Below are 574,135 nucleotides of genomic sequence, written 5' to 3' on the forward strand. Positions count from 1 at the left end.
TACAATGCAAGTACAACTTCTTACACTTGTATTTTACCTATAGGCATTCAGCTGAGTCTCTGTCACAAAGGTTTCAGCTTCCACAGGGAACTTTTTAAAGACCTTGCCCTAATTACAAAGCAATTCCAGTGACATTTTAAATTATGGGTGAGTTTTACATAATTCTTTTGATACGTGTTGTTATGACATATAAAATTTTATCTTTGCCAGATGCAGTGACTTATGCAAGATCTTTGTTTTGCGTTTGTCAGGATAATTTGAACCATTGCACATTTAACAAATGCACTTTCAAAGGACCGGGTCCCGCACACAGCTGTGATAGTACAGATAAGCTTCATAAACTTTATTAAATTTCTATTAAATTATATAAGCTAACAGACAAGTTTATATGACAGTGTTCAAACTGCAAAGTCAAGCGTGTGAGGAGCAGGAAAAATCTTATCCCTTTCCTGGGCTTCCAGCGATGGCTCATTATATGATCAAATGCTGTTTTTTCCATGGGGGCCCTGCCTCAGTCTGAGCAGACTGCCTGATGCAAATCAGTGGGCAGCAATTCAAAAATCTCTTTTCTTCCCATCATTCAGTGTGTGGCCCCAGCCCTTGTTTACTGCATCCTGCTCAGCCTTGCTGTAAAGATGAAATACTGTTTCCGCTTGGGTTTTTTCCGTGACACTCATTACTCCAGTCATGTTTGTTTATTTCACATGCAAACTATTAATTAATTTGTCTCTGTGAAGCCCAGTAAGGCAGGGGAGAAACATTATCACTTTATAGATAAGGAACAGAGACACAGAAAGATTCAGTCAAGAATGTCAATTAATTTGGGATATTCAGCTTGAGATGCTCAAGAGCCGATAGCTCTGAGCACGTAGGGTTTATTTGCTTGCTTTAGTGCCGCTGTGTCTTTAGGCACCGGCCGGGCAGGACTGCAGCGGGCAGCTGCTGCCTGCCTAGAGAGGCTGCCCAAAGCCCTTCCCAGGGCACGAGACAAGAAACAGCAGCCAGAGGGAGGGGAAGGGAGGAGGATGGCAGGATACATGCAACGACTTCTTGGCCAGGATTTGCACAGGCCTGACGACAAGGGGAATTTTAAAGCAAGGAGCTGAAGGAAAAGAGTGATGTGATTTGTGGGTGGTTTCTTGCCATCCGTTTGCTCTGTATCTGTTCAGACACCGGTTCACAGATCGCAGCCCATTACTGGTCCTCACCCATCACTAAAGGAGTCCAGCGTGCTGTGCAGATATCCTGCAGCCTGGTCAAAAGAGGAGAAAAAAAAATCACCCTTCTCCTTCTCTCACTTGTACTGCAGCATGCACCAGTAGCACCAGTGAGGACTTGGATCACACAGGAAAGCATGGGCAGCCACAGGAACCCAACTGCAGGGTCCACATCGGGCTCACCAGCCTCCTTGGCTTTCTTCAGATCATCATTTGCCAGCTCTGAGTCCATAAATGAGAGACCTGACAATGACTGCAGAAACTTTTACTTGTCCGAATTCCAGGAGTATTTATATAATTTAATAGAGAAATTGTATTGACGTATTTGCACTAAATAACTCTTTGGGATCTGGATAATAGGTAGGAGTGTGCATGGTGCTGCACAAACATATCATAAATAAATGTAGCTTGCAAATCAATTGCCAGATATTAGTGATTAATCTTCTCATAGTAAAATAATGTGATGTCTGACCGTTATGGATTTTTTAAAAAAATCTGACCTAAGAGGTTTCAGAGTAATTTATTTCAGGAAGGCTGCCCTTTAAGCCAGATCTTACACTTTTTAAAAGGTCGTGGGGTTTAAATATCATGGTTACTTACGAAGCGTGGCTCCCTGAGTGGTTTGACAGCTGCCTTCGTCAGAACAAGTCAAGGTCCTGTTCAAATAAGTGCTCAGCCGTTGAGGCTGAAGGCTGGGTTCTTGCAGGGAATTTCACACTACCGTCCTCTTTGGCTGCTGGTGCTGAATACATAAAGTACTGTAAAGGTTACCCCAAAAGCCTGCGTACATTAGCACCTGTGAGGAACAGCACAGATGATATTTTCCTTCACCAAGTCACTGGCTGGTTCATTTTCTGACATTAGTGAGAGAGCTGGGAACAATATAATGTGGTGTTTTACTACACTACATTTGATGCTAGTTTTATGCAGGCAAAAGACAAATCTCTCTGACCAGAGTTAGGTGTAATTCCAGGTATGCTCAGCCCAATAAACGCCTTTCTCAGGCAGCTGAGCCAGGCTAGACTATGGCCATCAGCTCCATTACCCAACCTTGGTGCTCCCAAGCTGTGCAATCTCGTTCATCCCCATGATACATTATTATATAGAAAGGAGAAAATGCTTATTCTGTAGCTGTTCATCAAGTTTTCCAAAAAGGACAAAGTTCCTTGTCTCTTTATCTTCCTCATCCTCTCTTAGCACATGCAGTACAGCAAGGTAGGGCCACGTGGTCCAGACGGCTCTCTGTCATCTGCAGTTCGAGTTTTCCATGTGGCAGTTCAATATTTTTTTTTTTTAGTAGGAAAAAGGGCTTTTAAAGTAATTTATGTGCAATTGTTTTTCATGCCTACAATGTCTTTCTTTTGCCCTTTTCCTGTGCTCTCTTTTTCATGCACTTTCAGGCATGCATCACTTCATTTTATAGCACGGCATTCACTTTTAAGAAGGGCAGGTGATATTTGAGCTTTTTGGGTTAAGATGTTTTTATTCTAAGAGTATTTATGGGACAGGGGAATGTACATGTTTGCTGCCAAACTTTTAGTTGATTCTACTGATAAGTTCACAGTGATAGCCTGAAGTCCACTTGGCCACAGATGAAGTATTTGGCAGAGCACTGTTATCCATTGCATATGTGAACTAACGCAAACCGTCTGATTACAAATTCAGCTTAAAAATCAATGATTTCCTTCTGGTTATAGAGCAATAACATGGTTTTAGCCCAAGCTTTGGATGATAAATAAAACTGGTTAAAGCCACTGCTGCTCAGCCACTCGCCCTGGGCCTGTTTGTTCCAGGACGCAATACGCTCAGGCTTGACGAGCTCATTCATTTGGGTTGACCTTTCTGTAACCACAGTGATTTTTTTTCCTCTCGGAGCCATTTTGCAGGAGGGTGAGGAGGTGACTTCTTACCCTGTGCTCTGGGCAATCAGAGCAGAGACCAGCTTCAGTGGTTCAGAACCAAATGTCTGGAAGTCTTATTGGCATTTAATGAAGACTTTTGGTACTAAGACAAACGCCTAGATCTGTAGGCAGCCCAACTTTCAATAACTTCTTCGCCATGTTTGAGTCATCATTAATACCATCCCACTCAGCGGTTATTCCTAGGCCCACTCTCTCTTCCCAGCACTTTTTTGCACATATACTTTTAATTTCCTTTAACCCTGCTGGCAATTAACCTTTTCCCCCTTTCTTGTTTCATCTTGCCTGGCAAGCTCCGTACAACTCTGTAATCTTTGTCAGCTGCTTAAACCCTTCTGCATTTCCATGGCACTTTTCAAAGACTTGAGATCTTTTAGCAGCTTTCTGTTAAGTTTTAGCAGCTTCTTCCCCTCCCTGTTGCTGTGTTGGTGGAGGGACCAGAGTCTGCTTTCTTCTTTCATGCCATTGCTGAGCAATTCTTCACTGTCGTGCTTCACCCTGACTGATCAAAGCCTTTCCCACTGCAAACTTTGATCAAGAAGTAAAAGCCTTGTAGCAAAGCGTTGGTCCCTTCCTGCTCACTGTACAAGGTGGGTCAGCCAGTACCGGGAGGGAATATGGAACTTGTGAAAGTGCTTGCATGAACAAGGCTAGCAGGGTTTTAATCTCCTAAACATTATCCAGTTTACTGCCTTGGCAAGGTGGATTGCTGTCTGCTCTAAGCCTGCTTCACACCACGAGGCGTTCCTTGAGCTTGCTGGTGCTGACCCCGTTCTCACCAGTTCAGACTGTTTGCCAAGGAGCTCTTGTATGACAAACATGAGCTGCTATATATACATATTTCTATCTATGTCTGTCTGTCTATCTATCTATAATATATATATAAAATGTATATATGTATGTATTTATGTGTGTGTGTGTGTATATGTATCTATCTTTCATATTTGTTTGTGTGTGTGTATATGTAATACATTTCAATGTGCTTGTGTGAAGACCTGTTCCTCCTTGGCAGAATTTAAACTCCGAGTGGGCTGCTGTCTGTCTGATGTGAAGCATGATGGAAGAATTCTGCCTTTGTCTCCATCAAAAATGAAAATGATTTAGAGTTGGCTCAGTAACATGCCACAGAGGGATGTGCCGGGGGCCGGCTCTGCTGTGGGTGGGCAGCTGCCAGAGCTCTCCTGGAGCCAGATGTGTAACTGGGTAAGTACGGTCCCCTGTTCTGCAGTGCGCATGTTGTGAGGGGCTGCACTGAGGAGGAGAAGGACCCTCAGCACGTGACCTCCAGTGGGGAAACACCGATGAGATGCTGGCTTTGCATGACAGCAGGGATGCCTTGGACCTGCCGTGGGAGGCAGACACGTGCCTGGGCTCCACATCGAGCATCTTGAATATTGATTAAATTTGCAGAACAGGATACAACAGGACCAAGCATTCGTGACCAAGAAGATGAGAATGGTGATGTGTTCATAGGTTGAGCCTTAGGGGTCATCCAAGCAGAAGAGGGCACTACCTGGTAAGAGCAGCATCCATATTCCTGACTGGTTTATGATTTCCTTCGCTTTCTCTGTTTTGCTCAGTCTACCCTGATTAAGAGATCATAAGATCTGCTGATTGAAACTCCCTAGAAAACCTCATTATATTATCTAATGCAAAAGCTTTGTATTATTTAATGCAAAGTAATATTTTCACCAACATCTCTGTAGCAGGTGGGTTCCCAAATGTTGCCACTACTTCCAAAGGCAGTAATTGTTCTTTTAAACGAAGAAAGCTAAAAACCCACCCCTTTAAACAACAAAAGTTCTGCTTTTGCTTAACAAGGAAAGAAGTTTAATTTTTGAAGATTACTCTATATTATTAACTTGCTTAATTATCAGAAGGGATGGTTGGATGAGCAGAGAATTAAAATAAGGAGAGGCTCAGAAGGAACAGTTCATCAGTGCATTAGACAGACAATGGGGGAAAGTAAAACTATTTCAAGTACCATTTGAAGGAAACCATTTGGGAAGGAAACAGGATTAATTAAGTTTTGAACCGGTTAATTTTTTTATCTAAAAATATTTCATAGATTAACACTGTAACATGCTTATGCATGAGGTAATGTCTGCAGTCCTTCAGCAACAGGGTGAATTGCTGGTCTAGATAAAGGTACTTCAAATCAGCATGGGACTCCAGACTTACTGGAGTCCATGGTGTATTCTGCAGCCGAGATTAGGATCAGGCCCTGAGACATCCACAACAGAGGAGTTTGAACTCTGCCATGTTATTTTGCTGTACTGGTCATGGGTCAGGGTGTGAGCTAAGTCCTGCTAAATTCAATGAGTGGCAGTGGTTTTGTTGCCTCTCACGGAGAATCCGTCCTATTCTCTGATCCTTAGGCTCCATCCCCTCCTTCACCTCCCTTTATTGGCCTTGTCCTTTTCATTGTAAGCAAAGTGAAACTTCTACTTCATTGCTCTAAAATGTCTTTGGTAGAGAGCTAAACAGTGACCTGCAGAAATGTGCAATGAAGCCACTGTCACCAGAAATACCCCTGAACAGGAGTAATTTTCCTTCCAATACTTTATTCCCATTACCCCTTCCCCGAAGCATGTGTGCGTGCAGCACCAGAGATGCTCCAAGTGTCCTTTGGAGGGTTTCTGAGTACAACACTAATTCATGTAAACTCTTTTCTTTTTCCCGTTCCCCTTGAGAAGGTGTCTGAAAACCTTTCCTTCCACAGATTTGTCTCCCTGAAGTTTTGTTTGTAGGGCTGATACTGAGTTCACAGTAGGAAAAAGAGAAGACAGTTTTAACTGACTTTGGCTCAGACCTCACTACGGTTTTCTTCAAAATATATAGTGTTGTTTGAAAACACTAAGAGAGCTCTCAATTCTTGTTTATATGAAACTTCCGTGCTGCACAGGTTTGGACAATGGAGTCTGTGCCCCCACTCCAAGTGCAGGGCCCTGCTTTGTAGAAGTGGATCCAATAATGGAATTAAATCTATATGCAAAGGAAGGGCAAAAGAATGATCTGCTCACCCCAGTTGGATAGAGCTTTTGTTTGTGCCTTAGTTTTCTATAAGATATGGGTGACGAATCATGACAAATTACTTTTCAGAGCTTTGCAGTCGATTCACTAATGAATTAATTTTAACAGATGCCAGCCATGGTCCTCCCAGCGATGCTGCTGCCACAGCAAGCAGCGTTTTGCCGTCAGTGCCTGAGCAGTTTTCATTGCAAAGCCCCCGAATTCCCCCCAGGCTCTCCAGGGAGCATGCTCTGAGCTGAGACATCTCCACGCAGAAGCAAAGACAGAGTGTAAGAGAACTGCCAGTCTGCTGTGTGTCCCCCCAAATATGCCATCGACAGCTCAGATCAGCCCTGATCAACATCTCATCAGATCAACCAGCTCTGTGTGCTACAAACGCCAGGACCGGGACAACTCTTCCTCCATATCCAAATGTGATGGCCCTTGGTGGAGGGTGGACCTGTGACCCTGTCCTTGGCAAGGGGACAAGCTCAGAAAAGGAGTGTGACAGACAATGTGTGATGCTGAGAAACCCATGGGAGATGAAAGCATTCATCCTACCCCTCCAGTTGTTGAATTTAGGTGAGAAATGCCAAACATATGTGGGGAAAAAAATTAGGCCTACGGGTGCTTGCAAGTAATTTTCCATATGTCGTATTTAAGAATCTTAACTTCCAAATCATTAATAATGATCTTTGAAGGCAACCCTATAAACTGTCTTCCAGTTCCTGATGAGATGGAATAATTTATTACTTGAATTTCTCTGATTAATGTAAAACGTGTTTCAAATTTGGGTTTTCCTTTAATATTTAAACTTCCCCATGAGAGGAGCTGGAGCAGGGCAGGGTGATTGAGTGCCCCCCAAACTGACGTGGCATGTTCCCAAAGCAGGGTAAGCTCTGCTACTGGAGCCGATAAGCAATAAAAGCCATCATGCATCAGCAAACCCAGCTTGTTTCAGGACCCTGTTCTCCAAAAGGCATGAACCTTGGTGCCAACCTGCCAGGAAAAAGCAGGGCCCCACAACTTTGCTCACTCATGCCAGGCAAGAGAATTTCTTAAAAATTTACCCCATGATCTGAGTTGGGAATTTTAAGTTGTCAAGAACATCTCCCCCCCAAAAAAGAGCTGAAAAAAAGCCCAAAGCTAGTGTTATTCAGGGTAAATTCCATGGTAGAGCTTTTTTCCTAAGAAATCAATTTATTTTAAATAGGCTTTCTACCAGTCTTTTATGTCATTTTTGCAGAGCCAAAAAGTCAGACAAAACCATGGTGGTCTTTGTCTTGGTCTCACACCATGTACGAAACTGAGCTCCAACATTTAGAGTAGCCATTTGCTGAGCTGGCAAAATGCATCACACTTTCTGTGTCTTCCATGGACCACGGTGAGGCTACAGCAACTGAAGGATCCATCTGTGATGGTCTTGTCTTGACCACTCAAGTTGCCCTTCTCTGGTTCAAGACGACATCGGAAAAGGACAATGTTAGCACAGAAGGGTCTATGTGCCAAGGAAAGCTAATGGTCTAATGCACCAGTGCTGGAGCGGAGAACCGTTAAATACCTGCAGTGATAAAATTCAGAGCCCAGACAAGAGGGAGTCTGTTTTAGAGAGAATTATTTATTAGAAGATAGGAGGCTGTTACGTACAGATTCTGTCCTGCAAAAGTGTCCTGGTCATGGATTTGTCAGGGAGACATTTAAACCCGTTAGAGCTGGCTCTGGTCTCCATGCAGAGATACTCAAGACACAGCAGAGCTCTGCCAGACCTGGCTCTCACGCTGGTGCTCAGCCAGGGAGAGGTCTGGAGTACCACAACATCCCTGAGCTCATTACACCGTCTTTATCCCACTGGAAAACCTGGCCCGTGGGCTGGAAACCAGTGGTGGGGACACCAGACGGTGCTGCAGAAGGGGCACTGTTCTTCCCTGGGGTAACTTGGAGATATTTTCCCCAAGCAGGGAATTGTCTTCCATCGTGCCAGCGATGAACATGGCTGAGCAAGTGGCTACAGAGATACAACCATGCTATGAGGTAGCATGAGGTAAATTAAAAGAAAAAAGAAAAAAGAAAAAAGTAAGATCTCTTCCCACCCTCCCTCACCCCAAAACCAGGCCAAACAGGCAATGCCTGAGTCCCCTGCAGAGACTTCTGAGAAAGCAGCTCTGACAGGTGGATCACAAAAAAGGCAGCAATTTTGCCTCATAATAGTTGTGCTCCTAGCAGTATTCCTCCCAATTTCATGGGTGACCTGTTTTCTTTTGGGTTGGCAGGTAGTATTTGTCAGCCTTTAGTAAGGTCTCTGCACAGCCCCTGTGGTGGCTCAGGGCTTTGCCAAATGAAGCCCAGGTGAATCAGAAAGCTGCTGTGCCGGTTTTGCACCTCCTGAGCCAACTCTAGGCCTGTGGTATGCTTCACGGAGCATGGGCAGCATTGGTGGAGAGGCAGGGACAAGAGAAATGGCAGATGAAAGGCATCAGCCACCATGCTGGCCATAACAGAAGGGCATGAGACCAAGCCTTCTGCAGATGGTTAGTGGCTCACAGCCAGTGCAGGGCTTGGTTTCATACCAGCCCCTGGGCTTTGTCCTTAGTCCAGGTGTGCATCTTACTGCGCTCTGCCACTGTACATGTGGCAAAGTGGATTCACCAGTGGCTATAAGTTTTCTTTTGACAGACAACCATCAACATGGACATTTTTCAAACATCTAGCAGATTTCTTAAAGGAAGGTATTACTCAGAAGTCATCTGTTTAACTTTATAATTTGTGAGTGCTGAAGGATAAGTAAATACTCCAGAGTCTGGCTCCTAAATCTGGTCCTCTGCTGAAGCCACATTCTTGTCTACCCAAGGGACTTCGCTGGCTGGGTCAGAGCATCACCTTCACTTCACTGCGAAGGCACATTTAACTCTGTTTCTCCTTATTAAATCTTAGTCTCTGGCTCCAGAGACTACATGTAAAACCCTGGGTGTAATCCCCCACTTTGCCCATAGCGTACCTGAGCTTTTGTCTCCTATCAGGACTCTATCAAGAGTAGTCCCCTTTCAGTCCACACTACTCTGAAGGAGAACTATTGGTGGAACAGGTTTGTCAGAAATTTAACATAATTGTCAGAAACAGCTGTTTATGGCTCGTCTGTCATCCTCTCTCTCTTCTCATCTCAATCCAAGAGTAGCCTTTGTTAGTTTGGTATATTAGAAACCTTTGAAACTGGGGACTTGGCAGTGAACGCTCACAGCTGATGCCAATGTCAATACAAAAGATGGGTCAGACTACAAACCTCAGAAGGGACAATTTGTGAGATGAGCATTTTTCTTTCACTGCAGCTGACCTTCACGGTTGGAGGTACTGGGGATGGGGAACAACAGTAAGATTGCAGCTACAAAGCAAAGCAGCAGACTTCCAGTTATCTTTAGGATAGTGAACGCTCAGCATTGAACAATGTATCTAACTAGCTTTGCCACAAATACGCCTATTTGTTGTCAGTTTTTATGTTCCTAGGGCACTTGGACTCTCCTTTTTCGGAACACGCACCTCAGTAAGTCTGATGTTTGGGGTTAGGAGGGTTAAGAGAGATGTTCCACGAGGGCATAGCACACTTAGTTGAAGGGAACAGATTCTCCAGACTCACTGAGTTATCAAAACCTCTGGAGCAATCATGGCCACATCTTCAGTTTTTAAGGATTTCTATGGCATTGGTTGTGCTCCCACCTTCTTCACTCTTTCGAAAGGCGAGAGCTGAGGACCCTCTGAAGGCCAGCAAGATGGTGGTATTTGGGAGGGCAGCATCCTGCTCCAATATGGGAGCTCAGCAAGACGGAGCTCTTTGTCTACTATTTGCCACAAAACAACAAATCTAGGGGTTTGATCTGAAACATAATCTCCTTCCCTCCTCTCTCAGCCCCAACCTTTAAAAAAATCCCATTGTTCCAGCCTAGGCTGAGGTCTAATTCCAGCTTGGTCAAGTGGGAGAGACACAGAGCCGACAGCAGAATACCTGATGTCAATCTCAGGCTAACATTTATAGGTAGCTTTTTGCCTCCATTTCCATTATTCGCTTCCAGAACTGGTTCTTCCGCCACCCGTGGTGAGAATTTGTTCCTCCTAGGATTTCTTGAAACACCTTGATGAGTGAAGCTCACCTGTCAGAGCTGCCTGGATGAGAAAAGTTCTCACTGATGTTTTTGGAGAGAAAAGGCAGGAGAGAGGACATTTTCTCTCCAGAGCACATGCACAAAGGCAGGAGGCATAGGAACCTTTTTCCTCAAGACCAGATAAAGCTGGCTCTTGAACTGCAGTGATGCACAACAAACTCTGAGCATCCTCAGGGTGCCACTCAGGCAGGAGCAGTGCTTGACTTACCAGATCTCTTTGGGACCCCCTGTACCGAGGGCCGCGGGGAGGCGTGCTGCGAGGTAGCGCTGCGTGGCTGCACTAAGGAAGTCTAACAGGGAGGGCAGACACGGAGAAGCTGGAGAAGCTCAAAGCAGAGGAGTGCAATTCACTGGGGCTCCAGCAGCGCACAGCAGAGGGGCTGTTACCAAGACTTTGTGGCACTTAATCGTCACTATGTTTTGAGTATCTCGGCTGGGCATGTAAGACCAGTTCTAACAATATCCGAAAGAAACAACATGTTCTCATTTGTATAGTGTACGGCATTACAGGGGAATAACCCATTACATAGAAAGATTTTGAACATTAATTACGGTATCTTTTATAACTTTATAATTTAACTGCCAACCCTTTCCCTTGAAATTAATCATGGATGTACATCATATAATCAAACAAGCTTTTTTAAAAAGTACATCTTAATATAAATAGTTTATTCAGTGCATGGTTGTGTATACAACAAATAATAAACAACTCTTTTGTACGAGGCAGAAAGCTGCCTGTACAGAACTATGTCAGTTTTGGAGCACAGAATCCAACGATGATTAATGCACAAAATCTTACACATCATGCAACTCTATGCCAATATTCCAACTTTCTCCCATGCAACAGACATGATGACCTAAATGGAAACCTAACTACATTTTTTAAACAATTGTTTCCAATAGCATGTATAAGTATATGTTGTTTAGGGGTAACCTGTCCTAACGCTTCCTCCTACACAATATTGACGTGCCCGTTACAGTGAAAGAAGGACTTTTACAAATAAGACGTTTCTTATAAAAAAATTAAGTCACCTTAATTCCACAGTTTCTGTCTTTAGAAAAGAAGCCACAACAATAGTTTAACATGACACACAAAATGGAATTAAGAGAAATCTACACTGGAGGATAATTTTCTCCCTTTCTGTTAACTTCCACTTGGGATAACAAAACAACTTAATTCCTACAGACTGGGGTTAGCACAAGAACTTTACCAGAAACTACAAATCTATAAAAATTTATATTTCATTGTGTTTAAAACCACAAGAACACTGTTTGCTTGAGCCTGAGACACCAACTCTCAGTTCCAACCCTGAATTTTTAATTATTTTTTTAAAGACATAGCTTTAAAGACCCATTGGAGTTCAGAAATCAAAAAGTTGCACTATTCCAAATTAAAGGATACATTTTTTTATCAAGCCTTAGATATAAAACGGTAAGCCAAGGAAACAACAGAGTTTACATATTTGTTTTTTGTTTGCCCCTATAAAACATACAAGCATTAAAATTTCCTTTGAAGAGCAAAAGTGGTCTTTTTCTGAGTTGGAAAGCAAATTCTTATCAGCAGTGAATGCTGTGAAATGTTTTTGTTTCGTATTCCACAAAGCACAGGAGAGAGAGAGAAAGAGAGAGAGAAAAAGAGAGAGAGAGAGAGCTGGACATTTCTTCTCCGAGATTTATTCCGCAGTTACGTTTGCTGGCTATCCAAGTGCCTTTTGATATGCACAAGCATATTCTACATTATTGGGGTATATCCTTTGACAACCGGTAGATCTAATGGCTGATAAACGAGTGACCTATGCAAGTTCGGTGGCTTGTCCTGGGCAATTGAACGTTTGGATGAAAGACTGCTAGTAAGAATTCAACTGCATCCAGAGGTAAGGTTCTGTTTAGAGAGCACTTGGCTTGCCTGAACCTGGCTACGTTGACTCGTTTTGGCTCATGGATTTACCCCCATTTAGCACTCCTGAAACACTTCTGCTCTTTGTTGGGGTCCCACTTCCAGATCTTGAGAACTCTGTGAGATCGTGGAGAGAAGGCTCTTTGTACATGGCCACTGTAAAGCAAAAGAGAGGCAGCACATCAGCATGCATTACGGGCTGCTCAGTCTGTTGGTGCAAAGGCCGGTTGTGAAACATTGTGATTTTTCATTCAGCAATATGCAATGTAAGGAGCGAATGGAAGAAACGTGGCAAGGGGCCCTCTTCCATTTCAAACACTCCCTAAGAACCTCTGAGGTCCTCTTCAAGGGAATGACATTTTAAAGAAGGGAAAAACCACAGCTTCCTCCCTCTCCCACTTAAATCACCCAGTTACCCGCTGCACTTACAAAACTCTGCAAGATAGACCTAAGCAGATATAAGTCAACATTTCCTTATTAATGGGGAAGCAGTGCTGTTGACAGCTGTGATTTGACCTGTTACTTGTATACGTAGCCTAAGCAGGTGGGTGTGAAAATGGATTTTCAGTCTTCTGTTTCCTTTAGAAGTGAGGATCAACCTTGACATCAGTTGCCTAACACCTAGTCCTAAATGTAGACTGTCAAACAAGTCCAGCATCTGCCCAGACCTATGCACCTTTGAAATATCCTCTCTGATCTCAAAATGACACTGCCTTAAAAGGCTACCTAAGAGCATAACCCAGAAGTAGAAGGCTTCATTCCTCTTAAGGAAGGAGCATATGGAAGCTAGTTCTGGAGCACAGGCGCACCTCCATACATCGACTAAGATCGCCCTCTTTGCATTGACCAAAGAGGGAGCCAAGTCTGACCACAGTCCTGATTCAGATCCTTCCGTTAACTGGGATCCCTGTACAGCCTGGCTTTTAATACATAGCAGTATACGTATGCCACATGCATTATTACCTTTAATGTCATATGCTGATACCACATTAATTGCGGTTTAATAACAACTGCACATTAGAGCTTTATCTCAGGCAAAAATAGACAAACAAACATCCTGTAACATAAAGCACAGATTGACAAGCTATACAGCAAATCGCTGATGGCCTGTGAGCAGATGTTTGAGCCATTCCAGGTAGAGCCTTCATTATCTATAACGGCGACACTGTGGACTTCGGGCACAGAGAAACTAATATTTGTATTTGGTTAGAGAAATGCAGAGGTAACGTAGAGAAACCTAAGAAAATGTAGCTCTGGTTACATTAACTGTGTTACAGGACATTATACTCCTGTTATATAAGTAGCTGAACCCTTCAAGTACGTATGCACAGTGATTAAACATCTCTGACATAAGATAAGGTCAGTTCAGATAGATGGACCAAACCCAAGCAATTACCTTTTAATGGTTTTGGAAGAAAGTGTGCTGCAGGTTTGTTTTTCTTCACGTGGTTTCCTTTCATTATTTCTCCTTCTTTGTTAAGACCCAAATACCAGCCCCGGCCAGACTGTTGCTGTCTGTAGATCATTGAAGAATACGTCACATAGTAGTTTTCAAATACTGATTCTTTGAACTTGCATTCAGGTGTAAAATGTTCCTGTAGGAAAGTAACAGATCAATAAGTGCAGCACTGAATCTCACATCAGTTAATGAAAAAGCATCCAATATTCATTGCTTTCCCAACAGTTAAAAGACGTACCTCTCACCCTCCACTATCCAATTATGAAACACGGGCCCTAAAAGTATTAACAAAAGAGTAACACAATTTTAAACCCGTGAAATGACGCTGTGAGCAGCTCAAAGTAGCATAATAAAATCTTTTTGAACAATGAGTAAAATGTCTAAGTGAAGAATTATTGATTGACGCAACTAATGGACATTAGGCAGGTGCAGCCCTGATGTCAACCCCAAGGGACCAGCTGTGGTCCAGCCCCACAGGCGAGAAGTGAGGCCATGTAATGCCTTTGTGCATTAACTGCTGGCCTTAACTGCTTGTGAGGAAAGTGCAATAAAAATTCAAAGCCAGGATGCCATGAGTAAATGGTCATCTCTTACTAACCCAGCAGTATTAAGTTAGCTTGTAGAAGCTGCCTCTTTGGTCTAATCTGTGCTCTTTTTCTGCCCAGTGTCTCATCCACTGAAAGCCCAGCTGTCAGAGACCCATGCAGACATTAGCCTCTGCTCTGGGACTGGCAAGAGTTAAATGGTACCATAACTGAAAGTATGTGGGATCAAGCTTCAGTCTTCATGTTGAATTGCACTGCTTCTTTTGAGGAGATGGTATTGGGCAAACAGTTAAAATAAAGAGCAATAGTCCAGAAGAGAGACTTTTTCTTCCTGCCAGTGGTGTGACTGGCTTTCCCTGTGCAATGGTCTTGACTCAATCAATACCTTTTGGCGCTATTGCCCAGATTCAAAAAATACAGATATGAAACATGGATCTTGGAGGGACCTAAGGCCAAAATGCCAGCACCACTCAGCTGCTTCCTAACGCTTCTGCGTGATTCAGGTTTTTTCACATTAACAATTCTGACAATGTCTCACCTCTGGACCCCTAAAAGTCCATAAAATATGAGAGAGGAAGGGCTTGGTCTGGTGATGCAAATGTTAATATCACAGTCCTGTCTGTCGGCACACTGCACAGCAGCCAGCTGTTTGCTGGTCTTTCCTTGTGAAGGCAGCCAGCTTTGGTGGAGCTGCCCTTGTGCTTAAAGTATCCTACAGCGGCGTGAAAGAAAGGAGGAAAAAATGTGCTTGCATAATAATTGTAATTTTGGTTTTAAAAAAATGAAACGAAATTAAATGTCTCAGGAGCTTAAGATGTTCTTATCTAGTTTCTCAAAGATTCTTCTGTGAGAAAAAGATAGTATTTAAAAAAAAGATCACTATGCGTTTTCTGTACATCTTTTGCCATTTTGTCTTCTCCTAGGAGAAAGGAAAAAACCTCCCATCCTCTGACTGGTGTTTGCTTCGACAAAGAATGCCAAGTAAGCAATTTTCTTCTTTTTTTCTTCAAGCTAATTGGCTCTTATTTAGTTAATTGATGATTGGTTTCAATTGCTGTCAAACGGGGACAGTCACTGCATTTTTGCAAGATTTCTAAATAAAAGCCTTCCATCACTGTACCCTGCCCAGCGCTAGCCATGTTAACAAAGACTATTGCAAGCATATCATCCAATTAGCAGCAAAATGGAAAACTACAGTGCTCCCACCGGAAGATTATGGTTTATGTACAGTAATTTGGAGCTCTTTTGGGTACAAAAGGCCTGCTTGTACACAGTGGCAGAGGGTCAGATTGCAAACAGAACCACGACATTTACTCTGGCTCTCTTAGGAAGCAAGTTAACCTCAGTATGAGCAGCAGGAGCCAACAGCCTGCAGAGTCCCCTGAAACAGAGTAGGGAGACAGAAAGAGACTAAAAAACTCCTTCACCCCTGATTTTTCTCTTGACTGTGGGGCTTGCGATGACAAGCCGTGGTGGAAGCCCTGTGCAGGTTTTGCAGTGAGTTTGCAGTTGAGCCCGCGTACAGCCAGCCACCCCCACGAGCATCTCAGACAGCAGTCCTCTCCCTGGAGCATCCCGCAATTCAGCAGTTACTACCGTGGTGGTGATTTCTCGTGACAAACAGCGGGGCACAGAAACAAAGACACCTCTATGTAACGTGCTCGGTTACCATGCCAAATTCCCTCCCAATTTTTCCAGCACTAAAGCAGACCACCTCATTCACCTAACTGGCTTGGCACAGAATCGTGCTCCTTTGTCTTGACTGACATCTGCTTAATTCCTCAGCTGCAGCTTCAGAAAGGTGCTGCACAGTGGGAAAGGCATCCTCCTTGCCAAATAAAAGTTGATCCCACATGAGCTGTTTGCAGAAGCTGAAGTGCTCTGCTTGCTCCTGAATACTAAGCAGCTGCTTACCTTTTCCAAGTGTTTGTTCCCACCCATCACTTGCCTGTAGTTTAATCCAATGTGTGTCTTTCCTACTCATTAAAAAGAAAACCCAGGGAGGAGAACTGCTGAGGGAAGCTCTGAGTGAGGAATGCTAGCAGATGTGCTCCTGATTTGGGGGCATTACAATTAAAATGCACTTTTCCAAGCTTGGCAAGTCCACGTGTCAACCTAACTGGGGCTTCTATCAGCACATCAGTTCAAAACACAGTGCAGAGCAGCAAGTGCAAAATGGCCATTATGTTATCTTTGCTGGCAAATTCTTTAATAACGTACTGAGTAAGTGCAAGTTAAAGCTGGGAGAGGGCGAAGTGCCCCAATTAAAACTGATCTTTTCTAGCTCATATAGTCAATACTATTGAAAATTTATAAATATAAATAAGTGTCGAATTCTAAGACCAGTTTTTTCCTGTCTCTCAGCTGTCCTCTTTGTCTGTCTTTGCAATGAAAATAATTCAAATGAGTTCTGAGAAGTCCAACATTATGAATATATCGTTACGCAAAACATGAAAAATAGATATTTGTGTGAAATAATATTTCAATCACAGCTTACCTCAGAAGTCAGGCACCTACATGACAGTAAATTGCACTCACCCGAGCCCCTGACACATGCACCCTAACAATGAACAAGGGAATGAATGAATAAATAGAAGTTAAAAAGAAAGTGCTAGATTCACTGTAGTCATGACTCAGCCATGCTTAAGTAAGCAAGAAGATGAACTGTCAGGAACTTCTTCTTGGTTTTGAGCTGATCAGCTGAACTACTGAAATGTTTCTTCATAAATAGATCTGCAGCTGCATTAAATGTGTGAAAAATAATTAAAAGAATAATTTGGTGTATGATAATATGGTAAAAAGGCCTTGTAGCATACACTTAGAGTGGCTGCATTTCCAGGCAGCTGACTAGATTACATCTAAAATAATCCAGTCTCTTCCATACAAATACTGCATTATGGGTATACCAAGGCTGAAAGCTAAACTACTGTAAAAGCCAAGCTGGAATTCTTCCTGCTCTAATTGTACAAAAGCCATGTTTGAAGCCAAAGATCATCCAAATCATCAGCCATCACACTCACCTACACTGCAGGACTGAATATTAATTCTTTTGGCTCCCAAATGATTGTGATGCAGGAATTCAGACCTCCCATAGACAGAAAATGGGAAATCTGCTTTAAAGAAAGGTATTTAGTGTGTTCAAGTTTCTGTCATATTATAGAAGCCGCTCGTCAGGATGGCTGTAGGCACAGTGCACATAAGAGGGCAAAAATGTTTGCTCTCTGCTATTTATTTCATACTGTATTTGCATTGTGGATACCATCAGCAGGGGACATCACCAAATACTTTATGGAATAGTAAGTTTAAGTCATTAGGTCAATACTGACTTTGTTAAATGCCTGTAACTGTAGGCTGAATGTCCTGCAGCTACCCTACAGCAGCTGACCTGAACAATATCAGATAGATTCAGATAGATTTAGCGCTAGGAGTATGAATAAACAACGAGGAAAAAAGAAAAAAAAAAAACAACCAAAACTTTGAAAAGTGTTTGGGAAAAGTATTGGGTACTTGGGAAACTTGGAAAATACTATTGAGCATATATTTATGTTCCATGTGATCAATGACTATGTCTGTGTATGGGATTTATTCTTTATTTTCTCCACTTAATGAAAATTGGATTTTTTTCCCTTCATATCCTGATTTCTTTCAGGACTATAATGTAGCCCAGGGTCCATTCTATAATCATGAATTTTTGAAGGAGCCTCTTTAAGGCTCCAAAGTAGTGATTTTCTGCGCCACTGAGCCTGCCTTTTTTTATTAACAGAGATTGATTTTCTCCATCTTGGCATGTGAAGTTCCAGGGTGTATCCTCTGGATCATCACCCTGTAATGCGCAGCGATATCAACAGCACAAGATGTGAATACTTCAACTTTAATGTTATCAGAAATAACAGCTTTTAGATCACCAGTTTGAGAAGATTCTCTGAAGAAACCAGTATTCCGTGAAGCCACCAAAAGCAGTTTGCTATAGGAATGGAAACTTAGAATTATCTTGAAGCAATTTATTCTGGATCAGATATGTTACAGTTCCCTTAGATAGGTTCCAATCCCACAATATTGTCCATTTTGCTTAAATTTACCTATTTTGAGGAATCCTAGTGATTTCAGTGGGAGCAACTCACAATATGTGAATATGTACAGGTCTTGTAGGACTATAATTAGGAAGACTGTTTGACCATGTAATCATGACTGTATACAACAGTCACCAGTCACAGCAAAAGACATGCTCATCAAAAAGCTGTGTGGGCTTTTGAAGACAGATGCTGTATCAGTGCAGTGAGGAGCTTCATTTTGGCTATGTCTATTCCAGGTGAGTTCTCACAAAGACAACATAGGTAGCCCAGAGCCCTCAGGAGCTGCTGTAAAGCTAAACTAACTGCTGCTTGAACAAAAAGCTACTGCTGAACAGGAATTTGTGGAAGGCTGTAATTCCCCTTCAGTCAATTCACTACAACCTGAAAGCATGTGTACCGGCCGTGCGACCACGTAAAGAAGAAATTATTCAAAATTATATAGAAAAGATACACTAAATTCTTTCATCAGGAAACCTACTTACTGGCAGGTGTGATAGGAAGGCACAATTTTCCTGGAAGGTGATCCCAAACAACTCCATAGGATGAAATTGCCTGGGATAGTGCAATCAGCAGGAATTTATCAAGTGAAACACAAACTGTCAGGGGTGTGTAAATTTATTTAGGACAAAGCTTCTAGAAAGGGTAAAATGGAGCCTAAGGAAGCAGCTGGATATCCAGCATCTCCAGAGTAAGATTTCAGGTTGTCACTAGGTATTCTCTGAATCTATGAGAAAAGCATTGAAAAGATCCTGTAATTATTCCCTTGACATTGTTCCTTTGCACAGCAAATCAAATGCACAAACTCAGGGAAAAAATGCACACAGGGAACTGAAGCAGAAAACGTATTAATTACAAATACAGAGATTTAGAGGTTTAAGTTTTGTTCATTACTCTTTTTCTAGCCTTATCAGCGACTCAGTTGTGAAAACTTGTCCAAGTCATCTTTGCCCAGATTTTTAAGTGGCATTTAGGCACATCAATAAATACCTATTTAAAGCTTGGTGCGTCACCTCTCAGCATGCTCTGCCCATGGAATGGATGTACTGCCTGATGACCCCAGGGAAAAAGACTCAGTGACTGTAAACAATGCTGAAATTTAATTGAGAGAGGAACTATGCATGATCATATTATTTTTCCCCTGTCTTTTGGTGATGCTTCGCTTCTACGACTGCATTGATTAACCAAAGCACTCCTTAATTGGGGGAAGAGAACTAATGCATGATACATACAGAAAGAAGACACTCTTCTGATTACTGCAGAGGAAATTAATCCTGTTAGAGAAAGCCTGTAATGTGGTTTAAAAGTTCTGCAAGATGCCCAGGAGAACACCTCACAGATGTCAAACACAGGCCCCTTTCCTAGTCCAGCCCACCAAGTTATGAGATATAATTCATTTGGTATGAATAAAAAAGAGAGAAAATTCGCTTTGCCCCAAAATGCTTCTCTTCTGCATCAATGCCGAGCTGCACTGAACATGTGATCCTGGAAGCATGGTACAGGAAAACCTCTGCAATTTCCTGATCAAGTCCTCTATAAATATTTTAATACCTTCTACTGCTTGTACCTACCCTTTTTTAATTTCTGTGGCTTTAGGGCACCAAACTTGCCAGTCCTAGTTCAAAATTAGTGACATTCTAATATGATAAAAGGAAGAAACTAGTCTTTAAACATTGCCTGTTCTGTGAAACTTGGGAAGGTTCATTAAGCAGTAAGTGCCCATCAGGTTGTCTGAGGGCTCTAAACCAGACTAACAGAGAATGATACAATCCTACTATTACCTAGAAGCTGCTTTTTAAGTCTTATTTAATTTTTATAGTTTCACACATACGGAAGTCCTGTTACTGCTTCTAAATCTGTAAAGGGAAGCCTATGTATTAATCTGCAATTAAGCCTCATTGGAGAGAGATCTTCTCTACTAGTGTAAGCATGGGTTTGGGGGTTAAAAAAAAAAAAAAGAATAACTTTCTCAATGTCTAGCCAAAGGTTTTATTGCATGATGAAGCCTCATGATTCATGGACTGCACTCCCAGGTTCGGTCAAGGACTGGTTAATACCACTATAGCCTCTGACTAAGGTAATCTCCAGTTGAAAAATGGGAGATCCTGCATGTTTTCCCTATACTTCCACACTTCGATCTCATATTCTTCTCTAGGTATGTGCCACAGGTCATCTTTGGACAGTGAACTCGCTGGACCTTGGATCTGATCTGCTACAACTTCTCATGATCCTCCCTCCCGTGTGACTGAGTCAAGCAGAGGAACTAAACCTTCCTGGCTGAGCAAAGCACCAGGAGCTACCCTCCGAGGAGATCAACCGAAAAGCAGGAGCTGCCTCAATACATGACCTGCATGGACACTACAGAAAACAGGGATGCTGGAAAAGATGTGCTCCCTGAACACAAGCTGGGAAAGATCCCGCCTGCTCAACCTGGACAAAAAAATCAAGTCATCTTACATCACCAAAGGCAGCTGAAGCTAGTAACTACCTATACCTACTGCATAGGTAGCTGTGTGTAGTGTATGAATACCCAGAGCCCATGGAGGCTGGTGGTTCATTTCAGCAGCCTTGGGATCATGCCAGCTGGTGAATCCTGCTCCCATTCAAAGCTACAGGAGAACTCCCTTTTCCTCTCAATAGGCTCACGATTTTCCCCAGAGAAGCCAATCCTTTTCATAATTTTCCTAAGCTCATTATCTCTGTTTCCTGCAACAGTGGCTTCCACAGGTGAAGCCAGCACTGCAGAAAACGTATTTAAAATGTGTCCGTTGTTGTTTTTTGTCATAAGCAAATTTCTTGCCTTATTTTTTTACAGCTTTCTTCTCTCAGCTTTTAATTTTGGAAAACAGCACATGAAAGTACCCAGTGTGCCTCTTCCGTGCCATTCATTACCTCACATCTCTCTATCATGTCTCTGCTTATTCATCTCTTGTCTTAACTAAGCGGGCCTAATCTTTTTAAATCTCTCCTCCTATGAAAGGTTCTCTGTGCCTCTAATCATTTTCATTACCCTTCACTGAATCCTTTCAATTTTTTTTTCTCTACCATTTCCAGAACTGAAACACAACATTTAAAAAGAGGCTGTACCATTGAGTTGCATAACGGAGGTAAGATATTTTCAGTCATTTGTCTTATGACAAAGTAAAATGGTCTCTGCTGTTCAGCGTCACTATTGTGCATTCGTACAAAAGTTCTCTATCTTTTAAGTTGTGTCTCTGATAAATACGGTCCAATTTTATGGTATTTCTGACCCTCTGATCAGTCAGTATACCCAAGCTTAAAAATTAAAGGAAGAGAGAAGGAAGCAAAAGGCAGATAGGGCAGCTTTCTTCCCCAGAACTAGAGCAGAGAGCCCCAAAGATGCTAAGCAGCCTATTTTATAACATACCCATTATTACACAGATAACCTGCCAGCCATTGCAATCAGATTTCTAGCAGTTATAATTGACATCAAATCCTGGTATTGTCAAATCTCTCTGACACAGCTGTTTTGCAGAATGTCCTCAGCTTACGTGTGTCATGCATTACTTTTTTCTAAGTTGAAAAACTCCTTTTGAAGTATGGGGACCACATTCTGCTTTCAGTTACAGACAGCTACATCCCACTCGTTTTAATGCCAAGCCCTGAGCCCATTACCATTTGCTGAACACGGCCAGTGGCAAGAGATGCTGAAGGACTAAGAGGAGTCTGAGCCTGTCTTAGGAGACACTGCAACTGCCTTGTTTTGAGTGAACTACTTGTGGTTTGTTCCTCTGAGTTGCTAATTGCCTGCCAGCTCTCCCTTTGGCTTTGTATGTCACCACCTCAGTGGGACACAGGGACAGAGAAACCGTGCAAAGCCTGGTATCTCCCACCGAGCAGCAACAAGCTCCAGCAAGAATGCACCGAGGAAAAGTCACTCTGTCAGGCAGATGAGTGTGGCATGAAGAGACATCACTTTGTCACAGCCCGGCCGCTGCGAGGGGGAGATGTCTGCGAGCTGGCAAGACCGGCTGAGAAAGAAAACACGTTCCCGTCCCAGTAGCCCTTTTACACAATTACTCTTGTATTTGTCTGCACGATCGCTGCCACTGGGGGAAACCCACACTACTGCTGCTAGGGCTGCGGAGCGCAGCGCGGCAGCCGTGGGTTAATTTGCTCCTGGAACAAGGTGACTTGGCCGGCATTTGTTAAAACACCACCTGGGAGCGAGGGACAAGAAGGGCAGCACAACCTTTCTGCTGCCACATCGAGTGCCTTGGCCATACCATCCTGAAATGCTGCTCACAGTTATGTGGGTTGTAAGAGGCTGCAGGAGACAGGTAACCTGGGATGGGGTTCAGCGGGCAGCAACAGCCACAGCGGGGCACCCCTGCCCTCAGCAGAGAGGATGGGCAGTGATGCTGGAGCACTGCATCACCGAACGCTCCCCTGACGCTTTTGTGGTCGCAGCTCTCCTAGCACCAGGGAGCTCCCCAGACAGGCTCTGCAGAACTAGCAGGGCTCATTAGCAGAGTGTGGGATTTACTGCTGTATCCTAGATACAGGACATCAGCCCTGGGGTAAGGAGATGGAAGAGATCTCCTTCAGACTGTCACCCGTGAATTCATGCAGATTTATCTTAAAGTGCCCAAAAACCAACAATCTAATCAGTGTTTGCAGCAAGCTCTAAATCTGTTTAATTACAAGCAGGGACATGACCCTTTTACCAGTAGCTGCTCCTAAAATTCTATGGAAAAAAGGAAAGCATGCAAAGGTTTCTCTTCTTTTGGGGGAAGGGCAGCTGAACGAACAACAGTCAGAACAAGTGCTACAGTCCTTCCCGTGGGAATAGGTGACAACAGGGAATGCTGTTTCTGTGGTAACCTGCAACCTGGCTGAAAGACTGTCTGTACAACCGCTGTGAGTTATAATGGGTAAATCGATGTGGAAGTGATCTCCTGGTCCTTTGCTGCTTTGGTGAGGTGCCACCCTATGTTTCTGATGGCAAACTCGTGGAGGCGGCACACTTCCACCCGAAGGCTGGGCAGGTAGCTCTCCCAAGCCCAGCCTCAGCTCAGCTCGGACCTCCCCAAACTACCACGAGCCGCCTCACTGACGTTAAAGAAGAAAGATGGGGTCTGCCCCGGAGGAAGCGCTTAGAGATGGATGCTGCTGAATGAGCTCTTTTTCTGCACACTAGAAATTGCCTCTGCTCACTGACTGCGAGAAGCTGCAACTGGAAGATAAATAACAGCATGAGCTGCAGGAGAAGAAATAATGCCACATTACATCAAACAGGACCTTGCTTCACTGTCAGCTTAGAGTCTATTCCGCACCAAAGGACAGCCCTGCCATTTGGCCTGTATATTTTATTAATGTGGATGCATATTTATGGCGCTATGGATTAGCTGATACTTTGGCGTTCAATACCGTCCTTTTACGCTGGAGTTCTCAGCAAAGGCATTTGTCCTGTCTGCTGTTATTCCTCGTGTGCAGTTAGCAGAGCTCTCAGATGGCTGCTGTTCTCTCCCCAGACCGGCCCCCTGCACTGCCTGGGCTGGAATCGCTGCCGTAGAGGTGCCTCACCTATACCATATACAACCGCATCTGGTTTGGGAACCCACGGTAAACCTCTGTGAAGTACGAAATGCAGTATAATCTTTGGACTGGAATTATGTACTAAAAATAATATTAATGCCAAACTAATAGGCCTATTAATTAGGTTTTTATTCTGCAAAGCACTACATTGCATGCTTAATTTTTAACACAGATAATGTCAGTGTCGGGAAAGTTAAGCAGGTCATTACACTGAACAAAAGCAGTGACTCTTTCAGGACCTGATCCAAAAGGCATTATGACCAAGGGAAAGACTACCCATGACTTCACTGCATTTTGATTAGTTTTCGAATGTTCGCGTAGCGTGCAAAGAAACATATATGTGTTGCTTTAAGAAATCAAGGCTATTTGATATTTGCCACTATTAATTCAGCTTACTTGCTTAGTATGAGGTGTAAGTAAAAAAGATTAAGCTTAATAATAACAGGAATATCACAGGTTCACGGAGCTGGTTAGCTCCACCCTGACCAAACCAGCGTCTCTGTATGACCAAATGGTAATGCGACCTTTTCAAATGAGCTTGATTTACTGCAATCCATTTATTCATGAATGCCATGGATGGATGTTTTTCAAACCTCGGTAGTTTGACAGTGCCAGGACATTACTGGCAGCCAAACCCTGCTTCTTGATATAGAGCGGCGATGCTCTTCGGAATTCCTCCGCCCTCATGGCTCCCTAAATTATGCTATTGAAGATATGCTGCTAAGAGGATCTCAGAGGGATGTTTGTATTAGATGGCAGGCTAATTGAGGGATTTGAGAGATTTCAGATGGCAAAAACTTTTAAAAACAAGTTAATCAAGGATTATACAAGGGAGATGAGATGTAAGAGTGACCCTTTATTTGAGAGTTGATGCTGACTGGCAGAAAACATTTGTTTGAGCAGGTAAAGACCCTACCTAAGAAGGGACACTTATGCAGAGAACAGGCTGAATTTCTCCTTGTAAATGACATATATGCATTTCTCATGAGCCACACTTTGAGGGTCAGATTAATGGAAATTCAAGTTTGGTGAAGTTTTCCAGCACGTTGCACAGGAAAAACCGTGCAGCAGAGCAGAGCCCAACCTCCTCTGCAACAGGCACAGGTAACGGGAGCCTGTGTGTCATTCGGGGAAGCCGTGCATTAGTGTTTAAAACACTGCATTGCTCTAACAAGCAAGTTGGCACCACATAGCTTGAGAAGCGGGAGGCACGTTACAGCCAGCGCTCGACCTGCAGCGAGCTCTCTGGCAAAGTCTGAATCCATCCCTAGGAACAGCTCAAACAGACAAGGAGGGCAGCAAACAGCCACTGCCACATCTCATCAGCCCCTCGGAAACCAGCCCAGGCAGAGCCACGGGGAAACCTCACGGAAACATCAGACAGGCCCACAAAACTGCCTCCGAAATACAGTTTCTCTGGGTTTTACAGTTGTTACTTCTACCAGCAAGCCACATAATGCAGACAGAAACAGACATTTCTAATACCTCATTTCATGATATGGCTATGCCATTAACATCTAGAGACTGGGCCGAATATAAGTCCTCTTAACAGTCCTCCAACAACTGTCCTAATGAAGTTAAGAATACATGCTTTCGTTTTCAGTCATTTATGGGAAGTTTTCTCTAAAACAAATACACAGTCTAATAGGAACCCCTGTCCTTCCAAGAGACAGCCTGAGCACAGAGATAAGCTTATAAAGCTCTGTTTTCTTTCCCACACAGTGATACGGACTTTGCGAGGGTCTGCCATTTGGCTATTTCACGACTCCCTGCTGCCCCTGGGCTGTGTAACAGATTACTCTGGAGCCAGACTTTTGGGAGACACCGTGCTGCTATTGTCTAAGCAGCAGAGGAGAAACGGGTCCCTGGTAAAACACTTGCAAAGCTAATTTAAACTTGGAAGACACCCAAATGTCTCTGGGAGGTGCAATTTAAAACCCTAACCTAAGATAGCCTGGACTGCAATCGCGGATTTCTGGGAACGGTGTGGAACAGTCGCTCCATGAGCCAAACACTGCAGATCTCTCTGTTAGAATATTTTGACAGGAGAGCAGTTGCCATTCTGAGTTATCTCAGAGAAAAAAAGTAACAAAACACTAAATTGAAACATAGGTACGACCACCACCTGGCTTACACATCTGCACCAGCACGTGCCTCAGATTTCTGAGAATTTGAGTCAAGGAATATTTAACATCTCAATCTCAATTTCTCAGATAGCGTTACCTGTTGAACAAACAGGGAGCTCTCTGAAAGGATTTAGCAGGGTTCTAGTACAGAGAAATCTTCGTCCCTGAATCGTACAAAAAGTTGAATGGTGTGAGCACCTTGTTTTTAACCCCAAATCTTGTATCTCTGCTACAGAAAGTCCTTTTAAGCACAGTTAAAACAAAGAACTTCTGGCACTAGATTAACAGATGCTGTATGTTGTATTGCGAGGAAGAACCTGAAAGGTAAGTCCAAGGCTTAGTTTGAAAACTAATGTATTTTTTCTTAAGAATCTAAACTGCCTTGGATCAGTTCTGCTGCTAAAATCTGGTTATCTATTTCCAAGTCAGCAAATAATAGCTGGCTGCAGCCAGCCAGGCAGAGAGCAGAGAGCTAAACCATATATATATATATATATACTTGAAACTATAAAGGTGAGCTTGTCCATCAGAAAAGGTTATCGTCTTTCAATTTACCCACTGGTTGATCTTCCATTTCACTGTCCAGGGCTACCTGTTGTTAGTATAATCTAACAAGCAGCAAAAAAGGCTGAGGGGAGAAGGCACAGCAGACCAAAGATTCAGGGGAATTCCTGATGAATCCTACCATCTGCCTTCTGAAGTCTGCATAAGGAATATGGGCTGGCAAGTTCAGAAATGCAGTTTTCCTGCAGGCAAGCAAGACTCCCTGGACATCTTTGGGCTTTGAGGGTTTTGAGGCTAAGCCTGTGGAGACCAAATGGGGTAACTAAATGCCATTTAAATTCTACACTGAACTAAAGTAAGACTACTGATGAAATAAATGGGATTCATCTATCTAAATATCCCTGAGGATCTGAGTCCAAATCTGCACCTGCATGTGCAAGTCCAAGCTCTGATTCATCTCATCTACCCTCAGGCATTTAAAAGAAACACGAAAGTTACGAGCTGGGTCAGTCTGGGATTTTCCTGTCCTCAACGAGCATAGCTGGGATAAATTACCCCCGGAGAGGATAAGGGAGGGTGGATCTGCCGTGTTTGACTCCTAGACCACAGACCCAGCTCTGCTAAAGCCTCTGGTCCTTTCTGAGTGCAGCGAGAAGAGGTGCAGCATCTCAGGGCAGCACCGCCATGCCCTATGCCACCGCGGTGCCCAAAGCCCGGAGACAGCGGCTGGCAGAGCAAGGCTTGCACGCCAGTGCTCGGCCGGGGCTGGCGTCCTGCAGTGGGGAGAGGCGAGAAGGGAAACCCCGGGGAGGTGAGGGCAGGGGTGGGAGGGATGGGAACAGGCAGAGATAAGACCTAGGTGGGAATGGAGGGAGAGAAGAGGGGTGGGAGACATGGTGGGCAAAGCAAACCAGGGGCCAGGCTTTTCCTACCAAATCACAAACTGAGCTGCAGAGGTGCTGGCCCCGTTCCTCCTCCAGTGTCACTGTGGGGGGTGAGGCCAGTCCGTGAGCTCTGCTGGAAGGCTTGGCAGGGCTGGTCCATGCCAGCATGCTGCGGCTCAGCAGAGCAGCACAAACTGTCCCCAGGTGGCCTCAGGTTGCCGTCCCCCATCACAACGTGAGATGGGTTAAGTGAGCTTTAGCACCAAGTAGTATATAGAAGAGGATTTCAGTTCTGCTCTCGCCCGATCCAGGGAAAGTCTGCCCCAGATCAGCCTTGGCATCAGCAGTCTGACTGCTGAAATGGAAAGAAATTACCTTGGATACATCCAAGATACAGTTTTTGCTTTGCAATATTTACAGGAATTTCTTTCCCCTTCACTGGAACAGCCCCCAAACCTTACAGTCTTATTTTGGCTAAGCTCCCATTGAAATGAATCACAAGTTTGCCTGAGTTAGTGCTCCAGGACTGAGCTCTAAATTATTAAAAGCAAATGATATGTAAGAATTTATGTCAATTTTCAAAACAGCTCAGCAAAGGTAGACAAAAATCCTTCTTTGAAACTAGTAGAAGGTATGTGGCTGAACTCCCAGTCTGCTTTGAAATCCAAGCCCTAGCTTTTTAGTGAAACACAGTGTCTTTTAAACCTCATATTTTAATCATCATACTTCTGTACAATGCAGAACTCTTACCTTGTTTCTTTGCTTCAAATACAACCTCCACCATTACTAGCTTTACAGTGTAAGCGAGCCCCTTGAATCACAAGCTGACGCTCTCCTCGTGGGAAAGCTGTAGGCTCGTTCCTTTTCTTCCTCGTGCAAAATAATCTACTGTCTGAACAGGCAAATGTACGTTCCCAGTGCGACCTGTCGATAGCCCTTCTTGTTCCTACACGGCACCTTCAGAGGACTCAGACTGAACATCAAATATTGCTTTAGGCATTACGTTTGCATTTGTAAAATCAGCCATAGGTACAGCCGCATCTGTAGCTCAATGGGTAATTAACTCTTCCCTGGATTTGGGGGTTTAGTGCATGCCACCTGCACAGCCCGGTGAGCTGGTGGCTTCTTGCTAAACTGGAAGCAATGTATATCAGACCGGGGCTGGCAGAGCTGCAGGTGCCCAGACTGGTAGAGACCGATCTCTGGGGTACATGACTTGCGGGAAACCTCCACGAGTGACACCCCAGGCCCTTGAGCCCAGCCTCAGCCCTTCGCCACGTCCACAGGTGCTCAGAGGGACCAGCTACTCGTGTTTACTTAATTCAGCAACACCACAGAAAAATTATCACCTTATCAGGGATTCCTAGACTTTCATTACAGTAGAATGTTTTTATAATTATTCCTAACTGGCTTCGCCTAGGATGTCTGAGCGCAGATTAATTGAGTATACAGAGTAATTATTTTCTTTCTGTAGGATAGAACAGTTTGGCTGCTGGTCTCTTGTCTTTTTAAGCTCAGGTTGGTGAAATTCAGCTCTTTGCTTCAGTGTACCCCATCACTGGATGTTTGTTATTGAAAGGCGGCTCCTGTCAGAGCAGAAAACACAGCCACACAAGCACAGAATACAAACTGTAAAATGATGTAGAAGAAAAAGATTAATTTCTTCCCCTAGATTTTGCAAAGCCATTACCTGTTTTTGAATGACATTTCCAATTCTACACTGGGAACTGCTAAAGCATTTACATAAGAATGCAAAAATGCACACATTATCACTGCAGGAAGCACTTAAAATTTAAGATAATTATATAGTATGGAAACGATTTCAAAGGACTCAAACAAAATAACAACTAATTCTAGAGAGTCACCCTTTAAGATGATTATTACTCTGCACTACCGCTGATCTCTCACTAAAAAATCCTTCTCTTTACAATTATATGCACATTATAAATTCCTACTTTGTTCTTCCGCCATCAAGCTCCTACAGCTGCCGCTGACAAATTTGCATTCTCGGAGAGCTTAACTAGACAGCCAAAATATTCACGCTGTGAAGGGAGGTAAAACACACCGTTGCCATACTCTGATACAATCCTCCCTTCGCCTTTGCCTTACGCCGGGTCCTCTTCTGTGGGTTTCAACACCTCTGGTTTTAAAGCTGTTCAGGTTGAACCTAGGGAAGGAGCCGCAGGCGGAGGCATATGGCAGGGGCATACGGCAGGGGCATACGGCAGGGGGATAACGGCAAGTCCTGTGTTGGAGGAGAGCGACGATGCCTGTCCTGCAAACCTGCAGAAAGAATTTGCAACAGGGACACGGGGAGGATTCCTCTGAGGGACTTGGTATTTCTCTGCTGTATAATGAAAGGCGGAATAAAGCATCCTACGCTGGAGTCGGCAGTACAGGTTATACACAAAACCTCTAGCACCGTGTTTCAGGGGAGAAACCCTCTCCGTCATTCATCGGCACTGCTGGGTGTGTAGTGAGACGAGCAACCAGTAAACAGGGATGCCTCTACTCGTCTGTGCAAACTAATACAAAGCAGTAAAGATTTATTTGGTCAGTGGGTTTCCAGACAAAAAATGACATTTGAACTGAGGAAACCTGGCATGGGACGGGAGAAGCACACTTGTGCAGATGAAAACCTTCTGCCCCACCAGCCTCTCTTCACCTTCTGTTTCCACTCCTCGCTGTCCCTCTCGTTCCTGCCTCCTGCCCCACTGCTGCTGTTCCTCTCTCTTATCTTTTCCCCAAGTGTCCCAGGAAAGGGAAAAAAAAAAAAAAAATCACACCTAGTTCTTTTGCTCAAGGCAAACTCCATTGGGGAAAAACTTATCTGCCAAACCCTAATATGTTTTTATTGGATATCTGCAAAGAGAGATTTACAGAAGCTCATGCCAAAGTCAAACACCAGCTTTTTTCTTTTTTCCCCCCATAGCGAGGGCAAAAGTACACACTGAACTCACAGCAAATGAAAATTTCTTGTCTCAGATATTATGGAGACATAAGAAAGTCCCATCCCAAGGCTCTGACTGAATATAAATGGACAAAAAAATGTGTTTTCTGAGTCTAATTTTTGGAAATACCTGCAGTGATAGAGCTGAAACTTCCCCACAAACTTCAGCTTGAAATAGAAAACTGATAGATTTTAAATCTTAAATTCTGACAAAGTACAGAGCAGCTGAAAATAGCATCTGGTAATGGGAAGCGCAGCCAACTTACTAATAGGTGTTGCTACCTGGGCTGCTGCTGGTGTTTCACATGACTGTCTCAAACGAACCAAGCATCGGGGGTCTGCACAAACCAGAGGTGTTTGATTGGCAATGGAGTTCCTGTGGAAATTTAATTAGGCTTAGACTAGAAAACATTTCAGACAGCGCTGGCATGAATTCCCATCTATTAAATAAGACTTTGCATGAGCAGAATGCCACCAGCTTTTGCAACGTGCCTTACAGATCTATGTGAAGCTTTATCGGATAACTGTGAGCAGGTCAGCGTTGGGCAACGTGCATTCACAACAGTTATTTAAATCGTCCAGGGCTACAGCATTTCTTTTTTATGGTCAGCTTGGCTAGCCTAATTATTGCACTCCAGAGACTATTTCTGCTAGTGGGAAATGCGATAATGAAGCCTCTTATTTTTCAAACATAGATGGGGTGTATTAAGTCCTCTTTCTCTTAACACAGGGTGGCTCAAACACAGGAGGAGCTTTGCTGGGCCGCAAAGGCAGAAATCCCTAAGGGAGAAATCCCCTTCCCTCCAGGCTGTCCGCATGGCTCCAGTCCTGGTGGTTTTGTTCCAAGAGGGCTGAGACTGCCCTGCCACTTCTCTCCATGTACCTGACTCTTCTGCCCCTCTTTTTTGGGCATAGAAACCATCACAAACAGCAGCCAGAGACACTCCCCTGCCTGCCTGTACCCTGGGTGGGTCACTGTGGTGGGCAGCAGCACAGGCTGGTACTGAGGTGGCCTCTGCTCTTGACATACCTCATTCCAGGATGGCTCACGATCATCTCTCACAATTTTCTCAGATGAGAGAAGACAGGAGTTGCCAGCCTATGACATCATTTTTAAAAGCAAGCTTGCCAAACTCACTCTAAAATGAATTATAAAAGTCTAGCTTAAACCAACCAGCTGCCTACCCAACATCCAGATTGCAAGGACCTGTCTAGACGGAGAGGTAATTATACAGAAAACAAGACGCTATGTCTTTACAGCAGAGCCCATCTTTCATGTATTGTTGTCACCGAAACCTTATCATTATTGAAAAAGACAAAAGAGGTGTGCCAAGTGATGGTCTAGATATCGTCTTCTGGTGTGGACGCAACCTCATCTGACCTTTCAAATCAGCCAGAACAACTTGGGGTCAGGGCACCACAACTGCCTAATTCAAGTTTGACACTTCCCAGTGCGTCCTGGGACAGGACTGTTCGTTAGAGCCTCAATTCTCAGGGACACGCTTCAGGAAGTGCGCATACTAAAATAGGCAAAGCACTATATCCAATTTCCTATTTTGTAAAACAGCAGTGATTACAACTGTGAGAAGTAATTAATGTTTGCACTCCATTGTGAAAATGAAGACTACTAAATAATATCTGAGTGTAATCACATTTACATAGTTGAAGTGCGCTTAGAAAAAAATGATCTTTTGAGAGATTCACCTTTCCTGCTCCCAGTAGCTGCAGTCAGTAGTGATACCAGACAAGAATGCAAAGGGCTGAATTATTTCTGCAGACAGAAAAATGATTTATATATTTGTAAGTAAGTCACATGAATTATATCAAAAAAGCTTATAACCTAACCATCAAATGATGTGTAGGGTGGCTTGTCATCGGGGTTTTAATTTGATACCTCTAAAATACAATTGTATATGGTTCAGTGATTTACTAATAACCTACTTTTACAACACAGGCACACAGAGAGAGATGCAAAGCACAACAGGTCTAAATCCCCCCACTTCTAATTCTCACTGCTAAAAAAAAAAAAGGCATTTAGACTGAGTTGTTTTTATTATTCCTTCATAATTTTTAGTCCATTAGTGGGCTACCTTTCAGCACATAAATAAATTAGCCTTTCATCATCAGAGACCTTTACAATATTGTTGTTGTTCATTTACTCTTAGTTTTCTGGATGTGCTGGGCGTATCCCAGACACACAAGAAGGACCCACCTGCCCTAAGAAACTCCAGATCAAAGAATAAAGATGACAAATATTCATTAGAGGCAGCAGGAAAGAAGGGGTCTCAGAGACAGGCAGCAATGTAATGTTCCAAAACTTAAATAAAAAAATACGTGAAGTGCATTTTAATTTCACTAGCAACTTCAGCACTCAGGGTAAACTCGTGGAAGTGCTGTGGTGGTTTAGGAACGTGCTTCTCCTGGTTTATCAGAAGGTTTGGCTCCCTGTGTTCCCTCATCGCTTTTGGAAATAGGACTTGTCTGCCAGCAGCACCTCCCAGTGCTCGGATGATATTCCCACATGAGCGATTTTACAAAGGAGGAAATGGAAGCCAAGTTCTTACATGTTTTGCCCAAGGCTAATGAGGAGTTTATCTCCCAGCGTGGATTAAAACCCCAGAACACTTCTTGCACAACTACTCATTTTAGTACAGACTTTTCCTGCCTCCCCTGACTCCACCGAGCTCTCCTGCACATTGAGACTGAGATAAGTTTCGAGTCTCTTGGTTGACTGGTTTTTAAACCCTTAAAAAGTCCTGAAATAGCTCCAGTCCTTGTGGTCTCCTTACTATCTCCTGCTACATTGCTAAACCTGTCTTTTACCTTTTTCCATAAACCTTTTCACCCTCGGAAAACGCATGCAGGATTTAGCTAGGACTAGCAGAAGAGCATCCAGTCTCAAGTTCACGCAAGGGGTATGGCCACATCTCCCTTTTACAAAGTTAAAAGGCACAGGGGTAGCTGCTAATGAGGGTCCAAGCCTCCTGCCTGCAGAAAAGCAACATTCTTCGCAGCAAAGAGCAGACTCCCTCTGTATTTACGTTTACATTACATTTATGTTAACTTCTGTACTATACAACTGAAGCAGCTGTATTGTCCTCTGACTTCTTAGAAAAGGTACACACCAAGGAATGGAGGGGCATCTTCAGACTGACTCTTTTGCAACTTTATTATTGCTTTCTGGAGTGAGACTTCCCTGTAACAACACCCAGTTAACCTCTACCTACACTGCCCAACTGCAGAGGCCAAGAGGGCAGTGAACTTTGGGGGGTATTTTTACCTGATAAAGCTTATTTCACCCTGAGGCTGGCAGCACACTACTAACCTCTTGATGATGGCAAACCATTGGCACCAGTGCCTGGTTGGCATCAAAAGAAACCTGGGCTACACCAGCAGCAAGGTGCTACCACGGTTTTAAAAATTAATTAGGCACTGTACACTATAAAGCTTCTCCATCCCCTGCCCAAATGAGTCCATGGTGGTGTTGGAAGGGAAACTGGTGGGAGGATCTGTTGGTGACCACAATATACCAGTAAAACACAGTTAATGTGCAACAACTGCACACTGCCCAGTTACGGTACATAGCCACAAGTAAGTCAAGTCCTTTATTTGTGTAACTACAAGGAACCGATCCCTGGGGGTCACACAAAGAATTCAGTATACTAGCTAAAAATGAGCTTTCTGAGAACATTTACACTAGTATAATCTGATGGGATGCAGAGTTCTGGAAAAATAAATGCCAAAGGGGATGAGAACACAGCTAAAGCTAGTTTATTTTTTAAATCAAGTGAATATTCACATTTTTCCCTGTATTTGCTCAGCTTTAATGAATAGCTTCTTTGCTTCTTCATTGCTGTCTCTTCCATCTTGGGCAATATATCCCAAGTCTGGGAATTGTATCCAAGGCTCAGCGCAACTGCTAAGGAGTGAAATGCAGTTAAAATAAAGCCCTTAAAACACAGCTACGCTGCACTGCACAGGGGAGATACCTTTGTCCACCACCTGAACGGACAGCATTTTCAAGCAGCTTCTAAAAAATAACCTCTGTTATTAAATTAACCACCTTGCATCAAATGGCAGAGTGACAAGGAAGAAAATTTACCTGGGTAATAACTCAGCAATAAAGGTATATACAGAGGAGGAGGAAATTGGGTTGTTGCAGACACAGCAATAACATCATGAAGCAAAATCCAATATTGGAAGAGATAAAAGTTTTCTGTCCCAATATTCCTCAGTGACAAGTATGAAAGAGTATGCATAAGAACCACGGAAAAAAGATGAAAGATAGCATCAGTAAAAAATGCCTTTGAAAAGGGAGCTAACAGGTAATTAATCCCTCAAAAGAAAGAAGATCAGAGCATTTGGGAAACTTGCCCAGATACAGATCTCAGTAACATATGCTTTGGGTCCTCTCCGTTTAGTTTTGCTAAACGCTCTGCAAAGGCGATTCAGAGAGATCCCAACCAAAGCGCTGCCTCTTCCCCCGGGAGAAACCTCCTGAGCTCTCCGCTGTTTCCACCTGCCTAGAAAAATAATGGGTAAATGGGAGCAAGCAGGGTATTGAGGTGGCAATGGTGGTGACAAGGCAAGCCAGAAACAAAATGTATGTAGCACTGACATGTTTTCTAACAGCAATGACAGATTTTAATAAGCAAGCTATTCTTAAGTTTTGATTTCAGGTGTATATAATTAGGTAACGTGGGCGTTGAGTGATAAAACCCACAAGAAATACACAAATTAGAAGCACTGATTTTTCAAAAACATGGCCTGTTTCATACTAAATGGCGTGACCTATTTTTATTGTATTATTATATTTGAAAAATAAAAGGAAAAAATTTCTTTTTCATCTCTTCTTCAGCATGGGAAAGATACATTGGGGACAAATCACACTGCTTTTTCAAATCTCCTCTTTCAAAACTAAAGAACCCCTATTTGTGGTTTGATTTCTTTTACTGTTAACTGGCTTCTTCCTAGGAGTAACAGGTAAGATCCACCTTGTCTTTCCCAGGTTTTTCTGGTGATCACTTTCACGAACTTAGCTACCAACTCAGCTAAATATTACCCTGTTCTAGAGTTGAATAAGAACAGGGAAAGCTAGAAAAACTCTATGACTGCTGATAAGAAGCAAGAATTTACAATTAATTTCAAGAATATCCTTTTGAAGGGAATATGGCTGCTGAAAACATAAGAGACTTTTTGATCTGCTCTGAATTTTCAAGCGTTTGCACACATGGCAAGATCTTTTCATGGGCTATAAATGTGAAATGCCTAGGACAACTTCTTATGCAGATTGTAAGAGTTCATACTCCTTACCATTGTCACTAATGGGCTGAACATGGAATCAATAGAGCAGTTGTACAAAATACATATTTCTATCTCAGTAATTTAATCAATTCCTTTTTAAATAAGCTAGATTATCTTCATCAAATTTATAATGTGAAGTACTTCAGTGTGCAGGACAGTGTCTCGTTCTAGTACCTTCATAGTCTTTCATATAGGCTTCCACTGGCCACTACTTCATGAATTACTTTTTTCAGAGCAAGTTATCATCTTTTAATCATACGAATGTTATTTAATGACACATCTTTATCTATAGTGCTCGCTATAAGCAAAAGCACAGCATTATTATTTCCCGAGAAATCTAGTCCATCTACCAAAGATAGTTGGTGTTACTGAAAACACTATCAAATATAGATCTTGGGAAACATAATTCATCCAAATCTCGTCATACACCCCGCATAAAAGCACTGACCAACCTTAACTGAATTCTGCTCTATCCGGAGCAGATGTTGCACCTATTCAGCACGTGGCTTCCCGCCTGCTGTGCCGTCCCCAGCTGGGGCACAGCCCACCAAGCCTGAGCTGCAGTGAGAACTGCAAACCCCTTCACAGGCTTCTCTGAATCCCAAGCAGTCCTCAAACAGTCATTCATTTATTTTTGCAATATCTCTATCAAATGATAAGGTATCATTAGAGCCAATATAAACAAATTCAGTCCCATAGAAAACACCAGGACTACAAAATCCGTTCTTATTTCAAATGAACATGAAAAAATCAAAATCTTGGATCTTTTCACAAATGCTTCATTTAGTCTATCACACAACATGAAAACTGAAATTGTAATGTTGAAATATTTTAAGCCATAACACAGTATTTTCATAATCTTCCCTCAGGAATTTGAGAAATCAAACCTTCCAGCTTTTCTTCTGAATCCAGTCTTCTTTCTCCCAGGCTTTCTCTCCTGAACCCTATTTTCCTGATGTCTTTGATTATCTTTATGGATGAACAGCCCTGTTTTATAAATGTCTTTATACAGCACCTCATCCAGAGGATCCCTGATCCTGGTTCCCCAAGTATCTTCCTAAAGCTGTCATCCATTTGAATTCATAATAGCAGTGATTAATAAGAATGAGAATATAAAACCAGCAGCAACAAGAGCTTAGTGGGAATGCTATACTTTTAAATGAAAGCTGATTAGTCTCAGCTGTTCCTTCCTGGCTACCAGTGAACCGTAGTAATTCTTGATTCTGTCTGCTTTACTGCTTGGCTTTTTGTAGGGAAAAAAAAATAAAAAACAACAAAACAACCAACTTTTATTTTTATGACCAGGAAGGCAAAGTATCAGTGTTTTCAGTGACCTCAAAGCTATGATGAACTCAAGAACAGGCATCTTTACCAACAGTCTGCACAAAATTTTCCTTTTTATTTCACTGCCTTTCTACTTAACGTGCAATTGCACCTGTGGAGAACCCGAGAAATCCCCTCCTCCCTCTGCTTGACTCATTTTCAGCCCTGATATTGCCAGGATTGATTTTAGCGACCCCCCCAGCCCAGATAACCTGGCACCCTTCAGCCTGCCAGCTCCCACACGGGGCTTGCTCCCAGTGCTGCTTCCTGGCTTTGCCATCTACCTCTGCATCTTCTGCGCTGGTGAGGGATGAACCCCAACTCTGCTCCCAGCATTTCCACCCCAGGAGGAGCACGAGGTGGGGTTGGAAAGCTGATTGCTAAAGGCAGAGGTTTCCTTTCATGGACAGCAAGGGACGCTGCTCCGTTGTACTGAGGACAGCACCGGTTTTCCAAATATTTCAAGGACTTTGCAGAGAAAATAATATTGCAGATCAGAAAAACCATATTGTGGGGTGAAGACCCTTTTAACCCAGTGTGGGAATGCTACTGTGTGCAGGCATTGGGCTCAAGCCACTGCCATATTCAGACAAGCTTAGTGACCTTCACAGCTATGCCTGCAAGATGCTGCACGCTGACGGGATGATGCTGTAAGTAAAAGCCAGGAGCAGTAGGAAATGGACTGCTACGTGTCTCATTAAGTTCCATTAAAGGGTCTAACCGCTATCCTTGGATTGACTGTCAGATGGAAAACATCTGTTTTATTTAATGATTTCTACTGATGCTATTCAGATCCCAGCAAGTTTGAAATGTTGCCCCTCATGCACTCAGAGCACATTTCCCAATTAAGAGTGGAGCGGTTCTTTTTATACTAAAGTGGGAGATTTGCAGTAACTACTGTAACTCAATTGTAAGGCAGATCTCCAGGGCTTGATTAACTTTTCCATTGCAAAATCAATCTCGGTAAGAAAAAGCAAAATCTTAACTCATACAGCGGTTTCCCAGATGAGCTCCATCCCGGGTATGCCTTCTCTTAGCCCCACCCACAGGACATCACCAGAAGGTTGCAAGATGTGTCCAGAGGCTCAGTGTACAGAAATTAAGCCACTTCTGATAATTATCAGGAGAAAAAAGGACAGATTCACAGAATTACTTATAAAAAGACTGACCTGGAAGAGTGAGTGTATTGACTGATATGCAGGAGACTGTTTCCCACAGGAAAACACTTTCAGGGAGGTTGTAACTTAGCCCTTATCACTTCTCAACATAAAAAGAAAATGCTTTTACCAGCTAATGGTTCAGAAAAGTGCATGACTGGTTACCGTAACCACAACAACATATTCAGAAGCAGTGAGACAGAAAATGAAATGCCCGATAAGCATATGTTGTTTTTAATAAAGAATGATTTAGTGCTAACTGGACCACATCGTCTCCACGGTTGCTCTGAGAAAGCAGAACGTGGAGAGGACCCAGTACCCTCGGGATGCCCCGCTGTGCCCCATTCATCACCAACCACAGTATCACCTTGGCCTTCTCCCCCCTGTGCATCCTCTCCCATGCTGCAAAACAGGGCTGGTATCTTCCTTTCTCTGCATTCCCTGTATAAACTGTTCAGCTCTCCCAGGCCCAGCACAAGGCCGTACCAAATTCAGTGCTTAATGTACTCTCCGGGTATTTAGGACTAAGATCATTTGGTCAGAACTGAGATTTGGAAAGACAATTTTGTTCTGGCCTCGCATTAACTGTTCATTTATTACACTGTAAGATCAGCCGCGTGTTATCAATATTCAGAGGTCTGAATGCACCAAGCGCAGACGCACCGCAGACTGACAGTAATTTATTTTGTAGAATGGCTGAGATGAGATTGGAGGAGAAGCGCTACCTTCCAGGTGGCTTTCTGAGTACCAGCACAATGAATCAGCCATCAGCATTTTAAAATCCTTCCTGTGAAATTCTGGAAAAGGGAGGGAAGTTGGCCCTCACCCCATCTGCCGCTCCCCCTGTTCTGCCAGCGAGCAACGTGCCCATGAGATAGACTTCAAGTGCTCTTTGCCTTTCGTGAGGGTCATCCTAAGCAGGGCCTAAAAATACCTTGTTTATAGACTGCAGCTGAAACAAGCAAAATCACCCTTCTTCCTAGAGTGAAACCTTGGTAGACTCTGTTCGTGGCACCCTTCCTGTGACACCACATCTAAGCACAGAGAGATTAAATCAGCAGGCAGCCCTGGTCACCCCCAGGTTGTGTGGTCATGATATAAGACCTTCCTCCAGCTGCCTTTTGTTCTTCTGCCTCAAATGGGTAGGTAAGGTTACTATTAGGTGCAAACTCTATGCGGGAAGCAACGTCTAGCATCAAAATCCGTGCTCATGGCAAGTGAGACCTCGAATAGACCTGAGTCAACACTACCACTCCAGGAACCGCCAAGCCATGAAGATGCTGCTTGTTCTGGTTCAAGCAACAACAACTTCCTTACGTTCTTCCCTGCAACAGAAATGCAATTTGTTCCGTCTTGGGAATGCTTATAAGAAATGTACAGCTTGGGTAAAAGTTTGTATGGGAATGGGAATCCCGCTCCAGAGCGATCATTACTATGGAGCAAATGGGCCAAATGAACAGCAGAACACAAAGAGCAACAAACAAGAATAAGACAGAATTTACAGAAAAAAAAAATACGTCGCCTTATTTAAATGAGCAAACCACCGTTATTAAATTACCACCTTCTTTAGCTAGCGCTGAGCTGATTGAACCTCCACCAAAATATGCACTGCTAATATAACAAGAATGAATATAGGACTGTAACGAATGCTGGGCTTCTCAGAGCACTCACATCCAGCTGAGAAATGCTAATGCAATGTTTTTGCTTAACCCTGGTACTTGGACGCCACTTTTGTGAAGGCGCAAAAGCAACTGCTGCTTTCACAAAATCAAGTCTCTGATAAGATGTTGCAGGTTCCACACCATTTCCTGAAAGGGAGATAAGGACAGAGCTTGGACAACTCACGTCCTGGGCAATGATGACTCAGAAAATCCATCTCTGGGTACAAAAGCACAGATGCAGGTAAACTCATCAGTTGATATGGAAAAGTAATTCTAGTAGGGAGATGAAAAGTCTTTTAAAGTTTCATAAAAACAATCAGACAGAACAAAAAGCACTTAAAAATGTGTATTGAATCTAGCTACATCTGTGTCTTCCTTGATTTAAGGGACAGACTCCTACAGCTCAATAGGTCAGACTATAGGTCAGACAGTAGCACTTTGGGCTCTGAAAGTAGCATTACTTCTACAAGCTGCTGGATCATCATTTGTGTGGTTGTGCCAAGAACCAGAGGGATGTCACCCATGCTGGCAGCAACAGAGACCAGCAGAGGGGTTAGCCTTGCTGGCACCAAGGGTGTGGCATATGTGGTGGCTAGGATGTGCCGGGGACAACCTATGTGTCTGACTGCTCCCATGCAGACAAGCCCTGGGACTTGTCTACGTCTGCCTGCTTACATTGTCTCTTCCCTTTGGTGGGACCAGAGGGTCTGGGTGTACAGAGCTCTGGAAATCAGGCTGCAGACGTGGAGACACAGTGCCTGCCTTCACTCCAAGGTTTACCTAAGGAAGGAGCTGGTATTGGGCAGTCTGGGGCACCGCGAGCTGCCAGCAGCATCACTGCACCTGGCTCTGTGGTTGCCCCATCCCGCTGGATAAAAAATAATAGCAATTTTCTTGAAGGTTTTAAAACTTTATCACAGGCTACAAATGTTGAAACAAAAATTACTGGAAAAGTCCAAATCCTCAGCTATCATGGACCAACCCTTCATAAACCAGTTATAAATGGATCCTTACCATCAAGTGCGACTTGGTTTGCCTGCGGCACCAGGGGGAAGGCTTGATTGCGTACCTAATTTAGGTTGGAGGAAACAGTCTCTGCGCTAACCCTCTACTCTCATATTTCACACCACTTTGACAATCTTAAATGTTTTCCACTCGCGCTGATACTTTTCTCCTTGGTGTCAAGCTCCATGTAAAAATTTCTGGAAAATTTCAACATGTACCTGCAAATCATCTTCAAGTTGAAGAAAATCTGAAAAGTATGAATTTCCCCACAAAACCACCCCCAAAATATCTGCCATTATTTCTACAGCCAAAGTGAGGTTTGAAACTTCAGGGAAAATCTTTGTTTAGCTTGATAGGAAAAAAAAAAAATCAAGCAGGATGAACTATATTGAAAATCATCTGCCATTGGTGTGTCAGTGATAGCTGCTGGAATCTTAGCAGAGCCTGATGTTTTGTAACTCATCTATTCCCAGAGTGCCCAGCCACCCTGCTAGCGGTTTCCTAGCGTAAAGGGACTATTAAAGAGTAATTTCTGCCTTTCGGAGGTCCCAAGACTCACATTCACGGGGCTGTTTCTTGCAATGGAAGGACCGTGCATGCCGAGAGGGCACATGAGATGTCTGCACACAGACGAAGCATCTGCCGCCTGGTCGCTGCCATTTGCCGCTCAACATGAGCCCTTCCCAGTCGCTCTTGTTTAACCTCCAGGCCCTCGCTCAGAAACACGAGTGCTGCTTCACAAGGGGTGGATTAAATGATTTTGCAAATAAATAAGTAATGAGTACCTGTGTTGCAGGGCTGTGGTTTGACTCGGAGGCAGCACCCCCAGCCCTCTCGTTGCAGGGGAGGCACTGCGGTGAGCGCCTGCTGCAATGCTCTCGCTCTCCCTGCCAGCACCCAGGACTGATGCAGCCTCTGGGACCCACGCGTGCAGCAGCAGCAGCAGCAGCTCTGTGAGAGAGCGGAGGATGAGCAAGTAGCAAAACCCTGCTGAGAGTTCAAACACTCCCTCTTTGGCTCTCCTGTAGAGCTGCAAAGAATTTTGCAAATGTCTCTTTTCAGCAATTCTGCCACTAAACTCAACTCCTAGTGGTGTTGCATTGAAAAGGAGAACTCTCTCATTTAAGATGAACAACTCATTTTCAGGTAAACAAATGAATTCACTACCAAAAAGTCAGATAAAGGATTTGCAAGTTTCTTTGGTGGGAGAAAGCTATGCAATGGTCTTGCTGCCACAGACTGGTATAAAAAATAGTTTAAAATTTCCTGTGCAAAATTGCATTGCAGACCAGAGGGAAAAATATACACACGTGCACAGGGAGAAAATATACATGTGCTGGAGAAAATTTATTTCCTCCAAGGGAAATTATTGAATGTTTTAAACCCATGAAGAAAGAAGATGGGAAACATGGCCCTATTTAATCCTCGTTACTAATGTCTGCATTCACCTGGCTCACCCATGCATGCATCCATGTGTCAAAGGGTTCAACTTCCAGTACATATACTTTCCCCACCACTAATTAATTGTCTCCCAACACTTCTTTTTCGCTGAGTAATTTTCTATGTGAAAAAAAAAAAAAAAATTAATGCTCTGCCCAGCTATACTTAGTTAAGAATAAGCCAATCTCAGATGTGATGGATGGCTGTCTGATCTGTAATATACTTACCCTATATCATATTTTATATTATTCTGCTTGCTTTCTTTCCCTATTTCAGCTGCTTTATTAATTCCTTCTCTCTCTCCCCTCTCTCAGACTGGTTTTCCCCTTTGGTAATTCTCTGCTCAGTTTCCAGCCTTATTTTTATCAGTGGATTTTTCCATGGCTCCTTTTTTTGGCCCCTTGAAGAAAATACCAAACCTAATAATGCCCAAGCCCCAGCCAGACTTTCAGACTTTGAAAGCTTATATACCTTTACTAGCAAGCAGCACACTTTTTGCCCATTTTCACTTATTTAACAAGCTGACTTCCGAATAAAAATGATGGTGCTTAAATGATACAGCTTCTTTTTCACAGCGATGATCACATTCCTAAGCAGTTCATCCACAGGCTTTGCAAAGGCAATTCAAGCACATCCTTTTACCTGGGAGAAACGGACTGTTATTTCCCAGAGGCAAACACACTCTGATGCTAATTTAAACAGAGCTCATGAAACTGTGTGCTCTGCTGTGAATGGCTAAGGATCATTAGGGCTTACACCACACAGGCTTCCTAGCTACGGTAATTTTAAATTACCCCAAATATATACCATTTGAGTTGAATATGTATGCCTGCCACTCCCACTCCAAATTGAAAATTACTTTCTTGGTAATAAATGCCTATTTTGAGCAGAGTGTTTGGAAAAGAAAAGCCCTTCCAAGCCAGGGTGTCCTCTGAAGCAAGTGGGAGAAGAAACAGGTTTTCAAACCACTCCTTTTGTTCCAAAATGTGAAATGTATTTTGTTATTTTTATAGTCACACACTTGCAATTGGCTCCAGCAAGCTCTGAACCAGGCCTGCAAAAATTGTGGGAACAGGAGGGAGGGGGCGATGGGAAGGAAATCTGCCCTCTCTGCTGGCAAAGAGAGGGATGTAATAAATTTGGAGGGGGGGGGAAGGAGAAATGTAATAAATAAAATATTGAGAAAAGTGGATGTGAAAAGAGAAGCGACAGGAAGAAAGGAAAAGAGAAGTCAGTTGTAGTAAAAATTAACAAGCTGTTCATAAAAAAAGATGCAATGAGAGGAGAAGAGGGAGCCACTAAAGTTAGGGAAAATCAAGTGCGGTCTCTGGTACCAACCTGGCAGAGGAAACACCCTGTGCTTGGGAGGTGACAACTCACCCTCTGCTCCCCCGTGCAAGGTGAGGACCACACCAGAGAGAGGATTTGGGCATAACCAAGAGCCAGACCAGCTTTCTGCCCCGCTGCAGGGTGATGCAGGGCAGCGTGTGCCTACAAATCCACCTCTTGCCCATGGAAACTCATAGGCAAAAGCCAGCGTGTGACCCGAAAACCCCTTCAGCCTCTGTGATCTGAGAACCTGCCTGGCGTCCCACCGAAGCCAGTGTCCTGTGCCGTGGGCAGGAGGAGAGCCCTGCTCACCTTTAATGTCGCTGGTACAGGATTTTAGCTTCTTTCCCCAGTCTTAACAAGCCCTTAGACAACTTCACACACTTAGTCTCTTCTTTAAACTGGCTTTAGGCTTTCTCCCGAGTTAATGAGAAACAATTTCTGAGTTACTCATCTAGAAAAGTGCCCTTCTTCAAAGTCCTTTCCAGGTGCCATGTGCAAACAGTAGCAGATCCAGGTTCCCTCTTTAGATCTCACTTGTCTGCATCCGAGGACTGCTCTGGGGAGCTGTTTCAAAGGCTGAAGTGTCAGCATCAGAAAGAAAAGAGGTGTGTGGGTGTGAAGTTACTAAATGCAAAACTGTCACTCTCCTTTCATTTACAACCCTGAATATGCATGCATGCAAAAATGTAGGGCTTATATTAAAGTTTTTACTCTTGGAGCGGAAAATACCAAGGAAAAAGAGACTAAAAGATAAGATGAGGGTGTGCAGGTTAGAATTCTCTCTCAACTAATCTTTTCTTTTTCATCAATAATGATTTCTGTATTAACAGAAACCCTGCCCTACCTTGAATTAGATTGTCTTTTATCATCTCAGGGAAGGGCACTGTCAGCAGACAGACACGTTTGTGTTGCTGACTGGTCAATGACAATAACGAACAGCAGATGGATTTTTCAGTCTCTTACTCAGATAAAAGCTGTGCAGAGAATTACGGATGCCCAAGCCAGAAGAGCACTAGCTTAAAATACACCTGAGGGTAAGAGTGGGGATTGCAGGCTGTCTGGGTGTTCATGGTAGAGGAGGCTGCCTGGGCTCTGCCTTGAGGCCTGGGAGCACCCTGGGGTGGGAAAGGGTACCCAAACAGTTGTACAGCGACATTTGGGAGAGCTGTGTTTACTGATCTACTGAACTCATTCACATAGCGGGAGTGCTGTGCTACAGGAACGAGGACACACAGATGTCTTGGACACTCAACGCCTGCACCAACCTTTCATAAGGCAAAATTTTTGAGAATATGCATTGCTGCTCTTCAGGCAAATACACTCCTTATCCTAGCTTGTCCTAGCCAAGAAGGATGAAAACTTACCTCATCTGATGGGAAACTTGAATTCTGCACCTTGGTCACCCCCAGACTGCATTTCAGCATGAACTCTGCTGCCTGGTGGTGGCTGGGACATGTCACCTGGTCGGGGGGATGCCTACCCACCAGCTCAGAAGCACATTTGCTAATGCCCCCGAGACAGCTCGGATGCCAGGCACGACCACTACATTGCCATGATGCTCTGTGAGAGCTAAGGCTCACTGAGCTGCTAAAACACTTACCTGCTTGGATCTAAATGGAAAAAGGAATGTGGGGCAGAGGTAAAGCATCAAGGACTGAAAGTGGAATATGTCTTTAATAGACACCCCCAACATATAAACGGGACATACTACTTTGTTAGTTGCATTTACTTAACCTCCAGACACTCTGCTGAGTGTCTAAACCTGCAGGCATTTCCCAAATGAGGCAGGTGTTGAGCATACCAGCAAGGATGCTGGACAGGGCAGATGAAGATAGCGAATTTAAGTTGGAGGATTTTTAGAGCAGACATGTGCCCCCCAGCACCCAAAGCCAGTGCTCAACAAATTGTGTTTGTGCATCTTGATGAATTACATTAGTGCACCTCGGTTAGCAAAGAAACACTTACTACAACCAACAGACTAATGGTATCATCCAAATCCCTGAAAGACAGAATATCCATGGGGTAAATGGTTCCGTTTTTTATTCTGCAACATATTGCATTATGAAAGGATTTCTCCGATGAGATTTTTCAGTATAATGCAATAAGCTACATGTGGGGGATGAAAATTAATGAGACTGTCTTTCCTTTTACAAAGGAATACGGTACTTTGATTGATCTGCTGGGTTTAAAGGAAAAGCTAAGCATTTAGAATACACACGTGCGCACACACAAATATATGCTTTCCCAGTTTCCAATCCTGGAAACAGAAATGCTGCAGGTCAATGCTGGCTCTCTGCTTGTAGGACCAGGGCCACAGCTAGGAAGATAAAGCACACAAATTGATTGAGGAATGATTTTATGATTAAAATCCTTGCCTGTCTTACAACAAATCTCTGCTTATGACTGGTGATTAGCCTTTGCAGTAACTGTGAATATTACTAATGCGTTCCCACAGTCTTTGATTACAGACATTGCCCTAACCCTGATTTTCTGCCTTCTTTATCCATTACAAGCAACGATACAGATAAGTAGAGCTCTGGCATTCCATACAGCCAAAGGAGTGAACAACTTCCAAATATATCAGCTTGCCTGATGCAGATTGCTTATTAAATACTGTTGTACAGTAGGTAACATAGCCAAGAACACCGATTTATGGCACTCCTGGCCTCTGGACAAACTCAATATTTCAATGAGACTTCTCTGCCTCTGACCTTTCTTCCCATGGGAAACCGCAGCACCGTGGCTGCACTATGGACACTGCTCTTGGTTATATCCTCAGCGGCATCTGACACACCAGAGAAAACCAATAGCCCTAACAATTACAGGGCAGATAATTCACGGTTGGGCCTTAAAAACTGGCAGTTTCACAAGCAGTCGGTTAAACAAAGGCTCGTTTCCCAGGGTCTGGGCTATGCAGTTGGATTCTCTGGTGTCTAATAAAGCATAAGCATTCATGGTTCCCAACCTGAGGGCATTCCTGCTTCCCCAGTGGCTTCCCTTGATAACAGCTGAACTATGCTGCAACCTTTCTTTCCTTATGGCCATGAGCAGGTCAGCTCTCTCTTCCTTACCCAGCTGCCTTGTTTCATGAAACTTGCACGAACATAGTATCTCTGAAAACTGCACTCAATCTGCTATAATTTGTCAGAACTGGTTAATGGATTTTGATGTTATTAGGAATAGAGTCAGATATATCATCAGATGGCCAAGCAGGCACAAAAACACAGTATGTACACTTAAGGAAACAAGCCAACGTTGTTCCGATGTACTTCTCTCTGCCAAATTTTGTAGAGAAATAAATTTAAATAAAATTCTCCCAAACATCTTATTTGCTTTTCAGTAGTCTGATGTCATGTTGCAGTAGCTATATTAACTTTCAGGTTAAAAGAAATAGGAAATAAAGAAAATAAAAGATGAAAAGAGGATGTGAAAGTTTTTTAACTGGCTTTATCCGTGCTTAAATAAAACCACAACTTTTGAGTCACTATGGTTTCTAAATCATCTACAACTTCCTTCTATACTGATTATTAAATATATGCATTCTCCAAGGCCCTACAAAATACACTTCACTGTTGCACAGCAGTAAAAAAACCCATAATACATCATCTCTTTGTAACAGGATTCATTACAACTGAAATGTTGTACTCTCCAGATAGTGCCTCAAAGATTTTTCTTACGAAGCACTTCGTAAGAAAATTGCCTTATTTAAGAGGAGAAAAAAACATGAACACGTGCATCTAAATTTACATCCCACCAGATGTCCTTGAGGTCCTATCACCAACCCCACTGATAAAATAAAAGCAATGGTTTCTGAAATGTAAATATCCAGTGCTTGCTGCCAGTCAAATCTTGCCGGAATTATTACATAGAATTTGGAGGAGAGTCAGTTGAAGTAATAGAGAATCTTTAATATCCAAACCAAGCAAGCACAATTTTAATAAGGCACAAAAATACCTGTAGGTTTTCAGCTAATATCCATCCTCTTCGCACTGACAATGTGGAGCACTGGATGTGGATCTCCAGTCCTCCTGCATCCCTACGTGCCTGATCTCAGCCAGTCTTCCTGACTGTGCCAGGTACACAGATGTGGGCAGAGGGCTGGCCTCAGACCCTTAATTTGCTTTCATCCACTGTAATGCACACAGGCAGGGGGAGAAAATCACTACAGAATAGCCAAGATCCTGGGAAAGGTTTTCTGCTCCACCCCACGGTGACAACAGCTCTACTGTGCATCGATTACTGGGCCCTAAAGAGGTATTTTCTTTTTTTCCAGGCTTAGATGACTGTACTTTGAACCGTCCATGTGTTTGCATGTCAAGATGTTTGCTAAGTGGGATACCAGGAGCCTGCTAAGGACAAAAGGATCATGATGTCATCCAGGAAAAGGTCAGCTTGAAGAGTAATAGGACTTTCGAGTGGTTGCTTCCCTAGCCTGTGTCACATGCTCACAGAGACTTATAAAAAGAAAAGGAGATCAAGGGCTAGAGGAAAGGAGCTGGTGGAGAAGGGCATGCCTCAGCTCCTTCCAAAAGCTTACAAACACAGCCCTGCAAATGAAAATATCAGCGTGAAAACCTGACCTCGCTGGAGTTAGCAATGGCTTTGACACTGACGGGCCATAGCGTGGCCAAGCACTAGCATTTCATCCTTCTACGTACTGTGGTCTCAGTGATTCATGTTCAGAGATTTAAAAAGCAGGAGACATGAAAGTATTATTACTGCTCTTATCCTTTCCCCAGGATGCAACGAAACCAAACAGGAAGAGCTCAGCTATTTTTAACCAGTTTCTCTCTCTCCTACAAGACCTACGTGGGCTTAAGTGCATGAGAACAGACTTGGCCCACGGACATTTGGGGCTTGCTCTGGCTCAGCACAGAGAAGATTGCCTAGCTGCAGCATTTAGCTCCCAGTTTAGTCTCAGATCTTTTCCCACCTCCTTTTTCAATAATGCCTGAGCTATTGAGATGTCAGATTTTGATGCAAGCCAATTTCTAAGCTGTTTGCACATTACGCATAACGTAAACCTGTGTACAGCTATTTGATCAGTTTGGAGAAGAGGCTAAAGATACTGAAATTTCCTTCATCGGGAGCCTCTGTGAGAAAAGGGCAGACCACCAGGACTCAGTGTGAACCTTTCACCACTACGTATGGCATTTTGGTTATACCCTACCTCACGCTCCTCTGCAGCAATGCCTCTCTAGGAACAGGCATGAATTAGAGCAGCCTGGCTCGCACCTATGCCGTGTAGCTGCAGCCTCCTCAGCCTCCTTCGATGCAGCATCCCGTGCAGCGTGCCGCTTGAAATCAGGGGTCAGGGAAGAGGCTCTGTAAGAGCGGTCAAACACTTCACAAGGGGCAGTTCGCTCATGCTTGAGAGCAGGTATGCAACATCCAAATTGATGGTGGATATCAATCACATTGAGAAATGAAATGAGCTCTTATGAGCTGAACCACCACTTGGTACAGTGCTCTTTGTATTGTGCTTGCTGTAATATACGGTGTCACACAATACCATGTACTCATAAAACACTTCGCAAGTGACAGAGTGACATGAATAGCGATGAATGCTGATGTGACTTGCTAGGAAAGAAAGAAAGGTGTGGAAAATAAATACTTGGAGAGGTGGATACCAGGACTGTTTGAAATCCGCCATTCCACATGCTCCCTTTGATGGCTCCAGTTTGCTATTTGCACATCCCAGTGCAACCCTTCTGGCATCAGCAGCATGCTCTGAAGCAGTGACCAAGGGCACTGCTCTAATCGGGGGCCTTCCCAGAGCTGCGGGTATTACAGAAGGGCTGAGTGTCTGACCATCACTATTTCAACTACAACCCCCTATCATTTATTACTTGATCATAAAAACAAACCGTCGGTGGGACTTGGCAGGCAAGGTTATAGCCTTGGAATGAGGTTGATGGATTGTGGATATGGGCGTGAATGAGCCCTGTGACTGTAAATCACAAAAAACTTGGGTTTTCTAAGCAGAAATACAATTCTTTACTCTTAATATCCCAATTAACAAATACAGCCTGATCATAAGACCAGCTTTCTCATGAGAATATCTACTGAACTGGCATGGTAGCTTGTCGTACGTGGTGGACTGGAAGAAGCTTTCAAGGAGGTACGGGTATTATCAGGTGACTGCTGGCCTGCATGCACATAACTTTTCAAGCGGAATGCTCCACTTCCAACTAGCCATAGCAAAGCATTATTCACACCCAGTCTTTCAGAGATGATGCAATTAGCCTTAGGGGCACGATTGTCTCCTTCTAAGTCTTACACACCAATGTGAGCAACAGACTACTATCTCTGCACTGGTAGAACGTGTTGAGGAAGGGTTGAATGAGTCAGTAAGAACAAATAAATCATGAATTGAAATTAAATTCATGCTATGAAGTTAAAACACAGAACTAGCTTTGTGGTGATTTCTATTTGAAAAAGGAAAAGAAAAAAACAAGTAAGCTGCCTTAAATCCAGGTTGAGCCTGAGCCAAAAGTTTTACATTTGGAGAGACCGGGACTTGGAGAAAAGCCCTGAGTTCTGGCACATCTCTATTTCTATTGTTTGTTGGAAGCTTCCCTGCCCCCCACTCCAAATCTCAGCTGAAGTTTTATTCCAGGTTCCAGTATATAACTGCACAGAGCTCCACAACCCTGCTTAAAGGTTTGGGTGTTGTCTATCTCTATTTATTCTCTCTATATGGATTTATATCCATATCTTCTGTATAACAGATATGTTCCTTATCATTATATTAAGAAATGAAATGGCTGTAGCATCATGTTGGTAGTGATGCAAAAATATTACTTCAGAAGACTTTTTCCAAGGAAATAAAATTTTATCAGGTTTTCAGGACCTGGAAGATTAGAGAGAAATGAAATTTTCTGTAGCTTTTTTGTAGCTTCCCACTTTTCAGGAAGGTGGAAGGAAAATATATTTATCCGTTTTTGAAGTAATCAATATAAACTCACAAAACTCTCTACTTACAAGAGTAATTTGGGGTACTTGCATATCCCCTCTATTTATTGCCTGTGCTACAGAAATGGAAGCTTTGACCTCCAGCTTGAAGTGCTTTGATTTCAGCTTAAGAACTACATGACCTGTAAAACCTCACAAGACTCTCCACCAACAGAGCTTTAAAAATGTCAAAACACCAGTCAAAGGCCCAAACTCTTCTCTTCGTAACGTGTGTGACCTTGCTGCAGCTGACACAGTGATGTGGGCATGTGGAAGGTACAACCTGAGTGGGTGCAAGGCACAGGAAACTTTCAATTCTAGGTTACTCAACATTTGTTTTGAGAAAGAGTAAAGATGTTCGGATTTGGCCTTACAGTAGCAAACAGTCTCCAGAGAGATCAGTCTAATGACAACTTAATTTTACTAACATTGTTTGACTCAGTAAAAAAGTACAGATTGGATAATTGCTATATCAAAAAGTAAAGGCCATAACTATCACAATTACCCACATTAACGCCAATTGTTTCATAAGAGAAGCAACTGCTGTTTAGAAGACTGTCAGAGCCAGAGGGAAACAAAACAGCTCAACAACAGAAAGCCTGGTATTAAATGAGAGGGAAAAAAATCACTTGTCTTCTTTTACTGTCATTCCTGTGATAATAAAATGAAGGGCTGCAAGTGCAGAGGGTTTGCCGTTGGGTAGCAAATGAAGCTTCATCAGATGATTCACAGCCAAGCCAGGGTGACTGTACTCATCTTCTCAGCTAACGGCACAAAAGGAGGTTGGTTTCCTTAGTAGAGATATTCCCAAGCCACTTGCAGATCAAGACTGCCTCCTTCTCAGTTGAAAATTTCAAGATCTTCAGGGATTCACCATGGGGAAATTACTGTATGGCCTCTAAACATAGCACTGCCTGGGCTCTCTGATAGAGATGGTGCATAAACCCTTGCTTTTAGTGCTATCAAATCAATGCTGTTCGGGAAGATATATCATCAGTGCAGTGGCTATTGGCTGATGAGCAGGGAATACCCACTCCCTGCCACTGCTGCTGGACATAATTTTGTGAAAAAAAATATTATTTATAGTTTAGTTGTAAGAGCTACAAGTTATTTATAATAAATGCTTGCCATTCTGGTATTGTTCCTACAAGCATAATTAAAGGAAATATAAACTGTTAGTGCAACACTCAGAGAGTACAGGTGTTTTTTGGCATCTCACTGATTAGAAATGCAAATTTGGGAAACAATTAACTAATGCAGTAGCAATCAACAATTTGCATAAAGCTCTTTCAGGTCTTTTCTATCACAGCTGCAATAATTTCCCCACGAAAAAGCCTAAGGAATTCTGTGCCGAACTCTACTGCCCATGGAGCAAGCTCCCAGTCTCTCTGTCTAGAATACACATGAAATCTTTTGTTTCACACAGAGACAGCTAAAGCATAAATTAAAGTCAAGATTTTAAAAAATAAGTGAGCGAAGTTGGCTCCACTTTCATGATGCTCAATGGTGGTAACAGAAACTCAGTCATCCTTGCTCGTCCATGACACCAGACGTGCACTGCCTTTCACAGAAAGGTGTCAGAAGAAAGTAAGCTGTACTAACTGGTGAACCTTATCACAACGCTCCTGGTGCCACGCTAGCACTGCAGAAAGAGCCTGCTGCTAATGTTCCCCTGCACCTGGAGAACCAGAGATTTTCATATGGTCTGCCAGTCCTAAAAGCAAACGTCCAAAAGCGTAAGGCGCTTGGAGAGAGGGGTTACTTGCGAACAACACAACACCTGGTTCTGCACTTCCTGAACTATTTCATAGGAAAGCATTAGTCCAGCTACTGCATGGCTCAAAAATGAAGCCCTGGGCATTCAGTTCCAGAGAAGGCTGCAAGCCAAGAGCTCAAATCTTGCCCATGACACCAAATAAACCCTCTAGGCATCCAGGGCTGGGGTCTGCTGCTCTCCCTATTCCTGATAACCGTTCCAGGCCTTGGGACCTGTCTCCAGGCAAGTGAGGACTTATTTTAGTCATTAAGCTTCACTGTCCTTCTAAATGCTCTGTTCATTTTTTAATCACACAGAAATTTCATATTGCAAATCAATGGCTGTCTTGTCCAGATCCTGAAAATCTTACTCAGATAAATTAATTCTTCCCCTGGCAGGCAGTCAATGAAACTGCTTGCTTGAGGAAGGATTACTTACACTAGGAAGGGTTTGCAATATCAAGCCCATTACACTCTTAGTTCATCAGGTGAAGGGAACAGATCCGCACCTCAAACTGTGTCTATTCCACTTATTAGATTTTCTTTGGCTTTTTGTTCTGTTTCAGATCATTCACTTATTTACTCTGAGCTTATTGTGCCTTCTGTCAGTGTCAATATGGCTCAGCTGGCAGCAGATGCTCCTCTAGATCTGAGCACACTGGTGTGAAATAACGAGAATGGAATGAGAATTGATGTGAACTTTTGCCTAAAACCTGAACTGAAACCTTCGTATTTATGAAACTCTGCTTCTAATTTGTGTATCAGCTCCTTGAGATATCCTCATTTTGAAAATACGGCAGGTCTTCCAGTTTAGTTGGAGGCCACGAGTACTGGCAGGGTGAGGAACAGCCCAATCTTTTCAGTTTGATAGACGCATTTTGATAAAACATTGGGTTCTGGAATTGTTCAAGGAGACATGCCTTCGCAAGTCCTTTGAGGTTTGCCCATTCCCAGCCAGCTCAAGCGAAGGTCCCACCAACACTCGCGTTCAAGAGGAACACTGCTATCTTGTAAGAGGAGTTTTTAACATCTGAAAAAGCTCTGGGGATGAGGACGGAGGGTCTAAATTGACTCGCTCATTAATGTGCATTCAATGTCATCAGAGGAAGGAAAGGGGAAGACTGCTTTATAAAGCAGACAGCCTCTTGTGCTGTGCTTCTGAAACTAGCTCTCTACGATTTTTAGATACCTCCTGAGGCTTTAAATAAACAGAACTGTACTTCACCAATTATCATGCCTGTTTTGCTTAGCTCCCCAGTGGATTTAATTTTAGAAGAACCATACCGCTCAATATTCAGTGCTGTTTGGGTAAAATTACAAAAATGAAAAACAATGTGATAGCACCTGTAGCATCCACAGAATGTAGAATATGAAAGGTCTTATCTGTTCAATTATTTAAACCATCCAATCTGCTGGTAAAAGCTATTATATTGGCATTCTATCCAAAGACTCCCTAACCTATTCTAAATTTTGGATTCCTTTGTTAATCCTAGATTGCCTAATGAAAGCAGTTCGGTATGGAAGTGCAAGTTTCTTGATACAATTTCTATTCAACTGACTTGTTGAATAATAAACAAAAATAATAATAAAATAAATAATAATAAATAATAAAACAAAAAAGGTCTTTCCCAGACCCTTTTTAGATTTTCCATACAGGAATTCAGCAGGTCTACCGCCAAGAATTAGCTTATATATGGAAAAGTTGGTTTCTGAAACCAAGGCTTCAAGGACATAATCTAAACACGACAACTTTCCCGTTTCCTTTGTCCCTGCCTAGCTTCCATACCACACCATGTTTATCCTGCTTTCTAGGACTCGTGCAGGTGTCTCTAGTTTCAGTACTGAGAAGTCGTGCCAAGAGGATGGCATTCAGGTTCTTTGCGACTGAAGTAACAGAGTTTCCTTTGGAAACCCCCTTCAGTTGTGCTGCAGTTCCCCAAAGCAACCATAAAACTCAGAACCTTGGGGATAACGACTCCTGTTTCTTGCCCACTGACTCCCCATCAGTTTTGCTTAGTAGATTTTTCAAAAGATGCCTTTTGACTGACAACACTGCAAATGCAATTTGAACTTTTACAGTCAAGCTGGATTCTCGGTTTTCGCACCTTATCACTTGCAATAAAAGTTCTGCCAGAAAAAGGATGCTTTCCGTGGGTTTGCAAGGATGTAAACGGCCAGAAAGCAGTAAACATTTCTCTTGAGGCTGCCAAGTAGGAACAGAACTGAATTCACGTCCTCTTAGCACTGTCGCAACTGCAAGGCTACGTGAAGATAAAGAGACACAAAAATGTGTTTAATAAAATGACTCCGAATACCCCCACATGACAGATCTGTTAATGATGTCAGCCTGGATTGATGGATAGTCATTTTGGGAAACTGAACTGCCCTTTACTTACTTTTAGCACAGGAGCTGCCAAATTTTGTTTGTCCTAGCACTGCTGCAACAGCCGAAGCTCCAGGTCCTGCACTGCAGCAACAGGCACACACAAGAACAGGCGTAGGAACAGGCATATGCAGGAACAGGCACACTCCCATCTCCTGGTTTCCTGCAGCCCATTCTCACCCCAGTCCCATACTCTCACCACAACCACTTTTTTTCCTGCATATCCTTAACCAGGGTTAACTAACACTTCTGGGTATTTCTCATCAGAGCACCAACAGCCTCCTGAAAACTAACCCATAAAGAAAACATCGATGGGATGCAGCAACAGGACTGACCAGTGAGGGCGCATCTTTCGCAAGCCGTTGGCTTGCTGTTGGCTAACTGCAGATGCCTATGGGAGAGTATATAAAAAAAAAAAGGGTATTTTATCCCAATTTTATCCCAGCACACTTCCCCAGCATCTCTCTGGCGAGCTATAATTCAGGACATTTCTAAGCAAAACATGACATCATTGTATTTTGCAGCATTTTTCTTTCACGAATTTGACTAAATGATATTTGAACCCACAAAAATGAGGGCACCCTCAGCATCCCATTGCAACGAGCTCCCCAGCTGAACCATGTGCTGAGTGGAAAACACTTTCTGCGGATTTAATAAATGTGTTGAATCCTTGTGTTTCAGTGTCATCTGGGGTTAGTTTCTACTCAAGTTCTGAGTTTGTTGTCCAGTACCAACCAACTCCTGTTGGTTCAGGGAGTCCTTGGAGACTGTCTTTGATTGCTCCAGCATCCTTGTTTAGATGTTCATCTTCACATGGGCATTTACAGCTAGCAGCAGGCTGCGAGTGCCGTCGGGGTGAGCCATCTCCTCGGCAGGTTACGGAGCGAGTGTAACGAGGCAGAAGCGCTGCTGAGTCACTGTGACAAGAGCTGCTCATTAGCTCAACCTGCAGCACGAGAGGGAGGGGAAGCCCTTCGGGACAGAAGAAGGGAAGGCAGACAGCTTTCTAGAAGGAAAGGCAAGCATCGGAGAGAAGCTGAGGTTTCACAATGGTACTTTCTTTTAATCAAGCCACGTTCTAAAAAAACAGGGTAAGTTTGGAAAGTTATCTTGCTTCTGATCTTGAAGATATTTCATACGTATCAGGAAAAAAAAGCAGTAACTCAAAAATCCACATAAATACTAACATACATATTGTCCCAGCAAACTGCAAAAGAGCCCAGCCCTACAGGGAGCAGGCACATGTATCACCCCACAGGCACCTATGCCCACTGGTCACAACGTGTAGCACCCACACCAAATGTACAAGAGAAAAGCAGCACATTTCTCATTGGCTCTGCTGAATCATAGCAATGTAATCCATGGTCTGGCGATCTGAATATACAATCCCAACTGAATACGCCGAGAACCTGGCAATACTCTTATTCTCGCACTTTGCAACTCACGCCGTCTGCTCAAGTCCTTATCTGCTTACAACTCTCGCTTGCCAAACATGCTTTGCAACGTGACGCTGAAGAGTTGTGAGTAGCCTGGAAGTCCTGGAACTCAGTATTCCTTGTTTGCTGGCGCAGGGCCGAAACGCGATGCTGGAAGCAAGTGGTGTGTGATCCAGGTGCCAAACTATCGAACTCGGGTCCAGCTCCAAATTCTGCCAAGGCTTTTTTGTGTCACTGTGACCCCAGTGAGCAGTGCAATGGACTGAAAAACTGGGTCTTATGAGCTACATTGCCATTTCAGCCACATTTCTGAGCTTGCTGAGTCCCAAACTCTGCTCTGAGCAACAGCTGAAGTCTGAGCTTATAAAGACTTTCTGTCTTTTCACCCAAGGACTTTGGCATTGATTAGCAAATGACTAACAAGGAGAGTGGATGCACTTTTAGTCTTTTTTCTACTTCACATGTCTATTATTTATCTCATAGGACATTGAAACTGTTCCTGCACAAACAGCTATTTCCCTGCTGATTTTTAACGGCCACTCTGTTAGGAAACCATTGCACAGGCGTCTAACCGCAGGTCTGTCAGGATCTGTGCAGTGCAGTCCCGAAGCATCACTTTCTCATGCTCCGGCTCCTCTTGTGAAGCCTCATCTTAGAAGGTGCTGAGTATCCTCGGCTCCCACCACCTGCAGTGAGGGATGGATTCACAGCGGCACCTCTGTGGATTTCAGATGCCTGGAGGATGACTTGTAGAGAAAAGCAGCATAATAGCTCCAAGACTTCCAGCTTGCTGAGTCTCGTAATAATTCTCCCATGCGAGGGTGATGCCCTCCCCGCTTCTCTGCTGGAGACAGCAGGCAGTCTGTCTCCCAAAATCTGGAATCACACTGATCCCAGCAGAGACAAGCACCTGAACGGAACAGCACCCGTCTCTCCACCCCACCACTCAGCAAGAGCACACATCATTAAGAAAGATGAGCACGTATCTCATTAAGGAAGACCTGCTGCAGGAGAACACTCTGCTACTCCAGGGACCCGACCCCCAGGAGCATCCCACATCACAGAGCGGGGCCAGACAGCCACAGCCAGCTCAGTGACAGGCTACTGGTCCCTTCAGCAAATGGGAGACAAGTCTGGGAGCAGCGGGCTCTACAGCTACACTACTAGGCACAGTCCTGCTCACAACTAATCCCAAAAACTCATGGTCAGATTCCCTGGTAATGGGCTGAGCCTGTGAGCACAGCCTAAGCCAGGGAGTGCCCATCCAGGCAGAGTCATCAGGAGCCTGTGATGCTGCATGGAGACCCACCAGGCTTCTCACGTGCCAGGCACCGGCCAGCATCCACCTCTGCGCTGCAACCCTGCTGTAAGACTGAACCACGGTACAATTGTTTGCATCTGCTGCGCTTAGCTGCTGATTTAGAGCAGTATCCATGGTTGAAGGTGTCAGAAAACATTTATCAGCTCAGGCTGGTCCTACAATGCCTGGGAACCTCCTTAGAGCATGCTGCTGTCCCAGCGCTGACCCCACACCTCGCCTGCCCCCTCTCCCACCTCCGCTGTGGGGCAGTGGGAGCAGTCAGGGCTGTCAGCACGGCGCCGGGTCACGGGAGGGCCGGAGCAGCCCTTCTCACTGTGAGGATTTTTCACGTTTATCCAGCATAGAGCAAGGTGTTGCAATGAAAAGAAAAATGTGCTGCAGCTGTATCTAAGACCCTATCACTGAAGAGAACAAACTATATTAAGGTATAGTCTGCACTTGAGCATCCATGGTAAAAAATGATTTATACTGACATGCAAATTTAACTAGATGAAGCTTTTGATAATTTCCCCTATCTCTTGGTTTGTGCTGTTTCCCTGAGGTGGAAAAATGCTCTTTGCCAGTAATTCATTATAAATGCCCCAGCCATTCCCATTAGCTACAGCAGGTCTCCACTGTACTGCTCAGTATTAAAATATGCACAAACTTCTCTCCTTTCCAACTCACCAAAACCAATTTTTGAATCACTCTGAGAATTTAATCACATTTCACTTCTCTTGGCTATAATCAACATGCATGCTTCATACAATATTTACTTTCTGTGCAGGTACCAAACTTATATATGACAATCTATTTTACATAGAGAAGACAATGTTAGCTGAATGCTCTCTTAGGGTAAATTATATATAAAATTCTGCCCAGGGTATTATATCAAAGTGCTCCTTAAACTTGTGCTAACTCTGTACCGAGTGCATCAGACAAGAAATGGCAAAATTAAGCCACGCACAGCAGCTCTATTAAACATATTGGACATCCTGGAATAGCTAACAACGCAAGCATAAACAACTCTGCTATGTAGCATACTTCCTAATACCCATTCTATGAAAGGCTGGATGCCCTGGATTTCCAACAGATGAGTTGAAAGGCTGCAGGAGGGAAGGACAGACTGGGCCCTATCACACATTGTCAGGGCAAAGGACTACCCTTAGACAAGAGCTCTGTCTACCTTCGAGTGAGCAGCCATCTGGTCCGAGGGACCATCGGTGGCAGAAATGCACTGGGTGTGCCCCTGAGGGCATCTCTCGGCCCAGGGACAAGCTGGGGAAAGGCTGTCCCACTGCTCCTCTCCACGAAGTCCTGCTGGGGAGCTAGGCATTCCTGGCAGCCCTTGTGTGGGGCTCGGAAAGGAAAAGCCAGACTGGGGACTCCCTTGAGCCCATGCTCTCCTCTACACCTGCACACTGGTCAGCCTGCTTGTCCCAGCTGGGAGAAGCTGTAAGCTTACTTGCATACGACACTATTAAATCAACACTTTGGCATATCACAGGAGCCCAGAACAAGATAAGATGGAAAACAAGTGCTCTTCACAAACCAAGTGGCATAGCTCCTGAGACCAGCCAGAAGGATGCAATGAGCAGCACATATTTAATTTTACTGTTTCTGACAACGCATCCAGGCTAAACAAGCACACAATTATATGGGCTGAAATGTTCTACAGGACAAATATGCATTTCACTGACAATCATTAAATGATTTTTAAAATACTGACATGATGATCTTAAAGGTCTTTTCCAACCTGAACAATTCTATGATTCTATGATGGTTCACAGAAAATAGGGCGTTTTTTAAAATTTGCTGTATTTTGGGTTATGTTTCAGCCTATGCAGAATTCAAGCAGTACACCCAATTCTCTTCACCTACATACATGCCTTCCCTTTAATGAACTTCACTCAGCTGCTGCTCTGTATCACCGTGAGCCTCCTCCATCAAATCACAATCGCTTTAATGAGAAAGCAATAGCTCTAGGACTACATATCTGACAAACAGATCCTTAAAATATGTTTCACTCTTTTGTCCAAGACAACAAAAGAACACAAGGAATTCATAGGGTATGAAACCTGAAAAACTCAAGCATAGCATATATGGTGGTCATCTGAAAGATGCGGTTGTTCATAGAAAGAAAAATAAAATAAAGTAAAAACCATCCTAAAATACAAAAGGGCATGATTCATTATGTGATTACATAAGACAGCAGTGCCATAATGCTGTTTAAGTCATCTACAGTAGCATGACACTGGTGTAAGAAGGGATGAATCAAGCCCTGTGTTTTCACTTTAAAAGGATGCTCAAGCAGCATATAGCATGAAGAGCTACGGCTTCAAATAGCTCCTGACAAGGTCCCTCCAAATAAAATCGCAAGGAGGGGTTCAGCTTGGGAGACGCAGTCACACAACTCCCATCGACTTTGGTAGGAAACTGGCTACACAAAAAAAAACATTTCAAATGTGGTGTGCTTCTATGCTATGAAGATGCATTTTCCAGCCGGTGCGGAGAGGAGGCACGCAGTGCTCAGTGTGTGTTGGGGCGAGCAGCGGCAGCACGGCAGGCTGTGGGGAGGACCAGGGTCGCTCCCCTTCCCAGCCATCCAGGACTTTTAATGCACTTCCACAACAAATATAGATAATTATATATTTATTTTAACATAATATCTTTATTTTTGTTTAGCTGAGTTGCTGCCTTGTCCCCGAGGAGCTTTTATGATTACATTAAAGATCTTATTTTTGCTCTAACTGACAGACGCCACAAACTATCTATAAACCCTGGCAGCCAACTACAGATATCTCTTCTCTGCAGATTTATTATACATCACTGATCCCCTCATGGAGCAAATTCACCTCATTCTTGAGTGCAGTCACTGGATCAGAAGCAAACCACACTGCAGATTACCTTTGAGGTCAGATACCTGAATCTCTGTCCTGGCAGACTACTAAGGAGGAAGAGGCAAGGTCAAGGCCAGAGCTCAACAAATTAGCAAACTAGATCCACAGATATTCTCCGTCTGCCAACAACTGTAATGGATTGTGGCTAGGACATACTTTCTACATACGCAGGACACTCAGAATCAACTAAGTCAATTCTGTTGCTGCACAGCCCAAACCTAAAAAATACACCACAAGGAACGAGACATAAGAATTCACCGCAGTCACTAAAAGGAAAACGAACTGTGATTTAATATTGCAATTTAGTCCAAGATACATGGAAATGCGACACCTGGTGCGTTAGCCCTAATGTCTGTGCTTTCCTGTGCGAGTGTGGTGAAGCACTTAGCTGAGCCTCCATTTATCCTCCCGTAAGCCAGATGTCTTATTTACCTATTTACCAGTGGGGTAATTGCCGTGGACCTAACAGCCTCTTTATCAGGCGCGGTGTTTTAGAAGTGTTTCAGGCTAAAAGGCGCTATCAGGTGCAAGGCACAGACAGTAGTACGCGGTGAGGGACAGGGATGGCACATTAGCAGGGTGTTTTTCAAACCTTTTACCAAATGAATCTATAACCTTCGGCAATGCAATCCGAACGAAAGGGCTCTGCACAGACACAAGCTAGAGTCGCAATAAAACCGAAAGCAAGTGATCATGGCATAGACCGCAATATTCTCGCTCCCTATTACATTGCATCATCAATGCTAATTTCATTTCTCTCTGGAAATGGTACAACTATCTGTTATAGTTATCTACAATTTAAGTACATTTCTATTTTTCCTTATATTCTTGCTTCAGGAATTTGACAGTGTTTTGTGGGGCTTTTGCTCCTGATCAATCCCATGTTGCCATCTGTCTGCTCCTGACAAATCCCATTCAGGAACACATCCCTGTAAGGGCTTGGAAACCCTCAGGATGTGTAGACGGATGTCATTTACTTGAGCTGATCTGTTCCCCGGACTCCCTGTTGGCATCCCTCGAACAGGTGAGTGTTCATCTGGTATAAATCAGCTGAGCTCTCTTGGGACTCATTTACATCCACCAAGAATCCAACCCAAAATATACAACTAATTTCCCATGTTTCAGACTGTCCGTCTGTATCCCTTGCTGAAAGGACCATTATCAGCAAAAGAAATGCTAGAAACACTTAAAAAATGGTGCTGCAAATCTGGCAACCTTTTTGCATAGCAAGTGAAGTAGGGGCAGATGCTCCTCACCAGCCCTTGTCCATTCCCTGGGCACGCTGAGAGAGACATGAGCTAGGTTTTGCCTGACAAGACAGCTTCTTGCAATTATTTTAAAGGACAAAACAACCAAACCAGAAGGCACCAGGTGATAAACCCAAGATTATTGAGAACCTGGGCAGAAACTTTCTTTAGAAAAGTAGATCAATATTAAATGGAGACCCGTCTTTGTGAAGAGTATTTAAAAATATGAATTTGGGACACAACAACATGACAAAAGTCTGTTTAGGGCCTTGCCAAACCCATCAGGTTCAAGAATAAAAGAATAAATGTAAAAAAATATAGCTGCCTAATAAAGAAACAAAAATGACGATTGTTACAAAGGGAAAAACAGAAGGATGTCACCAGTTAATTTTGCAATGGCATAAACTATTAAATTCACAGATACTAAAGGATTCAAGGAAAACACTATTCGTGGCAACATAAGACCACATGAAGAACTACACCTAATCAGCACAAATACCAAAAATTACAACCAAAGCGAATCTCTGCGCTCTGCCCAAGATGCTTAGATACCTATGAAACTAAAAGCTGGACTTAATAAAAATAAGGATTATATTCTGCCACTCCTCCTCACGTCGAGGAATACTAGAAGTGATACTTCATTCTCTCAGTGGTCCCTTTGACTTCAGGGTTATGTCTCACAATGAGAAATTACTGCTCCGTTGTAGGTTAACGGTGGCAGAATCTGTCACCATCCTATTTTCTGCATCTTTGCAAAAATATATCTTCCAGAACGTATGCAACGGAAGAACTGACCTACTCAAACTGAGCACGTTTGCTGTGCACAGTGATGGAATTTGGCTTTATGTACAAACTGCTCTATCCCACCCTGAGACGCGACTCGCGGTAACGCTCCCTGAGGCAGAACTGAGCCCGCAGAAGCCGGCACGGCACAGTGCTCTCTCGGCGAGTGGGCAGCCAGAAAGGAGTGAGGATGCTAATGTAAATGAAAACGCACAGTGCAGTCAAAGGTACATTTGCAGTGCAAATGTAAATGACACTGTGCAGTCATAGGACCATGACTACACGGGATTAAGGGGACTTTGCACGATCTGGCTGTGTGGCTCCAGCCCTGCGAACGGATCTGTGGATTAACCGCACTAAGCAAACAGCCAGAGCAAAAGGAAAAGCGGAGTTCGATGCTGTTCACTGAAATTTTACTTTGTCCCACAGCACAGACAGTTCTAATTTGCTTTTGCTCTGGCAGATACAAGAGAAAAAATATGCAAAGCTGTCCCTCATCCCAGCTGTCAGGATTGCAAAACAAATGAGAGATTTGAGTAAGTTTACTTAATTGTTGTCAGTATTAAAGGCACCTTAAGGGAATCATTCTTAGAAGAGAATAATTTGTAGCAGATAATAAATTACATTTTCCTCTATTTTCCTCCTTGGGAAAAATCTATTAAGACTTTATAATTAAAACTCCTGAACATAGTTCAACTAAATGTTTTTAATTTAAAAGTTGTCTATTTTTAAAAATGTCCTTTTTTTTCATAAAAACACTGTTTGCTCTCTTGAGAAATGCCACTGAAAATTATTAACTGACATTCTTCATCAAAACTGCTAAATGAAACATTTCTTTTCTCACTCAGCAACTGAAAGGCATAAGATTTTGGCACCTAATTCCATTTCTATTTGAAAATCCTGGCCAAACAAAAAAATTACTTTCTCAAATCCCTTTTAATAACAGTAATAAGAGATTATATGGGAAGATATAAAACGTGTTCAGGCATGCGTGTGATTCACAAAGTTGTCCCTTTCCCTTGTGCTCCACGCTGATTAGCACAAGCAGTCCACAGCAACCAAGAGATAGCATCCTTTCTGTTTGGGGCTTTGGTTGTGTTTTTTTTATTTATTTCACACTTTGGGATCAAAGTTTTCATCAAAGGCACTGCAGTTGGATTCTGTACATCCATATATATTCATAACGGAAACAGCAATAAGCTAAAACCGGAATATCACCACTATACTGAACTTGCTGGCAAATCCCACCTCTGTAGGTTATAAGCAGATTCCTTAGAACAGTAAATTATTCATTTACTAAGTTCTTACCATAATTTCAGTGAGAATAAAATTAAAAACGTTTACTTACTGATGTATATAGGTATCCTTCACTGTTCATTGCCAGATATAATTTTGTTTGAACCCCCTGAATCGCCACCACTCGTAAACCCACAGGTATGAGGTTAAACAAAGCTAGGAGAGAAAGGAGATAGAGAGCAAAATTAATCCTTTAGAGTATGCAGCTTAGACAGAGAATTAAACCATAATTATCAGAACCAAATAAAAAAATGCCCATTCATGCATACATTAATTGCTGCAGGTGCCATAGAACAATACTGCTACTATCATGGTAATCACTAATAGCTCAGAAATTATCTACAGAGGATATCAACGTATCTCCCCCATTCTGAAGATGAAGAATTGGAGGTACTGAGAGCTAAAATGACTTACCTGCCTCATGAGCAGAATCCAGGGTCTGCTGAGTAGGGTTGAACATACTGATTTTTTTTTTTTTTTCTTGACAACAAGCGGGGAAGAAAAAAGATAATCCAAAAACAAAAAAAAGTTTTCAAGACGAACAAAACTTTTTTTTTTTTTGCAAATTCAGATCAAATGCAGTAAATATTTTTGACCAAAAGGAAGGAGCAAGATGAAATTCAGCAAAGTTAAAAAACTTCATTAACATCTCAAAATGTTTCCACTCAAAACTCATCGTGTTTTCTTCTCTTTTTGAGAGGAGAATGAATTTGAAAAAAGAGAGTTAAATAACTTCAAAATGAAATGAAATGACAGCATATTCATTAGATCAAGCCCTAAATCTGTTCTTTCAAAATTGAGCTGCTTCGAATGTTCTGCTTGCGTTTATGCTTCTATACATGCTAATAGTGGCAGTATTTATAAGCAGAGAAACATCTCTTCAAAAAAATGAAGATTCCGGTTTGTAAACTAGCAAATAAAATTTAAAAAAAAAGCAAAGCTCTGCCATAGCTTAGATTCATGGACACCTTAAAATTGAACACAAGTAATAATGAGTTGAATACAGTACTTTGTGTTCAATACATAGGATTAAAAATAATAGGGAGTTAAGAAAGTTTTCAAGAACTGTTATCATAACCCAAAGCATCTCCTTCCAGTTTGTTGTATAAATGCAGAGACAGGATGAAGTAATGCTAAACTAGCTCTTATTTCCAATAGTTTATTACTTGGCTGTAAAACTCTGGTCTGCTTCAGGCTGAAGTTTGGTATTTATGGTCACCATCTGAAGCCAATTTAAAATAGAATTATGAATTTGAAATATTTTTATTATTTTCAAAAGTATAAGCTAAGAATTATGACCCATTATACATTCCTTTTTCAGCCTGACAACCCCCAAATGGTCATATTTAATTAAAAGAAAAATTGCATCTTGCCAGCATTTAGTACAGATCCTAAATTCTGGGTGCAGGGTTGTCAAGAGTGTATCAAAAAAGGAAAGAGCAAACGTATGCGTGTCCTACTTCGATAAAGGTATAGCCAGAAGTTAACGCTGTGCGTTGGAGATGAAGGACTAAATTCTGGTAAAAACAGACTCTATTCCAGCAGGCAGCTGGACCTCCAGCTCTGTGTGCTTTCCTGGGTTAACCTCCGCATCTCAGCCCCGTGGCTCGGTGAAGAGGGGGTGCAAGAGGCTCTGGGGGGGCCGGCAGCCGAGGGACACGCTCAGGGCTGAGCTGAGCCTGCCCGGCTGTGCTGGCATACTACGAACTACGGGTGCTCTGCTCTGAGGTTGGGGCACCTTTGAGCATTGAATTTCCGACAAAAGACAAATACAGCAGAGCAGGTAAAAATACCCAGAACCAACAGATAAATGTAGGAGACCGTAAAATCATACCTTATGTTTTCCCTTCCCTCTCAAACACGTGAGTATGCATGCAGACACAAACACACACACACATGCAGCCCCTCCTCACGTTCGCTTGCAAGCACAAAATCAGCAGAGATGGCTTTCTCTTCACTAAAACAAAATCCTCTAGTTCTGTGCAGTTTTTGGCAAATAAAACTTAGATTTTCAGCAAGGGAAACGCTTAGGGAAATAGATTTCTCATTCGTGCTATCAAATGCTTGAATTTATTTGTGGGAGAAAATATTCCCTGCCTGACTCAGTAAATATTGCCTTGGAGAGCCCTCTTTTGCAGTTCAACCCCAAAAAGCAGTATCTGATCTCCATGTAGGCAGGAGAGCACAATTTAAAGCTCAGTATCCAGGCAGAACCTGGAGGTCTCTTTTGAAAGGCACTTTCTTAATGGCATATTTACGAGTAGGGCAAGCATTTAGGTATTTTCAGCACAAGGGTATATGAGTATGGGCTCCATGGTAAATAGTGCTATGAGCCTGTCGGCAGACCAGCTGAAGACAGGCCAAAGCCTGGGACAGTCGAGAAGATACAGCTCACAGCCACGAGCCACGGAGATGGGTTTTAGTGAGCGATTCCTGGCTGTGCCGTGCTTGGCAAAGTGAGCAGAGATACGAGACTGAGCGACTTCTGCCAGGGAAGGGCTGGGGCACCCACTGTGATGGGTGCTCAGCTGCTTCCCTCAGCAGCTGAACATGTTTTCCTGCCATAAACGTACATGCTCTATTTTGAGGCAAGACGAGGGCTGGGCACACTCAGAAGCTGGTTTAGACATGGGTGGGATTAGCAGCTGCTGTGGCACAGACTATCGGAAGCTGTGAAAGGGCTGTGGGGGAGTAATGCTGCCTCTGCTGAAGGGGAGAGGGACTGGCTGTTAGAGGGGTGCACAGTCAGTCTGTCCTATGCCAGCACAGCCAGACACACAGCCAGGCTGCCCCAGCTGCTGCCTCCAAGGCAAGGGGACTTTGGCGCTGCACCAAAAAGGGGACTGCCCCCTTTAGCAGCAGCCGTTGCTCCCACCGTCCTTGCACAGCAGCAACTCCAAGTCCAGCTTCTGTAACAGTGAGTGGCCTGTCTGCAATCAGCGAAAGCTGATGGGGCCAACAGCAGAGCCACGCAGCCCCCTTCTCGGCAAGCCCCCGATGCCACGGACAACGGGTTTGAGATCCTATCGCATTTTTAGCGGCTGACCCTCATGTGGGCAGATACAGCAGAAAGGGTGAAAAAAAAGCTACAGGAAAATAAATTGTTTGCTACTACAATCAGTTTGTGTTAGCATAAGATAATGCAAAGTTATTTGCATCCTAGTCTTTCCCTATTACATTTGCGCTGTGTAAAATAAGGACATAATATCCATGGTAATGAAAAACTTGGCGATGCCTAAGGGAGAAATGATCTTTGCTATGGCCCTTGTGCAATACAAGCTGACAGAGAATTAGAGCTGTAAAATAAGAGGCAACAGGCCACAGCTGGATTTATGAACATATACATTTCTGTGAGGTCTGTGCCATCCTTGGCTTGGCCACTTGGACCTTCACACGCTTTCTGCAGGACATCGTTTCCTATATTTCCTTATCAGTCCTCAAATCTTTTTGTCTTGCCAAAATTGGGGAATAAATTCTGCCTTGATTTAAAACCTTGCCCTATTTAACACATTTAATGAGGCAAAAATCTGTTTTGCAGCCAGGGAATCCTTTCCATGAGGCACCTTCCTCCAATTACAGAGACTCCTGGCTAAAACCGAGGTCTGGTGAGTGCTACGGCTCCTCAAATCTGTGTTTCACCTCCTGCCTAAATGGTGCTCCAAAACCTCACCTTTCTTTTAAACTCCCTGCAATTGTAGATGCAACCTTGTTTTTGTGAACCCTGCATGCAGCTGTGGGTCTGCAGAGCTTGAAATAATTGCTCCGAAGTCAGGAGCTGAAAGGGATCTTCAGGCAAACCTCCCACCCAGCTCTAGGTAGCAAACGACGGAGAAGGTGGACTCCTGGCCCTAGGATGTGGTCAGGAGCACAAAACCACAGCTGGCTATTGAGGCTACCACCTCTCCCCATCCCTACTATAAAAAGGGACAAAAAATTCTGAAATTTAAAAAAGGCTGGCCAATGCTGTGTCTGGAGACCAGGTGGACTATGGCTATGGTTTGCTCTAAAAAAATGCAGTTTCAGAGTCCTAGCACTGTGCAACCACTTTGCTGGCCACAGCTGTGTTTGGGGATGTTCCCCTTATTGTTAAGGGGAGTTTTTATTATCGCAGTGAATACAAGGCAAATGGTCTCAGAGCAAATGTTCAGTGAAGGTGGCAAAAGGGAACAGCAATGATATCCCTCAGGGGGTGCAAAGGAGGAGAGAACAGACTGGAGAAGGAGTTGCCCCATATTTGGAGGGGGCTACAAGTCTTGTGGCTTCCCCACAGTGCACGAATGTGGGCTAAATGAGAGATGTCTCTGCAGATATTGGAAGAAAGGATTTTAGAGGGCCTGATCCACTTAACATTCATGTGAGCAAGGCTTTGGGGGAAGCCTCTTATGTGGGCTGTGATCCACACCATAAGTCAGTCTGTCTTACTAGCTCCATTAAAAATATTGCAATTAAAATAAATCCAGGACTGCAGGACATTCAGGTCCATACACTTACCTTACATAAAAGAGGAATATATACAAAAGCATACGTTTTTTTATAAAATCCTCCTCTGTTCTAAACACTTAGATACTGCAGCCCAGCTGCAACCATTTCTGGGATACTTCCATTATATTTAAGTGTTCAGCAGTTTGGAAGGCTGGTATCCGGCAACAAGGGGTTTTTATGATTTGCTTTGTAATCTGCCAGGTTATGGTAAATTTAAGGACACAGTGAAAACAAAGATATCTTAGAAACAGACACATCTGTATGAATGTCAAAAGTACAGATTCCTGTAAGTTCTACCTTCTTTTGAATCTCAGATTCCCTATTAGAAGAATTGCAAGCAAAGTATTTGAATGAAATGATCACTTAAAAAAAAGATGGAATTTCAGATATTTGCTCTGGTACATTAAAAGTTTATAATATCATGCTTTGATTTGAAAAGTAAGGTTTACCTATTTCTTCTTCTTTTTTAAGATAATTAACAGAATTACCCTGAAATCCTGAACGATCCGTACTGACTTTTAAAATCATAAATATTAGATCATTCACTTGAAAGAAAAGCAATATTCAAGGTCTATAAGGATCATTCTTAGAGCAGATTCTGTGGCTGCACTGAGGAGAACTCAGTAAGATGGTAGCAGCCGCTCAGCATTGCACGGGTCTGGTCTTTGTCCTGCCTTCTCTGCGGATGAGGACGGGACCTGGAGCCAGACCTCAGGTTACCCTACAGATCTTAGGCTTGTGCTCTGCCCTACGGCCAGCACCTTCAGTGGCTGCAGAAGAGACCTCCTCCAGCAGCCTAACCAGTTCCCTCCTGCCACTCAGAAGTTAATACAGGGGTGCAAAAAGGATTAAAGAGGGTGCGGGAAAAGTGCGGGAGCAAGTGATCGGACGAATAAGATAGGATACTTCCTATTGCATCTAGTGCTTACTCTGCCATATTCAAGTGCCCTGTAAAATGAAATTATGTTTCACCTGTAAATACTCTTCATATGAAAAGGATGGCACTTAAATCCGTGCTTTTTAATAATTAAAAAGGAAGGTCTGCCTGTTGATTTTCTGCTTGGTTGTCTAAGTGGCCTGAAATACCTTCTCCAACTCCTTGCTCCTCCTAACTCCTTCTTTCAGAACAGAAATGTAGTTTAAGCTAAACAGTACAACTATGTGAAATGCTTAAATATTTTATTCACACACACCAAATCTATGTTCTAGTCATCTTTTCCCGTTTTCTATTAATTCTCAAAGTTGTAAAAAACAAACAAACAAACAAAAAACAATCAAACCAAAAGCATCCAAAGCTTTTTCACAAAACCTGAGGGAAATCTGGTCGAAGGTATAATTAAGTTTAGACGGGGTAAAAAATAATAATAATAGGGAAATGTGAACTTTAAAATGATGATGAACTCTCATTGTGTGAAATAACGCAGCTCTATTTGAATGAGCCCCTGTTTAAGAGTAGAGATAGCGTTATTCTATTTCAGGCACTCTGAGTAGGCGAGCAAATTTTCCCTGTCGAAAAGAAAAAAATCTAATAAAATCCAAAGGACAGCAATGAACTTCTCTAGATTACCATGGAGATAACATTTGCTTTGTTTGTCATATGTGTCATCATTACCTCCTCTAGTTCATTATTTCTATAAGTGATTTTTATTTGCATTTCTCTCAGACCCAGTAAGTCCGAAAGACTTCTGCGCTGTGAGCAGGGTTAATGCCACTTCCACTCACTCAGTCATCCCAGGACAACAATTTTGAACGGACCTATATGGGAAGAATGAGACACCACAATTCACAAACACACCATTTATTCTCATGTCACTTACTATAACTACTGTCCTCCTCTTTTGTTCCATCAATTGTTCCATCTGCTTGCAACTGTAAGTGGTATCCTTGCCTGCTGTATAGCTTTGTTACTATACCTTTAAGCTGAGGCTCTGTAAAAAAACAATAGTGAGATTAATGTGGGAAATCCTGATGTGCCGTTCCAAGCGAGCAGGATGCTGAAAACTAATCTCCAGGTTTCTTCTGAAGGCTGAGATATGAAAAACACCCAAAACAAAAGCAGGGCAACCAGCTTTGCAACACTTTTCATTTAGGTTGAGATCAAATTTGTGTCTCTGAAATCAATTACCAAAATGATTAAATGCCACTTTCAATTGCAATGTAGGTAGCACAGGAAAATCTGCTTCCAGTGAATACAAATTCCAACAGTGTGCTGCTTGGCCTCAGGAGCTCAGCCCTATCTCATTTAAGATTAGAAATGAGCTGGCAAAGAGCGTATTCCGCATTTTAAAAAGGTGTGAGTTCTTAAATGGAAAGGAAAAAGAGGACTACTACGATAGCGCTAATAGGAGCCATAGTGACAGTTGAGAGCCTAAATATGTAGCAGCAAACGTTTAGCACAGGAACTGCTGCAGCTCTAATAAACAAACCCCCATTCCTCGCTGCTCCAAAGAGTACAGAGCATCCGAAGTGATAAACTACTCAATGAACATATGGAAAATGGAGGGGGGAACCCTGAAATCCAGCCATGTGTGGAACTGTAAAATAAATATTACCATAAGGGTTGAGGTAATTACCTCATCAGCTAGAAGAAGAAAGATCAAAACAACGCATAGTTTGGATAGGTTTCTTTTTTTCATAACCATTCTAAGATTCACAGTTAGAAAGCGAGATATCTCATATGGTTTCAGATCATTCTAGACCAAAATGTAAACAACAACGGGATTTGCTGACAAGACTGTCATTTAAGATATCTAGGTAATGCACCAGGAATAATTGCAAAAAAAGGTCTACTTCTACTGAATCCCAATGACATCTGCATTGTAGCCATTTCACACAATTATGCTTGTCAGGAGGTGATGCATCTCCACAGCTCGTTCCGCAACAACTTACTTAATTCCGAGATAAACATACTGGGAAGATCTGATGTGTCATTTCCAATAGCCAATGTCTGGATAAGACTCCTTGTGTTTGTAACCAAAGACATTAGGGAGCTCTGCTACTGTACTTCATTTTAGTAGGAGCTGAAGGCAAAAGCTTACAATAGTTTGCATAAGTATATTACTTCCTATTAGCAACATTTGATAAGGGTACTGAGGGATGCACAATTCTTATCGACCAACTTTTCTGACAAGAAATTCATCCAACCCCCACTTTGGCTTTTTAGCCATAATACATCCCAAAGCTGTTTGCAAATTGTGATCGAGGCACCTCTTCTGTGGCTGCTGAGAAAGGCAGACAGGTTAAGTGGCGAATGGCACCGATGTTTCAGCACAGCAAAGCAATAGCAACATTACCAGAGGGTTTTGCTCCTCCCACATACAAAAAAAACCCACTCAGATCAGGGACTGAGTCTTCATGCCTGGTCTTTTGCACCTCTGGCACAGAGAGCATCACGGCTGCAGGGCAGCTGCATGTATGAGATTCCTAGAAAGGAACAGGGCACTGAAGCAAAACTCTGGAAGGTGCCAGCGAAAGCAAAAAGCCTCGTCTGCAATCAGCAAATGAAGCACGGCACAGGCATTCTGTGAAGCAGGGAGACAAAACCAGATCTCTAGACCACTAAGTTATTTAACATACACCTGAAGGAGCTTTATGTGTGGGAACTTCCCCTGCAAACATCTCCCCCACAAATAAATCACGTGTGTTTGTATGTGTGGATGTGTAAGACAGGCTACTGAATTACAGGTACACAGACGTGCAAGTGAGGCAGATAGCAAAGGTGTGTGTTATCCAAATAAACCAGATGAACGTGAAAGGGAAAGGGAAAGGGACTGGCATGGGGTACCCACGCCTATCAGATCATACAAGCAAGGAAGGGCAATTTAATTTTGCGCATTCATTTTACCGGCCCTGAGGCGCTGGTCCCCCTTTCCCCATGCCTGATGTACATCCCAGTTTGCATTAAATTAAACAAAGCAACCCCCCAAACACATAACCCTTGCCAACCTGGTCGCCTTCTTCGCCTTTTCTTGGAGCCAAAGAGTTTGACCCTGGAAAACACATTCAACTTGTTCTTGTCGCAGCTTCCCTTGCTCTTGCTGGGGCTGTTGACACACTTACAGGCATTGGACTTCTCCCGCTCCCTGGCTTGTCTCTTCTGGCGGATCAGGGAGCTGGCGATGGCTGCAGCCATGGCCGCCACCGCCCCGGCACCACCGGCGGGTCAGGCACGCGAGGTTTGCTCGCTGGCCGCGGGCACCGCAGCCAGCATGCTGCTCGGCCCGTCCCCAATGCTGGGGACGCTGCCGGGCGCCTTGGCCAACGCCACCCACCACCAGTCGGCTTGGGAGCCCAGGTGACACCGGTGGGATGCTCACACCAGAGCCTGGGGTCAGGATGCAACAGTTTAGCTCAAGCGTTTTTGTCTGCTGAGATCTTCCCCTTTTGATTTTCTGATGCTTTTTTATTCCTCCCAACTTCTGGCAGGGGAAAGTTTGCAGGCAGAGGTGAGCGTTTCTACGGAGATGGAGCAGATCACTTGCAAGACATCCCTTGAGCTTCTCCAGACGTGCTATTCACATGCAGACATGGCACATCCACTTGGTGCAAGATCATTGCATCTCTCCTAGCCCCAATTTCTCCAGTTAACTTTTCTCCCCACCCGTCCCCTCCCCGTTCAAATCCCAGCAAACACCTGTTAGACTCCAGCAGGGGCTGTCCAGTTGCAGGGGTTTTCTGGATCCTTTTTCCTCTTCTCCCTTAAGAAGACATCCGAAGCAAGTGGTGATGGAGACACTGGGAGGAGGTGCCGATGCCTGGAGCCTTGGCTGCCTGCTGCCGAATGCCTCGGGAAGCCTCTTCCCCTCTGCTCCTTACAGGTGCCGCTGCCAGCACAGCCTCCCCTCCATGGACGCGTTCAGCTTTTGCATTGCAACACTTGTCACCAGTCAGTAAATAGCCAGAGCTCCCCTGACGCCTGGTCGCCGGCAGCTCAGCGCCGAGACTGCAGCAGCAGTAGTCCTCAGGCAGCAGATGCACGCACTCGCACACACCCCACGAGCTGTGCGCTGGATACAGAAATGAGACGACGCAGCAAGCCCCTTATCACCACCCTCCCCTCCTCCTCCTCTTCCTCCTCCTTCTCTCCCAGGCAAGGCAGCGAGCGGGAGACCTGCCCGGTGGCTCTTTGTGTGGAGAGTTGCGGAGGGGCCCCCGGGGTGCAGGCAGTGAGGAGGCAGGGGCTCAGGGTGGGCAGCTGGGGTGCACCAGCTCCCGCTGCCCACCCTTGCCAGCCCCACGGGCTGTGGGTACCTGCTTTTGACAGAGCTGCCTCCTGGGGAGGCGCAGACACCCAAACAAACGTGACTGTGATGAGCAAATAGCTGGCACCAGGTTTTCGGAAGCAGCGGAGTGAGGACACCTGGCCGGCAGCAGGAAGGTGGTTCGGGGAGGCAGGCAGGGGAGCTCCAGCCGTAGCTCTCCCCTGCCTTTTCCTCATCCTTACAGAATGGCCCCCTCTCTGCCTCATCGATTTATCAGAGGCTTTTTGCCTCTCTTGCCTTGCCCCCCCCCCACCCCGACACCTGCTCTCAGCTCTAGTTTTCTAGCAGAGACTAGAAAATCCTCAGAGAGAGCAATTTCCTTGTCATTGCTGTGTTCCCCCTCTTCCCTTTGTCCCCCCACGGTGCCTCTGTGTCCCTGGAGGCCAGGATCTCCTGCCAGCTGGGTTTATTCATCCCTGGCTAAGTGGGGGCCGGGCTGCGGGGGTACCAGGGCAGGGAGAAGCAGCGATGCCATGATGCCGGGAGCAGAGCCTGGTGTCAGAGCCAGGCACCGCGCTGTAGTTAATGCCCCACACAGCCAACACCGAACCCTGCACACATCTGTGCTCCAGGACATAGGAAGCAGGAGGTCCTGGGGGTCCCTTTGCAACCCACCCCCTGCTCTTCAGCATGCTTTCAACAGCTGGAGCCTGAAATAAAGCCGATTCAGGCTAGAAACAAAACAGAGATTTGCAACCCTGAAGGCAAACAACTATTGAAAGAATTTATCCCTGAGGCAGAGGGGATTTGCAGTCACTTGCAGGTGCTGAGGCAGGGTGGGATGTCCTGTGACTGGGAGGGGGGAGGCTGTCGGCTGGTTCCTTGCAGGAGCTGAGCTCACCTGGACCGTGATGGCAATGAGCTTCAGCCAGCCAAGTCCAGGAGCTGCGTCCTGTGTGCCCTGGGCCAGCCCCAGGGCTCCCCTGGGGCTATCGAGACAGAACCCATGCAGGTGGGTTGGTGTGACAGCACTGGATTTCTTTTCTTTCAGACTCTGCCAGGGTTCTCCCCTTCTTCCTCTCCTCCACACACCTTTGGCAAAACCACGCCGTCCTCCCCTCCCTCCCCAGGGTTGCACACTGCGGTCCCAGGCAAGCACAGCAGAAACTGTGTCACTTCAATATCTTCACTTCAAAGAGCTCAATTCAAAAGCAGTTCGCTTTAGCTCCGCAAACATTACAGTCCTTCCCTTGACTAGAAACATCTCACAACAGGTACAAATCTGTTTCCTCCAACTGGGAACTCCTGTCCCAATAAAACATGTTGTGTGGTCAGGCCTTCCAGAAATGCCCATAATGCACAAGTTTTCAGATGATGTCTGACTGAAAGTGTAACATCTGCCATCACAGCCTGAGACCTCGACAGCTGACATGGTATATTGAATTTGGCAGCCCCACGTACCCATCCACAATACCACTTTTCTGCAAGAAGTATATGTATACATGTATAGGTGTATATACACATTCACTCACCTTTGTTTATGAGGCACTTTATGGCATCCACATATTCATATTAAGTAAATACTCCTAATTTCTTATTTTGGTTAAACGGTAGGGTAAAAATAACTGTAATTCACAAGTTCCACCACTACCCTCATCTGCCAGTCCACATAAGACATGTGAAATCCAACCCAAGAGACAGCCAGTCGGATATTATTAGTAATAACTCATCCTACTCAACTCACCGGTAACGTACTATGAATTTTACCATCTTTCCACTTCCAATACAGTCACGAGTGAGACTTGTTTTTCCTGAGACTCACCCATTACTTTGTAAATATTCCCAGTTTGGAAAGCAGCGTTTGATCTTCAGATCAAAGTGAAGCTGCCTCCTTGTGATCTGTCCTATAGGTGAGATGACATTTCATTTTCACAAAGACTAACCATAACTCAGAATTTGGCTAACCTTGAAAAGCTTGGGGGAAAGCAGTATATAAAAGCAGTATTTAGGATATCTTTCTGCCAGCATTCCAGCCTGCATGCTTAAAATCCATAATGAAAATTCATTTGCACAAATGTTCCTTGACAGATAACTAAAGAGAGGAATAAAAATAGCATATATGCATAATCAGATTTAAGTTTCAAAAAACATTCCTCCAGTTTTTTTGTATGATCAGCCTCTCCATCTATCGGTACTCCTACAAACATGTCTTCATTTACTATAAACGGCACATGAAAATGAAGATCTTGTTGGGAAAATGTCTTTGGTACAGGACCAGTCTTTGGACTACTTCAGTGTTACAGATATAAAAATCTCAAGGATCAGCTTTATTTTCTTTGAACAGCAAGAGCTGTTCACTCCTCACTACGCTAAAAAGGTAAAATAAAATAAAATAAAATAAAATAAAATAAAATAAAATAAAATAAAATAAAATAAAATAAAATAACATTCCAAGCAACTTTTTGAATGTAGAAGACAACCAGACACTCCTTGAACACGCGTCCTGTTTCTTTGTGTGTGATCTTTGTAATGGGGCACACTTAAAGCAAAAGAGTAAATTGCCAGCCCCATTTCAATCAAGAATTAAGCACCTCTTAAGAAATCAGCATGGGACAGACTTGTACAGTTACTGTCGGAGACAGCGCCATGATCTACCTGGAGCTGGGATTTGACCCAGCAACAATTCCACTGTTTTGAAGTAGGCAAAGATCTCACCTGCTTTTGATTTCTATTTTTTCCTCCCAGTCACCTGTTGAGTTTATACTGATGATTATTTCCATGATTCTAAGCATTAGAACCTCCAGAAGTTGCCCAGATTGGGCAAAAGTAAAGCCTGCAATTTGGTACCACGGCCCCCCAAACCAGGACTGGCTCTTCGACTAACACAGGACGTGGTTTTCAGCCAGCACAAGGCGTGCTGCCCTCACTGCCTGGCTTCTGCAAGAAAAGGCATCAAACCCCCATCATTGCCCCAAACTGCAGGCAAGCACCGTTGGTTGTTTCACCAAATTAGAGGAAAGTGCAAAACCTTTGGGTTTTGCTCTATCCTCCTTGAACCATTTGCACTGTGGCAGGTCCCAGACCACTGCTGGTTCCCATGAGTCTGAATCCATCCCGAGCGCAAAAGATTTATAATAGGTCCTATATAAACAGGTAGATGCTGGGCAAAACAAATGCTGCACAAAAATTGAGACCAGAAGAAAAATCACAAGCCAGCACCAGACCTCGCCGTCATGAAACAAGCTGCAAGTTTTGACAAGCCGCCGCGGCTTTGCAGCATGCCTGGGGCCAGCTGCAGCCTGTGAGCAGAGGACCTGCTTTCCCCCACTGCTGATCGCCTGTGCTATTTGGGCACATGAATGTCAACAGATGTGATCGAGCGCAGAGCGGCGTATCAGTGCAGCATTGCTGTCAGAGGAGGGAATGGGTCGGGGAGAGACGGCAATTTCCAGCTGCCTGTTCAACTGCACCGGTGATTGGCACAGGAGCCCAACGTGTGACTCGCCGAGGGACCCGAGCTCCTCTGTGCCCTACAGAAGCATTAACAATTCTCATGACGTGTTGCCACAAAGCAGGAACTTACTGCCAGCACCTTGGGTCAAAATATCCCATCCTGACTAAACAGTATGTTCAGTTCTTTCCTCTTCCCCTATAAACAAGTACCAAAAGATTTATAGTAGGTCCTATATAAACAGGTAGATTCTGGGCAAAACAAATGCTGCGTGAAAATCAAGACCAGAACAAAAATCACAAGCCAGCTCCAAACCTCACTCAGCCAAGCATAAACCCCAAACCACCCCTTTACATTTACGAGACTGAAGCTGCTTTGGTGTGACAAAATTTCAGCCTGGCATGGGATGTCAGGAGTCCCTCTCGAGGTTCTGTAGTTCTTGCTGGGGTAACATGCTACTGCTCTTACAGAACAAGCAGAATAAAAAAGCTTCAGGAGTCAAATCTACGGACTATTTCCACTGCCTATGCTCCCAAAAAGTAGAGAATGATTTTCTGCAAAGTGCCACCAGAATCGCTTCTCTCTCTTTTCAGGTTGAGATAAACAAGACTTCATCCAGTCGGGTATGACACAGCAGCACTGAGGCCCCCAGTGATTTTTTCCTCTTTAAGTAAACAGAATTACTATTCACCAGGAAACAGAGCAGTTCAGACCCAAGCCCCGCATCACTTAGCTCCTCTGTGAAACATCCTGTGGAAATGACTCAGCCTTTCCTCTGCAGCCAGCTCCGCGGCTGGACACAAGCGCTGCAGAACGGCGAGTCTCCAGGTGCCCTCTGCTCGGGGGATGAGCACGGTTTGCTGGCCAGTTCACTACCCCTGAAAGCCTGGGTTTTTTTTAGATATGAGCCAAATTAAGAGTCAGCTAGAGGTTTATTTCTGAGTGCAAGGTGGAAAAAGGTATTAGTAGAAGAGCTGGGCCTTCAGGCAGCCTCAGACCAAGAGCTCAAATTTGAGGATATTTTAGTCAACAGACCAACTGGGCTACCTTAAAATGAACCTTAACAGTAAAGGTCAGCTTCAATAACCAGCTGCAGGCCTTCATACAAGCTGCATTGCTGTAAACAGAAGTATTTTTATGCCAAGACCATAAGGGCACTTGTAAATAGTGACACGGATGTTCCTCTGTGTGTCTGTGCCATGGTTCCTTGCAAAAGTGCACTGTGCAGCCCTGCTCAGTAACAGGAAAAAAATCAAAATAAATTCCAGTGACACCGGTGTAGACATGTCACTTGGACCCACTTTACCTAAGAGCTCACTTGTTCGTGTGGAAGCATAGTCAATTCAATAGTTCAAGGGATTAGGCGGCTGGTTGATTTTTGTCTTCTCAGAGTAGAGAATCATGAATCTCAACAGCAGAACAACTGGTGCACAGGACTGGATGTGCTGAAACTGGCCCCCATCCAGCAAAGCAGAGAAACATGTCTCTGTCTTCAACATCTGAGTCATCTCAATAAGACTACTAAGATATTTAAAAAATAATTATGCGCCAGATGCATTACAAAAGGTTCTCATATCCTAATCCTGTTCTCTTATCAGATCTGCACAAGTCTGCTAGTACAAGGTTCACTCACTCTGGCAAGAATTTGGGCCTCTTCTTCATGACTGACATGCCCTGCTGAATACTCAGGATGGCCATGAGATCTCACATCAAGAACATCAGCTTTCTCTCAGATTCTCAGAGAAAATACTAATGAGAGAAACCCCAGTTCTGCCCCTTCCCAGCTGTGAATTCTGATTCCTCTACAACACTGTCTCAGTCAAAACTGGATTTGATCTGACTGTGTCCCCTGATGGAGCAGGCATTTTTGGAAAAGGAGGGCATTGTTTGAAGGTAGAAAAATGGAAATATTTTTGCCTAGGTTAATCCATATTCAGTCATCCCAAAATGTCAACCACAAAAGATCATCTATCCGGTGCATAAAAGATCAGTGCCAATCAGCTGGGAAAGGTCACAGAACAAAGAGAAGAGATCAGCTCCCACAGCTCTGCGGGCTCCCAAATTGGGAACACGTTATTCTGGTGTCTCGGGGGGCCCAACCTGAGCCAGGAACTTGCAGCAGTGACCGACCAACTTCTCTCTGCCCATCGCAAAGCCATAGCAAAAAATACTCCGGAGCCTCCCGCATCAGTATGCACAGAAGTATCTGTTCATTCACCTCTCAGCGTGATGACTCTCGGAATTGTCAATGCAAATGACAGCATATCATCCCTGAAATATTTACATCTCAGCATGGGACACACAAGAAGCGTGGGCTATATGCCACTGTCAAACTTAACATAAGGCCACTTTACACATGACAAAACACTGTAAATAGTCCTTCACAGACCCAAACCAAGTTGCCTAGAGATTGTCACATTACTCAAATGGATCTTTTTCCACCTTTTCATAGATCTGATGGTTCATCCTCTGTCAAGAGCTTGACAAGAACAGACTCACTGGGTCTCCAATGAGTTGGGGCCTCTGAGAGTTCTCCCTCCTCCCACCTGCACCCAAGCTTTTCTACCAGCTTCTCACAGCCATGGCACTTGCTTTGCTCAGAAGCCAAGTTTTGCCCCATTGCTTGACTTCACATAACTACAGAACCCAATTCACTGCAATCATGTAATGAATGCCAAGCTTGCTGCTTCCCGTTGCTGTATTAACGATGTAAAACCCATCTGTTTTCTAATAATGAAACCAAATTGCCTGGGGTGGGATCAGAAGAGCCTGGCAATGGTTTTCTGTGACTTACTTGACTGCTGAGATCATGGCCCCAAGTTCACACAGGACAAATGAGAATGTGAACAGAGCAGGTCACAAATGAAAGGGACTTCAAGCAAAAAGGGCCATGTCTTGGATGGAGGCAGGGCTCTCCCGGAGCTGGAGTTAGACCCTGCACTGGGTCGCTGCTTCTGCATATGTGCAAGTGGGGGCCTTGTTCCGCTCACTGTCATGGAACTGGAACCAGTTTACCTGAGCAAAAATGCTGGTCTCAGTTTCAGTAACCAGAAGTATATCCTTGAGGATTAGGAAAAGGGCCATGAGCCCAAACTTCTGAATTCTATCTCAGTTCACCATGTAATAACCACAATATTAATAGTGATCTAACAAGACATATCTGACCTAAGTTCAGTGATGTAACAGTTAGGTTTACCTAAGCTCATCTGACCAAATATCTGGGCTGTACAACCAAGAAAAAAGAGAGAAAGTCACCTCCAGATGGCAATTCATTCCCATCCAAAAAAGCACCATTATTTTCACAGCTGCATGAAGGAAAACAGTACCTCTGCCTTACTGAACTATCGTTGCGGGGTGATTCAGGCTGTAATCTACGTAATGCATCTTTATAATAAATAATATTTACCACCATCAAAACTAAGTAATCACTTAATGAAGGTCCATGTGGCTCACTGTCTTGCTTCTGGCAGTGCTCAGTAATACGTGTGAATATAAAAACAGCCCAAGCAGTCGCACAGTCGCACTGCCCACACACACATACCTTCCAGCAATTGGCCTCATGGCAACTGCAGGCTTAGCAGGAGCAGCTGCTGGCAAAAGCAGAGCAAAGGTGACATCTATAAATCACACAGGGATTTTGATGTGAAAAATACAACGTATCATAAGTAAACAGAGGGGAATTCATTAGCATAACTTAGATGCACTCTTTTTGCAAGCAGCACTCACAAGTAACATTGGCTAGCAAAACAGAAATGAGAACCACAAGCCAGCATTTGCTGTATTGGATTTAAATAGGTCTGGAGACTAGAAAAATTGTGTATGCAAATTCTACATAAGCAAATTAGAAGAAATTCAGAGAAGTCAATTCAGAGAAGGAGGCTAATAGCAGAACATCTGCTACTGCTCCCAATATTCGCATTAGGCAGCTGGGTACATTTCTGGGGACTCAGACCTCATCAGAAAGCACAGAAAGGTTTTGTTGCTATTCAGAGAAACAATGATCAGAAATCAGAGAAAGAGAGATGAAGCTGCCTGAGCTGAGCACTGTTATTCCTCGCTTAAGTCTGGCCGAACTACAACAGGGACACATTTGCTTGTACAGAGACTGGATAACTGTCCAACTTGTAGCTGCATTTCTATCTAAAACCACCATAAAACCAGTAGAATTAAGCTGCAGAAGTAGATACAAATATAATAGCATGATTTTAATTAAATTCCCAGTCCATATGTATGGCCTTCGCAACTCCCCAGCCATACTGCTAAATCATGCTGAGCTAAACTCACAGCAGAGAGACACCATATTTAGCAGATAACTATATATCATCAGGATTTCTGTCCTCTCCCTTCAACCCTCTTCTCTTTGCTTCTCATTTTCCATCTCTTCCCACCAGGTTATTCTTTCCTTCTTTCATTAAAAATTACAACATGCTTCTAATGAGCAGTAGCCACAAAACCTGTCAGTGTCTTGGTGTCCTTATCCTTCATTTCAGGTCAACTTAATCTTGTCTACAAACAAACAAACTTAGTTTATCTTTATCTACAACACAACATTCCAAGGCCAGGGAGCTTTTGCTGGGAAAGAAAGGACAAAGAGCAGAATTTGATCCTAAGCCTGCTGGTTTGTAAGAAGTTATCTTGGCTGATCTTTCCATGCTGTCATTCAACCAATTCCATTCAGCCCATTCCATGTAACCGTAATGAAGGAAGATCTCCTTGCATTTTCTTGTATCCTCTATGGGGCAGCTATGAGAGGTTAAAGAGTCTAATTGTAAAATAGCACCTATATGTACAGCTGCACAGGTAAAACATGTAGCCACACAGAATTCATGAAATTCTGCAGCACTCTTTGAGGCCTGCAGGATTCCCAGGCAGTTCCCCTCATATGACTGGAGCAAGAGCCATGGCTCCCAGAGGCTGCTGGCCTCTGGCTGTGTTTCCTCTGGACTGTGACTGGGATTGGATGGCTCAAACCTCTGCAAATATGGGTTCTATATTCATAATATGGACACTTAAACACAGGCACTTTTTTCTGCCTTTCTTCTTTCCGACTTGCAAATATGAGCAAACTCAAGATGTTTCAACAATGCTGAGATGCACAAACGCCAGAGAATCAGAGTTGAGCTGTTAATGCTGGGAGAAACTTCCACCTCCCTCAGGCCTTGCTTTTTTTCCCAGCTCTGTAATTTAGAAACGTCTTACTCAGTGGCTATATTTTTAAACCATTATTGTCATAAATTTTAGCCTACTTAAAAAGTTCTGATGTAAAGCCTTTTTAGGAGGCTTTTGGCAAAATATAGAGTTTCCTGTACAGGAAGCATGCTGTAGAACATTAATTTGTAAACAGTTACAAACCAAACAAATGGGACAGATTTCCAGTACTTTCAGTCGAAAACCCAAACGTATAAAATTACTGCTAAAACCAGAAACAAGAGGGACACCTAGAGTTACTTCTTGTAACCGCCCCGGCAAGGTCATTCACTTTCTTTTCAAGTTTTGTTTCGGTCACTGGCGGTATTTAATTACGACAAACGTACGTGGTGCCTCCGGCTGTAATCAGCAGCGAACCTGAAAGCGCAGGGTTCAGGCAAGCAGGGAGAGCCCCTGTGATTTTGCATTTAACGCTGGGTTTTTACGTTTCCCCGGCGGCCGGTGGAGCCGCTCCCGCTCTCGGTGCGGCGGCCGCGGGGGAGAGCGCCCGGCCGGCGGGAAGGGAGCGGCGGCCGCTGTCCGCGGTGCTGAACGGCCGCCCCGCATCCTGCCCCGCTCCGCCACCTCGCAGAGTCCCCGGCCCTTTACACCGAGTTTACATCCAAACATCAAGGCCCATAATCAACCGCCAGCATTTCTTTTGCATATTGTGGCTAGCCAACGTACTCCCCAAAAGCTAACCTATAGCAAAAGCTTTTGACGGTTTCAGACCCGCTTCTTCTTTACCGCTATCACGCTATTAAACCGTAGCGCTTTTGCAAAAGAGCAAGGCATTTAGTAGCTAATAATCTGGATTACATATTAAGTGATTATATTTTGTAAATGCATTTTTAACCTGCCAAAACATTGCAGACTGCTTACTTCACATTCTACACTTTACTAGACTTAGATTTACTATATTAATTTCGAAGAGAAAAAAAACATGGATGCCGCGTGCAATGTCATAAAAGTTGCTTACTAATCATGTTGAGTTATTTTTAATAAAGAATGATACACATCCCAGACAGTTAATATCCAGCTCTCACGGTTAATATCGAACTCTCTGTACACACTGCCTATCAGATTATTGTTTGATATTGGGGCATTTTCCAAGAGTCCTTGGATCTGTTTTTCTCTTCTAGCTGTAGGGCGTTGGTTCTTACAGTAATCTGATCATTTCACATTCCAAATGCAGAGAACACACTTTTTTGTTATTAAAGAAAAATAAATTACACTATCATAAGCATTTAACTAAAACATTTGCAAAAGAACAGAGAAATGCTGACGTTTTTGTATTAAAAAGGTTTTCAAGTTATTAACACCATAACAAGATTGTCTTCAGCTACTGTTAGGCACAGGACTCTCATGAAAGGCAATTAGAGCAGAACTGGAATATTAATTTTTTTTTTTCCTTAACGCAAGCTTTATACTGACAAAAAGCTTGGGTACAAAATCAACTAAATATATGGTACGGGTGTATAAAAGGCCATAAAATCAACCTGTGCGACATTTGAAACACATATTCAAACAGGACAAATTTGCCAGTTCAGCAGCATATTCAGTATATTTACAGTTCTAATCAGTAGGAATTAACAATAACACTTTCCTTTTCCTTCTTAAATAGTGTATTTTTAGAGTTATCAAAGAAAATTCATGAAGTCAAAGAACGACCACATTCTTAATATTAATAAATATTAAGCGTTGATTTCATTATATAGTTTATCACCTCTACAGAGGATTAGTTGCCAGGAAATACCTCCTAGTTTTTTCCTGTTAAAATATTGCTTAAATACATCTTACCTGAATAAGACTTTCTTAACCCCAAAGCCATGCTGCCTTACAAGCTGCTCCTACCCAGACAATTGCAGTCTACATTTGGAGCAGACACACAGGGAGTAGATCAGAGAAAGTTTAAGGCATATTTAAAGTATTCTCTAAGGTACTGGCCAGAAACATCAAGCCCATACTCGCGGTATAGAGAGATCATTAATGGGCATTAGTGACAGACCATTATGACTTTCAGAGATCATTAAAGATTCATAATGTAGCTGTATTGTTCTGGCAACATCTAACCATTTCTTGGACATAAATGTACATTTCTCCTACATGATTTACTTAAACTTATTATTTTTGAGTGTCAAATTTTATTTTCTGCCTCCTAGAATTACAAGGAATGCCTGTAACAGGATACCGTAGTACATTACGCCAGCCATAGGAGCCTGGTGCTTGGTTTAGTTGATACCCTTTATTGTAAAGCATTTTGCAATATGAATAGCTCAACAACATTCATGAGGTAGAATATGTACCATGCTTTCTTTCTTCTTTAAATAAGCTGCGTTATTGATGTACCGTAAATGTTACAAGTATAAAAAGCACTTAGAAGAATTACATTTGATAGAAATTCTGAAATAATTACCTTTTGAAATTTTTAAGCTTTACCTCTGCATTTCAGAAAAGCTGGTCGTTTGATATTTGGATTTAGTGAAAAATATTGAAGATATTCTAGTTAGGGTCAACCAAACCAGCTACTCCTACTGCAATTTTGACAAGTGAAGAAAACACTGAGATTTGTTTTTGAAGATGTACAGTACTGCAAACACTGTGGTCCAAAATGTGACTACAGTTATGCTTCAGTTGTGTTAATCAAGGGCTGGATTTGAATTGTCTGTTGCTGAACTTGACTGAGACCTTGTTTAACTCATCCTTCTTCAGCACAGCAAGTTAAGCCCATGTTCACATATTATATAAGTAAAGAGATTTAGGCAATTTAGAAGCAGAGTCAGATTTTGAAGTCAAATACTGTCTCTAAGTGTGATTTGGTCATTGTGGAGTCACATAATTACAAGTAATATAGAAGAGCTATTTTAAAAGGCTCTGCCTCTTCACCAGGAGTTACCACTCCCTCCAAGACACATTTACAAGTCACATGTGCATGAGCTTGGTTTATTTTGCAGTGCAGTGGACCTGCAGTGAGCACATACCAATTTGCATGTCAGAAGGAAAATCACCAAACTCCAGCTGAGGAGCAGTAACTTCTTAATTCCTCTAACACACTTGCAAATGCATGAGACGTGCTAAGGATTGGGCCCTTAAATTCATAGACAAGTAAACATCTTCCAGATGCTGGGTTTTAGGTACTAAAATGAAATCTAGCAACTGAAGTCACTGAAGCATTTTAACATGTTTTAGCATTTATGTTTTGCTGAATCTAGACCTGACAGGTGAAGCATGCCAATTTACTACTAATAAACAATTTTCCCAAAATAATATTTCAGTGTTTACTAATACACATTACTGCTTATGTACTTGGAATTCACAACAACAAGTGTGCAGAAACAAATCATGCTGTGAATTGCACAATTTTAGAATATTCACTGTTTATTATGCCACGGTTGCTTATAATCAAGCTGTGAATATTGCTGATACCCAAATACACTGAAATATTAAGAACATCCTTAATTATTGCTGCCAGAAACAAACAGTACCACACCACGAAAACTGCAGTGGGGCAAAAAATGAAGTTGATTCTGAGACCCATCCACTTGGAAATGGCACCATTTTCACAAAAAGAAGTCAAAAACCCATGTGGAAGAACATACCCAAGCCCATCTCTAATCGCCTGCTGAGTTCTATTGATTCCAAACAACCGACCTTGAGTTGATAGGTTTTATGTCACCCACGTCAATTATTGACAGGCAGTCAAAAGTCAGCAGTGGCATCGCTTACTGCCTTGCAATTATAAACAAGGTTAATCGGCTTGTAAATGTAGTTCTTTTTCCACAAGCACCAGTGCATTTAACTCCTTTTCCCAAGGCCTACATAAATTTGTAATGACAACTCCCTAAAATTTACACAGTTCTATTAAAATTTCAGTATTCTGTCCTCTTCAGCTACCTCAAGCATGGTTTAAGCGATTCAGAATCATTCTTACGGTTTTACAATAAAACTGGAGTTGCATATTGAAAACATAACCTGTGTCCAGCTAATCCTTATTACCATCTAGTTATTCATTGCATATTAACTTGTTTTATTGTTTTTATTAATAAAAGGAAAATACAGCTCATGTCTAATCTCCACTTTGTTTTGATCACTTTATGTCTACCATGTGCCCTCAGTACATGACTAGAATCACCCGGCATAAAGGAACACAGCTCCTTGGAGATCCCTGCATTTAGACCAGCTAAAACCTTACCTCTACTAGAGTATCAGTTACCTCTGTGGGGTGCCAGTTCATAAAAGCAACTTTATAGTGTGGTGTAGGACCTGCAGCAAAAGGACTACAAGTAGAATTTGGAAAAAAACAGTCATTTTACATTATGTATCAATAAAAATGAAGCTGACATTTGCTATGAAATACTCACTGGAGATTGCCATGTTATAACTAGTGGATGACTGATGAGTAAACAACTAAGGAAAATGAGAAAAGATTGTTTGGAGAGGAAATTTACATTTCTAACCATCCAAGGAGGAAAGCTCAAATTAGCCCTCCAAAAGAGACAGTAGTGAGTCAAACCCAGTCCTTTTAAGGCACAATTTCATCAGTTTACCCATGGTATTATGCGCCACACCTATTCACTTTACAGGTGACCAGAACAGATGACTTGGCAGGTCTCAGTAGGGTTTGCAGCCCCACGTTACCATGCTGGCTGGTGTGGGGATAGTGCAGCAAGGACTGTAACAAGCACTCTCCTCCCAGAAATCACAGCCACACTACCAGCGTGGTGCTCTACCTTCTGTACATGTTCTCCACAACAGACAAACTTTGTCTAGTTTGCATCTAAGCAATGAGGCATGCTGAAATAAGGGCCCAAGCACATCCAAAGATGCTAGCATGGGTATCAGAGAAATGACACACATTATTGCTCTGCTGTGGCAGAAAAATAGCCCCTTGCCATGACTGCAACATGGGATCAGATTAATAATCTTGCAAATTATTAGGCATTCCTGTTTCAATTAATCCTACTTTGCAGTTTTGAACTGATCCCCTTGAGAAAAATAACAATCAGGCTTGACCTTATTCCCTGGAATCCAACAAAAAAATCTCCAACTCATTGGTGTGGCAGGAAGAGGCTGAGCGCTCAGGCTCCACTGCTGCTGCTGCTGCTATGACCGAAGAATCTCAAATGCAAAATATAGATGAGCAGGCACAGCACTGTTGTCTCAGCAGTCCCGCAGCAACAGCATGAAACGTTGAACAGATGCTCCAACAGAAACCTTCCAGGACAATACAGATGATGACTAAAAGAAGGTTCCTGCCTTCTTGGAGAAGAGGGACTAAGGAGAAGAACGTGCTCTAAACTGCTGTCCAGCCAGACGAAACACCCATTTGGGGTTTTAGAGCCTGTTGCTCTACATAGACTATTTTTGTATTAGTGACCATTATATTTTCATAGAGTCATTCAGCTGTTTCAATTATAGCCCCAAAACAAAGTGACCCAATTCATCCTATTTTATACGTATTTCAGACTATTAAAAATACCATATATTTGCCTGGAATTATCTGCGATTCCTTTTTTTTTTTTTTTTTTCTTTCTCTCTTTTTTACCTGATTGTACTACTCTGTCATGCAACCCAAAATAAAGAAGAAACCCCTTAAAGAGTGAAACTATTTAATATTCTGATGCTGGAATGCTGCCGTTTCTAATTGCCGAGGGGAAGCTGCGTGAAGCGAGCGCAGCCCTAGCACTTTCTTTCCTTGGCTTCATCTGCCACCTGGTGGTCCAGTCCCAGGGAGCAGAAAGCAGCGTTTTTATGGCAGGACCCTGCATGTGCCAACGGGCACCTGGAGTTTAGTGCTGATTTTAAGGCTGCAAAATGCAATGAGCAGCACGGCAGTTGCAGACATCTGTGCAGTTCACGTCCACACACAACGCAGTAGGTTTAAAAAAATGTTCTGCAATTAAAACATTTGATGCTTTAACAGAAAGGGCAAGTTAGAAATTCAGATTTTTCAGCATATGAAACTAAACAGCTGCAAACTCCCAAGATTCAGAAATTGTCCCAACAATTTATAACACTTATTACAAGTTCTTGAGCCCAATGGAAGCTCATTTGCAAAAGCAGGGCTCACAGTCAGGCATAGGATTGAAAGCAGAAAAGTGTGAGAGCCACTTTGTTAACCCGCCTGCAAACAGCTTGCAACGTCCCACTGTTACACCACGAGAATAAAGCAGGAAGGACAGAATAAGTACTAGCCTGAACTTTTTAAGCTATTGTATTTTATTTGGAATACAATATTTATTTTTATTCTATTCAGAACATTTCAGTAAAGTTGCAAAACAAAGTATAATCAAAAGTAACTCCTATTTTCTCATTCTGAAATCAATAGCCCTTATGTGTGTTGTCCCACATGTTGTACAGGGACAAGACGACACTGCAATTCCCCTGCCAGGGCGATCTGGTATCTGCATCACGTCACTTTGCAGCTGCAGGTGGGAAGGTAAATATTTACTACTACCAGGAGCTGGCCTCTTGGGGAAAACCTAAAGGCCAAGTCTACTTGGCACAGTGTGGCGCTGTGCAGGGATATTCTGGCTACCGTGAGTCTAGCAGCATTACCATTCATTAGCAGACAGAATGCTTTGTCCAGCATTCCCAAGATACCCAAGAGAGCACAGTACCTTTGCACTGACACACTCAAGATAGGTGTCTTGAATCATTTCTATCTCTGATATACAGGGAAAATGAGACAAATATACATTAGGTTACTTGCCCATGCTCCCCGTGCACCAGGGAGGTGGTGGCAGCCCCGTGTATTTGCAGAGGCTTTTGGCAGGATGACTGCAGCAGCTTGCTTGGCTCTTACCATACCCCAAGGAAAGACACATGCGTAATGTGGGCAAATGCTGACTAACACAGAGCAAACATTAAAAAAAAAAGAGCTACAAGTATTCTTACAGCCACCTGTGTATTTACATGAGCCCTGTGTGATGACATCCTTCTGATCCATTATACCTGGAAAGCAAATTTCAATCACACCGGCAAACTTCTACATCAAACACAGTTTTTACTTACTCGCGAAACATGGAAAAGAAAACACAGCAAATGTCTAATCCAAGCCCTCATAACAGCATGATCCTACTCATATCTGGTATTCCAGGTGCTGGAGAGCAATTTTTAAAGCTAAAAGGAGCATTTTCCATTACAGACCAAAACTAAGATTAACCCTTCACTAGTTTGCCAGTTAAGGGAAGAGAGCTGGATGCTACACATATGTTTGTCGTGGGGTTTGCAAAAGCACCTAAGAGAATTGGGAGTATAAAACTCCATTACGTTTCCCTGACACGCAGGTATTGAACTCCCTAAAGTGCTTTTGAAAAACCCCACTGAAAACCACATTGAAACAACTGCGAGAAAATACCGGGCAGATGTCAGGGATGAGGAGATCAGCAGAGACTCCACCCCCATCCCCCTGCTCCATGCTGGAGCAGCCCAGATGAACTGAGTCTGGTGGTGACTATCTCCCTACCTGAGGAAATCCCAAAGACCCTGGTCCAGGTCAGAGTCGAGCGTGAAGTATCCAAAGCCCTGTCCTGGCCAAATGGCAGGCAGCCCAACCACAGCGGCTGCAGCATTCAGTAATGAGCAGATGGTTTTGAAATGATGGCGCCTCTTGCCAAGTCCGACCCATTCCGACTCCTCTGTTTCTGCATTACTCATGCCATTTGCAAATGCTCTGTGCAAACACAACTCACAAGGAAAGCTCTTCTCTCAGCAGCCTGCAAGCATTTACAGCCAAAATCAATACGCACATCAGTGCTCGTACAAGTAATTTCATTTATGATAATTAAATAAATTAACTCTAATAAAATAATGATTTCACTATTTACCAGAAGAAAATAATGGGTTGAAAGTAATTTAATTTGACACAAACTTGGGGTTGGGTCTGATCCTTCAGATTTTATTCTTCATTTCTGCTGATAATTTATAACAGTGCAAATCATCATTACTTTATTTTCATGCAATAACATATGAAAATAAACTCCTGAAAATATTGACCTAAGCCCTGGACAGAAAAGGATGAGCAGATACCCCTGAATGCGAGTCAGATAGGGAAGTGTCCTGCACGGTTTGGAAAGTCAGCCTCAAGGTCCCTGTATGCAGGTCAATAAAAGCAAAACACTTTGCAAATGAATTCAGATCATGTTTATCTCTAGGAATTCCTCATGTGAAGACACAGAACTTGCGCAGTATTTGCATAGGTATAAACGGACATCTCCATCCTTGCCACATAAGTTAACGCCTTGAAGAAGTTTGATCTAAGCACAAAACTCTATATTTTTGTCCCAAATTTCCATTCCACAGACAAGATACTGCACCAAACACTACAAGAAAAGTGTGAGTGAAAAACACTAATAGGTTAAATGGGCTCCTACGTGCCGCCATCATCCATCAGGCCTTCATTCTCATTACTAAATACCCTGTCCCAGCACTATGCTTATATCCAGATGGGGAACGGATCACACGGGAAAAGATTTGTTAATAAAAGGTGCTTGGTGTGTTTACCAGAAGTACAAACGTAAACCTCTATCTAACAAAAAAAAGTTCTCACCACTTATTTTGCAGACATCATTCTGGCCTACTTTCCTCATTAAGGAAAAAAGCATGATTCAAGCACTCAAAAAAAGTCAATAAAACATTTGCCACTAGAGGAGGCTATTTCATAATTTTTTTTCCAGTGACATACCTGTAACAGGAAAATTTCAGTGGAGAGTTTCCACAAAACCACCACTACTGTTTTTCAGTTAGTCCTATTATGAATTAATCTGAAATCAGCAAATTTCTCAATAACTTTATTTGTACTTAATCTTGAGCCAAAGGAACAAATAAATCCACAAAACCCACAGAGAGTTCATAACCTGGGTAATTTCTGTCCATTTTAGTATGATGGTACATTTCACCAGCCATTTCACTGCCTGTAGAGCTGCTAAAGGGAAAATGTTGGTGAACAAGTCAGGGCCTTTCAGGGATTTTACTGATCTGTAAATATAATAATCCTCAGCAGAGAAACTTCAGCTGGATGAGTTACCAATGAAACCCTACCATCAGCAAGTGCGTCTCTTTTCTTCACTATTTGCCATCTTTTTTTGAAGCACCTGGCCCCAGATTCACATCCCAGATACCCTCAGCCTCAGAATCCAGGCCCCAAAACTAGGGATTCATTCATGGAGAACTGTGGAGTTTTGCATTTTGTTCCAGATCTGAACAGAACCGAATTTTAAAGCATCCTAATTTTCTATGAAACAGATTTGCCCTTTCCAGCCTGGTCTAGGTATAAACAGATATTAAGGGAAATGGGCCGTGTAATTCTGTTGTGCTCATAAAACATCTCTGGCTGATGGTCAGAAATAGATGCCCTTTCTCCATCCACAGAACAAGCACATCCCAGAGGAGATCAGCACAGCTACAGGAGAAAGGCTTGTCCAACAATCCCATCTTTTGATTCATACATCATCGGTTGTTGTACCCTGTGCTATCTTTAGAGACTCCTTCTTGCCTGTTCTTTAACTTGAGCAACAGAGGCTCAAACTTGGGTTTTTTGGCCGTGATGCCCCATATTCACGTAAGGTTCCCGGACAGAGAGGCCTTTGACAGAGGTTGACAACTGCAAGTTTCAGCCATGCTTCCAGAGCTCACCTTGAGCTTTCCTAGCTCCCAAGGGAGCTCACACAGATGCAAGTTCCCAGGTGGCAGCCCTCCTTTAGAAATGACCCAAAAAAGCCACTTTTATCCTCTGCCACAAGCCAGGCTAGAAAGTGCCTCACACATGGGTACTCAAGAGGTTGGAAAGAATATTCCATAGGGCTTAAATGGTGTGGGTACCACAACTCACATCATGCACCTGGGGCTCCAAAACACTGGAAATGCACCTCTCACTGCAGCACTTCAGAGCCCCAGCACTTCAGTAGGAAGGACCCAGGTTCATTTTCACGGACAGAGCCTGGAAGCCAGCTACTTAGTGGTATCTTCTGTGCTGTTCCTCTGGCTTCCAGCTCATGAACTCCAAATCTGACTCTGCATCATTAAACATTCCCACCTCCGTTTCCTTTGCCAAGAAGCAGCTGTAAACCAAAGTAATTTAATTACAATTCTTTAATTAAGCAACTATGTAACTAAGTGCTCAACTGCAGCGGTGAGAACTCTAACCCCACATCTCAGCATTAGAGGGAGTCCTGCTCCCATTTAATTCTCTTCACAGAGACCAAGAGGAAAAGTTGGAAGCATGGCTTTAGGGAACAGCATCCCAGCAGTCAGTCAGCAGCACTAGAAAAACGAACAAGGCAAAAACCCGAGAACAAATTTCATGGTCTGCAGTGGACCCACAGCACACAGCAGCATAAAAACCTGGTCCCTCTCCTCATGTCAAACATTAGCACTCCTGCTCTAAGCAGCCCTGCTCTGAGCTGCAGTGCTTGAAAGAAGATTCACGCAGATATTCAGGTTCAGTGACCTTGGAGATCCAAAAGGATACATCAGCCTTTCAAGTAGTTAGCTTTTAGTCGACAGGCTTCGAGAAATCCATCAGACATGGGCAGACAGATAGGAGTCACCCATCTCTGGTTCTTGGGTATTATGGTAATGACTGATGAATACAGACACCCATAAATAAATGGGCAGATGACTCCAGTGACATCGTGTTCTTAAGTGCTACTGCAACAGAGGCAAGGGAAGTAGACGGGCAGACAGGAGACAATCCAGTCATGCCCGATCTGCGCATTACGGCGTGAGTCACGTTACCTTTTTTAATATAGATATTCAGTGGGGTACCTGGACAGCTGCTGAAGGCGTGAACAGATTCAACCAAGGCAAGTATTTGCTGGCACCTTGTCTGCACAAACATTGTCAGGCCATAAAGACTGCTGCATACTCAGGAATCTGGACCAGATCTTGACTTTAGGGCTTGGACTGAACAGCCCAGGCTCAATGGATCCTTGGAAATATTCCTTTCAGCATTATTTACCAATCTGACCCTGTGTACTGTTCCATTTTATTTTACCTTTACATACCCTGGAAATGGACTAACATTTTGCATTGCTCCATACCCAGTAAGAGAAGATATTGGGAGCTAGTTAAGAACCCGTTCCCAAAATATTATTCTGGACTCCACTATCATACAAGTGGCTCTGCAATCAATAACTGGGCAAGAACAGCTTCTTGAAACCAATTTCAAAACAACAGCAGCAGCAACAACAACAAAATAGCTCTGATAAGAACACTACAAGCTGATTGACAGGAGAGCTCTGAATTCCTCTGAAAAAGCGAGTCCCCAAGCTCCCAACAACCGAGCAGCTCATCTGTTTGAGCACCAACTAATATGCTAACAGAAAAAAGGACAAAGTTAAGCTGAGGAAGAATAAAAAGAGCAGCTAGTTTCATCTTCTGTTTGGGACATTGGGAAAATCCACCAGGGCCAAGAGCTGCACTGAAACACTAGGACTAGGAAGAGATGCTCTCTATGCGGTACAGGAGCCTGTGCTTTCCTGTTCTCTGAGAACAGGCTGCTTATGAAAATATGAGCATCTGTGAGAAATTATTTAGGGGATTTGAAATGGCAAATGGAGTTTCCTTTCCCTAGCTCCTGTTTAAACACAGTCATGATCATCAATGCCTAAAATCTGTCATCACCCAGAGGCTTTTCAAAGCCAAGCTGTGGCCCTGTTGAAACACAAAGCGCTTAAAGACAGGCACCTAAATCTATGCTCGCATGCCTAACTCAGAGAAAGGCGAACATCATGCCACAGCAGCTTCACAGCTCAAGGAGATGGTTTCAGCCCACAAAAGCCACAGGCTGGCAGAGCAACGCAAACCTTCTCTTGCAGGGACGCACCATGCAGACAGCTGCCACCAGGACCGCTGCCAACCTAGAGGACTCCAGAGCAGAAACTCAGCCCCATTTTCAAACAGGAGGGCTCCCGAAGTCGATGCAGCAGCCAAGATATCTTCTTAGGTATGGGATTTCCAGGACTTAAAGGTGTCTGATTTTCAGAAACATGAGGTCTCATCTGCATTTCTTAACTTGGGCACACAGACTCAACTGGATGTTGAAATAATCACAAATATCAGATACCTCAGTAAAAGGCAGAAAGGAGCTAAATTTCAGTGAAAATTTTCCATCTAGAAATTTTAAGGACAGATGAGCAAACATTATTTTTTCGGAGCATAATGACAAGTACATATCATCCCTAATGTTAGGATCTTAAACAAACTGCAGATTGCACTACACTAAATTACCGCCCAGCACATGAGGCTGTTTTGGGATATGTCTAGGCCCATGCTCTCTTTCAATTACTTTAGAAAGAAAACAATATTCTACATACCCTTATATAAATATTTCAGAAACGCACAGAAATACAGATTTCTAGCATTTTCTTAATTTTCATTTTAAAAGTGGTAACACAGGATAGAGTTACAGTCTAGAGATATGTCTCGGTTTTATACTTCTTCATGTATTTAAACCATCTCTTGATTTGGGGTGCCTTTGGTGAGCAACAAGTAATTTTAATAGGCTTGTTACTTTGTTGTCAGAGTTTCAACACGTTCATAGAGAAAAGGATTTACCCTTTGCCAGTTATTAGAAGAAAGGTGTTAATTCAGCTGACATTTTGAAGTTTTCTGTGTATCTAGAAGAAAGCAGTGAATGGGGTAAATGTTAACTGACCATCAACAGCAGTTACGTACTATCAGTCATGCCCACTCTATTTCTAAATTGTTTTTTCTGCAACTTCTTATACTGTCTTTTGTGTCAATCACCCTTCTTGGAATAAAAGGCCCATCCTCTCCAGCCGGTGTCAAACAGGGTATTCAATTGTATTTTGGAGCCAGGGTCTGGTTTCCAGTTTGCCCACAGCAACAATTCCTCCCCTGTACCTTCAGATTTGACATGGCTGGGACACAACCCCTCTGGTGTGGCCATCAGGGCTTAATTTCTGGGAGAAACATTCAAACAGAGCAATGCTGCTGCTGATCTGCCTCTTCGCACAACTCTACACCCAGCCCAGGAGGAAATCACCTCCTCTGAGCTTCACCCTCATGACCATTCAAGGAACCCTGACTAGTGCCACCACAGGTACCAACTAGCTTTCTGGTGCATAACACATGAAGCTTTTCCTCCATAAACTAGTATTCTAAGGAAAATTTAAGGGAAATTCAAAGAATTCTTTCTGGTTTGGGCACTGGATAACTCTGAAATGGGTGGGAACTGATTGTCTGTTGCCGAGTAGCTTAGGCCAGGCTTAAGCACAACTATCTGATCAGAAATGGAGAAGGAGGCCCCATATTCTGCCCTCATTCAGCACTCAGCCTGGTGTGTTCAAGACAGCGACGGCATATGGAATTTACTGGGGAATTTGCTACCTTCCACGGTCTGAGAATGCAGGATTTCCTTAAAAATCAGAACATTTCCAAGTTCATTCTGTTAACTCAAGCTTTAGCTGCCCTAGATAGAGGGCAGGGGATGGTGCAGTCTTACTCTTCTGTGCATGTTGTCTCAATGCTGATGACACATCACTTAGACTGATGGGGGTATGCACTTTCTGCTATTTTTAGGCTCCTGCAAACCTAAAGATGGGATAAACAACACTACCCGAGCTGAATAAAACAAGGTAACACTGAACAGAACAGGTCGTATGAGGAAGTTGTGTGGGATGCTGATTTTTATCATCTATTTCCTTAATTTAAAATACACAAGAGAATATGCTGTGCATCAATGCAGCTGTCACTCACAAAGGTGGCCACTTGACTGTATGACTGATATACAGTAATAGCAACTCCTTTTTTGGCAATTCAGCTGAAGGAGTCAATGGGGAATTTGAGTACCTACTTAAAGCACTAAAAATGGCTAAGTGCCACTGGAGACATGCACAAATATTTTACCCCACTGTGAGTAAGGAAAGTGGCTGGTATGGAGAAACCAGGCATCGATGATACTGCGTCTAATATTCTTTTACCCAGAAATATCTCTATATATTTGACTCAACACTCAGTGCTGACAAGTTTTCCCAACTCTTTTCAACTTTAAGCCAGAGAACCAATGAACGTAAAGGTGAAAGTCAGATTACTATTTAGCTCTTGTTATGTCAAACTTAACAGTCTTGTAATAAATTAATGTCAAGAAAATACTTATTACTAACTTTCCTGTAGTTTAAGCAACAGGTCGTGCCTACAAGAAAGCCAGGCACTTTTGTTTAATTCAACAGAGGAAGAAATATTCTGGAATAGAGGAGGACGAGCTGGTTTGCTCCTGCTGACTACCCAGGGCGGCCAGACGAGGCCGTGCGAGCTGCACAGATCCCGGTGCCGCACACTGCAGCGTCCGGCTGCCAGGGCCCATGGGGCAGCCGGTGGGGACCAGGGCACCCACGCCAAGCAGGAACCCCTCTGCACCCTGCTTCATCAGCATGGGGTGACTCTATGCAGCACCGTACAAGGATGATGTATGCCGATGCTGCGCCAAGAATACAAAACGTTTATTTTCCTACCTCTGCTGCTGCTAAGATGGTATTTTAACAACCAGGCTACACTTACTCAATATAATTTGGGAGACAGGATTAAAACATTCTTTTTTATGCTCCACTCCATGTTTTGCTGTGCTCTTCCAATCAATCTGTGAAGCATCCAGTGTTTATTTTTATCTTTGGCCGCAATTAAACCTACAGGAAACATGTGGTAAACGTAACCTTCCCACGGGGAATATTACTCTGCAAGCCACTGACTAACCACTAGATAAAACACCTAAATGACACCAGCATCAATTTTTCACAAAGGAAGACTACGATGAACAGTAATAATGTTAATTATACTTGGTGGATAAAATGAGAAGAAAAACACCCAGAGAATTCAATGAGGGATGCTAAGATCTGTAATGCTTAAATAGCTAAATGCAATTAAAAGACTCACTCTTTAGTCATCAGCACTTTTGCAGCTCTACCGTAGGACATAAGCACTGGAGCCAGTGCACTGTGACAAGAGAACAAATTTCTGCTTTGCTCTACAGCTGACAATCCTTTATCTGTGGGATATTTGACATTTTATGATCTTTTTAAAGAAACTTGGCAAAACTGGACAATCAGATGAGTGTAACAATTAGTAGCCATTTCCTAAAGCAATCATTTATCCCATCAGATCGTATATGATTTTTAGATCTGACCAAGAGAATTTTAATGTCGAAAGACAATTAGGGATCTTCACATGAGGCTAGAACATATCTGAATATCCAACACCTGTTTGACTGAATGCCACCGAGCATGCCTAGGCTGGGTTCAGCACGGGTGTCTTTCCTTCAGGAGCTGAGAGCAGTGGTTCACAGGATCAGGGTGCCTCTGAGGGCAGATCTGCTTAATCTCAACCATATCAGCACAATAAAGCCTAAGGGCAGAAACAGCGCAGAAGACTGAATCACTCCAAGCCCGTAGCTAGCTCATCTACAGTTTTTCAAAACCTAGGAAAACTCATAAAGGCCCAACTACTCCATGGGTTGGGGTCACCTCCAACGTGTTTCATAGGGACGGCCATGACAACTCCTCATGACCTATCCACTAAATAAATCTACAACAATAGCCCTTCTTCTTAATCGTTTCATATCCACCTTTAGCAAAATAACCATTTAATTTTGGCTGGAGCTTAAAGGCACCGTCTCCACAGATAACATTCTCTTAACCTCTTGGCCTGCATATCATAAGATGTTTTACTGGGATCCTTTGAATTATGTTTATTAGTTAAGGCCAGTTAAGCATTGGTTACTTGGATAAACATGCCCTGCTGACCAGTCATTTTGAAAGAGCTACAGAAAGCCACAAAACTATTCCACCAGCCAAGGGCAAATGTGAATATTGAATATTCCTTTATTATAAACATGAGAGTGGCTGTCATTCACCAGAGTGAGTGTATAGGGAAATGACGATTTCCCACCCCTCAGCACCATGCAGGGCAACCTGTTACCTATCACCACCTTACACAAGTCTTTCTACTTTTGCTCATCTGCTCTCTTTAAATAATGTCTTTTTACTACGCTGCACTGTATAGTTGAGCTCATTTATCTGAATTGCTTGTTGATGTATGCATGTATTCTTTAATTACCATAGTTTCATTATTTTTACAGCTAACTTTGCAATCAGTTGCTAATCAAAATCAATTCTAGCAAACAGCTTACACAATTATTTCTTGGGAAAATATCCTGACTTTATTACCATTTTCATCCAAAAAAGAAACAAGGTCACTATAATTTTCTGGATATTAGATTGGCTGCCATGCATCAACATACCCACAATTAATTTACTAGATTGAATAGCTGAGCAGTAAACAAGGAGGACTTCTCAAGTCGCAGTTTTCCCTGTCTATATGTCCACAAACAAAAACCAAAAAAGCAAAATCAAAAAACCTCAACACCTTACTTAGGTTTCTACAATCAGATGTTAAATTAACCTGGTTGCAAAGTAACTATAAAAATGAGCCCCTTATCTTTATAAAGTCCAGTTATAAATCTCCCAGATACAAAATACAAAGCAGAAACCTGTTGTTAGACTTACAGAATTACCTACAAATGCTCTCAGCAAGATTAGATTACCAAATTACAGCTGACCCTGAGTGAGTATAAAAAACGTGAAGCATGTACAATACTTTCTTTTTTCCTCTATTCCGTTTCCATGCAATACCATGCACAACTGAACCCATTCAGCTTTCCCAGGTAACTGATTTTTTTCAGTTTGACATCAAATAAAACATTTTATTTCTCCTTAAAATGAAAAGTTTTGTTTTAATGTGTTTTTTCAATGCTTTCACACCATCTGCAGCACTTCAGAACAATATCTAATTTGGAATTAAAAAGCTAAAACATCCTGCTTTTAAGGACTGCCACACTTTTTTCTTTTAACCAGCTTGAAGCTACTTACTGAACATCACTCATTCATCTCCAAACTGCGGCTCTGAATGAAAAATGGTTTGTACCATTTTCTTCCTGACGTTATGGTTGATCACCCAGGAGATTCCTTTTCCTCGTGAAAATTTTAGGCACCTCAATAAAGTTTAAGTTATAAGGCTAGTTTGCAAGGACCCTCATGTTATTAATCAAAGGAGACCAGCTCCTCCAGGGAGGGAAGAAAACCACGTCCACCTGGGTGTGAGTGCTCTGGTTTGTCCAAGGGGATCCAGCGAAGCAGGGGCAAAGCCAGGAATAAAATCCCAGTATCCTGGACTGCAGTTAACACACTGCTGATTACATGACACGTTTTCCCTACTGCACTGCTACTTTTCCAAAAGCAGATACTATCAGCCTGCTGCTTCTTCTGAATAGCCGTGAGGAGTGGCCGATGACAAATTCAAATGCCTACCATTTTTCAAGCTGATAAAGCCACTCACCATAGTGGCAATGCCTACCGCAGACAGAACAAGTCACCTCCAGCTTGGTACATTCAAAAGAAAAATAAATGCTCTCAGCTACCAAACATACACTGTTAAAAAATACAATCTGTGTGGCCCAAGAGATGGGTTTGAGAAGAGAACTCCAATGCTCACCTTCATCATTTCCAGTGTCATCTGCTCATTTCACTGAACAACTGATAGCATGGAAAGGAAGCAGTGGAAGTTTTGCAAAATAAATACTCCTACATCTGTCGACAGCTTCTAGGCATTCAGCTAAAAAGAAGTAACTTGTTTTCAAATTGCAGATTAAGGCTCGAAAGGGATGAAATTATCATCATCAGCAGCAAATAATGCAATATTTGTAATATGGTAACATCTAGAAGCCACAATCAGGTTCGTAAACTGAACCCGCAAAGGGATGGAGACACAGATCCTGCTCTGAACAGATAATTAGCATTGCAAACTGAGAAATCATTGTTTCTACCATCAATATCTTGACTTAAATTGTGGATGAAGACACAAATAACTAGAGACAAAGCCCTGGGATCTTTTTGCACTGTTCTGGCTTTGTATGCTAGAGTCTTACAATTAATGAATCCAGTCCACTGGAAGAAATGCATATCTACTCGCAGCTGAAGGGGAAGGATTTTGTCGTTTCATACAGCCTTTCTCTACTTTACATCTTGCCTCTTCTAAGCCTCTTTGGAGCACATAGAGTGGCAAAGGTGTGATGTGCCAGTTCACAAACCATTTCAAAACATGGATAGACTAGAAGAATTTGATGGAAAAAAAAAAACAAACAACCACCACCATTTTTGGCAAATTAGTGTATCTGCTAATTTAATTTTGGGTGAAATTCAACTCTCTGTAACAGTTAATTTTTTTATTTTCCATTTTCAACTCCTGGAAATGGTGTTCAATGCATATATCTAAATGAAAGGTGTCCATTTACAGATTTTTTTCCCCCCCAAGATTTCTTTCAAAATTAGTACTTTACCAAAATCAGGAAGAACTCATGAAATGTTTCAGTTTCATCAAACCTTCAGCCTAGGATGCAAAAGATGACACAGTAAAAACAAATGAAGAGTTTTTCTACCCTTAATACATGTCCATAGTAAGTGATGAGGCTGAGGCAAGATTGACTGTCCAGCTGCCTCTGGGTAAGAAAAGCTTGTAGATGCAATGGCATAGAATGACCACACTGTAATTTCCACGTAGTGGTAAGCAGTGGGGACTAAGGGAAAACCCACCTCAGACGTTATGAGTGAATTATGTATCTTATTTCTGTCGTTGTCAACAAGACCTATGTAGCTGTGAAATTTAAGCTGTTACAAAAGCTGCTGATACATATGTACAGGCTATAAACAACTAGCTCCTTCCAGAAATAAGGAAGGACTGTCATTTTTATTAAGCAGGAAAAATCAATAAAACATGAGAAGAAACACTGAGAAGACTTATGTTCCAGCTACTATAGCAACATCTTTTTAATCAATAGGGAGAACTGCAAAGAATATACAAAGCAATGGACAACACAGCTGCAATTACTACTTCACATGAGACTGTGCTTCTTTTGCATTGTGACATCCAATCAGTCAGAATTAAATTTTGCGTGCTACCCTATGTCCCCAGATCTCTCCTTCAGCTAATCTGTCACATCCTTTACAGAAGTGTTACAAATAAGATTTATCAAGATGACAAATAGAGCTTTCATTCCTACTGCGCACCGTGCTTGCCGTGCTCAGTGTACAATCAGCAGCTCAGCTGCTAAGCAACAAAAAGAAACAGAGAAAGAAAAAGCCCCCCCCCCCTCCCCCAACCCACACCAAAAATGCCCATCCTTTGACATACCGAGTGGGAACAACCGACATGAGAAAGGGAATCAATTGCACTACAGATGGAATAATTTTATTCCGGATTCTCAGTGATGGGAGAAAAAAGTTACGTGTATTTGCCATGGCTCCGATGGACAACAACCTTTGATTTGCTGGGTCCTACAGCAAGTTCCTCTTTTCAAAACCATGTTCTGTTCTTCCTTTTTTCGAAGCTGACTCATAAAATAGCTGCTGCCTGAGGCAACATAATGTCTGCTGTTGTCCTCACCAACACCTGCTCTGACACTTCGTACTTTGCCAAGGTATTACCTTGATGGTTGTGTTTTCTCAATCAGTAGAACACAGACAACTCACATAACATGGAGTTCAGCAATCTTGTTTCAGAGTAATCTATTTCTGAATGATTTTTAAACTACTATTACATTTATTTCAGATTTCCTCATCTCTAATCCTTGTCAGAATTTACTAGGCAGCATATACTACACATTCTACTTAAAACCAATATTCTGCTTTGTACCACTTTATTTTCACTAACCCAAGCACTGAATTTAATTGCCAACCCTGCCATATATCTTTATAACAAAATCAGATGCTGTTTTGCTCTTCAGCCAAAGACACTCTTACCATCAAGGAAAGTGGCAGGGAAGAGGTTTGAAGACTGCCATGGTTTGTATCTGCAAGTCTAGAACTGCTCACAGCAACAGGCTTCGATGTAACAGATCTAGGTTTATAGCCAAAATAACTTTAGCTCCATCACAATGTCCATGACAGTCAAGTGAAAAACTTGGAGCTGATTTTACAAACAAGTCATGGCAAGGTAACAAGTTTCTATAAGCTCATAGATCCAAGGTTCCTCACTACACTTGCTCTTTACTCCTAGAAAATAAGGAACAACGCAGTTAATTTATTCTGTTTCCATTGAATTTAAATAAATTAGATAGCATCTTTGTACTTGAAATTTCCTCTACTTCAATATCATTTATACAAGAATCTATGATGTATATTTACTATTATTTTCTTGGTTCAGCTTTTCTTAATGTTGTATTATATAGCAGACTTATCACAGTACTTGCCACAGGTTACAGAATTAACTCCAGTAGAGCAAAATAGATGGCTCTGTCTACAAATATTGTTATGGATGGGATAATTTAGTAGAACAACAGCTTAGAGACACATTTAAGAACCTGAATATTACCTAAAGAGCTATGTGAGTGCTATCTGCCTTTTAAGTGATGGTTCTTAGCTGGCTCCTAACAACTGAAGTACGGATTCATTCCACGTTTCAAATGCTGAACAGCACAACCTGTCTGAGCTCTTCCCTAGCTCTGATCTGCACTGCACCTAAGTGCCTCCTAGTCTTTGATATACTTGTCTTTTCAAGATTTCTTTTAATCAATTTTGCCTGTGCTACTATATGTGGAGGGTATGTATTACCGTACACCTGAGCACAGCTCTCCAAAAAGCCAAGTTGCCTGACTCTGATTGCTGTCACTAAGCAGCAGCAAGGCTGCCATTACCCACGGTGAGAGTGGTGCTGCTCAAAGCTGCACTATGATGAAGAGTTTTTGGAAGCTGTGCAGACAGAGGAAGGGCTAGTAAACAGGAGAGAAATATGAAGTTCAGTGCATAGGCCATAGCCCCTTCAAGACAGCGGTACAACATCGTAACTACATTCAAAATAATCAGGACTTTAATTTTCAAGCACAACCTTATTTACCTACAGTGGGACAACATGTATAATATCAAACAACCGAGTATCAGGGCATTTTCTGCAAGGTTTATCACCATTAAGAATAACAGAAAAATAAAGGAATTACCATGCCAGGTAGAAATGGAGGTCCACCTACCCTAAATACTAAAAAGAAAAGTATATGCACTCTTCAGTAGATACCTCCTCTTCTTTCCCCTGCCAACTCTATTTGATACTATGAGAGTGGTTTAAATCCTAAAACATCTGAACATGAATCCCTGCCAAAAGCTAGCTGCAATTAATCTACAACTAGATATTTTGATCACTGGCACTTCCATGGAGACACATGGACACCAGAAGCCCAAGTACACCACCTCCCAGCTATCCCCACATGAACTCCAGTTTCTAGAGGACCCAGTTAAAATTCACTTTATTTCTTTTAACACCGTATATTTATAGAAAAAATGGATCTTTGTGTAAAAGTTTAGAAAACCAATGCCCAGCCCCAAATTGAACAGTCTTAAACAGCCTTGGCCAATAAAGTGTCAGAGCCAGAGTCTGAGAGAAAGTGAGTTCACATCTTAGTCATCAGCTTTAACCACAGACCTATTCATTTGTCAAGGACCAGAAATACAGTGACAGTAAACCTCACCCAGATTAACTCCCCCCCACATTTAAATTCCCCAAGCAGCAATCGTTTGCAAGGGCCAGAGCCAGTTGCAGCTGAGGGACTACGAGGGAACATCTATGCTCAGAGTTAACTTCAGGCTCAAAGCCAACATCCAGATCAGATTTGTATCAGCAACATTCCTGGCACCCTCTGCCCACACCCCTGGGAGACCTGGTCACACTCAGCATCTCAACAGAGAACGAAGGTCCCATGTTTGCAGTCTGAACTGGTCGACATGGCTGGACCTGCACAGAATATGACTCTGCCACACAGCAGGTATCATATGTTTAGCTCTTCCTAACCACAACCTGGGTGATTTGAGCTAGAGCCAAATTAGCAGCCATCACGGCAGGCAGAAAGAAACCATGGGGCCCAATGCACTCAACCATTTTTGGACGTACTCGTCAGTTCATCTGAAGACCCAGCTTTGTTGTTTCAATAGATGCTGGATCAAAACCCTCCTAAGGACATCTAGTTTGACTTTGCTACATGGTCTGCATCAGCAAGTAGCTAGAGAGTTTCCTTATTGAAATTTCTACATATTAAAAGTGCCAGAAAGGTACCTTTGAGTCATGTTGATAAATCCTTGTTTAATAGCTGTCAAGGGAACATGACAGATTAGCCAGAGGCGGGATCTCTGGGCATCCAGCACTCACAGGCGTATCATGTACAATAAAATGCAGATGTAAGGAATGATCACATCACAGTGCCAGGCAGCATCATGTCTGCCCATAACATATGGGTATCAGCCTGCATAAGAAAAACGGCATTATAAACCTTTATGGTGTTATCGTAGGCAGAGTGAAACTCTAGAGCCTGTTTCGGCTGCAGAAGTCAATAGCACAAAACCCATGCGTTGCCTCGCCATGAAGAATGCAAACACAGCCTGGCTCTCGGAGAAGAGGCATCACCAGTCTAGCCCCAGACACAGAGGCACATGCTATTACTTTGATTGCCAGTGTAACACAGCTGCTGCCACAAGGGCTTTAACTTGCTTCTTTTGTCAAATACCCACTGTACCCAAGCAGTTACACAAAGCAGATTAATTCAAAATACAAATGCTTTGGCCTTTGGATCAAACATAGAATCATAGAATCGTTAAAGTTGGAAAAGACCCTTAAGATCATCGAGTCCAACCGTTATCACTGCCAAGTCCGTCACTAAACCATGTCCTCAAGCACCACATCTACCCATCTTTTAAATACCTCCAGAGATGGAGACTCAATCACTTCCCTAGGCAGCCTGTTCCAGTGCCTGACTACCCTTTCGGTGAAGAAGCTTTTCCTAATATCCAACCTAAACTTCCCCTGGCGCAGCTTGAGGCCGTTTTCTCTCATCCTATCGCTTGTTACTTGGGAGAAGAGATCGACCCCCACCTCGCTACAACCTCCTTTCAGGTAGTTGTAGAGAGCGATAAGGTCTCCCCTCAGCCTCCTCTTCTCCAAACTAAACAACCCCAGCTCCTTCAGCTGCTCCTCATAAGACTTGTTCTTTAGACCCTTCACCAACTTCGTTGCCCTTCTTCGGACACGTTCCAGCACCTCGATGTCCTTCTTGTAGTGAGGGGCCCAAAACCGAACACAGTACTTGAGGTGTGGCCTCACCAGTGCCGAGTCCTGGGGCACTATCACCTCCCTGGTCCTGCTGGCCACACTATTCTTGATACAGGCCAGGGTGCCACTGGCCCTCTTGGCCACCTGAGCACGCTGCTGGCTCATGTTCAGGTGGCTGTCAACCAACACCCCCATGTCCTTTTCTGCCAGACAACTCTCCAGCCACTCCTCCCCCAGCCTGTAGCACTGCCTGGGGTTGTTGTGACCAAAGTGCAGGACCCAGCACTGAGCCTTGTTGAATCTCATACAGTTGGCCCCGGCCCAACGATCCAGCCTGTCCAGGTCCCTCTGCAGGGACCCTGCAGGTCCTACCCTCCAGCAGATCGACACTTCCACACAGCTTGGTGTCATCTGCAAACTTACTGAGGGTGCACTCGATCCCCTCATCCAGATCATCAATGAAGATATTGAACAGGCCTGGCCCCAACACTGAGCCCTGGGGAACATCACTCGTGACCGACCGCCAACTGGATTTGACTCCATTCACCACCACTGTCTGGGCTCGGCCGTCCAGCCAGTTTTTAACCCAGCGCAGAGTGCACTTATCCAGGCCATGAGCAGCCAGCTTCTCCAGGAGAATGCTGTGGGAGACAGTGTCAAAGGCCTTACGAAAGTCCAAGTAGACAACATGTAACGACAACCCCCCACTTTGTTCTATTCTGCTATTGCTGTCCTCTTGAATCGCAAAGGTTAGGTTACTGGAACTCTAGAAGGGCTTTTAAGCAAGTATCTACGTACAACATTTGGGCAACTTTTCCTCCTGTGCTGTATCTTTGTCATGTAATGCTCATGGTCTTGCATACAAAAGGACTGGAGTCCAGATGTAAAATTTGCAGATAAAATCTTTACAAACAGTACACAGAATCCCAGCGGGGACACGCCACAAGCCTCTGATGTATAGCAAGTTTAATCTTCCTGAATAATTGTTTTCTTTCCCATCCCACGCTGCTGTATTTTTCTCTATCTTAATTTATTTTAATAAAACATACGTTTGTTTGGAAACAGCATATATTATTGAGCTGTTCCTGGTTTAGAAAACAGAATCATTAACATGATATAGCACACAAGTGCATCTCTAGTTCATGTTATTTTCTGCTTTGTCAGTTTGACTCAGTCTGGTTTAAATTGCACAAGCTATTTTTAATGGCCTTTTTGCAATTCAAATTTGCATTCTGTAAGTATAACTGAAAAGATAACAGTTCATTTTCAGTCTTGCACTCAAATCCGTTGAAGGAGGCTTTAGTAACTGTTGAATATATTCTGTTATTTAAACTGCTTTTTTGATTGTATTAATTTTAAAACAAAAATTTCTTTAAAAAGTTAGACCTATGAAATGAAGTGAAAAAAGGTGAGGCTTGATTTGCAGTCTTTTACATGGGCCCGAAGGCAGGCAGGTTCCAAGAAGACCAGTGAGATGGATGCTTCATGACAGTAAATTTGAACTGGAGCTCGGTGAGTGGAAACATTTATGCCAACCCTATTGTGTCAGAGTAATAACGGCACCAAGCCTCCATGGCCGGAGCTCTGAGCTCAGACCCTGAAAACTTGCCCTTGATGAGTCTCTGCTGGATTTTTCCTCTCTTGTCCACATCACACACCAGAGAAGTACTCTACCTATGTTCTGGAAAATCTGTTTTCACTTACATCTCTTGGACATACTATAAAGTTGAATGAAAGTGGAAAGCACAGTGCGGAACAAAATCGGCTCCCTCCTTGCACACACTTCTGTTTCTTTGGCTGGAGCCTTGGATCAAGTCACGAATCACAGAGCATTTTGTCCTAATTTAAAGTGATAACTGTAAAAGAAATTTGTAATGTATATAAAATTGCCTTGGGTAATAATAATTTTCCTGACTCTGCATAATGCAGCGTTAGAATAATTACTACGTTTGGTGCTGCAAGGCCGAAGAAGAGCTGGTGTCAGGGAACGCTGCTGAACAAGGCTCAGAAAACAGCTTGCAGCAAGGGGAGCTGCCACAGACAGTGCAGCACACGGGCGCTGGCACGACCCATACGGCACGGTCTGACACGGTGCTCTCGCCGATTACTTTCCAGTTACAGTGACTACCTTCCACGGACTGTGGAAATCAGGGGTGTCTCTGTGTCACTGTGAAATCAGTGCACAGGTTAATCACTGGCTTTTGGGTCACTGATGAAGTTTTGTGGCAGACTCCAGAATTTTGATTTATGAGGCTGGATCAATAATTAGAGCTACTGGATCTCATTAAGGCCGCACAGCTCGATGTCTCTGTGGTGGTGAGCGTGCATCGGTCCTGCTGAACTGGCAGAGATCAACAAGGTTGCAGAAAGCATGGGATAGTGTTTGGAAAGGATATTCATGCTGGCAAGATAGGCAGCATGACAGTTTTGCAGAGCGCTGGGCAGCGGACTGGAGTTTGGGTGCCAAAGGGAGGAGGTGCTCCTGAGCCGCTCTCCGTCTTATCACTAGACCAATTCACAAAGTTCAAACTCCCCCAGTCCACAAGCTGGTTCACACCTCCTCTGTCCCCTGTGAGTATTGCTTAGCTGCAATAACAGATTTTAACGTATGAGATCAAACCCATTACCTTATAGTCTTCTATTAAAATGCCTTCATAGCTGTATATTCAAGAGGTGAAAAGGCAGAACAAGGTTTAGTAATTATAGGACTATGTTAAACTCATTCTGGGTTACCCTGATTTAGAAGATCATGACAAAAAAAAATGTATAATTGAAAAGTGCCATAGTACAGCAGCAGGGCTCCTACACTCTCCAGATTCCCAAGGTACCTGTGGATGGAGAAAGCTTTCATGTCAAGACTCTCATTAGACATGCACAAGGCTTTATAAAAATAAATTTGCTTTTGAATTCTGAAGCCATAAAAATATAATTAGCAGAAAAAGAGGGTATAAGCAAACCTGCTTGGGCATTCATGTGTTCAATTGCATTGAGAGTCACATGAATCAATGAAGATGCTGTGCCCAGCTTGAGCACTGCCAAGGACACCCAGGCTTTATGTCGCAGTTCACTAGCGCTTACATGACATCCATTTCACACATGCGGCTTCAACCATCGCATTGCTATAATGGGCCATGGAAAGCAAGTCTGCCAGTAAACGTCCTTCTTTCAGCTTGAGGGGTCAGAGGAGGAACAGGTCCAGCCCTGGCTTTAGGCACCCTTAGGGCCACATGCAGCAAGGAGCCAGCAGGGACAAAGGCCACCCTCTGTCTGTGGTCAGGCAGCTGTGCCTGCCTGCACAAGAGCCACCAGGCCACATTGTCCCCACAATGACGTGCAAGTGGCTTTACACCGCAGTCCCAGCTCGTACAATTAAATGAGTTTCAGTGTTCACGGTTGGCATATCTGAGGCAGCATGAGAGTACTATTCTATAGAGTTTGACCTTAAAAAATATGTACGTTAACAGCATAGGAAGAGAACATGAATAGTTGCTGAAACTATTGATTTTTAATTAACGTTCATTCTTTAATTACTTGCCTTTCTAATTAAATTGCTGTTAAGTTGGAATGCTGGAGCATCCCTAGAGGCTAATATGTTGTTCCTATGTGTCTTTTACCTTTAATATCTTATCCTTAAAGGTAAGTTGGACATCTTCAGAGCACTTAAACTTCAGAATGTAACCCAAAATTTTTGGTGAGTGTATGTTGCAAGGGAGATGCAGAGGATAATTACTGGGCCAACCTCAGTCACAGCTCAGAAGTCTCTTTCTGACACATTACAACAAGGGCTATTGATCTCCTACCAGCAGCAGGAGAATGGACAGAAAATCATGTGTTTTAACTGACCTTTACAAAGATTTATTATTTGACAGAGAAATTATACCTGGGAGTATCTGCTTAGATTGTCATGGTTTTGGGTAGGAATGGAACAGCTTTTGTTACATGAGACAACACTAAACCATGAATAGATATCACCATAATCCAATTACAGTAACAATAGACATCATCACCCCTTTTTGCTTTACTGTCTAGCTTAGAATATATTCAGTCTTAACTAAAAGCACATACTCTTTACTGTTCTCAGTTATGGAGCAGGCTCTGCCAGCTGTGCTAACCTTTCAAGAACGGTTACGCAGTGTGTAAGCATGAGACCTATGCTATTTATTTCTGCCACAAGTAAACACAGACTGATCCTCACAGCCATCCTGAGTTGAGGCTGCAAACAGAACCAAATGATGTCAGGAAAAGACAACAAAGTCTTCCCAGGTGGAGGGAAATACTGAAAAAAGAGGGCATTTATGGCATTCTTTAGGTATGAAGTGAGCAACAACTTTAAGGTGAAGCAGCACCTTTTAGGATGAGTTAAAAACACCGTATTTTCCTACAAACCATGTCTGACTTCTTATCCGTTATGGTTACAACAGGACTAATATTATGCTACAAATGTATTAGAAAACATAAATTGGATAAAGTCATCACAGCAATACATTCTAAAACAAGAGGAAAAATAAAAATACTGAAGGCCAAAACATTACAGATTTAAGTAGAGAGGGCAGAGGAACTTTTTCCAAAAGCAAGGCTCCCACAAGTTCACCATAACGTAGACTAGGGCTCTCTTCTGAGCCTTGTACCTTGGTTCCTTCCTTCATACTGCCCTACGCTTCATCCCAGTCAGACACTGCTGTAAAGATTATTCACTCCCATGATGCCGAAGAGGTAAGTTCTCAGGAGAGCTCTGCTCCACCGTGTGGGCTCCCCCCCTTTCACCCCCCAGGGATCTCTGTGGAGGTTTCCTTTGGCAGCATCCCCAGTTTTGCTCTGAATTTTATGAACATACGAACCCCAAATTACATGATTCAAAATTTCCACCTGGCATTGGTGGAAAAAAATTGACACGTCTTGTGCCAACAGGCTACAAAACTACAAATGCCCTGCTTCTCTCAAAAACAGGATTTTGGTTTGCTGTAGAGATTTCTGAACCTTAAGGACCATTTCTGTCCATGTGAGTTGCATTTCCCTCTGGAACTTGTACTTTGCCTTCCCACCGCCAGTGTAACAGCGCACTGGTGAGCACTGACCACAGTGTTTTAAGTCCTCTGCTACTCCCCTTCGGCAGCAGCAGTTCGATATCCCATTTCCTCTCTTTGGCTTTGCTGCCGAATAGGCAATTTTTCTCCAGTAACTTCTCATTTTTTTCCCCGAGTCAGCTTGCTGCAGCATCTATCTGAGCAGTCATTTACTATGGAGTTCTTTACTCCTAAGCTTATTATCTTCCATTTATCTGCATTGAGCTGTGCTGCCCTATTACAACCCAGATACTCAAAATTAATCCTCCTCATGTATCAGATTAAATTGTTTCTCATTATCTGCTTGACTCTCAATTCAGTACCATTTGTAAAACTAAAACCTACCTTTCCATATTATTAATCAAGACAATTTTTTTGTGACAAAAAGCCATTGTGTCCCAATCTGAATAATCTAAAACAGTTCAAGTAATATTTCTCCTGCTTGCCAAATTTGAATGTTTCCCTATTTTTCTTTTCCCTTCCTCGTGACATCCTGCTCTGTAATCAGCGTTTTGAAATATGTATTTTAATGCATATTTCTGTAACCTATACTTGTCTCCTTATAGCTAAAGGTTCTCGGTGATCAATATTTTACATGATCAGATCAATCATAGCATGTGCAGCTCTCTAGGAGCCCTAATAAAACAATTTCCTATTGCTTTGTTAAAATGGATTTAAAAGGCAATTTCCTTACTTGCTCACTAGCTGTACCAGACTTCCTCTAGCCTTATAGTTGTATGTTCATTTATGCCAATTTCTTAAACTTCATTTTGTTGCAGATTGGGGGGTATGGGGTTTCAAAACTGTGTAATTTAAAAATGAATTGTCAATCACCTTACAATTTGCCAATGTCTGAATTCTATTTGATAACAAAGACAGTAATAACCCTCTAGTAAATATGTGTCTTTCCCTGCTTTGATTAACTGCCTTTAATTACACCACTCCAATTAGTTACTCATAATTCACCACACCATTAAATCCGAAACCTATGTGGCCTCTTTCCCTGACCCTCCCCACCTTCTCATCCTACATAACCCTGATCTAAATGCAATTTGATTGCTTAGGAGATCTCTCTTGGGGCAAGAAGAGCAACACAAAGGCTAAGTCTTCTTCACATGCCAGAGATGCACAGAGAGAAGAGTACCAAGACAGCAGGCTCGGAGGAGATAAGAAATGCCTCCTGTGGGCAAACCTACAGCAGATTTTGAGGGCCACAGCATTCTGATAACATTCCCTGTGCATATGGTGGTCTGTAAGCAGAGAGAGTATGATTATGACCTTGGAGACAGGATAATTCTCAAATTATAAGATAGATAAGATGCAAGTTTGAGAAGCCATTAGGGAAAGCCTACCAATACCTTCGTGCTCTGACTCCAGAACTTACAGGAACAATTTCGTTTATACTTGTGATTCCCATTCCTTCCACTGTATTTATCCACTTTTAAAATGGAGGAGAAGGGAAGAGGAGAAATAAAAAATGACACATACTTGAAATTTAATTTAAGAATGGCTTCGTTCCAGAAAAGAACAGCCTTGGTTTATTCAGTCCCTTGGTTATCAAAAAGCACTTCAGCCTTGACTGAAGGGCAAGTCTGTCTCTTTCTCTAGATATCTTGCATGGGAGGACCCTCACTAACACACCACCCCTTGAGCATTTCCTAGCGCATTGCTTCTGCCAACAGACCTCTGCAGGCAAATGAATGGGTTTGAAAGCCGCTGACAACAATTTTCCAAATTTAGGCTCATGAACTAGCTGGAAATAATTCCCTACCAGGTCCCAAAGGAGTAAACTTCCTTAAAAAAAAATCACCCCAAACGTAGACTAGTACTCAGGGGAGCTTTCCAAGGGCACTGCTGGAACTGGCCCAAAGGCTGCACACCTTCCCTGTGGGTGGGGAAGCCACAGGTGCCTGCCGCTGTCCTCCCCTTCCCCACTTAACGCTAGTGCACACCCTGTCCTTGGACAGATGCTCTGCAGCTGTAGAAAACGCAGTTGGGGAACTTCCCTTCCACAGGACTCCACACAAACCAATTTTCCATTAATGTACCATGCTATTCTATGTATACTTTAATGAAAATCTTTATGCTTTTCTTTAAATATACCAAAACCTAGTCTGTCTAGAAAGTACAGTTAAAATATAGATAAGACAATAGAATTTTTACAGTAAGCGAAGATCATTGCATCAACTATTTTCCAGGGTAATTTTCTGTTTTGAGAGGAAAACAGACCACGAAGAAGATGGTGCATCTTGAAGATGAGATGACTTTCAAAGATATATATTTGAGTCAAACAAAGTGCTGGGCTCAATACCATAGTCTGGAAGAGATTCTGTGGCCTCCATTATTCAGATGATCTAATGTCACTTCTGCCTTGAGTCATGACAGCCCACTTGCAATTCAGAAAAACCTAATCCTCTCAGGCTTGAAATCCAAGTAGAAAACTTACTACTGCGCTTTGTGGGTGAGGTTAGCTCCACACCTCCTGCTGTACTAGTCTTCTATGCAGAACGCTGCTCAATTCATATACAATTTATGCATAGAAAGATCTTTTCTCCTTGTTGAATTCCTGCCTCCCATTACTTAATAGGAGACATGAACTTACAGCACTTATTAGAAACTTGACACTATTCAGCATGTTTTACACCTAGTCACAACACCTCTGCATTAATTGTCCTAATCAAGTGATTTTGCCATGAAGAACAATTTGATATACTGTGCAGAATATCTAACCTGGTCTCTGCATTGACATTTTCCTTCATTCACTATGAGAAAGAAGAACATACTCCTGGCTTTCCCATTATTCAACACTAATAGACTTAATTATAGTATAGAGGCTACAGAAAAAATCTCAAGACTGTCTTAAGCCATTTCATATATTTGTTAATTATCAAGGAAGCACACAATCCAAACACACCTGACTTTTATTTGCCCTTAGTGCAAAGGGAACTAAAAGGTGATGTAACGTTCTTAAAAGAATAGCTTAAGGTCACTGCAAGGCTCCTTCCAACCATCAAAATGTGTGAATGACCTAGTACAAGTAAGAACCAAGTCTATTACTTTAATGAAATTGCATCCTTAAGTGGAAATACACTGTCCTGGGACAACAGCAATTAATGTTGCAGGGTAGCTTACCCAGTCAATAAACTTTGAATCTTTTAAAGCTGAAACTATGCCAGTGCGAGTCAGCAAGCATAACCGTATCTTCTCTGTGAAGAGGATGTTTGCTAGTGTTTCTGCTCTTTAATCTTTTAACTTCTGGTTCATAAACCCAACAACCAAGGAGGAAATACAACCACTGTAAAACACAGGAATTACACTGATTTTTGGATTTTCCTACACGCTTCAATTTCCTAGCCATTCCTTTGCTAATAGTTTGTACTTAGTAACTGTATTTTTCATTGATGCCCTTCTCTCTGCCAAACACTGTCAAAGTGAACACACTGTGTAGAGGTATGAGCAGAAGAGACTTTAGAGAAGACCTTTATCTGCATTTGATTCTATGCAATATAACTTGAACTTACTCATTGGATATGCATATGGAAACATAAAATTTGGCCATCCTTTACCTGTGAGATGATTATTTGTTAGCAGTGAAAGAGACCAAGAGATTTCACTAGTTTTCCTGATTTCGGTCTCTAGACGGAAGAATTTTTTTTAGAGAAAAATGTGATTTTTTTGTCCAGGGAAAGTTCTTTTTAGTCCAAGGAAAGAGACATCTTTGGGTAGAGGGGAATTTAAAAAGTAGACTTCTGCATCAACTATTAACATAATAAATGGCTTTTAAAAATAGCACAGATGGAGCCCCCCTATGCAGAAGGAGCATGAAAAACAGACTGATGCACTGTGCACATCCCAAAGTGATCTCGTACTCAGACATCATTTAAGAACACAGATTTTAAAAACTATCTAGTTTCAAGTTGTCTCAAGTTCCTAACTATTTTCAGATCTCCCAGTATAAAAGCTGGAAAGCAGAGAAGGGAATCTATAAAATTATACTATCAAAAAAGAAAGAAAAAAAAAAACTTTGAAAAAAAAAAAGTAGAAAGTATTTTCTTGGTTTAATTTAGACCCCAAATGGAAGTAATCAATTTATGCCATGCAAAGTTGATAATGAAATGTGACCCATACAGTTATATGGCACATTTGCACAGTCACACCCCTTTTTTGGTGAACCACATTTCTTCTTTAACACAAAACAGTTTTGAAAGCATTTCTCTGAAGTCTTGAGGGTTTATGTTACAGACACTCTTAAAAGCTGCAGAAGATATAGTTCCAGATAAGATCTCTCAGCTTTGTGCATATAGATTTCTTCCTGTTCCTCCCACCTCCCCTCTCATTTGTTTTTTAAGAGACTGCTGAGAAGAAGGGCTATTAGGAATAGCTGAAGCAGGCAAAGCCATTATCACTTGTTCTTTACAGGACCTTCATTGCAGCTAAGTTTAATGGAGTGGCAGAGGATTCCTAGAACATTTGGCAGCACTACATATAAAATCAACCTTGAGTATTTAGTCTCTCAAGAAGTTAGAAGAAAGCATTAGGAGCCAGGTTCTCAGCCAATACTCACGCCACTCCTGCAATCCCTCTGCTTCACAGCTTCAAGATCCACTGACTTCAAATGGGGCAATGCCGATTTGAACAAGTTATACTACACAAGAAATAACAAGTATTGTTATTACAATGATAGAGAAATCAGACATCAACTATCCCATACCCTAACGTTGTCACCACTAGATTTTTAAAGACCATAAAGAAGCCCTAAACTATTTGTGAATTTGCTCAAAGTACCAACTCCAAGAACCAATCTGTTTTGATCCTTCCCTGGAGTCCCATCCTAAATCAAAGTAGCACAACTGAACCTTTTAACTGAAGTTTCCTTTCTAACGAACCTACAGCAACAGAAAGAAGTCTCTTGAGAAATCTGGTGCGTGAGTTTAGATTTGCATGTTTTTCCTCATAAACCTTGACTTATGGGTTATTAAAAAAATATTCCTACAGATTTGTGTCATTAAAACTTCATCTCAGGCATGAACTCCTGGACACTGAAAAGCTGACAGTATTTTGCTGGATGTTCCTTCCCCAAGATTCTCCTGCCTCCTAGCCAGAATCCTTTCCCTCAAACTAAACAGAGAAGATGGACTTCTTAGAGCAACAATAGATTGAGCTCAGGCATCGACTCACAGGGAAAGAGAATGACTCACGAAAGAGAGGTTATACAGCAAGATTGCTAGAAATAAAACAGGGAATGAAGGTAAAGAGTTTGAAACTTGAGTAAGAAACAGCTCCTGTAAGAAAGGACAGCTAAATATAGAACTCCTCTGCAACACCAAGTCAAGTCACTGGTGCCTTTCAAAGGTACGTGATAAAATCTTTCAGGATGTATTACAGAACTCAGACAGTAAGTTACCCTGAAGCCACCTATGGCTCTCACCGCATCCATCCCAGGATGAATGAATTCCAGTTTTACCCATGAAGAAGAGCCTGGCCAAGGACTTACAAAGAAAAATGTCGGCAAGCATCCATCTCAACATCATTCTGTTGGAAACAAGCTGACTTTAAAAGTTGGCAATAAAACTCCTAAAAAAAACCCAACTCCAAAACACGTCACTAAAAAAAAACCTGGCAGGAGTGTTGGGTTTGTTTGTTTTTTTTTTTTTTTTTTTTTTACAATGTCCTTTTGAGACATTAGTTTTTAAAAGGCACCTTTTCAATTCTGTTGAGACAGTACAAATTCTGCTATAGGAGAGATTATATCAAGAACAAGTTGTCATAGTGCTGCCCTGTGATTTTCCTCAGTTAGTCTCCTGGATAAACAATTATGCATGTTTTCATTTGATTGTGTAAATTAAAGAATCTGCCCATAAATACACCTGATCAGATATAATGGGCAGCATTCTACAGAAGTCAATGTACTTCATTAAATATACCTAAGTTGAGGATATGGAGAATTACTTGTGTGGTTGGAATCCACTGTTTAGATTATTACATCATTTCATGCATATGAGGGTATGTACAGAGCTGTGAACATGGAGTTAGAGAAGAAGCTGCTGTGCTTTGTGCATCTGGTTGGTCAGTTCATGGGGTCTGATCTTCACAGGGTGAGGCAGAACAACCCAAGGAGAACAGACCATGCTTCTCTGGCAGCGTTGTCATAATAAAGATGAAGTTACTCAAAACAAATTTGCAGCTGAGTAACTAATCTGTTTTCCTTTGGAGATCTCTGTCCTCTCCAGGTCATTTCTCTCACTTTCATGTTTCCAACTCCTCTCCAATGCAATAGCCTTCTAACTCTGTTAGAGCTCAGGGACCCCTCTTCTCTTTCAATTTTGGATCTCACTTACAGCCAAGAAGTTCATCCAAAAGCACCCTGCTCACCTGTCCATACCACCAGCTTCTTAACCGCTCTCCTAGCAGACTTTTCTTCCCCATCGTCGGACTCACCTTCTCCCATTTCAACCTCTCCTCCTCAGTACCGCGATGCCTTACGGTTCAAAAACTGCCCTCTCCTCCTTGCTGCTCTTTATACCCATTCTCCTGTCACTGTTTGCCACCCTACTCAACCCATCTTTCATCTTGATCATTAGTCCACAGTTATTTACAACTTGCTTTCAAATTAACAGGAATGGGCAATAGAAGTGTTTTTCAGCAAATAAAAGTATTTTTATATTCAAAAGCGTCTTTAGCAGACATGACCTATCAAGTCATCAGAGTTCTCAGGGCTCCAAATGGTACCAGCCTGCACAAGCTGAGCATCTTGCTGCCATTACGTCCTGAAGATGTTCTCCTGTATTCTGAATTTGAAAGAAATATTATTTACACACAGAACAGACATCCTTATGAAAGCATGTACCTTAGTGTGCCAAAGAACAAGCAGTCAAGAGCAACGTCCACAAGAGAAACTGCCATCCTTTAAAACAACTTACTAATCTTGGTTAGAAGGTCATCACTTTTAAAGAGGAGGAGTCCACGTCAATTCAGGAACCTTTTAGCAATTTGCTTAGTCTTCCTCAAGGCTAATCTGCGTGCCTTGAAGGTAGCTGGCTCAGCAACCTAGCAGACAAGTGATTTTAAATAACGTCCTTGTCTGTTATTCAGAGAGAAACTACCAAGGGGCAAAGGAATTTTTCAAGCAGAGCATCCATCTGAATTTTAGAGAATATGTAACTTCCACTTGAGTAGCAATTGCATATCACGAAGAATACGTTCTTAGGCACCAGCAGGAAAGCTTGTTTTGTCTCAGCACTTCGCTCAACTTTGAAATAACTAGCACTGTATTTTTTTAATATATCCAGAACCATACCATACTGACTGTACATTTCACTGCACATATTATTAAATGCACTACATGAAATCCTTTTCAGTTAAAACAGTAATTTCCTAAACATGCTTTTTGTTATTACTACAAAGACCAGCAAAATTTCTCGTCATTTTTACATTTATCTAATTTAATATCCAAGTGATTTAAGAAACTGCTTACTTGCATTTGGCAGCTCAAGTCCCATTCAAATTTTTGCTTACTACCATTTTTACAGTGTATTTAATCTAAATTTATCATAAAAAGGCCAGCCATATGAACTCTACTGGGTTAACGCTGATAGCTCATCATTAGAACAGAACATCCTCTGTGAAGCTTAAACATTTTTACTAACAATATTTGAGAGACAATAGCAACATTTGATATCAGCTTTGCCACTTGCCTGAAATGAGAGAATGATTATACTCACCAGAGGTAATAGCAACTAGAGATCAAAACTCGGTCTTCAACTACTGACTCAAACAAGCTGGAGTTGCAGAGGAAGAGACACAGGAGCAGGCACCAATTAAGCAAAGGTGCACAACTGAAATAAACTCTACATTTTTAACAGCTCTTGCAATTAAGTGTCATATTTGGCATCACCTGTTGTAGAAATGAAAAACCAGATGACTGCCCAGAGGAAAGGCAGGTTTAGAGAAGAGACTGACATCACCACAAACATGGTTTATGCTCTTCATGACTTTTGTGAAAGACAGAAACCTTAGCACCACAATTCACTGCGGTCCTAAATTCTTGTCCTGCAGATGGTCTTCATGGCAGACTCTTTTTCTGCAGCTCTATCTGTCTTCACAACATTGAAGTCAAAGTTGGTAAAGCTTCCAAACCAATGATGTCCATGAGGGCAGGCAGGAAATATGAGGGAAAACACCCCTATTCCTGAAGTCACCTGCCCACAGTTTACTGGCATCAGAGCCCTCCATGCTCTCAGAAGTCTCATGGCAGTTTACTGATGCATCTTCAATGGATGCTGAAGTACCAGCTTGCTGTATGGAGCAAGTTCTGCTGTTTCAGAGGTATAAATACTTTTTCGCCGTCTATAACAAACCTCTTAGTTTCGTCCTCTAAGGATGCGAGGCTCTAGGGCTAGCTAAGCCTCTAACTTTCTCATAAAGGTTGCAAGGAACACAGCTGAGGAATGAAAAGTGCCTCTTCCACAAGATCCAAGGAAGGAAACCCTGAGACAGCTATATTGTAACAAGTAGGAAAACCAAGCAAAGGAGGAAGGTTAAGCTGTTATTTAGAAAATATTTGTTAAGAAATCCAAACCTCAATCACAGCAATTAAGAGGAAGCGGGGTTGGACTGCTTCACTGTCTTCTATAGGGGGCTCCAGCAAAACAATCAAAGATGCTGAGATATTTGTGTAACATTACACTCAGTCACCACTCTATACACCGATGCTTTTCTGACTTATTTATGCCAAGGGCCACACAGACCAAAGTAAAATCTGGCTCAATGATGATGGCACAAATCTGAAGAGTGGCCACTAGGATTTTTATTCTGTTGTGAGAGCTAAATTTGACCAGATAGTGTAGAACAGCGAGAACTAACACAGCTGCACCAATAACCTTTCTAGAAGGGACTGTTGTGTAATGTGGAAATGTCAAGCGTGAAAGACAGCTGGTACCTAAAGACTTCTTGTGCAATAAGTTGTACACATTCTTCCTTTTTTTCCTTGCTAAATCAACAAGCAAGAATTATTTAGTGCTCTTGAAAACTGTGGCAGACAGCTTCAGATCAGGAGTATCCAAGATGCCTGAGAAAGGATTTCTCCTTGTTTCCAAAATGCACCATCATTTTCTTTTACAGCAGGACTTCAAGGAACGTTGTGTCACTTGAAGAGGATGTGCAGCCATGTGCTGGATACAACTCTGCAGGTCAGAACCTTTGCAGGTTTATGTCCCTTGTAATCTTTAGGGTTTAACCAACCTTTTCTGTAATCTCAGTCTTTCAGAAAAAAAAAACCAAACAAACATCTGCCTGTCTCAGTGTTTTCAAATACATAGTAGAAAGAAACAAACACGCACGCTGGGATCAATACCAAGCAATCACCTGTTCAGTCTTCCTGAACACCACTGCTTGATTGTACACCTTTCTGTCTTGGAGGACAAGAGCTGGCTTAAAAGAAGATGTGCAAATATTTTGCTCTATCTACAAAAGCTGTTTTTTTTTAAGCATGTAAGCAAAATCTAAGAACTTGTACACAGCAGGAAAACTCTATAGATAGATACCAATGGGCAAAAAACCAAGTATGAAACAGTCTGAGCACTGACTTTTCCCAAACACTACTGAAAAAGCATTCAATAATTTCACGTATGTGTTCTAGAAAAACTCTGGCCTTTTGCAATCTTTGGACCTCTGTTGTGCTCACTGACGTCTGGTAAAGCTTCTTCAGTTTCTTTAGCTTTAAGGGTCAGGACACTTAGAATGAAAAGTAGAGACAAAAGTACTACGGCCAAAAGTTAACTGCTTATGCAATCATAAAAGAATGCTACCCATGTTACTGCATGGTGTGCTCACCACATATTTGAAATAAAATTTGTTGTGCAAATTCTTCAGCTTTGTTCTGAAAGCATCTAGAGCTCTGACAGAGCAGTATCCAGAACGAGGAGAAGCATGAGAGAAAAACACTGAGTTGAGGGAGCACGTGGAGACCAGACTGAGTTCAAAGTGAGACTGCCTTCCTCTTCTTTTCCAGATAATCCTAGAGGTAAGGAGTCTGCTAGACTTTCTGATGAACCTTGCCATTTGTTGTGGCTTCATTTTTGTGCACTCAGAGGTATCAGCTGCTGAAGGCCCAGACTGCTGATGAAATGAAGAGCAGAAACTCCTGACTTAGATATGGGCTGAGCTAACCCTGGAACTGGAAACTGTAGACATGCTGCAACATAATACTGTGAGTTACTCAAGCTAATTACCCCTGAGCTTACCGACACCATTGCATGATGCTACACTGGGCTGCACAGATGTGGGACGGTAGTTAGGGGATCTCTGCAATATGCTCTTCTGCACCACGTAGACATGCCTAAATGCTTTTATAAGTGATTGGCTTGGGAAAGGAAACAACTTCCCAGTGATAGCTAAAAAGTTTAAGAACTCCTTGTTTCCAGAGTTGTCCTAACCTAGAACAGCATGAAAAAATTGGCATGCTCTCAACCTGAAGGCCAACATTTAAATACTAGAGATGTTACCACTGATAAAGGGTTGTGCAATAATTATGATGGGCCATGTAGTTGAGTAAGGTACAAAGAAGAACCTTCATTATTAATAAAGAACTACATCATCTTATTTAAAATGAGGACAGATTGAAGAGCGAAGTCTGATGCTTTCTCAGGAGAGTCATGGAATGAAAAGTAGCAAGACAAAGGCCTTCCTCCCTACAAGGAGCACACTCTGAAGCTCTCAGAGCATCCTTTAAAGATGAGATGAGAAAAGAACTTCAGTGTGACTCTCTTGGTCTAAATGTCCTACTTCAGATATGCTAAGTTCCAGATACTGTCTCCATAATGAATATTTATCTTGAGATGAGAGCAAAATAGCAAAAGGCATAGATAAAAGATTTGCCTTGAAGAGTACACAGGTAAGGTAAGAGATAAAAGTTCTCTTTAGGTTGTCATGACCTGTTCAGTGGTGAGGCCAGCTCCGGCTTGAGAATTAAAACCCATTGTCTTGAAACAAAAGTGCTAAAACTGCTCCTAATGCCATTAGTTAGTTAAACTTCTCCGATGCTACAAAGTGCAAATTTGGCTAACAGTTACGCAATTCACAATTACAGCTGAACCTTCGATTTTTTCCACCAGGAAAACCCAGTTCAACAAATCACTTAATTTGTTACTTGTGGCCAGGTGAGATGGCAGATAAAAGTACTTTGAGGACTCTTAGTGCCTCTCCTGGTGTATCTATTACCTATGGACTCGGGACCACCGACTTGATGACTCCGTGAGGACAGTCACCCAGAAAGGCAGGTCTGCATACACTGGAAAATCAGCACCACCTAGAAGGTCGAAATGTGACCATTCTTCACAGAGGTCAGGGAACACCTGGGCACTAAAGAAAGTGTCTAGCAGCAAAAAGAACATAGTCCAAAAGGGACCAGGGATTCAATAACAGGTGTACACACAAAGGTACTTTATAATGGTAGGTTTGATCAAAGGACACGGTCTACAGGAACTATGACTTGAATATCAGCTCCCCTGAAGAGTTCTGGGTAAGAAGAGATTGCAGGGTGAGCATCAGTCCATCCATGCCGGACACCAGCTGAATTCCCCCTCTGTGAGCTGCTGGCCTGGGAAGAGCAGTAACACTGTTAAGTTTGAAATCTTTCTTCTATCAGAAAGAGGGTGCCCTGGGCTACCTTTATTCCTTATATTTTATCTTCGTTTCCTCCAGCTACATTATTCTGAAGATTTAAGTCTGACAAAACAGAGTAAGCCATGCACACTATTTCCTGGACTGAGAAGTGTGCATACACAGTGAGAAGGATCTTCCAGCTATAATCCTTATTTCAGGTCACACTCAGCTGACAGCAAGAGTCACAGACCTTTGAAAAAGTCTATTTTTCAGGTAGGTAGGAATAACCTGGCAGGTGTAAAAGGAATTAGCAAAGCAAATCAATAGAATGCAGGAATCACAGCTGTGTATAACACACTGATCTCCAAGCCTCTCGGGAGCTAAGTAAAGCCCTAAGGAAAGCTCTTGCACTGTGTCTTGTGAGGTGGCAGGCACATGTGAATTCAGGAACAAAAGAGATCGCGAACCATTTGAAATGCTACATTCAGTGACTTTTCTTCAAAATCTCAAATGCCTGCCCCAATATACACTTTGTAATCATCGCAGTACTTGCTGATAGAAATGTTTTATCAACAATTAGATGCCTCCTGCTCAGGACTTCACAGTGAACCCCCACGTTATTCTTTAAATCATGTCCAGCCACCCTAAAAAGAGATGGTTTTTATAAGGCAGCACACAGCTGGATGTGTAAAGACTCAGCATAGAGCCAAGTACTTGGTGAAAAGTAAATAAAGTGCAGAAAATGAAAGAATTAGTAGAGGATAAGTGTTTAGGGTAAAGCTGATATAGAAGCCTAATAACCTGCCACCATTCATGCCTTACCTGCTAACGCCGGCTGCTTCTATCCCCCCATCCCCTGACTCTCGCCATGCCACCCCACCCTTCCTGCCACAGCCAGAACTGGGCTCACCTAGTGCTGAGCCATTCTTTAACTCACATGGTGAGAAAAGAAGGCATTTGGCAGTGTAGCTTGCCGAAGCACGCGTCAACGCACAAGCACGTGGAGGGAGGCGAGAGAAGGGAGGGCTGGAGGCAGGCGGCAGTTCAGCTGGCACAGGCTGTGGCAGAGCCACTGCCAAAGAGAAAGATAAAAACTTCATATTCTAAGCTTAAATCTATGGAAAAGCGTTGAATTCCCAGCTCTGCGATATTTCTGCATGGCTAGAAGTGTCACACCCCAGAATCTTCCAAAGAGAATAGTGAAGTACCTAGTGCTCGCCTGATTCAGTAGGCAGTGTTGTTACTAATGCTGATGAGATGCTCAAATAGTTTTGAGAATCAAGTTCTTCACTTCCCTCTTTATAATGGAAAACATTAAATTTCCCTATTGTAGAACAATGCTATGAGGACAAGCATGTTCAATCAGGAATGGTTGTGGCAATAAGGACCATAAAAACTCCTAAGGGAGTAAGAAAAGAAGAAATCAAATTAAACTCTATGAGGGGGTTCTGATCTCATTTGTAGACAAGTAAATATTGGGTAAATCTTGGATTTTGGTGGAATTACTCTGGATGTGCACTGTCTGAGCCTGAACCTGAGCCAAGCCCAGACTGCATTCAGGTAAGCTCATTAAATACATCCCAACCCCTTTGACTCTGCTGGGAGCACTCACATGTTTAAAGTTAATCGTGTACTTAAAGGCTTTGGAGGATCAGGGCAAGAGGGCTCAGCCACTTACAGGACTGAGCTATTCTGCTTTATGTACTAAGCATCTGAAGAAAATAAGAGTGTGGTTGTCACCACTGCCTCCCAATGCCCTGAAATAGAAGGTTATCATTTAATCACTCAAGTCGAAGTCCGTTTCTCTTTGGGGGGAAAAAAGTCGTTATAACAGTGGCAGCTTCAGACCTTTGGCTTTTGTGGTCTATGTCATTCTTTTTAGATCATCCTTCACTACAGATATGGTCCCATAGCTGCAGCAACTCCATGTGAATCCACACAGACAGGATTTAGAGCTTATTTTAATTTAGTATTGGACAAGGCTCAGGCATTGCTCATTGCTTCTTCTTGCCAGTGCCAGGATGCAGGAGCGAGGCAAGGTCAAAGCTTCACGTTCCCAACAGGAGGACCCGAGAGGTGTAAGCAAAAGCAGAGTCAAGAACAAGGTTCTGCTGAGGGCACTGAGGGCTGCAGGGCCCAGCACCAGGTAATAACAGACTGCCTGCCCTCCTCCTTCCCTCCCTGGGATGAACTGCTCCAGGCCAGACAGCTTAGCTGCAGCAGGAAAAGGTTAAATATTCTTGTTGGCAAGAGCCTTGGCAAATGGGATACCAAGTCTTCACTGTTCATTTCCACTGAAAGCAGAAGACATGATGAAAAATGTCATGGATTAGGAAATGTGATTCATTTGGTATCAAGGGACCATAACCCTGATAAAGTTTATAAATAGGATCATATAACTTAGTAGGAGCCCCTACTCAATGAACCAGTGAGTTCCTTTCAGGCAGCTGCTGGTCCAGGTCAAATCTGAGGTGGAATGCACCCGCAGCACAGATACTAAACCTCCTTGCTGGTGTCTCACAGCCAAGTGTGCCGGGTCATCTCAGACACAACCAAACGTACCTGTGTTTCACATGGCTCATCTTTATTATTCCCCATGGGAACACAAAGTCTTTTTCAGTTCTGAACAATATATAAAGTTTAAAAACCTCTCACAGTTCTCCACGATTTCAAATACAGGTTCTCCTCCCCCTTCTTTTTTCTTTCTCTCCTCTAAAATGCAGAAATGCACATGTATTAATGTAATTAAATGAGAGAGCTTGGCTAATAGGACTGATTTGGTCTAGAAGGAAAGCATATAATTAGAGTGCCAAGTAACAGTACTATCAGTGGTGACACGACGCTTGGAGCACCAAAGGGACTTTCAGTATGACAACATAAAGGCTCTGAATTTCTGCTGGTGACAAAACCACGTGTGCACATGGAGTAGGCAGAAGAACCAGCCTCCCACATAATGTGCTTAAATGTCCTACCTTTTCCTCGCCCCCGGGACTGGCTCTGCCAGTCATCCCATTGCTAGGGATGAAGATAACAAGCCATTGTCAAGGGCAACCGCAAAGCTGCTTGTTTCACATTAGCATCCTTAACATTTTCTATCTAATCAGATTTCCTGTTGGTCGAGGAAAGCTGCCTTTCCTCATTACCAGCTGCTATCCCAAATTTCCCTCTCCCCATCCCCAATGCATATTTTGCCATGCTTGTCTGCTTTTCTGTGTAAAAAGGTTATGTATGCCTGGAGGGAGACTAAATGTTACCAAAAAAAAAAAAAAAAAAAAAAAAAAGGCAAAAAACCCCACAAGAAAACAGAACTGTGGGCAAGAGGCCAAGGCTCTTGATTATGTGACTGTGACTAACCAATGGGTGTTTTTAAAAAACATTTCTCTCATTATATTCCCTCCTCTGGACGTAATAATACAACTCAAATTAGTTTTCCAGGAGCAGACTTCTTTTTATGTAACCATGTTTTATACAGATAGCAGCAGCTTATGTTTAAACTATTTAAGAGAACAAATAGCTGCAAAATGTACTTCAGATGGCCCTTCTCCTGCTAGCAGTGTATTCCCAGCTTGAGGGAAGCTACAAAAACACCCTGTATTTTGCTGCTGCTTGGATGTAATCGTAAACAATGCACAATGCCCACAGGACCTAGCATCCAGGTAAGGATGTCAGGTCCGCTTGTTTTATTGCATTTGAGAGATCCATGACATTGTAAACTGTAGAATGACTTTGACAAAACAAAGCTGGAACGATGCAGAATAAAGCAGCAGTTCATCTTTTAACTTAGTCTGCAGTTTCCCATAGCATTAGGAAAGGCAGCATCCTATCTGAACTGTGATCCAGACTGACAGACATCACCCTCCTGGCACTGGACCCAAACGGAAATTTCCACATTTTGGGAAGATAATGTTGTTGTGATTTCCTGTTGTTCTTTTCCTTCCTTCCATATCTACCACTTCAAAAAAGACTGTCCTTGCTATAGTTACTGGACCAAGGACCTTCTATGCGCCCTCCAGGTTGATATCAAATGTACTGGCCCTGGACCTCTTCTGCTGAGGTGTATTTGAGGCATGTGGGTGCTGTGAAAAATGATGACATTGCAAGCAGACGGGTAGGGTGTCAGGAAAAGAACAAGAAACCAAAAGAGGTTAATTTAGGAAACATGGATCTAATCTTCTCATTCCTTCTCTTGCTTTTAGAAATGGGCCTGAGATATGAGAAATGATGGGCCGCCTGGTTCAGATACCAGAGTGAGGTGGTATTTAAGTCTTTCAGCAAATAGTAGAACATTCCCCAGACACCCCTACAAGAAGCCAGGAAAATCTTTTACCTGGTATCATCATACATGCCTAGGGGGTTCAAATCCTGAAGTGTTAAATGAGGCACCCCAAGCATTAACCCTGCATGAAAGTGGTTAAAAAGTGCAGAGAAGAAATCTAAATGAAATATTTAGAGAAACAGTTGCAAAGTTAGAAACATGCAGGCTTTACTATGTGTTCCCATGTCATTACTCAGCAGATAAAAAAGGTACATTTTTATACTCTCTGCAGTCTTTCAAGTCTGCAGTTTTCCATAAAACTGCCATTAAGACATTTTACTTGCAGAAGTTTCCTAATAGCTTCTTAGTTGCCGTACTTTCCAGTACCTTCAAAAATGTGTAAATTATGCTACAGTAACAGGCTGAAACATTTATTTTCATTCATCCTCATAGCACAATTGAGCTGTTAACTGCTGGCTTCACACTAGAAGGTACTCAGGTAGGGTTTGTTCCAGCCACTCCATTAACTTCAATGGACTGTTTTCATGTTTGTACTGAAAGCACAGTTCAGATCATTTCATACCCCAAATTTTTTAAGCTTCATGCCAACAAACCACTGCAGACGACACACATCAGTCTTTCAGAGGGTTTAACACCATTGCCAGGCAATTCACAGATTTTGAAGAAAGAGACCAATGCAGCCCAGGCAATTTAAGCTGCAACAGAGGCTGAAAGGACTCCTAAACTTATATTTTCCCTCTCATGCTAGAGGCAATGTCTTTCACAGAAACACATATAGAAATCACGCAACAATAAAAACTGATACCCCTATGAATTCCCATCAACTCAGATGGTTGTGGCATAAGTCAATATGGCCATAGCTTCTTGTGCCCTGTCTAGTAACACAAAATTCCTGGAGGAAAGGAGGAGGGATAAAAAGGGGAATGGGAAGAGACATTCATCCTTGTATACTGCAGTAAAAGATGAAGAGCTTTCCTCTTAGAACTAAACGTTTTCAGTAAGAATGATTAACAATACCATATGCCATGGAGGAAGGAGTAACGCAGCTGTTGTTGGAGAGAGAGTATGTAGATTTATGGAGAATCTAAGAAGAGCAACTGTTGGCTTCCAGGCGACAATACGGCAGAACTGATGCTCCCCAGGTCTTCGCTTAGAGCGTGCACCTTGCAAGCTTCTCCCAGTGGATCCTGAATTCCTCAACATTGAACCAAACCATGCCCCCAGGGGACTCTGGAGATAAAAGGCCCAGTACAACTCTGCTTCCCTTGTTCCTCTTGAACATTACACGCCATTAGCGTTCAAATTGTGGATTTATTCACTGAAAATGATCAGAGCTAGCTAAGAGCTAGTCCCCAGCAGGAATCCAGCTCCCAGTATAAGTTCCACTGAAATGACCATCAGCTTCGGCTGGAGTTCCACATGAGCACAAAGAAAAAGTGAAATACAGTATGTGAGTCAACGGTGCCAAGTTTAGCGCCCTTCTCTTTATGGCTCACATGGAACCTTTAATTTCACCAAATATCACTTGCCAAGGATGCTGAGCACCTCTAGTAGCTCAGCTGTCATCATATTCCTAGAGGAGCTTGACATGAACAGTTCTGGGCTCATAATTTACTCATGAACAGCACAAATCCTGACAGATGATAAGAAATTCATTATATTTGCTAATCCAGAAGAGTGCTATGGGATTCACCTTTCCTTCATGTTTATTGAGTTCAGAATTATGAAAACACAACTCCTGTCAAGTCAGCCCCAGAACTGAGAGGAGAATTAGGCTTCGTGTTTTCAAACCCCAATTTTAATATGGAGTTGTATCACCACCGAAACAAAAAAACCTTTCTCCACACTTTACACCAGTGTTTGTGTCAGACTTAATATTTCTGGTGAGATGAGAAAGAAATGCTATTTTAGTAAAACACTTCTTAAATAACAGACACAGATCTCCCAGAAGTGGTGCAAAGAACATTCATGCAAAATCTGGGGTATGTACCAGGAGAAAGCAATTGACTGAAATATTTTGGGCTAATAGTGAAAGCTCAGCAACCCATGCCCATCATAACAGAGAGAATAATACAAGTGATTTGTGAGAAAGGGCTCCAGCCTGCTCGCTTTGCCGTTCCTGCAGACTCAACTGTGGCAGAATCCAGCCCTGAATATTTTATCTTAAAATACATCTACCAGCAGTAGCATTATTTGTCTTGGCAGATACTGGAGCTTATGCAAAAAGTAGAAGGCTTACCATGTGGAATATGAGGCAATAATGCAAAACACATACGGAACAATAAGAGAAAGTATTAAAAAATATAATTTAAAATAGCTTAATCTTAGGTACACTAGATGAACAAGTTAAAGATATAGATACCTCATTAGTAATTTCATATTAGTAAACACAGCATTAGAAGAGACCATACCTTTGCTTTATCTGAAAAGGAAAACATTCTACTTATTTTTTTCTGCTCTGCATGCATTTCATTTTCCAAAATGCAACCAGGCGTGCATTACATACAAACTTCATCCTGCTTCATTGAAGTACAGCTGTCATGAGCATTCTCTAGCGCTATGCAAAAGCCTTATGGAGTGAAAGGTGTTGGGGCAAGCTGAATCTGAGTCTAAGTGCCATATTTTCAGCAGAGTGCAGCTTCAGAAATGTTACTGGAAAGAATCAACTAGGAATTGATGCTGTTTAAGTAGCAAGCAACTTTTGGCAGCCAAAAAAGGGCAGTGTGTAATGATGAGAGCTGAAACAAACAAACCTTATTTAAGAAAAAGCAGCGTCACTTTACTTCTTGTCTAGAACGATACCGTACATGGCTTACATTAAAGTGTCCCGTGATAGCTGAATCAGACACTAACAGGCAAGCAAAGGGGGACATGGAGTGCATCACGCTTCCTGCATCAGTTGCGCTACACTGACACAGGCTGGAAAACACACAGCACACTCTAGGGACATACATGGAAAAATAAAAATAATAGAAACAAACAGAACATGGATCCATAGTGCCACAAACCTTCCGGCTCTGTGTTCTCTTTGAGGTGCACTTGCTTCAGTGGGCAGCAGAAGATTTCGTGACACTTAGCACGAAAAGGGGACTCTTTTTTCTTTAATTCCGCAGATTGGATCGAATCTTGCCGTAACATAATGTACTCCTGTGTGCCAGGGGGAGCGTCATCCATAACTGTGGTCACCACATAACAAAATGAACTCAAGTTAGAGCTTGAGGAAAGCAATCTAGAGAATTAAATCAACTACATAATGTCAGGGTGAGGGAAAGAAAGGAGGGGAAGAAATGTTTATAGGAAGGAAAATAAATTTTAAAGTGTAAAGTATCTTAGTCATGGTGGTAGAAGGATGGGGAAAATAGTTACTTTTACAAACAATGCTTCTCATAAACATCAACACTTTATATTGTTTCATGCAGCTTTAATAAATAGTAAAATAACACCCTGCTCCAAAAAGCAACAATAAGGTTCTCTCCTATGTCTTTGCTTTATTCTCCTATAGCACCTATATCTATTCTGCATGCAGATTAAGAAAAAAAAGCAAACAAAGCATGCTTTTATTGCCTAGCCATAAGCAATCTCTACGTTAACATCAGAGAGTCATCATTCCACATCTGCAGGTAATGCAACATCAGTGTATCTATTCCCCAGAGTAAAAAGAACATGCCTTTATCGGGATATGTAATTATACACAGTTCCTTAGAGCAAGGATGATAATCCAATGACATTTGACTTGATCATCATTTTCAATGGATAGAAGAGTAGATGTACAAAGAGAAAGCACATTAATCCTTTTGATGGTTTTCTTGTAAAACAGCAAGTAATTTTTTAAAGTTGATCTTATAAATCAATACTGCCATTAATAATATAAATGATATGCAGTCTGAAATGTTTTCTGAATGGGGTCAGACTATTAAATGGTAAAAAGATAAAATATATAGCATAGAGAAAGCTCCAGCTACCTCAAACTATTACATTACCAGAAAGAATTGAAACACTTTTCCACTATCTAAAAAATGAAGCCTTAATAACACTTTAAGGCACAGATCATCTCTCAAGAACAAAAAATAAATGCTTTTTCAAAAGACAGTCTCTAACCACTACTAGTTATTTATAGTGTGAGGCAGAGATATAAAACCACAGCCAAAACCAAGCCAAGACTCTCCAACTCTATAGCAAAAAAAACCCCAATTAATAATATAAAAAAAAAAAAATTCCAAAGATTGGGAAAGTACAATTCCAACAATTGGGAAAGTAACCATTGATAGGCTAGTCTAGAACTGCAGATGCACTAGCCTTACGTAAGTTTATATGGGTCTAGAAGTGTTGGACATTAATTCAAACAATTTAACTGCTTCCTAAATATCTGCCAATGTATAATCATTTTAAAAAACTGTCAGATTTAAATATGGATCCCCTCAAACAAGTACGATCCTCTTGCATTTTCACACACTTGATTTTTTTTTTCTCTCCTATCAGGAATGGTACTAGTAAGAGTCACATGTAGGTGATAAATAAGTGATTCAATTTGATAGTCTTCCTTTTCACAGTGGGCAGTCACTTTCTTTCAAGACCGCATTAATCCGCAGGAAACACTTTGCACCTTGGCTGTTGTTGCTTCATTAGACTACACGCAGCATCAGTAACACACACTAATAATCCATATCAAGCGTCATTAAAAGGGATGCATGAGCTAATAGGAAAGCAAAAGTGGTTCAAAAAAGAGTGGCGGGTCAATGGAGCACAAGGTCTGGGTTGCCATATAATTGCTCCCTTAACGATACTAGTTTTACTTTGGCACGTTTGAAGGGTACGTATGTGTTCATGAAACATACTGACAGCCCCGAAACTGAAGGGCAATTGCTGGGAGTAATTACTAAGAGTCAACATCCAAGATAAGCCAAAGACTAACAAGCCCTGATGGGTCACTCCTCCAAAAAGACACCACACAGCAGCTGCTGTTGCAGGCACCTGTGTAAAGCCACCAGCGAGCTGCGTGCAGCGCCACTGACGTTAACGGTGCGGAAGCCTTAGGGCGCGTCCCTCTGACATTTACAGGGATAAGGTGCGCTGTGAAACATGAATAGCCAGCAGAGGAGTGAAATGCACAGCTACCTTCTGCCAGCAAGCTGGCTGATACACAGCAGAGCATGCCCTGCTGTCAAAAACTCAGCTTTGGGCCAAAGGCATGTCCTTGGGCTGACCCTCTGAGAGGCAGAGTCCTTCCCGAGAAGTCCAATTCGACTGCGGGAGCTCAGAGAACTATCCCCAAGGTTCAACGTTGTGCGGTGCTGGACTGCCACTTTAGTGAAAAAAAAGCAGAAATCAGGCCAGTAGCTGCTAAACAGGGTCTGCAGGGGAGAAGGAGCTACTGGTGATTACTCAGAGGCATGGCGTAAGGACCTATTCTTTTAGCCACAAGAGCTCTTTGGCACTGGGCTATGATTTCTCAGCTTTTGTAAGCTCAGAGGGCTCCTGCAGCATCTGCAAACCAACTCCACAGACTGCTTCCATTCATCAAGTGTTTGGCAAATACTCACTTGACATCGTTAGGTAGGTCCACCTCTATCTCAGGCAAGCTCACTAATTAAGGCAGGTGGAGAAAACATAACTTGTCCTTTACCAGTCACCTACACACTCACATCATCACCTACACACAGATTTATTTAAAAGTGAATAAGCCACGAAGAGAACCACACCTTCAATAAGTGAGGAACATGCTGAAATCAACAAAAGCACATCGGGTTACTAGAATCCAGGACAGCAGGTGTAAATGAGTCTTGGTTTTGAGGACCATCATAGCACTGACATCTGCAGCAAACCCTAGGAACCACAGCTCTAATAAAGCCTTAATGCTGGAATGATGTATGGATAACTTAATTGATGTCGGTGTTCTGAAGGGAACAGCTAAAACCTTCTCTTAACATGATGAATGGCTTCAAGTCAGGCTGAGAATTTATTACAAAACTAGGAACACTCCCTGACCCCAATGCCTCCTTTTCCCTGCTACGACGACAGCCAGACACAGTCATGGAGCCACTGAAATCACAGCTACAGGACCTTAATTATGGGTCCCAAGAACCAATCTACAAGGAAGTTTCAATGACACAAAATCTAATGTAAAAAGCTTTAAAAACCCAATTATGTCTAGTTTTGATGACTAAAAATAATCAGTGCATAACCATGAAAGGATCATTGTTAAACAACTGTGAACAAGCACTTTGGAAAAAGAAGAAATATCACCATGAATCTGCTATGATTCTGCTAGTGGGATAGAAACCACACTTATGAAAGAATCACATGTACCCCAGAGTAGGAGAGAAACAGTAAATTTCAGGGCATTAACAAAAATCCAAAGCAGTATTTACATACTGTGCTATGTGGAGCAGAGGACATTGGTTTTACTCAACTGTTCCCTCCATTAGAGGCTCTGCTAATTGCAGGACCTAGGATATGCTTACACTCCTCTGTGTGATGCACAGATACACGTGCTAGCTTTCAATTAGCTAATTTGGGTAGTAATCACAAGCCAGCATCAAGCTCAACAAGGCCAGCAGAAGACCCATGAGAAGCCTGGCAGATGCCAAGCTTCACTCCATCATGCAGATGTTGTTCTCAAGAGCGGTTAGAAAAAACTTTCATTGAGACACATCTACATTTCCTTGGCCACCTTCTTGAAGGCAGATGCGTAGTCATCCTGCAAGCCTCCACTATTTGGCTGTGCCTCTGTTGTTATACTTCAGCAGCTGCTCACCCCAATGTACTCTCCATCCTCATAGGTAAAATACCTCAGTGGTCTACATTTCCATCTTCCCATGAGTAAAACAGGGACAAGACTTCACAAATACTTCATAGCTTTAAAAAAAAAAAAATCTCCGCCCCGCCCCCCACATTTGATGGAGACCAAAACCACAGCAGCTGTGTATACATGAGAGGAATTTGCCTAGTAGCATAAAATAGCTGCAGTAGCTATTTTGTTTCCTACATCAAAATATTCAACTTGCTAAATATGACCCTGTAACATATTCCTTAGTTTTAAAAAAATAATAATAATTACAATAATGAAAACTTACTGTCAACAAGCCAGTAGGAAAAAAATTCCTTCTTCCTATAAGCCTTACTGAGAGAGACGAAAGTGATCTTTAGGATTACTGCCGGCACCAGGATGTTTTTCAAGATAAATTCGAACATGTTTACTTTATATAAATACACCAGCTAAACACTCTGCTGATTTGTGTCTTTCTTTTATGTCCAACTGCATTTCAGTCCCATCTAGAACTGCCAGAAACCATAACATCAACCCTGTCCATGGGCCTTGGCTCAGGTTCCAACTGAATAATCTTTGATATAATTCAGAGTTTAATAAAGCTGTAAGGAAGCATCTCCCCCCCCCCACCCCCCCGCCCCGCTTTTACATGGAGAGGCTTCAGGTCTGCTAGCTGAAGTCTGTTGCAACCATAGGGTAAATATGCATTAATATCCAAGCAAAAGAAATCCCCATGTTCCTGTTAGACTGTTGTTCTTGTATGTATGAGACTATTTAACACAAAAATTTTATACTTCCATGGATCCATTCCCTCCTTGAATGACCTTTCAGATCATTACCTGAAACATGAATTTCCTTCCGTCTCCTTCAGTTCCCTTACTTTTCTTAGTCTGGTTAGTTTTACGTGCTGTGAGTCCCAGGATATTTATACTTGCAATAAATTAGTTTTTCTGGCATTTTGGAAGGACTAAAGTCATAGCTCTACACTAGATCTTCAAGCCATGAAGAGCATTAGAGTGCCTCTTAAATCACGCATCCACAAAGTGAAGAAAATCCCCTCTCTTTGGTACAAGGGAGCAAGTTGTAAAAAAACCAAAACCAAAACCAAAAACATTCCCCCAGTACGACTGTTTTTTGAAAAATAAGAGCAGCAGCACATGCCTCGCCACTGTAGCCTGCCAGGCTGAGCTGTGAAATAAAACAGTGATGCTCACTGAGCACCTCCTTCATCCTCTGCCTCCTCCACCCACAACAAGGAAAGAAAGGTCACGAGTGAAGTCACCCAGGCCCCTGAGGCTGTTTAGAGTTATGTAGGAAATGTTGGATTTTTTTTTTTTTCCTTTTAGGGAAAACATTAGGATATCAAGTTGCTTTCAGCTCCTTACAGGAACAAATCTAAAAAAATCTCTCCAAAATAACTTGCTTCAAGTGATTGCCTGCAGGCCAGGGAATGGGTAGGGAAGTGGGGTATTTTTCTGTAATAACATTTTCCCAGTCGAAGCAGCTGATGAAAAGCTCTCGGGTATACATGCAATAACAATTTCCTTTGCTTCTTTTCATTACTGCTTTGTTTGCTCCCTAGTTTATTCCAGTTGAAGGTGTGATTTTTGCTAGCTACCTGAACAACATAATGAACTCAGGGCACAAAAATACTTACAAGCTAATTAAAAAAATAAAATAAAATTCTATTCTGAGGTTGTGAAACACTCAAAACCTCTTAATGGCAACACAGTCTCTCCAAACCACTTTCCTATCCAGCTTTGCCAAAATCCCAACGAAGTATTCTTACCAAACAACCCCGCACTTCTGTGTCACCCTGAAACCTTACTTTCAGCTTGCATCTGTGTGCTCGCATCTTTGAAGTCTGGTTGACTCTGACTTGCAGTTTTCGCAATGAAGACAGGTATCACAGGAAACGCAAGCAGCCAAATTCTCTAATTTGTATTTGCAACAAGCCATTTCTGGAGATCCTCTTTTTGCCCCACTCCTGTCTCCCCAGTTCATCACCAAAACCAGGCACCACACTAGAAATGCACAAGCTCATTCAAAGTTAAAAAACAAAACAGCAAAAATACCTTGTGAAAGACACAATTTTTACCTTGAGTTTCTTTAGATGATATTTCAAAAGTAAAACTCCACTTGAAAACTCGTTTCATCTGGAGGCTGCTGCTGGACAGAGTCCGTGAGGGACGACAGCCTGCCAGCGACACGGCAGCGCGACTCGCTCGCTCCTCTTACTGGGAAGCAGTGCCTGGTCTTTTGTTCTCAAACCAATACTATAAATTTCCTGCACAGCAACTATTTCTCTGTGCTTATTTTTTAACTGATGCTAAAAGGACAGTTTTATGGCGTGCATGGATAGAGCATAAATTTTGAGATTGGCCACAGTTGTCTCTAAGAGCTCAGATACTTAAGAGTCTTGAGGAAGCAAATTCCTTGTTTAAGAGAGGGCTTTTACTACTTGAACTAATGATTTTTCAAACTGCTGATCTAAATTAGATTGCGCTGGTTATTAGCGGTTGAGGTTTTTGGGATTCAACAGTATATGGTCTAAGAGCTCTTCTCTGTGTCTGGTGGGAGAGGGAGGATAAACTTCCATTTACAGCATAAATGTCACAGGAATATTTAAAATTCACCAGTGATGTCCAAGTAATAATCCTTATGGTAAAGTCAACAACTCAGCTCCTGCTGTGATTGCCATGTAAGGCAGAGATTCCCCAACACTTATATAGGCAAGAGCAGCCTAGACTTCAGCATTTACCCAGCCCCTGGGGAAGGTTCCCCACCCCGCATCGAATATCGGGTTTTGTTCATCGTATTGTTTTCTGTTACCCCCGCAGCAGCCCCAGCCAACCACGCTAGCTTGAATCTCATCCAAACAGCCCCCAGCTGCTGCAGCCACAGCAGAGGCTGCAGCATAAGCACCCCCGAAGATTTCTGCCAAATCCTAATCCTACTTGGGGGCCTCATTCTTCAATGGAAATGAAGCACTGAACAGAAATCCCCTCCACAAAAGGCTGCGGGAGCAGATGGAGTGCCACAGTCCTACTCCCAGGGCTTGGTCAAGCCCATGCAAAACAGAACATCCAATCTGGCTCATCAAGTGCGACACTTTCTCCCCCAAGAAAGTAGGAACAGATTTCTTTTGATCCATCTAAAGCAGAGGGACATCGGTAGTTATTGCACAGTCCCTTCCTATACACTCAATAAAAACCTTATTAGGCAATCAGGAATAAAGTGACCCAAACTGATGCAGTTAAAACCTGCTTTAGGCAAAACATTTCATTCTGAATGAGTTCTTAAGGTTTGCACAATCCTGTCTTCATCCCCACATCAAAGAATTTCACTGATGATTTTAGATAGTGTTTTTATTTTCTGATTTGAAACTACTTTCCATTGTGAAATATCTTCATTTCTAAAATAAGCAACTATTGTCTTGCCATCAAAATCGAAAGCCTGCAGCCCTTTTGAATGCATTTCTTTCAATATGAGCAGGAATTTCTGAACTTTTTGATCTGCTGAAAAATTCTGAAATATGCTCTCTTTGGGTCAACCACCCAGACTAATTTTTTCAGATCTTCCAAAAATATTTGCACAGAACACTCCCCCTTGACCTAAAAGAGTAATTGGATTAACTGCTAGCAGTAATAGGCTGTTATCCTCTAAAAAGACTAGCCAAGATAAGGCTGCATTTAGATCTTTGTGCATAATAAAGGCAATGACATTCAACGTCAAAAATTTGTTGATAAATTCCACTAAGAATGCATCTCCTCTTTCCCCTGCGGAAAGGGCACTAACATTTCTGCACATAGCCTTATTTCCTAGCTATTCCGGGCACTCATCTACTACCAAACAGCCTTTGATTAACTCTAATCTGGCCACTATTCAGTCAAGCAGCTGCCTATAACCAAGACCTTACTGTGACCACATGCAAGAGCATGGTTTGGGAGAACTGCAGTTTCTCTCCAGATGTGGCTAGGCAGTGCTTTCGGCCTCCTGCATGTGAGCTGTGGTAAAAAGAAGATCCACACTCCCGCTCATCAAGAGCTAAGTAACATCTACAATTTACTCTCTGTTGCGCGGACCCACTGCCTTTCCTTTCCCAGCCATCAGGATCTGCAGTTTTGCTACGCAAGATGTGCCCGCTCTTATTTAACTCTGCAGCTCAGTTCACCACTTTGCCATGCTTGCCACTGAATGAATAAATATTGCTTCCCTGCCTACTCTGAGTGGCTTTCTGCTTTTCCCATCTGCTAAAATAAACGCAAGCTGGCTGCTTTCCAAACAGGTGGGTTGCTCCATGCACCACAGCAGACAAGATAGTAATTTACAGCGTACCATTCATTTTTCTGGAGTGTGTGTATCAAGAGCAGCAGACACACAGACCAGCATACGGCAGAGCTGTAAGCACATCAGGGTATTATTGGGGACACTTTGTGGAGAAGTAGGGGCTAGCTCAAGGGAGGACACCGAAATGGCAGGACCTGCTTGGCCAGCTTGAGAAGATAACCCATCCAAATTGCACAGCCACCAAAAGATGTTGCATCTTCAGATCAAGTTCTGGCTGCCACCCTAAGGCACCAGCACGCAGCTTGCGGATCAACCATTCCTCATTCTGCTCCAAAGATGTGAGGAAAGGAGCCTTGTGGACGACAGGAGGAGATGGGAGGCAGCCCTGGATGGAAATGAGAGCTTGCTCACACCCCTCACTCATTCCTATCTACCACAAAACCCACTCTGACCAGCTCAACACAGAGAATATCTCAGAGTCGCACAACGCACACCAGTGAACCTGTTTCCCTCCATTGAGAAAGTTTGGGAGAAACTTTTTGTAAGACGCTGTTTGTAAGAGAATATCCTCGCAGTGTGGTGAAAATCAGGCAAGCAGAGGAGGAGGTGGCAAGAGAACTGCTAGAAAGGTTCAGGTATGAGTGGGAAGCTAACAGTTTTTGAGAGAGCTTTGGATAGCTATAGTTCACTACTTACGAAATATTAGAATGCTCTTGTGCAACGTAACTTTAATAAGAAATTAATCATTAATCTAGCCCTATTTGGAGCTAGGAGAATAGTTTTGAACAACAGAGGAAGTCAAGAGAAGTGGGAACAGCTGTAGCTTTTTTTCTTCCTATTTATAGAGCATCTATTGACAACAGCAGGGCTACAAAAGGAGACATAAACTTCCCTAGCATTGGGGAGAAAAGAAAAACAAAAACACAAAGAAAGAACTAATAGAAATCAGAATCATCCTGGAAGAGCAAAACATGCAACAGTAGCCTGCAAGAGGCAACAAAATCATCAAATAGAAGACTGCATCCTTCCTGGAAATCTGAAAGAAGGATCAGCCATACCTCTTAGGAACAGGAGATGAGCAGCAGTACAATAATCTGAGACTCTGTTTCAGAGACTCTCCACTGCTGCAGCTCTTGGGCATTTCGCTTGGAAGAAGGGGACAAGAACAGAAGCACCATTCATGAAAGGACAGGTGACACCTCCCAATTATTTGCCTCATTTACTGGGGATTAACAAAAAGAAGGAGGCAAGAAATGGAGTGTAGTGTTTTAAAATTCAAACTCATTACAGAAAGAGCTGTTCTGAGAAATGGCCTCAGAGGAAATCTTGCAAAGCAAAGCACAGAAAACTAATCAGCAAGAGCAAAAAACCTCAGCGTGTCACGGAGAGGTGCGCAGCATCTTCCCACGGCCCTGGGAAGCGGCAGAGCCCTGTATGCTGCTCTGGTTTGGCAGCGCTGCCCAAAGGGGTGAGCGGCTCTGAGCAGAGCGATGCACACCGTTACTGGATGAACAGCAGAAAAATCCTTTCATAAAAGAAAAAAAAAAAATCTAATTTAACCCGAAATTAACATTCCTTTTCACTTTAAGGGTGCAAGTTATTTTCAACAGGTTAAAGATTAAGCTTATACAAATTGGGTCTCTGTATATACGAACAACACACATGTACACAAAACATTTCATTTTTAAAACAGTGAAATGAAATGCTGCAACATTTTCTCATATTCTTTTCTTGGACTAAAGCTTTAGTTAAATTCACCTCCCTCCACAAGTGATTTCTGCAATCCCCAAAAAATTTTTCCAGCAAGTTCCAGCACCCTGAAAAATACTATTCCGATGTGGTCTCAATGGAGTCATTCACACGACCAAGTGAAACCACTGCCTACACTGCCATTTCCACTTACCAGTGTATTACCTACTGCAGAGGCCACTGCTGGAACAGCTTTCCCCAGCCGACAACTCCCTAACACCCGGGTTGCCAACACTGTGCCTGAATGATGCGCTTCAAATAATTTGACAATCAGCCAGCTTTCCCCCCGCCCCCATCTGTCCTGTGAAGTGTTAAGTCATTATATCCACTTGAACAGCGTATCGATTGAGAATGCTGTGCAACAGTACTCACAGTACTGCATTTCCCCCCGCTCTTCCTGAAATAAAAGGATCACGTTTCAGAAGCCTTCACTTGACACAGGTATAGCAGCTGTACTTGAAAATATTTTTTTCCCCTTTCTACACTTATCTAAATCCCTTTGGACATTCCATAAATCCATATGCAATTATGCTATCACTGTTACACGGTGTAGCTACAATGTGCTCGCTGCATATACACAGAGGGGTTTTGCTTTTCACTGTTACTCAATTTAATCAGCAGTGAACCAAATTAACAGAAGATTAAACTACCTGTTACTGTCCACCTTAATGATCATGCTTGTAGAGTCCAGCTACATGGTCTGTATATTGAGACCGTTCTCAACTACCCAACAACTTTCTTTTGTACAGTATTGTGGTACTTCTACATAGTGGGCAGCACATCCACTATGTACTAGCAGCCTACCTGCACCAGAATTACAATAATTTTCATAAAGCAGGACTTTAAATGTTACATTATTATTTTATGAAGTGGTATCTTTCAATTCATTGAGACAGCTGCTAGACCATATGAAAGACAAGGCGAGAGAGGTGACCGGCGCTGGGTCGCAGACAGCAGGAAGGATTTCGCTACCTTGCTGTGAACAGTGAATGTGCAGCGACTTGGCTAATGACACCAACCTGACAGATCAGGGAGCACATGAGGAGGACTTTCACTGCCCATTTATTCCAGCTTGAACAGACAGAAGCTCACAGCAGAAACTGGAGCTAACTTTACCTCAGCAAGCATGAAGCTACCAACTCCTCCCTCTTCAAGTGGACTCTGCAAGGAGATGTCTTGGCAGATGCCTTCTTCTCTCTGCCCTGCGGGTGGGCGATGGATGAGCAGGACCTTCTTGGCTCCCCAAAATGGAGAAGCCAACCTATCCCACGTACACACATCCTGGTGGTGGTACCAAGACACGTTGCTTAAGCACAACATTACAAGATTGTCTTGTTCCTCCCACTGTTTTAAGCTGCCTTCAGCACTGATGCCGCACAGCCACTCAATTCACTGAGCAGGTGTGTAAGCAGTGAGGAGATAAATCAAGAAAGCTGCCACTGGTGCAGCTTGGGATACTTTTGCAATGACGTCCGCGTGCCCCCAGGTGCGCTGAGATGGCTGTGCACACAACCTGGAACAGAAAAGTGCTGGCACTCTAGAGTAAAGCCTGATATGGAAGGAATTTCAATACTAAGTGTTTGCATGCTAGTAAAAAAGAGTTAAAAAACCAAGAGGTACTGTGTTTAAGCCAAACCGTAAATAACTCAGATGAGCGACTCTGGCCTAGCAGATCGCTAGTCTGCTCAAAACAGTCAGGCCAAGGCCAACTTACCCTGCAGCTGTTCATGACTGAGTGACGTGTTGTCACCAATGGGAAGGGCACAGTGACAAGATCATAGAAAAGAAATAAATTTTAAATCCTTTATGAACCGGCACACATTTCCACACAACTTAGCATGAAATTCAGATGTCGCTACAGGTGATCTCCATGCCCGGGCGGCTGTCACTGCCTGAGCTTGCACAGCTACCATCCACTGCCAGCCGCGGAAGGCTCTGCAGCAGGAACTTCTCCATCACACACAAATGTGCACTTGTAAACACTCAAGCTGCAATCCACTATTTGGAATTAACTTTTTCAGAAATCAAAAAGCAAAATGATCAAATAAGGCTGTTCTGTTAAATCAGAAAGAACAGTGCAGTTTATTGCCTTTATATTTTTTTTACACTACATTGCGTAATATGCTCACATTGGTGTTCAGCACTGTAAATGACATAAAAAATAACCCCAGGCAGCAAGCACAGCAGAGCTCTAAGAAAAAAATCATCACATTTCACATTCCAGTGCATGAAGTGAATACTGCAGTCCTCTAGCTTATAACAGTATATCAAAGTTAGCAAAGACAAATGTCTGTCTTAGAAAAAAGATACTGTTTCAATACTGAGCTATAAATTAGCTTCTAGTGTTTAGGATGTAGTAAGTTGTCTTTATTTTAGTAGAAGAAAAAGCCACAATTTTCAAAATAAGTAAGGATATTGTGTACTGCAGATTGAAGTTGGGGATCTGCCTCTGGGGATACCACAATCACTTTTTGTACTGCTTTGAAACCATCCATACTAGACACAAGTCACTATTTCATGTCATTATTGTATTTATAGCTCAAAATAAATTATTTATTCTGGAAGTTGGTTCAAAAACTTTAAAACAAGGAAAGGACTTTTTGTTGCTGTAAATGTCTTGTGGATTCGTACCAGCTCCAGTTAAATAGAAAAAACTCAAGAAAAGCTTCAGAGCAATTTGCAGTAGCTGAATATTTGGCCCATACAACTGTCAAAACAAGCACTCGAGTACGTAGGTCCTGCAAACACTCATTACCGAGTGTTGCGCTGCTTTGGACAGTTCAATTTTGCAAACTGTGTGCTCAGCAGTATTTGCAGTTCCTAATCACCAGTGGTAGGAGTCTTTCTATTGCTCCTTGCCCTGTATGCCACATAAGCACTTACAGTATTTGTAATGTTAGCCCCCACAACTCCACTTGCATCTTAAGTGACTGCTAGAGAACATAAAATAAATTTTTAATGAGTTCTCACAGAATTAATTTCAGCAATGAGGTCTTTGCAGGTTGAAAACAAATCCACCTTTCCTTTTACTTTTGAATCTACTAACCTGTACCTGCCATGTTACCAACATACTTTGCTCCTGAACTGAAATCCTACAGAGATTTTTGCAAAACTTTATTAGCATTTTAGCCTGTCTAACTATCCATTTCGCGCCAGATACACAATTGACACAGGCTAATGTGCTCACTGTCGCGTGCACCAGCTTGCCACCACACTAAGGAGAAGGGGATTAAAGGCTGCAGATAACAGACATGCTATCCCACCCCTCCAAGCCCCTGTCTACAACAGGTCCTACCTCTCACTGCCTTGATCTTTTGGGATCAAACCCACGTGAAGCCCTCTCTGGAAGGAAGAAGACAGTGACTTTGAGCTGCTTCTCCTTGTCCTGAGCTGTCATGCAGATGTGGGATTGAGGCTGTCCTGGGTGCCAGTGGATCTCCAGGCTGCTAAACACAATGATCAGAGATGACTCACTGTCACTCTCATATACATTAAATGGTTCTGTCAATTTTCTGACTTGAATGATTGCTGTAATTGTTGTGTCTCACAGCTGAGGAGCTGACACTTGGGCTGACTCAACCACTGGAGAGCTCCCGAAGCCATGCTGGGTCAGGCTGCTTGTGACGCTGGGGCTCAGACCTCGCCCTTACCCATCACAAGTCATTCTCTCCCACCAGGTAAGACAACGAAAGGGAGCTTCCCTCGGCCATATCTGACAGATCTGTGCTGAAGTTTCTCTCCAGGAATGCTTTGCATATCATGTATTAATAGACTCTGACTAACAGCTTTAGCTTCACATCATGTCTAGACAAAGTGTCCCACTGTGGGCAGTTGCCTAGAAGGGCACTTGAAAGAGCTGTGGGTGAACAAAACACAATCTGTGTGGAGAGCTGACACATTGTATGTTCACTGCATCTCATTTATTTATTCTCAGAAAAGTGAAAATAATGGGAATCTGGCTGAAGTTTTAGGCAGAAAGAAGCCAAAGCCCCAATATTCATTCCTTTCAGTAAATGTCCATCACCCAACCACCTAGAAGAAAGGAAACAGCCAGAAGACAAGAAGTGATTAAAAGTTCCACAGAAGCTTTTTGAGGGTAAAAATGTTAAACAGACACAAGTTGCATAAACAAGGTGTTTAACCAAGTGCTCTCCTGAGCCAGCTCTCTCCTGAGCCCAGGCGTACTCAGCAGTGTCCAGCTACACCCTGCCTGCACTCTGACAAGACAACTTTTACCCAAGCATTAACCAAAACTCCTTAGCACCACATACTCCATGCAGGAGACGGACTGTCAACACACAGCATAAAAGCACCACAATTGCAAAGTCAGAGTGGACTGATGCTGGAAACAACGAATGGATGGTACAGTATTTACAGCCTACCAGAGAGTCTCTAGCACTTCTCAGCAACCACAGGAGTTTGCTTGCCCTTGCCATGTTTCTTGTTAGGTGAACACAGCATCTAGATATAAAATTGCATCACTGCTTCCCTTCATTTAAATGATCTATTTAAATGGAATGCATTTAACTCCCTTTCAGCACCTTTTATTATCCTCCAACATGCTGTGGCACGATTACAGCTTTAAATATTTACTTGCCGTTATCTTGCATCTGGCAGATGTAGTCTGATACTCCCAAGTAAGTCCCATGCAGGATTAAGTTATCCACTAGTCTTTGCACAGTTGCGATGGATCCCATTTACCTTACCACTGTAATTCTCTCTGAATCAGGCCTGCAAAGCCGAAGGAGTTTTTCAATGATTATGTTATGACAGATGAGATTTGCAGAAACCAGAATAATTTCTAAGTTTCTATAGAAGTTAAGCCTTTATTTCTCCATTAGGATTTCTCAGTTTCTACACTATTCAAACCCATATAAAGCCTGGCTATTATTCTGTTAGTGCTGTCAATTTGTACGCATCTTCTCAGTTTGTTCTCTTTCTTATTGTTAATTAACTATTTCGTTTTGCAAATTCCCATTTTTAAGATAAGGTGCTGTTGTCACAATAGTCCTGTAAGTGAATCATTACAACTGTAATGCATTCATAAATAACACATTACAAGACTTAAAATAAATATTTTTTTACAGTTGTTGCAACCCAATTGGCCTACATGTAATAGAAATTGTGCACCCATGAAATTAAACTGAACAAAAAATTAATTTTCAAAATCTGCAAAAGTTATTGCCTCTAATTCTTTTTGGTCAATGTTATTTTCTTTTTGATCCTAAAATAGAAATTAGAATAATAAAATAAATAAAAATGACAGCCTCTGGGTAGAGAGCTGAAGTAATGAACGGCAACCGAATTCCACTGAAGGCCAGGCAATCACAGCGGTGGGAAGGAGAGAGGAGAAAAGCAAACACATAAATATCTGCTAATGAACCTGTGGCAGTATAACAGCATTCTCAAACAAGTCTTCAGTAAAACCTTCTGGAGTCAACTTCTCCACTAATTTCTTCATGGGGGTTCACAGGCTATTTCCCGGGGACCTGGTTAGAGTTTCAGAGATCCAAGAAGAAGCCCATGAGCCTGCCCAGGAGCTCCAGGAGACTACAGCCACCTGTACGCCTGGCAGCTCCTCCAGTCCTAGAGTCCACCTCAGCTCTGCATCCTCTGCACTGGCCCTGCAAACCCAGTGTGGGAAGAGCCAGTACCCAAGGAGAAGCAATACAGCCCTTGACTGTGTCTTCTCCTCCCCAAAGGCAAGGTCAGGTAGGAGGAAAGGGACCATAGGAAAGGTTTTCTCCCTCTTCTGCACAGGGCAAGGGCAGAAAGGTCTGCATGGATCTGTGACCATAATCTCATGAGTTGGGAGAGGGGGTGAGAGGCTGGTACAATGACACACAGAATTTATCCTCCCTGCTGGCAGCAACACACCCACAGTGGAAGCCAGCGACCTAAAGGGCCTCAAAAGCAACGGCACACATCTTCAGGATGAGAATTAAAAAGCAGGGTCCTGACCATCAATGATCTCCACACGTTTTTAGAACAGGTAGGGCAAAATATCAAGTGTGGTTCATCATTAATTGCATCTCCACATTCCTCTCTCCTGGAAGAGACAAGCAAATGCAATTATACTTTGATGCGATGTCACCAAGCCTCTTGCAATTAATTCATCTGTGCTCCCAAAGAACCCTCTGATAATGGAGAGCTCTGTGCGTATCTCCTGGATACATCTGAACAGGCTGGACTGACATTTGCAAAGGCTACAGCAAGGGCCCATCGCTGTGCTCCTCTCTCTGCCTTTGCACAGGTTTCCATGCCCATAGATAAGACACACTTAAGTGCTCACCTCCTTCTGGTAATCACCCCCCATCCTGCTGAGGACACATACCTAATGAGCAACAGTAACAAACAAAATCCTACTTCCCTGTAAGCTTTGGTTGGGTTTTCACAGGCCCATGAGAGGCAACAGGATGTTAATTTGATCTCAAAGCCCATGTGTAAGGAAATCATAGACTCATTTAGGTTGGAAAAGACCTTTAACATCATCAAGTCCAACCATTAACCTAACCTGCCAAGTCCACCACAAAACCATGTCTTCAAGCACCATGTCTACCCGTCTTTTAAATACCTCCAGGGATGGAGACTCAATCACGTCCCTAGGTAGCCTGTTCCGGTGCCTGACTACCCTTTCGGTGAAGAAGTTTTTCCTAATATCCAACCTAAACCTGCCCTGGCTCAACTTGAGGCCATTTCCTCCTGTCCTGTTGCTTATAAGTTTGGAGAAGAGACCGACTCCCACCTCGCTACAACCTCCTTTCAGGCGGTTGCAGAGCAATAAGGTCTCCCCTCAGCCTCCTCTTCTCCAAGACAAAACAACCCCAGCTCCCTCAGCCGCTCCTCAGAAGACTTGTCCTCCAGACCCTTCACCAGCCTCATTGCCCTTCTCTGGACACGCTCCAGCACCTCAAGGTCCTTCTTGTAGTGAGGGGCCCAAAACTGAACACAGTACTCGAGGTGTGACCTCACCAGATGCATCTAACTGATTACAACCACAAAAAAGGCCAGACACCTTTGGTGCAGAACAGTTGGAAACTGGGTGCCCTATGGTGCCAGACTGACCAGCAATGAAGTTTGCACAGCCCGCCCCTTCCAAGAATTCAACACAAATACTCCAGCATAAAGTCAAGAGAAGATTTTAAATGTTTCTATCACCCATTCTGCTCTAATCCAACTTGAAAGGACGGAAGAGTACCCTCACTTTCCCCACACTCCCTTTGCTCATACTTCTCCATCTCAGGTATGCTGCGGTGCGAATCACCTTGCTGCAGGCAGACTCTGCTCCACGCGCATTCCTAAAGAACTGCACAGACTTATTTTTTTTCCACTTGTTTGCCATGAAGAAACTGAAACAACAAAAAAATGGGGGGTGGGAGGTGCACAAGAACAATTTTGTCACTTTCTACAAAAGTAAAAATTCAAAAGGACACTTTTTCCCCCAAGTTGAAATAATTAGACAAGTCCACATTTTTTGGCTGACCCAACGTTGTGTTTAGTGAAACACTCTAAAATGTCTCCCTGATTTCTCCTGAATGGCCTTTAAAACACTGGCAGTTCAGTCTGCTTAGTCAGCACTACACACAGAAAGCTATTAAAACCTGATCCTTAATAACTAATCTCTCATAGCCACTCATGCCTATCCCACAGAGCCGTAACACGACACATAAGAGTTGTTCCCACAACATGGACAACGTTTAAATTTCCTTCATACCTAAACCAGCAAGATTTTAATTTTATTTTTGGCTCACTCTTTATCATAGTGCTAATAAGTCCTGGTCAGCTAAGGCTTTTGCAGGCTATCCAAGGCTAAATCACGTAAATGCACACCTCCAGCTCACAGTGTTTTACTGTGGCTGCTGCTGGCATATAGAGAGTTCAGATGAAAATGAGCAAACACCGGGTAAAAACTATTCCAGAAAAAGCTGAATATTTATGGCTTGTACACAGAAACCTGACTGGCAAGTGAATGCTTTAGAGATAAAAGGAGTAACAGAAGAATAACTTTTATTTATGCAGTCTCCATTTAATGAATGCGTCAACATTTGCAGATGATTAGGGCTAACCTAAGTGCTTTGCTGTCCCTGTTGCAATTCTGAAGGGTTTGTACTTTATTTATTCTTTTTCTTCTTTTTTTTCCTCCCTCCATAGTTGCAACTAAATATAATTTTTGGCTTTGCAAAGGCCTATTTCCATTTATAGAATCCAGATGACAGGCTGGGGACGATATTTTCCTAGCTGAGGCATCTGCCTCCTTGACAGAGGCAGAGATAATCACGTTGGGTGAAACGGGCTCGGCGTCTGTGACAAGCTTAAGATGTCAGAAATGAGAGCATCACGTCTTGTCCCTCTGGATATTTTTTTCTTGAGAAATTTAGCCACATCTCATGTGAAACGCAGCCAGCTTGCAGCGCTGCTCTGCCGCCAGCAACAGAGAGGGGGAGGAGGGAGGGAGGCAGGCAGGGGACCGTTTTGCTTCTGAGGCTGCCACAGTTTCTGTTTAATTGCTTGCTTATTTATTTAATTATGGCAGCAACAAGAACTTCTGGTCAAGCTGCCAGCATGCTTTCCCTGAAACAATTCGCTGCTCTGAATTTACTTTTGCTGGACAAGCCTCCTTCCCTCCTGGATCTCCACCAGGAGCAGCCAAAGCACCGAGCAGCCCCATCATCTTCTGCATCCCCACCAAGAAGCAGCGAGATGTCACAGCTGACTGGAGCCACCCTGCCCCAAGGCAGCAGAGGCAGGAGGCCCAGGACACAAAGGGTTTGCAAGGGGACTGAGTCTGGAGAAGCATCTCCAGGTAGGATTGTATCCTCAGATCTGAACAAATGCCTGCGTGGCACGTGTCACTGCCCACTGGATCAGCACTAACCTACAGCACTTCCCCCCCCTCCACACTGATTAAGTCCTGCTTTTTGAATCATAGATCAAATGTTCTGCCGTCACAGATCAAATTATGCTGATAAAATTAGTCAGATCAAGGTGCTACTTTCCTTTTGAGATGGGCCATTTGATGCTGCAAAATGCCACCAGATGAACCTTTCTGAAAGCAGATTCCTCCTCATTCTCACAACTAACTTTTTCTTGCCAGATGCTGATGTAAATACTCACAAATCATGGAAGATTTCCAACAGATGTGCCACCTTCAGTGGAATACACAAGAACAAGGAGGCTTTCTGAATTCAAGAATAACATTAAGCCATAAGTGATTGCTCGATGCAGATGACTGTTAGTATAAATATTTTAACTAATGTTCACGGGAGAATTTTTTTCCTAGGAAGGATGTTTTCCTTGAATTGATTTTTAAGCTACTGTTTTGTAATGACTTGCACTATACCATGAACGAGCTCCCTCAACCTGTCTTAACAGGAGTGCAAGCAGTACTCTTCACAAAGTTTGGAGCTAATGAGACTAAGAAAATGCATCTTTTTTTTTCCAACATTATTTCCTAAGAAACTCAGAAATGGGCCCTGACTGTGAGCAAATGAAAAAATGCCACAGAAAATAATCCTGCTGAAACTATAAAAAGTTCCTTGAATCCAACACTTCCATTCCCTTCACAGCAAAAGTATCAAAAGCAAGAAAGGCCAATACATAAAAGATATATAAGGTGATACTACAAGAGTTTCTGCAAGAGAGACACATACTCTTTGGCAAATATGAGCTCTGGTCCAATACAGTGACTTGAAGACTGCACAGTAACCAACTAACAGGCAAAAGTGCTTCTTTTAAAACACATCAGGCAACTTAGGCTAGCAGACAATCAGTGCTACAGACAGCAGCCACCTATTATTTGACCAGCTATAGTCTATTTACTTTACTGCAAGGTTATATTTATTGTGTAAATGCTACCACAGAAGATGAAATTCCATCTGAATTGACTGAAGCCAAGGCAACAGCCCCCCAGCCCACCTCCACCCCCTGCCTGGCTACGCCTTTCCCACTCTCTGGTGGTCATGGCCCTGCAGAAACCCAGGAGGACCAAGGTGACAGCAGAGGAGAACAGAAGTGGCAGCAGCAGGTTTTGGAGAAGAGCAAGATGATGCTGAAAACCACTTTCTTTTTGCCAGAGCTACCTAAATAATGCAAAACTCTAGACTTCTCACCAGTCCTTCCCTACTATAGTCACAACCGTTTCCCCTGAAGGAGTCCTCCTCCCTACTCCTGCTTTATTTTGGGACAAACATTTTTGTCCTGTACTATGGATCCTGTAACATAACAGACTCTCACAACATTTGCCTTGTTCTGACACTTAACTAGCAGCTTCTGCAGGAAGAGCAGACTGCTATACTAGCTACCACTGAGATTTCTATAAACAATATGTTTTAATCTGCTCAAGTTTTCAGTGCTATATTTTAGAGGTTAATTTGAGCTCTGCACAGTACTAGTGGTTTATATTCACCAATTTAATTACAACCTTGTCAACTCATTATGGCTAAAGGAAAAGATCCGAAATCTACCCTTGGAAGCTGGCGTTCAAATTGCTACTCTAGTCCTCCTCCTTCAGTCCAAGGGGATTTAAGTCCAAAGCTCTACAGTTGTGAAGATGAAGACGTGAAATATGTTTGAAAAAATGTGCCAATCATTTTTCTCACTGTCTTCATCATTCAGCAAAGAATGACAGCAGAGCAATCTAGCAGAGGCCTTTGCAGCTCCTAGTCATTCTCTGTGACATAACTTCGTAAGCTCTACTCTGTTGTCTTCTACCTTGTCCATTTGGCTTAGGCCAGTGAATACACTCACTGTAAAGCGCGAATTACACACAGCATGCAATCGATGGGGGAAACTTTGCTGTGAAACACGGAGGCACCAACACAGCCAAGTACTAAAACATGCAGACTTTTCCTGAAAAAGGTACATGCATAGATATAGTCATATCCATAAACATATTTATATATACAAATTTTTTAAGATAGATAGGTATCTCCTAACACTATAGCTACTTCACAAAGAAAAACATCAGGACTAAGAATATGGTCAGATCTTCCAGTCTGCTTTGAAGACAATGCAGACGTAGTGGATTAATCTTGGTTCTAACATGCAGTTGTAGTGTAGGCACCTGAACAATAACTTGTGAATAAAAGAGGGGTTTGTGTGCTTGCTTTTTACTTGAAAGAGGTTATTATTTGAATCTTGAGACTTCCAGCCAGCAAAAACCACCACCAAATGTTCACAAGCAAATGCACACATACACGTGGAACCAGTTCGTGTTTGACAAGTTGTATTAGAAAAGATTTCAAATGTGTCCTTGCCGTACCACTAATGTCAGGGAAAGAATGCTGGAGTGACCAGAGTAAGAACAGCATAAAAATTATTTTGGTATACATATCCTACTAGATTTTATATTTTGCTTTGTACTTTTAACAGTTGAAACGTAGAACATCACCAGCCCTTTTTAAATTTATAAAAGGACTCCAAAAAAAGGGGAGGCTCCACATATAAACTTTTGTGGTAGGACAGCTTCTCATTTGCAATATAATCAATTCAAAACCATCCAGTACAGATCAGCAAATAGTAGAAAGCTGTATTTAGGATTATCTTGAATGACAAGTGGGAAACACTCTTCAGGAAAAGCTGAAAAATAATAAAGGAATGCAAATCGGCAAAAGAAGAGGCAAAACGATCAGACACCAAGGGCAGACAAACTGCAAAGACAAATTTTCCAGTTTATACATAGCACACGTAAGTGGCTCTGTGGCTGCTCAGGCTTGTATACATTACACGATAACAGGGTGTCCAGGAAGATGCTACAGTCCCATGGAAACAATCCCTTGTGCTATATAGGGACTTCTCTCCAAACTACAGCATAGCTTTTCATCTCCATGTCTTCTCCATTATCACAGTTAAAATATTTGCCCCCACAAAGATGAACAATTTTATTATTATTAAAATATGAAAATAACAAAAATGAAACCAGACAACAATAACCCTATATCCATCCTCTAGACAAGTCTGAATGAAAACCAGTTTTGATGAAGTTACTTAAACTTTTTTCCTGTCAAATCCTTCCAACATGCATTGCTGGTTATTCTAACCATGACAGGTCACCTAGTTTACATTAAGTACCATTTTGAAACAGCCTCCCACCCCTGAGACAGCCACATTTCACACAACATCTGCGGTGGTGTATTTGTTAGGAAATTTCTTGGCCTGGTTCTCAGCTACTTTCAGGTTACACAGGGAGCATCTCCTCAGGGAATTGCTTTCAACTGGTTATCAAAGGAGGGCCCCACCTCCATCCGCCCTGCATACGGGTGCACGCTGCCAGAAGGCAGGAGGTGTCGAGGGAAGGGTGGTACAAGGGGACAGGAGTTCTGTCTACACTTTGTCTCTCCACTTTCCCTCCCAAAAGTGCTATTCTTCCAGCAACCCTACCAATAAACACCCCTCCGAGCTGAAGGGAATGGAAGAAAAGCAACCTTCCAAATCATGCTAGATTTTAGGGTGCAAGGATGTTTTTTTCTGTGACAGGCAAACAGAACAAATATGCATTGCATAAGCACAATGAAGTGCAAAGGCTTGCTGCAAGTCAGAGAGCAAAGATGCGTACAGATGTACCTACGGGGAGTTTGAAAGGTGACAAAACGTTAGAGGGGAAGTGGTGGAGCGTTGATTTGAAACATTTGAGCAGTATACTCTTACAAGACCTTGGAAAGCTCTGCATGCACTTAGTGGACAGAAACAGTCCTAAATGATGATTCATCACCCATTTTGCTCTTCAAACATACCACAGGCAGTCCCTCCTCCCGTCCCACTACATTCCCTCTGTTTAATGCCATGGAAAGGGAGCTGATGACTATGCCAAAACCTTGGGGCTCCCTGATGGTTTCCAGGGCTCATGAGACTAAGCATGTACCATTCACACTCCTCATTGAAAGGCAATGAAACCAAGACACGCAGTCTGGAAAGGAAGCTGTGATCAAGTCTAAATTATCAGAGGACTGTGGACCTGGTATGCACCACAGTACATGGTTTAAATGCAGATGCCTTTGATCCAACTACTTGAGGCATACCCCATAGCTAGGGAGGATGTTTCTTTCTCACTGTGCTCAGATCTACTCCTTGTCATCTGTCAACAATTTCAGAATTAAAACCGAGATCATGAAAATATTAAGCCACAACTGGCTTGCCCATTGCACAGCCAGGAATAAATTGGTAATGTGTTTCCCAAGTATATTTGCCTACTGTTTTTTGCATAGTTTGACCACTCAGGTGAATGGAAAGTTTTAATAACTATCAGCAAGTCTCAGCATGCAACACAACCCATGGTATAGCTCAGATGTTAAGATCTGCGCTGGAGACTCACTCCCTGGATGTCATGAAAACCCTGCAAAGCAATTACAGAAGCAAATAAATTATTAAGAGAAAGAAGTGACAGCTCTGGGAATTGATGCAGATCCTGGTGTGAATCTAGGTTGTTACTGACAGAAAGTTATTGTTCAGTAGGTGATTGGCAATGCATAAGAAATGAGAGTTTGGCCCTGTTTTGAATACCCCCCCTCACCAGCCACAGAAGGAACGAGCAACACAAGTTCCCTTCAGGGTTTTGGTGGCTCTTCATTCCTTCAGTCTGCTTCAGACAAATAACCAAGCCCACCTGCCTCTCCCCTTATTCTGGCTCAGAAGTTGACCTTCCAGCACCCGTCCTCTCAGCTGCTTTGATGCCAGATGCAGAGTTTCCTCCCCCACCCCCGAGGAGCACTGCCACCATCTTCTCCCCACCTCCAGCCCCACTCCATGGACTGCACCCCTGGAAACACAACCTGGCAGCAAGCGAGGTAGAGCAAGCCTTGCACCCATGCGCTCTTCCTTAATTTGGTTTTCAGTTCGCTCACATCCGAGTAAAATTAAAACTTGCAAACTTCTACTGCTGTCCTTGGCACTCTGACATCTATGTATTTTCTTGTTTGTTTTTTCTTCTTTCACTCTTGTGCTCTGCATCTGACACAGGACTTGTCAGAAAGGACATAAGCGGGAGAAAGCACCTGACAGAAGATGAATGAAAGCATTCAAAGCAAACTTTTTCTACAGAGAAGCAAAGTTTCCGGCCTAAGATTCCTCCTGTTTCTGAATTGTATTTTTTTTCTAATTTAAGTCTTTCCAAGGAAACAGACACTAGCCACAAAGCATTTGCTTAGTTGCAAACCTAGGATGTTCTGGAGTAGAACAAGAAACAGAGGAAGAGAGAGCAAAAGAGAGGAAACATTTTTTGAACAGCTGTGAAACCATGTCAGCTTCCTGCAAAAATCAGTAGAAATCTTTCCATCTAATATAACAGGCCTGGCCTGTGCTCCCAGAGTGCAAACCAACTTGTGTCCTTCTGATCTGTTGTAATATCCATTTCTTTCACCTGGGTAATTTGCTGCCACTCCAGGACTGCTACTTCTCCCTCCCTCTCCTACACGTTATCAAATCAGACAGCTCATGTAAGGGTAGATATGATAGTCTGTCAAGATGTAAAGAGGTTGTTATGAAACCTTATGTTACAGTGACCAATTGTTCTCTCTGGCCCTACAAGGGATTGCTTCATATGCAGCAACAATGTCAGATAGTGTATCTGGGAGAAATACCTTTGCTAATGTTCAAGAGTGGAAAGGATGGAATAATCCGGGAAGGCTCTTTGGGTTGGGATGTTCACAGTGGTCCTGGAGTTAATGAGAAGCTCGTGTTACAGTTTATATCTAAGTTGAATCTTTAATACAACATATCAGCTAACAAACATGAGACCAAAGACCTTGAGATGAAAAGAGAAATCTGCATGTCTCCCCTCATCAAATATTAATGACATGATTGAACTCACAAAACCAACTTAACCTGAATACTCTTGGGATGGCACACTTATACCAGAGCCCCAAACAGACAAGTATACTTTCAATTAAAAATTTGTATGTAAAAGTTCATATATATACATCGGTATGCATATATCCACACATACCTCAATCTCTGCATTAGTCTTGTACATCTTTGCGGTGCCTTTCCTTTCGTGCTGTGTCATCTACTCTATCACCTTCACATGCTCTGTTTCAAAACCTGTACAATTTCTCACATTTCCTATCCTTCTCTTCCAGGACAAGTGGAAGAGATCTCTCAAATATAATTTCAGCTAGCAACAATCCCAGTATCAACGGTGCTGCCCCAAAAGTCAGTAGACAGAAATCTGAATCTTTCTCCAGCTTCTACAGCATTCCTTTCCCTAAGATCATTAAACTGCAGGCTCAAAGTTACGCACTTTAAATCATGTCCTCTTGCAAAAAAGTGTAAATTCCAAACAATCGAACTGTGATTCATTATCATTTTCAGTCAAGATATCATGTCTAACAAATATTGATTTACATGTAAGATTACAGACTTTGCAGTTGTATTTTCCAACAAAACTATTCAATAATATCAATGATAACCAAGAATTGATAGGCAAGTTTTCCAGTATACACAAACTAATCTTTGCTAATTTGACCCTAAATGACTCTAAAGTTTCATGATTCATTTTCACACGCAAAATTACAGGTGTTGATTTGTGGTTTTGGTCACATTCTTCTTCTTTTTTCCCCCCATCTTGTCCTTTGATTATTAAAATCTTTAATGGTATCTCATGCTTTCATTTTACTTGCTTTATGTATTTGGTAGAAATGCAGATTTCCCTTCTCCATCTCTGCACATATCTTTTAGTTTTGATTGTCTTGCAAAGTATTTTCCCATCTGTTAAAGTCTTCCAGTACTTCCAACTGCATGACACCTGCAAATCCAAACCTGACATTCTACTTGGCAAAACCATTTCATAATGATTTTCCAAAGCAGTCAGGCAGTACCTCACATGCCCTCACCCAAAGGAACAACGTTCCCACCAGCTACTCTGCACACGCCTTGCCTTGGAGGTTTTTCTTCACAGTCTTTATTATAACCTCAGCTCTCACATGAACCGTGGTACCAATGCACTAGCTACCACGTCAAAGTGTATTTTTACTCATCTGGGTAAGACGTGGTCCTAAAGGTTTTGCGTATGTGAATTTGTGACTTGCTATGAAGTGGCTCTGTTCATACTCTGGAACCACAGTTTGGATTTCTGCTTCAGCACTGCCTTCAGTAGTTTCCCCACTAAAACTTGTAGACTGATTTAAGGAGACTCTGCTTGGAGGTAAGTTAAATTGCCTTTTTTTTTTTTTTTGAAAAACATTAAGTGAGGATTTTCTACTAACCTTCTCAGTTTTGAGTCTCTGATATTCATTATGATCTCATTTCAAATTAGGGACTCCACATGCCCTCCAAAATCACATCTGATTCAGGAGTATCAAAGCATCTGTTAATGGTTGAAAAGTTTTTTTTGTTTGTTTGTTTGTTTTTTTTTTAAATTGATGCTTTTAAACACTCCAATCACTTCCAGCAGTGATTCTATTCTTTAAATCTCAATGTATAGTCAGATAATGGCTTCGTTTTCCCCCACTAACCATAAGTTGTTAAACAATTCTAATGCCTCAGGGTCAGTACTATTAACAGAAACACCTTTTGCTCGTCGTCATTCTCAGGATCTCCAGCCAACTTCACAAAGGGGGTTACTAGTCACCCTCCAGTTAACTTCCACAATTTGTTCAGTTTCCACTGCATTCTCAGAACTACGAGCGCACTTTGGCATTTTTCACCTTTTCTCCTGTTTCCCTATTGCAAATTACTACAATCTATTTCTAGTATCACACAGTATTTTTAATAACGGCCAGTGAAAACTCTATGCCATTACATATAATCAAAAGGAAACTATCCTAGGTAAGCCAGAAATGAAAGAATCGAGAAAGGACAGTTCTCTATATTGACTCTCCACACCACAGCTAAACAAAACCAAAAAACTCACACTAAATTAAAGTTTTTTTTTTTTTTTTTAAAAAAAAAAAAAGAGCTTCCAATGTTGAATGGTTGCAGGTTTTGCCTTGATGGGGCAAAAGATGAACCCTGTGCTAGCTGACAATTGGTCAGCTAAAAATAAGGCTGTAGTGGTAGAAGGCGATATCGCAACCTTGCACCATATCACACCAAGATAAAGACCAACCGCATTAAAGCTTCTGCTTTGGTAAGTTGCCCCGTGTGCAATAAGAATATGCTTTTTTCCCTTGAGGGAAGACTGGCTTCAGCCTGGCAGTCCTGCACAGGTACCACATGCACGGCTCCTGACACACAGAGGGGGGACAGGATGCTTGACATGACCACAGGCAGGGCTATGTTCTTTCAGGAGCTTTAGCTCACTGCCAGTAAAATTAAGAGAGAGATAGTTGATCTGAAACGGTCACCTGCAGTTATACATTCAGAACTGGCACCCTAATGGTTGGGATTGTTATTTTAACACCTATCTGTTGCTACGTGGTTGTTTTATTAATAGAAAGGATCACATGCAGTCTGAGGCAAATTTAAATTCAAATTCTGCTATTTCATGCCATTGTACAATATGGCAGGCTGTTGTTTGATTTGGTTTCAAGCAAAGCAGGCTAACAAACTTCCTTCCAAGCCATTAATTCAGAAATGTAATAAGGCTAACACAACTGCACTGACTCATTAAAGCAATTTGATGTAAGCTACACTCATTAGAGCAGCTACCATCTATATTCCTATGACTGCAGCCTTGTTTTCAGACACCATCAGAGATGACCTGCTGTGCCAAATGCCTCTTCTGTCTCAGGAAAACTTCAGAAAAACAGCAAAATGGAAAACCTTAATTTGCTCAGGCCTTAAAATCCATTCAAACACAAAAATATTATAACATTTTGAGTCTCTGTTTTCATGCAGAAAAAGGTTATTTCACTAGATAAGAAGGGAAATTTTACAATACAGACAGTAGTATGAAGACAGTCATGCAGGACATAAGTTTACAGATAAAACTGATAAACTCCCTCCTATATTTAGCGGAAAAGGTGGCTTAAGAGTACAGGAAAGAAAATACAGAAAAGACAAATTACAAGTGTGCCACAGTTGAAATGATAACCAACCCGTGACCTTGGTGTGCAGCCCACACTATCTGTCAGCGTAAAAACCAGCTGTGGAGAGAGGGCTGTTGCCCAGAGGTAGGAAGAAAAATCTTTCTGTGCTTAATAAAATAAAAAGGACACCAAGAGAAGGTACAAAGACAATCAAGGCAGCATTTAGCCTTTAAGCAGGGACCTTTACAGGTGTTGCAGTCATCAAGTTTGGGATAATTAAGCCCGGCCCTTGAACTAGATCAACCCATTTCAGTAGCTGGAAGTGAAGCACAAAATCCTTGAGCAAGACTAATTCTGAGACATCCATCAGAGAAATTAAACAGCTTAACACAAAGCAGCTTGTATTCTCTTAGCATACTTAAAAAAAAAAAGTGTTAAGTTACTCACCTAACAGAAGGGAAAGAGAATTGCAGCAAACTTTTGACCCTCTACTACACAGTAAAATTAACTGCCTAAGAATGAGAAAAAAAAAAAAAAAAAAGAAAAAAATTCATGTGCATATCTACTGTTTCCTAAACAAAAACCTGTTCTGTGTGTTGAAACTCAGGTTCACGCTCAACATTTAATAATGTTGTGACTTGCTGAAAATACTGCAGGCTTGTGGCAGGCTGGTGCCCTCATTACATACCTCCCTACAAATTAACTCAGAGTTCACATTAGATGAAAAAGTTTGTTGAACAGATTTTATTTGTTTATTTTAATTTCAAGCCACTGCACCTCATGTAACTAAGCCACCAATGCTGGGAGAAGCACCTGGCATGCACACAGAGGAATTTGGGACTAGAAGCAGAACCTTTCTGCCCGCAAAACACAGGCTTCTCACTTGAACTAAAGGAGCCTCACTTTAGCTAAAAGTGACAACATATCCCATATCCTCCCTGTGGGCTGGCCAACCTCTGTCTTCCAGAAGGGTTGTAAATCAGGCTCATCTTTGCTTTCCTTCACTACCCAAGATAGATCCTTTCATGTATTCATAGAAAGTGATTGGGTTTCAAAGGGACTGCTCAGAGATAACTAAGGAGAATTTCACCCAGTATCGTTATTTCTGAAAACACTTCCAAAATTCTTCCTCGGTTCTTATTTAGGCAGCCTCTTGAGTAACCTGCTAAATAATTAATCTCTCTTACTTATTTTGCTACTATAATGTGAATATTTAATATGTTCCTTAGTAACTACCATATTACAAGAGACTAAAGTGATGCAGTGGGGTTTTAGCGAGTATTTACACGCTTCTACAGAGCCACCTGCATAGGAGGTCTGAGTGGCTCACATCCCTTTTACGGTCATCACACTGAGAAAATCTTCAAAGTTTCATGTCCCCTTCACAAAGGATCCCAAAACACGTAGTCTAATGCTGTCAGATATTTTGTGAAACCTTTCAGTCTTCTTTTCACTATGCTTGTTGCCATGCATCCTCTAGTTGTGTCTTGCCAGCCTTGCCTGCCCGTGCTGCTGCACAGAGGATGGACCGTGCCTCCTCCCCCTCTGTCATGGGCCACTATGCCAAAGCCGTGAGCTTTTCTGTGACAGCAGGTGGTGGAAGAATACTGTATCTTTGCTCTTCCCAACCACTTGTATTGTAACACTACCTTTATAATCTTCATGCTTATTGGTGTAATAGAATAGGTTTAATAAAATTCAGATAAATTGTCCCAAAAGAGCCTTTGAGATGGAAAGATGGCATTTTGTGTAGGAGTGGTGGTACTGTTTCAGAACAAGGGTCAGCCCAGCCCAGTGCTCCAGCACCAGCTGCAGGCTGATGCCTGGGACCAGCAGCCTTGTCCAGCATTGCCCTTCAATACATCCCCACCACAAGCTATTTTCAACTGGGGGATACCTGGGTAACTCCCAGTGGATGTAACTTCCAAGCGCTTCAAATAGTCTCCTCCTTGAGCCCATATTCTCTGTAACAGGCACATAAACACATGGGTGGACACACAATTATTCAACTCTTTCCAAGTTCATAATTTCTCCTCGTTCACCTGTGATTTCTCTGGCTCTTAGAGATTTTCTGCAGCTTTTCTCCCTCATCAATCCTTTTCCCAGAAGATGCCAGTCCAAAGGTTTTTTCAACTTACCACACTGAACAAGTTTTTCTGATGCTTTGGGGTCTCCAGGTGAACATCAGAAGGAACCGAGGTGGCGGCGACAAGCAGGAAATAGCACAAGGAAATTCTCAACCAGAAAAATCCTCAGCTATTTCTGGGAGCTTTCTGTCCTCGAGCTCAGCACAGACAGCACTCCAGATCAGAAGGAGAAAAGGCCCCAAAAACTTCACAAGCATCTCCAGATAATACTCTCAAAATTACTCCTTACAATTAAGCTGCATCATCTGGGAGACTACCAAATGTTTGCTGTAGTACTGCACCAGACGCAAATTCACAGCACCAGATAAAGCTCTGAAACAACGCAGCTTATGTTCTTTTCAAAATCCACCTTCCCTTTAATAAATGCTCTGTTATCAAGGTGATTAGTTTTTACTTTAAACTTTTTTTTTTAAAGAAGTTGCTCCTATTTGCTGCTGAATTTCAGTTTTCATTTCTAAAGATTTTCCTGTTCATGCTAATTAAAACTGTGACCACGTCTTCGTTCCATTTTCCTTCGACTTTCTCTCTGGACAAGAAAATCTGTCTAATTTAGTCTAGTTAACAGTTTCTGTTTTCTTTCTGTATACACAGAGTTGCCAGGCATTAATACATGGAAAGAAATAAATCAAGAGGAAGACAGTGAAGATACACTATTGTACATTATCTTAGTAAACCTTTGGCCTTACTTCAGTGAAACAAAGGAAGAAGTCCCCCCCAGTCTCTGGAGTAATTTGGAAAGGAGCAAGCAGAATAAGAGTCAGGGGTATTTTAGTGCTCCAGGCTTTGAATTTGACCAATGAGTTACCTCTAGCAATGTCCGAGGAGCCCCAAAGAAGTACGCTTTTAATCATGCACTGAGGTGGTGGATACGACTCGTTTGCTGTACCCCTAGTTTTTCAGGAGTGCTATGGCAGGAGTCAGCCTGATGGAGAGAATGTGCATTTTCCATCACTGCTATTTTTTGTCTAGTGCATCTGTCCTATTTTACCTTCAAGGAAGTGGAATAAACCTGTAACAGCAGCTCCCAAACATTTCAGCTCCCCACTGAATGTTCCTTCCCTCTCCTCCATGTCACTGAACACTGAACTCAACCTTCAAAACTCAAATGTGGAAGTTCACTTCTTAAATGAAACAATTCAAGGGACAATTGCATCTTCCCCCCTTCCTCTCTCCATTTTTAACCTCTTAATTTCAATACCATCATCACTTGCCACAGCGTTTAGAAAGTATCAGCATAATTAAGCATAAGGCTAAAATTCATGATGGTGAAGAACTGATAACAGATAGGATGTTTTTATAAAAACAGGTTAGAGACAAGCCAATCAGCCTCCAAACTACTGCACAGAAAAGCATTCAATTCCTGACTCTAAGAGGAATTTTCCCCACCTACACCATCCCTGAGGGTGAAGGAGACTCTTGGAAAAATGGAATAAAGTGTCCAAAACACCAGCAGACCTCGTGCAATACAACCATGCCTTCAAAATCATCAGCAGGCCACCAAGCCTGTGCATTAAAAGTTAGGATCTATTTAAATATTGTCATTGTAAAGTGGATATATCTTCATTTTGTCCAAAGGGCACTTAAAACAACATGGCAACATTATGTTTCTAGCTGTAGGAACGTACTCCAATCTGCCTTACTTTTCAATGAGATTGAAGAAATTAGCATTGCTCTGAATCACATGTTACGGATGGAGTGCCATTAGACTCGTAAGAGGTTGATTATAGTGTTATATTCATTAGAACGGTAAGGAAAAGCATTTTGTTTGAACCAAGGCTTCAACAGAGAAGTACTAAAAGCAAAAGAATAAGCCTGTTTACAGTATGGTTAAAAAGTGAAATAAAGGCTTGCGATTATCAGGTTTTTAATCATCTCTGTATCAAGTTACTGTTTCAAAGCAACAGAGCTGCTAAAGGACTTACAGAACGAATATGTTACAGCACACCATTACGGGGTGCAAAGAAAAGGGCTGAGGTGACCCCTGGACAAGGTCTGGAGCCAGCACATTGCTTGTGGTAGTTAGGCATTAAGGAAATAACTGGGGTGTCAGGAAGACGATGCAGGCAGAGCCTTGCAGGCACAAGCCAAAGAAAAACAGGACCATGGAGGACAAAGCGAACAGCCTGGCAGAACAGCCGAATCACCCTGGTCTGGGGGTTTTAACCCCCCAGTGCAGAAAGAGAAGAAAAGGCACCACATCTCCTGCCTTGGCCTATGGACTTCCACCTTCTCTCCATTTAATCGCCCCTGGGCAGACTCACTCCATGGCAAAAAAAACATTATCCAAGACCAACTTGCAATCCACATCACATGGCCGTCTTGCTTTAACAAAAATAAATGCCCAGGAATGCATTCAAGCAGCAACTGGAAAATTTTGGAGTGGAAAACCCAAGAAATGTGGATACATTTAAGTCAGGCAGGCCCAATTCTCACGCTCTCACGTCCTGGATATGTCTAGGCATTGTGTTACAGGGTGCAGGACTGCGCCCTGCAATGGTGCATGTGAGCTCAGTGTGTGCAGATGGGAGAGGAACCCCAGCAGGGTGTGATGGAGAACTGCCTGGGCTGCGTCAGCTCCCTCTATGAATACAAGGATACAAACATGCTTCTGGGAATTAGCATTTACATTTTATTTATGTTTTAGGTTTTTTTTTTTTAAGTCTGCTCTAGGCAACATATTTGTAGTTCACTGGACACAGACTTCCTAATAATCTTTATTGTTCCTGGTAATTTTTAATGAGTTGATGTAAGGCGATTTCACTTCCTTCCCTCTTAAAAAGAATTTATAAAAAAATATCTGTACAGGAGTAAAAGCCTCATAAATGGAGGAGCCACATGCCCATGATTAGAATTAAAGGAGCCATCTGTTTCTTTACAGTCATGCACATCTCAGACAAAAAGTACACACACAACATATGTCATTACTTCCACTTTCCTAACAGAAAATAGTTGTCATGATTCCCTCCCACAGGAGTGCAGGAAGCTCCACCACCAGCTTGCAATGCTACAGGAACACCCCCCTCCCTCCCCCAAGCTCTGCAAGCAGTGTATTCAGCTTTTTTACCTTCCTCTTCCTCAGCCAACCCAGCATTGTTTTGCATGCCTCTGTGAATCCTTTGCAAACATATTTTCCGCAAGATCTACAGCTGGGAATCGGCTTGCTGAATTCTACCATCAACAGGAACTGCACTGTTGATCTCCATACATATAGTTGTGCCTTACCATTTAAAAGTCAATTTAGGAAATGAAGCTGTTCATTGGATGATATATTTTTATGTCAGTGTATTGTAGCTTGCAATTTTTTCCCTTCACCTACTTGCAAATTGCTCTGACAAAAGCAGACTGATGGAAATGCACCAGACATACCTAGACACACTCCTCAGCATCAACTTCCAGGCAGTTACAGACAATTAGTGCAAAAGTTCCCCCTCTCCCTCACCGGCAGAAGTAAGCGGCAGCACCGTGCTCTCTCTCCTTCAGTCTTCATCACACACATGTAGCCAGCCAGAGACCCAGGAGCTGGCGATCATACTTCAAGGTAGCACATCTACATGACCAGCACACAGCTATGCTCCTGGTGGTACCGTATTAACAAAAGTAACAGACTAAGAGGCGTAGTTATAAAGCATTCAAAAGAGTCATCTGTGGTCGCATATATCCCCAAAGTAGTCTCCTGGAGCAAAAATGCCTCTTCTGGGCCAGGTTTTGGAAAGAAGGTATGGTAGACACCAGAGCTGCTATTTCATGTTCCTCTCCTGCTGGAAATGCTAACACTGCACAGCTGCTTTTACCTTGAGGCTCCCTGTACACCACAGGGCTTGGGTGCAGCCCACCTCAACTTAAAAGGCTTGCTCAATTAAATGTCTCCTGCTGTTCCTGGAAGCTTTTCAGCTTTATGGCATGTTCAATTAGCATCTAATCAAAAGAAAAGCAGAATCTGTAGGACAAGTGAAATAATCAGTACTTCTTTAATCTAACCAAGCGCTAAAGTCCTGACTTCTTGCTATGAAGTCACAAAGCCACACATGCTACCCCTCTCAAAGCAGCTCCTGCCAGAGGCAAAATGAACACAGCATCTGTAGGAGTCAAAACTGCCCCAGCGATGCTGCCCTGGAACGTGGGCAGGATGCTCAGGAGAAGCCGTCAGGAGGCCACCATCGCACAGAAACACGTTTGGCGTTAGTTCTGCTCTCTTCTGCTACCTCAGCCCTGCCAAACCAGCCTATCCCTAGACTATAAAAAACAGATCGATGACGAATGTTCTCAAAAAAACCTCCTGAAAAGACATAAAATTCTTCCATCTAAAACATCTCCTCCTCTTTCCCTGCCTTGCCACAGTTCAAACACTGAAGAGTTCAAGACTGTACCTACTGTGCCACTGAGACATTGTGAAAGTATTTCTTCAGAAAAATCAAAGAGTACCTTAATTTAAGTTTGTCTGACCTGGGATGTTACCCTTGCTCTCAGCTATGGAAAACCTTTAAATAGGAACAGGAAAAAAAAAAAAAGTCAAAGTTGTCTGGTTCTTCAGCTTTTTTCTCTGCAGGCATGAGTGCTTTTGATACAAGCTATTTATCAGAGGGTAGGAGAAAACAGAAACTAAACCACTGGCAGCTCTGCAGTAATGTGAAGGGAATATTTCCTTCACCCATTGTGCTCTCCCGTGCAGATAATCATTTCTGTATGTAGACACACATTTCATTATTTGCAATACTCTGTGACCCTGAGATGTTCTGTAAATTCTCCATGTCAGTTCAGTAAAAAACATTGTCTTCCTCATGTCTGTCCATATTCAGTTTCTGTGACATCTTCTTGCATTATTATGCAGAATTGCCCATCCGTGGCAATCACTCCTTTGTTTTGATCATCTATGGAACATGTAATGATGAAAGAAGTTAAGATGAAAAAGTAAAACAAAGCACTTTATCCTTAATTCAAATACTGAATAAGTTAATGTAAATTTTTAAAGTCCTGTAAAAATATATAAAAAAAGAAAAGCATCTATGTTTTTATCTAGCCTTCTAAATGGAAACTTGTAACACAAAATTCTCACTGGGCCTACCAACAAAAACTAGACTTGTGTTTCAGAGGCACAAAGTTAGGACGTACCTCATGATTCCCATCCTCTTGCATTCCGCAAATATGTTCCTAAATAGCTATATACACTGACACCTTATTTAAAAAATAACTAAATCAAGCCCCTGCTGAAGAGGAGAGCAAGGCGTAATGTAGATTTATTGACATTTCAGCTGTCCTTATATGCAATTTTCACGTCATTCTGCCTTCTAATAATTACAGTCTAAAATAGAGTAGGTAGACAAATATATCCATCCTGAATATCCCTCATCGACACAGGAAAAATCTCTCTTCAAAACATTTATGAAAATAAAATCAATTGTACACATATTAGAAAAAAGCAAATGGATGAAGCAAGAGTGGCTGGGTGGAAATGCTCAACACTTAGACAAAAAAAGGAACAAAGAATCAGCGAAGTATTTAATAGAAAATATTTTCCAGATTTTAAGCATATCTTCTCTCACACAGATTGTTTTTCCTTAGCGTCTCTTTCACTACTTGTCTGTAATGCGGATCACACTTTGTGCCAGCATAAAAGCCCATCAGAGCAAACTCTGTGCATGCACCGATGCAGCAGCAGTACAATGCTGTGCTCGCCGATGCTCTCCTCTACTAATCCTCTAGTCGAGTAGCGGCACTCTTTGCAGGCAAATGAGAACAGAGGGCTGCAGACTTACTTGTACCAGGGTGCTCTCCCATCCACTGCATATTCCCTGTGTTGGCTCCAGCTGGCACACCCTACTCTGCAGACCTGCTCCCATACCTGTAAGCCTTGCCCCGAGCTTCCAGGCACCCATGGAGCCTTACCCATCTCTAAATCACACCACCTAAAATCACAACACTGAAAGACTCAAGTCAATTTTCTCTCTGGCTTGGAAACATATTGCCAATTAAGCAATAGAACAATTGGGAGTGCTAAATCTAGACATAAAAGTTATTTGTTTGAATAGAGATTTTAAAAATGATACTATTAGGAATTAGATGCGATACAGAACTAATTTTCAAGCTACCTTGGATTTCTGCATGAAGGACAATGTATAAACCTAAGAGCGCAAGTGAGCATAAAATAACAGCAGACTGATCCGTGCAAACCTTGGGAATGGGTGCTGTCCTTCCCCAGCCTTCCCTGTAACTGGCCTATTTCAGGAGAAAATCAGCTTATTGAATTTCAAACTAACACCCAAGTCATCAAACTTCCATAGAACAAAACTGAGCATCAGCACCGGTATCACTGCCATCCTCCTCAGCAGTGCCAGCCCCAAAGCCATTTACCCGGGTGGGCCAGGAAGACAGCAACAAACCTTTTCTCTCTGGAGGCGGTTCCCCCAGAGCAGGGTCAAGAAGAGCAGGGGGAAATAAATTTTGGTAGAAAACTCATGGCTGACAAGGCTTCCCGGGGGGACATGCTCACTGGCACGGATGCAGGTGATAGCTCAGTGTCGTGACTGCTGCCAACCTCACCCAAACCAGCCAGGAGCACCCAGGGCTGAACCCGGCAGGGACAGCACAGCCGGCATTCTTCCTGCGTGCACACGGGAAATCATCTTCATCACCCACTAGCAACTTCAAGGATTTTCCTGGCGATTGATTCTGCTCCATTTTTATGTTTTCCCTGACAAAGCAGTTTTACTAGCCAGAAGCTATCCACATCTTGTGCTAATAAATGCTACATATTAATTTATTTCTATTTATTAAACCTCTTCTAGCAACGGTAGAGCTTATTTTAAGACTTGGAAGTAAAAAAGCGATCATTCACTCATGGAGGGGAGTGTCAGTAAACTGAGATCAGCTAAGGAAACCAGCAATACATCAGGAAAGCTCTTTCTGGATCCTTCCACTGCTTTTTGCCTAACAAAGCTGTCCTGGTTTCAGCTGGGATAGAGTTAATTTTCTTCTTAGTAGCTGGTATAGTGCTGTGTTTTGGATTTAGTATGAGAATAATGTTGATAACACACTGATGTTTTAGTTGTTGCTAAGTAGTGCTTACACCAGTCAAGGACTTTTCAGCTTCCCATGCTCTGCGTGGCGCACAAGAAGCTGGGAGAGGGCACAGCCAGGACAGCTGGCCCAGACTGGCCAGAGGGCTATTCCATACCGTATGACGTCATGCTCAGTATATAACTGGGGCGAGTTGGCCGGGGGGGAAGGGATTGCTGCTCGGGAACAGGCTGGGCATCAGTCAGGGGGTGGTGAGCAATTGTGTCGTGTATCACTTGCTTTGTATATTATTATTGTATTATATTATTATTATTACTACTACTACTATCATTCTATTTCATTTTACTTCAATTATTAAACTGTTCTTATCTCAACCCAGGAGTTTTCTGACTTTCACCCTTCCAGTTCTCTCCCCCACCCCACTGGGGGGGAGTGAGTGAGCGGCTGTGTGGTGCATAGTTGCTGGCTGGGGTTAAACCACAACAAAAGCCTAGCTGAGATGAAGCACAAGCACGTATACGTGGAGGTAACTGTCACTTGCTACTTACACAAGTTTTGAAATGCTCTTTTAATGCTCTCTTTACAGTGGGAAGAAACCATCCAACAAGCATAGTTTTTTATCATAAACCTGAAGTACCTACAACATAAAAGCCTACCAGCTTAGACCTGACAAATCATCCAACCTGACTGCAGCTACTGTACAGGGAAGAGGGAATAACGAACACGTCAAACCATTTTATGCAGCGCACAGATTGTTCTCTATTACGTTACCTGGAGGACATAACAAACGAGAGAATTGCAACTTGACAGAAAACGTATACAATTAAAACTTAAAACTCCAGAGGGATGGATAGAAGATGCTTGACTAGGAGACATACTTCACTGCTATATAGTGCAGCTCTTGGCTCTGTTTCAGCTTGAGGGAAATACTTAAGCATGGGCGTCTGCTTATTTGAAAGATGTCAAACCATCAACCAAGCTTATAGAACAAAAAGCATTCTGAATGGAAAGTACTTCAGAATAACCAACACGCTGCAAAATTTTTTTTGTATAATTAAAAAGTTCTTCATAAATGTATCTTCCCTATTTGCATATCTAATCTGGTTTCAGCCCTTTACCAAGTTTATTCTAAAGTGGTATTTCCAAGGAGAATAAAAAAAGCTCAAAAAAGTACAACAAGTTTTGGCAATATCAAAACTTCTATGCAAAACTGACCTGATTCTGGAAAAAAGTGAAATGTGAACACAGCATGATATAATTGCATGAATTTGTTATTACACAGTCATTCTAACGACATCTGCTTCTTTCTTTGCCTCACTGACTTGCACAGTATAAAAAGCAGACTGCATTAGATGCTGGTCATTCAGGAAGGACACCAGCTGACTGTGATCCATACTTCCAACTTGATTATTTTAGGCATATTTATGACATGCCATAAATTTATTGTTATACAGAAAACAAACGTCTTCAAAAAAGTATCAATAGCAAAGTTGAAACACTTCTAAAATGTGACTGAAAGAATAATTTGAAAACAAACATCATAAGAAGTCTTAATTTTGTGTCAGACCACTCAGGGATTTTGCACTGGGATTTCTTTTTTACTGTGATTTATCACTTTGATTTTGCTTGGTGTTTCCTCATCTGATTTTCACGCATCAGAGTATCACATTCAAGAACAAAGCTTGATTCCACCGCTCCTACTGGAAGGCTGTTTCACGGTGTCATGCTCAGAAAGCCATGCAAGATAAAGAGAACATGGAAAGTATCATAGAGCATCACTGGCAGAAGGTTTAATAATTAGTTTCTCATGAATTTGCTCTTTTACTTATAATTAGATTGATCCTCCAGTCAGGCAGACAGTGGTCCTACCTAATCAATAAGTCTGTGCACAAAAAGCAACAGAATTAGGCCAAATAAAACAATAAAAGGGTAGAGAAAATTACATTAAATAGGTACTATCATAATTAAGGACTGAAAGATACAATGGCAAAATTCTCCTCTCTGACCTATGTTGCTGATGAAAGCACAGGGTGTACCTGTACTGTAATTTCTGAATTGGTGATATAATGGTACCGCCGGTGACTTTCATGGATCTCCCCTGTGCAAATAAAACTCAGAAAACCTAAATGGCAATTACAGATCTGTAAAGGAAGAGAAACATTTTCACTATAGCTTGAAGAGAAATGCTATGTTGGAACATAAAGAAATAAAATAATAAATTAAGCTACATGGCATGTACTTGAGATAAAAACCAAAATCCCTGAACTGATAGTCAGCAGCCATGCCATTCAGCATGGCTTGAATGCTGCAGAAGACAGGCTGCTGGACCAGGTGGCTTGATAGAGTCCAGCAGGATTTATCTGATATTTCGTAACCCAACTATATTTTACTTTACAGATATAGAGACAGATAGACCCAAGGAAGCTCCTCACATCAAAACTAGTAGGATGCTTCATTCTCAAATAGCCCACTCTAGACCTGCCCACTCCTGTATGCACCATTAAGAAACAGAAAATTATTCATATTTCACTATGCAACTAAACACTTCTAATTGAGTCTGAATAGATACAATATGGAAATTGCAATTAGAGTAACTCCAGCTGCTGAGACAGAATGTGAACAGCAGCCATGGACTCCAAATCCCAGTTTAACAGTGCTTTCCAAAATTCCCCAACAAGACTGATAAACATAGGCAATCCTGCAGCAAGACTTAAGTACATTTTCCTCAAAATATCTTTTTGTTTTCATTTGGGGTTTTTTTGGTTTTTATTTTTTACACTACATGCATTAATTGGAATAATACTAAGTATAACTATGTTATGTGCTCAGCAACAGCAGTTATGGTGCTGAGACTCACAATAAATCTTTACTGCAAATACCTTTCTTGTAATATCTGAAATTATCATAAGATATGTATTAAGTTTAAAACGTAACATGGGGATAGTCATAGAATCATAGAATGGTTTGGGTTGGAAGGGACCTTTAAAGATCATCTAGTCCAACTCTCGATAGTCCTGAAGCTGTTCAAGCCTTGAAATCTGACAAGAGGAAGGCACAAGAAGAGAATGCCATTTTCAGTAAGAATTAAAAGGGATTACATTTGTTTGGAATTAATTTTCCACTTACATTGAAACATCAATCACAACTCCCACTTTCAAATTATCTCATCATTGTTGACACACTGTTTACACAACAATTAAAAACAGAAGGTTTATTTCATTTTTCAAGTATAGCACTCCTGCTGTTTTGTTGTGGGTTTTTTCCCTCCCCCAAAAGATGGCCATAAAAAGAACTAGGTATGTTTTATTATTAGATACAAAACCAAGTCTCACACATCTATTCATTTCTTTTAAGTGCTGTTAGGTACAACTTAAAGAATAGAAAAGAAATTCTAGTTTAAGTTCCATCAGATTGAACTTGTACTTCAGTCAGTTAATTAATTAATCCATGCCTTAATTCAAAATGAGGGTTCTCAATCCTGTCATTACATTCCATAAGTCCTGACGATTAAAAAATATTAGTTCTGAACTGCTCTTATTAATATTAGGCTGAACCAAACCAATAAATTCAAACTTAGATTAACTGGCATCAAAAGATAGTGTGTATCTTTAAACTGCATGGGCATTGATCTGTGTGTTCGATATTTCTTTTATTTAAAGACATTTAAAAGTGTAAGGTAACGGGAAGGCTTTCCACTAAGAAATGCAGGATATTACTATACAATAGACAGTGAAAACCTGTCTAGTTTTCACATGCTTCACTGAGAAAGTGCCAGAGGTAATGAAGACCCATTGCACAACCCCACCTGCCGCTGAAAGAGAGCCAACGTTGAAAGGGATCTATTTTTAGAGGGATGCTAAAGGTCAGCTAGCTAAAGCCTTTAGTCATGCAATGGCATCCACACGTTAAGCTTTAAGATGCTTTTGAGCAAGGTATTTGCTATACAGAAAATGGCAAATTTTTTTTCAAGACATTCCATATTTGCAAGTTCACCTTCAGTAAACAGTGCCAAAAGCGCTCTCAGGAAAAAGAAATGGCACAATTACAACTTGAGCAAGAATTGGAAAATGGCTGCACAATATAATGAGAGCCTCTGGAATGCTGTCATGATCCCGTTCCCATGAGAACAACAAGAATCAGAGGATGGGTTTTTAGGAAAATATTCAACATTTTTAAGTTGTTGAAGAGCCACTGAAATGTCATCCAGTCTACAGGATGCCACCGAACTGGGGAAAAAAACCTGCCTTCTGTGTGTACACAATGATAAAGCATCATACTACATACATGCACGTACAAAACACCCTCTTTGACAACGGGTGGATAAGCCTAAAATCTCACAGCAGCCTGGGACCAGGAATTGCACTGCCTCAGCCTGGCCACATCAGTGACACTCAGCAAAGCCCCAACGTCTGCATTTCTCTGGCTCTAAGCAGCATAGGGATTTCAAGTAAGTATACAAAGTCTGGGACTTGCTGAGCCACCTCATCAGAAAAATAATGGCTGACACAAGGCTTCACCTGTGGCAAAACAGAGCACAGGCAGAAAGACCCATGTAAAGAGCAATGCTATCCACTTACTAGAAGGTGAGCAGGATGTTTGGCTGAACAATTTCAAAGGCTGAATTCAACAGTAGGTGAGCCAAGCACAGCGTAAAACGGGAGGTGTAGCTACAGGCGCACAGCACCCCTTATGGAGCAAAGCCCAGGCAAGGCGAGTGCCAAGGGCCAACACGTGGAAGACAGATGTGGAGCTACAGCTGAGGAGCAGCCACAGGGCTGTAACTACTGGCAGAGAAAGGAAACGGCCTCCAGATCTGTGCAAACCAAGTCTTCCCTGTCTGTCCAGCTTGATTTCCTACAGCTGGGCTGTAAGTTGGTATCCTGCCCTGATATAGAGGAATTATGCCCTCAGATACATACGCACTATTTAACCCCTTTGCATTTGCAAGCAAAAATTTTTTCCTGGCTGTGAAGTCCCACTTTAGCACTTCTGTCTAAGGTTTCACCCATGGTGTCTGAGTTGAAATTACGCCACTCTTCATCTCCCCAAAATGGGATTTCCTGAGGGAAAGGAAGAGCTCACAGAATCATAAGAGAAGAATCATCTTCCTCCTCTACAGCAGGTCTTCACCATGAAGGTGTGAACCCTCTCTGCCAGTCCTGCAGACATCACCCTGGGGAGCTGGTGTTCAACGAGGAGCAGCTCTTCAGAGGAGAGCTATTAGGACTACTCCCCACAAGAAAACTAGCCTGGCTTCTGTTCTGGATGTTGTTTGCTACATGGCACGTAAATAAAATAAAATAAATCTCAAGTATTTCTGCTACTACTATCTGGGCCTTTGGCTGAACAGAGAATGATCACAGTCCTATCACAGTGAACGAGATGAACAACGGCACAGAAGGTCACTACTGATACACAGTTGTGAGCTCACAGAAAAAATAGCTTACTGCAGTGTAAGTCAATGCACATTTCTAGTGCTTGTACACAAATGGTATGACAGAATGGTGGGGATTGATTTTATGTTTTAATTTGCAAAATAAACCTGTACAACAAACTTGTAGAGAATCAGAACATCATGAATTTTGACAGCTTTGTAGAAAGGAAGAAAGAACAGCAGAAAAAAATGAAAGAAAGAATGCAAGAACAAAAGAGCAAACTTTGCAGACTGACACCGCTTGTCCAGGAGCCTTTCCAACTGGAACACTACCAGCACTGCTGTGCTGGCACCAGTCAGAGGAGGATCCAACTCATTCTCCTTCCTTTCAGAGTCCATACACCTAACAGTAGCAAAAACGTAGTCCTTGAGGATGCTAGATGTGACTTCGAATGGCAGGAGGAAGAAGGCAGTCTATTAGGCAGTCTGTGTACAGATAACGCAGGCAGGAGATCTATAGCGCCTACTACTTTCTGCCATGCCTTCAAAGACCAATATCTGCCCAACAATAAAATGCTCATTTTCACCTAGTAACTGCTCTCACAAATTTTTCAAGCTCTATAATGCAGAAAGCAGGGCCAATGAACTGCAGTGAATCTTAAATGCTTTTAGTGATGCTGGAAAGAAAAGCAATGCTTTGCCTGCACTCTCTTCTTAGCCAGATGGGGAAAGAAGAGGGAAAAAAGAACTAAAGAAGGTGTAGTTCTTTGTGCAGCATTTCTTGCTTCACTGTTATTTTTATTCTTTGTCATTGCCTAGGACACATGAGTTGATACTAAGTGAAAAAGTGGGGGAACAAGTTACATTTTTTCTCTCCCACATTCCCACAAGTTACAGTCACTGACGTGCCACAACTTTTTTCCCCATTATTCAGAATGGGCCTTTCTGCTCTTTTATCACACTGCGTTCTGTTTCATCAGAAGCCGAGCAGCAATTTCCTCCATAGCTCAGATCACAGACGTAAAAATGTTCACCACCATCAGAATGATTTACAAAAGGCACTAGTCCTCTGCATCCTCAATACAGACGCTGGCCTTCTTGTCTCCACTTTTATGACAGGTAGCAAATGAAGTAATGAAGTAGAAACGAAGTAATATAATGAAGACAAATCATTCATCTTGGGAAGGTCTGCATCAGACCAATTAAAATAATGTCTTAGACACACTGCGATAACATATTGTACCTATGGGAAGAGGCTACTAGTATGAGCAAGCCCCGCAATTGCTATTTTCTCCAATTATATCCCCAGAGATTTCTAGCTCCAGCGTAATAAAAGATTAACAAATTAAAATATATTAAAAAATGAGTCTTTATATTTTTCCAATAAGCTATTAAAGGTGCTGATAGTAACAAATGTCTGCCTACAAACTGGTCCTCACACGGGAAGCTCACATAAGTCAAGATGAACACCAGCTACAGTGAGAACTGCTGAGGATGAGGAGGGTTTGCAGACCTGGGTGCAGAGACAGGTTGCACAGCTGCAGTCCATGTTATGAGCCCACGGACTTCCCTGTGCAGGGCAAGGACTTTTTTGAGATAGGTAAAAAGGCTGTATCCCGCACTCCTGTAAGCACCAGAGGTGTGAAAGCTCCCGCTTAGCGCACTCTCTCACATTGTACTTGGTGTCATGAGGCCAGGTAGCTCTCCCCTCCCCGCTCAGATCAGGGCTGCATCCATCTGTACTGCGTCACTGAGGCCCAAGGGCTCGAGCCTGTGTGTTTATACGCCAGTGTCCACCATTACGCTATAAAGAACCAAATAACTTAAAGAGGATGTAAATCCTCAGCACTCCTCAGTATAAGCGCTCCACGTTGCTCCATCCTTTGTCATGTCCTCAGCAGCAGTTTCCTCTAGAATTAAATCACAGGCATAAAAATGCTCACCGCCAGAGTGATTTACGGAGCTGTAATACAAACAGCAGCCTCCGTCTCTCCTGCTGCGGCAGGCAGCACAGGAGGAGATGCCAGAGACCAGAGCACGAAGACAGTTGTTGAGAGGGCTAATTAGGGATGGTCTTAGGCAGGCGAAAACCAGCACGATCTCATTCAGCCCTGCACTCAAAGCACCCTGCTAGTCCTATAAATGTCCGGGCTGCATTTCAGAGCTGTGGCTGCTCCCCAGCTACAGGGATATGGGCGCCTATTACCACAGATTTTCCTCTGGACAGTCAGTCCTGTCTCAGAAGAGATGCTCCCTGGTCTGTGGATTCTCCTGTGTGTCTATAAATCAACCAAAATCTGGTTTAGAATTTTGTTCTTCTATCATCTAGTGTTCTAGTCTAAAAATAACACCCATTCCCTTCACATCTGTTGATTTTCAAACCATTTTATAACACTGGTATCTAATTATAGTATATCACTGTTCATTACAATTACATGCCGTTTACTGTTTGGATGGCCAGTGGAAACTCTTTTCATGTTCCAAATAAATTCTCCATCAATACCACACATGGTTTTGTCTCAAAGATCTAGCAGAAAGACTAAAAAAATAGGTTTTTTGGTGTTCTTTTTTTTTTTTAATCATCATTTCTGACCACTTCAAAGGTTTACAACAAAATTCGGTGTCAAAAACAATGAACAAGAGTTGAACATTGGGGAGATTGCAAACCGCGGAAAATCCACTGTGACAGAGTTAACTGAAGCATGATCGCACAGGCTATCAGACAAATCTAGATCACTTGAATGGACCGGCACAGCTTAAAGGGGGTTTTCCTTCATTTATAATTAACCACTTGGATGTCACATCACTGTGTCCATGCACTCTGGTTGTGAATGTTTACACTGAAATCTCTGTAGAAGACACAGAGACTGTGAGCTAGAAAAGGTGAGAAGGGAAGTTATATATGTGCACCAGTGAGATGCTAAGTTTAGCATCACAAAAGCAGCCAGAGCAGAGGGAGAACCATTTGCCAGCAAAACAGCCACAGAGGCAGCAGCTCTGTGCGCTTCCCTGGGTGCCTTTGCCCCAGCCTACGGAAACGTTATTTTGGGTGGACAGAGCGCGGTGAGGTTTTGGCCTGTACAGTTTGATTTCTGATATGGGGTACAAGGATAAACTTCTGCTAGGAAGAGGTTATCAGACAAAAGTCACTAATGCTCCCAAAAAGCATCAGGTGATGCAGACAGTGGTCTATGTAACTTGAAAGAGATTGCCGAGGAAGTTCTCAAGGAGACAAAAAGCTTGTCATGCTATTAGCAACGCTCAAAATGGAAACTGCATTAAGAAATACAACAACGAAGTATGGAACTCCAGTTTAAACAACGAACAAATGAATTTAAGCAAATTAAATATAGCCCATCCTGCTTTAAAAATAGCTGTGTCTGCCAGTAAATGTACTCAAAGTAATTTTACAGAATACCAGAATAATTGAGGTCGGAAGGGACCTCTGGATGCCATCTAGCACAAATCTCCACTCATGCAGGGCCAGATAGATCAGGTCACACAAAGTTTCAGGTCCTCATCTACTCCTCACAGAGAATGCCATTTCACAAGAGGTAACAGCAAGCTCAGGGTATTTGCAATTTATTTCTTTAAAATGCTGAAAATGCAGCTGTGAAGACTGAACCTTCTAATAAAGCCAGTGAAATGTCCAGTGCTTCACAAACGAAGCCTTCAGCAGTGCAGCAAGCGCATTCGTATCTCAGACAGTCCTCGAAGAGGACATCCTTATAAATCTAGTTTCTCTAAACTTGATGCCACATAGGCATCTTCAGTGGCTTATCTACTTGTGTACCTCAGATATTTTTAAAATAGACTTTACTTTCTTTTTTCCTATTCAGAATATTTTTCAAAGTGTAGTTCAACTCATTTACCACTGTAGTCAGGCAGGGTCCAAAAAATGCGTGCAGCAAAATCTTTAACCCCCCCAGACAAGACAGGCAGCGACATTTGTCATTTGTCAGCGACACACAGCATTTTGGAGACTTTCCGACATCAGAGAGAGTCTGTCCCTCACCAACTGCATCACAGCAAACAGAGCGCGCTCTCCCGGCGTAATGCCAGACCCCCAATCTGCCACCCAGGCTCTGCTCTCCAGCAGCTGATGGCAAGGGGGGGCATCGTGTGGCAACGTGTGTCACCTGCCCTCACTGAGGAGTGGTCAGAACTGCTGTTTATTTCGACCAGTTGTGTCTCACATGATGTCATGTACCTGTCACGTACCTTCTGCCTTTAAGCTTTTAAAGGAAGAAGCTATCTGCTTAACAAAGTAGTTAAAGGGAATGAGGTTTACGCTATCGTAATGCATCCGTAGGGCAAAAGTCCGAGTGGACACTCCACAACTCAACCACAAGCCATGATGCCATAAGACATTGGGCTTCGTTAGTCCCACTGCTGATCTGATACATGTTTCTACAGCCCTTTGCAGAACGATGCAACATCGCTCCAAGAGTAACAAACAACACAGGATTCAGTTCGCTCCAGGCCCTTTGCTTTGTCTCCTGGCAGCTCTGAGGGATTACTAATTCTGCAGTAGCTGCCAGCACCAATACACCAACCAGTGGGCTGAATATTTTAGCTGTAATAAATAGGTCTAAAGAAAGGCTTTCTTCAGTGACAACCTGCTTTATTTTTGCCAGCAGGCATGAATCAAAACAGAATCACAGTACCCTAGCCTGACTTCAAAGGATATGAACATTTAATTTTTTGCAGCTTTTGCTTCACTGTCCATTGTACTGCAAATACACCCCCAGGCCCCCAAAATCTCTTTCATCACTAATTTAACGTTCCTTTTTTAAAGATGACAATACAGAGAGGATGAGATGCATTTCCAGCAAAGGCTGACCCAGCATGACCTTGTTTATTTTCCAGAGCATGCCCAGCCTGTGGACACACAGTGGGTTCCTCCACAGGCAGGAGGCTAAGCTGGGCCCAGCAGAGCTGGAGGATGCAATGCTCCTGGACCCCCAGTGCTGTTTCCCCAGACAGAGCCCGGGCTCCGAAGGTCGACATGCGCCAGCAGATGGGAAGCAGCACACGATTTCCTTTTGCTCTATGGCATAGCAGAGGACTAGAGATCAGATCTAGGATTTAATGCAATGATGCAAGTGAGGCAATTAGTAAATGACTCGGCATCTGCAGACCAGCAGGCCCCCTATTAACCAGCTAAGTACATTATCTTTGCGTAGATCATAGATTTTTCCCTTAAGCTAATTGTCTGCGTATAACTTCTGCAACTTGTCATATCCTACTGCTGACTCGGGCACCAACCCTGCAAGGTAGCTAGTGCCCTTGCCCCACTGACATCCGTGGGAAGCAGCACGCCCCAGCCTCCCCGAGGAGAGCATCCTCAGGCTCAGAAGTCTCAGTGAAAGATGAAGGAGAAAGGAGACATTCCTTTACCAAACCAATAATATTTCCTATGCCCCCAAATAACCTTTTATTCATTAGCTTCCATTCAAGGGGGGAAAAAAAAAAAATAAATGGTTTCACTTGTGAACAGCCTGAACAAAAGGCTCTAATTAGCACTGTCTCTCCTGTTCTCTCAAGTCTGGGTTCATCTTTACTCTGTGCCTGTTTCACAACCAGGAGAACATCAATCAGACCAGGCAACAGCCCTTGCAAAATGCTAGTGCTTATCAAGCAGGGGGACTTCACCAAGCAATAGAGCCAACTTCAGCTAAGCTTAGGACAAGTAAAAAGAAAACAATGAAAAATCGCTTGTCCTCCTGCCCCACTGTTATCTAGTTAAGAGTTAACATAAAAGATCGGGTGTTTGCATTGAGTTCTCAGAACTTCTATTCCAGTTAAAAAGGTGGAAAATATCTTGGCAGTGGTGACTAAAGCATCCACAATGCTTTCGGAACCCAGCAACAACCTCTTTCTGACTTTCAGGCACCCAACAGGCTTCAGCCTGTTTACTATATCCAAAAAAACAATGCTGGCAATTAAACACTGGCCACTTTATTAAAGTGGCTCACATTTTAGACAGAACCAATGTTGGCCATAAGGCTACATACAGTTAAAAGGACAGACATTTTTCAAGGGCTGCTTTCTATAGGGGGAAAATAATAATAACGATCCATGCAAGAGAGAAGATAATGACATACTTTCTAGTGAAAGAAACCCTCCTCTGTCATCTAGCACACAGCCTGGCAACCCCACACCCGGGGGAGAGAAGGGTGGTGTGAGTTAGGCAGTCCCAGAGCATGCTGCATCGCTGTGCCTTTCATCTCAAAGGGCTTGAAGGTATTGGCCATCCTTTGATGCTCTGGAATATCCTGAAACTGCTCTTATTTCAGCCAATGGGCGTTTTGTGATCAGGTGCCGCCCAGATACTGCCTTACCAAACCCTGGCCAGCTATGCCAGTAACAACAGGAGCACACAGCTAAACTGCAAAAGTGTGGCTAGGAGTGGGGCCAACATCGCAAGAGGGGAAAAGCCCTCAAGAGTGCTAAGGGGTTCATATTAAAGCTGTGCAGAAAATGACGTAATTGCCCTGTGAAAATATTTAAGGGCACAGAAGGAATATTCCCTTCTGTCTTGGGATGAAAAGCTAACATCTTTACAACCATCACCAGTCTGAAAAGTGTAAAACCAAATTTCAGTTCAGGTCAGACAAACATACCATTTAATTTTGACCACATTAAAAAACAAAACAAAACAAAACAAACACAACCAACCAATGAAACAAAAACAAAGAAAAAGCCTGCAGGGTTAGTTTGTTTGCTTTAAACAGACTGATATGCAAATGACATTACGTTCATCTCTCCCTCCTTTGCATTTCAGGTATGTTGTTACTGTCATCTCTTTTATAAGAAATTTAGGCCCTTTTCCAGGGCTCTTTACACCCATGCTTTATTTGGTACATCAATCATTTGTCTCCTCAATCAACTCCACCTCTTGTCACCTTGAGCTTCAGAGGCAGATGACAAGAATACCGAGTATTTTGAAATGTACTGTGCTGTTTTCTGTAGGCCCCATCCAGCTTCCCTAGTACAGCTTCCAGCTGATCTTGGGCTCAACTCTAATCCTTCGCCACATGAGGCTGCTCCTCAGCCCGAGGCACCAGAGGCCTGTTGTCCCCTCTATAAGACACATAGAATCATAGAATCATTAAGGTTGGAAAAGACCCTTAAGATCGAGTCCAACCGTTAACCTATCACTGCCAAGTCCACCACAAAACCATGTCTTCAAGCACCACGTCTGCCCGTCTTTTAAATACCTGCAGGGATGGAGACTCAATCACTTCCCTGGGTAGCCTGTTCCAATGCCTGACCACCCTTTCAGTGAAGTAGTTTTTCCTAATATCCAACCTAAACTTCCCCTGGCGCAGCTTGAGGCCGTTTCCTCTCATCCTGTCACTTGTTACTAGGGAGAAGAGACCAACCCACATGTGAGGCTGCTGCGGAGAGATGCTGCCTGGCTGGGACCAGCTTCTGGACAACTGCACATTACCAAATACCAGACCTACAGTCCTCTAGGGACCTGCCAGATCAGGCTACTGGACTACCACTGGGTATGCGGATGGCTTGACGTTTTCAAACATTTGTCGTTCACCAGTAAAAGACTCCAGTGAGGCTAAAGCAAACTGTGTTCTCAAGATGAGTATTGATCATACAACAATGTTCACTTCGAAACAGCCGAGTTATCTGATCATTTCTGCTCTTCTATTTCCTCCGCGGATAATTCTGATTTCACTTTTGAAAGCACATTCTGCCCCATTAAGATATTTAAAACTGCAACACAACACAAAGCTGCTAACTGTTGGAGAATGCAAGCATTCAGCAGAAGCACAGAGCAGCATTTTGTCAATATTTATTTTACAAGCACTGCCCATGCCAGGGGCATTTTACAGATGCTTGAAATCCCCTATCCCATCTTTTGCTTTTGTCATATGATAAGACGACCTACAAGGCGAATATAGCCCTCCTCTATCTCAACAGATGCAGTTATCACGTTCCCGCTCTTGCCCTTCATATTTTATTAACATGGCAAGCTCCACACCTGTCCCAATTGCAAAGAGCAGGACAATACCTCCCTCAGGCAGGACAAAACCATTTCGGAGGAAGCCTTGCCACATGCACAAACGCTAAATAGCAGGTAGAGCTGTAACTGCCAGCTTCATGGCAGCTGTTGATAAGGCAGATTTCTCGACAGTGACAAAGTACGCTCTCACAGTGGGACGGGAATGCGATGGTAAGAGGCTCTGCTACCCGATGGCCTTGAGCCAGCTGGGATGTGCGCATTATTGCGCCGTCGGAGGTGGTCTCTGCAGCACACCGGTCTGCCAGGTGGGTCAGAGAGCAGGGAAATATTTCACAGATGCAAGCAGAGAAGGACTTTGAGAGAACAAGATTAATATACTTGCATTCAAATTTCATGTAGAGACTAAACACCTCGTCACAACATGCTGTTCAGTAACACTACGACGGCTAACGTTATAACAGTGTGCTTTCAAGGAGGAAAGTACTTTTATTAAACACAGTCCAGTGTTTGCTACTTTACCATGCCTTGACATTTCCAGGTGGTCACAGACCAGCACATCTTTAATCTAAACTATTCAGTAACAACCACTCTGCACGGTATTTGTAACATTTAAACTTTCTCATTATTTCCCTTATGAGATTAACACAGGTTTCAAGTAATTCACCAAATTGAGAGCAACTGATGCTCTGTGGCTGTGCTAGAAATTACGTTATTGTAAACTGCAGCGCAGTGTGGCTGATGACTGCTGTCTGGTAAAGAGACACTGTCACACAGTTTAGTATCAGCAAATCATAAACGTATTTGATTAGTTTGTGAACAGCCCCACTGGAAATAATGGCAATACACTTCTGTGTAGTGTTGAAAATGTGCTAAGGGTCACAAACTCTTTCTGAACGTGGTTCAGTAACTACCGTAGAAGTCAAAATTGAGGATGGTATGATAGAAACTGAAGGCAATATGATATTTTGATAAAATAACAACATTCCCTTCCTCTTGCACCTCAGAAGCTACCACCATTACATTTCAGTCCAAGCACCACTGGTGATTTATATTTACTGAAGATGAAAGCCAAAGACAAGCCTACTCTAAGCCTTTTTCTCTTTCAACTTATGCAAAGGCCAAATTTAACTTCAATCAGACTAGCACAGGAAAGCTCTGTCCATCAGCTGTCAATGCAGTTCAGCTTCTAACTGTCTTTTGGTTTTTGCTTTCATGTTCTATCGATTTGTATTGGCATAAGTCTACAAGTTTCATCTCTTGTTCTGATTGTCCAGTTTTAATATTTGTCACAGAAAAATTCACTAGAATTGTTACAGACAAAGCTTTAGATGTCAGAAGCTGAAGACATATAACAGCATGAAGATAATGACACTCTCTGAAAGTTGTTAGATCTTTTAGCATTAAGTTAAAATTTTTATAGACTTACAGAAAGCTACAAAATAAACTACAATATAACAATCAGGCAATTTAAGAAATGAACAGATAAAGGCAGAAGCACACCGAGTGCCAGCAGCATCCAATCACAGATACAAGTATAAAGACAATATTCCTTTTTATGCCACTGATTACATGTGCTATTCAAGTCGGTTCAGCCATCACATTAAATCTAACCATATAGATCAACCCATGCCAGTATCTACAGAGAACAACAAAATCTCCTGCATGCTTTTCTTTTGCCCCAGTGCTCAAACCTCAGCTAGGATTTTCTTTTCTTGGATCAAAAAAAATTTAGGCAATTCCAAGTGTTTTTTCTGTCTTAAAAATAAACTCCTCCTTAACTTCACTAAATTACCAGTATACTCACTTTCTCTCAGCAATTCAGCCACTGAAATGAAAACAGAAATGTAGGATCAAGTGTGCAGTTACCTCTCCACTGACCTCACCGACCGTGAGGGGATTTTCAATCACAGATGCACCTCAGATTGGAAATTACCACACAGACAACGTGACTTCAGGACTTTTGTACCATGTCTCTGAACTGAGCATACATATTCTTAAAATAATTATAAAGGCAGTCCCTGCACACAGGGAGCTAAAGTCTACGTGCCACCAAGCCATAACAATCAGCCTAGCAAGAGTCTTCTATCCATGTCCAGCAAGTGAAGACACCTTCACTCTACAGATGTGGAAGTGAAGCACAGGACCCAGCAGGGAGAAGTGGTCCTCACTCAACATAAAAATTCAGTTCATACACTGCACCATTTGTACACTGAACATACAAGCATTTCTTCACAAGTTTTCAGATTTCCAGAGAGCAAGATCATGCTGACAAAGGCCAAAAAATCCACTATGTACTTTACTTCTAGCACGTAACATTTCAAGATATACTTTCCTTAATCTAAAGCTGGGCTCTTCCAAGCAGTAATATGCACCAAAATAACAGCTCCTGAGTCTGAGTGAATTCTTTATTGAGTTATACAAGATTGCTTGTAGGCTTTGCTCTCCACTTCCTACATCTAACCTCAGGAAATTCCCACACCAGCTTAACAATAAATTGAGTTCTTTGTCACACTTAATGAAAGAACAGCCACAGAGTTAATTCCTGCCTGCTTGGCCCACAGCCAATACAAAGCAAAGAGAAATTTGGGGGCATCAGCATTTAAGCAGGATTTCACACAGTTGCCACCGCTGTATATTTAAGCAGAAGTAGCTCAGAGGTTTATTAAAAAGGGATCGCCTTGATTGGCTGCAGAGTTTCACAGCTTCCGAGTATCTCCCGAAAGCACAAGGGAACAGTTACCTGAATCACTGCCCCACTTAGTGCTTTAGGAAAATGAAAAGGAGGGAAAAAACACTCAGACAACCTCAACAAGGCAATATCTAACTTGCTTGTGGAGCGGCAGTATCAACCACTAAACACGAAGTGCCAGGATTTGCGTGAGGCTCAAGAACATTGAAATACTTTTCCATAAGCTGCAGGGTCTAAAAGAGCAAAAGCACTGTCCATTGCTGCTCTGCTGGCACACAGGGCTTGGGAGATGCAGATACCTGACCTATAGGCTTAAAATAGAAAAGAATAAACATGTATCAAAACCTACCAGGTGATCTAATGAAATTATACAGGCAGATTTTTAAAAGTGAAAGAACAAAATGGGGTTGAAAAAAAAACCTGCAGTAGGAAGTAGGGCTTTAAATAAACAAGCAGCATGGTATGTGAAAAGCTCTAATCCATTTGCCTCTTTGAAATATTACTCACTAGATGGCTCATCTCAAAGCACAGGCTTTGTAGTTTATCCTCCTCAAATGACTCCCAGATAGAATTAGTCAGGTGATTTTCAGGATATATTGATTAAAGAGGATTTAGCTAGGGCAACATAAAAAACATCCAGCTTTATCTTTCAGTGAAAATGAAAGAAAGCAAGCAAGCCTGCAATCTATTATCACTGTATATAAATTAAGCTTTATTAATGAATGAATTAATTAACTACATGGAAAATGCTAGATAAGAGTTAAAATAATGCATTTTCGCTCTTAGAAAAAAAGCAGATCTGAGAAAAAAGCAATACAAAACAAGTCACCACTGTTTGTTTTTGTTTTTTCTTCTAAATGTCTGTAACAGGCTGAATTTTCATCTGAACATTCCTGAAAAACCCTGAGATGAGATGCTCAGTTTTCTCCTCCAATTCAGAACTTTTTCAGCCTTTACATATCAAACATCTCCTCAGCTTCCCTCTATTAAATCCCAGACAACATGAACTTCCCAAACTTTTCCCACTGTTTCCTCAGGATTAACTTTCAAGTGCTCAAAGGACAAAATATCCTGACTGTGCTATACACAGACTGAAAAATCAGGGATTCTTCTGACACAGGGAAACAGCAATGGGCACCCTCAGCTCCCCCAGCTGGGTGGAGGCTCTCCCAGGGCTCCGGCTTCACACGAGACCTTCAGAGGAGTACCCTGGCCGTAGCTCAACAGATGGTCTATTTTATCCGTAGGCTAACATGTCTTTCATGTTACAGATTTGTGAGAACGTATGTATGCTTTTACATACTGTAAAAATCAAAATCCACCAATCTGAGCATATTGGGTAAAAGCAGCATGGTTCCCTATAAAGGGGTCAAGCTTAAACCTCCATGTGCATATGACTATACAGTCCTTTATGGAATTGTCCATAATGCTTGCATGGAAAGAAAAATAACAACTTATTGGATATGATTTAATACCATATTCCTTACACCGACAAATGCTTGTACTCCCTCAAGCAGTGCCACTGATAGCAAGGCATTCATCAAAATACATGGTAGTTCACAGTCTGTGCCTAGTAGCATTTAAAAGTATAATTTTGTGTGAAATGACTGTTACCCGAGTTTCCTCCAAAAGTCCTTGAGCACTATTTGTGCTTCACAAACCACCTCACGTTGGACATCTTTGTCTCAGAAAAGCTGCACAGTGCACCCAACTCCCCAACAACCCAAGTGACCGCGCTGCAGAGGGGGAAACGAAAGGAAGGTACAGTGGCCAGCTAGGAAACCCATCTAGTGGAGGTCTCACATTTACTCACTTGGTAACAACTCTGAGATGCGTTTACTGCATCTTAATACTCTGGGCAAGACGCACCTTCCCAATGGCAGAATACACTCCATTATGGAGAAAAGGCAGGGGAAAAAAGTCTGCTTAACATGCTGCTTGCCTAGAAAGCTGCTTCGGTCAAGCCATGATTTGGGTTAAATCTGCCAAGTAGCTTTAGGTGGAAAAAAAAAGAGGAGTTCAGCCTGGCTGATGAAAGAGCAGTGGTGTCAGCAGTCCCCTTCTCATCCGCTATCAGCTGGAGCGCTCATCTGCAATGCAATATCCTGCCTACACTTGAGCAGATTTGAACTCACAGCATTTATTGCGCAGGAAGGTGCCACGACTACACCGCACCACGAGGGAAGCGAGAAGGACAGTTTTCAATCTGTCTTCTCGACACTGCTTTATTTCCTTAAGTATTCAGCTGAGCCCAGACTGACTCTGCAGGTCAGCAGCTAGATACTTTCCAGGGATGCGGGAGAAAGGCATTTAAATTCCCTCAGACTAAAAACGGAAATGAGTTGAAATCCACAATCCGAGGTTCATCAGCTCATCCAGGAACTACTGGGAAAAAGTGCTATGTCCCAGATGTGTTCTTGTTTTATGAATCATGCTTCCCTAGCAATTAACTCATTTCAAGAAGATAAAGATGCTTCAAAGGTTTTTTTATTTTTATTTTTGGTTTGAGTTAAAAATATATATTCTCGTCAATGAGACAGGCTGACAAATTTTCTTTTCGATTCAGAGCATATCTATTTTGTTTTTATGTGCTATTTTAGATCAAGCGCAGAGCAAAAAAAATAAATGCAATTATGTATTCAGCTCTATGCTAAAGTTTCATTTAAAGTCAAAATGGAAAGTATTAACAGACAATGGTGGGGTAGAGCAGTAAAGTGGCAGATTAAAAGATCCAGGAATTCTGCTTAGCAGGCACATTTCTAGGCTTTGTTGTCTTCACAGACCTTCCTAAAATTCCCATCACTGGCAAGAAAGTTCTCATGAGAACAAACCAATATCTTGATTGTTGTGTTGCATTTCCGAGCAGAAAGAGACACCAGCTTGTTTTTCCTGTATCTGAGGCACAAAAAAGAAATGGGAGGCCGGCAGCACAGCCATCCCAAGCCCATGTTGTGGTGACTTCTGTGACCCCACTGCTTCAGCAGCATGTATGGGAGGGGAAAACCAAACCCAGGAGTCACCTTGCAGTCTTTGCCTGTAAAAACATGAGATCTTCTTTCTATTTTGAACAGGAGATGAACTCACTGATTTTTTTCGTGTTTTTTTTTGTTTGTTTTGGGGGTTTTTTTGGTGTGTTGTTTTTTTTTTTAACGCATTTTTTTGATACCTTGAGGAAGAATAAAACGTAACTCTCAGGTTCAGTTTTACCCCAAGGTCAAATTGTTTCCCAGGGGGACTAATTAAGGTTATAAGGCTTGCTTTCCAATTCAGCTAAAAAAACCCCCTATTTTTACTTAAACTAACTTCTAACTCTTAACAAGCCAATGGAATTCCCATATTCTGGGCTGTGATTGACTCTATAGAAAGGCCCAAACCCTAACACCCATACAGACAAAAGTTCTCCTGATGTCAGTGGGAATACTTGTGCAAGTAAAGCAACCAAGATGCATGAACCAACAGAATGCCATCCTTCAGCAAAATGACCCACTTTCTGTTGTTTTATGTTTAAAGCTGGCATTCTATTGTTTTACAAAAATAGATGTTGTAGCCTTTAACAAAAAAACAACATAAAACCCCCACACATCCATTGATTCCCACATCAAGAGCACTGAAATGAAAATCTGTGTCTTAATCTGTGAAATCGCTGTTTGTTAAGATTTTGTGAATTTAGGTCAGTCAATTGCTTGTGAAATTCTAAAAGCTCATTGCAGACTTTCTGCATATTCAGCAATTAAACTTCTACATTGCACCTGGTAGTTTCCCACCTTGCATTCATAAAACAGATCCGGTTTTATGGAAGCACAGCATGTGGTGTGTAATTACTTCCAAGAAGTCAAGTAAAGCAGTTGGTCTCTTTTACAGTCCAATAACTTTCAATACTAAAATCACTTTAAAGAAACAATTTAAATGACATTAAAGAACCAATTTGAGCTTTCATGACTTGAATTTTTTTTAATTGCTATGGTTGTTCAAAAGCAACCTGTGTTCCTTCCATTGTGGCATCTCAGACTGAAAGCACTACCTGATTCCTTTGCAGAGTGTTTCATTTAACCTCATACCCCTACGGCACCAAAGCCATAACCCTCCATCTATTGAAGGCAATAGGAAACTTAATTTTAATAGCAACTCAGGATTGAAACCATCTTTCCACCGCTGGGAAGCTGGTCACCTGGATTGCGCAGAGGCAGAGCTCATGTCCACAAGGTCTGGAATGATGTATTCTGCTAGACATATTGGCTACAGTTTTGGGGGCAATATTTTGGAAACAGGGCACAAAAAGCACATCCATGAGAGTATTCACATATTCCCTTAATGCTGCCAAGAATCTAAATGTGCATAATTGTATATGTTACTATCAGTGGGCATAATTAAGGGGATTTGGAAGGCTTCTTTGGATGTCCCATTAACAGTGTTGTTCTCTGAGTCAGTAATATTTCTTTTAGTCACTGGAAAAGCTAGTGGAACATGCCATAACTGCTGGTTGAAATGCTTTGACATAGACCCCTAACAGCTTATCTACACAGCTTTCCTACTCAGGCTAGAAGGCACATTAGGCCTAAGATAACTGAAGTATGCAAGCTCCCAGCTTGCAGAAGACGTTATCTTCTCTAAATGTAAATCTGCTTACATTGGAATTGTTTCTAACCTTCCCTTTTTGCACGTATGCCAGCATATGCTCATGCATGTGTATGCACGTACACTCTTCAAGATGCCTCATTTCTTTTTCTTTCTCTCCCACTAAGCCCCTTGACTCACTCACATGAGCACATTTCTACCCTCTCATTGCTTGTCAAATAAAAATTACAAGGCTAAGTCACTCACTCATGGAGGCTCCTCAATATATTGCTGCAATTCAATCCATCATTAATATTCAAGAGATACATCAACTACTCTGGGTAACCATGTTATCTCACCAACTCAGTCGGTCTCCTGTCCCCCCCTTTTCTCTATTCTCCCTTCTTTTGTCCGTCAAAATCCTTTTGTTCTTTTCTCCCTGTTAGCAGGGATAGTTGTTTACTGCACCCATGTACAACATGCCAAAACCCATTCTGGGCTCTCTCACCAGTCCAGTAAAACAAATTCCTTTCTTTGCCTTTGATAAATTAGAAAAATGTAACACAGAAAATATAGTCAATCACAGAAAATGGAGTTAGAAGCAGAGCAGTTAGCTTCTGACATCACAACTTTTATCTGAATGAATTTATCTTTAATCCTATAGAACTGAACAAAATTTCACTAGATCAAAAATTAAATTCATTATGTGAAAAGATCAGAAACACACATATGACTGAAAATTATTCAGACAAATCCTCAGGTAAAGGCTTCAGTGGAACTTACAGTGGATGTCAGTTACCCAGCCCAAGCCCAACCTCACACATAGGCAAACCCTGCAGAGCTCTCATGGACTCAGCAGAAACATGAAACAAAGACAGGCAACCCTAGAGACTAAGCATCAGTTTTTGCAACCTGTGAGCCAGGGCTCAGTTGCATGGCTTAAAGAGTTATCATGCACCAGCAGAAGTCCAGTAACAGCGTAGAAGCCTCACTGCTGGTACCGTGACTTCTCTTAGCACAGGACTAAAGAAGGCATAAGCTCCATCACATTAACTTGTATTTGCTACGGGCAAAGAGTTCATATATTGACAGCCAATGTGGATCAGTTGATATAAGATAACTCAAAAGCACGTGCAAGTCTATTCTCAAGATAAAATATGAGTAGCACTGACATGGTGAGTTAGCTCTGGCTATTATCAGCATTCACTTGCTTGAAATATATTAACAGCTCTTTTCTTTTCTTCTTTATGTATTATGAAGACTTCCATCCATATTATGAATTATGAACCTAATTCTGTTCCCAGTAATGTTAATGGCAGACAAATGTGTCTCTACACTTAATATATTCTTTTCAATGTCATTAACTTATTAGTGAATATCAAGTTCTGCTGTCACTACAAAACATTTCACGTTATTCTACAAAATGATCTAGTATCTCAGAGAAGAAAGAAACGTGTACTAAGACAACAGTCATCTCTCTTCTTAAGAGCCTAAGGTGGAACATCACTCTGATGTCACTCTTTTCACCACTTAATTTAATTTGCATCCATATTTTGCTCCAGTCCAAGGCATGCACATCGTGGCCCAACTAACAGAAGGAGGCAGAGTATTGCAGGGAATGTCTCAGGAATGACATAACTTTCTGCAAAATGAACTAAACCAACCAAACAAAAATAAAACCAAACAAAAAATCCAAAGCAAACCCCTTGCTGTTCTCCAAAAACAAATTCTCGATGGGCCCATCTATTTGTCTTGATCAAGTTTATCCCCTCCTAATTATTACAAACTTAATTTTGAAAGCATTCGGTTTTAGTCCTGAGCACACTCACAATTTCAGGGGGGAAAAAAAAAATAATCCGGACAACTCGGTATCATAGATCAAGGGAAGTAATTCTGTCACAGTAAGAAAAACCACAAAGCATCCAGGGATTTGATGAGCATGAGAAATCAATCGTGCATCAACTCGATTGATGTGGTTTATTTTAAGTCCTTCTCTTCTGATTTATTGCCATCATTGCCACCAATTTGCATAGATAATAGAACAAGACACCCTCTTAAAGTCTTAATCAGGAATTAAAAAGTAATATACTGTTACACCTCATTCTGCTCATCAAAAAAGCGCACACATTAATGTTTAATGTCAGCTTTATTATAGGGATGGTACCAGATTGGAAAGAGGCACTTTAAACTGCTTCATGACATCACCACCAATTTGTTACTGTAATAGCTGCAAATTAAAAAACAGTCAACAAATCCTTCAAGCTAAAACAGGTTGTAAACATGACTGTTACAAGAACAAGGGTGAGCTGTATTTCTGAGAGCAGCGCAATTTTCTTTTCAGTATGGCAAGTACTGCTACAACTGCAGTATTCTTTCGATGCATTTCCAAACTTCACCAGTTTTTTGTTAGAAGTGAGATAATTTTTTCATACTTTCAGTGTACTGAAGATGAGTGGGTAGCTTGCTGCTCAGTAAAGTGATTTCTTTGACAGGGACTTAGATCATTTGCAAAAACACCATAAATACGCACAACTGTTTAAAAACAGTGGAAAAACAATGGAAGCCTTGCCTCAAAGAGCCAGAGAAAAATATGTTACAAGAGCAATAGTTCAGACATAAAGCATATGTATGTATAAGAGGAAAGATGGAGAGGGGAACTCCAAGCATTGAACTGCTACCTCTGAGCAGTAGGTTCTGCACAAAAATGTGAGCAGCCTCAGAAGAAAAACCTCTGAAAGAGAAGCTCAAATTGCACATTGACTTCAGGAAGCATGTTGGGAGGTCGTGCTCACAAAGAACCTGGGAAAGAGAAGCAGGAAAAATTATTCTCCGTTTTTCATGGAGAACAAAAATGGGCATCAAAGTAAAACACCAGGCTGGAGTGGCTGCTAGCCATGTCTACAGGACAGTGGGCTGGATCGGGCTCTGGATCAAGCTGATACAGCAGTTCTAAGAAATTCAGTACCGTACACCTTAAAAATAGTAATTTCTCTTGAGGATAAGACCCAATCCATCCAATACACTGTGTATAAGATCCTTGGGTCACAGACTGCTGGACCCCAGTTTACACAGGGGCTAGAGAGATAACTATGTCTTTGTGCTTGCCCTTCCTAGATGAGCAGCTTTCTCCTCCACAATTCCTGCTTGCAAGAATTCTTTTCTTCCACTCTCCTCCCTTCTTGGTTGCTTCTATCACACCTTTGCTCGGGGCACAGCAGCACCCAGACTTGGCCCTATAATAAAGCAGCTTGCTTACCTGAAGGGCCAAGGCAAAAGACATTAGATATGACTGTTTGCATATAAAGAAATGTAGAGCTGAGCTCCCAGGACCAAATGCTGAAGCCTCAGAAGTGTTTTCCCCAAAATTTCCTATATATTGTAGGGGGTTTTTTTGTTGTTTTGTTTTTGGGGTTTTGGTTTTGTTTTTTGGTTGTTTTTTTTTTTTTAGCTTTGTCACAAGAGCTGTGGCTCTTTGACTAACAGACCCAGTTCTTGGATTTCACCAGCCTTTCAGAGGATAAAGCATGGTGACAGCCATGACCACGAGAGATGTGCCATCTTGCAGCGGTGACTCAGGCTCAGCTGCTAGCAGGGTAACCTGGGCTTAAAGCTGTGGGACTGTGGCATCAGGCTGCCCCACAGCTGAAGACCCAACCATGTAATCATCCTTACCAAAACCTATTCAAGTCAGGAGAATTGCTTACATGATTAACTGACATCAGTCATGACTTGTGAGACTGAATCTTTTACTTGCTAAATAAGGAAGACATCATGCAGGCTCTGTCAGCGTTACAGGTGTTGCTTCCTTTAACTCTGTTAAAATAATGACGAATTAAAGTTTGCTAAAAAGCTTCTCCCTCCAAGAGAGCATATATATAGATGAAAGCTGAGATCTGCTACATGTCTCCATGTTAAAAATAACTGCAATATTAAAAATTAAAATTCTCCTACAAAGAACTGTCATTATTAACAGTTCTAATGCCAAGTTAAAAATTATACCCAATCAGCACAGAACAACATTTGGAAACTCATTTAAAAATGAATGAGACAAAGATTAGCTACTATAAAATATAGTATCACTTGTATGAAGCGGAAATTATCTGCCCAGGAAAAAAAAAAAAAAAAAAAAAAATCACTTGCCATTACTGACATACAGCTAACACACTGCAGCTGAAACAAGAGTGTGGCATAGATTTTTAAAATCAAATCAGCTTCAAGTCAATTCCCAAGACAAATATCTTTTTCACGAGAGAAATCTAGGATGCAGGTTTTGTTTGGTATGGTTATTGACAGAGATTGTTAAAACATAACCCTCAAAACATTCCAAGGAATACTAGATATATGCTGATTAAGGGATTAGCTTCCAACTAGAAAAAGGTTCTTGCTTCTTGCATTTCTTATAAAAATGTTTAAAAATCTGTTAATCCACAAACTGGACAGTAATATCATCTGAATAATTTTTTTTAAAAGAATTAACCATGTTGGTATGAGGATACCAGTTGAGTCTAGGCACTCTTTTTCCGTAATGGACACCTGCTCATCTAACACTGCACATTTGTAGCAAGGCCCACATTTCCCTGAAACCTTTTAAAAAAGTAAATCACAGAGCCGGAGAGTATATGCATGTTAAAAAAAAAAAATCCCACAGTTAAAGATATATCATAACCGCATTTACTGGGCTCCTCACAAGCAGAAATAGCTAGCTACACGAACACGCAAGTGTGTACAACAGTACCGATGGATTTTGCCTCCCTCCTTCCCCTCCCTTTCTTCCATCCCTTGTCAGTACAGGCCACTGCAGAGGAGACAGGTGACACCAGAAGGCGATTGCCACACACTGACAGTGGTCCCTTCAACTCCATCAGCTTTAGAAGCAGCTGAACTAGCAGGCCAGATGCCTGGTTCTAGTTCTTTACTGCATACTACTCCTAATGTCTCACTACAGAGAATTTCCTTCACAATTTTAATAGAAAAACCCCTCTTGAAACTAATTTGACAGAGTGGAATCTAAATTGCACTCTGCTTCAAATAAAATACCTTTGGAACAACATACTCTGGGTGTAGAAGGAGAAGAAGAAGAACTAATAAATGAGACTGAAGATAAAAATTGCAAATTTTTCAGTGGAGAATGATAGCACTTAGTAAAGATAATTGCACACATTCACCATAAAATGAGAACTTGAGAAGAATACTGTAAGTCACAAAATATTTGGATTTGAAGTATTAAAAATGTATTGCAACTGAGGATCTATCAGCTGAAAAAATGGTGCTCCCTATTTCCTTCATTGTAAGTTAACCTATTTTACATGTAAAGCTATGCAATTCATGTTATTACGAAAATGACTTCTTTTTCAGGCTGTTTCTACTGTAGCAGTACTCATTTTTTTTGCATCAGGTTGAAAACAGAACACAGTGATAAAAAGATGTCCAGGCCTTTAATTTGTGTAATGGGATAAGTCCACAAAATGAAGGGAAACTAAATAGCTCAATATCATCTTCTGATGGGGTAGCAAGGCAAACATCACCTTCCATTTACCTTGTTATCCCAGAGCGACCAAAATTGCTTCAGAAGAGAGTTATATTTATGTGTTGCCTTAATAGTTTTGTCACCTCTTCAAGCTCAAAAGCAAAGGTAGTTGAGTAGGTTTAGGGTTTGGTGTTGTTTTGTTTTGGGTTTGTTTTTTTGTTGTTTTTTTGTTTTTGTTTTGTTTTTTTTTTAATCTTTTATATGCCCAGCTAACACACAGGTCTGTTTTGTGTTGTCCCTGCTCACACAAAATATAAGACTTTTTCCTGTCAATGAAAAACAGAATTTAGCTTTTGGAATATCTGCCACGTCTTTTCCTTCCTCAATAATAATATGATCTTGAGATGCTTTGGGGTGTACTTTATTATGCCAGGGATATCTAAATTGTATCTCTCCAGTTACATGCTAGATAAAAAATTACCCAAGTACAGTTTTCTTTGCTTGTCTTCATGGTGCGTATACGTTAAGATGTCTTTATCTTCAGGATAGTATAGTTGGTAAAAAATTATTTGCCCTGTGAGACCATGTTATTACTTCACTATTGAATTCTGACTTTTAAGTGAAGGCTACCATGCAACTTCTCCAACAGTTTAATAAAAAAACAGGGGAAAGTATTTCCAAGAGAATAAACAGCTCATGTTTAGAATAAATCTAAGGATAATATTCATTCCTATTTAAACTTATGGCATCAGCTACAGCCCTTCACCCTCATTCAATTACACAAACCAAACTCTGTGCTACCAATATTCTCAGAACAGTTTTAAGGAAGAGGACATTTCCAGGAACCCAGCTCAGTTGTACTTTACCACTAGCACAAGCATTCTGATTTTACAGGTCCCAGGTTTATCTAACAGGCTCTACCATTTTTAAGCTGATTTTGAGGGGAAAAAAAAAAAACAAACCAAACCAAACCAAACCAAACCACCAACAACCAAAAAAACCCCACCTCATTTCAACAGAAAACCAGATTAAGCACATGCCAAAGTAACTGGCTGCCTCTGCTTGCAAACATTTGATTCCTGGCAATCCAAGGCCCATTGCTCTCCATGAGGAATGCTTTTGTGCAAACCTCTTGTTGCAATGCTTATAAAGTACTGCTGGGTAACACTGCCAGACCACCATGGTCCCCTTAAATTGCCAAGGCATTTAAGACCCTAAAGTAGTTCAGATAAACATTATTTCACTTCCAGTTATGGGAGCTTTGGGTGTTGTTTTGTTTTTAAACCAACAGGATCAAGAAAGAATAAACCAGCATCACCTACCAAACAGTTAACAGGACCATTAGTGATTTAGGTAGTATTAAGTATTGCTCACACTAGAGTTTGTGCAAAAAATACAATAAATCCAAAGCCCCCTCATACTTCCCTGACCTGGTTCAAATCTGCTCAACTGGGAGGCTTTGACAGAAACGTGGTGGAAGGAAGGAAGGACAGCAGAGCTTCCAGGCAAAGGTGCTTTTCAAGGAGTTAATGAATTTTGCAAGAATAATTATTTTTAATCTGGGTGCCAAGGTCTCTCTCCCATTCCATGAAATCCTGGTGCTGTAACAATAGAAAAGGAACACATGAGCCCTCAAGTCTCATTACAGCATCATTAGATAATTCACAAATATCAGCCTCAAATTAAATCTACTTAAATGTGTTTTACCTCTATGAAAGAATACTAAGGAATAGGGTATCTATGGACTCTCAGAGCCCATGGCAGCACAGGACCTCCAAATCTGGCCGCCAAAAAGCCAGGGAGGTGAACAAATTCCAGCACAATGAAAGTCTGCTCACGCAGAAAGCTCTTGCCAAGCCAAACGTAACAGGAGGCTGCAAGGAGACCCACCAGCCACTGGCTGCCATGAGAAGCAGAGCCAAGGGCACGCTGGAGCTGACCCACATCCACATGCTACCACTACTGTCTTTGGGCAATATTAGGAGAGGAAAAATAGGTAAGGGAGGAAATCACTCTGAAATAATCTCTCAGTCCAGGACTTGCTTCGCCTTCAGCATCTACTTCCTGCCCTGAAACAGCAAATGCTGCTCAACTGACTCAGCTGTAGAGCAGACCCCACTGTGGGGAAAGGATTACACTCCTGGGCACCACAAAAAGCCTGCAAAAAGCCAACCCAGAAAACAAAATACAAATACAACCACCCAGTTAACCTCTGGTTATGACAGAGAAATAAAACAAGTGAAATTGAAAAGGAAACACACACTTACAGCTTCAGTGATACAGCCTGCCCTCACTATGCAGCAAGGCAGCTCTGCCTGCCAGGTTACTGGACTGGGTTTCGCAGATGCTTCAGGTTCTCAATTTTTGGGCAACCCATGCAATTCAGCTGCCTTTAGGAGGCCAGAGACTGCCCAGTCTGCCCATAGCTCTCAAGTCCTGCTATGTTTGGATCCCAGAAAGGAGCTCTTGCCCTTCAGTGCGCCACGGCTCCCAGGCTCCTGGTCTTCTTGGGCACCAATCCAGATGAGCTTGCATGCAGACAGACACTCCATGGTTGGCTAAAATCTGCTATAGGGTATTGCAGTCTGGCCAGAAGCATTTATTAAAGAAAACTGCTGTAACAGCAAATACACATGTATTTAGACTCTGTTCCAATTTTCTCCTTTGTTTGCTGGGCACGTTGGCGTGTTAATGCTGTACTACCCACAGGAGGATATCCAGCAACTCAACAGCACAAATGCAAGCAATATTTCATTCTAGGTTAGAGATTTCCAAGAAGTTAAAAAAATTCCTATCAGTTTCCTTACTGTAAAAATTTGTGACCGCCGACAAAAGGCAAATTTAACATAAGAACAAACATATTGGCTAAATGAAAAACTCACCAACCCCACAATTTAGTCGCTTGATATGGCCGATGGTGGCTACTCAGGGAACAGTCCAAGGACAAGGCAAATACACACTGACACTTCCGAGTCGCCCTCCCAGCATCCAAGCAATCCGAGTCTCATCCCTTCTTAAAATCAGTTCTGAAGACAGGTTTCTTCCTCCACCATTCCCACAGTTTCAAGCATATGTAGCATAAAATAACTGGAGAGAGTTAAAATAAAAGCAGATCTGCCTAACAAGTATCCTTCTTTTGTTTTAGATCACTGTCTTGGCGATTATCTCCAACCCAGTGATGACTGAGTTTAGGACAAGACTTCAAATGAAATGAAGTCTGCTCTGTCAACCTACCATTCAGTGAGGTTCACATGCCTTCTATTTCCTTCCTACAGGGCGTACACTGTTTTATAATATTCTGGAGAAAAATACCTTAGAATTCCCGACCAGGTATCACCAGTGGTCAGAAGACAGCAGGCAGCTTCCTCAGGTATGGTAGGCTAACAGCAAGAGCCTGCCATTCAGCTGGAGTAGCTAGAACATCTTCAAAGAGATATTTAGATGTGCAAAGACATTAATTTGTGCCATTTGCAAAAAGAAGCCATCGACAAATAGCAGCAATTTCCAAGATCACTGGTAGCAGATGCCATGTTTATAAAATTTCCTTGCAGATGAGCATCTGTAATACAAAAGGAAAAACAACAGAAAGGCTTCTGGGAAAGGAAACTCTTAAAATACATCTTTATAATCCAAGGCTTTTGTGATTGTGTCTTGGATTAAAGCTTAGACTTTAATCTAGACATCTGGGGCTGGATTTATCCTATTGGTAGACAAACTGGAAACAACTGGTCCCCATCCCAAAATCAGAAGCGGACAGGCTCTTTCCATTGTTTTACATAACAATACTGTGCAAATGAGCTTAAAGTGACATTTTCACTCAAGCTTTTGTTACAGAAGAATGCTAATGATTCCCATCCTGCATCCCAATCACTCACTGCTTCTTAACTTCATTAACAACTCAAGATTCAGCATAGACACAGAAGTCCTACAGAATGAAAAGACAGGCAGCAGAAATAAATACATCAAAACCATTATGAAGCCTCTTCTCACTGCCAAATAAAAGCTACGTAGAGATGAGCCATCGTAACACCAGAAGAGGCCACGTGGCGATGGCACTGGATTGTGACTCATAAACCTATACTCAGATTCCAAGTACCAGCAAGACTCCTTGGGATGACCTTAGGCAAGTCATCCCATCCAGCTCTTGAAGCAGCACAAAAACAAAAAGATGATAATATGCCTGAAGCCTCCCCAAGATAGCAAAAGGGTAGATTTGTGTATACGAGACACTAAGGCACAGTGAAAGGGACCACAGAGTACTTGAATAGACCCCTCTCTGTGGTGAGAGGGGGAAAACTACATCATAAACCTATAATTGGCAAGTCTAACAAAGTTAAGACTGATTTGCCCTGCTTGATTTAAAGCCCCTGAGTACACTCTTCTGATTCATAGCTAAGGCTATGCTGGCGCTGTCCCATCGTTTAAAGCAATCCCAATTGTCACATAGGCATGATTTCGGGTATCTCATCTTTACACAGCTGAGCCAGTCTATTTTTAAACCTAGCTATCTGCAGGCAGGATATTGGTATAAAACCGATTAAACATAATTTCATATACAGAAAGACAAAGGATGGATCTGGCAAAGAAACAAGTCGGTACAATGAACACACACCTGTAACAGTAGAACAGAGAATATGCAGCAGTGTCCATTTAAGAACAGATTTTAAATTTGACCTTCAAAATACGCAACAAAAGTAGTGTACATATACAAGCACTGTTTTTTAGAAAGAATATTTATCCATCAGGTTCAACTGAGCTTCCATAAATAATGCAGAAGCAAAACACTAATTGGCCTGTTACAGAAAAATTTTGCATTTCACAACTCGCTGCTCTTCCTGTATATTATCTAGGGTTTTACCCTGACTAATCCAAGAATGCAGAAATCTCTCCAAGGAGTCAGTGCAAGGCTCCCAGAAACAGCGCCAGCTTTTTCTTTTTTAACCTGGTTTCCTGAGAAAAAGAGATTAGACACTTTCACTGTCCAGCTAACCATCCCTCTATTACTTCACTTCTCCTATGAAGTTTTTTGCAAATTTCAACCATGACTTAAGATGAGAACATGCTTCAAAAATATTAGTTTTGTGAAAGTTCAATCCAAACCAAAACCCAGGCAAAGAAAAGAGATCCAAAACAGTGTCTCAATGATGGAAAGGCAGTTATAAACCACTGCTTATCCACTTCAAGAGGAGACATCCAGCAGTCACCACTTGTACTGCCTTGCTAACCTGCATGCAGGAGACTCAGCTCTCTCTGCCAGACAAAGAAGGGAGAAATGCAAGGGTGAAGGAGAGTATGAGTGAGCTGAGCACAGGAGTCTGAGAAGAGAGACTCGAAACCTGTCAAAAACCCCTTCACTACTTCTGTCCCTTACAGAGCAACTGTCCTTTCAAGCACAGAGAAATTATCATCAAAACTTCAGGGTCTGACCGTGTTTCCTCTTGCTTAAAGGTTTTTGTTTTTCCCCCCTGTAAATAGAATACATGCTTGAAATTAATCTCATTCCTTCAATTTCACCTTTTTGTAATTATAATTAACTCAAACATATTTTCAAAGGCTGGAAGAATTATTTATGCTGTTAGAAAAGGGTCTTATCCATCAAGAGAAGAGACTTAGAAAATTTTTCTCGGAGGCCAGACGCACAATCGAATTACTGTGTACCAGTGAGTTATCACCTGCCACCTGGAGCAGTACCTGCCCCGGCACACACTCCATCCTCACCACAAACATGACACAAAACAAACTTGCTGCAATAGGCATGCTAATATGCTTGGTTAAATCTTCAAATGCTTCAGAGAGGGTGTTTAACCTTGTGTCCACCACAGGCACCCAGCCAGTTACTGTGACTCAGGGGACACACAGTTACCCCGTGCCCTGCGGTATCCCTGCCCAAGGTCACCCTGGGCAAACCAGGCGCGTCTGCTTTTGCGCTATTGCTCGTCTTCGTTCTTTACACGAGGAATCTATCAACACTTGCTGAGCAAGTGGACAAACATGCAAAATTCCTGGAAGTTGTACCCAAGCAGTTTACTCCGTCAAGCTCATTTCCATGACTCAGGTGGAAGTTTTTTCCTTCAGGAGTTGATCATCAGCCTCGCAACTACTTACATTTTAAAATACATCCACTTTTTGAAGTGTAATACCACAAACAGGAGACTCCTTTACTTTACTACCTGCCCGGGTAACATACGTGGAAGAGGATGGGCAGCACAGATGGGCTGCATCAAACAGCCTGCTGCAAGAACCAGATGCCCGTGTAGAAAGTAGTCTGCTAACTTCAGCAGCTGACTCCTTGGCTAGTTCCACTGATAATAGCTGAGATGACAGTTCTGAAGTTGCCTCTAGGTCTGTCACGTGGTTATCCAGCTGATGAGCTACCCAGGCTGTCCTAACCTTTGAGATATAACTTTTATTCAATTTGCCTGTCTTCCAGGGGAAATGATGCATTCTCCTTCACTTACTGCACAAGTTATTGCCCAAGTCCTTCAATAAAAATCTCCCAATGGATTCTTTATGGATAGATAAAATTAAATGCTTCTGCTTGCTCAGTCTGGTTTCTTCTTGGATCACACTGGATACTTTTAGGTAACATTTTTGGAAGAGGTTCTCTCTGACTGGACCAATATTATCTTCTAGATATCAAGACAAATGTTATCTTTAAATGAACAAAAGGCAAGCGACATAAATCAGTAAGAAATTCACGCAAAATCTCTAATACAGGTCTCTGAAAAAAGCTGGCATTTACGAGAGATCAGTGGCAAGGCTTAGGAGCCCGAATGAAGTTATTTTGCTGATTCCTTTTACCAGCTTGAGCAGACTGGTTCCCAAACTTCAATTCAGAAGAATTCATAGCAAAGCATTGCTTCTTTTGAAGCCTGCTTTCCACCGGGAGGAAGAATCACAGAGAAAAGTCCTGGAGGGAGTCCAGGGTAAAGTTTATGTTTACAAACATGATCCTGCCTCAGGGTTTTGTTAGTTAAGAGTCCCTACAAGGTGTGCGTTTTGGACAACATTCATAAATCTTCAAATCTTAAGAAAAATAATAAATGCTGAACCAGACCCAAGCATTCTGGTAATTTAAGCTGAATTTTTGCATAACATAGGTCATAAACAAACAAACAAACAATTCTCAACAGGTTTTTTTTGGTGGATTGGCGGGGGAAACATGCTTTTCTCCTGAGCATGACCCTGACAACCTCCTGGTTTGTGCGCTGTCAGGCAGATTCAGCTCATGGGCCTGATCTCCTTTCCCAGCGCTCCAAGGACAGCCTTGCTTAAAACCTGGATCTTCTATAGTATCTTCTTCAGAAAGAGAAATCTCATCTTAAAAAATAGCTAATGAAGAATCCACTGCCATTCCTAATTAAGGTCTTCCCAAATCAGTAATGATAAAGATGTTCATCTTATTTCTTGCATAAATTGCTCTAGATACTGACATGAATTTCACCCTGCCTGTTCAACGACGCTCTGTTTCCCTCATGACATACTGAGGACCCACTTGCTTTCCCACAACTTCTCTGGAGTAAGAGAAGTGATGAGATGTGGCCTGTCCTCTCTTACCCCAGATTCAAGGAAGGCACAAATGGGGCATCCATAACACACACATGGACCTACCCCAGCATCTGACGCAGTGACTTATGACTCAGCAGAGAGGAGTATCTCTGAATAGACAGATGGCATCTAATACAGTACATTATTAACAGGGATTTAATGACCAGAATAAGTAATTATATGCCAGAAGCTTGTTTCAGTCAGGCTAAATAGTAGCAAACCAAGCAAATCATTCTGCTACTATTGTAAAGGGGCAATGCTATTTACAACAATTAGTTAAGACTTTACCCTAGGCAAAGAAGAATTAAACTTCACAGAAAAAAACCCAAGGGCAGCAGGTGGGCTGGATGGAGGGGAATCAGAAAGCAGACGGATAAAGAGAGACCACATGTCCTTGAGGAAGGGCAGCATGTATTGGGGAAGAGAGGCCAAGTGCCAAGACTGGCTGATGTCTTCGAAAGGTATTTCTGAACTTCCAGTCTTCAGATCTTGCTTTCAGGATGTTTGGAGACAGTCCCTCCTCTGAATTGCCAGATAAATCAACATTTTGATCATATATTTTACATCCTTGAAGTGCTAGACAAACATGAACTAATTATCACTATACCCAAGAACCTACATAAACGTGATTACCACCAAACAAAAATGTAGAACTACAACACAGAAGGGTTAGCAACTTCATCAGGGCATGCTGCCAAGCCAAGTCTACTGCTGGAAGGTCCTGGTTCTGGATTCAATGTTTAGTTTGATCGAGCGTCAATTTTTAGACTGTTGTGTGCATGAGTTCCTTTTTCACAAGATAATACATCCTATCTACTCTGAATAATACAAGCAACAACAACAAAAACATTATCTGCACCCCTCAAAATACAGTATTTTATGCTTCTCCACAGCATGTCTCTATGGCCCAACTTCTGCTTGGCTTGAAAACCACTAAACTGGACCAGTGACACTGTGATTGCCTCTGTACAGCTTATCCTGCACAATAAACTACAAGGAGCACTGCTCATTAAAAAAGATTGACATAATTTCTTAGGGACAATTAAAATCAGATGTCTGAATGCATTATGGTAACTCTTTTGCATATATTCTCAATATTTCACTACTTCTGCTTGTATTTTCAATACAGATAAAGTTTGAGTATTTTAAAGATGAGGTTAAAATATTCCCACAATACGAGAAAAAAACATGGTCAGTTAAAAATATATTAACAAAAAAATCAGTTAGAGCCATGAGCACTTTTAAAGAACAAGCCATTTCACCTTTTGTGATTTTATCAAATGCTACATATAAATGCCATTTTTGTTCATTGCATTAACAGTATCTAACTTTTCTATTTGAGTGGTAAATTACGTATGCTCTTTTCAACATAAAAACACAAAAGATCAAGTATTTAAAAAATTTGATGCCACCTAAGAAGAATAATCATATTCTCAGCTTCACCTTATACAGTGCCTCCTTTTACCATATACTTTCACTCCTCCTGTCTGCCAGCTGCAGTATTTGGTCTATTGGAGTAACAGTGATATAAACAGTGATGTACTGTCCATTCCACATGTAATGCCCATATGAGCACTCCTGGCACTCTCCCAACTGCCAGTAACTTCAGTGTCTTTCTAATGCAAGTGGAAACAGACAAATATGACAAAGAAACAGGTGAAAGACAAGGGAAAATGTATATCATCTGTTGTCAAGAAAAGATATGGTTTTCACTCCCGCACTTCTATTTTTTGCATTGCTGAAGCACGAAATGCTCTCTGAAAGGTTACTTATGAAGTATGCAAAGACTCTGTGTCACATCAGATGGCTCAAGCTGTTGGATGATTTACTGTGATTGTGCTAATTATCTCCTACTAATTATTGCAGTCTCATGTTCAAAGTCCTAAGCAATATGCAGAACTCTCATTCAGCCCAACTGCAAGAGATCAAGTAAAAAAACAAACAAAAAAACCCCGTAAAAACACACAGTCAAATCTACCCCTATTTCAATGTCTCCACCTGTCCATCACTTGACACGATTCTGCACCCCAGAAAAGCTCAGGGGAATAGGACCTTTTCCAGTGCATACTGGGGTTCTGTAAATCAGTGTTTCAAGGGCACGACCTGGAGAATGCTTTACCCATCGGTTTCATTCGCCTTACAGTAATAACTACTTTGGAAGATCACAAGTGGATCAAGACCAGCTCAGTGGGGCCCCCATGGCTGGGCAGGGTGGTGGCAGAACAGGAGACCAACATCCTACAGCATTGCTGGGGCAGATGCTGGCGGCTCCCGGCTGGGCTGAAATGGGGTGTGGGGAGATCAGGATGGAGGGCGAGGCAGGTGTCCTTTTAAACCAACTGTGCAAGGCACAGAAAGAGAGGAGATGGAAGGCATCCAAAGACAGCGCCTTTCAAAATCACACTCGCCATCACAGCTCTGCAGTGCTGTAAAGTGCTTTTTAATAAATATTTTTTGGGACTCTTTTCCCTTGCTCAGGGAAGGAGCAAGGGAGCTTGTGCCATCATCTTGAGGACAGATTGGGAATGCAAACTTGCCATATTCTTCTCTTCCCTTTCAAAATCAGATGATCAGCTGTGGCTTTAGTCCTGCCAAATTTTACCAAATATAGCACAAAATTACACAGAACCATAGTAACTGCACTCCCACCATTGTTCTGATTTAAAGAGAAGTTTGATTACATTAGGTAAATATTTGTCCTTATGTAATAGCTCCCTCCAACCTTCTAAAAATTTGCTGTCTCCTAGAATTTAACTGAGGAGGGTGCTTTTATATGTCACTGCTCTGCCCCAAAATCAAGTATACTCTATTATACTGTGAGTATTAAACTGTGAGTAATGTTATTACAAGCAATAATAGTTATCCAGACAATTATGTAGTTGCAATTGCAGTTTTCCTATTAAATCTAGAAGCTTTAAGCAAGTTCAGAGGCAATAAGAATTGCAACACCATCTCTGATGAGCTAAATAGCAGTTATTTATTCACAGATTGTTAAATTCTTATGGCCTTGAGACTTCCAAGAAGAAAGCAACAAAGAATTGACTCCACATCTAAATACTGGCTCATTCTTCGTGTTGATATAATTATGAAGTTTCAGTCATTGCAAAGCTGTTCACACTGCTTTATCAACTACATGCATTGCAAAATATATGCTAACTGCAGTTTTTCCATTATAAAACTAGCTGGTGAAGTCACTGTTCTATTTCCAGCTCAGCTCTGGCACTGTGTGGATGCTCACTGCTTAGTAAATAGATTTTATTTTTTTTTTTAGGGGAAAAAAGAATATATTGAATAAAAAAGCTAGAGGCTTTCAATACCCTTTCTTCCAAGTAATTTTAAATAAGGCAATGAAATAAATGAATAACGAAGAGCAAATAGAGGCTTGTGTGATGACTCAGCACACCAGGAGTCATGAGGAAAATGCCGAATTCTTGACTGCATGTTCCATTATAATACACAAGAGCATACACATAGAAAAGCTTCCACCTTTTAAAATAGGTGTCATCAATAGCCTAGGCAGCAACAATCAACATCCTTATCACTTAGGTAATTACATTCCTCCTAGCACTCATACGCCAAGGGAAGGAATTTAAAATCTTAACTTTAGGCTTGGAAAAGAAAGAACAAAGTAAGCAAGCTCATTTGCCCTATGTCTTTCCTTGACAGCTCCAGCTAGAATCGTAACTTCTTCGGTCAGCCTCTGTGATGAAGAAAGTTTTACTCCCATGCAAATATATCAGCTCATTTTCCTATAAATATTTGCTCAAATAAATTATTTAATTTGCTTTGGCTGCATTCATATTTATGTTCTGTGAATTTTGGAGGTAAGGCGACTGTCACAAATATTTGCTCAAAGGATTTAAAACAAGCTTGTTGACAGTTTTCTTCTGAAACATTGACGATTTCTATCAGAAACGTGGTTATTAAAAGAGTCCAGCTCAAGTAACCACAAAGCCTTCCAGGTACTTACTGTATCACAACCAAACAGCATGGTTCAAACGACTCACTCTCCTATAGAAGAGTGCTCTACAGAAATAAACGCATACAACTTTCTAAATCCTATTTTAAAAAGGAGAAGTTTCAGCACAAAACCCTGCCCACTCAGGAGCCAATCTGCCTGTCCAGGTCTCAGTCAGCACTGTCAGTGCAACACGAATTTCAATGCATGCGTTACGTTTCCCACTTTTCAAGAGCTGAATGTAAAAGCACAGCAACGCAATCTCATGCAAGAATACAGCCCCCGTATGGATTCTACCTTACCTAACCTACAGCAGATACAGCTCCCAAGTAAAACTGGTGCTTTGCTCAGTGACTCCGTCGCCCAGACATTGCTCTAGCAAAACTCCCTCTGCCCTCGGCCAGATTTTGGTCCAAGGATGAAAATATTGGACGTCACATGGGAGATGCATGCACAGACTTCATGGAGAGAGTGAAAGAAAAAAAAAATTTTAAGAGGTACATCTGGAAAGTAAGAATAGACTATTGCAGTGCCAAAAATACTTTTCAAAATAGAGCACACTTGTTCTATCCCTTTCTGCTGCCAAGAGGAATCCGCGGCACAGGACCGGAGGCAGCAGGGACAGGTGTTTTCTCTAAAAGTAGAATTCATTCTTTTGGCCACCTATACAACACGGTTGGCCAATGTGTTCAAATCCAAGCGTAGGATCCTTCCAACAGCAACATTCAGTCACTGGCAAGCTTCGCTGGAAGCTCTGCAGTTGCCTTTCGTATGATCAAATGAAAAGCTGCTTTCTGAGCTCCTGTTTGCAGTGCCTTTTTCCTTCTAAAACATGTATTCTTTAAAATTACCTGGAAGAGTTACAAATTACTCTAACCAACTCTTTCAGCATGCAAGAATATGTGACTGTAAGGAGATTATAAATATATTTTCTTACAGCTGAGTAGTTCAAGCCCAACATTTAAACGTTGGTATAAAAATATGTGAAACCAAATTGTATGACAGAGCTTGCTTTGTCAAAACACAAATGTCTCATAAAATATGCTGTCTAGCATCGTAAGTAGTAGGAGATTTTTTTCAGACAAACTTTTTCCGTGAGAAATACCTATTAAAATTAACCAAAAATACTCAAAATTTAGATTTGAGATTTTAATTGACTTTTGATTTGAAATGGCAACAATTCTGAGGTTTATCTAGATTTCTTTAAAAATCAGCCCCAAAATTAAAAAAAAAATAATTTCACTCACGCAAAACATTTCCTTTAACCCTTCATAACTTCTTAAAATTACAGTTTCTTAGTCGGAAACTGCCCAGAAAACACTCGCATCCATCCAGTTCCCCTATCTGCCTTCTTTCCCTCCAGTCTCTCTCATCAGTCCATAAAACAAAATTTCAACAATTTCTTTGATTCTAATCCAAAGTGCCTACACCTACAAAACATATCAGTAGCTTTTTGGGATTTTAAGTCTCTCCGGTAGCTGTCATCTTTTGGCAGCTGGTGTGAGAAAGGGAGTTAAATTTCCTGGAAAAGAAACCGCTCTCCACCATTCATACATGACCATACAAACACACTAGCAGCACTGTAGGTAGACCAAGGTATGATGCAGAGGTGAAATGGCTTAATGGTACCTGCAAAGATGGGACAGGAGAAAGGGGAGGGTGAAGGGAAACCTGCCAGACTGTACTGAAGACACAAGATGTCTCTTGGCAAGTATTAGGCGTGTCGTGGTTTAACCTGAAAAACCATGGAAACCTGAAGGACTGGGAGATGGTTACCACCCTCACCCTGCCAGGATGGAGACCCAGGTCTCCAGAAGAGGAGCTGCCAGCAGGAAATCTGCTGGAGGAGAATAAAAACATCTCCCCACAGGGATGTTTTCCACCTGGACTCTTGGGCACCAAGGCTGAAGCATATGGGGATGCAGAGTCACAGGAAGCAAAGGCTGCTCTGATACAGCATGCTCAGAAGCAGGGAACCTGATCTGCAGGAACTCATGCTCGCTTCTGCCCATTTATCTCCCTGCCCTTCTCTAATTACAGTTCCTCTGTTCGGAGCTATTACATCTCAGTTCTTGAGAGGCGGTTTCTATCATTTCAGAGAAATGAAAGCAACTGATACAAAATCTGGACATTTACTCCAAGTAAAGCAAAAAGTATTAAGCTGCATTGTATCAAATTATGATCAGTTTTAACTCCTTTAGGAAAGACTTCACAAATAACCAAAAGACCTGTGAGTACAAACTTCTGAACTCAAGTAGGAAATGAAGTATTTAATTTGTTTGAAACTGTGGAGGTTTTGATCATCTCTTGCTTTATCAAAGCAAGATGCAAAGCCTTGGATCTATTCAGTTACATCCTGGTCATCTACAATAACATGTTTTTATTAATAAAGCAGACATTAGGCGAGTTACTCTTGTTTTGCATCAGCCTCAAAAGGCTACTATGTTACACGTGACGGGGGGGGGGGGGGGGGGAGGGCAAGAAAAGGGGGGGCTTAAGCAGGGAAAGGGATGAGCTTTTCCAAATAACCCGTACTGTAATCTATTTACACGGTTCCTCCAGAGACTCCTTGGATGGACAACTGTTTTATTTACATGGTGCTTTATACTTCAAGGTCTAGCCATTTACCTGGGCAACTAAACATTTTTAAGCAGATAAAATCAGAAGAGATCAGACATCCTCAGGTGGACGATTCCAGGAGAAAAGCATGTTAGTGACAGATTTTGTATTGTATTAGCCAAAAGTGAGAAGCAGTTGTGGATGCTGCATTTAAAGCTGGCTGTGTTATTAATGATCTCACCGAAATTAGTCATATTCAAATCCATCTATGACATGGTGGCAAAACCTGAAAAGGATGACATCCCTGCAAATAAATACAAATATTCTCTCTTGATAAAGATGGCAGGCTTTTTTTTTTTTTACAAGGCAAATGACTGTGAAAATCAGGTGAGCTATGGGCCACCCTATACTGTAGTAGTTAGAAGTCAGCAGCCTGCAATGGTGCTGAGCATCCTTAATGCATTGCGAAAGTATTCAGCACGTCACTGAATCAAGCCCCACAGCCAATTAAGAATTACTGATCACAAGAAGATGGTCTAAAACACAACTGTCACCATGTACAGAACAATTCTGTCCTTTTTACACTAAGCATTTTACCATTTACAGTAACACCCATTGGGCTCAGCTGCATCCAGTGCAGAACAGCAGCTTTGCCCATGAGCGAGAACTTCACGTATTTTCTCATGAGAAGCAGGAAGAGGAAGCAGACGACCATGTTTCTGGTCCCTCCTGCCTCCTTTCAAAAATAAGATAGAAAGCGTGTAAGGTTTTATCCTGTCCAAATTCAGTGAGGTCCAAAATTGCCCCAGCTGGTGGAAAGCCATCCTGTAACACCCCAGAGATGCCAAGGGTGACAACAGCACGGACCCAACCGCTACGTTCCATCTCAGAAAGAATCACAGAGGCCATGACTGAGACCAGGGTACCATACTGCTTAAGAAGGTGATGCAATTGTTTGGTTTCCCCCCCCCTCCCCAGGACTTCCAGGAAGAAAATCCTGACTACAGGTAAAAGAACAGCAAACAAGACAAGTCTCCTTTCTACTTCATTAAAACGCTTTTCATTTTGGCAAGTCTATATTTTCTACAAGACATAACCCTACCTTGTCAGCAAGCTTCTAGCCAGCTCAAAGCTTTAACACACTTTGTTTGGGTATTTCTCATTAGATGTCAACCTGAACGCATGCGTAGCTCATCTCTGCTGGCTGTCCAAGACTTCTCTTCACTCATCTGACTTGTCTATTCAAGAACTACAGCAGCAGGTTACACTCTAACCATGAGCTCGTTCTGATGTTCAAATCCAGTTAAAATGAATTATTAAACTGCTGAAATAAAATTAAATAAAAGTTATACAGCAATATTTCTTGCTGGCCCTACAGGCTGCACTCTGTCTTACATTATACAAGCCCATAAAATATTTAAAGTGACCATGTCTACACAATTACACATAATTCAGCTGAGAGGAATATACTGCTAAATGAAATAAATCATGCTGGCATTTGTGTCTATGTAGGACTAATATTAAATATAATTAAAATACTTAATTTTTTTTCCTAAGAGAAATTACTAGGCTGACTGCATTTGAACAACAGTTGTTCAACACAATTGTTTCATAGCCACCCTATATAGGCTGCAAATATAGGGGAAAGATCTCAAGCAAGCGCTTGGATGTTTGGAAGTATATCTTGCATGAAATTCAAAACACCCAAGGTGTGCTGTAGCCCCAACATGCTGCTGGGCAACGCGAGCACGCCAGTGTGCACCTTCAAAACTAAAGCAGTCTGAAGGCTCTGCACAGAAGCCCTCTGAAGAGCTCAATCCAGACAACATATTCAGAGACATGGATAGCTTTGATTTCACTATAAACCACATCAAACAGGCACATTGACTTGAAAACACAGGGAACATCAGGTTTCTCTTCCCCAACATCCGCCACTTTCTAGGGCAGCGCCTTCTTCATCGAACTAAGGATGAGATTGAAACGTGGCCAACACGACATGTGTAACACACAGTTCTTCATGATGAGAGCAGGACATGAACAGTTATCATAGATCAACTGATGACCAGAACAGCTGTCAATGAAAGTAACTCAAATTCTCTGTGTGATCTTAGTTTTACTCTCAAGTCCGCAGTCTTTGCCAGATCAAGCCTGGAAGCTGTATTTTGTGTACAACGAGTTAAGAAGCACAGGTCGAACTGTAGGCTATTTGATAACCAGAGTATTATGAAAATTCAGAAAGCAGTACCCGTTATTTCAACTCCCACTAATAAGGCATGAACATACACAGAAGACAGCTGTTGCATGAGATTGTTTGAGAGACTGATTCAAAATACTATCAAAATGATAGAGCTAATATTTTTTTCACAGCTTCTTACAATTGTTTTCCCAGTCATTATTCCTTGGGTGTATACTGGTAGTATAAAATTTTTATTCCATAAAGTTTCCATTATTCTACTTTCATTAGAAAGGCTCTGCTCTCTCAAGAGACTCAAAGCCTTATATATTGTACCAAAACACGAGGTAAATATTCTATTGCTACAGAAATTGAAGCATCATTTTGTTACTTTCTTTCGCTGTACTGTAATATGTATTCTAAATCCTATGGTTTTCTATTGCCCTTCTCCTTTGGCCCATCCAAAAGCACATCATCTATGCTATATGCGTGAAAGTATAAGAATAGCGAAGAAATGAAACAGAGATTACTCAAAAGACACGCTCATACGTGCACACACACCCATCGCTATCACATGTACTCTCAACAGTCCTTTGTCTACCGAAAACCGCAGTGTCATCCTTAAATTACAAACTGAGAGAATAAGGTCGCTTCTCATTTCTTCCAACAATACAAGATCTCTGGTCTCCAGCAAACCCTGCCAGATTTGGAATTCATTTCTTTGGGAGCTGTCGTGGTTTAACCCCAGCCAGCAACTTAGCACCACAGAAGAAAATTATGAAGAAAATTAACTCTATCCCAGCCAAAAGCAACACAGGAGCTCTGGCTGCCAGTCTCCTCCCAAAGAGTCCAAGGTGCCAAGCCCAGAGGATTTGGAAGTCAGCGTATGCTGTTGTGTAACCTGGAAAGACGAGCTCCTGGGGCAGGCACGACACAAACCGTTTAGCCCATTGCAGGTGAACATCAACACTTCAAGTGCCACCTGCAAAACACTTGATAGTTTGTACAGAAAATGGTTCGCAGGTGTTACCTGGTCTCTGCATGAAACACGGCTTGGCAAGCAAAGTGTGTGCAAGCTGACACCTCCAGATGGCTTCACAGCAGCCAAAAAACACAGAAGACAAAGCTCCACTCAGGGAGAAATAGCATCCAGCCTTTCTGCACGTGGAGGAAAGGAATCCTGAGGTGATGGAGCTCCTAAACTCCAATGGGACACCAGCTTTGCAACTAAAAAACCAGCACAGCAGATCACAGGAAACAAACTTGGTCCTTTTGCTTGTCCCCTCACCTTATAACGTCTTATTTATCACTCAGTTGTATTTCAGTGACATCCAGACACCCCAAGCAGGCAGCAGAAGGCTCACCTAGAGCTGCCCCAAGAGCTAGCAGACTCCAGGCTCCGCATGAGCCAACTAACCAGTCTCCTCAATGCCTCAGTAACACTTTGTGCCCTCCCGTCATGGGTACAAAGACCGAAGGCAGCCAAGGGGTGTCAGCAGCATCTCTACTAATTTCTCTCATAATTCTTTACATAGGTTAAGTAATGAGCAAGACAGCAAAACCCGCTGCCCTGTAGGTCAGGGAAGAGCTGTGTGTTCTTGATTTTTCTGCATCTTTGTCCTGCCTTTTGGCTGCCCAGTTGTTTTAAATAACCTCAGGGTTTTCTATTGTATTATGTTAAAGGGAGTATTTTCCTTTCTGTTCAGATTCTTTCGCATTTAGGAACACTATCATCAGTCACATTGATTTTTCATGGAGTAACTAGACTGAGGAAATGAATTAACGTGTTATTCCTTACACGCAGCTTTTCCAAATGGGTTCTTTGCCCAGGGTATGATGTGGTAGACCCTGCACTGCCCTTGTTGCTGACTGATACAAATGCGTGCTGCGATCCCATATTCCACCCTTTGCTTGCCCAACAAGGGACGGGTGCTGCACACTAGGTCTGCTGGAAATGCAGGTGGCTGCAGTGCTCCAGCATCCATCATACTATAGGAAGCCACAGCAGTAAAAAAAAAAAAAAGTTGACCAGATAGAATTTATATACACTGTGACCCACACTGTACTTGGTATAGCATCATTAACACTGTTTCAAACACAACTTCCTTGTGCCCCAAAGTAGGGTTGTTTTGGTAGATGATGTCCATGAGAATCCAAGATTTATTCCCAGCAAAACTCCAGGCAGGAGCACAATATGAAAAATTCCCTGATCTAGAGCATGTAACCGTCTCAAAGATGTGACGCGTTACAGACTGTGACTGTAAGAAAGAAGAAATCATTTCACAGGTCAGCATGACTCCAGCTGTTTAGCAAACAAGCAGTAAATAACACAAAGTAGCAGTGGTTTTATAAAGGTAAGGGAACAGCTGAAGGTGGATGTGCTGAAGAATGAGGAAAAGCACGTTTTGGATTCAGGAAAGAAACAAGAATCAAGCTGCAGGGAGTGAAGGGGGTAGGAGACAGTGTGCTAGGAGGAAACAACTGGGATCAACCAGATGAGGGAACACAGCAAGGACAAAACCAAAGCCACGGTCAGCTGATTCCCCACTGCCCTGCCAGCTGTGCAAGCCCAGTGTGGAAACAACAAATCAGAACAGCAACATCTGCACCCTTGGTGAAGACCTCAGGGGCTACATACAAATGTAGGTGAATGCAAAATAAGGTCTACTGAGAACACGTTTAAAGAAAAAAAAAAAAAAGTCCAACAAATACTTACTCCTGGTAGGTAGCATGGCAAATTTCCACAGGCTGAGCACAGTTGTACTTGTGTTCTTTGAAAGATCACTGACAACAGGAACCTTGCATTTTCCTCTTATGAAAACATAGCTACTGTGTGTGTCATGAGGATAGGAAATAAAAAGCACATAAAGACTCAGTTTAGCAGATCTTCACACCTGTGAACAATTCTCCCTCTCAGTGGACACTCCCTTACTCAAGGTAACTGTTCATGTAACAGCAGATTTGCAGGATTGGGTCCTAAATGATTCACGAGGAAAGGAAACAGGCAGCCCAGGGTGGAAGTGAAGCTCTTCACACAATTTCTTTTCATCTCCTGAAGCTGCCATGAGACCTATTTTGCAGAGCAAGGATGGTTCAGCTGTATGTTCACAGGTTGACAGAAGGGTAGAGGACAAGGTAAAACTTTTCAGCACAATCGCCTGTGGAGTTTGTCCTTCACTTTATTAAAACTGGAAGGATATTTATAGAATAAAGTTTCACTTCAAGCCCTGTCACATACTATATTACTCAGGAAGTGTCAAAAGTACAGCAGCAAAACTGCAATGAATTAAAATCATCTTTTGAACTATTTGATGCCAGGCAAAATAGAAAAGGACAGGGTGAGAAATGATACCCTTTGGAACCAAAATAAGGATAACAGAATTTTAATCCATCTCTTTAGAGCTTATCTTCCATTTTGAGTATTTTGGGAGAAACTGACATATCTGACTGTAAGGCACAGATGACTCAGCCAGTGATGGAATTTGTAGCTTACAAAACAAAAATGGTGTTTTGCTTACCACTATTTTGCATCATGAGACAAGTCACATCTGTGACTCGTATACTAGTACACTATTCAAGAATATTTGCAAGAATACTTCTACCCTCACTCTGGCCAAGGAGTTTTAGCATTGCACTTAAACGTTGGAATTGATTTTTGAGTCATAAGAGAAGACGCAAGAAATGTAGAAGTATGAAGAAGAAGAAGGAATAATTACTGAATTTGAGAGAATGTCTTAAAAAAAATCCACACATGATGACTTCTATTTCCGTGCATGTCTGTCCAGCAGATGCAATGACAATGAACGATCAGTCAACATTTAGTAGCCTGATCAGTAGCAACTGATCAGCCCAGTAGCAACACATCCATAATATAGCATGATGCCTGGCAGCAGTACATTTCAAGTATTTCATTCAGAGAACTACATAAATAAAAATTCAAACACAGTCCTCAAGCTCAATTAACCCCGATATAAGCAGAACAAGGAAACTAAAGTATTTTTTCACATGTATTCTTAGGGCTGCTCCAAGTTATACCACATGCCAGTTACTCAAGGGTAACATGTCCATCAGGAATCAGAGCAGAAGGCATGACCAGAAGACAATTTCTAGAAATGGAAGTGAAAATTTAAATATTTCCACACCAGAGTCTGCAGGTCTTGCCAAATAAAAGATTGAGGGGGGAAATACCCATGACTTTCCTGAAAGAAAACAAAATTCTAACTTTTCAGCTAGGAAAATTTCCCAAAATTTTACTGTTCAGGGAAGGGAATTAAGTGAGTTATTTCCTGGTGCATTAGAGTACTTTTTCACAGCCCTAAGACATTTTGGGTTGAATCATTTCACACTGTATCACATTGCTTTCTTACTGCTATCAACGTATTACTGAATAGCAACAAGTTCAAGCCACCATTATTTCACTTGTTCCAGGCACTTCAGCTGTCACAGTGCACGCATCTTTTCCTCTGATCAAATCATATGGATTTACCTGACTTCGGAGCCTTACAGAGATCATGTAGAGGCCTTACAACTCCCAAGCCCTCCTCTGGGCATAGCTTAATTTCCTGAACTGCAGCAAAGAAACAAATATGCCACAGCGGGAAACAGTTTAATATCAAACTGATCTGTAAGAATATTTCTGCTCATCCCAGGTACTGAAACAAAACACTTCAATTTCAAGACTGTTGAGATATTTTACATTTTTTTAAAATAAAAATGGCTAAATTAAACACTTTAAATTTCAAAATAACCTCAGAACCTTTGTTTTCTACACAAAGGAATTTCATCCTATTTATAGTTGTGTCCTCAGTTTGCTTTTGGGCGATAGGAAGGCTTGGGTACATTACCAACCCAAGGAGCAAGAGAAACAGATGCTGCGTGACCTTTCTGAAGTAGGCATTGCTCAATAGCTGCATCAGACAAGACCTCTGGGTCTCATCTTTTCCTTCCAAACCTTAGTTCTTAACTTAGGATGAGAAAAAAACAGCTGAAATGCTACAATTTTCCACCTGATGGAAATCCTAAATTCATTCAGCTCAGCTATCCCCCCTGGCTTGTCAGTGCTCTTGGCTCCATGCAGACAATTGCTTTCTCTAGAGCGTGGTAAAGGAGTGATTTCTCAAACCAGCCCACAGTACTCATTGCCAGACTGCTGTGGGCTTGTACCTGACAGTCAACCGTTGCGGAGAACATGAGAAAGGAAATTCCAGGTAAGAGGTTAATCACCAGAAAAGGTAAATTCTAGCCATACATCTTCCAACCAAAACAGGTGGAAAAACCCCTCTATTTTATTATTTTCTCTTGGTTTCATTTTGCTATCTGTTATGCAGAGTTTAAAAAGGAACATAATTAAAAATTTACTCTTCAGAACCAAGTTTTCATCTTTTTTTCCCACACATCCAGTGAGGGGAGCGGGGGGGGGAAGGGACGAAAGACTTCCTGTCACATAAATAATGAAAAAGATGCTCAAAGACTGAAAATTTCACACACAGCTTTTGAAGTTATTTTTTACTTCTTTATATTTTGTTGCATGCTCTACCTGCTGTTTTTTTCCCCTTGGTAGCTTGACAAGTTCTTTTTAAAAAAGATTTTTAAAAGGCTGAGAAGGTGGCAATTCAAGAAGTTTTCACTGATCTTGTCCAAATAGAAGAAAGATTCTTTTCGTTGAGTATGCAAACTGCAATCCTTTGAACAAAAGGCACTTGACTCACATGATGCCAAATCTTTTCTCAGCTGAGAGCTTACACAATGCAGGCTCCATCCACAATAAAACAAGTGTAATAGGGGAGGAAAAAAAAAAATTAAACCAATCTCCAGCTTTGACCAGGCTCACCATATAGAAATCATCTTTTTGCCATTTAGGCATGAGGAAGTGTCATGTTTTGCTGTATTATTTTTCTGTGAGAGACAATGCCCGGGTCCAGGCGGACGAGGTGACAGAGCGGTGCCTGCATGTAACGTGGGCAGGCAGCTCCGCCAGCCAAGGAGGCGAACAAAGCTCCCAGCGTCAGTCCGCATCGAGCTCTTTTCCTCAGAGCTTGCTGCATTATCCACAAAATGGTTACAAAACAAAAGCAAATCTCCAGAAAACCACTCAACTGTAATCTCTATAGACATTTCCGGCATCAGCCAGGCAAAAGTCAACAGACTCACCTTTCTCCTTAGCTTACCTTTACTCAGCTTTCCTTTCTACTTGCACTGTTCCCCAAAATACCAAACACAGAAGCCTGTTAACCCGTTACAAACTGCTGTGCTTTCCACAAAACGTGCATTTGGAACACTTCAGACAGGTAGCTCCTGAAGCCACTCCCTGTCATCCTTCACCACACAGCTTTAGGTACTGGGATGCTACCCACTGTCTCTGTGCGAGGAAGGTGCCAAGCAGACCACGGGTCTAAATGGAGTCTCCATCTTTTGGTGCGTGCTTCAGGTTTTGCAGTGTGCGTGGAAGATGTGGCTAGTGCAAAGCGATGAAACCCAATCTGCATAAAAGTAAGGAGTGAACCTTGTAGAAAAGGGCTCAGTGAAAATAGTCCGTGCTTCATATAGCTTGCGAAAGCCAGGAAAAGTCACATAGCAAAGCACTGCTGCTTCTGGCATTCAAGCCTTCATCCCATTAGTTTTATCTTGGCTTTATCTCCTGGGAAGAACTTGAAGAACCAGATGTATTGACCTCCAAATCCCTTGCTATTTTCTCTTTCAAATTAAATACAAATTAATCATGTTACAATAGCCACAAGGGTGCTGAGACGACCTTCATCAGATAGCACTCCACAGGCCATGCTGCACCCAGAGGTACGCAGCATTAACCCTGCTCCAAAGCACACCCACAGTCTCAAAACCAGAAAAGTGGTTTGAATCAGCAGTTCTCACATTCAGATAAATACACGTGTGAAGCAGATGTAATACACAATGGTACGTATAAACGCTTTCTTTTTCCTTTACATTTTTAGTCAAAAAGAACACAAACCTAATTCACAAATGTGGACCCTCAGCGTATTAGCAGTCTGCCTCTGCGGTCTCCCAGTGTAAAGAACACGGAAATTAAAGGTTTGAAAACCGTATCTTTTCTAAGCCAAATGGGTTCCTTTAAGTCACTAATAGCTTTGCAGAAAATTCCCCTGTGAAGATTAAGGGGGATGATATGTTAGAAACACTGTTCTGAGCTAATTTGTGAGTACTGCATGTGGCCAGGCTGTAGAAACGTTTTCCTCATGATTAAATAGAATTACTGGAAGGCTTATAGTATGCATATGTTGATTAACTTTAATTGCAGAGCTGTTATGAAACTAGCAGGAAAGAACACAATAGACCATAGTAACTTCTTGGAAACTCATCATATCAAGAATATTCGGGAGAAAAACATAGGGAAGTAAAGCATGCATGTGGGATACTGAACTCCTCAGCTTACATGGCCATTCTGCTGAGGCAGCGTTCCTATCGCTTCAGCGGGAGCTTTCCCACCTCCCAATACAAAATGCTTGCATCTTCCTCATACAGCAGTAACACAGTGTCATCTCCAAGGAAAAAACTGACAATTAGACAACTCACCTAAGAGCCTCCATGAAACAGCGTTTTCATGCGTGGTTTCAAAACCAGAACAGAGGTAACACTGTGTTTGATGGTGTGGTACATGCCTACAGCTTTCCAGATTATTGACATGAAGCTGCTATTCGCACCAAAGCCTCCCTCAAGCACTCCAGTCTCATGGTTTTTCAGACACACTGCATAAATCCCAAGTAACGCTTCCCTGTAGCAGTCACAACTGTGAGCACAGCATCTTTTTTCAGCCTCTGATTTACACTACAGCATCACTTTAAAATGCCTTCCACACTTTTGGGATATATGAGAACAAGTTTGCTTTTTTTTTTTTTTGCCTTTTTTTTTTTTTTGCCTTTTTTTTTTTTTTAATACCAGATATAACAGCACCAAAGACATGTTACATACAGATAAACACATAGTGCACCCCCTCACCCCAAGAGGCCAAAGACCTGAAACACAAAGATTTGAAGCATGTATTCTGTTACCAGTTAGTAATGCTTGATCACTGCATTTTAATTAAGTCCCACAAGTAATAAGCAGTATTATAACAGAAACCAACATAGTCTCTGGCATCACTATTGTTCATGCTTTCCTTTATATGTTGGCATCATCATCATCATGATGAAAGCTTTGAGCTTAGTTTATCATTTGGATGGCTGAATCGCCACACAGGGAGGGATTAACACATTTCAAATGTAATAACAAATGCAATTTCAAATTGCAGGCGTATATCTTCTTTCTTTCAACAAGATTATTGAACGTGGTTCAGAAGCGCATTTTAGTTTCAACTTATTCCCATAGCCACATGTCTATTCCTTTGGCACATGCACCCTCAGAGAGCAAAAGATCAACTCCTACCACAAAAGCTTGATCCTATTTGCTCTTAAACATACTTCCTAAACCTTTGATAAGAACATGCAGAACTCAGAAGAACATCAGGATTTGCTGATTCACTCTGACACGCATCACTGCAAACCCATGAGTGTTTTACTGAACCCTTTTCATCTTTTGAAATTGGTTCTTAACCTGAGCAAGTTCAGTCTCGGAGAACACCAGACGCTACTTCTGCAGCCGTTCACCTTGGAGGCACGTGTCTTTCACGAGCGTAATCAACTGAACCCATGCTAGAGCAGTCCTCCGTGCTCCCAATCAACTGCAAAGGAAACAAAGTGCCCTTTGCTGGAAGGGCACATGATGTGTCACAGAGACACTAATTTATCACAAGTATCTGCTGACTAAATTAGCTGAGCTCTAGAACACGGCTATTAACAGGACCCATCAAATTGCTTTAAGGACCATGAAGTAGACACCTACCTACCCAAAGACAAGCAGAAAAGCGAAACGGCCAAATGTGAAACATTTGTAATTCACCAACTGCTTCCCATGTCACAAAAGCACTAATTTGTCACAATGTTAGAATCGTCCTGTTCCTAAGTGGGAAGCAACAGCATTCAGATTCTTGCAGATAATGATGGAAAATTTCTAGGGTATAAGGGAGGAAAAGAGCTATTTTGTCTTTTCTGACTCTCAGAGATGGGGAAATGCACCAGACTCCTCCTGAGAATTCTGCTGGAGCTCAGGTGGGCTGGGAGGAAGAGGAGGAAGACAGCTACAAGCTGTGTTATGTTTTTTTCCCCACAGTTTTGCTAGGTACAAAGCAAACCAGCATCAATTCAAATTTATTCTTTCAGTCAAACAATGTTCTGAGATAGGTATTCATGAACCTCCCATGTTTATGATGCCTGAATGACCCACAGAGAATTCATGTTTGTCAAGGTTAAAATTCTACCTGCCTCTGACAGCAGCCTGGAGCGTGTGAGCTCCACAACCTGTTCTTGTACGCCAGAGGCAGAGATCACTGGCAGCAGCGCTGTGTTACCGCAGATCATACGTGGCTCTCCAGCTTTTACGGAGTTGCCAATGGACCTCCATATTGGCAAAATCCTGTAGCCCTCTGCAAAGGGAATACATCCATCAGGTTCTCTTTCCAGATAGGAAAGAGTAAAGAAATCAGAAATATTTTCATAACCTGGCTAAGCAACTCAAGTGTTAAACCCAACCTAAATATTCTGATCACCATGACAGCCTTCACATGGTTCAAATACTTGTCCCATTCAGTTCAGGCACCAGACCCACTTCTCCTTTTAACTGCAGGTTCTACACCATTTTAATCCAGAAAACTCATAGGACTAGATATTTAAGCATGTTGGTCCAGCTTTGTGCATTGGCAAGAATGGCATTTAGAATTCTATCAAAAATGAAACTGTCAAATGAAGATGCAATGCATTCAATCCTTCAGTTTTCACTGAAACATCATGATGAATTCACTAGAGATTAAAACAGCACAACCAATTTAATTTCTCTTTCCTGATTTTAACACCTGAAGCCATAACTTATTAATAATCATGGAAGTGGGTACCATTCACTGTTGCATCTGAATTGTTGCTGAGAGCAGGATCCAACAGCAGAAATCACACTTGGTTGCTTTGAAAGGCCACACTCCTCAGCTCAATTCTGTTTGGTGGATACTTACTGCAACGCCTCCTGCTTTCCCGTGCTAACAACCACTGCACTTGGCAACCACCTGCACCAAAATCCCTTTGGGAGGTGGTAGTATGAACCTGGCGCAGCAGTGCCCGGGCAGTGGCAAGGGACAGGCAGCTTGAGAGCGCCTTGGCAGAGCTGGAGGGCAGCCTTCCCCACAGGAGGGACAGGGCTTGCTGGCAAACACGCTGCAGTGGGGATAAAGGCAGAATTAAATCCACCCTGGCAGAGGCAGAGTTGAAGGTACAGGTACCTGACCACTGTGGGAGAAACTGCTACTGGAACTACTTGCCCACTAACCAAGTTCTTGGGGAGCACAGCAGGAGAAGAGGAAGAAAATGCAGGAGTTAGCATAGCAGACTGAGCTAAAGGCAGATGTTTATTCAAAACTGCTTCTGTGTACGTAAAACAGGCACAATAGAAAAGGCTTTTATTTGGTTAACGCACTAAAAAGTAGATGCTTTTATTATTTGAGATTTTATGATGTTAATCCTGCAAGAATGGCTGGACTGGAGCTATTTATCATCTGGCACTCTATACTTTGTTTCCATAGAAGGAAATGAAAAAGGCCAGGAAGGTTCAGCCAATTTGTCTTTTAATACTCTTTATTGGCTCGTTAATGATTAATTCTTTTTAACACTCTGCCCTAGATCCTAAATTCACAATGGCTCAATGTAGATGAAAGATTTCAAATCCCCATCTCTCCTCCCTCTTCTCTTCTGGTTCCTGAGCCTATGTAAAAAAAAAAAAAAAAAAAATCTGCCACTGCTCAGCACACTGCTGTCTAAGGAAATCATCCAGGACAGAAAAACATCTTTGGAAGATTAAGTGGTGCAAAACATGAAACAAACAAAGATCACAACCCAACACAGTCCTGAAGAGCCACAAACAGTAAAGGACCCACTCAATAACGATAATAGCTGCCACCACTTAGCCACTAAGTCTACAACTTATTTATGCCTAGCACTGCACTACTGCAGTACTGCAGCATTCAACTGTTTTAGTTATTGAATTCTTCTTTTTGAAAGAACATGGATTTATTTCTTCAGTACATTATTAAAACCAGAAAATATTACTGTTCCACAATCAGAAATCAAAGAAAAGTCTTAGAAATGCCATATAACAAGAACATTATTCATTTGAACATTTCCTTTGGATTAAAGAAAGCTACAGCCCTGATCACAGTGGTCTTTACAAGTCTCACAGCAATTTAATAACAATGCATTTGTCAATACACTGTCCTACATGCTATAATATGCATAAGAATATTCTGCCGACATCAAGTTTCTTCCAGGATTTCAGTTAATCTCTTCACCGTCTTTCCTGAAGCTGTAGAAGATCAGGTGAATAGGATAGGAGTCTTGGGTGCTTTTCCTACCACAACTATCAACACGCTATTTGTGGCCAATTCACTTACTCATTTGGCATTTCACTTCTGTTTACAGACAAGGAAGCAAATAAATAACCACCTTCACAGTGCACTTTGAGATCTCTGGAGGAACGATTTTTACTGATCTGCTCACATGCTGTTACCACCTGTTGCAATTCAAAGCAAAGGTGACTGCATTTCAGTGATCCTGAATGAAAAGCATGATATAAGTATCGGTCTTACTACTAAATTCATTAAGTAGGCCTACAGAAATCAAGTCATAAAATTAACTGGATGAACTAATATAACAGTAGTGTATCATTAAATAATCATCATGTCACATCGGCACATTTTTGTTCATACAGCTACAGAGCAAGAGTACGCCATGGATTCAGCAAACACGGGATTAGTAGTAATCAGAAGACAGAGAAGAATCAGCGTAAAGACTGGTTTCTAACAGATGAATATATTAGCAAATAACTTATTTACTCAAATTGGCCGATAGGACAGTACTTGAAAACTACTTTATACAGGGGATATTAATGAAGATAATCTGCAATTGACATCACAGGTGCATAAATTTTACAAAGTCTCCTGGATAATGGGATACGCAGCCTCTGCCTGCTGGTCACCTGCTCCACTGCAGCTTACACCTGCAGTGCTGGAAGCCTTAATCCATAATGCGTTCAGCCGCTGACACGAACGGAGATAAACATGGCTACACGAGGAACTAGAATGAGAAATACCACTGCTAACAAGGATGTCTATCAGAAACTCAGGAGGGAGGTCAGGGACTCTACTGAAAAAAGAAACTGGATTATCCTCCCTCCCATACTCTGCTAATAAGGATGTGGGCAGTGGCAGCCTGCATTGTCCTGCCAGTATCGTAGGAGTTTCAAGGGAAACTCTAGTCACCGAGACTGTCAATCCAAGTACTTCCAAGTCCAAAAATCATGTTTAAAAAGAGATTTGCAAGAATGAGGCAGTACAACGTAGCGTTTTCATGCAGGTGCAAGTACCTGTGCCTTCTGTGAACAGCCACTTTGTAATGATCCTTAATATTTTGCTATTAGTTCTGTATTTTGAAACAGATCTAAGCCTGCTAGTAAGATTTCATTAAACAATATTGCAATCTTAATCAAAGGTCATCATCATCATTACCTATAATTACCCAATCTGAAACTCTGAAGTTTACAGATAAGGCGTTCATGGGGAAAAAATGATTCATGCCTGCAACAGGTTCTTTTTACAGAGATGGGTGGATTTCAACAGCTTTAGATTTGGTGAAGTTAATGTATAGAAGGGAAAGGGCAATATCAAATCAGTGACATTCTACACATCTCATTCATTAGCATAAATAACCTTATAACATCTCCAGTATATGCAGAAGCTTTAGTGACTAACTATATTAACCTCTCAGTACACTTGACAAGACTGTAGCTCTACCATTCATCCCAAATGAAGAAAGTCATATGTAAACATGTACATTGCCCCACAATGCAGTTAACCTAGGTGACATATTCATCTGAATCATAGCAGCTTTTTTTTTTTTTAATTAAAAAAATACAACAGAAAAACCCAAACAACTTTAGTTCCCTAGACAGACTTGGCCTAAGGACTCTGACATCACCACTCTACAGTTGACTCAAAGCTTGGGTACCACAGCCAGGAAGGTTACTCTTAACTTCAAAGTTAATGCAGATCTGAGGAGCTGGTTGGTCTCTAGCCAGGTGTCTGAATGTCATTAATTAGAACATTACCTAGTCAGTATTGCTAAAAATACATTTCTCAAGATGACGTGCTGAGTAGTCTGCACTCAGCTGCAGTACTTCAGACAGTTTCCCACTGCCATTAACCATAAGTAAATCTGTGCAAGAAAAAAAAAAGAATAAAAAACCCAAAAACGTTGCCCAATTCTTTTTGTATCTCTGTCATCACGCAGGCGATCAGCACTGTTGGAAATGCCTCTAGAGCTTTAATAGCCCCCAACAATTCATCACTAATTCTGCTTTTTCATTCCCTTTCTCCTACCGTGTTGTGATTCTCATTGCAATTAAGCTGGAAAGGCTGGAAACTCTGACCAAAATCACTGGGTCTAACCAACCCAGTGCTGGTCCAGGGCACCAGAAGGGTGCCAGCAGGCACTGCGGCCTCTCTGCCCAGGGCCTGTCCAGTTCCACCCCATAGAGCAGAGACAGGGCTGCTCCACACCACACCTTAAACAGCAAGGGATCTTTAAAGTCTTAGGTCACTCTTTTCTTTCCATTCTCACCACTACAGACATGGACTTTCAAGGCTGTAGCATAGCACATTAAAATAAAAGCTAAAAAAAAAAAATTAATAAATAATAATAAAAATAAAAATCAGCATTCATAGATATACCAAATACTAGGCTTCATCACTTCTCAAAAAGTAGCAGACATTACTTTCTTTAATATTATGGATTATAATGAGTTTTTGCAAAATCTCCTTTGCCTGGTAACTATGTAATTCCCTACAGAAGCAGATAGAGCTTTACACTGTTTTGTTTACATCTTAAACTTCTCAATCAGTTGAGTAGGGGTTATTTGTTGGTTTTGTTTGTTTGCTTGTTTTAAAGTACAGTTTTCCCTTCTCATGGTTGCACAAGAAATGTATTTAAAGGCCTCTGACAAGGACATGACATGCTTTCTTTGCTCCTTGCACCTTAGTTTCCCCAACATCTACATGGCTAATAGAGATACCAAGTACTATTACACATTGCTGTAGCTACAGGCCACTTCTGAAGGCACTTTTCTAAGTTTTTGTGTGTTGGGTGGTTGGTTGGTTTTTCTGGGGGGTTTCTGTTTGGTTTTTTGGGTTTGTTTTTTTTTTTTTTTGTTTTTTTTAAATAACAGCATTATGTAATTTTTTCCTGTACCAGAAGGATTTTCAAGAGCGTCCATTTCTCTTTTACAAAGCATTCCAAGAGCATGAAAGTTCAGCTTTCCCCTGCAAGTCGCTTCACTTAGGCCTTTCTACTTAACAGTTCAGAGACTGCTTTGGCGATTTGGAGGGCATGAAAATCCTGAAGGACAGATCCCCCAAGAACATCGCCATGGGAGGTTTACTGCTGTGTGTTGATCGCTGTGAGTGCTATGAAATCCAGAAGTTCCCCGTGGACCTCACAGCCATTGTAATCTGCTCCTCAGCAACCACATGCAATATAAAGCCTGTACAAACATCCTGCAGTTTCTGTTCACGTTCATCTTTTCATCAAACTTTCCCCAAATTTCTTGCACCATCAGCCCCTGGGAACTTTAGGAGTTGCCAGATTTGTTTTGGCAATTACCAGCAGAAGGCACCCTGGGAAGGCAATGCCAGCAGCAGCTCCTGGTTGCAGGCAAAGCTTCAAATCGCTCTGAAGTGGTTTGAGAGCCACAACTGCACTCCTTCCTGCTCCGCTCCCAATTACACACACACGAAAAAAGAAAAAAAGAAAAAAGTGTGCTCTCTGTTATTTTAAGCAAGTGCATAGTCCAATTGACTTCAGAGGACCTACTCACGTACTGAGCTGGACATATGCTTAAATACTTCCCTGAATTAACACCAGATACTACCTCACCAAGCCCTCTGCTCTCCTCCTGTGCCCTCCCACGCTCCATCTCCCCCTGAATTGCTCCGAGCCTGCTCTGATGGGGTGCTCCTGCAGCACGGGGACCATGGTGCGCACACGGATTATGCTCGGGAACATTGTAAGATCCTGGTCCAAGTGTGCACACAAGCCAAAGCATGCCTAAGGCTGATCTCATAGCTACAGCCTTTTCACATTTCCACGCTAGAAACAAAGATCAGAATCTCTTCTTGTGGTTGCTAAACATGGCATTTCCTCCCGTAGCATTTTTTCCTCTGAAAGCAAACACCTGAATTTTAGTCTGGCACAAACATACCTGCTAAAACCCTTTCACGTACCTCAGCTTAAGAAACACTCTTTCAGTTAACTCTCGCTTGGCTGGAGCAGCATGAATGCATGTAACATGCTGCATAGGACCCTGCTCTCACTCCACAGGAATTCAGGAGTAACAGCACTGAAATAATCTGGTCCATAGAGATAGTGGCAGAATTCATAATTATGTGACTGTATTTATGCCAGCTGCCTATAAAAATACACCCTCCCCGGCCCCCAATTTTTTTTAAATTCAGTAAACTGTAAGCTATAACAGGGCCTCTGAAGTGCAAACAGAAACCTATGCCTGCCTGCCTTTGTTTGGATTCATTATCCACTTTCCTTATATATTCTGAGGAGCTGAGAAGGCATCCAAGATAAATAGCTTGTAATCATCTGATATCTTCATGTGACCTCCTGTCTGCAATTTGCATTGGCTTTAAGTTTCCAGATGAAGACATCGGACGAAATAGCGCTAGGATTAATTTTAGCCTCCGCCTCAAGATGACTTGCTGATACCAGAATAAGGCTATAATACTTGACAGAGCAGAATATTTTCCTTGCCAACATAATCTGTTTCAGGCTTCTCAGGACTGAAATAAAGTGTGCAAAAACAGTTCCAAGCAAAGAAGCGTTGTGAGCTTTGGGAGCAGAGAAAGAATTAAAATAGCATCATTCTTCCGGGTTTGCAAATCAGGATACACAGCACAGCACCTGCAGGGCAGCCTGCACAGTACAAATCTGAACACGGCAGCATCTCCTTTAATGAGACATTCACTAAAGCTTGTCAAAAGATGGTACAAACACAGTTTTGGTATGTTGATAGAACAAATTTCTCTGGTTTTTCACTTCCAAGTACCTACAGTAATAGACTAACTGTGGGAAGCTTTAGGACCACAAGGAACAAACGCATTTTTACTGCGACGGCCTTGCATCCTTCAGTCCAAAGCACTACAAGCTGCCCTTTCAGAGTTGCACATCAATCAATTAATTTTAGCGTATACTCCACAGGAGAGTTAATACAGCTTCAAGACTATTACCTTGATTTTTCAGAGATGTTTGATGAGAACAGCTCTAGAGAAAGCAATCAAGCCTTTCTGAATCGCCACTATACAGAAAAAGAGCCCAGTTCTGCCCTCTCTCAAACATTATCAGCCTACCTGTAGCCCCTGAACATGGTCACTTTGAGTTACAGTCATGCAACTTTCAAAAATGAGCTCATGCTTCAATAACTTCCAGCACCCTTGCCATCCAAAATACTGTCAGGTGTTTGTTAAAGAGATTTTTTTTGGACAATTGTTGGAGCAAAACAAAATCTACTGTGGTAGCACGGTCATGCTATTCTGGCAGTTTAATGAAAAACCGGAATGAAAAGCACTGAATGCCAGGGTTGCTGAGACAAGAGGTAAGTCGGGGATGAGGACATTTTTGAGAGGATCCAAACTGCACGGAGGAGGAGTCTGAAAACTGCATTCCCTAACTGCCACAGAGCTGAGACCGAGAGGTTTGGTGTGTGCCACAGTCACTGCCTGAGCTCACAAGGAAGCGAGTGCACGCTGCGGTAGCAGAAGTGAGATTGTTCGCTCTTCATTGACATGGCAGCCTGACCTTTTCCTGGCTTCTACAAATCAACCCACCAGAAAAACTCTTGCAACTTTTCCTCTCTGCCACGGAAACAGCAATTAACTTACTCGTGTCCAATCTACACACAAAAAATGGCAGCGCTGTCTCCATTTCCACAGGCATATTGCTTTGGAAGTTCTGTGTGGGAAGAATATTTTATACACTTTTGGGGATTTCTAAATATTTGAGCACCCAGGAAGAGCTACTGACTTGCAGGTTGTGTGGAAAAATCAAGACATATTTACTGTGCATATCACAAGACATATTTACAAGCAAGTAAACTCAAGGGTGTGTACCTATGTCTGTCCAGAATATCCCAGGAAAAAATATAATAAGACTAAATAGTGCCTGAAAAGAAAAACACTCAATCATGTTCTAATACTTAGATTATTAATAAACTACACTGATATATTTTGCATGAACTACACCATAAATGAATTACAGAGGAAGCTAATGCAGATCATGGCTATATTTGTTACATGAACTTTCTCTTGCTGTGAATAACTGCTTGACTCTACCAAGACATGACTGCTGGCTTGTAAGTGGACTTCAGGGGATTATTTTTTTTAAGTACTGTGCTCTAATGAGGCTTTCCAACAGAGTCTACACTTTCGGCACTTGAAAGAGAATGAAGAGGGATAAAACCTGGGGCAAAAAGATACAGGAGCAGAAAAATATCCCAGCTCAACACAAGCAGAACAAAATGCTGCCTTACCAACAACAACGTGAACAAAGAGGAAAAAGCAGCTGATGAAATCAGCAGATTAATTCAAGAGACAAATATGTCAATGGCCTGGCAAGCCTTGGCACAATGACACCCATCTTGGAAAGCTGTGGAAGGGATGTGGAAAATGAAGCAATGAAGGACCGAGAAAATGTGAGTCAGCCTCACGGGCAGAGATGAACAAGACTACTGGAGAGCATGAATGCCGCCGGGGTGAGGAGATGAAAACACTGTCACAACCGAAACCAGCAGAAATCAGTGGCTCGAGCACATGCTCACAGCAAAAGCAGACAAATAGCATTGCCCTAAAAACGTCATGTTTGGGCTGGCAAGGGCCCCGAGGAGGGAGGGGGCTTTCTTGGGGGTAGTCTTGCTCACAAGCTTGCAGCAGCTGGTGCTGTCCGGTGCCGCGGCTCCTCAAGCGGCTCCAAAGGTGCCGTGATGGTATCTCACACCCCTGCTCGTGCCAAAGTCATGACATTCGACATCACCTCTGCTCCATCAGCCCAGGGACCCCTCACCGGGTGCCCAGCCCTGAGAGGGGGCAAGGGGCAGCCACTCTGGGGGGTTATGCCAGCACAGCTGTAATCACAGCCAGGCTCACCAGCAGCTTCTGCCCTTCCCAGGGAGTCCAGGAAGCTCCAAACTGTAAGGGACAGCCATGACATTTTAGGCCAGATCAAATAAAAGACCTTGACTGTAATCCTAGACTTTTACAGTCTTCAGAAGCGCCAGGATTTCATCCATGGCATTCAGATGGCTGTGGTGCCCGCAGCCCACCTCCCAGGAACAGCCACCTCTGCAGCAGGAACAGCACCAGTGATTCTTCGGAGGAAACACCCCACAGTCCAAACACTCCTGACCAAAAGGAGCACACACCTACTTTAAAAGCTACTACAAACATGGCTTGGTTTTTTTTGTTTCATTTTTTAAAAACACACATATTTAATACCTTAAGTTCTTTAGAAAGTATTTTAAGCATTAAACCCAAAGTCAGACAGCAGCAGAATGATCTTTGGAAAGTTTCAAGGAAATACAGTGTGCACTCATTTGTCTTTCTTGTGAAGTAAAGGATTTGGTATACTTATGGACTGAGAAAAAAATAAAGTGGTGTTTGAGCAACTATAATCTGTCCCGATACAAAAAATTTGTGAAATGGTAAAAAGAAATAAGGGGAAAGGCTGGAATTTCCTCGTTTTATAAATAGAGCAAATAAAGATAAATGCAGATAAGGAATTCTTGAGTAGCAGGAATAGGGGTTCAGTTGCTACATGAAAGCACTTTTGCATACACTGCAGCAGATTAAAAATATTAAACAGACACACAAGCCTTTGCTTTGTCTATGGGACACAGTTTGTCTCAAAAACCTCAAAAAGAAAAAGAATCCCAGGATTTATGAGAAGCCATTAGGGATTTAAGTTGCAATATATTAAGAGATGAATACTGGCATTTTGATAGCAATTGCATAGCTTGTTTCAGTGCATTAAAGAATACAAATTAACATAGCTAAGAAAAACCAAGCTAATACTGACTCTTATTTGGAAGAAGAAATGTTATGAAAGTTAAAGAATTTACCAAATAAAATGAGGAAAATATGCCGTAGCTCTCCTACAAAAGAAAAGCCGTCAAGCTATTATTTCTCTGACCAATTAATCACATCAGGAGAACACCACATGAGCTTTTAAGAATTTCCAGCACTACAGACTGAATACCAAATTCAATTAACTCTCCTGAGGTTTTGGTAGTAGGGTAGGAGGTATGATTTTGCAGTGTGGTGTAATTCTGTCCTATTATTATATACATGCTGAGGTTTTTTTTTTTTTAAAAAATGAACAGCCAAGTAAACTATCAGTTTTCATGACATTTACTTCCTATTATTCCTTTCAAAGTATTTCATCTCTCCTAAAGTCAGTCCTGCATGAAACAACTTAAATTAAAAGAAACTGGCAGACCTATAAATCATACCTTGCTTTACATGCGTACATCAGAAGTTACAAGTCTACTACTTAATTTCCAATCAATTAATTACTAGTGAAATCCATTATGACAGTGTGCACAGAATAAATGTGAAAACTAAAATCTGAGTAAAATCTTATTTGAGTAAGAGCTGTGACCAAAGCAGGATTTGTCTGGATTTTTTTTCAAATCTGTGCAAATACTGTAATTTAAGCTTTCTTTTAAGAAACGCATTTTTTCAAAATGAAAACTACCAGACTGAAATGTTCAGCTGACTTTTCTTATTATTATGCTCAGCAATTCCATAATTCTGAAAAAATTACATTTCCATAGTCATAAAACTAAGTCATGCAAAGCAAATGATTCACCTATGCACAAATTCCAAGATTTTTCTAATCTTTAAGTGTTCTGTCTTTTAAAACAATTTGCAGGAAAGCATGTGCAGAATTCCACCATAAACAAATATTAGAGAGAAAAAACCCAAATGGAAATACTGTAATATTGACAGAATATATATACAGACAACTCACTAACAGAATTAGACTGATTCAGTTACAGAATAAAAACTTATTGAAAATGGCCAATTCACTTCAGCTTTTACTTACTGAAATGTTTGAAAACATCTTGTCATGAGCAATGCACAGACCAAGAATTCATCATGCAAATTCAATTAATAACTTTGAATGTATAACATTTTTTCCTGCAAGCAGTTTATTTTCTCAGTGGATAAATAAAACCCACTTTTACCAAGCATGCAATTATTTGTTCAGTTTTTATCTCATCTCTGAATAAAGGCACACAAAGAAGGGAGAAAAGTTTCATTATAAAACCAACCTGTTACTGGTGCCAACCCAGAAACATCTTTTCAAAATCTCAAAAGAATTTAAAACATCACTTAATCAGACCTACAAACAAATGGTTATCGATTTTAATTGGATTGCTCACAGCATATTTCTGAAACCGCTTCTTCATCTATGTTTACCTGCTCCCAGACAAGTGAAAATAGAATGTGTGTGTTTATTATTGGGTAATTAAATTAAGCCTAAAAAAAATACCATCTGTGATCAAGCATTCTATAATTAGCATATGTTTACAGTTACGGTGTCATCAAAATTAACTACATTCTAATCTCAATAAATGTGAATTTTGATCTTTTTATTAACTAATCTATTGAACACATTTTCCAGGCTCTTGACAAAAGGTCATTTCATTAGCAGCGAACTCTGGCTGTAAGAACACTTGACACTGTGTTGAACTGCTCCAGTTACTTGCCAAATACCAGCTCCAAGCCTTAGGAAGAGGGGGCAGGAGAGAAAGGAAAAAAAAGGCACTATTTGTCTAAATAGTTTTACAGTAGATAGAGTCTTCCTCCTCCGAAAGCTTTTTACATTCTTCTGTCCTGTACAAATGACCTGCCACAAGCATACTAAAAGTTGAGGATAAAATTATGACTATATTGTAACATTACACACAGCAGAATGGAGCACGAATATGGTAGAGCAAGCAGCTGAAGTGTGCCAGTTCATTTAACCTTATGCATTACAAGAAACCTTACACAAAGACGATACAGTCTCTAAATGCAAGTTTAGAGAGTATCATAACATGACACAACTGCATCCCAGTTTCTCCTAGATTGACAAAAAGACCACCAACATACCTATGTGTGTGCGGCAAAGCAACTGCATTGGCTGTTGCAAAAACACAGGCAAGGCACTGATGGGGACACAGCCTGGACCTGGAAGGCTCCCTTCTCCTCAGATGCAGTGGTCTTTCCTTGATGATATATGCTAGGCATCTACAGGAATCTTGGCTGCACTACCAATGATGTTTCAAGATGTGCTTCAAAGCATACTTTTCCCACTTGTTTAATTTGCATAGGCAGCACCCTTATTTACTAACCAATGAATCTCCAATGCTTAGCTTCCCGACCACAGGACTAAGCTGTAACATCTCCTTCTTAACCAGACATCTCGTTTGATGAGAAGACAGCCATGCATTTCATGCGAGCAACTGTGCTCATGCCATACCCACTCCTGTACTTCTCCTGTTGCCCGTGGGCAAAGAGATGGCAGTTTCTAAACTGTCTCTGCTGCTTGTTAAAAGCACAAGCTTCAGAACCACCCTGCCACGCTGTACAGTCTCTATTCTGTACTCATTTAAGATAATTTATTTAATCACAGTCGGTGCAATCAGGACGAACGGGAGCCCTATCTACAGAAGAAAGGGCTGAATCCAGAGAGGTCTCCAAGATACACTCTTTTATAAAAGCAAATCATTATACTACCAAATTAGTAGATTAATAGACTTTTGCTGCAATTAGCCTTAGGATATAGAGCTGTGGAACAAAGACCCATATTCAAAAAATCTAGCTGGACTCACTGTACAAGCTAGAGATGAAGAGAGATTATATGATGCCTGTTGAACACATTCAAATATAGAAAACCTCAGTCCAAGTATGGCGTTTCCAGTCGAATCTACTCTGAAACCCCCTGTTCTTGTATATGTTTGGCCATGAGTCTTTGAAGAGCAAGGTTTTCCAAAAATCCACGAATTGAGGAACATGGCAACCCACTGCAAATGAGATCAGGCACCAAGATGTCTTCACGAAAAAGAGGTAATAAAGATTTTGAAAATGAAACAACTACATTTGGCCAACACACGGAAACAACACAGGGCTGAAGGGAACGAAGCAAGACAGACAATCCATCCATATTAAGGGTATTTGAAAAGTAAAAGAGGAAAAAAAAAGACAGAAAAAAAGTAGTTTTCACATTAAATACCACCAGCCACAACCATTAAGGAAAAAGCTTTCCTAGCTCTTCCCCCTGCTTTCCCAGACAAAGCTGATACAAGAACAAGACCCAACCCTCTCCTTGTGAGATTTTCCTGTAGCCTTTCTGCAGTCTCTAGACTTCCTAAAAAATACACATTTTAATTTAGTTTTCAATGTCAAATAACTGATTTCAAGTGCATTTCCCACAGCAATCCATACATTCTCTGGTTTTCTATTTTTAAATGTGCAATAGCTCACAGCTCTTTGAGGCTGCAGTATACATTATACTGCAAAATTACCATGTCAACAAATAACTTTTCTTTACTTGTAAACAGTGCCTCTTTGTGAACTGGCAGATGTCTGCCAAATTACGCTTTTACTCATCGAGATGTTAATTGGGAAAAATATCAGTAAGATACAACCCTCTTGTGCAGCAAGCAGCAACAAAAGACTTGATGGAAAATGACTATCCCAAAATACTCGTATCTCAACAATAAAAGACAGTTCCGAGAACTGGTGTGCAAACAAGGGATCTCAGGCCCTTGAGGAGAGCAGTTGTCTGATAAATTCCTTACGAAGGGACACGTAATTCAAAACCAATCAATAAGTAGGTGCCACATTCCCAGAAAATGAGTCCTAGAGTACACACGTAAAGTGTGTGGATACATGCCATTATACTTGCACGTATACTGAGGCTGCAAACTCAAACAGCACTTGAATTCTTACCTTTGTAGGTATGTAGAGGTCAAATGGTGCCAAAATGCCAGATTGCTTGTCTCAGCTACGTGCACAGATCAGCTCCTGCCCATCAACTGACCCCAGAGGGAACATGACATTCAGGTGACTTTCCAGCCAGGCAGGGTGCAAACCCTCTGCCCCACTGTCCCTTCCTGCCATGGGCCTCACCCATCCCAAAGCCTCCCTGCAGCTCAGCCTCCCCAACCAAGCTGAGGCACTTTGAGGGCCCACACCGAGAGACCCCATTTGGGGATGCTCCAGGACCACCCCACTACCTGCCCTGGCATCTCATTCACCTAACACGGATGCAGCTCTGCCTTGATGCAACACAGAAAATGGGGAGGACTCAAGTGCCTCCCCCAGCTAAAATTAATCAGACAATAACTTATTTCTTATTGAGGAGCCACTGTTTGAAGCGGTCGCAAGTGTGTCGGATTTCATTTTATGTTTTAAAAGCTGTGATTCACAAAACGCACAGATTTAAAAAAAAAAGAGTATGTAGGTGCACATACCCAGCTTTAGCCCTCAGCACTCAAGGAAAGGATCAAAACTGCAAACTTTGCAAGTAAAAGGAAGGCATCCTACCACTCCTGAAATGGAAATGAATGTGCCCATTGATTGTTTACACCAAGGAAAATTTAATCTTCTGGTGAGGAACCTGTTGTAGGCAGGGATAAGACACTGGTGTTCATGGGCATAATTCCCATTTCTGGAGATAAAGCCAGAGGAGGCAGGACAGAGGTGTAACTGTTGTGCTGGAAGCACCTCGGCTCCTCGGGACAACAGATTCAGAGCTCTGAGGGGCTCCCCACAGCTCTCTTACCCATCCAAAGCAAGAATTGAAATCCATGCAGGATGTTATGAAAGAGCCTTCCAATGAACACTGATTTCTCCTTCATCCTGCAGGGAGGTGAAGAGCTGGGAGGAAAAGGGTGAGTTTTCCCATGGCCACAACTTGACATCCCCGATAGCTGTGCAACACCCTGACGGTTCTCCAACCCCACTGTGATGTACACGTGTATAACATGCTCCTCATTTCTGATGCTTTTTATCCAAAAAGATTGCAGGGCCATATAAAGTAAAGCGTTTCATCCCCACAAATGCTTGATCATGCAGTGTCCCTTGAAGAGAGGCCATTTAAAAAAGAAGGTTTCATTGATTTGCATCATCAGCAGCTACGCAGAAGTAAGTGTGCAAGGAATTTCTCCTGGTACAGACAAGGGCGGGGGGGGGTGGGGGAGGAACCTTCAAAAATATTGTTATGATCTGTCACAAACAGGTGCCAATAGCACCCACGGGAACACGGGTGAGCATATGAGGGGCAGGCCAGACCACCTCTACGTTCTGGTCTCAACACCACAAACCAAGAGGATAGGAGATGGATGCTTGCTATAAATGGCAGGAAAGGGGGTGACAAGGCCATGTGGATGAAGGAAAAGCTATAGCTACTGCTGGCAGTGCCAAAAGGAGCACAAGTAACTAAAATTGTATGACCTTTTTATTTTTAAGCACACGCATTGCAATGCAAGATTAATTAAAAGGATCCATTTTCATCATATGCAGGATCTGTTTACTGCTGCGTTATCATAGCTATGTACAGCACGTGTATTCAGCATATGGAAAAGAGATTAACTGCATATGAAAACCAACCATAGAAGACTGAAAAGAGTAAATGCGAACCAAATAGGCAAGATGTATAGCTTTGACAGCATGACTGAAAAGCCAAACCATACAGGAGGCCATAAAGACCAGCCTAGAAAAGAAGCTAGTCTTACACTAAAAAAATACATCAGTCTCTCCCTGGACACTTAATACCTTTATGGACTCAACAGCAGCTGTGCAAATGTAGTACTAAAACAATAGAGAAGAGAGGAATTCAGAAGCACAAGCACAAGAAAGGCACTGTTCCATACAGAAATTCTCATAAAACTGGAAACCATTAAATGGAAGCTGAAGAAGTTTGTTCATGTCACAGGACTCCAGATCTTGCAACAAACAGTAAAATTTAATATCCTTCTACTAATATCCTTCTGTGAAACCTAGGTCTTGCAACAAACAGCCCAATCCAACATCCTTCTATTGAAGCACCAAATGAAATCCTCATGCACCAAAGAGGACAAAGCAGCTTTCTGCACTGAACAATAGCTACCCTCAATTTGCATTTAAAATTCTCTTATCCAAGTATGATCTGAGTGTAACTCCCAAAGCAAATCAAACCTCATGTATTTTGATATTATTTTCTAAGTGAACAGGAAAAAAGCACACACATACAGGAGAGGGATACCACCTTCAACCAACAGTTACTGAGCTGACTTGAAAACAAGGACAATGATGAGATCCCACGAATGGGAATGAAGTGCCTGATTCAATCACGCAGCTACCCAATAATGCCTTGGAAGACGAAAAACACATTAGGTACTTGAGGTAAATGGTAAATCATTTTACAGTTAAGAGAAATAGGGACACTCTATATAAAACTTCAGTAGTTTATAAAGTTTACTTTATTTAGCCATTTTAAATGCAAATCAGCAGTCTGTCTAGTTTCCACAGACCACTGTGACAAAGTACATACATAATAATTTCCTTACAGAAAGTAGACAGTGGTCTTCCCTGAATAATTACAAGCAGGCGTTGTATTTTAGATGGGCCTTGCCATAGAAAGACTCCTTCACAATTTTTGTTGTTGTTTCTGGTTTTGTTGTTGGTTTTGTTTTGGGGTTTTTTTGGTTGTTTTTTTGTTTTGGTTTGGTTTTTTTTAATGGTTAAGTGTGAGACCTAAAACTTCTTAGCAATGATTACAGGCATCCTATGGCCTTGAGTGTATAATGTATACACATGCTGTAATGCTGGCTTGCAACACAATGACAGATGAAACCTGCAAACCAGCAGATCTTTCATTCAGTGATTTTTGTCTCCGTGCTTAGATACAATCCTCCTAATTAAGGCTTGGATAGTATTTCACTAACATTTTGTGGGTGTACAATATATCTGCACACTCCTCAGAGCAAATAGGGCCTGATCCAAAATCCACTGGCCAAGGTGTGTTCACCTCAGGCAGCGACTCAAGGGAGGTAGAAACCAATGTGCAAGGAAAGCATCAGCACCGTTTCCAGAGGGGAATTCTCCACTGACTGATGCTGACAAACAAAATAAGTCATATTCAAGAACTCCTGAGTTTTATTCTGCTTCTACTGTACAGCTTTACAGCAAATGGGCTTTGTGCAAAGAATCAAAGCATGAGCAGGCACCAAGACCAATTACAACTTTAAATTAGCTGCTGGACAGCAGAACAGAAGAAGACATATGAAACATCACCTTGTTGGGCCCTGTCTACAGGGCAATGCTCCAGCAGCTCCTGCTCGCCTGCGGGCAGCACAGAGGGCAGTGCAGCCAGGCTGCCCACCCCACACCAGCAGAAGAGGGGGGCATGGCAGCTTCCCCATGAGCCAGGTCCATCCCTGCTCCCCCAGCCCACTGCTTTGCAGCTTGGCATGGCAGCAATGTCTCCCAGCCAGTAGGTGTCTAAACCCTTCGGTGCTGCATGATAAACTAATGCCACAGCTCCTTCTCTAATGCATTTCTCTTGCTATAAGTTAAACTCTCAAACAAGCAGCACAGTGAGCATTTTCACAAGTTCATCTTTAGCAGTCATTGTTTTCATGTTCACCACATAATTATTTCTTCACCACAGATGTGAAGGTAATAAGAGACCTTGTAGGCATTTCACTGCTAAAATTATATCCGCTTGATTTGAATCAGTCTTGTGTCATCTTCGGCACAAATGCCAGGCTGGACTTTTCTACACCAGCAGAGTCTGCCTTAATCTCCAGTGCAGCTCCTTGATACATAAAGATAATGACACCAAAGAGAAGTGACAGAATCTGGTTCTGGTTTATAACTATAAATGCTTTTGCCCAAAATGCATTTAAAGAACTTGGAGGGAAACCCAAAATCCTGCCCCAACATAAGGATTTCGTCACTAGTAGCAAAGAGCTGCACAAAGCAAATGACTTTTGTTAAAAACCACGTGCCCATTCAGTTATATTTTTGACTAGTCACGCCTTCTCGTTCTTTTTAAAAAACGAGATTTCTCAAAGTTGCCAATAGCTGTTTCAAATATCTATCTTTGCTGAATAAGCCTCCCAGTTTCTATATTCAGAGCACAACCGATGCAGAAGTCTCTTAACACCCACTAAACTTGAATAATTTATACTCTTACAGTCTTGTATGGCAAGATACAAAGTGACTTAATCATGAGGTATTCATAGCATTCTCCTCCACAGAAGTATGAAACTCGGTGAAAAATATCATTCCGATACAAGTCCTTAGGCGGTACGTTGCACATAGGAGACTGACTTGAGTCTTCATTAAAAATTCAGAGCCATAGACAAATCAAATACTTTTGGTTTTGTATGACTATTTGCCTGGGCAGTTGGAGAATTCACTATTAAGCACACTCCATTTCCAGATTAAGCTGAGAAAACACGATAGGTTGCTTAATATCAAATTCATGTGTCCGCACAGCGCCTATTGCATCTTGTGAAACTTTTAAGCACAATTCAGACTTAAAATTGTCTTTTACTGCTTCAGTGTTTACAGTGAACACAACTACATCATGACTAAACTTCACTGCACAGATACAACTTTCTAAAAAGGAAAACATGTCATGATAGCAGGACTCGCATAAGTTTGCTTGCTTCATTTTTATCCTGCTTATATTTTTTACAAATATATAAACAAAGCAAGCAAACATGTCCCTTATGTCCTGAGACACAAGCCACTGCAACAGTTTTGTAAGAGAGCTACAGAATTAATCCTGTCTTTGGGCTCTCTGTTCAATTTTGGATAGAGATTTTTCCAAGAGATAAGCAGGTGCTAGTACTCAAACACCACCGATTTTCTGTGGAGGTTGGATGCCAAGTTGTCTTTGAGACAAAAATCCCTACAGAGATGTTTTGCTCCTTTAAACATTTTAAAGGTTTATGAAAATGAAAGATTAAAAACATATATGTGATTGCCCATTACATAAGTAGTTTTTGAAAGCCTGCTGAGTTTAATGATATCTCAGTGGAACAAAACGAAGCAAATCACTAATCATAGTTACCAAAAAAATTCTTATGTCAAAATATTTTCTCATTAGTTTCTTGGTTTTTTGAAAGTTAAAAGTGGTTTCACCTGCCTTATAAACATGTACATTTAATCAAGCCATTTTAAAAAAAGGATATTGATATCAAAGTACTCGAAAATAATAAAAACCAACACACCACAAGCCCAACTAACTGTCGAACAAATACATCTGAGACAGGGCAGTTCAGTGGATAAGACACTGGACAAAGCCAGGGGACATGGACATAAAAACTTATGTCCTGTGTCAGGGCAAAGGTTCACTCTAGTCCGTTCTGCGGCAGCAGCAAGCACCAGGGGAGCGATACGAGCACCGAGGACGCATGAACCGATACCCTCCTGATGCCCAGCAATCAGCGGCTAATCATCTCCCTCGGCAGCTCTGTATCTTCACATTTAACAGCACCGACAGATCTGCTGCAACCTACCACTAAGTGCTGTGATCAGCTACAACTCACTTGGTCTTTTTTCTTCGTCTTCCCTCCCTCCCTCTCCTTTCTTCTGTCCAATCTATTTAAACTTACCTTTTCAAGGCAAGGAACATCTCTTACATTATTGCTTTCATATAATACCTAGTTCAATGAAGCCTTGATCTCAGCTAAGGCCTCTAAGAGTTATGATCTCTGGTAAGGCATACGCGTTAAGCGAATAGAATAAGGGGCTGGATTCATGCACTACCGTAAAGGAGTGATTTCCTGGCAACTGGGAAGTACCCGAGGTTTGCCATAAAAGTCATTGGGCTGACCTAAACAGGGAAGTTAAGCTCTCTTTTTTATTAACTGCATGCAAGGCTATTTATATTTCAGTTCTCAGTTAATATCATGGCTTTGTGGTTTCCCAAAGCATGTTTTAGCATTTCCCTTTTGCTGTGACATCTGGCAGCGCATCTTCAATATTTCCTTAGAGCAGATACGGCTGTCGGTATTCAGTTCAATACCTGGATTACAATCACGTTGATTAGGTCTTCAGTCTACGAGCGGTTCCATCAGTTACACTGAAACTATTCTCACAAAAGAAGGTAAGAGCAACAGAATTTGGCTTCAAACACAGGAGTACTTGCCGGGTAGAAATTTCAAGGATTGACACCTAAATAAATAAAATCATTCACTTGACAATATCCCACTGAAAGCGATGTCATCTAGGCTTTTATAAACCGAAAAGCTTTTAAGAAATCAGCTCTAATTGGCTGAACTCAGTTATGCTACCCACTATTATGGAATAAAGTAAATCTCAGTGTCTTATTTTTAGCATCTGCTGCACTACAGAATAGTGTCTTTGACAAAAAACTACTCTGCTCATCATCCAAAAGGCCCTTCTCTTTCCACGTAGTTGAAGCCACTAGCAACTAGCTGTTATCCTACACTAAGTCAATACCAAACCACACCAGTCATATCATAGATTCAACACCGAAAGGCTAACCAAATGCTACTCTTCCAAAGTTAATAACAGAAAGGTGCAACGTGGCACCTCCAGGCTTGGAGATCTAGAGACTATGAGGGGAATGGACCAGCTCAACTTTTATAGAAGCTGAAATGAGTACAAAGTTAATGCTGGAACCCCCCAGGGATTATTAACCGCCTGACCACAAAGCAACAGCACTTCTGTGGGATCCAGTTGCAGACATGCCAGCAATGGATTTACTCATTAAGTAGCAATACATGCAGAATACTTATAGCTATTGCATCATCAGACATTCTCCCCTAATTATTTCTAGTCATAATTTTTTGGATCTTAGACTGCAACAAAAATGGCAAAGGTCTTCCTTACAGTTATTCTTATCGATTTTCTCCACGTGGATTTTCACAGTTCAATGGAGAACTGTAGCCAGTGCAAATGCAAGCTAGGGCTGAAGGTTGTTACATAAATGTGACCTTCAAGGCACTGAGCCAAAAGAAAGCTGGTTTATTTATTCAGTTTTATTGGGACCTCTGTTTATTTGAGAATATGAATTTCACATATGCACATCCTGGCTGAGTAGACTAGCGATGAGCTGTCAAATGATATCCATTGTGAAAAGATTACACTTATATTTGAACTGGAGCTTCTAATTGCCCTCCATGCAATGCCTTTTAGGAACTGAGATATCAGTCTAAACCCCAAGCAGCCTCACTACCGTTTTTTGCAAGGTTTCCTTGCACATGCGTTTCTGTAATAGTGGAAAACACAGTTCAAACTTTCAAGCCATCTAAAGATGAACTACACAAACAAGAAACACATTTTGCTACCTACCCAAAAGCTGTTGAGTTAGTGTGAAAAAGTCCCAGTCACTGGCAATTTATCCTGTTAAACGTAATAAGACAATATTCTTGAAGTCTCGAGAACCCAAAGCAACAAAAGAAGAATTCACAAAATGGGACATACTGATTCCTGTTACTACTAAAATAAATTATCATCTAAGCAGTTTGAGAGCATTTAGACTAGTGTGAGATCCATGCACATTCTTCCAATTAAACAGAAAGTTTTAACCTACAGTAGTCAACATAATACTAACTCCTAGCTAAAGCAATCAGCAGCAAAAATATGTGGATATGTCTATCAACCTCTGAGCTACCAGACTTGGCAAGCAACAGTTTGCCAAATCATTTAACCAAACATACTTTCCTGTTTGAATGCTAATATGAGTGTATGCCTGTTTCTTACCAGAGCTTTATGAGACTTCAAGATATATCCAACCACTTGTGCATTCTCCTCCATGGGTGCCCTGTCACCCCCCCAAATCTTGCAATAGTTAAGGTATACATGCTGGTGAGAAGATTTCTCTTACATTTATGTCTATGTAGAAGAAATATTTATACCTACCTGGTTGACAGACCTACCTTTCACAGACCAACTAGGAGATGCAATGAAACAAGCAACATGTCCTCCTATTCAAGCTTTTTTGGCTTTTACTGTGGGGGCAATATCATTCAGTGAAAATGCGATCAAAGAGCTCATCAGCTTCCATGTGCCTTCATAGTTGGCCTAAATAACCTGAAACACATGGAGACATCACTGCCTTTAAACCTGAATAACTCAACTTTTGCCCCATTAGGGGCAGCTCCTTTCACTGCAGAAGCTCTGCAGTTTCTCCACTGCTAGGAGGCAGCTTCACCCTGGTTTAGTAAGTCCTGCACTATCAATACCAGTCTTTCGGGGCTGAGGATGAAGTTCATTAGGGCATTTGGGCAGCAGCTGAGGGCTATACAGAGCATACCACTCTCCTGACCAGAGCTCTCAGGAGCTCAGCAGCAGCCAAACCCTGGCAATTGGCACACACACACCAAGCTCCCCACGTCCCTACCACCACTCTCCAGGGGGGACAAAGAAGAATGAATCCCTCCTGTCTCCAACTTATTACAGGACAACCAGCACGTACTAGGAAGATAACCCTTTCCTCTGTGAAGGCAGCATTCAGACCTAAGGGCCTTGCCAGGGGATTTCATTCACAGACTACCACAACAGAGGGCCGGCATTTTACCACCACTTGCCGCTAAGCCATTACAGTGCACCTCCCACAATACAAAGCTGTGACTTTTTCAGCTGTGTGAGAAAATTACATCAGCTCAGTCACTTGAACAAATGCGGTCCCAAGCAGACACACCAGTCCTGCAACATCCTTTGGCAAAAACAGCTGTGTGCCCAGAGCATGCCACTGTACCCCACACAATTCTGTTCGCAGCAGCGTCACATCCCAAAGCCCTGACCCCAATTTATAAGCCTCTATGTAGGCACGACCTATCTCCAATAATGCCTCACCAGCCACAGTCTTCCCAGAGACAGAAAATGAAGAAATTAAGCAAATCCTTCTCAGCTGCTGTGGGCTCCCTTAGCAGCAAATCTCCCTTGCTGAAGATCCATCCAAGTGCTGCTGGCTTAGGCATATATTGAAATGCAGCTTGCCTCTCTCCAAGTACGAGGCTTTCTGATTCCTTTCAGATGGGGGATCAGAAAGAGTAAGGGAGAAAGTAACAGGAAAGAAAAACTAAATCAGGATGAGATCCAAACACTGCCAAAATCAATAGCAGCCTCTCTATTAACTTCAGTGGGTTTTTGATGTAGCAGAGAGAAGTCAAACAGACTGAATGGCAAGCAAATTGATTTGTTAGATGCTCAGATACCATGGTGAATGATGCCTTGGGCAGAGACTAGAGATTACTGATCTCTGCTCATTATGGCTTTCATATATTATACATCACACATACACACAGATTTCCTAAATAGTATTGAAAAGAGAAAACACCAGAATAAAGGCATTTTGTATTACCTCATTAAGCATGTCAAAAAATACTCAAGAGAAAATATCACCCTTCATCTCCACTTTTGCCTCCAATATTAGATGTTCCTATTATTTTTAAATAGCAATAGGCTGGCAAAAACATAGAACAATTGAGACTTTTGCATTGAAAACATTCACTAGCAACAATTGCTTCTTGTCAAATTTCGAAAACATTATGAAACTAAGTATAATTTTGAATGTACACAGAAGCAAAATAAATCTGACCATTTTTCAATTTCAAATTCACTTCTCTTAGCAAGCACATATTCCCATTGGGTTTTTTAAAAGATTTTTTTCCAATGTTAAGGAAAACCAGGACTACAATAAAAGAACAATTTCTGCAGATCTGAAAAGGAAATTTTCAAGTACAGCATAGTAATAACAAAAGAAAGAAAGAAGCCAATCATTACAGATCTTCGTCAGGAAATCCAGGCAGAAGTGGCTGCACATCATTATTATTGCCAATTGTACTTCATCCTCATGGTTCGTTGTCTTCTATGTCGTTATCAATTTCACTAAACTCCCCTAAATTTCTCTGGCTCGGAATAAACAGAAAATTGACAAGTTCAAAGCTGACAAACTTTGGCTTCAACCAAAAGGACTGCTCCGTATTGCTATGATTTTGCCACCACTGTTTGCATGTTTTTTCAGGTCGGTGCTTCTTGTGCCGAAGGCCAGGTACAGGTACAGTGCTGGTGATATACTGAAGAGGAACAGCGCTGTTGTTTAGATAATGTTGCCAGTCAAGCCAATAAACTACTGCATCACATCATGGCCTCTTGCTTTTTAAAGCACATTTAGTAAGACAGATGGTCCTGCTACCACTTCTGCTACTCCAAATGCTAATTCTTTTGCCTTTCCTGACACAAGGAAGTGAGCCTCAACTGCCTAAATCATCTTACAGAGTCTGACTAACTCTTTTCCACCTCAAAGACTGACTAACAACTTATGAAAAAACAATACTTGCCCCATTAAAACTTTGTTCTTCTGAATCACTTATATGTCCCATTCATTGATTTTCACATTCTTACAACACCCACAGCAGTGTCATATGTAAAGTGCCAGATTCATTGGCTTTCATTTGCTCATGAATCACTCCTGTCTTCGTGGGCTACGCCACTACTGCACTCCCAACACAAATTTTCACTTTGCACTTGTAAGCGACCCCGTAGCTGCCTGCAATCTCCCCACAACAGGCAGGGAAACAGTCTCTTCCCTGGCAGCTCAGCACCGGCTGCCATATGCTGCATCGCGCATCGGCAGCTCCACGGCTTGTCCCACCGGCTTCCCTCTCCGCAGTCACCCTAAGTCACTCCATAATCATCAGATTCCTGCACTTTCCCCTTGTCACTGTTATTCCAATTGTATATGCACATACAGATCTGGATAAAACACCAATACGACTGCCTGCATTACACCATGTTTAAGTCCTACAGTTGTGGAAATGAAGAGTCCGGAAACATTACGGTTCTAACAGTGTCAGCAAGGCCTCCTTCCACAGAACAACTTTGGCACCATAAATCCACTTGTAACATACAGAACTGCAGGTTCAACCAGAAAAGACTACATACGCACGTGCTGTTATAAGTTTGTGCAGGAATGGCAGGTTTTGTACTTCCTGATCTGCGTTTATTTGAATTATACAGCCTCAGAGATGCAGCCAAAGTAACTGCTTGCATTTAAACACTTCAAGTATTTGGTTTCAGGGTGATTTGGGTGGGTTTGGAGGGGCAGGGAGTGATGGTGGTGGGGTGGTTGTTTGTTTGGGGTTTGGTTGTTTTGTTTGTTGTTTGGGGTTTTTTTTGTGAGGGTTTTTTTGTTCGTTTGTTTTGTTGTTTTGTTTTTTTAAGTCTCTACATGGCAGGTTCCAAGTACACAAAAAACCTCCCAGAAATTTGGGAAGTTGAATAAGTGAAAACTATTCTGAAGTGCAAAAGCTGCATTGCTGTCCCCCAGGTGCTCCTCAAGATAGAATTGATCCAGTAAATTAACATTGTGGTTTCTTGCTATCTTTAAGTCATGCCAGCACTTCACAGCGAGGCACAGTCTCTCCCATAAAACAGGCCATACTTGCTTAGCTGCACTTGTCCTATAATTGCAACAGCCCTTCTGAAAAGCAAATCACATCACTTGTTTAGCTCGTCTGCCCACTAATGACCACAGGCTATACAGTCTGCTTTTTCTTTTTTCTCTCTTCTTTTTTTTTTCCTGTTTAATTACAATACTTTGGACACAAGTAGCTCTTCCTGCAGAGGAAATCAATTATGAAACAAATCTAATATTCAGATCAGACTATATTAGAAGGGACTACTCATCCTATATATGATATTTCCAGATTACATCTTCGCATGGCTCACTGAGTCATCACTTCAGCATTCTCACTAAATCAAAAATTAAACAAAGCAAATCGGTCAATTAATGTGGCTGCTTCTTGCTCTGCGCACATATAATCTTTTCAAGTCCAATCCTTAACTTAATTTGGAGCAGGGAGTGCTTGGTATCTAGGAAGAAGCATTCACCTCGCAGAGCTGGCTCTACTCTTACAGTACAAGATGTCCAGTTTAACGTTTGAAACCTCTGCTACACAAACGCAACCTCAGCCAGCCAAAGGTCAAGCCTGAAAGCCATTCATTTCCATCAGAGAGACTACCGAATAGCACACAATGTAACAATCACGACCAACAACCAAAATTCAATATTGTGCTTTACTCCTTCAAGACAATGAAGACATTTTCTCCCCCAAACCTCTGCCAAGCATGGAAGACACACTGGGAATCTACTCATTTGTCCCTCTATTTGACAAACTGGCTACGCTCACAGCCATACCAGGAAGAGGATGCAAAATGCTTTGATTCTAAGACACAGAATTGAGTAATTTACTGATTATACACGTAGCATATAGTTTTCAGCAGGTATAGTCTAAAGTAAAGGAAAGGGAAGGATGGGTTAAGTGCACAAGGGAAATATTTTGCCCTTGAGAAATACTTTAAGTCTTCACTGGAATGCCTTTCTTTATCATTACAGAGATGGACCTAACTCCATCAAATGCAATGATTTATGCAGTGCCTCTCCAGTTACAGAACAGTTAGAGGCCTGTTTTGTCTTTTAAAGCAAAAAAATGGCTTCTAGAAGCTCCTTTTAGCACAAAAGCTAAAACTTCTAAGTCACCGTCCACCACTCGTGGTTTTGGGTGCCCATGCCAGTGCTCGTAAAAGAGAGAAATAAGCCCTAGCACACATAACACAAAAACGCTCTCCTTCCAATGTAACAGCCACGCTGGGTCAGAGCAAATCTGCATTCAGTATCCAGTTCCTGAAGTACCCAGAAAACAGACGTGTTCAAATTTTTCCTCAGCTGAGATAGAGGCGAAGCCTAAAAGGTACAGGCAAAGGAAGTGGGTAAATATTCCTGTTCCTCAATAGCAAAGATAAGGGTGTTTCTCCCTCTTACACAAGAGTGTTTGCATATTTGTTTTCTAATTCAAAACGTACTCTCCTTTAATTCCCCACTCCCTCCCCACATGCACATGCTCGAAGAAAAAAATTCTGAACTAGTGATGAAACAAGCTCTAGTCTCATTAAAGTCAGCATAGGAGCTTTGCAATGGACTTAAATGGGATTAGAGCATTTATCTAGATTAACGATGCTTAATAGCACAGCTACCAAACAAATTGCTCTGTATACAGAAGTGATGACTATATTTTTGTCGACTGGTCACTTTTTTCCCCCTACCAGTGTTTGCAGTGTCCATGCACATTCTACCCTACAATATTTTCCCACTTTCCCCCAGTTTCTGGCCTGTCCATCTGGACATATGTAGTGTTGATTCAGGGACACAATTGCATCCAGCAGCTCACCAGCTCTCTGAATGCCAGAGATGAGGTGCGATTCCCCTCTCTCTCACTGCAGGTGCTAGTTTGGGTCCTTTTCCTTTACACAAAAAAGCTTTCCATAAAATTTGCAGAAACTGTATGTTTTAGAGTCCCACTGACTTTGCCCAGTTCGAGCTTTACATGGGTGAAAACGTTTGACAGACCATGTGATTGTGCACAGCACTGTCCTTAAGAAACCAAACTGGGATGTCATATTTTCCACAAATGTAGGCGTTGAGTATAATTTGTTATAACTACAAAACTAAAAGCCTAAGGACTTATACTTCACCTTGCATTTACGAAGAATTACTGCTATGGTGAATGTTCAGCAGTGCAAGCTAACAAGGGAGCCATAATCTCAACTATGAAGGCAGAGTGCTACTTGGATATATTTGCATCATTTTCTTGTATTTCATATTATTCAGATAAATCCAAATAATTTAACTTCATAGATATTTTTGCACCTTGGAAAACAACTGCAGATATCCATCACCAACAACAGGCTCCTGTGTTTTGGACAAAGTGTTGTGAAAGGCGGTATTTTCCTAACAAAAGCTACTGTTTAGACCTTTCCACTGGTGAACATTTGCCAATAAGTATGTCCCTGCTTGTTCTTTTATTGTGCCAAACAGGCTTCCTGGAAATCTTTTTTTAGGTCCCTATCCACCAACTTAAAAAGTCACTATCACTGCAAAGTCAGGTCTGCATAGCATCCTGCGCTTGAACGCTTTGCAACAAGGAACTGATCACATCAGAAGTATTTTCCCTTTTAATGCACGTATTTCAGCACCTCATCTTAAAGTCCTCTATCTACAGCTTTGTCAAAACTGCCTGCTAAGCTTCATAATTATGCTGAGTACTGGAATCTAATAATCCATAGGCATATACGAAAACTGTCTGAACTATTAACCTTACATACTTCTCAAGGCAAAGTAAAACAGATGTCTGTATATACTACTCCTTAGAAGTTGTATTACTTTTACATAACGATGTTAGAGCAACAAAGTCACTTGGTCACCCAGTGAAGCATATAAGCAGGTTTTTTAAAGATATGGACCCAAAAGACTTTCTCCCTTTCAATTTTAAACCATTAAAAAAACCAAAGAGGTGTATGACCCATTTTGTGGCTAAACACTGTTCACTTCAGATGTTTCTAATTATGCTGTATAGATAGTTCCTGTGCCAAACTGAGCTTTTGCATAGAAGGGCAGTGCCAAGGGGCAGATACCCATTCCACTGTTTCTCACGCCCTGGTGGTTCTTCATCCTTGCGTGACAGCACTGGCTGTGCTCGGCACCACTCTCAGTCCATCTTGTGACGATGAGTTTCACCTCTGCAACTGCTCTACTGCAGTGATGACATGAGGATGGAGCCAATATCCCATCCAACTCCAGCCATGCTCACCAGAAAGGCTTCAAACCAGGCTGCTGTAGAGAGGCAGGGAAGCTACACCTGTGCTGCCCTACACAAAGCCTGTGCTGTCCAGTAGAATCTGCTTGTGCAGGTACCCCACCACAGGGAGATACGTCAGCCTGGGAGCCAGTGACCCAAAGCCAACTGTAGTGGACACTGCCCAAATAAAATCAATCCCAAATCCCTGCCCATTCAAACGTAGGATGGGACCTCCAGCAAACAGCTGGAGCGATGAGCAGCAGCAAGATAACAAGTAATAGCACTAGAACTGTAATAGGTTTACAAATATCCTTATTTTTTCCATATACAAACAAGGTGGTTTTTTTTCTGATACGCATTACGTTGACCATATGCTACTAGCTATTAAACTGCTATCCCAATTGGTTTTCCTTTTTTCCCCCCCTCCATCTCTTTGCAAGTCATCCTCTCTCTGGCAAGTATTTGAGAGTCTTCACCTGGTTTTGAACATGAATATAATAATGTCATGAATCAATTTTGGTTTATTACATTTAAGACATCTTCTGCCTCTGATTACGTCTCACTTAGCGTACAAAAAAGCATTCACATGTAACCTAGAACATGTAGGGCATACAGACTAATAATTATATAGTAAAGAGCTACCATTTAAATTGTGCCATTTACATTTAAAATCCTGCTCATTTTTCTTAACATTCTATATTAAAGCTGATTAAAATTATATACTAATATTGCCTTGAATTTCAAGAGTAAAATTTAGTATTTATTCCAAAGTTAGTGAGTATCTATAACTTACATTAACAGGGAAGCTATAAATTATAGTAAAATATGATTTGCTGCACTAAAAACCTAGCAGAAATTCTGTTCCAGCATGTCAGGTAGTTCCAATTCTCGGATTTAAAAGTTTAGCACCACAGGCAACAAATGGAGTCAGCAACAGTCGGCTCAGGTACAGAGATGGCTCTAGACAATCTTTTAATCCCTCTGATGCCGAGAAGTACCATCTGAACACCATTTCCATACTGTCTTTGAGATCTTCAACATCCACAAGCAGGGCATAAGAAATGCAGGGGATGTTCTTAAATCAAGGCATGAAATGTAACACCCATCATGAAACATACTGTCTTCTTCATAAGGGCAAGTACCTCCTCCTGCAAGAAACACACTCTGGGTGCAGGTCTCAGCAGCAAGGTTTAGCTCAACTTCTGAGCAGAACAAGCTAGAATAGGGCAACTTCACAGGCTACCCCTCCATCAAACAAGCCAGTTCTGTTCTCCTGAAGTCCGGTAAGTTACATGGCCCCACAAACCCACCTGGGCTTTCGTTTTGGGCTTTGTTTTCACTACGGAATACAAATCACTAATGTTTTGAAGGATCCACTATGAGAGAGGTACCATTTTAATACCTCTATGAAGGAAAAACAGAACAAGAGCATATGTGACTCCAGTTTTGCCTAGCTTGGACAGTTGCCTCACAGCCGCTGGCCACAGTCACATCTGTGCACAGATTAACACGAGGCTCAGATGCCAAATCAGCCTGCTTAAGTGAACCACGAGTGGTAACAGAACAGCAGAGAACAGAATTTGTCTGATGAAAGCCCAAAGACAGCATCACAGTTACAGAAGGTGCTCTGAAATACCAGCCCCATTTGGAATACATACTTAATAACGACACAGCATCATCACTGGAAAAAGAACGAGCCTTCTTAACATTTTGTTTCAGAAGGTACACACCTGTATTTCTAAAGAAGTGTGATTTGTTTATTCTACACAGATGTAATTAGCATCTACAGAGTGGATAATATCCTTCACATCTGCTTCTGGTTACTAATTTAGCCGGTCTTTAAAAATGGAGGCATGCAAACTGGAAAGCCAGACTCATTACCTTTGCAACAAAGACCACCAGTTGATTCCCACCAGGACCTGGCCTTATTAACCTTAGTTTTAAATTACAAAGTCACAGATGTACTCATCAGTTGCTTGATGAAGATTCATTTGCCAACCTCATCTCACAAAAGGAGTAATTAACATGCAGACATCACAGGCTGATGACTGAAGTTGTTATCATGCAGGACTACGGACAAATAGGGAGGCACCTGCGTATCTGTAACAACTAAAAGCTCTCTCAAAAGTTCCAATTAACCAGCATAATTGTAAGAAATTAAGTAAAAAGCACTGAATTGCATCAGTCATGCGCCTGTTCTGCACACAGTCAGACAAATAAATTAATGCCTACAAGTGCAGCACTGCTATAGCCATCGTGATTTAAGGACAGACAGAAAGGACTATGTAATTTATTTTACTAATTTATCAGGAAAGATTGGGCAAGTCTTTGGCACACAATCCCTTCACCAGATCTGACAAGCCGAAGCAAACTCCAAGCTAAATACAGGTTAGAGAGAATTGCTCTTAATTAACCTAATTATGTTATTCAATTAGAAAACTTTAGGGAAAGGATGGTTAGCACCTGTGGAGGAAAGAAGAGCATTGAGGGGGCAAGATGAAAGGTTGACAGCTGTGGAGCAAGGAGGTAGGACCTGAGGAAGAGAAAAGGGTCAGCAGGGAGTGAGCTGAGAAAATATTAGATCACAAAAGCCCAGACACCAAGGGCACAGGCATTTCCAGCCACACTCCAGCTCCAGGAGCCAAGGCTCTCCATTAAGTCCAGGGAAAGAGGCTGCGTTTGGTCAGCCTGCGCCAGCTCTACAGCTCTCCTGACTACCAAGGACACTCACCCCCATGACAGCCTCTCAACAGGAGCTCTGAAGACAGACGGTGTGAAAATCCCTGAGAAATTCCAGAGGAGCATCCTGGGATCAGCTGGGGTGTGCAAATCCACCTGGAAGCTGGTGTTGATGCACTGGGCAGCAGCCTGCCTGCAAAGCCAGCTCCAAGTTAACTTCAGGGCACTGCTGCTATGGGACCTATAAAGCAGTGAATGGCTGAAGACATTCCTCCCCAAGGCACCGCTTCCCTCTCCTTTCTTGTGCCAGATGCCTGGCTCAGTCTGGAAGAGCTGCTTGCCCAAAAGCCTCTTTTTATTCTGTTTTCTTGAGTGTTTGAAGGACCAGAGACAGCACATGATACACGGGACAAGAAACCCATCGGTGCCCTTATCAAGTGGTGTCACAGACACACAGAGACCCTGTTGAGCAGCAGTTCGATGCACTGCTGAAAAACTTGGTTATTTCTATGTAGGAGGGTTTGCTTCAGTAGAAATTTTAAACTGCATCTCTCTACTTTAATAAGATCAACAGTACCTGTGTCGCTTTGTTTTCCTGGCACCTTTAGGGGTATATCTGCACTGCACCACACAGCACGCTGCAGAATGCTGCAGGCAAGCACCAGCTCCTCTCAAAATGGGAACTGTATATTAAAGTTGGAGGAAGGGTTAAGCCACGGGACACAGCAGCGAGCTGACAGACACACAGCCTCCAGGTCCCAAAGCAGTGACTCTGCCCAGAGCTGCGTTTTGCCATGCAGATGTGCCAGCCCATTCACAGCTGGAGTCAGAAATGCAGAGCATCCTGGCATGCATTGCAGATGCTCCCTCTCCCTTCTACAGAGGGTACTTCAGCATCCCATGGTGTGGGTAGGTCCTGTGCACTTGCAGGCCTTTCCCAGCATGATCAGTCTTCAAAATCCAAACGCACTGGTATAAAGCAACAAAAAAAACCTCACAGAAATGTTGATTTTGTAGTAAGAACAAAGTTACATAGGAAACAAAGTGAAAGCTGTGCGTGTAGGGGGGTCTCGTGTCAAAGAAAACAGTTTATACATTTCCTGGTTCTTGGTCTTTCTCGATTTTCCATCTTACCGCTGTCACTTAACAACTCACAGGCATTTGCTGAGGAGTTATTCGTCTCCACTCTTCTTCCCCTTTGTTTGTTTTCCTTGCAGACACTTAGACAAAAGTGCTACACACATGCAAGAAACATCCAGTAACCAGGTAAACACAGTGTATTTACAGAGCAACTCCATCACAAAGGCTTTACTGAGGACTTGTGGATTTAGCCTGAGCATATTTACCAGGAACAGAAAAATAAAAACTCGGACAAGTAAAACGCACTAGGATGGGTAATGCTCAAGGGCAAAAGAAAATCCCACAACCATTAGACAAACTTCACAGGGAGACTAGTTTCCCAGAAAAGGATGTAATTAATATGTGATAGTACCGGAAAAGAAAAGAAGTGCCCTTGTAAGGTACACTAAAATAATCTCTCCCCTCCAATGAAAAGCAGTAAGATTTCACGCTAAGATTCTTCAGCAGCTAAGCTTTTCTAAACGTATTCAGGGACAGAGAGATGCTATTTTGAAAGATGCCCAGAAGTGTTTTCAGGAGACAAAGACAAAAAAAAAAAAGTCAATGACAAGCAATAACTGTATAATCCCGAGTCTGTATTGCCCGTCTGAACGTCAGCAGTTAAAGGCACAGTTCTCCTCTGACGTTTTGCGTTCAAGATTGCCTGCCTGCTCAGTGCTCAAGCTACAAATTTTGTTCAGCTAATCCTGATCTGTTGAGAAGTTTTATCAGTATCTCACTATTTAATAGCAACACTGCTACGTGAAAACACAAACAAACAAAAAAAATGAACAGCTGGTGCGGTATGTGGATAGATTTCCTTGCATAACCACCAATATAAGGAATAAAGACAGTTTGAGGATGCATATGGTCAGTGAAAAGTTCTTCCACGGAAATGAGAAGCACCAGGTTGTGCGGACCTTATTATTAATGAGAAGAATTTGCTTAGCTAAGCAGCCTGGAAAACGTAGTCTTTTGGGGATCTGCTTTCAGTGTGAAAGCACTGTGGTGGAGCCTGTACACATGAAGCAAAGAAGAAACCCCTGAAATACAAAATATTAAGTAGCTACTATTCAATTAAGGAAAGCTTTCACACATTATGTGTATTACACTGAAAAAGGACTTAAAGGTTTGGAAGACAACTCTCAGTACCTAGTGGCTCTGCAAGTGCAGGAATACACTCCACCATCCCTTTTGCTCCAAACAAGAGCACAGAATATCTTTTCATTCAACACGTGGGTGTAGTGACTTAAAGAGTACCCTGACCATGGAAACATGTGGGTACCCAGTTTAAAAAATAAAACAGAAGCACAGAAACCTTCAGAAGTACAGGTATTACATTTTGGTATAAATTTAAAAGCTAGGAACCTAGAAGTCAGGATGACAGTCAACTACAATAAACCTATTCCAGCCAGCTCTTCACCTTTATGGAGATAAAAAGATTGAAAGATAAATCTGATCAGAAGGGTTTCATTTACATCATACCTGCTGTTCTCAGGCAGAGGGCACAGTGTGCAATAATCTTTTGGGCTTCGGATAAGTACTCTTTAAAATGTCATTTCTGATAGGTTAAGTAGAGTTTCATAGGGGTTTTTTTATTATTACTACTTCAGATGAGAGAGGACTAATAAATCATCTCACCATACCACCTGTATATTACTGCCTGTTTACCCAGCTCCTCCTTGAAGAAGCCCATTAACTTGGATTAAGAAGGAACCACAGAGATGAAAGATTTCCATGCCAAACAAATGGACTGAACAGCACCCAGGCACGACGCTCCTTCCCCAGAGGTGGAGCTCTCGACCAGACATACTGACCACACCGCCTTAGATGGGGGATGGCAGGGCCAGCTCAAACCTGGACCAAGCTGCAGCCACAGAGGACCATTCACTATCACCCATCGTCTTCCCTCTGACAGTTATCAAACGCTGGTGACTAAGAAGGTGAATAAAATTACCCAGAATACCTGATACCCACAAGCAGTGCCGCAGCACAACATTTCATGCACCACAGGGACAGATTTGTGAACTGCCCTGAACATCACATTCATACCCCAATTTTATTCTCACCCACGTCTCCCATAAATACCCAGTACCCTTAAACTGGGTCACTGCTGCCTGGAGCATGGCAGGGAAGATTCATAAATATTGATGCAGGAAAAGAAAATAAACTTTGAGTGGAGGAGTGGGTCCTGCCTATGACACCCCAAGAGCCTCAGTGCCATCAAGCACTTTGTGGTGTCAAACCATATTTTAAAGGCTGAATTTTGTACCAGCTCACAGGCCCTGTCTGTGCCAGTCAAAGCCTCCCATCCTCCATTTCAGCCCATTAATATCACAAAAAGTCAAGAGCCTTCTTTGGCTTCAATCACCACTTCTGGAAAGGCCTCGTACTCACTCCACAAGCTGCTCCTCCTGATGAGGCTGTGAGAGAAGGTGCTCACACGCCAGGAAAGCACAAACTCCCTCACCTCAAATCCAAAGTCCAGCACCAGCCAGCAGGATTTGTGTTTTGAAGTGATATATTTTCAAGAGAGACATGGTTTTCTGATTCAGAAGAGCCTTCTAATAATGGACTGTATGGATCATAGCTATTTCCATTTGGTACTTTTTAAATAGCACAAAAAACAATTCTTGACAAATTATGGTTTTTAAATAACTTAATGTAGGGAAAAAAAATAATCACAACCAATTCATCTATTTGCAAGGAAAAGCCTCCCAGTAATCACTCCTTCATAAAGGAGAGAAAATACAGAAAAATTCTGCTCTACCCACTAAAATTCAAGTTTTACCACAGAGGCCAACAGCAGACAGCAAGAGCTGAGCTCAGTAAGTCACTAACTGATTATCTCCCCTAGAGAATAATGCCGCTTTCATATCAACAACACACATTTAAAGGTCTCTGCAAGAAATTGTTCAGAAATACAATTAGCAGATAATGTAACTGAACAAATATGTCTCATGGAAATGAAGGACATAAAACTTCAAATTAGCCAGTGCCTGAATTACCTTTGTTATTGATCACATCTCATACAAGCTTAAACCACCACAGTTCAACAAACGCAACCTAGAACTACAGGGACATTCAAGCCATCAAACATGGGGCAGCCGAAGTTTGCACCCAGCTGGACCAGTTACTGACTTTACGGACAGAAAGACAAAGTTGCTTGCGTATTTTTAATTCAACATCTGCTATTCAAGATGTTGTTGTTGTATTGATATTCAAACAATTCTCACTGGTAGTCAAGTTATCTACAATGTATTCTATCGCCCCAACCAAGAGAACAGTGAACTTCAGCTGGGGTGATAGGAGGTGGTAACACACTGAAGAAAGCCTATATGGACCCTTGGAGAGGGGTATCTCTGTCCTTTCACTGTATAGATGGGTATGCGTAAGGAGTCTAGGCTCTTTAAGCTGCGTGCCTGAAGGTACACCCCATGAAAATGCCTTCAGGCACCAAACCTGTATGCATGCATAATTTATTTTTTGCATGAGTGAGTAGTTTCAACACCTCTGGTGTTTGCCAAAGAATCAAAGCATTAAAAATTAAAGCAAACTGACTACTCTCATCCCACAGCAAAACAGCACAAACGTGTCATCACTCATGTCTGCGCTTACGGGCACTGAATAATCCTCCATTCGTTCTAAAAGCAAGGACTAGCAGTCCAAGGAGAAAAATATCACAGGTAGTACAACTGAAACAAAAGTAAAAAATTGGCATTTCAATGCCTCCAATCTCATATGAAAACCTACTTTGAACAGTCATCAATAGGTGTCATGTCCCCTCAAATTGGCAATTTTCTGCATGACCAAACAGGCACATTATTGCCCACTAGAAGCCAAATTCCACCGGTGCACCAGCATTTCAGGGTAAGCCTCACTGAAACATTTACCTCTCTGCGCTGAAAGTCTTTGAGGTTTTTAAAACCACGGATGGATTAATAAAATTGACCAAGGATGAAGAGGGACTAAAATAGCTCTTTTCTTCTAAAGCCAATGGCAAAAATCAAACCAATTAAAATCATTATCTGAGCCAGTTTTAGTCAATTGTTAGCACCTCAGGCAAAATACTGCTAAAGCAGAGTTGCAGTTGGTTTCCAATTCAGCTGTCAGTATGATGAGGGAAGGGATGGAGGAAGGCATTAATAGTAACAGAAGCAAAGACAAGAGAGCTTGGTCCACGCCGCGGGCACAGGATTTGCATCAACTTCCCATGCCTCTCTGACAGCAAGCCTGGCCCAGAGCAAGAATAAATCCAGGAGGAAAAGAGGAAAACTTAAAGGGAAGCCAAAAAATAAAGGTGCACAGACACAAAAATCAATAAAGATTTTTTTAAAAAAGCAGTTTAAGCCAAATGTTCTAAGGAGAAACAACTTCAATGTGCACGTGACAAAAGCACCTTGCACAGAGCACTACAGACAGATGTTTTGTGGAAAGCGAGTCCTCTCATCTAACCAAGCAGAGGAAGCATGCTGGGAACATTAACACCAAACCAAACAGAAATATCCCACTAGATTGGTAAGTGCCACATCAAGCTGCGGGATGAGTCTACCCCGGACACCCTATATATCTATACGCCATCTGCATTACAGAATCGCCTCAGCTGGCTTCATCCAGGACAATAAAATGTAGTCAATGTGACAACAGCAATATTTGCAAAGGGCTGGAGGAGAGAATGCAATAACTACACCAATACCAAGAAATTAATTTTGCCCCAGGCGGTGTGCTTATTTTACAATCTACCTTGCAACAAGAGCAGCGTGCCAGTCACATCAACAGCGTGGATACATCAGCCACAGGGCACTCAGCCAACCAGGCTGGACCACCAAGTAATACTGACAGAAAAAACATACAGCATGATGCTGTTCTGAACACCCTTGACAGGAACAGCCCAAATCTAAAACCAACCCCAAATGATCAAGCAACAAGAAAAAAAATTCCCATAGGACAAAAGCTAAAAATAAGATTTGGCAATACTGCTTTTCATCAGCTCTTCCTCTGGGCCTGAAAGGAAGAGATTGCAGCAAGCAATACCTACCGTCACTTCAGATTCAGGATCACAAACAACTCATCAATTCTCAATAACTTGCATGCAGCTTGAGCAAAGATATTTTTCTGGGGAGGAAAAGCAAGGGCAAGAAACTATTATAACTCTAAAAATATTGTGGAGTGATGAACTGGAAGGCTGGGTTCTTATGAGAAGCTAATTCTCCTGCCTCTTCTCATGCACATGTGCTTGCTCTGGCAGCACAAGCAGCCGTTCCCCTACCCAGCAGCAGACGTGCCGTGTGAGCTGTGGGTCGAGACACTGCAGGTCAGACCAATTGTCCATTTTGGGGATAAGAGAGAAACTTTTCTTCACAGGAGGGACTGGCCAGGTGCCCACTCCCTTTTTTGCTGTACCCTTCAGTGCTTTAGGCTGATCAAAAGTAGGTCCTTGTGATTTACGAGGTGCTTACAAGAACACAGGAAGGATTTAGGTGTTTGTCATCGCATCTCGACTTGCGGATAGCATCCCACAGAGGCCGAGAAACTGAAAAGGGGACCAGTTTCCAGAGGTAGCCGAGGCACAGGAAATAATTAGTGAACCATATTAGCCTACTGAAAGAGGTGGACAACCGTGAGTCTGCAGTTTGAGGTTCCCTTCACACATATACCCTTAATCTCTCTTCCAGATGAAGGGAAAAGGATCAAGACACAACCTGATTCCTATAGGACAAGCTGAAAAGAGACTAACCTGAGTACAAGCAAAGAGGAGCGTTTAATACCACAGCACCCAGTGAAAAGTCTGTTATTACAGAAGATAGGAACTTAGCTACCCCCATGCCACATCAAAAGAAAGCTCATGGAGTTTCAGTCTTCTACTTTAAAATCTGCCCCACGTCTTTCTCATATGCCTGCATGGTCTGATCAATTAGCTTACATCAAAGCCTTGTTACACACACATGGAGTTTTAATTGATTTACTCAAGTCAGTGAGCAAGGAATAATTACATCTTGGAAAATAAAGCTGGGCAGACTAGGGCAGCCCGCTTCATTGCTATAAGACTTAAAAGTTCAAAACAAAGGCAGATCTGGTTTCATCCCACAGTTCAATTGTAAGCTTCAAAATGCCTGGTGCTCTGAGACGCCGTTGTTAGCTGGGCCTAATCATCAGCCAGCCCACTGATTTTTCATATCAGTGCAGCCAGGGTATTAAGCCTACAAGCACAGTCATGTTCCATATGAAGATATTGTTTATCTGGCAATAAACTTACACAAATCAAAGTGGTGTTAGCTTGAATTCATAAAGCATGAGCCATTCTTCCTACATGGTAAAACAGATACATTCCATAGCATATTGCAATTCTGAATACTGATTAGAAAATGTACATAAAACTAACATACTTTCCATACTTTGTGGTGGTATTAGACAAGGTCAAAAATCGATGCCACCACCTTTTAAAGACTCTCTATTCCCACTGTATGTATCAAGGTATTAACCATCCTTCAAGACCTTTGAGTCAGTAATCCTTATGCTTGTGGATAAAGGTAAAAGATAAATAAGGGAGAGAGAAATATGAAGAGAATGGAAGAGACTGAATTACACACTTTTGATACCATAATTCCCAAAGCCAAGTTTTGAAGCACAAACTACCCTAACAGTGGAACTGGAGAAGCAGCAGAGAAGCAGCAGTTGCCTCCAAGGCCACCCAGCATAGTACATTGTCAAATTTCATGCCACACTGTTTCAGTTGCAGCATCTTCCAGGCGATCTTTGAAGATGCAGACTAAACACAGGATTCTGCTACCTTTTACTCACCAACAGGGTTTTCTACTGATTTGCAAGATCAGATTTCAGGAGCCAAATCTATTTGTCTTCTATACTTCAGTCTCCATTAAAATCACTGAAACTATCATGGCAATTTGTCCTACACGCAGAAATCCCACATCGGAGAATCAAGCCTCAATACAAAACTTACAGCTTGTTGTAGCTATCTTCAGGCTTATTTTAAAACATGACATTAATTCAACCCAAAGGTACTACTCTTTCTAAAGAAAAAAAAAATGAAAGAGAGACCCAGCATTTAAAATATTCATCCTTCCTTCATCACAACAGCGGTCAGCACCATGAAAAGCAAAGCATATCATGCTCTTACTGAGGATATTACTTAGCAAGACCGGACTGAGCAGCACAAACCGTGTTTCAGTCTAACCTGACAAGACAGGACTGGTTCAAGTTCTGCTCTTTGTTAGGTGTCACCCCAATAAACACAGATGAGCTATCAAAGTCTCTTACCTGTAGAGTTATTTAAACTCACGTCCCATGCACAGCGATAGTTTAAAATGTTTCAACCAGTAATAAAAACAGTAATTAGAGATCCTACCAAGGAGGCCAAAGTGCTTTAAGAAAAGACATATAAAAGAATAGGGTAAGTGTTTCACATTGAGTATAATAATTTGCTGATAAATTAACAGCAACCATTTTAACAACTTTATGAAAGAAGGGTAATGCATTATCTTCTCCTCTTAGTGACAGAGGTACTACCTTGACAAACAGCTCATTCATACGCGTTTGAATGAGGGATGAAAGTGTTCTATGTGTTGTTGATCTCTTTTATAAGCCTTTTGTCACTCACTCAGTCTTCCTCATCCACAGTCAATTGCTCCTTCTGAAATACATCTAATGTAAGAATTTGTGATAGTGGGAACATGACATGACAGGAATATGTGACGTTCACTGATACAGGGCCCAAACCAGAGCGCTAAGAGTTTTCAGGTAAATGAAAAGTAGAGATGCTTAGCACCTTGCAGGACAGATTGTCAAGGTTTGTTGCAGTGTTTTAGGTTGTCAAACCTGTGTGCTTTCACTACAGCCTGGTATTACTGTTAAGAGTTTCAAAGACATGGCTGTCGGGGAGTCTTTGCTTTCAATACTACTACAGAAGCTAACCTCATTTATGCCGTTAGAAAATATAAGTGCCTAAATTTTCTTTCAGGCTGCTTTATCAGTGAAAGCAAGGTTTGGCCTCCAAATCCCAAAGAATTATATCTAATAATTATTCAGGTAAGTCTGGTAGAAGTGCACACTTGGAATTCAATGGAAATTTGCATGTACCCTCACATTACCTTCAACACACCGGTAAATGTATTCATCCTCTCTGTGACAGAGTTCCCCAGATTTAAAAAAAAAACCAAACAATAAAAAAATAAATCAAGTAGTAATTCCAGACTTCACTTTTGGGGGTCACAAGGCTCACTGCCACTGGTGCAACATGTGGGCCTTCACCGGACTGGTTACTAGGGTAGCACTTGTCTCAACCTGGTGCAAGTCCAGAATAGATTTTTTTTTTTTTTTAATGGTAAATGGAGATCCAGACTCTGGGAAACTCAAGCATAGAAGGAAGATGATTTGAAGGCTTCATTTAAACAAATAGTTTCATTCTTAGGTGTTTGAACCAATACACATAGGACACCGCTTTTAACAAGCAACACAAAGATACTCCCAGTTTAGTACACTGAAGCAGTGAAAAATCAGACTAGATGACAGAATTTTTTTTAGCTCCTTGAGCTCTGAGCGGACCACTACACACCACATAGAGCTGGGTCTCCTTCTGTTTTCAACTGAGTTATTTAACAATTTTTTTTTTTTTTTTTTAAATTTGTAAGCCCAGTTCTGCCTCTCTTGATTAGAAGTTCAGCCTATCCTGCCACTTTACAATTTGGGTGCTTTTCTGCCAATCTGCAAAACACCCAACTGGTGGAAAAGCTACTTAGGCAACGAACTCAGCGAGTTAACCCGATACGCAAAGGTACTTCTTTTTATGTGCTCAGTATTTGCAACAGCTTCAGTGGCTCAAATGCTAATGGTTTTACCTGCTTCTGCCAACAGTGATGATAAACCCGTATCTTTAGTCCTCTTATGAAAAGCGCTGGAGTTGCAGCAAATTCATAAGCTCCTTTTCCTCCTTGTGTGTCTCTATCTCCATCTCTGCGTCACTGCTAACTTCATCTCTCCCTTGACCCTGGCTCCACTGAAACTCCACTGATCGCTTCCTGCCTCAGCTACCCCCATCGCTTCTTCTCTGGTCTTCATAAATCCACGCTGCAGTAAGAAAATACATAGCCAGGCTATTATTACACTCCCGGAAACAGTGATAAATTATGCCCATAATATCCCCTCTTCCATTACATTTTTCAGCCTCCTCATGCTCTCCAGAGCCTTTTCAAAGCTAATTTTCTATCGTTCAAAGTTTCACAGGATTTGCTTTCTCCTGCCACTCCATCACACTTTCTCTGTGTTGCATTCTTATTCTGGCATCTCATTCCTTCCACAAATCGCAAAGCAATTGAAAGTTCATCCTTCACCATACAATGTGCAGTGAAAAAAACCAAGACACTTCCAGTCCAAAAGGCACATACACAAAACCTCTCTGCGTCACTACAAAGCTTCCTGCCGTCCTCCACGCTGACTTGAAATTGTGCTTTTTTTTTAAAAAAAAACCTCTTATATTCCAAAATCTACTCCTAACATTGTTCAGAAGTGCCTAACCAATTTTTCTGATCATACTCAAAAGTCTTGCAAAAACATCCGAGTTTTGAATGGAGGGCTTCTCAGATCAAGGGTGGAACAAGGACACAGATGGAAAACCTGACAGGTCTTTTTCCTTAAGATAATTCTGGTATGCCTCTTTTTCCTGAGTAGCTTCAAAGAAGTTTTGCTTATGTCCCAATGGGGGAACACATACAAATGTTTAAACCCTGAACGTTGACATGAAACAGAACTGACGATTTTCACAGCTCTGCATAGTCCTGCTCTCCTCTGCATTCATTGCTGCCACTTAAATCAAGTATCCTAAACAAGAACATCTACTGTTCTTAAATGCACTACTAAGAAAAAGTACAATTTTACCTTCCTCCTGTCTTCTGTGCTGTTCCCTCCTTGTATATGAGTTACTGCATGAGTATCCACCAAGCTTTCACCCCTTTCCATTGCCTACTACTTGAATACCCTATATGAAAAGACTATTATTTATACCAGTTTGTTACTCCCAACATCCCAGAAATCATGCAATAGAAATTCCTCTGAAAGGCACAATTATAAAACCAAATCTTAAGAACGGATTTCTGCATTGATATTTTGAAAAGAAAAAACAAACAAACAAACAAAACCCACACCCCCTCTTCCAGCCAAAGAAACCAAAGATGCAGCTTCCCAGTGGCCAAGTAACACAAGCCTGTAAGCTCAACAGGCCAGATACCAACCAAACTCCAACATTAAAATAGACTTATTGATTTATTGGCTGCCCTGGCCAGGAATTATCCTGACACTAGAGGGGAACAGAAACAGGTCACACTTCATCCCAGAAATCTTTTCTCAGCTCCTGGGACTGGTATCACAGTCTTTCTGCTGCTGTAGCCTACCGTTAGGTGATCAAGAAGAGGCTTGCTATTTGATCCCTTTTGACTTATTTCACTTTTACCACCTTCTACTGACTTCCATCAGAATAAATAAAAAAAAAAAAAACAAAAAAAACCCAACAGCATCCTTTCTTCAGAAAGCAAACACAGGGCAGAGGGGGAAGAAGAAAAAAGAAAAGCAGCAAATGAAAGTCGTTCCAGTTCTCCTTGCCCAATCACTTGAAAACAGTTAGCTATTTTTGGCAGGCTCTGAATGTTCAGTCACTGGTATGCAAGATCAGAAGCAAACGTAAAGTAGAGCACATGACAAACCTGCACTGACTGTACATCAGTATGGTTGCAGAGACCTTTCTCCCATTTACAGTCAGAAGAAATATTACGTCAATGTCTGCAGCACGGGGTAGGAGGGAGCACCATGCACTACATGATGGTCTCAAACAATTACAAGTCACGATTCCCCCAGGAAATGCATATGCCTGCAATTCCCACCAATACTACAGCTCCCCAGAATACCACCACATCTTTATTTCGCTGGAAGAGAGACTTTCACGGTTCAGGTATTCCAGCTCTGCACCCATAAGAACTGACAATGGCTTGCAGTGGCAATTGGCTCCATCATAGTTTCTTATTCTCTTGCAGCACTCGGAGGAACAAAGTGTCAGTGACAGCAATTTGGAGCACTGTGTATAATTACAATTAAAAAATTTAACATTTTCGAGGCAGCACTGTAGCACAGCTTGGGCAGGTTGAGATACGACAGCAACATAAGAAATTTGTATGTCTATTGAACATAAAAGATAGCTGTACAGAAATTCACAGCAGATGTAAAATCCAAAGAAAAAAATGTTTCTACGTAAGCAATTTGACAGCACATTGACAATGTGTGGAAGTAAATCCAGCCTAAGTTACTTGAACAAACATTGTGGCCAGTACCAGTGAACTACATAGAGATGCAAGGGCGGGGGGGGGGGGGAAGGTGCCTACCACCTTCTTAGATTTTGATAACTCCTGAAAATATGGCTGAAAAAATAAAACCAGAAGCAAGCTCTCTCTCCACTTGTGTGTCTGCTGGGCAGGTAAGAGAGTATTTGAGACTGGCGTGAGCAGATGACGTGCTGCAGATCACCTGGAGCTCATTCTGCAACGCTCCCTACTCCTCCCAGCTGTCTTCCCTCTCCTGTTAAGCTTTCCTTTCTGGTTCTTTCATACTTTCTTTCCATTGTATCTTTCTTATTTTAGGCAAAAAAAAAAAAAAGTCCTGCGCTTTTTCTCTTCATTTAACAAAAATCAGAAACACTTCTAAAATTTGAGGGAAAAGTCACCTCCAACAGAAGAGAAAAAACTCCGAGGATTCAATACACAAAATGAACAGAAAAAACAAACAAAACTAGATTAGAGCTAATTACTACTGGATTTGCAAACATAGGCTACGGCGGGCAGGGAAAAACTGTTCAGAACTCCTAAACTTCTATAATGAAACCAAGCGTGTGAGTAAAACCTGTATGAACCTCCTGGAACCGGAGAGCTCACGGCCATCACCTCCTTCTTCTGCCTGAGGAGCTGAAGTCCCAGGTGAAACCACTGACACAACAGGAACGGCCACCTTCTTCCAGGAGAAAGAGGGCATTTTCTGTTTAATTCCATTCACTTGGCCCATTCTAATGAGAAGTGCAATTAGCAGGTTACCTTCGTCATCAGAAGTCGAGGCTGAGCCATAACGGCCTCCTTCTGTCACCCTGGCATCGTGCAAGTTGAACTCTGTGTGGGCGCCCAGGTGTCATCAGCAGGGCCCTTTGTGAGGTGAGGCCAGGGCTGCCCTGAGCCAGACACAGCTGGTTCCCGCTGGTTCCCGCCAGTTCTGGCTGGTTCCAGCCAGTTCCCCAACAGCCCCACTGCAGGGCACAGCCGAGCCCAGCAGCAACACTGGTGGTGCCTCTGGGAAAGCGTGTTGGAGACAGGGAAAAACGCTGCCCGGCAGGGAGGAGTGAGGGGAAACATGTGAGAAACAGCCCTGGGAGCACCAGGGCCAGTGAAGGAGGAGGGGAGGAGGTGCTCCAGGCCCCCGAGCAGGGATTTCCTCGCAGCCTGTGGGGAGACCACAGGGGAGCAGGTGGGTATTTCCTGAGGGAACCGCAGCCCATGGAGAGCCCCCGCTGGAGCAGGTTTACCCTGAAGGTCTGCAGCTCGTGGGAAGGACCCAAGGGAAAAGTGTCAGGAGGAGGGAGTGGCAGAGGGGAACTCCTACAGACTGACCACAACCCCCGATCCCCATCCCTGCTGCGTTGCTGGGGCTGGGGGAGGAGGTACAGGCGTTGGGAATGGAGTGAAGTTGAGCCTGGGGAAAAAGAAGGGGAGCGGGGAAGGTATTTTAGTTTTTGTCTTTATTTTTCACCATCCAACTCTATTTTAATCAGCAATAAATTAGTTTTTCCGAAGTCGAGATTGTTTTGCCCATGACAGTAATTAGCAAGTGATCTCCCTGTCTTTATCATCCTGACCCATGAGCTTTTCCATCTTGTTTTCTCCCCGTCCTGTTGAGGAGGGTGAATGACAGAGGGGCTGGGTGGGTGGCTGGCAGCTGGCCACAATATGTTTTCTATGTCCCTCTTGGCACAGGATGTTTTAAGGGGATGGAGGAGGAAGAACATTAGAAAAATAATCACATGGGTACTACCTCTACTGCTGATGAAATCCCACATCTGTGTTGCCAGTCTCAGTTGTTAAAGCTTACATGAAGAGGGAGACAGAAGCCCACCAGAGCGGCACAGCAATGCTATTGGATTCCCCGTGCTGCCATCTAAGAGTGATGTACAGAGGTGAAGCAGTCACTTTACAAAAGCCAGCAAATGCCCATGGACCACTCAGGTCAGACGAGGATTACACACTGCGTAAGTTTGATCTGATCCCACTAAGACAAATTTGTCCTAAATCAGGTGGTAACTAAAATCACATGTGTCAAAAATACCAAGTATTGGTTAAACAATTTATTCATAAAGCAACCACAGAGCCTTATAGCAATTATGTCAAGCCTCAGCTGAAAAGCATCTAGAGATTACTTGGACCACAGAACAGAGTAATCTCTATAAATACACCTTCATCTCAGCTATAGTCACAACCACAGCATCAAAGGTAATGAACCACCACTAGTTCGGATTTAGTTGATCTTGAACGACGTACGCGTGGTGCAACCCAGACCAATGGCAATTCAATTGCTATTTCAGGAATATCTCTTCTCACTTCATTTCGGTCCCTCTCCTCCCTCCCACCTCAGAGTGATGCTCTAATTATTCAAACAATGTAAGCAGCATTCAATCCATGCCAGCCCTTTCTTCCTTTAGCACTGACCTTGCCTTATACATCACTCTCACAAAACTAATTAAGTGGAGAACAGTCTCACTTTACGCTCTCTTCATGAAAACAACTGAATTGTTACCTGCCTGAGGGTGCAATTCAAATTATTTTCGCCTTCATTTCTCTCAGCAAAACAATACAAATATTGAGCAAGAAACCAGACCAGCCAATTCAAGAAAACCCTTTACCCAAGTTACCACACAAAAAAAATGAAAGTATTATTGTAAATAACATACTCCTTTAGTTGTTTCATTTTGTTTTTTAACATATGTCTCTTCATGTAAGTTTGGTCAAGACATGTTTTGGGAAAAGTGGGGAATTTTGTTAGGCTAACAGACATAGTTAAGGAAAGAAAATTAATGTTTGGGACACACAGACCCTAGAGCCAGGCTCAACTAAAAAGAATCCAAGTGGCTAGGAAAGCTTCAGTCCCACAAAATAGACCTGAAACTGCTGAATCTGTAAAAGCATCCCCAACTAAATCATACAAAAAACATGCACCTCTAGTCTCAGGGTAATCAACAGAGCAATTCCTCTCCAATACACATTAACTCACAAAGATCTTGGTCTGAAAATACTTAGCTGTAGGTCATCTAGGATGGGAAGCTTCTCCTCCCAGATGTGCAAATGTTTTGTTTGTACACAGGACTGACCGCACATCTAGATTCACAGAAGATTTTATAAAAGCATGGATTCACTGCTTGCAGGGAAGAGACTGAGGCACAGGATTTGCAACATCTTTGCTCCTGAGGAAGTGGTTCGTATTAACTCCGGAGCCATCTCTTTTCCTAAATACACTATAGCAATAACACACAATGAGGAACAGAGGAAGAAAATTAACATTCATTTGACCCAAGACCACACTGCAGCACAAAATTCCCGAAGCGTAGGGGTAAGACCAATGCCTTGCAGGAAATCACAGTAAATGGCACAAATAGTTTTAATGACAAGTCTCCAGCATATTGTGGGTGGCCACAGACCAGCGATGCCAGAAGCCTGAGCCATACAAATTCTTATGCATCTGCTATGGATGCTGGTACTCAACCCTGTGCAGCCCCCTGCAATGCTCTGTGGGGCTACTCATCCCCCAGGCTTCATCTGCCTGGGAGTTTTTCCTTTGAAGATGAGATTTGGCATCTGCCAAGAAGCAACTATTACTAAGTTCTCCTCTAGAAGCAAAAAAGATGACTGTCTTTTACTACCTTCCATCCAACACGAGTTCTTTGCCATGGACAGCAGCCATATGAGAACCAACAGTATCACAAACCCCAGAGTTTGGAGCTTGTCCCTAAAAATACTGCCTTAACGCGGGTTTCGTCAGCTAACACTGAAAACCATTACAGAGCATCAGCACGAATGTGCTGGTGCCTTGATCTCAAAGGCCACTTCCATTTTCTAATTGCTGGTGTTTTACCAGCAGATGTCCAGGACCACCGTCTAGGGATTTAGAGGGAAACATGCTTCTTTTATAAATGTATCTTTTATAAAGAATTACTGTAGTTTGTGGAATCAAAATCAGTCACAGATAATGAGTCATAACAGGAGGTAGTTACTGTAAATATTCCAAGCATGGGCACATTAACAACCACCCACTAATCAGAGGCAATGTCACAGGCAGACATAGAGAACTCCCACTGGTGTCAATAAGAATTTTGAATGGATCAGGACCTCAGCCAAGCGCTCAGTATCTATTGTAACCTGCAGCATTAATATCCAGGATGGGGTGGGTCGCGCCTCAGATTTTGGCTGTCGCTTTCCAGTGGGCGATGCAGGCATCTATTCAAAGTGGATCTGCAATCTCAGATTTCAGACAGGAGGCACAGAGCTTTCTAATGTGAAGTGAGCAAAATAAAACCATTGAGTTTAACTACTCATTCTTTAGTGTCATTAAACGTTTATGATACAAACACAAGTTCTGACACGTAAGTCAATAGCACCAATTGACCACAATAAGACGGAATCTACTGCTGGCAAACATCTGCCTGAACGGAGACTGAAGTTCGTATGTCAAACTGCGGCTGCTGGTGAAGTTTGCTGGGGCTTTTTGTCTGGGATGCAAGAGAATTGGCACCCAAACTTCTGGTAAAAAGACAAAGAAATGCCCTGCCTCCCACCTGAGCTGGCCAAGCAGCAGATAAGGGTGCAAGCACCGTGCTCCCTTCCCCCTTCTCACATGGGTCTGCACTTGCTGCTAATTTTGATTCAGTGGACTCAGACCAAGACATGGTCAGCTTACACGTTGCCTCTGCACTGCTCTTCTTCAGTCCCTGAAGTAAGTTACTTTCTCATGATTCAGTACTATAGAAATATAACTGTTGAGATCAGCTTCTTTATTCTTGTCAGCTTTTCTACAGACCTTTCAATCATAAGCTGCATTATACTATATTCCCATAAATCCAGGAAAAGCAGTAATAGATACCTCAAAATTCTGACTTCTATTTTTCCTGCCAAGTGCTTTGTTTTCTGCTGTCACTAAATTAGAATAGTACCTATACTTTCAAAGTCTTCACCCTTACTGTCACTATTTCAATACACTCTTCTCAGATTAGAAGCTATCAGCTTCAAAAATACTCCTCCTATTTTGGTTTCTGGAGAAGAAAATATACTCTGCATTTTCTCACTGCTTATGGCTGAGGTTATCAGATTCTGGGCAAAGCTATCAAAGTTTCTTGCAGTGAGAGCATGGTGACAGGAAAAGATCACCCTGTGTCTGCCTGGATGGGGAAGGCAACAGTACATAATCCAATTGGTAAAAAGAAAAACAAATGCAGATGAATCCATTCCTCGGATTTAGTTTCAGATTCTCTGCTCTTGACTTTCCTTGGAGGAGCCACACAAATTGCAAAGCAGCCTCTGGAAAGAGTCTGGCTGTAATACCAGACGGCACGAGCTCTTTAACGCCCAGATCCAAAGTACAAGGATTTCAGCAGGTCTCAGCTCACTTTCTAATGCCTATATTCTCCTAGTCCCCACGCTTCTCCCCCAGATAAAAGGTTATTCAAATATTTCATGCAAAAGGGGTTGCGTTGATACAGCCCCAAGGCTCGCTGGGGACACTGGACATACTCTTCTCAAACTGCAAAGCAAAAGCTTTTTGAGGGAGGATCGGGGAAAGTCACCTGTCCTGCCACACACGTGGCTCTCCGCACACCAGCTACGCGGCAGGACAAGAACCCGACCGGTGGGAACTGCGCTGCTGCCACTGGGAACGTACCTAGCGGTATTTCTTGAGCACATAACTAACCTCCATTGAAGAAGAGCTGCTACCAGCCATCAGACGACCACTGCAGGGTGCTCGGCTGTTGTTATCGAGATCCTCGTACCGCTGCTAAGCCCAGAGAGAGCGCGAAGCGAGAAGAGACACGGGAACCTGCCCCATGCTTGAAACCACCAACACAGCTGGGACAAGGCTGCTCTCCAAAACAACCCGCTTGCTACCACAAACAGCTACCATGCTCGAGCAGCAGCGCTGCCCATCTGCCTTTGTGAGACAGCTTGGAGGCTGCCTGGGCTTACAGTATCCTGCAGCTCTCTGTCACTCACACAGTTAAAAAAACAATAAAGAAAAAAAAATCAATGCCATAATCTTATACATATACATTCACGGTTAATGCAGCGTTTTGCACAAAGTAAAACATCCCTGACTTCATTATGTTAATCCATAAGCTTTATTTAGATTGGGATACTTAATTCTCAAACATCCACAGCCAGTTTTAAAAACAGCCAAATTTTGAGCAGAACAGTTACCATTGGGTTTTCTAGGCAGGACTTATAAGTGGGGCCAACAAACTCTGAAGCGAGCCATTACTTTCCTCTTTGGCTTAAGAAAAGACAGAAACACCACCACACACCCCCACCCCAATTTCTTTAAAAATAGATTTTGGTACTTCTGTTACACCTGCACAACTCCAGTGACACCACCACAGGCTTTAGGAGAGAGGGTAATTTAACTGAAAATACCCATTGCAAGACAGAACTACTTGCACTGGATTGTGCTGATTCCTACCAAAATCTATAGCCTTTCGAGGTTCTGTATAAATCAGGCTTTTCTACAAAGACCCACCCCAAAAGCTGGGGGTAGAAAGTGCCATTCGACAACTTACAAAGTAGCTCCTTCCATTAGGGCTGAATATGGCCCTCCCCAAGTTCTGTAGAGGACTGCAGCAAAGTCTCATCTCATGCCTGACCCTGGAATGCGTAAGAAAGCTTCAGGAGTAAGAAAGGCTTACACTGTTCTTACTAACAAAGTACTCCACATTTATTATGCAAATATAGCCCTAGGACACCTGCATTTACATCAGGTATTAAAATTACATCATATATCTTAAAAAAATGTGGGGTACGTGAACATATCAATTGCTACTCTCATACGAAACCTGATTGCATGGTTCTCTGAGTGGTTAACTAACTCAAAAGCATACTGGCTTCTGTCAGGACTGAAGTATACCCAGGGCCACAGCACGGCTGCAGAAATATGCAGGACATGGTATCCCAGCCTTTCCAGACAAATTACTGTTTCATTGCATAAAAAACAAAGCAAAACAAAAACCTAGCCTGTTTTTACTATGGCTAGATCCAAATTAAACGTTCCCACTAAGAGCGATAATACTCACAATCACCAAAAGAAAATTCAGGTGATTCAGAGGAAAAAACATTTCCTATTTTAGTCTATGACACAAGACGCTAAAGAAGGCCATACAGCCTATACACTAACTGGTAAATACTACCCTCCTTACCGCTGTACCTAGACTCTTTTTAAAAGCATATTTTCACAGATCGTAACCATCACTCACTTTTCTACAGCAGTACCAAACCACCTCCCTCGTGCACGTACCGGCTCCTCCTGCTGTATCTAAAACTGCCTCTTTACTTTGTGATAACGGAGAAAGTTTTTATACGAGCGTACCAGCATCTCTTGGATGCAGAGTATGAGCGTCAACTCTTTTTCTTGGGATTCTCGGAATACACACCTTCTGGTACACTGTCACCACAGGAATCAAAGCCTTGCGTGTCTAAGCCGTTACTGACTCATTAACAGCAGATACAAATGCCTTTGCCCCACTGTTTTGAAATACACATCCCAAAACCTATACACAGGCACCTTCCAACATGAAGTTGAAACGTCATTAAAACTTGTAATCATAGCACAAAATGGAATATGTAAGTCTGATTTGCAAAACAAGCTTTCAAGCAAGTATAGCACAAGTATGGCAAATCCTTCTTGTGTAGGATTATAACACTGCTCTAAATCATGCAAAATAATTCCTCAGAAAGGCAGGAATCTTTTGTTCTGCATTGCTTAATAAATTATTTAAAGAGCATTTTAGTGAATAAGGCCACTATAGAAAAAATACTCAACATCAAAGAAAATAACGTAAAGACAAAAAAATATTTATTCAGAAAATGTAAGGTTTTGCAATGCATCTGAATGGTGAACTTTATTTTGTTGTTGTGAAAAATAAAAAAAAAATTGATGAAAATGCTAAGGTTTTGAACATAAGACATAACATAGTTAGAACTGGAAAGACAGAGTTAGGGGAAAAAAGAACATAGAAAAACGCCAAAACCAAAAAAGGTCTCAAAAATCTAGCGTTAAACACAAACTTTCACAATCAAGAAACCAAAAAGTTTTGAAAAAGGAATAGAAAGGATGAATTATTTTGATTTGGCCTCTCAGGCTGCTAAAAAAGTAAATGACAGAAAAGTGCCTGTTACATTGTATAAAACTAGTAAAAAGGGAGCAGGTTTTTCCTCTTTCGGGGAGGCCCCGAGCATGCCCTTCACCGGGGCGTCCCACCAGCCCCAGCCTGCCACAGAGATGGACGTCTGAGCAGATACACAGATTTCTCTACAAATACACAGAAAAACTACTTACTGGAGATACACCCAGCGCGCACACACGCACACCAGCTGCTCCCCAGACGGACCCCACCGCCCCGAGCGCGGGGAGCGCCGCGGGGCGAGCTGCGCGGGCAGGGGGGCCCGTCCGAGGCGGGCAGAGCCGCCTGTGCCTGCACCCCGCACCCCCGGGCATGCACCCCCGGAGAGGGCCGCCGGGCGTGCACCCTGCCCCCCCCCCCCCGCCAGGCACCCCCGGCCGGGCACCCCGCGGCCGGGGCCGGGGGGCAGCCCCCCGTGCTCAGCCCCGGCCGGGGGGCGTCCGCATGCACCCCTCGGCCCCGGCGGTGCCCCGGCCCCGCGTCTCCATGGCGATGGCTCCCCGCTCCCGCACGCCTCGCCCGGGGCCGGGGCCGCCTGCAGCGCCGAGCACCCGCCCGGCCCGCGGCGGGGGAGGCGGCGCGGCCGAGCCGGCTCCCCCCGGTGCCCGTGGGGCGGGGGGGGGGGGAGGTGGGCACTTACTTTCGCCGGTGCCGCAGTGAGCCGGCCCCCCCCCGCCCCCCCGCCGTGCCGGGGTGCCGGTGCAGCGCCCCGCACGCCGGGCACCGATTCCCCACCCACGCCCGGGGTCCCCCGAGCCACGGACTTTCACCGGAGCGGTGCGTCCCCCCCTCCGGTCCGCGGTCGGGCCGGGGAGCATGCTGTTTATCGGAGCGGCTGCGCCTGCCTTACCCTTGGAAGCATCTTTCTCTTCTTTGGGCTTGATCACCTTCCCGCTCATAGACCCCAGCTTGGGTGGGAAAATCCCCGGGAGCGTCGCGGATTCCGGCTGGACCCAAAGAAACCTCGGGCGGGGGGCAGCGTGCGTGCGTGTGGGGGATCCTCTACGCCGAAAAGGCAGAAATAACACCAACAGAAGGGGAGGGGAAGGAGGAAAAAAAAAAAAAAAAATATTCAGGAGCCGGCGAGCTGCCCGCTCCCCGGCGCGGTGCCGCCGCGGTGCCTGCGGGCGCGGAGCGGGGCGGTGAGCGGGGGGCTCCGGCAGCCGCAGCACCGAGCCCCTGCGCCGCTCGCCGTGCCGGAGACAAAAGCGATTTTCTCTGTGTCTGCCTGGCCCCGGCCCCCTCCTTCCCCCCGCCTCCCCGGCTCTGCCTCCCCTCCCCAGGGCCAGAGAAGCGCAGCCGGTCCTGGAAGTCCCACCGACCGGGGAGGGCGGGGGGGTACCGTGAGTTGGGGAGGGGAGGCGTTGAATTTTTGCTTGGCTGTCTTGGTTTTTAGGTTTGGGGGTTTGGTTTTTTTTTTCGCATCCTCTCCTAATAATAATGGGATGGAGCAGCAGAGCTGCAGCCGCGGATGGGAGGAGGAGGACGCGAGTCCCCGGCACTGCAGAAGAGGCGGCAGGTTTACGCTCGCCGGCAGCAAGGAGGGCTGGAGCCAGAGCTGCCCCCCCCCAGCCCCCGGAGCCGCGCATTCCCGTCCCCATCACCCAGCCCGGGCCCCCATGAAACGGTACCGGGGGGGGGCACGGGGGACAAGGCGCATCCCTGCTGCCCTCCAGCCCCGGGACGGTGCCCCAGCGCCGGGCTGGGGGTGGCACAGCCCCGGCCTGCCCTCCCCCGGCGGAGCCGCTCCCACGCCCCCATCCCACAGCGGGGAGGCTCCGGTCCCGGGGCTGTGGCCCCCGGCATCGCCTGGTGCAGAGCCCGGCAGCCTGTTGCTGCCGCCGCGGGAGTGCGGAGAGCCGGGGGACACTGGGGGGGGGGGGGACACGGAGGGAAAATGGGGGCAGCGGGCTCCCTTTAACCGAGGAACACGCAGAGCCTGCACCGTCCCGCTCCCAGCCTTGCTGCTCTGCCCGGGGGTGCGGGACGGGGCTCACACCCCTCCCTGCCTCTCCCCCATCTCCTCTCGAGGAGGAGGAAGGGACCCCCAAGAGCAGCCGAAGCTCCTCTCACCTGTGCGACAAAACCACCGCCCCCCCCCCCGTCCCCTTCGCTGGGGGCGAAACTTCCTAGGAGCGGGGCCGCTGTCGGGGGAGGGAGCGCGGCTGGCGGCCGCCCGTCCTCGGCCCCCGCGGGGACGCAGGGAGGGCGGCCGGGGGAAACCCGATGCAGCCGGCGCCCCTTGGAGCCTGGCCCCGCTCGGCAGCGCCCGAAATAAAGTGCTGGGAAGGGCGAGCCGCGAAGTGCCTGGGGGAGCCCCTCGGTGCGGCAGCCGGACTCCCCCAACACCCCCCAAAAATGGCCTGTTTGGAGGGGGGGGACACACGATAGACTTCTCCAAGACCAGCAGGGAACAGGGCAGGGCTGGGCATCCCCTCGGGGAAGGCAATATGAGCAGGTCACGGCCCTCCCCGTGACTTCTGGGCGCTGCCCCCCCCCCCGCCAACGCGCCCGCAGATGCAGCCCCCGCAGCGGGGAGCCGGGGGTCTCCGGCCCGGCCTGAGAGGCGGCAGCCGCCGGGGCCGCTATTTTTAGCGGAGCCGAATTCCTCCCCCCTTCACCCTCCCTTCGCTCCAGCCCAGCACCGGGGACAGCTGAAGGCAGATCGGCTTACTGTGGCCTTGCTCCTGCCCCGGCTCCTCCAGCCCCAGCCGAAAGGCGGGTGGGCTGCCAGGAGGCAGGACATCACCTGGGTGAAGGAGGTGATGAGCCACAGCTGCTGGCCCACAGCATGGGGTAAAGTCCCATTCCCGCCTCACTCAGGTGGCTGTAGGTCAGGTGTGATTAGGAAAATCAGGGCTGTTTAAGCTAAGACCGAAGAGCCGGGAACAAAGCAACCACTTGGAAGACTTGCACTTTTTAAATGACTTTCTCCTAAGAAACGCACAAAGCACAAAACTGAACCCCAAGTCCTCCAGCAGAGCTCCTCCAGACCTCCACACATCTGTCTGCACCATGAACCACCTCTGCTCTGTTTCTGGAACCAAGGAATTGTCCTGGCAGGGTCGGCTTTGCTTCATGGAGATTCACTAAGCCCTCTGATGATAGCGGACTTAGGCTGCTCTCAATATAAGGCTGTTTTACTTGAGCCTTTTGTGTGATTTTCTTTTTAACACTTCAGAGACCTGCCAGGAAGATGAAAAACTTGGGCTTTCTCTTGGCTGTTTCTCTCCAGTCGAACTTGGACAACTGAAACCAGAGAGTTGGGCGTGGAGGAGTGGGGAAGGGGAGATTCTGCAGCTGAGCCAGCGTTACCAGCAGGAGCTGGTGAGCCCCAGCAAGGAGATCTCAGCTGTCCAATGCAACTTACCTAGACCCTGATTTTCAAAGGCACTTGCTGTGACTTTGATGAGAGTTACAGGCAATTCCCACTTCTGGTCGGAGGTCTTTCCAGCACCAGAGGTCACTGATAAACGCTGTACGTAGTACCGACAGTGATCTTACATTAGCCATTCTCACCTTTGCCAGGAGATCTGTTAAATTTTACAGGAGCAGTTATTACATTGACCAAATGAGGCCTCTACACTCTAACTAAACATTGGAAGGAGGCAGCAGCTCAGCAGTTGCAGAGGAACTTACCTGCTGGTGGGCAGAGAGCTTACCCTGCTGCTTTGAAACGAGTTAGTTTTTCCCCTTACTAGTTTGCCAGGCTTAGAAGTGTCAGTTAAAACAGTAATAAAATATGGTGTTATGCATGCAAAATATAAGGGGATTTGCATGAAGGCTTATTGCAGCCTGCGTACAGTTTGCACAGCCTTTACTTTTAAAGCTACCTTGATAGCTCAAGTATTCTAGTGGAGAGGGCATTATTTGGGGCTGGGACACTGACTTAAGTCTTCAGATTCCCTCGTCAGCTCCTCGCTTTGATGTGAGCATCTCTGGATTTGGGGTAAATCACGTAAGGTCTGGCTTTGCAATAAAATTTTGTTAACTAACTCACAAATATTTAAACATGAATCTGAGCTTTAGTATCTCTGTACATCACTTTCCCAACTATAGTAGGGAAAAGTGTCACCTCATTGCTTTGCAGCTATAATACTGGAAGCTGAGAAGCACTCGGCTGCTGTGGTGACAGAGCTGATACGCAACAAGCTACATACCGCAGCCAGGCTTATGCAGAAATGTACCTATACATGGCTCTGACACAGGGCTTGCACCTCTCGCTGACAGCATTCTCTGGGTTTCTGAATCAGAAACAATTTCTGCCCCTCCAGATAAATCAGATATCCAGAGGAAGAAGATTTAGTGATGGATACAAAGAAGTCTGATGTGTCTTGTGCAAATGCTGTTCAGGTGTTCCCTATCCACCTGAGTGGCTAGGGAGGGTTTAAATTCAAGACTCTCTTTGGTGGGGAGAGCACAATTTAAAGTCAAATATAGTAAATTGCTCTAAATACACGCTTTTCATGGTCCTCCCAAGATTGTGATGGAGTCATCTAAGCTGAGTGGCAACAAGCCAGCACCAACAGTTGAAGCATCGTCTATACCCTTCTATGATTCCTGAACTCTCCTGCCCAGAGGGACAAACGCGATTGCCCCAAGCACAGCAAGGTCTCCGCAAGCTCCAAGTGTGAAGTGAAACGCGAGGCTTTTCCAGCAGAGAGACACAGGCAGCAGATCGTATTTGGGCTCTCCGAATACTTGCAGCTCAGGGGCGCTCTCTGGGAAGAGGCGCGGCAGAGCTGACGTGCTGCACGGAGCTGTGCCTCTGCTGAGGGTATTTATTCCCCCAGAAACATCTCCCAGAAGGTTCTGACTTGGCACAGGCTGGGATAAGTCGGGTATCATTTACAATCTGAAATTGTAAACTGTAAGTGCCTTTATACAACGTAACTATTGCTGCTTAATGTCCAATAGCTGTACGGTTTGTCCATAAAACACATACTCAAGTCACGAACATGCTTTTCCTACCCTTGTAAAATATCTATAGAGACATATATCCCCCGAGGAATTCTGGAACTCACATAGATACGGTAGCAGCATAGCTCCTCAGTGTACTTTTTCCTTTGTTCTTTGGCTTATTCTCAAGTTGAAATTTTCTCTTTTCTGCAGGCAGTGGTTTGTAAAAGGTCCAGATTCTGCTCTTTTATGTAGTGGGAATTTTACATTATGCCTTTAAAGCAGTCCAGCAAGTTTAAATTAGCTTTGTCATGATGGTTCCTGGTATGTTCCCAGTTAAATCTGCAGTAAAACTCTTCCTTACATTCAGGTGGAGCAGGATTAAGCCTTAAATGTGAGATTCCAGACATGATAAAGTCTCACTAATACAAGTACTTACTCCTCATTTCAAATTATATTTTTGTATTCATGCTGGCATCTAGAGGTATCTATTGTGTTATGATGAAATAAGTAAATGATTAAGTGGGCACGTCTGAAGTTTTGTTGCCGCTGTTTTGTAATGATGCCTATAAAATTGGTCCAAATAAATCCATCGCACACCTCCTTATTGCCTGGCCTGCCACTGTTTTAATTGGAATGCAAGGGCAAATTTCTTTACTAGCAGTTGTGTGCTTCAACAAAACCCACAAAGATTTACAGATGAGAGTAATACTAAATACAGGGCCAAAGCACAGCCTATTCTCTAGCAAGCACATCCTTGTTCTAATGGATGTTTAATTTGGTCCCCACCTTATTTTTACCATTCCTGTTCCTACACAGTCTTTAAGCGCTACACAGAGGATCTTTTTTTGGCAGACAGCTTGCTGTGCAGAATCTTCCTCTTTTTGATTGCCAAAACCCAACTGCTATATGCAAATAGAGTTCCAGCTAATGGATAGTATGGAGATTGCAGTTTAATTTCTCTAAATAATTCAGTCTGATAAACAGAGAAGCCCTAAGCAGACACTAGTGGTAAGGGATAATGACCATACTCACATAGTGAATCTCTCACCTATTTACTATGAATCATTTCAATTAAAATTAATGGACATCAAGCATTCTATGCTGTGACCCTGGCACTTTGGATGGCTTCTCTGGGCTGGGGAACGTGCTCAGCACCTGGGAAATGGAACATCTCACATTGCTATGCAATGATCCCTCCGGCTGATCAAGCTTTGCGAGCTGCAAAGTAAATCCCGATCAAGGCTGCTGGATCGAGCACCACACTGGTGTGAGGCCTCTAGCACTGGAGATCAAAGTCTTCCAGATTATTGAAAGTCGAAAATAGACTGGTCTTGAAGGTCTTTTCTCTCTGCATTTCAGTACATTTGCTAAGCTAGATTGATCACAGTTTACAAAGGTATGCATTTCTATAACAGAGTATAGTATTAGTTTTGGTGTCGAAGTAAAAAAAAAAAAAAATCAAATTCTTCTTACAGCTCTAGAAAAGCCCACAAAGTAGTGCTTTAATATACAAAGACTATATCTTACATGCAATCTCAGAGCTTTGCTCCCAGCTAACAAAGCTTTTAAAGGCTCACAGCAGACCTTGGTTTTAAGTCCTGGATTTACTGAAACTAAAACATCCTGAAATATACCATGAAGTTCTGAAATAAGTGAATTTTGGCAAAATGTGTTTGGGGGATGCTAGTGGTTACACAAATACCACGTGGCAAATGCAATATATGGGAATGCCCAATTATGGGAATCACTGACAGTATTTAACACAATCTATGAAACCTTGAGTCTTGAAATCTTCCTTTAGCAGAAATGTTTACACAGATTTTTATTAAGCCTGGAAAGTCTGAGTAGACCTACAAAAGAAGTTTTCTGTCTCGAAATCCTACCCAGATTACCTCTGGTAGATGATGGCTTGGCCACCTGCCTTTTTTTGAGGTTGTCCCTCTCCTCAAGTTTCGTGAAATGCAACTGTTTGAGAGATCTCATCTCCTTGGCACCAGCAGCACCTATCTGACACCAGAGCCTCTATACATTCACTAACCATTTATCACCAGCACACTAAAACTGAATAACGTTGGAAACACGAAGGATACAGGTTTGCAGGTATATCAGGAGGCAACGTCGCAATGGGAGAATGCAATAAAGGGCCCCGAGTGCTTTCTAGCACTTCTATGTAAGGCCAACACTGGCAGCAGAGGCTGAAGCACTGCATGGTTTAAGGTGTATCGTAGAAGTGCTACCTGCGCACCAGCCTTGAGAAGCAGACAAACAAACTCAGCTTCATGACCCTGAACTGATTCCTTATTTCCTTATATTCCTTATTTGTGCTTTCACAGGTAAATTAAAAGATGTGAGCTTTTGTATGAAGTCTCTCCATATTACTGCTGCCAGGCAGAAGCCAGTGAGGACAGCCATAAACCGGAGATGCCAACGGAGCAGTTAGAGCTGCAGCTGTGCTCTTTACCTTCACCTCATCCAGCATTTCTTAAGTTTGCACGAATGTGTACACATGCACAAAGCAGGTGAAGTTAGGACCTTGCAGAAACGGCAGGCAGGCAGTTCGTTTTCTCTCCCAGGGAGGCAGTGGGGACCATACTCAATTTGAAGAAAGTTGTTACTCGATAGCTTTTGTTAGACACCTGCAGACTGAACTTTTGCAGGTGGAGCGGGAAAAAAAGGGGGAAGCATTCAGTGTCCTAACTGAAACCAGGTGCCTTGATGTCAGAACAGATTTTTGCCCAAGGCCCCTTCTCCAAAGCTGGTGAAAGGTTTGTTACAGAAAGCGTAAAGATGAATGACCCGGGAGTGGTTCTTCTGCTATTCATAGCACAAGTCAAAGCGCGAAGGTAGTCCCACACCCCTCATGAACATAATAACAGGAAGCACAAATCAAACTATGGCTATCGCTCCATACTTTTTACTGTGTTAGGTAAGAGGAAAATGCACTTCTTCACAGAACCCGTCATCCTGCGTGTTGCAGCTTTCCCTTTACAACTCCTTCTGCTACTTGGTCAAGTCTTAAAACTTGAAAGGTTTTGAAGTCGAGCTGGAGCAGGAGCTTTGATGTTTGACTGCGCCAAGCTGCAGACTGGCAGTGTTGGCTGATTGCACTCCAGCCTTTGTGGAGCAGAGAGAAAAGAGTATTTTAAGAAGAGACCGGGGAGGCAAAAAGTGTACGATACCAAATCTGGGCCTGAAATCCAGAGGTAAGCTCAGATGGATGTGAAGTCCAAGTGCAATGGGAGACCTGATGTTAGAAACCTTGGGCCACCTCGGTAATAGGCAGGCAAGTACCTTGATGAGCATTACATGCTTGATCTGAGCCTTCCCTGGAGTTACACCAGTTTCAGACACAGAAAGCTAGTAGAGCAGCAGCAGGAAAAAGAACATACAGCAATATTTGAAAGCAAACTTGCCAAGTAGAGCTCTAACACTATTGCAGGCTTGCATATGCAATGATATCATAGGATAACATTTTTTCATGCCTGACTTTTTCCTTAAGTGTGGTAAAAATTAATCAGTGTTTGATTTGTACAAGCCTGAGAGACAGAGAGAGGAATGTAATGATTAGTTTTTCAGACCTATTTTTGGGCTCAAAGAAATCTAAAAAAACAGTTATGCCTAAAGTTCAGAGTGGATCCTTAAAGGAAAAATGGAAAGACATTAAATTAGTTCAAGAAACTCATCTTAAAAGAAAGTTCTAAGTGTTGCAAGAAGCCTGCAGTGCATAAGGCAAGGTATTTTCTGTTAATTTGAACATTCTCTTATGCACCAAGCAGCGCTAGAATTGTATGGCCACAAAATAAGTTGCTTTCCTCTGTCATGAACCTATTACCCCTCTACTACTTGCTGTTCCTTTCCTGCATGAAACTGTCTTCCCCTTTAAAGCTCTATGCAGTTCATCCCAGATGCCTCAGTTCTCTTTTACTTGCAGCAGTTTTAAGCTGCAGCTGATGGAATTTTTCTAGCATTTCCTTCACTAAGACATGAGCTAGGTTCGGTGCTCACCCAGGATCAGCAGATGAAGCTCACCTATATTACACTGAGCACTTCTGCACCGTTTCTCCTGTTTCCTCTGGTCACGGCACTACGGCCGTGCCACGTGGCTCCGAGGCTTCCCGTTCATTTCCAACTGAGCTGAACTTGTAGCTACCTCATAAACCTCTCACTTGTCTTAATCAGATGGCAGCTGGTATTTCTCATGTGTCAACCAAGTTTTGATCTGAATGACATGCACAGTGCCACGGGTGAGCACAAGCAAAGAAAAGAGAAAGATTTTTCCCTTTTGTTTTTACAGATTTGTTTGGGTCCTTGTGACCCATTAAATTCCCATAGCACAAGGTAGCTGGCTGTGACAGTGGTCTAGCAGCTAGCTTGATCTTTGAGGAGAAGCAAAGCTTTAGCTCTGAAAGTCAAGTATTGCGTGACCTGGAGACTTTTTTTTACAAAGACGACTTGAGGTAAGTTGGGGGATTTGGATTTGTGCAAGGCAGAGCATGTAGCTACAGCCTTTCTCCTTCAAACTGGCATCAAGCACAGGTCCTTGCCTTGCCAGCCCAGGAGGATTCTGCCTGCTCATCCTTTGTAGAAAACCACAAACACTTTAGGAGATGTTCCCTGTTCAAAGAACTGCATTTGGAGGTCATGGCTCTGAAAGGGAAAGAATTTTAAACTGGTTTGCGTGTATCTAAAATCTCTTTCTAAAGCTCCATATGAACTGTGTTGACATAATTGCATTTTTTTTTCCCACTTTTTGCTCTTGCCTCATTTCAAAGCAGTAGCTAAACGGTGCACTCAGATCAGGAATGTTGTACGCAGTAACTGGTATGCACCAACACTTGGCATTTGGGTTGAGGCAGGACTGCACCGGGCTCGGTGCTGGTGACAGCTGGGAAACGTAGCTACAACTTCATTATTTCTTGTCGTGCCATTCTGCTTTGGCCTTTCCCTGAGCCATTGCTAGATACTGTCTTGGAGCACCACTAAGAAACGGTGCTTTCAGGCTCAGCTCCCCATTCCCCATTTCTCTACTCCACAATTATTCGTAGGTGTGCATCCATCCTACTTTCTGGTGACACTCCGATATCTGCAGATATATTATTTATAGCCACAAGATTTGGCTTTCCGTGCCTCCAATCTGAATGCTCCCTCAGCATCTTTTAATAGCTATCGCTATTTTGTATCCCTTTTTGTTTTTTCTCTAGGGAATATGCCAGCAGGGATGGGGCTGAAATCCTTCTGGATCAGGAGCAGAGACAAATGCTGCTCTGTTTGTAAACACTCCAAGGCTAAAATTAGCAGGAGTCAGAAGAAACATCGTTTATAAACTTCAGGCTCCCTGAGCCATCTTGAGGAACGTCACACGCATATCGACACATCTGCTGCCGATTTAAATAGCAACCGGCATTACCTTCCCTCCGTGTGCCCCCGCGGGGAGCGGTGCCTCCAGCGCCCGCCCTACCAGCTGACTCCTCCGCCTGCCGCAGCCCCTCTCCGAGCTTTAGACTCGTCGGCCTAACGACACCACCACAAGTGATCGAGGACATTTTCAGCTGGAGGAACTCTCCAGATCCTCCTGAACACCTTGCAGAAGCTGGAAGAAAAGCCTTGGTCACCCGGAATATTGTCCCACAAAAAGGGGAGGTTTTCAGGGTCTGAGTAAACATTGGAAGACCAGGAAAACCCTCACGGCATGAGCAGTTTTTAAGCAGGCTTGTGCTGTGCAATTTCAAGCTTGAGGGAAAACTAAGCCACAGTGAGCACAGCAGACAACATTGAACGGGGTGGGTAACCCCTACATATGTCCCTCCTTTCAGCAGTTACAGGCAATGGCATATAAAAATGACCTCGGCTGTGTCTGAAGGAAAACACAACAATAGATAAACAGTGGTATGCTCAAATAGCGTGTTCAATACAATCTATGCTTCTCAGAACAGGCTGCCAACCAAATGCCAAACGATCTGAATATATCACATCAACAGTTAAACTCAAGTCTTCGTAGACCCTTAAGTAGCAACCTGGCTTTTTTTGTTTTGCAAAGCACATGAATACGTACAACTACGCATCTAAAGCTTTTTTAAAAGGCACAGCAAAACCATGGCATCTTCTTTTTTGGCCATCTATTGGCTTAACAAGACTGAAGGAGATTAAAATATATACAAAAGAAGTAGGTGATATATTCTAAAGAGAAACAAACAAAAAAATGGTGTTACAGCCAAATAAAGCAAACACCTTTAGAAAATGTCAGAGGCCAGAACAACACTATTTGGAGTTTTATTCAGTGTTGGAGAACATGGTCACTTTTTTTGAAAGTGAAAATTCATGCCCATAAACCTGAGGCTATAGAAGGCACTTACAGAAAGAGCGGATTTTATTTAAGAGAGAAAAACAACTGAACTGAAAAGTATAACTCCTCTCTGCTTTGTGCTACTGGCTCGACACAGGAAAAACAAACATCTTCATCTCCACCAAAGGAATGGAGAGAAGAATTCAGTGAGAAGGGATTGCACCTAGTTCCCGGGCTAGGAGATCTTACTGCGCTTATTCTGTACAACTAATACAGTTGGTAGCACTGCTGAGGTTTTCTTTGAGAAAAAAAGGAAAATATTAAACATGGTGTTTGTAATGAGCAATCAGGATATTCTGGACACATGGCTTTATTAAATACAGCTGCTTACCACCCTCTACCCTACTGCCTGCTCAGTGCTTTTCTCTTCAAGTCATCCCCTGAGCGCAGGGGAGCTGCTCAGAGGGAAAGAGCTTCACACAGTCCTGCCTATAAGGGTTTGCATAGAAAGCATTGACTCTGACGCTTATGACTGCTGTGCACCCCTCCTTTACAGCACTTTCTCTGCAACAGACCCCTGTAACACCATTTGAGAGGCCATCGGTAACAGGGTCTCCAGCATCGTTAGCAGCAGGCACTCTCCTCCTGGGACCCTCCGATCGATCACGGCTTCTCAGGGTGCTGCTGTTGCTGGCCATAGCTCCCCTGCACAGCCTCATGTTATCAGATGCTCTCAATTTAAAAAGTGATTTTTTTTTTTCCTCATTCTTGTCTAATCCTGGATGTTAAGGGCTTCAACCTTCCAGTTTCAACCAATTGTAATCATGGGGCATCCCCTCCACTGCTGTGAAGCACAAAGGACTGGGGTGTGCTCTGCTTCAGCTCCCTCCTGCAGGAAGCACTGTAGGAGAAAACATCACCATGGTGTGAGCGACGCTGCACGGGCAGGCAGCCGATGGCAGAAGCCGTCCCTCTTGCAAAGCCACCGCCAGAAGCAGAGGTGTGATAGGGACTGAACTGCCTCAGGTACAGTCCTCGAAGGATGCAAAGCCCTGACTTTCTTGACCCTCTCCGTAATGGATATGGGGACACCTGCGTTGGTGACAAAGCACACTGCCATCCCTTGGGCAGGCACACGTTGGGCAGCGGGACACAGGGAGGCTGATGCGCCCGAGACCGCTCTGGGCTAACGTGACAATAGCCCAGCACCCACCAGCACACCAAAAGCCACAGATCCTATCAGACTTGTGCATGAACCCAGAGCTGCTATATTTGGAAAGCAACAGCAACCCCTTAAAAGAAGCAATAAGAGTCAAGGTACGTGACTCGAGGCGCTTTCGAAAGAGCCATATCCTTTCCATTTAAAGTGTGGTGCTTGTCGACATTTCCATTTCTCTGCCCTTGGCAGAACATGCACATGTATACCATGTCAAGTCCACAAAATACTTGGCTGCGATTTATATCCCCAAAATCCTTACCATATGCAAAATATCCCATCCATTTAAATAGGAGGATTATAGGAGTAGGAGGAAGCTTAGCACAAACAATAGCTGTGATCAAACCCAGCGTGCACGAGTGATTTGTGGGAAGTGCAAGACGTATCATAGATGGCAGGTGCTGCTCTTGCTTGCGAGCTATTTATACTCGCGGAGCCACTCTATAAACACTTCTTACTTTAGTACACTCGTAGGATTCTTTTTCAAAGGGAGAGGAGAGGTGTGGAGTATGACTGCATGGGCCAAGTCTGTCATTTTAAAGATAACTGAATTAAGTACTGCGTAAAAATCCCACTATAATATACAAAGAGGAGTAGCCTGATATAACTAGCTTCAAAGTAGGGAATCACGACAAACCAGGAGATATGTAACAGGGGAAGAGAGACACAAAAGGAGTGGAGGGGAAGCAAATAAAACATTTTCCTCTTAGAAAGTACTAATCTTGGAGATCCAGGCTCTGACGGGATTTTGTCTTTTACTCTTTTAACAAAGGAATCACTGTCTCCCACAAGAGGTAAATGTATCTGGTAAACAGGACTTGGCTGCTTACTTCTGAGGTTTGAGAGAGCGATGAACACGATGACTTCTCGCCCAAGAGATGCATTTGGGTGGTTTTGGCCCCGAGGAGGGACCCCCTGGGCTTCTGCAGGTGCAGGACCGAGGAGGGAGCCGGGAGCGCTCCTTGGGCACCGCGCCGCCCGTGGAGCACAGCCCAGGGCTGCGGCCACAGCAATCCTGCACGGAGAGCTGCTCTCGCATCTTCCCCCCAAACCACTGCAGGATCCAGTCGCAGGATGAAGGCTTTTGAATTCAACTAGAAATAAAAGCTGAAAACCATAGAGAATGGACCATACGAGGACATCATCAGAATCGGTCACAGCATTTCTCAGTTGGTGTGAGATGTTGTAAAACCCAGGATTAATCCCCTGCACGCTCTCCTGGGACTCAGGGAGGAGCAGAGATGTCACCACGATCTGAACCCTGCATCCACACTCCAGCATTTGCGCTGTGAAAACACAGGGAGCTGCGATTCAGATGCCCTTTCAGTGATAACACCCCCAGCGCTGTCATCCTCACTTGCATGTGTCTGGAAATAATTGTCTGAGAAACTGCTATTTCTGACTCACAATTCCAGTTGTGAGCTCGTGTACAATGAAAAGGTTAGCGCCTATGTTATTTACATGCCAGCGCAGTTCAGAGGCACTAACAAAGGTTAAAGAAAGCAAGTCAAGATGAATGTGACCTATTCTTTGTAGTCCTGATCTTAAGCCTTTTAGCCTGGCAGATCTCCATTAAAATGAAGGAGAGTTTCTGTGCTAAAGCTGGAAAATTCATCAAAAAATCATTCTCCTTGTGTTTTGTTATTACGGCCATGTAGTTTTCAATTGCTCCTCAGACACAGTTCTTGTAGGCACGAATTTCATCATTACCAATTATTTTTCTTGAAGTACCAAGTATCGCTGTCACTGCGTCATAACTAAAGCAATAATACAAGTCTCAGAAGTGATTTTGGAAAAAAAAAAACAAAACACCACCAAACCTGATTAGCAAGCATCTTCTTTAAAGCAAACTACCACAAGTCATTAATCATAAAAGTTTCTAATTTCAGAAATGAGTTAACTGAACTTTAATGAGACAAACAGCTTTTAAAAGCTGCCACCAGAAGACTGTATGCATTAAACTGGAGAGTGTTGCAAAATGACTGATTTCATTGCCACTTTTAGGAGGCACTCCACCAGAAGCATCTTGAGGAATCTACAAAATCTCTGAATTCCTTTCAAAAATTCTGCTTATTTATGGTACTTGATATTCCAGGACATCCACAGTACATTTGCGCACAGAGCTGAGGTCACCACCATAGTACGACAGCAGATACTTTTATAATTAGCGAAGCAGATTCCGTGCCACGTCCCAAATGGTTTTGGCTGGTGGGAGCTGTCACCCTCACCGAGGAGCGCAGTGATGCAGCGACCTCCCCCAGCAAGAAGGCTGCTGGAGGCAGAGGAGAGCTCCTAAGCACCCATCTCATGCATGATGCTGTTGTATTCCCACCCATCCTTCCCTCCAGATTCTCAACCCATCAATAAGAAGTTGGGAGGGAGAGGAGGGGACCAGGGGAGGGCATAGATGGGTTGGCAATGGCCATGGCATATCCTCCCAATGCCTGGGCTCCTAAGGTCTCTTCCAGACCAATGTTTCTGTGATTAATGACCTCAGGACATCAACATGGATGCATGCATTTAAATCCAATGTAAACGGGAGAGAAACAGATAATTTCTGCTGGGGAACTGCTCCCTCCCGAGTGTAACGTTAAAGCAGAGTCCTTGCACTGTTGGTGCAGGAAAACTCACAGACACCGATAACTGAAGACACTCAGCAAATCAAAACAAATATTAGCATGAAGAATGTGTTAGTCACTGTGAAACACTCAAAGGGGAAGCTTGATGTCATTGCCACATTTGGCCTAAGCAGAAAGTCACTCCGAATGGGATGAAAGGTTTCCTGAGAAGTATTCAGCTATAAAATTACTGCAAATGAAACACATGGTCCTGGAACAATCCTCGTTTCAAAACGACACCCCGCTGACCTTCATGCAAACAGATGTTCATAGGCAAGTGACTTACTGTTGTCTTCTCATGACAAAAGCTGAAGTAAACAGATTGTTGTTTAAGGCACAGACTGGATGCTGCTATTAGCAAATGACAGCATCATCCTGTCGAGGCAAGAGCGCCAGCACACAGAGCTGCCAAAGTGGTGCTCACATACAGCAATACACGCTTTGCAGGCATCTAACTCCCTCATCTACAGCATGGAGAAGATACTGCCCGAGGTACTCAGACCACCTCCTTCCCCTGAGAAGCATTTTCAGCCCAGTTCCCCAAAACCGTGAGTTTATGCAAGGATGCGCTGCTAGCCTGTCATCAGTCAACTTTAGCAACATTTCCTACACAGGTGCAGGTCACAGTGTTGTATTTATAGGGAAAAGTCAGGGGGCCACAAGGCCTGAACTGGTTGGGAGGGAGGCTTGGTCTGTGCCTCAGCAACCCCTTGCTTTTGGGCCAGGAGGTGAGGGTGTGCCACATGCCATCTTACCCAACCAGCAGCAGACTTGTGCCCCTTGCCTGTTTTCCTGCTGGACCCTGGCTCAGTGACGGAGCAAGAGGCACGGAGCACAGTTTCACATGGCCAGCCACGAACCACCTACCTCCTTTTACAGCAGAGATCTCAGGCTCGACACCACTGTCGGGTCCTCAGAAAACAGCTTTGTCCCCAGAGGCGAGGGAGGTTGGGGATGCAGATGCTCTGAGCAGCATCCCTGGGGCTGGAGAGCAGCTCTGCAGGCTGCTGTGTGCCTGCATGTCGCATTGCCACCTAGTGACTAGCACCATAACCCAGCAGCCTGCTACCTTGGGGCAATAGTTTTGCTCCCATAAGAATAAAATCACCCCCAGCAACCGCACAGACAGGCGCTGGCTCTCTGCTCGCCTGAAGCCGCTGGTCACTCCGCCACCTGCCCTCGTGTCTCCCCTCCACTGTCCAGGCACCACAAAGCCGCAGGGTTTTAAATGAAAACCTTGAGTGGTTAATGTACCAATTACTAATCACAGCAATTACTGTTAAGGCAAAAAGCCAAACACATCAGTAATGTGCACAGGAGGGATAGATGCTTTATTCTGCAAGTGAGCTTGCCTCACTGAATGCCGGACTTGCAAAGTGGATTGAAATCAAGAATACAAGTGACTTCATCCCACTAAATTTAAACGAATTTGACTATAAGCAGTTTAAGAATCTTTTGGCTGTGTTAATCGGTACAACATATTGTCATATTTGTTTTGCCATTGAAAGATAATTAAAGCAAAGAGCAGCATCCAGTAACTTGAAAAAAAAAAAAAAAAAAAGGGAATCGAATCAACTAAAAACTCTCTTCCTTGAGCAAAAAGTTAGATACACCTGTATCTACTGACGTCTAGTGTGGCAAGATAATGCTTCTCGAGAAACAATTCAGCCTCTTCCTGACATTGAAGCGATGTTATAAGAACAATTTCCATTAAGAATATCTAGAAGAGCTACTTCTTCCTGAAGAAGGGATGAACTGAGAGCTGTTCACTAATGACTTCTGATTCATTTCCTCAACACCTCCGGTAATGAAGTACTGTTGCGTTCACTTCCATGAGTGAAGCACCTACTCCTTCATCTTCTGAGCTGTGCCCAGTGCACGGTTTCAGGTTTTTCCCTTTCCTGACTTAGCCAGAACTTAAAAATGCCATTACACTATCTGGGTAGCTTTGGTCCCCAGGAAAAACAGTTTATCTCTAGCAGAAATATTTGCTCTCCAAACTCGCTGTTTTAACTGTGCTGCTAGGAATTCAGGAAGGTCAGCAAGGACATCAGGTCAGCACCCACCAGCCAGAAATAAAGGTTGGAAATTGCCAAAAAGTCACACGGACAAATACAAGACAGTGTTGTGCAACCCAGCCTTTTTTCCTGAAGCCATCCAGGAAGCAACATAAAACATGGCCATACCAAGAAAGCATTTTATGGCTTTTTCTATGGTTCTTTGTTATCCAACAGTACTGAAGTAGCTTCCTATGGTCAATAATGCTCTCAGCTGTGTGAAGGCCAGTTCCCACTTAAACAGGCAATGTGCTTCCCACGCTCCAGAAAGAGCCAGAACTTGTTTCATGAAGCCTGTGAAGCATCGTGCAGCACAACTCCAAGAATTGAGAGCCCTGCCTGTGGTGTGGTTATCCATAGAGGAGAGGCTGATGCCTGTTCCTTCCCCCCCAAAACTATCATTGTTTCCAGACGCTGTCAGTACATTTCTACTTGGTTGTACAGTCATGAAAAATCATGTCAATTCTCCTGCTTCACTAGACGTACTGAACCCAGCTTGCTACAGTATGTGGCCTTTGGTCAAACTCAGATGCATTCATAATTAACGCGCAATGCTTTAAATGTGTACTTTTTAAAGAATCTGCTTTCCATACCTGACCATACGGCCTTATTTTATATGGTGTGGCTACTTAGCTTGGACTCACCTTAAGCAGGAATGGAGAAAGGCCTTCCCAACTTTATAAAAAAAGATGATACATTTTTAAACCACATGAAATATGCCCTAGAAAATGACTTAACAGTGTTCACAATTGCAGGGCTCTAATATCACTGCTTATTAGCTGAATCTAACCTGGTGATGACACTTCAGAACATTACTTACAGCTAATTGCAAGATCGTTGTTTCTGCTGGATAGTGCAGCTCAGCCCTCGTCCCCAGCCAGCAGCTTTTGAACACGGCCTAACAAACGGAGTCGACGTTTGTTCCTTGAAGGATCGCAGTGCTTGGTGGTACGGAAACTTTGAATCCCCGCAGATCTCACGATAAGCACTGAGGTTGTTTACAAACGGTGTGCTGTTCTTCAGAAATTAAGCCCTTACCTTCTGCAATTAGTATTTCATGACTTATTGCCAAACGTTGCCATACCCTAAAAGGCTGCAATCCCACAGTGCAATCCCAACTGCCTCCTCCACCACGGCTCAGGAAAATGGGGATGAAGCTCTCCTGCCCACTAAGCCTTCATGCCCACACCAAATTAGCGAATGTAGTTCTTCATATTCCATCACTTGGTGCAATCAATATTTTGCTGGCTGCCCAGCCTCCATGGGAGTGTTCCTGGGCCAGTTCATCCTTGTGTTGCGATTTCTGGAAAGAGGTGCAACTACATTTGAAATGTAAATGGCTGTTTCTCTGCTTGGGACTGCAAGAGTCAGGCTTGCTCTGCATCTAGTAAAGTAGAGGCCATAAATACTCTTGCCAGCCTGGGATTCATTTTAATTACACGATGGCCTCTGATGCTGAACGTTGGCTTCTGGAGAGCTGTTATCATTGTATCTCATTTGTCATGCAGGATCAAAACCCTGCAGTATTTGCGCAGCTGTTCCTATTGCTCGCGTACCTGTGCATGAAGCAGCCTCGCTGGTTCATCTCCCACCAACTATAATTACAGGTCCAATTCTCCTGATCTAGGGGAGGGTAGGGAAGTATTACAGTGGTTAATACTACTTATTGATTACTTTCACAGCTTTTCACCCAAACTAGATGTCTGCGTTCTAGACAGCAGCCCTGCCACGTGCTGTTGTATAAACACAAAGAAAACAAGGTTCCATCAAAAAATTGTGGTATTTTACAAATTTTCCATTTGTCTCTTTTCTTCCTTCTGTCTCCTTTCCCCTGCACTGTTAACTAGATGCTAGAAAAAGCAGGGCTGGACCTATGCTAGGTCTGAATCATATTCAGCGTTCAATTAAAAAAAAAAAAAGTCATGTCACCTAATGTCATGCAAGAAGGCGTTCTAGAAGCACAATGCAGGTGCTCATGAGATGCTGAACAGATCAGAAGAGCACTGTCTGTGTTCCCAGATGTCACGGGCGTTCAGGCCCGAGGTCTGGCCCATCTCACCATCCTCCCCATGTTCCATTAACAATGTCTTTGTCACTATAGATTAAATAGCAACGGATCAACTCTCATAAAAGCCTCTTGTTCTATTCCCTTCTCCCCTTCCCATCTTTCACCAGTAGTACATTAGCCATTCGCAAATGCCGACTCGTGTTTGCTGGGCAGCAGAGCCAGGGCCCTGAGGATGCTGTTTGGAGAGAGGGGAAGGCTCATGCCTGTGGAACACGAAAGTCCCTAGGCCCAAGGAAACACGTGGTGTTTGGCAGCTGCACGGCGCTGAGTGCTCTTTGTTAGCTGCTTTTCAAGGGTTGGGTTGTATGAAATATTAATTATGATTCTGCAAGTTCCCAAATGTCCTTTCAACCACAAATCAAGCTGAAGATATAAGGTCTGTTGCAGAATGACACAGCAAAGCTGTCATTCAATAACAAAGGGAGCAAAGGTCTTATTCTGTCCCGTGCACAGCTGTGTTTGCTTTGATTAGCCCCATTTTGTTGGGCTGCAGAGAGACAAACCCTTCTTTTGTACAAATTTGGTTGGTGAGTGTTTATGGCAGGGACCACACTGGGTCTGCACAACGCTGAGGGTGTGAACGCCTCTCTAGTTTGAGATCCTCATAGCGTTACATTCACTGATTCCTGCTGTCAGCAGGAAAATCCCAATTATGCCCATGAGGGGAAAAACATCCCCACAGAAAGGAAAAGGTGATGGGGTGGGTGCTCCTGTGCTAGCTGTGGGAGAGGGGGAAGGAGTCACCTGTGCTCTCTCCTCCATCTAACATGCTGGAGCTCAGCAGCTACAATTAGCACTAGATGGGGGTTTTTAATGGGCTAACTACCTGTCACGCACGCCAGACCTGACTTTCAGGTACCCTAATCACAGAGATGAAAGGTTTTCTTTGTCCATCTGTGTCTAAGGGAGTTTTGCATCCATTAGCAATTATGATAATGGATCTATTTCCAGAGAATTAATTGCTCCTTCGCCCAAGTCCTAGACAAGTTTGCTGTAAAAATTAATTACTTGGCATATACAATATGCTTAACAGTCAAGTAATAAGCTAATTTTCAGAGAATCCATGGAGGGCCACCAGTCTCCCAACTTCTCAGAGGAGTTGCTGAATACACAGTGAAAAGTCAGTTGTCTTCTTGCAATTCCTTTTCCATGGTACTTGACAGCCCCAAAACACCTGACCTGGCACTTGACAGCTCAGGACCCAGCAAGCAGCCCAGGAAAGCACAGGGGTATTAAAATAAACCACATCTGCAAAATAACCCTCCCAAATAAGCAGTTCCCTCCTCCCAAAAACCCTGATGCTTTCCTGAGCGCCAGCATGCATTATGTCTAAAAATGGATGAGGATAATGCCAATAAGCAGTGGAGAACCCAAATGCACAAGACGCACTGCTCTCCTTTCCTGATTCACATCTCCCTCCCAGGGAGGGCTTCACCTTTTACACCAGTGGGATGTACCAACAAGGAAGAAAGAGAGACAGCTTTATTGTCAGAAGATCACTCAACACTAAAAACCTTCAGCTTTAGGTCCCTTTCTAGTTCAGGGACTTGATGTTGCATCTCCCCACATCCCAGGTGAGTACCCCATCCATTGCAGAGGTGGCTCACCCAAGATGACAGGCATGGATATCTCCGTGCTTTGTTGTCTAAGATGACTTGAGCTCCCATTGCTGTCTCTTCTGCGGGAATCTCTGCTTTCTGCCTAGCTATCTGTTTCTGTAAAACCGGGAGAAAGTCAATATTTTGCAACCTCTGCTCTTTTCTCCAATTTTGTTGGAGCTGACCAAAGAGTTCAAGAGAGAAGGACAGCAGGATCGCAACAAGACTTTTTTTTCCTTAGGAAAGCAGACTGCATAGCATGTTTGCAAGCAACCTAATTACCTCTCCTGAACAAGCTACCACCCATCAGGTAGCCCACAGTAATTGATATCATGTGCTTCTCTTGCCTGCCCCAAAAGCAGAGTGAAACAGTTTTGCTTACATTAGCACAAAGACATTGTTTTTGACCAAGATCTGATTCCCTTCACCAAATGCCCACAGCAAACAAAGCTAAGTGCTTTCTGTGCATGCAGAAACACAAGATAGTTAATCTATTTAGGTTCGTAAAATGATCAGCCCCACACTTCAAAAGAACAGGGATGCTTGGCCATTTTTCTTGAGGTTTATTTCAGTTATTTGCAGTCCCCATTTCTTTCAGTAGCTTAAATGTTATGATTTTTTTTATAGCTCTCGTGAACATAGGTAGTACTTTGCACAAAAAACATACAAACAGATGAAAAGGGGTCGTACTTAAATAACAGAGATGACTGAATGTATAGATGTGAAAGAAAGGAGATGAGCTTGCAAGGGGCAGGGATGCTGGCTGGCAAATCAGGACAACACGGTTAGCAAGGATAGCAGCCTCCTGGGGCAGCTGGCCTCAGCAGACCTTCTCAGAGGTAGTACAAGGCTGTAGTTACTACACCCATACAGAGACTGCTTTCAAAAATCCTGCCCGAAGTATGGAAATTCCTCCAGCTCAGGAGGAAGTCTACGGTCAGTTCCCATGGGTATCAATGGGAATAGCATTAGGCTAACGTTGAGCATGTTTGAAGGGGCGGGGGAGGAGGGGACGGACACACCAAAAAGCCACCAAACCAGAAAAAACAGCACCCTCCTGATAGTAGAGACAACAATTTTCAACATAAAACTCCTTTTTGCTAGTGTGTTTCATGACTGCTTTGCTTGATACAGGTGTTTTTAGCAATAAGACCATGCTCAACAAATCAGCAACCAATCTAAATGTTAATATAACTTCTCTTTAGGAAATTAATTTGTTTAAAAAGTACAAAACAGTCCTGGCTCATTTATTTTCTTAACCTTCTCTGTGCCCTTGAGCACTCACAGTTCATACAAGGAAACAGCATTTTTAATTTCTCATGGACATATGTTATACAACCTCGCAGAAGAATGCTGGAAATGATCATCTATGAAGAGCATGGGGCTTCCATCTGGCACCGTTTTGATTCGAGACTGACAAAAATATCTAGCAGAACTGCGTAGAAAATGCTGAGATCACTAATGGCCCAAATGGTGTCTTCTAGGGGGTAAAGGGGGGAAGAAAGGGAATAAAGATAAAAAAAAAAATCAAACCATCGGCAAAGAGACATTTCAAGTAGAAAGAGGGAGATTTGTGGTATTCTTCATCAGCAAATGTACTGATTCCTGCTGCAGGGAGCCATACAAATCTTTTCTTCAATTTTTATTCACGGGAGGTGGGGAAATCACAACTGCCAAAGGAAGACAGGTCAGGATTAAAAGCAAGAAACATGTTGTTTTGGTCTCAGAAAACTCAATAGCAAAGAACCCCCATCAGAACCCTTTGGTTCTGCCTTGGCTTGTGCTAAATGCAAACTGAAATTTGCATCCATTTGATACCAAACCATAAACAGTGTCAGTTTAATAGAGAATTAAAAAATATTTTTAAAAAGGTAGGGAAAGAGATATCACATGGGAAATTACCACATGGTCCTAGTACCCAGAGATAACTGCTTGAACTGGATCCTGAGTCTGGAACAATTGAAAGCAAGCAAATATGGACAGATACCTTTTAAACCTCGCAGGTGGAAGTTTCACACCTCTGTGATTCAAGACAAAGATGGGATTTTGGAAAAGTTTCCACAACGCTCTGCCTCTCGCTCCCCTCCGGCCAGCTGCACTTTTATATGCTGAGAAATTGATGTAATGGGCTAAATTTCTCACATAACAGAGAAAAAAAAAATGGCAAGGAATAATTTCTCACAGTGAAAGCCAGCGTACAGGCTGCACCACTAAACTTTTACAGACTTCCAAACCTCAGCCAGACAGGCAAGACCTTTCACTGTAACCCAGGATATTTATTTCTGAGGAAACTCTCAGGTTTCTTTCATAGTGGGGCTTTAAAAGGAAAAATGATCTGCTTTCCTGGGACACCAGAAAGCCTGTTATGGCTTGTTACATCCATTCTGCATCTGACTGGAGCAATGAGATATTTTGTATCATTTAAGGGGTTGTTATTAAATTAAGACCATAGACAGCATTTGTAGATACTGCGCAAGTTATGATTAACAGGGAAATATGAGAGAAGACTCTCTCTCCAGACAAAAAACATAAGGCAAAGCAAGCCTAGGGCATGACCTGGTGATAGCCAGGACTGTACCTCTCCTCGGTCGCTGCTCCACTGGTGGTAAGATGAGGAGTGTGTGATCCTTTCATCCTCCTGACACGTCTGGCAGCCTCCACCATAGGGAGGAAAAGAAAGGAGATCTTCACCTTCTCTTGCTCTTTGCTGCTGGAATGCTGTATGGTCCCAGGAACAGGGACCTCTAATTCAGGGCTGGCTGTTACATCTGCCTCTTATAGACCATTTGCCCCATCTACTTTTCAAGCAGGAGTCAAACCCAAGCACGTCCCCAGTTACTTTGATGCAAGCATCCTCCTCCCCTGTGTATTTTATCTGCAGCATCTCTTCTGCTCATCTCCCAGAGGCATTTGTCCTCTCCCCTCGTTTGCACACCACATGTACCTCGTATCCTAGGCAGGAATTCTCAAGCTGAAAATAAGGGGGGGCAGCATTAAACCAGGGCAAGTACTGCCCAGGCTCCCTGCCCTGACAGCCCATCCCAACCCGGCCGGGGGGAATTAGCTGATCACTGCCACCCTCCCGCAGGGCAGCTGGGCTGGACCAGGCTCACCAGCAGCTGGGTCTGCCCCTGCCCCTGCCCCTGCCCAGCCACCTGGGCTTTGCCTGCAAACCATCACAGAGTCTGCACCCTGCAGGTGTTTGAATCTCTTAGGCTCCCTGCTCTCCAAAACACACAAAGCAATCTTGGGGGAACATACTAAAAAAACCCAGCTCCTTTGACCTTGTGTTTCCCTACCAAGGCTGCCCATCATAGCCTAGTCCTCTCCGTATCCCCAGACAGACCTGTTTGCACTCTTGACGTACACATATTTCTGTGTTTGGGGAACATGAAAGATATTTTGCAAGCCCAATTCCTGCCAGAACAAATCCCTTTAGCATCCTTCAGCAGTATTTCTAGGAATGGCACAGAAAAGTGTTTAGAGGGCTCTTTACTGATGCCATTTCCATCACAAACCCTCTCAGGGCCTTTGGCCACATCACTATCTGATCGCAGCTGGGAAGTGGGTCAGTATCTCACCAGTGCGGTGGGTAACACACGTTGAGAGTGCTGAACGGAAAACAGCTTTATAACTTCCCAGCACTGTTCTTCGAGACTTAGCTGCTCTGCCTTGGACAAGATATTTCCCAGCCTGCAGGTTTTGCTTCAGAACCTCCAGAGAAATGTAGACCAGCTTTAAACAATATGTTTTAAGGAAATACTCAGCTGTTAAATGCCTCGGCTTTCTACCTCTCTGCAGAGAAGGATGTGAATTTCTGAGTCCAGGCAGTTTAAAAAAAAAAAATCAGAGTTCTGCCTAGTAATGTTACTGCTGAATGCTAAGAAATACTTCTCTTTCTCTGAGCCATGATAAACTCAATCCAGGGGAAAATTTTCTCTAAAAATAAACTAATTTTTCATGTGACTTGGTTTGACAAGCAGGCCCTGCACCCCTACCTTTCAGAAGCTCTTGTTTGTAGGCATGCCCATGTCACAGAAATGTGGGAAAAATGATGTAAATCAGGCATGGCATTCAAGGTGATGGAGCCTCGCTTGCCATAACACGGGAAAAAATCTCCAGCCCAGCAGAACAACACCAGAGGGGTATTGGTATAACCATCACTCAGGTGGTGGGGAAGGGATAAAGCAAAAAATGTAAGAGACAAAGCAGTCCTTTTTGGCACCGGAGCACCCACAGCTTCAGTGCCCGTCACGATCTCTGTGCTGCCTTCCTTTAGCTGTACAGTCGTGGCAATAAAGGCAAGCAATTTTTATCTCAGGGTACGCAGCTCCTGATTTTATAGAGCTATAGATTAGATTTAGATAGACTAAATGTTGATAGATCCAATATATCTCCCAATTGCTCTTCAAGGAGAACAAATGCCTTTGAGACCTCTGAATAAATATGCTTTAGGACCAAAATTATAAGGCTGCAAAGTGCATGCTGTCTGTGCGTAGTATGTTACCGAGGTAAGATCTTAAAGGAAAAAAAAATCCTCCAAACTGTGTGAAAACAAACTTCTTAACTGGTGAAAACCACAGTTGGGAAACATCCCAGGCAGCTGTTCTTCAGCTATCTGGAGATCCGCCAAGTCTTATATATCAACTTTGAGCTGAGAACAAATGTGATAAATTCCCACCAAGAGGGTAATGTTTTTGAGTTATAAGCACCTAAAAATAGGCATATGTAATGAAATTGCCTCCTCAGCCATGACTGGAGTGTCACTTGTATAACAGTATAATGCACCATGTCCGCCCGAAAGCTGATGGGGTCCTGCATTCCACTGGGCTCTGGTCAGAGCAAGGCTCCTGTTGCTGTCGGTGGGCATGGGGCATCGTCAGTCCAGGGTCTCCTGCAAACCTCCACTCACCGGGCTGTCGCACAGGCTGAATATCCTCACCAGGAACAGGTCCTCCCACGGTGTGTGCCCACTCCATCCGTGACTCGGGCAGAAGGACCCGCTCCAGCTCCAGCCAGGGCAGCAATGTTTGCAGCCCCATTATTCATGTTTCCACTGGGATAATGCAGGATGATCATTTCTAAACATTACCTTTTCAGTGCACACAGAAAGCTCAGTGTTAATCTCATAACATTTGCAAGGAAATCTTTTTAATCAGTAATGAAAGCCAAACATTATCTAGCCTTTATTGACCTGCAATAACAGAACACCACTGCTACATTTCCCCCGTGCTTCTTGCACAGGTTCATTTGACTCGATCTGTGGTTGGTGTTTATTATTAACTCACAAAGCTCAAAGAGTTTATATTATTGATTTGCTGTGTTTCAGGTTCAGTCCCTTGGTGCCCCTCGACCTGAATGAATTAAGTCAGAAAGAGTTAACACCGTTACTTCCAAGACACAAATGTAATGGTGCTTTATATAATCCACACATGAATTTTCACTCTGCCAGTGTTCAGCACATTAACTGGAAAGCGCCAAATGCTGCAGCAATATTGATATTTGCAACAGCAAAGGTATTCACAAACAAGAGCCTGCTCCTGGCCAAGGAAAAAGTGATGTAGTCAGAAAAGGAGAGGCACAGCAGAGTAATCCGCACAGCGTGGGAACCGTCCTTCCCTCACTAATGGCTACACAGGTGGTTTGTAACCCTGTGTGCAGACGTAGCCTCTGCAGCACTGTGCTGAGGTCATGGTTTCCAAATCCTTTTTCCCACTGCTTTTTTATTTGATGTACCTCTTGCAGCTGGTCAACAGGCTAGATTGTAAGCATGGGGGGGCAGGGGCTATCACTTTATCTGGTGGTTATATGACACTTGCTCACTGTCTCTCAGTGCAAGAACCAAGGAGCAGCAACTGAAACTAGTAGACAGAAAGTCCAAAACCAAGAAAAAGAGAGGTCATTGCCAGCAGCAAGCAGTGGACCTCTGGAATGCCTTGCCCTGCAGATTTGTGGATGCTCAAAGCTTACGGGGATTTAAGAAGTGGTTGGCCAAATCCATGGGGGAAAACTCCATCAGGACCGTTCAAAGCAAAAGCCTCTGCCTCAGGAAATCCTTGAGCCACAGATAAGCAGAAGCTGGGAAAGGAGCTAGGTACGTACCATTACACCTCTATCTTATTCTTATACTCTTCCTCAGAATTGCTTTGGGTCACTGTTGGAGACAGGACACAGAGCTGATGGCCCTCTGGTCTAATAGGACAACTATTCTTCAGTCATATTAAAAACCTGCGGCACCAGAGAAAACCTGAAAGTTTTGTGTCTTGCAGAAGCTAGGCATTTATGTCTTCCCTCTTTTATACCGACTGAACCAAAGAGTTCTTCATTAAATGGACCGAAAACCTCCCAGGGAAGCAGACTGGGTGGCTGGAGTCTAGGTGGGAAAATATGTGAAGAATTTGGGTTTCCTTTAAAAAAAAGCTCCTAGTGGAGTTTCATCAGTTTATGCCCTCCCAGACACCAGCCACCAGAGCACACCTGTCCTTTCTGAGACTGTTTTTTGCTTACTTTTAACCATGGTTCAATTTCTTTACCTTTGACTTGGCCATCACTCAAAACACACTCCCCAACCTGTTTTGTCCTCTCCCTAAAAAAGGAGATCTGTTTCTTTTCCAGCAGAAGTAAGCTCCCTCCCAAATATTTCCATGTGGCAAGGAGCCATGATATTCCCGGTTGTGCAGGATGCTCTGGTCTGGCATCGAAATATGCAGCTCCTCTCATAGAGCTTCTCATGGTACATTTGGGCTCCACTTAGGACAGAACCAACTGTTGAGATGTGCTACCCACACAGAACATGGTAGGTTTAATTCCTTCTGATCCTCAGGGCTTCTCTGGCCTCAAAAGGAACAACACAACTTTCTGCATGAAGTTAACAACTTGCCTCCTGTATGATGTGGGGGCCTCCAAGGCTGGCAGCATGCTCCGGCAATGCTTCTAGGTGCTGGCTTGGCAGCAGTAAATGTGTGCATGTCATAGCTTTCCTAAGAGCTTTATGGTACACAGCCCGGCCCCTTGGGCTTTCTGCAATGGGTGAGCTTTTTCAAGAGCATCTGCCTCCTTTTCAGAAGTGGCTTATCCAATGTTTAATTTCATCTTAGAGGAATCCAAAGCCACAGTAAATGTTATACAATTTCCACATTATTTTTCTCTCAATACGTTGCATCCCTGAGGACATGACAAGAGGAGCTTCAAGAAGATTTAATAAGTAGCACAGAGAGGGTAGGAACAGACCGGACCACGTCCTGCTCTGCAGTAGAAACAGAAGAATTTTCCCAGGTATGTCAGCTGTATGAAAATGTTATTTCTCTCACTCTTCAGAGCACCAAGCGCCAGCTTAGGGCAGCGCTGCCTGGGTACAACCACAGGAACACACTGTACCCAGCGTCATCTGAAAACTGCGCCGATCGCGGTGAGGTGGGAGACTGGATATAGGAGGTGACACACCTGCTTTTATTTTCCCTTCCTCAGGAACTTTCCCAATGAATTGGAGCTAAAAACTTGCCTTCTTGAATTTGGCTACACCAGTAACATAGGAGCAGTAACGGCCACCACTATGCACTTAAGCGGCAATAAGATTCCTACCTCCTATTCCCAGTGCCACGGCTGCATGCCGAAGAAGAGTCTCAAGCCACCTCCGTAGTCAGACAAGTTGAAGGACAGGAAGCATTTCACGCCTTGGCATGGGGCGTTCTCATGTAAGAATACACCTTAAGAAGGAAATGAGACTGCAAAATTGAACTATTGCACTAAACTACGGACCCCAGGAATAAAAGAAACTGTCCAGAGCGCAGACGGGAGAGCCTGCAGTCCTTTAATCACCATGGCTTCAGTAATGGAAATCTTGAAACAGCTACTACAAAAGCTCATCTACCGTTAATGTGTTAACCATTAACCTCTTTTTCCATGCAGAAAGCCTAAGCAGAGTGCTCCAGCTCCTGCTAGATCCATAATCACGATCTCCCCCACCGCCTGGTGCCCTGCGGTGTTTCACAGGTTCAGCTTAGCCCTTTTCCATTCATTGCAGAGTGGGTCAAGAGATGGTGGGTGCAAACATGAATAGCTGGCCTCTGCATTAATGCAGTTGCCTAGGTAAGTGTTTTTCAAATAGATTTGTGCTGGGGCTCCATGCCCAGCCACTGCAAATTTATAGTGACCACAGGGTGACAGAGCACTAAAATATTAGAGTCTTTGTATTGTGATTGTACTTGGGAATTGCTCAGCTGGCTCTGAAAAGTAGCTATGACTCTATAAATAGTAAGTACTCTGTAATTTCTTGCCTACTTTAAACACACAGCTATATTTCAATCATGATTCAGAGTAAATCAAATTCCATGTGAGGTATGGTAGAAATGTGGTATGCACCAGAGGTGCACCCTAAGCTCCTATAAATCAGCACAGCTCCTTTGATGCCTGGGGAAAGGATGCCAATTTACGCCAGCTGAAGATCTGCAGGGCAGCATTAATATCATTCTCTTAAGACTGAGATACAAGTAAGTAAACATTGAACATCAAATTATTCACTATGGTCCTCACTGTCCTCCTGAGATCTACTGAAAAAAGGCATTGTAAAAGTGCTTATCCTCTCCTATGTCATTCATTCTTACAAAAATATTAGAAAGGTGTTGGTTAGAACTAGTTACAATTTGCCATAGATCTCGGTGCTATGTAACAGTACATTTTGTTTAGGAATATGACCTGGAAATCAGAAACCCAGTGAGCCATTGATTTTTAAAATGCCATAGAGCCAAAATTTCTTCACGACAAAATGCAAATAAACTCAAAATAAAGTAGTGTTTACCAGAGGGGAAAAGGGAACAGGATCTATATCCTAGGTAACATTACAAAACAAAGATTAATGAAACCCTCACTTGAAAACTCTAATGGCCAAGGAACTAAAAAATGTACCCGTAAAAGGTAATATTAATTGAAGAGCTATGGGGAAATATGCAGCTGTTAGAGCACAAATATGTTTTCCTCCTCTCTGCAGCTATACAGCTTGCTGTGCATACTGTTTTCTTCTGAGTTGGGATTATAACCGGCTTTTTAATGCATAGTTTCACAGTGTCAGAGGGAATCATTAAATCATCCAGCCTGGCTTTCCAAATAGCACAGGTCTTTGCATTTCACCCATTTACCTCTACATTAAACCCAGCAACTTGACACAGGAATACTTTTTTGTCTTGGGCTCAGACAAGAGTTCTTGGGCTCAGACAAAGCGTTGCTATCTTTTCTCCAAGGATGACTACACTTGGTGTCTCAGAACAAGTGGAAACACTCCTGTGTAGCTGCTTTCAAGGGACTGTGAGGTACCAAAAAGGCAGAAGCAAAGACTCGTGTTACCCGTGTTCCTGAGCCCTGGTTTTCAAATACATTCTGCTGGTGACATCAAAGCCTCAAAGTCCTCTTCTGACAGTGCAACAGGCAGAGCCACCACACAGGATCGCCAGACAGCACATCAATGCATCCACAAAAGAGTTAAAGCAGCACCACATAAAAGCAAGCAGCGGTGCTAAAAATAGACAACAGTTCAAAAAAAAAAGAAAGAAAAAAAAGAAAAAAACCTTCAACACAACTTAAATAAATCCATTTATTCCAGGGTTTCATAGAAACCATATAGCTGAAATTGCTACAGGATAATTCCTTATAAGCCTTATAAGAAATGTTGCTGTCCCAGAGCCCCAGTACAAATCCTGGCAAGAATATTGGAGATAACAGATTGGATGCCATGGAAACCGAGACAGACCTAATTTGAGCAGTAACCATTGCTGTTATTTATTTAATTCTGATAAGCCATCTAAATGTAGAATGACTAAAGGTTCCTCTGCACTAAAAATAGCAGGCTTGTAATATTTTAAATCGCAAATCGCTTGTGTTTAACAACATTTTGGGCATCTGACATTAACATTTTGCATGCACTTTTGAAACCTCAAAATTAACCCTGTTCTGTTTCATACTGTAAGAAGGAGAAGAGTGCCTTGTCCCTTCCTTCTTATATTAATGTTACACGTCAACGATGCCTTCCGTCAGCCCAGGCTTCTCCTGGGACAGTGGGAGCTTGGATGTCCCTCCTGCCCTCTTGTCCTCCTCCAAGCTTAAAGCAAATGTTTGAAAGAAGGCAGAACTGGGCCATAGGAACGAAATTCCTCTTCTCCAATTGATACCAAGGATCTGCTGTGATTGTTTGATCTGAACGTCTCCATAAATAAAACACCTCCTGAGGCATGTCATTTTTGAGCTGGCTGACAGCTCCCATCTGTTTTTGCACCCCTACCTCCCTTTCCTGAGCTGGAGAAGCAAAAACCCACAGGTGTGAATTTGCAATTTCTGGGGCTTTGGGATTTTGCAATGCTGCCGAAATGCCTGGAAGCAGAGGAGAAGCGAGGTTGCTGTTGGGATGTCAGTACCACCTGAAGAACCAAATTGAATTTCCTCACATCTCTGCTGTGTTTTTCCCCTTGTAATCTTCACTGTTTCCACAGCAGGAATAACACCTCCCATTTCTCTACTGTTTTGGATTTTAACCTTTTTGCTGGTTTTGACTGGGATAGAGTGAATTTTTTCCATAGTAGCTAGTATGGGGCTATGTTTTGGATTTCTGCTGGAAACACTGTTGATAATACAGGGATGTTTTTGTTATTGCTGAGCAGTGCTCACACAGAGTCAAGGCCTTTTCTGCCTCTCACCCCACCCCACCAGCGAGGAGGCTGGGGGTGCACCAGAAGCTGGGAGGGGACACGGCTGGGACAGCTGACCCCAACTGACCAAAGGGCTATCCCACACCGTATGGCGTCATGCTCACATATAAAGCTGGGGAAAGAAGAAGGAAAGGGGGGATGTTCAGAGTGATGGCGTTTGTCTTCCCAAGTAATGGTTATGCGTGATGGAGCCCTGCTTTCCTGGAGATGGCTGAACCCCTGCCTGCCGATGGGAAGTGGCGAATGAATTCCTTATTTTGCCTTGCTTGTATGTGTGGCGTCTGCTTTACCTATTAAACTGTCTTTATCTCAATCAAGTTTTCTCACTTTTACCCTTCTGATTCTCTCCCCCATCCCACCGGGGAGGAGTGAGCGAGCAGCTGTGTGGTGCTTAGTCGCTGGCTGGGGTTAAACCATGACACCTTAAGGTGTAAATGCAGCTGTATTCCCTGGGAGGTTGTACACACTATGTACAACAAATGAAAAAATCCTAGATGTGTTTTGTTTCTTAGAAATTCTCTCCTTCTTGCACTCCTACCCCCAAACAGATCAGCAGCAGCCCTATTCCTGTCCTTACACACATGGTTCCTCCCAGCAGCGTTAGCATTTGCCCTCTTGTGGGGGAGATCCACCAGCCGGAGCATCACCGTGCCTCAGCACACCTTCCCCTTGGAAACTTCCCCGTCCTCCTACACCTGCCTCAGTTTTTCATTTTCCCATCTTTTGAGCTAGGAATTCATGGTGCAAATGGCAAGGATAGAGCAGCTGCTGACAGCGTTATGCCATCCAGAGAAGCCCAAAGCATCAGTTGGGCTAATGAAGCCACAAGGCTGGATCCTCTTGCCAATTAACACCGAATAGTGCTGATGACATCAATGCAGCAGTGCCAGTCTAAATCAGCTAAGAATCCTGGCCTTGGCATTTAATGGCGGTCCGGATTTTGTACAGAAAGGAGGGAAATGACCAATATTCTTTTTCACTTTGCACTTAGCAGCGCTCTGTAACATTACCCAAGCCTTTCTTGTTTGCAGCGCAGGGCTGAAGGGTGAGTTGTCAGTGTTGTTTTCTTCAACGATTCAGAAGTAGGACTGCAAGAAAGATTCTGGGCAAGAATCAAAATGAATAAGAATTGCTTTCAGGGTCTGTCACAGTAGAGTCAGCATATATTTAGCTTCCATTGCTCTTGTTTACAAACAGGGAGCAACGCTGGGATATTTATAGTCTTCAAAGACCTTTTTCAGTGAATTGCAGCTCCAAGGGTCCATGCCGGGATGGACGAGCAGTGATACACTATATTAGTATGCCATGGAATAACCATTCAATCTATATATGGCACAATAAGACAGGAATTATTTTGAAAAAGTAAAGGTTGCAATTATAGCTTTTTACCATTTCACTGACTGTGTGCTACAGGACTGTTGCCAGTTTAAGGCTTTAATGGTTAGCAATTACATTCAGAAGTGAAGGGTTCATTCATCAGTTAGGGTTTAATCTCAAGCATGATATGACTGCACAGTGAATATTCCACAACACGCTGCTCGTGTTGTCTGGGTAAATGAAATCCTGTTGGGCAGGCTCAAGGTAAGGAATTGGATACGGCAGTTTCCTCCAAAAACCTGCACAAGGCTTCTAACAACCAGGTTTTAGCTGTTACAGAAAGAGAAACAGTTTATAGTCCAACTTTCCAAAAGGAAAAAGTTGTAGGGGGTAGAGGGCATGTGAGATCTCACATCCTGGTTAGCTCTCTTTTCTCATTAGAGTCTGCAAAGTTGTTCATCTTCTGAAGGGTATCTGATGGCTGCTTTTCATAAAGGAAATCTCTCCTGAGTTATCCAACTAACAGCAAAGAAGTACTTTCTGAAAGGATTTTTGTTCAGGAGATTTCACAGTGCGATGAAACGCTGATTATCCAAATATAATGGAAGATGTTGAATAATTTCAAACTGCGATTTCACATAATAGATATCAGACTGCCTATATTTAGCCACTCAAATCTATACTTAAACTCCTACATAAAAATGGCCAAATGGAAAGCAGCCATTGGAAGTTGGTTTTTACAGCTCATATCGTTATTGGTATGAGTTTGTTGGTACCATTTCATTTTTCCTTTCTTTTTCTAATCCTCCTTTTCTCTGCTATTAAGCTTCTCCTTCCCCACTGTCTTTCTCTGCCTTTTAATAAGGACACATGAAAACTACATTTGGCTTGGAAGGTGCTTGGACAGCAGCACCTTTGAAAATTTGGACTGAGACTTTGAATGATACCTGAAACTTTCAGTGGCCCTAGAGAGACGATGTGGTGCAACCACTGTATGCCCAGCTCCTTCGAATTTCTTTGGAGACCTCATCCACCACCCACCCATCTGTACTGATACCCCACCGGAGAAGTGGTGACTCCCTGACACCACAGAAAAACATGGGTGGCTTATTAACTGATTCCTTGAATTATGCATAATATTGCGTCCTAAATTTAAATAGACAAATCTATGACACTGTAGACTTCAAGGGACTTGTCTCCATATGTACCAGTGTGCAGAAGATGAGAATCTGGCCACCATCTGTATAACAACACACTGCTCTTCAACGCCAAAACCTTTTGCCACCCCTTCACTGCTTCAAAGCTGAAGCACTTTCATTACAGTGGAGGACATGGGAAGAAATTGTTAATTCTGTTTAATTCTTGAGCTGCCCTTGACATTCAGCAGAAAGACATGAGTGTACTGAAACAAGTGTAAATAAGGTTAACATATCAAGAGAATTGCTCCTAAAATTGAAAAATGTAGTCATCTGCTGACAACAATCTATTCTCTCCTCGCAGAGTCATAGCAGGGCCACTGTGACTATGGCTACGGTTGAGTCAGCATTTCCATTATCAACTGCCATTTTCAAGGATTTATATCTTGGCCATTTAAAAAAAAAAAAAAAAGTGTTCTTGGCTGAAATTTCCATACAAGCTCCTTGGGCCTGATCACGCCTCTGCTCTCCACCTGGTACTATCAGCTGTTCCTGCACAGCACGAGCATGAAACTCTCCGGCACTGAATTACTGGCGATCAAATCACTTTGCACAACCAGAACCGACAACTGAAGGGGCAAGAGATCAGTGAATCTGTCCCTGCAAAAACACTGCCTTTGCTGAACACAGATATCAGAAGTCTGCCAGAGCTAGAGAGTTATTTGAGTTAGCTTCCAGAAATTAAGTCTGGCAAATGACTCCCCTACTGTGCCGGGTAGCACCGTCACAGAATCAGGCATGTTAGAATCTGAAATCACAACTGTTGGGTTTGCAGTCAAAGTTTTTACCTTAAAGACAGCTCTTATGGGGTTTACTGTATGTTTGACTCCTGCTTGCAGTAGACAGGCAGGCTGACAGCTCCTTTGCAATGCAGTATTCACAAAGCTATTGCCAGGTTTTAGAAACTGTTTGGAACAAATTATTCAGCTACACAGGATAGATCTTTTCCAATGAAGAGATTATTCAGTGACTATCAGTTTAGCCACGGGAAGAGGCATTTTTTATCAAAAGAGGGAGCAAAAGGGCGGTTGTGTGCACATCAGCTGGCTCACTACCACCCTGCAGAAGCAGAGGGAGGTTTAGCTCAAGATTTATGTTAAGGTTCTCCATCTGGCGCCAAGTCAGACCACAGACTCACTGAACTACATCAGCTGGGTGAATTGTGACAGCCACCAAATAACACATTGGAAGTTACACCAAGGATTCACATTAATCACGGCTTTGCACTGCCAGCCTGGCTGCTAAAGGCAACTTCTAGTCACAGACATGCTCATAGAGACCATGAGTTAATTTGACAAGTTAATTTTAAACTACCAATTCACATCCTACAAGCTGGTTGTGTGTAGTAGTAGCATGTAATAAATACAACTTAGAGTAGCTTAAATGAAACTGTCTTCACCAGGGCCAGTTCACTGTGAACGGGTTATTTTGGTCCTTCTTGATGTTACAAGAGCGTTACAAAATGACCTACTTGTGACCAAGTCCTTCACGGACGTAGAGGCTGACCTGGGATGGAGAGAGCATTTTCCATAGCTGTTTCCCCCGTCTCTCCCTGCACGCAGCAGCTAACCTGCGTCCTGGGGTACGGGGCTGCAGGAGCCTTCACAAGCAGCGATACCTCCTGCCCTGCCTGTTCTTTCGGGTGTCCCCACGCTGGAGGACTTTGAGTCTTCCTACCTACGGGCTCTGCTGGCACAGCTGAGGTCTCAGCACGTACTTTAATAAGAACCACTTTGTTTGGCATTGTTTACACAAAGCCTTAATAAGCTTTGTGTTTTCACTCTGTTTTCTTTGTGCTATTTTTTCCCCAAAGGAGAAGGTTTTATCCTATCAGTTCTCATGCAGTAGCGCTGAGTTCCTACATTTTGTTCGCCTCTTTCTTATGTTCTTTCCTGCCTTATGAAGCCTTCAGAGCCATGTCCATTCCTCTGTGCCGAATGTTTCTTTTCCTCCTGTGATCCATCGCAGCTGTCACTTACCTTCTAATGACATTCAAATGGAAGTGCCATGCTGTCAGGCTAATCAATGCTCACAATATAATTTAAATGATTGACTAATCTTCAGAGACTGTGTTTAATTGTTTTACATGTTAAAGAAATTGAAGAGAAACGAAACTAAAAGCTGTAGACCTCAGAATGTGTTTAGGTAAATCAGGCACATGTGATTTCAACTAGAAAACACCTCACAGCGACTATTTATGTAAATACTGAGTGTGTCTCAATGAGTGTAATTCATCTTTTCTCTGGCTTTTCCTAGCTAGAACTAAATATTGCCATTGGGATATTTTTAAGTTACACGGAAGAATGAATTTAAGTCTCAATGGGAGGCTTCAACATGGTGAAATACTTAAGCCCTTGTGTAACTTTAAAAGGACACAAATAGTCCCACTGAAGTCAATGGGATTTAATACAAATACTTTAGAGCCAAGTTGAATCACGGCCTGAACAAATGTTGGTTTCATCTTACAGAATTGTGTGACCTGATACCCTACTTCCAGCCATAGCCCAGATCTGCTGACTGCTCTCCATCACACACAGCCTGAACGCTAAATCCAAATCCTGTATCACTTGCAGCATAACAGAACTCAATTTTTTAAAAGTCACATTCCCCGGACATCTTTTTACCTCCTCTATTAGAAATAACACTAGATATGACTATTATAAAATGAGATTTCAGGGAAAACTATTTGCCAGTCCATTTACTTTATGCACGTCAGTCATTAATGTATCACCACTGTCATTATACAGCAGGTCCTACTGTCTGTATCTGATAGTACTCTCCTACAGCGTTTTTTCTGTCACCAGCACACCCCTGCACAGCAGGAGGAGGCACAGCAAAGAATTAAAACACAAACATGCCACTGTAAGGACATGAAACCCGCAGGAGCTCTCAGGATAGAAGCTGCAGCCACAGGGATTTATATGTCCAGGGGCGCACATGGTCCTCATCTGTCTGGGAGGGGTGTCACTGGTCGTGCTGGGAGCCTGTACACCATCCTGGATGGTGCTAAGGAGAGGGAGGGTAAGGACAGGGCACCATGTCACCTGCATGGCAGTCAGGCTCCTGGCCACTGCAACCCCTGCGTGGGACCTCCCTCCGGCTCAGTGTCCGTGCCTCTATCTCAGTCCAGGTGGACATCAGGCAGGGCCAGGCGCTGGGGTCAGCAGAAAGGCTGCAGCACACCCACATCCCTCAAATGGCCCCTTCTGCCTTCAGCATCCTTCCTTCAACCATATGGATGTGGAGGAGGAGCGTGGGCCAGGGTGCTTGCTCCATACAATCCACGCAGGGGGGTCAAGCTGAGTGCAAACACTTGTCATCCAAATCACAATTTAGCCTTGCATTCTAACAGGTTTGGGTCTGTGGGCTATAAATACCTTTAAAAATGGGGAGGAGGAGATGAACTCTCTCCCAGGCAGAGAAGAAAAGAGGTGATTTAAATATTAAACTCTCCTTGTCTTTGAAAGGGTTAGATGTGCCTAGAGTAGGATTTTTTCTGTAGGCAAAGTTTCTCTGTACCCTTCAAATCAGCAGCATCAGAGAGAGGTTTAACTGTGGACAACAGAATCTCACAGCTGTGTCAGACAAGAAGCTTCATCCTTACACAGTGTAGAAGGTTTTCCAAGCTTCTGTTACCAAAAAGGGAACAGGCAAGCTGAGCAAACCTGTTTGCTTGCCAATTTAAGGATTACAATTCAACTGAATGCTATGGCTCTGTACACCAAAGCAACTACAATATTGACAGGGCTACTTCCAGGACTGATAGCGTTGCTAAAAAAGAACCACAGTAAATAGGGCAATTGACTGGAAGCTAAAATGGTGTATGCTTTCTGGGCTAAAAATTCCTTCAAAGAGATTTATTAATTCATTATTCAATGATGACGTGCATAGTGCTGCGCACACTTAAACACGAGGCACTGCTGTAACTGCTTCTTGAAATTCTGATTTGCTTAAAATATTTAGTCCATTTTGATGCTAATTAAGGAGCAGTCAAGAAGGGAAGCCATAGCTCTGTGAGAGGAAAAACAGATCTTCTCATTGATATGAGACCTGCCCCTTTCACCCCTCCCCGCAGCCAAAATCATACATGACTTTATAAACACTCTCCTATATTTTAGCCATTTGAAGCAATCACAGCTACAGGACAGATCACAGCCAGCACAGGTCAGGAGATGAGGTATGTCAGCCATAGTCAAGAATTAGAGGTAAAATACAAAATGCAATGCAACAGCTGTCAAAAGCAAATCAAGCTACTTGGAGCCTGCTGTGTTCCCAAGCTAGGCTCTTTCACTACTTCAGTAGCGATAATTGTACATCTGGCAGCAAGGATTTGAGCACAGAAGCAGCTCTCCAGCCATTTCTCAATTGCAATTGTGACTGGAGGATGCCAGAGCTGGCTGACCAGCTGGGAAACAGCAGTTTTTGCCAACAGGATCAAAAGACTAATCTTTCTGAACACTGTGATATTACTACTCTTGAGCTCCAGGGTTTGGGGGCTCAGGATTTTCAGCTCTCCATTGCATTTCTCCATCTGTTTGCCATCCCACTCACTCTCTTCCTCAGGCAATAAATAGTCATCCACAAAGAGCCAGTCGGGGGAGAACAAGGGGCTGGCAGCTGCAACCCGAATCCCAAATTTTGTGATTACTACAATTGTGTTTGGACCCAATCCGACAATTAAAGTAGCATTTGTTTAGACAGTGCATTTCTTAGGGTTTCCAAGGCTGTTCCAGACAAATGTTCCTCCTTGGCTGACAAAAGGAGATTGACCATAGCATTGCAGCAGATCTTGAGGGAGGTTGCCAATTGTGGTACAACATGGGAACTGCAATCTAAAGGACCATGGTACAGAGGAGGCAGAGTTCCCATTTCATTTTACCTTTCAGGCTGAAAGCAATTTTCAAAACGTTGCCCAGAAAATGTTGCCTAGAGAAAATAGTAGAACAGGTAAAACAAGAGAGAATGATGTCTGGGAAAGCTGCTGCTGTGTTAGAGAGAACATTGCCCTAAGAAACTCTCTCTTTGCAAATACATATCCCAGCATTTCACAGTTCAAGTGAAAGTGCAAGAACTACCCAAGAGATTTTGCTGCAGTGAACTAGTACAAAGAGACTCCAGAGAAGAGACAGGCCGTTGCATCTTCCTAGATTACTGGATTCCTAGAGCAATTTGCAAAGAACATGAAATGGATCTGGGTGACTCTTCCCACCTGCGCAAGTTTTATGAGCAAGTTCATTACTTCTTCCTGCTTTACTATTCTATTTTCATTGAGAAGCACCGGCAACACGTTGGAGATACTAGTCCTCCACACACAAAAAAGCAGAAAGGAGTTCTCCTTCTAGAACAAGCCCTGACTCATCCTGGTGAGTCAGGCTATCATTCATTTGAGTTTGTCTGATAACTTTGGATCTCCAACTTTGGATGGGTGCACAGATCTTTTCATTGGCAAGTGACAGAAGTTAACCCTCTACCCACTCGTTAAAAACCTTGGTTTTGTTTGATGACCTTCTAAAAACAATGTGAACCAGGAACTCTCACTGCCTTGAGGAGCTATAACTGATTCCTGTTGTCACTGTGGTCTGTAGACAGCCTTGAGCTCTGAAAGTTCGTCTGTTTGCATAGGAACTCAAAAAGTACTTAATGTCTACAACTCATCATTTTAGCTCTGATTCTCCTCTCAGATTTCCAAATAAATACCGTCTGATCCACCAAAAATCTGCCTGACTGCCACCCACCAAAATTGACCTCACTCTGAATCTGAGGGACTTCACTGCACTTTTCATTTTATTGGTGCTGTTCTGCCAACTGAAATTTCTAGCTGCAAATTACATTTGAGAAAATGTGCAAATATTTTAGGTGCACAATCAATATGCTGTAGATGACAAATTACAAAGTAGGAAAGGAATAGCTGGCTGTAAAGTATGGCTTCAATGCTGAATTAAGAAGTCTAATAAAGTGACAGCTACCATCATGCAACATAGGCATCTGATTCACTCTGCCAGCGAGTGCATTATTTCAAAGAAATATTTATATGGTATTTATCTTAGCCTATTCATCAGCTCCCATCAAATCAAGAGTGTCCCTACACTACAGATTCTCTAGCCTTAAAATAAAGCTGTGAAAACTGAAAGGCTAAAGAGATGAAAGTTATGTTATGGATAATGCAAATATATACACTAATTATCTATGTATGGAGCACTTCCACTGCAGTTTTGAAAGCAGTGATCTGCATATGCCAAGCAGTGAATGACACATGGTATGATGCAATAGGCATGTGGGGAAAGCACTTTGCAGCATTTTAATAAATATTTTCCTATTGAAGTATGATCCTGATTTTTAAAATGATCTGACTAGTACAATCAATTGGATGCTAGAGAAAACATCTGTGCTTGTCCTCCTGCTGTTCCCAGGATAGCCTGACTCTGCTGTGCCTCTGGGTCAAAGCAGGCATGCTGGTGCTTAGCATGTTGGCACTGTGTCTGCCCCAACTTGCTTTCCCGTGCCCTTGAAGAGAATTATGCTTTTGACTTGTATTCACCAAGAAAGTTGAGCTTTTGCAGAGGATACAGCACAGTGCTGCCTTTTTTTCTGGAACAGGCATTTTGCTTATGCCATAATGAGTCTGTTGAACTGCAAATCCAGCTGATTACCTGGGATGTTAAGGCATTAAAAGTACTATTCTATAAAGCCTCGCCTATGAGTCCAAGTCTAGTCCCACAGTAAAACAAAGCTTGCACAGACATCAGCAGCAGTTATAGCGGGTCCTCTGCCTAATTCCACAGCAGCCCTCAGTGGGCAGCTCTGGCACAGCTTTGTAAAGAATTAAGAATAAAATGTAGGGACTCACCTTTCTCAATCTATTAAAAATTCACATCTCTAGGTCTTTAGCTACAGCCTCAAACCTTTCCCCAACCAGGTGTTTGCTAGTCCATAGCTCCAAGAATTGATGCTTCCCTTTCTCTGGAATAGGGAAAGGAGGAAGGTGGGGAAAAGCTAAAGGAATCCAGGATGTACATAGGAAATGTAAGCAAAATTGGAGATTTTTGCCTAGAGAATTTTTCCTGATATCAGTCTATCTGTAGTAGCTGGCCCCCACATTTATTATCCTCTTACTCATCCTCTGTTTTGGACAAGGACCAGCCCAACCAAGTCTGCTAGCTTGAGGGACTTCTTGGATTTTCTTGACGGACATTAGATGAGCCTTGAATTTCCTTCTCCTATCTGTGGTGGCTGGTGGAGGTGAGGGCTTAGTTTGTGGCCATCACTACATGATTTTTACATTTAAAAGTACTGAGGCGAGCAACTAGATTCAGAGGTGTTGAAATGAGATGCAGAGAGGCATTTGCCTTAAGAATTTGATGGAGCAAGGCATTATTCCCTTTCAAGTATGAGAAAAGCACATAGGTTTTGAAGTCTGCTCTTCCAATGGAGGAAAAGGTGCTGGAATCTGGCTGTTTTGAATCAGAGAGAATAAAACAGACAGTAAAAATGAGTGTGAATGAATGATTGGCCTGTCTCTCTCCTACATAAAAATACCATTAGCTCATTTCATGTGCCACATGTTATTTACTGACTAGGTCGCTGAGAAGCCTGTGTTCTCCACCCCGAATGCTGCTGCTGAATGCACAAATGCTTTTTTCCAGAGGGTAGACTGAGGCAGGAGTGGCTCTCCCCAGCAGTAGCCAACACTGTTATTGGGGTCAGACTTCTATTTAACCTGCAGTGACAGTGGGCAAACAGCTTCTACTGGCACATGAAACTCTTCCCCAAACAGCCTCAGACAAAAACACAGGCAGAGGTCTTAATATCTCTGAGCCAAAACCTTGCCCTGTTCATGTATGTGCTGGTTTTGGCTGGGATAGAGTGATTTTTTTCCATAGTAGCTAGTATGGGGCTATGTTTTGGATTTCTGCTGGAAACACTGTTGATAATACAGGGATGTTTTTGTTATTGCTGAGCAGTGGCTCACACAGAGTCAAGGCCTTTTCTGCCTCTCACCCCACCCCACCAGCGAGGAGGCTGGGGGTGCACCAGAAGCTGGGAGGGGACACGGCTGGGACAGCTGACCCTAGCTGACCAAAGGGCTATCCCACACCATATGATGTCATGCTCAGCATAGAAAGCTGGGGGAAGAAGAAGGAAAGGGGGGGTGTTCAGAGTGATGCCATTTGTCTTCCCAAGTAGTAATCGTTACAAGTGATGGAGCCCTGCTTTCCTGGAGACGGCCCGCCGATGGGAAGTGGTGAATGAATTCCTTGCTTTGCTTTGCTTGCATGTGCGGCTTTTGCTTTACCTATTAAAGTGTCTTTGCTTCAACCCATGAGTTTTCTCACTTTTACCCTTCTGATTCTCTCCCCCATCCCACCGGGCGGGGGAGTGAGCGAGCGGCTCTGTGGTGCTTAGTTACCAGCTGGGGATAAACCACGACAATGTAGGAGTGTTGTCCCACCAGACCTAGGCACTTTTGGCAGCTTAGGTATGAACTTGGGAAAACCTGCAGATCTCAATACTTTGCCCCAATGGACCCCCCCCCCCACCTTGCCATCAGGAGTCAAGAAAACAGGGAGCCTAGTAGTCATGCCAGACACATGATCACTTCTGAAGGTCCAAGAGCAAGACCAAGAGCTGTCACATTCACCTGAATCGTTCCCAGCAGGTAAGCTGTGCTGTGAACAAAACCAGCACCCCGAGATGAGGTCTCTGGTTTACCATGTTTTTGAGAATAAAGATGTACAAAAGCAGCCTAGCTAGTAACTGAGCTCTCCGAGAAACCTAAGCTCTCCACAATATGACAAGTAGTGCCATAGACAGAGCAAAAAGATCATGCTGTGAACATCCCAGTAGACCTGAGTCTCAGCAGAACTGGACATATGTCAGTTCTCCAGTAAATGCCATGTCAACCGTCTGTGGGTTTTCCTATCAATCAAACAGGGACAGGATCACGCCCTTCTCTACCCAAGGGATGGCAAAGACCATTCCTTACCAGGGGCACATATAGCAGCTGCCATTTTGTTAGATGTGGCAGTGCTAGAAGCCTCAAGCTGCACCCTTTGAAGCTGAAGAAGCTCTCCCAGGGTGCAAGGGATGGATCTTTTCTGTCCCAGGACAAGGGGAGACAACACACCTCCTCATACGCAGGGATAAGACTGTGCATAACATACCAGCCAGACTGGAGCCCAAGGCCCTTCCTCCTGTGTCACAGACAAAAAAAATGATCCGGCTGAAAATTATTATTCAGCAAATAAGACAGGCATCTGGGATTTGGTGTGAATTTCAAGACTGACTGAGGCTGGCTGAGAAGTAATGTATTTAATTATTGAGAAACCAAGACAAGGCTGATTCTGCTGCGGTCCAGCCCAGCTGTCTCCCCGCAGCTGCGTCTGGGCTGCCAAGGGAGGCGAGAGCGGGGCTCAGCACCGGGTCCTGCCGGAGCCCTGCACCCCCCAGGCATGGACCCTCCAGATTGAGCCTGCACATAGAGACGGTGCCCAGAAAAGACGGTGCTCCTGCTGTCCACCGCCACGCATACCATAGGACAGCTATTTGGGGAGATGCAGTTTTGAATGATGGTTTCAACATCACCACGTCAACATCCTCATTACAGAAACTGCTTTTGGTTTGCTCTGGCTCCTGCGTGCTCAGGCTGGGGCCAGAGCCTCCAGGCAGCGGCTGCAGATGCAAACAAGCCAGCAACAGCGACTGTCAGCACCATTTCACCAGGAGCTTCACATCCTCCTCCTGGTTGTCATTTCTGATTTTGCAGCCTGCTGGCCCAGACCGTTACCATCCATTGTCTCTGCAGAGTAAGGACACAGCCAAGCTTTTTGTCACAGGACTTTGCACACTCAGAAAGCAAGCTTCTTCCAACGTCTTGGCAGCACAGGAGGAAATTTAGCAGACTCTCACCTTGCTGTTCATTACCAAAAGGCAGTGGTCACCTGGGGTCAGAGCTGACCAGCTAATTTAAGAGCACAGACAATAAGATGAAGCTTCATGTAAGGGGCAATGGAGACACTGCTCAGTTCGATGGCTGACCTTGCAATTCAGAATCAGAGACATCTCCCCACAGAAGGTAACCTGTTTCCTCCATAACCACCCAGGAGGTGTGGAGGGATGCAGAAAGTAAAGCAAATCTCATTGTGTGTGTGACTTTATAATGTGAAAACAATGTCGAGCCTAATTCCAATATTCACCGATGTTAAGGCAGAATAGAGGTCAACCAGCAATCCAGCTTCAACCCAAGCAAGATCTTTTGGAAACCGGGCTCCTGACTCCAGTAGTTCAGACATATTTATTTATAGAAATAGAAAGTTTTAGGCTTTTCGAAACATTTCTCAGTAAATAGGGCCTTGGGTTCCACTGCATGATAAGGGAACATAAGGAATAAAAATAGGTAGAGAGCCCTCAGGGAAAGAAAGAAAAGTGAACATTAAATCTGTTTGTGAAAATGCTTTTCCTGTAAAATAATCTCTTTTAAACACATTGGCAGCAGTTTGTTCAGCAAAAACCAGGAACCTCAGGAATGGACAATTTTTTGAAAGATAATTAAACAAGAGGTCAAAACACATCTGGGGAAGCAGGTATGGCAATTACTTAGCCTCGATGCTTAACAGTAGCTGAGAGACAAATTTATACAGCACCCTTTTGGGCAGTTTAGGCTTTTCCTGTTCCAGTGGCTTAACCGCTTCTAAACTAGCTAATATCTAACCTACAATGAAACAATCTTTTCTCCTTGTAGCTAGACTAAAAAGACAACTCGAAAGGCTTCCAAACTGTGGGAAGCTGACACTCCAAAAACTACCCAGGCTTTTGACCTCACCCCATTTTGATCCAGCCTATCTTTAGGTGATATATTATTTAGCCTGAGAAACCAGACGCACCCACCTTGATGCCCATCAGAGTTTCCATCTGCAGTGAGGGAAGCCAGCTAGCTATAGTGTCCTTCAATGACTTTTGTCATAGAAAAGCATGGATTTCTGTGCCCAGGCAGTTTAAGAGAGCGGAGACAGACTAGAGTGGAGAAACATGGAGCCCAACAAATGGAGAGATGCCCTGAGAGCACAGGAAACAGCACCGGTTCTGGCCTCCATCAGCAGACTCTCAGCCACTTCTAGACATCAACCACATGCAAACTCAATGCTGACCTTGCTTTGAGTAAGAGGTCGGTCTAGATGACTTCCTCAGGTCCCTTTCCACAAGATCTCTCTCCCCTATGATTACAAAGAGCCTACATGGCATTGCAAAAATGCCCAAAGAGGAGGAAAACCACCAGCAGGAGGGTGCTCAGCAGCAATTTGCTGTTTGATAACTGGAAAGTGGGAGATGGCTCAGGACCCCTAAATCAGGTCATTACTGAATGAACTTGTAGGGAGATGCATCCTCCAGCCCCATGGGAAGGAGCTGGCTGCTCCGCCCGTGCTGCCTGTCAATGACACAGCACCAGCACTGGAGAAGGCATGAGGGGAGCTCCTCCTGATGCAAGGGATGAAAAGTTGAAGCTGGTTGAGGAGCAAAAAGGAAAATGGCAGGTGGAGAATAGAAATTAGCACAAGGCAATAAATCTGCAGTCGCACTGCCTTCACCACTCCTTAATTAGTCCTGCAACCCTGAGATAGCTAAATTGATGAAATAACAGCGTCCATTTGGGACCCTGTTTGAAGGCCTCATAGCTGGTATTTGTGGCTCTTCATGGAGGTGTAGTAATACAACACCTTTTTGTATTGCGTAGAGAAATCTACTTTGAATCACTCCAAACTATCAAGCCAGAGCTGAGCCTTCACATTTGCCTTATTCCCAAGAAACATTCAGCTTCCTCCCCCCGCAACAGTTATATACATCACAGCTTTGATCTCAAGGGGAATGAGCACAAGATAGATGCTTCCCCTGATGGTTAATAATGAAGGCTTAGGTGGGAGCACTGGGCATCAGGTAATGCTAGCTGCTAAATGGGCTGCCTCCTGTAGAGGCAGTAGATTGAAAAGCTTGACCTCGTCTTCCCCAAGGCACCTGCCATCAGTCCTGGATGCATGGCTTGCTTTGTGTTGCCAGTCAAGAAGATAAACCCGTGAACACCAGCCTCTGCAGAGCAGCAAAGTGAAGTGGTGTTATGCCAAGAAAGGCAGGCAGGATGATTCAGAGTTGCTTTTAAATTACAGCCTTCTTTCAAAGTGGCAGCCATCTGCAGTCACACAAGCTGCGAGACAAGTGCCTAGGGGAGACAACTCAGTTTCTTTACTAAATGAAGTGGAAGAGGCACCTTACTCACTCTCACCCGCTCTAATTGCTAGTGTTTCCATCAATTTTTAGGCCTGAATGTTGAATAAGAAATAGAGTTCCTATTTTAAAACCATCCTCGGTTCTTCACTCTGTGCAAAGTCAAGGGGAGGAAGAAAAAAAATCTAATTTAAAGCTTTGATCCTGCAGATTCCTGGAGACGCTCATCACCTTTCGCAGAGGCCCACGTGGTGGAATGGGTTTCTGTCTCCATGATGCTGCTGAAGTCACACAATTTTCCCCAGATTGTTAGATTTCAGGTGTTCAGGAAGAAGTGGGCCAACCTCTGGGACTGAATTCAGAGGGCTCTTGAGACCCCTGCTACAAGGTGAAAAAATTGCTTTGAATCTCCAGCCTAAACTGCATAGCTGGGGCCACAGGTTTTCCCAATACATCATTTTTTTAATTCCACATCAATGCTAAATGTATCTAAAATTCTCCAACAATGGTATTTGACCTCTGTTATTGTCCCAATGACCATTCAGTCGTATTTCTTGTGTGAAGATCCTTCTCTTCAAATTCCAGGATCTCGTTAGAGCTTTATCTGCTATATTGAAAAGGTTCCCCTTACAACCTTTTGTTTCAGATGTGGAAAGTTAAGACTTGCCTTCGTTAACACAAAGCTGTTATTCTAATAGCTAAGTAAATTGCTTAGGTTTCTCACAATAAGGCATGTTTATCAATCCTTCTGTTATTTTGGTAAATCTTCTTAGAGGGGATCCTGATTAACTCCAACTCTTTTTGAACTGCTGCTCTAGACAGACTCTTCATATAGCAATTATATTAGCACAGAGGCAATATGCCCTTCCCAGACTATATGTGCTCAAGAACCACGCTAACATTTTGGCTATAGGTGAACTCATATTCGGCATATTTTTCCACTGGCCATGCTTTGCCATCTCTCCCCATGGCACTGTCCCAACTCGGGAGCTGGAATCTCATTTCCAGTGCCATTTCCAGTCAGCTGGTAAGTATCATGGAAAGGGAGAAAAAGATGTGCTCTGGAGAGCACCCACAGTACCAGCAGCTGACAGTGATCATTTTGAGGACCATTAGTTAGGCAGTTTTAAATCCATCTAACACACAATATTCATTTTCGTGCTCTCTAGTTGCTTAATATGAAGGGCTCTGCGGTACCAAATTATGTCTTGCAGAAGTCTATGTATATTCTGTTGTATCAACCCAAGTGTTTTCATCAACCAAACTTGTACACTCACCCCAAAAATACTACATCAATCTCCTTCAACAAGATTATGTTTCCCTTAACCCACAGTGGTAGGAACAAAGGAAATTTTTCCTCCTATAATTCACTATTCAGTATTCTTTGAGATTTCTTTCAGACAACATCAACAGTCCATAAAATTTGTGATTCTCTGCATACATTCAAAATCCAGCTAGTTTAGTCACTGTTTTATTTGCATTAGCTTGAAGCATAAACACCAAAGACTTAAAAGCATCCCTATTCAGAGCAGGTAAAAAAAAAAAAAAAAGGACAGAAAAAGAAAACAGCAACAAAAATAACTCCTTCCCTCTGCATCTAACATGCAAGCCTAAATTCATTTTTATTTCAAAGCACTGGCTGTTTTCTGCTATTAAATGTACCACAGAGGCTACAGGATAGAAGACTACAGAGATCTGCTATAACACCATTCTGTGTAATGTAAAAGGAAGAAATGACTGAGGCTCCTGACAGATTATCCACACATTTAAGCATCAGCAGAATGAGGATGCATCAAATTTGCAGGATGGTAAAAACAATGCTTAGTTATGGCTCTGCACAGGCTTATTTTTCAGAAGGGCTTGTTTTAGTTTTACGTTTCTTTTTATTAGAAAGAATTCATCAACAACAAGAGATGCTGAACATTAATCACGTATGTCAGATTCTGCAGAACATTTACATATCTTGGGGACTGTGCGGAAATGCTACAGCAAGACCCGCACTGGAATTAGTCTTTGATCAGACTGTAATGCTGTTTCTACTCCTAGAGGTGAATCAGACACCAGCTCAGCTCACTGAGCTTTTATTTCTACAGCTGAGGACCAAAGGCCTCAAAGATATGCAATCAGCTCCACTAAAAGATCAGAAGTAAAAGACTGAGGGGCTCTGGGGCTAGCTGCAAAATCAAAGAGATGTGTTCCCATTTTGCTTCTGTTTCATTTTGCAGATCACCTTCAGGGACTTGGACCACTTCTGCAATTGGCAGTGGGTCTTTCCACCCAAGAAGCTCTTCCTTTAATGAGCGTAGGGCAGAAGCCTAGATAAACCTTGCACTTTGTGGCCATAGATATAGTTGTGTCCCCTCCCACCCCAGTCCCAGGTTGCCTACTGTCCCATCCAGTTACTTTTAACAGGTTTTATTCTTTGGTTTTTGACGACTTCTTCCCCACCTGCCCCCCATCCCTGCTGCTACTGGGCAGTTCCCAAACTCATCCCTTACTCTGAGGTGAGGAGTTTGTCTCTAAATTCTAGCCCAGATTTATTTATGACTGCTTTATACTATTCTGTTCTTATATCAATGTTCCTTTCCTCCTACAGGACACAAAATTTAGATTAAAAAATGCCAAACAACAGCAACACAACAAACAACCCCAACAAGACCTTGTCTCAATCTTGTAGAGTATCTCCAGCCTGCAAGCTATGTGCACACTGGCAAGATGTAGATTTGCTCTTTTCTGTAGGTATGCATGTTGTAGTTTTTAGGAGGAAACCAGAGGCAAAAACTGATGTGGACAAGAAAAATAAAGGTCTGCGCCAAGCTCAGCTTGCTTAGGCTTCTACAGAGCCTGTGCTGGGTGTTACTCAGATTTAACCCTGAAGAAATTACCTTTTGGAAGGCTTAAATTCCTTCTCCAGCTAAAGAGAAAGCTTCGCCCTTCCCCAGGCAGGACCACTGGCTCAGTGGGGTTGGTTTTGCAGCAAGCCGCCTGCAGAAGGAATCCACGACCAGACCTTTCCATGTTAGAGCTCACAGGCAGAGGTCTCCTCCCAAGAGACAGGACCGGTGTACGGGGATTGTGTCTGCAGGAGTTCTCACACTGTCTAACGAGTAGAAATCCTGGTTCTACGTGGCTAATTGATACTTAAAGCTCCCAGAGGTGGGATGCGATGCATGAACTTCAGGGCTACAGCAGGTTTCCCTAAAATATACTTCTTTCCCAAATTACTTATACCACTTCTGGCATGTTTTAGCTTTAGTGGCACACATTACAATTTGTTTGCCTCTGATGAGTTTGTCACTGTTTAGAGCAACAATGAAGACACAAACGGCATTTAGAACTTTCACTAGACAGATTAGATGCACCAATTAAAACTCATTTGATTTCAGGCAGGATAATTTGTTTTCCTTCATTCTGCCATCAACAGTTTTGATGCCACCTTGTCTTTTGCAGTGAAGCCTAACTGCAGCAGCCCTTTTAGCTGAGGGCTCACTTACCCAGAATCTATTGTCTTCTGGCACCAGAGAGAGGGCAGCTGGGCCATTTAGAAGATATTTCTAATTACCCGAGACAAGACAGAGGCGATAACCTTCACAGGCTGAGCTAGCAGACTTAAGAGCAAAGGTTGAACATACATCGCGCAAACCAAGTGGCTCAGCTGAAGACAAGGTGTACTACCTAGCTTCATATTTGCTTATCTATGAAATTACACACTTGTGACAAAGTCCTGCCTCATTTAATGGATAATATTTCCTTTTATCAAGCTTTTTATTGCTCCATCTCCTAGAGAATTTCCCTGACAGTTCAGTTATATAGGGTAGCTTTAATGCATGACAGCAACACACCATGCCCTGTTTGTTTGTACAGACCCTTCAAGAATGCTGCTGGTCTTATTACCATGGGGCTAGCCTGAAAGAAGAGTCAAGGAGCTGGATTAGCTCTCTAGGAAACCAGAGCTCTCTATCCTGGCTCTGGCACTTTTTCATCGCCCCATCATGGGCAGGCTATGGTACTGTCTCCATCTCCCCTTCCTCTTCTCTGTGGGTTCTTGGCGGAGAGGTTTCCTTTCCCTGTACATTGGTACAGATGACCACTGTGAAGCCCTTATTTCCACTGAACCCTGCATGCACTGATGGAGTGCACGCACGCACACACACAAATTCAGGACTTTCCCATAAGAATAACTCCTTAAACATTCACTGCTAAGTGATTAAAACAACCTAACATGGTCCTTCTAGCTATGGTTAACCCAACAAACTTTACAGAAGATGATAACTTTGCAGAGATTTACAAATGAGACCATTTTCTACCATGAGCTAATTTTCTTTGGGAACTCACATTTTCAATGAAGGTTTTCATCATTCCCCTCTTCCCAAGAGGTACCAGGCACCTCCCCAGGCAAAGCAATGCCAGCTCCATATGCACCCACCATTCAGGGGGTTCTTTTCCAGCTCACAAATTGATGCAGATTAAATTTGAAATCCTATTCAATAATCAAATCTTTCTTCACCACTATTTACTAATGTGTAGAGAATTATTTTAAAGATTTTAAGCTTCTTTTTTTTTTTTTTTTTTTTTTTTTTAGGAAAGAAAAAGTACAGGTAGCTTGATCAATGCATGCGGAGATAAAATTTCCTCAGATTTCCCAAACCTCAGGTTATCATCCTCTGAGATTACAGGAGGCTGTTTCCTCCCAAGCTAAAGCAAGAGAAAAACAGGATTTAAAATAGAACAGTAAGCACCCAAGGGCCCCACGTCTGCAAATGAAGAACATGAAGCACATGAAGAACTCAATTTAGGGAGCAATTTGGTGGATCTGCCCAGAGAAATACCACCATTGCTCCTACAGGGTCAAACCATGAGAAAGAACCACAAAATATGTAGGGCAAAGGAGGTTTAAGGGAGGAAACAAACCCCAAACCCATTTCTAGCTATACTACATAGAAGCTGATCATTTTTCCACACACTGTAATCTGACTTGAAGGCCTTCTTTAGAAATGGCACTCGCTCTTCATTTTTAATCAAATGAATTATTTTCCTCCTTAGAATGAGGCTGAGCCTTTTAACATTGCTGCAGAGTAGAGACACTGCTAATAAATATTTAAAGACTCAAAGCTTTAAGTGAAAAGAAGGATTTGTTGGATAATATTTCACTTTCCTTAAACTGTTTGTTCGCCATTAAAATTGAAAATTTTAATTTTATGGTGATTGCTCAGAGAGCTGATGTTCAGACATTTCCCCAAGAAACCCGAGAACCAGGAAGGTAGTCTATAAATAATTGCCTTGGAAATAAACTTCTGTGAATTGGACATAATCCAGATCAGATTTTCAAGTGTGTTGTAAATTACCCACAGCCAGAGCATAGGTCAAAAATATTTACTAGCATAGAGCTTCATTCCTCAGATTCACCTCCCAGGAGTATTTTAAACCTGGAGCAGACAATACAGAGGCCTGAGGTTCAGTTCTGCTTGCCCTCAGCCCCAGGTGGTTACTGACACAGCAGTGTTGTCTCCTGGCCTTGCACTACAGCAAATGTCTGTAACAACCAGAAGCATCACCTGAGTTTTCTATTATATTAATACCAAAGGGATTGCTTGTGATTAAGGACTGCTTACGATTAAGCTGACTTGAAAAGTACGGCAATAGCCTCAGAGAAATGCAGGAGAGCAAAAATATAAGGGAGGAGAGAAGGGAGAAAGGGAAAGGGAGGGAGGGATTGCACCATCACTCTCCTGAAGAGGAGACAGGGAGCTGACAGATCTCCTCCTTAAAAGGAGCAGAATAGTGGCTATGTGGGGTAACACATGCTATTCTAGATGCCATTTTGTACCACAGTCATTTAGGTCCAACACAGGCTGTCCCTGTCAGTGGAGGGTGACCCAGCAGCACTGCCAGGGGCTTCTGGGGAGGTTGTGCAAGGCACAAATAGACTCGTTTGCCTTTACAGATTAGTGCCTGAACTCCCCCTGAAGTCTTGAGTTTATGAGTACATCTCTCCGTTCATTTTTTTTCCAGGCTGCAAGTAATTAAGGTTGTTGATTTAGAAAGTCCCACCTCCCCGATCCCTATCTGCTGTGCCTGTTGTGGAGCTCTCCTTGGGCACACACAGTCGCTTCCCATATGCCTGGGAAGTTCCCAGTATGCTTCAGACACTGCAGCAAACTGACCAGAGAAAATATTAGAAGAAAAAAGAAGTGGAGACCATTCAGAGGTGGTGACCTGGCTAAACTGCTGAGGGAGGATAGGTCCTCACAGGTTCACTGCACAAACTACCAACCAGGTTGGCGTGATGGTTGTGAAGTCCTGCCAGCTGGTTTGCTTACTAGCCTGGTTTTATCCAAGGACTGAGGCAGCCAGTGCTGTCATGGCTCCAGACTCCCAGTCACAGAATTTTACAGCAAGGTGGCCCATTAAGAGATGGCCAACCCACAGCCCCATTCCAGTCAATCAAACTATGCTGGCATGAAGGGCTGGCAGAATTTGGCCCTAAATCTACAAGAAGATCAAGACAAGGTCAGTACTTGGACAACTTGAGCAAGATGAATTGTGTTCCCAGCCTGCATTCCTTGCATAGCGCAGCCTTAGCTGGAAAGCTCAAAACCTTGAAGAGAAACACTCGGGCCCATATTCATTTATAGGAAGAGCACACATAGCATTTACCTGTCAAATCAGGATTCATAGCTGGGAACCGTGATGCTTTTTAGAAGGAGCACACATCACAAAGTCTTCATGTTTCCATGAATTTGACACAGCTTTCAAGATAAAAAGCTGACGTGAAGAAGCACCCATCAAAAACCCCTGGGAGGTGCTTTTTGTGATTTCTGAGATAATCCTCTGCAGTTTCAAATTATGATCTAAGCCTGAGCTGTGGAACTCATGCATTTTTTCAGAGATGAGCCTGATTTAGAAAGAGTGTGTCATATATTAGACATCGCAGCTTTTAACTGGTTGTATTTCCATGCATGTGAGATATTTCACTTGATTTGAGTATATTCCTAATTAGTCATACAACCTTAGTTGCAAAGAATGCTAGCCAGACCAAGACAGAGAATTTTCCTAGGGTAGGATAGGGATGCTGCTTTCTAAGATTATTTTGTATTAGTTTAAGGCAAAACTTTCAGAACATCTGCAGTAAAGTTTAAATTAGCAACTTCAACTAAAAGTTCAACCAGTGTGAATCCGATGAAGCACCACTGCATTCTGTATAACCACCTTGGGTTTCAGCCCTCATCTGCCCCTTTGCATCCTACTGTCCATCCATCCTCTTACTGTCAGGGCTCCCAACAGCTTCTGAACAAAGCATAGGCCCGACACAGCAACTCTACAGGCACCAAACACGTGTGGACACTGAGGTGTCCTTTTCCCATTGCACTTGGAGTGTAGGTGTATGCTTCCCATGGAGTCAACACAGGGAGGAAGGTACTTCAAACGCAGCCATATCCCCAGTGTCTTATCTTTTGGGTCTCTGAACCTCTAAAAGTGCGTCTTTCCTGCAGCTATAAAGTCTGTGGTCGCAGACTTGGCAATTCAAGTTAGGAGATTAAATTCAGAAAGATGAACCCAAGCTTCTGTGCCTGCTTTGCACCAGAGACTGGAAAACCCACCTGCAAACAGTCATGGCAGATCTTTATGTCAGCAGTTTCCTTCCTCCATCAGGGCGGTGACTCCACCATACACCAGTGGAAATCACCCCTCTGACACAACTACCATCCTTTGTGAATTTTCAAAATAGTGCCCAAGTAGTGCAGAGGAGTTTGGCTAGCTCTTTTGGTGAATTTGGCTGCAAATTAACCTTCATAGCAGAGCGCTGTTGGTTTGTTAGAACTGGCAAGTCAGAGCATCCAACCATTCATTAGTGAACTCTGTTAGCAAAAAAAGTACTTCAGGGCACTAGGTCAGGGGAACAGAAGAGAAAACCCGAGCAGGTCAGACTCACTAGAAAGGTCAGTTCAGTCTTAACCATTCATCACACCATACACCTCTGATGGGCCTGGGATTTCAGGAGAAAAATTGCAGTGTCTCCCTTTGGAACCAGAGTGGTGGTTTCATCCATTGTATGTGTTGATGCAAGCAGACAATGGAGACTGTGAGGTCCCTTTCTCTGAATGTCAACTATCGACTGCCTCTTGCAGTAGGTCCAAGAGTTAGAGGGAGGGCTCTTGGCTCTTCCAGTTCCCTCCCAAGTCAATCAGCTGGAAGGGGTGTTCTAAGACCACATTTATTAAGCAGAGGACAAGCTTCGAGAGCCACTGCTTCAAGCACCCCTGACTCAGGGAGCTGGCTGGTGGTATCAATTAGGGATACAGAGATTAGAAATATCCTTATCTCTTCTCTGCGTTTCATCCCTTAGATTTTAATGTTAATACCACAGAGAGTTTTGTCCCTAAAGGGTAAGAAGGCAAATTATAAAGATAGTAGAAAGAAAGGGAGGTGGAGAAGGTGAATGGGGCACAAGGATGCCCTGGTACAAGGAGAAGACAGAAACTTCAGATGGAATACAGTTAAGGCAAAGAAAATGAACAAGGGCATAGTCACAAACGTTGGCATAGAAAATGAGCAAAGGAAGAACACTGAATGTTATTACTTTAAGCGCAGTGTGGACTTAAGTGCAAAGGCTTTGACTATGGTGGGTTTGGATGTGCTGATTGAGATTCATTTCACTCCAGTTTTAACTATCCAAAAATAAAGTTTGACATATAGCGTAATCTGTCAATCAAGGCTCCTTTTCTAGTCAACAGAAGAGGAGAGGAAGACAGACACACCTCCCTCCTCCAACAACAGGCATCAGAGCAAGGCAAGATAAATCTTTTCCCATGAGTGAAGAAGGAAGCAGCTCCCTCTGCTTAGCTGGATGCTGCTGGCTGGAGTTAACCTGTCTCTATTAACGGAGTCCTGGTGCAGGAGTATTTCTCTAGGACACTACGCTACTAATACCATCAGCAGATGGGAGCGATGGGTTTGCTGGAGGAGAGAGAAACATCTTTCAGAGATGTGTTTCAAAGCTACCTCCAGAACTCACGTTCACATCAGCAAGCCTGGGGCAGGACAAGCCTCTATCCCACACATGTGCCTGGCCTATTACAGGAGTTGTGTCATCTCGTGCCAAGACACAGCAGCAAGCCAGCTTTTGAGCTTATATTTAGTTTAGTTCTTGCTCTGTACGATGATGTTTGAGCTTAGTGATCTACCTGATCCATCAAAGCCTGAAAGAGCTGCTGCCTCCTCTGAGCTTTGTTTCATTGCTTTTTCCAGAGTTTGAAGTGGAGATGGTGAAGTCTAAATTTAGAGTAACTTCAGCAGCACAGTGCATCTATCAGTGGTTGCACTCTGCTTTCTGAAAAGATGATGACCAAACCAAATCCAGATTTCCTTTTAATCTGGCCTATTTTAAATCAAACTGCAAAGAAAGATATTAAAGCTGCTACTGTGAAACGTGCTGCTCCATGAATTAGTAACTGTGTTTACCTTCTACATTGGGAATTTTTTGCCTGTGTTGCTGTTTCTTACTGCCATTCAACGTGAGGAGCTTTTATTCGAATGAGACTATTTGAAAGCACTTTTACACTCATGTGGAGTCAGGGACTTGTTTGCTTTCTGACAGTTATTTACTTCCCATAAATATTTCACAGCCACAGGATCTCCCAGATGAAAGCAGAGTTTGCTCTGTGCTCCTGTTCAGGAGTCTAATTAAAAACTGAATAAAATGGGAGGGACGGAGCTTAAGTGCTAACTGCGATGGATGTGTCTGGAGGGAGTTCAGCAAAGGGAACCTGTTTCTTGGCACAAGTGTTGAAGCTTCTGCATAAAAGCAGAAGAAAAATGCCCAACACAGGAACTGAAAGCCCTGAGATGGACAGGGGGAGCAAGGGAGAGGCTTTCAGAGATGGAAGAACGATGAGCCAACACTGCTCCTGCACAAACGATATGCTGCCGTCACTGAAGAGTTGGTCCTGGTTGCTATTTCACATCGCCAAAGCCAGTCACCTCCCTTTGCCTGAGTACCCCTCCCACAGCACAGAATTGAAGTCAGCAGCAGCATCTCCCTGCGCCTGCGATCCCACCAGCCCAGAGCCACCACCATGGGGACAAGGCTTCGGCATCCCACCTCTGAAAGCTGAAGGCATATCCTTGCCTGGGGTAGGTCACTAATGCCCAAATGCGCCTTAGTATCTCTAGAGGCTATGGGACTTTTAACGGAATTGGTACTTTCGGCAGTATGTTAATCATTGCAACAGAATGATAGGCACTGCAAAGGCCTCCATGGCTGTGCTGCCTCTGTATTTGGATAACTTCCCACAATCACTGCTCCAGAAAAAGCCAGGGACTTCAAAGTAATCAAATAAAGAAGAAAAAAAAATAAAGATCAAGCATTACTTTCCCTGCTTTTTTTCAGAAATAGCTTGTTTGCTGTTGGTTAAGGAAAGATTACTTACCATAGCTGTCTAGAGGGCAAGGGCAAATTGCAATTTGCTTAAGGTTTTGAGCGAGGATTTTTCGCTTAAAAGAGTGCATTTGGAGACAAGGGAGATTATGAACAATCCTTTAACAAGATCCTCAAGCCATCAGGCTGTTTAACATTATTGATCAGTGCAGCCAGAGCACCTTTTTAAAAAATCTATCAGATTAAAATGGAAATAGCTTTCTTGTTCTGACTTCTCATAAACTTCATTTCACTTTGCAGCAGAAAGGTTCTCCGAAAGACAGGCAGTCCCCAAGCCTGAGGTGGTGGCCCTGCCGGGAACACACTGCCCTGCACCCCTGCCAGCTCCTTCTGCCTTTGACACAAACACATGCCCAGCAACCACATGTGTGTGACGGTTCTGTTCCAACAAAAAAAGGGACATTTCAACAAAAAAAGGCCCAAACCTATCACCTCAAACCAGAAGAGACATCTCCTAACAGCTCATTGCTACAGAAAGCCTTTTTAACAGGAAGGAGCATGACTTGGGCGTCTATTTTAAATAGCCTTCTTTTGAGAATGTAGAACACTAAGTCAAAATACACCCAGATCCGATTGATGTCATCCACCTAAACAGCAAAGCTTTCATCTCCAAAGTGCCCATGGTGGGGACTGCAATTCTGGGGATTTTGTTTGCAAAATAAATAAAAAGAAACACTTTGCTTTCAATTTAGTGCCCCAGAAGTTGACAGCACTAGTAGTAAACAATAGAAAGTATTTGTATTAATAGCCTTGTTTATTCTAATAATGTTGGCATTTTCTGCAAAGATTAATTAGCAATAGCATGAATACTATTACACGTGAAATATGCACCATAAACCAAAAATAATTTGACTGACCTATGTTCTAAAGTAAAATATTTACAGTAATGAGATTCTAATTATCCTTTGTTATGGCAGGCCATTCTCTACACTCCTCTTTATTGATAGGAGATGTATCGTTTCAGCATTTTAGCTCAATTTATTTTCTCACATTTGCATTTTCTTATGCACAGAAAATGAGAGATGATCATTACCTTCTTCACTTTGCATCCAATTTACATCAACAGCACATTACCTCATCCTAACTCATTTATCTACCACAGAAATTTGATAACAAAAGCTACTGTCAGTGATGAATAAAGATCATTTCAAATGGAGCAAGAAGAAACAAGATGAATTATAGGTTTCAGGACCTTTTGTTTGCTCAAGAATGGGAAAATAAAGGATTTTTTCCACCTAAGCAACACGGATCTCACAAGGCTGTAACTCACATTCAGCATCTCATATTTACCTGCAGCTGATCAGTTCTTTCTGCATACAAAAGTAACTCCAAATACCCACACAACCATAAACGTCTCTCCCATTTGCTGCACAAAGGAACATTTTTAATTTTTTGGACTGAGTGCACAGAATTTATGGTTCATAAGCTCAAGCAAACACTTTAACAACCACCCAAGGGCTATTATAGCCTCATAGCAACTAATAGCTCTCCGGCCCACGAGACACAGGCACATCCAACACAGTACGTACTCTCGTCTCACTGGATGGCGTTAGCCTGCTTGCGAGCACTCACGGCACCGTGAAACGTGCTGTGGGATTCCCTTGCATTGACAATAGCAGAATATCCATCTTGCTTTGCTGGGAACTAGTGAAACCTGCCAGCTCCCTTCTTCTAGCTCTTCTGCTTTAACAAGCCATCAGAGCCTGCTCTTGCTGCTCTTCTTCAGCATAGTATTAGAGCTAAGCCAATACCAAAAGCCAATAGCACCAACCACACACTCAGAAATGGAGTTCTGCTTTAAAATGCCTCTGTCCGAGACCTTTTTGTAGTTGGGCAGAGCACTGCAAGCCCCAGATGTGTATGGGTGTGATGACGGATTTCAGTTCTGTGCTGCGCATGGGGGAGTGGGGTGAGAGGCAGAAACTGGGAAGCAGATTTTGAGGAACAGGTCATTGGCAGAAAGGCAACAAGCCCTCCCCAGAGTGGGATGAATGATTTTGGCCTACTTTCCCTACAGCTCCTCAAGGAAGGAGGCGGGGAGGAGATTTTTGACCTTTCCAAAAGTGAATGTTTCATTTATTTTTTTACAATATTCACTATTTTCCCAAAAGCTATTACTCACCTTGAAATAGCTTCTCATATTAAGGGAAAGTCAGAAGAAGGGAAAAAATGGGTTTTAAAAGTTGTAAGTAACCCACCATTAAATATGAATGGTTTCATATGAAAACCCACTCTTTCTTTTCTGTATGAAAACCTGCTTTTTTTCCTATTTCATTTCCCCCATCTTCCCTCCCTTTCAGTCCACTCTTTGGCCAGTGTGGATCAGGAGCAGCCTGTGAACCTGCCCTGGGCAAAGGCTGCCCTGCATCCAGGAGCCTGCACGCTTTTACTGCTTCAGAGCTGGCATTTTATCAGCACATCCCTACGCCAGCCCGCTGTCCAAGCCACTGAGCAGCAGATTCCTTCCTGTGGCCTCAAGTACAGGACCTAGGAAACTCCGTGTTTTTCCAGGGTTTGCCCCAGCAGATCTGGATAATGGGCCAACAGACCCACTTCACTTCATCCAGGTTTTTATTTAGATAACCCACATGAGACTGTGCTGGCTGACACAGCCCTGCACCAAGGGCGCCTGGTCCCCGAGAGGAAGCATCATCTGTAGGGTCATCTTCAAGGGAATTCTGCCAGCTCTTTTGGACAAAACATGGACCATGCTGAAGCTTTTGAAAACGCTACTGTGGACTTTTATATGGCCAACAACATCACCTGGATAGGAATGGGAAATCCAGTGCTTTAAAGAGGTTCACTGAAGCTGAATCAATTTATTCTTGTGCCATGCCAAGCCCCAAACATGGCAGTAATATCCTACAGGGCAGAAAATGAGCCCAAGGACTGCAACTACCTAGCAGGTTTCTTGTACGTGGACGTGCCCCTTCCAGTGACACCCATGCTGCCATTTCAAGCTTCAGCAATGGCATATCTGGGGACCTTAAATTAAAGGGTTACCCAAAGTAAATAAACAAGCACTTGCACTTTGGAACTATTGACTGAGCTCCACCACCCGAACAATTTGTTAGTGAGAGGTTTGGGCAGTGGGAAGATGGCAAATATCCCCCTCATACTCTCCATTTGTCTTCTGGGAGCTTGTCTTGGTGCCGAAAGTACAGGTGGGTTCATTTAAAACCTAGCAAGTCCTTCACTTTTGGGTGCAGGGGGGTTACTGGCACAGGTGAAGGGACAGTTTGTCACCTGAGGGTGGGACGGCTTGTGCAGTCTCAGACTAAGAGGGACTGCTGCATTTCATAGCTCCTTTCTTTAAAGCGAGAGTTCTTTTATTGGGAATGAAATAATAGCTTTTATGCTGATTTTACACAGAATGTGTCACAGGGATTAATTTTAAGAATGGAATTTTTCTTAAATTTTTGCAGCTTTTAAGCTTTCAGAGCTGGATTCAGCCCTCATAGAATGCACGCACACACACAGAGGAGGAAAAAAAGGGGAGAGCGTCACTGGTGGAGTAACATCCACACCTCTGCCTGTGCCACCGCTTTGTCTTGGAGCACAAACAAGTACTCACATCCATAAAACAGCCATTGAATTTGCCACTGTGAGAACTGTTTAAAGCCAAACCCAGTGTGAATTTAACAAAGACTGTAAGATGCAGCCAAAATTGTAGACAAGATAGAGTAGTTGATGGATATGGGAAATCACACATAGTAATGAAGGCTGTTGCTTGATTTATCTGTAGCAGCAACAGTTCCAGCAGAGGCTGGTTCACATCCAGTGTGAGTACTTGTTTGGTGCAAGGCTGGCCTTTCTTCTTTCATTGAAACATTGCAAGTAACCGGTTAAAAAAAGGGCCTCTTTCCAAAATGTTTGCTTAGCAATGAAAAGTGAACAGAACCTCCTATTGGTAGCACCACCCACCCAGGTGTACCTCCTAGAAAATACTATACTCAGCTGGCAGGACAGGTCTGCCCCGCAGCCCCTTGGCCTAGAGACCCATCTCACTCTCTCAGATACTGGTTCAGAAGTTGATAAATCATGAGTGAGTATATTCTTGGTGTGAGGATGGCTTCCAGCCAGGGTGAGTACCATGCCTGTGACCCCATGGGGCCTGCAACCTTCAGTTCAAATCAAGTTTTGCTTGTAAAGCAGCACGTGGGATCAGTAAGCAACTGAGAAAGCCTAGAGGGATCTGAGGGAGGCAAAGCTGCATTCATTAAAGTGAGTTCTCTCCATTAAATGGGTTAATTATGGCAGGTGCCTGGCACATCCCACCAGGAAGAGATGAAGGAGTGAGTCTAACGCAGCTGCCTCACTTCACGCAGGGTGACGTGCGGCTGTTCCCACATCGGGTTCCCCGGGCACTTAAGCGCATGGACAGCCCAAGGTTACAACACCAAGGAAGGCTGCTCCATCATTTTCACCTGAGCCTTTTCTGCCCAGCCTGGGGACAAGCTGGAGGCTGCAGCCCATGCCATGGGGAGAAGGGGGCAGGTCTCCTCCAGCGAGGCTGTGCCCCCCAGTGCCTCCACGCTCTGAGCCCCCTGCTCGGCCAGGGAAACTCACTTGGGGGTGTACGCTCCTGTCCCACACATAAACCACAACCCTGCAGCTGGGTGGGGAACCGGCCACCCCATGGGGGCTGCAATATTTGAAACAAGCCTGGCTTCTTCAGAGATTGGTGCTTTACCCATCATTATCTACTGCCAAACAATTAGATTAAGGTCAGGATTTTAATGCACTCCTTTTTGTTTTTAACCAAAAACACATTAGCATGAGGAAGGCAGAGGTGCAAGCTTGCTGTACAATGATTAAAGCATGGCAAACACCATTAGTTCAGTCGCTTTCAGAGAGATCTTTAGGTGAAGGGGCTGGTTACACCGTCAGCGGCATGGCGTAAATCAGAGCAACCTGCCTGGGGCTCATGACAGTTCAACAAAACTGATCCTCTGTGGGTTTGGAGAGGCTGGGATCTACTCTGGGTCGAGAGCAGAAGTTAGCCATGAGAAGGAATGAGTGGCTGGTACTTGTCCCTCATTCTCCTCTCTGTCCACCTGGCTGAGGTCATGCTATCCTCAACCCTCGGAGGGGCCAGGCCCCCAGGTGCCTGAACCCCTTCCAGCACAGAGCCCCCAGATAAGGGTCTGTGTCCAGGGTGGCCACCAGCAGCTCCAAGAAGAGCTGCTCTACCGTGCCATCTGGTGACAAAAAGGGACATGGCTGTGAGAGCTAAGCAAGGGTGGAGAGAGAGGAGAGGCTGAGGAGACAAAGCAGGAAGATCCTCTGGGTGAATAATGTCTTTTTTAGAGTGGTGAGATGGGGCAAGAGTGCTCGGAGAGGCGGGGGGCTCTGAGAGGTGGTCAGGAGCAAACCCTGCTGGGCGGCTGCCCAGGGAAGGCTGCTGCTGCTGACCCCGCCGATGGGACGCACGGCCCTGCCGGGAGAGCATTCATGGTAACGCCATGACGGGACTGCAGGTCCTTGTGCCCTTCACCAGGCAGCCACCATGGGAAGGCTGGTGGGCACCGCAGACATCCCACCTAGACTGGGGGTCCCTGCAGCACCAGCAGCTCTCTGCTGGTGGTTTCTGCCCAGGAGCTTGGCCAGCAAGTTGAAGGTGGGTGCACGCCACCTCGTTGAGGTGACCTGGCCCAGGGGGTGAGGAGAGCTCATGTCACCCCTCCTGCCGGCAGCAAACAGTGGTACCCAGGCACACAGGCAAGGGAGAGGAACAGGGAGAGAAGCAAATGGCCCGCGGCTTCCAAGAGCCGCAGCTACTTGCAGAGGCAAATGGCCTTTCACAGCCAAAACAGGCAGAGACAGTTAAAGCAGGACAATTTCTGTGTCCAAACAAGACCTCAGCAAGCAGCAGCATGCAAAAGCCTATTATTTTCCCCTCTCAAATAGCTTATTCCAGTCTGTGCATCTATGATAGGAGATACTCACACCATCTGCTTTAGGGTATTTTAAGCCTCAAACTTCAGCGCTCCTAATCACCCTCTCACCATCAGTCATTTCTGTCTATCGACTACTTTGACTCTTGGTTCTCCAGATTTGATCCTCTGGATTGCACTTAAGTTAGACACCAAAGAAACCTCAAGTAGATGATAACACTCCTGAAACGTCCCCGGCCATGGGGCAACAGGGGGGTGAACGCATGAAGAGGGCTTGCTTTCTGGGAGAACAAAGCCCTGACAGCCCATCCCAGCTGCACCACGCTACGGTGCGTGCTCCTCTCTAGCCCCTATTTCTTTTCAAATTGCAGTCTTCATTGAGAACAAAGAAGCGAGTTCGGTTCTGCTCAGGCAAAAGCGAGCCAATTCAAACAGGCTGGAAGAGGTTATTCCTGGGAACCTCGAGAGAGAATGCATAGAAGAAAAATGCAGCTTTGAAGAAGCCCGAGAAGTGTTTGAAAACACAGAGAAAACAGTGAGTATCGCTGCTGCAAAATGGCAATACCTTGTTCCCCCCAGCCCGCACCTCTACGAGCCTCTCAGGTGAGGCACAGAGGGGGAAGGGGGAGGGAACAGCAAGGGGAAAACATACAAGGGCCAAGTGCAGCATCTATCATGTTTTATTCTCATTTGTGATCCAACAGATGGGCTGGGGAACTGCTTTAAAGGTTTGTTGGTCACCACTGGGATTACGGAGGTGGCTGTTTTCCTGCAAGTCTTTTGCTTTACTTTATTGATCCCTTTGCTGCTTCAGTCAGGTAGTGCACAGAAATTAGAAATCAAAGGAAATTTTTTTTTTTCCTTTGCAGATGGAGTTTTGGAAAACATACATTGGTAAGAGCTGCTTTCTTCACGTTCAAATGTGTAGTATTCCTCTCTCCATGCATAAGTAGCACATGTTTATTGAAACAAATATATTCCAGCATTCAGAAACTGTTCTGTGACAGAGCTAGTCAAAGTCATGCACCCTAAATCCTGCAGCCACCCAGCCTGGGCCCATCCCGTTTGTATACAAATTGCAAGCCAAAAAAAAAATTACTTAACATTGTCTTTGTTCAAGCAGTATTTTTGAAGAAACCTCAAAAACCTCACAGAACAAAACTAGTCCACACAGACCACTGGATCCATTGAGCTCAGGTCACACTCTGGGCTTCTAGTTTCAGCTGTGGTATAGAGTAAAACGCGACAGCAATAATTAACACCCCTCCAGCAAACAGCAAATGCTCTGTTCTCAAGCAGAGATCTCCCGATAAGGCACAGCCTTGTGCAAGCACAGTGTGAATCCCTGGAAATGCTGTATTAAAGTGGAGCCTCTACATGATCATAGCAAACAGCTGTTTACAATTCACACCAGTGATCACAAACCCTTGCTTCTCCACCATTTTCTTTCCACCATCTATTTCTTCCCTTCCAGCCTCTATCCCCAATGATTCCTCAGTCCCTTACCAAAAAGATTTCAATGCCCACTAAAACATCTGAAACTAATTTTAAGGACATTTCAATAAATGAACTGCTTTGTAGATTGGCGAAGCGCCCAGAACATCTCACTAAAAAGCCTTAAATAATTCAGATTATTCAGTCCAGAGTATAAAATAAAAAAGTTACATTTGCATTGTAGGACTGTCCTCTGAAAAACCAACTGATGAAACTCAATGCTGCATTTGTTTCCCTGCCACTGTAACCAATTAGCTCTTCAAAAATAATGAATGCCATATATTCCCCTATCATCCGAAGTGCCTGGTTTACTGTTCAGCTTACAAGCTGCTGTTCCCAACACATGCAGCCCACAGGAGTTCAACCCTTGCACAGCACCCAAGTGGTACCAAGCTCCAATTGCCCTCACTAAGCAGCAACAAGAGCTGCGATCCACACCTTATGTGCAAACCCCAACGCCCTGCCTTAGACAAGACAAAACCATTTTGTCCATGTTTGCAAGCTGCCTTCTGCATTCCAGCCCTTTCCTCAAACCACCATTAACAGCCACGCTTACTGGCAGGACATGAACACATCAAGGCATTCCCCTTCCTCCTTGTCTTTGCATAACCATTCAAAGTGCACTTCCCTGTAATTTAACGTCATGGACTTACTGTTCCAAAGTGTTACATCACTAATTTTGCAATACTGGGTATTTTTATTAAAGCCTCAGCTTCTCAGCTGTAGGCAGCTGTGAAAATAAAAGCCCTGACATGTAAAGAACAATCTAGACCAGGTAACAGTAGTACAAGACTTAGAAAGAAAGAGCAATGACCAAGGCTCTCAATCCTAGTTCACAGAGAAGTCTCCAAACCCAAGAGGACAGGCCCAAACCTTCAGAGAACAAAGGCAGTAGCGTTAAAATAATTCAGATTAGGAAATCTTAACCACTCTTGAGGAAGCAAACCTTGTAACTTTGTCAGTCTAACTTAGCCAAAACATGAGGTCCTGTTGAGGTGTTGCATGAGGGAGACTGAAGAGGAGTTCTGCTGAAATGAGCAGAATTAACCCATGCAGGACAGGGTACATAGTTAGGACTCTGGGTAAAGCACCACTACTGATGTTACCCCAGTGCTGACATTGCCTGTTGTGTGCTTGGGTGCCAGGATCTGACTTATTTTCCATTACAAAGAAAGAAGGTGTGCAGTCTCTTTCTCGTCTTTAACATGAGGCTTGCACAGAGCAAGGCTCCAGCACTTGGTCGGCACCAGCCGTGGTGGATGCTCATGTTTGTTAATTCTTCTGTCTTCTGTCCAAGATGGAGATCAGTGCGACCCCAATCCATGCAAAAATGGAGCCGTTTGCAAGGACGCAGTAAGTTCCTATGTGTGCTGGTGCCCAGCTGGGTATGAAGGCAGAAACTGTGAGATAGGTACGTACCAGGGGCTCGACCTGTGGTTGTTCTGCCCTGCTTGAAATCCCATCGGATCAAAGTGGGTGTAGAGTTCCACCCTACTCAAGGGCTGTTTAGGACACACTTTGCCTTGCTGTAAGGCACTGTATGAATGTGCAAATTCAGCCCGTCAGCAATGGGATTACAGGGGGACATGCTTGGGGATATAGGAGCGGATGTCTCCGTCCTCTCCTGTCCTTGGTGGAGCCCCAGCTCCACCTCCACTGAGCACCGAGATGCCTGCTCTTACGCAGGGTTCAACAGAGACTCAGGCTCAAGGTCTTTTGTTCAGCACGCTGCGCCTGCCAGCGCAAATGTTGACACAGAGACCTTCCTTTATCTCCCCAGCACAAGCCTTTCCGGGGCTACTCGTCCATCAGGGACGATGTGCGCACCCGCTGAAAGCAACAGTTTTCCACCGACCCCGATGGGGCCCCCATGCTCTCGCTCCTCCTCTCCATTTCTCACGCCAGCCTGGGCAGCAGGTGCTGAGAAGGGCAGGATTATTGCAACCTCCTCTCAACGACACTCTGCTAAATTCATAATTATAATTATCAGCAGCAACCTTGATTCTAAAGGCAAACAAAAGGCAAATATTTTCCTGATGGGTTGAGGAGTTTATGAAAACCAAACAGCTGATAATTTAAGCAAGAGGGATATTCAGCTCTTATATTTATAATCAGGGGCTGTGCGACTCGCATAATGTGCTAGACTCACTGCACTAATAAAAGATTCTCTTTCTAGTTGTGCTTCTGCTCTGGCAAGAGAGGAGCGTATGTTAAAAAGAGCATTTCAAAGCTGCATCAAATTTAAATAGTCTCATTGCAGATTCCTCATGGAAGTGAGACAGGAACAAAAATAGCACTGGAAGTGAGGCGTGAAAAGGAGCTCTGTAAAAATAGTAAATGATGGCATTAAAATGGCTACAGGAAGGGAGGTGTCCTTGAGGAAGTAGGAGTGGAGTTAATCTGCTGTGAAGTTATTTGAAAACTCACTGAGAATTAAAAGGGCGTCTGTGGATTAGTGGTTTCCCACCTCCAAGAAACGGTGTTCCCACCACAGAGGAGTGCGAGGTGGGGTGGGAGAAGACACGTGCAAGGCACGGGAATCTCGCCGTGCCTCAGGCTGGGACACGTTTCATCAAATGTCCTGCTGAAATGGGTCTTCCACGTCAGGCTGCGATGATTTATTGGTGTGTCAGGAAGAACATATGGCTTTGCTTGAGGTTTTAAATTCGGAGCCCAGCGATAATCCCAGGACAAAGCCCTTCTTGGGTTCAGGGTTTGCTCCCATTTGACACATGGCATTCTCTGCTAGCATCCACACCGGGACTGGATTGCTGTAAGCCCGGGGGGGGGAGAGCAGCACGACAGTGGGGAAATCATGTGGCTCATAACCAAATATTTGCAGGAGTCCTTTAGGGTCAGGCTGCCAAATTTCAGACAGCACACAGTTGTCGGAGGCAAGAGGCTGCACCAGGGCTCGGCAGAACCTGTCACGGGGCCGTCTCTCAACCTGCCTTCTTGAAGAGGTGCCCGGCGGGCCTTCATTATGAGCAGGGATGTGATTTGGAAGGAGGACACTCTCCTTTCAAACAGGCATCCATTTTCCACAGTCTGGAACAACCGGAGTGGGTTATAGGCTGAGTCCAAAGGCCCAAGTCCCAACAAATCTCTGACCAGTTGTATTTCAAAAGAGCTTTCACAGTTTCATTTTAATTTCTTTCAGATTTCACTTGTGCTATTAAAAATGGAGGCTGCAAGCACTTTTGCAGGCATGACCCGCCGCAGAAAGTTGTGTGTTCCTGTGCCGCTGGCTATAGACTTCATGAAGATGGAAAGTCCTGTGAACCTACAGGTTAACTTTTAAAGTGTTTTTAAGAGATTTGGGTGAAAGTTTCCAAGGTCTTGTCCTGGATTTAGGTAGATGAATCCCATAGAAATGCAATATCCTGTTGGAAACCAGCCTTGTTTTCTTGCTTAGCAAATGTAAAGAGCCTGACCCTGGACTTTCCCAACAGCAGATGTGGGGTCAGGCTTGAAGGATGCAATCTAAACACCTTTTTTTTTAGCCTAGGTGGGTGGAGAAGGAGGGTAGCCGTCCAGGAATTTGTTCACAAGGCAAATGCTCATTTCAGGTTGCTCGCACGGGCACCTCTCCCACTTGCAGCCATCTTATGTTTCTAGATATGAATTAGTAGTTTCTGGAGGCAGAAATGAGATGTTTACTACACCAGCATACATGCTGGTGTCCAACCAGCCAGAGCTAGCTCCCGTGTTCTTCCAATAGGAGCTACTATTTAGTTACTGATCCTACATTGAGGATGCTCTGGGTTTTTTCAGAATAAAAGACAATCTTTCTTACTGTAAATCCTCCTGATGGCCTGTTTCATGGCTGGCCATCACGCAGTGCCTTATAATTACCTGAGTTGGGTGGAAACAAGTGGAGCTTTGTGGTGGTTCTGTCCTCCCAACAGTGTGTATCTGCACACAAGGACCCTCAGCAGGAACTAGACTCTGTGGTTTACCTGTGATATTGAGTGGGGTGGAGGGGAAATGCATCGCTTGAGGTTGCTGCTTCATAAAGGGCTAAAAAATAGCTGGTTCTTGTTATGTTCCCCAACTTTACCCCACTCCTGGGCTATTACAATATCTCTAACTACACCGGCACATGCAATCCCAACCCACCTCAACGCAGAAAGTTAATTGGGCATGAACATCTCAGAAGCACGCCTGGCAGAGGAAAGAGGAGATTGAGTAGAGAAATATTTTGTCATCTAAGGTCAATTTAACATTTGATGCTGTTGTATTTCTAACACTTGAGAGTAACTGGTTGGCACACCTAAGCTAGCATGCAGGCACCTGCACAGGTGAGTTAGTTTCTGAAGCTCCGATAGCTACAGTCAGGAATGCTTTGAGCTCCTGAAAGTGCTGACTTTCAGCAAGCAGTGTAGGAAGTATCTCAGGCCAGGAGTCCTTCTGTTAATGCAGGTCGTTAAGAGCCCAGGCCTGCGTTGCCCAACATGCTGTATCACTTTCACTGCACCAGAAAGTTTTACTGTTAGCAATAAGATCATCTTTCAGGTTGGGTAATTGCCCTTCCTGCAAAAGCTTAGCTTTTGTTGGCTCCGAAACCTTCATTTCCTAGCCTAACCTCACAGGTAGCACTTTCCATCAATCAACACTTATTTAAGCCCTATTCCTAGCGCAGGCTGTTTAAAAAAAAAAAAAAAAAAAAAAAAGAAATCTCAGTAGGCCACACTTACATCTGATTTTACACTAATGTTTGTTTGCACTGTACTGTTGAAAGCTTTTCAGATGAAAGACAATGCCTGATGCTATTTACTATTTTGACTGTCACTATCAGCAGGAATTCGGCACATACTGCGTAGGAGAGAAATGGGAAGAGCTCATCTGAAATGAGCCTACAGATGAGATCTTCATTAACAGAGAAAATCTACAACTCTAGAAAGAGCTTATTAATGTTTTCCTCACCTTGGTGCCAAGCAGGATTATCTGTACAATTGGCAGATATGATTTCCTGCCCTCTCCCAGCTGGACTTTTGTTGTACTGGAGTTACTTGCTGTAGAAACGTCAGCCAAGTGCCCGGCTGCCTGCCGCAGCAAGCTTCCCAGGCACGCACCTCAGCGTCCCGCGAAATAAAGGCACAGCTGCACCGTCCCGTCAGACGTGCACTCTCTCTCACAAGCTTTCTTCTTTTTAAAAGCTGTTCAGAATTAATTTCAAAAGCTCAGAAACAATTTATGCTTTTGCTACTCATGCATATTACCTGCACTGCTGCTCAAAGGCACAGTCATCTGTTTGCATGGAGAACGCATGAGTTAGCCCACGGCCCTGCGTTTCCCATGTCAGTCCCAAAACAGGGTGCTGAGATGAGGCAGCGTTTGCCTCCTTGCCTGCTCCTTCGATTGCTGTAACTCTCAGTGTGACACACAGCCAGTCGTAACCGTGACTGTTTCTCTCCCAGTGCCGTATCCCTGTGGGAGGATCACGGCTCCTGAAGCGAAGAGCAAGCTCACCCGAGCCATAAACACCTTTGACCACTGGAATATCACTGCTGATGACCAAGATGATGCTCATAACGAGGTGCTCGACAACATCACGGAAACCAGCACTGCTGCCACCACGAAAATCACACCAATAATTAAGACGGGCACCCGGGTTGTCGGTGGATCAGAGAGCATGAGAGGCGAAGTGCCTTGGCAGGTACTGGCTATTTCTGCAGCTCTCCTGTAACCTCAGCAATCTGTCTGTCTATGTATTTCCTTCTGAATGCAGGATCATCTTACTTCTACATACCCGAAGCCCAGCTCTGAAGTTAGTTTAGGAATAGATCTCAAGTCTAACAGGAACACAGTTTCTTTCTGTACACAGTTTTATGCTACAGCAACAAAACTTGCCTGGCTGGGGGTCTACCCTGGCAAAAAAGCTAGAAGTCAGAGTCACAGCAGCTTTATCTGGCAGGGCACAAAGGATCCAGTTTTGAGCTGTAGCAACAGATTCCCCAGCCATCCATGACTTTACCAAGATTAAGCCAAAGGCTAAGGGAGGGGAGCTTTGCAAGGCACAGCTTTGCAAGGAACAATGCAGCTCTATTTTTGGCTCTATCAGTTTTGACAGATCCATGATCATTTATACCAACAAAGGATCTGTCCTTGTACAACATCTACCAAATCCAGCTGCTCTTTCTTTATCCAAGCCCACATCTTACTTGCGACATCCTAGTCATCTCTACCTCACCAAGTGACATCACAGGTGAGGGGGGGCTGCAAAGAAACCTCCTCCAACCCACCGCTCTGCAAATGCTTTTAAATTGGTGTCAAAAGGGAAGTTAGCTCCTAGCTTGGATCTTTTTCAAAGTCATCTACTGCCCTTAAATTCTACTCTGGCTCCAGCGAGTGCAGAAATCTCAGTGGCTGAGAGTGCAAAATAAATTCAGATGAGGTTTTAGGAATGTCAAATCTCTTTGTGTTGCAAGCTCTGGCACAGACTGACACTGGTGATGAAAATGAGAAGTTGCCCACGCAGGGATGTAAATGCCCATTCACGCAGATCAGCCGATCCCTCTACATCTGCTGAGGGAGCTAAGCAGTGAGCAGGGTGTATGCAGATAGGTCAGGAACAGGCATCTGCCCTCCATTTCAGAGCTAAAAAATGAGTAATGTGTTGGGGACATAGACGGCCACCAGAAGCAGCAGCAGGAGGTTTGTTGGGAGGTCATGTTTTGTGTCTGAAAGGAAGAGGCCGTACCACTGTCCTAGCCACTCAGAGCTGTCTGCCACAGCCTGTTGTGGGACAAACCATAGGTGATGCTGGCACCACCATGCATTCACAGAGTCAAGAGGAGAACCAGAAAGTTAAATATGAGAAACCAGTATCCATGACGAAAGTAAATTCACATGCTACAAGCCCACCAAGCCTGGCTAGTTGGCTGTGCTCATGGAGACCTTTTCCTGACCAGGCACCCCCAGAAAAAAATCTTGGTTGCCCCTTTTGCCAGGTGGCAAATGATGATACTCAGCAAATGAAGACGCTCAGCCTGCTGGGATCCAGGCAGCAGCTGGGAGGGGTGCTACCTTCTCCCTGGGGTTTGGAGGTGGTTGTGGGGCTCAGATCCCAGGAAAGGGCCTTATAAACCATGTCACTGTCTCCTCTCTGGCCGCTCCATGGGCAGTCTCGCACGCACAGGCACTCGTGGGCGCCGGACTCCATGGTGGCAGCCACCACCGGCAGCCTGGGCTGCCTTCCCGCGGCTGGGAGCCATGGGCAGAGCCCACGCTGGACACCGGGATGGGGATGGCTGCGAGCGTGGAGGCATTCTGGCTCATCACCATGGGCGAGCTTCGTCCTGTTTGTTATCGATATTGAGCTCCTTGAAATGCAGCTGGCTCTGCCTAATGAGGCATCAAACAACTAAACACGTGGAAAGTACGAGGCAGATAGACAGTGACAAGCCACGTCATGTGAAAGGGATGAAATGGGTGAATTATAAAGAAATCCTGCTTTTAAACACAGTCCACTGATCAATTTAATTAGAAGTTTTAGCATAAGGGATGTCCTGGCTTGTGTCCCATAGGCGCTGAAGCAGTTAGATGCCCAAATGAAATGGGTAGTTAAGATTTTGTCCCTAGTTAACTAGTTAAGATCTAATCACTGGCAAAACCCTTTTAGGAGGTACGTGCAGAAGTGCTTGTATTTTGGATGCTCTGAGTTTTATGCTGAGGTTTATGTTCGGGGCTGTCTGCCCTCCCAGCCTGGCAGCAAAGGGAGGAGAAGCGGAACAGGGCACTAACACGTGCGGGGCAACGTCAGCCACCCTCTGCGACAGCGCGGGGGACGGAGGGGCAGGGACTGCCTGAGGAGCAGCATCTCTGGCAGCACTGGGTCTGTATGACCCAAACGCAGCCTGTCCTATAGCCAAACAAAACCCCAGCGTCCCACTCTTCTTCCTCGCCGATTTACACAAACCCACAGGTGCGATTTCCTTCTGCTCCCACAGGTTCATCTGGTGAACAGCAACGGCGTGGGCTTCTGCGGCGCGTCCATCATCAACGAGAAATGGCTAGTGACGGCAGCGCACTGCCTGCAGCCAGGCGACAACGTCACTGCCGTGGCAGGTGAGCACCTTGGGTGGCACCAGGCCAGCCCAGGCAAGGGACATGGGACAGGGCTTGCACTGGCCAGGCACAAGGCGTTGCACAGAACCCTGGGACCCACACCACCACGATGGGCAGAAAAGTGGCACGAGTTGCTTTAAGGTACCGGGGCCTCGGATTGCAGCATTTTGGCAGCCTGGTCCCTGCAGGTACCACCACCTCCAAGTGGGAGCAATGAGCTGGGTCTGGCCTTGGTCCCAAAGCCACGGAGCTGCTGGACCATGTTGCAAACACAGCTCAACCTAACCGCAGGCAATTGTCTCACCTGAGCCCGAGAGAACCCCAGGCTGCTTAAAAGCCTGGTGGGCTTCAGTTAAGATGCTGCTTCATGAGCTGGTGTGATGGATTTTTATCTCTACTAGCCACATAGGACCTCACTAGGAATTTCTGCTCTTCTTGGGGGTCACACTAAGTTTTCACACAACTTTCAGAGAGTGAATTCATGCAGCTGGTACAATAGGAGCACCAGCAACCTGACTAACTCCTTGCAAGGAGAAGATGACTACTTTTTCTGCTAAGTTCTTTAGAAGCAAATAGAATTTATGAATTGAAGTAGAGAAACCAGGCTGGCATGTGAGAAAGTGTGCTTTTACAGCAGGGTCTCTGGGGAGTTAGGCAGGGGCCGTGTGGCCAGACTGCACGGCAAGCGATGCTGCTTCTTTACAAAACATATGTATCTCTGCTTGAAAAATGGTGTTTCCCCTTGACTCTTGGTACCCAGCTGTTCCAGACCGCCTGCTAGGCAGCCTGCTGATAACTCACCGTGGGGCCTTGGCAAGCATCACGGTGCCACGTTTCACAGCTGGGGCAGAATCAGCTTCCCCAAATTACTTGTTTCTCCCCTGTATGAATACCTAGTATAGGAGGGCTACACTGAGAGGTACAGGAGGGGAACACTGGTAGGGTTAGTAATTGCTACAAGCAGCACTGAGAGGAGGAATGGAAGAATCATGCTTTCTGTTTAAACACTATGAAATGTATCAGTGACAAAAATGACATTCTACCTGAGCCTTGAAGCACGGAGTTTCTACCTACAGAAACAAGCTCATCAAGAGGGCTCCAGCTGCATCTTCATCTTCCATGTTCACGTGGCCGAGCTCCTGGGTGTGCCTGGATGGACCCTGGAGACTGAGCACTGCAGGGCTGGGCACCACCTGCCCGGTGCTGGCAGGATGAGGCTCACAGCTTGCACACAGCATTTTTTGCTGTCTTTTTGCTATTTACTTTCAGGCAGTTTTGCTGGAAAGCCCAGCACAAAGCCCATCTTTGCACCCGCTCACATGAGAAAGTACAAAACGCCCAGTGCAAAAAGTCTCCTAGGAAAGCACGTTTCCACCTGGACAGTTTTGCATTTGCTGCATCTGCATGCAAACTGCCTCTCTTTTCAGGCTTTCTCACACACCCCTCCATTTAGGAATACACTATCAGCCAGGTCCCCTTGTGCTACCTTCACACCGCTCTTCAGCACCGCTGGGTTTCCAGGACAGGATTTTGGACAGGCAGCAAATCAAGAAAGCAAAACACAATTTTGCAGGGCTTCAGGGACTATTGGATTTGTGGCTGCACCATGTACACTGCATGGGCCATATCTGATTCCTTCATGTCCATTCATACTAAATGTTCAGCTTTGTATATAGCATCCTAGGAGGCCCAAAAATCGATAGCAGGGGGTGGAAGAAGCATTCCCCTCCCCTGTCCTTCTTTGCAGCTCCACTTTCATCCCTGAAGCATATTTTCCAGTGCCCAGCAATAGTAAGCAGCTGTAGCATAAGAAAAACCCTCTCAAAGTCTCCCCCACATCTGTCTTGCATTTACACTGTAGAAACACAGCCTGCGAGGAAGCTGACATTCACACTCCGCTGCAAAAACCCCCTCGCAGAGCACAGCAGCAGCACCAGCCACCAAACCCGCCTTCGTCAGGCACCAGCATTAACGCGAACACAGAAAGCTGCCTCACCTCTCTCGCTGGGCTCCGTGCCGCTCCTCGCAGGCAGACGCAGCAGACACAGGACACTGCCAGGGCCAGGAGTGCTGCAGATACTGTTTAGAGGAGATCGTATATTCTGGAGATTACAGCAAAGCATGTAGAAATACCGCAGCAGGGGTTAAACGCACCCTGCGCCTCTTGGGCTGCAAAAAAGCAAGGGGGAAAAGTCATCCTGCTCTTGAGCCTTCAGCACAGCCAGTTCACAGGCAGGAGAGGGGATTTGGCTACAGACAGAGCCAGACACTGCCTGTTTGCCAACCTGAGACCACAGAACATTTTTCCTTCCCTCTACCTGTTACACAAGCCAGGAGGGGAGGCAATAGGCTGCCAGCAACTCAATCAGAGGAGCCTGAAGCTGCCGGCAGCACCCTGCAATCACAAGCAGCTGAGCCTCGTGAGGGCGGCAGGGACCCAGGGGCACCTGTGAACATCGGGGGGGGGGGACATTTCGTAGCCCCCTGTGCCCCATTCTGTCCCATGGCTGTGTGGTTTTGGAAAAGGGAAGGTCAGGTTTCTTTTCCCTAATAAATGATTTACTTTAAACAAAGATTTTTAATTCTAGATGCTTTCCCCACTTTGATGCGAGGGCAACATCCCTTTACATCTCTTTGAGGGTGCTAAATCCCAAGAACAGCCACATTGCTACTAACCTTGGCAAAAGCATCTGGGCCTTCGGCACTCGATCGGACGGTGCGTGCCCAGTGTCACATCTGGGGGTTCAGGTCCTGCTGGCTGCGGGGACCGAGGAGGTGCTGCCATGGGGGAACCTCCAACGCCCTTTGACAAGGAGCAAGCAGCCTTGCCAGCACCAAGCTTGGAGTAGCCCAAGGGCTGGGGTGTGCAGCACTCAGCCCTTTGCACCCACCCAGCTGGGCTGGTATCAAATAAGGATGGCATCATCAGGGCATGGTGGCTGGTCCGGCCACAGAGCCCAAGCCGTGCTTGTCTCTGCAGGTGAATACAACACCAATGAGGAAGACAACACGGAGCAGTGGCGTAAAGTGGTGAAAATCCTTCCCCACCCCACATACAACGCCACCATCAACAAGCACCACAATGACATTGCCCTCCTAGAGCTGGACCGGCCGCTCAGCTTCAACAGCTACGTCACCCCCATCTGCATCGGCAGCCGGGAGTTTACCAATGCCCTGCTGAAGCACGGGACGGGGACGGTGAGCGGCTGGGGTAGCACGCTCTTCCGCGGCCGGCCCGCCACCATCCTCCAGATCCTCAAGGTGCCCTTTGTCGACCGGCCGACCTGCCTCAAGAGCACCTCCACCACCATCCTGCAGAACATGTTCTGCGCTGGCTTCCCCGCCGGGGGCAGTGACACCTGCGGGGGGGACAGCGGAGGTCCCTACACCACCGAGATTGAGGGCACCTGGTTTCTCACGGGAATCACCAGCTGGGGCGAGGAATGTGCCAAGCCAGGTAAATACGGCATCTACACCAGGGTCTCCAAGTACCTGAAGTGGATAAAAGAAATCACAAGGCTTACCTAACCCATGGGAGGTTATGCCATGCTGGGGGATGGACTGGTTTGTTGAAGAGAGACCGTTGAAGAGATTGCTGTCTGTATTTTTCAGAAATCATTGTGTCTTAATAAACATTTCTAAATGAACTAATTTCTGCTCTTGGAAGGCAAGAGTTGGGAGAAGGCATTGGAAATGTGGTAATAAGGAAATAAAAAGCCTTTTTAATTATCCATGACTGCATTCCTGAACGCACTGGAACTGCTGAGATGGTGTAAGTCCCCAAATCCCAAGTGCAGAGGCTGGTGTGGATGAGCTGGGGCATGGCTCACACATGCCCTGGCCAGCGTGTCACCGGCATGCCCACAGCTGCCGCACAGCACTGCGGGCAAGGGGAGGCCGGCAGGCACCGGGTGCCTCGGGCACCAGTGTCCAGCATCATCCCTGTAGCAGGAGCGCGTGAGGGCAGGGAACACACAAAGCATCGTACCCACAGCACTCTCCATCAGACATTTCCACGTGAGCCAGGCTGAGGTGGATCACGGGCAGCAGGAAATGCTCCTCCTGCTTTAGGATGGCATAAATTGGCTGTATAAATGACCTAAAATCTGTATAGGATTCATCTAGAGGTAGTGGCAGGCTTTATGCTAATGATTTCTGCAGAGCCTTGTTAGGATTATAAAGAGAACTGCTTAGTGCTCATTACCTGTCCTGGTCTCCATATTAATCATGGTGAACTAGAGACTGCAGCCACGAACGCTGCTGGTGGTGATGGAGATGGAGCACTGCCCTCCCCAAAGGAGCTTGGGGGATGTCTCCTGGGTGCAGACGGCATGGGACACCCCAGTGTCTGCTCTGAGCGGGTGGGAGAAACCTCACTGGGAGGTGCCTGCTCCATGCCCAGGGTGGGCGCTGGCACTGAGGCATGGGGAAGGGGAGGTGGCATCCCGGGGAAAGGCTATGCTGGGCAGAGGTCCTGTGCTGGGCTGACTCAAATGGGCTTAATTCAGTTCCCAACTTCAAGGGAAGGGAATTACCCTAGAGGAAAGGAGGTTTACCTTTGATCAGCGCTGGTTCGTCTTGTATCTCCTTCCATGGAAAACTCCAGGGCTGCACAGAGAAACAGCATGGCCTTCGGGAACTGCACCCTGTGATGCCTGGCGCAGGCAGCTTGTGCACGGGCTTTACCATGCTGCAGGTATGCGCACAGGACCACAGCATGTCCCAAGGCAGAACCCCGGTGCCGAGGGTCTCCTCCCTCCTGCCTGGTGACATGTGCCCCCAAAACCACCTCTCCCCCCACACCACCCACAAAAGGGCTGTTGATGCCCACACGGTCCCTGGGCACCCACCCACGAGCACGGCCCCGCGGTCCCCAGCCTGGAGGTCCCTGCTGGCAGCGCTGCCCGGTGCTGGGACGCAGGGGAGGCTGGTGATGGAGCCAGCCCGAGCCAAGGCAGGACTTCAACAGCTGCTGTTTCAGACACCAGTATGAGCACTAAGGTGCCTCTCCCAATTTCATTGCCACTACATCCAGCAAGAAGCTAATCAGATCATCTGCCACTGCTTATTTTAAAATCAAAATGCATGTAAGAAGGTTATATTCGCTCCAAAGAAATTAAGTAAAACCAACACTGTGAGAATTATTTTTTTTTCTCTAGAATTATAGCAGACATGTCTTTGGACAGAATTGCATATTCTCATATTAATTTATTTAACAAGTTTTTAATCTTTAAATATAGATTTAACACATTTTTTTACAGGTACATATACAATATAGTTCATTTAAACTTGCAGTCAGAGAAAATTCTCTACTGTAATTTATAATAACATATACATGAAGAGCCTAGTTCAACAGCATACTTAAGGTACCATACCATGTCGTGTGCAAAGTTTCAAATGTTAAAAATCTCAGACTGTACATTCAGATTTGCAGAACTTATCAACCTCATAAATTAATAAAAGCTTAGGTTTAAAACTATGGAAGACAAAAAAGATTAAAACCACTTAATATGCAATGTGTGCTATGTTTGAGACAAATATTTACAGTTGTACCTCAAAATGTGTATTGTTACCACAAGAAGTGTTACCACTATGAACAGCCCCGACAGTAACTTAAGAGACTCCTACTTTTCCAGCTAGCAAGTGCGTTGTGACCAATTTTAAAGTAGATGGAAATAACCTTCAGAGACTTAAAACCTCTCTGCTATGATTGCCAGTGGCTGAAGAATACTGCGATCTTTCCAGGTCTTGCAGAGTTGCTCAGTTCAGACTCAGCCGGTCAGGTTTTTGAGGGCGTACGGGGGTTACCCACAATACTGGCCACCCGAACTGGAGAAATGCCCACCGCTGCGTGCCAGCGGGGCGGGGAACCCCCCAGGCAACCACAGCCATCAAGTAGTTCAACAATTCCTCCATACAAAAATGGTCACAAAAACACCCCTCACCCCAGTATGTTTAAACTTAACAACGTGGGACTGTGTCTAAGAATCCATGGTTCACAAATCAAAGTCAGATCATAAAGGTCCCCCTTTAGTCCACAGTATAAAATGTTTCATTTTGACGGGACAGAGCAAATTCACTACCGCATGCATGCTATTAACCCTGTTCTCAACACAGTCAGATGCTCTTTGCACACATCTGCTTAGAAGTCAAACCACCTGTACCTATGTTCTACAAAAGCAAAACTAGACAAAGAAACACAAAATTAAATTATGAGTGTTCGATCTTCTTTTTTCTTTCTCAAAAATTCAATAGATACATTATTGTTAGAGATGCTGAAAAGTACAGTCTTATCACAAGAACATCCTTAGTGCAAACATGGACATTTAACTTTTCTTTATGGCACGTGTTCCAAAAGTACATACATTTAATGTAAACTTCAACACTTGCTAGATACAGGTTTCAGCCTTGGGACACTTCGGGACCCTAAGTGATTGGCGACAACCCTGAGTTGTCAGTTTGACCTGATCCAAACCTCACTGAAATCAATGGGACTGACTGCAATGGGCTGGAGTCAGACCCTAAGTGCAAAAAGAGGATCTTTAGCGTTATTGCGTCTTCGCATGTGAGTCAGCCAGATGATGCTCTTACAGAACGTTACATTCACATAGCTGAAGTCGATATTTAGGAAAAATCCATTCATAAAATCAATTAAGCAGGACATACAGCTTCTTTGTTTGGTTTTCATTTTTGTTTTTTGGTTTACCAAAACTCAACTCTTTTATTTGCAACTTCAACAGTTGTCAGCTAATAAGTAGGTAAAGCCTTCAACCTGGAGAGGAAATTTCAAGCATCTAAACAAAGTGTCAGGAAACTGTAGTGTACTTCTCTGATGAAACGTGATGGATGTCATGGAAAAACAGCAGGTAAAATTAATAAAATACTGTACTTTCCATAGGAGAAAAAAAAGAAAGAGCAGAGAATGGCTTCCTTTATGATTATGAGAAGCTGCTTAGGACCCCAGTCCCGTTCAGTGCAGATGAAGCTGTGGAGGTCTGTGAATGTGATGAATAGTACAGGACAACTCCAACTATTGTGCTATTTCTCTGTAACACTTAGTTGAAAGCTTCCAAAGAGCATCGAAAATAGGATGCTACTAGTTCACCCTCAATTCAAGGGGAACTAAACTTTCTCGTGTTACACAGGGCAGCATCTATAAAGTAATGAAGATTGATGTTAATATTAAAGCATCTTATTCCAAGAAATACATTGTTCCCTGTAATCATGTAACATTTGTATAACATAAAAAAAAAAAAAAATAAGTGCACTCCTGCAGTTCTCCCTAAAAGCTGAACTCCCACTAGCTTCAGTGAGAGCCTTGTCTAAGGCAGGACCGCAGGGCTTCACTCATTTCCATCATCTATCACTTGATTTTCACAGCGCGGCCAGCTGATATCTTCTCTAGACTCCTCATTTTGTCAGGCTCAAAATGGTTTTGTACAGCATTACAAAATAGGTGTTCTGTGAAGCTGGCTGGCATCACAGGTTGTACAAGGAGACCCTGCTTTACGTTTCAAAGGTCAAAAAAAAATCAACATTATCTTTAATGGACCCTGCATAAATACAAAAGCCTGCGGCTGCAATCATTAAAGTGCATGAGTAATAGTGCAAACAGCTGCGCTGCATCTGCAAAACTACAAGTGGCATTTTAAACAGAACTTAGTCAAAACTTGCGCGTTTCAGCTAACATGCTTACGCCAGCCTACAAGAGCTCAGGAGTTCAGCCACGTATGATACTCTTATCGGGCAGATTCAAACCACGCGGCCTAGGGAGCCACGTACAGGGTTGCCTCAAGCTCACCATAGTCGAGAGGACGAGCCCCACCGCCCTGGCCAGCAGGAGCAGAGGACATGCAAGCTCGGTCCTTCGGATGCTACCGGCAAGGGAAACCTTTACTCAGCTTTATTGCATGAAGAGCACACACAGGGGATCCCCTGAAGGCTTGGAAGAGATAATTTGGCAAGTGGGCTGTTAAAACAAACTAGGAGAGGGTCTGGCGTGTAGAACATGAGCTTGTGCCCTCCTCAGACCAAGTGGGTGCGTGCGCCTGCCCTGGCCCAGAGCATCCTTCCATGCCTGCTCTGAATGCTCCCGGCCTTTGGGCTCAAGTCAAATTCTGCCATAAAACTTTTCTGCTGTTTAAAAGAACTTGAAAGTTGTAGCAATATTCCTTTTACATATATAATCTAATAGTAAAGGCATTTATCACTGCTTCCCTTTTTAATTTGAATTCCTTTTTTATTCAGGCTACTCTATTTCATGCTCCCTCTAACAGAAATCAGTCTCACACAACCTCCACGCAGCAAGTGGAAATTGGAAACTTGCCCTTCTCTCTGCCCAGCTTTTAAAGGTTAGGAGAAAAAAAGCTGAAAATGCTTTGGCCGTATTTTGCTCTGATGTGAAAATCTGGGAGTGAACATGTTTCCTTTTGCTTCCATCTGTTTATCACTGCTGAGAGAAAAGAGGAGCAGGGACAGAGCTTAACCTCGATGAGAGGGGAGGCTGCAGTGCTGCTGGACACGAGCACTGTGTCACTGAAGTGAAAACAAGTCACACATCTGCTTTGGGTTACGGCAAGGACCTCATTTCTGCCGTCCCCGCTCTCCGTTTGCCATGAAGCGGGTGCTGCAGCACAGCTGAGAGGTGAGATGCCTTCTCCTTCACTGACACAGACGCTGTAAATCATGATCTTTGGCAGAAATATTTTGTCTCCTGCCCCACTGTGGAAGAGGAGTTGGGATTGTAACACTGCAGCCCTCACCTTCCCCGAGATGTGCGTCTTGCAGAAGGGAATGAAGAGAGAATCTTGCATCTCCTTGTTAATGCATATAAAAGTTGAGTCAGTTGACCAGGCAATGCCTGGCCGCTTTAGCAGGGCAGCTTGAACTAGCAACACACAGGTAAATCTGAGCAGTAGCTATTTTCTGAATATTGCTTTTTCTGAGCAGAGTTCTCTCCAAGCCTTTTCCATGTTGAGATCTGTGTTTTATCACCTGTGATATAAAACTATTTCTATGGCACACACATAAAAAATCCCACCATGGATTTGCACAGGAGACAGAATAAATCTATTCAGAAAAAAGCAGAAAGGACTAATCTCAGAAATTATAGCTAGAGGCACACCAGAAGGAAAACTGGTTTTCAAAATGACCTCCAAGCCAGCCATCTTCCTCCCAAAAAGCCTCCTGGCTTATATCCAGGTCAAGATTTAAGTTTAATAAGGTTTTCTCCCCCCACACCTTTGCAAAAGATTTGGACCAAAATACTTGCTTTATCAACAGTTACATGGCATTGCCAGTAGTAACCTCTCATCTATAAGGAAAATTACCTACTCAGCCATGGGAAGAAAGGAATTAAAATGAGCTGTGGAGTTGTTTGGATGTTGCAAGTTCAGCTTTGCAGACGGGCTGTCCCTCGGCAGCCCGGGTGCAGGAGGACGGTGGATTTGCAAAGCTGGCAATGATGGTAGGGGAGTGGGGCATTGACCAAATACGCATCTGATGATAACTTTAAATGGGCAGGAAATAAGTTCCCTGTAACTTCATCATGATTTGTACTGGCTCAACAGTGGAATAATGAGCAGGAGGGGAGAAGAACAGCTTGTAAGCGTGCAGGTATCTGCCATCCTGTGGTGGGAGGTTTTTGTTAGGGCCACACTATAAATCCAAGAAAAAACGTTAAGGTAAGGGAACCATTCAGCTATTCAGCTAAAGGCTTTGCACTGAAAAAAACCCCAAATCCCAGCTTTGTATGAATTCTGGTTATGAAATTCTGTGACCGGGGATATATTTTTATTTATTGTGGGGACCTGGAGCTGAGCAATAACAGAGGCAGCACGCCCCGCGAAGGGCCAGGACTGCCTCTCCCCCAGCTCTGAAGGGACTCCAGCATGCCCTAAGCTCTTGGGGACGCCTCAAAATGTTTATCGAGTTTACTCTGCTTCCATGCAAAACAGCATTTCAGCACAAGCAGCTAATAATATGTGAGGGTTACGGTGCTCCCTCCTGCCCCTACTTTGCTCTACAAGCTTGGCTGCCTAATTCTCCCTCTGCTATATTGGAGCAAGAGCTCCATCTTCTGAAGAAGCAGAAAAGAGCCCAACCCAGACTGTGTCCCCGAGCAGTCAGTGGCACAAAGTCACCTGCAATATAAAATGACCAGCCCACAGAGGAAAAGGAATTGCTAAATGCAAGGTACTGTTTGAAAATCAGTTTTCAGAGTGCAAGTACATTATGGCTATATGGAGACATCACTGAAAAGCTCTAGGAATAGCTCTAGGAAATAGCAAGAAAACATCCTACATCATCCTACAATATTGCCTGGAGTGCATGTAAAATTAGAATCATGCCTAGAGACTGCATATACGATCAGCAATAGCGAGAGGGAACAGAGTTAATTTTAACAGGGAAAACAGAGCCTCGGTGCTGCAACTAGACCCTGGCAACACGACTGCAAAGCGTCTGGGCAGTGGTGCGAGACTTGCAGGAGGAGCTGTCTGTGGTTTTGCCTTGTGAAATTCTCCTTAGTTTGTACTCAGCAACTTTGTAAACCAGCCCGGAGCTGCGAGTCTCTAGGCTTTGGGGGATACGACCACTGACAAAGTGAACCAGTGTTCAGAGTTTGCCTGCACCCTATTTTCAAGATGCATTTATGGCTGGAGAAACCTCCTGCACATGCCGTGGTCCAGGACCCAGCGAGATGTCATAACCAGACTTGCTGAGAAGACAACAGATGGTGCTCCAGGGTGGGAGCACCCCAAGGGGAGCCCTCCTAGCTGTGCTGCTAGCCCACGACGAGCTACCCCTTACGTAAAGTCAGAAAACCTCCAGCTTGTGAAACTTGACTGCCCTGCAACAAAGGGGATAAAAAAATACCTTCCAGTATAGGAAGGATTTCACTGAAATATACTGGAAAACCATCAACAGCTGACTGGAATTTTAAGCCTTTCAGAAGGCTTCCTTCATATTCATCAAAAGAACATATATTGACAAAAAGGAAGTATTTAAAAAGGAATTTACTCGCAAAATTTGTTTCATATGGCCATAACTGGTATATTCTTTTTTTTTTTTTTTTTAAATGGACTAAATCTACGTGGGTTTCCTGAGCTGCTCCCATTGCAAACCCTGGTCTCCCGTTTCCAGTGGACAGCATGGTGATGAGGCAACACATGGAGCGATGATGCTGCATACATGGCAAGGGCGACAGGCTGCTCTTAAGGCATTTTCTTGTGTCATCTGTTATGCTTCCCTATCTATTTCTATGTACATTTACAGCTAGAAAATGAGAACTATGATTTTTGAGACTAGAAGCCTTCTGCCGAAACCTGCTAACCTGTTTATAAACTTTATTGTAATGCTGGATTAACAAGCAGGCAGCAATGAGGGCAAGAGTGAGGCTGCAGAAATGAAGTATTGCCTTGAGAGTGCTGGGGGTCAGGCCACGGCGTCTTTTGCAGCAGTAGGAGATTTTGCCTAGGTACCTCCTATTCAGACGGGGTTTGAGCTACGGCAGCGAGTAGGCAAAACAGTCACGGGAATCCCTGATCAGACTCCGTCTCTTCTCCCCGATCTTCTACCCAGTGCTCTTGCAAAGAAATCTACGTTTTTAAATGCTTGGTTTTAATTTACTAGTGCCTAAAGTCACAGAAATGTCTTAAGGTGTTAAGAAATTAAAAAAAAAAAAAGCTTAATTCACTACTTTTGCAGGCTTTTTGGAGCAGCTGCTTTCTTTTTTTTCCTGCAGAGGCATATGCAGCCAGATTTAGTACATCAAGTGTAATGCAAATGGCTTAAAAGACCTGATTGGAGTTAGGAAATATTTCTGCTAGGCGTGCTATATGATACCTGCGACTTTGGCATTCCGAAATCTGCAGTCGCCGACTACTATCTGCAGACTGTGGACAGGAATCCAGCCTTCTTTTCTTCTGTTTAGGTTTTTCACCAACCTTTGAATGACAACAGTATTAGTAAAAGAAGCAAACCAACCCAGGAGCAGTTGGATATGGTCACACTCTACACAACTGCTGGTGCAACCAACAATTTGTTCAAACCAGGGAAGCATTTTAACAGGAGCTGGGCATGCATTTAAAGTATTATTCCCACCTAAATTTAGGAACCTAATTAGAAAACCCAAATTGGAAGCACAGTTGCCTTGGGCCCCTCTCTAGTCAATGGAGAGGAATAGGACTCTCCAGAGCACAAGTTATCCTGCCCAAGACCTGCATCGCTCTCCCGAGGTGCCGGTTTCCCTCCATTGACTACTGATGGAGCCAAGGGCAATTGCTTTCCTCAGTCCTCTGCTACTAAGCTAGACTGGCAGGATGAATTTATTCAGGGTACTATAAGTAAATTCAAGCCAAAATGTAGGCAGCTGGAAATACTCACGCTCATAAATGACATTTCTCTGTCTCACTCATGCAGTGAAATCTGCTCTAACAAATAAATTTGGTGTGAGAAATCTTTGCCTGGCACTGGCCGAAACCACCGTGAGAGGTGGTGAGCATTCAGCAATACTGAGATGCTTTACATCTTGCTTTTGCTAACAACAAACTGTATTTTCCTTGAAGTGCAAGGGCTGTAGCTGTCAGCCAGGAATCCTCCATGGGGCACTTGTGTCTGTGCGTTTAAGGGCTCGTGCCTGCACACATCTGATTCAGGTTCCTGCTAACATCACCCTTCCCATATCCCGAACAAGGCATTAGCACGCTGCGCTCTCTCCCACTGAGAACCCGGGCTGGCTGATGAAAGCTAGTCAGAAATCAACCTGGAAAGGAAAGACAGCCAGAAATCTCAGCCAAATTGGTGCAAAAATCAGAAGAGGGCATGCTGCCCTCCGAGATGCCGAGATTAACAGTTCCAGAGGCAGGAGGCTGGGTATGGTGACTTCCCAGGCAATGCTCCCAGCCATAAGGACAGAACCAGCTGTGAACTGTTATCTTGCGAGCCACGGCTTTAAATACAGCAGAAAGCTGGTCCGCAGCCATTAACCAGTTAACACTCGTACAGCTGTTTGAGGGAGGAAAACGTCTCGTGGCTACTCAATATTGCTGTTAATAAGCCCAGAGGAACAAAGCCAACAGCCGAGCTGGGGTGAGCAAAGAGCTCCCACTTGAAGCATCATTTGGAGAGGGAAAAGTGTGGCAAGAGGGGCTGCCCATGATGTTGGTAAAATACAGCTCGCCCAGACACCCACGGCAAGGGAAGTCCTGACGTTTTCCCAGGCCAAGCCAGTGCATATGGCCTCTAGTCTTGGCAAGGGAATGAATTCTCCAGCTTTCTGGAATAGCCTAAAACTTCATCAGAAGCTGCAACGAGTGTATCACCAGGCAAGTGAGCTTGCACAGGACTGCCTTGCAGGCTCTGAGAGATAAGGCAAAATAATCCTAAAATACCTACCACTGTCCCTCACCATCTTCATGCAAAAGCTGAATTTCATCCCCATTTTTCACCAGCAGGTCCTCTGATCCTCTCCTCTTGCAGTCTGCAAGGGCTTTATATTTTCCTGGAGACTGTGGTAGTAAGAAAAAATTATCTTATTTAGCTACATTTCATATCACGCAGCTGTTATTTCTGACTGCCGCAGGGAATGTGACAGAGCCCTATCAGCTACCTTAATTAAAATTATTTCAAGAAACTGGCTGAGACATCTCCTCATTCCCCAAAATTGAGATATGGAAAATCTGAGAGACACAGACAAGATACATCCATTATCCAGTGAAGCAAAACAAAGCGAGATGACTAAAAACAGCAGCACCCCGAGCTTTGGGACTCTTGCATCTCTGTACTAACCAGCTGGTTCCCGTCCTCCTCTTCGGTGTCCGAGCAGTTGGAGAGGTACTGGTTACCCGACCACTCCTCCAGCCCCTCACAGATTTCCAGGGACTGTGACATTCCCGGCCAGCCTGCAAGACAGCATGCAGCTCAGGCTGGGGGTACCCCAGCACCCGCAAAGCGCACCCCGAAGGGAGGGGAAGGGTCCGTACTTCTGTGGGGCTTGTTCTGGGGGGACGGGAGCCCGCTGTCCAGCATCACCGGGCTGGTGCGCTCCGAGTCGTTCTCTTCTGAGCTTATGGAGGCTCTCTGCTGCTTTCTGAATGATTAAAAAAAAGAAATCAATCTTAGTTTTACTTTATGAATGAGCGTAAACTCCACGAGGTTTTGTAAAACAGGGTCAGAAATCATAATGGTACTTTTTAATTTATGTTTCTGTAAAAGTAAAGGACTCGGTGACTGGTTTTAATTTTGGGGGGAGGGGAAATAAAATTGCTACAGTATCTCTTTCCCTGAATTTGAGCACCATCTTTGATCTTCGTCTCCATTTGCAGAGGAGCTGCAGCTCAGGCTGTGCTGCCAGGCGAGCGCTTGAGGGTGCCCCTTACAGACTCTGTCCCCAGACCACGGCCACCGCAGGACCAACTGCAGCACATCCCTCCTGCCACCGACCCAGAGGTCTCAGACAGAAACAGGGTGAGGGGAATAGCACAGAGCCAGGACACGGGAAGAAGGCACTGGGTGCCCAGCGATGGGAAGGTACCGGCGAGAGCCTCCGGTCCAGCTCCGGGGACTCACCCATCGCTCAGCTGGGAAGAGAGTGGGAGCTGGTCCGTGCACGAGCCGGGCTGCTGCTTCTCCACTGCGGGGAGGTCAAACACCAGCTTAAAATCCATTTTTTTTATTAGTAACCATCACACTCGAAGCATTATTTTAAAAGTTAGACCTTTTTTACAACCCTAATGATTTCTGGTTAGAGAAGAACAGACCTAGGGACTCTTGCAAAGCACAGACTGAGTTATGATTAAGATGGTATGTTAGCACAAATCCAATAGTGAGCATGCCATTGAAGACTCTAATATGCTTAAAGCTAGGCATCTGCTATGTATCTTGTTGAATTAAGGCTATGATAACAAATGTGAAATAATCCCCAAGGTAACAACCAAAAAAAAAAGTACTTCTGTAATTCATTTTCACATAAGCACCTGGCCTTTACTGCTCCAAGTTATGTTATTTCCCTGTAATGTAAGACCTCACTCCAGTATTTTGCTACGAGGCTTCTTCTGAAAAATCAATTCTCTGGTGAGAATTAGTGGACTTGAAGATTAACAATGTGAAAATAAGAAAAGTTCTGCTGCAGAGTGAATGCCACAGAGAAATGGGTCAAATGTACCTTTTATAAGCTCCTGCTGCTTGAACAAAATTTTTCTTATTTCATTCAACCATGCCATCTTCAGATCTACTGTTTGGGCCTGGAAGAAGGGAAAATTGTCTGAATTTTGAATTAAGAATCATCCATTATAATGTATGAATAAAATCTTACTTTTCTATGCTGTAATTATCTGAAATCCCCTTCTATCCAAAGCCACCACTAAATTTTAAACATTCTTGATCTTTTAAAATTGATGATCCCCACTACATCCAGGCAAAACACAGTGGAAATTGTGGAGCCATCACTACAATGCAAGGAGTGCAGGCAAAAGCACACGTGTGCCTGCATCTTATCTCTTTTACAATAGACCTAAAGGGCCAAATCTGTCTTTTGAATATATCTATACTTGGCTACCTGTATCTGCTTTGTGAATTTAAGTTGGCTACTGTGTTGTAACACGGAGAAAAAAAGCTAGGCAGAAGACTAATTAAAAAAGATCAATCAACAATATTTTCACAATGGGTTTTCCTGTGAACACCCCGTTAGGCAAACATTTTGCCATCATAAATTTCTATTCAAAATGCTACAAAAGAAAAAAAAAATCAGGAAGAAATCAGGTCAATCGGGCTACTATTTTGTAGCCGAGTCAAAAGACTACTGGAAATAGCACCACGGAGGCCAAGCCTTTGCCCTGGGAGCAGTTCTGACATGTAATTGTAGAGGAGCACATGTGGCCCATGGCCATTAAAGCATGAGGCCCATTTCCCAGCTCAATTCACATAAGCTATTAAGCACAGTAAAACTACTGGTCTATTTTGAGATTTCATCTGGAATAAAAGGCTCTATTTCCAAGGAGCAATTCTGTCTCCGCTTTAAGCTGACTTTTACAGTTCTGGACTGGACACCAAGGACCAGCCACTGGGACAGCTCTGTGAACGCTGACATGGGCAAAGAGGAAGAAGAAATGCAAGTTAAATGTCTGATAATCCCATAAAGATCAGTGGAAGACATTTCCTTAACACCGTTATGAGGATGTACAAACATCCAGATTTTTGAAGCTTCAAACCTGCACGACATAGACCTCTTCTCGCCCACTATACCAGATTTCAAATTTCCGATGATCTCCTTTGACATTCTCAGTTATTCCAACTGCATTCATCTGCAAAAGAACCAAAAACTTAAACATACTACAAATCTCTCCCTCTTCCCTATGATTCCAGACATTTTGCAGCACGTTAAACAAACCTGTTTTCACCTAATTTAACACATTTCTTCAAATTTAATTTCAGTAGCAACTGAAAGTCATTATCTAACTTATTCCCCCTGATTTTCCGCCAGCTTGCTGTATTTGCAAAAGCTTTCTGAATCTCATCAATGGACCTTAGGGGACTTTTCATTTGGGAATTAGTGGAACTAACTGAAAAGTCATCTCATACATCTTCCAGCATGAAATTTCTCAGATGAGGCATATGAAACTTTATAAATGCACGGCACATTATTCTTCCACATACATTATTTCTGCCATATGATTCTTTATTTACTCACTGAATTCTGCATTTCTTTTTATCAGCGATCTTGAAAACCCATTTGTGAAGCCCTCACCTCCTTTAGGAATTTCAGTTCAACGTCTTTTGGTCCCTGACCATCCCTGTACTTGAGACATCATCCCAAGGTTTCCAAAAGAAGGGCTAATTTTTGGATATACAGCCCAAGCTGCCATAAATCTGGCTTTCAGGAAGCACACAGACTTCAAGCTAGACGTGGCTGAATACTGCCATACCTAGGTACCCGTTATCACAGACCACTTTTGATAAGCTGGATGGAAATGCCAAAGGCCCAAATAATTCAGGATCTGTACAACATGACCCAACTGAATCAGTAGCTCAAACTATGGTTAGAGACCAAAAAACTCTTCAGCAACAGGAGACCTCTGAGCCACCTGCTGAACCATGCCATAAAGCTGAAAAATGCTTTAATACCTGCTATCGCATAAACCATCTTCTCACTTAAAGCACAGTTTGCTAGCAATTTATCGCTGATTAACAGATGGTCAAAAATAGCTGAAGTATCCCACTTACATGTTTCAAAACAGATCTAATAATAATAGTATCATCTATCATAAATTATTGATAGAGACTCCATTAGATCAATCAGTATAAATACAAATAAGGCCTTAGAAAGAACATCTGTTTAACATTGCTGTTCTTTGTTAATATGTGCATCCTCAGAGCTTTTGGTCTGAACGACTACGAGGATTTACAGATTAGGTCACTTGGGCAAACTTTCTGTTCCTAGTTACTTTTTCAAATGCTGGCACCCATTTTCAGTGATACGAACAGCCTCAGGAAACTGGAAGCAAGCTGCTAATTAGCTTTCCTTGTTTTTTCACTGGTATGAACAGCAGAGCTCTTATGAACTTCTGAGAAAGTGTTTGCCTCCAGAGGCAGAAAGGCCCACCACTGAACAGCAGTCAGTATTTCCTAGTTTTATTTTATTTTAAAAATTTTTAAATATTTTTTAAAATTATTTTATCCTGTGCAGTATAGTGCCATAAAGCCTTAGAAAGGCAGATCAGGCTCCATTCTGATTTTATGAAAACTTAAAAAAATAATTTATGAAATATGTTGAAAGGGCAGCCTAGAGAGTGCCTCATCTATATTCTGCAATTTCCAGTTCTGTGCATCTACTCTGGCATGGCAATTTATATGAAAGATCCTACAAAACTGCCCAGGCATCAAGATATTAGAAATTATAGATCACCTACTATGAGGGTGCAAAGGAAAGTGCCAGGAATAAACATATTTAAGGTCTGTTCATTCATGTTAGTGGATTTTAAAATTCTGCTTCCTCCCCCTGACCAGGATTTACTGTCCCTCAGCTGTTGGTTCACTGCAATGCAGACCGAGGTGGGTTAGCGCAAAGCTCTGGGATGCGTTCATCGGCATCACCTTCCACGGCGGTAAGAGCAGACTGATTTACGTGGCATTGCAGCGAGTTATGAACCTGCATCCTCTAAGCTACTGAATCTCAGCTGAAGAGGTATTTACCACTCAATATTTTACGCAGTATGTAAAATATTATCCTGAGGGGTTCTTTAGTTTGTTTTACAGACATCCAGTTACACAGCCTCTATGCAACAGCTTGCTGTAATTCTGAATCCCCAGAAAACATTCTTGCAAAGGAAAATAATTTCCTGATGCTATCATGAATGAAACACATGTCAAGCTCCAGAAACATGATTTCACCCTCAGGACAGCAATTCCAAAAATGTGTGTGTGCGGATGTAATCCTGCAGCATCCATGGATTCTCTAACCCCAACCTCTCAGCATGGCAACACAAACAACTGGACACTGAGCCCTCTGGAGGCAAAGAAAAACCCTGGCCACGTTGCCTGGACTCCTGAACACGAGATTTTCTCCTCCGAGCAGGCTTTCCTCATGCCATCTCTTCAGTTCTTTCAAAAGCACGTATGGTAAAACAAGTACTACAGGGAAAACAAGCTCTTCAGAAAGAAAATGATGCTGCTTGGGAAAAACATTTAAGTACCTAAACATATGGCCTGGGATTTGGTTTTAATACGCAATTTGTAACAGGCACTGGAGCTGAACAGACTTATCTCCTTTTACATGGCTTTCCAAATACTCGTGGCATCTCTCTCTCCAGACCCCGCTGAGATCAGGGACCTGCAGCACCTGGGCCTGAAGGCTCTGCCTCCAAGTGCCCATCTTTTTTCCATTCTAAGATATACCCATATTGGGTTTTTATTTATCAAGAAAAACAAGGCAGAGTACTGAGACAAAATGCTGATGCTAGAAGTGCTCATCACACGCAGTATGCCAGAAGGTCTCTTTTAGAGGCAGTTTGGGATTTTTATTGATAACAGTTGGCATTTATAGGCTTCGGACAGTTGTTTATGTCCCTCATACTTTGCCATAGGCTACTCTCTTCATCTGATAATGTACTTTTAGCTGCAGTTAGAGCCTGCCAAAGAAGAAAGGCAATAAGAGAGGAAGAAGAGTTACCTCCACATCCTCCTGGTGGGGAAACAGGGCTCAGGAGCAGCCAGGCTCCTCCAGGCTGTGCACCAGACAGATCCCAGCCCAAGGGACCTCCCTGGGACCAGGGGTGTGAGGAGCCCCTTGCTCTCCCAGGTGGGCTGGGGAAGGTGCAAAGGGCCTCCCCAGTTTTATTCTCTCACCCCTGCTCCTGGAAACCGGACTAGGTGAGGGGGGAAGGCATGTGCTCGTCCCTGGGACTTGGCCACAGCACCGTTTCCCTGGCAGATGCCAACACATATGTGACTCTGAGTCCATGAGCTCTCCCAGCTGCTGCTTCAGCTATGAGGGTCCTCACAGCTAATTACAACCAACAACCTTTCATGGGCATGGCACTTCTATACAGGGCACTATAACCCTTAATAGCAGAAAAGCAGAAAACAAGCCACTGTGTGAGAGGAAAGATACTCTCTGGGTCTGCAGAGTTATTGGTTTACAATATACATGGCAACGGCCCAAACTAAAAAGTCCTTACTTTCAAAAAATGCTTAAAACTGTAAGATGAAGTTTTGTCATATCCGTCTCCATGCTCCTCTCGCTTCTTGCAGAAGACCAAGGCTTTCTCGTACAGGAACAGATGCCTCTGCATTGGCTTGAACCTGGCAAGATCCTTCATTTTTGTTGGACCTTTTCGGTGTCCTGTCCAAACACTGAAAGATCCTTGCATCAATACTTTCCCCAGTTCAGTCAGGTCACCCTGGTGAGAGTATGACAAATAAAAAAAGAAAGAAAAAGGCATTAATTACAATGTAAGAGGACTGTCCAAACAATGACGGGCGATGGGGCCAGCCCTGTTCCAAGGCACATCACTCTAAGAATAGGTCTTCCTGGAAGGATCAGATGATCTTTTGGGAGTGACGCCATGGTGCCAGGAGGGAAGCAGAGGTCCCAGACGCAGGGCTGCAGCTAGCCTATGTGAAGGGATACAAGTCAGTAACTGGAAGAACCAGGAAAATGGGAAAACTCTCCAGCTCCTATGGAAGTCCAGGTCAAGGGCTCTGGCTACTTCAGTGGGTGAGGGCAGATGAGATCTGAGCCTGAACTGAGGTCTCAGAGGATGGACTTCTCAAGCAGGCCAGGACTGGCACCAGCAGCTTAGAAAGCCAACCCCGCACCCTTCCCTGAATCCCTAGGAAAGACAACCACCGCAATGGGCAAGGATCAAAACCAGCCTTAGAGAGTATTTAGTTAAATGTTGAATGAGAAACGCTGTGAAGACACTCCAGGTGAATTATAAGGTGAGTCACGAGAGAACTGAGGTGCACGCTGGAAAAATACTCTCGAAAACCACAAGGTGGCAAGTGTGGGCGCTATGCGACTCGGCATGTCCTTCGGATGCGGCTATTTCCCAAAGTCCTGAAATCAGATGGAAGACTGTCACCTGTAAGAGCTTCCTGATCCCATTCACATTGTAGCTGTTCTAGTATAGTTTTTAGCTCATACATTCTGGGACACTATCCATTCCCAATGCATCATCTGGCCTTGTGCAAGGTCTCTCATTACCCAAATCTACTCACATCATATCCTGTTATTGAAATCTGATGCATAGAGTCATTCACTGACTTTAGCAAATCCAACATTGCAACCAGAGCTTCTTGAAGTTCCTGAACTCCATCACAGCTCGTGCTGTACTTTAGCAACTCCTGAAAATAGAAATGGAAAAGCACGTGTTTGCACTTGAACAAAGCAGACTTTTCCATCTCACCCAAAGTTTCCAATGCCCAAGAGCAACCTACACTGCCTGAGTTTCTTTTTTCATATGTCACTGGAAAAAAGACTCACTCTAAACCACAGTCATTGTGAGGTGTGGAAGAGATCACTGAAGCATGGCCCATTTTTTCTGGGTTTCCTTAGGGACGGTGTCAGGTTATAGAGCGGCATCACGCTCATCTGAGTTCTTTGTGTTGTGTTTTCCTGCTCAGTAAGAAACGGAAAATAAGGCTCAGGTTTTCCATCAGCTGCCAATATGTCATATATGCCTTCAAATGAGGTTGCAGCAGATGATTGTCTGCAGACTGGCAGACACAAGGAACTGATTTTATAAAATCCAGAGCCTTCAAGTCAATAAGCAGAAGACAGAGTTGGGAATTACACCACTGATATAAAATTACTTTCATTTCAGACCTCCTCTGCCCACTTACAGCTTCTTGTGTAACTCATCCCTCATTCAAGAAGCTGGAAGGTGGGGTTCAGAAGCCACTACCCCACTGTTGTTCACACCCTGTAAAGTGGGAATAACAACACTGCCCTGTCTCAGACGGGGGACACAAGAATAAATGCACTAAAGATTACAGGCACTATAACAACCTGAGGAGAAGAAGAGATGCATCAATATAATGTACTTCATTCATCATACTCTTATGATCATCTCTGGTTCAGTTTTCTTAGAAGTGCTTCTGTCATTTTGTGTCTCTGAACAGTTTCAAACAGTCTTTCTCCCCCCAAAAATGGCTTATTAAAAGCACTTGTTCCTTTTCCAGGTATGTGAATTTTCTTCCTCACTGAAAGTCACTATGGAGGGCCAAGATAAGCAATATGTAATCTAAGGCTTGGTGCTGATTTACAGGTAACCTTTCATTGAAAAATAAAACAAACCAGAAAACAAATCTCCTGATGTCCTTTCAAAGCAGAATATGAAATACCTTCAGAAGTAACTGGTATTTTGTCAGGCGCTGCACTGGTTTGAGCAAATAGGAATCCAGCCCGAGTTTGTGCTCTAATTTTCTTTGGCATTCCTGGAACAAAGAATTCAGATCAAGTAAGTTCTGCACCAACTGTAAGTAGTTATTCCAACAGCATGACTAGTATGGTTTGATGACTTTGAAGATTTCATGTAAAAATGTCATATGGTGCCTATAACTAGAGAAATTCTATATAAACGTGTAAAATAATATAAGAATGGGTCTGCCTTCAACTCCTTGTGTACAAGAAACTCCAAATGCTATTTTTGTGAGGCTTCCATGCGACGGTAAACAGAATATGCTGCAAAATCACTGGGGTGCTGAGGAGGGTGTTTAGGACAAGCGAGTGTCCCAGGACGATGCCTGCCTTGGCAGGAACAAAGAGCTCACCTGGAAGAAGGTGCTTTCGGAGCACTGCCTCCACAGGGACTCCGACCGGGGCTTGTTCTGGCAGTATTTCTCATACATCTGGAAATCCTCTCGCTGTAAGGGAAACCAAAAAGCAAGTCACATGCATGCACACAAACCTGCTGGGCAGCCAAATAAGGTGAACACCCCAACTCTAAATTTGCTTTTATCTCTGCTGCTACCCGTAATATCTAAAAGTCACAGAGTTTGGGTGAAAGAACCACTATTGGGAATCGCAGCAGACCATGGTGTAGTCACGACTGCTGCTCTCCCCCATCTGCCACTGGCCATGCACCTACGCTCCCTGCCTTGCTGTTGGTATTGCGTATCAAAAGCATCTCACTCAACTGACATAACTGAGATGTTGCAGAGTGTGACAAATTGGGAGAAACATTGGCCTTCAAGGCTGCTTTATATGTGAAAATGAGTCACCCACCCTGTCTAGGAAACAAAATCCCACTCTCTCGGGTGCTCCCAGGCAGCTTTCCAGACTGTGCAGGAAAATTCTGCAAGAGATGGGAGAAGAGACAAAATGCAGTGGTGAGCAGGGTACGGATTGGGTATTTAATCATTATAGGAAATCAGTCTGATAAAAAGGGGAAATAGAGCCAGGATCATACTTGTTGTGGAAGTCATATATCTCGGGCATGTTTCCGAAGAGGACATCCTTCCTGTTCCTCAGCACAGGAGGCATGAGGATGAGCATGGCGGGGTTATCCATCTCAGCTCTGTAGCCCTGCAGGATGCAAAAGGGGCTCATCACTCAGTTGGTAAGGCCTTGGGTTGGCATGTCCTCGGAGGCAGATGAAAAAGGGACGTGAACAGACTTTCAATACAATCTGCTTTGTTTCAAAGTGCAACATCCCTTTTATTTCCTTATTTTTGTCCCTAAACCCGTCTTTCAGTCCCCAGGCATGCAGGGGTTGTGGTCCAGCAGGAGATGGCTTGGGATGGCTACCGTGGGGCTGGCCAGCACTGCCAAGATGGTCTCTGTTCACTAAAGGGAAATTGCAGCCACTTTCTCCTTGCTATGGCCTGACTGTGGGATTGGTCCCGGAGGAATACTTGTCTGGGTTGAACACATCCGCTGCTATGACCGTGGAACACAGGAGTGGCAAGGTCCTTGTAGGGGGTATGCAGTTACACAAAACCTCAGGAGAACCGGTGCACGAGGTGACTTGTTACAAAGCAGAGACAGCTTGAGATCAAATACCAAAATCAATGGGCTTTTTGCTCTTGTACAAGACCTGCTGAGCACTAGGGTCTCACTCTTCTTGATGCCTCAGGATTTCTGTCCTCTGTGGCTCCACCTGCCTCCTGAAATCACAGCCTCCCAAACTGGGGAGGAACTGGAAGGAACACCGCTGCACTACAAATTGTTGGGTGGAACTAGGAAACAATGCAAACCTCCTCTCAGTAACATCACATCACTGCGCCAATGCAAAAACATTCACCAGATATGGTAAACATCCTAACTGTAAGGTAATGAGAAGGCGTGGCCGGAGCTCAGGACCATCGCTGCATAGATGACATCAAGAAGGCCATTAGCCACAGCTCAAGCTGGCCATGCTAGTCATCAAGCGTTGCACAGAACTGAGGTCCTCTTAACACGAGTAGCAAAAATGCTTTTGCAAAAATGTATTCGGCATGTACGGCATATCTTCTTTGGCTTTCCAAATTAATCTCTCACACTCACTATGGTTGGAATTGGTATTCCTTACGCTAAGCAGGCATTTTGTAGTGGATTAAGGATGCAGTACAAGATAAGTATCTGGAAAATTAGTCATTTATATTTAACCACTGCAAGCAGGCTTCCCTCTTTAAAGGAAATACTATCTTCAGAAAACTTAAGTCTATCTGTCCATTTTTCTCTATCTAAACTTGATATGCACAGTAATAAATCTGTGTACCTGCCAACCACTTTATCATACGGAGTGTGGTTCAACAAAAAAACCAATCAGTGCAGGGCAATTACATGTAACTACCTGCAGTCCAACAGATTTATATCCTGCTTGCTCCTGGGTGAGAGAAAGGCAAGGGAGGAGAGCTATTTAACAGCCAGTTTGTTTTGGCCATCAGCAAGAGTTATTTTGGAATAAAGTGTCTAAAGTGACAGTATGAGAAATTATAATCTGGTTTCTAAAGAAATGTGCTTTATACATTCACAAACTTCACAGTATTGAGACAGAATCCTCCCAAGGATAAAACACAAGCTTCTTTCTTTTGTCTCCAAAGGCAAGAGAAATTAGGGAACAGTTAAAGATAACAGCTTTTTGTACATTTTTCCAGGCACTGATAAAACTAATTACCAGAGCTTTTGTGTACAAACAGAAGGCTTCTCCCTCATTCTAGATGAAAAGCTCATCCTGACACCAACTGTTCCTGCAGATGCCTCCAACAAAGAAAAGCTAAGGAGAAAACTTGAAAATTTATGACTAGCTTGGGATCTAACAGTTTGGTAAAAACCTGCCCCAACACATTTTGCTTAGTTTGACAGAGTGGCGGGTGCCCTTTTGTACAAGTCACCAGGGAACAGTAATGAGCAATCTGAAGAAGTCACTCACCGTCAAAACAGTGAAGAGTTCCTCTACGTACACTCTCTCAGTTTCTATAAGCTCATTTATGACATGGCTAAAATAAAGAAAAAAAAAAGAAGTATATTACTTTTATATCTGTAAAAAAGCCACAGGTAATCAGTGCAGTTCAACTAGCCCAAAACATAGTGCGATCTCATGAACAACCAACATAGGGATGATACAACAGGTAAAAGCACAAGAGAGAACACCTAGGTCAGGCTGGAGGAACACATGGATGGGGCAAGGACTGGCCAGAAATAATCATCATTTTGAGTGATGTAAACAGGGTGAAAGCTTACCCTTTTAGTATATCTAAGTTGTCATCACTGTCTGAAATAAAAGACTGCAAGGAATTCCGTTTTTCCTGATAGTCGTGCATTACTTCGATCTGGAAGAGAAATGGGATGCACTGGGAAGAGCTGCAGGGAGGTCACTGCAGAGGCAGGACGAGCCCAGGCCCTGATGCTGGCATGGGAACTCCTTGGAGAAGGATGAAATACACTTCCTTTTAAGAAACCCTTTGTGACACAAAACTTTAAAAGAGCATAGTGTACAATGGGTAGCCAATTACTTCCAGAAATTACTCTGCTACATAAAATCTGAAAATACTGGTAACATAATTCATTAGTGCAGAGACCAGAGAACAGTTTCCACAGGGGAAATAACTGCGGATGGGGAGTTTTCCTAATAGACATCACTGTTATGCAAAGAACAAGTTCAGGGAATAACACACAGGAAATCGATATCTGTTACTTGGAAAAACAATCTAAGATAGATCTCAGGTGCTGGACTAATCCAACTAAACCATACAGCTACGAAAGGTGTTTTGGTTTGGTTTTTTTTTTTAAAAAGAAAAAAAAAAAGCGCATCTTCAAATCCAAAGTCTAAGTACAATCAATATTTAGAAGGGTTTCAGTTTTTCAGCGTATATAACTCATTTGGATTACATGAATAATTTTTACCTTGCGAGAACTTAGAGTTTTTCTTGATGTTTTCTTCCCAGGGAGAGAGAGATCAAATGAAAATTTCAAACTGGAATTAAAATCCACACCTTGGGTAGAAAAAAAAACGTAATTACATAATGTACACCTCTAGTGAAGGAGACGATTCAGACAGAAACTAATAAGTCACAAAGAAAAATGGGATACATTTTAAGAATGAATAATTAGTTAGCTAATACTACAAGGAAACTGACAAAATAAAGGATATCTCAAGCAACAGTACTAATAGCAGATAACACAAGTCACACTGATGGTCATAAAGGCCATAAAGTAAAAAGTAATCAGAAAAAACAAAATGTCCATTAAGTGAATACTGTAATCAAAACCTAACAAAGTCTGTGAAGCCTGTGCAAATGATAGAAAACAATAAAATCAAATAAACTACCAAAAGGAATATCACCTACTGGGATACTGTTTTAAAGTCCTTTTATGAACATAGGGCAAGATGCTCAGCTGGTACAAACTGTTCCTCCACCTTGGAAGAATTTATTGATATTGTCAGTAAATAATCACAAGTTGTAATACTTTGGGTCACAGAGGTAGACTGGAAGTTTAACAATAAAACATCAATCTCCCCAACGAGTTATATGGCATCTTTCAAATACTTCTTACTCCTGAATAGTCAATATGGCAATTCTTCACCAAAAGGGTCTTTTCCCCCAATATGAATGGCAATAATTAATTTCTCCAGCATCGTGCCGGCTCCAGCCTCAGCGACAGCTCCACATGCCAGGCTGCAGCCCCAGTGGCTGCACCAAATCCTGAGATGGACCAAAAATAAACGCGTTCTGATGTGCAATATTCACCTGGGTTACAAATAGAAAGAAGAGGCTAGCAAAGTGAAAAAAAAAAACCAAACTGGACTAATGAGCTATCTTTCCATTAGGGTGAAAAGAGGTATCACAGCATATATGAATGCAACAGCATCTGTGTCTAGATCGAAGGTTTGAACAGTGCTGACACCGAAGAGCCACCTTTTGTGAAGCAGAAGACGTAGGGAGAAAAATGGAAGCAGAGGAATGCAAACCCACGTGGAGAGCAAGCCCCGCGTCTTCAGACGGGGCTGTTGTAAGATCAAGCTCTTACACCTTATCACACCAACGAGGCCTTAGACCTCCACGTGTAAACACGCCGAATGAGTAAGGAGAGAGATCGGGACGCTGGAGAGCAGATCAGAGGTGTCCATGGGGTGTGCCCCATCACGGACAGGAAAACCCAAAAGAAGTGAGGACTTGCCAGTGGTCCTACTGGGAGATTCCCCCTGGGAGGAAGGGAACACGGATAGGAAGTTAGACGGGAGATGGTCACCAGCTGCAGCTCCATGTTCTGTGGCACGAGTGACTTTACTCCAGCACTCGGGCTCCGCCGCAGCCTGCTGTACAGCTGCTGCACATCTCACTACGCTTTATGGCTCAGGACAGGATAGGTTTACTCTTTTTTCCCCAAAAAAGCAACTTCAGAATTAGAACCACATTTATCAGACAGGCTTCAAATCCAAGGCAAAGATGAAAGAGGAAGCATCTGTCCTCAGACAGAAAAAGAAGCCGGGGGAAACAAAAGAAAGAAAGAAAAAGAGGACAAAAGTAATGTGCTCAGAGGTGGTTTGGTTTCAATCCACACCATAAAACCCATCCACCTCAAAGCACTCCCAGCGGAGCCCAGCATGCGTCTTTGACACTGCACATCACGCCAGCAGGCCTGCAGCATTTTGATGTTTCGTGTCAAACAGAGGCCTTATTAAAAAGCTCTCTTGGCATGATCTATCCAAAGAGGAGCCTTTTGTCTTTCCCCGCTTGCTGGCTATGCTCCTTTCAACACACTTGATCATCTCTTTCAGGAGGAGAATTAATGGAGGATACCTGTGCTTTGCAGGTGACTGAGGGTCTTTGCTAGAAAAATGTGCATCCCATAAAGGCATGAAATAAGTCCAGCCGATTGATGATGGTCTCACAACATCTGACAGCGATGGCCACCCATTTGCCCCTACTCTTAAAGTCAATAATTCCTCCTTAACACTCTCCTGTTTCTCGAAAGCTGGAAAAGTTACATTACGTAAAGTGGGCAATACTCCAATTTAAAGACTCAGAGCTTTTTTCCTGATTGAGGAGGGAGGTTCAGAGAGCAGTGTGGTCTAGGGAAGGTGGCATCGGCCTGGGGAAAAGGAAGTTTTGGGTTTATTTGCTTCACTGGCCTGCATTTTGAGCAGCTTAGCTCCCTTCACTGCATCTAGCTTCATGCCCATCCCTTCACTAGCTTGGTTTTTTACATTAGTCGCTGCCTGAGCTGGAGCCACTTGTACTGTTTGCATGGCACCTGCTACGATTCACCATAACCAAGATTCATTAATTAATCTTAAAACTTTTGTGTTAAAACACAAATTTTTAATTGCTTTATACAGTCAGATCACTGAATTTAATATTCCCACATAACTTAGCATGTCCCTGGTTTAAAATACATGGATGTTACTTTGGAGTACTTTTTAATTCTCATACATACAGGGCTGCCAAGGATGAAAGTTTTAACGTTATCATTTAAAGTTAACATTGTGCCACATCCCATTACCACAATCAAGGCAGAACATTCAGCGAACTCAGCTCAACCAGAATTTGTACTTTTATGGGCATTAATTATTACACAACTGGGATTTAAGGAAGACATTCTCAAGGAATCAAAGGGAGTTAAGCATCCAGCTCATCTCTGTTCATGAGATTTGAGCTCCTCATTTCTCCAAGCTCCTTTGCAAACATCAGTCTAACTTTATGTCAGTTCCAGCTCAAGACAGTTATGGAGACTGCCACAGAGAATAGGTATGCTAATAAATTTATAAACCTTGCCCTTGTTCCCTGTAGTACTAATTCACCATTTTTCAGCCCAATAGGATGCTAGTAAAGCAGAACTGGAAGTATGTGCTGTTTACAGCTCTCTTTTTTTCACTGAGTAGGAAGTAATAAACACCAAGCAACCAGCCCCATTCTTCACACAGGTATGGGAAGCTAGACTCAAAAATTGGAGAGATAATAAATCATCTCATATACATTTAGCATTATACAACAACTCTGTCTCAGCCAGTAAGGTCCAGTTGGTTTCTCAAAACCGTCCTTAGCCTTACTCTTCCTGCCTCAAAGCAATATTATAATCCAAAAATACCATAAACTTAGAATATTTTACCATGTTTAGGAGAGAATAATGGTGATTTTGCTCTTGGTGGATTTTCTGGCCGAGGGGCTACTAACTGGACGGGCCGCACGTGTTTATCCAACAGCTTCTTGAAGCAAGACTGCCGATTCTCAAACATGCTCCGAACGTTTTCAAGCTTGACATGCACTGACTGTATCTGGCACTGTAGAGAGTGAAAAAGACTCCCGTGATCAAATAACTATCATTATTTTGCATTTTGGCCCAAAACAGAGGACTATAAAGCTGACAACACCACAACACAGTCTGATCTTGCTTTTCATTTGTGTAACAAGGAACTGGAGGGGTTGCTTACCTTCAATTCAGATGTTAAGACTGACTCAAAATCGTAGTGTAGGGCTTGGGGATCATAGTTTAAGTAGGCTGAAGAGCTTTCAAGAAATCTTTCTATGTCCTGGAGAGCTTTCTGAGCGCCTTCTTTAGACTGGCACTTATCCATCTGCTGGTTGGCGAGCAGGTAGGCACCTTCATCGCAGCACTGCAGAGCCTGGTAACAGCACAGGGCAAAGACGGGGAGCGAGACCATCAGCGGCACCCCTACTAAATCAAGGTTCCCATGAGGAATATCATTTACTGGATCTGTATTTTCAACATGGAGATAATTAGCACTCCTAAAGAGCTCAGCGGCTATTGCATTTTGATGAGAAAGTAGAAAGGCCACATTTTTTCTGGAGGGTGACTGCAGTCCTCAACATACCCAGCCAAGATGTGCTCCCACTTGTACCTTGATAAAACCAGTGGTATAACTGACGCAAAAGCACTATTTAGTGCATAGTTGAACCAAATGATAAGCAGATCTTTATTTCTCCAAATCAGAAAGCTGAAGGGGGCACTACAGAGTTTACAACAAGACAGGCAGGTTTCTTGAGATAAATGCCTGGCTCAGTGCAGACCTGAACTGCGAAAAATGCTCAAAGTAATCACATTCATGTTTAAAAAAAAAAAAAAACAAGGATTTTAAATTGCAGTTTAAAGTTGTACATTTAACATGCACAAGTAATAGATGAATGCCAGGCGGGGGTTCAGTTGGCACTTGTACACTGTGGTGTGCACAGGCATGAGAAGATGCTGCAGCCAAGAACGACAGAGGACCTCCAGTGCTGTGAAGGGGAAGGGAGAGCGTAGAGAGCAGGACCACGGTGTGCTCCAGCAGAGCCCATGGGCTAGACCACCAGGACTGCAAGGACCCCAGGAGAGGACACTGCCCTGCAGCTGAGAGGCTGCTGAGGAATCGTCCGTCCCCACAGATTAATGCAATATTGAAGTGGGGCATACAGAGAAAAAACCCAAGTTCCCTAGTCCCCCAAAACAGTGAAGTGGAACAGGGTCAAACTTCGCTGCTTCTCTTAATGGGCTCAAGCATATTACAGTCGTGTGCCTTCTGGCCTAATTAGCATGAATTTCCCTAAATGAATTTTTGATGCCGATTAAGATATCAAAGAGCGTTGGAGCCACATGACTCCACTTCCACGCTAGCACACAGCAGCTGCGCCTATCTAACAATCTGTCACCTTATTTTACAGTGAGCTATGTTAATTCTTAATAAATCACTAACAAAAAAAGGCTGGAGTTTATCTGAAAGCATTACCTCTATTGCACTGGGTATGAAAACCTCAAAAGTCAATTAACACATGGATGCACCATGAAAGGAGGAGCAACAGCAGCAGCTGAACTTTAGTGTTTGGAATTGTCCCCTGCAGATGCCCATCTCTTTCTGCTGACTATTCACAGCACCAGCAGATATCTGTTTGCTAACTTAACCAGCTAAGTGAGGGGTGAAGCACTCCCCCAGCCTCTGAGGCACTTTCCTACCATGAACTGTTGACGCAAAGCTGCAAATTCCAGATGCTTCCAGCTAAGAAGTGGAGAGGCTAACCCCATGGAAAAGCTCACTATCTCTTTCTCAGGGCACTATGTCTCTGAACTCTACCTGCTGAAGGCGTGTATGAAGATCCAAGGTCTTCTGCAGCCGCAGCTGCTTCCTTTTGATCTCATCAGACAAGACATCAGAATGGTGCCGCAGCTCGTTGCATTGCTGGCAAATTAAGTTGAGTGCGTAGTGATGATTTGCTGCTAGCTGGTGTCCGTGTAGTATCACCACCTGAGCCTTCCCTATCAGATCCTTCAGTGAAAGGAAGAGAATGGATTGGACACTTACTGAAATAATGCCAAAATATCTACATGTAACAACATGCACTTTCTTGTCTTACCAGTTTTCAGGTACACATGGAGATGACTGCCATTAGGAGTAGCCAGAATGGGTGGCTTACGCAGGATAAAATGGCACCCATCATCTGGGAAAAAAAACTTTTGCTATCCAAAAGGAGGATGAAGAAGAAAACAGTATTTCACCAAACTAGCAATGCTGTGAATGGCTGCTGGCAATGTATTGCTGCCATCTCCAAGGACTGCACTCTAAAAAAAAAAACGCAGCTGATGTCCAGTTTAGGCATACGATGCTCAGAAGCATGAAAGGGAATTGGATCGGTTCAGGTCTACGGTGAAAATAAACCATCTCTTTGCAGCAAAGCTTGATGCAAAGAACATGCTATCTTGTCTGCACATCTTAGTCAGTGTAATGGTTACGTCTCCCCCAGGGTTGGCTTTCTGCTGGGACTGCTCCCCTGCTGCACCCTGTCTGCCTGGCCTTTTGTTCCTCCTCACTCTCTCCACAAATATTTCTTCCAAATGGCCAAAAAGCCGTAGACCTTTCCCCTAAGACTCTTATTTTCAAAGAAGCCTCTGGGGGTTGTGTCCAGATCCCTCAGGACCTCCACTAACCCTGGCCCACTTGCCAAGCACATCCCTCTACAGAAGTCACATCTTCAGTTGGGCTCCTGTGAATCATCTCTCTTCACTCTTCTTTCCCCTGCATCTCTTAGTCTTCATCCATATGTTATGTTCAAATCACAGACATGTCAAGATAGCAACTTTTTTGCCTCTCCGTGCGCCTGGTAACAAGTCTCTGCCTATTAGCACTGCTAAAGCACTTAACATATAAATAATTCTTCTTTTAGCTCATTAACTCCCACACCTCCCCTATGTTCAGACGTTTATCTGTTCTGGATTTTCATGGTGGCTCAGCAATTTATTTTAACTATGATAATTAAATACCCTGTTCCTGGCTTTCAGAGTGATCACAGCATTGCTGCGCAGAGCAAAGACATGAAATCAATCCTTTTGTGCAGCCACTTACCAACGAATTACACCAGAACCATGTAATTTCAGAAAACACCTCCTACCACAAATACACAATGTGCCTCCTGTGTTTCATTAGTGCCTCTTTCTGTGAAAGATTGTCTCACCTGAGCCATACCATCGAAATGACCCAAGTCCTTGAGCCTCTGTTTTACTTGGGGGACACTGTCGCCAGTGTCGGGCAGCTCCGCTTGCTGACCCATTAAAAATTCAATGGCATTCTTGACCTAGACACAAAGAAGAAGACTGCTGCAAAAGGATACAAAGCATAGGCAGAAAATCATTCTCAGACCAAAATTAATCACACTTTAGCTAAGACTGCTAAATCCAATAATAAAACTAGTGTCCAAGAACTAATTTCTAAATTCAAAGATGCTTCTATCAGCAAAATCTATGTGACTGCAGGGCAGAGATAACTAAATTAGCTCTGAATGAGGAAGCACAGTGGTCTCCCCAGGCTAACTAGACCTGCCAGAGTCAAGGAACAGAAGCATAAATTAAACACTCTCAAAATAAAAAGCATAAAAACTTCTCTCCCCTCCTTTTCGTCTCCAACTCTTCCTTCTGCCAACAGAAGTGCATCTGATCATACCTCTTGAAAACTTTGCTCAAACTTCCACAGCTGTAAATATTGCTCCATTTTTAACTGATGTTTTTCCCAGAAGCCATCAAAAGCAGTCTCCATCTCACGCAGCTGACCAAGTAACCTTGAGCACAGAAAAAGGGCAGGATTGGAAAAATTCACAGAGGACAAGCAGAGATGGACAAGCCCTAGAGATCACTTATCCAGGTCTTCAGGACCCAAGCTCTCAGGAGAAGTCAACCAACATGTATATATGACTTGTGAAGATCTCAGAGAATTTTAATGAAATCATCACTGCAGATGACAGCACCTGGGTGAAGCAGTTGTTGCTATCTCCATTTATCTGAACAATATTTGGGAGCCTGGCACAGGAGAGCCCTGCATCTGCTCCACAGCCTCATCATATCAGTGGGGGAAAAAATCAGAGCAGGTCAAAGTCGTCTGACAGAAGTCACCCAGCAATTTGATGGGCCTGGAGCAAAACTCTGGTATCTTTGTCTTTACCTGTTTGATAGGTGACCTAAACGACACATTGACACTTAAATAACTTGAGTGTTTACACTCAAAAATCAGGCAAATTAGGAACATAGTGCACTCACCGATTCACAGTCTCCCAGTCCCCAGGCCTCTCGTGGTGTGGGTCCTGACTGCATTCCCCGGAGTCAGGCTCTTCAAAACTGCTCAAAAGCAAGTTTCCCTCTTTTGTGACTGCTCTAATATCTTCCTGTAGAATGCAAAACATTTCTGATTCAGGCTACTTTTTGTGAGGTAAGGCTAAGTCCTTTTGTGTTTCTCCTGCCTTGGTTTCCCTGTATGAAATGAAGCACCAGTATCCATCAGACCAAAGGACTCCCAGCAGATGTTTTAGCCCTGTTAACGTGGGGTTGGCCCCTGGAGCTGGAGGAGGCTGAACCATGGACTGGTCACCAGGCTGGGTGGAAACTGGCACGCATGAAAACATCAGGCCACAAAATGATTCAAGAGGCAGGAGGACAGCACTACTACAGGTCTCTCTCGGTGAGCAGGTGGGTTTGTGTTTTTGATATATCTACAAGTTCATGTATTCAAGCAAGTATTTCTGCAGCTTGGAGACTGTGCTTCTCCATCAAGGTCATCACAGGAGGTTGTAGGGAGAGCATCCCATAGTGGGACAAAGCTAGGACTGAGATCATGAGGTGGCACCACTTACTAGAGCCTCTATGTATAGAGGCAAGTCAGCACTTTCAACGTAACCTCCACTTAGGGACAATTTAAACCCTTGATGTGTTCATTAGCATCAGCTGAGGTGCTTTGTGCCATGTTGGGCTCAGCCCCAAAGCAAACAGGTGCATTTAGTCAACCAATATCAGAAAAAAGAGAGCAAACACAGAGGTGAAAAGGAAGGAGAAAACAGATGTGGCTGATGAACTGAGTTGGAAGAAGCCCTGAAGGAGAGACAGCTCCTGGAGGAGTAAGAGCCCGTCCTAGGAGATGGCCAGATTTCTATTGCAAGAGAAACAATGGCAAAACCACTTTAGGGGGAAGATTCAGAGAGCATGGACTTGCTTAAATGTCTGCCTGCCCCAGATAGCTCACAGCAACCTAAACATAACTGCATCTTCAGGGCAGCAGCCCAGGAGCAGAATGACATGGCTGCAGGAGCTTCTCCTCTCCCTGCACCAAGTGTCCGCTGCCCGTTTGCATCCCTATCAGTAAAACATCACAGAAGGTGACCACAAGGCAAAAATCCCGTCTCCTTTTGATACTACCGCATCCCGGAGACTCAAAAGGGAAGAGGAATTACACAGTATGCTTTAGACCGCAGGTGGCTGTTATTTCATCCTCTTACATCTCACTCTCCAGAGACCTGCGTTCCCCTTTGGATTCAAAGCCTTTCATTATACGTATGACAAAGTAGCCCGACTGTCAAACAGGTGTTAACTCGATTTTTTTCGATTCAGTATATCAAAGAGGTTAATTTCTTAGTTACTCTGTTTAATTAATTTCTGTCATTTTTTCATTGTGTTTGCAACCAGCTTCTGTTCAGTATCACAGCTACATAAATTATTCTGATCAACTCATTATCTGAATTCAGGAATCAGCTGTACCAATCTTGGGGTTGTCATGAGAGAGACAAGGATCCCATGTCTTGCTGTCACCACAATCTGTGCACAGTTTCTCATCCGCTTTCATCTTTCATGGTCTTAGAAGGAACAAAAGAAAAAAGCCAACGGACTTCATTTCAGTCAAACACCAACGAGCGGTTTTGATATTTGAAATTAATAGACAAGGCATTAAAAGCAACAGATGCCTTGTACCGAGCGCTGCTGTGCTTTATACGCAAATGAAAACACATGACATGTTTTACTTCTCCACAGAGGAAAGTGCGTACTATTGACTGGTTTATATACAGGACTACATTGTGGAGCCGATATTTGCCCCCTACACTTTGGCTATAGTCCTAAGCATGAAGTTTAAGTCAGTCAGTCATATTGCAATATATATAGCTGCTGTTTTATACTACAGCTCTCTTCATTTTCAAAGAAGAAATAAAAGACTATTGGCAGTATCTGGAATGATACTTTCTGTACTTATGCACATACATTTATGCCCACACACAGCATAGTTTGGATGTCATTTTGCATATTTCTTACAGGCAGCCTTCTGGGAACTCACTGTCACGTGAATGACGAATGATTATAAATGAAAATAGATACACTTCTTTGACTTATGTAAACGAATCCTCTCATAAAGCAAAGGAGCTCATTCTTCAGCCGCACAGCACGGCTATTAACATGGGAATCGTTTCCGAAGTGAGGGTTTGGGGACAGGCCTGTGCTGTCCCCAGAAAGGTGCAGCAGCAGCAAAGACAACAGCTTGATATAGCAGCAGCTGGCTGCACTAAAGCTTCCACTAAATCCTATAATAATATTAACCACAACTACAAATAGTTGAAAAAAAAAATCTTAAAAAATTAAAGAAACAAATGTTGTTTAAGATGAAACATAAAGGCTCACATGAAGACAGGCGTTGCATCAGGAATGCTCTGTACCATGCGCTCACAAGAAAGCTTTACCTTGGATGCTCTCCAGCACAGTTTCCTTAAGTCCCCCTGGGGAAGCCGCATCAGGCGGAGGGACCTGGGGACAAACCATCCCTCCAGACCTGCTGATGGTCTTTGTGCGCAGCTTTCTCTAGCCATGGGGGGGGAAGCAGAGGGAACCCCACCGGGGGCACGAACCCTCAGGCGATGAAGCCTCCCACCCACCCTCCTGCCAGCGAGACGTGCAAAGCCCACAGGAGGAGCACGCTACAGACACCAACTCCTGCAGCCAGCAAGGAGGCGGCAGCTGAGACAGTTTGCTGGATGCTGGCAGGGTAATTTGCTTGAGTGGATGGCAAATGTAAGGGTAACATACAGAAATAGTCAAGCTGTGTTTTATTTTGTCTGTCAACATGTACACATGCATGGGAGGGAAGAAGGAGTGGGCACCAAACAAACAGGCAGTCAAACCCCAGAAATCCCATCTTGCTGCACAAATGGGCTGGAAACACGCGGCAGAGCTGCTGAGGAGACATACCTTGAGCTGGTAGTACTTTTCCGTGCGCAGGGCCAGGATGCGCTCGATTGAATACATGTCGTCCGGTAGCTCGGTCTCTGCTAGCTCCGTGCCAAAGGATTGTAACATCTGTGCGATTTCCTTCACAGTTAGTGCAAAACTCTCTATTGCCTGGTGAGAGACGATAATTGCAATCAGCTTGGGATTCAGGATGTTCCTACAGCTCATTAAGAGTGCATGAAGAGCCAAGACTGAGGTCTGCAGGGGAGCCCAACAGCTTGCTCTGAGAGAGGTGGGTGGGACGTCCGCTGCAGGCGGACCTGATGTGTGCTGCGGTGCATTAGCTAGTGGCCACCAACACGTGGCCAGGTGGCTTTTAGTGCAGTTTGAATCCACAACAGGGACTTAAATGAGGACAGTATTGGGCAGAGATACCTCATGCTTCGGTTTCTGCTGCCTGTTCTTGTGCACTCTGAGATTTTTCCTAGCGCATATTTGAGGTCTATAGCAGAAGCCACCATAGGATCCATCTCACATATTCCTGTAATTCCTCTTCTATCTTCCTGCTCTGGTTAACCCACACTGCAAACCACCTCCAGGCAGTAAGGCTTTGGAGATGTGTTTGGCTTCTTGGTGATGGACATATCCAGCTTTGCAAGCCCAAATGGCAGGTTACAAGGCAGTGTGGCACCACGGTCACCTCATCTGCAGCTTCACCAGGAGGACAAAGGCAGAAGCTAAGCAGCGTGCCCAAGACAAACTGGAGACAGTGGGATGGAAGTGAGTGCTGCTGGTACCTCCCCAGCACATCCCAGACAGCCACTGGGAGCTCTGGATGCCAGACAGCTCCCATACCATGGGGCGAGGTGGGGCTCTCCCAGCCCCGCTCTTTGCTCTGATCTTCCCACCGGTTGCAGGAGGGGAAGAGCGCGAAGCCTCTCGCAGCCTGGACTGTGACCGGGCGGTTGGATCAGCAAGGAGCTGCCGGTCGCCTGCTCAGCTGGCAGGGAATCACCGCAAAAGCAGAGGACATAGCCTTGCTGAGGCTTGAAACCTTCATGTGTCCTCCAGGGGACAAGAGCTCCAGCTCTCCTCTTGGGAATGGGGTAATAAACTCAAATGTAACAGATCGCGTCTATATTTTCTTTAAACAGCATGTATTTTCCATGGAAATTTCAGGAAATGTTTTATGAGCACACTACAAAGGCATTTTGAGAGAGGTTTCTCATATGGACACTTATCTACCATATGCAGCTACAGTCTAGAAACTCATCCTTTTCTTAGATTAATATTTTTTGTCATTCATTTTGTCATTTTTGCCTCCAAGTGTGAGAGCTATGTCATTATCAGTTTAACACATCATGCAAAAGAACAAAACTAAGAGCCAAAAATTAAAAAAAAAAAAAAATCACTAATTTGGCAGTGCTTCAGTGTAAACTGGCACAAAGTTAAAGGCACAAGCAATAGCTTGAGTTATTCCAGCTACAAAGTCTTGTGCTTTTGTCTCTACACTGAGCTCCACATCTGCTGGAGTGGACAATGTTGCAGGACAAGGGGCACTAGGATAGCCGGTACATTTTTCATTAGTGCTTCGATTTGTTGGGAAGGTAACTGGGAATCCAACCTGACATTAATCTGGGAGACAAAGTCCCAGTGAAAACTAAGAGCGTACAGGAAGCCTAGAAACACACGGCAAGGCGCAGCTCAGGGAATGAAATGCCTGATTCCTGGCAATATTAAAGGAAAACTCTTGCAAAGAAAAAAAAATAATAGGAAATTTTCTGAATTCTCTGCATTCAGTCAGTACGCAGAGAGCAGCCTCATTACCCTGGTTCCCAAACACATTTGTGATATTAATCACATGAAGCAACCATTATATAAAAAAAAAAAAATGCCTATATTGTATCTACTATTAAGGGAATTTTAATAAAGATTTAAGAAGACAGATCTTTCAGGAGCAGTTTTAAATGGAACTTGAGGGAGTTAATCATCCAATTCCCTTATAAACCCATCAAGTGCTTAACGCCACTTGACTCCTTTGCAAATCTGATAGGGGAAATGTAGTTGGCTTCAGGGGTTACTTTCAGCTACCCATTGCTCATTGCCTCACAGAAAACCTTCCTCAATCCTTCCCAAACGCCCAAGAGCCCAGTGCTCAGCCCCGGTACATACAGTCCTGAAGATGACCCACTCGCTGTGGCAGTACTCCAGGGTGCCTCCAAACTCTGGGGTTAATTGCTGTTCATCAATGTACGTCAGCAGGTCGCTAACCGAGCTCAGCATAACAACCTACAAACAAGGCAACACCATTAGTTGGTTGATCATCACTTCCACCCAAGTCATACACATATCAAGCTTACAAATCTTTTATGTACCTAAAAATTCGGTTTGCTCAAAATATTTTTCTACAGCATGACTTTCTTCTCATGCTTATGGCTTAACAGGGCTTTTATTTGATGTATTTGGCCATTTTTGTAAGCCAACCCTGATCTCCCAGGTGCTTTCTTCCTTAAATGCAAAACACAGTGAGATGCTGCAGTATCTGACTGCAGAACAGAACTGAAAGCAAAAGTAATGCAGGTTTTTGCAAGGGATGACCAGTAATCTGGAAAAAATACATACATTTTAATAAGTTATGAAGCATTGACCAATTTCACATAAATATATACTCATGAGTTTTTGTGTGTCTTGATCTGCCCTGGGATAAGTTGTGAATTTTCAAAACTGTGCAGATCACAATCGTTTTAGAGTGAAAAATGCAAGTTTGTGAAAATCATATTATTTCCTAAAGGAAAACATTGGTTTGTTTTGTGGGTTTGTAACTGTGTCAGCCTTAGATTCCATAACTTAGATTCCATACTTTTCTTCTCTTAATTATTCTCATTGTGCCCTATAATCAAGGTGGCCTTAGAAGTCTTGGAATCTTTGACTTGAGAATATAAAACCAGTTCAGTTGCTATTATAGAAACAAATACCAACATGATGTCAGTATGGAGTTTACATTGAGATGAAAATGGCGATTATGGGTGGAATTCATAGCAAAAGCTTCACTAGACATGTCTTTCGACTTTTCAGACATTAAACAAATTCCTGAGCATGGTTTTATCCTCCACAGAGGCATGCAGCCTACATGGGGGACGAGGACAGGCTGAGAAGCCCACCGCTCACTACCATGGACATGCTCTGTGGGCAGCAAACTGTGCGCAAGGGAGATGAAAAATGCTATAGGAGAGATTTCGTGGAAATATAGGGCATTACTGGCAGAGACACTCCAGTTACTCTTCACATAGGTGCCTGCAGAGTGTGACACTCTCGCCCTCCCGACCCGAGGTTCACGGGCAGCCTCCCAACACGCACAGGCACAACACCTCTCCACACTCGTACCGGTAACTTGAGTAGAAAATCCTCCTGACTGAACCGAAATCCAATGTCAGTGAAGGTGCGCTGGAAAAACCCCGTGGGACGAAGAACCATCACTAAGTGCAAGTTCCCTGGGAAAGACGCCTGCAAGGAAACAGAGACGACATTCAAACCGGGGACGCGGCAGGTCCAACAATGGCTTTCAAATGCCTTGAAAAGAGGGGAAATCATTCAGATCTTAGTATTTTTTTCTGATTGCCCTGATAGCCTTTTCTTATTTCCAAAACAGGAGGAAGACACCGTAAGTGGTTTAGAGATACGGGACGTAACTGCGGGAGGATTGTCCAGTCCCACTTCCCTTTGGAGCAGGCAGGAGTTCAGCCATGAGCCTTGGGGAGCCACTTATTATAAACTTCAATACTACATATTGTGTTCAGCATTATAACCTGGGGAGTGAAATTACGACTTAGCAGGGAACAGAGGGCTGGAACATCAAGGGGAATGACAGACAGATTGGGGAAGCAAAATTTATTGCCAAACTCGCTAATCATCCCATAACTGCAGCAAGCGTACTCTTCTTGTCCCTGGTAATTACCAGGCAACATTTAATTTGTGGTAAGAATTTGGAGTTTCCTGTCTACGCTGCTGGAGCCTTTTTACAAGCATATGGTTGGCAGGTGCGTTTTTAAACAGATCTGTGAAAAGGGTGCTTGAGAATGAAAAAGAATTTTTAAGAAAGTAGGAGTCATATCATTAAATTATGGATAAGTGCATGATGCAACGAATTGTGTTAATTAAGACACATGATTTTCTCTGAGATCCTGCCAGGCCAGGTTACATTTCTCCGTATATTCCTCCTTATATTATCCTCCTCCATTATCCTCCAAGAAAGGTGATAGTAGCATCTATACCAAGGGTGAGAGTAATGAACGTGTTTAGGTATTTTGCACTGCAGGGCACTTAATCTATGCCTTTAAAACAAAGATCGCTCCCATCAACATGCATTAGTATTGTTCAAAAAAGCCATGATTTACAGTTGAGATCTGACATCCATGAACTGCATCGTAACTCATCTGCTATGTTTTCTTGTGTAGGTAAGGTCAGGTTGTGGCTTCCATTGCCCACAACTCCACTTAGAAATGGACAATGACTTTTAGGATCAAATAAGCCACGTAAATTCAATATATTGATCTGCTCTTATTTTAGGTAGGAGCAGAAAAAATAAATAAAGAAATGAATGTGAATGAAGTGCCAAATTCATACCCTTTGGAAGCCAACAAGAATGGTGCCAGGGACAAAGATTTGGCGTTAGAAACAAGAGCAAACCATTAAATAACGGAGACGTTTGTGCTGGCTCCGGGCCCTGGGTGCTGTACCTCTGTTACACAGCACCTGCTTAGCACACAACGTCTCTGAAATGGCTGCCAGCCCCAGACACGCAGCGATGGCTACAGCCACACAAGACCCAAGGAGCCAACTTCCGACCCCATCAAAACTGCAGATGGGCCAAAGGTCTAAACCTGGCCACGGAATCACCAGACTTTCGCAGCTCTGAGACAGGTCTTGCCCAAGAAAGTGTGGGTGAGAGGCTGCAGGAGATCCAGGTTCAGCTCCCTGCTTCAATGCCTCTTTAATTAGCTCTACAAGGAAGATCAGATCTCCTGCAAGACAACCACAGGCAGGTCCTCCAACAGCCCAGCTACTAGATGCAGCTTGGAAGAGAAGCTCATCTTGGAGACTCTGCTCAGCTCAGGATTTTTAGCTGGAGCTTCCCATATTACTAGAAAGAAGATCATCCACAGGCTACTGAATATCTCTGAGGAGTTGGAGTGGTTCCTCGCTTTGAGATTGAGAAGAACCTCTGCCTGGGATGTGGAAAACCTTCACTGAGGAAAGCACCACCAGAACTGGCACAGGCTTATAGACATTTTGAATGAACTGAAAATTTACAGCATTAATATTTCACTGGGAAGACTCTGGCAAGCTCAACGCTCATCCTCCAGCGCGTCCCAGAGAACCTGGCTGCCTCTCCCACCTCACTGCGCTGGCTCTCTGTTGGACCCGGTAACCGCTGCTATCGCTCTTTCCAGGCCTGTTGGCTGACCTGGCTGGTGCTTGACACTCTTCATGCTCCAGCATGTCCTACAGCACTAGGACATCCCAGGAAGAGACTTGTCAGTCTGCGTTCATGGCAATGCTGTGCCCATCCCTGCAGAGATGTAAAAGTCCATCGTGTCACTCCCTCATGCCCACCCTCATGTCCCTGTTTGCCTCATTTTACATCCTGGTCATTTCCCAGTGGGCATTTCTCTGCAGAAAGGACAACAGTAGCATCCCCCAACAAGGTTTCAAAGTTATCACCAAGGAGCCATCACGAGCTGCAAACCTCAAAGGAGCAAAATGCTTTTGCTCCAAGACAGACCCTGCGTCCATGGTGTTAATGGCTCAAACTGACTTGAACCAAAGCCTCGTGAGGCAAACAATCCTACAATGCTTTAAAGGACCGCAGAGAATGCAATTTTAGGTCCCTCTGCATGATTATGAGTCCATTGTAGGTGAATCCAATGGTGAAGTCCCACAGAGTTTGGGGAAAGTCACTGCTTCCAACTCAGAAACACTACAGTGTGTTCAGGTCTCTGAGTTTTAGGCTCCTACCTTGACCCCCTCCGGAAAAATGCATCAGGAATATCTTTGAGAATAACAGCCAGCCAGAGATACGTCCTCCCTTGGTCTTATCTCATTATCCTCATCCGTCCCCTGTCCCCTTTAACCCTGTTCATCACTTCAAGCAGAGATGAGTCCGCTTTGCCCTCTCCTACTCCTTCAAGTCCTTTTTGACAGGCACAATGGGTGGCTGTAGACTTTGAATGTCTTCTCCTGTGAGCCCTTGGGCAGGAAAGCCCCAGCTGCAGGAAGACGGGCCAGCGCTCAGGAGGCAAGCAGAGCCGAATGCCAAAACTACACTGCAACAGTGACAAGGTGTGAAACGCCTCTCTGCGAGCAAAGGTGCCTTTGGACACCTTTGGTTTCGTGAATGCAGAATGCCAACGTGTTCCATACAACACACAAGAAGAGACCATAACCTGGCACTCAAATCCTTCTGCCACATCCGCCACAGGGGCAAATTCTTCTTTGATATAACTTTATGTCCCATACACACAAACTGTATCCCTTTAGCTCCTTGATATGTTTCACCACAGAGATAGCTGGGTTTCCAGGACAGGCAATTTGATTTCCATTCAGTTTAGAAAGTGTTTGGGGATTTTTCAGCTGATCTTATACATATAAGATCAAGGTCAGCACTTATGAGTAGCTAAAAAAGCAAGAAATACAGCTTTGCAAATGATACCGAATATATTTTAAGCATGGAAAAAACAAACAAGCCAAAAAATAAGCTTGCAGAAAGACAGCCACCAATCAAACCATGTCCTATGCCCTCTTACAGACTTAAGAGAAAGGATGAAATGTTAAAAATATTATATATATATATATACACACACACATATATATACGAAAAGATCAGTAATTCCTCAAGGATAACATTCCTGAAGGGACTATATCTTTCTTAATCATTGCTACAATTCCAGTTCTTCTAAGGGCTGAAGTGCAGAGAAGTTACCCGCAAACTGAACTCTAATGATACTGAAGGTACTGCTGGAAAAAAAGCCCTTCCCCATAATATAGTCAAGAAAGCAAAGACAAAAGTGTCCTTAATCTTGCCTTATGTTTTATCTTATTATTTATAACACTAAAAAGAATCTTGTGCATTTGACAAACTTGGTTTTATGTAACAAAACACCTAAAAGAACCCTCTAAAGCCTTTGCCCTCTGCTATTCCTCTGCAGCAGTACCAGGAAAGACAGAAAACTACCGGCGCAATTCCACTAAATCAGGGAGTTGGCAACATTTCACTACTATTAACTCTCTCACTGACCAAAGCCCATGCTCAGAACATTCCTCCCCTTCTGAGGACACAGATGCGTGTACCTGAAGGCCCCGGTTCAGCAACTTATTTAAATACACGCTCAGCTATAACCATGTAGATAGCCCTGGTATAATCAATATAGATGAACTGGGCTAATAAAAGCACAAGAAAGGGCATGCATTGAAAGCACCACAGTTATTACCTCCTTATATCTCATCCTGAAGCATTTAATGCGATTTTTCCTAATTTTAGGAATTCAGTTTTCAGAGAATATTCTTCCCTGCAGTTTACTGGGACATTCCTGAGGTTGGAAATCAATAAATGGGAAAAAAAAAAAAAAAAAAGTAGTATCTGCCAGCAAGTTTGTTTCTGAGGAATGGAGATGGAGGCTAGTACTCCTTATACAGGTGCTGAAGTGAATGACTTTCTGCTGTCCCTTAAAGGAAAAGTCATACAACAAAATGCCAGGTACTGCTAATCGGAGCTTTAACTCAAAATGAAACTCCAAAGCGCTCTGCTACCTTTATTTTAGCCGCCTGCATAATTAACCCCCAAAGATGCTGTTAGCATCGCTGGTGCCCAAATCCTACCGAGGGCCCCCCCCCCTCTGCGAGAGGCTTTGAGCAATAAATAACGCCTTTCCCACGGCATCTCCGAGATGCGCTGCAAGCAGCACTGCCGGACAGCGATGCCCGCCGCCCGCAAGAGCAGCCCGGCTACTCCCGCAGGCAGATGTTCCTAAATACGCTCCCGGCGCCGCTCAATTGAAATCGCCCCGGCCGATATTCCCCTTCCCTCCACCTCCCCGCCGCCGTCCCCCGGTACGAAGAGGCCTCTCGCCGCCGCGATGCGGCCGCCCCCGTCCTTGGGCTCTGCAGCACGGCGGGCCCGGAGCCTTACCGCATCCCTGCCGCCCCGCCGCCCGCCCCGCCGCGGGCTCGCCTCCGCCATCGCCCGCCCGCCGCCCCGGCCGGGGCTGGGGCCGGGGCCGCCGTGCTCCCTGCTCGCCCCGGGCAGGCAGGCGGGAGGAGAGCGGGCAGCCCCGCCGGCAGCCGGCTCCCGGCTGGCAGCCCCGCTCTCCTTCCTAGCGCCGGGCTGGTTTTTAAGGTGGAATGCCAAAAATCATCCTGCAGACGGGGCCAGCTCTTTCCTTCGAGGATTGGGCTCTCAGCTTAGAGCGTTTGCCCTTCCCTCTCCCCCGCCTGCAGTTATCGCAAAGGTACGTTTTAAAGTTATTCAGGATTTTGTAGGGGAAGTACGGAAAGATGCTCCTGCCAAAACCCGAGGCTTGATCTCGGCAGGAGGGCCTCGCTTCCCAAGGCAAGTAGTACCAGGGTGAGCCTGGTTTGCCCATGCAACGAGACATACACAAAGAGTTAAACAAAATTCTGTACAGTCGCGGTACAAAATTTTTCTGGATCAGATGCACAACCGCAGAGCTGCAATTGCATATACATATGCTGAAAAAATAGGACACTCTGTATTTCAAATTCAGCTTATTTGCACTTCTTTATTCTGAAATTATACAAAGATCAGAAAAAAGATTTCTTTACTGCAGCATGGGTTATGGTTTACGACTGGAAAGAAATCAAGATTTAATCTTTTGTGTTCGCTGCACAAAGGCAAGTCCAGTCAAACGCCTCCTGGACACAAAGACCGCCCTTTAGGGCCAGACCCTGGTTTTAAGGCAAGATTCTCAAGTCTTAAGATTTACTGGACATAAGTTTCCCGCTTCTCATTCCTCTTTGCACAGAGCACCTCCACATTATCTCCGTGGACAGCCCCAATACTACAGGCAAAGTCACTTCTCTGCATGGACACACAGCACGTACAGGTACGCAAATAGGGTGTATGCTCAAAGGTCACAAAATAATTAAATTTTCTTATTAAACACAAAATGAATGACACTTCTGTAGAAGCTACAAATTAGGACAGGACTTTTTCACATCTGAAACTTTCAAACTATGCAAAGCAACTACATCATCCTTAAAGGATGCTCTTAGTACTAGCACCTGTACAAACGCTGGCAGCAGACCTGAATTTTGATGATCACTTTAAAGAACTACTTTTTAAATGCTGTTTCTTCTCTAATGGTTACCATACTTGGAAATTCAGATTATAAAATTCAGGAAAATCGGAACCCAAAACATTCACAGCGGTATCTTACGCACGCTGCAGAAAGGTAACCCTCTTCCTTTTACCGGATGCCTCTCAGCAAAATGCCATCAAAGCCTAGACACTTGTAATGCCAAGTTCAGCTGGACCACTACTACATACTTAAAATAGCAAAAGATGACTTTATCAGATCTAACCAGAATCAGCTAAGAGCTTTCTTTCTCAGTACATACTGTTTACTTCATTCTCTGTCAGATGGATCAACGCCTTTAACGTCAATGATTATAAGCAGAAACAAAGGCAATAATAATACGCCCAGAATATTTTCATTAACTTACCTATATGGCGTGGTCTGGTTGGGAAAGCATTTATCAATTAGCTCCTACCTATCCATCCACCTACAAAAACGACTCTTCTACACCCGCATGCACTGCTGCAACACCATGCTCTGATTTGTGACACCATGCTCTGATTTCATAAGACACGATCCATTGCTGAGTTGCAAAAAGCTTACTTTTAAGATATGTTCAGAATCTAATGAGGAGCAGCACATACACATGTGTAATAGATACTTAAAATACATGAATGAATACATACACATTTAAAATAGATCTTTCCACCCATGTCCACATACAAATGCTTGTGAAGCCTGTTTTAAGAACCTAACACTTTCAATCCCTGACAATGGGGTAAAATATAGTCTCACTAATAACCAGTGTCTAGAAAGAGCATATATGAAGGCAAATTCTCCACCCATCAAAAGCATAGAACATGGCACAAAACACATTTGGACCACTATGAAGAAGTACAAAAGCAAGCACATGAATCAGTTAATACTCAAACAGCTCATTTACGCACTCAAATGGGGCATAGAGCTATGACTGAATTAATTATAGGGCCATAAAACAAAACACTACCTAGAGAGAAAGCACAAGCATCATTGCTCCTGGTTCCCAGTGTTTTCTGAAAGTGATACGATGACTTAGTACGTCACAAGAAATTAACGTTAAAGACGACTTACTGCTATTTTTTGGAGAGTCATTTTGACCGATGTCCATGTGTCCAATCTTCTATCCAGGATGAGGATAAATTTGGTGTCAGACTCATGTTGACTATGAGATAAGAAAGTACCAAGTAATCAGATAACATTTTGAGGGAATATGACTTTGTTCCCCCAAAAAACCCCAAACCGAAGCACACAGAACGCAAACTACATTTTGACATTTCCACAATTGCTGAAATTCCCTTTGAAAAAAATTTCCCTGAGCAGACTCCCACAAGAAATTTGGGAAGCCCCCCTTACGGTTAGCCCAGGGTTCTGCATCACCTTTGGAACGGGCATTGCGTGGGAGGTGGACACGCATCGGTCTTGAGAAGGACTTTGCAGAGGTCGGAGGGAGCTGCGCTCCTGCTGAGCAGCTCAGGGATGCCCAGCAGCCTCCACCAGCCCCTGCCCCAAGATGCACATCCCTGTCCTCACCGCTGAGCTCTTCCCTCCAAGGGAGCTTGCTACCTCCTTGCCTGGTTTACAGCAACCAAGCGATGACACCTGGCTCGTTTTGGCACAGGGCAACAGAGGTGACACCAAGCCAGGGATGGGTCATGCCAGCTTGGCAGGGGGAGAGGGGAAGCTGGGGCTGAAATAGGCTTCCCCGGCACCTCCCGAGGCCCCGCTGGAGAAGCAGCGATTGCTAGGAGGCAATTTCCAGCACGCTCTGGTTCACTTTGCAAGCGCAGGCTTCCTGACATCCCTTTTGACACCCAAATCCTTTAAGTTGCTTTGAAAATCCCAGTCTCGCCAAGCGAGCGAGCAGTACCTGGGATGCCCCGTCTGGCAGGTGACCTAATGCGCAGGTGAGCTCCTGTCTGTAATTCAAATACTGCCTTCCCAGGCTAGCTGGGTACAGCTCAACCAGGCTCAACCTGTGACAACACACACTCCAGGGCAGTCTGAATTACAAACTGGAATCATGTTTGCATACAGGTAAGGGTACACCAGCTTGTAACCAAGTCCTGTGACGTGAGTGTATTTACAGGATACTTAGGTAATATTTACAATATTTATTTTGCAGATCCTGAAACAGGAGAGCCATGTCCCACGCCACCCTATCCGGGCGTCTCAGTGCTGCGGAGAGGCTCCCAGTACACGTGCTGGCCCCCGAGAGCTGGGTCAGGTATCTGTACTGGGCATGGCCCCACGCAGGCAGCCGACCGCAAGCACCGTCTTCAGTAATTCTTGTGTTTGGCAAGCGAAAACACATGGTGGATAACTCAGAAGTACCACGTGGCAGACAATGCTTGGCAACTTCACTACAGAAAAAAAAGACACTTGAAGCCAGTGCAGGAGCTTTCATTCAATGCACATCTTGCTGCTCTGGTTTGCGATAGCCACACCTTTGACAAATATATTTAAAAGGAATTAACAGCTGTGCTGAAAGAAAAAAAAATCCTTTTGGCTCATAATAACAATTGACTCTCAAGCTGTCCTACAACTCTATCTTATGGACCTCTAATGTCACACTCAAAGTGCAAAGGCTTAGTGCATATTTACACATTGCCATTGAGGAGTACCCGGAAACAGCAGGGAAAACGAATAGCAGATTTTACACGTAGGTCGTACACAGAACTTCTGCATGTAATAAAGTCTGAGGTTACAGACTGTGATCTGGATCAGGCACGACTTTTCAGCCAAAACCAAATAGTCTGGGCAACATAAGACGATTCTGCAAGTTTCTGTCAGCTCTGTCCACCCCCACCATGAGTTAAACGACCCACGTGGGTGGGAGGGGGGCAAAATGATCCTTTTCTTTGAGGTAAAAATAAAACCCTTTGGTTTTTCAGCACACCCTAAAACTTTACAAGGTAGGTCTCTGTCCTATGAAAAACAATTCTCCAGCTCCCCACGGTTTTTCCCAACAGGCTGCAATTGAAAAAAAAAAAAAAAATACAATGTTTACACAGCACTGCTGTCATCGTAATAAAACCTGAAGAAAAACCCCAGAATCCAAGTAATTTAGAAAAGGCAGGCAGACTGTAGTGCATTGTCAGTTAATAAAAGTATGCCAAAGTATGCCATGTACTCAGGACAAGGTTATATTCAGAGAGTAGCCTCTCAGCATGTTAATTTACTTTTATCAGTTCCCCTACAGACACAAAGAGGAAAGTTCCCAGCTGTCCAAAAGCCTTGAAACCTACTGTGGGAAATTTTTAATTTAATCTGGGGCTAGTGGAGCAAGTCTGTGACTACGTGCAACCCAGGCCTTGCAGGTTTATCAGATTTCCCATCCTGCAATGTACCTTTTAGACTGACAATAAAAATAAATCGATGCTTTCTCACCGAGGCTGCAAGGGGTGAGTTCATTTGCATCCAGCAGCAGAAAGATGGAGGCAGATAACCAGAATGAGGATTATTTCTCTCCGGGTGCTTCTTGTCACTTTTTTTCCTTACCCTTAATTTTGTACGTGTTGCAGGATGCACCAGACTAAAAATAAAGACTTGGGATGTTTTGCAGGAGGACTTGAAATTGGATCCTGGAGTCTGCAGTTGCGAGATTTATCACAGGACTGAGAGACTCCTTGTGGCTGGTGGGATCAGAGCAGGACCTGCTGCCTAATGGTTAAATTTGGAGGTATTTATAGCCAACAGCACCCTTCGCTGTTTCATTACTCTGTGTCATCAGCCATGGCTCTAAACCACTTTGTACTTCACTCCCCGACGTAAGGGAAACATGCAGAGCTTGTCTGAACACCAAAAAGCTGGATAGTCAACCAAGATCACTCGTAGGGTCTCCTTTCTGCAAATACTGGGATCTGTCGCGCTTACCTGTGCCTCTCCTTCAAGCACACCATGGCACAGTGCTGTTCGGCAAAGCCAGCCTGAAGGCAGGCAGGCAGGCAGGCAGGCAGGCAGGCAGGCAGGCAGGCAGCCCCTCTGCAGGCAGCCCCTGTGCAGGCAGCCCCCCGCGTGCAATTTGACTTGGGTGCGCGGGGCGGGAAAGGTGGGGACCTGCGACTTATTTTCCTGGACAGTTCTTGCATACAAGCACTTTCTGCAGCTGCCTCCTGCCCACAGCATGGTTCCCAGGAATCCTGAAGTAAAATTAACCTGCCTATAAGACTCATCTTCCTCCTGGCTCTGTTATTAATGCACGCACCTTGCGGAGCAAAGAGTGGCTTACAACATCCATTTCCTTTATCTAACAATTATTTCCAGGAGAAAAATGCTTCATGAAATTCAGCTTCCTGAAATACTACGGACCTGACATCCCATGAGGTTTCCTCAGACTGGTATGGGGAGGACGACATGTAGCCCTTGCTGCTGATTGCACAGGAAAGGCACTGTGCACGTGGTTTTGGTACGCCCATACCCATCGATAGGTATGTGGCGGGGAGGTGTCGGTGCATCCACAGCTAACTGACACACAGGTCAAATATTTACCTCTTCTAGGGATTTTCTAACCCAAAGCCTGAGCCCTGATGCCATGCTGCGATGCCACTGAGGGTACCACACACCTCACAGCCCTTCCACCCTCAATTCCATGATGCTTTTCCTTGCTCCCTGACACCACAGCTTTTTTGACTCCAAAATGTTAAAAAGCACGTGTTTTTAAGACGGTCAGGTATTGATGCAGGCTGTTATGGTGGTAGGAGGAGCAGAGAAGCATGATTAAAGTGGTTTTACTAATAACATGCTGAACATCTTTGAATCACCAGCAAGCTTGCAGCTCTCATTAGTTCCTTGATTGAGTTTGACCTCCTACAGGGACAGCAAGACTGCTCATCATGCTAATGCCAGGGTGTTCACAGTCATATGAAATAAGAAGCCCTGGAGAAACCGGGCGGAGCTGGGAAGCACGGCTGCACGGATACAGGCAGCCCACACAGCACGGAGAAACCCCTCGGGCCAGCGCACACCGTGGCGTGCTCCTGTCCACGCCGGGACGGTGCTCTGTGGGCCAGGAGCCCGCGAAACTTCAGAGTCCATCCAAAAACAGGACAGAGGAACCAGAGGCCCTTTTTTTTCCTGCAGAGATGGCTAAACACATGGTACTTCTTCCAAGGCAGCTGCTGATGGAAAGCTCCCATCTAGCTGCTCTAGAAAGAAAGGAAGAAATTTGCCAAAACAGGCATTATTCAAGGAAATTAAGCATTCCAGGTAACTGAGTCACCAGGCTCAGCAGCAAGAAATAGGAGGACCATTAATCTAAGTATACAGCCCTGCATGTGGCACAGGCAGACTGTCAGCCGCTTAACCCTGAGACACAGGCGGGTAATGGGAGCTGCGGCACGCTGCTGAGCCATCGCGTGTAATGGGGACCCCAAATGGCTTGTTCCTGTAATTAGTCTCTTCCTCCAGTTACGTTTCTCTTTTTTCCACAGTAATGACTCTCTATTTGTACACGTCAAAATATTATTCTGCAGTGGCATGGCATATTTAAGCGGTGACACATGTCAAAGCTTAAGGAAAGCTTGCTGTTAATTAGAAACTTAATAAACTAAATTTATGACACATGCAGGCTGACAAGTCATAGGGATGATGTCCACTTTTTACTCGGCAATTACTGGCACATTAAATACCACACCTGGGCACCATAAGGGCTTGCACCGTTCATCTTCTCCCTCTTACTTGCTCTGAGAGCTGAAGATGCCCCTCACCCCCACGTGTGGCATTACCCTGAAGATCCCCTGTCTGACCCAGGCAGGACCGACACCTCTGCCCATCACAGGCAAGAGCTAGAAGGGAGCCACATACCTCGGGACTGACGTTAGGTAGGTTAAGACTTTAGACAGGATCTCCTCGGGCACCTCGTTGAAGCGAGCGTTGTCGGGGAGGGTGATAATCCAAGCCTTGTCTTTCCCTCGGCCACCTGCAATAAAGACAAGGATGCTTCCCTGGGCCTGCTTTCGAGGAGGGCCAGCAGCAAAGCCCAGGTCCACCAGTCAGGACAGAAAACACGCTGTCATCATTACAGAGGGTTTTTTTACATCACCAGAATAGCAAAACCAAACCAAATCCTGCCTCTAATTTCAAGCACAACACACACGCACAAGCAGTAGAAACAAACGTACTAGGTACCAGGTATTTCCTTTATTTACTGAGCGTACTGTACATGGGACAGCAAAAGAAGTCAGAAATACAAGGACAAATCAGCACACTGGTCTGGCACCTACAGAAATACACTTCAAAGCAAAACGCTTGTTAACGTGTTGCATGTTTGAAGGTAAGAATATTTTATAATACAGCTTGAGACAGAAACCTAATATGCTCTTTCAAACTGCCCCAATGTTTTATTAACAATATTTCTAGTGGCACTGGAGACTACCTGATGGATAATATCCCGTGTGGAGTATCATTTTGCCAAACAGCGCAGAAGTTTGTCTGGAGCATTTAATTACCGCAGAGAGAGAGACCCTGGAGAAGTTCACCATACTCACCAGAAAGAAAAGCAAACTCTTTCATCAAATCATCACTGATGTCCTTTGCACAGATGGGTATCGCGGTTTCTGGAAAAAAGCAAAAGCAGCAATCAAAGAGGAAGCACAAATCCAAAGCAAACACATTTATCAATGTGTTAACCCAAAGGTGGGACTTGAACCCAGTGCAGCTTCCCTGAATTATATATGAAATATTGTAACAAAGGACATATAGTTCTCCTAGAAACCAATGTTTCTAATGACTCTAACAGGGCAAATGCCATAATTCAGTAGCAAATGTATTCTGTCAAATGTACTGAGGCAGAACTGCCTGGGAGCTCGAGTGCTCTTCCCTCAACAGGGTATATCCAATGTTAATATCTATATTTTGGAGTTACTAAATTGATACCCCTATTTTGCAAACTCCCCCGGTGCCTCCTAGCCTTGGCAATACAACGGGCTGAGGTTTCTGCTGGGAACGGCAGCGTCTAAGGCTGCCGCACTGGGAACAAGGTTGGGTTTTCAGACTGTTATAGTCTTTAATTTTGAGCCAGTAAGCTTCTGAAATCATGTTTTTGTCTGGCACGAGGCCACGTGCACTGGAAAAGCTGTTGTTCTTACGTCCAGTTATTAGATTGCTTTTTAATTAAATAATGGGAGAGGCTGTTTTAATACCATATTTAGCACACTGACCATTTCGGTGGCAATGAAGCACATCGGAACAATATACATGATTTTACCTTTCACTGGGAGAAGGAAACAAAAACCAGACTCAATAAACACAAGAGGAGCTTATAGCTGGTAGACATTTTTCTGGATTATCTATAAACGGAATGACAGCTAAATATTAAACAGCCTTGTTCCTGCAAATAAATGTTTTAAAGCACATCTATACAGATTAAAGTCCTTGTGCCTTCTGATAATTAAATTTTAAACACTGATTATTTTACAGAGTTGGTCCTAGGGAGTAATCTTTTGGCTGTTTTCAATCACACGGGCCGCATACTTCAGCACACTCCAGCGTAATCAATATTTATCCTATCGTGCTTTTTCCAAAAGCTTTCTGGGTCACTTCTACTTTACCTAAGGATTTTTCAGGCCTTCCATCGGCCGTATGGAGCTGCAGCACAGCCGCCCAGAGGTGCCCGAGGTGGGGGTGCTCTGCCTCCTGCAGTCCCCACCGGCCACGGGCTGCTCCCTGCTCTCCTACACACGCGCTGCTATTTTTTTCCTCTTGTAGATAAAAATGTCATTTTTGTTTGTTAAGGATCGAGCTTCAGTCCCACTGGCATCTACATTCTTGATTTTAACAGGCCCCAGAATTGGTCTTGGTAAGAAAGAAGTTTGTTTTGCAAAGATATTTCAAATATTTCTCTCTCATTCAACTGCTTCACCTAACTTGAGGACAAGCAGTGGCAATAGATTTCTTCTCTATTAGTTGATTTTTTTGCCACGTCAATAGTTTCATACTGATAAAAATCACATTTAATAACTTAATAAGCTCCAACACATGAAGCAGATGATATTAAACATGCGGGTCTTTGAAAATACAAGACAAAAGCCCGCTGTGCACACATATTTGCCTCAGAAAGGTGTGGGGCTGTTCAGCAGCTTGTCTGCATTTGCAGTCGGGGTGAAGCCTGTCCCCAAAGCCAGCTCGCCTCGCCTACCCCTGCCGACCACTTTCCCCGAAGATGCAGCCACTGGCAAGCCAGGCAAAGTTTTCCCCTGCGCTATAACGTCCACGCGTGATTCAAGTGCTGGATGGTAAACACAAACGCAGTTACAGGTTTACAGTAAACGCAGCTTTTGTTTCTGGTCCTCCAGTGATATGGGAGGGAAATGCTGGTTTATTGATAGCTGTCCAGGAAACAGGCTGGGAAAAGGGGGTTAACCTTTGCACGGTAAAAAAAAACAAACCAAAACCAAAACAAAACACTTAAAAAGTTTCACAAGGCATTTTCTCACTGAGAACAACTTAAACTAAGCCAGAGACAACCATAGTTGGAAAAAAAAAAGTAGCATTTTTCCACAGATATTTTCAAACTTTGCTTTCCAGAAAAGAAATACCATTTGAAAAATGCATCCTTTGACCCCAGAATCTGGTGCTTATTCTCTCACATCTCTCAGCTGCAATTTCCCAATGATCATCATGAAAGTGCAAACACCAGCGGATGTTTTAATCCTACCCGTGCTGGGGGGCTGCAGCAGGACCCGCTGTGCCATGCCCTCTGCAAACACGGGCGCAGGCGACCCCGGCCCCGCACAGCCCGCCAGCTAAGCAAGCACCATCAGGGCCATGCCAGCAGGTGGACCTGGCATTTTGGGGTTTCAGGTGCAAAGCACCATAGGATGGGGGTTCTCACCACAGTCGGGAACAACCCGAGGAGGGACCCGCTTTGGGAGTCACCGTTTCCAGCAAGGACCTTGCTCCCCAACATTTTATTCCACAGAAAGTTTCATCCTTGACTTCGGCACAGAGGTGGAGACCCAGATTCCTACCATACCCTTATGAGTTTCTTGCTTCTCAAGGGATGACATTTTTGGAAGAGGGCACTCAGCACCCTCAGAAAATCAAGCCCTTCCTAGCAGTCCCAAGTTGAGCACTCAAAATAACTCATTTCAGGAAAAACTGCGTGGGAGTACTTTACTTCAGGCAGTGAAGGCTCGGGGATTATTTCCCTTACAAACCCTCCCCATCTCCTCCAGGGTAGGAGAATCCAACAAGCGATGGAGGAGCAGGACGGCTGCCCTTTGGTAAGGTCAAGGCACAACAACAGGCTGATTGTGGTCCCATGAGAGCCGCTCCTTGGCCAACTCATTGCTTGCTCTGCATTGGCCATCGAACTCAACCTCCTGGGCAAATGTTAGGGAAAATCAAGTGCTGGCATCAAATTTGCAAGCGTGTTGCTGTGCCTGCGGCACATCAGTTGGATGTTACTATAAACCCTGTCCAGAAGTGCAACCTCTGTCCTCAATCTATGGAAAAAGAGCAGTGAAAGGCAGTGGGGCAGCAAAGACATCCGCCTCTCAAACAAGGCTTCGGTTGATGTTCACTAGCGAACTGAGTATTTCTTATTTGAAGGACACTCTTGGGACAGTAGAGAAAAGACCCCAGGGTACTGCCCAGCGCTGGCTATGAACAGTACAGCATCTTGCTCGGCACAAGGTGGAGGAAGCCAAGGTTTCAGGGAAGTCCACTTGTTTCTCTTAAAAAGAGGCTTTGTGATCATCAGCTACTATGGAATAGAGCTGCTGTTACAAAATCGAGCCTGAAACCCCTACGTTACAGCATCCCAGAGCACTTCACAAACTACACTGCTATCCCCACAGCTGGTATGACCTCAGGCTTTAGGGTCTTCCTAAAAACAAGCAGCATCTGGACGATAAATTGTCATAACAGTGTAGTAACATTTTTTCTATAGGCTCTAATCTGGGTATTTATAAAATGCTGCTGCAGTTATTACATTCAGAGACTCCTCTATGGAGGAGATCGTTGCCATGACACAGAGTATTGGAGGATGCGTGAAGCCAAGCGGGGAAAAGACAAAAGGGAAATACAGAGCTCTCTATGCTTCCAAGAAAAACTAATGTGGCTCAGGACAGAACCCTGCTGAATCTTTCCTGTCCCCATCATTTGCTTTACACAGTCCAGACCATTTTGCTGGGTCCTCTCCACAGGACCACATCTCAAGGCCGCTGCACAGACTGCAGCTGTAAGGATGATGCTTATTGTCAGTGATCTTCCCTTTCAAGGCGATTCAAGCACAGTGGGACTTTCACGTACGGTGGAGGTCTGCAGTGACATTCAGAAGGGGGACAGCTACAGTCTGAGAACAAATTCCTCTCGTAAAACTCAATTGAACTCTGAAGTGCTTTGCTCTTTGGTAACTATTGTTTTCTTTTCTTTTCCAAACTTCGCAGGCCCGCAGCATCTGCAGGCAGCAGCTGTGTAATGCAACTGCCAGGCTGATGTAATAGAGCCTCGTACTTCACAACACTGACCAAATATTGTTTGCAACTATAAAATCCATTCGGAGATGGCTTTGTCGTGAATGAAGAATAGCAGCTTTTCATGTGAGGGTTGCTGCCGTAGTCTAGGAAACAAAACTGAAGTAAATCAAATGAAAAGGGTAAAGGATCACACTGAGCTTCTCCGTAATCTGCTTGTTCTCAGCTGCTTGTCCATTTGGACATCTACATCCAATGAAGCGATGTCAAGGGAGCCTGCAAATCAGCACATTTGTAACCTATTTCCAGTTCCCTCAGTGACTTTCTGGGCTAACCGGGGTCATCAGCCAGCATCTGTCTCAGGAAGGCCCACCTGCCTCCAAAAGTTCCTCTGAGGCTAACGACACCCGTAATGCAGACCTACATAAACCGTAGGTGTTTGCAGGAAGGTCCGGTGCTCAGGGAGTTTCAACAAGCAGGATTTCTCCCAGCTGCCACGGACACTCCTGTCTGCGGCCCGCATCGGTGCGAGCCTCCCAGAACAGCTGATGGAGCACAAGTGAGGCTGGGCGTGAGGATTAAGCCATCCCTGTCTCATCTACTTTGCACAGGAGTGGGAACAGAAATCCCTTAGAGCAGAGTGCCCCAACCATGAACCCTGTGCAATGCAGAGAGCGGCCCTTTCAGCTTCTCCAGCTGAAGTTGCTCTGCTTTGCAAAATTAAATATTCATTGAGGTAAAGAATAGAAACACAGTCCTGTATCTGAGGAGAAAGACCAATGCACCACCCTGCAACTTATCCCCCTAACCCAGTCCAGATCGCTATACCCACTCAAAACACCCAAATGGAGGGACCCTGCAGCCCATCGCTTGGGTTAAGGGGAACAGTTTCACCTGAAATTTAAATCTCTGCAAAAGCCAAAGAGCTCCTCCAGGAAGAACGACAGAAATCCATCCCATAGCAGTGGTCAGGGCCACAGTTTGCTGCGGGAAACCCGAGTCCCCATCACCCCGGTGCGCATCCTGGCCGGTGAGCGGCTGAGCCTCACCCTGCCTTCTCACCGAGCGGTTTCAAAAGACTCTGGATTCAACCCAGTACACAAGAAGAAACATCGCCATTCCCCCTATCAGCACACCATGTCCAGGAAGCAAGACAGAAGGAGTTATTAGAGAAAAAAATATTATTTTATACTGTCTGCAAACTGCCCTACTGTGGAACAGCCCGCTTGCATGAGGTCTACACAAATCCTGTCCAACAGCACGGTGCTGAGTGACAGAGTGCCTGTCCCGGGCTGCGGGGAAGGAGCAGGCAGCTGCCGTTACTGCCCGGGCACCGCTTCATCCAGGATCTTCCCGCAGATCATGCCCCACTTGCACAGTCTGCAAGCAGCGGCTTCCCCGACAAGCTTATCACTGGAGTAGGGATCCTAATTTCCACATCACCGGATCCACCCTCCCACATCTCTGTCCTGCTCCGTACCTGCCTGGGAACAGGATACGACGCGTACACGCGGAGCAGGTGTTTACACAGCCTTCATGGGAACCGGAGCCAGGAGGGGCTGGCGGCTGGCCAGGCGGCACCATGCTGATGGAGATACCGTGCTGAACTGCACGTTCATTAGGAAACGCGTAGCAGAGAATAGGACATTGTGCTCATCAACAAGGCCTGCTGTATTCACCAAAAGCTTATTTACAGGACCTGGGCTGAGCAGAGGACTGACAGCCAAGGTCCTGAGGCTGCTTCCTGGCTTGGAGACGAAACTCTTTGGTAGCCAGGAGCAAATCGTGTCTCTCGTGGCTACAGTTCCTCATTTGCAAATGGGAACAGGCACAAGTGCCAGCAGGATACGATGGTAGCAAAGGGCCACGAGCATATCTGATGACAAGAGCAGAAAAGACCGCTGCAGCCCCCATCCGTCAGGCCGATGCACGTGTTCATGTCTGTACCCGTAATGCGAGAGCTGGCCTCAAAGGGCGAGTGTTAAAAACCCCACTGGACTAACCATTGGATTAACCCATTAGCTGACTGGACTAACCATTGGCATTGGACTAACCTGGACAGCGGGGTAAGAAAAGGTCTCCACAACCCACAGGACTGGTTTCTGAATGCACCAAAAAACCAGAAGACCTCAGGATCGGACGTGAAGTCCACCAGCCAGGACTTGGTGGCTTCCTCCCTGGGGACCTGAGGCCAAGGGATCATTTTTCCCTACAAGTGAGTTTGCACCACGCTGGCTCACAGGGGCTTGCAGGTCCCAACCAGGATCTTCTAAAGATTCATAGGGCAGAAAAGCAGAGGGGCCTGCTAATAAGAGACTTTTCTACTCGGTTCCACTGAAGTCATCCAGAGCTGCAGAGCCCACGGGGGTTACCAGCCTTACGCTGCAATTACACCTTTATAGCTGAGGTAACAGCCTGGCCACAGATTTAGACATGTGGGGACCTTTTCCCCAGGTGATGAATACCCCGCAGTAAAAGCATAGCCTACATCAAACAAATTCCCTTCTCTCCACACCCCAAAAGTTCAGCTGCTAAAGAAACTTAGAGACTTAATTGTGCAAAGTGCGAAAACTGCTGTGGTCCTCTTCTGCATTTGCAAGTGATCTCAGGTATGTTGCAGAAGCTATATATGTAATCATTAGTCATTTCTAACAGCACCTCTGAGCTGCACGCACCCTCGTATCCACCGAAACCACGTTCAGCTGCTCATGCATCCTGCCCCAACATACGTATGCCCTTGTGGAAGCAGTCCCGGTGCAGTCGCCGGGGGTACCTGTTGCAAAGATGAGGCTCTGTTGCTGTCCAGGGGAGCCACGCGGAGCAAATTCACCTTTAGCCATCCCAGTGTAAGAACAACAATTTCTGCTGCTGCACTAAAACCTGGCACATTCAACAGTGTGTAATTCCAGGTGGTGCACCCCTTCCCCATGCCAAGTGAGCAACACAAAAGACTCATTAAAATATTTATGGCAGAAAGCTTCAATACCCTCGACTGCTGCAAGCACCTTTGTCCCCTCCTGCCCGCGGGGACAGCTCGTACCTCGCTGCGGCCGGGCGCTGCACGGGACCATCTGCATCCCCCCGAGCCCTGGGCTCAGCCCGCAGGCACCTGCTTTGTAACTACAGCCAGTCGAAACCAGGTTTTCATTTGCAGTGGCAGATTAGCAATTAGATTTGGTTTATAAATGCCTAATTTTCTGGAAGATGTGATGTATTGATCCCGAGGAAGATGATGGGGCTCCTCGGCTGGTTCTGTCAATAGCCTGAAGGCAAACCTCCACCTGCCACACGCAAATCTCTCGGTAAATCCCCGACTTGGCAGATGCGCTTGCAAAACCAGCACAACATGGGGGACAAGGGATGGCAGAGCCATGGGAAGAGCTGCACCCCAGTAACATGGTGGGAGCCGTGCATGGACAGGGTGTATTTAGAGGGAACTGGTAGTTCAGGTGCTGGCAGCACACCTTGGTCCCCAGGCTACAGGTGGCAGTGGGGCCATCCCAGGAGCTGCCAGGAGCCCAGTGATGCTGGCAGCCAGGCATGGGTGGTCCTCAGAGAGCTCCCTACAGAGGCAGGTCAGCAGCAAAATGCCTCCTTCAGAGCCAGACGGGACAGACGCACAGCAACCGCCGCCACACCGCCGTTTCAAAGGGACCCGGCCCTTGCAAAGCCATGCCCTGCAACAGGACAGCCACTGGCACCGGCCCCCCAGCACAGCCACCACCCTCCACGGCCACGCGGGCACGAACGCAGACCCCTCTTCCCGAATCGCCGCCGTAACTGTCCGCATGTGAATATGCCCCAGCAAAAGTCATGACTTAAACTTCACCAGGAGCATCATCTCATGTCACAGATGGGAAATGGAGGCAGTCACATCAGGCAGAAACACATCAAAAACACCCAGGGATTCAAAAAAGCCATGGAAAGCCCCAGGAGAGTGAGTCCATCGCTAGGCGTGACGGCTTGGTCACCACACCAGCTTCAAGGACTCCTTAAATTATCCTTTGTCAGACTGGGGAGGATATTTTAAGGAAAGGCTCGCTCTGTTTGCGAGTTCTTTCTTCTACTTCTCCCCAAGCACCCACTCCAGCGCAGCGTAGGAGGCAGGATACGGCACCAGATGGTCCTCTCTTCTGACCTAGTGGCTGTGCTTCTCCACCGAGGCCTTATCTGCCATCGATGCTTCACAGACACACATCCCCATCATCCAAACCTGGGTCTATGCTCGGCTAAGAAACCATACAGCAAAAAAAAAAAAAAAGTGAAGCTTCTGCAAAGCTAGAACGAGCTTTACAAAAGGCTTAGATTTATATACACTGAGGATAAGAGTGAAAATGCAAAAGAAAACGCTGTGAAGGAAAAAAAGATAAGAAATAGGGAGAAAATGTTAACTCAGCACAGTCCAGGCTTGCGGACCATCATCCAGGCAGCGTGCCCGTCCCATGGAGGAATGTTCTCACGGGCCCAGCTGAATCATCACCTTACAATAGGAGCTGACCGGCGAGGCCGAGAGGGATTGCATGGCAGCGCGTCCTGGCATGCGCAGAGCGACCCTGGATCAGGCCCCGCGGCCGAGCCTGCGAGCCCTGGGGCAGGAGCCTCCCGCTCCTGGGCATCCCTCCAGCAGCTGCCGCTGGGGAAATGCCCAGGGCACCGGGCACCGGCACGGCTCAGCTGCGGTCGCTCGCTGACACGCAAAACCGGCAAAACCTCATTCCTGCTGACCACTGCCGGGAAGACAAGGCACAGCCAGCTGAGGATCCCAGACAAGGTGCAGTCATCTAAGGATCCCACATTCATGGAAACATCATCCTCCGGTACAATTTTGGGAGCTGGAGTGAGCAGAAGGGTCCCTGGGAGCCGGGGCTGAGCCATGCTGCCAGTGAGGAGGAGGATGCTCAGGGGAGGTTAAAAGGATGTCCCTGTGTGCTGGGGACCACGGAGTTTGGGAAGGGGGGAATCTCTTCCAATTTAGATTTAACAGCTGGCAAACTGTGGAAGCTTTGCTCAGAAAAGGTGAACCAAAAGTAAACTAAATGGCAACAAGGCTTACGTGTTATCTCCTGTTATTGCTGTGGCTAATCTGCTAATGTGAGGGAACAAAATTCTGGATGCTCCGATGTGTTGATGTCCGATCAGAAAAACTATCTTCTCATATCACCCCAAACTAAGCAAAAATTGGGAAAGATAAAAGCCAGCTCAGCTATATGTGAATTTACATCTATTGGAAGAAATGTAATATAGTTTCTCAACACCCACCCTTGTGGATTCAAACTCAGTGTGGGAGTTGAGAAAATCTAGTTTCTTGCATTTCTAATACTTAGGAGCTTCAATGTACTTCTAATTTTCTCCTATTCCCAATTTCAGTCACCCCTCCCTTACAGGAGACTCAGAAAAGAGTCTGCAGGTGTTGGCACACCAGCAGCGGGGCACGTTTGCCAGCCGTGCCGGGGAAGGCGTGTTTAGCATCGGCCACCGGTACGCACCTTCCCAGCCAACACCGTCAGCCTCCAAAACAGAGCCTGTTCAGCACAAAAGACTTCCAAAGCCAAATAAAAACAAGCACACATCAATAAATTTCGCATCATTCAATAGCACGCAAGCGTTGCTTTTTCCAAGCCAAATTCCAGCTTTGTGCACAAAGTAGCTCTTGGGACATGCAACGGCAGTAAATCCTTGGGCCCCGTTACCTGCCCAGGAACCTGGAATTAAGTTCGCTGAAGTCACTGGAATGATTTAGTTGCTTTCACAGCCTATACAGCCAGGAAAGTAAATCGTACGGCCAGGTTCCCATGATGGCATCACCTGGAAACTCTGCTGCAAAGCGAGGGAAATTAAAAACTATTTTCCTGAATTGAAAATGGAAATGCTCAATTCTGGCATTCCCCTGTTGAGCAAAAGCGCATCTCCAAATCCAGCAAACCGCTTTCCTGCGGCAGGAGAAGGTCAGCGGCATGGAAAGTGGGGGGGGACATGGCTGGCGCTCGCTGTCTGTCTCGCACTACCCAGCCCTCGGACAGACACCCACGGAGCAGCAGATGGATAATTGCACCGTGCAGGCGGCTCAGCCAGCGCAGATTCCCAGGGAACAACTCTGCCCCGGGAGCTGCCGGCAGCCAGAGCTCCTGACTCAGCCCTGCTGTAAAACCAAGTCTAGCATCGCCTGGGAGGAAAAGGGATTCGGAAGAACAGGCCAGCCCCACCCAGCTGCTTCCACCACAGCTCCTCGTGTTCCTGTTCCTCTGCCCCCAATTTGGCAATGGCCTTCAATTTTACTTCGTTAGGGAAGCTGTCAGATGGGATGATTGAGTCTTCGGCAGCGGAGCAAGTTGAGGAGCGTGGGACCTGAGCTGCGCTCCTCACACGTGCCGAAACGACCACCGTCACAGCGACCCGTGTCAGTCGGCACGAAGGTGCCCGTTTGCAGGACAAGGTTGAGGGCGCTCATTTGGTTTGTGGCTCCGGGATTTCCTTGCAAGTCCTACCTGCCAAAACCGACTTTAACGCTCCTACCACAAGCACGACCAGCGGCGATATCCGCGCTCTGAACTGCCCATCTCCAGGCACATGGGGGAAGCTCTGTGTCTCCAAGCATCCTCCAGTTCGGTGGCAAAGCCAGCGCTTTGGAAGACTCCTTCTTTCCCCCACCGTATTTTACACTTCAGTTGCTTCCCTCCCACACAGCCCTGCTGTCACGTCACTTTTGTCCTGGTAAATGAATGATAAGCCATTAAACTGCAGTTGTAGCAAATGCGATGTAGGGAGAGGAAGCAGATCCCACGTACTACTGACTGCTCCCAGACTACTACTCCTCCGTGGTCCGCCCAAGGAGGCCTGGACCGACGGTGGCACAGAGCTTTCGGAGGCTGCTGGTCCTGGACTCCGCTCACTTGGCCCTCTGAGGGAGCCCAAGCCATTTTAAAGAAGAGAATGGCTGTAAAAGGCTTGGGATTTATATAGGCTTATATCTCACTGGAAGGCAGATATGGGGGAAACATCACCTTCTACTAGAAACGACCAAGTTTCCAGTACTGATGCGTGAAGGGAAAAGGTTAACACGTGGTCCCGGATCAGGCTGAATGCTCAGAAATCAGCAATGAGGAAAAAAACCTTCTGATTTATTTTTAATCTCATGATTTGGGGAACCTTACTCAACTTTGTTTCTTTTTCAGTATCTCATTTTAAGAATCTACATAGATGCCAAATCACGTGTCCAGATCCTGCAGCTATAACCACACAAGCATGCCTTTGTGGAGATATTTTGATTTCATAGGAGCATTACGCAAAGGTCATCTGCCAAGAAGACAGGGCTCATGCTCACGAGAAACCCACTGCCCGCTTTCACCCGGTCTCCATCTCCACCGCTTATAGGAAACGTTCACCATCTGCGTCCCCACGCCTGTGTCACCCGGCTCCTGTTCCAGCAGCGTGGGTGTTTCATCGCCGACACCAGCGCAAGGAGGATCAGACTTGTTTTTTAATCACGTCCGTTCAAGGAGCATCCTTTGCTAACTGGCCATGAGCATCCCTGCCTACATTTTCCTACCCTGTTTGCAGGGCGAGGGCAAACGAAGAGGTGAGCATGGGCAGGGCGGGCAGGACAGCCCGCAGCAGCGTAGAAGGCACTGTGGTGGGCATCGTCCCAGAAGAGGCTGTGCACAAGCATCTCTCGAGGGGAAGGTGACACCCTGGTAAAGTCCTCACCTGTGACTTACCCCCCGATAAATTCCTCCCGCAGCCTAAACTGTGCTTTGCAAAGAGGTCAAGGCAACTGGAATTAGACTGGAAGGTTTTTTTGGGTCAGTGTGTCTTCTTTGTGCCTGGCACGGCTCCAAGCACGCTGCCAGCTGTGAACAAATGAGGACCGATGAGCGCCTTCGCCTCCTGACGACATATGCATCCTCTAGCGAAGATGGAGTCACCCAAGATGCCACTACCTTATTATTTTATGATTATGAAAGACTTCTCTGCAAAAAAAAACCCCAAACTTGTTCTCCCCACAAGAAAACAAAATAACAAAAAAGTCAGGGCTCCAAACAGTTTATGAGCAGATCATTGTCCATCAAAGGAAGCAGAGTTGGAGCACAAGAGCAGCTTACAGCCTGAGGGTAAGGGATCAGATTGCATTTGCTTCTCACATTAAGGGTGCGCAGCCATATAACCACAGCAACATCATTACAACTCTGTGCCTTCCCCAGCGCAGCCTGGGTTTAAGCGATGTTTAAAGTCCAAGGAACGAGGGAGGGAAGAGGGGCTGTCTAACAGAGACATGGGCTTTACGCACGTCTCCTGCTCTTCTACTTCAGAAGCTGGGAAAGGGCACATCACAGTCATCAGGCTAAGATGCAACTTCCCAGGGAAGACTTCTTTAGTTTTGGCCATGGGGACTCGCAGGGGCAAACACCCTTCCACTCACCGAAAACAATCTCCTTGCTTCAAAATGCCTTTTGAGCGATGCATTCCAATAATAAAAAGGACGTGTCAGCAGCACAACGCGAAAGAGCTTCTCCTTAAAAACCGAGGCCATTCTACACGGACCATGCAATCCATCAAAATACAGAACACCCAGAGTCCTCGCCAACCCTCCTGCAACCAGCCCTCCCGGCGGCTTCCCAGGCAGACGGACCCGGGCACCAGCGCATCTTCCCACCCCGCCTTTGCACCCCGGCTCCGCAGCCGCCCCCCGCCGCCGGCCGCCGAGGAGCCGGGCGGTGAAGGAGGCGAGGGAGGGAGAAGGGAGAGGGATGGCCAGGGAGAGCCCTTCGCCATCCCCGCCGCCCCGGACACCTGTGACAGCCCTGACGCCCGCACCGGCCCCGCGGGGTCCGGCAGCCCCCGGCACTCACCGGCGGCGGCGGCCTCCAGCAGCGCGGCGGCCCGCAGCAGGCAGTAGTAGCGCTCCATCTCCCCCGCCGAGGTGCCCCCCGGCGGGGCACCGGCCGGGGCCGGGGCCGGGGCCGGGGCCGGGGCCGGGGCCGGGGCCAGGGCCATGCCCCGCGGCAGCGCTCCGCCGCCGGCACCGCTCCGCCGCCGCCGCGGGCCCGCACGGGCGCCCAGGCGGGGCCGGGGGAAGCGGGCGGCCCCCGCCGCCGCCTCCGCCCGCCCCCCGCCCGCCCCCCGCGCCGCCCCGCCGGCCGCCCGCTGCCCGAGCCGCGGCCCCGGGCCCCCCCGCCCGCCGCCGTTTCCCTTTCCTTCCTCTTTATTTCCCCCTTCTTTTCCCTTTCCCCCTTTCTCCTTCTTTCCCCCTTCTTTTCCCTTTCCCCCTTTTTTCCTTCTTTCCCCCTTTTTCTACATTCACCGCTTCTCTCCAGTGTCCCTCAGCACGCCGCCCTGCACCGCTCCCCACCTTAGTGCCTATAGCACTTCTCTAAGAAAAAAAAAAAAACCCAACAAACACACACATAAGTGTTTTCATCCTCTGCAAGCAGCGTTCTAGCAAATTCCTTGAACGCTATATGAGAACGACGTTAAGCCATGCTATAGCCAAAGCTGGCCAGAGCCCTAAGCGCACCACTGGCGTGACCCATCAGCCTCAGTTTCCCCGATGCTGAGGTTCAAACGATGCCAGCTCATTCTCGACAGGAGCCTGAGCTGCCCGGGAAGGCAGCACGGAGAAGTGGATGTTCCTGTTTTTCCAAAACAACCTTTTAATTACGCTCCTTACTATAACAGCAGCCTTTTTCCAACACTTCAGCAGTCAGGGCTATTAATTTAGGACCCAACAATGGTAGTATGCAAAACACCATCTTTTGGCAGCCTGTGTCCCTTCTTACACCGATACAGCATTTGTCAAGGAAAAACTACCCGTTCAGTCAGTGCTCCTCATTCCTAACACAGCAGATCCTCACCAACTTACCCGTTTGAATACACGATTTTCTGTCTGGTCATAAAGCACGCCTCGTGTGACAGGGAGAGCTCACCAAAAAATCCAGCTCAGGTGCACAGCAGTAAAATGTGGTTATAAAACAGCCGTACACAAGGCTACAAGCATGGAAAGACAGGCAAGCCACATTCCTTCCGTATCCTTATCGCAGGAATGCTCTTTTCCCTAAACTGCAACAGCTCATGCAGAAACGAGGCCCCTCCAAGCGCTGACAGTCTCTGTTTTGTGCAGAGGATGCCCCGCCGCAACTGGGACTCGCCACCACTAAGTGATACGTACGCACTTGAACACCGGCCTTAGGAAAAGTGAAGCTAGCCAGTAGAAGATATAGCTATGTTATCACTAGGGTTTGGCAAGCAATCCATTTCTTGCTCTCTGAACAGAAGACAAAATGATGAAGACGGGATCCGGAGCGGGCCTTTGCAGCCAATGCACCCTACGCAAGCCCCGGGTGGGCTAGGCTGGACCGCGGCGGCAGATGCCGGCGGGAATCCCGCACATCCCATGGCTGCACCTCCTCCAGCCAATTCGGCTGGCGCAAGACAACATCGGCCAGCTCTCGGCATGGAAAAGCTGTGTTTGCCCGAACTGCAGGATAAGCAGTCACAGCTTTTCCTTACAAGCCTGTATGGCCACAAAGGTTCTTGTTTTGGAAACCTGGCTGCTTACAGCCCCTCCTTTTGGGCATTTCCCAATAAATGCCCAGCCATTCCAGCAAGGCACCGTCCGGCTGCCCATGTTTTGCACTGGCAGAAGCTCCTCGGCATGTCTGCCTCCTCCAGAGACGAGCGCTAATCTCTGCCTGCCCGAGGAACGATAAGCTGAGACAGAGGGAACAAGGAGATGGATAAAAAGGAAACAATGATGGTCAGGAACACGGGTATTTCTTTTTCAGGGATTTCCCCCCCAGGCCCCGTAACAGTGTCCGGCGCTCTGAGAGTGGCACCTACGCCTCTGCGGGCGGAGGCAAAGAGCCCCTTCAGAGAGCTGGGGCAAACCTTGCCAGCACCCGCGGCACCTCTGTTTGCAGAGTTTTATTTCATGTGGGTGCAATTCCTTGTCCTTAAATCTTAGGGAGAAGGTGTAAAGAGAATTCCTACTAATTTCGTCAACTCCAGATCAGAGGCTGGACAAAAACCTCAAACAAAATTCAAAGCTCTCTTCTTTTTCTTTTCTTTTTTTTCTTTTTTTGTTCTTTTTTTTTTCCCCAGATAAAGGCTAGAAGTTTTTGTTGGGCCATTATTTGGATTTGAGAAATCACCCTTCAAAAATACCTGTTGAGTCAAACAGGAATGCTCCATTTTAAGCAACCACAGACATCTGAGGCCTGACCGCGATGCGATCGCCTTTTGAGACTGATCTGAATAATCATGTATAGGTTTCATTTCTGCAACTTCCAAAAGCTGCTGCTTTCGTACATCATCGTGGGACTGCGCAGAAAGCAAGGGCCGCGCGAGGAGCCTGGCTACGGCTGCTCCAGCACCACCGCGTCGCTGGAGGTATCGCTCGCTTAGAGGCTTCCGAAAGTGTCCTGACAAACGCCCGTCTGTCACCACCGGCTCAGTCCATCCCGTCTCCCACTCTCTCCTTCAGAATTACCCTTCCTCTGACAGTCACTGGGGAAAAGTTTCAGGTTAAATAGGGTAATTTAACTTCTCACCCTCAATTCAGCCCTCCGTCCCAGCTCTCACATGCAGTCCTGCAGGTGCCAGATAATTTCTCCAGCCCAGCTCTCATCACTCCAGGGCTCAGCTGTCGTGATGTTTTTCCCTGCCTTGCCCAAATCCCATTTTTCCTGCTACACCAGCTGGCAGGCTGCTGCAAACACCTTCGTCCCACTCGGTCACATTATCCCCATCAGCTTTTACAGGCAATTCCTCCACCGATCCTCTCCTCACCTGCATGACTGCTCCGTGCCCCCTGCTTAGCCCCTGACCCCAGCTGCGATGGGGAGCAGCCGCTTGCTCTTTCATGCCCAAACTCCAATGGGCAAAACGGGACAGAAGGGCTTTAATTTTTTTGTAGGGTGGTGCTGGGAACTGGAAAAACAGAGCTGGCTAAACGTAGTTTGGAGTCAAACTGATGTTGAAGGGAATTGCTCACCTCTGGAATAAGCATAGCGACATCAAAGTACTTGTGCAGAAAAGTAATTAAGCTCTGGTTGGTTTTCATAAACAGGGATTTTAGGAGGATTTTATATGCATGAGGCAGCATCGCCCCTGATCCCGGGGTACCGTCCGGCACGGGCTCTTTCCAGGCTGGTCCGGGAGGAGCAGAGCCTTCAGAGCTCAGCAGAAATCCTGGCTGCACTGAAGCCAGTTAAGCCTGCACTGATTTCATCAGAACCAGGATTTTATATCCCCTTCTATGTCAATGCCAAAAACAGAAACGGCTCCACTCCGCTCTCCCACTCTCCCTTTCCCCCCGCGTCAGTCAGACCTGCCTTATTTATTGTTACAGCCCCTGGTTTTGGAAGGGAACACGCACGCAGGGGCACACACGCCCTTTCTCCAGGCCACAGTGTATTTTCCAGCTGAGCAGGTTATCCCCAGACACGTGAAGATTGCAGAAGCCAACCCCAATCCCGGCAGCGGGGATGCTGCGGGTGCATCTCCCTCTGCGATGGCCGGAGGGGAGCAGGGAGGGACGGGGACACCGCGGCCCCTCCGCGTGCCAAGAGCCCTCATGTGCCAACAGCCTGGCCTTTAACAAAACCGCTGTCCTTGTTAAAAATCACCTTACAAAAGGACATTGCTTCTCCTTTCTAATATAAAGGGTTACACGGGCATTTTAGATGCTAATTTGGTGCTTTCTGAAATACCTCGTGACCCGCAGCCATCTCCCATCGCTTACATTTACCACTTGTGTCCCGTCAGCCTGGGTAGCCAGCTCGGAGTAAAACCCTTTCCAGCTCTTCAGATGATTTTCACTCTCGCTCACTGGGGCTATTAAGATTCTCAATGCGTGTATCTGGTTTCCAATAGTACAAGCTGCTTCGTAAAGGTTATAGTTTGTTTTAAATAGCACAGCCATCTGTCCTCCGGTGGCTGATGGGAGCTGAAGAAATCGAAGCAGCCAAAACAGAATTTTTCAAACTGTCAGTTTTTCATTACAAACATTTCATTTTGAATCAGACCCATGTCCTAAAGAAAAACAGAACACCCAAACTATATATTTGGTGTATTATACAAACACTGCGAGTCTTGCTTTAACCGTTTCCTCGCGTTGTTGGAATTTCCTCAACGCAAATATCTGGCCTGGACTTCACCAGCTCCGGGCACTTCACAAACCACAGAATAATCCTCATTTCTGTGCTTCTAGTCTTTGAGCTAAAAAATACGTATTTATTACAGGGAGCCACGACACACGGAACCAACGCACAGCATTAAGAAAAAGTCTCCATGCACATATGGAAGTTGGGAAGACCTACATTTTTTTTTACTCAACTCCTAAATGTCAGCTAAACCTCTGAGTTCAACTCTTGTACAAAGTTAAATCACAATTTATTCATTTAATTCACAGGACTTACCTTCTGAATTTGACAGATTATTCCTCAGGGAAATGGGTTTAGAGCACATAGGCCAGCTACGTGCAGCAGCTGTTACCAGCAGAATTGCTAATACCTTGCTGGAAAAATAAAAATAAAAATACGTAAGAAGCAAGCAGTGTTTCCTGAGGCAAATGCTGCTCCGCATCAGAGAACCGAGTAGGGCCTTGCTGGCATCATCTGCCCCCCAGGGAAAATGCCGACGGTCCCCGTCGCGCTGCCTTGTAGAAGCCCACGTTATGAACTATGGCCTAGCAGCATCCGAGAGGACAAGACAGACGACAAATATATAGTAATCAGAACAACATACCAAAGTTTATTGATTACTTCAAACAAAAGTTTCTGTAATGAAAAAAGAGCAAGTTGCATTCATAAAAGGTAACATTCACATTCAATTTCCTTTATATAAAGCAACATAAATGTATAAAATTGCATTTAAGTGAAAAAAATGTAAGGTTGCAGTCCTTTTTTTTTTTTTCAAGAAGCTGAAAATGCATTTTCTCATTGCCTGTATGTAATTTACACTTTCTACATACTACGTGGTTTTTAAAAAAAAAATCCATAGCTGGGAAATTGGATAAATGGTGCAGTATTAGGTAAGTTTTTCAACTGTGTGTATACAAATTCAATTTTAAGCTTTTATGCAATTCCAAGTCATTTATAATATTCTCATAACAATTAGGATTAGTTTTTGAAAAGTAGCTATGACTACACCAAGTTCCTCCGTTATCACATAACAGTTTTAGAGGGAATCTTAATTACTTTTCTTATCTTTAGGCGTCACTAGCCAGTGATTAAGCTTCAATAAATTATTATGAAAATACCCCAGCCTTTTTTCCTTCAAGTTTTTCCACTGATAAGCCTGTACTGACCTTTTAGCTCACTGACGAGCAGTGTAACAGCGCAGTGTGTGTTATGGTACACGAACAACAATCACAGCGTCACTGTCGGATTACTGCCACTTCAGCATCCCGCTGGCTTATACCTTACAGGTACTATCACCACTTTTTCTTCCCTTCTCTGACCCCAAAAGGGGTCTCCTGTTTCCCCTGATTTCACAAGTCATCCACAGCAATAGGAATTTCACTTTTGCCATTGCTGAACGATGAGGATCGGCTCTTCTGCAGGTCTAGGGGAGCCCGGCTGTCCCGGCACCCCCGGCACTACACCAGTGCAGTAGCTGAAGATCCAAGCCCAAGAAAACCTGCGTTTTCCCAAAAGAGCTGCTATTCAAGACATTTCACATTAATTCCACCCGTCAGCGTGCGTGCCTTGGGTTTGAACGTACAGCTATTGCAACGGCTTGCTCCATCCTGAGACAGGACACTTGGGAAGAGAAATATTTGGTTCTCGGAAGGCTCTGTGTTAAAGCAGCTGCAGAAATGAGCCCGTTTAAGTGGCTTTATTCGGACAGTTCACACATCGCACATACGTGGCAAGCTTTGCTCTGTTCCCACTAATGTCACCAGCAAAACCTCCAGCTAAATTGCACGGGAACAGACTCTGACCCTAGGAGTAGAGTACGACACAAAACAAACCGAGAAGCAAGGTGTCAGGCTTGGGACCATTCGGGCTTGGAATGGTTTTGAATCGCAGGAATTAGGCATTTCAGCGCCCGTGTTTTAAAGGTTATGTAAACAGAAGTCAGCAACTGTATATTTAAGGAGAAAGGTTAGATTTGGCATACAGAGCGTATCTTCATTCTATTCATCACATACTTGATCCATAGGCACCACATTTTAGCAAGAAAAGTTGAGAATGGGACAAGGTCTGCAAGTTGAATTCTAGGTCCGTGAAATGAGCTAGGAAAAGGAAAAAAAAAAAAGAAGGAGGGGAGAAAAAAAAAAAAGCTTTGCCCATGGGACACATGCTGGAAGTGCAGCTCCTTACTTGCATGCAGCAAGGAGTCGAGCCGCGGTTGCTAACACGGTGCTAATGAACACCACTTGCGTTGAGGCCAGTGCAGCGTGTATAATACAGCGGTCCTGTCCGTACGTCCCCTCCCGTGCTGGGTGGTACAGGAACAGCCACCCATCACAGGGACGGCGCACACCGCTTTCCCACTCGGGTGAGGCCTGTTGCAAAGTCCTTACGATGCAGGCCAGAACCGGCCCGCAGCTGATGCGCATCCTGCTTCCACCAGAGTCGAAGATGGACCTCGGGGGTGGCAGCCAGAGAGAAAGACTCCGTTCTCCCGAAAATTAATAGCCCATGTTTCAGCGACATTTGATGACGGGAATGTTCCATCTAATCCCAAATTGCTTCTTTGCGTGTAAGTGACACAAAGCCTGAGAGTGGGAGCCAAACCCAGCCGCAGCGTGGAGCTTGCTGCTTCTGAAATGAGACTCGAACGCTTCTCGCAGTGGTTCCTGGGCATCGCTCCGCAGGGCGCCGGGGCCGGGGCAGTCAGCGCGAGGGGGGACCTTCGCACCAAGCGGCGGTGGCACACAGGGTGCTCTGTCACTGCTCGTGACTTAACGTAACAAAAAAAGCTGCTTTTTCCACGTATGAAATATCAGAGAAGAAAAATAAAATCGAGCATCAGGCATCTCACCTCTGCTGTGCACAACCTAAAGAGAAAGTTCCCACAACCACGGTACAGGTAGATTTAAAAAGAACACGCCAATTTAAAAACCAAATAAAGTCTAAAATGAAATTAGGTTCAGGTATTCCTTTTATTTTTAAACTGGCTTCTTTTTTTTCTTAGTGCAAATAACTCAAGATGCAGTTTTATATGCCTGCAGGTTTACAGGCACAGCCCGTGTCCCTGGGATCACCCAAGGACCGCACGGTCACTCAGGCCTTGAAAGTGTTGAAGCAACTGCAGGGTGCAGTAAGGTAAGCACAACCACAGGAGCCCGGGCAAAATGGCTGAAAGTCTGGCACAGCCCAACGTTTGAGATTCCTTCCTCCCCACGAAAGCTTCCTTCCATCACAAACAGCCACAACGTGAGAGAAAATGACCTTTTCTTCACCCTCCATCAGGAATAAACCCATCGGCAAACCGAGAGGATGCTCAGGCGCTTCCCAGCACCATGGGTCTCCATGCGGATACCGCCGCTGCGTACAGACCGCAGACCGCTTCCAGCCAGATCCAGAGGAGGGATATGCGACTGAACGCTTTGCACCGTCGGCGAAGATTTCTCCCAGATTTTCAAGTATTTCTGCCACATGCACCTGGCAATCCACCGCTGGGAGGGGCAGCCCCTCGCCGAGGGGTCGCAGCCCCAGCACCAGGCGAGATGCTCGCATGGCTGCATCCCTGCATGAAAGGAGCAGGCTTTCCCCAGCGCCTTCGGGGACTGTTACTGGGTTTAAAGTCTGCGCTACTTCTTTGGTCAGGCAAAGCAAGAGACTTCAGCTGCTCTCAGACAGATCTGCAGCGGGCAGAGGAAGCCCCCATGTGAAACGGGGCTGGCATTGGTCTCTTGCGCTTCAATTCATGCTGTTTCGGATGAATTTCTAAAGATGCTTTCTCAGCCTCCAGTGACGTAGGATTTGGCAGAATTTTTGGGGGGACGGTGGGGAAGCTACAAGACCAAAGACAAACGGGTACCGTGGGGCCAGTGCCCTGGCTACTGCTTCATCAGCATGGCTGCTTACTGTACTCGGTAATATTGAAGAGAACCATCAGGTTAAAACCATGGTTTTTTCCTACAGCATGACAATACGCAGTGTTTGTATGAAGCACTTTAAAGTATCCTGAGAGGATATCTTTCTGCCAAATTAGTAACAGCATCTTCAGTCTTCACATAACCATTCTCTATACGTTTGTATGAGACTAACATAGGCAGGTCAAAGGAGCCAGTCTGCAAAAATCAGAAGGAAAAGGCACATGTATTGCAATTCTTACATTCCCGAATTCATAAACCTTTTTCTGTGTTATTTTTAGGAAAAAAAAACCAAACCACCTTAGAATTTTATAGAAGAAGAATGATTAGACCACGATAAAAGTGCCAAATTTCATTCACAACCAAATAACGGGATGGTAAATCATTTTGCACAATCTGCAAAATGCTGTATGAAGTCTAAAAGCAGCATCTGCCTCGCTGTCCACTGCAGTTCCCATTCTGCCCCAGTCCAGCCGCCTGCCACACCAGTCTGCACCAGTATATGGTAGTGGAGAGCACCACCTAACGACTGCGGGGAAGGAACGGCCGCTTGGCTCGCCGGCAATGCCTGGGCAAGCAGAAACCCAGATTCACGCTAGATACATGTGGAGCTCTGGCAAGCCTGGCTGTTGGACCTGCCATTCCGATTAAACCGATTCCTTTAGAAGCAGGCGTGGGTGCAAAGATAGGAGAGGTCTGCAGAAAATTTGCGGTTTTATGTTTGCAGAGGACACCACGCAGCTACATAACATCTCACCTAAAAGCAAAATTGCGAATTCGATTAGGCACTTTTACTTTTTTATTCTGCTATAGGCTCACTATGATGTTTAAAATCAAGTAAACTGGTACGAGGATGCCCTCTGTATGTGTATATATGTACAGACACGGAGACATGCCTGCCGTACCGTACGGTGACATACATAGACAAGTACATAAGTTTAGTTTCAATCTATGCAGATGAATTAAAATGTACTTATTTCTACCTGACAGAACAGCATGCACCCTAGAAAAAGGGATTTTGGTACAATTCAGATGCAATACTGGAATCATTTTAATAGATGAGATTTTAATACTTCACTGTAAATGTATCAGTGTTAGCTTTTATAACCACTGTTAGCACAATTCACTGACTGTATTCTCAGACTAAGTTGTCTGCTTAATATTAGGCGCAAGTGTCAGTTATATCGAAAGATTTGTTTACATACTGCAAAATATTTCAGTTTGAGAAGATCTGTGCACATACGGGATTCTGAAAAGGCTGGATAGGTCAATGTCCCCAAATTAAAATGCATCCCAAGCATTGCATCTCCGTTCCACAAGGACAGGTGCCCCACACCGATAGTCAAGAGGATTACAAGAACCATGGTTTAATTGATTTGGGGGGTTACATTTGGTTAATCGACACCTTTTAAAACCATCCCAACTCCTTCGGACAGGGTACCTGTTACAACACATTAGACTCATCTGAGAATGTTCTTAAAAGAAGTGGTCTGACAGAAGGTCTGGCCGACAGTGAATCAGGTACCTTCCTGCTGCTCTGCAACAGCGAGGCAAAAAGACTTACAGCACACGCGACACTTGCCCCTGCCTAATGGTCGAACTATCTAAGACAGACACATGCCTTTTTACAGCTAAGTCACATTATAAGGGATGCAGCAATACACGCTCCCTAAACACCACGGTGATTAATACTGGCTGGGTTTTGCAGTGCAAGAGGCACGGAGGGTATTCAGACACCGGCCCTGATTCCTGAAATGGTTAACTTCAGGCTGGGAGGTTTATGCCACAGGTGCTTTCAAGGGAGGAGGAAACCATGCTTGATCTCCGCATAACTGGTATTTTTAAAATAGCGAGTATTACTGGAGATCTACAGCAAAACCAAACGCTAGGGAGAGGTATTCAAAGTGCTTTGTGGTGGGGTAGCCCCACCATCCCCATGGCCAGCAAGGCCAGGACCATCCCTCGCTGTGAGGGCCGAGTGCGGCCATTTATTCACTCGTACAAAGGTAGCACTAACAAGTGGGATGGACTGGGCAAGACGGGCACTTGGGGAGCTCCTCCTAGACCAAACAAGCTTGAGCTGTTTGCCAAGTCATCCAGATGATCCAAATTGAGTCCGCGTTGTCCCAGGCTTTACAGAAGTTTCTATCTCGTCCACAAACACACAAAACTACCGTGGGAAAAGAGTGTAACCAGCACTGGCCGCGTCCACCTCACTTGGCGGCCCCGAGCACGACCAGCTCACCCACCTGAGGTGCAGCAGGAGACCAAAGGGGAAGAGACAGACGAAATATTTAAGCAAAAGATTTAAATTAAAGCAAAAGGGGGGGGAAAGCAGGGTTTTGCTGGGTGAGCAAATCTAAATGTGGGTTTTCAGGAGTTAGGCATTAGAAGGAGGAAAAAAGCAGTAGAGCAAGCAACACATAGTGACTCAGAAAGAAAATCACCTTATTCACTCCAAGAAAAGCTGTGATTGCTGGAAGTTTGAGAAAGCATGAAGATAGTGGATGTTCCTGAGGAAGGAAGGCGCTTCGTTACCTAGTTCACAACAGCACAAAAGACAGAAAATTGCAGTACAAGAAAGAGAAAGGCAGAAACCAAGGAAAACACAAATGCGCCTTGCAGTTAGGGGAAAGAAAAAAACCAACCAAACAAAGCCCAAAACATTTCCACATGGAAAACTGAATAAAGACTGAGCAGAGCTGATGCGTTGTGTTATAGGGAGCTCGGGGTGAATCCCGGTCCCATTGAGGTCAAGGGCAAATGCCCATCGACCTGGCCTCGGTCCATCCTCCCCTTCCAGAGGGACCCTCAGCTGCCAAGTTGGGGGTTCAGGCACCTAAGTAACATCCCTAGTCTTGTTTTTCATTTAATGCTCCCCTTGGGAAACCGATGTTTATTTTTTTTCTAATATTAAGGTCAGGACCCTCAAAAAGGGTCTTGATTTGAAATAATCTACCTGGTCTTAGATACCTTTAAAAATCAGGGGACTGACTTCAGTGTGTGACCGCTGACACAGCCATCTAGAGCTGGTATCTGCTTCAGGCATTTTATACAGCTCTTACTCAAAATGTACATTTAAATATGGCTCAGCCTGTGTTTAGTTTGGTATGCACAGATAAAGAGACTTTTTTAGTTGACACTTTGCTAAACAATTTCTCAAGGGCCTTTTTTTAACATGTATAAAGCACTCTTGAAAGCAAGGATTACATGAGGGAAGGGATCTTCTGGCCATCAGCTGAAGGCAAAACTGGGCCACCTCTCAGGCGACTGGAGCTGGGGCTTGGTAACCTCCAGGTCACCCTTCCAGGTCACTGTCCTTGAACCAGCCTGTGTCCACAGCTGAGAGCAACTTGCTCCCACCCTACGCAACAGGGGTGTCAAGCTAAAAAACTATTAAATCATACTTAATTGGAAGAAATTACATGAAGCCTCAAAGAATTCAACCATACTTCTTTTACCATCTCTATTGCTTTCAACTTTAATGGTTTGGGGTTTTTTTTTTTGTCCTGCAGATACACGTTTTACTTCACTGATACTGTGCCAAACTTGTACTTCAAATGTTATGGGAGAGGAAAACCTTTACTACCTTCATTGGATATAGAATTTTTTTTTAATCAAGATAATCATAGTTTTTAAATAAGAACCAAAGATCAAAAGTTATCCCAGGTGAGGAAAGGGCACTGAAACCTTACAGGACTGTAGGAGCTTCACGGAGAGAAGCCTGTTTTGAACCTCGGTATTGGGAAGGTCATCCCATGGTGTCCTGGGACACGGTCAGACCAGCCAGGCAGCGCTCTGCCGGTACCACGCTGCTGGTCCACGGCACGGTTGGCAGGGCAGAAGCCACCTCTGCACGCTGTTACCTCTGCACTGGCCAAACCCTGCAGCCAGGCAGCCAGGCAGAGTGATGGCTGGCTCTGGCCACCTGCCAGGGAGCCACACTGGCCAAACCCACACTGCCAGCATCTGCTGGGTGTTGGCGGTGGGGTGACCCTGTGCTGGCAGCGCTGGCCCGTGTCCCTTTGGCCGTGCCCCACTGCTGCCTAAGGACGTGCAAACCCGATGGCGAGAGGCCAGGGCCGGCTGGCAATACGCCGCGTGGTGCCCCAGGCCAGGACTAGCTGATGTTGCAGGGAGAAAGAGAGGGGCTGCAGGAGGGAGGGGAGGCGCAGGGAGCAGCGGAGGCACGGCCGGGGTGAGCAGGGGCTGCCCGCGGGGACGTTCGGCACCGCCAGGCAAGCAGAGAGCAAGGGGCACGGGTGGTCTCGGCACGGTACGAGTCGTAAGTCCGGCAGCGCTGACATTCACCATTTGCAGGAGTGACAAAGAAAACTTTTAGGAGATGGTTTACTCTTCTAAAATGAGCCCTCCTCCTCAGCAGCAGAGGAAAGCTGTTAAGAAACCAGACCGCTTACTGGGAGAGCTAGACTCCGCAGGCGAATGCCACGGTACGAGCCCTCGGTTATCGAGGGGAATGGGCAGATGCGACAAGACCCGAACCTGCTCCCCCTGCACCGGCACCTGAGGACATACCCAAGGGGAACATGGGTGTTTTCTCTGACATAAAAACAAGTAGCTTTTTTTCAGGACACAACATGGTGGGTTTGATGATCAGTTCAGGTTGGAAAAGGGTTACTGCACTTTTATAAGAGACGGCAGGTTTCCATCCAGTGAAGGCAACTAAGGAAAGGCACAGGTTGAGTCTCTCCTTCCTACAGATCTAGGCAGTATTTTTAGATGAGCTTCTTGACATTTCTGGCATGTGAAAGAGCAAGATGAGACTCTAGAAAGCCTTCCTCAAGACGTGAGCGGTACACGGTACTGTTACGGGTTCATCTGGTGCTTAAGAGTAAGGGAGGTCTTCCTAAAAATACTGTGCGATACATCATCTTGTTCCTTACCTGATGATTTTTCTCTTTCATATTTTTTAAAACTATTAGAAGAATTTCTGGGAAAAGGCTGATAAAGATCAGGAGAATTATTGCCAGCCACGTGGAAACAGAAGTCAGCATATGGGCAAATACAAAATACATTCTTTGCTGCTTCAAGAAAGGCCTGAAAAAGAAAGGATACAGATAAATTTTGGTTAATGTGAATTTCCCAAGGTCAGAATCAAAGGCAGATTCAGATCTAACTATAAGCAGTAACGTCTCCCTTTCAGATGGAGATGGATACAGCCTGCACAGAGACACACTGTCCATCCTTCTCCCAACGCATCTCCTGCCTTCGGCGCGCTAGCTCTGGAGGACTGTGCTGTCACCTTACACAATGTATTTTGCATCTTCCACATCTGTTTCATTTTGGGGTGGGGAGGGGTTTGAATTTTGCTACTATCACCAATATTGCTACTATCACCAATATTGCTACTATCCCTGAAAGACAAATTATTCACCTTATCAAAAACCAGATCATTTTATTTCAACTTTGGACTTTGCTATAGCTTCTGGTTTGCTTTTGATGGTGGAAATCCAGAGACTCTCTGTCCCAGTAAGGTTATTTGCCTCTTCCTCGCTCCTTTGATGATGGAGGGGAACCGACAGATGCTTGTGAAAAACGCCTCATAAATAACTGATGACAAGGATCCCAAAGCGGTTGTTGCTTAGCATCAACTCAAAAATATTGAGCTATGCAAGTTAAACACACCAGTAGAAAACTCATACATTTCAGCATAGAGATCTGCCTAGGTCACGGATCTGAATCTGTTGGTTAGGAACGCTGAAGTTAAACGAAGCCCGTGACCCCCAGTTAAAATTTAATCAGTTCCACATCTTTATCAGCAGGCTGCTGGGTGTAGGATCTAGCCAATAACCCATGGCACTAGCCCACGGGAAAGCAAAGGTGTAAAATGGGAGATGGTGTCTACTATGAATGTCAACACGAACGTATGCTCCAGCACAGGAAACAGAAAACTAATAATATTTGTAATGTACTACTGCTTGCCTGCTTTTGCAAGATATTAAGTCTAAAATCCTGGTCGCACTCAAGTCAATGAGAACTCCTCCTACTAAGACGCAGGATTTCAGCAGCAGGATCTGCGCTTTCTCCTGCTTATTTCTCCCCTTAAGCTGCCCCAGAGTGCCGGGTCCTCTCGCTCCGCACCTGCCTCACCTTTTATTTCCTTCTGTATCGCTGGGTTTCTTTTCACCATCAACTTTTCCTTTCTTTCCCATCCACATGCACAAACAGATCCTGAAATATTTACCCCAGAACCTCCCAATGAAGACAAGGGTCTCAGCACCAGAAATGCCCCTGTGGGCAGAAAAGCAAACCACCTCTTGCCAAAGCAAGCACCTGGATAGTGACCAGTGCGTTACCTGCTTTTAGGCTACCTCTTTGGTAGAGAAAGGAGCATGGTTGCACACACCTCGCCATCCGTAAATCCCTGGATAGCCCAACCGAGGGGATGCTGCAGCCACGACCCCCGCAAAGCCAGCGCTGGGCATCCCCTAAGAAAGCACCATGGAAAGAAGAAAAGGTACTTGCCAAATGACTCCTCCCCAAAAGAATGAGAAAAACACATAGAAGGCAAGGGAGCCCCAAATCACAAAGTGGTTCATCCACGTCCAGAATCGGGTATCTAACGCTAGCTGTGTGAATAAAAAAAAAAAAAGAGACAGAACAGGCGTTAGATGCAAAGTGTATTTGGTTGTGTTTATAAGAAATTTCAGACTGCTTTTACAGTAAGGTTGAAGGTTCTCCAAACAGCTACCCAGCTACCTCTCTGTATATGTGCACCAGGGAAAATATTTTCAGTATCTACAGACTGGCACAATATCAACAGGGAAACAGCAAGTTTCTAATTGTAACTGACACTTTTTAATAGAATAAATTTGATGCAACCTCTGATGCTACAAGGAAAGAAATCTAAAGGTTACAGGGACTGTAATTGCCTCCTGCCACCACCTGCTGTCCTGAACCAAACATAAAAGACCTTTTGTAAGGTCTTATGCAAACTGTTCATTCTGGAAAGCTCCGTGAAACAAAGCAGATTTGCCACTATTATTTGACAGATGTGCTTTTGTGATCCCTCCGGTGCTTAGTGGTATCTGAAACAAGGTGGGCAAACCCAAGTTCTCTGTTGTTCCTCTCCTCTTGCTGGAACTGAACATCAAGGGGTGAAAGTGTGGGGAAAAAGTCAAGCGCAACCAACTGGAGTCCTCAGAAGAGGGCAAAAAGTAGGCAAATAATTTAACCAAAACAAACACTTTAGACCAGCACAGCCCAGGAATACAGACCATAGACTACACAAAGGACAGCCGTCAATAAAGCAAGTTCTGCCTCTATGGAAGAAGAGAAGATTTAAGTGTGGTGGGAAACATATTCATAGGAACTTCACCTTCGACACATTTACTGCACAATTTTTCAGCACATATGCATGCATTGGAAAACGACTGCAAAAATAAGTGACTGAAAAAGGAAGGAAGAGCCTAACCTTCAGAGTGACGGTGAACACCAGCACGGTGAAAACAATCGTCCCAAAGGTCCAGTTCCCAAAAACCTGAAAAACACGTTACATTGCCACAGGTGTCTTGGTCCATCTCCTTGGAGAGGCACAGAAACGACGACGAGGACAGGGGTGCAAGCAGGGACCGGAGAGGAAGGACGGGATGGAGTGACTGCTACGGGGGATTGATGCTCGGAGAGGCACGACTCGCCGCCCGCTACGCTACCCTGTGCCATGCAGGGCCACACGGACGGGTGACCAGAGTTGGGATGGTGACAGGTACAACCTCCTACTAACAGCAATGTCGATCGAGGATACAAGTCATTGGACCACCTGTATTTCATGATTTCTTGGTAATTTACTCAGTTTCTGCTTTCTCGCAACACCTCTGCTCATCGACTCGCTTTAGTCCCATTTGCAGAATGCACCAATGGGCATTTTTCCATCTGGTTTGGTTTCCAGATACTAGTGACTACACACGACAAAGAAAAGCAGATACTGTATATAAATCCAAATGATGGCAATGAATGGGAGGGATGCTTACCAAAGGCTGTCAAGATCTGAATGCATACATTAAAACAGAAAGTGAAATGTAAAAGTTTTCAAAAAATGCAAAAAAATTAAAGTCAATAGGAGCAAAAAAGGAATCAAACATACATGGATATTATGAACAATTGCTGGTAGCAGTTCTTACAGGCATAAGTGTTTACAAAACAGGACATAATCACAGATCTTATTTTTGTGCCACATAGACTTGACCTCTCAAGGCATTTGCAGAACATATCAGTGCTTCGTGTTTTATTCAAATACAACCAGAATGGCTATAAATACAGAAAAGCACTGAATCTACAATACAGGGGCTTGACTACTTACAGCTGGGGCCATAAATGCTGACATTGATGCAACATATGCATATACATACATAAATTTCATCAGCTTTTCTCCAAGTGTTAGCTGCTAAAAAAAGCTGAGGTATTTTTCAAGGGTCACAAGTGACAGCGAAAAAAAAGTTTTCCATCAGCCAAGACCCGATAACGTACTGCCTACCCCCTTGGGGACAGGGTCCTGAGACAGCCCAGGCCACCACACATGGCAGCCGCACTGCACTAATGCTTTGCTCTGTACTCAGTTAACCAGCAAAAAGAAAAAAAAAGAAAAAAAGGAAAAAAAATTAAATTTTTTTACCCCTTTCTGTTCAGGTTAACCCGGAGCAGCTCCCACACCTCACTCATGTGGAGATGCAAGCACTTGTCCCCACAGAAGCAGCACGAGCAAGCAGACAGCAGGGAGAACAGCCTGCTCGTTCCGACAGCGGTGCTAACTTATGCTGGCTTCGAAACGGTAGCAAAACCCCAGCACCAGCCTTCCCCCATCGCAAAGGGAGGAGGGTGGCTGAAATCACGCCCCGGAGCAGGCGCAGCACGCAAGCAGCCCTGTACCACGTCTGCGCTGACGAGCGGCATCTTTTCAAGGTGGGATAATTCCGTCACTCGTCACCAGCCGAACATGTGCCAAATTTCACGCGGCACGCTGGTGGGAAGGACAGACACTGCTCCTGCCCTGGGCCGACGCCTGGGACCATGCAGAAGAGTGGAAGAGGGCTGTGCAAAGCTTGCTGGGTTGGAATAAAGCTGTGTGTAAGACTAGTTATTTCACCTAGTGAGTATAACCAGCTCTGCCCTGTTTCCATGGCAATTTGGAAAATGTTTCATTTCAAGCATTTGCTGCAAAATCACACCATAAGCAAGGCTACACCATCGGACAAGACTCAGGACACACAGCACAGATTAAGCATGTAGATATTCCCTGCCAGGCGTACAAAAGAGGCAGCACGCAAAAGAAAGTAGTCTTTTTCTTTTTTTTTTTTGGTGGTGTTACCTTTCCGTTATCTTCCAACGATGAATTTTGAAAAAGAAAATAAACCCCAAAGAAAAACACGAGTCCTTCAAAGGCGCCCAGGAAGGTCCAGTAAAGGAACGGCCTCCACTGCAGCATTGCGTTATCTGAAACCTTCCTGCCAAAAGATGGAGCAACAAGAACATCACCACCATGTTTAGGAGGCACTGCAAAGCCCCTTGCAGCCAGGTGATCAGCGGGCTTTGGAGCAAGCCCTTGCTGTAGGAAACAAGGAGGTAAAACACAAAATACCTGCCGGCATACAGGACATAAACAACATTTACCACATGCAGCTGCTGGTGATGAGAAATCGTAAGAGGTTCAGCATATTAATTTGTTTTGTCCTTCTCCTCTAGGTAACTTGGATTAAAATCCAAGCCAGCCCAAAGCAAACAGCTGTAATGCTGTCCTGAGCCTCTCCCACAGCCCCTGCACTGCCCACGCTACCTAACATTAACTGCTAGATTTTAAAACCAGGGCGATGTTAAAGACAGGCCATATGGGATGCAGCGAATCTGTGGCATGTTTCCCCCTTTTTGTTGAATGCAAACACTCCCTCTTTGAGCAAAGCTCTGCAAGTCCTGTTTCTGGAAGCGGTGTTTTTCTGCACAGGCTGAAAATAACCTCTTGAATCGTACGGTGGGTGTTTTTAACACGGGGGTTGTAGCAGCAGGAGGCTCTTGGCTGAATATAGTATGAGATCTGGCACGGAGGCAGCAAAGGGATGCGCTATGGGCAGAGCTCTGCACGGACTGCAGGCAACGCCCGGGGAGAGGAGAGCGGCCCTCAGGGCAGCAGGGAGTTAAAAAAAAAAGCTTCCTGCATCATTATCTTTTCAGATTACTTTCTTTAAAATTTGAAGATTGATGACAGAAAAAAGCATGGTTATGGCAAAAACAAAAATTCCCATTCTTTTCTCATTTTTCTTCCTACCTATTAAATCAATACATCCATTTTCAGCAAGATGCACCTTGCAAACCAGTGTGGTGCTGCGCTCCTATAACTGCAGTTTCTAAAACAAAACCCTACCAAATTCTATGCATGATGTTGCAGTGTCAATGCTCTAAAATACTGCAATTTGGATATGAGTAAAAAGCATGGATAAACCAGACTGTAAGTGGGTTTTATTGCAAGGAGAGAAAATAGAACCAACTTCCTCACGGCGAGCTGTTTTGCATTCACATTTACGTCCTGCAGCACTCATCGTAAACAGGTTTTTTACAGCACCTCAGACTCGAGATCTGCACTGCAGCAACTCAGCACTTCACACGGCGGAGGCGCAGCAGTCCTTCTGCATTCAGCAGCACACGCGCAGTCATGAATATGCAAACTAAAGCTATCTGCCTGCACAATTAATCTGTTTTCCCTCAATGGACAGACCCCAGAGATCAGACAGCCCACCAGGCGAATGCAGGGGGGCCTGCTGTTATTGGTCTATGCGGGACAATATTCAATTACCAATTTATTTAAAAATACATATGGTGGCATTTTGCCATACAAGTGGAGGAACACAGAGGTCTCATCAATCATGTATCTGAGTACTTATTTCAAAAGCACGCAAAGCCCCCTTCCTAGTCTTACCACCCTTATTGCATTTGCTGATTTTTCTATACCTACAGCAACTTTCACACAGTATCGTTAGGTACCTGCTAATTCCATTTGCTGTCCCTGCAAAGGCATCACTCTTGACTCAAGCATGGCTTTGCCGCACACAGCTCCTCCACGGCTGAGGAGCATCGTACAACGGCGACAGGGCTTGCACAGAGCACTGGCCAGAGCAGCCCTGACCTGGTCCCTCTCCGCAGGGGTGAGATCAGTGCTAAGCCTACTGCCAGGCAAGGGAAACAGCAACAGCAATGCATGAACAGGGGCTTCCTCAAAAAAGCATCTTCTTTAGTCCTTGCTGAAGGGCTGCACCCAAGCATGCGTGCATGGGCAGGGGTGGGGGGAAGATGGGAAGCATCTCAGTTTCCATGGGAGGTTGGAGCCCCCCTCAGTTGCAACCACAGAAGGAGAGAAAGCAACCAGCAAAGCAGAGAAAAGCAGTTTCCTCTTAAAATGGGCTTTCCATGGGCAACAGGGCAGAAAACTCCAAGCGCATGGATCGAAGAGCAGCGTTCCCCAGTAATAGGCTCTGATATGGGGATTTGGGCTGTGGAGGGGAAGCCTGGGGGAGGATATCCATTTAGACCAGCTGAGAAACTACCTGCCTGAGCTGGGCTTCAGGAGCATTCGTCTTTCTGAAAATGAATGGATCTTTTTTCCTCCTGAAAGCTAGATCTCCCCTCTGTCCATTACACACTCTATCATGTGCTTGGCTCATGGTGCCTGGCTCCAAGCTAACGCGAATGAATGGTCTGGCCACGCTCGCAGCTTGATTTTTCTTACGGATGAAGAATTCCACCTACAGTTTATTTTTTTATAGAGCCACAACAGTGCAATTTGCTAGACCAGATACTGTTAGAGAGCATAAATAAGTAGAAATAGGCAGTAAATAGGCCATTGCTTAGCTCTAATGCAGCAGCGGCAGCACCAGCAGGGACAGAAACAGCCTTTTCTGCAGTTCATGGCAACCCCATAACCAACACAGGACAGGGACACCTACTTACACTCCTGCACCAACAAAACTTAAACCATGGTTAACCAAGTTGTACGGAGGCTTACCCAGTCCAATGCTACTTGGTGAAACACTGGAACGGGTTGCCCAGAGAGGTGGTAGATGCCCCATCCTTGGAAACATTCAAGGACAGGCTGGATGAGGCTCTGAGCAACCTGATCTAGTGGAAGATGTCCCTGCCAATTACAGGGGGGTTGGACTAGATGGCCTTTAAAGGTCCCTTCCATCCCAAAGCATTCTATGATTCTATGATTCTACTTACATATACAGCTGTGGATCTGAGGTCAGCGTGTCAATGTTGATATGCTGCTCCAGGAGACTGTAAGCCAGGATAGGTAATGACGTGAAGCAGATGTTGTACATGGTAAGATAAGCAGCATCATACAGTGGCTTAAAAGGGGAAGAAAGGGTAAAATGAGACAGCAATTCCAGTTTAAAAGTCTCCCCACAAAGAGATTAGAAGTTTCCAGCCCTTGCCTCTGTATATACCCTACAGACTCATCCCTTCGTCACAGCCACATAGGACAGTTTCATTTGATAGGGGTCACGCTCCATGCGATGCCAGGGGGGCCAAGGCACCTGCAGGCTGCGTGGCCAGGACCCTGCTCCCACCACTGGGTAGTTTGGTAACTGGCTGGTCTCATCTCCAGCTCATTCTCCAGAAAAACATGATTAAACAGCTTTTCTCTAGCTGCTCTTGTGCTGCCGTTTCTATTAATATACTTGATGTCTCCTGTGACTCTCTGAAGACTAGATTGTTTTAGAGGAACTATGGCTTCTTCTTTTAAAAAAAAAAAAAAAAAAAAAAAAAAACCAAGTGGTTCTGCCAAGACAAGCAGAGAATTATCTCCTATCATTTACTCTTCCTTACCATTACTTTTGAGCCCAGACAGACACAAAAGCCCCAAAGTTGACACAAAAGCCAAAGCTCTTGTCTCCAAGCACGTGAGCCCACCCGCTGCACGGATTTGTCCTTCTGACGCTCACTTGGACTAAGCAAAGCTCTGATGACACTCATCGTATGTCTTTTTTTAAAGGCTGTCATAAAAGAACAAACTGTTCTTCCTTTTGAGAGACACCTTTAATGCAGAGAAATGAAGCAGAGGAGAAAAGATCAGGAAGTCTTTGAAAACTTTTTCTCTTAAGAGAAGTAGAAGTAGCAAAACCAGGTGCTGACAAACCAGCGAAACCCCTCTCCCGTTACTTTAGGAAGGTGTCCATCTCTATTTATGGGTGGTGGATAGAAAAAAAAAAACCAGCAAGCAGATTTCTTTCTTTTCAGTTATGGGTCTCAAAAATATTATGCTCCAGATATGGTGCTGAGCAACGAGGTCGGTTCCTACTGTCCTCTAAAGCAAGGTGAGGAAGGGACAGGACACCAAAAGCCAAGTCTCTGCTAGGAAGCCCCATTGTGCCTCTTGCTTTTTATCCCGGCTTTATAGACATGTTACTGGAAGTTACCTGCTGTGAGAATCCACAGAAGAACTGGTATAAAAACTGCGGTAAAATGAAGCAAAGGTTCTAGGGAAACAAAAGACAAACGGTTAGCAGGGAAGCATTTGACTTCTCAATCTAAATCCAAATAATTTTTCCTGTTATCAGACATTAGTGTCTGATATTACAATATCAGAGAAGTTTGGGCACTGTTTTCTACCAAGGACAAAACTAATCCAATCAGCAGTTAGTATCTGCAGAAGACACTGGAAGAAAGTCATGCTCACACTCCCCTGTAAGCACTGCTTTCAATTGCCAGGCACACGGCAGAGACACAGCCTGTTCTAGAGAAGGAAAACAGAGCTACAGAATACCCTATACATTTTTTTTCCTGTTATTGTCAAAGAAACCCATAGTATAAACAAAGAAATAAGCTGCACATGCATCCTTACCTTATAGAAGAAATACTGTACAAGGTGTGCTATTCTCACATAATATAAATGCCCATGTGCTAGTAGCAATTTTCTTAAATGTTTAAACTTTGGCACAGCATAGTCGCTGTTTCTGGAAGCCTGCCGTCCTTCTTTGCCTTTTATACCTGCAGACAGAAGCATGGCAAGGGGTTAATCCCTACGGGACTGGAATTTGGACCGATGCTATGGCAAGGGGTTAATCCCTACGGGACTGGAATTTGGACCGATGCTATGGCAAGGGGTTAATCCCTATGGGACTGGAATCTGGACCGATGCTACCCACTAGGTTTGTTCACATCGCTCAGTGTCTCACGGCATGACAAAGGCCGTATTTCCCTCTCGAGTGCCCCAGGAGAGCAAAACACTAACACGCTACAAGACTCGGAGTGGTTTTGGCTCCAGCACAGTCAGACCTGCCTCTGGAGTTTTTAAGCTATATTTAGGTTGCTGTCTGAGTTCCTATGTAAGAGCGTGGTGAAGAGTATCTAAGCAAACCTGATAAAAGATAAGGAATTGGTTTCCCCACGGGCTTGCCTGCATCTAACACAGCCTAGTTATTTCATTGCAGACGCTCAGCCTCCCGAGGCATCCCCGCAGAGCAGAGCTCAAGAAAGACAGTTTTGTTCACTCCAAAAGCACATCCAAATGAACTGCACTGGGACCCCATTCACGAGAGGGCACCGCGGCATTTCCAACAGCCCTAAATAAAGAGGCTGCCCTTTCTCTTCCATCAACCCTTCTTTAGCGGTATTAAAAACCTCTCCAGTATTTCCCGTATCTCTGACACCAATCTGCAGAAAGGAGGATAGTTTCCAGCCTGATGTCAGTCATACGGACAGGGCAGCCACAACATAACTGAGCATCAGCCCTTGGGAAACACTTGTGGGCCCCAGTGTTGAGTTACTAGCAGCTGCGGCCACTTAGCCCTAATAAAGTCTCATATTTTCATTGCATTGCCTTTGCAACAACTGCCAGTAATCACCCATCAGTTTGCTACTCGTGCATTTTTTTTTTCTGACCAGCAAGCAACCTTTGCCACCTTGAATTTGGCCATAGAGTTTTTGAACACAATCTGCAGTTTATCACTGATAAAGAGAGCGGTACAATCAAAGGTGGGCATTATATGATGATCCCAAGGATATATCTGGAGATAAACCCTGGCTCCAAAGAAAGCAACAGCAGACTTCCCGTATTTTTCACTAGGATCAATTTAGCCAAGTGCAATCAGAAATACTGACTGCCTCAACAGCGAACCCCAGCAACAGCAGACAGGTCCTACGTGTCAGACGGGTGTTACCAGGAGTCTCACCTATTCCAACATGTGCTTCCAAAATCATACTAACGTCATTTGCACCATCCCCTATGGAGAGTGTTATTGGGCTCCCTTTTGTGTTCTTCACCATTCGCACAATCTAAAAGATTTGAAAAAAGGATAGCAGCAGAAACCAAAAATTCAGTTAAAAAGCCACCAGAGACCCCCCCACTGCCCTGCTTGCAAGACCCCCCCAGCACAAGCAGCCAGGCTTCTGCAGCAGCAAAACACCACCTGGAGAGGTCAGATGAATAAAACCCCTCGTTACTTCCTTCGCAGTCACCAACCAGAGGAAAAGCCAAGACCCAGCTGCACAGGGCTGAAGGGCAGTATTTAAACACAAATCCCAGGGAGCAGCATCCCGCCCTTCCTTTCTGCCAGACCCCGCTCTCCCAAAGACGGGACCTCTTGCGCGTTTCGGGGGGCAGGAAACCCTCCCACGGAAAAGGGACAGAAACACGCCACTTATCAGGCTTGGATACCACCGGCTGGCGTGAGGAAGTCACGGACTCCACTGACAAATTTGGAAAGGAAAAAGAGAACAAACAGGGGGTTTTGTTTATTTCTAATTGGCTTGGATTTCTGGCTTCCTGCGAGCATATCAAACAGAAGTTTTACATTCAGATTTGAAAGACTGGTGTGTTTCCATCACACTCTGAAGCTTGGACGAGGCTTACACATAGCCTGGAGAAGTCCTAGCTGATTAAGACAAGCAGGTCAAGTCCCAGCCGATGGATTAAAAGTGCATCACATCACATAATGATGAGCCTCTGATGGTTAAAAGTAGAGTAAATACCTGTGCTTTCTGCAAAGGAGCCATCCGGCAGCAGAGGACTGCAGTACACTTCAAACAGATTTGTAGAAATATGTTTTTGTAATTACTAGAACTGGAGTCCTGAGAAGGGTTGAGTATCAGCGACAGCGTTGAGCCATCTATAATCAGGCCGTATTCTTGACTCAACGTCCAGCTTCTGCAACACAACGAGGAACACGTTTGAAATAAAATCAGATTTTAAGAAGTCAATCTAGCTGCTTCTATCATCTCAGAGGAAAAGAAATTGCTTTTGTATTAATCTTCTTCCCATCCCTTTTGTGGGGCTTAGCAATCTTAAAAAGCTTGGATTTAATACGTGCCCTTCACTAAGGGAACTGTGCCATTAAGTTCAAACCCAACTAATACTAGAGATGATGAGCAAAGCGAAGGAGCCAGCCGCAGCACGTGCAAGCAGCAAGTCCCCGGGGCCACAGCATGATCCTATTTCTCTATAAACTTTGCATCTGCATCCGAAACGCGCACGGCCTGGGTCCTCTTGCTCACTTACCTCTTCAGGCCTCCATGGTTTTTGGGAACATCCTGAATCAGCTTTTTATGGTACTCCATCAGCAGCTCATGGAGCCGATCCTCCTTTCTTTCGCTCTCGCCCACCGTTTTTGCCGTCAGCTCCAGCAGCTCGGTGCTGGTCTGGAAGAGCCTGCAGGCGTAGCAGGTGGATTTGGCAGTTTCCATCTTGTCTCCCGTCAGCACCCAAACCTTCATGCCGGCTGCGTGCAGAGCTTCGATCGTCTCTGCCGACTGCTCCTGCAGCCTGCAAGCAGGAGGAAAACATCACTCCTCAGGTTCTGATGTTAATCCATCTAACCCTTATTTTGCAGGTAGGAAGTACCAGCTCAAGAGAAGTTAATTGATTTTCCCCGTGCTGGAGAGACCACTGCCACAGGAATAAGGATTACAAGTCAGCAATCCCATATTTTTATTTGCAACAACAACAACAACAACAAAAAAAGCAACACTTTATACTGTGAGGCCTAAGTGTCAAGAGTAAGAATTTAATTTACACATGCAGTTACTATAGCTGCATGCGAAACTGAATTTGTTTTGATGTGCAAGTTAACGCTGTGTGCTTAATTCACTCTCTAGAAGTGCGAGTACTTCTGTAGTTTCATTAATAAATCCTAATTCCTACTACGCTGGCCAATTTTAGCAACTAGGGCACTGTGTAATGGGTTGTGCCACAGAGTAATTAATTGCCCTGGATGCTTCCAGCACCTGCCTGTCTGCTCAGTTCCACCCACAGCGAGTCAGGGCCACGATGCAACATCGGAGAGACACCACAGGTACCGCAGTGTCAGTGGTGGTGGTCACTTCTTTACCTGTCTTCTACGGCAGTAGCCCCAATCAAGTGCATGTCTGCTTCTGTGTCTTCAAAAACCTTCGCCATCTTTTCCTCCCTGTCCTGCAGAGCCATCTTAGCTTCATTAAGTTGTCTGTCAATTTTGTCATACTCCTTCTGAGTTAGTTCTTTGAACGCCACGCAGAGCGTTCGGTAGCCATCCTGGTAGGGGAAGGGAAAGAAAATAAAGTGGACAAATACCCTAAAACCAGATTTTCTACAGCTCCTCACTTTAGCGTTAGTGCTTTTCTCCACCATCAGTGCTTTCTGTCAGTACTGACCCTGACAGCAGTGACAACTTGTTGGCTTGAGTCAAAAGACCAATGTCTCTGTGTTTACACAGTAACTTCTTCCCATCAGAGTAACCGTGGTTACGCTTACTACCTGCATGTGAAATGGCAGACAGAAACTGAGAGAGAAGGACCAGAACTGAGAGCGTGCATCCAGCAGGGAGAGCTGGGACCGGGTGTCCCCACGCCAGGGACCAGGCGTTTCTCGCACCAGAGAAAACAGCCTGCTATTGTTACTTCTATTTTTAACTTGCTTGGGAGATGCTCGGACACAACTGTGATGGAGACCATATAAGTATATCAAAAGTCAAATAAGCATTGGAAGCCAAAGAAACAGAAAAGGAAAGAAGCCTGGCTTCAAAACAATGTGAAGTGACACTCAGATTTTCAACACTTCCCTCCAAAGCAAGGTCACATCCCTATTTTTGGAATAAGGCTTTCCTGACCCCAGGAGCCAGCCAAATTCCAGACGCGTGCTCACCATAGCGTTGCGGTCCACATGGACTTTCGTTTGTTGGATTTCTTCTTGCTGCACCCTTGGAAAAATAGAGGAGTCTGCTCCTTTACAGAAGAGAAGCAACTTTCCTAAAAGCAAATTATAAATAGTTTATAGCAGTCACAAGCTGTAGAAATACTTAACAGATTCAATAGCCAGCAAATGATACAGAGGGAGAAAACCTGGCAGGACTAAAGGAGGAACTGCTAGAAGCCCTGTGCCTACCAGAAGTGACCTCGCGCTAACGTGCGCAAAACCTTGTTTGACCTCAGCTGGGATACAGGGTGTCCGACCCTGCCTCTGAGCAAGCTTTCTGCAACAGGGCGGACAAAGCAGTTTATTTTTGCCTATTTAGAAACCTTGGCAACCTTTTGGAGGACAGTAAAACCAGCATCCCATACCTCACGGGACTGACATTTGAGAAAGATGGTGATCTCTGAATTTTTGTGCGCTATCCCCATGAAAACCCACCCTGCTCAGGGAAAGGTCTCAGATCTCCCCTGTAGTTGTGCCTCCAGGATGGAGCAAGGCAAGCAGGGAGGTCTCCATCGGTCACTGTCTCCATCCCTGTCCCCTCCTCTTATCTGCTGCTGGCCCCCAACAGCTGCTATGGAGAATATTAGCTCCATCCCAACCAGACCCAGTACAGAATTTAATTAGACCAGCTTAGAAAGCCTAATAGCTTAGCCGCTCTGGGTTACAGCACACGGCATTATGCACACTCAGCACGGGAATAAAGAGGATGTGTACATGTGCACGCATGTGTGGGAGTCCAGAAATGTGTTTTAACTGTACCCGTGGTGGTTCTCACAATGACACTCATACGACGACGGACAGGATCGAAGTTCAACACGTGGAGAAGTTGGTACCTTAAAAAAAAAAAAATAGAGCTTAGACTCAGTAAAGAAAAATAACTATTTGAGACAGAAAATCACTAACAACGAGCTGCAGAAATCAATACACCCTACAAGTGGCAGCACCCACTGGGCAACGTACTTTTTTTTACAGCTACTGCACAAGAAAATGGAGTAAATAAAAAAAACCTCCAGTGCTGCTTTGAGCATGGTGCTGAGGGCGTGAGTGCACACACGAGACCTCCCACCGGACAGCAAAGCTTTGGGTTACAGCTTGTGACTGTGCTCCCCTCACTGCCCACCGCTGCCCCGAGCCCCCCGCCTGGGCAGTGGCTCAGCAAGCAGCCGCATCGGCTCCGGCATTTAAATATGAAGTTTCCCCATAAGGGGAGTAAGAAGCGAAACTTGCTTGTGAAGGCAAGTTCTCAGGGAGTGCTGGGATCACGCCAGTGAGTCTCAGATGTCCCGCGAGCTGTTAGCACAGTGTAAAATCTAATTATTTTCAGTCTGGGAGGAGAAAAAAGTTAGAGGAATGGGAGCCATACCACACATTTTAAGCTTAGAGTATCCTGCTGTGAGGCCCAGCCACTGTCCATAAGGTCAGCAACCACCCCGTGAATCCCGGGAGCCACCTGCGCAGCCAGGCACGGATGAAGGATACATGCAAGGGACCGCACGCGCTCAAGGGACCTGAATTCAGACATCACTAAAGCCGCCAGCAGATTTTTGCAAGGAAGCCTTCCAGCCTGCACCTTGCTGCGCCACGCTTTGTAAAAAGGACAGGAGTTTTTGGGCAGGTCAGCACGGTCTGACAGCCCTCGCTGAACAGCTTTGACCTTGCCAGGGTGGCCACGTTGACCAAACTCGATTAAGCCAGGCGGGAGCTGGCGCAGCGCTAAGGGCCCTGTTCCTCGGCAGCCCCTGCAGAACTTACATTTCAGTTTCATTCTTTTGGTTTCGTACTTTCATGAAATCATTTTCAAGTCCTAGAAAAGTGAAACCATACCTGTCAATAAACAAAAGGACAGAACAACATTGAAAACACCCATTGGCACATATTATACATTAACAACGTTCTCGTTTCACCTTCTGTACTGCAGAGAAGAGCAAAGAAGTTAGCAATCCTGAGCTAAAAAGCTTGGCTAGATGTTTTCTTGCTCCATGCAGAGCTTGCTATGATGTTTTGGCACCGCTCCCACGACCTGGAGAGCTGGGCACCACAGTGCACAGACGCCGAGAGCCTCTCGATGCGGTCCCCTGGGTCTCTGGCAGATTTACAAGCCATGAGCAAGTATATACAGCTGCAAAAGCCTCTGGCTAAAACCTAGGGGCTGGCAATAGTATAGAATCATAGAATAGTTTGGATTAGAGGGGATCTGAAAGATTACCTAGTTCAACCCCCCTGCCGTGACCAGGGAGACCTTCCGCTAGATCAGGTTGCCCATCCATCCAACACGGCCTTGAGCATCTTTGGCAGGATTCAAATGTGGGTTTGATAAAAGTAACCTATCCTATTATTTTGCCACTGCGTGTTAAGGAAGCAATTTGGCTGCAATATGCACATGGTAACTGGTCTCCATTTCTTGGGGATTAAAACACATGGCCATAGGGGCTCCAGCAAAGGACCCTCTGCCCCGTCCAGGCACTGCAGCACCTTGGGGCTGCTCTCAGCAGTGAATGCAAACCACAGCCTCCCGAAAAGCTGCTCAGGGAAGACCCTTTGCAGAGCATCCCCTTTTACAGATGGCTCATCTAAACCCACAGGTCTGCATGGCTTCACAGGGCTGCAGGTCAGGCCCACCACTGGTATCACAACATGCTTCCCAGAGAGCGAGGCAGCAGTCTTGACTAGAGAAAGGGGTCTACCACCTTCAGATAATCCTCACCTCCCTCCCACCAGGAGAGAGGGAATTAAAAACCCAGTATCTTCGTATTCTTACTTTTCTGCGCCTTTCACCAAAGCAATTTCGTCTGGGGAAGAGGAGATATAGGTGTATTTGCGTTCTGGATGTCCTATCAGTCCATCCACCTGGTCTGCTTCCTTGATCTGAACGGTGTGGCACAGGCAGAGGGCTCGCAGGAACAGCTCCTCGCGGCTCTAGGCAGGAGTGAGGCAGGGCTCGTTACCAGCTTAATGCCGTGCACCGAGCCCGCCTCGCAGCACTTGGTTGTGGTTTTTGTGTATGCATGTTTTAAAACAAAAAACACACCCTCCCGCCCCCAGCTTCTGCTGTATTTACCCAGCCAGGAGCTGACCACAAAACCCTAATGGTCATCAACACACCAATTTCTTACTTTTTCTGCTTTGCCATAATATTTCAGGGGACCATCAGTCTGAGAGAAGCCATCCACCTCCGAAATGCAGTCTTTGTACTTGTGCCCATCTATGCAGCACTCGATGAACTCCATGCTGTTCTCCGTCAGGGTCCCGGTTTTGTCCGTGAAGACGTACTCCACCTAGAAGCAAGCAGGCAGGCTGCCTCGCTGCACCCCAGCCCCACGTGCCGGGGAAGGAGCCCCTCCAAACCAAAAAGGCTGGGGCATTTTAGTGCATCTGTGGCAATGCTGATGAGTACTTTGCTGCTATCCTAACCTGGACCCCCAAAAAGATAGAGGTGCCCCACAGGAGTTTCACCGCTGTGTAGTTTTACTACTTTGCTCCTCAGAGGAGCTCCTTTGTTTCTCAGTGGTTTTGCACGGGTGACAGGAGGCAGCTCCTGAAGACTTAAAATCTGTTTCCAGGCTCTTCGTTTTCCCCTCATCCTCTTTATTAGGTCCTTTATTGGCTCCTAGCACTTATATAGCTGCTGCTGCAGCTCTGCTGCCTCCTTTGGGGGATCTTCATTTTGGTGCTGTATTTAAATTACATAATTGCTACTTCAAATTGATTATTTTTTTTTTTTAAGCAAAATAAAAAGCAGGAGGCACTACTCATACCCTACACTCAGTCTCTCCTGACATAGATAAGAAAGGGAAGCCTGAGCTATCTAATTGCCCCAGCAAAGCCAGCAGCAGCATGGCTGCACAGATGCTGCACGCCCAGAGATGACTGGGCAGACGTTTTCGTTAATCCTCGAAGAGACAGAGGATTTTTAATTTTTAATTGAAGCAGTGAAAGCAAACCACCCTGACACGCAGAGCACTGTGCCTGATATTGCCCAATATGGAAACAATTGGCATGACCCAATTCCTGCTCTTTCATGCACTATTTATAACCTTATCCATTTCGCAGAGCGAGTAGAATCACATTAAATGGAAAGTGCCACCAAACTGGCTGAAGCTCTGCCCCGAGGGGACCGCGAGGGAGTGCCACAACAAGGGATCCTATCAGGGAGGACATTTTCATCCACATTTTCACCCAAGCAGATGCAAACAGAGCACGTTCTGACCTGCCCGAGCTCTTCATTCAGGTCCGAGGTGTTCACCAATGCCCCCTCTTTTATTTCTTCGTCGTACATCTCCTTGTCCCAAGAGATGAAGAAGGAACCCAAGAACTTCTGCATTTCTACTGTAACGTACATGGAGACCGGGATAATAAAATTGAAGAGGACCATAAACGACAAGAAGTCCGTGAACATCCGCAAGACCTGCAACGGAAAGAGGAGAAGATGCAGTCTGTGCCCATCAGGTGTAACTCAGGGGCAGTTTACGGCAACACCTCTGGGGTTTTAGACTGCTTTTCTTCTAAGCTTAAATAGAAAAAAACAACCTGAAAATGAAAACAGCTAAGATACAGGGCCAAACTCCATTTTCCTTCAATGTAGAAAATCTCATTGTCTTCTGCAGATCTACAAGGGTATAATACAAGAGTATGTCTTCTCACTGCTTCATAGTGACCAAATCGATGTTCTATTCAAGTATATTCCTCTTAAGAATATAGTGCTACAGGCTCATTCTGATATCAACTAACTAGAAACAAGGAGCAATTTAAGTTTACCTGCTAAAAACTGAAAGATAGGCCAAGTTCTGATAAGGATCCAGGTTAAATCGGCTGCTGCATTTATATAATATATAATATTTATGCTTTGCCCTGCTCCACACAAGCATCGCTGTGCACAAGCACGAGAGAGGCAGGAAAGCCCGAAGGAAACGACAGCACTTCCAGCGAGAAAACAGGACTCGCAGGGCTGGCAGAAGACATTACCAGATTAAATAAAACTGTCAGAATAAAGCAAGCTGCAGGAGGTGCTGAAATACAAATCCACTCACCTTGAAAGTCTCTCTCTCTTTTTTAGTCTTTTCGTTGTACCAAGGCTCATCATTAAATGGATTACTCTGCCAGACATATTTCAGAGTTGTGCACACAGTAGCCTTGCTCAATAAGATGCACAAATACACTATCAAGAAAGCGTTGATAGATCTGAAAAATAGGTTTCTTTTTTAAATTTTTGCAGCTATTAGTCATGCAAATAAGCAGGAACAAGACTTCCTTACTTTTAAGGGAATTACAGAACAACTGCTTTTGGCAGTGCTGATATTCAGGGTCAGTTCATATATTTTAACATTTCTTAATTTTGTTTTTAAATAAGAAAGCTACTAAATGATGCAGCTTCTTGCAAGATACGCTTAATCAAATATACAGATTTTCTATGCAATCGGAGAGCATCTGAAACAAAAGGCAGCAGATTAGGGGATTATTTCTGTACAAGTCATCCATGAAAAAAAAAAACAACCCAGCTTTTACCGATTTTTTGCGGACTATAAATACTCACTTTTCTACAGCAGACCGTTTCTGAGATTTCCCTTGGTAGTTCAAAGCCATTTTCGTTTCCATTCCAGTATAGACTGCAACTCCTACAGGGTATTAAAGCAGGGCTCATAAGGGACTCGCAGCCCCGGAGGGACCCTGCTTGCACTTAGCCATAAGGGGCATCGGTGTTTACAGGAAACTCGAATCCCAGTTGGAGAAAGAGGCATTACCCAAGGACTGTTCAACTACAGAAACCTCCGAGGCTGCTAAGTAACGTAGTTGCATATATCCCAGAGCACTGAGCAGGAGCCTATGGATCACACACAGTCAGAAAAAACATCAGTCTTCTCTAACAGCCATCACCCTCCATCACTAGCGGCGGGGACTGTGATCCTAGCACACGTTTTCAGCAAAGGATTTGGGAACAACTCCCTGCTCTTTGTATCTCAAGCAAAAAGAAAAGCTTGCTCAGATGTATTAACATAACCTGCACAGCTTGGCAGCACTGCAGATACAACCAGTATCTCCTAATTTTACCCTGTAAACTCGGCAATCAGCTTGCATACTGAATGCAAATGTAAAGCCCCGGCAGACAGGCAACAGAGTATTTTCCCTCTCCAGATTTAGTGATGAGCATCTATATTTGTCATTATTTATCAGAACTATTTAAATAAATAAGTAAATAAATACTACTAATACTACTAATAATAATAACTCTTCACCATAAATCTTCTTGGTATTTTTGAGGGTAGCACCTTTCAGCAACAGATTTTCAGGACCCAAAGACCTAAACAGAAAAGAAGTTATAATATGACATTACTTAAAGAACATTCAAACTTCTTCATAATTTAGACCCAGAGAAAGACTATAAAGCTAAACAGATGTCCTTTAGATCTAACTACTTGATTTGTATGTTAAATCGGGCATTTCTTGAGTTTGTTTTTCTCTTTACATACTTATATTTCCATTTCATCTTACGCAGACTGTTTTTGGTGCTCAAAGTTCCAAATTTAACGGGGGATTATCAGTAAGGCTTTTGAGGAATAAGCGCAAAAGGTCCAGATCTAACATGTTCTCTACTTATACAAAAACCTGATTTTAAAAGCATCAAAAACCTGTCCATTCCAGCACAGTCAATCAGTGGCACCATTGAAGCCAGTGGCTTATTTTGCTCCCATTTGTGTTTTTATTTCTCTTCGAAATGCCCACCCATGACCCTCTGTTGCTTCTAGGGTCTGGGTAGATCCACCACAGCATGAAACATGGCTGGCACAGCTCTGGTGACAGCCGTCTAGTTTTGATGACTTATAAACATTATTTGCTTATTTTTTTTCCCAAAGCACTCTGATGTTTAAGTTTCTGCTTTCCCTCGAACAACAATTTTTTGCCATTGCCTGGTAAATTTGTCCCCCATCAGGAGGGGAGGACATTACCAGGTGGTCCTGCACTGCTTCCCCAGGAGGGTCTCCAACAAATCACAGGATGGCAGAAGAGCGTCAGTGGAGAGGTTAACTACAGGCCTCCCTTAATAATGAAATATTTGGAATGGTTAAAGAAAACAACCATTCCCTAACGATGGCACCACAAGTTCAGATCCTTGAAATCTGCTGTAGATGCCCAACCGCTCTGAGGAGGGCCAGCGAGGTGACTGCAGGACCAACCTGGCTATGGGCTCCTGGTTGCTTCTGTAGATGATAATTCTTCCAACAAATCTGCAATAAAAATGAGAGAAACTGGTATTACAAACACATTAACCTTATAAAGGGCTACTACAGACATAGTAAAAAAAAAAAAAAGTCATTGACAGGAGATGGAAACAAACACATCAATGATGCGTTCGAGTTTAACGCTTTGAGAGTTAACCCCTTCAGAGGGGTTGCTGTGCTCAGGACAGACAGAAACCACACACTTGCCCCGGCTGGGGGTGTCCCCAGCTGCAAAGCAGCAGTACCTGACCGTGCCTACGCACCCCAGCTCATCCCCACTGCAGACAGAGTATAACACACCCCAGCAAACCTCCTTCAAGGGATTTAACTACAAAGACAGCTTACTCCTGGAAGTCATTCAGCCCAATGCATTTTACCTGGAAGGCAGAGTGGCCTAAGAATAGACACACGGACCATTACTACAGCTGAGCTGACAAAAAAAATAGCTCATTACACCATGACAAGCATTTCACCGGGGAGGTTTTGCTGCAAAGAAACTGAGCCCTGAAGAAGTGCGGTGTCGACTTTGCCATCCTCGTGTGGAAGAAGCCCGGCAGCTTATCACTGCCTTGAGAAATCCCTCAGTCTCTGATGAAAAGAAAACGCCCTTCGCTTTGCTGAACTGTAACGTATCAGATCCCCTAATGGATGGTGCTCAGGTGTCTGCAGGGACACCAGGCAGCAAGAGGGCAGGACGGGCAGGAGGAGCAGACTCACTTGTAGAGGTCAGGCTGGGGCTGTTCACACTCGATCGTGGCAGTGAGGGCATCGATGGCTTCATCCGTACGGAGCACGGTGGTATCCCGCACCGCGTAGTGAGTCTGGGCAGGGAAGCACAGGCAGCGTCACCACGAGCCCCCAGCCACACCGCCCGTCCCCAAGCTTTATACCCCATTACTTAAAATACCACCGTGCAAAGGCTTGTCAGCGCCAGCAGCTCACCCAAGCCCTCGCCCCACTCCCACAAAGCAGCTGAAGCATCTCTCAGCAAAAGACTGAAGTCAATAAGCTTAAGAGAAACCGTAGCAGGAAAGAGCTGATGGATATCTGTTCAGTAAGTCATCCACAAAAGCAGAGCATCTTTGTTTTTTCCCCGGGGACTTGCTGCTGCCCTGGCTGGGGTCGGGGGGAGGCTGCAGGTGCCCCTGGGGCAAAGGGGGTCCCGGGGACCGCTCGCCCACCTGCTCCTGAAGGTAATTAGACACCAGCTCCAGCGCCCAGGGATCAGGTAGAGCGCTGGCAGACACCAAACTATTTTTAGCAGCTGCTGCTGCGAAGGTTCATCTCTCACAATTAACTGGAAAGCCCACGAAGGATCTGCTCGCTGCCTTCCAGGCTCTATTTATAGGAGCTACTCAGAGCTCCAAGTCACGGCGGGCTGCACGGCAGGCTGCCTCAATCCAGCCTCATAAACAAATTCATTAAAAAGCTTCCTCCGCTCCTCACGTTTGCGTTCCCCTCCTTGCGCATCCCGGGAGGAACCGCTACGTTACGCATGCTGTAGTCATGACATTATGAATACCCACCTTCATGCCGTTTTGCTAACCTGCCTGGCTTTTCGTTTTGAAAGCAGATGCGCAAACCCACATGCATCTCTGGTATAGATCACAGCTTTTGTGAAACACAACTCAAAACCGTTCCTGCAGTGCCCGCTACCAAACCCAGCCCTTGGGCAGGGTTTTGCATCTGCTGCTCCTGTCACCATGGGCACTGTGCAATTACGGAGTGATACTTCAAAGCCGCCTCCTAACCAATTCCACGATCTTTACATCCTCGGTCCCTCAGTGTATTTAGAAAACACATGTTCTTTTAGATAACTTGTGACCAAAGATTTGTGCTTCAAAGACAGAGCCCTGACAAAATCCCTGTTATAGTTCTGCTCCAGTTTCATTTGACCAGGCATCTTTCCCATACCTCAACCTGACAGGCCCCAAATACCAGAAAAATCCCCACCAGGTAGGCAGCAGATATTGGTGCAGATGAGGTTTTATGTGTACCTGACTGTGCTTCCCTCACCCTCCTTTTGCAGCAAAGCCTGGTTCCTAATATTAGACCTATTTCCCCAAACAGCACTTGCTTTTCTATTCCCCCCCCTTCCCCTCCAAACTCATCTTCATCTCATCAAGAAACAGGAGACAGCTCCCAGTCACCTACAGGAATCCACAAACTGGGAAAAAAACCACCACAGCACTTGACATAGAAATTCAGCATTGCACTTGCAGACTCAAAAGTTAGTAAGAGCCAAGACTCTGCAAAAGTTATGTGAACTCATGCATATAATACACCTGACACAAATAAGCAATTGCCTATTTAACTTGCTTATCTATTTTTAGCCTCAAGCCACTTCAAAGCTCCACTCCTCTTCACTAGTGGAACCAGTACGATGCACTAGCACTCTTAGACAAGATTTCCAGTACTGATTAACAGCCACCCATGAAGAGACTAGCCACAGAGGCCACACAATACATATCAGATCGACAATGGTATTCCCACCGACTTCAAGAGCGTGCCGGAATGCATCATGTCATTTTAAAGTATCTTCCAGTCTTACTACTGCAGTTGCTAGTATCTGTATAAATATTTATGAAACATAAGTGCAACCAAATGTTCACGTCTTCTGATGTATATAAGTTTTTTGTTGTTGTTGTTGTTGCTGCTGCTGCTTTCCCTAGTTTAGAGAGGGGGGATTAATAAAGAAAATAAACTGAAGAGGAGATTCACCCTGAGCAAGACTAATATTAAATTTCACTGCTTGATTCGAGGAAAGGGAGAGGAAAAAAAACCCAGAAGCGATGTTCTTCTCATGCTGGTGCAAAATTCCCCAAATGAATCTAGACATACTGCCTCAAAAAGTCCCCGATCTCACTGGAAAAGCTCGGTTAAGTAACAGACGCATTGGCAGGCACTGGAAAGGGAGCTGAAGCAGCTGCAGGCACTGCTTTACCGACGCACCAGACCTCACAGGGAGCAGGGAAGCACTAACACGCTTCCCGTGATGGGCAACAAGGCAGTGAAGCTGTATCGACATTTATCGATTAAACCTAGGGCAGCGCCAGCAGAAATTGCTGTGGGAGACAAAACAGAAAAGAAACAATCCCCAGGCAGCTTCGGTGCTGACGCACTGGGAGCGGACAGAGGGAAGAGCTGTAAATACAGCCACGTGGCCACAGGGATGGGCTCCATGGGAGCATCCTCCAGTTCAGCACACGCCCCCCGCACAAGCACTGGCTTCAGTGGCAGCTCCAGGCACCTGAGTACCCCCCGAGCACCAGCTCCCGAACGCTGCATCATCTATCCCTGTCACCTTGAAATTGGACTCGCCATCGAGACTCGCTGTAGTGACGTAACAGGTCCCGTCCACGCTGCTCGAGGCCAAAAATATCAAGTCACAGGGGAAGGTCTCATCTGCTTTCACTTCTACTATGTCTCCAACCTGGAAGAAAGGAAACATTTACATGAAAAGCCCTCTCGGTTGTTATTAGATGGTTACTGATTTAGCTTCTCTCAAAGCCTAAGAGAGATCACCTTGGCTAAAAGGGAAATCAGGGTTCAAGAGGTGCACGGGTCCCCAAGCATCACTCCACAGCCCAACGGGGCGATCCAGCCCAGCACCAGCTCAGTGCACCCATGTGGCACAGTTAGTATTTATTTCTCTGCTAAATCTTGATGGACCAAAAGATTCTGTACTTGCCTGAAGCACGGTGTGATAAATTAACGTCAAAGCTAGTGTACTTTCCTGGTGTCCTTGGGAGAGATGGAAGTAGAAGAGGACTGCCTGTCCCGGAGAAGTGCAAAACGCTGACAGATCTGTCACTTGTCAGCCCCGGTACAGCTTTTGTGAGACAGCTTTTCAAAAGCAATCAAACAAAGGCAGCGTCACTGCTTAACCGGGAACGGCTCTCTGAGCATCTCATCTGAAAGTGAGCGCACCGGGGCAGCTCCAACCGCAGGATGTCCCTCCTCCCCTACCCACACCTCCTGTTCCCATCGGCTTCGGCGTTAACCACACTCGAGGTCTCTGTTAACGGTTACCTTGATTTTTTCACTCTCTTTCTGCACTTGCTTTGCATTTTCGACAAGGAAGACGTTGCTTTTGTTCACTTCGTTGTCAGCTCTGTGCCTCAGCCAGTCCTCGTATCCCTAGGCACACAAATGCAGGCAACACAAACTCGTAACGAAGCAAGTAAACTAACGAAAGGGGATGAGTGCAGACGGAGAGAGAGGGAGATTAAAAAAATGAATAAGTTAAGCAGTCCTCAGACCTCCTTCATGCCTGACAAAACATGAACCACAGTAGCTCAGATTGAATCAATTTATTTTAAAAACTTCATATGCATATTTGACAGATTCAGAACAGATTAAAATAACACACAAAAATAATCTACACACAGCGCATGCAACGAGCAGCTAAATTACTGTAACATGTTTCTATTATTCTCAGTGTTGGCAAGAACAGGCTGATAATATGAATAATACACTTAGCACCCTGCGACTCTTTCCTATGGTAACGCAGGACAAGACTCTTCCTCTTCAGTCCTCACTGAAAGAATAAAACATTCAGATTTGAAGCAGATGGATTTTACTCTAACTCTCCCTTTCTGGCCCCTGCAGAAGAAACTTCTTTTATTATTCAGTCCTTCTGTAGAGGAAATTTTAAATGGCACATGTGCGTACGATGGGAGGAAGAAGGTCTTTTAACACTGCAAAAAGATGAAGACTACATATTTTCGGGACTAGCTGAGTGGTTGAACAGAACCTGTCCTTTCCATTTACCAACACGGGAACAGAGCGCGGGCTATATTTGGAGCACGTCTCTGCATCCTGCAAAGACTTGGACAGCATTTCTAAAAAGAGAAGAAAAATTCAAGTAAAGCCAGAATGACAGCGGTAACCTTTACTGACCCTCATGGCTTGCTTACAACAGTACACATAGAGATGTTTTACATTGCCAAAACAAGAGAGAGACCAATAACCACACTCAACAAGCAGCCTCTCTTGAAAAGCACCAGTATATGTGTCTGACCTTCTGAGAAGGGTTCACCAAACCTACCAGCCCGTTTTGGTGACTTCCGAGTACATTCAAATACATGCTCATCATTTTCTCTACCACATGTCCCAAAGACCATCTTCCTCTCCCCACACTGACACTCGTACCTGTTTGATAGCTGTGACAGTGATGACAAAGAAGAGTGGGAGGCCGCTGGTCACTGGGCTGGTCGGGGTGTCCACTATCACCTGCAGAGAGGAGGAAAAAAAAAAAAAAAGTACTGCTGACAAATGGATTTCAGGCAGCAGAAGAAAAAAAACCTCTGGTAATGGTGGAAAAAGGGTGCTCAGCCCATGGCGGGGTAAGTCACAGCCCAGCAGAGGAGGGAGGGAAGGGAAGGGCACATGAGAAGGATGGGCACAGACATCCCCAGGAGTGCTCTCCTCCATCTCAAGACAACAATCCCTCCCCTCCTGAAGACCACGGGATGTCCTCAGGTGGAAAAAACGCTATCAGAAGTAGCTTAAAACCTGAATTTGACCTTGCACTAGTGGGGAATAAAAGCCTGGATGAATGGGTTGCTGAGGATGGCCTACATAAACGCAACTACTCAAAGTGCAGATGCCAACAAGCCTGCTCCCACCACGGGATGTGCTGGAGAGGACTGAGGCAGGGAAGGAGGATGGGGCAGAGGCAGCAGCAACGCATGGAAGGAAAAACACCTTCATTGCTCATGGAGCCACAGGAGGGCTGTTTCTCCTCCATGGCAGTGAAGATGGGGCACATCTGAACCCTAAAACACAGCTGGTTATGAGAAGGCAGACAGTACCAGTTATCTCGAACGACTGACAAATTAAAAACAACATACATCAGTCCAAATTAGCTAGGAAATATATTGCAGAATAGAACATGAATATTTAAGTAAAACAAGCTCTAAAATTTGGAGTTAAGAGCAAAATTTAAGCACAGAGACTGCAGGAGAGCCTTGGGATGGAGAGCTGGATTCTTCCCAAGTCCAGTGCAGCACTCTCCACGGCAAAGAGCAAGCCCTTTCATCGTTAATTAAACCTTTGGGCTGGGGGAAACTGCTGCTTCTTCTGACTGTATCATGACTTGGCCTGAAGGGTAAGGACAGCAGAACAGGTTCATAGCTGGGAGGGAATAACGTAAGAGGAGGACAAGCTGTGCCCATGCCCCACCTTCCAAACCAGGACACACAAAATTGGCCATTTTTCCTGCTGTCCCCAGAGAGGACGGGAGCACGAGAGGCAGATGGTGAGGGCTGTGATGAAAGGGATGGGGAAGCTCAGCAGAAAGGCTTTGTGTCCCCACAAAGGGACTTTGTGTCCCTCCGCTTGTTTGCGCTTCCCTGGCACACTCGCAAACAGCAGCATCTGTATATTTATTGTTTTAGGCTGCCCGTAAAATGCTGTGTTAAGAACAGGACTGCACTTATCGGCTGGTAGGAAGCTACGTGGAAATTTTTAACTCTATGAAATGCTGTACCCTGCAATTTTACCCTGTGCTATTGGACCCCAAGAGAGAAGAGCCAGAAGATATTGAAGTGGAAGAGATACACCACAAAAAGTAGCCAGCTAAGTGGTGTATGAGTTAAGTAGCACGAGTGTAAATCAAGATAAACACAACAAATATTTCCAGTAACACAAAGCCCTGGCTCACTCAAATGGGTGTAAAATGTTTACAAACAGAAAGTCTGGTAGGAACCAGACTTTGGAGGAACGACCTTGAGCAAGGATGGTGCCAAGTGTCACACGGACACATCGCACACAACACGTGTCGTGGACACTCGCTGGAGTGGCATCATTGAAGTTTAGGCCAGTCAGCCAAAAGATATCTTGCAAACATTGGACAGACCTTGGAAATACAAGAGGAACTTTGGCTTTTAGCTGAGAAGGGCAAGGGAGAGGACCTCCTGCTGCCCAGCGGGAGAGTTCTCTGCATGGGACAAGATGCAGTTGTATTTGTTTAAACAAACAATATGACTTCTGTCCACACAAATGCTGTATTATAGATGTATGAACACAAATATTAGATGAAGTCCCCAGAATAACTCATTTATGTATTTGGAGATTGCACTCCCTGCGCATCCCGTGGCTGGATACTGCTCTTCCCCCTTCACAGCTGGTGGAAAGCCAAGGGACACAGAAGCAAGATGCCAGAACATCAAAGGCAGGCTCCTTTGAAGCTATTTTTGAGCTGGTTTAGGACTTCAACAGCTTAATTTGGATCCACTTAAAAGTGACAAAATCCTCCTGTTACTTAATAGTTTCTTCCTAACTCATTGTTTCGGAGACTGAAGACCACAGTCCAGAAGTCATCTCCGTCAATCAAAAGGGACATTTTTCATTCCTGGCACCTCCTAAATTAGCTTACTGCCATCAGCTTGGTCTGCCTACAAACATACTCGGATTATGCTTACTCCAGGCCAGCGGTTTCCACCAGTTTACTTGCAGTTTCCTTTGAGTGTTGCAATAGATGAACCAAAGAAACAGCTATTTGTATCCCTGTTAGTGCACTAATGGGTGTTTTATGTTTAATGCATGTACTTTCTCTTCCTCTCTCTAAAACAAGAGCTGAATTTGGAGTCTCAGAGTAACATACATTTTGATAAAGGGTTTCAGCAGCAGGTAGAGCAGATGCACCAGGCAATTCCCCAAGCACTGTGATACTTCGCTCCTAATGCAGCATGTAGGGCAATTCTATTAAAGAAATTTAAAGACAAGCACCAACGCTTAAGCTATAGATGCCATTTATCAAGGTATAACCCCAGATATTTTAAATGAATGGAGTTGCCCTGAGTGCTTTTCTAAGGCAAGTGACATCTCCAGAACAACGAGCACCCGGGGCCAGTCAGTTACTCTATAGGGCAGCAAGTGTATTAGTGCTGTCAGGTTGCTTTTTGTTCAGTTGGGTTTGTTTTATCTCTAATAGAGCATGAGGTTTGCTTCCTTATTTTAGAGGTGATCACAGAACAAAAACAAGGAGGAATAGCAAGGTTCTTTTCTCACCTGCATACCAACGTGCCTAAAATGGGTAAGCAGCTAAACCGCAACCAGTTTTTTAAGTATAATCAAGAACATCCCATATTCTTCATGGCCAGAGGGTCAATAGATAAAATGTAATATCGCGTCACTAAATGGCCGACTACACAAAAAGGACATCCCGACTCCGGGGCATCGCTGCAGTTCAAGGCAAATTACAAATTCACTCTGACAAAATGGAACAACGCCAGTGAAATCAAGCGGTGGAGAAGAGCCAGCTGATGTCAGGGTAAATTGGCCTTTCATGTAACACTGCCAGGAGGAGCCATCCTCGGCCGTTATCCTGGGATCCCCCGTTTCTGCGGCAGCCACTGAAATGACTGTAACCCATAGCTCTTTAAAGGACAAAATATTTTAGGCATTCGTCTTTTGAACATGCAGCCTAGAAGAGAGTGATACCCCAGACCTGAACCACCAAAACGCTGGAAAAGTCATCTAAAAGCAGGCTGTTTGCAGTGGCTGCATAGCGCCATTTAACTTGCTGGGGTAGAGTTTTTGACGCCTATTTTTGGCCCTAGAGCAGGTTGTCTGCTGAGCCCCAGGCCTGAGTACAGGATTTAAAAGGTAACTGCACTGCGATGATTCTCCCAAACTCCCTTTGCCCCAGTGCGTTTGGACAGCCTGCTTTTCTTCTGGGCTGACAGAACAGAAAATGACGATTCAGGTTTTCTCAGGTTTTGCTCCTTAACCAAAGCCACAAAGCAGAGCAGAAAAAGTTTGTCCACGTATAAAATTTGCTATTTTGTCTATGTAGTGCAGCTTCCTGAAGCTTCACATTCCCAAAGCTCATGCTATGCATTTTCTGAATTTTACTGAGTACAGCCTCTCTCTCCTGCTTGTCTTGAAACTCACTATAACTAAGATATACACATATCATATAACTTGGGAAAATATATAGTTATGCAGCAGAAGTAATAAAGATGACAAAAAACTAGATCTTAATTCTGTAGCATCAAATGTATTTTCACCGGTTGACTGATCTTAATGGTTAAAGAGTTAAGATGTTTTTTTTAATTATCTCAGCAGTCATTCAAACATCTCAGGCCCAAATATTTTAATTGTTATTATGCCTTGAACGGTGTGCCAGAATTATAACATAGCTCCCAGTTAAAAAAAGACCCAAACACTTACAAGCACCAGAGTCAGTTTTGTACCTCAATTCTTGTTCAAGCTGTACTTACCATCAGTAGGTGATTAAAATCCACCCTTGGCAGTAGCTCTTACCTGCACGAGGAAGATGATGAGGAAGTAGAAGTTGGCAATTCTTCTAAACTGCTCAAAAAGGTTCTTCGGGAGGAAGTTCCAGAGGGTGTACTGCGGGGAGAGAGGGGGGCTGACAAACAGACCGAGGCACGGGGCCGACGGGGGACTTGAGCTACAAAATGGGAAATATCTGCGCAAAATAGGAAAGGAGTTTTCCCTTTAACCCGGTGAGGAGCATCGCAGCGAGCTCTGAGCAGCCCTGGTGCGCGCCAGGCAAAGGTCGAGGTCCCTGCTTTAAAACCAGGAGCACGGTGCAGCTGGATGCCGAGATGCCACTGAGCTCCTGCTGCAGCTTCCAGCACCGGCTCTCTCTGCTGGTTCATTAAACAGCTAGAAGTGTCTCTCAGTTATGTGGGTTTTGTTTGTTTGCTTCAAAGTAGGCAACTATTTCTCTTTCATCAAAATAACCCAAACCGCACAGTTGGAGATGGTGAAGGGTAAAAGAAGATAAAAACAACAGGATCTGTTTCAGCAAACAACTTCTAGATAGGCGTTTGTAGAGACATGATTTCATGAACAGGTAATGCACAGTGCAGAGATTTCTTTTTTCCAAACAAATTTCAAAAACCATCTTAGAGTTGCTCTTCTGTTAAAAAAAGAAGCCATGTTGCCCATACAAATTTGTTATTAGGTTGTGCTTCGTTATCATTTTAAGAAGGCTGCTGAATCACTTGCTTTGGAAGACACGCAGAATTTAAGAACAACATGGAAAATAATGGGTCCCATATCTGATCTTTCAGTCTGCCTCGAATAAACAAAGAATAATAAGCAGCCAAGTCTCAAGACCAATGTCCACTTAATTATAAAACCAGACTGGTCAGGTAAGAAGACTCCATGCCTAGCAAATATAAATGGAAAAAAAAGAGCAAGGACACAACATTCAAAAGTAAATCGGGGCAGAATTCAAATTAGTACTAAAACAAACCATTTTGTCAGAGAGGGAACTGAAACAGGGGAAGGTGTCCTCTCTGAAGGACCCTCTTGCCTGCCAGGGAAACGTCAATGGGAACGCTACATGAATTAAACATGGTTAGACTTAAAACTTTTCCCCGATATAAACTCAGGCAGCTCAGAGACATAAAAACAAATAAGATCCAAGCTGTATAAGAAGGGAGAGGGAAAAATCCCCTTACAGCTCAAGTACAGTAAAACTGAAGCCTAACTGTATGCTGAGCATCACAAATCCTAAGCAACGTAATACGTATCCAGCTGTGTTGACAATATGGGATGCCACTTGTTTGATATTTTACTCGAATTGGCTTCAAATCTTTTGAAATAGCTTCATGAATGTCATGGCAAAAAGCTAAGCAGAAGGCAGACGGGTGTCATCACAGTTTTCCACCATAAACAAAAGCTGCATTAATACCATATGAATGTTTCCCCTTTCATCCAACGGGATAAACAGAGCATGGTTATTTTCGTCCTATCTCAAGAAAGAAAAAACCCACTGAACAAAACAAAAAAAAAATAGGGGAATAATATTTTTCTGTCCATTTATAAAATAATCCCCACTCCTTTTTGCTAATCTTAGTTGCTGTCATCTCATGCTGTATTACACTTACCCTGTCCTTTCTCCACGACGGGAATGCCAGAAGACATTAAAAAACCACCTCACCCCAAAAAACTCACAAAACTGACGTGTCCATGTGCTTTGCTCTCATCCAGCCTAGAAGAAAGGAACTTGTACACAACCCCACTGGGACTGATAAGAAGAAAAAAAGACTAATGGAGAGACTGGAGCTGTGGTGTAAGGTATGTACCAGGCTGCTCTACTTGCAAAGGGACCTTGACATCCATCCTTGAGGAATTCAGAGTTTCTCAATGTCAAAAACAACCATCAAATAAAATCAGGGTGAATACACGAGCAGGGAATACATGCACACGATACACCCGCAGGAGCGGAGCAAGCTCACCTTGGAGGAGACGATCCTGTTGTCGCAGAACTTCTGTGCCACGTACGCATCTGTTTCCGAAACCGGACGGTGTCCGACCACCACAGTGCGTGTACCGACCCGTTTCTCTTCCCCAGCACACTGTCGGGGCAACCAGGAAAGGGAAAAATTAGCTCTTAGCTCAAAAAAAGTCAAGTATTTGTATTAATAGCTTCCAGCTTCTGAATGCACCATGCTGTTCATTGGAAATAAGGAAGTTGGAACCTCAAAAATTCACTTTTCTGCCCCAGCAAAAGCAAGGAGAACGAAGACGCGCACATAAGGTCATTTAGCAAAATCAAGGCAACACTGAGCCTGCAACCTAGGGTCCCCACCGCCACTCAGCCACTGACCCCCCAGGACCACAGCCCGTCCCACACCCCACCAGGACAGGCCACCGTTCATGTCCACCGCGCTCCTGCCCTACACAGGATGGCTGCTGCCTGTACTTGCAGCCTGTGCCCATCTGCCAGGCAACGTTTCCTTCTTGAAGGAGAATATATCTTTATCAAGCACTTCAAGTCATTAGGAACATAATTAATCTTCTACACATCTCTTCCTAGTCCCAACCTGGAGAGTCCTTCAGCCTTGGGTTTCTACAGCAGCTCCAGGCTTTACCGCAGGAGCCCATGGAGGACGATGGAAACTGCACCCTCCTTTACACTTGCTCTCCCTGTCAAACCCGCAAGCCCATCCAAAATGCCTCACCACAATACTGGTGCATGCAGACCTGGGATTTAGCTTTAAAACAAAAAACTATACTTCTGTATACCTTTGTACTCCTTGTTCTGTATACCTCTGTACTTCCTGCAGATGTGGTGCTTAGGGACATGGTTTAGTGGTGGACTTGGCAGTGCTAGGTTAACACTTGGACTTGATGATCTTAAAAGTCTTTTCCAACCTAAACGATTCTATGATTCTGCTATTTTAAAATCTGAGATAAAACCAGAAATAATGAAGCAGACAGTTTCACATCACAAACTCCTCAAAATGACACGCGGGGTGCTGGGGATGCCAGCTTGTCTTGCTGGGGGTTTATTTTAAAGCAGAATGAGATGTCACCAGTGAATGATAACCTGGTGTCACGGGAGCTTGACGACAGCCCCTCTGCTCCACAGCAGCCAGGGGAAGGATGAGGGGGATTGCAGCAGAATAAACTCAAACAGAGGGGAAGCAGAGCAGCTCTGCAGGAGGAGAGCATCCTTTGCACAAAGCCGCAAGAGATACTTGCGACCAGCAACACAGGGCTCTAGCACAGACCCAGCCATCGCCATGGCCCTTGCAGGCTTCCCTGGGGAGGTCATCATACCCAGCAAATTAAAGACAGATCCTCCCAATCCAATGGAGAGCCTGTTAAAATAACACATAGTAAGCAAGGTAGCTGAATATACTGAAAGTAACAGTGCTCTTCTAATTAAATGTAACTCTTAAATACCAAATTTCCAACCTCCTATAACTTCATTTAAAAAACACTTGCAAACTTGTGACAAGGCAGAGGCGATGCAGGTCCCTGCCAGTGCCTGCAGCCCTCGGGAAGGCTCTCGGGCGAACGGGGCAACACCACGGGCTCCGTTTCCAGCTCCAGGCTGCCCAGCACATGCAAGGTCCTCGCTGGATCAGAAAAGCCTATTCGCGAAAGAAACAAAACTGTGCAATAGTTTAAAAATCAGCTTTTTGTTCTGTCCAAGTTCCATGTTGCATATAACAGTGTCCCTGACACAGATGCTTGCAGCCAAGGGAGGAGACCTGGCTGGCACGAGGAAATGTTTTGCAAGGTTGAACTTCAAATTATAAAGTGGATTTAAAATGCCCACTAAGAGGAGATGGAGTGGGGAAAAAAAGGGTGTTCTTAGGCCAGGCTAAGGTTTTCTTAGAGTTAAGGTTTTGGATTTTAAAACATGAGAAAGGAAAACATTTGTCACTGTTCATGGTTCAAGGGCATTAACAGGCAGCAGGGCTGCTAAAACACCAGTGGATACTGTTCATACTCCGCTTAGTCTTATTAATCCTCAACCCTAGAGCTTGTTTGCTTTAAAACCCCACCAGGGCAGGTGCCAAAAATACCAAATTGCTATCCTGTGTCAGCTGCCCGGCAGGGCGGATGGTCCTGGCATGCCCTGGGTCCGGCTCAGCATCCCAGTTGTCCGAAGGGCCCGCCGCAGGCAGCTTGTCAAGCTGCAAGTAAAACCCAGGTAGAGAAAAGGTGCTTTGAAAACAACCACACTAAGACAGCAAGGCCTGGGATTAACTGCTGCTTAGGGAAAGTGTTAAAAAAAAAAATTAAAAAATCAAAATCTAAGCCAATCCAATTCATGTACCTGGAGCAGCAGCAACTGAATGGATCCTGTTGGACCAGGAGCAGGGTCTGCCCAAAGGAAGCGGCAGCTCTTCCTTCCCCCTGCTCCCTACCCATGTCTGCAGCATCTTCCATTAACAAAGTGTTTTTACACCATGCCTAAACCCGGTTTGGCGTGCTGACTGCTCTCACTCCCCAAACACAGATCGGGCAGGCAGACACTCCCAGCTAGGGAATGCCACCACCCTGGCACGGGCTGACTGCCCTCCCAGCCTCATCATCACCGCCTGCAGCGGCAAACAGCACATCTTCTGCACGAGAAACTAGACCCAAAAAAGATTCCCTGATGTATCTGCTGCATTATGGAGGTGGCAGCTGCAGGCCTCATCAACCTGCACCCCGGGAGCAAGAGGCAGCACCAGGGAGCAGAGATAGACTGTCCCCAAGCCTGAAGTCCCCATCACATCCCCTGGCAGGAGCCGGAGCCGGGTGTGCCCGGCCAGCATCCCTCCAGCACGGGAAGGAAAGGAGAGCTTCCCTGTCCACACTGCCGGCAGAGCGGTGGGAAGGAGCAGGGGTGAGGGTTTGCCAAACACACGCATTGGCACAGAAGCGACAAAGCTCTGGTTAAAACACTCCTGGAAAAATATACACAAGTATTTACTCTGCAAGACTATCCGTAGTCAGCCATGGAAAAGCTGGAGCATGTGATGCCCCAGAGCAGAAGAGAACCCAAATCCCAGGTGTGGTGTGTTAGCTGAGCCCCACCAAGTTATCACCACCAACTCCTAGGTGGGCTTTCACCCCTCAACTCCCCTTCAGTTATTTATTTGAAGCATCTCCTACAAAGATGATGGCAATCCCCTCCACGATGCATCAGAGCCCTCTGCGGTGGCAGCACAGGGAGAAGTCCTCGCTTTGGGGTCTAACCAGACTCCCACCGCTCCCAGCGTTTCGTTTCCCCTTCCCCTGCCCACCCCACAGCGTCACACCATCACGCAGCCACGCTTCACGCCACATCTCTCCGCTTTTTCCACCTCCCAGCAACTGAGCACGCACCGCAACGCCACCCGTGGCGAGAGGCATTGGCTCAGCTTGGCAATTAAAAGCTCTTATTTTGACAAGCCCATCTCAAACAGCTCACCAGGTTGCTAATAGATTGCTAAATCTTAGTAACGGCTCTCAACGGAGACTTACAAGGAGATTTAGGGAGTAACTGTCAGGCTTTAGGGAAAATTATAAAATATGCAATTAGCAGGGACAGGATTTAGATGACTTTTCCCGACCACCTTTCATCAAAAATTTTAATTCTGATAAAAAAAAGAAAATATTACTTAGATACAATTCAAACAAGCTGCTTCGTTGCCTGGTGGGGTTTTATAAAGCTTGTGCTACAGGGTGCAGGAGTCAGCTGATGCAAGCAAAAGCTAGAGCTGCTTCTGCTGTTTAGAGCTGCACATGCCAAAAGGATTAAAGAAAATAAACAATTGCATCCTCCCTGTATGCACTTTATCACCTCCCTCTGCCCGAGGCATGGTGTTTGCAGGAGTGCTGGGAAAACCAGAGCTATCCACAGGGATTAGCGGTGCCAGACTGCCCACGGCCTCGGGACCGCACGGTGGGAAGCTGCTCTGCATCCTCTCACCGAGCCATGAGGATCTGGGGATGCTGGTAGGTGACCCCCAGTCCCCTCTCTGCCGTAGCGTGCCCCAGCGACCCAGAAGGGCTCCCCGCAGCTGGCAGACACAAAGCAGCACCCCGGGGGACACCGCACACCCCGGGAATCGAGAGGAGGGAGAGAAGGAGGTATTTTTGGGAAGAACCACTATCCTGTTTGCATCACTTGAAGACCAGCCGCAAAGACGGGGGTCTCTCCTGCAACGTTTCAAGCTTCAGTTCAGGGCTCCTGCTCCACTCCCCCAGCGTCTAACCAAGCCCATCAGCGAGTCTACCTCTCAGCAGGGCATCCAAACCAGATTTCTCCTGAAGGAGCTCAGCTGGAAGCCGACAGTCAAACACAAATCATAGGAGATAAAGATGAGGCTAGCGAAGCTGTTCTGCCAGGAACATCCTTCCGAGTTGGCAGCTCACTATCTACGTTCGCTTCCCACCTCGGGCAGGACCAGGCTGCAGTAATAAATAACCGCATCGTCGCCACCGATGCGGGCACGCACGCTCTGCTGCACGCACAGCAGGGCAAAGTGCTGCTGCTGCAGCACAGCCTTCCTCGTGCCACGGAGAAATTCAGACACAGAACGTATTTCTGTTAAATATTTTGATGTAAATCAACCTTCCTGTACTTTCAACTTTGTATAAAGCCCACTTACTGCGAGAAGCAGCAGTTCTGAATAGAAGGCGTTAGGGATAATGGCTATTTTCTTACATTGTCCAAATTCAAAAAGCCCATTTACACACATCAATATGCCCATGGAAAGTCAGCTGAGGCTTGGCATTTTGCTACAAACTTGCCTTTGAGGAGTTAGGAACAGGTACGATTTGAAGGCATCAGACCAGGGCTAAAAAAGTCCATGGATACAACTAATGACACAACATCATTTATGACTTTAAGCTGGTGGAGCATTACGTAGAGACGGCAGAGTTATGTTTGCAGCCCACAGCACTGCCCAAGTTCAGGCAAGCCTCCCTTCTTGCCTCTTCCCCTCTCCGTCGGTGCCCTTCTCCCATGAAGAGGTCCTGCCCCAGCACAACAGCTCCCGCCTGCCTCCCGGGGAGGCTCCTCTTCACCTGCCCTCACGAATTTCTGGGAATCCATCACAGCACCATGTACAGAACCCAGCCGGCACTTGATAAAAGTTGCAAGCCTGGATAAAAATTAGCAAGCCTGGGTAAAAATTAACGGAGTTAGAGTTCAACAGGAGAGGTGAGCCTGTGCTCTGCAGCCACCGTTGACAAGGAGCCACTCTAAGCGGGCTACTTCTAGGGCAGCTGCAAAACAGTGTTTAATTATATCCCCCATATGGAAAACAAGCGTCCGTGCTACCTGCTGGCCCCGTTTCCAGAAAAAAATAGTGGCAAGAAAAAAAAAAAACAATCCACCATTTGATATACTATAGTTTCAGAAAGCATCTGAACCAGAACTAGCTAACTAAAGGAAACTCTTTTCATGTTTGCTGAAGATACCTTCAAGCCACAAAGTAAACAAAAATAACTCATAGAAAAAAAGATCTAATAAAAACCACAGGCATTTAAAAAAAGTCATCTGCTAAAACCGGAGATAATTATACAGTACAAGTACAAAGCTCAAACATTTGAATGAAATCACAGCTTATATTAAATATATGCAGAAGAAAGATTAAATCACATTACTTAGCTTAGATCTCATGAATAGTTTAAAGTCTAACCACTCCTGTATTGTTCCACTTATCTTAAAAGTAGTAGAGAAGATGACCTCATTTACAAAAAAAGCCAACAAAAATAACACCACCTCCCAACACAGCCTGTTCTAGCTCCCGTTTCATTTAGCCTCAGAAGAACCAAGAAAAACACATCCACAATTTTAAAAAGCCTCCGTAAATTTACCATAACCTCCCCAAACCGTCTGGCAGTCTCGGAAAGTTGCTCAGCACACCGACCTCATTGCCCAACCGATATATTTTTTAATTGAAATTTTTCTTGCCAATTTTTCTATTACTCTTTGTCCTTAGTCATTTCTATGCAAGTACAAGCAATGATTTGAGAAAACCTTTAATAATTTAGCAGCTCAGACTATGCTTACCCACACCGACCACATTTTTAGGTAGATCTCCTGATTTATAAAGAGAACTCCATCGATCGGGATCAACTCCACCGCTCTCCCCTACGCCTGCGGCAAAGGGTCAATAACATGCACAGTCCTCGGGGGAAAAAAACCAACCAAACAACATTGCATTTAAAATCCGAAGAGCCCATAGGTCCAAGAGACAGGGCTGAAGGTGAGCACAGCTCTGAGCTCATTTCCCACCGGAGGGGACTTTTGCTGCTCAACCCTAAGCAGAAGAGGGAAAGCAAAAGGTTGAAATTTAAACCAGTATCCCTTCTCCTCCGTTGAGGCTGAAGCTCCTACTGATATTTCAAGCAGAGCGAGAACAGTATCACCAAGGAGTGACCGCCGGGGGCAAGCCGGCTCCGGCCGAGGCGAGGGGGGCAGCAGGGGGTAACCACGAGAGCCCCCAGATCAAGCAGAACAACAAGCAAGAGCAAAAGAGAAGCCATAGGAAAAGGACCAATACTTTTTTTTTTAACCATGGTCAACACATGATGGGGCTGAACATCCAGTCCCTGGTCCCTGTTGGGGATGACAAAGCAGCGGATGATGTGCTCTAGCAGGGCATCATCGACCCCGATCGCACCATCCTTAATGCAAGTCGAGGTGTGTCCGGTGATGCAAGGGGCCCCGGCCAGAGCCTGTCCCCGTGTCCCAAGGACGCGCTGCCTCACCGCACGGGCTTGCAGGAAGGTCACCTTCACCAAGGACGACGGACTGGAAAACAGCAGGGCCCAACCAGGCCGAGTTTCCTGGAAAAGCTGACTTAGCCAATAAAGCCACTGATGAAAGCAGAGAGAGACACGGCGGGGCAGGGAGAACAGGGGAAAGGGCTACCTGAAAGATTTAAGAAGGGTGGAGAGAGGAAATACAAGGGTTTTTTTTCCCCAGATAATAAATTTACAGGAGGGCCCAGCACTCTCACAGACTCGGGGAGCGCTGCACACAGGGGTGACAGCTAAAAAGAGCTTTTTTGCTGTGGGGTTTGGTCGGTTGTTTTTCTTTTTCCATCTGAGGGCAGCCTAGCCACAAATCACGCAGTACTGCATCTTCCCAGCAAACATGCCACATCGTCCCTAATCACAGCTTCAGTCCAGCAGCGCTTTGCAGAAAATCAGGTTCACATATGATGCAGAAAGCCAAACCCAGGCCGAAGCCAGCAGATACCAATTGGGATAGCATTACTTCAGTGCTGTTGTTTTGGGGAAAATCTGTTGCTCCTGTTCAAACATAACCACCGACCTTTGGAAGTTTTCAGGATCTCGGCTCTTTTTCCCTGCCCTGTTGGCAGCCGGGGTTATGAAACCATCGCTCCCTCTTGAAATGCAGGCAGCATATTTTTTTATTTTTGGCAGTCCAAAAGAAAAAGTCCGACCAGCATGCTGCCAGCATATCAAATACAGGCTCATAGGAACACTTCAGACTCGAGAACAGAAAAAGGACTCTGAATAAGAGCCCAAATGTTTTGCAGAGGTCACAAAGCAAATACAACGAGGTCTTCCCGTCTTCAAACCTCTTCCTCCCTCCTTTCCCCAGCTCAAGCTGTGCACATATGTCTGCTCATTGGCAGCTATTTTAGCAGGGCAGCAAGCTCTTCAGAGCAGTGATTTGCCCTGGCAAAAACTAAAGTTAGAGCAAACTGGAAAAAAACCCTTCAAGTTTGCAATTGTCAATGCTTGCATCAGCCACCAAAGCTATAATTTGTTGGTTTTTCCGTTGTTTTCTGGTCCTCAGAAAGCCTGAGCTCTTCAGTTACGGAAACAAAAAAAAAAAAACATAAATACTATGTTATGCATCCCAGCTTGGCCAGACATTACTCTGACCTCTGCCACCTAAAGACATTTTGCCCCTTTCTAAGTTTTCCCAGCATTTCGGAGGCGGGCTGCCAGCTGACCAGCAAGGAGCCCATTTCCCAGAGCAGTTTCTCCCCTTTCCTCCCAGGAAGCAAGCCCGGAGGCAGAGGCTGCAGATCCCCTGCCAGGGTGTACATCACCAGCAATCCAGCAGCAAGGGCTGGTACCCAGGCCTGCCCAGCCCGCTTCCCCCCAGGTCAAGGTTATCCCCCAGGGAAGCTGTCCTATTTCCCACAAAACAGCCACCAGGAGGGATGGGAGGGCAATCCAGGCCGCAGGGGGTGGCCAAGTCCCACAGCGGCATTGCGGGGTAGCTGAGCCCCGCACCAGCATCGTGGGGTGCCCTCAGCCCCTGCAATGGGCACCCGAGGTCCAAGGTCCCAGCCCCCCGACGCTGCTCGCTCATGCTGGTTCAGATTAAGTTTTTCCACTCCAAAAAAATAAAAGCTGTGGTTTTTTAAACCTCCCCTTGCTGCACTGCAGAGAAATGTTTCCACAGAAGTGGCAGGAGATAAAAGGGGGAAGAGAGGGAGAAATCACCTACTTCACCCCTTGCTCCACAGCCAAAATCAGCTCCGCATGCGCCAGACCCCATTCAGAGAGTATTTTCTTCTCCAGACACTACAGCAACCAACAGATTTATCCTTGGGGCTGCAGGCACAGTTACACTAAGATACTGGACCAGCGCAATCCACCCAGTCAGGAGAGAAACCCTCAACATGTGGCCTAGAATAGTTTCTCCTCAGGAAATCCTTTTGGCTTCTGTTCCCGCCAGGCTGGGTAAAGTAGCTGCAGCAAAGCACTCACTGCCCGGGGCTGACCAAGCACGCACACTGAGCACAGCAGCCGAGTTTTCCAGCGGGAGGGAATTCCACTTATCCACAGAGACCTGGAGATGAGGTCTGAGGTGGCCCTGGGATGCCAGGCTCGGTGTACGAAGGGTTTCGGTGTGGTCCATCCCAGCACCATCAGCTGCAGAAGCGAGCCCATCCTGTGCAGGAGAACAGGGCAGCGTCCCGGGAGATGACTCACGGCCATTCCCATCCCACTGCCTTCCCTAGACGACCACTGGGATAAGGGCGTTCCTGCTCTCTCAGTTACCAAGACAAGCACCTTCACCCAAGGTTTCCTCTCTCTGCACATCTGATCTTCCCACCCTGCACTTACCGGAATGGTACTTGTCAAGTGGAAAGTCCCACTTCCATCCATGCAACTGCACTGGAAGAAACCGCCCTGCGGAAATCAGGCGCTCCACGATATTAATTTGGCTGATACAAGTTCAACAGCCCTCTGGCCATTGCAGCTAATTTTACTGTGTCCCCTCCCTGAGCAAACATTTATAAGAAAAGGTGAGCTGGAAGGAAGAAAAAAAAAAACACAAAACAAAACACGCCGCCACCTTCCACAACTCAGAGTCAACAAAACCAGCATGCAGAACACCACCCTGCAAGCCAAATAAAAAAAAAAAAAACAAAAAACAAACCACCCAACCAATATTGCATTTTAAGCTTGGCTTTGCAGCCCCTGTAAGAGCAGGGCTGCTGCCAAGTGGGTGCCCCTGGAACAGCCCGAGCCCCCCCAGCCCCGAGCAGCGCTCAGGACCTCACGTCACCCCTGATCCCAACAGCCAGCAGCCGTTTGGTTTTGTGCGAACGCTGGGGAGGAATTACACAGAAATCTTAATAAAAGATGGCAGGGCTGCTCATGAATTCTTTGGGTTTTTTTTCCCCTACATTTAATTTCCCGGCAGTGGGATTTCCCCCCCCCCCCCCTTTAAGCCAATTGAGACTCAGACGATGGAGCACAGCGTCCCTGCAGTCTAACGGTACTTAATTTTTATTACTGCTGAAAAGATCTTGGATTGCAATACCAAAGAAATGCTTCAGATTGTCTAGTCTTGCCTGTTGCACATCTTACTCAGCTTTTCTAGATCCTGCACTGTACAAGAAAAATAAGATCCTTCTGTTTTGCAAATCAGTGCATTTGCCACATTCTTGCAAACAAATTACATCTACCAAGTGTTTTTCACTTTAATAGTCTTACAAAATCTTATTAAGGTGTACAGCATACTTTACAATAGGCCAGATGTAAAGACCGCTTGCTGACCCTCTGAAAATACACAGCTAGAAATTACCAAGCCCTCCACATACCACCCTATGAGAGCAAGGCTGGGGCCAGCCCAAGGGCCCTTTCACCCATAGGTCCTGCAAAATTCAGCTGGAATCCCAGAGCAAAAAGCCCACAGCAAAGCATTGCTCATCCAAGGCCACAAAAAAAAGGCTAACAGGAATCTTGTTCAAGTTGTGAACAAAAATAATGAGGTCGATTTGCTCCCAAAATACCCGGCTATGATAGCCTCGCAGGTGCTTACCCCTCCTTTCTGCTGCAGGAGGAAAACAAAAAGCCCTTTACAAACAGCCAGATCAAAAATAAGTGCATTAAGCTTTCATTAAGGAGAACAGGACAAATGCCTCTAAACTACAAACGCTATCAGTTACGGCTGGATGTCAAGAGCAGACATGCTTTTAGACTAAATTGGTTTCGGCTGGAATTCCATCTCAAACAAAATGACTGAAGTTTTGGGGAAAAATGACTGGAGTCAGCACGATGCCACAGGTGCCCGAGAGAGAGATGGACTAAAAAAAAAGATTTTTACAGAGTGTTGGTTCTGAGCAGCGTCCGTGGCAGTGAGCATCCCTATGAGAGCATGAAAAACGACGGAGGGGAGGGAAAGCAGAACCCAGGACTGCTTCCCTTCCACCAGCGAGCCCCCCGCGAGGGCATGGCCGGCTCCTCTCCCCATCCAGCCGCTGCGGGTGTGCGGCTCGATACCCAAATGCACTTTACAGCCATCAAAGCGGCACCTTGTGCCAACCACCGGCTGGCAGCCCCCCGGATTTTGGCTAAGCCCGAGAAAGAGCCCAGAAGCAAAAATAAATATATATATTTAATGCATCTATAGATATTGCATATATGCATATTTAATGTGTATATATTGCATACATGTATATTTAATGTACACATATATATATATTGAAGTCATTGCGGCCTCTGGGCAGAACAGGCTTTTCCTGACCCAGCAGCTGAGCCGCTGCCAGACAGGAGCCAGGCGAGGGCAGGGGCTGGAGGAGACCTTTTAAAACAGTAGCTTCACCATTTCCCCAGGCTACAAGTTAGTAAATTAAGCTTTAAAATAGCTTGCCACTTACTGCCCATCCCCTGCGGCCTACGGGCAGTACCGGCACTGCTCTCCTACTGCAAAAGGGTGATGGCAATCCACGTACCAGCTCCATGCACAAGTCTCGGGAGTCAAGTTTATTACAAAAAGCAAAAACTAACCCCCCAATTCAAATGTTAACCAATTCAGGCAAACACCAGTGAACAACCCGTTGGTTGGATGTTGGATAATTCAAAGCAAATCAGCAGAGTGCAGTGCGATGTTACACCGAAAGCAGCCGGGGCTGCCTCATGGTCGTAGAGCCAGCCTGCGGAAAGGGCGCAGGGAGTCACAGCAGAGCAAAACTACAGGGGAGAGATTATTCCATAATTAAAAAAAAAAAAATAGAAATGGCCTACAATCATCAGCAACATGAGCAGCAGTGTTCTCATTACCCATTTCCAACGAGCAGGGCACACTTTCCAACTGGCACGGTATCCCTAAAGGCAAGACACGGTCTGAGCACAGCACCCTTCGCTGATGTGTCCTTCACACGGCGCTCGCTGTAACAACCACCCAGCGGCGTGAGGCTCCTGAGCGGCAGCGGTTCATCACCAGCGGGCAGCAAACGGCCACAGCCCCGCACCCCGAGCTGCCGGGGGTCAGCCCCGCCTGCAGCCCAGCATCTGCACCGTCCCCACAGGTTAGAGAAAGCTGCAAATCTCAATAGGGAAAACACTAAAAAATCACTAAGCCTCAATATCGCTTGGCAATTAAAATAGAGAAAAAAAATGAAGACGCTGTCTACTTGCAAGAGATGAGGGAGACGGGGGGCAGAGGCTGAAGGTGAGCGGCAGGGTTCTCCCAGCGCCCACGCAGGGGTAGGCGTCACCTGCAGAGCTCAAAGCCCAGGTCTGGGTGCAGATCCGCTGGCTGGGCAGAGCACAGGCAGGCGAAGTCCACAGCACCCTGTGTATAGCACTGGCAAAACCTGCTCAGCAAAAACCAGCCCATCCTTCCCAACACCAGACCTCAGAGCAAGCACATAAATATTTCTGAGATGAGCAACGAGAAGCAGATTTCAGTCTAAACCCGTAGGCAAGGTATTTTCTCAGATCACCTCAGGACAGCCTGTCCTGGCGGAGGGCAAGAGCTGCAGCCCGCTCCCCACCGTAACCCAACCCACTCCCCGGGGCAGGGCTCGGCGGGGGACCTGGGGGACGCTTTTGGGCAGAAGGCCACCGAAGCGACCAGCCCAGCCGCGCAATAGAGCCTCCGGCCTCAGCACCCGCTTCCTACGCACAACTAAATACAGGAAACCCCCTTGAAAAATCCCCCGAGCAAACATTTTTGGGGAAAGGCAAATGGCTTAACAGTGCACTCAGTCACCCCGTGTCCAAGTTTCCTGGAAAATTCACACTTCCCAGACACCCCAGCCGGGCCAGACAGCTCGGTGACTCCCTCACCCCTGCGATGCCAGCTCCTCCAGCGAGCAGATCTCGGCCGCAGGTATCACAAGGGATGTCCTTCTGCTTGGCCACCCCAGCGTTTGCTCAGCAAGGACGGCGGGTTGAAGTCCCCCAAGGAGACACAGAGTCCCACGCCCTGAGGAATTAGCAGCCAAAGGCTGTTTTATCTGTTGCACACTGTTGCAGATAAGAGATTCAAGCCTGGGTACTGTAGGAGGAAGACAGTCACAGGGACCCAACCTGCATTGCCAAAAACATGGTCACTGGCAGAACAACTCAGTTTGGTGTGAAGGTTTCTTCTGGCTGAGAGACTCTGGTAATGCTCTCCATCAGCTTCGCTTTTAACTAACACTTCAAAAAAATCTCTCGGCTAGAGAGGACATCAACTGTTACAGCCAGAAAGCAGCAGTTTTAATCGGAAGGGAAGTGCATAAACCAAAGGCAACAGGATGAAATTAAAGGCAACGCTGAAAAGCCTGCTATTAATAGATGGCCTGTTTGCTTTTACAGTTTTTATTGTTAAAAGCAAATTGCCAAGCCTTCAGCTGCAACTCAGTCAGTTCAGCTCCGAACCTTTCCCACACAGCCCAGACAATCATTATTATTCTTAGCAAAATACCAACTGGAGACAAAAAACGGTTTTGAGTGAGGAATAAAATACAGCCTCGAGATGCACGTTATTCTCCACAGAAAAGTTTCTGCACACCACAGGTTTAAGTGGCAGCACCACTTATCATTAACATTTGACCGGTGCTTTCCAGTCCCTCCTCACAGTGATTTCTAACCTCTCCAAACTTTAACTGCATGCGTGAATGTGCAGCTGCTTGTCCGAGGCTGGCCTTTTTTCGTTGTTTTGTTTGATTTTTATTTAGTTTTAGCCAAATGGTTGAGCTATTTCTGGGAATAAGGCTAGGGTTAGGAGACTGCTTTGCAATGTTAAAGAGAAACGGTTACAGGAATTTCAGAAACTCCTGTGTCCCCATTTTCTAGGGTAGGGGCATCGAAAAGGGATTTCAGCCCCGGGAAAGAGCCTTTCGCAGCTCCAGGTTCCCAATTTGAGCCTCCGCTGTCTTCTCTGTGGTCAAGCACAGGCTGCCCTGCGGCTGCTATAGGAGAACTGGCCCTGAGCGCACGAAACGCCTTATCACGTTAAATACACGTTACAAAATAAATTCCAGCAACTTTCATGAAAAATTAAAGTCGCCTCATTAAAATCCACGCTCTTTTGAAGTGTGGGATTTCTCCAAGCTGAGCTGCACCCAGTGTCACGGAGACACCCCAGCCCCAACCTGTGCTGCTTGGGGTTTTTTGTCATATTAATGAAAGCAAAATGCTTCTTGCAGAAGCTGGCAGTCAGGTACAAGGTATTTGACATGCAACTTCACTCCCAAGGTGTTAGCATGGCTGGATTGGGGAAAAAAAAAAGCAATTCTCAGGGCTTCCTCCTCCTACCTATGCTCTTCTTTCTTATGAGAATAGGAACTGCAGTCACACGCTGTAATGTTTGGTTCACACTCTCTAAAAAAAAAAAAAAAAAGCAAGTGTGAAAGAAAATCGCAGATGTGCTCTGTATCCCAAAATAGACTTTATTACACATTTGCTGCAAAAACTAAAGACGGGAGTGTAAATCAGCATCCTCCACCCCAGACATCTCCCACTACACGTACTCCAGCATCCCCGCGAGCCCGGCAGGGTCCGGGCGGGCAGCAGCCCGCAGTGCCCAGGGGCTCTCCCCATCCGACCCTGCCTCTCATCACCTACTCCCCATTGCCAACCGCAGGCACGGGGAATTTATTTCCCTTCTAAAGAGCGACTTCAGGCCATTTCTCATTTTCTGCCATTTGAATAGGTTTCAATGGGGGTATTTTCCTGCAGAGCACCAGGTAGGACCTGCCCCACAGGGCTCAGCATCACCACCCACCCCACTCCTTCCCAGGCTCGAATCATCTCCCCAGTCTCCAGCACACACCTCTCGAGTCAACACATGCCTTCTCCAAGGCCTTCCTCTTGCCTCTGGTCTTCCCCAAAGGGACCAGGCAGGGCTTTGGGGACACAAGGGGACAAACCGCCACACTCTGGTTCTGCTGATGCGGACGGCTCTGAGCATCCCGACTCAGACCCCCCTCCTCGGCAGCACCAGCCTTGCCCCCCGAGGTGTCTGGGGTTGGAGGGCACCAGGGTCAGGACCTTCAAAAAAATCCAAAGAGGCTTTTGCAAAACTACAGCAGAGCCCAAGTGGAGCCCCAAACCTCACACCAGGCACTGTTCGTGTGCACGTGAGCCCCCACCAGCAGGGTCAGGCTCCATCCCCCTGCCGCTTTGGGAAGGGTAAGGATTTGGCAAGGAAGTCTGTGGCACTCGCAAGGACTTTAAGGGGGGAAACCTTCCCTGCTGTCCGCAGAACACCAGTGGCACAGCGGGGGCAGGCGGGGGATGCCAAGCAAGCGTCGAAGCAGTGCCTGGGAAGCCTGGCTGGGGCAGCCCCCACAGGGGTGACAAGCCACTGGTGACACTAAAGCCCGGCTCGAGTGCCTGTCCCCTGCAACCCTGCCTCGTGGCGGTTTGCAAGCCATTTCTTTTAATTAAAGTGAGGCCCAGCGGAAAAGCTCCACGTGAAAGCAGCACCAAGCATGCAAATTAAGAGTAACGGTCGGTTATGAAGGCAGCTCCTCGGCTTTAGGGCAGCACAAATCAAACCCCCTTTGCTTCCTTAACGTCCCTCCGCTGCGCCGTGGGCGAGCCCGAGGCATTCCAGCGGGGACACCAAGGGACAGGTCCTGACCCCAGGGAGCGGACAACTCCCGGGCAGAGGAGGGTGGCAGAGGGTGAGGGACCCCACGCAGCCCCACAACCAACCCGGGGGTACCCCCATTGCTGGCAGCCACACAGCAGGGCAGGGACCCCAGGAGAAGCCCAGAAAGGGACCATCCTTACCAGCCTACAGCAAGGCAAAGGCGCTGAGGCACGACCCAGGGAGAAGCACTGCACCTGTGCCCATGAAGCATCTTTTGTCCCCTCAACATCAAGCAAATGTTCTCGAGCGCCAGCAGCTCAGGACCAGCCCAGCACTTGCCAAGCAGCAGGGATTTACCAGGGCGCAGGCTGCAAAGAGGATCAGGCCCCAAGGTATTTAATTAAAAGGGAATAACACAACTAAGGTCCTGTTGTTAGACACTGCACAAACACACAAAGTGAAGAATTCTACTCCCGATTAAGGACTGTTTGTTATTTTCTTACCCTGGATTTTACACAAGAACAGGAAAATAGCAGAGCGAGGACCTGTGCTAACTGCAGAGGCAAGAGACCCAGGCGGCAACGCCACGATGGGCGAGCACTGGCCCGCGGCTCAGCCAGCACTGGGCACCCCGAGAGGAAGGGGAGCACCCCGGGGTGCTTCCCCCACCCGGCCTCCCTGCGCTGTGAGCAGGGTGATGGCTCCAAGGGCTCACTTTCAGACCAGCCTTAAATAAAAGCAAACCAGGGGGGCAAACTGAAAACAACAGGGGCATCGGTAACTTTTCTTTCTGGATTTCTTACTTGGTTCTCACAACAGCCCAAATTGGCACCGGCCCCACAGCATCGCAGAGCTGTGGTGCATAGCTGTGGCCCAGAGGTACGGCTGTCTGCATGCTTCAGAAGAATACAGGAAAAGTAATTAAGGAAAAAAAGCACATTGATGCACGACACAGGGACCAACAATTCCAACTCCCAGGCATCTGCCAAGCGAGTTTGGAAGTGGGCAGCGCTCACCCTGCTCCTGCAAGGAGCCCAGCACCAGGAGCCAGACCCAAACCCTCCCCTGGCCACCAACAACATTTCCCTGTTCGACTCCCGCATCCTCCCCTCAACAGCCGTACAAGCAGCGTGAGACTCAGTAAGACTCCAATGCCAGACTCTGTTTCCAAAACAGAATTAAAGTTATATTTCAAGTTGACAGTATCTCCTAAAAGTGGATTAAGCGTGGCAATTCAATCTTGCCTCCCCGCAGCGATCCCAGCCTGACTCCCCTTTCAGCAGGGATGATTTCAGCGGTGTAAATTGAAGTTCAGAATCCAATTTGTTTCTGCAGAGAGCATCAGTCTGTACCCTGGGGTAGCAGAGCAGACCCACATACACCACTCTGCCCCTCTTGCTCTTTTTACCAGCCTGTTTTGTACCCTATCCAGGATAAAAAAGTTTATGGGAGGGAGAAACGGAGCCACGTAACAGTCATGTTGATAGGGCAAGGCACATTCATCACGCCTAAGCAGTGAAATACATCTGAAAACAGGATTTTTAATATCTGTTGGTATTTATCAGCCTCTGGCAAAGACCACAGAGTGGAGAGGTGACAGCATTTGTCCGAGTAGCCCTATGGGATCTTAAGTGTCAGATAATCCGCAGCCTTTAATAACTGCAGTAACTTTTCTGCAATGCCACTGCCACAAGATGAGCATCGCTTGAAGCCCCGTGCCACCCACACGGGACCGAGGGCAAGACGGCACCTTGGGGATACCTCTGTGGAAATGGCCGTGGGCTGTCCTCTCCTCCCACGGAGCAAGAGGGGGGACCAACCCAAACCCAGCCAGCTCCTGAGAGACCCGCAGGGCTGGGGACAGGGCAGAGCCGCAGCAGCGCGGCGGGTGGCAGGAGCTGCTATCTGCCCAAGGCCGGCGGGACACGCGCCACCTCCACCAGCCTGATAACACACACAGCTCCCTGCCGCTCAAACGCCGCTTGCAAAGCCAGTAGCTGGAAAAGCATCCAACGCCTCTCAGCCACACCACAGTCGCCCTGGTGCGCCCCAGACTCCCCAAGCAGAGTCATTCCTCTAACCAGAAAACGACCTCTAACCCTCCAAATATGTGCTGCAACAGTTCACCCCTGAACCATGCAGTTAGAAATACCTGGGTTCAGTGTTCAGGAGTGCTTCTTCTCCACTCTGGTGGGCATCATGCCCCAGCTGTGCTGCATGTCCCCTGCTTGTGCCAAGGGACCGCGAGAGGCGGCACGGAGCCGGTGCGGGACCACGGGGCAGCGCAGGGATCGCGATTCACGCGTGAAGATGCTGGAGCCGGAGCCTGGCCAGGCACCTCCGTGGGATCCCACAGCGCCGGTACCTGCTCACGGGAGGCGGACACCTACTTTTAGCCAAACTCACAGCTCCAGAAGAGATGCTTCATACCCCAAATGCCTCCTGATACACCTTACAAAAAGCCTCCTGATATACCTTAGGAAAAGCCTCCTGCAAGGGAGGGGTAGGAAGCACGTAACGCCAGGCAGAGCTAAATTCAAAGTCAGAAACTCAGGGCACTGAGATTAGATCTGATACATTTGTCCCCAGGGCTGCAAAACAATAGTTGCAGTAGGTGTGTTCTCTGCAAGGCTAACCCAAAGCCTTCAACAGCAATCCAACCCAAAACGCACAGACGGGAAAATGAACCATTTTTTTCCCCCCCCAGACCTGCTGCAGAGCTACCTCCAGACTTGAGAAGGAAATCAAGAGTCCCTTGTGCTGAAGGCCTGGGAATCCGGCACAAACAGCGCGCTGAAAACCAAAAGCAAGTAGGAAAATACACCTCTCGGACGTCCCGGCCTTGCGGGCAGCCGCAGGCAGAGCCCCTTATTCCGGCAGGTAACCGGGTGCCCCAGGTGCGGCGTGCCTCGGGAACCGGCTCCCGAACCTCCGAGGGCGCATACGCGGGACCAACAGCGTGTGCCCGCTCTTTAAACTCGAGGAACTTTGTTAACTACGCACTGCGCAATGAATGACACTGCTAAATAAACAGAAGCTCCCGAAATGATGTTAAAACACTGGCTTTACCACACTTGCTGTGGAAGAGGAAAGAATGAGTAATTACAGAGTTCAGGCCAAGCAATGAGGTCACGGTGAAATCTGTAAGTAGCTTATGTGGCACCGGGAGGGTTTTTAACGTATTTGGGGACACGAAGCGGGTGGGAAAGCGGCGGCAGCACCCTGACAGCTGCCCTGCTCCTCGCCTGGCCTGTACCCGCGCGATTTTGGGTGCGTGCTGCAGGGACCAGAAGTCCCCCTCCTCTAGGGTTTGGGGGGGGGGAACCAAAACCAAAAAACACCAAAATAAGGCTGGGGCTCTGAGAGCAAAGGCAACTTCTTGTGGGAGCCGCAGCGCGGGCAGGGCCCTACCCGAGAGGTTTCGCAAGGGAGGCAGCCGCCGCTGCGGCTCGGAGCCGGGCGGGAGCGCTGCGGCCGCGACCCCCGCCGCCGGGATGCGCCCCGTGTCCCCCCCGCACGCGACCCCCGCCCCGCAACAAACAAATCCAATAAAAGGGGGGGGGAAAAAAAAAAAAAAAAAAGAATAACAGCAGCGAACTTTCCCCCGCCCCGGCCCCGCACTCACCAGGCGGCTCAGGCTGCGGCGGAGCATCGCGGCGGCGCCCGGCCCCGCCGCCCTCACCGCCGCATCGCCCGGCTGGGCAGGGCTCGGCTCCTCGGCCGCCCGCCGGGCCCCGCCGCCCGCCTCGGCTGGGCTCGGCCCGGCCCGGCCGCGCTCGGCTGCCGGCGCTTCCCCCGCGCCCCCGCTTTTGTCCCGCCGCCGCCCGGGAGGCGGGCAGGGCCTGCCCCGGGGCAGGCTGGGAGCTGTAGTGCCGCGCCGCGGCCGGCGGGGGCGCCCACCGCGCCCGCCCGCGGGGAGAGCGGCCGCCGGCTGCCGCCGGAGGGAGAGGGCCGCCGCGGGCAGCGGTCCGGCGGGGCCGGGAGCAGCCGGGCCGGTGCGCGGCGCCAACGGGGCTGCACCGATGCGGGGGAAGGGCTGGAGAGGAGCATCATCCGCGCAGCCCCCAGAGCCCGCGGGTTAGACCCCTTCTGTCCGCGTCGCTGGAGCCACGGCCGTGGTTAGACACCGGCTACGCTTTTCCGTGTAATGCAGGAGCCCTCCCTCCCGTGTCACAGCCCTGCTCATCATCCCCCCGCACGAAAGCCCTGTCACTGCTCTGATGCTCAAGCAAATATCATCAACGCGTCTTGGAGCACTTTCCCCGAGTCATGACTGACCACGGAAGGCGCTCAGGGTCCCTTGGTGTTTTTCCCACTGCAAACCCCTCCCCGGAGAGCAGCCCTCGGGCACCGCCTTGGGTGGCTGAGCCTGCAGCAAGCCCAGCCTAATCCCTGGGGTGGTTTTACAGCACCTGAGCCCAGAACTGCCCAGCTTTCCCTGGCGCCTCCAGCCTTTGGCAGCACACAGGCCAACCCGCACCCTCTTCCCTCTGGGCTGGGCTAACGCGCGAGTGGAAACAACACTCATCTGAAATAGCTTCCTCGAGGGAGCATCTCCCTGGTCCTGAGGGCAGAGCACAAGAACATTTGGGTCCGTATAAGTCACCAAAATTGGGAGAGATGAGATGTAACCGAACAAAGTCTGCATTTTTCTATTATGTTTTTGACATTGGTATTGCCTGGCAATAAACCAGACGTTTCTGGAGCAAGATCCTCTGTAACAGCACAGGGCAGGGAGCTTTCCTGGTGCCGTCCCTTGCCGACAGCCCCGAGGACCTCCGGGAGCCGGCAGGCTGCTCGACCCCAGCGGCCAGGAGCCGCTGTCATTTCAGCAGCCCAAGTTGCTCCTATTTTAAAGCAGGCTTCTCCCTGGAAACTGAGCAAAACTCACCTTGCCGCACCACGACAGGACCCAGGGAGCAGCTGCGGGCTTCCACAGACCTGGAAAACACAGAGATTTTTCACTTGGCATTTTTAAAGCAAGAATAGTACCATATTGATTTTACTAAGGCTAAAACCGGTCACATTTGCTCTACTTCAGCACCAACTGGCAGTTTTACACAGTATGATACCTCTAAGCTCACACAGAAAGCCTGCCCTGGGCAGCATCAAAACAGCAGTCAGGTGTTGGACAGGCAGGAGCCCACCGGGTAGGTTTTTTTTAACCCCAGTTATCCCAGAGCAGCAGTGGGTGGGTCAGTGAAGGCTCCCACATCCCCGCTGAGCAAGGCAGCGCTCCCAAAGGCACAGCCAGCACTCATCTGAATCCCAAGCACAACCTTTCCACTGCTCTCCGTGCAGCTGTGCTGTTACTTACCTTTCTGCACAAAAGCCTAACCACAACAGAGGAAACCAGAAAACAATGCTAGGCAGTTCTGAACGCATTTAAAAATAATGAATGGAAATTGTTCAACACCTTAATATAATGCCTAACCAGCCTAGCTCTAGACTTCCCTCCCCCACAAAGCAGTGACAAAGAACTAAACTTAGATCAACACTATCCTGAAGCTTTTGCACTGCTTTTTTGATACTTTTCTGATGTTTTTTCTAGCCTGTTTGTGTTGGCTAGAAGAGGAAGCTGTTCTCGGGCATTTTTCCTGTTGCAGGGCTCTGCAGTGGGTGTTGAACAGACCTGTGATGCCTGCTGAACCACCAGCTTTTGGGCCAGGCACCTACGTATTTCCAAAGGCCAAGGCAGCCTGGCTTACCCAGCCCATAGAAAAAAAGCTATATTCTTTAATATAGTCCTAAAGGTACAATTAATTCTCCTCTTTCACCCGCTTTAACTGGTAAGAAGGGAAGTTGGTCTCGCCAGCAGAAGAGAGGATCCATGCAGCTACGCTTCTCTTTACGATTCCCACGCTGTACAAATTGCAGCTCCTATCCAGTTTAGTTTGAAATGCTGCTGCCTTGATTTTTAAAAAAAGTTTGCTGAAGTTCAAACTAAAATGCAAGATTTCGGCCACAATATGGAATTAAGCATTAGATAGGTAATTATCTTTAATGTATGGGCAACAGTGGCTGAGGTGTCAGAGAGAGACCCTCTTCCCGGGAGCTCCCAGACGAAGCAAGTCCAAGCAAGTCAGCGCAGCTGGGAAGCAGGTACAGGCGAGCATTCGGTCTCCCACACTCAGCCAGAGCAGAAGCACAGTCTCCTGCCATGGACCAGGCTGCTTCAACCCATCTGTCTCCCTACTTTCCCTGCACAGCCAAAGGCATGATTTCACTGGAGAAATCAAGGCAAACGCCACCCCCCCTTTTGCTGCTGACACTGGGGCCTCGAGGCAGCGAAACCCCTATCTCAGCAGAAACCATCCCCACAGAGGGGAAGCAAAATAACCCTGACAGGGCTTTTTCACACCCTGAAACAGCCTGTGCAATTCAGCTGCTGATTTGGTAGCAATGGTATCGGGTCTTTTACAAGGGAATCTGCTTTTAATGCACCTTTTAGTGCCACAAACACCCATCCCGGTGCAGATAACGCCCGCGGCACAGGCAGTACTGGGGGGGGGGCTCAGGCACGGAGCCGGCAGGGACTCCATCCTGCATCCCCACAGCAAGGGGACCACAAGGGGCAGGTCCCAGGGAGAATTTTGCACAATACAGCTCAGTCAGGACCCGTCACCGCTTCAACTAGCATCAAAAACTAGTTGTCCAGCACATCAGCCAAGCTCTCAGCATACTGCCGACATGGGCATGAACAGAGCGACCCAAGGGATTGCTGCGAGCAACTCTCAGCTTGGGAGAGTCCATTAAATCCTTTCACAAAATAGTTTTTATGTCCTGTAACATTTGTTTTTAATGTTCACAGCGATGGAGGCTTTTGAACCTCAGTCCCTGGCAGGTAGCTTAGCAGGAGGGGAACCAGCCTCCCCACGAGCCTGGTGACACATGCTAACCCTCACTGCTTTTCTTTTTTTTTTTAAACACTTATTTTTGCAATTTTCTTTGCTTCTTCTGCCATCGTGTGGCCAGTTAGAGGATGAGAGCTGTGGTTGGTAGACCATGCAATCGCCTTGCCATGTCTTAAAACTGTTTCATGGATTTTTTGTAGTATCTGGTGGAATATGAAGCCAATGGAGATGTCTCACTTCTATTCAAGGTCCAGCCCACCTCCTGACGAGTACTACAGATTTATTTTTAATGTTGTGATGGCTTGAAGTAGATCTTGTTAATCCAACTGGTTAGATTGACAGCCAATTTCTTGTAAGGGCATGACCTCCCTGTTGACCTGCTGCTTGCGGAGCTCCGGCCCACACTGGGCAAGAGGATCAGGGACAGGGCACTTGCTGACCACCACCACCACAGCTACACACTTTCAAAGCAATTCTTCCCCCCCTCCCTCCCCCCCAAGAGCCATCCCAGGGCCATCTCCACCTGGGAAAATCTGAGTTCATGCTCAGGGCTGCTGCAGTCACAGCACTCTGCAGACTGGCAGGGCTCAGTCCTTGTCCAGGGGTACGTCGATATGCGCCGGGAGCCCTTCCCTGCCTTCCCTGGGGGGCTGCCAAGGAGGAGCTGGCAACACCATCTTTCCCCCCCCCCCCTCTTTTCCTGAATGGGGCAGATCCTTCACTGATTTGGTGACAAATGTTGTTTCCTAAGAAATGAGAGCATTTTTGCCAGCAGATCCCAATGCAGAACCCCTGTCTGTTCACACCTGAGACTTTCAAATCCACCCTGTCGTGGTCTTTGCTTACCTGCCAGCACAGGGCTGACCCACAGGCACAGGACCAGGAACTCACTTACTGAAAGCGGCCAAAGCCACCCAAACACCACATCTGCTGGAGTCCTACATATGGCCTTTAGCTGCTGACATCTCTGGGTATCTCTCATTGCCCCTCACCAGGGCAGGGTGTAGGCTTCATCCTCCCTCGCACCCACCTGCCTGGAACAAGGAGGTCTCAGCCAGGATGGGCCAGCAAGCACTCGACACATCAAGGGTGTCGAGGGTGTTACAAGGAGGGATTGCATCATACTTGCAAAATACCCAGGAGGGAAGGAAGCCAATAACTCTGGCTGCAGAGGGGTTTGCGCGGAGGCATGCCTCAGGACTTCCCCGAGCCCCCGCATCCCGTCCCCCCCGGATCAGCAGGGCCTGATGCACACCATGGAGAGCATCATGTGGTGCTAGTTTCCAAAGTCCTGCCTCACAGCCTGTGCCAAAAATATCTGCTTCAGACTTATGACTTCCTCTGGGAAGTCACAACCTGCAGCAGGGACCTCCCAGGGAGTGCTCTGGGCTTTCCCCAGCCTTCCCGGGAAAAGGAAGGAGGATGCAAGTTCAGAGCCTGCCCTAAGTGTCCATGCCACAGTGTCCATTGAACAAGGGGATTTGCACATGCTTTTCTCCACCCCAAGTCCATTTTAAATCAACTTATCACTGGAGCAGCAGCTTTCTTTGCTGGAGGAGGGCACAGGGTTCAGATGCTGGTAGCTACAAGCCTGTGCAGCAGTTGTACCTTGCAACCTATGAACACAAGCCCAGCGAAAACCAAAAAACCAAACAACAAAAGACCTACAAAATCACCCCCAAAACCCTCTCCCTACAGCAGCACTATAGAAGGTGGGTTGTAAAGTCTAATGCAGAGCACAGCTTGGGTAGCAAGAAAGATTTACATCACAGGTCAGGGGTTTGGGCTAGAGTCCCACTAAACCCAGCTGCACTGAAATATAAACGCAGTTTAATAAGGTCAAAGTTCTCTCACAGACAAGGCCCGCGCTCTGATTGCTGCAGAAGAATTTAAAATGAAAACTTTTGGTTAATAAATTGGCTCTTGATCCCATATCCAGTGATATTCTGTAGCAAAAGCCCTTCTAATTAATACACTGATAGTCTTTCTCAGGAGGCACTTTCCCCTTATAGTCTGAAACAACCTATTCAAATATGCAGTGACTTTCAGAGTGATAATTTATGAAAGAGAAAGACTACCAATTTTAGTTAACAATTTCCCTTTTTAAAAACAAGCTTTTTATAAACGGGGAAAAAAAAGCGAGTATATTTGGTACATGATGTGACCAATCTATATACTTCAGATTCCAGCACATTCCCTTGTGCTCTGAGACAAATACATCCATTAAATAAATTTGATTATATCCTTCCTCCTCCTGCCAGCAATAATGTCTCCAACAAGGCTCATTTAACCTAGAAAGGGAAAGTTTTCATATTTTCTTAATTTCCAGTTCTCATTATCTTCTCTTTCCCTGCAAAGTCTTAATAGCCTCTTTCATAACAATCAAGAGAAGCTTAGGGAGTTACTCTCACCTAATTAAGCCTTGTTTTTTCTAACAATTCTGCAGAATACATGACAGCAAACACTCCAGCTCTCATTTTTAATGTAATACAACAGAGGTTCTACAACTGATAACAAAAACCTAAAAGAAACTCTGTGCATGGTTATTCATTACTCAATGCATGCAGCCTCAGAGAGCCGGAGGCGGGTGAAGCTGCCCAATATCACACGCTGGCATTTTTCAGCTCCATGTTTTGAATGATCTCAAGAAAATCAGCTGTGCCCTGGCTTGCTTACCCAGAAAAAAATAAAAGGATTTCCCAACACTTCCTTTTTCTGACTGAGGTGGGAAACTGCCACAAAAGCATGCTGGCACCCAGCCTACCCGAGTCAGAGGGTAGGAGCTGTGAGCATGGGAAAGCATACATAACAACCAACTTCTCAAGCTCAAAACATCCACGCCAGGCTTTTATCAACCCAAATACCCATTCCAAGGTTTAAAATCCACTAGCTTTGCTCATATATATTTATTTAAGTACTGTAACCAGCTTTCAGCAACAGTGCAACCTGAGAAAGAGCCCCACGCCTTCACACTCCTGATCAGCGCCCTTGTGATACCTCCAGCCCTATCCCAAGGGATGGCAAAGCCAGGGAGCAGAGGCTGCTTGCCTCCCCGCCAGCCACCACTGCTGCGGGGCAAGAAATTTTTTATTAATTTTTTTACCTTTGGTGCAGAACAGGGAAGAGCTGCACACGAAAGACCTTCACCATCCCAAGTCCCAGGCTCTGTCCCCAGGAAAGTCCTGGGCTCACCCTGGCTGTATATATGCCCTACAACACATGGTGGGATTTACGGTGAGGCTGGTGGGGAATGAGGAGCACCTGCAGGCACCCGGCAGGATGCGACCCGTTGCATTTGCCTTGCAAAACACCCGTTAGCAAGGATCACTCGCACTTGCACTGAATTGCTTTTACAGCCCTCAATCAATGTTCAGATTCCAGTGTCTGGGAGGGTCTCTCAAAAAATGCTTCCTGGGTCCTTCTTCTGTAATTTGGGGTCAGCGAAGGAGTGGACAAAGAACCGCCATGTTTTTCACACAACCACAAATCTCTGTCACTTTGTTAAGTTGTTTTCCCTCATCAGGCCTGGCCGTTGCTGGGTTGTACCTCCCCATGGCTCCCCGATATGTGGAGCACCCCAGGACGGGGCTCACCTTGCCCATCCTGCCCCTCAGAGCATGGGGCATCCTCGCTGCAGGCGTGAGGAAGGCTGACTCCCAAAGGATCTCTGCATCCAAAAGCTGGAAACGATGGAGAGACCCACAATGGTTCACACTCCCCTGGAAAGGCTCATATAGGGGAAAAAAATACACAATTGAGTTTTTATTAATAAAATACAACAGCGGATGTACAGCAGGAGAGAGACCTGTGCATCTTAACACCAGCTTGCTGTGGGGGGACCTCCTGCCCTGCCCACATTTGTGGGACAAGGCAGGGGCTCTCAGAGGAGCTCTCAGAGTCGTTGCCTTCTCCATCCTCTCCTGGGGGTAGAGAGGAGAAAGGAGGGGTTAAAAAATAAAGCGTAATTGCTGGCTAAGCCCAGCCAGCGGGCAGAAAGCAAAGCGTAAAGATGTGGGAGAAAGCACAGCAGGGCCGTGGGTGTAGCCGGAGGGGCCGGCAGCCTCGCCACATGGTCCCATCTTCCAGGCTCTCCTCCAGGTCTTCCTGCTGCCTGGAAAGCTTGGTGATGTGCTGTACACAGGAGGGCTCGGTAGCTCTTTTAGCACTGACCAAGCAATGCTCTTCCCACCCCTCTTTGCAAAAGACTAGTGGTCTCTCTCCTACCCTCCAAATTTCAGCCCACGCAGTTAAATTTTGATAGTGATAACAGGCATCAGGAAAAAAATCTGGGTGTGCAAAGCAATGTTGGTATGAGGAGGTGGGACCAGCCGTGCCCCGGTGTAGGTGTATGCCCACAGGCACTTGCTGAAACATCTCTTCATCTCCTCCTGGCACTGTACAAACTATCACCAGCTTTTGCAAAGCTGAGACAAGCGCAGCCTCTCTCCCTCCCTCCTTCAGGCTTAGAAGGACACAAGCCATGGAGAGAGATGCTGGTGGCCATGCCAGCAGCCGCGGGTTCCCCAAATGAGCACCATCCAGGGGAAGCGGGCTGCAGACTTGCAAAACTCACACATGCTTCTGCATCACCAGTTTGCGACAAATGCAGCCACAGCCCAGGCCGAGGCACCACAGAAATGCTCGTGGAAGCAGGAACCAGGTTTTGCCTAACCCGACCCTCCTGAGACAGCTCCTCTGGAAACCTGAAAAAAAGAATGTGCTAGATGATACAAAAATACTTAAACGCAAAGCACCACTGTATCACCCAGCTGGCTCCAGTCCTCCCTGCAGAAAATGCTATTGATACCGTTTACTTTCTGCATCAGTAGGCAGAAGATGTGTCTCCCCGGGGCAGTTGCTGTTGCATCGCTTCGTGCTTCTTGGTACATTTGGAGCTCCAGAGCTTTCCGACAAACCCAAGATTCATAGGAGGGTGCCACTGACCACCGCCTCATTTTTGGGGACGTCTCCTCAAAGCAAGCACTGCTGCTGGGCACCACGCCTGTCCTCGGCGCACCCGCCAGCACATCGGACACGCCAGGACCAGCCCGGGCAGCGCGGCACCTCCGAGTGGCAGCGCCACCGAGGATCATACCTCCCAAAGACCTCCTCCCCTTGCTGGGTATTCAGCTGTCAGGCTGCAAGATGAATAGCATGAGGGGTATGATGGAAAAAGGAGTTCTGCCTGCCCTGCCTGCCCCAAGCATGCACCCCTGCTACAGCCGCTGCTTTTTGTGTGCGGCAGGAGCAGCCCAGCCTCTTACCCTGTGGCACGGAGCAACCGTTAATTAATATATTTTGGTTAATCTTTGATCACATGGATCTCAAGATCTCATTTTTGAGATGTTTCTGGCTTTGAGATAGACCTTTTTTAACATGAAGTGTTTGCTGCTTACCTTCTAAAGATAAAAGTTGCATTGCTGGTTGGTGCAGACCAGGATTGCCTCCTGGTCGTAGTAGGGATTAGCTGCTCTACAGCCACGGAAACACCAGGATAAGGGAGTTTGATTTTGAAATATGTTTGAACTGCCTGTCTGCACCACTCGCATGAGATCATTGTGTTAGGGGAAAGTGCATTAGGTCAACCTAACCGGTTTCTTACAGCTGGCTCCCAGGGAAAGTTTCATTCAGCTGCCCAGCAGCACCAGCCAGGCCAGTTCTGCCTTTGGACTTGTCTCACTGGCCGTCTTCTCCGGCTTTGGGTGTCGCACGGGGCACGCTGCATCCCCGCGTGGCTGCCGGTGCCTGTGCCCGTGCCGGGAGCCGCAGGGAGTGCCAGAGGGAGCTGGCTGCCAGCCGGCCCTGACGGATGCTCCCAAACCAGCTCAGCTCCCGTTCCCCACACGATTTCAGAGCCGCGATGAGCGAGGCCCAGCCCCAGCCCGGCCATGGGCTGGTTTGGGGTGCCGGCTGTTTGGGAGAGCTTGGTACCCGCCCAGACCCGGTGGGTGTGTGAGAAGTGGCCCTTAGTGGGGATAAACTTTTAATGTTTCTCTCCCCATGGCCCCGTGGCCATCCGTGACCCCAGCAGAAGGAGCCTGGCTGCGAGCCCAGACCGGCCCCCGCGGGGGCACGTGCGGCCCCGACCACCCCAGGAGAAAGGGCTCCACCGCAGGCACGGGCCCCGCGTTGCCCTCCCGCATTGCCCACGGCACCGGCACCACAGGGGTCTCCACCAGACAGAGACAAGGGTTTACTAAAAGTGCTGTATTTACAGGCCAGCATTAATTTGTGCTCTTGTTATTTACAATTTATTTACCATTAATCCCTATAGTCACTGACAGTTGAATCTGGCAGAGTTAGACAGAACTTTACAGCAAACTGGCAAGGCAGAGTAGCCAGAGTTTTACTTCTTTTTCCTTTTCAGCCCTGCTGAGGGAAGGGCTTTAGTGATTTTTCTTCCCCTGGACCACAAAGGCATTGCCTGTTAATCAGGAATCATGGGAGCAGAGGTGACTCACGCTCTGCTGCTGAGCACCGTTTTAGTCCTAACACTGTTGCAGCCGTGAAGGGAAAACTGCTGCCCTCCTGACTTCACGTAAAGTGTTTCCAGGGCTGATGGCTGGTTTCCCTGCACGTCACCCAGCCGGAGCCAGGCAGCACAAGCCCTCCGGCACGGCCCAGTCCCCGTGACAGCGCGGCTCTGCAGACGCGGTGAGTGTCACAGACGGGTTGTGTTGGGATGCGGATGCTGCTCGTTCCCCCGTCTCAGAGCTGAGCCGAGCACAGGTCAGGGATCACCCAGGGCTGCAGGGTGCCAGGCTGTCAGTGACACGGGAGGATTTTGCGTCACCTGCAGGTCACCACTGTCCCTCCTGGGAGGATGGCAGGATCAGGAGGAGCGATCCTGTGGAAGGAGCCTCCGGCAGCCTCCACCACGAGCTGCCGTTGAACTAAGCCTTCGCTGAGGGGCTGCAAGGATGCGCAGGCAACGCGGGCATCACCCTCCTCCACCGTGCGAGGGGGCTCCTGTCAGCCCTGCCAGATGTGGCTGGGGGCCGGGTGAAGCTCCTCTGCAGACCGTCCGTGACTGCCCTCTCACCTTCACCAGCAGGAGATTAGACTTGTTGGGGCAGCAGCCCAGACTGAATGAGGGGTCGAGTCAGCCCCTGACCTGTGAAGACAGCTTTGCCCAGGCACGGGTCAATTCAAGAGACAGGCTTTTGCCCTGGGATATTTGCTCCAATCTTCCTCTGTTCCAGAGACTCGGTCGGGTTCAGACTGAGCCTTCCACAGAATACTAACACGGGGTCGGCAAGTGGCCGGCTGTTCCCTTTTCAGACAGTTTTGCAGCCTGGCTACCAGAGAGGCGTCTTACAAAGGGACATTTGGCTCGCTCCTGCAGATCCCTGGTTTTCAAGCCATGCAGAGGACAACGATGCTGTTCATGTCCCAGGACCTGTTGCCCAGGACTGCCAGCGCTGGCCAAGCACCCTATAAGCCCTGCACGAGCATGGGTCCCACTGCCACTGGAGTCTGGGGTCCCCTGGAACCACGCAGCCCCTGGGACGTGCCTTCCTGCTCAGGGGACGATGGCGGACTGCTGCTTCCTCTGCTCCTGCCTCATCTTCAGAGCCAGCATCACCCGGCGGTACAAGTCTGGGGAGGAAGGGGAGCGGTCAGGCACTGACACGGGGGTTCAGCCTGGCAGCCTGCGCTGAGCGAGGGCTGCAGGGACACCCCAGGCTCCAGCACTGTGCCCTCGCCTGGCCTCCCCACATCCCACCCGAAGGCAGAGGCAGCAGCATCTGCCTCCCCAACGGCCCCCACCTTGCCCTGCACCAGCACTTGCTTATGCCCGTGCCATGCCCCCGCACCAAGCACCACATGGGCCAGGGCTCCTGCGCAGCTCACGCCCCGCTGCCAGCAGGCCAGACCCCCGGGATGCTTTTCAGCAAAATCTGTCCTGGAAAATACCAACCAAGAGTGCTCGAGACCTCCTCACACTGCTGCTCCATGGCAGGTTCCTGCGACTTGATTTTATTCTTGATTTTCTTCTTCTTCTTCTTTTTCATGCCCTGCGCTAGATGGAGAAATACAAAATTTCAGGCACCAACCACATCTGGGCAAGGATGCATTTGTCACCAAACCAGTCGAGAGGACTGCTGCTGGCGGATCTGCAGTCCTCCACCACCTCCGTGCACCAACCCCTGCGGAGATGCTCAGAGGCGTCTCTCCTCTTCCCTGGTCACACTCCCACGACCCCACTCAGCTGATCTGCAAGCAAAGCTAACAGAGACGGTGGGGACCAGTGGTCCGGCATACCACCAGGTTGCCAGGTCCCAAAAACACCCGTCGGGTGTCTCTGGGGGTCCTGGTCCCAGTGGTGCCAGTGGTGCCAACAGCCCCCCGCAGCCCCCTCTCACCTGGGTGGGGGGTGGCCGTCCTGGTGGGCACGGGCTCCTCCTGCCCGACCCTGTTGGAGGGCAGCAGCCCCCCAGCAGCCCCCGTTCGGCCGTCACCCCCTCCTCCTGGTCCCTCCGGCTCCTCGGCTGGGCTTGGCTGCCCCGAGCCCTTCTTTCTCACCTTCGCCTTCCTCTTCCTCCTCCCGGGGCCCCTCGTTCTCTCCTCCTGGGCAGGGTAAAGGGGGTGAGGGGAAGGTGGCAGACCCCCCTTCCATCCCGTCCCATCCCGGGGGCTCACTCACCAGCGGGAGGAGGCGGCGGACGGGCCGCAGCGGCCGGTCCTCCTCGGTCTTCCCCGCTCCATCTCGGGCACCCTCCCCGGGGGGCGGCGGGTCCCTGGCGGGGCGAGAGCACGGCGGGGCATGGGGGCGAGCCCCGCGGCGGGGAGAACGGGGACGGGCACAGGCGGAGCTCCGCACCCACCTGCGGGCGGGCGGCCGGCCGCGGGCTGCCCGGGGACCGGGGCCGGGCGGCGGAGCGGCGGCGGGCGGCGGCGCCGGGGCGGCGGGGGCGGTGCGGAGGAGCCAGCGGAGCCCCTGCAGCGTGGGGCGGGCCGGGCCGGCGGGGGGGCCCCGCTTGGCGGCACAGGGCTCCTGGGGCGGAGGCGCAGGGTCAGCCCCGGCGGGGAGCGGGCAGCGGGCAGCGGGCAGCGGGCAGTGGGCAGCGGGCAGTGGGCAGCGGGGAGGCCCCGCACTCACGATGCGGCAGGGCGAGCGGTTCTCGTTGACCAGCCGCTCCAGGGACAGCCGCTCGATCAGCTCGCAGGGCAGCAGGGCGGTCGCCGCGTCTTGCTTGTTGGCCAGCCTGGGGCGAGGGGAGAGCAGGGGGGCTGGATGCTTTCTCCTGGTTTGGCTGCCGTTTGGCGTAGCCGGCGCTGGAGCCCCCTCCCCAGCCCCTCTCCAGGGATGCTCTCCACTCCCGAGGACCGCTGGGGTCCCTCAGCACCCCCCGACAGCCCCCTGGGCACCACATCCCTGCAGCAGCCCGGCCACACTCCCCACAACCCCAGCAACAGGTTCTCACTCCCTCCCCACCCCAAACCCTACGGGTCACATCCCAGGGACTCAGCCTTACAGTAAGATGGGCTTCCCAGAGACATCGGGATGGCTCAGGACGCGGCTCAGGACCTTGCGGGCCTCCTCCATCCGCGCCAGGTCGCTGGAGTCCAGGACGAAGAGGAGCCCGTGGGCCACGCGGTAGTGGCTGCGCCAGGCGCTGCGGGAGCGTGAGCCCCCAGGCAGGTCCACCAGTGTCACCTCGAACCTGTCCACCCGCAGGCGGGTCTGGCCCGGCTGCGCCGCGGGCAGCACCTCGCCGGCCAGCGCTGCATGCGGGGAGAGGGCAGAGGGCTGGTGCAGCGAGCCCAGGAGCATCCCTGCGGCATGTGTCCCCTCCCCTGGCCACATCCCCGCTCCCAGGGCTGCCCAGGACACAGCACAAGCCCCGCACGCTTCCCCCAGCCCAGCAGCTGTATTTCAAGGGTCTTGGTCCTTCAAGGCTCAGGCACTTGGTTGCAAAGGACGGTAAAGCTGCTGCCTCCAGCCAACGCCAGCTCTGGGGCCGTGCTGCTCCTCACCTCTCTCTATGTCCATGACGATGGAGGTTTTCCCTGCATTGTCCAGCCCCACAACGAGGAGGGTCACCTTTCTGGGGAGCAACAACAGTGAGTGAGCACCCCAGAGAAAGGCTGTGATCCCTGGGCAGCAGTGACCACTGCTGGCCCCGGGGCTCCCAGGCAAGGGACCCTGAGCATGGTGGCTGTGCTTTGGCCAGGAGAGGGGCAGGACAGTGACACAGGCTCTGGCTGAGCTGGGCGCGAGGGCAGTGATGGTCCCCGGTGCCCAGGAGAGGGCAAGAGCAGGCACAGATGCCTGGAGTCACCCTGGCACCATGGAGCAGCTGCACTGCGGAGCCTTCAATGCACTTCCTATGGCAATGACTTCTCAGATCATATCGGATTAAGCAACGATATGCACAGGCCAAAATGATTGTTCCTTACATGCAAACAGTTAATGATTGCTCTTGGTGTCCTTCCGTGTCCGTGAGTTATGAGTACACACAGCTAGGGAGAGGTAGCGAGGACAGGTTTTTCCTATTGCTAAACAGTCCTATTTGGTCTCCAGCGATGTGCTCCACTGGAGCCACGCGCAGAACATTTTCCCTGTGGTTGACAAGCCACAGTAGTCATTCGCAGTGTTGTTTTTTTCCTTAAACATACAGACCAAGCTGCGTGGGCGACGCGGCTCCACCTCCGACATTATGGCAACGTATCCTCGGTGGCAGGAGAGGACCATAAACCCCCTCACCACCCGCAGTGTCTGTCTGGGCTGGTGCAGTGCCGTCCCCAGGGAATTAACCTGGGTCTCCTGACACATGCAAACACAGCAGATATTTCAGTTCATCCTCCCCAGCTTTCTTGGAGAGCTGCTGACTTTGCACAGGAGGGATCCTGCTGGGACCGTTCCCCACATGCGCACCCCTGCCTGCCCTGCTCCTGCCTGCTGCAGGGCCAGCGGGGATGTGTGTGTGCCTTGCTCCGCGGTTTGGGGACAGTCCTGCAACGGGCACCGCTCTCAGTGTTCCCTCACCAGTGCCCTCAGCAATAAACACATGGGTAAATGTTGTGCCCCCCGGGGAGCCCCGAGGAGCGGGCATGGGGACCTACCTGATGGGTTCCTGTATGGCCTGCAGCCACGACCAGCAGTGGGAGAAAAGGTGGAACATGCTTGGCAGCTCCGTGAGGAGGGATGGCCTCTCTTCAGCACCTACGAAGCGAGCAGCCCAGCGTGTCTCCATGCTTCGTCCTCCTGCCGATGCCTGCTCCCCATGGCGGGGAGCATCTCACCCCGGGGTGCGCCGTCCCACAGCCCAGCACTGCTGCCTCCAGCCTGGTGTGCACAAGCCAAGCCAGGGGACAAAAGCCAGCCCCCTGGGCAATACCCCACGGGCACGGACCCCCTGGCCGGACCCTGCCCTGGCACCCCCTTCTTGCATCGTAGGAGCACCAGTCAGGCTCTCACCGCTCCTCCCCGCTGCGTGGCCCCCGCTCACATCCCCTTTGCGTAGCAGCTGCTTAAATCTAATCTGGATTTAAATTACTTACTCTTCGCAGCCTCTTTAATCCTGGTGGGTCGACCCAGGCCAGTGGCCACTGGGACATGGAGTGCCATGGGGCTGCCCGCTGCACCAGGCGGCACGGCGCGGCACTGCATTACCCATCCTGGCTGCACCCGTGCAGCGCTGGGCAGCCTTGCACCTCCATTGCTGGCTTAAATGGCTCGTGGTGGGGACATCGCCTGACTGCCCACATGGGGCTTCCAGCTGAATTAGTGTCTCCTCTAACAAATGGCAACCCTGGCTCCTCGCTGCCTGCCCAGGGACCCTGTGCGGATGTTTCTCCCCAGCCCCTGCAAGGAGCAGCTCCTACACGGTGTGCACGGCTCCGCTGCCTGCCCAGGGGTCCCCTCTGCACCAGGCTGGGGTTCATCACTGCTCACTGCTGGTATTTCTTGCCCTAACGAGGCACCCCCTGAGCAGCAGCAGGTCCTGTGCCGCTCAGAATAGAAATACCAACCAGCCCGAGCCGGTGCCTGGCCAGGAGCAGGGAGACGGTGGGGGCCTTTGGACAGCAGGGCAGGGAGCGGAGCCAAAAAAGCCCCAACTCCTTGATCTGCAACCCTGAAGCTCTTATCTTGCTCCTCAGGTTTCCTGCTGCTTCCCCCAGCCGGGGCTGCCCTCCCTGGCACGCTGCCACTGTTGTGTGTGAAGAAGAGGCCTCGCGGGGATGTCTGAGCCGCAGGAGCTTTGGGTGGGGGGAGTGGGGTCCAGAGGGACGAGGACATGAGACCCACCAAAAGCCACACTGGGGAGCAAACAGGGATCCTGCTGGCTCACATTTGCCCACGCTAAACCACCAGTGCCAGCAGCACTACCTTGACCAGCCGAGCCCCAGCCATGAGCCAAGGATGCCGAGATGCTGCCAGGTACCCCACGTCTCCGGGATGTCCCTGGGCTGCAAGCACACACAGCCCCTCGCTCCAGCCCTGCACACCACTGGGAAACTCCTGGGCAAGGGAGCTGTGCCGGAGCCGCGACACGGGCAGGGAGCCACGCGTGGTTAATGATTGATGGAGGAAGTTTCCATACCGATATCATGGCCACATACAACAATATTTAGGGCAACTGTTCCCCCCCACACCTCTGATGGCGGGGCAGCACCCCAGCTGCCTTAGTCTGGCCCAGGGACAGAGCCCTGTCCCCAGCCTGATGGCATTTCCCAGTCGCTCCTGTGCCCGTGCCAGCAGCCTGCTGGAACCAGCGGCAGTGCCAGGTTTGCAGGCAGCACAGGACTGCGAAGCCTTTTGCAGAATTAGCTGTACCAGGGCCGAAATGACTTGCTGGAGGCATCAGCACCTGTCTGTGTGCCTCGGGGTGACACTGCCAGGGGATGGCTGGGCAGGAGACAGGAGGAGGCACAACCACGGGTGCTATAAATAGGGAAGTGCCATGCGGCCAGCACCGCAAGAGCTGGTCTCCCTCCGGCACCAATGGATTTCCAGAGGTCTCTGAGCACTTGGGCCTCTGCTGCTTTTAACACAAGTGTCCAAAATTCCCAGCCAAACGGGTGCCGGAGACCGGGAAACCCTCTGGAGGCCCTGAAGCAGCTCCAGTCACCCCTCCCGATGCACACACACCAGGCTCAACGGCCAGGAAAACCTCAAAATCCATCCCAAATCTGGTGAAACCCACAGCCGACTCCGGAGAGGCAGTGTGAGGGCCAAGGCTGGATCGATGGGCGTTTTGCCAGGCCTGGGCTCAGGTTACAGCGCGGGTGGCTGGCCCTTTGCCGGGTGCCGCTGGAGCCCCTCTGCCAGTGCCGCGGGGACCCCCTGGGCAGTGCCAGCGGGGACCCGCAGCAGCCGTCTGGGTTTCCTTGGTGACTGTTGCCAGGTGAGAAACTCTAAGGCAGAATTTATTATCTTGGCGGATAACCGGAGATGTTCCTTGCCGGAGCTGTTACCGGACTGTGCCCCGGCACCGTGCTGGGCTGGACCCTCTAGTGCTGCCGGTGCCAGCGTGAGCCCCCGAGAGAGGTCTGTGCCCGGGGTGCCGGGGCTGCTCAGCCCCTGGCATCGCTTCCCAGAAGGCGGCACGTGTTTTTGGGCTATTTCTGCCCGCTGGAGTGTCGCAGGCGAGGGAAGGAGGCGAAACCACAAGGACCGCAGAGAAGTGCAGATGGACGCGGGCTGGCGGGCTGCCCTGCCTTGGCTTCCCTAGACCCCGTGAGTATGTGCCCAAGCCAGCACTGGGCACACTGGGAGCCCCCGCCTGGGACCCCTGGGGTGAGGAGCAGAGGGGGGGGGACGGCAGTGGCAGGGCTGGGGGAGCTTGCACATGGGGAATGACAGCTTGCAAGGGAAAGCAGTGGGCAGCACAGAGCTATAGGGGCTGCCTATAGCATTTACTGAGAGACTCGAGCCAGGGTGGCACCAAAACTGAGGTGACAGAAAGGACCAAGAAGTCCCGGTGGAAATATTTACAAGCAAGCTGTCCTGCTTTGCTTGGTACCGCATCATCCCTGCCCAAAAAAGCATCTGTGGCGGGGCGAGGACATGCACAGGCTTTGGGGAGGGACTCATCTTTCTATTTAACGCATCGGATGATGGCAGCAGCACGGTAGATATGCAAATAGCCGCATCGTCCCTTTAAATCTCAGCACGGCTCTAGTGGCTAACGATAACCCCGGATCATATGAGCTCCTAAATCCCAAGAGCTAATTACAGGCGAACGCCCCGCGGTCAGGCTGGAAATGCAAGATAATTACAGGTTCTGCCATGGACACCTGTTGGTGATGAATTGGGATACCAGGAATGTTTGCTGGCCGGCTGGCGTGGTGGTGGGGAGCACGGCCGGTTTGCAACGCGGCCTCCGCGCCGGCACTTGTGCTAGCTCCCCGCTGCTAGGCCAGCAACCATTTTGCAAGCTATTTTGGGCAAAAACGAGGTTGTTTTTCTGGAATGCTCTTCGCTCCCCCGCCACCGGTACCACCACCCTGCGGCGGATGCAGAAGCTGGGAAGAAAGCATGCAGGGAGCTGGTTGCTTTTCACCCAAATTCTGGCTGGGTGCTTCCCAGCCAGAGCACACATGAATTCATGGGAGAGGCTTGCATTTCAGCACAAGGTCCTGTGCCAGGGTTTGCTCTGGTCCCTGCTGCATGGGGAAGCTGCCAGCTCGCTCCTGCACCATGCACGCAGCTCGGTGATGCCCCTGCGATGGCTACAAGCCCTCCCTGGGCTCCTATGGTGGTTTTGCTGAGAGCATTACAGTGCTCCTGCTGCTTTCCCGCAGCAAAGCATGGGGAAAAGGAGAGTGTAAACCATCCCTCCTGCCTGCCAGGATACCAGGGCATGCGCAGTCGCAGCCTGGCTGGGTAAGCACGCTGCCAGGGCTATATACTCTTACAGCAGGTGGGACTGGGGGAATCAGTTAATTAAAAGCAATGTTAACCCTTCCTGCCCAGTTTAGTGTTACAGCATCACCTGCTGCCTGGGCTGGAACTGTAGCCAAAGAGATATAACTTCAAAATGCATAATTATCGCAAAGACCTATAAATGCACCCGAAGAAAATAACTCTGCTTTCTTGATAAAGAATTTAAGCCGTGAGGCAGCAGTGGCATGGCCCGTGCCAGAGGAGCACCCTGGCTCTGGCAGCACCGAGGCCGGCGGTGGGCTCAGCACAGCCTCCAGCCTGCAGTGTGATTTAGAGGATGAGGTCCTCAGGGCAGACACAAGTTTTTCTCCCAGCAGGATAAGGGAGCGAAGCTGGACCAGGAAACGGAGCGGCAAAAGCAGTTGCATGATGGAGCAAATGGAAAAAATATTTCCCCAACCAGAAACTATTCCACAGACTGCTGGGGCAGGAAAAAATACAGCTGAGTTATTGAGAAAGCAATGCAAAATCCAAACAGTTTAGGCTGTGAAAAGCAGTCATTTGCAGAGCTATTTCCAAACTAAGTAAAGAGCTCCCAGCTCACAGATGCCTGGGAGCTCCCCAGCTGCCAGCCTGGCTGGCCGGGGCAGCGTGGCTCCCTGTCCCCTGCTCACTGCATGTCAAGCTGGGGAACGCTTTGTGATTTCCACTTCATCCAGCACACGGGGTCTTTTGGGGATCAACACATCCCCACCATCGCTCCGTGCAGCACCAGCTGCATATTTAAGCCTCAGCACAAAGTGGGGAGGTTTCAGATCCGAAAGGGCGGGGGGGGGGGAGCACGGCCATCCCCGCACCCCGAGCAGCTGCTCCACCTCTGTGTGCAGGGCTATATTTGGGAAGCCAGCAGCGAGCGCTTGGCATGTCCCAGCGAGCGCTCTGGGAGCAGTGTCTGCTCCGGGTCCTAGTGCAGTGGCAGTGCCCAGGGGAGAGGAGAGCCTGCGGGAGCGTGCCGGCAGCTCTCCCCGCCTGGGCTCTTTAAAGGCTCTGGCAAGGAGCTCCCTGCCATTTCCAAACGGCTTTTCTCTTCTCCTTTTACAGGAGCCGAGCCGCCAGGCAGGCATGTGTAAAGCAGACAAGGCTATTTTCGGAGTGAGAGCTGGTGAGGGAGCTTGCTCCCACCCCACGTACAACCCCGGCTTTCACACACAAATGCCCTCGCGCGTCCACAGGCACGTGAGGGGCTGGAAAAACTGCACAGCAAATCCCGCGTTTCCCACCACTGCCACGGCCCTGTGTTCAAAGTGCGTTGTGTGAATACTGGGATTAAAAAAATAATGAAGGCTGGGATTAAGCAAATAATGAAGCTGGGACGTTCAGAGCAGACATTTGTGGGAACAGGAGAACTGCCATCGGCATGTGGTGGCAGGACTCGGGCAGTGCCTTGGGGATCCCTGGATGCGGGCAGACTCCTGAGCGCTGGTGCCCGCAGCAAGGCACGGGGCAGGGACTCGGGTGGCACCGTGCCAGCCTTGTGCAGGGAAAACAGTGTTTTCTCCTTCCCTCTGCCTTTCTCTCCTAGTCCAGCTCCTGAGAGTGAGGTCTGCAAAACACATGAGCTTCTAGGTGCTGCTGTTACTTAAATAACCTGCCACCCATCTACAAACCTTCACTTTCTTATGTGGCCCCAGAGAGACCAGCACAGCCCCCCTCTGTTTGGCACCTTGGGCTATGTCCTGATGGGCACTTCCATGGCAGCTTCGCATCGCATTGGAGGTTGCTTCACCCATCCGGACTGCGGCTCCACAGCCCAGGGGCCGTTCTGCTCCCGGGAGGGCTCAGAGCGAGGGCTGGCCAGCAGCTGCCCACTCTGCTGGCCCAGGATCCGGCCGCTGCACACGGGAACCCCTGGGTGGGATGTCCCCAGCGCCCGGGCAGTCCCTCCCGGCTTGCCGCAGCTCTGGCTCAGCCGGCGGCTCTGGGACGGCGGTGTCGCAGGGTGTCTGTGCAGCCCAAGCCCTGCTGGGTTTGCAGGCAGAGGCGCAGGCGTTGAGCCGGCGGGTACGGGGAGTGGCGGGGGCAGCAGGGGCAGGATGGCTCACGGATGCTATCTGTGACACAGATCGCTTTTATGGTCTGCTGTTTACAGTGCTGAGCTACGGACAGGTAGGGTTAGGCTTGAGGGGTGACTCACGGCATGAACCAGAAAACAGCCCGCTGCCTCGCTGTGCTTGGGTCAGAAAATGGGATAATAACTGGTGTGGGAAGCACTGTGAGGCTTCGTCCCTCCGTTCCCCTGACAGCTGCTGGGGCTCCTGGATGCAGGCCTGGAATTCTTGACTGCTTAAACAATTGCTCTTAAGTATTTCATCTTATGATGAAATTAAAAATATGATGAGTCGGAGCTCAGGCATTGCTCAGCCGAGGGCTTGGTGACCTGCCAGACTCCTAGGGGATGCTTTTAATTTGGATAAATGGAAGTTGCATAAATGGTATAAATTGCACGTTGCTGTTAATACAGAGGTGTGGGCGCAGTTGGCAGCGCCGCACGATGTGCTGTCACCGGCTGAGTGCCCAGCCGGGCTGCGTGCCGGGGCCGGCGCCGCAGTTGCCCCTGCACAGCTCCCACCCCGAGCATCCGCAGGAACCACCGGCTGGTGGGCTGGCCCCTTCGCTTGGATGCCATTCCCTTCGCCCTCTGCCCTGCTGGGATTTTTTTTTGGAAAGGCTGTTTTCCAAAAACAGCTTGAAAATACATAACTATCATACCAGAGCTGAGCGGTCACACGTAGGTCTCCCGTCCCCGCCAGTCAGGCCAGTCCCTATGAGCTCATGGTGTTTGTGGTTTCCCGAAGCAGCTGTTCAGCGTTGGAAGGAAAAGCGCTGGGCAGCTGCAGAGACCGGGATTGCTTCTGTGCAGGAGCTGCCGCCGGGGGAGACGCGGCCTCCAAGGTCTCAGGCGGTTTTATTCCCAGCTCTGCCGCTGATAAGCCCAATAGCCCTGGTAACGCTTCCAGCCCGGTAAAATGAGGGAAAGCGGGGTTTGGGGGGAGGGTCATGCTTTTAGCTTGTGCAGGGCCAGGCAAGCAGTGGACACAGCGTCCCTGCCATTAGCGTGGGCACCTCCTTGCGAGCTGGCCTGGCTGCCAAGGGATGAACAGCGAGTGCCTTTTAAAAGTTACCTAAGACTTCCCAGTCTGCCTAAACCAGGGAAAATTGGCCGACCTCAAACACTCCTTGCCTTGTCCCACCTCTCGCAGCCAGCCGACGTGTGCCCAGGCTGGACCGAGTAACCTGGCAGGCAGCGTGCGCTCGGGTGCATCGCCACGCTGGCAGCTGCCTGCGCTCACACCGCTGCCCGCGGGGGAAAGGCAGGCAGGGCTGGCGCAGGGGGCCACGGCGTGTGCCGGGCAGAGCAGGGAGCCCCTCGGCCATCAATGTGGGGAGCAGCCCAGACAGCCTTGTGTTCCCACCGCTGCACGGGTGACCGAGGTGTGGAGCTGAGCTGGCCTCCCTGGGCCTGGACCGCAGGTGGGACAGGCAGGAGGGGACGTGGGGATGAGCAGCAGGCTCAGCGGTCTGAGGTCTGGCTCTGTCAGCGAGTCCCTATATCCCATCACCTTGAAGGTGGGTCCTTGAAGGCGATGGGAAAAGCACCCTGCTGCTCAGCTGTAGGCCAAGGTGGTCTTCACTACCTCCTGCCCAGGTGCAGGACCATCCAGGATGCAGGAGCCACATCTCCCCCGTAACGTCCTACCCAAATCCTGAGGCCTGCACACACACACCAGCCACCCGCCGGACCTGAAGGGGTGCCCCTGCCACAGCTCGGCTTGCGAGATACCAAAATGCTCCCTGCCTTGGCAACATCCTGCCTCCCACACGCTGCCCCACAACGCACAGGGCCACGGGCTGGTGGCTGCCCTGGCCCAGCCCCATGCACCCTTCCCTGGGGCTGGAGCTCGGGGTCAGCCCCGGGAGCTGGGGTGCTAGTGGGTGCAGGCAGCACTCTGGCAGATGGCTGGTAAAAGCCAGAGGCCTGGCTGTGGGCAGGGCTGGCACCCCCACTGGCATCCCCTCCTGTCCCACAGCGGGACCCCACTGTCCCTGGGGCTGCCTGACACCTGCCCCGTGGGGGGACCCCCAGGTAGCTGCACCTTGGGGTGCTGGTAGCTGCCAGGGCCCAGTTGAGCCAGGACTTCGTGGAGGGGTCCTAGGGAGGACCCCAGAGGCTTGGGGGCACACAGGGGGCTGGCATGGGGGCTGGCAGGGATACGGCTGGGGGAGCAGGCAGTCCCAGGGTGGATGCTGCAGGGGGGTCCTGGGCTGGCAGGGGGGTCCTCGGGTGTGGGCCCTGGCCATGTTGGGGGTGTTGGGTTCCCGGCAGAGATGGGAAGTCCTGGGGCGGAGAGACCTGGCCAAAGATGGGGGTGTTGGGGCAGGGGTGAAGGCGGGGGGTGCTGGGGCGGGGGGCTCCTCACCTGCTGGGGACCTAGGCACAGCAGTGGGGGGGGGGGGCTCCCAGGGCAAGGGGGTGGCGGGCACGGCGGGGGGACCCCGGGATGGAGGGTCGGGGCCCGGCGGGGTGTCCCGCCCCTGTACCCGTCGGGGCGGGCCCGGAGCGCTGCCGGTGCGGCCCGCCCCCGCCGCGCCGCGGCTCGGCTCGGCTGGGCTCGGCTCGGCTGGGCTGGGCTCGGCTGGGCTGGGCACGGCCGGGCTGGGCACGGCTCGGCTGGGCTGGGCACGGCTGCGCTCGGCGGGGCCGGGCCAGGGCTGCCCGTCGGGGAGCCGTGCGGCGGGATCGCCCCGCCCCGCCCCGCCCCGCAGCGCGGCTCCTCTCTCCGCTGCAGCCCGGGATGGCGCCGCGGCGGGGCTGAGCCGCCGGGCCGGGCCGGGCCGGGCCGGGCCGGGGCCGGGATGGACGGCCCGAGCGGGGGCTGCCCGCCCGCCGCCGCCCCGTCGCGGGCGAAGCTGCCGCTCGGCATCGTCTTCTCGACGGCGCTCTTCTGCGGGGAGGGGGCGGCGGCCGCCGTCCTCTGCCTCTCCTACGGCCACTCCGACGACCGCTTCTGGCTGGCGCTCACCGTCTTCTTCGTCCTCTGCCCCTCCGTCCTGGTGCAGCTCACCCTCATCTTCGTGCACCGCGACCTCAGCCGCGACCGCCCCCTCGTCCTGCTGATGCACCTCCTCCAGCTCGGGCCCATCATCAGGTGAGCGGGGCAGGGACGCGGGGACCCCCGGCGGGGAGGCGGGCACCGGGTGGGAGCCGGGGCCGGGCAGGGTGGGCTGCTGCGGGCACCGGCTGTCAGCAGAAATCCGTCCGTGCGGCGTGCCCAGAGCTGCTCCTGCCGGCTCTCCGGCCCCCTCCTCCCCGGGGACGCTGCTGCTCCGGGGTCTTCTGCTCGGCCACCCCTCCCCAGCGAGGCTGCCGTCCTGCCGGGGGGCTGCTGCCTGCTCCCCTGCCTGCCGGACCCCTGCTCTGGGCAGGACTCGGCTCTGCCAGCCTGTTGCGTTTCAGCTGCTGAAAAAGGTTTTTCGCACGGTTGCTTTCTGCAGCCAACGTTTCCATCTGCCTTTGGGTTTTGCCATCGTCTTGCTCAGGCTGGGAGCACAGATGCTGGGGTGCTTGAGGGAGAATAGGAACAGGGGTTCTGTCCCCTGGAAAAGGTCCCCGGGCCTGGGACAGGGAGGGGTTGTGGGACACGGAGGAGAGGAGCTGGGTGCAGGAGCGGGGCTGGCATGGGAACTGGGGGGCTGCCGGACCCTGCCAGGGAGAGGAGGGCGAGGGGGTGGATGTTGCACAAGCTGGAGAGATGCTGATCTGTCACTCCTTGGGAATGCTGCGGTGCCTCCTTGGGCTGCCGTCACCCCGGCCATCCCGCTCGGCAAGAGCGCACAGGGGGTGCAGCGAGCGGCATGGCAGAGCCGCCATCTCCGCAGGGCTCCTTCCCCGAGGGCACACCAGCAGCCACACTACAAGGCGCGCCATAACCGCAGAGCTGCAAAAACACCATGGCCTGCACCACGCTTCCTCCGTCACCGGAAACAAGCAGGGTGCCGGGGGTGTCCTCGTCACTGCGGTTCGTCTTCAGAGGCGGCTGGGGAGCCTCACCTCGGTGCTGCCAGCTCTTGGAAGGGCTGCGGGTCCACCTCAGCCTGCGCTGGCCCGCAGGCGTTGTCGCAGCTCTCACCACACCGACCGCAGCTGTCTGAGACGGTTGCGATGGTGCTTGGCCGCTTGCAAGTGTCAGCCAGAGCTCCTTGGGGGGGGGCTGCTTCATTCGGCTCCTCGGGCTGGAGATGGAGCCCAGCCTGTTGGGAAGGTCTGGCAGGGCACCGGCAGCCAGCTGGGACTGCCCTTGAAGCCAGGCCTTTTGGATGAAACCGTTTTCCCATTAGAGTTTGCAATGAGCCATGAGCGCTGGCCTGATCTGGCAAGAGAATTTATCCAAAAAAACTCATTCCATTTGGTTCTCAAACAGAGCTACTGCTGCCGTCCTAATGAACACTCATAAATAATTACGTCTTGTTGGTCCCAGAGCCAGCTCGTCCCCGGGCGGGAGCCAAGCCTGTCGGATGGGTCCTCCCCTGCTGACAGCCTCTGGCCCACGCACGCCCACCTGCATGGCTGTGTGCGGAGGGGCTGGGGGTCCCGCCGGCCTTGCAGTGGGGAGCAGCGTGGGAGAAAGCCGCCTCCCCTGCCCGCACGTTCGCGTGCCCCGCGGGGAGGGGGCTGCGGAAGCCCTGTCTTATCTGCCCATGTCACAGCCGGCTTCACCCTGCGCTCCCCTTCCTGCTGTCCCCACCAAGAAGGAAGCGTAGAAGGCTTCTGCTCAAGAGGAGAGATCAAAGACAATATCAGAAAGTTTCTCTTGCTTCTGCTTAAAGGAAGAGATGCATTTTTGCCAGTGGGGAAAACAGAGCCTGAGGGCGATTAACCCCTTCCTGTAGCTCTAGCTCCCAGCAGGGCTGAAGTTTCCATACCCTGGATGCTGCACCTCTTGCAGCAGTTGTTGCACCATCGCTGGGGCAGTTGTTGTCCCCCTGCCCCACACGCTTCACCCTGAGCGCCGGAGCAGAGGAGCAGCCACCGGACATCCCCATGGTCCTGGTCTGACCCTGCCCTCATCCTGACATCCCAGGATCCTGCCCTCATCCTGACATCCCAGGGCCAGGGACTGCCTGCAGCACTGCTGAACAGTTGCCCAAATCGGTTGGGCTGTGCCTGGCAGGAACAGGGTCCGGCTGGCACCGGACGAGGAGGGGCTGGAGGTGCAGGGAGCGGGGCCGGGGGGCATCAGGGAGGCTGGCGGGGTGATGGCTGCCCCGTCCCCACAGGTGCATGGAGGCCCTGGTGGTGTACTGCTGGTCGGGGAAGGAGGAGGAGCCCTATGTCACCATCACCCGCAAGCGGCGGCTGCGGCAGGGCTACGAGGTGGAGATGGAGCAGGAGGTGGGCCACTCGGTGCGCCGGCTAGCCACGCACCGCAACGCCTTCAAGCGCATGGCGGTCATCCAGGCCTTCCTGGGCTCCACCCCGCAGCTCACCCTCCAGCTCTACATCAGCGTCCTGGAGAAGTACGTCCCCGCCGCCCGAGGTAAGGGTGCCCGGCACCTGGGCTCCGTGCAGGCAGGACCCCGCCATGTGCCGGTGTGGCATCTGAACGAAGCTCTGGGGAGTTGCTGGGGGCACAGCTGCCACCGGACTCCCCTAAATGTGGAGCACAACCCGCAGAGGTTGAGCACTTGTCTGTCCCCTGGTTTGCTTTTCCCACGCCCAGCGCTCTGCTTTCCAGCTTGGAGTGAGGCTGGGGAGAGTGGGAAGAGCTTGCTGTGACTGAGGCGCCAGGCTCTGCTCCCAGCCCTGGTGCTTGCAGACGTCTGCCCTGTGGAGCCGTGCCATCCACCCGGTGCCCTGTCCCGTAAAGATCCCATAAAGATGTCGTGCCCCTGCCCCAGGCTGCTCCAATCTCCATTAGTTATTGGGTTTTTCGGGCTAGCTATGGGCTCTGGCTTCCCCGTGCTCCCTCCATTAGATCTGTTTCTGCGCCTTTCCCCACAGCCGGAGCTCCCAGCCCAGCGCTCCCACTCCCAGGCTCCCTTGACTGCTCCCAGGGTGTTGATGTGCGCAGAGGCTGGATGTGCCGGAGCAAGCTTTAAACTCCCACTTCAGTGTGCTACCGAGCCGGGCGCGCAGGAGTGCTCTTGCACCTTTCTGATTGTAGCGCCCGGTGAAGGAGCTGCCCTCGCCAGCCCTCTCCCAGCTGTGCTGGGAGCCCAGGCCTTGCCCTCGGTGCCCACGGCAGGCGCGTGGAAAGGGGAACATGGGAGATGCCCCACAGAAACCCCCTCCTTGGCCATGGCCCCCTGTGAGGGCGTTTTGAGGAGTAGGAGCAGCAGAGGCTGGAGGACGAGCCCAGCGCTCCTCCAGCAGCAGATGAGGGAAGCAAATCCCGGTTGACAAGTTTTGGGTGATTCCCTCGCAGCTCGGGTGTCTCAGCTCAGCTTCACAGTTCACCGCTGCTGCCAGCATGATGTGACTGGGACCAGCTGCATGCTTCCCTTTTTCTCCCTCATGGTTTTCCTGGCTGCACTGAATGCGAGCAGCCTCTGGTGTTCCCTGTGAATGACCTTGGCTTTGCAGCCCTCGGGTGCTCCCGGGGTGAGTGGTGGGCTACGGTGGTGCAGCTCTTGGCCCAGGTGAGGGTGGAGGGACTTTTGCAGCACAGACCATGCCCCACTCTCCCTTGAGCAGCGTTTCTTGCACAGGGCAGGGGTGTTGGCACCTGGTTCAAGGCCAGGAACAGCCCCAGTTTGGCAAAGGCTTCTGGTTTATTGATGTAGGGAGAAAATCTGGGAGCAGAGCCTCCTGCTGCCTGCAGTGCTCCCCCACAGCCACCCCATCGTGGGGTCTGTCGCCACCAGCCACGAGCTGTCCCAGCAGTGCTCCTGCTGCAAGCCCCGGTGCTTGACACCCTGCACGTTGCACCCAGAGTTGGCACCCTATGCTCTGCACCCAGGGCAGCAGGGAGGCTGGCACACAGCCCAGTCCCCAGCATTGCCTGACTCCCCTGCCCTCTCCCTCTGCAGCCGTCCTCATGGGCATCTGCCTGGTGTCGGTCACCTACGGGGCGCTCGTCTGCAATATCCTGGCCATCCAGGTCAAGTACGATGACTACAAGGTCCAGCTGCGTCCGCTGGCCTTCCTCTGCATTGTGCTCTGGCGCAGCCTGGAGATCTCCACCCGCGTGGCCGTCCTTGTGCTCTTCAGCACCGTCTTCAAGCACTGGATCATCCCCATCGCCCTGGCCAACCTGCTGGTGGTCTTCTTCTTGCCCTGGGTGCAGTTCTGGCGGAGCGGCACCCGCCTGCCCGACAACATCGAGAAGAACTTCAGCCGGGTGGGCACGGTGGTGGTGCTCTGTGCCTTCACCCTCCTCTATGCCAGCATCAACATGTTCTGCTGGTCGGCCGTGCAGCTCAAGCTGGCCGACCGGGACCTCATTGACAAGTCGCAGAACTGGGGCCGCCTGGCCGTGTACTACGTGGCCCGGCTGGCGGAGAACACGGCCCTCGTCATCCTCTGGTACTTCTTCAAGACGGACGTCTACGAGAACATCTGCACCCCACTGCTGGTGGTGCAGCTGCTTCTCGGCTACTGCCTGGGCATCTACTTCATGCTCCTCTTCTTCCAGTACCTGCACCCCTGCCGCCAGCTCTTCCGGCACAACGTCGCCGACTTCCTGCACTGCGTCTGCTGCCGCCGGCACACGCCGGGGACCCCCCTGCGCCTCCAGGCGCCCCACGAGCCCGGCGTGAGGCACAGCATCGTCTGAGGCACGGCCAGCACCCGGCTCCTCCAGCCGGCTACAGACACGGGGACGGGCAGCGCCAGGCTGCGCCGGCAGCCGGAGGGGGCTCGCGGCACAAGCCGTGCCAGAGGCAGGTGCTCCCTGGCCTTGCGGTGGCAGCGGGTCCCAGTGCGTCCCCACAGTGGCAGGGGGACAGGAGCGTGCCCACCTGCCCAGGACCACGCGCATGGACACGAAGGACTTACGGGGTGCCCAAACCATCTGCCACTGCAAGCCAGCTGCCGTGCGGTGCACAGCCCTTGGGGTGCCCCAACACCCTCGACCACCCACTACGGTACATATGGTGACCTTGGGGCCACGGGTGCCGGCGGGACTGTTTCAAGCAGTAAAGAAACTTTGCTGTGGCTGCGCGTCTGGGTGCTGGCAGGCGGGCGGTGACTCAGGCGGAGGGTGGGGACCGTCCCGCCGGGGCTGGCATGGCTGTGCACACCCGCTGCCCACGTAGCCCTCGCACTCGTGGGCACCGAGCCAGGGCTGTGCCGGCAGGAAGCGGGGATGTGGGGAGCCCCGCCATGGAGCTGATAAGGTGCAGGAGCATGGCGGGACGGAGGCCAGCCTCATCCTGCGCCTCCGTGAGCATGGCCCTGGCTGCAGGCCAGGACCAACCCGGCACGCCAGCAAGGAGCAATCCTGCCCAACCTGTTCCTCCAGGCAGGAGGCCCTGGTAACGGCTGCTGTTCCCAGCAGGAGCAGTGGGTGCCGCAGCGCTGGGCACCGCGGAGCTCGAGAGCCTGCAGCGGAGGGCAGGCAGGACAGGAAGGGTGGCTGGCACAGCGATGGTGATGCTGATGGGACCCAGGGACCTCCCTCCCCCCCAGAAACCATTTTTGGGGTCAGCTCAGTTTGGAGGGTCCTGGGTGCCAGGCTGAGGGTTCTGAGCACCCCAGGGTGCCCACGGAGGTGCAGCACTGCTGGTGCTCAGGCACTGGGTGCTCAAATCTTAACTCACCTTCCCTGGGGTGGATCTCCGGGCTGGATCCTGGCACCGGCGCAGTGCCATGCCCCTGGGATGCATCTCTGCCCTTGGTGGTTTTCTTGTCAAATGGGCAGCGGGGGCTGGCGAGGGATGCCAGGGATGGGCACATCTGCTGAGCTGGGCACAGGATGGACCCTCTGCAACTTCCTTCCACCAGGAAATTCCTACCTTAAAAAAATACCAGTTTTGTCCCCAAATTTTGCAAAAAACTGAGAGGAGCAGCCCGGTGCCCTGCAGTACCTGGCCATGGGGCTGCGGGGGACCCCTCGGTGGGGGGCCATGCCCGGCCGGCGCAGGGGGCTGGTTTCGGGGCTGGCCGATGTGATGAGTCCTGCCTTCCTGGAAGGTGGCCTTTGAAACCGCCCAACATTTCCTCAAAGGCTTCTCGGGGGAAAGTCCCCACGGTGCCGTTCCCAAAGTCCCCACTGTGCCGTTCCCACAGCCGGGGCTGCCACACCGCCTGCCGCCTCCATAAAACTGCGGGCAGGCAGCGGCAGGCAGCGGCAGGTAGCGGCAGGTAGCGGCAGGCGCGGGCAGGCGGGCACGGGGACATCGCACCATGGGCAACTGGCTGGTCAACCACTGGTTCTCGGCCACAGTCCTGGTGAGTGTGTGGGGCTGGGGGGCTCATCCACTGGGCAGGGCTGGGGGGATGCAGGGGGCTATGGGGGGCACGGTGTGGGCATGGCGCCGGGGGGCTCATGGGGGAAATGGGGGCTGGCGGGCTCTCCTGGGGCTGGGCTGCAGGGAGGGACAAGCATCCCCCTCTGCTCAGCCAACCTGCAAAGCCAGGGGAGGGATGGGGTTCGGAAAACTTAAGGAAAACACAACTCAAAGGAAATGGGGGGGTCCCACTGCAAAACTTAAAAATGCTGCTGCTTTGCCTGGCCACTTTGGCCGGGAGCCTCCCATGTGCCTCTTCTCCCCTCCTGATCGCAGGAGGCTCCTGTGAGAGCCCACACCAGAGGGACGAGCTGCCGGTGCCGTGCCGCAGCATCGCTGGTGTAAGAGGGCTTGCCCAGCCGGCAGCGCGCCAGCTGCTCAGTGCTGTGTGAGGAGCTGCAAATGCATGGGAAAATGGGGGTTTGCAGAAAGTTGGGTTATTTTCATTTTTTAAATTACTTTAAAAAAAAAAAAAATCAAGGCAGAGTGGTCTTGGGAGCTCTGCAAAAAATTGATGGCTGTGAGAGGGGCCAGTGCGGGGTGCAGCAGCATGAGGCAGGGGACGGCAGTGTGGTAGGGCTGGGTGAGCCAGCTCCCTGCAAAATTTCCCGACTCCCAACATCTTCCCCAGACAGCCCCGCTCAGCCCCAGCCACTCTCCGGGTCTGCCCTCCTGCCGTGCAGGCGTTGCCTGCGCCGGCCTTTCCTCCTTCCTCATGCGTGTGTGGGTGATGCACGGGGCCGTGGGTGACAAGACAGTTATTTTGCAAGACTCCCACACCTCTCCCCACCTTTGGCCCCGTGTCCCGGCCCAGTGCGCGCTGCCGCAGCTGATGAGGAAGCAGGAGGGGACGCGCTGTCCTGGTGCCCTCCGGCTGCACCCACACCCGAGTGCTGCAGGGTGAGGGGGTCCCGGGCCAGGGTCCCTCATGAGGCCATGGCTTTCCCCTGCAGGCAGCCTGGCTGGGCATCAACATCTTCCTCTTCACGTACTACTTTCTGTTCTTCGACCGGGACGAGCGGTACTTCTACACCAGGGCCATCCTCGGGGTAAGGTGCTCCCCTGAGGCACATGTGCCCTTCGGAGCCCTCCTGCAGTGGGGTGGGGGCTGCAGCACCCTGTGCCCCTTCTTGTCCTGTCCTCTTCCAGCCCGCCATCGCTCTGTCCCTGTCCCCAGCCTGGCATTCCTCCATGCTGGTCCCCATCTTGGTCCCTGTCCTGCCCCAGCCCAGCATCACCCCCTGCCAGTTCCCCTCCTCTCCTGGCTCAGCATCACCCCCTCCCAGTCCCCAGTTCAGCATTGCTCCTTCCCAGTACCCAGTTCAGCATCACTCAGTCCCAGCTCAGCATTGCTTAGCCCCATCCTGTCCCACTCCTGGCACAGCACCACACTGGGCAGAGCGGTGGGGGGCAGCATGGCTGCAGGCAGACGTACCCCATCTGCAGCACAGAACAGCGGTGCTCACCCCTTCCCCTCTCCCCAGTCCGCCTTGGCGTGGGCACGAGCATCAGCCAAGTGCCTCAACTTCAACAGCATGCTGATCCTGCTGCCCGTCTGCCGCAACCTCCTCTCCTTCCTCCGCGGGACCTGCTCGGTGAGTGCCCAGCGGTGGCACGGCCAGCGCGGCCATCCCCATCCCATCACCATCCCCATCCCATCTCCATCCCCATCCCTGCCCTGATGCCGCCGCCTCTCCCCGCAGTGCTGCAGGCGGACGCTGCGCAAGCAGCTGGACCACAACCTCACCTTCCACAAGCTGGTGGCCTACACGCTGGCCCTGCTCACAGGTATCGCTCCGTACTGGGCTTGGGGGCACGGTGGGGATGAGGAGGCAGGCAGGTGTGTGACTGCCTGTCCCCTGCCCAGCCGTGCACACCATTGCTCACCTCTTCAACCTGGAGCGCTACAACCACAGCCAACAAGCCACCGACGGCAGCCTCGCCGCTGTCCTCTCCAAGATACACCTGCAGAGCAGAGACAAGTGGCTGAACCCCATCCACTCCAACCAGACGGTGAGCACCAGCCCCAGCATCCAGCCCCCTGCCACCGACAGTCCCCTGCCCCCCTAACCCATCCTGCCACCCCTGCAGACCGTTGAGTACGTGGCCTTCACCACCATCCCGGGGCTGACGGGGGTCATCATCACGCTGGCGCTCATCCTCATGGTCACATCCTCCACCGAGTTCATCCGCAGGAACTACTTTGAGGTCTTCTGGTACACGCACCACCTCTTCCTCATCTACTTCGCCGGCCTCGTCATCCACGGCATCGCGTAAGGCTCATTGCGGCTCCCCAAGGGCAGGACAGCGAGGGGCAGCGGCCACAGAGCCCCCGGTGGGGCAGCCCTGCCTGTGCAGCCCCGGAGAGGGTCCAGCGGGGCTGTGGGCTCCCCGTTCCCAGGGCTGGCTAGCCCAGCCAGCCTCACGCAGAGCGGCTGAGCCCCAGCCGGGGGGGCAGGAGCCAGCCCCCGGGCTCACCCCTCGCCTCCCCGCAGAGGGCTGGTGCGCGGGCAGACGGAGGAGAGCATGGAGGAGGTGCACCCCCATCGCTGCGCCCACTACCTCGTGCACAAGGATGAGGACTGCAGCCACGACTGCTGCAAAGTCCCTGAGTTCGGGAGCATCCCCGCTGAGGTAGGGCAGCGGCGGGACGGCTGTGGGGGGAGAAGCTCTTCCCTTGCCCTTGGGATGCTCCAGCCCTGGCCCTCCCCAACCCTTTGCTCTCCTCCATTCCCGCAGTCCTGGAAGTGGGTTCTGGCCCCCGTCCTCCTCTACATCTTTGAACGGATCCTCCGGATCTGGCGTGCGCAGCAGAAGGTGGTTGTCACCAAGGTGGGTGGTGCGGGAGCCTGTGCCTACCGCCAGCTCCTTCCCTCGCAGCCACCGGTGCTGCAGCTCCTTGCCAGGGTGGCCGCGGGGAGGTGGGCAGGGGCCGCTGCCAAAGGCCCTTGCCCAGGGACAGGAGCCAGGCTGGGCGCTGAGCCCTGCCCCTGCCCCGCAGGTGGTCATGCACCCTGCCCGCGTGCTGGAGCTGCAGATGCAGAAGAAGGGCTTCCGCATGGAGGTGGGGCAGTACATCTTCGTCAACTGCCCCGCCATCTCCCTGCTGGAGTGGCACCCCTTCACCCTCACCTCGGCACCCGAGGAGGACTTCTTCTCCATCCACATCCGTGCGGCCGGTGACTGGACGGAGCGTCTCATCGACACCTTCCAGCAGCAGAAGCCGGAGATGCCCAGGTAGGCTGGGGAACACCCGAATGGACCATCCCGGGGATTTGGGGAGGCCGCACCTCTTACCCATGCCCTCCCCCGGCCAGGATCGAGGTGGATGGCCCCTTCGGCACGGCCAGCGAAGACGTGTTCCAGTACGAGGTGGCCATGCTGGTGGGAGCGGGCATTGGCGTCACCCCCTTCGCCTCCATCCTGAAGTCCATCTGGTACAAGTTCCAGCAGGCTGACCAGACCCTCAAGACCAAGAAGGTATGGGGTGTCCCATGGGAGCAGCCGTGGTTTTCTCCATGCTGGGCTTCCCAGTCCTTGACATTGCGTCCTTCCACCCCTCTGGCTCCACTCCACCTTGAGCAACCTTTCTCCCCGCATCCCAGATCTATTTCTACTGGCTCTGCCGGGACACGGGAGCCTTCGCCTGGTTCAACGACCTGCTTGCCTCGCTGGAGCAGAAGATGGCCGAGTCGGGCAAGGCAGACTTTCTCACCTACCGTCTCTTCCTCACTGGCTGGGACACCAGCATTGTGAGTCGACCACGGGCAGGCGTGACTGCAAGGGGGGACACGGGGTGGCCGAGCCAGGCAGGAGAGGCAGGGCAAGCACTTCAACGGCTTGTAGGCAGAAGGTCCGGGAGTGGTGTTTGGTGGCCATCAGAGATGGATGCTCCTCTGTGGTGAGGAGGTAGGCTCGTGGGTGGTGGCCGGGGTCCTCACCCTCCCTGCTCTGCCCAGGCCAACAACGTGGCACTCCGCTTCGACACCGCTACGGACACGGTGACGGGCCTCAGGCACAAAACCATTTTTGGGCGACCCATGTGGAACAACGAGTTTGCGGCGGTGGCTGCAGCCCACCCCAGGTGAGAACGGGGCAGGAGGTTCAGGGTGCCAGAACTGGGAGGAACCCCCTCCTCCCCAGCACCCAGCGCTGGGCTGGGCAGCACTGGTTTTGGGAGGGGCGTGCTTATCCCCTGCAGGTTGCAGGGACCCCAAAAAGCACTTACATCACTTTTCCCTGAGCCGCCCGCCCGGTGCCAACGTCCCCGTGCCATGTGCAGGTCAGTGGTCGGCGTGTTCCTCTGCGGGCCGGGGGCCTTGGCAAAGAGCCTGCAGAAGTCTTGCCACCAGCACTCCAGCCTGGACCCCAGGAAGGTCCAATTCTACTTCAACAAGGAGAACTTCTAAGTGGCAGCCAGGCTGGGACCCCAGCGGACAGGGGACCCTGCCAGTCTTGCCTCAACCCCAGAGCGAGTCGACGTGGCTGGGGATAAGCATGCGCTGAAGAGTGTGAGCACAGAATCCAGGCAAGACACGGCACGGTATTCCTTCTCCACAAGAAACTCTTAGGTTCAGAGACTGCTGCCTTCTCAACCTGGTCTACAAGGCGTCCCTATGGTGGGACCGGGCCGGCAGCTCCGCCCGGCCCCCCGTCGGGAAACCAGAGGGAGATCCTGCGATGGTGCCGCGGGAAGCAGCGGGAAGGCCCAGCAGGCTGGGCAGAACCACAGGATGGCAATGGGATGGGAGAGGGGCGCGCCGAGCAGGCACTGGGGGCCAAACGTGCCCCTCTGGGTTTCAACAGTCCTTTGCGTAAAAGGGTAAATTAAACGTGCTTTCCTTTGCAATAAGAGTCTCCATGGTGACTCAGTCCGTGCAGGTGCGAAGGGGGCCCGCTCTCTGCCCCCTTGTAGGGCTGCAATAAAAAAGCTGGTTCCCAGCAAACCCTCTGGGTCAGGTGCTCCTCCTCCGTGGGGGCTCGCTGCCACCACCCGGAGCCGGCCCGCACAGCCCACCAGGCCCGCACCAGCGCGCAGGCCGACTTCAAATGCAGCTCATGCAAAGGCAACAAATTCTGCTCACGCATATGCAGAGAAGAGGGGAAAACCACCCTCCCCGAGCAGGCCGGCGTGGTAAGCGATACAGCAATTGGATACGGAGCCGTTCCCGCCTGGTCAGCAGGGATAGAAAGCCGAGCTCCCCGTCCTGTGCTTCCCTTACACCCCTCTGAACAGCCGGGAACAGCATGGCATGGAAAATCCCATGACTAGATCTTGCCCTGGTGCTGGGGAGAAGGAAGGAGGCGAATGGTTTGTACTAGCCTGGAGCCAGGCCAGACTCTTCCCAGAACCCAACAGTCCCACTCTGGCCGCCACGAGGGACCAAACAAGGCAGCCGGAGACACGGCTTTACTCAAACCCTCCTCCCACTTTATTTCAAACATCATAAAATATACACACAGAAGACAGGATGAACGGGAAGGGAAAACGTCTGGGGGGGAGGAGAAATCTCTCCCAAAACGCAGCATCAGCTCAGAGAGCAACGGGAAGCAGCTGCCACAGAGCGTTGCCTCTGTCCAGGTGGACAGCATCTCCACCGCGCGCCTGCGAGAAGGAAGGGGAGGAGAGTGAGCCCCGGCATGGAGAGAAAAAGCAGAGTACAGCCCCATCCTAAGCAGCTCTCCGATTTACTGACGGGGAGCAGGCACGGCCCGAGGCTGGGTTAAGGAGATCACCTGTCAGGGTGCCCCCGTGGACTTCTGGATTTGCTCCTTCAGAATAAGGATGCTCTGCCGTTGCTCTGGGGGCAGCATGGCGATCTGGTCCGCTGTCAGCTGCAGAACCTGCATGATCAGGGCTGCCTGTGGGGAGAGGGGGAATCAGAGACGTGCCCTGCCAGAGCAGCCACAGGTTACCGGCAGCCACGGGTTACCAGAGCCAGGAAGGGGCTGTCCCCGCCGCAGTAAGGCGCGGAGGAAGTGCTGCTCCCGGTGTCTCACCCTTTCCCTTTTGTCCTCTCACCTTCTCGTGATCCTGGGGAGTGACCTGGCTCTGTCCAGGGCTAAAGCCTCCGGGCTGACCAGCTCCTTGGACCCCTGCCCCAGGAATGCCTCCTCCCTGCATGCCTGCCCCTGCCATGTTAGGAACCTGCGGGCACAAGAGAGGGGGTAAGGACCAAGGGGTCTCTGGACCCAGCCATACAAATACAGAAACGTAAAGCAGATGATCAGATGGATCCCATCATCCCACAGCCAGCCTGAAGATGACCAAGCATGAAGAGACAGGCTACCATGCATTTTACGTGCTCTCCTCTCCCTCCAACTCCTGCACTCTTTCCTGCACATCAGGAAGAGGTGGAGAGAGGCCCGAGCCTCCTCTCATCCCCAGCAGATGGGCAGTGCCTGGGCAGATGGGATGGATGCCCCAAACCCCTCAGAGAGCCACTGACCCAGGCCTTGTGGTTCCTGGAGGTGCCGCTCTGCAGGACGCCTGCCCCTCCCTAGCTGCTGCAGGACACCATCACAGCCTGCACTCAGACCCAATCTACAAGACACCACCGGTGCCCTACCAGCCCAGCAGAGACACTGTACATACCTGCCGGGGCCCCTGCGGGCCACTGGCTCCCATGTTAAGTGGCCCAGGACCCTGTATCCCACCAGGCATGGGGCCACGTGGATTGGGACCCGGCCCTCGAGGCTCCAGGCCCCGGGGCTCCATGACCCTGGCCTCCATGGCCCTAGCTTCCAGCACTCGTGGCTCCAGGACCCGCGGCTCCAGGCCTCGTGCCTCCAGGGCTCTCGCCTCCATCACCCGGGGCTCCAGCCCTCGCGGCTCCAATCCTCGTGGCTCCAGCCCTCGGGGATCTCTTCCGACTGCAGGGGAAAGACAAGGCAAGCTGTTGAAGGGAGCAGTACCACAGGGAGCGTGGGAGCGAGCCCGCTGCCTCCTTTGCCTGGGGGTGAGCAAATGCCTGGAAGGTGCAGAGCTGGGGGCAGAGGGGACATGCCTCGAGGAAGTCCCTTGCCCCGTGGGACTGTCCCTCCTTGCCCTGGGGCCAGTTGCTTCACTGCCCAAACCCCCTTCCTACGCCTCGTGTCGGGGCAGCGGGCTCCACTCTGACTTCTTGTCTGTCCGCTTTACGCCACCCGCTATTTCATGCCCCCTCTCTCACCTCGAGCATCCATCAAAGGCCCCCGCGGCTCTCCCATCAGTGGTCGGGGTTCTCCCATGGGTCCCCCCCTCATCTCATGGGGGGGGCCACGGCTGTCATGACCAGGCATATGGTGCATAGGGGCTCCCTGGTGGGGCGGCCCAAGGTAACCTCTGACGCAGAGAGACGAGGAGAGCAAAGCAGGAGGAGGAGAAAAAGCGAGAGAGTGTGAATCAGACGCTGGCTTGGCAAGGTCTGGGCAGAGCGCTGGGATCATCCCCGAAGCCGGCCGCAGGGGAGGAGGGCGAGGCTGGCACAGGGACGGGTGCTGTCGGCCCCATGCCACAGGGCTGCTGCCATCACCCCGGGGATGTCCCGTCCCCGGGGAAACGGGCCAGCCCCCGCGGTCGGCAGCACACAGGCCTCCAACCAGGCAGCGGTGACTCCCGGAAGGCTGGTGCCATCCCTGTCCTCAGCGAGAGGTCACCCTTGGGCAGGGGACAGTGCCAAGGGCTCCTCTCCTTCCCTCTCCCCTCACCTGGGCTCCACTTCTCCAGTGACTGAGAGCAGGGTCCCTCCGCGAGGGTCATTCGGGGCATCTCCCAAAAGGCCTCGGGGCGGCGGGCCACTAGCAGGTAGAGGTCCACGCTGCATAGGGGCCCTCGGGTCTGGCATGGGCACTGCCAGGGAGACACACAAGAGCTCGTGAGGATCTGCATGACCAGTGCCGTGCTGAGACTGTCCCCCAGTGCTCTCCGGCCTGGGGTGCGGGGCGGCCTTGCTGCTCCCCGGCGCGCAGGCGGGTGAGCCGTGCTGACCGCCGGGGCAGCAGCCCCTCACACAAGGCCGGAGCGCACCGAAGCCCCTTCCCTGGCTGCTGATTTTATCCCTCTCTTCCCCTCTCTGGCTCTACCTCAGGCTCCTTACAGCACCAGGTGGCCAAACCAAGCGTGGATGCCCCCGTGGCGATCTCTAGGAGCATGGGCATCAACACCCTGCCAACGTGGGGCCAGGAGCAAAGCAAGACCTGGAAGGCTCCTGGTAGCGAGGTGTCAAAGGGGGCTGGATCCTAGGCAAAGGCCCTCTCCAAGCAGGCTCTCCTTTTCCACTGGTGCACAGCGCTAGCCTGTTCTCTCCTGAGGCCCTGGAGAAAACCCTGCTTCCTCCTAACCCTGCCAGGCTACACAGAGTGATGCACCAGTCCCCGGCCCTGAGCACAGCAGGATGAAAGCTGCTCTCTGCACACTCCACAACGAGCTCCACGGGAGGAGGGAGCTGGCGGGTGCTGGGATACCTTGAACGCGTTCGATAGACGCAGGCCTGGCAGGTCCCACGGGCGAGAGCTGCAGGTTCCCTGGGCAAGCAGCAGGAAAAGAGGGAGAAGAGCAGACACGTAAATAGTGTATGCACACATGCACTCAGCCTTGGGGACAGCGCTGCCTGCAGGATCACCTCCGCTCCCTGAAGTCCCCCGGAAAACCTACGGAGAAGATGCTGCCTGCTGCAGGTCTGGCTTTATCAACCTCTTCCATTAATGCCACCTCTGCCACCACAGGCGTGAGAGCCAGCTTGGCACGGCCCTTCCCTCACTCACTGCGTGAACGTGCGGGGCAGGAGGACGTCCTGCCGAGAGAATCGGCATTCTCTGGGGCCATGCTGCGCCCCAGAACACACAGCCAGTCAGCTTCTCCTTCTGCTCCTGCCCACAGCTTCCCACGGCACTCCCCAGTGCCAGCTTTCTGTCTGCTCTCCGAAACCTTCTGGGTACCAGCGAAGGTGCCAAGAACTGCCAGGTTGCTCTCAGGAAGATGGTGCCCCCCCCCAAAGAAAATGAGAGTCAGCTTCTCCTAAGATACCTAAGGCTGGCGGATCTCAGAACAAGTTTGCCACGTTCCCGAAACAAGGCCTACGATACAAGTCAAGACAACAGGGGTGTCAGCTATGTGCCTTATTACTGGGAGAACAGGAATGCTTTGGTTGTGCTACCGCTGGCGCATGACTTGACGGGGCAGCCACACAACATGTGAACCATATGGAATCTGGCTCCGGGGCTGGGCCGTACAGACCGTGCCTGCGGAGGGAGAGCCAAGCAATCGCTCACCGGGAAATTCCCTGCCAAGCCTCGCACTCACTGTCGCAAGCAAAAGCAAAGGCCCAGCTCCCTCTGCCGGGCACGGCGCAGGGAGCGCTGGGAGACACAGGCAGACGCGGCGGCAGCACAAGCTGCTTCCCAGCACCCAGGCAGCGAAGGAGCAGGACAGGGACCAGAGAAGAGCAAGCTCTGCCCACCTGCTCAAGCACAGGGACAGACGCGGGCTCACAGAGAGATGGAAAACACAGGCACGTCCCGCTCGGTGGGGCTCTGCGGGGACTGGCGGCTCTCCTGGCTTCCAGGGCACATCTGCACAACACGGTGCAGGACAAGCTGGGAGCAAACTGGTGCGTGCCCTGGGAACAGGAGAGCCGCTGCCACAGCCTTGCGCCTAAGCAAACAAACCCGGGCACAGCCCAGCGCTGCGGGAGCCGCCCCGGATCCAGGTACGGCAAGGCTGCAGGGAGCTGGCAGGGGCTCTTGGCGCAGCACCGCTCAGCACCCGTGGCCTGGGCCCCCGCTGGAGCGAGGCTCACATAATGCACAGCACTAACCCATGTCTGTTTTACCTTGTCCGCGCTCCAAGGGGACAGGCCCTCCTCCCGGCATCCCAACCTGCGGCTGCATCCCACCTGCGAGGGAACAGGCAGAGATCAGATCCCTCCCCAGCCGGCCCTGCACCACTAACAGCTTCCTCAGGCCCCAAATACCTCCCCCCTCCCAGCTCCTGGGGGAGCATCCAAAGGTTTATTTTCTCGGCGCTGGCTCCTCACAGAGATAAGGTTTATTTTCTTGGTGTTGGCTCCCCACGGAAATAAGTTGACTTTCTGAACCGCCACTGGCAGCAGCCACAACCACAGCATGCAGTATGGGACTACGTGCGCTCCCACGGGGCGAAGCCCTCTGGTTAAGGGGAAGGGAGAGGGGGGCTGTCTGCAGGACTCGTGTGCCCAGGGCACCGTTCAGCCAAAACCCACGCACTCACCTCCTGGAGCCATGGGGCCAGGGCCCGGGCCCTGCACAGGGGCTGCCATCTGTCCTGGGGCCGGCACTCCTCCCTGCATGGGCGGCTGCATCAGAGGAGGAGCACCGTTTACGTGCATCCCACCCTACCCAGGAGAGAAACCGGACCTCAGGGAAGCCCCATCACCCAGGCACGCGCGCCCCAGCTGGGAGAGCTGGAGCTGGCAATGCCCATCTCTCCCCCCCACGGCACTTGCATCGCTTAGGCTCTTACTATGGGCTGTGGCTGGGACGAGGGGGTGTTCTGCGGGTTCAGCTGGGCGTTTGGCCCTGGCCCAGGCCCCGGTCCCGGTCCAGGGCCCGGCCCTGGCACTGGCTGCTGGTTGCCTGGGATCAGAGGAGGAACGCTGGTCTGGCGATGCAGGATTTTCTAGGGGCAGAAGGAGAAAGGAGTTCTCTTCCACTCCCCCTCCACAACAGGCTGCCACCGATACCCTACCGACCCTGGACGAGGCAGCAAGGGACAAACCAGTGCGATCTCCGGGTCGACGATCCTCATGACCACCTGGGCCTGCAGCAGGGCGTAAGCCAGCTGGGGGTTCTGGAGCAGCATGTTCCTGGCTTCCTGCGGGCTGTTCTGGACACACAACTGAGAAGACACAGGCAGATCAGAGCTCTGGCAAGGCATGACAGGGGCTGTGAGGGCACGGGCAGCGGTGGTAGAAGCTGTGCTCACGCAGAGAGCGCAGCCCTCCGCTTCGCTCACCTTCATCTGCTTCATCAGCTCAAACATCTGCTCGGGCGGCAGGCTGGCCACTGCCCGGCTGATGGACTCGGGGGCATCTTCAGGGTTAACAGGGTCCCCATAGGGTGACTCTATGATGGGTGCACCTGTGCCCAAGCCTGCAACAGAGTTTGTGACCTTGTACGGGAATGTAAACTGGCCGTTTCTAATGGGGTCATCAGAAGGGAAGCACCACGCCATTACGGGGAAAGGGAGGCAGTGAAAACAGGGAGAGAAAACACAGCTGAGCCCACACATCCCTCAGCAAAACTAACTTGCTACATCTCTCAGAGCAGGTCAGCTCCGCGAGGTCTCCACCTCGCCAGCCTCGCAGCAAAGGCACGCTTTGTAACGCTGAAAAGGCCAGGCCCAGCACAACATCAGTGCGTTCTCCATCACAAGATTCACTCACTCTTCAGCTCCTCCTTGTTCTTCTCGCTGGCCGCGTTGTCGACGCGCAGGGCCCTCCCACTGAACTCTCGCCCGTTCAGGTTCCGCATGGCACTAAGGGCCGTCTCCTGGTCTTGGTACTCACAGAAGCCATAGCCCTTCGGCTTTCCCGTCTCCCTGTCATACACCAGCCTGTGCAGCGAGGAATCATAGAATCGTTTAGATTGGAAAAGACCTTTAAGATCATCAAGTCCAACCGCTAACGCAGCACTGCCGAGCCTGCCACCAAACCATGTCCCTAAGCACCACGTCTACCCGTCTCTTAAATACCCCCAGGGATGGGGACTCAACCACTTCCCTGGGCAGCCTGTGCCAGGGCCTGACTACTCTTTCAGTGAAGAAATTCTTCCTAATATCCAACCTAAACCTCCCCTGGCGCAGCTTGAGGCCATTTCCTCTCATCCTATCGCTTGTTACTTGGGAGAAGAGACTGACCCCCACCTCGCTACAGCCTCCTTTCAGGCAGTTGTAGAAAACGATAAGGTCTCCCCTGAGCATCCTTTTCTCCAGGCTGAACAACCCCAGCTCCCTCAGCCGCTCCTCACAAGACTTGTGCTCCAGACCCTTCCCCAGCTTCACCAGAGGAGGAGAGAACCACCACCGCTGAGGGCGGTGTGGGCATGGAGCAGTGTGCGGCGCCCACAGCTCCCCAGCGCTCGGGAGGGGGCTATCGTGAGAAGCTAGAGTGAAGGCACCGGGGTCAGGTCAAGGCACGCAACAGCCGGCCCTAAGCCAGAGCCAAAATCCCTCCTGGTTCCAGGCCGACAGGTGTTCCCAGAGCTCTGGTGTCCAGGAAGGCCACCAGCGCGAGTGCTGTGCTCCTCATCACCCCACGAAGGCAGGTCCTGGGGGCACAGGACTGGCCTGGCTGCTCCTGGAGCTCCGAAGCCCTCAAGCGAGAGCTCTCTGAAGCCTGGTGCCAAGCCAGGAAACCAGCCCTGCAGAGCCGCTGGGGTGGGAGCGCTCTGCGCTCCCGGCTCTCTGCGCACTGCCCGGCCAGGACCTGAGGACTTACCTGCCCCAGCTCCACGCCGCAGCAGGGCAGCTGCCTCCAGCCCGGAGCAGCCTGCCCGCCTTCACGCTGCGGGCTGGGGGCCGTTACGCTCCACATCCCTCGGGGCGGGATCTGCCCGCGATGCCCGGGGAAGCAGAGAGGGGAGGCCGCGGGAGGCCGGCAGCCGTTCTCACCTAAAGCTGACCACAGGCCCGACCTCTGAGAAAATGTCCTTCAGCTGCTCCTCTGTGGCTTCGTACGGGATGTTCCCCACTGTGGAAGAGAGACGGCGGCCGCCGGTCAGCGCCGAGGCCGAGGGCTGCGCGGACACCGGCCCCGAACGGCGGGGAAGGCTCGGCCGGCCCGCCCGCCCTCATCCCTGTCCCCGTCTCTGTCTCTGTCTCTGTCCCCGCGGCGCTCACCGAAGACGGAGCGCAGGGAGCGGTCCACAGCGGGGTCCCGCACCGACAGCCCCGCCATCCCGCCGCCCGGGCCTGGCGCCGCTTCCGGTCCCGCACCCCACACCGTCCCCCCGCTTCCGCTTCCGTCCGCGCCCACAATAAACATGACGGCGGCGCGACGCGGAAGGCGCTCCGGCGGGAAACAGGGGCTCCACGCCGCTGCAGTCTGCGCGCCGCTCTCGGTAGGAGCGACCGGGACGCCCGGGACACGGGCCGGGGGTGCTGGGCTTTGGGGAGCCCTTCCCGGGACAGCCAGCCATGGGCTGCCGGCTCCCGGGGCGGCGTCAGGAGCGCAGTCCCGGGCACCGGCCCTGAGGTACGGTCCCGCGGGTATCCCGCCCCTCGCACCCGGGTACCCCGCTCCCCGGGCCGCCCATCCCCAGGCACCCCGTCCTCCGAGGCACCCCGTCCCCGGGCACCCCACCTCCCCGGGCTCCCCACGGCAGTGCCGTGCCCCCAGCATGGCGGTGCCAGGGACCCCCACCGTCTCCCTCCTGTCCCCTGCCAGGCTGACGCCCTGTGCCCGCCTGGTGGGTGGCTGCGTCCCTGCTGGACGGTGACATCCCCCCGTCCTGGGGATGGAGGCAAGTCACGTCCCCGTCCCTGCGCTGGCCACGGAGCCGCAGTTCGCCCAGCGCCTCAGGTGAGCTGCGAGGGGGAATGGGAGCCCTGGGACAGGGTGCAGGCAGGGAGGAGAGCTCAGAGGGCTGGCCCCGCACCCCTGGGGGCCTCTTCCTTGCGGCGGGGTGGGCTGGGGGGGGCCTGACGGTGCCTTGGCCTTGCAGGGAGCATTTGGAAGAGGAGCGGCTCCTGGACGGGCGCTACCGGCTGCAAGACGTGCCCGGGGGCCGTGTGGCCCTGCCTGTGCTGGAGGAGAAGCTCTCCCAGATGCGGCTGCCCCAGGAGATGCCCTGTGGGCTGGTCTGGATCCAGGTTGAGAGAGACCCCTCTCCCTGAGTCCCGCCATGGGGTGGTGGGGTCTCAGCCCCATGTGCCACATCCCTCCCGCAGGACCCCATCCCCTCCCGGGCAGCCTGCCGGCAGACACCTGCCAAGAAGCTGAGGGATGAGCTGCGGCGGCTGCTGGGCGAGAGCTGGTCGGAGGAGCTGGAGCGTGACGTGCCCCGCGCCTGGCAGCGGCATGGGGATCTGGTCCTGCTGAGCGAGGACAGCTTCAGGGCTGCGCTATGGGAGAAGCTGGGTAAGGGGGAGTGGGATCTGCCTGCCCAGATCCTGCCCACAGAGCTACCCTGGCCTTTCCCAAAGCTCCCGGGATGGGTGCATTGCAGGTCCGGCGCTCTGGGAGACAGTCGCCTCGGCTCTGGGTGCCCAGCGGCTGGCCAGGCAAGGACGGGTGTTGCCGGATGGGATGCGGTCCCCCAGTGTCACCCTGCTGCTGGGCGAGGATGGCTGGGTGGAGCACGTGGACAACGGGATCAGGTAGGCAGGAGTCATGGTGCAGGATGCAGCCGGTGCAGGGAAGGGGCAGCCCTCACCGAGCTGGTGATATCTCCCAGGTACACGTTTGACGTGACCAAGTGCATGTTCTCACTGGGCAACATCACGGAGAAGCTGCGCGTGGCCTCGCTGCCCTGCTCCGGGGAGGTCCTGGTGGATCTCTACGCAGGTAACGGGGACACCAGAGGGATTTAGCAGGGCAGGCTTGCAGAGGCAGGCAGGCAGAGACCAGTGACACAGGTACTGATGGCATCCAGGTGGATATGAAACATCATTTCCAGCCTGGACTGGAAAAATACCCAGGCTTAGAGCTCCTGCCCCATCTGTGAGCTCTCAGCTAACCTGGCACTGCTGTCCCTCCTGTGTCCCTCTTGGCTTTGGACACTCAGGATGACCTTGCACTCAAGCTCTGCCGAGCACTGCTCTGTACCTAGTGCTGGTCATGGCAATCGTTTGGATCCATGGAAAAGATTTGCCCTTGATATTGTTTCTGAAAAGATCCCGTAGATGTCCTGAGCCTGTACTGATGCGCTTTCATGACAAGCTGGTGCTAACTGAAGCGTCCTATGCAGTGAGATGAGAGGGGAGATCACATCAGGCATTTGCGTGTCAAGAGAGCCGCTGTTTTGTGCTTAGGGAAGTTAGCGCTTCTAATCTGTGCCACACAGAAAGGATGTGGCAATCACAAAACTGCTCTGGTTTAATTAAAATAAGTGGTAGTCTGGGCACTTCTGCACAGAGTGAAAGCAGGGCAGGGCAGGTCTCGAGCTAATGGCTAAAGACTGAAGGTAAAATAAGCTCCTCTGTAAACATTTTTCAAGACAGATTTCACTTTGGCAGAGTCAAGGGGGAATGAATTTCCATTTTCCCAGCATCCGGGCTTGTTCCGACCTGGAGCAAAACAGATGCAGAGAGCCAGGGTAGTAATCCGCATCCCACCCTGCCTCCAGGGGGGAGCGCAGACTCCCGTTGGTGCCCAGATTCTGCCCTCAGCCACCGCCTCCTCTCTTGCCCCCAGGCATCGGCTATTTCACACTGCCGTACCTGGTTCACGCAGGGGCCGCCTTTGCCCACGCCTGCGAGTGGAACGGCCACGCCGTCGAGGCCCTGCGGAGGAACCTGGCGCTGAACGGCGTGCAGGACCGCTGCCGCATCCACCACGGGGACAGCAGGCAGGTGAGCAGTGCCAACCGGCCACGGCCCCCCTGGCCCTGCGCAGCGTCCCCCTCACCTCCCCTCTCCTTCCAGCTGGAGCTGCGGGACGTAGCGGACCGGGTGAATCTGGGACTGATTCCCAGCTCGGAGGAGGGCTGGCCGGTGGCCTGCCGCGTCCTGAAGAGGGGCACAGGCGGCGTTCTCCACATCCACCACAACGTGGAGTCTCGCCCCACACCGACCCCGGTCCTGCGGGCTGAGCGGGGCTCTCCAGGGGCAGCTGGCTCTGATGGAGAGGCGCAGCACCCAACGGAGGACAGTGGCAAGGAGACACCGGGGGCCAGGATCAAACCTGAGTGGCAGAGGTGGGCTGAAGCCACGGCAGCACGGATCCGGGGGCTGCTGGCGGAGCTGCATGGGCAGCCGTGGCGCACCAGCGTCCTGCACATCGAGGCAGTGAAGTCCTACGCGCCCCACGTGCATCACCTCGTACTGGACCTTGAGTGCCGGCCGACGCTGCTGGCCTAGCCGGCCACGGGCCCTGGCGGGGCTCCAGCTCCCACGCAACGGTGGTATTGGAGCACTGGTGGCAGGGAGATGCTGGCCTGCTGCCAGCCTGGATGAATTTTAAGTCCTCGCGTTCCCAGGTGGCAGCACTGCCCAGCAGTGCCTCCCCGCGCTCGGGGCTGCTCTGCCGCTGGAGATCCCTCCAGGAGCCATATCCCAGCCGAGGATGGGGCAAGCTGGGGCTGAGAGCACCCCGAGTCCTGCCCCGGCTCTGCCTGTCGCTGCCCAGATCATGGATACGTGGTGGCACTTTCAGCCCCATTTTCATACAGGAGAGAGCCACGGGGCTGAATACATCTCGGATTCCTGCCGAGCTTTGTTTCAGCAAGTCAGGGGCAGGCTTTGTGCTTATATTTACCTTTTTTCATGTACTGGAAACAGGTCTGTTCATCTCGGTTTCTTCTCACCTTTTTGCAGAAATAAGGATGTTTCCCATCTGTCTGGTTGGCGTCCAGTTAAAACGCAAACACGGGTGCAAGCGTGGGGGTCCTGCGTGGGGACCCTGGGTCCCGGGGCGGTGTGTTGAGGGGCTCAGGGAGCAAAGCCTCTGCCTGCATCCTCTGCCCTCAACTCTGCCTGCAAGCCTAAAGCCCTCGTACCCCTGTGTAAGAGAAGCCACCTCTTGCACAGCTAAGTGTACCCCTGTTGCAGAGAAACCCCTGCCTGAGGAGGGAGCTCCCACGGGCCCCTTGGTGTCCCCAGGTCCCCGTGGGTTTTCCCGTCTCCTCCCGCAGGCTCTCTGCCGTCCTGTGGTGGGGAGCCCCAGGGTGCCGCCGAAACTGTGGGCGTGTTTGTGTTTGCTTCGGGGCTGCTCCCAGCCGGCCTCCCACGCGGCCCTGCCATCCTGCATGGCGAGAAGCCACCTCCCCATGGACGTGAGCCCCACGCCTCGTCCTGCCACGTGTGCTCAGCGTTTGCCCGTTGCCTGCGCTGCTGCGGGCAGAGCGCGAGGAGCCCTGCCAGCACCCTGTCTCTGCCCACGAAGGACAAGGGCAGAAGCTGGAGCCTTGCGGCGGGGCCATCCTCTGCTGGGAGGACACCAGGGCCGTGCTGTTTGGGTCTCGGTCCCTCGCCCTTCGCCGTGCTGGGGACCCCGGGAGGGGTAGGCTTTGGGTGTAGGATTTGTGCTGGCTTGTGTGTGCTCTTTGGGAGGAGCTGCCTTCCCAGGTAGGGCTGCGGGGAGGCACGCCGCGGGAGCGGAGCGCCCGGCTCCAGGCACCGAGCCCTGCCCAGCCGTGCCGGGGGGGGGCGAGCAGCCGGCGGGGCTGGGGCGGCAGCCCCGGAGGCGGGGGCCGTCTCGGGGGGGCCGGGGACTCCGGGCACGGCTGCCCCGGGGGAAGGGGCTGCTGCTGTCCCGCGGCAGGGGGCGCCGCCCCGTCGGTGCCGCAGCTGCGGTCCCTTTAAGGAGGCGGCTCCGTCCGTCCGTCTGTCCCTCCTCGCTGCTGCCGGGAGGCGCCGGCCGGAGCCGCGGCAGGTACCGGGCAGCACCGGGCGGGGCGGGGGGACCCCTCCGCCGGCGGGGGGGTGGGGACGGGACGGTCCCTGCCGCCGGGCTGGGCAGCGGCCGCTTCCAGCCGCCTCCGGCCGCTTCGGCGGCGCCGCCGCCGCCCCGGGCGGGGAGCGGGGTCGCCCCGCGGGCGGGCTGCGGCCCTTCTGCGGGGGGACGGGCGGCTTCCCCAGCCCGGGCTGCACCGGCGGGGTGCGGCGGCCCGGGGCGGCTCCTTCCTCCCCGGGGGAGCCCGGAGGGGCCGGGCCTCCGCCCCGCTGCCGCGGAGCCGGCTGAGGTCGGCGGGGCTGGCGGGCGGCCGAGGGCCCGGCCCGCAGCAGGGCGGCGGAGGTGGCCGGGCGGGGTGCGGGCCCCCGGGGCGCCGGGCGGGGTGCGGGGTACCCGGCAGAGCGGGGCTGCGGCGGGGCCGGGGCTGCGCTAAGCGGCTGCCTTGCGCCTAGCACGGAGGAGGCGTCCGCAGCTGCTGGCGAGGGTGCGCCGTCCCGGGAGCAGCGATGTCGGAGGCCGTGGATCTGTCCTTCTTGTCGGACGTGGAGAGGGATTTGATCCTGCAGGTCCTGCAGCGCGATGAGGAGCTCCGCAAAGCAGAGGAGAGGAGAATCAGGTGAGGAGGCGGCCGGGGCCGGGCAGGGCGCTGGGTTCCCCGCTTTGCTCTGGAAGCGGCTGGAGGAGCGATGGGGCTGGGGCACGGCTCAGCCCCAGGGTCCCGGCACGGCTCTGACGGGTGCCGGTGTCGGGGTCCGAGCAGGCGCCTGAAGAACGAGCTGCTGGAGATCCGGCGCAAGGGAGCCAAGCGGGGCAGCCAGCGCTACAGCGAGCGGACCTGCGCCCGCTGCCAGCAGAGCCTGGGCCGCGTCGGCCCCAAGGCCAACACCTGCCGGGGCTGCAACCACTTGGTGTGTCGGGACTGCCGTTCCTACAGCCCCAACGGCTCCTGGCGCTGCAAAGTCTGCTCCAAGGAGGCGTGAGTACCTGGGGACAAGTGGCAGGGACCTTCTGCACGCTCCTCCTGTCCCCTTCCTCTTCCCAGCCACCCCGGCTGGATGCCCCGTGGCCAGCCTTTCCTGGCCCAGCTGGTCTTCTCCAGCGCAGGGCAGCTCTCTCTGCTGTCACTTCCCAGGGTGGGCACCCACGGTTGGGTGATGGAGAACTGGGTCGTGCCCCGGTCTTGGGTCTCCTTCATGCCCACCCCGCTCCTCTTCCCCCCTTACTTGACTCCAGCATCCCCCGTGCCCCTCATGCAGCCTGTGTTTCAAGCACCCCGGGTTTCCTCCCTCTCAGCCTCCCCATCCTGCAAAACCCATCTTGCTCCTGTGTTTGCTGGAGATGTAGCTGGGCCCATCGTCTGCGTCGTCTCTGCCCAGCCCCTTGCTGAACATGTCCACTGTGCCCATGCTCCCCTTGGCTGGTGGCAGCACCGAGGGTGCAGGGAGCAGCCCCCCCCCACCCCTGACTGCCCCCGCTGCCTCCCTGCCCTGCAGCGAGCTGAAGAAGACAACGGGCGATTGGTTCTACGATCAGAGGGTCAACCGCTTCGCCAACCGTCTGGGCAGCGACATGGTGCGGCTGTCCCTGCGGCACAGGTCGGCAGGTAGGGGTGCCACAGCCTTCTCCCACAGCCTGGACCTCCGGGATGCTCCAGCTTTCCCTGGTCCACCTCCGCCCAGTGCGGAGCTGGCTGGAAGCAGCTCCTGCTCCAGGCAATGGGCTGGGAGCAGCGGTCTTCCTGATGCCTCTTTCCTTCCAGCCTGCAAAAGAGAGACCGCGGGACAAACCCTCCTTCAGAAAGCCCAGCTCGGTGAGCCCAAAAGCTCCTCCGCAGCTCGGCAGCAGAGCCCCCCGGCACCCCGGGAGGGGCCCAGGTGAGGAACCCTGCCATCTCTCCCACTCTGGGTGCCAGCCTTTGCCTGCTGCAGGGATGGGCGGGACGCTGACGCCCTGCTCGGATCACTGGTGGCGCAGAAGCTCTCTCTCAGACGTGCTTCCTCACCAAACAGGACATACCTGTGGTTTTGTTTGTCTGCAGTTTGTTTCTGGATGCCTCAGACCCTCGGGATGGTAAAAGCGACACAGAGTCCATGGAAAACATGAGCCTGGATGGCTACAGACATAGTCCTGGTGGCGTGGGGGGCAGGTGAGGGGCTCCTGGGTGGTTTGGCCTTGGCAAGGCTGGCCTGGCAGAGGAGGAGGACCCTTGTCTTAAGTGCGTTTTTCTCGGTCTAGCGAGAGGGAGCTGGCTCCTCTGGCTGGGCTGAAACCTGTCCCTGGGCAGGCCGGTCCTCTGTTCCCCAGGCTGGGGTGCTCCAGGGAGCTTGCATGGCTCTGGGGAGCTTGTGGGGAGATGGCGCTGCCTGGCCAGCGCTTGCTCTCCTAGCCGTGCTCTTGGCCTGGGACAGACATTTCTGTGTCCTCTGCAGGAGTAACTCCCTGGAGAGAGCCGCCCCTCTCAGAGATGGAAAACAGGTTGCTGCGCCAGCAGGACCTGCTGCCTCCAGCCTGACCCTCCCTCTCCGCTCCAAAAACGTGTTCTCCGATGGACGGGTGTGTGCCCATGCTCCGGCAGGCTCAGCCCTGTCCTGGGGTGCCTGGGAGCCCCGTTGGGTGCCCAGCCCTGACCTGCTCTGAAGGGACCTTTCCTCCCCAGGATGCCGCCGTGGGGAGCCGCAGCAGCGCCTTGGTGGACGAGCACGAAACGATATTCAAGAAGAATCCCCGGCGGGTGGTGAGGCCTGCGGGTGAGAGCTGTGCGGATGCAGGGGGTTTGGGTGCCGACACGGCAGCAGGTGGGCGGCCACTTCTCCCTGGGCTGTGGCGGGCTTTTGGTGCCGATGGGAGAGGCTGGGGCAGCCCTTGCTTGAGGGAGCAGCAGGGCTCTTGTTAGTCCTGCACCGTGCCGCTGCCTCCTGCCTCACCATCTCTCCTGCAGACTACACCAAGTCGGTCATCGACCTGCGCCCGGAGGACTTTGTGGGGGAAGGCGGCTCTTTGGGGGACAGGAGCAAGTCGGTTCCCGGCCTCAACACGGAGCTGGTGAGACCCTTGGCATGCCATGGAGCTGGCTGCCAGGTGGAGGAGCAGGCTGCCTGGCCAGCCGTGCCCTGCCCTGCTGCTCCCCACACAGGTGGCTTGTCTCCCTCCTTGCAGGAGGAGGAGGAGGAGGACATCGATAACCTGGTGGAGATCCATCGGCAAAGGGTGGCCCGGGGCAGCATGCGCAGTGGCACCTCCTCGGTGAGTCCCCGCAGCATGGCTGTGCCTTGTTCCACGGGAAGAAATGATGGAGAAGGGCAGCGGCGGCTGGTTGGGCGGGAGGGAGGTGGGGGGCAGCTCCTGGGGCATGGGGGCAAGAGCTTGGGGCGTGGGGGTTTCCTCCCCTTGAAGGGAATCGAAACGCGGAGACCCAGCTCTCTTCCAGGGAGCCTGCGTGTGGGTGGGAGGTGCTTGGCAGCCATCCCCAGCCACGGAGGGGTGAGAGAGGGGCTGTGTGGAGGAGACGTGGGGAATCGCCTTGCTGAGGATGAAGAGGGACCCACCAAGCAATGCTGCCCTGGCTCAGCCCTGCTGTGTCTTCCAGAGCACGCTGGGGAGCATGGTCAGCATTTACAGCGAGGCGGGTGACTTCGGCAACGTTGCGGTCACCGGGGGAATCTCCTTCTCCCTGAGCTACGAGCAGAAGACGCAGACCTTGTTCATTCACGTGAAGGAGTGTCGCCAGCTGGCCTATGGGGACGAGGGCAAGAAGCGCTCCAACCCGTGAGAGCCGGGGGGGCAATGGCTGGTGGCACCGCTGGTGGTGCTCAGCTGGGTTGTGGGGTGCCCACCAGAGATGGGAGCTGTAAGTGGGGGGGGTGTTGGCGAGGCAGGAGGTCTGGGGTTGTCCTGGGGGGCAGGGGGGTGATGGGGGTTAGTTATGGGGAGACCCTGATGAAATGCTGCCTGCTTCTCCCTTCAGGTATGTGAAGACCTACCTCCTGCCTGACAAATCCCGGCAAGGGAAACGCAAGACGACCATCAAACGCAACACCGTCAACCCCCTGTACAACGAGCTGCTGAAGGTGAGCGGGGATGGGCTGAGGCGCAGCGGGCTCCCCACTGCGGGGCCGGGTAGGCGTTTGGCCCTGAGGATGCTGCTGGAACAAACCAGGGGACGGATGGCCTCCAAACCCTGAGGCAGGGGTTCTGCAGAGGACCTGTGTCCAGACACTGCGCCCTGAAAGTGGGAAAAACCCAGTCCCAGGCTAGGTCACTGCTCTGATGTGGCTGTGGTGTCAAGCCCCAGGTACCACGGTGGGGTGGAGGCACAGCTGCAGATGTGAATGTGTGTCCTGACTCCTGTGGCATCCCCCAGAGCCAGGGTCTTCTGCTTACCCACAGACACTCCTTTCCTGTGAAGAAGGCTCCTGGGCCATTGCAGGCTGGTTACAGTGGTGGGAGGGCAAGGCAGCATGGCTGCAGAGGCAGATAAGGCAGTTCTGGGCCCCAGGGCAGAAGCGCTTGGCGCTGCCCTTCACGGTCCCTGCTGCGGCCGTCACAGGGTAGTGGGAAGGGCTGGCTCCATCCCCGAGCCTGGCAGCACATTGCTGAGGCCAGGCACTCTCTGGACAGGAGGGAAGTGGGAACTGTGGTTGGGTTTCCAGGCTCCCACAGCCCCGGGTTTGCTGAGATCTCGCGCTCTGACCACCTGAGGCTCAGTGGGCTGGCAGAGCTTTGCTTGTGGTGGGATGAGGTGGGGTGGCTGGGTGCCATGAGACCTGGTCTTGGCTCTGCACGGGCTCTGAGGACCACTTGCCTGGAGAGCACGGGCTCCTGCACCACTGCCCCAGGACTCTGAGGTTTCAGCAGGCTTGGGAAGGAAGGCAAACAGTCTCCTGCGTGCATCCATTGCTCCTCAAACCTGTCCCCTCTCCTGCTCGAGAGCTGTGGCTTATAGTGTATGCCAAGCCTGTCCCCTGCCTGGCGCTGCCTGCTCACCGGTGGTTTTCCTGTCTCTCTTCCTAGTACGAGATTAACAAGTCCATCCTGCTTGCAAGGACGCTGCAGTTCTCAGTCTGGCACCACGACCGCTTTGGCCGAAACACGTTCCTGGGGGAGGTGGAGGTCCCTCTGGATGCCTGGAACTTCGAGAGCCACCTGGAGGAGTTTCTGCCCCTGCACGGCAAGGTGCTGGCCATGCCACCCCAGCCCTGCTGCCCGCAGCCTCCCGTGCCTGGCCCTGTCCTGGGGGGTGGCCCTCAGTGGGCAGAGGGGTGCAGGGACCTCGGCCGACAGCTGCTAAAAGGCTTGCCCCAAATCAAATCTTGGAGAAACAAAGACCCCAGAGCAGATAGCAGCAGCAGTAGTAGTAAAAAAGGGTAGATCTTCTGTCTTAAGCCTAGCTTCCCTCCTCCTCCTCAGTATATCCCCTATGGGATGCAGTGGGATGTCTCTGCCCCATCAGGTATTTTCATTCTGCTTGCTTGATTGCTCCAAGAGTGCAGCTCTTCCCAGCTCCCTGCCCCGTTCGGGAGGAATTGGAGCCAACTTCAGGGAAACAAATGGGGGAAACTGGCCGGGACATCCTGCTGCGGGCTGCAGAGCCGGGCAGCGAGGGCCTTCGTGCGGCTCGATGGCAACAGCAGAAGTCTGGTTCTCCTGACTAGCTTGTACTGTGGGCTCAGCCCTTGGTGTTGCTGGGGCTTGAGCAGCTTGTGGAAACCCCTAAACAGGGTTTCCTAAGGGAGCTGGTTGAGCCAAAGTAGGATCCCAAAGGATCTGGTCTGAGTCTGACCTGGTGATGCTGGGGAGGGCCTGTAGGCATCTGTGCCGGCTAAACCACCTCTAGGAGAAGCCAGGCTCTTTGGCCCAGCGTGGGGAGGTGCTGCATGCAGACCAGGCCATGACCATGTCTGCTTTGGCCTCTCTAGCAGTGTGTGATAAGCTTTGCCTCTTTGCAGACTGGGGCGGATGCTGCTGGTCTGCACCAGTACAAGGGGGAGCTGGTGGTCTCCATGAAGTACATCCTGTCTTCCAAGCACCCTGGGGCTGGCAATGGCAGGAAGGGTGAGTGCTGAAGCTCTAGGATCTCTGTGTAGCCTGTGGGACCTGCTTGTGACCACGCGAGCTGGGTCTGGGTGGGTTTCTTGGGTGGTGCCGCTGCAGCCTTCTCTGCAACACCTGCAAGGCTGCTCTGGGTCAGGGCAGACCTGGTGGTCCTGAGGCTGGCCAGGTGGTCCTGGTGCTTTCCTGGGGCTGGACCAGGCTGGACCATCAGGCCCTGCGTGGAGCAATTGTCTGCCTTCACCTCAGCAGGCAGGGCCAGTAAGGGAGGAGGCAGGAGGAGATACCAGCGGGGGATTCGTACCTGCCTCCGTGATGAAGGCTGTTCAGCAGGACCTTTCCAGAAGTTAGCGGTGGTGGAAATTAAGGTTGATTTAATTCTTGCTGTGTTGTTTTTTTCCCAGGTAAAACGGGGGAAGGCGGTGAGCTCCAGGTCTGGATCAAAGAAGCCAAGAACCTCACGGCTGCCAAATCCGGGGGGACTTCAGACAGCTTTGTCAAGGGGTGAGTGTGGGTCCTGGGTTGGAGGGCAACGAAGGCACTGTCCTCCCTGGCTGCATCCCAGAGCTGCCAGGGGAGGGACAGGTCTCTCCGCTAGCTGCCCCACGCTGCCTGCATTGGTACCCGGGAAGTCACTGTCTGCCCGTCTCTGCCTGGAGATGAGATGCTCCTGGTAGCAAATGCTCTCCCGGGTTTTGGCTGCAGTTTGTCACAGTGGCAGGCTGCATGCAGGGCAGGGCTCCAGCTGCCATCAAATTGTCTTCCCAGAGGTCACCAAGCCACTGGGCAGCGTGGCTGGGGGCGAGCAGGCTGCGGTCCTTGCCCTCTTCCCTCCTCAGACCACCTGCAGTCTGCTGAGCGGCTTTTCAAGAGTCGGGGCAGATACCCAGCCCCTTGCAGACCATCATGGCTCTTCCTGGGCCATGTCAGGGAAGGTGGGCTCCAGACCAGGTCCTGGGGTGCTGAGGTGCCCCAGCCCAGGGGCAGAAGGCAGTTGCACACATGCTGCTAACACAAGGGGCTGCTTCCCCCAGCTACCTCCTGCCACACAAAAACAAAGCCTCCAAGAGGAAGACGCCCGTGGTGAAGAAGACCCTGAACCCTCATTACAACCACACCTTTGTCTACAACGGCATCAACCCCGAGGACCTGCAGCACATCTGCCTGGAGCTGACAGTCTGGGACCGGGAGCCACTGTCCAGCAACGACTTCCTTGGGGGTGTCCGTCTGGGGGTGGGCAATGGTGAGGAGCCCTGGGGTTCCCGTCAAACCCTGGGGACAAGCAGCCTTGCTTGGGGCTGCCTCGCTGCAGGCAGGATGCTGCTCCGGCAGTGACTTCTGCCCATGTCCATCCTTTCTCCCAGGCATGAGCAACGGGCAGGCTGTGGACTGGATGGACTCCACCGGCGAGGAGCTGAACCTGTGGCAGAAGATGCGCCAGTACCCAGGCTCGTGGGCGGAGGGGACGCTCCAGCTCCGCTCCACCATGGCCAAGCTGAGGCCATAGGCTGTGGCCAAGGGCTGGCACTGCTGCTCGACAGCTGTACTCGCAGCACGGCCCAACAGGGCTGCCAAATGTGGGTCGGGTTGGGGTTTTTTTCTTGCTTATACTTTTATTAAACATGACCTTCTCTAAATAAGCTTGGGCAGAAAGTCTTCTTGGCCTCGCTTCATTTAAGGGGTTTTCCTTTTGTCTTAGGCTTTGCACCAAATTTCAGGCTGAACTAGAGTCCTTGGGGACCCTCCCTTTTTACCCCCCAGGCAAAATGCTTTGAAATGGGGTTGGGTTTTTTCTTCTTTCCATTCTTCTTCCTCCCACCCGCTCTGTTTCAGTCTGCTCCCTCCTTGTCTCCCCCACCCTCCTCCCACAGGATGCTGCCGGCTCCCAGACATCCGTGTGCTGGGTCAGCTTGGGCGGGCTGGGGGTAGTGGCCCCCAGGAAGGATTCGTTTACCAGGCCTCCCTGTGAGACACCTTCTGCCAGCACTGACTTTTATACAAATTTATTTATTTTGAGTTAATATTCTACTGCCAAAACAGTTCCCAGGAAGGGTTGCCCCATGGCTGGTGGAAGGGGAAGCGAGGGGTAGGGTGGGGATGGCAAGCCCTTGGGGTGGGCTCCGCGCTGGCTGGCCGCTATTGGCTTTGCTGAGCGTGGGGCTGTTTGCTTTTACTGAAGGCTTGCTGGCAGGGCCCTGGCAGCAGCGCCGGCCCGGCAGGGCTGACCCCAGGTGACAAGGGAGAGGGTTCAGGTTGTGCATGGGGTGAGGATGGCCGCGGGGAGGGTGAAGCTGCTGCATTAGAGGCTGTCGCCCTGCCTGCGCTGCCTTCCCTGTCTGCTCTGCTCTGCTCTGGCAGTCCAGTGTCTGGCTCCCTGTCTCCCCCCTGCCCTGGGATTTGAGCAGAGGCACTCCGGTGTCTCCCGCCGTGGTCCTGGCTGGACTGAGCGATCCTGCCCCGCAGCCGGAGGCTGCTCCTGGCTGCTGGACAGTGGGGACGCTACCGGGACATGGCCCCCATCCCTGTCCCTACTCGCTTCTCTGTGCCAGAGCAGCCAGAGAGGAGCTCCCCTTCCCCTGGAGGTCCTTGGCACCCTGGTCCTCCTCTATGGTGGGCGACTAGAAAAGCAGAAAGGAAAGTGTCCGTCCCCTGAGGCCAGCAGTGGCAGAGGGGGGGTCTCCCCGGCGCTGCCTCACTCGCAGGGGTCCCCGCTCTGCGCCCGCCGCGCCGCCTCCCGCTCGCTCAGCAAGTAGGTGTCGATGAAGACGAAGAGCTCATCGGGGCTGATGGGGGAGATGTAGCGCTCGCGGTCGGCACCCGCCTTGTCCAGCAGCACCGCGTTGAAGTGGGAGCGGGTGAGGTGCAGGAACTGCCTGAGGGTGCAGGGGGGAGCTGCGGTCAGGGCTGTGGGGGCTGTGGGTTGGGGCTGAGCCTGTCCACCCCACGCAGCCCAGCTCCGGTCCTCCTGGGGTGGTAGCTCCCATCTCTCCCTCGGGGCTGTGAGCTCTGGGAAGGTCTGGGGACGCTGTATTTGGACTTGCTGGGGCTGTCCCCACATTGCACAAGCCCCTCCAGTGCAGCAGCCTGTGAACCCAGCTGCGACCTCGTGCCTTGCTATCCCTGGAGGTGTCCCTGTCCCCACTCCCTTCCCACAGGCGCCAATAGTCTTCCTACCTGAGCTCCTCGATGATGCCGAGGGATAGCTGGTGCTCCCGGATGCGTCCCACCTCGTGTGGGGGCTGCCCCACCAGCTCGACGGTGGTGACATGACGCAGGTCCAGTCCGCAGGCAGCTTGCTGTGGAGAGGGGGGACAGTGAGAGGGTGCTGGAGGGGTATGGGAAGGGGGGCAGCGGGAGGGTTTCCTCACCTGCAGCATGGAGATCTGCATCTTGTAGTAGCGGTTAGAGGGATCGGGGGCTGAGATGATGAGGAGGCGGCGTTTCTCGTGGAACTGATCAAGCAGGCTGGCAGCCGAGTTCACAGCTGTGTTGATCTGCATGGCTGGGGCGAGAGGCAAGTGCATGGGGGCATGCCGTTCTGCACCCCACCATCCCATCCCCACCCCTTTGCCCTGCCGGGCAGCATCCCCCTGGGCATCGCTGTGGGCAAGTCCTCCCCTGCCCCGGGCCACTTACGTGCACAAAGGGGCTGGGAGCCCGTCCACTGCTGGGTGGACTGGCAGACCCGCAGGGAGGTGCCCTGGCGCTCGTAGCCCCCGTCGCACAGGTACTCGCAGGTAGCACCGTAGTTGTTGCCGTCGGAGGTGCAGGAGAGGTAGCCGTTCTGCGGAGGCTTCAGGACAGGGCAGCGCCTCACTGTGAAGAGGGAGGCTGGGTGAGGGCTGGGGGTGATGTGGCACAGCCCCGGCCGTGGGGCGCGGAGCCCGGAGCACGGGGGAGGCAGCCAGCAGCCCCAGGGGAGCCCACTTCACCTTGGACGCGGATGCTGAACTTGCAGCTGGCTCGGTTGTATGCCTGGTCATGGGCGGTGTAGCGGATCACATGCTCTCCTTCGGGGAATTCAGAACCGGGCTCTGGGCCCCGCAGCATCACCCTGCACCCAGCAGACAGGTTTCTTTGTCAGGGCCCGGGAGGGGGCACCCAGGGGGCCCCCAGCCCTCGCTGGCCGTGCCCGCAGCGCCTCTGCCCTCACCTCTTGATGATGCCGTCGGCGGAGTCCTTCACACGGGGAGGGTCCCAGTAGACGGTGGCGGTCAGCTTGCCTGGCTCGGCTATCCGCTCCCGGGAGTCCGGGCAGCGGATCTTGGGAGGCTCCATATCTGCCCACAGGGAGGAGAGGGAGTGGGGGAACCTGCGGGAGCTGGGCACCAGCCCCGGTGCTCAGTGACCCCAGGGATGCTGTGCACAGCCCGGGCACCCCGAAGCCAGCAAGATCTGCTGTAACGCCAGCAGAGTGCCCTGACCAACGCGCCCTGCAGCAGCCCGTGCTTCGGGGCTAATGGCACCTCGGGGGGCAGCAGGGACAGGAGTCCCAGGGCTGGGAGGTGCAGGAGCTGGCACCCAGCAATGCCTGGGACAGGTGTGGGGGTGATACCTGCAGGCACCCCAGGGATGAAGGCTGGCCTGCTCTTGTGTGCCCGCCCCAGCAGCGTGGGGCTGGGAGGACGGTAGGGTGAGAATTTACCTACACAGATTGGCTCGCTCCCGCTCCAGCGCCCGTCCTCCATGCAGATGCGGCTCCGGTCACCCTCCAGCTGGTAGCCGGGCAGGCAGGTGTAGTCGCAGCGGGAATCCATCTGCACGCCGGCCGAGCACACGTAGGAGCCCCGCAGCACCGCTGGCAGCACGTGGCACCGGATTTCTGGGACGGAGAGAGCAAAGAGGGGAGGGAAGTGGCTGCCTGGCCATGCTAGTGGGCAGAGCACCCAGGGCTGGCCGCCGCAGGTGCCCACAGGGATGCCGGCAAGCCTATGGCCAGGGCATACTCACGTCGGCAGTACGCCATCCCGGACCAGTGGCGACTGGGCAGGCACTGGACGGCGCTGGGCCCCACCAGCCGGTACCCGCGGGCGCAGCTCAGCTCGCAGCGTGTCCCCAGGCTGCTGCGGTAGGAGCCCCCCCGGGGCGAGTAGCAGGTGGCCTCTCCCCGGTGGATGTTGAGCGTGGCACACCACTGGGGTACTGGGGGAGAGAAGGAAGGTGAGGGGGCACCTGGCCCTGCCATGCCTTGGTTTTCCCACAAGGACCTGAGGGATGGCTCGGGTGCCATTACCTCGGTGGTAGTCCAGGGCAGGCTCCGGGGGGGCTTCTTCCATGTACACTTCATTGGTGTGGCTCTCAGCGGTGTAGTAGCCGGACCCTGGGGAGGAGGGGAGAGACAAGGGGGTTGTGTGATGGTTTGTGGCCGCAGCAGCACCCAGGCGACAATGCCTCCCCAGGCAGCTGCACCCTCCAGCACCGAAAAATCCCACAACTCCCAGCAAGCGATTCCATCCCCGGGCAGGCTCTGTCCTGCCATCCTTGGGGCTGCTGTCAAGGGTTAAGCCGGGCAGACAGCAAGTCCAGTCCCCAGCAACATGGTGTGTGCTGGCACCAGCCCGCAGACTAAACAGTGTCAGGAGCAGCCGCGGTTATGGCAGGAAACAGGAGCTGGCGCAGTGGGCTGGCACTGACCCCCGGCTTCGCACTGCCGGGAAGTTCTTCCACCAGCTCCCATGGCACCATCCCTGCCACCGAGCGTCCCAAGGGACGGAAGAAAGCTGCCCTCTCCTGCCCATCCCAGCGGAGCCCCTGGCCAAGGCAAGGAGATGCACGCCGCCCGGCCAGGGGGCTGGTGGGGGTGCAGCCCCTCGTTTGCACGCCAGGGAGGGATGAAGCTGCTGGAGGGACGGTGCTGGAGGGGCTTGGCCGGAGCTGCTGGCCCCCTGCCATCCATGCTGTGCAGAGGGGCCCCTGGCCCCATGGTCGGGGGAAGGACAGCCTTGTGCCACCCTTGTGGGCCACCCTCTGGCCCGCACCGTGTCCCCGTGGGCAAGGGACCAGCAGGCAGGGAGGGAGCCGTGCAGGGGGAGAGGGCTGGCGCCCTTCCCCGTGGCCCCTCGGCGCCTCGGCCGGCCACGGCATTCCCCAGCACTGAGCTCACGTTTCCGCCGTGTTTCCGCCGGCCCCGCCAGCGCTGCCCCCTCCTCGCCGCCAGCCCACCCCACCGCAGTCCCTGCTCCGGCATGGCGGGGATGCTCAGCCCAGGAAGGGACCCTGGGCGAAGCGGCAGCCCTGCGCAGCTGTACCCATCTCCCCTTGCCCCTGCTCCGGGTTTTGGGAAGGGGATATCCGCTGAGGCCAATCCAAGCAGCAGCCCCGCCGTCACGGGGAGGAAACTCCATTACAAATCTTTCCAACATGAACTTTACTACAGAGCAACTCCCCACCGCTTCCCACAAGCTCCGTTAAGTCGCCCACTCCTTTCCACAAAGCCTTTTATCCCAATGCCCTTCCCATGCTGCCACGGCTGCCTTAGGGAGCGGAAGGGCCCCAGGCGAGCGCAGGGCTGGCATCTGTGGGGCCGGTGGTGGGGATGTGTTGGTGACCCGGCGAGCAGGGCTGCTTCCCAGGGGAGCTGCTGAGCCCCCCGCCGGGGCCCCGGGGTCGGGGTGTGCTGTATCCCCGCAGGCAGATGTGCCATTAAATTGCGATGTTCCCTTTTTGTGCAGGCGCTGCCTTTTCCTTCTCACCTGGGGCCAGCTCGCAGCCCCAGCTGCACCGGGCAGGAGCATCCCCAGCCAGCCATGCTGGCAGCGTGGCAAGGGGATGGGGACGGGAGCAGGGAAGGAGGAAACCCCCCCAAACAGGGCAAGAGCTTTTGATCCTTGACCCAGCTGCCTGGCTGCAGCAGGGGTTGGATCTGAGCGCTCTGTCCCGGCAAACATCTGCCGGCTGATGGCCCCCGCGGGAGCAGGGAGTCAGCGGGAAAGCTGCGATCCTGCAGGCAGGGGCGTGATGGAGAGGCTGGTTTTCTGCTCCTCTCTGGATGCCTCCCAGCACCCTGTACCCTGCAGCACACCCCCGCAGGCCCCCCATACCCCGCAGGCCCCGATGCTCTCCCCGGCATTGCCGTACCAGGGCACCTCTCCCTCCCTCCCCACCGCGAGCCCCCTGAGGGGAGCGGGACCCTGCCGGCTGCCGTCCCCGGGGAGCCCCGCTGCGCCCGCACGCCCCGGCTCTCACCTTCGTGCCACGTGGATGACACCAGCTTGGCGAGGACAACCAGCAGCACGGGGGCTGCCTCCTGTGCCATGCCGGGGGGCCAGGGGCCGGCCAGCCCGCCTCCCGTGCTGGGTCCGGGGGCAGCCGCGAGCCCCGATGAGGATGGAGAGGGGCTGGAAACAGGACGGCGGCCCCCTCCGTCGCCTTGTCACTGCACAGACGCCTGACCCTCCTGCCCGTCCTTGCTGCCTGTGCTGAGCAAACCTACTTTTCCCTCCTGCTGCCCGTCCCAAACATTCAAAAGCCGTGAGTCAGGCCCAAAATGATGAGATTGTCAAAAATAATAAATCCCAGGATCGCCCGTTTTCCAATGCACCTCCTGCTTCTCCGAGGCTTTAAAAGGTTGTCAGATTTTTCTCTTCGCAAGCAGAAGAGCCAGGAGTCTATTTTGACAGAGGAGGGAGCGTAGCTGAGCCTGTGCCAGCCCTGCCGGGCTCTGCGAACGGGGCTCCTGAGGGACTGAGGACAAAACCACAGGAGCCAGGACCCTGCCAGGAGGGAGGGAGAGACCTCGCTGCAGACAGCAGGCTCCAAAACGGGTCTGGAGGCAAGTGATTCCAGCTGGGGTCTGTTTTCCAGCTGAAGTTCAGCCCCCGCGAGGCAGAGGTAATGAAGCGCGTTCGTTAGGACCCGCCGCCCCGCGTCCCACGGGGTCGGGTGGGAGGCGAGGCAGAAGCCCGAGCCACCCGGGGATTTTGGCTCTGGAGCACGGAACCGCATGGGTGAGGGGAGACGAGGGACGAGCCTGGCATGGACAGGTAGGAGAGCTGGCACGGGGCGGAGGGGGAGGACAGGCTGCCTGAATGCACTAATTATGTGGTGGCCAGGCCGGTAAGCGCGCTAATTAATAACACAGCTGTCCTGAGCAGGAGAGGGCTGCCAGGAGGCCGCTGTGCGGGGCTGCCTGCTGCAGGGTGTGGGGAGCCCGCAGCCCCCCGCAGCCCGGGGCCATCCCCGAGGAGGGGACGGGGTGCTCAGCCCACGGTGGGCAGGAAGGCTGTCGCTTGCCAGCATGGTGGCCGTGCCGTGTGCTGGGGCGCAGGGTGGCTGCCCCGGCTGGTCCCTGCTCTGCTGGGGGACACCTGGGCAGGCACCGGGGGGGCACGCTGGGGCTGGGGCTGCGTTGCCAGCTGCTGGGGCCGGAGGGCAGGGACTGGGTGGCACGGTGCGGTCAAGAGGTGGCACAGTACAGGCAGGGGGTGGCACAGTGAAGGCAGGAGGTGTCGCGGTGCGGGCAGGAGGTGTCACGGTGCAGGCAGGCGGCACGGTGCGGGCAGGGGGTCGCACGGTGCGGGCAGCGGGCGGCACGGTGCGGGCAGCGGGCGCCCCCCCTGGGGAGGATCGGGGCGCCTTCGGGCGCTCTCGTCCATTTCCGTGAGCGCTCGGCAACCTCCGCCGCCGCTCGGGCGCCTCCGGCGGGGCGGGGCGGGGCGGGGCCCGGCCGGGGGCGGGGCGGGGCTCGGCGCGGCGCGGCGGGACCCGTCCCGGCAGGAGAGGGCCCGTGTCGGCCATGGCGTCCCCGTCGCGGCGGCTGCAGACGAAGCCGGTGATCACCTGCCTCAAGAGCGTCCTGCTCACCTACACCTTCGTCTTCTGGGTGAGCGCCGGGCCGCGGACGCCCCGCCCCGCCCTACCCCCCCGACATGTCGCGGCCGCGCCGCCCTGTCGCGACAGTCGCGAGCCACGGCGGCTTTCCCCTCTCCCCAGGTGTCGGGCATCGTGCTGCTGGCCGTGGGCGTCTGGGGCAAGGTGAGCCTGGCCGTCTACTTCTCCCTGCTGGACGAGAAGGCCACCAACGTCCCCTTCGTCCTGGTGGGCGCCGGCACCGTCGTCGTCCTCCTGGGCACCTTCGGCTGCTTCGCCACCTGCCGCGGCAGCACCTGGATGCTCAAGCTGGTGGGTGGCCCTGGACGGGGCGGGACGGGGTCCTGTCCCCTCCTGACCCATCCCGACCTCTCCTGACGCATCCCAACATGTCCCATCCTTCCCTGTCCCATCCCAACCCCGTCCCGTCCCATCCATCCCATCCCATCCTACCCCATCTCATCCCACCCTACCCCATCCCATCCTACCCGTCCCATCCCGCCCTTTCTGCCCGCAGTACGCCATGCTCCTGTCCCTCATCTTCCTCATCGTCCTGGTGGCTGCCGTCGTGGGGTTCGTCTTCAGGCATGAGGTGAGTCTGGGCGGCCGCTGCTGTCTCCCGATGCTGCAGAGCGAGTTTGATCCTGGTTTTAACCTGAGTGTAGTTGCAGATGTCTCTGGAGGGACAGAGGTGCTGCTGGGAGCGGTGCGTAGTTTAGCTAAAATGGGGTTAAAATGGCCCGAAGAGCAGCTTGGTCCCCGTAAGGACCCATAAGGTCCCCATAAGGACGAGGCTGGGTGCAGGGTCTGCCCAGCACACTGCCCCTCTGCCAGAACAGGCAAAGTAGCCCTGGACTTTAATTTCTGGCTTTGGTCTATCTTCTGCAATAATTTCCGTAATTAAAGCTCCTCTGAGGGTTCCGGCGCCGCGGAGCAGCCTGCTTGGGGGGAGTTGGCACCACACAGGTCCTTGTTATTACACGCAGCATCCCTGCCGCCACAGCACATCCCAGCCTGCCCTTTAATACAGCGTTTAATTGCCTGGGTGGCCAGGGGAATGTCAGCTGGCCACGGCCGGAGTCATTCCTGCCGTCGCCAAGAGGTGACTAATGCGGGGCCGCGGGTCCCGAAGCACGGGAGGGGACGGCACCGCTGCAGAGACCTCTCTCTTGCAGATTAAGACAAACTTTGAGAGTAACCTCAACCTGGCCTTGAGGGACTACAACGTGACCGCGGATCGGCACAGCGAGGCCGTCGACACCATCCAGAGAACCGTGAGTGCCCCGGGGTGGTGTCTGGACGGCGGCGGGTGGGTACGCTCGCCTTGCCCCGGGGCGTCCCCTGGGACCCCCTGCGGTATCAGCATCCCCGTCGCGGTGCTGGGGGCCCTTTTGCACGATGGGCTTTTGAGTTTGGGAGGAGATGCTGGCTGAGATGGGGGCATTTCCCAGAGAGGTGAGGGTAGGGGAGCTGTGGGAGTTGTGGTAGGACTGGGGGTCAGTACCCTGGTGTGGCCATGCTCCCCAAACGTGCTTCCCCCTCCAGCTGCACTGCTGTGGGGTGCAGAACTACTCGGACTGGGAGAGGACCGAGTACTTCACCCAGAGGGGCATCCCCCAGAGCTGCTGCAAGAGCCAGGACGACTGCTTGGAGGAGGATCTGAAAGACCTGAGCAAAGCCAAGCTGAAAGTGTTTGTGGATGTAAGTTAAGTTCAGAAAAATCCCCCTGCCAGTCCTAGAGGTGGGGAGGGCAGAGCTGGGTGGGTGGAGAAGGGCTTGCCCTTCCCTGGGAGGCTCGAAAGGAGAACTGCTCTCTCGATGCAGACACCCTGTGGCCCGGAGACTCCCCTGGGTTGGAGGCAGGGGAAGGGCATGGAGGAACGAGCCCTCCCTCATGTCTGGGGTTCCCCCCGCTCCTTCCTTGGAGGTCAGGGACCAGCTAGACCCAAGTGTTTGTGCTCAGGGCTGTGTGTTTGGGAGAACAGGTGAATAAGGAGGTATAATTTCCTGGTAAAGTTAGTTTCGGCAGCGCTGACGTCTCTTGACAGCCGTGCAAAATCCTGACCCAGCGGTGAGGGCGGGTGACCTCATCCAGCAGGGACGGCCCGGTGATGCAAGGGACGTTCCCCTGATGAGTCACCTTGCGCAACCCAACGCTCCGGGCAGCGCTCCCCTTGATAACACGGCGGGGCTGGGAGGCGGTCCGCGGTCCGCGCAGTGCTGATAGGGAAATGACTTTCCCGAGGTCAGGCAGGAGGGTGGCAGCCAGAAGCCCTCGGCTGCCCGCGCGGGAGCATGTTCCCCTGGAGCTGCCGGAGGGGTGAAAAGCATTGGACCCGCATGCTCGCTTTCCATCCTCTGCAGGGTTGTTTTTTCCTGGTAACGTCAACGATGGAGTCAAAAATGAGCATTGTGGCTGGAATTTCCTTTGGCATCGCGTGCTTCCAGGTAACTCTCCCTTGTTGGCCGGCACAGGAGTGCAGAGTGAAGCTAGCGTGTCTCCGGAGGTATTTAATTTCTTGCAAAGTCTGGTGTGTGTACAAAAGGCACGGCCTGTTTCAGCCATGGAGGAGCAGCTGTTCTGCAGATTCCGCTTGGATTTAATCTCGCCACTGTGCTGTCTCCAGTCTCTTAAACCCAGGGCTGCTTCTGCATGGCTGGGTCCCCATGAGCGCCCGTTGGGCACCACTTGTGCTGGCGGCTTGCGCCCCGTACGCCGCCTTACCCTGCAATTGCTTCCTCTCCCTCCCGCTCCCCAACCTCTTCTTTATTTTATCCTGCAGGATGCTTCCTGCAGGAGCCGCAGCCGCGGCGCGCTCGCTGGCCCCTGCTCCGGCAGGCTTTATCCCGGCAGGAAGCGAGAGGCCCCAGCCCCCAGCTCCGGCACGCTGGGTGTTGGGCACGCTGACGCCGCGCTGGGGTTTCCCGAGGTGCCGAGGGTTTTCCGATGCACTGCAGTGGGAGCTGCAGGATGCGCAGCCGGCCCTTCTTTAGCTGGTTTGTGGAAGCTTGCTGGGCTCTTGGCACTGAGCAGCTGCAGAGCGAGCTCAGCTGGCCTTGACTTTGGAGGGGCTTGAATTCGCCCTCTCCTTGATCCGGCACACAAAGGCTGTGGCATGAGCTTCAAGGCTCTGCCCCCCGGAACCACCAGCTGACCGCACCAGCACGGGGAGAAGGAACCCCACCAAGATATTTCTCCTGTAATGAGCGTGTCACCACGCGTTTCCCGTAATGGATGTGCTGAACTGGGGGAGAGGCGGGAGCCAGCAGCCCCTGGCTGCAGCTTCTGCTACCAAGTGCTTTCGGTTGCAGTCAGGAGAGCCCAAGAGCCGGAGCCGCTCTGCTGTGCCCAGCTGCTCTCCCCAATCTCCTCCTCAGTTGGGCTGTGCTCGCTGTGGGGTCACCGGGACGTGACCGATACACAAACGGTGAGCTGCACACTCCCAGCCGCGAAATTACCTCGGCTGATGCCAGGCTTGGGAATTGTAACCGGTTCCTGGCTTTTATCGCTCTTTCAGCAAGCCTTGCTGTGTTGTGCGGCTGGCAGGGACCCATCATGTAAACGTGCCTCTGACTTCACTGTTGTAGGTCAAACTCCTGCAGGATCTGGCCCTAAATGTCTGCGCAGGGGCTGGGAGGCCACGTTGTGATAACAGTAGCGTGTCCTTCAGATGCTGATGCAAAACCAGCAACCTTGCTTCCCCACTGTCCTTGCAACAGGGAGAGGTGGCTGCTGTTCTCTGTGTAATTGGCTGTGACGCTCCTGATATCCGTGTAATCTCTGAAATTACCATAAAACAGTAGTTGCTTCATGAAGCAAAATCTAAGAGGACGGGACGTGGAGCATCTCTTGTGAGGAGCTTGTTTGGCTGATGCCCGCCAGGATCCTTTGCTTCACCCTCTCTCAGTTACTCCGAAGCAGGGCGCAGCAGCCCGTGTTGTGGTTTGTAAATCCTGCTGTTCATCTTTGGGTTTTATAAAACTGATGCTCTGGGGCAATTTGTCAGGCTTTTCCTCTAAAGTGCCACATCCTGGTTTGGGATACCTCTGATGTGTGAGGTTTTTTTTCTCTTTTTCAGTTGGTTGGCATCATTCTCGCCTGCTGCCTGTCCCAGTACATCACGAACAATCAGTACGAGATGGTGTAGCTGGCCGCCGGCATGCTGTGGCTGTGGCTGGGTATGTCTGTCCAGCGCTGTAAGCTCGGTGGGCTGCCTCTGCATCCCTGGCTGCTGCCTGGTTCCCCCTGGGGACCTCCGGCACGGCAGCGGGTACCACTTTCGGGGGCACATGTGGATAGAGGGCACCCTCGAGACCGTGTCTGCTACATTATTTGAAGCTGTGTATAAATCCAGCCTTGTCTGTTAATGCTTTGTCTTGTGCATTGCAGGGCATGCTCTCCACAGCCGGGGAGGATGCTGCCACCTCCAGTTTTTCTCTGGATGCCGCTTCGTGAAATCTTGCTTTGAACTGACTGATCTTCTTCTCAACTAGCTCATAGAAACGAGTGCAGCAGCTGTCCTGGTGCGCTCAGGGACTTGTCCTAACACTACTCTGCTGTGCCACCGCGTGGGATAATTAGTGTAGCTGCGGTGGTTACAGCAAGCGCGCTCCCCAGGGCACCGCAGGCCCCAGCTCTTTCCTTGACGGCGCGCTCGAGTGCCGTGCCGAACCGACCATGCCGGCGGCCGTGCGGGACTCCCAGCGCTCGTCTTCGGTGTCTCCGTCGGCAAAACGATGCTTCCCCTCATCTCCAGCAGCCCCTCGACGTCCCCTCGCTCTCTGGACGCGGTTGCTCTCGAGATGGGGCTGTTGCCCCGTTAAAACATGGCCCTGCCTGCCTGAAGCCCTTGGCTCAGCAAGGTCTCGGCTTGTTGCCAAGCTCTCTCACATCCCTGCCCTGGGTTTTATATACTTTTTTATAGTTGTACTTTTTTAAGTACAGGCTGTAGTGATTCTTTGTAAGCTGTAGCAAGGTTTGGTGATGTAGCTCCTGGTGCCTTTACCTTAGTAGGTGTCCTTGCACCGAGTCAGCTGTGACTTGATTGTCAGTATTATATGCTGCTTTAACTCGTTTTGTGTATCGAGTAGAACTCTTTTGTCCTGAAACACAATAAATATTAAGATATTTTACTCTATGAAACCGCTCTGGCTTTTCTTTTCATCTCCTGGAAATTCCTCTGCTCGAGTTGCTGCAAAGAGCAGCAACCCGCCCCGGGAGGCAGTCCGCTCGCCCCGGGCCAGCCGGTAACCTCTGGACCATCGCAGCTTGCGTTTCTCTGATGCTCGCTGGTGCACTTGTGCTTCAAAATAACTTCTGTAATTGAATTTTCTTCATAACAGTGGTTGTGTAACAGTGCTGAAGCAGAAGGCCTGGAGCAGCCCAGCCCAGGAGCAGGGCGGATGAGTTCAGCCCCGTGCAAACGTGTGCATCCTCTGCCGGCCGCTGGCTTGGAGCAAAGGGCAGGGCAGCACTGCTGGAGCTGCCTGCGTCCCCAGCCTCTCCCCGGGGCGAGAAACGTGGATTTCAGCTTTTGTGTTCGTTTGGTACGGCTCATCTTTGGGCTGTTTCGTCAGCAAGCCTTTGCCTTAGTGAGGCTGATGCCGCAGTGGTGTGGTGAAGCTCCCCTCTGCTGAGCCTGGGCAATTTTCAGGTCTCGAGGACTGAACTCACAAGGGCTGTGGCTCGGAGCAGCCGTCCGGCTGCCGGGGCTGCCTGTCCTGCTCCTGGGGAGAAGGCAGGCGTAAAAGGAGCAGTTAAGCCGTGGGTAGGAGTGGTGGCCCTTCGTCAGTGTCAGCCCTCTGGCAAGTGCTGCTCTGGTGCTGGGTGAGCTGCCCCAGCCAAACCGCCCCGTGGTGTGGCAAATGACCCAGCACGGAGCAGCCTCGCTCCTGAGGGAGGAACCTGAAGGGGAACACCCGAAATCCTTATGTTGGCGTTTAACCTGGGTGAGTAAATCAGCCTGCTGTCAGCGCTCGGCTGTCCTGTGTCGGGATGGCGAGGCAGAGTGCGTCAGAGCACGGAAACTGGGTTGGGGAGATCAGCTGATGGCAATTAGCGGATGGATGGAGACAGGGGAGGAACACGTGAGAAGCAGGGCCAGGTTTGGATAAACCCATCCTCATTAGAAAGACTGCACAGAGGGAAGCAACCCCGCGCTGGTCTGCGCCCCCGCCTCCGCAGGCAGCATCCTTCCCGGGGCGGGCGGCGGAGGCGATGCCGGGCGGGGATGGTGCCGGCGGAGGGTGGCATGGGGAGCCCGGAGGTTTCCGAGCTGCTGCAGAAAAATCAGCACTGCCCAGCTGTGCCGGCCCGGGGAGCGCAGAGGCTGGTCCAGCCTGCTCGTCCCCACGGCCAGTGACAGGCAGTGCGGCCATCAGAGGGTGCAGATCGTATCTAGTTAAACAGTGCTTATGTAGACACCTTGCTTTAATTTGGAGCGACATCAGTGACATCCTGGAGGTACAGGCACGTGCCGGGGGAGATGCCAGGCAAACTTGTGATACTGCTGTCCTGGCAAAGGCATTGGATGCACCTTGGTGACCCGGCTGGACCCACCGAGCTGGGACACGAGCACCGCTGGCTGGCCCCAGGGCTTCAGTTTCCTGCAGCAGCTGTGGCCAGGCGGGTTTCACACATCCCCACCGCATTTGGATGTCCCCTCTCAGGGGGATAAATGTCTCGGGGGACTTGTGAGAAATGCTGGTGTCCCCAAGGCTGGTTGGTGTCCCTTGGGACACCGTGCGGGGAGCTCTGCTGCACTGTGCTCCTGGCAGCTCCCAGCGTTTTAACCATGCTGTTCAGCGCAGCCGTGAACGGGGATGGAGGGAACTGCTCTTACAACGTGCTCACGTCCCCATGGGAGCTGCAGGGATGTGCGGAGGGCCTGGCAGCTCCAGGGACACCACAGCCTGCACCTGGCATGGTGGCGGTGAGCAGAGCCTGACCCCCTACTCCCTCCTCTGTACGCATAGCTGGGCAGGCTCCTCCGTCCAGGTGTTTTTCTGGAAAGCCCCGGCCAAGGCAGCGGGTCACCCTCAGTGACACCAAGGGGGTTTTGCCCGGTGACACCTGTGGGATGTCAAAGCTCCTTGGCAGCAGCTGGCTCTCTGGGATGAAAGCTGGAACCTGGGGTCTGGCATGAGCACCGAGGCCGTGAGCAGAGGAAGGCTGCATGGGGAGTGCACAGGGACTTTGGCCGTTAGCCCTCAGCACTGCTGCAGGCAGTGTCCTGCTCAGGGCAGCTGCAGTGTCAAGGGTTTTTTTTTGCCTCCTGCAGCTTGGGTTTTGCCTGTTTGTTGGTCACAAGGCTGGGGACAGCTGATGGCACTTGTGGTCCTCTGCGCCACTGCTTCCTCTGGCTCTGGCTGCTCAGTTCCCCGGGGGCTCCTTGTGCCCGCTCCTGCCTCCACCTTGCCTGCACGCTGCCATGCTGCACATGGCTCCCAAGGGGACTGGTGCCACCCCTGAGCTGTCACTAGCAACTACCGAACACATCAGAGCATGCCTGAACAGAGGGTTGGGATGTGCTGAACAACTACCAGTGCAGTTGGGGAGCAAATTAGGGACCTCTGCACGTTCCCAGCGAGGCGAGCGCCGGCAGTCCCGGTACCTGAGTTATGGATGCTCGTGACAAGGCAACCAAGCAATTAGATCACTTCTCAGACCCATTAAGCATCACAGACTGAGACTAAACGACTTTCCATTTTCTTTGCAATCGCTCATACAAGACGTTTATTGTTTGCCTCTTGCTCAGCATGGCGACGATGCACTCGAGCACAGCCTCCCCCAGCCCCACGGGAGCAGCACAGGATGCGGTGGGGGGACAGGCGGCATGCGCTTGGTGAGGGTGTCGTGGCTCAGGCTCGCACGCTCACCAGCAATCAAGCAGGTAACAACCTGCGTGTCGGCTACATCAGGATGTATCCAGACGGGTGGCGACGCCGCAGGCGGGCATGGGGCAGCACCCAAGCGCTGGGTGCTGTGCAGCGAGTGCTAAACCCTGCCCAGCATCCGCGCGATCCACCAGTTGCAAGGCATGATGATCCGGCAGATGACCCTCCCGCCCTGGTAGCAGTAGGGGTAGGGGTAGTAGCCCAGGAGGGGCTCGCAGACCCGCCGGCAGTAGCGGTTGGCGCGGCGGCACTGGGCACAGCAGTAGCCTTGCTCGTCCCACAAGGGATGGAACTCCAGCCCATTCTCCGACTGCCAGGAAGAGCCAGCGTCAGTGCAGAAAGGGGGACGTGTGGCCTGGGCACCCTGGGAGCGTGGCCAGGGCACCCCAGGAGCACGGACAGGGCAATCCAGAAGCATGGACAGTACATCCCAAGGAGCACGGCCAGGACACCCCAGGAGCATGGACAGAACCCCCAAGGAACATGGACAGGTCACCCTAGGAACATGGCCAGAACACCCCAGGAGCACAACCAGGACACCCCAGGACCAGGGCCAGGACACCCCAGGGTGCAATCCCCTGCACTCACGTAGTCGTTGACAGGCAGGTCCTCCTCAGTGAGCTGCCGTGCCCGGCGCTTGGGCCCCGGCTGTGCATTCTTCACCTCGTGTTCGCTCCCCCCATCCAACCAGCTCTGGTTGTCCACGAGCAGCTCAGGGTCTTCTTCTTCTGCCCCTTCAAGGTCAGCCAGCTCAGGAGCTACAAGAAGAGCCCAAACATTGTTGTGAATAACCAGGGAGCAGGGGGACAAACACAGCAACAGGCATTAATGTCTATACCAAAATTTGGTGCCCTGGTACAAGAAGAGGAGGAAATGGCTCCAACCTGAGCAGCCCCACCAGCAAACCAGCTGTACTGCGTTGCCTCCTGCTCTTCTCAGGCCTGGGCTAAAGGGCTGTAGGAGGTAATTTGGCAGAAGGAGAGGGTAGAGAAGACATGGCCCATCCCTTCCCCATGCTCATGGGTGCTGGGTACCTGTGGGTGGTGTTAGCATCCCCTGCACTGGGCTGTGCGTGCAGGGAAGCATGTCCTCGTGCTGGGCTCTGCTGCTGTGGGGTGGGATTTGTGGAGCCCCAGCAAAGCAATGTGATTTAGGGCAGATTATACCCAGCTACAGCACCTGTTGGTGGCTTAGGTAAGACCCACAGCGACATTAATTTTTTCTGCAGCAGGATTTAACAGCAGGGACCGAGCAAGCAGAAAGGGGACAGCAGCCAAGGACAGCAGCCTCCCTTTGCATCGGGGATCTCTGGTGCCCGCTTGCTCCCAGGACCATCGATGGCTGTGAGCTGACTGGTACCCGTGGGGGATGAGATGCGCCTCTGCAGCTGCAGAGGGGAGGGAGTTTTCTCGGTAGGGGATTTTAAACTATCTCATTCGGATAGAAGTGGGTTAGAGATAGCGCGTAATTACACTGGCGGATCTCAGAGGCCGCAACCTCTGCGAGGGCTGTGTAGCGAGCAGCTGGAGGTGGCAACCCTGTTGTGTGATTTAGATGCTGATGTCTGCTCATGCTCTGATGTTCATGCGGTGATGAGAATTTAGGCGTCCCAGTTTCCAGCAGCGCTGGCTTCTTTGCAGGTATAAAGGGTTTTGGGTTTTTTTGCCTTGTTATGAGGAGGGTGGCCGCTCTGCAAAGCGCAGGGCGGTGGGGAGCTGGCAGAGACAAGCGCTTTGCAGAGAGAAACTTCAGCCCCTGCAATTACATTGGCCGTGTTCTCTCATGGTTGGGGCCAATGTTGCGTTTATGTCCGAGATGTACAATGAAGCTGCAGAAATGGGTTCCCTCTGCGTTGCACCAGGCAAATGGCAGAGGGGACACGGATGGGTGGCAGGGATGCTCCCAGTGAGGGGGCTCATGAGCATTTTGGGGAGGAGATGGCTCCTTGTACCTGCTATTGGCGTGGGGTGGATCCAGTAGATGGTCACGTTTCTGCAGATGTCAAAAATTTTGGAGCTTTTCAGAAACTCCTTGTTCTGAATGGGCTTTTCCCCAGGCACCCAGACCACAGACTGCTCAAAGTAGGTGGTCGTGATTTCTTCTCCCTGGAAGAAAAGCGAGATTTCACCCCGGTGTGGTGAGACACCCTCTCCCCACTGCTGGCTGCTTCTCCTCCCCTTGGCTTACCTCGAGGCAGCTTTCTCCTCCAAGCGAGCAGCTTGACTTTGTCTGCCTTAGCCCCAGGATCGGGGTGCACATGCAACCGCACTGATCCTCACGGAGGGAGACCCATCATGAGCCTTGTCTTTCCTGCCCGCTCTCAGCCAACACCACCCAGCTCTCTCCTCCCTCCGTTCATCATGCTTCAAGAGCCTTCTCCTGTGCAGTCCCCACCATCTGGAAGAGCCTTCTGGAGCGCCCCAGCTCATTTAAAACTCAAGATTAAAACATCTCCTCTCTGCTTTGCTCTTACTACTTAATTCCTCTCTCCTTCTGCTACCGATTTTGTGATCGAACACTTTAATTTATTCCTCACAGAAATTCTTTGCACTGCCTTATTCTGTAATTTATACTACATGTCTCTGCCGTTGCATTAGTCCATGGTGTGTTTTGGCAGGCGCTTAGGGAGGGAGATATATAAAGATTATTGGATGGGTTTGTGCTGAGCTATCTGCCAAGGCAACGTTGTGTATGTTGGTGGTGGTAGCCCATAGAGCAACTTGGCAAATGGCATTTTTCTCTCCAGAAGGCGTCTGGAGCTGTATTTCTCTTTTATAGAGTTTTTCCTTATGGCTCTGGGAAGTCTTAGGAAAGAGCTAACACAACCTGACCCAGTCTGAGTGATTTTCGGAGTCTCTGGTGAAAACCATGGGGTTGGGGAGGTGCTGCCTGAAGGACCTGGCAGCGCGCGGGCTCGGGGAAGACATGACTAGTTTTTAAATCTACATTTATCTCATTGGGTTTTACGTTTCAGCTCTCTACCTGGGGCAATGTTCTGCTAAAGACTGGGAAGCCATAGCCCTTTTACGACGGTAGCTGAAAAGATCTATTAGCTTCTTATGGCATAATCAAAGAATCGGTGTCTGGAAATTTGGGTCATGATTCAGGGAAATGTTTCTGCCCACGCTTCATTTCAAACATGTGTCCTGCTGGCATTTTATCTGTAATGGCTTCCTTGGGGGGGATTCAATCTGCTAACACCCTTCGTCTTGCAAAGGGGGAGGCGGGAGGGCTGTGCCACCGCCGGGGGCTTGGGGATGGGGCAGGGGACAACTGCTTTCAAGGGACTTAGCCATCACCCCAGGTTACACTGTCAGAGAGGTGTTAAAATAGGGAGTCAAACGCTCTTTCCGCGCAGCATGCAAAGCGTGAGACTCCTTGCAGCAGGATGCGGTGGGCAAAAACTAAATGGGTGTAAGAAGCAGTCGGGCATGTGGGAGGTAGGAAGGTCCGTGCAGGACAGAGAGGCGGCCCCAGCCCGGTGTGTCCCACCTCCCAGGGCTCTACACCAAGCGCTTTCTCAAATCGCATTTCTTAAATGCGGCTGCTCTTTTAAATGCATTACGTCTGCCTCATTCTGCTTGAGAACATGAGGCTCAATTCTTGGAGAAAACAATTTGATTGACTTTTTGGTGCCTGCTAATCCTGAGCTGCCTTGCGACCTTTTTGACTACAACAGGATTATTGTTCTTGATCTCCGGTATTGTGCCAAGAGGTTTTTGTCTGTCAGCTGTCTAATCCTGTCTCTTTCCACTTCTTGTTTTTAGAAGCAATCCTCTGAAATAAGATCATTTTATGAAGCGATCACAACTCATTATTTCTTTATTGCAGAGTCTCTGGGAAGGCTGGAGGGGATGGGAGGGCAGTGGGGATGGCGGCCGTGCTCCCAACGCCAGGGAGAGGAGTGGGTTTCACCGCGGGCAGAGGGGTGTCCTGTTTTATTCACCTACCTCAAGCTCGGGGATCTTGGCCTCTGTTGTCTCAGGTAGGACTTTAGTCTGAGTTTTGATGAAACATTTTTGAAGTCCCACAAAGAAGATGCCAGTTATTCCCTACAGCATCAAAACAAACACCAAAAAAGCAGTCAAGGCAAAGTGGGAGGATAAATAACCCCATCGTACGGAGGGTACAGCTGGATGAGGATTTAGTTGTATTTTTCCTGTTGATGTTTTTGTGCAAACTCTGTTCAGATGTACTAACAGGTTCTCCTAAGGGATATTGCGTTTTATGGTTTGGGAGAATTGGGCTTTTTACAAATATTCTAAGGCAGATAGTCATAAAATTTTACTTTGCTCCCCTTCTCCTTAAAACTATCATGAGCTCTAGTTATCATAAAGAAAAATATGCAGAATAGCATCTGACCGTTACGGTTTTATGAACATTCAGCCCCCAGTTCCTGCTAGACTATTAGCTGAAAATTTTGCCATATGTCACTGCACAGAGTATTTCCCTACAAATTTTAATTAGGTTTCAGAGAGAGCCTACAACGTTGTCATGAGGTTTTAATGCTCTCCAGACAGACAAATGTACTGGGCTCGGATAGATTTATGATGATGGCGTTCCTTTGCAAAGGTAAATCCAATAACTAGGTCTTGCTTTTAAGATGTATTTTGTTGGAACTGAACCACGCCACTATTAAATACTGGTGGAAGCTTATGTAGATACGCATCTCCTTTCCTCTGAGAACATCCCTAGTGAGTCTGCGTATGGGCATTGCTCTCCTTGACCATCCTAGGTCTTGCTCCAGCGACCCTGTGGTGTCCTCAGGGATCCTGTCGGTCCTGCTGCCAGACAGCAGGCAGGCTCCTGGGGACAAACCCGGCTGCGCTCACGTTTTTGAAGTCATGGATCTCCAGGATTTCCTCGCTGCCGTTCCCACTCCTGAAGGTCTCTGTCCTGGCCAATGGGTCGATCTCCATCACAATCTTCTTCTTCTGACCGTGGCTGAAGAATGTGTGCTCCATGTCGTAAACCTGTGCGGGACAAAAACCCACGGGGGTCAGCTGAGTCCCCCACCTGATTTCACAGGCCGGCGAGTGGGCTGGTGCTGGGTGCCTGACCCCTGGTGCTGGGTACCCTGCCACGGGGCCGGCTGCTTTCCCGCGCCCCAGCCCTGAGCCAGGATGATCGCCTGTACAGCGCAAGGAAAGGCAGCTCCCAGGCACCGGGGCTGGGAAGAAGGGCAGGATGGGGCCAGGCTGTGGGGGGACATGTGTGTCAAGCCTGGAAGAAGATGCTCATCCCACACGTCCACTGGGAGCTTTGCCATGGCTCAGCTTTGCCGGTGTTTTCTGTGGCACGAGCCTGTTTATGTCCCAGGCTGGATTGAAGTCCTGAGTGCAAGGGACCTTGCTTTCCCCTGTCCCCAGCTCACTTGCTCCATCACTGCATCCCCGGCTCGCTTGCTCCATCACTGTCTCCTCAGCTCATTTGCTCCATCTCTGTGCCTTCTTTTTTTCCTGGAAAGGCAGAGGTAAAAGCCTCTCTCTTGCCTGGAGGAGATCAGGGATTGCCTGCGGATCAAAGACCTCCTTGACGGCTGCTGAAGAGCTTCGGGGCGTAGCAGCCGGCTTCCCGGCAGCACTCATCCCCACGGGGAGCCGGGGTGAGCAGCGCCGGGGGGAGCAGCCCTCTTCTCCTCGCAGGTGCTCGCTGCACTCAGCCAGCCCGGCAGCCCTCCAGTCTCTGCGGATGCCTGACCCTTAAAGGATGAGTAGTGGCAGATGCTATTTGAAGCACAAAAATGATCCTGCTGGCGCGGCGAGAGCTGGCGAGCCTTGGGGAGTCTCGTTTCTCCTAATCAAACGGTGTCATGTGGAAGTAAAGGGCTTGTGCAAAACCCCTCAAGTCCACAAGGCAGGGGGGGATGATGGAGGCACAGGGATGGGAAAGCCCTGTTCGTCCCCCAGCACGGCTGTGGAGCCGGGGAAGGAGCACCCTGGCCCTGCAGCAATGCGCTGGTGAGGGGCAGGGGCTCTGCCTGCAGTCCCAACCTAAACCCCCTTTCACAGTCCCCTGGTTCTTGCACATCCCTCCCCATCAGGGGGTTCAAATCCTCTTAGCAATGTTTTCAGCATCAGCATCTCCCATTTTGCAACCGCTGGAGGAAGCCTGGGTGCAGACCAGGCTGTGCAGGCGGTAACTGCTGGGTACCTTTGCCCCTGCTTAGAAGTTAGAGGAGTGATAGGCACCTTGGCAGCCATGAGCAGCTCCTGTTAGTCAGCAGGAGGCTTTTATAAAGATATATGGCTGTCAATGGATTTTATGGTATGGTAAAAATAGTCTGAAGCCTAAAATGGCTGGAAGGCCACCGGTTTTGACTGACAAAATGAGCACAGTGCCGTAAATCGTTTCTAGGAGGCTAGGATCCCGGGTGGCACCTTATCTTCGAGTGCCTCTCCATTTACGAAGAATTACTTTTGCCAGCGCAGTGGCCAGCTAACCCATTTGGGCTTGGCCGGCTCTGTGCTGCTTGGAGAGCTGTGAGATGTTTTATAGGGCTAAAAATGACACTGGCTCACAAATCATTGAAATATGTCCCGCTGCGAGGCCGTGACGAACCCCTTGTTAGCTGACTCATTGCCTTCGCTCGCTGGCGGTGCCGGCCGGCGTGGATGCTGCTGAGCAGAGGGCAGCGCCGTGTCCAAGGCCACCCCTCAGAGGAACAAGTCTTCTTTAAAGATTTTTTCCATTCTCCGGTTGTGTGAAGGGAGCTCAAAGCGCTTTTTGTTCTTTAAAGAGTTTAATTCCCCTTGGTTTATATTTTTGAGCGTTAGGAACTTCCAGCCTCCTCTGCCCTGCTTTTCCCGGAGGACTCCTGTGCCAGCTGGAGAAGTGCTGCCCCGTGGCTGCAGAAGATGTGGTGATGCCGGACGCCCAGAGCATCAGCATGCAGCTCCACCGCAGGGACGTCTTTGCTCTCCTGCGACCTTGCGCTTCGCTTGCCCGCCCGTCAGGCGTTGTGAAGGGCTTTCAGAAATACCGACGGACTCCATCCTCCATCAGGCCACGGGAGCCAAGGACCAGCGCCCTGGATAACCCTTCCGAGGCTGCAGCAATGGCTCTGCGCCATCGGCTCGAAGAAAACCTCCCCTCCGGGGGTTAACAGCCTCTTCCCCCCACAGCTGGCACGCACCCTGTTTTTCGAGGAACAGTAGAGACTTTATAACCGTCTTGGCAGGAGCCTGGAGGCACATATGGCTTTTATTGCTTTTTCTTTTATTTTTGGGGGTATTTATTTCTATTTGCTGATAAGAAGACAAAGTTTCTGGCAAGCGGGGCGCTTCCTCCACGCGGCGGGAGGGCAGCCTGGCCGGGCTAGCTCGGCTCTGGCGTGGGACAAGGAAGAGAGAGGAGATGCCACCGTGGGAAAGAGGCCGCCTTGGCTGCACACGGGAATTTTGGAGATGTTCTTGAGAGTCGGCAAAACCCATCAGCACCAGGGCGCAAAGCAGGGCCTCCTGGATGAGTGCGGAAACTCAGTAGGATGGGGAGCAATGGGGAGCACCGGGCAGGCTGTTGGCTTCAAGGTTAAGCTATTTTCTTGGGGTGTGGGAAGAAAAAAAAGGATTTTGGCAGAATTGCCAAGATGCTGGGCAGCAGCGGGCGGAGATGCACAGGAGATGCGCAGCCCCGCTGCCGCCCCCGGCACGCTCGGCACTTACAGCAGCGTCCGTCTGGGGAGCTGGGAATAAACAAGCACAATCCAGTTAGCAGGAGCTCCTCCAAAAGCTAATCCTTCTCACCGTCCCCTCACATTGCAGACACATTAAAGTAAGAAATATAATCCGTGACAATCAATCACCACTGCGTCCTGGCTTTCTCTCCTCTTTATGCGGTGGCATAATGACTTTTCCACCAGTTTCTGGCAAGATAATTGAAATGAAATGGAAAATATTTTCTTACTTGTCATAAAATTTGCTGCCGGTGAAATAAGAGTAACTTTAACTCTTCGTGGTGTAGCTCCCATCCCCTGTAATTGTCAGTTAGGGAAAGAATGCGGTGACAGAGAAAAAAAAACCAGCCCGTATAAAGTAAAAGCTAGTTATGAATAATACAAAGATATTTAAAAGTCCCATGAATACTTGTGGTCTAAGAAAATGCATTTTGTAGAGTTGCCTGGGTTTCGGGTTGTAGTTAAAAGTTTCAGTGAGTCGGGGGGGGACAGCGCTGTCTGGGGAAGCGGCACTCAGAAACGCTGGTTCAGAGTTTTTACTTACTTTTCTGGGTGTTGGGTTCCAGAGATATTTGACACCAAAAAATATCAGAATAAGAGAAATGAGCAGCACGCTGAAGAGCAGTCCGCAGATCTGGTATCTGGTGAAGGTCTTCTTTCGTGTCTTGGATGCTTCTGCCTAATCAATGACAAAACAGTGATAGCCAGAGGTTGGCTGATGATTCAAGGAGGGACGAGTACACATGCATATCAGACATTTATCATGCTGACAAGCTGCACGGTGGCAAAGCAAGCCACGAACTTACGTCCAGAAAGCGGCAGTCCTCCGGGCTCTCCCGAGCCGTCCCTCCCATGGTGTCCTCCGTGTGCGAGGACGCAAGCCCGCTCCGAGGTGGAGCTACAGAGGCTCTGGGCTGCACATGTGGCGGGGAAGGCTGGGTCACTGCCGCCCCCACGACGGCGGCAGCCAGCTTTCCCCCACAGCCTGCCTGGCTCCGGGTGCTCCCGCAGCACTTGCTGTTTGCAGGGTGCAAGCAATTCCCACACTTTTGGAGACAAGCCCGCGCGAAGCTCTGTTGCGCGGTGTCCATTGGCCCCGTCCAGGGTCCCAGTTTTTTGTTTAAGCTCTGCTCCTGCCCTCTGCTTCTGCCCCTGCACTGACAGCTGGAGGTGCCCAGGCTGTGCAAGGGCTCCCGGCCCCCCCGGAGCTCTGGGGACGTGGGCACTGTGCTCTCGGGGGGCTGCTCCCCTCTGCTCATGTGTGCAGAGGGGCTTCTGCAGTGGGGGCAGCCCCGGAGCTGCTGGCGAGGTGCCTGCATGGCAGGGGGACATGGGCATGGGAGCAGGGCAGGTGTGTGCGTGGGCATGGCTGTGCACGGGTGTGCATACACATGGGCACGGCTGTGCATCCATGTGCACCTGTGCATATGCATGGGCACGTGTGTGCATGTGTGTGTGCCTGCACATTTGCATGTGTGTGCATGCGTGTGTGCATGCACATGTGTGTGCATGCACATGTGTATGCCTGCATGTGTGTGTGCATGCACGTGCATGCACACACTGCCAGCCCTCAGCAATGCGGACCAAAGCCCGAGCTCTCCCCGTGGAGGGCTCTGGCATCCCGCACCCGCTTTGTGCAGAGCCTTGCCCCAAAGTCGGCCTAACCAGGAATTTCCTGACTAATTTTTTTTCCTACGTTCAAAAATTTCCATTTCTTGAAATCGGACCATTTCTTCATGGAAATGAACCCATCTTAAGAAAGGCTTTCAGAAATCCAGTGTGAAGTTTCTAGTCTGAACAGGATGAGGCTCCCTGGTGTAGCGGAGCTAGCATGCCCTGTTTTTTCAAGCTGTTTACGCTCATAAAAACCCAGAGCGCATCATGCACTAATTAAAATTGCACTGAAAAGAAGAAAATCCACGTCAAGTTTTACTCAGGGTGAGAAACGGAGAAAGAAATTGCTTTTAGTGGGTCTGCCACTGTCTTTGCGAGCGTGTCAGGGCATCGCTGCCCGCATCCCGAGGGTAAATCCAAGCGGGATGGAAGCAGAGTTGCTGAATAGCTTGGGGAAAGCCGTGTGTGTGTGTGTGTGTGTGTGTGTGTGTGCCCTGGTGTGTATCAGCTCCCTGCAAAGGGGTTTGAGGTCCCTGGCCCCGGGGCGGCAGGAGCTCCTCACCCCGCAGCCCAGCAGCAGCTCCAGGGCCAGCTCCCCTGCCCTTAACTCGGCAGCAACAGCTCAGGGATGTAAAGCACACCAGGGATTTTTAATATCTGAGAGGCCAATAACAGAAGGGAATCATATTGATGAGTGAAAGACAGCAGGTTATTTGGAGGAGGAAAATCACTTTTTAATGGAAAGCAATCACAGGCAGCCTTTGAAAATATCTGAAAGATTTTGGAAATCTAAATGCAGCAAAATCTGTGCAGACACCAGGTTTGTCTTTCTCCACTTTTCACCAGAAAGTTTCACCTCTGAAGCTTTTGTTATTCAGTGGAAACTGAAGTATCTGAAAACATTTTCTTTTCCTGTCAAAATTACAGTTTCAAAGGAAAACTTTGGAGCAGCTCTACTGAAAGACGGTTATGATTACAGGAAAGAATTACAGCAGTGCCGTTAAGCAGACATAATTGATCAGCATAGCAGCGATCTTCACAATATCCCCCACTCCAGGCACAGGAAACACTGCAAATACCACTCGTAAACCAAATTAGGCATTATTATTTTATTACTGTTGTAAGGTAAATGTCAAGCTTTTTAATGGCAATCACTGTAGCTCCGTCAGGAGTCGGGCGTCTGAATTAGCTGGAAGAGGTGAGAACCTCCCAGGGCTGGGAGTTAATAAAACTCAACAAATATCATCGGTCCCTTCCAGCGCTTGGCGAGTGCCGGGGATGGAGCGGCTGGGGCGAGCGGCGGGAGCGAGGGGGGGTCCCGCCGTGGGGCTGGAGACCTCGTTTTGCTGCAGCCTGCAAAACTGGGTGCTGCTGGCCAGGAGGGATGGGAGCAATGGGAGTAAGCATGCACACATGCATGCACACATGCGTGCACATGCAGCCCCAGAGCCAGCTCAGCCCTGTGCTCCCCGGCCCCTGCACTGGGCAGGGAGCAGGATGGGACCCCTCCATGCTGCCACTCTCCATAGAAAGTGTTATAAATATCCAGTCTTGAACCGGGGGGTTTGACGGCAGCAAAACCCCGTGCGACCCAAATTGTCCATCTCCTCAGCAGCTGTGGGCTGCGCGTCAGCTGCTGGATCCTGACGGGGAGAGGGATACTTGGGATGCAGAGAGGGACAGAAACCACGGGATGACGCTGGTCAGGAATGTTTTTGGTTTTATTCCCCCATTCCCCAGTGCTCAGGCTCAGGATTCAGGGTTTCAGAGAAAGAAAAAAAATGGATTTTCTGTGTAAGGACAATAATTTTGGGGGAGAAAAACCTCAATCTCTTTAAGATGACAATCAGGTTCTCTATATAAAAAGCAGTTCCGATGGAAATCTTCCATCAGTGCCAATGAAGAGGGAACAATCACTAATTTTCCTTGAAGCTAATGAGCGCGAGTCTCTATGACAGGGGAGAATTTAATCTGACGTGAACTGAGGAAGAGAAGCAATACTGATATTAATGTGTGACTAATTGATACCCAGAAGAACATTTGAAATGATTAAAAGGCATTTGATTTTTATACAGGACAATAAGAGGCTCATTGGCTACGACTGGTGCATCCTTTCTGTTTTCTACTTCTTGCTCCAATTTGCCCAGAAAAATCTATCATATCCACGGCGTAGCTTGACTGCCACATAAAATCTCTGTGCCTGGAAATATTATACCAAGCAATTCCTCCTGGATAGCATGAAGGTTTGTACATGGTGTGAGTGGAGGCGAGAAGCCCGGCAGAAATAAAATAGGTCCCTGAACTACTAAAAAGCAGCTCCCCAAAGCAGTGGGGCTCGGGCAGCAACCTCCAGCCGAAAACCCATCGTGATTAATACGGTGCTCTTTGTTATAATGAAAAACCCATTAAGGTCAGCGGCAGCATCTCTGAGCAGCACTAAATTGGAACGGTGGAGACAGTAAAGTTAAAAATGAGCCATAATATTAATGTGGATAGTGAATTAATTGGGCAATTCCATAGGTAGTAAGTAAATCATATCGTTTACTGCGGGACATGGCGCCTCATGGCTCTCGCTGCAGGGTGGTGTGGTGGCAGCGGTGGCACCCGCTCCCGGACGGAGCCGGGGGGAGTGACATGGACCCACAGCACGTGGGGGGACCCCGCCGGGTCCGCCCCCGCCAGCCTTTGCCCCTTCTCTTTGAGTGCTGCAGGGCGGTCTCTCGGTAGGAGAAATGCCTCTCGCTTTGCTCTTTTAGGTGCTCCAGCCCCAAAATACATCCAGAGCACACCCTTACAGCGTGTCCGGGGTGCTGCATCCACAGTTTAAGGTGTCTGTCCCCTGGTCCTGCAGCAGTGGTCCGAGGTGTCCGTCCCCTGCTCCGGCAGCCGTGGTCCAAGGTGTCCGTCCCTTGGTCCTCAGCCGTGGTCCGAGGTGTCCGTCCCCTGGTCCTGCAGCCGTGGTCCGAGGTGTCCGTCCCTTGGTCCTCAGCCGTGGTCCGAGGTGTCCGTCCCCTGGTCCTGCAGCCGTGGTCCAAGGTGTCCGTCCCTTGGTCCTCAGCCGTGGTCCGAGGTGTCTGTCCCCTGGTCCTGCAGCAGTGGTCCGAGGTGTCCGTCCCTTGGTCCTCAGCCCTGGTCCAAGGTGTCCATCCCCGTTTGCTGTTGCACACACAAAGCTTTGATCAGGCTGCTGTTAGATTTACAGATGGTCTCTTCCCCTGGTTTGGGTGGGTCTCTCAGGAAAGGCTTCCTCGCCTTCAGGAGACGCATACAGCACCATCACACAGCCCTGAGCCATCTCCTGCTGCTGTTGTGTCTTGGACTGGGACCCGCCGTGGGGGCAGAGGGCACTGATTTATCCCAGAGTGAAGCATTTGCATGCGTGTTGGTCAGGCTGCCGGCTCCCTCCCCACTGCCAACATCCTGGACAGCAAACAGAGAAAAGGAAAAATCACATATAAAAGGAAATTGCTCATTAGCCAGTGGCTGATTACACAGAACCATTTCTGCTTCAAACCATCCCATTTTCTGTAACATTTGCCAGATGAGAGGACGCATACCTCCTCTTATCAACTAGCCACATATGGCCTCAGCTGAAGAGAGGTTTCAGTTATTTGCCTATTCATCATTCATTGTTTATCTTAAGTTCACGTTGTTGTAGGGAACTCCAGAGACATCCTTGATTTAAGTTAAGAAACTTCATCATTATGATAAAACTGCTCAGGGAGTTGGACTTCATCTTGGAGACGTACGTGGCCATGTGGCACTCTGGCAGTCTGCAGCCACAGCAGATTATTCAAAGCTGACAAAGCTTTTGGAGAGAACAGAAAAAGATAAATTCGTGGTGGCCGTTCTGATGGAGCCGCTCAGAAAGTTATTACCAAAGACACATGCTTCTCCTTGCTCACAGCCCATGAAAAATCCTGCTCCCCCGAGCTCTGGGGGATGTCTACCTCATTTCTGCTGTTGTGACTCCCTCGTCAACAGAAGTTATTAACAGCGCTGGAGAATTTTATCCAAATGCCAGTTTCATCTTGATAAATAACAATTTCATGTCTCTGTTCTACTAGATGACTACACGGTTTTATTTCAAACACTTAACTTCTTCAGAAACGCTTCCCTGTGCATGAGGCTTAGCTCATCTACAGAATATGTGCTGAGCAGTTTTTATTTTCACCAGGCTTTGAATATATGTAATGCAAAGACCAAACCCATAATCCTGCACTATCATAAGTCACTTTCCCAATAAAGAGTTACTTCCTACTGGGAACGCTAAAATGTAATTGAAAGCTACGTGTGTATTGGTGTCACACTGAAAACCGTTTCATTAAAAATAGTTTAAGGGTTGTTAAGATCTGAAGGAATATTGTAAAGCTCCTCTTGGATGTGAGAAAGGAAACCAAGGGGATAAGTTGGGGAGCAAGGGGTCGTTGCCTCCCTCTGCCCTGCAGTAACCACCACCCCGGTGCCCATCGCCCAAATCTGCTGTACGCATGCTGTTATTGGGTTCCCCGTCCATGGCAGCAGAGGGATGCTCGGGGTGATGTGGGCGCTCCGCTGGCAGCCGTTAATTGCCACCCTGCTTAGTTAGAAGTGGGTGGTTTTGTGACGGCTGTGTCTGAGGTGCGGGGGAAGGAGGTGGACGAGGCCAGCCTGGTTTCTCGAGGGAGTGCAGACGTCGCGCTGCAGGTGTGTGGATCCGTTGCTGGATGGATGGATGCTCTGGGTTTCTCCAGCAGCGGCCATAAGCCCATCGGCATGGGGAGAGGCACCAGGTCTCCCTTCGAGGGACTGCAGGGCCTGAATTTCACCACGCCCATGAACTCAACAGTGGGAAACCTGCAGGGAGAAGACATTTTTTGGTAAAAATTGCTGCATTGTGCTGGGATTGTGTGAAGAGAATAACCAGTGCATTATCACTGCTTAGTAAACCTGAAATATTTAATATTAACATATTAAAAATTTCTTGCTGAACCAGTTCAGTATCACATAGGCTCCTGCGTTATTTTACTCTCTCACCTGATATGCATATTAATGTTGTTTACTTACTAAAGCAAGTAAAGACAGAATTGAGATTACTCCTGAATGTGACTACTCAAGAAGGAATCCATTAAACTGAAGAATTTCAACACAGTTAATTTTTCTTTGATTGTCATTAATCTCCCATTGATGGCCATTGCAATTAATTGTGCTGTGATGCTGCGAGCATCATTTTCCCTCGCCCTCCGAGACCACATATAGCATCCCAGAGATGGGAGGATGAATGTCCGGGTCTCTCAGGTGTGCTGGGGTTTCTGGGGAGATCCTGAGGCTCAGGAGATGGGGGTTTGCCTGCTTCTTTCTCAGTGATGTCTCCATGCAGCCCTAGCTGCTTCCCCTGCGCCTCGAGCTCAGCCACTGCCTCTTCCTCAGCTCTCATATGCACAGTCAAGCTGTGCACAGCTCCAGGGTCCTTTTGCAAAAAAGCAGCTGTATAAAAAATCAATAAAATGAACCAAAGTCAGCATGATTGCCCATCTCTGCCCCAAACAGAATGAAGCAGTGGAAGGCTCTGCGAGTCTATGAATTTTGGGGTTCATCGTCTGAAACGTGGGGTGGCAGCTGCTGCTGTGGGCTGGCTCCCCTCCAGATGCTCACCGGCACCTAAGGGGGCCAGGTACCAGGTGGTCCTGATGAGCAAAGGTGGTTGGAGCCAACGTTGCTCAGCTGCCCCTGCGTGGGAGGGTATATAGGGGATGGGATGGCTGCTGGAGGGTTTCAGCTGTGCTGCTGCTGGCCCTTGGCTGGCAGAGGAGGGCTGCAGGGCTCCGAGCAGCTCCAGGAGCACAGCATGCTGAGAGCTGAGGATCAGCAAGAGGAAATTGGGACGAAAAAGGTGGGAAACAGCACAGGGAGGAGGCTCCGGTGTGTGCAGGTGAGGTGGGAGCTGTGGAGTCACGGCAGCGCTGTGTGCATTAAGCAGCCCCATTCCTGGAGCGGCACCTGTGCCAGGCTGGGCTGCGTGCCCGTGCTGTGACGGTGGTAGGGGATCTCCTCCTCCTCTGCAGCTTCCTCCCCGCCTCAGCCATGTGTGATCGCAGATGGGCTGCAAAGGGGGCGCAGAGCGGAGACGATAAGCATATTGGTGATGATGTACCATGGCACGCACCACTCGCCCGCCTGCAAGAGTGGGCTGGCTGCCGGGGCCATGGGCACCACGCTCCTGCCGTGCTGCCGGGCTTCCTCCTGCCCAGGTGCCATGTGTGAGTGGCTTTCAGAGGCAGCCATGGCCTGAGGCTGCTGCCTGACTGGTGGCGGCAAGCTGAAGTGTTCTTGGTGCTCCAGGGCTGTGTGTGGTGGTACTGGGAGCTGTCGCAGGTTGTCCCAGGAGCTGCTGTCCCACTGTGACTGGAGGCCCTGCCAAAATCTGGGTGACTCAGCCATTGCCCTGTTGCAAGGTGCCCTAGTCCCAGTGAGCTGACCCCTGGACGGGGCTCTCCCGATGCCCTCCTGGGGTTTGCAGGAGGGCCAGCTCGTACCCCGTGTGCTGCTGGGCCACCAGTGCCATGGCTGGCCCCATGCTATGCCCTGCAAGGTTGCTGCCTCCTTGCCCTGCAGCTGGGCTGGTTGCAGCTCAGCTCTTTCCTCAACTCGGTGAGTCTTTGCCTTTGGGATCATGATTGCACGCTTCTGCTGTGTGTGGTGTGCCTGCCCTTGCCTTCCACCCGATGTACCCACCAGGGGCTGCCGCAGCGGGGCTGTGCCCAGCCTGTGCCCCCCAAAGCCTATCTGCAGTGGGCTGAGCCCAGCCCTGCGTGCCTTTGGAGCAGTCCAGGCATGCAGAAAGCATCTGCATTGCCTCCTCTCAGGTGACACCTCCCTTTCTCCTCTCTCCTTCCCTCCTGCTGAGGCTTTTATTTTTTTTCCGAATATTAAGGCTTGAAGCTCCCTCTTGCCCTCTTTCTCTCCTATTGCTCTGGTCTCCCCTTGCTATACCTGGCAGGGATTTTTTTTCCTCCCTCCCATCCAAGGTGCTTCCCTTCTGTTGGATTTTTCTCTCCTCCTTTGCTTTGTTCCTGCTCTCCCTCCTGTTTTTTTTCTGCCTCCTCCTTGCTCTTTCCCTCTCTGTGCCACCTGCCACAATCTTCTCCTCCTGTTGCACCCCCGGCATCTCCCCCACTCCCCAGCTGTCTTGACTCTGCAGCAGGAGGGGGCTGCAGCCCTTGGGAAGGGTGATGCACCCCAGTAATGCAACCCCTGCCTCACACCGGGCTGCCTGGCCCTGGGGTCTGCACCCCGGGTCTGCACCCCGGGTCTGCCCCGGTGAGGTCTTGGCTGGCAAGTGGAAATTCCCAGGAGAACCTGCTTAACTTTGCTGTCAGCTATGGTGATTGGTTTCTGCCTTTTTAATATTTTTTTTGTCCTGTGAGAAACTGCTCGCTAAAGAAAGCACATTTTTCTTGCTTACTGGGAGTTCCTGTTTGTCATTTTTATAAATCAGTGTTTATTGGCCTAATTATTGTAAATGCAGAGCCCAATAAAGGTGACTGTGATTGCAATATCTGATAATGAATTTTATAACAAACCTGCTGAGCCTGAAAGCTGCCAGCAGGAAAGACATTATGTCAGGTTAATGACAGAGAGGAGAAATCTTCCCCACTAAGCTTTTTTCCAAAGCACAAGGGATCTCTGGTGGAGGGTGCTGGGGGTCCTGCCGGGCTGGAGCACCTCAGGCTGGTGGGGTCTGGCCCTCCGATGCTGCACCCCAAAGCTTTTGGGGCTGCTTCACTGCCTCCCCAGCCTTGCCTGGCAGCGGGATGCTTTGGGCACGCTGGATGGAGGCTGCGAGGGGGCTCAGCTCCTGCCAGGCTCTGGGTGTGCGGACATCAGGCAGCAGCACCCAGAGGTGCTCGCCTCCCTGTTCCCACTCCCCCATCTGACTTAATTCCACCATGCAAATGCTGAACGCGAGGCACAGGGAAAGCAGCTTAAATAGCACCTAAAGCTAGCTCAACTCCAACTGCTGTGAATAGATTAATTTAAAAAATCAATTGAGCTCTGCAGGGGTAGGTTTTCCAATAGAGATGCTGGTGCCTGCTCTCGCTTATGCCCTCGCGTGTGCCCTGGGAGGGCAGAATCCCCTCCCTGCCCCCAGCTCAGCCCGCTGTGGGGGAAGCAGCTCCCCTGCCTGTACTCAGGCGTGCGTGGGGCTGCCCCTCCATCACCCTTGCCTCCTCCTACCTGTGGTCTCTGCTGAGACCGTGCAGGTGAGGAGTCATTTTGCAGGGGAAAGCGATGCTGCTCCTGCAAGGCCCTGATGAGGTGAGGGTGTGGAGGATTTACGGGCTGCTCGTGGGGTGTCTGGACAGCCCGGTGCGATGCTGTTATCACATGGCATTGCAAGTGCTGTGGACCCATCGGATGATCAAGCAAGGGTGGGGGACGTGGGGCTTGTGGTGGTGCCTGGCCTTGGCTCCAAACGTTGCCTGACCATGGTGGCCCCGGGCTCTTGCTTTGTCTTGGTCCTCGATGGTTGTGATGGTCCTGGGCAGAGTCAGTGGCAGCTGCCCGTGTGTCTGCTCCCTGGGCACAGCTCTTCCCCAGGGTTTGGACCCAGATCTGCATTGCAAAGCTACAAGTGTTGGGCTCTGGGCTTTCAGTCAATGCGTGGCAGCCGTTGGCTCTGCTGAGCCCAGGTCTGTGCTGCTCTGGGTCCATCTGATCCGAGAGCCAGCTCCGTCCTGCTGCAGGAACTTGGGCACCTTTCTAGACCGGGATCAGACCCGGAGTGTGGCTTCACGCTGCTTCGAAGCCTGGGCTTGGAGGGTTTGGTTTAGTTCACTCACCAGCAGCAGGAATCGAGTGCAAAAGGGAAAGAATAAAGACTAGAAGAGAACATGTTTTCTCTTAAATAATGCAGAGAAACACGAGGGAGGAGGTTGTACAAATGTGATTTAGTCCTTTGCCCCTATGTTATTTGCCGCTGGTCGCCAGCGTACCCCAGCTGTGTCTCGCGGGGCTGAGGGAATTGCTTGCCCTCTGTAATGTGCAGATGCCCGTGCTGAGCCTTCTCTCCCAAACCGCCGGCAAGGGGCTGGAGCTGCTTTATTTTTTTATATCTTTAATATTTGGTTGGCAGCTGCTGTGTTTGATGCTACTCAATGTGAGAGCAAATTGGATTAACTGAAACATATTTACTGGGATAAGCTGGCAAAAAAACCGTGTGCGGGGTTGTTTGCAGAAACCAGTGTCTGCAGAAGGTGGCTGATCCCCTTGAGGGGCTTCCGTGCACGGGGCAGGGCAAACCCCGGCCTTGCTCAGAGGCTGGGGTGGAAAGGGGGAATTGGGGGGTCGGGGGGGACCACAATCCCAGCACCAGGTGCCCCCAAAGCCCTTCCCCAGCAGGATCTCCCTGGCGGCAGTGTGACCCAGGGATTTATTGGTGTTACCTGCCACGCACCCGAGAATGCTTGTCTTCAGCATATAATGCTTTCAATACTGCAGTCAATAAGAAGGGGACGTGGATACCTCGGGAAAATTTGCAAAGGAATTTTGGGGATGGCTTCTGTTTGGATAAATGAGTCTCAAGCGCTGTGTATTCATCAGACTGCAAACAAAGCAAGCTGTGGTTCAGTGTTCCTGCACCAGCCGTAACTGAGCAACATGTCATCTCTCCACCTGGAAATAAGCCTCCCTTGTCCAGGAGGAGACAAGGGCACAGAAGAGATGCAGGCAGAAGAAGTCCTTGCTGCTGGAGGCAAAAAGTTGGAGGCAGAAGGCCAGAGTCCATGGTTTCCCCTGCCTGATGCTCAGCTAGCTGGCAAGAGCATTGCCAGGGCAATATCCTGCCCTGCTCAGCCCACAGAGCACTATTATTTCATTAATCTCATGTCATCTCCTCCTCAGCTGATCCAGTTGCAATATTGCAGAAATAACTTTTCGCTGCTCCCTGAGGAGGAGCAGACTTCAGAGGCCAGGAGAGCTCTTCCCTCTCCTCCCTGCTCACAGTGGGCTGCGATCCCTAAAGCTGCCAGGAGGTTTGCAAAGTCTTTGATTCCTTCTAACTCTTACAGTCAGGGTTGCATAAAAAGCAGCTCATGCAAAAAAAACAACCAGTTATTATTATCATCAAACCCTTCAAAATCCCAGGGCAACTTAGCAAGGTCTAGATGAAGAAGTCACGTCCCCATCCCAGACACGAAACTGTCACATTGCATCGGCCGATGCCGGCAGATGCTGTCAAGCAAGTGACGTTGTGGATCATTCCCCATTCTCTTTGTGTACCCGGCTTCCTCGGATGCTTGGCTTGCTTCTCCCCGGAGTTACTAGCCAGACCACATGCTGCTCCCTCTGCTTGTGTCATCCCAGTGCCGTGGTCCCTCTGGCTCTTGTCCAGGTGGGAGCGTTCATGGGGCACTGATTTGTGGAGCCTCATTAGCTGCAGATAAATGAGGAGTCAGGTGAATTCTTACTCCAATTCCTAAAATACCATTTTAATGCATAATATATGTCCAGGGGTAAATCTCTGTTTCTATTTAAATGTGGGGAAGAGTGTGCTGCTGAATTTTAAGTACGTTATCACAGAAAACAATGACTGTGCCGAGTGAATGACATGTCTAATGAATATAGCGAGGAGAGCAGGGCTGGCATCTCCACTCCCTCGTGCTGGTGCAGCCTCCATTAGCTGCGTGGGGGATTTTTTTTTCCCCAAGCGTAGTAGTGACAAATTATACGATCAATACGGAGGCTGATCCGTGGTCTAATCTTGCTTAGCTCCAGTAAGCCTGGGATTGATCCAGATCTAATCTTGCTTATCCTGGACAAACCCAGGAGCAGATCCAGATCCTAAGGTAACACATCCTGTGCAAATCCAGAATTGCTCTGTCAATTTGCTGGCGTCATGGCTCCAGTTTTGCCTTGTTGGGGAGGGGTTTATTGGTGTTATCTGCCCCTTGATGTGTAACGCAATTGAAGCGGTCATCTTGATTAATTGATGGCAGTGAGTGCCTGGCGTCTCTGGCTGCAGGGCTGCAGAGCAACGGGGCTTCCTACGTAAGACTGGCACAATGCAGGGAAGAGGTTAAATGCTGGCTGGGAATCAAGGTACCCTCCGTTTGCGTTTCACCTGAGCTGTGAGAGCTTTTCTTTGCTGTCAACGGTGGTCATGGAGCCACAAAGAAGGTGCAGTCTGTGTGGATGAGGCTCCTGCTCCTGCCTAGACTGCTCCTTGGTCTCCTCTCAGACCCTGGAGGTCTCCTGACCCTCCACTCATGACTTTAGTGAGCAGAAGGGCCGTGACATCTGATGGTCCCCTTACTTTGCTGCATTGCCCTACAAAAGCTGGTCCCTGCAGCCTACCAGCCCCACATGCAGCCCACAAGAGCAGGCTCCAGCTCTGCTGCCCCTGCAACAGGGCTGAGGCAAGGGGCTTCTGCTTCAGGGCCTTCCTGCAACTCTAATAACTTCAGGAAGGGGGGGAAAAAAAAAAGCAATTACCTTCTGGGGTGGAATTTCTCCAGCCTTTACTCAGCCCACCAGGGAATTTGTCAGGAACGTGGACTGCGGTTTTATTCAGCTATTCCTGAGTTATAACAGCACAGGGAAAATGGCATGTCTCGCAGCTTGATGTTTTTCTGATGTCTGTCTTTGCTCTCAGATTTAAAAAAAAATACCAGACCCCAAAAATCTCTCTTCAAAACGTGAAACTTGCCCTTAGCTTAATTCAGTGGAGACTCCAGCAGCTGCTCCTGCATCTCAGAAAAGAGGCCTCGTGCTATTAACATGTCTAAAGAAATTGGATGTAGAAAAATGAAGGTCCCCTGACTTTTAAGAGCTGCACTCCATGCCTCCGGCTCCTGGCTTTTGCATGTGCGGTGCAGTACCGAGGGATGTAAATATGTGGCAGGAGCTGACCCTGCTGTGCTTGAAGCTGGGGCTTGTGCTCCAGCCCCTCGAGGAGAGGATCCCCGAGCTCGGAGGAGGCGATGAGGGGCTCTCTCTCATCCTACAGCTTTTACAGCCCCGTGCAGGTGTATTATCGGAGGCTGGGCTTAAGGGCTGGGGGACCAAATCCTGCAGGCTTAGTGCCAGAGCTGAGCTGCAGCTGTGTCTGCAGCCTGGACCTGTATTTTGCAGAGTGCTTTGAGCTGAAAAGTGCTTTAGTGGTGTAAGTGTAACCTAGAAGGTTCTCAAACACTCCAGAAATGTTCTCAGAGAAAATATGCTGCCTTTCCCCCTCCCTTCCCTCCAACAGGAAATAATTCCAAATTCATCCAAATGTGCTTTTCTAATCAAAGGGGCCACTTTGTACTTCTGAATCCAAGGGGAGGGGATCGAAGCAGGAATAAAACAAAACTCCTTCTCAGCGCTGTGTTTGCGAGATGGATCTCCTGTGGCTAAATCCATCTGTGTTTCTCCTTTGGCGTAAGCAGGAGGATCTTCCCACTGCAGCTGGGCACTTCACTTCACAGGCTTAGCTGCTGCACAGGGAGGAGGAGGAGGATGAAACGCTGGAGTAGCCCAGGTTTCTATGGCAGTGTGTGCAGCAGCCGCTCTCCTTATCTTTCCAACTTGATCGGGGAAAAATTGCTTTTGTCAATTTTAATTTCAGCTGAGCTGAGCAGGATAAACAAAGGGAGGTACAGGCAAAGCAGATGGTTTGTCACAGAGCACAGAGCAGGCAGGAAGACTGTGCAGCTTTTTATAGCGTATAATGGCCTTTCCTTGCATCTAGCTATCCATCACCATATAATTCCCGAAATAAACTGGGCTTGTGCGATGTATGTGAAATACCCAAATGTTACAGCAGGTCTGGAATATTCAGGCCACAGGAGTTTGGGCAGTGGATGGGAGCATCCACACAAAAGCTTTCTGCTGGTTGGTATCGGCTCCTTGTTTGGAAACCCCTGTGGTGCCTGCTCGTCCCCCAGCCGGGACAGGGAAGCTCCGCTGTGCCTGGGGTGAGACCTTTTTCTGCAGTTTGGCAGACATGGCAGAGTCACCGATGCTCCTTTGTGGTGTAATGAGGATTGACAAGGGGTTTGCATCTTACCCTACAGTTCTCCCTTATCATTACACCAGCCGGGATCATCTCGGACCCCCTGGCCTGGGTCAGGCAGGTGGCTGAAGAAGCAGGGAAAGGAGACATCTCATAGCCCTGCTCTGCATTTCCTTGCCTGCGTGGTGGTCTTACCTGCACGGAGCTTTGCTATCCATGCAGGTGCTGATGCGCTTGGTGCCCACAATGGCTTCCCACCCCATCGCTTTCCCTGGTGCTTCTACTGCATGGGACATTTTGGTGATGGGGTGTCCTCTCATACCCTCCAGCTGCATTCACCTTCCCACTTTCCCCCCAGTGCCGGCAGCGTGGTCCCATCACGGCTGCGTGCCCCACAGCGCAGGCAGGGCTTGGGGAGGGCTGGCAGGAGGCTGCCTGCGGCCAAGCAGCCCTGACACCGCTGCCATGGCACCATGTCCGAACCAGCTGGGGAGACATGATCTTTCCCAGAGCTCGTGCTCTCGGAGCATGGCGCAGATTGGTGGATATTTGTTTCAATAAGAACCATGCTGGTGTTTGCAAACCCTTTTAAATTGCTCTCAGCAAGCGCTTCTGCATCTGGAGCAAAGTCTGCTTGCAGAAAAGCCTGCAGAAAGAGGAGGTCTGGGGGGCGGCGGTAGGAGCCTGAATCCTTGCCAGGTTTCCGTCCCGCAGAGCGTGTCGGGGCCGGAGCAGGGACGTGCTGCGGCTGCTGCCTGCCTGCCTTTGAACAGCGGACAGGCAGTCCCTGCTCCGAAACATCCCCATTAAAGCATCCCTGTGCAATTTCAAATAATGAACAAATATGAAGAAAATCAAAGTATGTTTGAACTTCATTAATGAACAGAAAGAGGGCTAAATGTTTCCAATAAACCCTTTGCTGCAAATTTGCAGAATACCTAAACCAGCTCCATCCGTTCCAGCTCAGGTTCTGCAGGTGCCCGAAGCCATGAAAACCTCAGTGCGTGAATGACGGCATCAGCCAGACCCCGGTGGGCTGGTGGTGGCTGTGATTTCTGGGGATAGGTGACTTATTCAAAATCTGAGCAAGTGTGTTACATTTCCACGTGCAGGCAGGAACATCCCCATGGAGAGAGCAGCAGGGGACAGCCTGCCCGTGCTGCTGGCCTCCATAGCAGCAAGGAATGGGAAGATACGGTGCTGGGCTTGGAAGAAAAGAGAGTTCAAAGGAGGCTCTTGGGGGGGAACTGGCTCATGTTAAAGAGGACAGTCCCCGTGGCATTTGTGTGTGTTGCGAGAGACCTATTTAGTATTTATTTCCCTGTATTTGTTGTTTATGGGAGGCTGAGCAGCAGCCTTGCTGGCTACATGGGGTCCCCCATCCGTGTGTGGGGCGAATCCCAGTTCTGGGCTGTGCAGGCAGGGCTGTGCAGGCAGGGCTATGCAGGCAGGGCTGGGGCATCCAGCCCAGAGGCAGCCGCGGGCTTTGTTTGCGAAGGCAGGCAGAATTTCAACGAGCTGCATTTTCATTCTTCAGGGTTGGAAACATGATCTCAGTCACGGGCTGGTTGCTCAGGCCTTCCCCCCTGGATGGATGGAAGGATGGATGGATGGTTGACCCCGGCTCTGTGGTGCTGAGCCCCTCACCCGCACCCCTCCCAGCTTAACACAGATTTAGGGATGCCCTGTGTAGTGCGCAGAGGGGCCACGTGGGCAATGGGTGGCTTTCTCCATCAGGACCCTCAGCTGTCACCCAGCGCCAGCCCTGGCTTCACAGCGCCATCAGCCAATTAGTTTGCTAATTAAAGTAAATTGTGACGATAGTGTTAGAGTATATGTTAAAGGTCTACCAGGAAGGGTGTTTTTTCACATGATGCATCACGTAATCCTGCCACATGGTCTAGGCTGTAATTGCTGCTTTTCCCTTTGAATGTGGTACTTGCCCTAACTTTAATGATTATTTATTCCCTGGCTGCAGGAGAGCTCGGTGCCCTGCATCGTAGCCTCAGGTCAGCTGCGTGAGGGTCTTGGGCCCTGGGTGGAGAAGCAGGGAGGGAGTTTCAGGAGGACGTGCACACAGAGCTATGCTCTGGGCGACTGCTTTCTCTGGGATGCCGGTCCTCAAGCCTGGGTCTCTGGTCCCAGCTCTGCACGCCAACTGGGTGTCTGTCCCCAGGCTGCATGCCACCCGCTGCTCTTTAACCAGAGCCGGAGTGACGGCAACGGTGTGTCTCGTCATTGCAAAAGCTGGCTGGCAGTCTCAATGTGAAATGCTTTGCTGCTCCTGAGCATGTCTTGCTTGAAAGGCAGCTCCTCTGTCAGGTAGAATGCCATCCCTCCCCAAGTGCCCCCCTTGCTTTCAGGGGTTGCTCAGAATTGTGGAAATACGGAATTTCCAAAATGCCCTCAAATAGCAGACCAGTCCCTCGGGATCACGTCAGCTGTAAACAAGATGAACCCGGAGAAGAGGTGCATCTTTTACTGGTAATAGATTAAAATTATGGATGATCACAAAATAGCAGTGTACAGAATAAATTCTTAGCTGATGTAAATTACTTTTTCCTCTATTTCCTTCCATTAGCCACCGACCATCTACCCCAGGCAGAGCTCTGTCCCCGGGAAACCCTGGAGCTGGATGTGGAGCAGCAGGCTGGGTAAGTGCTGGGTAAGATGGCAATCCTGATGGACTGAGATGAAGTGTGAAAATCAGAGGGACTGTGAGATGGAGGATGCTACCTGTCATATTATCTCCAATTCTTTAAAAAAAAAAAAAAAAAAAAAAGGCAGAAAGCTGTTCCTATCTGATTTGTGTTCTTTTGTTCTGGGCATCGCTTGCTCCAGGAAAGGATTTGGCCTGCAGACCAGCAAGGAAAGTTTGCAGCATTGGCAACAACACTGTGTGATTCAGGAGCGGTCCTTTAAGCAAGATTATTGCTCATTTTACCAGGCACAGCTATCCATTATGGTTAATAAAACACCGCATAAGTGATTCTCAGCCTGATCCAAACAATCTATCTTGTGGCCCAGCTGGACTTGCTTTTATCCTTAGCCTCAGGTTGGAGGATATGTTGCCATCGGCAGAAACTGAGATGTTGGTACCTGATCGCATGGACAGCCAAGACCTGCCTCTCACTTTCCAAGTGGATGAGTGATGTGAGCTGTTGGATGGGCACGGCTGCCACCTCCCTGCTGTGTCCTTCTCTGAAGGACAGGGTCTGTGTTGGCCACGGTGACACATTGGCCCATGGTCCTAGGGGAAGGCAGCTCCATCCTGGGCTGGGCACCCTGCCCACCCGCTCCACGGTGGTGGGTGACCTCTCGAGGGACCGCGCCTTGTGCTTTCGCAGTGCTGGAGCTGCGGCTGCTGTTTTGGCTGCCTGGAGGGTGATGTCTCATCGCCCCGGAGCAAATGGAGTCCGTGGGCTGGGGAAGGGGAGGAGGACCAGCCTGGGCTGCCGCAGGAAGGCTTCATCCTGGCACTCCTGCTCGAAGTGAGCCCCAGGAACGTGTTGTGGAGATGCACCTGACTCAAGGGCGGCGACAAGGCTGCATGTGCTCACACTGCTCAGCAGCCTCCGCCAGCGCTGCGGGAGGACAGGAGCCAGCAACGCTGCCTGCACGCTGGCCGCTGCATCCAGCGTTACGCCTCTTCTGCAAGGCGCTGGGAACAGCTTGAGGAGCGCCGGGGCCTGGGGCAGCGGCAGGAGCCGGTCCCTGCCAGGATGCAGTTACCCCACAAATAAGGAGCAAGCACCGCACGGCTCGGGGTGACCACCTGCGCCGGCACCAGCGTTGCCAGCACCTGCTCTGCGGCGTGCCGGCGGCTGGCCGGGGGGCTCTGCTCCATGCTGTCCATCTGGCGTTTTTCTGAGACACCGTGCTCGTTTTTTTGCCATGCCAAAACAAATCCTAGCAGACTATTAATCACTGGCTTGGAACAGCATCCACCCCAGGTTCAGTTATGATAAGCTATGCCAGCCCTTTCCCCCGCGCCATGTCTGACATCGTGTAGCCATTTGAAAAGGCCATAATTACAACAATTGCTAGGCATTTTTCTAGCCTTTTCTCCCTTCTCTCGTAGGTAATGTTATGTGACAAATCGCTTTCCCTGACATTCACATCGCCGAGCGCTCTGCTGAAACACCACTGGTAGCCCAGCTGTGTTGCAGTGCGGGACCATCAGGCTCACCGCAGACAGCACAGGCAGGGTGCCATAACGTGTGAATCTCAGTTTGGTGGGTGAAAATGATCCACGCGGCAATGCTGGGGGAGAGCTGGGGTTTTGACGGGGGTATTCTGCAATTTCCCTACATCTGCAGTTGCAGAAGTGGGAGGGAAGGAGGGAAGCACGCTGGGATCGGTGCCTGGACTGCTAATTGCCAGGTGTAGGATACAGGCAGGCAGTGCTTGAAACGCCAAACTGCGGGATGCCGCTAAGTCAATACCAGCGAGGAACCAGAGACAGATTCCCTGATGCGGGCATCTTGGTGAGATGGAGCTGGAGCCTGGTCCCGGCCCCGCAGCTGCTCCTCAGCTGGTGCTCCGCATAGCCATCGGCTGCTCCGGAGCCGGGGCAAATTGCGCCAGCTGAGGAGCACTGCCTAAATCTCCCAGCTGGCGTTCAGCGTTGCGGCAGGAGGCTGTATATCCCAGAAATGCTTTCTCCTGCCTGTTGGCGTGCTGGGCAGGAGGCTTGTGGCTCGGGTGTAAAAGCAAGCGAATGTTTAGGAGCTGTCAGCCCTCTGCCAGTGCCAGGTATCTAATTTCTCCTGGAAGAAGGAAGCGCTGCAGTCTCTTTCCCATCCCATGGGGTCAGCAGCAGACTGAGTAGTATGCTGGAATAAAGGGGGGAGAAAAATAGAAAGAAAAATGTAGAATGAGTGATTTAGTTTTATTCGTGACTGTTTTGAAAGACAGAATGGATGTTGCTGGAGCGGCTGTGCAGAGCTTGCGAAGCTCTGTGCATTAGCCGTGTAGCTGTTCAGACCAGAAATATTGCACTGCCCTCTTTCTCTAAATCACTGTCCTTTCCCAGGCGTCTCTGTTCCCCCAGCCTTCACAATCTGTTTGTCCACGCAAGGACCTGGAGACTGAATTAAGATGTGCTATTTGTAAGCAGGGTAGGAAGAGCAGAGGTTCTCCCATCACCTAGGATAACCTTTGCCGGCAGGCGGATCTCCTGCAGAGAGAAGTTGGGTTGCCTCTTAATTCATCCATGGCATTGCTGTCTTGTAAACCCTAAGGCCGTCTGTTCTTCACCTGTGTGGGTAACAGCGCGCACGGTTTGTAAATCTAGGCAGGCGTCCAACGCGCTGTCCTGAAGGTCCACCACGCAATCGTGCACTGAACTGCGCTGCAGCGCTCCCCCGGCTCTGCTCCTGCGCACGCTGATGGAGCAGATTGCAATCTCCTTGTGCTTCGTTTTCTACCCTCCCTCTTCTCTCCTCCTTGCTTTTAATCTTTCCTTAACTTGTTGTGCAGGCAATTGCATGGCATTTAGTGCATGGTGATGTGTGTTTGGGGCCTGTGCTGGAAATACAGCTCATTATCTGGAGTGGATAATATTAAGCACTTTTCTCTGTTGGCCATTTGATCACAAGGTTACCCTGTTTGATGGTTTTATACGCTGGAATTGATTGCATGGGAAATATTTAGCCAGCACGGCTGAAACATGTGTCTCCCTGCGGGCTGCCAGATGCAGGTGTGCTGCGGCATCGAGGGGCTGGGAGAGCGTCTCGGAGGGTGACCAGCAGCCCTTTTCAGACCCTCAGGTCAGCTTTTCTTGTAAGATGTGGGAATAAATCAATCAAGCCGTGTAGTTTTTTCAGTGCGATCCTGCAGCAGACAGTGGGTTGGCTGTCAGCCACCGGTAAGGATGATGCTTGGTCCTGACCTCGGCCACGGTGGGGCTGTGCGGGCGGCGGGACCGGCTCTCGCTGCGGGTCTCCTGCCTGACCGGGGCCACCTCCCCACCCCGCTGGCTCCCGGCCCCTCAGCTGAGCTGGCAGAGATGCTGTTACAGCAGTAGCTTTTCATAATGTGCCCTCTGGGAAGTGGCCTGAGACTGAGCGCACTCGTTTGCCACCGGGCATCGAGTAGCCACCAGGCATCGAACGCCGGCAGCAGCCGGCGGGACGTGGGCCAGCGATGTGGGGGGAAAGGCTGCATCTCCTCTAACAGCTCCCCGAATCATGCAGCGTTTTTTGCATCGCATCCTAATAGACCATATTGGAAAGAGAGCCGTTGATGATGCTGGCTGCTTTTTGCCTTAACGTTGCCCCGTGCGCGGTGCTGAGAGCCAGCCTCTGCCCAGCTCCTCGGCCGCCCATCGCAGGCGGCAATGCTCTGCCCTGCGCTGCCTTCGCACAGGGCTGCGCCTGCCTTGCTCCTTGGGTACCTCCAGAAAACACCATCCTATTATTTCTCCCCCCTCCCTCTGTTTTGCTGTCAGGCAGGCTGTGTAGATCAGGAGCGGCTCCAGCGGGCTTCCTCTGGACCGACACCAGTGCGGGAGCAGGGAATTAGCCCTGCACCTGCCACTTTTTTAATATAGGCTTTAAATCTGATTATAACTGCCTGTCTGGCTCTGCATTATGTGCTTGATGATTATTCAGCATTATGTAATCTTTGATAAAAGATGCTGCATCAGTAAAAGTGAATTAAACTATTGAGTGATAGGAGTTTATCGAATTCCTCGGCGTGATGCTGTCCCCTCTTTGGCACTTTAACCTCTCCTGTGGAAGGAGCGTGCCAGACGCTGCCCTTGCGAACAGCCAGGAAACCCTGCTGACTTGGGTGGAATTCTGGGAGTACAAATAAAGTTAGATTTTAGCTTAGAAGGACAGTTTTTTTATGGTCTAAAGACTCAATATTTTACAGCAGCGGTCCCTTATCTGAATTATGTGCAAACTGCTCACAGAGTTACACAGACAGATGTCCGCAAGTCCCGCGGATGCTCGATAAAGTTTGGCTCTTGGAGGGCTGATGGGCAGAGCTGGCCAGGCTGTCCTCACTCCGAAACCTCTTGAGAGTAGACATGCACTGAATTCCCACATGACAGGGGAAAAAAAAATGTATATTTAATTCTAAGCTGAATATTTTGTCTTATTTTCCAAACACTCCCCCAAATATAAAATATTGTATTTTTCTCCTTTTTAGGTCTTTCGTTTCTCCACACACAGCAGATGTCTGGTGGCTGAATGGCCTAGGGATTTTGCTCCGAGTTTTCTTATTTCTTCATTTCCTTTTTCTATGCTACAGTTTTTTTTTCTACTTTGCTGTGATATTAGAAACATTGCTAGGGGAAAAAAAAAGCACAAACCTAAACTGTAACTCCCAACACCCAGATGCTTTGAAAAGCGTTCAAGTTTTGCAGAACTGGATAAGCAAAGAAAGGAAAAAATAAACCTACATCATTTATTTTACTTCACCTAGTAGCTAAAAGGAAAAGGTGCCGGAAAGGGGAAAAACAATGCTTCAGAAATGTGAAATTAAAAGAAAGGCTCTGAAAAATTAAAACGATAAAGTTCCTCTTTGATGTTTAAAACAAATTTCAAAATTTCAAGCTGTTTTCTCCAGTTTTGCACTGCATCTGGAGAAATGGGGTGCTGGGGGAGCTGGGTCCGAGCGGGCTTCGCTTCCCCTCCTTGCTGTAGCAGAGGATGCGAGCGGTGGCTTGGGTACCAGCAGCGGGGCAGCCTTCGCTATAGAGGGAGGCAGGGTGTGCGTCGAGCCCCCGAAGCCCGCTGGCCTCCGCAGCAGCGTGCCTGGGGAGAGCGGGAGCTGCCCCGCGGAGCTGGCCAGGCAGGAGGCGAGCCCATCCTGCTGCCCTGTCTGCGGGCGATGGCGGGGGCCGGTTTGCCCACGAAGCAGGACAGGCTCTGCCTGCGTGGTCCGGCCGGGAGGCCGGTGGCCGTCTCGCTGCTTTGCTGGCCTCGCCCCGCGCTCACCCTTTCTCCTCACCAAGGAATGTTTAATAAAAAACGCCAGGCTTGACAGCCTGCTGATACCATAGTTTTAAATATACATGTTTTAGATCCTGAGATTTACTTTTTGACAGGTACAAGAGAGACAGCTATAAATGCTGGTCTGGCAAGGAAAGTCATTCGCATTAGCGCTCAAACAAAGGGCTGCAAGCTGCACCACTTGCTTTTAATTAAAAGCTTTCCTTTTTTTACAGCGTGGGCAGAACCAGTATCTCCGTTACGCGCTGCCCGTGCCCATCGATGTGCCGCTGAGCGACAGCCCGCGGCGCTGCCCCGTCACACCGGCTCCTCAGCTGCGAGGGGCCGGGGCTGGGCTGGCCCTGCGGCACCCCCAGTCCCCCAGCCCGATGCCGAGGGGCAGCAAGGGGGGTCGATGCAGCTCCCCGATGGCAGCGTGACTGGAGGAGGGTGCTACGAAATGGGCTGCTGTCTTGGATGGAGAGCTCTTGCAGGGGGTTTGGCCAAGGGGGACACGGGGACCACCATGCCACCAGCTCCCTCCCTCCCAGCCAGGCCACCACCCACTGGCGCTAGGGGCATCGGCAGGCACATCGCGATGGGCGTGTTGGGCTTTGGATAAGCTAATTGTGTTGCAAGGAGTGGAGCGAAGCTTTTAGATTTCAGAGCCAACGTGTGGCATCTTTATTAATGTGCCTACTTGCGTTCCCTGGGACGCGACGTTTTCTCCTCACCCTGGCCATCCATCTGAACTGATAATAGGACTATTAATCCATTTTGTGACAGCACTCGCAGACCTCCAGTGAGGCAGGAGATGGGGAGGGGCTGCAATAGATGCCTGTTTTGCTCCGAAGGGATCCCGTCGCAGCCTCTGGCAAACTGAGCATTAGCTGGAGGTGAAAGAATGGAGCGTTAACCAAGGTTACGGGTGCTCTGCAGCTGGCCAGCTGTGGCCTGGCTTGGTCACCTGGAGCGCATCCTGCAGAAAGCCATTGAGGTACGAGATGCTCTACAGAAGCCAAACCTGCAGGAGACCTTGTGCTCCAGGGTACATCACACTGTGCAGGGACACCGACACCGGGGTTATACACTGTGGAGCTGCTCAGCAACCTTGTACCAGCCACTTAACCCCCCTCTAATCCCCCTCCATAGCTATACGGAGGTGAAGTTTCTCTGATTTCAGGGCCTCTTCAGCCCTGCGCAGCTACAAGGTGCCCGGCACAGCATCCATTGTGTCAGTGATTCCCTTCAGAGCAGCAGAAATACATATATGCAAGAAATAAAAAATGCAGGTCTTTTATATATGTGATATATAAAGAAACATTTCAGCAGAAAAAGAGCTGGAAAATGAGGCGCGTCCCTGCCCAGCTCTCGTTCCTCCGCGCATCCCCTGCCAGTGGCTCATCGCAGGCGCCTTTATATTCAGACTGATCCTGTCTGGTTTTAAATATCTCAAGCCACAGAACTTTCTCCCTCCAGGGAACCACGTCGCAGCCTCATAATTTTCGCTGTCAGCAGAGGGGATTTTTTCCCCTGTGACATTCAACCCAAATGCTCCATTTCTTCATTTCCTGCCATCCCTTCTGGTGATGCCCCTTGAACTCTATTAAATAATTCCTTCCCTCCCTCTCTATTTACACCAAACAGATCTGTAAAGCTCTTAGTTTATCTCCCCATGGACAGCTCTTAGCCAAGCAATATATATATTTAAGCCTTTTAATCTTCCTTCAGAAATCGGTCTCTCTGTGCCTTTGATCATTTGCGTGGCTTCCCTCTGAACTGCCGCCAAGGCGTCGGTGCCGAGGGAGCCCCGCGCTCCGGCCCCGGCCACACCTGAGCCTCCCAGCACCTCCGCGCCATCCTCGGACACCAGCGGCTGGCCCGTCCCCGCTGCCCTTCTGCTCGGCAGCCTCCTGGGTCCCCCTCGCTGTGCCCTGAGCCCCAGGCCCTTCGCTGGGGTGTCACTCCGGCTCCGGCACGGTGCTGCCAGCTTGGCTCGGCCATCGTTGCCCCTTCTGCCGTCGGCTCGTACTTGCCTTTGCCTCCCAGCTGCACTCACTCACGTTCGTCCAAGGCGCAGCTCCTTTTGCTGTTTCCTGCCCATGTTTCTAATCTCGCTAGGCCCTTTTGTGTTAATTTTCTAGGCTTGCTGGAGCTCACAGCACCTCCCAGTATGGCATCATCTGCCAAATTCATTAATGTGTAGTTCACTCCCTCTTTCCAGGTCATTAATGAGGGTATTAAATGAGAGCAGACCCAACCTAGATCCCTGCAGTACCCCATAAACACCTCCCCCTGTTTCTAATTACCCTTTGTTTATGATCCTTCAGCCAGGTTTTCAATCCACACGGCACAGTTCAAGTCATCAGAATTAATTTTTCCAAGGCAGACCAGGCGAAGGGGGGAGCGGAGGCTTTGCCCATTCGCGCCGTCCCCTCCTGCCGCCTCCCCGCGTCCCACCCCGCTCCCCCGCGGGTCACGGTGACCCACGCTGCTGCTTCCCGGAGCGGGGAAGGAAGAAACGCCCGGCGGAGGCTTTTCTCCTCGCCGGCTTGTGCTCCCCCTCCTCCGGGACGCGGCGGCCGGGAGCACAGGGACCCTGCCTCCCTCCCGTGCCCCCCGAGGAGCGGGGGGGGATCCCCTCGGGTGTCCCCGGGCACGGTGTCGCTGCGGGGGCAGCCGTCCCCCCGCCCAGCCGGGGCCCTGGGCCCGGGGCCGGGCCGCGCCGAGGCAGCGCCCCGCGGGGCGGGCCCAGGGCGCGGCGTGCTCCCGGCTCCGCCGGGCGCGGTGCGGGCCGCTGCGCCTCCCCGCGGCCGCCGCTAGATGGCGCCGTTGTGCCTGGGAAGGCGCGGCGGGGCCCGACGGCGCGGCCGGGGCGGGGCGGGGGCCGGGGCCGGGGCCGGCGCCGCGGGGGTGCTGCACCGCCCGGGCGTCGGTTCCCGCTGCCCACCGCCCCCACGGGACCTGCACCGCGGGAGCTCCGGCCGGGCACCCCGTCCCGCTGCCTTCCCCCGCCGCGGCGCCGGCTCGCCGCTATCGATCGGCGGGCTCCCGGGGGCGGTTTGCCGCAGGGACGCGCCGGCACCCGGCCCCTCTTTTCACCCGGGGGAACGGCGTGTCTGAAAGTTTGCAGCCGAAAGGCTCCACGCTGAGCGCCGCCAGCGCCGCAGCGCCCCGCCCGCCCCCCGCCGGGGGCAGCGCCCGCCCCGGGCCCGGGGCACGGCGACATCTTCCCAGGGCCCCCTGTCATTAGGCCCCGGGAACTTGCGTGCCACGCGCGGACGCCCGAGGTAAGGCACCGGCCCAGGGACAACGGAAGTTTTGTTTCATTTTTAAGAGCAGACGGAACCGGGGAGCTTTCTCCAGTCATTAGCAGTGAGCAGCGAGCGCTGCCGGGGCTGGAGCCGCCCGGGAGAGCCCGGCGGGCCCGGGTCCCACGCCGGCTCCTGGGGGGCCCTGCCCGGCGGGGCGGGGTGCGGTGCAGCCGGAGCGGGGCGGGCTCGCTCCCGCCCCAGAGCGAAAGCGACTGAACGGGCCCGGGGGCGCTCAGCGCGGACCCGGTGCTCCCCGCTGCCCGCAGGGGCCCGCCGCCGCCCTGCGCGCGTCCACGGCGCCGAAGAAGGAACGGCCGGCGGCCGCGGCCACGCAGCGGCTGCCGCGGCGCCCCAAAGCGCCGGTGCGCCCGCAGCTCCCGGCCACCGGGGCGGGCTGGGCGCCGCGGGACAACGGGCTCCCGGCGCGGCGGGGCCGCCCCGCTCCCGCTCCCGGCCGCGCCGCTCCGCGGGCCCCGCCCCGGCCCCGCCCCGCCGGCCGGCAGCGCGGCCCGGCGCAGCCCCATTGGCGGCGGCGCGGCGCGCCGGCCCCGCCCCCCGGCGCCCATTGGCCGCCGCTCACCACCGCCCGCCCCCGCGCCGCCCGCCCCCGCGCCGCCCGCCGGCGCTCCGGACTGCGGGCAGTGGCGTGCGGCCGCCGCAGCGAGCGCCGGCGGGAGCGGGCTCGGCTCGGCGCGGCTCGGCGCGGCTCGGCTCGGCGCGGCGCGGCGCGGCACCGCTCGTCTCGGCACCCCGCTCCAGCTCC

The 574,135-nt window shown here is 46.9% G+C and overlaps 13 protein-coding genes and 3 long non-coding RNA genes across 36 annotated transcripts; 8 read left to right on the top strand and 8 right to left on the bottom strand.

The window, feature by feature from the left end:
- Positions 1-10,847: 10,847 nt before the first annotated feature.
- FGF13 (fibroblast growth factor 13) lies at positions 10,848-343,375 on the bottom strand. Of its 5 annotated transcripts, none has more exons than XM_087749067.1 (6): positions 343,244-343,375; positions 128,939-129,106; positions 69,869-69,979; positions 63,622-63,725; positions 13,593-13,791; positions 10,848-12,352 (listed from the first exon to the last, which is right to left on the bottom strand). In XM_087749067.1, the coding sequence occupies exons 1-6, from the start codon at positions 343,368-343,370 to the stop codon at positions 12,216-12,218; spliced, it is 846 nt and encodes a 281-aa protein (XP_087605193.1). In that variant the 5' UTR covers positions 343,371-343,375; the 3' UTR covers positions 10,848-12,215. The 5 variants fall into 5 exon arrangements, with proteins under 5 accessions (XP_087605193.1, XP_087605195.1, XP_087605194.1 ...); XM_087749069.1 differs by lacking the exon at positions 343,244-343,375 and adding an exon at positions 270,037-270,252; XM_087749068.1 differs by lacking the exon at positions 343,244-343,375 and adding an exon at positions 269,342-269,447.
- On the bottom strand, positions 290,477-297,731 carry LOC148056728 (uncharacterized). The gene is made up of 4 exons (XR_015702454.1): positions 297,510-297,731; positions 294,841-295,020; positions 292,507-292,583; positions 290,477-291,598 (listed from the first exon to the last, which is right to left on the bottom strand). It is a non-coding gene; the product is annotated as an uncharacterized LOC148056728 (long non-coding RNA).
- F9 (coagulation factor IX) lies at positions 328,882-344,775 on the top strand. The gene is made up of 8 exons (XM_009465276.2): positions 328,882-328,950; positions 332,055-332,218; positions 332,553-332,577; positions 334,475-334,588; positions 336,338-336,466; positions 338,598-338,836; positions 341,130-341,247; positions 344,228-344,775. The coding sequence occupies exons 1-8, from the start codon at positions 328,884-328,886 to the stop codon at positions 344,773-344,775; spliced, it is 1,404 nt and encodes a 467-aa protein (XP_009463551.2). The 5' UTR covers positions 328,882-328,883.
- Positions 344,776-346,450: 1,675 nt separating this feature from the next.
- MCF2 (MCF.2 cell line derived transforming sequence) lies at positions 346,451-410,866 on the bottom strand. 3 transcript variants are annotated; one of them, XM_087749071.1, is made up of 30 exons: positions 410,804-410,866; positions 393,462-393,530; positions 392,779-392,893; positions 388,048-388,138; positions 381,011-381,130; positions 379,799-379,915; positions 377,648-377,797; positions 374,687-374,811; positions 374,097-374,211; positions 373,612-373,731; positions 372,237-372,428; positions 370,602-370,793; positions 370,280-370,451; positions 367,073-367,161; positions 366,410-366,498; positions 366,099-366,165; positions 364,155-364,270; positions 363,971-364,040; positions 363,517-363,609; positions 363,088-363,180; positions 361,963-362,088; positions 360,921-361,142; positions 357,456-357,548; positions 356,411-356,489; positions 355,816-355,879; positions 355,230-355,336; positions 355,036-355,148; positions 354,643-354,755; positions 353,092-353,192; positions 346,451-348,400 (listed from the first exon to the last, which is right to left on the bottom strand). In XM_087749071.1, the coding sequence occupies exons 1-30, from the start codon at positions 410,850-410,852 to the stop codon at positions 348,360-348,362; spliced, it is 3,303 nt and encodes a 1,100-aa protein (XP_087605197.1). In that variant the 5' UTR covers positions 410,853-410,866; the 3' UTR covers positions 346,451-348,359. The 3 variants fall into 3 exon arrangements, with proteins under 3 accessions (XP_087605197.1, XP_087605198.1, XP_087605199.1); XM_087749072.1 differs by lacking the exon at positions 410,804-410,866 and adding an exon at positions 406,238-406,375; XM_087749073.1 differs by lacking the exons at positions 388,048-388,138; positions 392,779-392,893; positions 393,462-393,530; positions 410,804-410,866 and adding an exon at positions 385,812-385,891.
- A 277-nt stretch (positions 410,867-411,143) lies between these two features.
- Positions 411,144-470,144, bottom strand: ATP11C (ATPase phospholipid transporting 11C (ATP11C blood group)). 4 transcript variants are annotated; one of them, XM_087749076.1, is made up of 30 exons: positions 469,959-470,144; positions 451,044-451,163; positions 449,092-449,181; positions 444,973-445,053; positions 443,851-443,958; positions 443,123-443,251; positions 440,536-440,639; positions 439,774-439,824; positions 438,835-438,899; positions 438,135-438,216; positions 437,632-437,782; positions 436,812-437,009; positions 435,718-435,879; positions 435,363-435,520; positions 434,357-434,428; positions 433,364-433,437; positions 432,554-432,657; positions 431,763-431,944; positions 430,934-431,197; positions 430,408-430,582; positions 429,609-429,711; positions 428,279-428,424; positions 427,854-427,913; positions 426,655-426,782; positions 423,758-423,893; positions 421,868-421,933; positions 420,919-421,022; positions 419,337-419,490; positions 415,874-415,969; positions 411,144-414,630 (listed from the first exon to the last, which is right to left on the bottom strand). In XM_087749076.1, exons 1-29 carry the CDS (start codon positions 469,983-469,985, stop codon positions 415,877-415,879), a joined length of 3,387 nt encoding a protein of 1,128 aa, XP_087605202.1. In that variant the 5' UTR covers positions 469,986-470,144; the 3' UTR covers positions 411,144-414,630; positions 415,874-415,876. The 4 variants fall into 4 exon arrangements, with proteins under 4 accessions (XP_087605202.1, XP_087605203.1, XP_087605200.1 ...); XM_087749077.1 differs by lacking the exon at positions 415,874-415,969 and adding an exon at positions 416,880-416,970; XM_087749078.1 differs by lacking the exon at positions 411,144-414,630 and adding an exon at positions 416,880-416,970 and having other exon boundaries at positions 415,917-415,969.
- Positions 470,145-479,403: 9,259 nt separating this feature from the next.
- ARL13A (ARF like GTPase 13A) lies at positions 479,404-484,388 on the bottom strand. Its single transcript, XM_087748898.1, has 8 exons — positions 484,258-484,388; positions 483,169-483,239; positions 482,667-482,916; positions 482,291-482,396; positions 481,835-482,185; positions 481,554-481,758; positions 481,109-481,210; positions 479,404-480,786 (listed from the first exon to the last, which is right to left on the bottom strand). The coding sequence occupies exons 1-8, from the start codon at positions 484,386-484,388 to the stop codon at positions 480,710-480,712; spliced, it is 1,293 nt and encodes a 430-aa protein (XP_087605024.1). The 3' UTR covers positions 479,404-480,709.
- Positions 484,389-486,590: 2,202 nt separating this feature from the next.
- On the top strand, positions 486,591-489,389 carry LOC148056729 (uncharacterized). Its single transcript, XR_015702536.1, has 2 exons — positions 486,591-486,874; positions 489,125-489,389. It is a non-coding gene; the product is annotated as an uncharacterized LOC148056729 (long non-coding RNA).
- A 3,496-nt stretch (positions 489,390-492,885) lies between these two features.
- Positions 492,886-498,236, top strand: XKRX (XK related X-linked). Its single transcript, XM_009465382.2, has 3 exons — positions 492,886-493,230; positions 495,359-495,618; positions 497,111-498,236. Exons 1-3 carry the CDS (start codon positions 492,938-492,940, stop codon positions 497,854-497,856), a joined length of 1,299 nt encoding a protein of 432 aa, XP_009463657.2. The 5' UTR covers positions 492,886-492,937; the 3' UTR covers positions 497,857-498,236.
- NOX1 (NADPH oxidase 1) lies at positions 498,059-504,490 on the top strand. The gene is made up of 13 exons (XM_087749079.1): positions 498,059-498,166; positions 500,485-500,580; positions 501,016-501,126; positions 501,235-501,319; positions 501,399-501,544; positions 501,623-501,804; positions 502,027-502,165; positions 502,271-502,363; positions 502,533-502,768; positions 502,849-503,011; positions 503,137-503,283; positions 503,491-503,615; positions 503,814-504,490. Exons 1-13 carry the CDS (start codon positions 498,059-498,061, stop codon positions 503,938-503,940), a joined length of 1,758 nt encoding a protein of 585 aa, XP_087605205.1. The 3' UTR covers positions 503,941-504,490.
- A 450-nt stretch (positions 504,491-504,940) lies between these two features.
- Positions 504,941-512,508, bottom strand: CSTF2 (cleavage stimulation factor subunit 2). 3 transcript variants are annotated; one of them, XM_087749080.1, is made up of 15 exons: positions 512,388-512,508; positions 512,160-512,238; positions 510,934-511,103; positions 510,504-510,640; positions 510,267-510,386; positions 510,012-510,167; positions 509,760-509,883; positions 509,344-509,406; positions 507,977-508,036; positions 507,221-507,362; positions 506,704-506,855; positions 506,127-506,404; positions 505,554-505,679; positions 505,268-505,393; positions 504,941-505,136 (listed from the first exon to the last, which is right to left on the bottom strand). In XM_087749080.1, the coding sequence occupies exons 1-14, from the start codon at positions 512,443-512,445 to the stop codon at positions 505,271-505,273; spliced, it is 1,788 nt and encodes a 595-aa protein (XP_087605206.1). In that variant the 5' UTR covers positions 512,446-512,508; the 3' UTR covers positions 504,941-505,136; positions 505,268-505,270. The 3 variants fall into 3 exon arrangements, with proteins under 3 accessions (XP_087605206.1, XP_087605207.1, XP_087605208.1); XM_087749081.1 differs by lacking the exon at positions 507,977-508,036; XM_087749082.1 differs by lacking the exons at positions 506,704-506,855; positions 507,221-507,362; positions 507,977-508,036.
- A 15-nt stretch (positions 512,509-512,523) lies between these two features.
- Positions 512,524-516,049, top strand: TYW2 (tRNA wybutosine-synthesizing protein 2). Of its 8 annotated transcripts, none has more exons than XM_087749093.1 (8): positions 512,547-512,742; positions 512,935-513,069; positions 513,212-513,359; positions 513,438-513,627; positions 513,716-513,866; positions 513,944-514,053; positions 514,942-515,060; positions 515,133-516,035. In XM_087749093.1, the coding sequence occupies exons 2-8, from the start codon at positions 513,005-513,007 to the stop codon at positions 515,565-515,567; spliced, it is 1,218 nt and encodes a 405-aa protein (XP_087605219.1). In that variant the 5' UTR covers positions 512,547-512,742; positions 512,935-513,004; the 3' UTR covers positions 515,568-516,035. The 8 variants fall into 8 exon arrangements, with proteins under 8 accessions (XP_087605213.1, XP_087605219.1, XP_087605218.1 ...); XM_087749092.1 differs by having other exon boundaries at positions 514,903-515,060; positions 515,133-516,026; XM_087749094.1 differs by lacking the exon at positions 513,944-514,053 and having other exon boundaries at positions 514,903-515,056; positions 515,133-516,043.
- Positions 516,050-516,532: 483 nt separating this feature from the next.
- On the top strand, positions 516,533-524,790 carry SYTL4 (synaptotagmin like 4). 3 transcript variants are annotated; one of them, XM_087749084.1, is made up of 17 exons: positions 516,533-516,708; positions 517,554-517,717; positions 517,862-518,077; positions 518,595-518,704; positions 518,861-518,975; positions 519,140-519,247; positions 519,531-519,654; positions 519,758-519,896; positions 520,040-520,143; positions 520,258-520,344; positions 520,688-520,866; positions 521,066-521,168; positions 522,112-522,273; positions 523,047-523,152; positions 523,554-523,653; positions 524,184-524,392; positions 524,514-524,790. In XM_087749084.1, exons 2-17 carry the CDS (start codon positions 517,608-517,610, stop codon positions 524,654-524,656), a joined length of 2,115 nt encoding a protein of 704 aa, XP_087605210.1. In that variant the 5' UTR covers positions 516,533-516,708; positions 517,554-517,607; the 3' UTR covers positions 524,657-524,790. The 3 variants fall into 3 exon arrangements, with proteins under 3 accessions (XP_087605210.1, XP_087605209.1, XP_087605211.1); XM_087749083.1 differs by lacking the exon at positions 516,533-516,708 and adding an exon at positions 516,870-517,080; XM_087749085.1 differs by lacking the exon at positions 516,533-516,708 and adding an exon at positions 516,873-517,080 and having other exon boundaries at positions 519,758-519,848.
- Positions 524,791-525,206: 416 nt separating this feature from the next.
- Positions 525,207-531,433, bottom strand: SRPX2 (sushi repeat containing protein X-linked 2). Its single transcript, XM_087748131.1, has 10 exons — positions 530,335-531,433; positions 528,383-528,469; positions 528,100-528,291; positions 527,795-527,971; positions 527,303-527,429; positions 527,082-527,203; positions 526,786-526,965; positions 526,518-526,651; positions 526,324-526,445; positions 525,207-526,022 (listed from the first exon to the last, which is right to left on the bottom strand). The coding sequence occupies exons 1-10, from the start codon at positions 530,402-530,404 to the stop codon at positions 525,842-525,844; spliced, it is 1,392 nt and encodes a 463-aa protein (XP_087604257.1). The 5' UTR covers positions 530,405-531,433; the 3' UTR covers positions 525,207-525,841.
- A 379-nt stretch (positions 531,434-531,812) lies between these two features.
- Positions 531,813-537,100, top strand: TSPAN6 (tetraspanin 6). Its single transcript, XM_087748132.1, has 8 exons — positions 531,813-531,970; positions 532,081-532,269; positions 532,475-532,549; positions 533,133-533,231; positions 533,503-533,658; positions 534,322-534,405; positions 536,037-536,136; positions 536,348-537,100. Exons 1-7 carry the CDS (start codon positions 531,884-531,886, stop codon positions 536,103-536,105), a joined length of 759 nt encoding a protein of 252 aa, XP_087604258.1. The 5' UTR covers positions 531,813-531,883; the 3' UTR covers positions 536,106-536,136; positions 536,348-537,100.
- A 2,744-nt stretch (positions 537,101-539,844) lies between these two features.
- On the bottom strand, positions 539,845-548,383 carry TNMD (tenomodulin). Its single transcript, XM_009465270.2, has 7 exons — positions 548,335-548,383; positions 548,073-548,207; positions 544,686-544,826; positions 543,804-543,905; positions 541,805-541,958; positions 540,442-540,611; positions 539,845-540,163 (listed from the first exon to the last, which is right to left on the bottom strand). The coding sequence occupies exons 1-7, from the start codon at positions 548,380-548,382 to the stop codon at positions 539,954-539,956; spliced, it is 960 nt and encodes a 319-aa protein (XP_009463545.2). The 5' UTR covers position 548,383; the 3' UTR covers positions 539,845-539,953.
- A 6,529-nt stretch (positions 548,384-554,912) lies between these two features.
- Positions 554,913-566,189, top strand: LOC148056730 (uncharacterized). The gene is made up of 3 exons (XR_015702453.1): positions 554,913-555,053; positions 564,697-564,769; positions 564,957-566,189. It is a non-coding gene; the product is annotated as an uncharacterized LOC148056730 (long non-coding RNA).
- Positions 566,190-574,135: the final 7,946 nt, after the last annotated feature.

Source organism: Nipponia nippon, unplaced genomic scaffold (genome assembly GCF_047370975.1).
Source record: "Nipponia nippon isolate SJK-2023a ecotype South Korea unplaced genomic scaffold, ASM4737097v1 scaffold_12, whole genome shotgun sequence".
Lineage (NCBI taxonomy): Eukaryota > Metazoa > Chordata > Aves > Pelecaniformes > Threskiornithidae > Nipponia > Nipponia nippon.

Excerpts from the sequence above, each read along its gene's own strand:
- F9 (XM_009465276.2), top strand. The coding sequence starts at position 328,884 with ATGGCAAATATCCCCCTCATACTCTCCATTTGTCTTCTGGGAGCTTGT. Across the intron at positions 338,837-341,129 it reads GAGGCGAAGTGCCTTGGCAG|GTTCATCTGGTGAACAGCAA; the intron begins GTACTGGCTATT and ends CTGCTCCCACAG. Across the intron at positions 341,248-344,227 it reads CAACGTCACTGCCGTGGCAG|GTGAATACAACACCAATGAG; the intron begins GTGAGCACCTTG and ends TTGTCTCTGCAG.
- FGF13 (XM_087749067.1), bottom strand. The coding sequence starts at position 343,370 with ATGCTTTGCTGTAATCTCCAGAATATACGATCTCCTCTAAACAGTATC. Across the intron at positions 63,726-69,868 it reads AGAGGAGGACAGTAGTTATA|CTTTGTTTAACCTCATACCT; the intron begins GTAAGTGACATG and ends TTTCTCTCCTAG. Across the intron at positions 13,792-63,621 it reads AAGGATACCTATATACATCA|GAACATTTTACACCTGAATG; the intron begins GTAAGTAAACGT and ends ACTTTCCTACAG.
- MCF2 (XM_087749072.1), bottom strand. The coding sequence starts at position 406,295 with ATGGAGCGCTACTACTGCCTGCTGCGGGCCGCCGCGCTGCTGGAGGCC. Across the intron at positions 393,531-406,237 it reads GCTGGAGGCCGCCGCCGCCG|AAACCGCGATACCCATCTGT; the intron begins GTGAGTGCCGGG and ends GCTTTTTTCCAG. Across the intron at positions 374,212-374,686 it reads GACTGGGAGACTGTGAATCG|GTTACTTGGTCAGCTGCGTG; the intron begins GTGAGTGCACTA and ends TCTGTGCTCAAG.
- ATP11C (XM_087749074.1), bottom strand. The coding sequence starts at position 469,985 with ATGCTCCGCCGCAGCCTGAGCCGCCTG. Across the intron at positions 437,783-438,134 it reads AAACGGTCTGCTGTAGAAAA|ATCTATCAACGCTTTCTTGA; the intron begins GTGAGTATTTAT and ends CCTATTTTTCAG. Across the intron at positions 435,521-435,717 it reads ATTATGGCAAAGCAGAAAAA|AGCCGCGAGGAGCTGTTCCT; the intron begins GTAAGAAATTGG and ends ACTCCTGCCTAG.
- ARL13A (XM_087748898.1), bottom strand. The coding sequence starts at position 484,388 with ATGGAGACACGCTGGGCTGCTCGCTTCGTAGGTGCTGAAGAGAGGCCA. Across the intron at positions 482,917-483,168 it reads CGTCATGGACATAGAGAGAG|CGCTGGCCGGCGAGGTGCTG; the intron begins GTGAGGAGCAGC and ends CCCCGCATGCAG. Across the intron at positions 480,787-481,108 it reads GGAGGTCTCGAGCACTCTTG|ACTTGTACCGCCGGGTGATG; the intron begins GTTGGTATTTTC and ends CTTCCTCCCCAG.
- XKRX (XM_009465382.2), top strand. The coding sequence starts at position 492,938 with ATGGACGGCCCGAGCGGGGGCTGCCCGCCCGCCGCCGCCCCGTCGCGG. Across the intron at positions 493,231-495,358 it reads CAGCTCGGGCCCATCATCAG|GTGCATGGAGGCCCTGGTGG; the intron begins GTGAGCGGGGCA and ends CCGTCCCCACAG. Across the intron at positions 495,619-497,110 it reads GTACGTCCCCGCCGCCCGAG|CCGTCCTCATGGGCATCTGC; the intron begins GTAAGGGTGCCC and ends CTCCCTCTGCAG.
- NOX1 (XM_087749079.1), top strand. The coding sequence starts at position 498,059 with ATGGACACGAAGGACTTACGGGGTGCCCAAACCATCTGCCACTGCAAG. Across the intron at positions 498,167-500,484 it reads ACCCTCGACCACCCACTACG|GCAGCCTGGCTGGGCATCAA; the intron begins GTACATATGGTG and ends TTTCCCCTGCAG. Across the intron at positions 503,012-503,136 it reads AGACCCTCAAGACCAAGAAG|ATCTATTTCTACTGGCTCTG; the intron begins GTATGGGGTGTC and ends CCCGCATCCCAG.
- CSTF2 (XM_087749080.1), bottom strand. The coding sequence starts at position 512,445 with ATGGCGGGGCTGTCGGTGCGGGACCCCGCTGTGGACCGCTCCCTGCGC. Across the intron at positions 511,104-512,159 it reads GGGCCTGTGGTCAGCTTTAG|GCTGGTGTATGACAGGGAGA; the intron begins GTGAGAACGGCT and ends CTCGCTGCACAG. Across the intron at positions 505,680-506,126 it reads GCCCGCAGGGGCCCCGGCAG|GTTCCTAACATGGCAGGGGC; the intron begins GTATGTACAGTG and ends TTGTGCCCGCAG.
- TYW2 (XM_087749087.1), top strand. The coding sequence starts at position 513,005 with ATGGAGGCAAGTCACGTCCCCGTCCCTGCGCTGGCCACGGAGCCGCAG. Across the intron at positions 513,360-513,437 it reads GTGGGCTGGTCTGGATCCAG|GACCCCATCCCCTCCCGGGC; the intron begins GTTGAGAGAGAC and ends TCCCTCCCGCAG. Across the intron at positions 514,054-514,902 it reads CCTGGTGGATCTCTACGCAG|GCATCGGCTATTTCACACTG; the intron begins GTAACGGGGACA and ends TCTTGCCCCCAG.
- SYTL4 (XM_087749084.1), top strand. The coding sequence starts at position 517,608 with ATGTCGGAGGCCGTGGATCTGTCCTTCTTGTCGGACGTGGAGAGGGAT. Across the intron at positions 518,705-518,860 it reads CCTGCGGCACAGGTCGGCAG|CCTGCAAAAGAGAGACCGCG; the intron begins GTAGGGGTGCCA and ends CTTTCCTTCCAG. Across the intron at positions 522,274-523,046 it reads TTCTGCCCCTGCACGGCAAG|ACTGGGGCGGATGCTGCTGG; the intron begins GTGCTGGCCATG and ends GCCTCTTTGCAG.
- SRPX2 (XM_087748131.1), bottom strand. The coding sequence starts at position 530,404 with ATGGCACAGGAGGCAGCCCCCGTGCTGCTGGTTGTCCTCGCCAAGCTG. Across the intron at positions 527,972-528,099 it reads CGGGATGGCGTACTGCCGAC|AAATCCGGTGCCACGTGCTG; the intron begins GTGAGTATGCCC and ends TCTCCGTCCCAG. Across the intron at positions 526,966-527,081 it reads GTTCAGCATCCGCGTCCAAG|TGAGGCGCTGCCCTGTCCTG; the intron begins GTGAAGTGGGCT and ends CCCTCTTCACAG.
- TSPAN6 (XM_087748132.1), top strand. The coding sequence starts at position 531,884 with ATGGCGTCCCCGTCGCGGCGGCTGCAGACGAAGCCGGTGATCACCTGC. Across the intron at positions 531,971-532,080 it reads CCTACACCTTCGTCTTCTGG|GTGTCGGGCATCGTGCTGCT; the intron begins GTGAGCGCCGGG and ends CCCTCTCCCCAG. Across the intron at positions 533,659-534,321 it reads AGCTGAAAGTGTTTGTGGAT|GGTTGTTTTTTCCTGGTAAC; the intron begins GTAAGTTAAGTT and ends CATCCTCTGCAG.
- TNMD (XM_009465270.2), bottom strand. The coding sequence starts at position 548,382 with ATGGGAGGGACGGCTCGGGAGAGCCCGGAGGACTGCCGCTTTCTGGAC. Across the intron at positions 543,906-544,685 it reads AGATCCATGACTTCAAAAAC|GGAATAACTGGCATCTTCTT; the intron begins GTGAGCGCAGCC and ends TTGATGCTGTAG. Across the intron at positions 541,959-543,803 it reads CCAAGATCCCCGAGCTTGAG|GGAGAAGAAATCACGACCAC; the intron begins GTAGGTGAATAA and ends CTTTTCTTCCAG.